Here is a 576,716-nt window from a genome sequence, read left to right on the forward strand (position 1 = left end):
GGATCTGGTCAGGGCCGGATGCTTTGCCTGAGGGAAGACTATTCAACGCTGTTTCGACTTCTTCCAACTGAATTGGTAAATCTAAGGCTATTTTTTCTTCCTGCGGGAGTTTTGATGGGAGTATATTGCTAGTGTACCCTGCAACATCGATTACGTGGTTTCCACCCTCTCGGGAATACAAATCAGAGTAAAATTGTCTAAAGACTTCTCTAATAGCATCGGGGTCTGAAATCAGGTTACCCTGTCCATCTGTAACCTCCTTAATATCCGCCGCAGCTGTGTTCTGTCTTGTACGGACGGCTAATATGTGCCCCACTCTCTCACTTAATTCATATGAATTCTCTTTTCTTATTAGATAACTAACTGCTGCTTTTGTGGCAATATTCTCGATAGTTTCAGTTTTGATCAGCATAATTTTAAGCAGGAGATCCTCTAAAGGTAAATTTAATTGAACTCCTTGTACCAACTCGTTTTCCGCCTTACAAAGTTCCTTAGTCAGATCATCCAATCTAGCCTTATCCCCCTTGCGTTTATAGCCAGTATAGCTGAGAGTCTCCCCCCTGATCCCAGCTTTAAACGCGTCCCATACCATTCATCGGGATGCTGTCCCTCTGTTCATTGCCCAAAACCTCTTAATCCATATGTTCATATGTTCTCTATATCCCTCATCTTTTAATACTGCTCGCTCGAATGTCCACTGTGAGATTTTCCTTTGTGACTGCCCTAGATTCACTGCTAAAATCAGGGGATTATGATCTGAAATGATCCTAGGTTGCTTTTCCATCAATAAGCCTGTAGTGAGAGAACTAGAAATTAAAAAATAGTCAAGTCTAACCAAAACTTTGTGCGGTGCAGAGAAGAAGGTGCTACCTTCCCTATGAGGGTGCAGCTTAACCCATGGATCAATCAGAGAGTTGTGGTGTACCATAGCAGCCAAGGCCCTGTGCATCTTCTTCTTTCTACCGGTATATTTCCCCCCTTCTTGCGCAAAGGAGCTACGTGGATCATGTATATTAAAGTCACCACAGCATATCATGGGTTCTGGCCAGTGAGCCAACTCACTGTCTAGAAATTGAAAGACCTCCGGGTCGTCCTCAGTAGAGCCATATAGTGTAACCACCGTGCACTTCTCTCCCTTATATATTATTTCCACCAGTGCCCATCTCCCCCATTGATCCTCTTTTTTTCTATTTACCACAACCTCCCTACTCTTGGCTAGGATTGCAACTCCCCTTCTCCTTGTCCCCTGCTTCGAATAAGCCATCAGATGAAAACCCAGTTGCTCCAGAAGATATCCCTTACCTCCCTCAATATGTGTTTCTTGGAGACACAGAAAATCTATCCGAAGCGTTTTAAATAGTGCAGCAGCTCTCAGTCTTTTGTTGATATCATTTTGCCCACATATATTAATTGATGCAATTCTACATGACATTAAAACACATCAAATGTACCCCCACTTAGAGAAGCCAATACCTTGAAGTAACTAAAGTGAACATCAAAAAACATTAACGAATGTGCAATACGATACATGCTGTGAAAAATGCATAACTTACAGATCCAACCGCCCCCCTCTCCCCCCTTAATCCCCCCTTCCCTACTAGAGCTACTCGAGCACCCACCCCCCTCCCCCACCCCCACCCCCATCTACAGGCAAATAGGTCATCCGTGACCTATGTGTGGCAGCTTTTGAAAGCAACAGTCGCGTCCCACCCCCCCCTCATTGAATATTAACCTACCTACTCCCTCCCACTCCACCACTAATGAAACGAAAACAGTGCTCAACCTTAATGTGAAACCAACATCGTTGAGTAGAGAGGTCCTGGATTAAGGATTAAGGAAGTTAACAATCCTAGAATTCCTAACTAAGACTACCGTATCTACAAATCGCCTATCCCACCTTCTGTCCCTTGAGCTCGTCGATGTATAGATGGGCTTTTATATCGGAGGTAAACATCTTAACATTTCCTTTGACAATAATCTTGAGTCTCGCTGGGTAGAGTAGGAATGCTTCATAACCTAAATTCTGTACTGGAGCTATCAATTGCCTAAGGTGCCACCTCCTCTCCACCGTAGCATGGCAAAGATCTGGTCTTGCAAAAAATGTGGCCCCCTCAAAGCTGCGCCTAGCCTCTGGTCTTGCCTTATTCATTATATCTTGCCTGGCTAAGAAATTCCCGATATATATTAGGATAGCTCTAGGTTTCGCAGATTGCGACTCCACATATGACTTTCTTTGCACCAATGGAAACCGGTGGACCCTCTGCACCTCGTTCTCCCAGTTTCATTTGGTAATATCTGGGAAAGCCCCCTTTAACAAATTTATTACATAGGCCCTTACATTCTCCCCCTCCATCCCTTCAGCCACCCCCAGTAGTCTAATGTTATTCTGGCGCTGCCGGTTTTCATAATCTTCAAGTTTCCATCTTATGTCCTCTGACATCTTCTCATGCGAGTCTTTGAAGGCCTGCCAGCGAGAAACGTCGTCTTCTAGCCTGGCTGTACGCTCTTCCACATGTGATACTCTATCTGCCATTTCCTCATATAATTTATTCATTTTTAGGTCCCGACCTTGCCATCGGGTAAGCGATCGCAAAGCGAGACTATAGAGAGCGGGTTTGAAAAGTGCTCCCAAAAAGCGGACTGCATGGCTAGCACGCGCACAATCATGCGCATCGTGCCGCCATGCAATCCGCCTTTTGGGAGCACTTCAAAGGGTCCGCTCCCCCGCCCCCAAACACGCGCGCGCGCCACGCTCCGCCGGGCTTGTTCTAAACGTGCTCACGATAATTATTTAACTGAAGACAAAAACGAAACCAGCCTCTTTTAGCCACATCTCACTGTGGGGCGCCAAGAAGCCTTTTGCTAGCACCAGAAGCAGCAGTCCTCAGTGTAACTTTTCATCTGCAGCCAACTAAAAAACAAAACTAACGGAGCACAAGTAATTCCGAATAGTTACATTTGTATTCGATACTCCGATTCCATTTAGATTTAGTTTACTTTGGGCATGAGGGCGCAGTCCAGTTTAGAATGAACCTCTCGGCTAGCCCGTCCCAGTCCGTGCAGCGACCAGGAAACAGTTCCTCATGTTGTAACTAATTTTACATTGTGCAGCCGTCCGCACTGGAGCGGGGGGATGCTCACAGCAGCGTGGTTTGCATAAGAACAGTCTCGTTTGAAATACATCTACAGACTTTTTAACTACTTCTGGGGGCGAGGCCTGCAGGCTGGGGACGAGCGCTAGTACTTTGAAAAACATTCTCCGTGTCCATGTTTTCGGCTCTTTTGAAGCAAAAAAATACTTCCAAATGAGAACTCTGGCTGACGCCTGCCCTATAATCACAGCTCTGGTCTGCTCCCTCGTCATTGATTGCTGTAAAGTAACACACCTGCAGCCCACCTATTAAGGTCTCGCTGGACCTTTTGTTACTAGTTTTTCTTTCTTTGATCAGCAGCACTAATTAGATTCAATTCTCCGGTGAGAAATAATGTGAATGAATACGTCAAACGAGGAGCAGATCCGGAAGATGTAAATAATGCTGGAAATAAAATAATTGTTTTCTATAACAACCACAATAATGTCTTGGCTGTGCGCGTCACTTTATCTTTATGGTGTTCTGATTCCATCTTTTATTTCGCAGTTCTATAACCTGTCGTGACAGTGTTTTGTTATCAAGAAAACAAACCTTGCTCCAGCAATTGTTAGCACAGCGTCTCGGGGAAGGACTGTCGACGTGCCGGCTGTAACGGGTTTTTACACTTTCCAGTTCACTACTCAATTGTACACTAGATTTATTATTGTCAAAAAATAAAGCATAGAAAATTTGACAAGATAGATGTATAAATTATCACTCTGACAGACCTAATGATGCACTCCGAGCACCTTCTGTTTCCCAGCACTTGGCGAGTGACTCCATTAAATATGCAGTGGCTGTTTGGTGGCTGATCAGACATTAGATCAGTTCCTTCTGGAAGTGCAGTGTTACTGGGGGTGGAGGCGCTGCCAGGCAGGCATGCTAGCTGCTGGGCATCCTGCTGTGCCTGTAATGTGCCCCATCTTGTTGGAGCAGTTGTTTGCAGCCTTTTCAGCACAATTACATACATAACCACAGGACGCATTTACTGAAATTATATTACAGATAACAGTTAAAGATGGCATTTGCTCCATTGTTCGCATCTGTCTGCCCGCTCCTGCATGGGTGGTCTGAAATTGTGTAGGGCAAAGCCAACTCCATAGTCCTTGAAGGGTTTATTTTTTATTAATTATACTGAGCCGTAAAAAGAGGGCGTGCTTAGGAAAGGGAAAATGTCATATTAAATGGGGATGGTTTGCATAAGGTCAATAAAGTCAGCATTACATCTGATCATCATTTAATTCTTTAGATATTTAATCATGTAGAGATGGTTTTAGTTGGTGGAAGTTGTATGTTGCACTTAAGGTATTGCCCTATTCTTATTTCTGTAGTATGAGGTTGGTTCAGATTCATGTGACCTCGGGTGGCCTTGTCCCATATACTAGTGTCAAGTTTGTATTTCTCTGCTCATACTAACATACATATTTTGCTCTTCATTGGTTTAGTCTCCATAATTCAAGCAGTAATCTAACAACTACGCAACTTGTTTTGGCTCATTGATTAGTTGCATTTTAACCAGTTCTTTAGCGACCTGAACATGATTTGGTTTAGTGGCTAGGTTGATAGCCCTTGAACATGGAGAGCTGGGTCTGTCCTGATGTACCCTTGGTTGAAATCTCTCTGTGCCTGCTATGCTCTTTATGTAATATCCCTGTGCCTGAATTTGTATTTTGAAAACGAAAACGAATTTTATTTAGGCTCGGTAAATAGTGATACAGAGTTCTCAATGAAAGATTAAGCAATACTTTAATTTCATATTCATTAATGAGATATAATTTTCTTGGTTGTGCGTCAAAATATCAACTACAGAAACACCGAGCCACCGAAATATAGTTGCCAAAATATTGAGAGATTAAGAGCATATAGGTACATATAGTTTCAGTATTGGTAATTTCACATCTACATAAATTGACGATACATAGATCACAAAGGTACGTATTTGGGGAGTTAAATGAAGTAAACCTATACTCCACTACATGTACTGTCTTGGCTGATCATTTGTCCATGGCATTCTGGAGTTGATATTAAGGTGGAAAACCATACTCTTCTTACTAAATATACAGGTACATTTGATATGTAATGCGGATTGTAGTTTTACATTGGATTTAAGAGAATGTGAAAGCCTCCATAATCCTTATTAGCACAGTTATGATATGTATAGAATACAATTACATTGTTTGAAATTGTTGTTTTGACATTTCCTCTTTCTTAAATGTTTTAAGAAATGTTTAGCCTACATTCTTTCTTAATATCTTCCGTCGAACCAATCTCACCCCAAATTGTTTTTCTTAGGCTTTATTTTCCCTTCATTCAATTGAGTCCTTGCTGATTATTAATTGACTGACTCATTCTTTGGCATTTGTATTGTGCAGTGGGCCGTTTTGTCTCCTTTCTAAGTAACCTTGACCTAACCCCGACCTATAGCAAATCATGGCTTGCGGACCAGGTAAAAAAAAAAACCTCTAAATTAATTTTCCATCAAAGACCAGTCATTGGTTAGCGTCAGAGAATTTAGTTACCTGGGAATCATTTTTAACTCTTTAGGAATGTTGCACTCCTAGGTGACTTCCTGCTCCTTGAAACTTAGCAGAGCAATGGGAGCAGTTTTTAATCTTTCTAGCCCCTCACTTAAAGGTAGCCTCACACCTCTGTTAAAAGTATATAATGTTCAATGTATCCCAGGGGCAATCTAATGGGCAGGGTTTTGGGGTTACCAATATGTTTCATCACTCCAGTCTGATAATCGCATTTGTCGGATATTGTTATATCTTCCGCCTACAGCCACGAGTTATTTTGTCCATGCAGAGGTAACCCAGCAATTTATTGAGGACATGGTGTACTTGGCCTCTCTATTGCTTTGGTTTACCATTTGGGCTAATCCATATGCCAATCTTTGCAGATAAATCATCCTGGACTGTATCGAATTGGATCATGGGCACACAATACTGTGGTTGAGTTATATATCGGTGCCACTAAAGGCACTGGGGTTTGTCTACTCTTTTTTCTTTTCCTACAAACATAAAACCAGCATTAAAAATGCAATAAATCTCGCCTTTCATTAAGTTAAAGCCATTTGCTTTGCTGTACAAGACCATTAGCAAAGCAAATGGCTTTAACTTAATCAAAGGCGAGACCTATTGCATTTTCAATGCTTGTTCTCATGGAGCTCTGTATCTTTTTTGTCGCCACCTTAGCTCTTCGACTCTCGGTTCTGGCCTCTACTTGCATCTGAATAAGAGTCTTACAATAGACCCAGAGAGGGTGTTGGAGGGGGAACACCCACATTAACTGCCCCCTTTGACTCCCCCCTCAGCTTCATCCTCCTGATATAATGAAGCCGTTGCGGAGTAATCCCAACAGAGTTTCGAATCGGAGGGTTGAAGTTGAGGGCTGCTTGAGGGATTTATTTTAGCTCGTCTTTTACTTCTCTGAGAATTTGCATGCCCTGGTGGCGCTTTCTGAATAGAAGATTTAGCTGCAGTATCAGAATCAGAGTCAGAGACAGAGCTTAGTTCTTGACTTTCATCCCCCAGCTCACTAGAAAGATAAGACTCTGATCCAGAGTCCTCATTAACGGAAAAAAAGCACTCCCCATCAGGTGTTGCAGGAGCCTCTCCCTCAGGAATACCTGCCATATTAATTATTTTCCTTATAGCCACTATGCCTCCCGTTTTTGAGCCCCCAGTCGATGTTCTACCATCAATTCTTCCTGTATCCACCCTTAGAACCTGTGGCGGCGTTCTTTGTGTCATCTTACTTGGTCCCTGTAATTGTATTCCATCGGAGGACTCGCTCCGTAGCTCTGCCTCCGCCTCCTCACCCGAACGGGCTGCATCTGCCTCTGCATCCCCCTGCTTGTTCTGCCTCTGCCGCTGCCTCTGACTCGGCTCGGAATCTGCCGGCGCTGCTGCACTCTGCGGCGCTATCACCGCCGGGGGCTCCGCAGGTTCCGGGACCTTCACAGCAAACGACTCTTTGACTGAGGGCTGCCTGAGAGTCGGATCCTTTCCTGCCGCATTTCCCTTTGAAGCGAAGTTCTCCTGGCCTCCGCCAATGCCGCCATTGTCATGCAATATTTCCGCTGGTTTCAGGCTCTTACGCTGCATCAACGCTGCCCGGCCAGCTACCATCGAAGACTCCCTGTCTTTTTCCTTTACAGGGTTTTCCTTGGTGTCCATTGCTGGCGGTTGCGATCGTTTGGTCGTTGCCGCATCCCTCAGTAGTTTTGACGCTTTGGGTGGCATAGCGCTCCCGATTCTGCAGAGTCTTCCCAAAGAGTTTTTGCAGCGGGATGAAAACAAACTATCGCCGAGCAGTGCTCTTGTCTTGGTAAACCACCGGAGCGCTAGAATGTCCACAGTCAGGTAGGAAAGGTCTATTTTGTTATTCATACCGACATTGTCCTAGGCTACTCCGTATTTATCCCAAGTTTAGGCAATTTTGAGGAGGGTGGTTTGAAGCGACTGTGTCCTGCAATCAGTCAGCGGCCATCTTGCGCCGAGTCAGCCTACTCATGCTGAAATGTTTTTAAGTGTTTTAAAATCAATAATATTTGGTTATCAAAAAAAATCTATAATTGGCATGGAATGTACCAACTTCCTTGTGTCTTCTTTGAAGTCATATAAAAAGCATTCGGTCTGTTTGACCGTAATAGGCAGATGAAACCTGTTAGCTGCCCTCTGCATCAAGTTATGAAATCCTTAATTGGGTGAAGCGGATGCGGGTGCGCCAGATAATTAAGTCCAGTCACTCTTGTAGTTTCAAAACCTTTATTTGCACTTATTATTTTCTTCTTTTCTCAATAGTACATACAGCTCAGCCAACGTGTTTCGTTCCATAACAGTAGGAACTTCATCAGGGCTGAAAATTGACACATAAAAAACCAAAATCGAAAAATTCAAGGAATGCAGTACCGCGTATAAAAGACAATTGTCTTTTATACATGGTACTGCGTTCCTTGACTTGGATGGGGTTTAGTGCTTTGAACCCAGCGGTCTCTTGGTCACTCTAGTTTGCTGCTTTTATTAAGGCTGTGGACGTCTCGATACAGTGTTTCAGGCCGTTCTGTGGACACTTCATATGTTTAATAGTAACATGGTATTATCCTCATCAGGTTTTTCGATTACGGGCATGATGATGCCCTGGGAATTCCCAAATCATCCGGTGGAATAAGCTGGATTGACTACACTGAGTGTCGCGGGAAAAGGATTTAGATGATACTTTTTCTTAAGGTGAGACCTCGGTACAATACATGCTGTCTGGTTATCGAGAGTTCTGTAGTAGGGGATCTCTGTGTATAGACATAATCTGTGAATAGTCCCGCCCATGTGCGTGGACATAGGAGCAATCGAAATAGTCTCTTAAGGTGTCCTCTACTGCAGTCCTGCATAGACACTTAAGAGAAAATCAAAGACAAATAATGCAGCCTGACATTAACAAGGCTACACTGGCCAGCACTTCATCCTGAAGTGACAAAAAGAATAGCCAAACAACAATTAAATTTACACATTTAGCTAAGTTTCACACCAAGAGAAACTACCCTTCACAAAACTCCTTTGTCATGATAGAGAGGAAGGGTTGGACAGACAAGCCCCATAGACTGCCATTATGTGTCTGGAAAAGGGATACAGTGCCTTTAAGGAACCCTCCAGAGACCCTCGGTATCCCATGATGCACAGCCAAAGGCAAGTTACTTTCAGTTCTTTTTTCCGGCTCCTGCTAGCAGGACCCTGGAGCATTGAGCTCTACCTTTATTGGTATTTCTTCAATTTTTGGAGCTTTGTTTGAAAGTTTTAGTGTCCCAGAAACGGCACCGGTCCCAGTCGACGTCGATGGCTACGACGTCAACAGGTATGACGACGATATGCTCCCCGTCGACCCAGGGCTCTGGGTCTAAACAACGTCGACGCTCGGCGTCGAGGGGACAGACGTCGAGACCTCGGACGAGGTCGACGTTGAGGACACCACAGAAGACGTCGACACATCATCGGCATCGATTTGAGTCCCGAAGGCATCGGCGCTTGCCATCGAGGCGACACCGCCACATGCTGTCAACGTCCACGCGCAGGTTGCCGTCGAGAAGGAGATCTTCGCCGTCGAGGAGCAAGTCGACGTCGATCGATCCCTCGACGTCGAGGAGGAAGTCGACATTCGGTGGTTAGCATCTCCACATCTGACAGCCCTACGTCACGGCGGCACCGACGTTCTCCATCAGGAGATACGGCTTCCAGGGCGCCCTCTTCAAGACCTGCCCGTAAGAGAAGGAGAGTGATTCGTACCTCGGACACTTGACTACTCCAGGACCTATTCACCATCTAAGTCTCCGGAAACAGCCCAGCCTGTGGTTCCTCGTCGGTCGCCTCCAAGACCTCGGACGGCGACGCCTCCACCACCTTCTCCGCCCCCTCCACCTCTGCCTCCGCCTCAGCCACCACTGCCACCACCGCCTCAGCCGCCTGTGCCGGTGATTCCGGCTGTGCCCAGAAGGCCGAGATGTCGATCCAGATCGAGACATCATTCTCGTAGCCGGCACAGATCTTCTACCAGGTCCCGGCATCGTCACCGCAGGGAGCAGTCACGTTCCAGGTACACCAGGGACACGGATTCTTCTAGTGGTGGAAGATACTCGCCGACCTTGACAGACTCTCCTCCTACGAGGGTATCACCGGTCGATAACATCGCCACGTTTCAAGACGTGCTGTTGAGAGGAGCGGCTAAGCTAGGGATCGCACTGACTGTGCCTACCCCGTCCACATCGGTCATATTCGTGACGCTGCAGCGAAAGCAACTCTCTCGTCCTCTGCTTCCTCTAGTGCCCGGTTTGGAGGAACCGGCTATGGAGTTCTTCCTTACGCCTGCCTCTGTGAAGTCGGCTCCATCGCGGCTTCAAAAGAAGTACAGGGCCCCGGACTCGGACCCCGCATTCTTGCGAACGGATCCTCCTCCGGATTCAGTTATTGTGGTGGCGGCTAAGAAGTAACACTCTACGGCTCCATCGTCCACTGTACCACCGGACAAAGAAAGCCGCAGACTGGACTCGGCGGGAAGGAAGGTCTGCAGTACAGCAGCAACCTCCATGAAGGCAGCAAGCTCAACTGCCCTCTTGGGCCGCTATGATCGCTCCTTATGGGAGTCTCTCCAACAATTCATTGAGCTTCTCCCTAGGGACAAGGGTGAGGACTTCCAGGAGGTTCTTAATGAAGGCATGATGGTGTCCAACCAAATCATCAGCGCAGCTGCAGACGCCTCTCTCCTGGCAGCCCATAAATACTGCCACGGTGTGACTTTGAGGCGACACGCCTGGTTGCGGCTTACCTCCCTGAAGCCTGAGGCACAGCAGTGAATTGCTAATCTGCCCTTTTCGGGTGCTACGCTCTTTGGTGCACACGCAGACGAGGAAATGGTTTGCATGAAGTTGAGACTCTTAAGGCTGTTGGCTTGGAGAAGCCCAAGGAACAGCGTAAGACTTTCCGTCCCTACCAACGACGCTATTCTTCCCAGCACCAACATGGGCAGGGTCGTCAGGCTGGACAGCAGTAGCAACAGCAGCAGCAATTTCAGAGGCAGCCTTTCCAGAGACGTCAGAGGGGCAGAGGCAACCAACAGTCCACATCAGGGAACAAGGGCCCGGCTGGGTCTAAGCCCTGTGGGATTACTTCTCCCTCTTCTGTTACCCACTCTGGTGGGGGGAAGCATTCAGAACTATTTGGCAGAGTGGAGAAAAATTACTCAGTACAAGTGGGTGCTGAATATTGTATCCAATGGATACAGTCTACGCTTCATCGGCCCTCCTCCAGCTATTCCACCAGTTCGCTCACAATACCCGCTACGCGAACTCCAAGCGGAGGCAGATACCCTGTTAAGAAAACGTGCGATAGAACCTGTTCCTACGTCTCAAAGAGGAAAGGGTCTATACTCAAGGTTCTTTCTTGTGCGGAAAAAGGACAAAAACGAGTTCAGGCCCATTCTGGATTTGCGGCAAGCAAACAAATGGATTTGCAGAGAAAAGTTCCGTATGCTGTTCCTGCACCAGATTTATCCTGAGCTGCATCGAGGAGACTGGCTCTGTGCCATAGATCTGCAGGGCGCCTACTTCCATGTCCCCATTGCTCACAAACATCGGAAGTTCCTGCGTTTCCTGGTCGGCACCAACCACTATCAGTATACAGAACTTCCGTTCGGCCTGAAGTCTGCTCCCAGGACTTTTTTGAAGTGCATGGCCGTGGTGGCAGCACACCTAAGAAAGAACAAGATGTTTGTTTATCCGTACCTGGACGATTGGCTGATCAAAGAATCCACGTTCCAGGAGGCACAGCTACATTTCAACAGGACGGCTGCTCTGTTGAACCAACTGGGCCTACACATCAACATTTCCAAATCGGTCCCGACTCCTGTTCAGTGTCTGCAGTACTTGGGAGCCTCCATAGATACTCTCAAGGCAAGCGTGTGTCCTTCGGAAGAGCGACCCTTATCGATCCTTCGGTAAGCTCAGACTCTCATGTCCAGTCCATCGCCGACGGTGAGGACGGTGTCCTCTCTGCTGAGGTCGATGGCCTCTTGTATCTTTCTTACTCCACATGCACGCCTCCACATGAGGCCGTTGCAGGAATGTCTGGAAGATCGGTGGAACCAGAGACGAGGGAGCTGGGAGGACAGGATCCATCTGTCTCAACACGCGCTACAATCCCTGAAGTGGTGGTGTTCACCGGAGAATCTCCTCAAGGGGATTCCATTCCACAAGGAGATACCAACTCAGACCATAGTAACAGATGCGTCTCTGTAGGGCTGGGGAGCGCATTCGAACTACCTTCAGATCCAAGGCACGTGGTCTCAGACAGAATCCACGTATCACTTCAATTTTCTGGAACTCAGAGCTGTTCATCTGGCGCTGAAAGCCTTCCACCCGTCCTTTCGGACCAATTCCCTGCTTGTACAGACGGACAACACAACAACAATGTATTACCTCAACAAGCAGGGAGGCTCAAGATCGCGCACACTATCTCTGGAAGCGCAAGCGATCTGGAAATGGCTGTTGGCCAGGGGACTGACGATAACGGCGACCCATCTGCCATGTGTGCAGAATGCTCAGGCAGACGCTCTCAGCAGGCTCGTGCAAGAGAACCACAAGTGGGTCTTAAAAGACGAGGTATTAGGAGACGTCTTCGCAAGGTGGGGCACTCCAGACATCTATCTGTTCACCAACGCGGAAAACAGCAAATGCCGAGACTTCGCCTCTAGGTTTTATCAACCAGGGACGGTGGGGAATGCACTGTGGATCAACTGGTCGAACAGCTTTCTTTACGCTTTTCCACCCATTCCCCTGATCCTGACAGTGTTGATCAAACTGTCCCGGTCGCGGGCCAAGATGATCCTCATTGCTCCGGAATGGCCTCGGCAGTGGTGGTTCACCGACCTACTACATCGGTCTCTCCTGCCGCATCTTCGGCTTCTGTGTCGGCCGGACCTTCTCACAAAGTTCGGAGGGCAGATGGTGCACCCCAACCTCTCGTCGTTGAGTTTGGCAGCATGGCTCCTGAGCTAGTGCAGTATGGACATTTAAATCTTCCAGAAAGATACTGAAAGAGGCAAAGAGACCGTCTACGAGGACTTCCTACGCATACAAATGGAAGAGATTCTGCATTTGGTGCGCCTCTAAAGATGCTGATCCTACTTCCTGCAAGGAGGATGTCATCCTTCCGTACTTACTGCATTTGGCTCAATCTAGCCTTAATTTTCATTCTATTAAGGTTCACCTCGCAGCGTTGACTGCGTATAGGAAATGCCCTTCACAAACTTCCTTTTTCCAAATCCCTGTCATCAAAGATTTTCTGGAAGGTTTGAGGAAGGTGTTTCCTCCCATTAGGTGTCCTTCGCCTACGTGGGAGCTTAATGTGGTGCTGTCTAGATTGATGAAGGAGCCTTTTGAACCTATTCATGAGGCTTCATTACAGCATCTATCCTGGAAGGCGGCTTTCCTTGTAGCTATAACATCGGCTCGCAGGGTGAGCGAGATCCCGGCCCTGTGTTGTCAAGAGCCCTATACTGTATTTCATGCATCTAAGGTTGTCATGAGTTTCTGTTTTTTATTTGGTCTGCGATGGGCAGAACAGGAGGTGCTTTGTTTTATGGTGAAATGCGACTACATCAGACTTTGTTTGGTTTCCCAGGAACTTTGTATTGGTTTCACAGCAGTGACCCACAAGGGGAGGACAGTGTTTACTACCAGTCCCATAATGCATTAGGAGTGCTCACATGGGCATGCTAATTGAAATAAAGAGAGTGAAAATACTGGTGTTTGGCTCTACTTGGTGTGGTTTTTTGAAGGCTGTCCATGAAGAAGGGTGTAGCTCGAAACGCGTCGGATCAGCAGAATCAGTGGAAAAGCTTGTCTGCAGCGGCCGCTTTCCTCTTAAGAGCGTTACCTACCTGGGAGCGCCGCTCCAATGAAGGGCAACTCTTTGGTTTGTGAATATATCTATATATATATATATATATATATATATATTTCACTTAAAAAACCATAGGTTTCACACGTTATAGTTAGGTGGACATTTCACTCGTAAAAAACCAATGAAATTCCACCGTTATAGTTAGTTCAGATAACTATAACTCGCGCGCCCGCAATCCACTGCTCATGATGTCACATATTACATCACTCATGACATGGTCAGTGGCATCACTCATGACATCACTGATGACATCATCCTTTTGATAGAGTGGCGGTCGCGCGAGTTATAGTTATCTGAACTAACTATAACGGGGGAATTTCATTGGTTTTTTACGAGTGAAATGTCCATCTAACTATAACATGTGTGAAACCTATGGTTTTTTAAGTGAATTTGCAAGGTTTTTTAAATGCTAATTCCTAACTATAACGTGTGTGAAACCTATGGGTTTTTCAGTGAATTTGTATGGTTTTTTAAATGCTAAGTTATGTATTTATTATTATATTTTTTATATATTTATTGTACAATAAACTACGTATTCATTTTTTTTTAATGGTTTTTCACCGTGCGCGCACGGTGCGCGCACCCCGCGATTTTTTAAAAAAAAATTAAAATGTTTATTTCTGCCTTCGGGGTCCTTCAGGGACCCCCTGACAAAGGCTAGGGGCTCAGGAACTCTTTACCCTGCCCCCTTTTCACGTTCGCCACCTTCCTTTTTCACTCTGGCACTCAAAACAAACAAAATGGCGGCCGACACTTCCTGATTTCGACCGATTCGAACGTTGACTGACATGTAACCACCAATCAGAATTACGCTCGCGCACATTAGGGTGCGCGCACGGTGCGCAGCTATAGATATTTATGTACTTTAACTGCAATTTTCTCAGGAACTACTGAACAGATTGACTCCATATATGCAAAAGGCACATCCCTGACCCGAGGACTACCTCTTTGCCAAATTTCAAGTAATTCTGTTCAGCCGTTCGGGCTGTACCTTCGACTAAAGGTCCTATGGCAAAAATGCATGGGGAAAACGCGTTTTGGGACCCCCCTTTTTTCTCGGCCACCGCTTGACAAATCCCCCCCGAGACTTTCAGGGTAGGAGCTGAGCGGAGCGCCCCATTAGTTTTGAAAAATTCGCGAGGATTCGTCAACCGGCGCCAAAGTTATTCAAAATAGAATTTTGAGATTTCCTATGGAAACACGGTCCTAACTATAACTATCTACTGGCGACCGCCAGTAGATAATATATATATATTCCTGAACATCTTGTGGAATGACTGGAACAGGTAGAGCTGAGCAGAGCTCAGTGGAGACTCCATTACACGCTGTGCGCTCATATGAGACTGGTGGTTCTCACAGGAGTATTCCAGATGGTGGGGCAACCTCTTTCTTTGAACCTTAAGTTTGGTTTCATTTAAAAAAATATATGTTACTAAAAGGAAGGGCCTGTGGCCTTTCTAGTCTATACCCATCATTGCATTGGTTTTCTAAGGTACCATGGGACTCCCAGCTTGACGACGGGGAATGATTCAAGCATATGAATCTATGAAAGATCCAATACCGGAGTAAGCAGAGTTATTGGAGTTCCACTAGTCCTGTGGCCACTGTGCTAGCTGTAGGAGGGTAGTGGCTGATCAAGAGTAGAAGCCTGTACCACAGAGCCCACTAGCTACAGTCCAGAGTTTCTAACAGCAAGGCATCCACAGGGACAGTGCTAGTTGCTGCTGGGACCAACAACTGAAATGGTAAGTTCTTCAACAGGGCACTCTTCCCAAGCAGCAATACAAGGTAACTTGAAGCACTCTGAGGCTCACACAGCATAGGGGAGGGGTTAGGGGCGAAGCAATCTCACATGCAATGATGGTAAGATTTGCCTATTTACCCTTGTTGTTGATGTGGAGTAAGTTTTCTTACCTTGAACAGCTGTCTGGAGTCTCCTCTCTTGTAATTCAAAGGAGTTGGCCTTCCACAGCCTTCTCCACAATCTTCACAGATAGCATCAGTGTCTTGCGGGACATTGGGTGCCTCTTGAAATGAGTCGGAGTAAGAACCAAAAATAGCATGGGGCATATACTCAAGGACATGCGATTATTATCGCAAATCGCGCTTAGCGCGCGCGATTCACACTATCGCTGGATTACATCGCCGTGTTAGCGACGTATTATCAACGTGTAGCTAACAGGCGATGTAATTCCTGCAAGTAACAGAAATAGCGCGTGAAATCCAGCGAAGATTTCACAGCGCCAAGGAGAGACTTGCTGATAGGGGAGTGTGGACCTAACATGGCAATCCACCTCTCATCAGTATGTCTAAGTAATTTTAAAAGCAGGCATTACATACCTACGATAACCGCGGTTAGCGGGGTTATTTCTATCGCTTCGTGGGTCTGCTGCACGGCTTGCTAATATCGCGAAGCTGTGTTAGCGAGGATTTCAATGTTGTTTAGATAGGGAACTCCTACTGTGCATGTCATTAGCGATATTGATCGCTGACATGCAGTGTAGCAAGGAAACACGCGCTAACGCTTGTTGGCGTGTCCTTGCAAACAGGGTGATAAAAAGATGGGCGCTTTTTCAGCGCTATGTGCAGAAAAAGCAGCGATGTTTCCCTTAATAATATGCCCCCATGATTCTTCTGCTTGTACTGATGCTGGGGCAGAGGTATTAGACTGGACTCTGGCTATATAACCACTGGTTGAGCTTCTGTTATATAATAGCGAGGCATAAGCCTGGTTTGAGCGGATGTCGGTTTGCAGTCAGCGATTGACATTGGGGTCTAATCAGCTGTGCCAGATTCTGTATGGAAGGAACTGACGTGTACATTGGCGGCAAGGTAGAAGTCAGTAATGGATTCATTGAGAGCCTAGAAGCAAGTCTAGTGGGGGCAGACGGCGTCAGGGGTGGACCTGGAGGCAGAAGTCGAACTGTGAAACACATTCAACTAGAGCAATAATCTAACATTGTTCTCAACAGGTTCTTGGTCCTACAACAAGAAACTTCTGGGAAAGATAACTAGATCTTTCAGTCATTATGGTAAGACTGAAGCATCGCACTTAAGGGGAAAATTCTATTGTGGGAGAACTGACCCACCAAATCTGGAATGCAAAATAAGAATAATGACTTCCACAAATTACTTAAACGAAGTTATAATCTCAAAATAAGGTAAACTGAAAGATCCAGATGTCCCTAACACACTAGCAAAATTCATTAAATTAGGCCACATCGCAGCTAAAGAGTAAACATTGCTATCCACAAACACTACAAAACTAAATAGTAATAATGAAACAAAATGAGGCTTTGTCCTGCCAACTTAAATCTGCCCTCAATTCCACCAGATACTTTGGTGCTCATATGAAGTTCTACAAATATATCAAAAATCCCTCCAGTTCTGAGGGGGAGTTAGAGAGTTGCCACCCAAAATGACACATTAATGCAGAGCACTTCTCTGCACCAAAATAACTGCTTTGTCATTGGAATCCGTGCCAGCAGTGGTCTCCTCTGTTTCAGGCGAGAGCCTTACGCCTCACAAATGTGTATGGAGTGCACGTATAGGTACGCAGGAATATATATGCACACAGTCCTGACGAAGGCCCCAGACCCGACTGGGATCATGGCGAGGGCTGAAACATGTTGTCAAAGAAATAACTAGGGGCAATTGAAAAAAATAATGTTTAATTAAAACCCTGTATCTGATTTTTTTCATGTCCACAGTGCCCTATCACTAAACAGGAATCCTTTTAAGGTATATCGCAGGGCATTTTTTACCTATCTGAATACCTGCTTTAGCCAGAGAAACATCTTACATAAGAAATCCCATATTTGGTTGAATCCGCCCTGGTGGCATCGCCCTACCAGGGTGTGGAGAGGCACCGATGAGGATGCACGTCACAACTCAGTGAGTGAGGTGTCTATTCCAAAATCTTTGAATGTTCTGGTGTTGTGTTTCGATTTAGATGCCCGTATATAGGTTTCCCTAAATCATGTCCTTATAAAGGCACAATTCACATTGCCCCTATTTGGGCATAGAATCCCCGTCCTTATTTAGGCATTTGCCATACTATCCAAATACAGGCATGGTCACCTATATCCGTCAATCCCACGTCACAACGAGTTCTTAAACCAGACCCTTAAGCCGTCGGGACTTTCCCTAGCTAGGATTATTGATTTCTCCAAAAACTCATTTATTATGCATGAACTACTATTCCTTACGGGTTCATCCATGACGTCTTCCTCTGCCCGGCTTTACGTGAATGCTAGCATTCCTAAGCACCTTCCAGGTATAAATATACCTTCCCTTACCATGGCAAACCACGGCACGGCTCAGCACAACTTGACTGCACGGTTCGCCACCGCAAGTTCGGAAGGGACCATATCCCAGCCTGACGCACTGATCAGATGCTGTCATCTCTGCTTGCAGAGAATCCAGCTTCCAGTGTTCTGACTCTCTTCGCGGGGTGTTAGTTTGAGACTCGGAAAGAGATTCCCACCTCTCTCATTCTAAGGTATGTAGCTGACTAGAACCTAGAGGGACTCTTGGCATACTAACCTTAGTATATACACCATACTATAGAAAACCGCACCTACTTCTTACCTCGTACTATACTTAGGTTAGGTACACTGGGGTAGAACTATTTAGAAGCATCAGACGAGTATTCACTTCTTAGCCTGTGTTATTTATGTTATGTATATATGAATATATGTAATAGCCAAAAGACAATGCTATTGCAGTATTCTTCCTTCTTACTGCTTACGCTGTGCTTATTATATCTTGCTTACTATCTAAAGATTGTAACAGCTCATGTCTCTTACACGAGAAACAAGACTGTTCAATAAATCCTTTTATTGAAACGCCCGTCTATCTATTTCTGTGTAACTCTGGAGAAACTAAGCATGCACGATTGACTGAGTGAAACGGTTATCTATTGTTTCCACGATTCTGAGACGCCTTCCGATTCTAAAGGGAAACAAAGTTGTCATGTTTTATGCGGTTGTCAGAAACGAATCCCTTCTTGTTTATTTGAGAAGTTTCTAGTGACCTCTGAGTTAGCTGGCACATACAAGTAATTAAGTTTAATGTACTCGATAGGAGCATACTGACCGTAGTCCTATGCAAAAACTATAGTGTATATTATTACAATGTGCAGATCCTATAAGGGAAATAGGAACTACACTACACTCGTAGGACCTTCAAGTGGTTTTCTTTCTTCTCTCGTCTTTTTCCACCTAGTTGCCCTTTTGTGTATGAGCTATTATTTGGGAGAATGCCACTAGGCCAGTTTTCTCTCGCTCTCCCTTTGTGAACACAGCAGAGAATGCTATTCTACCTATTCCCTAATCTGGAGTTCACCGCGGACTCCTCCCTTTTTAGAAGGGTAAACAGACATAATATTGAATTCAAAATATCGACAGGACAGAATATCGAGTTTTTAATATAGAATGGACAGAATATCGAATTGCCAAAATATAGTGGAGACGAATATCGAAAATCAGGTAAGAAATAAAATAGCGATTTAAATAATATAGAAGTAAGTAATATCGAGTCATAATATAGTTGTTAAAATATCGATTTTTTTTATAGTGTTTTAATTGTTAGTATATGTGTTAAAAGTATGTATAAATTTTGGAATGTATGTTTGAATATTTTTAAAGTAATGAATTTTATGTTATTTAATTTTTGTGTAATTTAATTCCGTAGCGGGTTGTGGGTTTATAGGGGATTAGGGTGGGAAGTAATTTAATTATAGTACATTAAATAATAATTTTTAGGAATTATTAATTATTTTTAATTTAATTTTGCGTTTTACTTCTGTAGCGGGTTGTGGGTTTATAGGGGAATAGGGTGGGAAGTAATTTAATTGTTATTAGGTAATTATTAATTGGTATTGAAAATGAATTGGTTGTTGATTAATTATTAATTGGTAAATAATTTGTATTAATTGGTAATTAGTATTAATTGTTTAATTGATAATTATGTTAATTGTATTAATGTATTATTTGTAGCGGGTTGTAGGTTTATAGGGGAATATGGTGGGAATTAATTTAATTGTAAATAATTAATTATTGAAATAATTTTTGTATATTGCTAATTAATTTATTCTTAATTAATTATTAATTGGTATTACTTTTATTTCTTAATATTTGGTATTGAAAATTAATTGGTTGTTAATTATCAATAGGTTATTAATAAAAAAACATTGGAATTTATAATAAATTAATTATTAAATAGTGTGCGATTGGTAATTAATTTTAATATTTTTATTTGGTATTAATAATTTATTTATTTTTAATAAAATATTAAATTATTATTTTCCCTACTATTGCACTCACTGGAGTTGGAATAGTAATTTTTAGCCCTACGCTATCCAACGCTTTCCCTACTATTGCACTCACTAGAGTGGGAATAATAATTTTTACCCCTACGGTATCCAACGCTTTCCCTACTGTTGCACTCTCTGGAGTGGGAATAGTAATTTTTAGATAACACACAAAAAGAGAGGAGGGGGTCCGAGGGAACAAGTTTAAAGACCTGCAAGAAGTTTATTCCCCAGTAAGTAATCATACAACGCACAAATAACCTCTCGGGTCTGAGCAATTTTAAAACATGAGCATGAAAAGAAGAATACCGTGATCAAACTGTATCTAGAATGACAGTGCCCTAATAAGGAAAGGAATCCCTTTCAGGACGAATGTCCTCACTCACCAGAAGGTGACATGCTTCATCATTTGGGCTTTCTCCTCTCAGTGGGAAAACCTAGTCCCACTGAGGGCTACAACCACTGCACTGAGAGGTGGGAGCTCAGGGATGTTTTATATGGAGATTTAGGATACTCAGATCCCAAAGACGAGCACTTGTGTGATGCGAGGGCGCAGCGCAAAAAAATTAAAGATGTGTAAATGTGATCTAAAACTGGCTAGTGCTAGTGAAAAAATGATTTTTTATTGGCTCATTAGCCCTGCCAGGAATAAAAACAGTGCAAAGCAGTTACTATTGAAAACTGCTTGGTGGCAAAAGGTCGACATGTTTCAGCCAATAACCATCTCGAGAGTATGTATGGCTTTCATCAGGACCAAAACAAAGCTGCTGCTAGGGAGTGTTGCACACGTGCAAATAAAGTTTGAAAAAAGAAACCAAACCAGTTAATGTTCTTGCGGATACAATCTCTCTGGAACTTGTCTAGAAGCAAAACAAAAAGAAACAGATAGAAGCAAAGTAAGTATTCATACCTTTTTTTATATAAAAGGCAGCAATGATTTGAGGCAGTGGTATATCTGTCTCAAACATAGTTCATCTTACCAATCTATTTTAAAAGCTCAAATGATAAAGACTCACCTAATTTGTGGGACAAGTAGGCCCACCTCAACCTGGTTACAACTCAGGAAAGGGAGCCCCGCTCTGCAAAGGTAAGCAAGCGTAAGCTAATCAGTACAATTTGCTATTTTGTTGGTGCTAGGAAATGTGAAAAATATCGATATTAACCAACAAAGTAAATCAGAATGGAAGGCATACAGTCTTGTATATGTAACACTAATTGAATCCGAAGGATCCAACTCATGCATGGACAGAGCCAAGGGAAAATAATATATAACTTAACCCCTCATCGATGTTCTCAGAGGGGATCAACATGAGGTAAACTAGGCGACTGAAAATTCAGAGTAACATTTATACCGAATTTCCACCATCAACAAACACATCCTTCTCTAAATCGAGAACAAAAGCAATGTATCCATAGGCTAAACCTAGCACAGCACACGAGCCGAGCAAACTCGAAACCACTGCCATTTCTTTAGATTTGAAAAGGACTTGTTCTTACAAATATCGGGTACATCTATGGGTAGCATTTTTGCGCCCAGCCTAGCGAATTTGTATGTACACACATTTGAGCAGTCCATTATATTTAGAGAAGAGAATCCCTTCAGAAGCCATATATGTATTTGGAAACGATACATCGACGATGTGTTCGTAGTCTGGCGGGGATCATCAGACACTATTACAGCTTTTCATACCTGGTTGAACACACAAAACAATTTCCTGAGATTCACAGTTGAATATTCGAATATCAGTTTACCATTTTTGGATATTCGCATTTTTCCAGAGAACGGAGGGCTGGGTACAGAACTGTATCGCAAACCCACAGCCCGTAATTCGTTATTATCTTTTGAAAGCTTCCATCCAAAATCTCTTAGGGAGAACCTTCCTTTTGGCCAATTTCTAAGGATAAGGAGGAATTGTTCATCCATTGACAAATACAATGAGCATGCTAAACTTCCAAGCACCCAACTCAAGGAGCGTAATTATCCCAACAAAGTCATACGCATGTCCCGTAAAAGAGCTGCAAACAATAATCGAGAAGCTTTGATTGATTTGTCCAGTCCCAAAGAACCTTCAGGCAGACTCACACATGTGAATACTTATAACACTCAATCTAATAAGATCAAGAGTAGTATTCTAAAACATTGGAAGATCCTTAACATTGGTACAGAGGCCTTAGCTCCTCCATTGTTTGCTTTCAAAAGAAGTGCAAATATAAAAGATCACATTGTACATACTAGACCAAGAATCACGCACAGTGCCAGTGAACAACAGTCACTATGGGGGTTGCCACCGGTGAGAGGACATTATCCCTGTGGCTCATGTGCGGCTTGTCCGCAGACTTCACATATGACAGAAGTGGACATCGGCACTGGAAAACCCTGAAGAAACACACAAATTGTAACAGTGACAATGTTATTTATCTCATTACGTGCCCCTGTCATATGCGGTATGTGGGTATGACTACACGCAAGGCGAAAACTAGAATCCTTGAACACAAGAGCACCATTCGGTGTAAGAGGAGGGCAACGAAAATGACAAATCATTTTTTGGATCTTAATCACCAAGCAGATGACCTGCGTTGGACGATTTTGGAGCAGCCCCCCATTCCTCAGCATATTACAGACATCTCGAAGTTTCTTTTCAGAAAAGAACAGCGGTGGGTGTTCCGCTTAAAAAGCGACATTTCAGGGCTCAATGAGGATATCCCCTGGCTGTCTTTGTAATATTATGTGCTCTGTATCACAGTCAGTTGGCCATCCGCAATATCAATAAGTATTTGATTGGTCAAGTATTTTAAACCAGGCATATATAAGAACCATGAGTGTATTGATCTTTTCTAAGATCATGATTTTGAATATGAGACCTTTTTGTTGATTTCCATCAATATGGTTTCGCCATATATTGCGAATGATTTCCAATCTTGATGGGGGATAATGGCGAAAGATTTCTGCCATTACTGGTAATTCTGTAACCATGTAAGCATTGATGCATTTTGGTCCCATGCTTTTTACTCTGGGATCCTGTTGTAGCTTTATATTAATAAAGCTCGTGTTTTCAACCCTTACCCGTTTAAAAAAAAAAAAACACATCTTCTGGCTGGATTTTACTTATTTTTGACCCAATGAATGCTTCCCATTTGCAGGCTATCCAAAAAATTGCCGTATGGGATTGGTGACATATTGACACCACAACGCGCATGCGTTCTTTGAGCACACTATTCCCCCCACAGCTAACGCGTGAATGGGGACAGGCATTACTGTTAGAAACCTTTGGGGTCCTAACATCCTTTTCCAGGAGATCAAGAGAGATCGGGATTCTTTGAATTCTTACCCAATGATTGTTTCCCACTTGCGGGCTCTCCAAAAATTGCCGTATGGGTTTGGCGACATATTGGTATCATAACGCGTATGCGTTTTTCGAGTATACTATTCCCCCTACAGCTAACGCCTGAATGGGGACAGGCATTACTGTCAGACACCAATGGGGTCCTCATACCTTTTCCTGGAGCCTAAGTGAGATGGGTATTTATTTCCAGTTCCACCACCCCGTCGGTACCTCCGGTTACAACTTCAGTACTACGACGGAGTACCGACGGAGAGGTGAGTGCAGTGATATTAGTGTCAGTTGACAGTGGTTTCGAGTTTGCTCGGATCGTGTGCTGTGCTAGGTTTAGCCTATGGATACATTGCTTTTGTTCTCGATTTAGAGAAGGATGTGTTTGTTGATGGTGGAAATTCGGTATAAATGTTACTCTGATTTTTCAGTCTCCTAGTTTACCTCATGTTGATCCCCTCTGAGAACATCGATGAGGGGTTAAGTTATATATTATTTTCCCTTGGCTCTGTCCATGCATGAGTTGGATTCTTCGGATTCAATTAGTGTTACATATACGAGACTGTATGCCTTCCATTCTGATTTACTTTGTTGGTTAATATCGATATTTTTCACATTTCCTAGCACCAACAAAATAGCAAATTGTACTGATTAGCTTACGCTTGCTTACCTTTGCAGAGCGGGGCTCCCTTTCCTGAGTTGTAACCAGGTTGAGGTGGGCCTACTTGTCCCACAAATTAGGTGAGTCTTTATCATTTGAGCTTTTAAAATAGATTGGTAAGATGAACTATGTTTGAGACAGATATACCACTGCCTCAAATCATTGCTGCCTTTTATATAAAAAAAAGGTATGAATACTTATTGTGCTTCTATCTGTGTCTTTTTGTTTTGCTTCTAGACAAGTTCCAGAGAGATTGTATCCGCAAGAACATTAACTGGTTTGGTTTCTTTTTTCAAACTTTATTTGCACGTGTGCAACACTCCCTAGCAGCAGCTTTGTTTTGGTCCTGATGAAAGCCATACATACTCTCGAGATGGTTATTGGCTGAAACATGTCGACCTTTTGCCACCAAGCAGTTTTCAATAGTAACTGCTTTGCACTGTTTTTATTCCTGGCAGGGCTAATGAGCCAATAAAAAATCATTTTTTCACTAGCACTATCACACAAGTGCTCGTCTTTGGGATCTGAGTATCCTAAATCTCCATATAAAACATCCCTGAGCTCCCACCTCTCAGTGCGGTGGTTGTAGCCCTCAGTGGGACTAGGTTTTCCCACTGAGAGGAGAAAGCCCAAATGATGAAGCATGTCACCTTCTGGTGAGTGAGGGCATTCGTCCTGAAAGGGATTCCTTTCCTTATTAGGGCACTGTCATTCTAGATACAGTTTGATCACGGTATTCTTCTTTTCATGCTCAGGTTTTAAAGTTGCTCAGACCCGAGAGGTTATTTGTGCGTTGTAATAGTAATTTTTACCCCTACGCGATCCAACGCTTTCCCTACTGTTGCACTCTTTGGAGTGGGAATAGTCTTTTTTACCCTCCCGCTATCCAACGCTTTCCCTACTGTTGCACTCTCTGGAGTGGGAATAGTAATTTTTACCCCTACGCTATCCAATGCTTACCCTACAGTTGCACTCTTTGGAGTGGGAATAGTAATTTTTACCCCTACGCCATCTGCCGTTTTCCCTACTGTTGCACTCACTGGAGTGGGAATAGTAAATGTTGCCCTCCCACTATCCAACGCTTTCCCTACTGTTGCACTCTCTGAAGTGGGAATAGTAATTTTTACCCCTACGCTATCCAACGCTTTCCCTACTGTTGCACACTCTGGAGTGGGAATAGTAATTTTTAGCCCTACTCTATCCAACGCTTTCCCTACTGTTGCACTCTTTGGAGTGGGAATAGTAATTTTTACCCCTACGCTATCCAATGCTTGTCCTACTGTTGAACTCACTGGAGTGGGAATAGTAAATTTTACCCTCCCGCTATCCAACGCTTTCCCTACTGTTGAACTCTCTGGAGTGTGAATATTAATTTTTACCCCTACGCTATCCAATGCTTTCTCTATTATTACACTGTCTGGAGTGGGAATACTAATTTTTACCCTCCCGCTATCCAACGCTTTCCCTACTGTTGCACTCTCTGGAGTGGGAATAGTAATTTTTACCCTCCTGCTATCCAACGTTTTCCCTACTATTGCACTTACTGGAGTGGTAATAGTAAATTTTACCCGCCCGCTATCCTACGCCAAAAATATTGAATTTTTTAAATAAATATTACGTTAATATATATGTATTATTATTTTTTTACTTACATTAATTATTTATTAATTTTAAAGTAATTTAAGCATTTTTAAGTATGTTTCAGTTAATTATATGTTTTATTTAATTAATTTTACATTAATTTTAAGACATTTAAAAAAATTCGATATTGTGACTAACTATATTTTTTACAACGATATTTAGGATTCTATATTTTTGTAATTACCTGTTTGGAGATAGGGCTTCGATATTTTGGCATTCTATATTTTTCCTTCGATATTTTGGCAATTCGATATTCTTCTTCTCGATATTTTGTCAGTGATCCTTTTAGAAGATATACGGAGTCTCTCAATGATGAAGGCTGGGATAATTGAGGGAGGGCACTGACCTTATTAGATGGAATGTTTTTCTGGAAGCAAAGCAAGGCGAAATTGGCAGGTTTAAGTATTTCTATCTGGTCTCCTGGTGGCTCAGCATCCAATAATGTCTGGGAGTACAAAGAGAGGATACATTAACCTAAATCATTACAGAAGGCTGTGTCAATTTGGTATTGGGTATCAGCAAAAGCTGAGGAGAACCTGAAGATACCGATGCATCCCTGGAAGGGATACCTGGCTTACAAGGAGCAGCCAGATTTATGGCAAATATCGCTGAATTGTATTTAATCTAGAGTAAAACCTGCCACCTTAAAAACGAATCATTTTTATACTTTGCATAGGATCTACATGACACCAAGAAAGCTAAACACTACACAGTAGACAAAGTACCCCGGTGCAGAGAGGAAAGGGCGAATGATGCTGCCCCACCCTAAAAATGTTCTGGCATGAAGTGTCAAAATCTCTGAAATGTTGTCAGTGAAGGTGCAGGTAAGTCCTTATTTGATTATTTTTGGAATTGATATGTGGTGAAAGGGTCGCCTCTGTGTCTGCTTCACAGTAGTGCCTTTTTTACATGATACTTACTCATCGCCAGGTGGGAGATTTATGCAAATTGACCAAAGTCAGAACCGCCAGCTAACCATAATTGGTTAACGGCTGTGGATAGAGCCTCCATGATGGATTTAGGAGGCCAGTGCTATAGACGTACCAGTGATCTGTGGGGCTGCTTTTTGACATGGAGGTCGCATAAACAAAGTTAGGGAAGTCCTATGATTAAGCCATATAGCTGTCTGAGGGGGGAACCTTGGAAAAGGCCCTTATGGCTCCATAAAGCATAATTGTAACTAGGGTGGCTAAGGGCCCTCTCAGTGGTCAATCAAAACCTGAAGGCGTAAGAGGACAAAAAAAAAGCTAAGATGCAGGGAATTCCTGAACTCTTGGTCTGTATTGCTGGGCAATTGAAATTGTCCGTCAAGCCTTTTGTTTACCGCAGACTATACTATTAGCAGAGTGATGAGGCTGGTTAAGGTGCGGGGTCTGGGCAATCCTAAGAAGAGACGATTGCTGCTGTCCTACCTGGATAGACACAATATAGAAGTAGAAATGCTGTAGGAGAGTCATTTAAGGGGTGTGGGCCATAGCTTAGTTGCCCACTCATGAGGAACAAATACATTGTTTGCTTCATATAACACCTAGGCACAGTGAGTTATCACTGATTAAAAAGTATCTTTATTTCAAGCCCATTGGCATATACAGTTATCCAGATGACAGATATACATGACACCTCTGTTATTTTTTATAAATACTATAACCCAATGCTGAAGCCCCTTAATCCTTTGAGGAAATCATAGCCAGATACGGAAAGCTAATAATGTGATACTGAGCATCGAAAGTGATGAGGCCAATGCTAGGTAAGGACAGTTTCTGGGACGTCTGGAGACATGTAAGAGGACAGTAAGGTCCTACTCCTATTATTCATTTGTCCACAACATACATTTCCAATGGATGTTTGGCTCTTCATGGGTCACAGACTCCTAAAGCTCCAAAGAACACTTTCTGATAATTCCCCGGTGGTCCTCTCGTTGGAGCTTCCAAATGTGCAGCGACTGTGGCGATCCAGAGACTGTACTCTTAAGGAAAGGGTCTTCAAGACAGACGTGCAAGCTGCAGTTATTGAATTCTTACAGCATGAATACTGCCTCAGTCACAATATTTGCCATGGTCTGGGAGGCGTTCAAAGTTTAATTCAGGGGTTTTACACTTGTAAAACATATAACTGGGAAAGTTGTTACTTATCTGAAGACACTCTTGCTGTAGCTAGACTGAAGGCAAGAGACCTAGCAGAACACTCTCATGGCTGTCGCAGAAGGCACACAGGCATAATACTATCCACTTTATTCGTTTGGCCTCAGGCGAAGTGCATGGAGGGAACAGCTGTACAAATTCCACTTATATAAAACCAATCACTACTCCAGCAATACTAATGCCTCAAATCAGAAATAGATGCACATATTGGGAGCAAACTCCGTTGCTTGAGTCAAGGGTGGCCCTCGTGCCTACCTGGCCCTCAGACCCACACAAGATCATCCTTGCTACTGAGAAAATGTCCGGGGTAAGGCCCCAAAGTCTGACATGCTCACTACCGAGTTCAACAAGGCATTCAAGATAATATTGGCGCCTTTATCGGCAAATCCTAATCAGGAGGTAGCAGATAGTACCGAACTGCCTCCTATCACTAAGGAGGCAGTTATTACAGCGATTTTCAAAACGGGCAAGAATGCACAGGAGTGTCAACCTTACAGACTCCTAGCCCGCTTAAATTTAGATAATAGCATTCTTGCCTTTATAATCGCAAAGAGGCTCAACACACTGATTAAGACACAGGTGTCGGGACAATCCGGGTTTATAACAGGCATGGCCATATTTAATAATCTACAAACCCCTTTTGCAGCAATGCATCAACTCAGACTTGAAACAGATGCCATCTCAGTCCTTCTGGACACTGAGAAGGTGTACTATTTGTTTGAATGGACTTTATCTGAAAGAAACAGTTGATTATAGAGTCCTTACCTTAGAATTACCTCAAGGCGTCAGACTGGATCCGGAAAGTTTTTCGTCAGCAGTACCCCTTGCGTGTCTGAAGGTGGCATTGATCGACTCTGCATTCGGGGTCGTGGTCACCGGGATGACGTCGCAGTAGCTACATAGACGCCGGCCTCGCGTGCTGAAGTCAGTTCTTTCTTTATCTGCGCCAGCAAGCGCAGATCCGGAGAGAGTGGTACCTCCAGTCACTTTTTGACTGACTTTTTCTCGACCTTTGTCGACTTCGTTTTTTTAGTCCATCGACTCCTGGTGCACGACTGATGTTGGTGACGGATCCGCACTGCGTGTGCCTCTACTGCCTGGAGCGCGACCATGACCCCAAGTCGTGCTTCGACTGCCGAACCATGGCCCGAAGTCTTTGTGGGAGCAGTCCCGAAAGCTACTCGAGGTCCGGCAGTCGGCACCGCGTCGCTCGAGGTCCCGGTCACGTGGGAGGTCGAGGGACCGATCGCGGAGCCATCACTCCTCTTCCAAGTCTTCGCACTCGGGGTCAGGTAAGTCGAAGCATTAGAAGAAGTCAAAGAAGCATCGTCGCTCTTAGACTTCCCCTCGTCTGTCGGCCAACGTGACGAAGGGTGCAGGTGGTGCCCCTCCTGCAGCTCCGCGTGCAGAGCCTACAGTATTGACTCCGGCCTTCCCTCCCTTCACAGGACTGACCCCTGCCCAGCTTCGTCAGTTCTGGGAAGCGATGCATGTCATCTGTGGGCAGCCTGACTCTGCCGGCGCGCCTTCGGGCCAAGCGGACTTGGCCGGGGGCCCTAGGCCTTCAACGCCGGCGGCTTCGGCCTCTGCCCCGCAGGGCCCCCTTGGATCCAGGTCTGGATCTGAATCACGCCGGTCGACCTCGTAACACCTCCACAGGCACTGATTCCACCGGCACCACGTCCACAGCCGGCACCGACCCCCGGCTTCCGCCCGATGTGGACACGGAGTCGGACCGGCATCGACTAACGCCGGATCCGGCGCCGATGGGTACTTATGTGCCTGTGTTTCACCCGGGCACTTTTCAGCCAGAGGAGGGTGAGGAAGACTGGGAGAGGTCTGAGGACCCTTTGACCGGCAAGTTGGATTATGATCCGGACTGGAGAGAGGAACTGGGGGATGCCAGTGGTCTGGATACCTCCTCAGACCTTGGCATGTTGTCTCCTACCGTGGCTACGCAGTGGTGTTGCATAGGGCGGCCGAGGATCTCCACCTCGAGCTACCTACGGTGGCAGTCAAGACTAACCACCTGACATAGGTGCTTCAGCCAGCAGCGATCACATCCGAGCCCCTGCTGCCGTTCAATGAAGCCCTATCTGACATCCTTTTGGGCACCTAGTCCAGGGGCTCCTGTGGATAGGATGATTGCCCGATGCCACCGCCCGGGCCCTGGGCGACCCCACTTTTCTCTCCCAACACCCCACGGCTGAGAGCTTGGTGGTCCAAGCCTCGACATCCAAAAGGCGCATTCCCTAATGCTGCAACAGAGAATCCAAAAAACTGGACCAACTTGGGAAGAAGATATTTTCTTCCTCTAGCTTGGGACTGCGGTCGGTAAACACTGCATGACTGTTGGGCCGTTATTCCCACTCTCTGTGGGATACGGTGACGCAAGTGCTGCTCCAGTGCCTGGAGGAGGCCCGGGTCATACTCTCCGGTGCAGTTGGGAGAGACGCAGCGAAGTTTACCATCTGGGGTGGACTGGACACCGCTGACTTGCTGGGTAGGACTATTTCAACGTCGGTAGCCCTTCGGCGCTATGCTTGGCCGGGGTAGACTGGCTTTTCTGGGGATGTCCAGAACACCCTGATAGACATGCCCATTAATGGCCGTCGCCTGTTCAGCAACAAAGCAGATAGTGCACTAGAGCGCTTCAAGATCTCTCGGACTACGGCCAAGTCCTTGGGCCTCTACCACACGCCCTGCACTTTCTGCTTTTTGCCCCTTTCGTGGCTACGGAAGGGGTGGACCACCACGTTCCTTCCAGGGCCACAGGCTGGCGCAAGCTGTTCAGCCTCAGCGCGGCAGGGGACATGGGAACCACCGCCGTGGTTCTGGGGGCCAGCGGGTGGGCCAGTCCACCACAGCCCCCTCTGCAGCTGCCTCCAAACCCTCCTAGTTGACCTTTCAGGCCTATCACACGCCAGTGGGTGGCAGGATTGGCCATCATCTCTCCCACTGGCGTACCATCACGTCAGACAGGTGGGTTCTGCAGATAGTCAGAAGGGGCTTATCCCTTCCCTTCGAGACTACCCGCCCCCCCCCCAGCCATGCCACCTCAGTACCATCGAATGCATGGGGATCATCTGGCCCTTCTCCAACAGGAAGTTACGGCTCTTGGCCAAAGGAGCCATCGATAGAGTTCCTGCACCAGACGTAGGTTGTGGTTGCTATTCCCACTACTTTCTGGTGCCCAAGAAGGACAAGGGCCTGCGACCTATCTTGGATATCGGGAACGTCAACCGCTTCCTCCGGAAGGAGAAGTTCAACTGTTGACTCTGGCTCAGGTCCTATCTGCCCTCGGCCCTGGAGACTGGATGGTAATGTTGGACTTGCAGGACGCTTATTTTCACATCCCCGTCCTGCCGGCCCACCGGCATTACCTGCGGTTCACGGTAGGCCACGAGCATTTTCAGTTAACCGTGCTCGCATTCGGCCTTACCAGCGCCCCTCGGGTGTTCACGATAGTGATGGCGGTGGTAGCAGCTCATCTGCGCAGATCAGGGGTTCCAGTCTTCCCCTATCTCCATGAATGGTTGTTGAAGGCGGGCTCGCCCCAGGCAGTCCTCTTCCACCTCCAGACTACGGCCGACCTCCTGCATTCGCTGGGGTTCTCCATCAACGTGCCGAAGTCACACCTGTCTCCCTCTCAGAAGCTCCTTTTCATCGGAGCGGTTCTGGATACAACGCAGTTTCAGGTCTATCCTCCTGAACAGCGAGTCTGGGATATTCGGGCTATGATTCTGATCTTTCAGCCTCTATCCTGGGTTTCGGTCAGGATGACCCTCAGGCTACTGGGCCTGATGGCCTCCTGTACCCTGCCAGATGGCATATGCGGGCTCTGCATTGGGACCTGAAGTTACCAGTGGGCAAAGCATCAGGGGAACCTGTCTGATTGCGTCCAGATCTCGAAGGGCACTGCACGCCAACTGCTGTAGTGGCTTTCGAACCAGGATTGGGTCAACGGCAGATCCCTCTCCCTTCCTCAGCCAGAGTTCCCAGTGGTGACCGATGCATCACTTCTGGGATGGGGTGGCCACATGGGGGAGGCGGAGATCAGAGGATTCTGGTCTCCGGCAGAGACCGAGCTCCATATCAACCTTCTGGAGCTTCGGGCGATTCGTCTTCCACTCAAAGCATTCCTTCCCTCTGTCCGGGGAAGAGTAGTGCAGGTGTTCACAGACAACACCACCGCCATGTGGTACTGCAACAAACAGGGCGGGGTGGGGTCGTGGACGCTATGTCAAGAGGCTCTCCGTCTCAGGACATGGCTGGAACATCAGGGCATATCCCTGCTAGTTCAACACCTGGCAGGTTCTCTGAACGCCAGGGCAGACAAACTCAGCCACAGGTGCATGATGGATCAGGAATGGCATCTTCACTCAGAGGTGGCGCAAGGTCTCTTTCAACAGTGGGGAGAGCCTTGGTTAGATCTATTTGCCACCGAAGAGCACGCAATGTCAACTATTTTGTGCTTTGGAATCACCCAGAGTGGGACGGGTATGCTCAGACGTGAGTCCCGTGCTCTCCATGCCACTGGAATCAAGCTATCCTGGCTGAAGAGGGGTGAAACCCCGAAACCGGTCCTAGGATGCTTGGTTCCAGTCCAGGGAGGACCTGGCTTGGCAGTTCGGGCTGGACTGTTCCCATGAGGCACAGGGTCAAGACTGATTTGCATATGGCTGGGTTCAAACTGGAATGGCATGGTGAGCAAAAAAACGATGGATTTAGGCCCAGTTCTCTGTACTGGGGTGAATGTATGACATTGTTCTGCATTCTGTCCATCAACTGTTGTTTTTGCATTTGGAATTTCCAAGGCGGCACTTGCTAGGCGACGCTTTTCGTCACGAGTGGAGTTGCTGTCTTCTATACGCCTATCCGTCTATACCACTTCTGCCCAAAGTGCTGAAGAAGATCAAGCGCAACTGGGCCCAAGTCATTCTTGTGGCTCCGGATTGGGCACGGAGAGTCTGGTATCCCGAGCTGCTCAACATGGCCATCGATTCTCTGATCTGACTGCCTCTTCGGGAGGATCTTCTGTAGCAGCAACAGGAGACGGTCCTCCACCCTAACCTGTCCAGCCTCCACCTCCTTGCGTGGAGATTGAGCGGCGGCAGTTGACGTCATTTGACCTGCCTCCCAAAGTCTGCAATGTTAGCTTGGCAGCCAGGCGTCCCTCCACTAAGACGGTACAAGCGTGCATATGGAACAAATTTGTGGCATGGTGCACAGCCTTTCCGCCCCTCTTTCTGAGGTTCTCTTGTTCCTCCTTTCTTTAACCCAGCAGGGCTCTGCTCTGGGAACTCTTAAGGGCTACCTCTCGGCCATTTCAGGCTTCCTGATCATCTTCTCTTTTCAAGTCCCCTGTTGTAAATAGATTGCTTAAGGGCATTATTAATCTTTTTCCTCCTGTTCCCTTCGTAATGCCTCAGTGGGATTTGTACTTGGTTCTTAACTATCTTATGTGCTCTTCCTTTGAGCAGCTACATAATTGTCCTCTCAGACTTCTCACTCTCACTCTGAAAACTACCTTTCTCTTTCTTCCAAGACTCCCATTCTGGCTGTCCATCCGGACAAGGTCGTCCTTAGAACTGAACCATCCTTTCTTCCCAAGGTGGTTACTTCTTTCCACATTGGCCAAACCATCACTTTGCCCACCTTCTTTCCGCTTCCTTCGAAAGAGGAAGAGAGGCTCCACCATCTGGATCCAAAACGTGTGCTTTCCTTCTACTTGGATCGCACCAAACAAATCCGGGTGGACGACAACCTCGTCATTGGTTACATGAGCGCTAAGAAAGGTCGGGCCGTGCACAAACGGACCATCTCTAGGTGGGTCGTTCTGTGCATCAAAGCTTGCTATTCTTTGGCAAAGAAGGAGCCTCCAGTGGGGTTGCGCGCCCATTCCACCAGGGCGACGGCAGCTACTACTGCTTCGCGACGAGGAGTTCCCCTAAATTACATCTGTCAGGTGGCTACATGGGCATCGCTGCACATGTTCACCAAACACTACTGCCTGGACAGTCAAGTCCGAAGAGACAGCTTCTTTGGCCGTTCTGTGTTCCAGGACTTTCTGGTGTGAACTTGGTTCGCAGACCCACCTTCAGGGTTGGTATTGCTGGGCTATCTATTCTAAGGTAAGGAATCTATAACTAACTGTTTCTTTCAGATGAACAAGTCACTTACCTTCGGCAACGATATATCTGTAAGAAACATAGGTTAGTTATAGATTCCTTACCGCCCCATCCATCCTACCCGTTCAGCGAACTGACTTCTAGGGTTAAGGACTTCCTTTCAGGGCCCTAGTTTTGTGCACCGCTTCTGGTGTGGAAAGTCGTGTACAGAACTTACGTCAGCGCGCAAGGGCGGCGTCTATGTAGCTACCGCGACGTCATCCCGGCGACGAAGACGCCGAACGCGGAGTCGACCGAGGCTACATTCCGACGCGCAGGGGGTACTGCTGACGAAAAACTTTCCAGATCCAGTCTGACGCCTGGGGGTAATTCTAAGGTAAGGAATCTATAACTAACCTATGTTTCTTACAGATATATCGTTACCGAAGGCAAGTAACTTGTTCTTTATTTGCAGTCCTAAGGAAACTAGGTACCTAATTTAGTAGGTCTTGTCAAACTAATATATACAAACCCAAGGGCTGTGCATCAATGGTCATCTCTTTGTGCCAATCCAGATAAAAAGTGGAACTCGAAAGGGTTCCCAGTTTACCCCATCTCTTTGACCTGGCCATGGAGGTGTTGGTATCCTGACTATGGGAAAGACACTTACACAGAGGTATTACATTTCTGAATAAGCATCTCCTACTGTCACTATATGCAGATAACATTATGTTGTTCATGAAGAACCAGAGATAAAACCTTGTGCCAGTTATAGACTAAATAATTCATTTTGAGGAACTGTCGAGCATTTGTATCAACTGGTCAAAATCAGATGTGTTCCATCTGATGGCTTCAATTTCAAGACCTACAGTCAGAGTACCGCTATGCGGGTGTGAGAACATGGTCAGGTATCTAGGTGTTTCACTGACCATAGACAAACAAATGGTAAAACAAGATGATTTTGGTCCTTTTGTAGACAAATTGTGTGATCAATTACAGCGCTAAATAATGCTGTGTCTGTCTACCGCAGACAGAATAGTGATGATTAAGATGCTGTGAAAATTCCTTTATCTGTTCCATTACATTCTCGTCCGACTTGTGAAGGATTTTTACTTAAATCGAGATCTCTACTGCCAAGATTGGTTAAACTGGGAGGCTATAACATTACCTTATGAAAAAGGAGTATTTGTAGTGCCGGATTTAGAAAGATACTACCATGCTGCACAATCTCACTATGACGTATTCTGGTATCAGACAAACTGCCAAGCACTGCACCTCCTGATCGAAGCCAACCAAGCAGACAGAAGAACTGCGCACCCTAAACTGACACTGCTTACACAAATGGTGTGGTGCATCAATTGGCCCTTGTGGATAATGGCGAACAGAGCTGCTAAGAGGCCACCATCCTCTCCGGCATGCCCAATACTGAATAATCCCTGTCTTTCCCGACCCTTGACAAGGGGGTGGTCCGCAGACTGAGCATCAATGGATATACTAAAATGGGACCGTGTTCACTGATGGTAAATTTAATTCATTAAACTGGTTCATGGATACGAGGGCAACACCACCTATAGACACATTGGGTTATCTTCGATTGCGCTTCTCCAGTGAGGTGAAATAACTCTCTTTCACAGGTGAAACATAAGAGTTTATCCTGCTAACACAGCTAATCATGAGCCCTGGTGTGCGTAGAATAATCTCTAAGCTCTACAAAGTATACACAGAGCACTGCACCACACCCTACCATACAGCCTTAAAAGAAAATGGGTTGCTGACTTGGAGATGGATGTAGACCTAGAGAAATGTAAATATTGTTGTGGTCAAGCCAAACTTATTTTAATCATCTTTAGACACAAACTAATTAATTTTAAATTCCTTAGCAGGCTGTATTGCAGTCCCAATTATTTACATAAAATGAATCCAGATTGCTCTGCCCAACGCGCTAGATGTATGTACAAACCAGCAGGCTTCTTCCACTTGGCTTGGAGTGTCCACCTATTAGATAGTATGGGAGGAGGTGGTGCATATTAAAAGTGACATATTTGAATCAAGCATGGACTGCACCCCGATGGTTACACTGCTAGGATATGATAAATCACTCCCCAAGTTTACGAGGAGATTGGTGGCTGTACCACTATTGTTAGCAAAGCGCAGACTGTTGAGATGTTGAATAAGAATTCAATCGCTCAAGATTAAAGACAGATGTTGCTATCAGTAACAAAGGAGCTGAGAACTATGCTGAAAACAAGCATTGCAGGACTGACCCTGAGACATATGGGCTCCCCATAGGACCTGTCTAGCCCTGAAGCAAGATGAGAATGCCACCATCATGGAGAACACACCCTCTTGTAATTAATGTAATACTGATGCCCTATGTATGCTTGTCTAAACTGTCCAGTATATTACAGTTCCACTTTTACTATGCACACTAGAGAGATGTGTGTGAAAGTGACAAAATGTAATGATGGAGGCAACTGTTATGATATTTGAACCCTCTACACAAAGTGATACATCAGTTTTCACTATATGCACCTCTTTCAGTATGATGTTATGTTTTTGTTTGTGATGCTAATATTCACATTTTTTATGTATGATATACTTTAAAAAAAGTTCTAGCTCAATGCAGACTCTGAACAATACACAGAACCTAATGGACACCCTATAGAATAAATAAAACTAGCACTACTAAGGACTAAGCAATGAAGGAATAGAGTAGGCCATACAAGGGACTTCTCATATATGTTCTTGGACTGTAAATATGTGCAACAAGTTTGGAACAGTATACAATCTCACATGTCCAGCTCAAACTTGACTTCTATACGATTTCATTGCAAGTATTTGCATCACCCACCTTGAATCCTCCTTCCAATACCCCCCTTGAATCAAAGATCTATGACTAATGGATTTGGCCCCGCGCATGGGAGATAATACAGTATTATGAGAGTGTAAAGGCCCCAAATTCATATCCTTTCACAAATGTTGGCTATGCTTCACAAGGAAAGTCAACAATATGATATTCAATTCATTTTGCATGCAAATCTTCAAACACCTATGTGATAAAATGGATCAACATATGCAGAAAGATGATCCACTGTGAGAGACATCCCATTTATCACTAAATAATTCCACCATGATAGCCCACTTAGCATACAATGTTATATCTCAACTACATGTCTGAAATAGATATGATCTCATGTCTCTCTCCTTTATGTCTATGAACTCACTGGTGTTATGAAGTGTTATCTGTGCACATATCCAGACCCTCTTCTATTCTTTATGAATCTGTTATTTGACGTACCTCACCTAACTAATGTAATAATCATTGGTGACAGGAGAAACGTGATATTGCCTATGCTACTACACTACCGGATAATCTACAATGGTCAATCGTTCTAAGCAATACATCAAATGTGATATATTTCCATGTCTCTCTCTCTGTTGTTTTAATATTCGGAAAACCAATAAAATGTCCTCAAATAAAAAAAATAATTCTAGATGTTATTTTAACTCTGTTAAAATCATCTGTTATTGACTTTAGTTGCTTCAAGAAGGTGTTTCCCATGAATATGGAGTATGCGGAAAAACTCATAAACTGGTGGTAGTTTATAGCACCTGATAAATTCTGACTTAGCGGAATCAAATTTTATCGGGTGTGATAAACGATGCACCAATCAACATCCCTTTCGTAATGGGGGCATATTTGTCCTGTTTCAGTCAAAGAAACCCAAAAGTTTTACAATCACTGATTAACAGCCCATTCGTAATGAGTGTCTATTTGTTAGGTTGTTTCAGTCCTAGGAACCCACAAGTTTTTCAATCAACTATAGACCACAAGTTGGTTGTTCATAAGGGGCGTCAGTCCAGGTTTGGTGGAAAATGTCACAGTGACACAGGCACCACTCTGCGGAACCAAATGCCAGCCCAGTTTTACAAACGTTTTCAAATATAAAGAAGATGCATCTGTTTAATTATTCTGGTAGAGCACGAGCTGGATAGCAATGGTATTGTTGTCTGGTGATTCTTTACAAATCAATTTCAAGGAAGCCGCATTGGTAAACAAATAGCAACTTTCTGCATTTGCCCCATATATTAACAAAACGTGTTCTACGGATGGAAACACGTCTGCATAATACATCTGCACAGCAGCAGGAAAAAGAGGTCAGAGATCAGTATCTGGGTCCAAAGTGAAATACTTGAGGTTAGAGTCTGAGTCTTAGATCTCGTATGTGAAAAACTAAGATAATGATCGAAGCTACCATTACGAGGCCTAGACATCTACACTGATTGCAGTGTCTGCATTTAGAGAGAATACAATTGGATGACAAATACATGAGAGAGTGGGAACAAAAAAGAAGGAGTAGGCATGACAAAGACACTCAAGGGAGTAAAAAGACAACTGACAGACAGGTGGGGAGGCATAGAGATAAATAATAAAGCTGGAAAGTCAAGGTGGAAAGAAAGTAATAAAGAATGGGTAAAAAGAAGTTAAGCAAGACAAATGAGTGATAAGAAATGGAGATATTGAGAAGACAGAAAAAACAGAGGAAAGGCACTTAAGGAAGAAAGAGTAAAGGACACAAGAAAGATCCTAGTATTAGGGTTGCACCCAGGCAATATAGAAAACCCTAAAGAAGATGACTGGGCTTCCTATGCAGACTTTGGCCTGCGCTAATATTGCCGAAGGACATTTTGCATAGCAGCGCTTAATTAAACAGCGCTGCAGGTGGCAAAATACCTGTGGACAGGGCAGCAAGGACCCCCCATTAAAGAAAAAGGCAATCAATGCTGGCGTCTAGAGCATGTTGGTGTTTGTCCCTCGTTGAAATGTCGGCAAATAGAATGGGCCAGCCTATTAGTCGGAGGGAAAAATACAGAGAGCAACAAAGAGGCACAAATGAAAGAGAAAGATGTGAATGAAAGTGAAACTTGAGGGAACGAAAACCTAAAACAAAAGGCCAAGAAGATGATGGTAAGAGTGAAATGGAGTTACCAGGGATAGAGAAATTGAGTTTTAAGTAAAAGGGAACAACTGTGGAAACCTACTGAAAAAAGAACATTGCATTAATAAAACGGTCAAAGTAAGATATTGGGAAGTGTGATGAAAAAAAAGACTAAGTGAAATTAGAAATAAGTAAGTAAATAAATGGCACAAAGCTACAGAACGAGGAAGAAGAACCAGAAGACCTGATCTCTGTTAACACAAACCACAAATGGTTTAGAGGCAAGAGAAACCCTTTCAACAAAGGACAAGGCACTTCACATACTCTTTTGTGGAGTGAGGTATTTAAAGCTCAGCATGTTCTTTCAATATGCCGCTCCACCATTTTGGGCAGGAAGATCTCTAGAAAGTGAAAGAAGTCCTGGAAAAGGTGGTGCTCATCTTGCAAGGGTATGAAGGTGGCGCTGATCCTTGAGTCCTGCATTAAACCTGCCCGACTGACTACCAAGTTGAAGCTCAGCAGTGGTTGAGACACCACAGAATGCCCTTCTTGACACACAATAGCATCTGTCACCTTGCCTTCTATATCTAGGCTATCAGCCTCTATGGTAGTCTCAGGTAGAGAAGCACCAGTTGCTGCGTTCCGCAGCACCCTCCGCATCTTTCGACGCCCAAGCCAGACCCGATGCCACAGATCACAGTGCCAGCTCAATTCTGCAGCTTGGATTTCCTGGTCATCTAACCTTTGCCTCTTGGGTGCTGGTAGCTCAGACTCCTTCCCATCCAGAGTGTGCTTGGTCCCTATTTGCTGCTGTGGACTAAGAGGCACCAGTATTTTGGGATCAGGCATCCTGGGTTGGGCCTCAGTCACACATGTAGATTTCCTTTGCAGATCCTTTGTCTGGGAAATAGTACCATGGGAGAGGTTCTGGGAAGTGTTTTGATAATTCATTATGTTGTTCTGGCAGTCCATCACATTGGCAGTGATCAGTTGTGTACCTAGAGGCACTGTGCTTTGGGGACCGGTCTTGTCTACAAGGAGCTGGCATGGAACTGATAATATAGGTGTCTGAGGAATGGTCACGGCTGCAGGGATCTGTTGACGATCCAGACACAATGTAGTGTGGGAATCATTTACAAATGGAGGTATCTGGCAAGGGCAAAGAGGCTTTGTGGTTTCCTCATGAGTCACATCCATAGCAATCTCTTGCTGATGAGGGTCCTCAACCACTGAGATAATTTGGTCACCAGTGTTGTTAGAGATGTTTTCAGTGTCCAGAAACCTTGTAGTTTTAGAATCTAATGCTTCTGCTGGACGGTCTGCAGAATCCATGGCTTGGAGATTAGTCAGAACAATTTTGGGATCAGTTAAAACTGACTGTTTGGTTGTATCATCATTTGGATCAGTAGGGAGTTTGTCAGTATTTTCTGTCAAGTGGCATTTCAGCACATGCTCTAACACAAACCGCAGACCGGCACACACCTTGTTCCACCACACACCTTGGATGTCCCTTGTGCCAGACAACTGTTTTAGACTTGCCTCTGATAAGACTGAGACTTTGAAGGGGAAAGGGATCTCTAGCCCACTTGGGACCAATTCTCCCGCTAATGAGGGGGCAGGTGAAGACTCCGTGCTGCCTGAGGGCTGAAAGAGCCGTGTCAGTCCCCATGCCTTGCCTTTGCTAGACTTGCGCTGGTACTGTAAACTGCGGCAGTACTTGGCTCCCTCCTGGCACCTTCTTTGCAGGCGCAGTGCTGTCTTCTCATTCACGTTGCCGGCTACATTGTGGCTAAGCTCAAAGGGGTCCTGGATGTTTAGGACTCCAAGCTTCAGCTTGGTGTTGGCATCTGTAGACACAAAGTCAGCTACAGGGAGCACACGGCCTTCCCATAGTGAAATAACTGTGCCAGCAAAGTCAAAGTCTGCAAAGAAGCAGAAAAACTCTGACAGCAGAGAACCTGCAAAGAAGGAAAGAGAAGTTAGTACATAAATAGTGCATCCAGTTGTACAGATTAACAGAATATCTACCCAACTAATGCTACTCGGTAGCAGCAATTATTCTATTGTTATAAATCTGTGGAGGATTCCTTGTAGAAGAAATACAATTACCAGATATTTACAAAACTAAGGGTTGGTTATCGTGATGACATAGACTCCATACTAGAAACAGCATTTTATATATGTAATATGCATACACCGAAACAATTCTAGCACTTTTAGAAAATGTGGCATTTTTGGCTGGTAAATTAAATTTAACATTACGGTTTTGAAAGATTAAAGTTTGAATTATAATTGAATTGAGTTGTAAAGCTACAATCACAGATTAACCAGTGCCAGTTAATTATATTCCATTTCTTCTCCGTTCCTTTCCAGAGCCATACATATTTGTGGGGACAGCCACACTATATTAATTCCTAGATTTGCTCCAAAAAAAAGATTGTGAAAAATACATTAATGTAAAGTTCTTGGGCTACCAATCTGCCAAATCAACGTGCTGCAATTGGTAAACAGCAGAAGAATTTTGAACGTCTTGTAGTCTCTAGATGTTTAAAAGGTATACCTTCTAAAGTGTCAGAATGACCCAGACTAACCCAACCATGTGGCCATTACATTAGAGATCATATTCCAATGATGAGGAGTCAGACCTCACATTACCGAATAGTTGCTTACAAAAGCAACATAAAAGAGGACATTCAGATACAGATTGAAAGGGTTGTTAAGATTATTGAGGGGATCGTAATTCCAACTGTGGATAAAGGTATGAGATATGTGGGCTATGACTATCCCATACAGAATCCAGGAAGAGTAAAAGGCATCTGACTACAAGTCTGCAATCGAAACTAATAACATACAATTTGTCCATGTCATATTTAAACAGACCAAAGAAAAAATAACTAGAATGCCTAATGTGCAAAATACAATTATTTTAATTTAAAGTATTACATCTGTAAAGAATACAATAACGTGGTAGGACCCAATTTAGCATTAAAAAAAAAATGAGTCAAATTAATTAAATCACTGACTAAAGTGCATATAGGGACACTGACACCACTACTTAAATTAAGGAATGTTGTAAAACTAATCTTGATTTCACTTCATAAAAACATTGTACACCCACAGTTAAATGGCAATGACATTGCCAATCAATCTAAGAACAAATTGACCAGCAGAAAGTCCTCATCATGGCTTGGGAAAATTCTGCTTCCTTAGCCTTGCATGTTTTATGTATGGCCCTTTTTCCCTCCAGGTGGCTCACCATTCACAGACCACCACTAGAAATCCTTCAGATTTGTTTGGATTGACAGAATGGTTATCTGCTGTCGGCGGAGGTACCCAAGATGGACCCAAATTATTGGTTAGGGCAGCTACTTAAAAATCTTGCCCAAGGCTAGAGTGTGTCTGGTAGTCAATATGCACAGGCCCTTTTTAACATTTCCCCTGTAAACGGACTACTTAATGGTCCTTCTTGTTTGCAGGTCCATCCACATACCAGATCATGTGCCCTTTTTTTAAGAAGTACATATGTTGGTATGTGGGATATGATGTTCCCGGGTTAACTGAAGAATAACAGGGTCCATTTAGGCCCTGTGGTTTTGTTGTACAAAAATATGGTCTCCTTTTTGTTGAGGAGGCTGTGTCGAACCCGGATATACCAGCATACGCATACAACTTTCCTGTCCCCGCACTGGAACTTATATATCTTGTGTTTGGGGAAAGTTCCCCTTGCTCTCTGGAGGTTACCATTTCTTAAAGAACCTCAACTATCACTCATTTCCTCTGTTATTGTCATCTTCCATTGCAACAGAAAGACATGCAGGCCAGTTTGCAGTGGCACTAGATCGAGCTGTTGTTTCCCAACTGGCCAAATGGGATAAAATACTCCAGCTGTATGTATGTGGCATTTATGTAGTTCAAATGTAGCTGAAAGATACTGGAATATTGTACAGGGTTGAGGTCAGAGAAACAATTAGAGTGAATCCAGGCACGTGGTGCTTGGTTCTGAGGGGGGAGGTGAACTATTTACTGTATCGTGATATGGGTTCCGGAGTACTGTACTACTCGCCGAAAAAGTGATTCAACACCCCATCAGGGGTAGCAAGTATTATATAAATGCAAACTTTTTCCCTCTTCTATCCCTCCACTATCCTTCTGAATCCCAAAAACTGACTAACATATCCACTACTCAAATTACTTTCATATTTCACTATACCAATTCTCCACTAATCCTTTATGGGATTCGGAGTAGTGTGCTACTCGCCGAAAAAGTGCTTTGTCGCCTCGTCGGGGGTAGTAAGCGCTATATAAATGCAATTACGATACAATATTGTGTTCTTTAAAGAAATGGGACTTCAGCGCTTTCCTAAATTCAAGACATTGTCTCCTTCACCAACCTTCAGTGACGATTTGGTATGTCATGCTTAGAGTGGGTTCTTTTTGCTCATTTGGGAGGATTCAATGGCATCAAAATCTCCTAAGAACATTGCAACCGTTGTCCAGTGAGACAAATCTCAACAGAGAAAAGAGTGACTCTTATGACTGCAGTGTAGCAACACAGCCACCGATAACTGGTGGGAGCACTGGGTGATATTTATCAGTGGATGAGATTGTGAACTGTGCTATTGACTTCAGGGGATTGTGCTCCCCAACGTGCATTAAGAACATCCTCATTGAAGTAAGTGTTCAATAGTCTGTGAGCCTCAGTTCTGTATTAGCTGGGAACTAATTGCAAACATCTCCATAAGCTTGCTTTGGCTACAGCCTCCAACTTTAAGTGAAATTCTTGTATTTAACTCAAAGGTACTATAATATTGTTTGGGGTTATATCTCAGGCTAGGAATGAGCTAGTTAAGTAGGCTCCATTATTATAGGTGTGGTACTTAGTTTTATGTGTATTAAAGTACTTTTCTTTTGTAGTGTAAAACACTGGCTGGGCATCAGTAATTGAGTGATATTCTAATGTTTTACTGTGTTCTGATCTTCTAACCCTTTTCACTTCCTCAAGTAAACCTTGGACTTCTCTGCCTCATTACCAATGAGATTTAAGTGCTGTACACTGAGCCCAGAACACCAGTGGGAAACAACTTTAAATGTCACAATTGCAGCCTAGGTTGGTCTAGTAGCACCAGAACCAGGTTTCACATTGGCTGACAAGTGGCCTGGATCACTAGACTTTAGTTTCAATGAATTCCAATACCACCAAGTTCAGTGCGCAAAAATGAAGCCTATACATAAGATAGCTGAATGAAAGTGGGAACAATTCAAACGCAGGCAATGACACTAAAGAGAATGAGCAAGATGTGCAGTGCAAAGTAACACCTAAATGTTGAAGGCACAGTTTAACGAAGGGTACCTTTGATTTAGGGATGAGGACCAGTGAGAAAACTCGAGAGAAATGCACTTGCCCGGCAGAGTCCCTAGGTACTAGTCTCCCGGATACTCTCTCTCTCCTATCTTTAAGGAAGTTAACCTCTCCATCCCAGAGGTCAACATCCTGGGAGCATTTGGAGCTGAAATGGTGAATCTTTGACAGATAAAGCTTGATGTTCAAAAAGGCTCAGCTTTACAGCAAGAGAAGAATGGCTTGCAAGATGGTGAAACTAACTAGAATGCCAGTATTAAGAAAGATAAGTGAAGGAAGACAGGAGAGGTCCTGGAAGGAAAAAAAGGCAGTGGGAAGAGAGAGAATAAGAAAGACAGAAAGCAGTTAAGTCCCCCCCCCCCCCCTCTTGAAATCAGGAAACTCTTACACTTCTAAGGCTTCTGAGAACGTTCCTAAGGACATAGTACCCACGTACATTTATAAGTCATTATGTTATGGGTTGGCTGCACACACGCAAGATGGCTTGCAAGGCTCGGAATGTAGACTGTAAAGCTAAATGCTACTCTACTGTGATTGGGACGTTTGGGTTGTCTCAAGCCCAAAAGCAAGCCAATGTAAGCATGCCATCTGGTACATGAGGTTCAGAGGGGGTGTAAAATGTGGGTGGGTGTAAACGATTTTCAAACATTGAATGGATTTAATGGTCGCTGAAAACCTTCAGGAGTCATCTTCAGTACCTCTAGGAAAATATTTATCTGACCACAGAGACCGATCCCAAGCAACCAGCTATTATGGCAGATAAATGACTGATTAACAGGGTGAAGAGAAGGGGTTGAATCAGCTGTGCTCTAGCAGAGAAGAACTCTGTGAGAAAGTGCCATCTTTCTTGCCTGGTATGCCCCCACTTTTTGCTTAATTGCTGAATGTACTTTGACTGAGTGTGCCCTGGACTCCTGCCAATCGGGTGCCCAGAGCCTATGTTCCTTCCCTAAAACCCAAATGGGCAAACCCTGGCCACATGTCAGCTCCTGGGAAATGGTACCATAGGTACCCAGGGCCTTGTGACCAGGGAAGGCCTCTAAGAGCTGCAGCACTCATTGTGCCACCCTTAGATGCCCTGTACCCTAACACAACCACACTGCCCTTGCAGGCTGAGTGTCTGGGTACAAGACAAAACAGAGTCGACATGGCGCACATCCCTGTGTGCCATGCCCGCAACCTACACTGTCCTGGCATACATCAGCCACCCCTCTAGCTGGGTGCCCTATGCCAGTGGTGTGGGCACAGGAGCATGAGCCCTGTGCCCCTACAGTACCCAGGTCCATTCCATGGCACTGTAAGTGCAGTGCTGCCATTTAAGAGTACATGGTGCTGAGAGCTCATCAAACACAAACTCCACAGCACCATAATGGCAACACTGAAGACTGAGAAGTTTGGTATCAAACTTCTCAGCACATTAAACCCACACTGATGCCAGTGTGGGATTTAATGTACAAAGCACTACAGAGGGCATCTTAGAGATGCCCCCTGAAACCTAACCTACAATCCACGTCTTGTCTGAGAGGCTGCCTAGGCTGCCACACAGCAGACATGTTGCTGGACCCCTGGGTGGAGAGCCCCCCGCTCTCCTGGGCCTGCAACAATGCACATCCTGGGCGAGGTGCTTGGTCTCCTCCCCCAGGATGGGAAGGGGGAAGCTTCAAAGGCATGCCGCCTTTGTGAGCTTCTCCAGGCCACTTGCTGTACTCAGCAACTGGCCCCCACCAGTTCTGACCCTCACTCTGGAGGGGGGGAATGGCCGGAAACTCCAAGTAAGGACAGGGGATGTGCCAGCCCTGCCAACCCCACCCCTCAGGTGGGGGAGGCGAGGTGAAGCACATCTCTGAGCTCTCGCCATCTTCAAGATGGGGAGCCCTACCCAATCAGGTCTAGGCCACTGCCCCCCTCCCACAGGAGAATGGCGGGATAGGGGGTGTACCCACCCAGGACAGGGACCCAGAGGTCCCTGCCCTTTACCTACCTGTAACGCCGCTAAATTTAGTATTTAGGGGCACCCTGAACCTTCCTTCCCCAGATTCCAGATTCTAAACTAGCAAAGAAGAACAAGAAGAAAGAAGACCTGCCGTGCAGCTGCTAAGAAGAGGAAGACACCAACTGCTTTGGCCCCAGCCCTACCGGCCTGTCGACCCTCGAACCTGCTAAATCCCGGCACCTCCTGTGGCCAGCAACCTCACAAACCCCAGAGGACCTGGCTACCTTGTGACTCTGAGCACCTGGGACTCCAACGAGCAGTGGCTCTGCTCAAAGCAAGTTTCTAACCCCTGGTATCAGCCCGGAACCGCAAACCCTGCACACTCTGCACACGCTAAGCCTGGCCTGTGCCGGAGTGGACAAAGACCCCGAGGACGTCCACCCAGCGACTGTGACCCCGAATCCAGCACCCAAGGCCCCACCTCGACGCTCCGGACGACGCCTGCAGCCTCAGAACCATGGACCCCCCCCCAACCGCGATCAACAGAGGGTAAGATTTCCCGACATCAAAAGGCACCCCTGCACCCTGCGGCCCCCTGTGCCCGACTCCTGGGTACCTACCTATCCTCCAACTACCCAACTTACCTCTTGAAGTGGTGGTGGCACTTGAAGAATCTTCGTTCCCAAGCTTACAGCCTTTGTTCGTCCTGGAGCTTTCCCATTGAAATCCATTGAGCGCCCGAAGGCTCAAAAGCACCCAGCCGCCCGAGTGGCCCTGGCAGTGCAACTTCTACTCCTACCTACTTCCCCATTTGCCCTGAGCAAGTGACCAGGAGCCCAGCTCCCACAGCCGCGTGGCCTGCTAGTCAGCAGCCACCAACCAAGGCCCCCCTGCCTCCCATAGGATAATATTAGGCCTAACTCACTCTGCACCCGGCTGCCCCTGTGCCGCTGAGGGTGTAACAACTGTACTTACCTGACCCTGGGAGACCTCTGAGTATATGCCCAGAACCTTAACTCTGCCAGTCGAGTACTTACCCAAAAGCCGACAACTCACTTTTCTTCCATAGGGTAACATTGACTGGCTTCTTCTGAAATTTGTGTGGAGTTTCTAAACTTTCAAATATTCACCTAAAATCAACTGAGTAATGAAAATGGAAATACTCACCTGCTATTAGGAGAGATCTCAGTGCTGGATCTTGGTGCCCAGCACTGACCCTGAAAAGTACTTACAACCGTACTTACCACTAACTAAATTTTCTCCCATAGGAAACCATTGACTGTTTTTCTGTGAAATTTCTAATGTCAATTTTTGCAAACTACAAATATTCTTTAAAAATCGTACCAACTTTGAAAACGCAATTACTTACCTGTTTTAGATAGATGCCCCAGTACTGAACCTAGGAGCCCAGCACTGAATTACAAAAGTAACGAGAACATACTTTACCCATAACTTGAATTTTCTCCCATAGGAAACCATTGACTGTTTTCTATGAAATTTCTTCTGTCGATTTTGCAAACTTATAAATATTCCTTAAAAATCGCCTGTGTAACTTAAACGCAGTTTCTCAACTGCTTACAGGTGGTACACTAGTGCTGGATCTAGGATCCAACACTGACCTAGAAAAAGTAACCATAACCCCACTTACCTGCTAAGTGAATTTCCTTCCATAGGATAACATTGGTAATTTGATTAGCAAAAGTTTTCAAGTGTCAACTTTTAAAATAGCAAACTATTGCTTAAAAATCACAACAGTAACTAAAACGAATTTACTCACTTGTTTCCAAGAACTGTCCCAGGACTGAATCTAGGATCCAGTCCTGGAGTTAGAAAAGTAATCCTGAAAGTAATCAAGTGCACATAACTTAAAATTCCCATTGAACTCGATGTATTATTGTGTTTGAAATTGTTTTGCCTATTGCAACAAAACTAACTATTATCTGCAAAAGTCAATTGCCTATTGCAAATTATTTAACTAAAGCATCTCATTCTGAGAAAGTATATTTTGATACCTATTGTTGGTTCTAAAATAAAACAACCATATATTTTTTATACAAACCATTGGCCTAGAGTTCAGTTCTTGAGTGTGTGAGACCATTTGCTGACTGAGTGTGTTCAACAAATGCTTTACACTGTCCTCTGATACTGCCTTACTGCTCGACCAAGCTACCACTTTAGAGAGTAAGGGTATATCCAACTTTAACCTCTGCCAAACCTCTGGGGACTGTGGACTCTGTACACACTGTACCTATTTGGGAACAGTATATACAGAGCCACTTTCTCACAAACTCCCACCAGCATTGTGAGTTAGGAAGGCCAGATTAGGGGGAAAAGCCCTGTCCCATCTAGGCCCCCGATATTGGAACGAGCTCCCCCTACATTTGAGACAATGCCCTGATCATTTGCAATTTAGGAAGCTGCTCAAGACTACTCTTTTCTGTCTCTTGATTCAGCTGTAGTAGCACTACATTCAAGCTGCCCGTCCGAAGCGCAGAGATACCCCTCCGTTTGTCGATTCAGGCGCTAAATAAATACATTGTCAAAACTGAAGGAAAATGCCTCAGTGGCTTCCAGCCAGGACATAAGCCAAAGGGGTACTCTGGTCAGTCCCACCAAGGGAGTGGAGGGACTGAGTTATCCTCTCCTCCAAGGATAGTTTATTGCTTCCTGTGCAACCCTGTGGTATAGTACGAGAAGAATTGCCTGGTCACAGGCCAGTACCAACAGTTCCACTGAGAGCCCGTGTGCTTCTGTGGGGACAGGCATATGTCAGGGTCCTTGGGAGACTAAGATGCATACATGCACATTCACCTTAAATTAATGGGTTCTGAGTGACACGAGTATCAAAGGGAGGAAAGCCGTGGCACTGGGAGAAATTGCCATCCACTGGGTACAGTTGAGCGGGTTTTTCTCAAACCAGAGGAAATCATCTTAGTCCAAGAACTATGCTCTAGAACCCATTGATGGGGATATGGGCTACCATATTGCCAAGGTGGAGATGGCAGTAAATGTCAGGACAGCTACAGTCCATGTAGGGATGGGAGATAAGCCGGGGGCTGTGGGCCTGCTTGGGAATGATTTCATCAAACTCAGCCTCCTGCAAGACACAAGCTTGGTACATGCCAGTGTTTGCTTCACTTTTCATCCTTCTGATGGTGGCCAGTGAATTAGAGAATATTAATGCCAGTTATTGGAGTGCTTTGAAACAACTTCTATATGACATTAACGACAAGATGCTTTGATAGCTTTCACAAATGTGAAAAAATGCAGACTTTCATATTTATCTTTTTTGTAATATCTGTTTTTCAGTGAAAGTTTCAACTTAGTTCATCGAAAACAATGACCAAGAAATTCAAATCATAGTCAACATTCTGACTTGCCGCTGTGGGATGTTAATTTTTTTTACTATAAAGTGTCATTCTTTTTTGTAATAAAAGACTGAGACAGCAGCTAGGCAGATGCTAGTGGTAATAAGACTGGGACCTGCAGGAACAGCAGTGTTTTTTGGTTGTCTTTTTTCTTCTTATTTGCGGGATAGCTGATACTTTGTATTTGGCAAAGATTACGATACAAGAATGCCTTTTTCTGTTTTCAGTACAAGAAAACACTATTCATCTGCAGACACTAAAATCTTCCACTACATACAGGAATGAAAACTTGTAAAGCTGCTTTTATCCCGCTTAACCCCTGAAGGAAACAGTGATGTCTTTTGGAAACTTTGCTCTATTATTTCTGTTTTCGGTGATGTCTTTTGAGGATTTTGCTGCACTATTTCTATTTTTAGGTCACAGCCTACCAGACAGCGCATCTGTATGCGTTTGCTGAAGGCATGTTCGGGGCTTTCAGAAAGTTGACCTAGGAATGCATTCCGCCTGTTGCTTGCTATTATTGGCTTTGCAGATTGTAACTCACGTTTTCTTGATTTCCATTTGCTGGCTTTATTTGCTTTAAGCTGTCCAGGTTCCGTTCGTCCCTTCTGTTGCCTAAACCATATTTACGGTTTTATTCCACAAACTCGCTTTCTGTAAACAGGCTTGAAAATCTTGTTCTTAGATCGTCACGTTTGCTATGCATTCAAAGACTTAGGTCAAATGTTAGGTGCTGTCTTTGGAGAGCACTTGTCTACTTTTCTTTCTCTCACTTCACTATGAGAGAATTTATATGACAATCTTGCAGGATACTGGGGGTAGGTAGGAAAGAGTTTTTTCTAGTACACAACAACATTTAAATGAACTGTGAAAGTATTTCAGAATATAGCAGAATAAGGAACACAAATGAAGCACATTTTTTGTTATTTCTGAAGTGCGTTGGAAACAAACTTTAATATGATCAAAATAAATCATTACACGGAGGTGATGCAATTTCCACACATTTTCGTCTGTGTACTATATAGTTTTAATAGTAAAAGTGTATATCTGTGCAAATGTAATGGTCATGTCAATTGAAAATGTGTTGTCTGTAATGGCAGTGTGATACCACACCATACATACTCCACTCTTTACCACTCCACTTTACAACATGCCACTGCACTCTACATCACTGCACTCTGCACCATTGCACTCGGCACCACTGCGCTTTACATCACTCCACTTTACAAAAAAGTGTAATACTACCCGGTCCCTTTTGGTCCACCTAGGGTAACTCTCACACATTGTGGATCACTCCACTTTGCGCCACTCCACACTACACCTCTCTACTCTACCCTCTACCACTGTACTCTATGCACATGCACTCTTCGCCACTGCACTCTACACCACTCCAGTCTTGGCCACGCCAATCTACTTTGCACTACTCCACTCTACGCCGCTGTATTCTATGCCACTCTGCAACACTGCACTCTAGGCCAATACACTCTATGCCAATGCAGTTTACTTTGTAACATTCAACTCTATGCCCCTGCACTCTACGACAATCTACTGTACGCCACTCTAATCTAATCTGCACCACTGCACTCTAGGCCATTACACTCTATGCCACTCTACGCAACTGCACTCTATCCTGCACCACTCCACTCTAGTACACTTCACTTTACTATGAAACAATCTACTCTACACCACTGCACTCTACTCCACTCTTCCCCACTCCAGCCACTGCACTCTACGCCACTCTGCTCTTAACCACTGCACTCTGCACCACTGCACGCTCCACAACTGCACTCTGTCACTGCACTGTATAGTGGCCACTGCACTATACTCTGCATCACTGAACTCTACGCCACTCTACACCACTGCACTCTGACACGCTACTCTGCAACACTGCAATCTCCGCCACTGAACTCTATGCCACTTTACTTTGCACTACTCCACTCTGCACTACTCCACTGCGCTCTACTCCACTGTGCCACTCTACACCACTCTATGCCACGGCACTCTAAGCCACTCAAGTCTTCTCTGCGCCACTGCCCTCTGCATCACTCAAGTCTACACCACTCCACACTACTCTACGCCACTCCACTCTACTATGCACTACTCTAATCAACGCCAATGAATTATAGGACTCTGCATTGTACGCCACTGAATTCAATGCCATTGCATTCTATGCCACTATACTCTGCAACACTCTACACCAATGCACTCTACACCAGTACACTCTATGCCACTGCACTGTACACTACTCCACACTATGCCACTACAATACATGCCACTCTCTGCCACTCCACTCTACAGGACTCTACTCCACTCTTCATCATTCCATTCTACAACACTCCATGCCACTCTTCTCTACGCCACTAACTATTAGCCATGCTAAACAGCAGCCACACTGGTGTACAACATGGCTAAAACACATTAGCAAAGCCAATAGCTCTTGCTTAGGCGAGACCTATTTGCTTTGCCGATGCTGGTTTGTTTTTGACACACATTTATTTGTTGGATTTTGATTTCAAAGCAACAATTCGACTGTATAAACTAAAGGCAAACGTTTAGATTCACTATTTATAATTTTATGGGGGAAATAAATGAGCCACGTCTGTTTACAATGGATTTGCATTGTGCTGACAAAATACAGACTGCTGGCAGCGGATTTATCATCATTAACTATATGACGTCTGAGCAAGTGTCCACGCTCCAAACGTCTCCGTGCACGGCATCAAGTGAGAAGCTGGGCCACTGAGTAGGTGCAGAGCATAGATGGCACTGTGCTGCTAACTACAGTCAACCTTCCCTGTGTAGACGGATTCTTCTGACAGGAGCGTTAGGCCAGTGTTTGACCCTCAGCTCCAAGAGCAAAGGAAATCGCATCTTCTGACTACTTTCTAGAGTGAAGAACGTTTCGTAATTGTATGAACCGTTCATAGACTCAGGCCTTCATTGGTTGGAACAAAGTTTGTGGTCCAGACAGATCTAAAAAGCTGTAAGGGACCGATCGCAATGAGGGATGAGAAGTCAAAGTTGTTCCAGTTGTCCATATCACTTCAAGGGCTGGACTTTCTTTTTGAGATATGTGAATTGATTTTCCATTTGAACAGCATTCAGTTCTAAACATAAAAAGGTCAAGTACAAAAGATAGATTACTAAATGTAGGAGATACCATCATATCAACAATATTTTGTTAGCATTACCAATTCCCTTCTAGGACTCATGAGATAATAACTTCTACTCTATGCTGCGTTTCCCCAACATCAGATACTGTATTTCAACTTTATTTATGTATTGCCTAACCGATAACCGCTCTGAACTCTCTCTGGTTTGTTTAGTAAAAAACAAGTTAATTGTCTTAGGAAACGCTCTTTCTGGTGGACACTCTACCTGCCACAGAATTCTCACCTTTAGAATCTCCCCATGTGCCAGACTGTATCTGGAAGATTTTAACAGCATTACTCCTGCATGCCAATGTGTGGCCTCCTGTGGCTCTGTGCCAACTTTGTTCAGCCCAGAAAGAGACGAACATAGCACCACCCCGCACGCTGTCAGTTTCTTTCATGACTATGTCCTTCTGTCTGCGCCGTCAGACATGGAGCCTAACAATAATCAATTGATAACAGTGTGCAGATTGCTAGATTGGAAAGGAGACCAGCCTACAGAAAGGGGAGGAGGGACAGCAGTGAGGAATCTGCAGTTACAGTATCCACCAGAAACAGTGTTATCATAGGTAAGAAACTTGTTCTGATAGATGCTTTTCAACACAGATTCCTCACTTTTCCCAAAGCAGTACTTCCCACGTTGGTGAATCTGAGAACTGGCTCGGATCAAGAAGTCCTGCAGGACCAAGTGAGCAAAATGCCCTTTCGGACAAACCTGACTCTCAAGGCAGGATTGCTTTGGTAATGTCTGTACAACGCCCATTTTGCAGCCCGACCGATATCAAGCACAGGCTTGGTGGAATCAGTCCTAAAACCCTCAGGCGCCGCCTTCTTGGTTACTGGATAGCAGATCTTAATCAGAGGGCAATCCACCTTGACAGAGTCCTTTTCTTCACTGCATTGCCTTTATTTGCCCCCAGAGAACTCTACAAAAAGCTGATTGTCTTTAGTGTGATAGATGGAGAAACTCACAGCTTTTTCAATATCCAGCCGATGCGAGTCTCTCCTCTTTTGAGGATTAAAGGAGGGCAAAGAATGTTGGAAGAGTGATGGATTGTCCAACATGAAAATCAGTTACAACTTTAGGCAAAAAGGCTGCCTTGGTCTGCACTACCACTTTGCCTGGACAATAGGTGTTACAAGTTGGCTGCACCGAGACATCTTGGAGTTAGCTCATGCGATTTGCCGAAGTCGCAGCAACCAGAATCAGTGGTCTTCATATTCAGGAGACGTAATGGTCAACTGTGCATACCTTCGAATGGCACATGGGGAGAATGAGAACCAAGTTAAGGGCTTTGGAAGAAATAAATGAGTCAAACATTTTAAAAACCTCATCACAAAGGGTGATTTGAACAGGGATGGTTAGTCCGGTAAACGTAAAAAGGGCAAAAGGGTAGACAGATGACCTTTAACTGTGCCCAGTGCAAATCCTTGCTTGCCACCAATAAAACAAAAATCAATAAATCCAACAGATTGGCCTGCAATGGATCAGTATTGCAGGTGCCACACTAGGCTACAAATGTTTCCCAATGCCCAGCGTAGATAGACTTAGTAGAAGGATGCCTTGTAGCAGGATGACTTCCACAACTTCAGTAAGAACATCAAATAAATGCTGTCAACTGTATCTTTATCCATGAAGGTACACACTGTGCAGGTTAAGGTGCAGGACCTTGCCCTTCTGCGACAGGATGTTCTCCCAGAGCACAAATCTGATTAGAGGACAGATGTTCATACCCAGAAGTTCCTCCTAACACACTCTTGTTGCCCAATCTGGAGCCACTTGGATGACTTGGCCCTAGTTGTTCCTGATCTTCTTCAGAACTCTGGGAAGGAGACGTAGCAGTAGATAGGCATACTAGCGTCATGTAGTCCACTCTATCTGGAATGCGTCTTTGAGACACAGCCTTCTTGGAAACTTCAGTTTGCAAATGTTTTGACATTGCACATTCGCTGTTGATGGTGAAAAGATCGAGCTAGGGTCCTCACCATTGCTGGAAGATTCCCTGTGCCACTTTGGATCCATTCATGATTTGCCGGGTGCTGCTGGTTTTGCTTGTCCACCCTGGCATTCAAAGATCCCGCTAGGTGGCTCACAACCAGGGAAATGCCTTGTCGCTTTGGCCAGCTCCTGAGGCAAAGCATCTTAGAGCGCAAGACCCCACCCACTGTCCTTGTTGAAGTACCTCATGGCAGTGGTGTTGATCGTGACAACTTGAAACAACCCCCTTCTAATGGACAGTAGGAAGGCCTTCAGTGCCAGTTAGATGGCCCACAACTCCAACAGACTGAAGTTCAAACAGGTCTCTGAGGTAGAACAGAGTGCTCTGATCTTCACCTCTCCCAGATGACCTTCCCATCACAGCAGTGATGCATCTGTCACCACCGTAAGCTCTGGGTGGGGCAGGGAGAGGGGTCTTCTGCTTGTCCAATTGCTGTTAAGCCACCAGGTCTTATACAGTTTCCTTCAAAACCTGGTTAGAATCCAATAAGTTCTCTTGGTGTTGAGACCGCTGAGACTTTAGGTTCCTCAGCAAAGACCACATATGCCACCTGGCATAGTCGATTAGCAGGATGCCAAGTGGCCCAGAAGCCTTAGAGTGACTCTCTCCAAGACCCAGGATGGAGGCTGTATCATCAGGATCATAGCCTGAATGCCCTGAACTCGCTGTGGTGAGGTCACGTGAGAGACCTGGGAATAGAAAACAGGTGAGTAACATCGAGATTTCAACCCATAAGTATGCAGTTGGGACATCACAGTAACAATTCAACATTCTGACTCCATATAGTGCAGATTGCAAGGCAGGATTGTCATGGCTGATTAACCTTTTAACACAAGGTAAGAGTGTGGGAGCTGGGTTGGATGAATTTATATTGAGATTGGCAGGGATGAGCAACTCTGCACTTATATACTCGTATTTCTTATAGGAGAGTGACTGTACTGCTATTATTAGGATGCACATTGAGGGTAAGTTAAAACCTGATGACTGTATGTGGCACCCTGTCACTAGAAAGGATACTGGTGAGAAGCGTTGTTTGGTTTAAAATGGATAGTTTTACTCTGAGATCCTCATATTGAAGTGAGAGCAGGTAATGTGATATCAGTGGACACATGGGGGGTTCTCTATATGCTGGTAATACATTGCTTACAGGTGTGTTTGATGGCAGCAGAACAATATACAGTGCTTTAAATAATGAATGTTTCACTGTGGAGGAAAACAGGAGTATATCAGATTGGATCTGCAGTGAAGGCTTGGTATTGCATTGTTCTTTAATTGATTTAGCACCTGTTTAGCAGATACACTCATCATTAAGGGATCTTTGTTTGTGTATAGCAATGATGGGGATTATTTACTCTCTGTAGGATAAGGACCTTCCTTTAGTCCACCACCAACGAAGACAACTAGACTGTAGCATGTTGCCATATAGAAGCTGCTTTAGCACTTGTGTATATAGGTATCCCCAAACTACTTCTAATCTAAAGATACAGTAATGGTTTCCTCGAGAGTGGGCTTACTAACTCACAACAAAGCATGTGGGTATATGAGACAGATAATGGCTGTTGCTTTCTACAGACATACTGATATATCAGTAACATTAACACACCCTCTGAGCCAATGGGAATCTTAGACAATGACTCTTGCTTCTTTCAAACATATCAGAATTCATTTCTCTAATCATGGCTTTACGACTGGGCTTGAGGTACCTAAAATAAACAGGCACCCTAGGTTTACATCAAGGTAATATATTATTTGTGTGTACCCTTACACCTCGATGTAGAAGTACATTATAGTTATTTTTGGAAATTATAATTAATTTCTGCTATATAAATTCTACCTGGTCTCCACTTTAGAGGAAACATTATGCTCGCTTTGAAGTTGTAAAGGTTTTGTGTTATATTAATATATACATCATTATCAACAACAGGGGCAGCCCTGTACACCTGAACCAGGGGCAATCAATATTTAGTCCTAACAGCGGTTCAAGGTATTATGAAAATATCAGTTTCACAAACAATCAAATAACAATATATTAGGCTTTTTAAAGGAAGAGAAAACTATGCAATAAACATTAATAGAAAAGAAAATAGAAGAAGAAGAACCAATTGGAGAAATATTTAGAAAAGTGTACAAAATGTATTCAATATATAATTAAAAACAATTACAAGACAATGTGCTCAGAAATATAAACTGGTACATGTAATGTTTGTTGTGCAATAGAAAACAAGACAAGTGGCAAACAGAAGGGATTATATAGCAAGTGAGGTTCAGGACAACACTGAAGCGACAACAAGCAAGACGATGCGTCCTTCGTTAGTTATGGCCACATATGCGTCGACAGCGCTTCGACCTTTGTATAATTACATGGTCATCAGGAGGACACGAATTTTAACTGAGCGTCCAAGAAAATCTATAAAATACAAAAATTATATTCATACGGGTATATATGCACCTTTCAATATTTCTAAAGGGCAGAAAACTAAAGTATATAAGGGAAAATAAATAATAGAAGCAAAAGAAAAAGAAAAATTGTGCCAGCTCACCAAATGTGAGGAAAAATAAATTTTGTTGAAAGAAAATTTGTTTAAAAGAAAACTCCACAGGTGAAATCCTAACACCTAAACTTTAGAAAGAAGAAGTGAATTCACCTATTTCATTGATATACTGTGACCCCGGATGATTTCACAGGTTTGAGTGGAGTACAATTTATTTTTTCAGAACAACGGATACCAGAACTGAAATTCAATTGTTAAGTTATTGTTTGGTTGTTATTTTATCGATATATGTATGTGTCAAAATTACCTTTGTATTTGTGGGTTTGTCTTTTAGCCACTTATTCAGCATTTTAAAGAAACGTTTTTATTTATTGTAAATGTTAGAAGAGCATTAGTGTAACCGGGCCGACTGTTACAAAATTGTGCTGTACAAAAGAAGGTTCTTTGATACATAAAAACACCACCGAAATGTGTGTGGGGGGGTGAGTGTCTTGGTTCTGGTGTCATTTAAGACCGTGTCCCATTGGGTTTGTGTGGATGTTCTATTTTTGGTTGGGTTGTATAAGCTTGTGCATTAGTTTTTCTTTGTGCATTGCAAGTTTTATTTGAACTTCTTCAGCTATCACCCACTCTCACATTTCTTTGATCCAGTTGGGTTACCTATGGTTGCTACCAATGTATTGCTAATCAACTCTTGTCTGGAATTGTTCCTTGCGCTTCAGATGTATGTCTCATTTTACCCTTCTGTCGTCTAGGGATAACTACCAGCAAGCACTGTTCAGATACCAGGACTGGAAGTCTTCTTATAATCAGCTGTAGATTTGTAAGATATCTGATCATAAGGCCTGTGTCAATGAACAGTTCTACATCATATGCAGCCTACATCTGGTCCTCTACATATTGGGCAAATAAAGGGTCTTTCTTGGTAAACTTTATTTAATTTCTTGGGTATAAGTAAAAGCCTCTGTAAGTCACTGAAGTGGACCAATTTAAACCTGGGTGTTAATTGAGATTCTGTTAACTTGTGCACATACTCTACCTCACTCCTTAACCATAATGGGTTCTGCACAGTACGTGTGCCATTTACCCTTTGCTGCCATGGTGCCCTTTACCTTATTGCAGCGCCCTATGTATATTAGCTATCTGTCTCTCATCCTGTATTAAGGTGCGGATGGACACTACTGTCTGAGATACCTTATGAGCAACAAGGAATGTTTTCCATTTCACTGGCAGTGTGATTTATAGGCATATACTTCATGAATTGCCTTGTTCCAATTTCAAAGCACCCCTGAGCTTCCGCCGAAAGAAATTAATCTGCCGCTTCTATTTCCCTATATCCATCTCCTGCACAATTCTTTCACTTCTGCACTGGGGGGACATTTGAGTATTGTCTTAACCACTCTTTCCAGCACTTTTCCTAACGGTTTACTTATGTAAGGGCTGTAACCTGGTATCAGTCTTCCCATCATGAACTAGTTAGGTAGTTTTCTGTCCTTACGGTCTCTTTAGTCATGTTTATTGCCCGTTCACGTCATTATTAATCCAGTTAATTGCATATTGCAGTTGAGAGGTTATATAATACAGTTATTTATCAAAAGAGCCTAGTCCTCTGTTTTCTAAATGCAGTTTCAGTGTCTCGAATTACACCTGGCTAACCAACAGAATCAGCAACCAATCCAACTCTCAAAATAATCTTGTTGGGAAGGGGTGCACTGATCCCTGTAGGATATAGAGGCATCAAAACAATGACACCATTTTTGCCAAAGCAAACTTTCCCTATATAGTTTGTGGAAGTGTATTCCAAAAGGCAATTGAACACTTCAATTCTTCCGGCGCTTTACCCATATTAAGCAAAAACAGTGCATCCGCATCATGCAACATCTGGATTCCCAGCTACCTGAACCCATTTTTCCCAGCGCACGCCTACTTCTGTATACTCAGTAGAATGTACTGTTTTAAACTTTCTCAATGGGAGCAGCATTGATTAGTCTCAGATGGCATGTAATCCAAACACTTATCTGAACCAGGTGGGCTCTTTAGAAGCAATGGGACTGATTCAGAAAGATTTTGTAGGTAACTAAGTGCACCATCCATGTAGATTAATAATACATGGAAGATATCTCCTACTTTAATACATCATTCTTACAGAGCAGCCCGAGCCTTCAGCGGCTATACCACAAGTGCAAACAGGAGGGGTGAAAGGACACATCCCTGAATTGTCCCTCTTTCAACAGTTCAGAATTCATCCGCCCTGTTCTCAAAGTAGCTGTGCATATGCTTTAGTACTCCACATAGATACTCCCCTCCGAGAGTGTCAAATGCCTTCTCAATGTCTACAAATACTAAGGCGTAGTTGTCTTCTGATGTATACAGGATGTGCAATACATGTGTCTGACTTAACAGGTTTTGCACTGTGCTTCTATGAGGAAGAAATCTGGATTGATAACTGTGCATCAGGGATCTCATAATCCCCGCCGATCTGTTAGCAAGTATTTTTGTAAAGTATTTTTACATCTGAGTTGAGCATACACAATGCCTATTAGGTCACTGTCTGGAATTGGGATCAATGTAATGAAAGATTCCCCTATAGTAGCTGGAAGCTGTCCTCAATGATATGCATCCATAAATACCTTTAGCAACCTATCCACTACCACATCTGTGTAACTCTGTAGGTAAGCCCTTACTAATAGGTGCCGTTCCTTTTTGCATACACCTAATTACAGTAATCAATTCCTCTCTATTAGTGGTAGTGTGGGCGAGCATTAAGGCTTTATCAGAGGGTAGTGCAAAGCATTTGTTGTACACACTCAGGCAGCAAATGATGTCACACACTCAAAGACCGAACTCAAACCAATTTGTTTGTATCAAAAATATTATGTATTTTATTTCTAGAACCAAGCCAAGCCTTGTGCGGGTAAGTGAAATAATACTTTGCAAATTTGTATGCAGTTAATTACAGTTGAATGCAGCTTCAAATGCAGTTGGTTGAGTTAAAGGTAAATCAACAATTCAAAATTAATTTTCAATTACTTTACAGATTACTGTGCACGTTACTTTTTAGATGACTTTTTAAGTTACTTTTGCTAATCAGTGTGATATGCCTAGATATCACAATGAGACATCTCCTAGACAAAAGGTAAGTAATTCACTTTTAGAGCATTTGCAGCTTTTCAAGTTTTCACACAAACCAACTCCACACAAACAATTTTCAAGAAAAGCATGCCAATCAGGTTCCCAGGGCCTGTTTTCTTTCCCCAAAACTGTACCTTGTACCCCCAATTGGCGCCTCTCTGGCCACATGTCAGTCCCTTGTAAAGGGTACCAAGGGCACTGTGGCCAGGGAATGCCTTTAAGAGCTGCAGCACTTATTGTGCCACCTTTAGAGGTCCTGTACCTTTACACTCACACACTGCTCTTGCAAGCAGCATGTTTTGTTGCAGAACAAAGTGAAGAGTCGAGATGGCACATATCCGTGTGCTATACCTACAACCCACTGCCCTGGCATGGATCAGTCACCCCCCTAGTTGGGTGCACTATACCAGTGGTGAGGGTACAGGTGCATGATCCCTATACCCCTACAGTGTCTAAGTCAATTCTTAGACATTGTAAGTGCAGTGCTGCCATTAAGAATATATGGTGCTGGGAGTTTGTCATTACGAACTCCACAGTACCATAATGGCTGCACTGAGAACTGAGAAGTTTGGTATCAAACCTCTCAGCATGTTAAACCCACACTGATGCCAGTGTGGGATTTAATGAAAAATGCACTCAGAGGGCATCTTATGCCCCCTGAAAAACGACCAGCCTCTGGTGGGTTCCCTGACTAGTATACACCAGCCTGCCAACACAAGACATGTTTGTGGACCCCTAGGGTGGGAGCCTTCGCTCCATGAGCCCAGAAATAAAGCCTTTTTCTGGGTGAGGTGTTCACACCTCTCCCAGGCCAGGAAGAGACATTTGTGGCAGGGGAGCTTCAAATGCCTTGGAGCCTTTGTGATGCGACCCCCAGCCACTCCTGCTATCAGGAGCAGGCCCCCCTTCTTGTCTCCCCTGCTTTTCGGCAGGAAGACAGGCGGTAAAAATTAGCCAGCCCAGAAGGTGTGCTCACTTGCAGCCAGCAACCTCAAGAAACCCAGAGGACCTGCCTGCCTTCAATCCCAAAGACTGTCTCCCGTGAACACCAGACTCCAGCTCCACAAGGATCAGTGAGTTTGCACCACTCTGCACCCGACGCCCATGGCCCGAGTTCGAGTGGCCAAACACCAAGAGGAGGTCTGCAACCAGGAGCTGGTAAAAAAGATCCAACCCTAAAAGGCACCCCGGCACCAGAAGCCCCACGGCCTTAGGTGGCCCAACCAACCCTCAACATCCCAACTTACCTCTCCAAGTGGTGGTCGCAACCAGAAGACCTTCGTCCCCGAGCCTGCAGTGCTTTTGCAAACCGGAGACTCCCCATTGAAAGCTACAGGGCTTCTGACGCCAAAATAGCACTCTGCACCCGGCCGCCCCAGTGCTGCTGAGGGTGCAACTTTTGTGCTGGCCAAAACCCTCATTTGCCCGGTGCTTAAGTCCAGGAGCTTTGCTTCCACAACCCAGTGACCTGCTCGTCAGCAGCCACCAACCGGAGGCCCCCTACCCCCTATTGGATAACATTGGGCCTCAGCACTCTGCACACTAGTGCCGCTGAGGGTGTAACAAGAGTGTCCTTGACCCTTGGGGACCCCTGAGTCTAACCCCAGAATACCAACTCCCACAACAAAGTACTTACCTTAAAACTGATAACACTATTTTCCTCCATAGGATAACTGACTGTTTTTCTATGAAAAGTTTTTAAGTGTGGAGTTGGAAAACCTAAAGAAATTCTTTAAAATTGTCCTAACTAACAAAAACGCTTTTACTTACTTGTTTACAGGAAATGTCCCAGTGCAGTATCCAGGCATACTGCACTGTGTAAGAAAACTCATCTCAAGAGTAACTTGCCTGTAATTTTACTAAAAATCCTATACAAAGTATATGTACTGTATTCTGAAAAGCATTGTATTATCAGTAACACTACTGTAATCAAATCACCTTAACAATTGCAATCCAAACTGTTACAAACTGTATATTTACTGCAAAGTACTAATGAAGTTCAGTCTTTGAGTGTGTGAATTCATTTGCTGACTGAGTGTGTAGGAGAGTAGGATCTGCACTTATGTTGCCCCCACTTTTTTTCTGATGTATACACTGGTTTCTGGCTATAGTCTGGCTGGGTCCCTGCTAATCAGGGCCCCAGTCTCACTGATCTCTCTAAACAACTTGATGTGCATATTAGATGCACTAGTGATTGGATACTGTGAGCCCCTAGTATATGGTACCTTAGGTACCTAGGGCATTGGTACTTCACAGGCCTACCAGGGGCTGCAGCATGTATTATGCCACCCCTGGGAAGCATTCACAATCTGACACCACAGGCCTGCTACTGCAGCCTGTGTGAGGTAGTGTTAGCACTCCTCACTGAGGTATAGGTTCCTATATCTCACCATACACACACATATAAACCTATCAGCCACCCCTATGGCAGGCCCTAACAATCCTGAGGGCAGGGTGCTTGGTTTACTATGTGAGGAGGTGCTTCTGCATGAGCAGGACCCCTCTGCAGCTGGCAGAGTCTATTCTCTGCTGCTGTTTGTGGAGGCGGTTAAATCATATACTCTTAAGTGCATTATAACCTCGCGGTAAATGCTAACTTTGGAATGACTGCATCAAAACATGTCGTGTTTGATGTCAAACAACTTGGAATCATACCCCCACACCAGTAACTGGTGTGGGAGTATGATCTCACCCTTCTAGAGGGGATGACATGTACCCACTGTACTAAACGGTGGAAATCTTCCAGAGCCCTGGCATCACAAAATTGATGCCACCAGCACAGACACTGGGCTGCCCTCCCGCTGCTGACCGAAACTCGCAGTGGAGGAAGCCCAACAAAAGGTATCCTGTCACAGGGAGGTGTCACCACCTCCCAGACAGGATTTAGTGTATTGGAGCTGGGTGGGTGCACTCTTAGAGTGCTTTGATGTCCTGCACTGGGGGAGCAGTAGGCTCCTCTGTGCATATGCCAGCTCAAACCGGTTCAGGGGCTACCTGCCCCTGCTCTGGCGCGAAACTGGACAAAGGGAAGTGGGTGTAACCACCCACTACCCTGACCCTCCTAGAGGAGTGGTCATAGAGCTAGTCCCTCCCCTATCTTCACTATAAGATAGCAAGCATTGCCAATGCAATCCAGATTACCCTAGACGACGCTACAAAGAAGAATCCTGGCCCTTCGACGTTCCACTATCTCTGGATGACTGAAGAATCTCCCTTGGAGTCAAGGAGTGACTCCCCTGCTTGGCAGGCACCTGTAACTTCAAATCGACGGTTGCAAACTTCACCGCTCCCGCCGGAGTCCGAAGTCCCTGCGTCCCCTGAAGCGGATTTCCTGACCTCTCGACGGCCATTTTGAGTCCCCAGCGAAGCTGTGGCATCTGGACCCCACGAGTGACGAGGAACAGCAATACCAGGGAACCGTGCACTGATTTTGAGTGCAAACCCTAAACAACGTTCTACGAACTTGTGCTTTGGACCATCTGTAGTCCAAGTCCCTAGCAGGTCTTGTTCCGAAAATCAGCGGCCTACCCCGTCCCGAGTGACCGTGGGCTCCTGTGAAACCTTTCCTGCAAAGGCGTCTTCGCGGTTACTTGCCCGTTGGCTAGTGACTCACCCGAAGACTTTCTAACCGACTTCAAGGGCTCTCCTGGTTGCTCCGGGCCTGCCCTCACTAACCTTCGCTGGGTAAGTCCATCAGACCTTGCTGGTCTGCATCACCGACTATCTTCAGTCCACACGAGACTTGCAGTTGCCAAGGCTTGTTGGCTCCAATCCGGTTGCCGACACCGTCATCAGCTGCAGATGTCCTGGGACACTCCGAATCCAGCTGCTGGTCATCGTCGATCCCTCCTGGACCTCGTGAGCGAAGAGACAAATCACCATCGACGACCTGAAACGACGCGACATCTGTGGTCATCCATCCTGCTGACCACCGGTCACTGGCAAGTGACTTTGAACACTGTCCCCTCAATTTTCAGGTCCTCTTCATCTTCAATCCACCTTCGGATTCCAGCGGACACCTCTTCAGTCGTCTCAAGCAGCAAGTCTTCATTGGTCTCCTTTGAAAACAGCATCGCGACCCGACACCAAAAGACACCTATGCACCCGGCTTCCCTGGGTGAGGTAACTCATGCACTCCGGTGCCCAAGTGTGTGTTGGGCCTCGAAATACCTACCCTGTAAGTGGCTTGCTTGTTGACTTCTTCGAAGTGCCCTAAAACTATAAAATACAAACCGCGACTTGCTCCATTGTAACCTATAGGAAACCCGCGGCTGTGTTTAGACACTGCACGCGTCTCCCGTGGGCTTGTTACTTACCTGCTAACACTGCAGTAGTGAAGCCCCAGCGATTCCCAAGGCCCTAGGCTTTGTCATTTTGCAATTCGACTTTGTTAAACCATTTTCTTAGTATATGGTCTGGTACGCCCCTAGGGCTACAGCCATATTTGTGCTTAATTTATTGAGAACTGTTGACATTTGAATGTGTATCTGGGTTCTAATCTCATAGAGATTAGTAGAGTGTATCTAGAAATAAATACATAAATATTTGATATATATACCTGTGTGGTGTCCTTTTCATTTGGTAATTCAAGAGATTATAAGGTAAAACAAGCTGCTTTACATTCCTCAGAGACTTAGCCTGAAGGCTGCTCTCCACAGCTACCACTAGGATAGCTTTCTTTAAAAGGTTGTCTTAAACCTATCCCCCATAAGAGTCGAATTGGTCTGGTGCAAGGTGGCCACTATAACTAGTGACCAGCATATGCCAGGCCAACTTCTCACAGAGTGTGTACAACAAATGCTTAACACTGTGCTCTGATAAAGCCTTACTGCTCGACCACACTACCACAAATAGAGAGTAAGGTGCTATCTAACTTTACCTCTGCCTACCTTTGGGGTTCCACTGGACTCTGTGCATACTATACCTCACTTTGTTAAAGTATATACAGAGCCATCTTCCTACAACTATGCTCAAGGATTCTCCAGAGCCAAAATAGGCTGTTGGTGCAGAGCAAACTGGGGGACAATACTCAGAGCCACTTGTTGAGGTCTCTACAGCACATTCTAAGGGCATGAAGTCTGGTTCTCATGACTGGTGTCTGCCCTGACTTGTCGAGAGGGATAATTCTCAGATGGTGTAATAAGTATGGAGATTTTCTGTACATTTTATAACCTGAGTGCTGGTTTCACTGGGGTCCCTGAAGACATTTCATATTCCTGTTTGGCGTCACCGGAGGACATGACTTCTAATCTCAAATTCCTTGAGGTGCAACGGAATACCAAATGAACCTTTCCCATGAGAACAAGTCTCTTTGTTGTTTTTGGACTCAAACGTGGTAGATGGCTCTGTAGTGCCCTGGTGCTACATTTTATAAGGAATGTGCAAAACATGAGATCTACAACTACACATGCTACGAAATTATATTTCCAGGCACTGTTACTGACAAAGCAAGTGTGGCGATAGTCTGGGTGGTGGCTGCAAATAATAACGGAAGAGAATGTGGATTAGAAATACAATGCAGATGTGCTAAATAGGGCATCAACTGTCTTCAAATAGTCCTCAGCACATCACAAAGGGGGGGAGCCATAGATGGTTGCAAAGACGTGTATTAAGAAACATACAGATCTGATATCTTGAGCATCGGCATGTTGTCACAGGGTAGTTCTGGGAAGAGAGCTATGATAGTAGTCAAAAAAGACTTTCTCAATCCTGTCTTTTTTGTAACAGAGCACTGGCCTGGCTGAAAATTAATGTGGTATTCGGCAACCCTCCAAATGAACTACAGGCCTTTCAGGGGGGAGAGATACATGCAGTTTGTAAGGTTCACAAAGACAACCTGAAGAGAAAGACCTGTTTTGTGCTACAATCCATATGTTCTCCCACAGGAAATCATTGAGCTGGCACTTGAACGTTCAAGTATGTAACACACAAACACAACATGCACAATACATGTCAAACCCCCAAAATACAAAAAAAGGAAGAGAATAATTCCATTGGAAGAGGTGTGGCGCCGCGGCCAGGGCGACTGACTCCGGAACCTGGGGATCACAGTTCGATCCCCGGCGCCAGATTAGCCCAGCACCATGTGACTCTGGGCAATAGCGTGCTTAATCTTCCCGACGGCCCCCAGTGCCTAGAGACCCTTACGGGTGATTGTTCGTGCTTTACAAATGTGGATTATTGTTAGTTATGGTGGACTAAGCTCATTTTGCCAGAAGTGTCAGCAGACCCTCTCCCAAAAGTACAGGTAAATAAATCTTTGTTCCTGCATTACATATTCAGCAAACACAACCTGTCCGTCTCCCCACAGTTTGTAAAGGGCAGAATCTACCCTCCAGTAGGCAGAGGGAAGTCTTTGGGCTAAACCCCAGTGAAGCAGAGGTGTCTATTCTGCCGAGGAAGCAAAATCAAATATTGAGCACTTCTAGTGAGCTTGACAATGAAGATGGGAGGAGCACATTGAAAAACTGCTGAACCAGCCTGTGCCGCAGTCTCCTCCAGACATACAGCCAGCTGACAAGGACTTGCTAATTGATTGCAGCAGACCAACCAAGGAAGAAATACAGCAAGCCATCAAACATCTGAAAAATGGGAAGGCAGCAGGACCTGACAACTGTCCTACAGAGGCACTGAAGGCAGACATTGAAATATCAATAGACATGCTCTACCCCATGTTTGGAAAGAGGAAAAGGGGTCATCGGACTGGAAGAAGGGATATCTCATCAAGATCCCCAAGAAAGGTGACCTGAGTAACTGCACAAATTACAGGGGCAACCCTTCTATCAACACCAGGCTAAGTGTTCAATAGAATCCTGAAGAGAATGAAGGAACAACTTGAAGCTCAGGTGCGAGACCAGCAAGCTGGCTTCCATAAAGATAGAGCCTGCACAGACCAGATTTCAACACTGCACATTATCACTGAGCAGTGGATGGAAAAGAAGGATTAGTTACTTACCTGTAATCCTAGTTCTCATCCAGGGGTATACTCATCAAAGTCATAATCTATGAATAATCCCCGCCCATGTGCGGGATCCCGGAGCATATAGAAAATACATATATATAAATATATATATATATACATATGTGAAAACATATAAATGCAGCCTAATAATGTTCAAAACATGGCAATGCTGTAAATTACATATTTTTGCATAGTAGTGCCCCCGTAACCCGTAAGGAAAAGAGGAAGCATCAGGCAAATTATAACACAGCACTGCTTTATTGCCATAAAGCAACATGTAATTGTAGGCATTCGCCAGTAGGCTGCAGTAGAGTATCAAGAATCCAAGAAAACTGACACCTTGCCTTTAAGGCATTAGAGTAGGGGGACCGTGCCTTTAAGGCCTGCCCGTGACCCCCTGCTCCCATGATGCACTACAGGTGACAGTTGGGCCAGTTCTTTTTGGCGGTGCCTCCGCACCTGAGTAGATCTGCCTTCCATACATCACTTATTTAAAGAGAAAACATTGCTCGTCCGGGGAGGTGGGTGGGTCGCTTATGACTTTGATGAGTATACCCCTGGATGAGAACTAGGATTACAGGTAAGTAACTAATCCTTCTCATCCAGGGGATACTCATCAATAGTCATAATCTATGAATAGAGTAGCAAGCCCATACCCAAAGTCTCGCGGACGAGCAACAAAGCAGTTAAAACATACATTAAAAGACACATCTTGCATTACAGTTATGCGAATAGGTTCCTCAAAGAGGCCTGCCCCACCTGGGCGTCGGCCTGTGCGTCTGAATCTAGGCAATAATGGCGCGTGAAAGTATGGACTGTGCGCCATGTAGCCGCTTTACAGATCTCAGACATGGGAACGTTGCGAAGGAGTGCTACCGTAGAAGCCTTCCCCCGAGTAGAGTGTGCTCTAGGTTTACCCTGCAGAACTTTGTGGGACAGTTGGTAAGCCAAAGCTATACAAGAGACAATCCATCTAGAGATAGATCTCTTGGCCGCAGCCAGCCCGGTATTAGTGGGTCCATAGTTAACAAAGAGCCTGTCTGACTTTCTAAGAGTAAGGGTCTTAGCTAGATAGAATTTCAAAACCCTCCGGAGGTCAAGAGAGTGTAGAGCTCTCTCCGGGGGTGTGGTCGGCTGAGGAAAGAAGGTGGGCAACGTGATCACCTGATTAATATGGAAGTCCGAAACCACCTTGGGCAGGAAGCTCGGATGAGTACGGAGCACCACCCTATTAGCATGAAACACCGTGTAAGGTTCCTTGCAGCAGAGGGCCTGAATTTCACTAACCCTACGGGCCGAAGTGATGGCTACTAAGAAGGCAGCCTTCCAGGTCAGATGTTGCAAGGAGGCCTTATGAATCGGCTCAAAAGGACTTCCCATCAGTTTAGAGAGAACGATGTTCAGTTCCCAGGAAGGGGAAGGAGACCTCACAGGTGGGTAAACTTTCTTAAGCCCTTCTAAGAAATCCTTTACCACTGGCATCTGAAAGAATGAGGTCTGGGTAGGAGACTTCCTATAGGCTGTAATAGCAGCTAAGTGTACTCTGATGGAAGAGTACTTTAACCCAGACTTCGCCAAGTACAGTAAGTAGGGGAGAATAACCTGTTCTTGACCCCGGATCGGATCAAGGGTGTTATCTCTACACCAGAAGCAGAATCTTTTCCATTTAAAGCCATACGACTTCCTCGTGGAGGGCCTCTTCGCCTCCCGAAGAATGCTCATACAGTCCGGTGGAAGATCTAGATGTCCGTACTGGATGAATTCAGGAGCCATGCCGTCAAGCGGAGGGAGGGGAGATTGGGGTGGAACACTCTCCCCTTGTCCTTGGTCAGCAAGTTCGGCAGGCATGGCAACCTCCTCTGTGGTACCTCCGACAGCTGGAGTAGATCCGGGTACCACCACTGCCGGGGCCACTCTGGTGCTATTAGGATCATCCGAGTTCTGGCTCTGTAGAACTTCTGAATCACAGCCGGGATGAGAGGGAGAGGAGGAAAAGCGTAAAGCAATGTCCTCGACCAGCTGATCAAAAGCGCGTTCCCCTGCGACCCCCGTTGAGGGAACCTGGAGGCGAAGACGGGGCATCTTTTGTTGTCCGCGTCTGCGAACAGATCGATGTCTGGTATGCCCCACAAGCGGAAGATGTCTTGAGCGACGCCTTCGTTGAGCACCCAGTCGTGCGCTTCGACGAAGTCTCTGCTGAGGCCGTCCGCCTGCACGTTCAGGGTCCCTGGCAGGTGAACAGCGACGATCGTCAGGTTTCTCGCCAGAAGCCATTTCCAGATTGACTGGGCCTCCAGAGACAGGACCCGTGATCTGGTCCCTCCTTGCTTGTTCAGATAGAACATAGTTGTGGTGTTGTCCGTCTGAACCTGAACATAGTCGGTCTGCAGGGATGGGTACAGGGACTTGAGAGCGAGATGGACTGCTCGTAGCTCCAAGAAGTTGATGTGATAGCTCTGCTCGGTAGCGGACCAGAGACCTTGTACTTGAAGCCGGCCCATATGAGCCCCCCAGCCCTGCATGGAGGCGTCTGTGACCACCGTCTGTGTCGGAGGCGCCTGATGGAATGGGACGCCGTGAAGCAGATGGGAGCGCTTCATCCACCACCGGATGGAATCTTTGGCGGCTTGATGAAGGGTAATGTGATCTTCCCAGCGGCCGGTCCTCTGCGACCACTGATCCTCTAGGTCTTGTTGCAGAGGACGCATGTGCAGACGTGCGTTGGGCACGATGTAGATGCACGAGGCCATGGATCCCAGGAGAGATGACACTTGTCTGGCTGTGGGATATTCCGTGCTGAGAAGCGTGCAGCTTTTTTGCAGCATGGAGGATAACCTCTCCTCCGAAGGACACACGCTTGCGCTTGAGGAGTCTAGAGAGGCGCCCAGGTAGTGGATCCGCTGAGTTGGATTGAGGATCGACTTCCGGTAGTTGACCTGAAGGCCCAACGAGTGTAGAAGGTTTAGGCAGAACGAGAGATGACTCTGGAGTTGAACCGGGGTGGAACTTTTTAAGAGCCAGTCGTCTAGATATGGGTAGACGAATATCTTCCGTTTGCGGAGAAATGCAGCCACCACCGCCATGCACTTTGAGAACGTTCGTGGCGCGGACTTGAGGCCGAATGGCAGGACCTTGTATTGATAATGTTGGTGAAAGATGCGAAATCTGAGAAACTTCCGATGTTTCGCTGAGACAGGAATGTGGAAGTATGCATCCTGTAAATCGATGGCACACATCCAGTCCCCTTGGTGTAGATGTGGGAAGATCTGGTGCAGTGCTAGCATCCTGAATTTTTCCCTTCTGAGAAATCTGTTGAGTAGGCGGAGATCGAGGATGGGTCTGTAGTCTCCGATCGCTCCTCTTTTCTGAACAAGAAAATACCGGGAGTACACTCCCCGATTTCTCTGCCTGTTTGGAACTTCCTCTATGGCGTTTTTGGAGAGGAGAGTGGCAACTTCGTCCTTTAAAAGCTTGTTTTGGCTGAGAGGGAGTGGCTGTTTCCGTGGGGGTACCTGCGGAGGGGGAGATTTGAACCTCAGCAAGTAGCCACGCTCTACAATACTCAGCACCCATTTGTCGTTTGTAATTGTATTCCACTCTGCCAGGTGAGCGGTGACACTTCCTCCCACCGGAGTGGCGAACGAGTGCGGAGGAAGTAAGTTTTCACTGCTTGGGAGGTTGCTTGTTAGAGGACTGCTGCTGTTTAGCATTTCCTCTTCCTCTGCCCCGGCCCCTTTGCTGAAACTGGGACCTCTGTTGGTTTTGAGAGGACCATTGGGGCGTTTGAACGCGCTGGTGAAAGGCACGTTTGTCGCCCTGGCGAAAGCGCTTGCGGAACTCTTTGCGTTTTTCCAGTCCCACAGCCTTTACAGTGTCCAATTCCGTTTTCATCTTGCTCATTTGGTCGTCCGCATGAGCTCCAAATAGCGATGATCCATTAAACGGCAGGTTAAGAATCCTTTTCTGCGCATCTGGTTTGAGGGCTGTTAATCTGAGCCAGGCCGAACGGCGGGAGCAGATGCCATGGGAGTAGCCATGCGCGGCTAGGTCTGATGCATCCGCCGCTGCGCTTATTACTTGGTTTGCCACCAGTCCGCCTTCATGTAGGATCTCCGTGAAGTCCTGCCTGTCCTCCCTAGGCAATCTCTCCACGAATCTGGCCAGGGAATCCCATAGGGAACGATCATACCTCCCTAGCAGGGCTGAAGCGCTAGCGACCTTCATATGCGCGGCAGATGTGTTGCACATTCTCCTGCCGTAGGAGTCCATCAGCTTGCTGTCCTTCTCAGGGGGGACAGAAGCAGATATTGAGGCTGAGTGAGACTTCATGGCCGCCGCCACTATCACCGAATCCGCTGGCGGGTCCGCCCTCAAGAATAAAGGGTCCTCGGCCGGAGCCTTGTACTTCTTTGCTATTCTCGAGGGGACCGAGCCCACTGTAGCCGGTGTAAGGAACGTGGCCATCGCTGGTTCTATCAATCCTGGCACCAACGGGAGCAGAGGTCTGGGAGCTGACCGATGGTGTAAAGTGTCAAAGATCACAGAAGTGGGTGCCTGAGGGGCGTGCAGTGCGATGTTCAACTTTTGCGCCCCTCTACCCAGGACGTCCGAGAAAGTTATAATGTCATCCACCGGGGACACTCGCGATGGAGGCGTGGATGAAAAAGTCGGAGAGTAGTCCCGGACTGAGGATCTTGTGGATGCAGTCCCAGTGGACGACCTGGTGCGTCGCCTCTTGTGGGAGCGTTCGCTTTGGTGAGCCCTTGATCCTGATCTGCGCTTGGACGGAGATCTTGGACGTTTTGGCGCGGTGCGACGGTCCCTGGAACGAGACCGGCGTGGTGAAATTGGCCGTGGATCCCTCGGAGGCGATTTACTCCTGCGCGGTGGGGAATACATGCGGGAGTAGTCCGATCCCGGACTCCGACATGCGGCAGCGCCCACATCTCGTAACCAGCGCGGTGACAGTCCAAACCGCTCTGGAGCCTCGGGTGATCTTTCTGGAGATATTTGCACGATGTGCAGTCCCGGAGATGATGACTGTTCTCCTGGGGACCTCTCCGCGGGCGGTCCAGTCTTCGCCCTCGACGTCGAATCCCTTGACGTCGACGACGTCTGCGCCACCATCGGCAAGTGTGAGGTATGCCGTTCTGGTCTCGACGCCGGTCGTGGAGACCTCGATGTCGATCTCCTCTTCTCTGGCACCTGACGTCGGCTAGATGATCTCGACGTCGGCCGTGTCTTCGACGTCGACCTCTCTCGACGTCGACTGGGCGACTTCGACGTCGACCTCTCTCGACGTCGACTGGGCGACTTCGACGTCGACCTCTCTCGACGTCGACTGGGCGACTTCGACGTCGACCTCTCTCGACGTCGACTGGGCGACTTCGACGGCGACCTCTCTCGACGTCGACTTCTTGACGTCGATCTTCCTCTCGACGTCGACCTTCTATGTCGCCGAGTGGGGGTAACCATCGACGGCGACCGGCCCACTCGCGGCGGAATGTACGTCGCCGCATCTCTCGACGTCGACCCCCTCGAGGGTGGCGGAGAGTGTCTCGACGTCGACGGAAGCCTCGACGTCGACGGAGACAGTTCAGATGTCACCAGACTAGCAGCCTTCGAGCCCGAAGGGCCGCCTCTCGACGCCGACTTACTTTTGCGCGGCGGAGACTCTTGATGGTGGGATGAATCCCTTGACGCCGAAGTTCTCTGCCTCTTCGCCGGCATCCTCGACGTCGACGGCGAACCTCTTGGACTCCTGGTCTTCTTGGAGCCCGGGGAGCTGGTATGTCGCCGTTTCTGTACTTGCGTAGCTGAAGAAGGTGGTCTTGATGAGGAATGCTCGCCTTCACGACGGCTTCGTTCCTTCTCCAGTCTTGCATGCAGTTTAATGCGCTCTCTGTCCCTCAGAGTGCGCTTTGAGAACTTCTGGCAGTGGGGACACTGGTCAGGATCGTGTTTTGATGGTAAACACACAATACACACCGAGTGTGGATCCAACAGTGCCATTTTATTACCACAAGAAGGGCATTTCCTAAATAAAGGAGACATTCTGACTGGAAAAAAATTGGAAAATTCACTGGAACCAGCAGAATTAGCCCTTATAAGCCAGAAAACGTCGAAAAAAGCTAGAAAAAGCTGTAATTCAAAATTTCAGTCAAAAAACTGAAGAGCTCAAGCTCCAGGATCCTCACAGAAGGAGCCGGAAAAAAGAACTGGCCCAACTGTCACCTGTAGTGCATCATGGGAGCAGGGGGTCACGGGCAGGCCTTAAAGGCACGGTCCCCCTACTCTAATGCCTTAAAGGCAAGGTGTCAGTTTTCTTGGATTCTTGATACTCTACTGCAGCCTACTGGCGAATGCCTACAATTACATGTTGCTTTATGGCAATAAAGCAGTGCTGTGTTATAATTTGCCTGATGCTTCCTCTTTTCCTTACGGGTTACGGGGGCACTACTATGCAAAAATATGTAATTTACAGCATTGCCATGTTTTGAACATTATTAGGCTGCATTTATATGTTTTCACATATGTATATATATATATATTTATATATATGTATTTTCTATATGCTCCGGGATCCCGCACATGGGCGGGGATTATTCATAGATTATGACTATTGATGAGTATCCCCTGGATGAGAACCCCCCCCCTATTTTAACGACATCGACTATGAGAAGGAATTTGGCAGCATGGACAGAGAGACCCTATGGAACCTCCTTCGCACAGTGTGGCAGATAAACTCGTAAGAATCATCAGGAACTCTTACGAGGGAATGAACTGCAAGATAGTCCACAGAGGACAACTCATGGAAGTCTTCCAAGTGAGGACTAGAGTCTGCCAGAGTGGTTTGCTCTCGCCTTTTCTCTTTCTGCTGGCCATAAAATGGATCATGAAGACATCCACAGCAAGGGGAAGCAATGGGATCCAATGGACACCTTAGACGCAGCTCAACGACCTGGCCTTACTCTCCTATACCCATCTGCAGATGCAAGAGAAAACAGACAATGTGGCCACCACATCAGCACAACTTGGTCTCAAGATCCAAAGGGAGAAACCAAGATCCTGAAGGCTAACACAGCCAGTGCAACTGCAGGCGATGCGTTGGAAGAGGTTGAGGCCTTCACTTACCTGGGCAGTGTCACAGACAAGCAGGGCGGCACAGACGCCGACGTCAAGGCAAGAATCGACACAGCAAGGGCTGCCGTCATTCAGTTAAAGAAGATATGGAGCTCTAAAGACCTAACGTCTGCAAACCAAGATCAGACTTTTTAACACCAATGTTAAATCGGTCCTTCTGTATGGAGCAGAAACCTGGAGGACAACGAAGTCCAGACCTTTATCACGACGTGTCTGAGGAAAATCCTCCAAATTCACCGTCCAAATACCATCAGCAGCAACAACAATATATGGCAGCGGACTTTCCAACTCCCTGCTCATGAATAAATCATGAAAAGATGCTGGGGATGGATAGGTCGCACCCTCCCCAAGCCCACCTCGAACACCAGCTGGCAAGCCCGGACCTGGCACCGTCAAGGGAAAAAGAAAAGAGGAATTTCAAGAAACACCTGGCACAGAGGCGGACCACAAGGAGATGGGTTATACCTGGAGTCAGATTGAAAGAGAAGTCAGAGTTGGCGGGAAGAGTCCTGTCTGATGGCTTCTACCCCAGGAGGGGTAGTAGGCATAAGTAAGTAAGTGAATCTGCATATGTCAAGCTCACTAGTAAAATCAGAGGGGTATGCTAGAAAAGAACAAAATATGCTAAGGGCTCAACTTTCCTAGCAGTGTGAGGATTTGCATCTCTACTTGAGGAACTCGACATACCAGCATTATGCCACCTGATAAAACTCTATCCCCCCCTCACAGAAGAGTTTACCAGTTCACCAAGATTATCACTTTAAGTTAAATGGCCTTCCAAGTACACAACCACAGCCGGCACAGCACACATTTCCCCTCACAGAGCCTGGCAGTTCTAGAACCACAAAAAAAGACTGGTTATTCCTCCCCTTGGGCCTCATACACCCCTGGATTCTTAGGACGCCTCATTCCTTCTCTTGGTCCAGCACATGATAACCGCTGTCTTATGCTCTTCGATCTTGTGGGAGTGGAGCATCTGCTGCCCAAATTCAGGTGATCCTATTTTCTTCCCTGCTTCACTTTATGAAAAGATACATCCTTCTTTACCCCATTTCCATAAAGCTCTCCAGGGAGTAACCTGTGTTGCAAAGAAGCAAGAACAATTGTCACACTAAAAGGTGACTGTCTACTGTGTGCCTTGATGCTCAACACTGAAACTATGATGCAAGAAGTGAAGGTGGCTCTGTAAATGTTTCCAACTAGACATTGCAATCAAGCAGCTTGCAGTAATACTTTGACAACAGCTACAGAGAAGACTCCAAATGCCATGATCTTTAATAGTGACACGACCAGAGAAGTAAAGCACACATTGCATGGGCTTCTACACTACATATTCCCTGCTTAGGAGAATCAAGGCGTCTCTGGCACAGAAAAATGTACACTGGTAAATGACTAAACATTTTTGCTCTTTGCTGAGGCTTCCTTCCACCTAAGCTGCACTATCGCCCCTCTTTTAAATGTTGTCCACTTGCGGTAATAGAATGGTTTAGGGATGTCTGATGATTAGGAGTGACTTAAGGGGGTCAAGTCTTCTGTATGGACTGGGGTGTAAGGGAGACTCTGTCAAAAAGGACATCACAGCCCATGCATCCTGGGACACCTAGAATTCATTGAGAATCTCCAAAAGAGATGGAGGGAGAAAATAGAGGGGAGATAGACATGCTCCCTTCTACCCCCACAGAAACAGAGAGGGGGGGGGGCACAAGATGGAAGTTGGGCAGGAAAGGGAGAGGGACTGCATTAGGCATATCCCACTCTAGAAGAATGTACCTTTGGATTTGACAATGAACAATACAAGCTACTATCTTTTTCACAAGATGTTTGTACTGGTCTCATTAATGAGCTGTTTTGAGATCATTTTTTGTATCAGTCATGTTGGGTGTTTAAGTCTAAACACCCTTGTTTTGATGCATGTAAATGTAGGTTGCTTGACTTGTTGTGTGAAGATAAGACTGTGGGTTTTTATGTAGATTTAAAATTTATAATGAGATCGATAATTTCTAAACCCTATAAAAAATGCAATCCAAGCGATGTAATTTATGCTATTGTATCAATTGTTATATAAATAAATAAGATTCCATTTTCATATATTCATGTTTGCTTGGCCCTTAATGATAAATTGTGAATATTTATTTGTAAGTTGCCAGGGGATTTTTCAGTACATTTATATCCCATTCTAGACCCAGGAGTGCTAAACCTGGAAAAACAGAGATCTTATGCTGGAACAGTTTTACCAACAAAAACCAAACTCCATCCATAAATTCTGCTGTTGTCTAAAATGTTTCCAATGTGGTGGGGGTACAGGATTTATTTTGCAGGTGGGTTTTCCGGAGGAAAGATGGCTCCCATAGACTATAACCCTAGACAAACTCATTCTCTTTAATGTCTGCTTCACAAGTCAGAGAACAGGACTATGCCATTGTTACTACAGACTGCTTTTCCTGTGATTGTGAGTGCAGTAAAAGTATGTGCATTTTTTTGAGCCAGATAAGGTGTCTTGGCCATAATGTTCCTTTACAGCAGAAAAGAAGTTTGATCTGCCTTCATGGATGGATTCTTGAGAGTGAGAGGCGGTTTACACAAGACTATCCAAGGCTCAGTGGACATTTGTATCGGCTGACCTGACTGTACTCTCCTACGTTTTTCTGCAAAAGCCCTCATATCTTCTTCCAAGACCTCTCTGATGTGTCTGTCAAGCACACAAATGAATCTCCACTCTGTTGCATTCTAGTAACTTACGCAGGGTTTCTGTGTTGGTACTCGGCTCTATCTTGGAAGAGTCCTTCGGGAGGGTGCAATCCCAGCTGTCAACGACCAACTGCTCAGACTCCCCTGCAGGAAAGAAAAACAGCCTCATATAACACCTTGTCAACCCCACAACACGTGAAGCAAGGAAACCCCTGACCCCAGAATACATACACAACCTTAAATTTTACTTCACTCTCCCTGCGTACAAAGGTGAGATCTAAACCTTGCAGCATTTTCCCCACCGCAGTACTCCTCTTACACACTCATATCCTGCAGACAAATGCAACTCTTTGTGCTTCTGAAGGTACGAAACACCTGTAAACAAACTCATTTGAAAGGTGTACACCAGGAAACCAATAAAGCAAATAACACTAAACTAAGTGCAAGTTCAAATAGGAGTAAGAAGGGGGGACGGAAGAGAGGGGAGGTTACGTATCAACAGAAGTAGGAAAGGAGGTGGAAAGGTAAAGGAAGGACGATTATGAGGTGAATGGGTCTAATGAGGGAAGGATGAAAAACAAGGGGTGGGAGAAATGGTAAATGGGGGTATGACGATGAAAGCATAGACTAGAAGCATATAGGTAGACGAAGCTGGTGAAAATGCAGTTTGCCATAAGATGCCTCCTCTCTGAAGAAATTTGATATTATGGTCCTTTTCTTGCTTTGTCTGAGATGGTGCCTGCTTAAGAAACAATCTCTATCCCTACAAGACAGCTCTCTTCTTCAGGTTGCGCCTGTATGAGGCACTATGCAAATCACAGGGACTACTGAAGAAGAGGGCACTATGTTTAGCTATACATAATTTTTTATCTCCAGGTCTCTATGCTGTCAGGTCCTCCTAAAGGGCACAGGGCAAACTCGGTCTCAAGTAAGTAATACATTTTACTCAAGTGTTTGCAGTGTGAAGAAACGCGTTACTTACCTGTAACAGCAGTTATCCAGTATTGGTGTCTTTCATAGATTCACATGCCTGAATCATTCCCCGTCGTCGAGACGGGAGCCTCCGGTACATAAAAAAGTAATGTCCTATAGACATACATAGAGAAAAATAGGCCTAAGGGCCTCCCCTTAGCCGCCTATCATAGTCCTTATGTAAAAAGGACCAAACTCCTAGAGCCAGCCAATCAGCTATCACCTCCCTCTAGAACCTTCCTGGCAGGAGCCTCAGTCCCTCAGATTTTCGTACGCACCAAGCTAGGTAGGCGTAATATAGTTAGAGAGAGGTGTGAGTCCTTCCAGGGGAGGCGGGAGGGTTGCATGTGAATCTATGAAAGACACCAATACTGGATAACTGCTGTTACAGGTAAGTAACGCGTTTCTTATCCAGTATTAGGGGTGTCTTTCATAGATTCACATGCCTGAATCAGAGTAGTTAGCAATACATTATGCACATTTCTGATGTAACATGCCATAAAGGTATTTGAGATAATACAGCATTATCATAACAGTTCGAAACATTGGCATACATCAAAATAGTAAAACAGTAAAGAATGTGCATACCAGGATGGCGGGATGTTGGAAGGCTCACCTCACTGGAATAGATGGCGAAGCACCGCCTGGCCCACTGCCGCATCCCTCGTAAGCTCGGCATCCAGGCAGTAGTGTCTGGAGAAGGTATGCGGTGACTTCCACGTCGCCGCTCTACAGATGTCCAAAATCGGCACTCCAGCGAACAGCGCTGCTGATGTGGACATCGCTCTGGTGGAGTGTGCTTCCACCCTGTCTCGCAACAGCCGTCCGGCCCCTTCATGGCAGAACGCTATTGCAGAAGAAATCCACCTTGAAATGCTCTGTTTCGTGAGAGGCATACCCAGCCTTGGTCTGCTGTAGGCCACGAATAGCTGCGAAGACTTTCTGAAGGTTTTTGTCTTGTCTATATAAAACTTAAGACACCGTTTGAGATCCAGAGAATGGAGCGTCCTTTCTGCTGCAGTGGTAGGGTTGGCAAAGAAGGAGCGCAGGACCACCGGCTCGTTGAGGTGAAAGTCTGAAGGCACTTTCGGTATGAACTTGGGATTTGTCCTCAGCACCACCCTGTCCTGTTTGAACTGCATGAAGGGCTCCTGAATGGAGAGAGCTTGCAACTCGCTGACCCTCCTGGCAGATGTGAGCGCAAGTAATAGAGCCGTTTTCCATGAGATGTACTTGATGGAGGCTCGGTGAATGGGCTCAAAGGGGTGCTTCATGAGTTGGTTAAGGACCAAGTTGAGGTGCCATGTCGGTGGGACCCGTCGGGGCCTTGGAAAGGACCTATAAAGACCCTTAAGGAACTGTTTAACAAGTCTGCTGGACCAGAGGGACGGGCCTTGAAAAGTCCTGGTAAAACGTGAAATCGCCGCTAGATGCACCTTTATGGATGCATGCGCTAATCCGGACTGTGCCAAGTGCAGGAGATATGGCAATATCTGCTCAGGTGTGATATGAAGTGGTCTCAGGCCCTTCTCCGAGCACCAGACGCAGAAGCGCTTCCATTTGAGGGAGTAGGTTTTGTTGGTACTGTCCGCCCTCGCTTTTGCTAGCACATCCCTGCAGTCCTGCGGGATGTTCAAATGGCAGAACTCTCTGTGCTCAGGAGCCAGGCCGATAACCTGAGCGATTGGAGGTTCGGGTATTGCACCTGCCCGTTGGACGTCGTCAGTAGGTTCGGGTGCTGTGTTAGACGAATCGGCGTCCTGATGGAGAGGCGATGAAGGTCCGAGAACCAGTGCTGCCTCGGCCAGTACGGGGCGATCAGAATTAGTGTACGGGGCTCCGCCTTCATTTTCCTGAGGACCCTGGGAATCATCGGGAACGGTGGAAAAGCGTACGCAAATACGCTGAACCAGCCTATGGAAAAGGCATTTCCGAGCGACTCCGGTTGGGGATGCCAGCTTGCGTAGCTTGGGCATTTGGCGTTCTCCCTGGTGGCAAACAGGTCGATTCTTGGGGCTCCCCATTCCGAGAATACGTGTGTTAGTGCACTCTCGTTGAGCTCCCATTCGTGGGAGAGAGATTTCTGCCTGCTTAGGGCGTCCGCAATGGTGTTGTCCTTTCCCGGGACGTAGTCCGCCCTGAGCGTAATCCCCTGGAGAACAAGCCAGTTCCAGATCTTCTGCGATTCGCGCGATAGCGTGAGCGAACGCGTTCCTCCCTGTTTGTTCAGGTAATGCATCGTCGTGGTGTTGTCCGTTCTGACGAGCACCTGAGAGTTCCGGATGCGTGGTAAAAAGGCCTGCAGAGCTAGATACACAGCCCTCAACTCCAGCAGATTTATATGGAGGCGTTGCTCCTGATCCGACCATTTGCCGCTGACTCTGAGGTCCTGAAGGACAGCTCCCCAACCCGCTAGAGATGCATCTGTGGTGATTACCAGTGGTGCTGCTGGCAGCAGGAACGGTAGTCCTCTCGAGAGGTTTCTGGTATCCCTCCACCACTCGAGACTCCTGGATATTTGCGGTGTTATGCTTATAATGTCCTCGAACGAACCTGCACTCTGAGTCCACTGGTTCGAAAGAGCCTCCTGCAGAGGGCGCATCCGCAGCCTGCAGTGAGGGATGAGTAGTATACAGGAAGACATCATCCCCAGGAGTGACTTGAAGGTGCGAACTCTCAGGGATTTCCTTGATTGCACCGTTTTGGCCAGGGATATGATCCTGTGTTTTCTCTCGTCTGAGGGAAATGCTCTTGCGCATTCCGTATTCAAGGTAGCCCCGAGGAAGGTAATGCTTCTCGTTGGGGACATATGTGATTTCTGAAGGTTGAGCGTCAATCCTAGGTGTTGGAAAAGATTGGTACAAGCGTTGAAGGATTTGGTTGCGCCTACGGCCGTAGGCGCCTTGACCAGCCAGTCGTCTAGGTAGGGGAAAACTTGGTGACCCATTTGACGTAGGAAAGCTGCCACAGGAGAAAGGCACTTGGTGAAAATCCGCGGAGCGGATTTGAGGCCAAACGGAAGGACCTTGAACTGGTAGTGTTGTCCTGCCACTTCGAAACGTAGAAACTTTCTGTGCCCCTTGAGTATCGGGATGTGATAGTAAGCATCCTGAAGATCCAAGGATGTCATGAAGTCTCCTTCCTCCAGAATGCCTAGGATTTCTTGGAGCGTCACCATCCTGAACGACTGACTCTTTAGGAAGGAGTTGAGTGCTCTGAGGTCCAGGATGGGCCTCCACTTCTTTTCTTTCTTGCGTATCAGAAAGAAACGGGAGTAGAAACCCTTCTCCCTCTGAGCTGATGGAACTCGCTCTATTGCTCCCTTCCTTAACATCTCCGATATCTCCCGGAGCAGCAGCCGCAGATGTCTGTGTGGAGACTTGCGGGGAGGGGTTGCAGGCGGGATGGCGGTAAATTCTAGGGAATGGCCGAATCTGAGGAGTTGGAGCACCCAACGATCTGAGGTGATGATGCGCCAATTTTTTAGGAAATGGGTCAATTTTCCTCCAATTTGTGAAGAAGAAGATGGTAGCTGGACTGGCTGGAGTAAGCGGTCACTGGCGTCCGCCGGTGCCCCTTTTCTGGTTCTTACCCCTGAAATTGGATCTTCCGTAAGATGATTGTCGGCCCTGTTGTTGCTTTTGCTGGTACTGGGTCTTATTCTGGAACGGATATGAGGACTTATTCTGGAATGATCCTCTGTAGGAAGACTGACCTCTAGACTTGTTGCCCCGAAAGGACTGGTTCCGTGCCTGTAAGGTTCCAAGCGCTCTAGCCGTGTCCGTGTCCTTTTTAATGGCCTGGAGCGCCTCGTCAATTTTATCTCTGAATAGATGCTGCCCATCGAAGGGCATATCTAGCACCTTCGTTTGCACTTCCTGCCTGAACGATGTTGCTTTGAGCCATCCTTGGCGGCGCAGGACTGCAGCCCCAGCCAGTTGACGGAAGCCTGTCATGGCTACATCTATGGCGCAGTCGATGATCTCTGCCGCAGAAGACTGGCCTTCGGAAAGGAGTGCCTTCACCTCATCCTGTACGGCACTCAAGTTCTGCTAAGTATGGGGCAATATCCTCCCAAAGTTGGCGGTTATAACGCCCTAAAAGGGCTATGGAATTGGCCACCTTGATGGTCATTGCCGAAGTGGTTGAAAACCTTTTGCCTATTGTGTCTAACTTTCTGCCCTCCTTGTCTGGTGGTGCTGACAGAGGCGAGGATGGATTTCGAGAATTTTTCTGGGCCGCTTGGGTCACGACAGAATCTGGTTTCGGGTGGCCAGTCAGGCAAGCTGGCGCCGTGGACGGTGCTTTATACTTCTTATCCAGGCGCGGAACGACCGCAGGAACTGAAGCTGGCGTCAGCATCAACTTCTTTCCCTGGTCCCAGAGGAAGTCAATGATAGGGATGGATTTGGCCGTCTTCTTCGTCTGCTCCTTAAAGTCATGGAGGAAGCATTCGGTTTCCGTCGACTCCATGACCATATGGAACCGCGTCGCAGCCCGTTCCACTAACTTATGAAAACCCCCGATATCCACAGGTGGTGAATCCGCCTGGCGCGGTTGTGGGGAAGGTGGTGAAGATGCTACATAGTCCTCCTGCTCATCGTCATCCTGGTCCGTCAGGTCTCCCTGGACCTCACCTTCCTCCATCTCCTCCGCCTCCTCATCCGTTGAGTCTATCACCTGAGGTGGCGGCTCGTGGCAGACCTGCGTTACCGGCCGTGATTGCCTTGGGGCTGTCGCCGGGGTGTTTGTAGCTGGCACTGGGACCCCTGTATCCTGTCTTGGTGGTTCCGGGAAACGTTGTTTGTAATCCCTGATAAGGAACTTGAGGTCCTTAACTATTGCCAGAGGGAGGCAGACCATTGGGGTGACCTCCGTGCGGACTTGTTCCTGGACGGGGCGCTCCTGCGCGCCTGAATCTTCCTGCTCCTCGTCCGTGCTTTGGCATTTGACAAACAGCTCGGAAGGGGAAGTAGCCTGTTGGAAGAACTCTTCTTCGGACTCTTCACTCTGCAGGATCTCCAGAGGTAAATTGGTTTGGACCTTGCTTGGAGATGTTGTTTCCGGGGTAATCTGTGGTCTGGAAGCAGATCCTTGGACAGAAATCGCCGTGGTTTTCCGTCCCACGGACGACGACGACGTTCCCGTCGACGGCTCGGCTGACACCAACGGCGTCCCCATCGACGATATTTTCCTCGTCGACGAAGTCCTCGTCGACGATGTGGTCGTAGACGATTCAGTCGTCGTCGATGCCTTCGTCGTCGACGCCTTCGTCGTCGACGCTTCCGTCGTCGACGCTTCCGTCGTCGACGCTTCCGTCGTCGACGCTTCCGTCGTCGACGCTTTCGTCGTCGACGCTTTCGTCGTCGCTTTCGTCGACGATGCCTTGGTCGTCGACATCTTCGTCAACATCTTCGTCGACGATGCCTTCGTCGTCGACGCGCTCGTCATCAATATCCTCGTCGTCGACTCTTCCGTCGACGGAGGGCTCCTCGTCGACGAGGTCCTCGACGGGACTATCTTCGTCGTCGACGATGATTTAGACGACGGTTTCAGAAGTATAATAGACGAGATAGGGGTACCTGCAGACGATGATGATGGAGTCGTCGTCGTCGACGAGCGGGCCGACGCCGCTGTGGACGTGGACACCGTCGTCGTTGCTGTGGAGACGTGTCCTGATGGCCTTTTTTGCGCAGAGGATGGTGTCGCAATTTTTGAGGCCGACAGAGTAGGCTTCTTGAAAGTGAGAGAGACTTTATCAGACGCTGAGGATCTCGAAGATCTTGCCTCTGAAGACTTTTTGTGCGTCTTCTTAGGAGGAGCGTCTGAGGGGCCAGGAGATGTCACTCTCGGCCTCTTCAGGGAGACTTCAGAAGCTCCGGAAAAGCTCGCCTCTGAGGACACCACACTGTCTTTGTCCTTGAGCCTGTCCAGCCAGATAAGCAGGCGGCCCTCCCTGTCTCTCAAGGTCTTATGTGGAAAAGAACTACATATCTTGCAGTCCTTAGGGACGTGGTCCGGGTAAAGGCAATACAAGCATAGTTCATGCTTGTCGTCCACATGAAGCCTCTTCTTCCCACATGAAGAGCAAGCCCTGAAAAGGGCTTTCTTCTGGGAGTCAGACATGCCAGGAGTTGTAGATGAAATAAACACTCACTGCAGCAAAAAGAGGCCTGAAGTAGTCAGTGCTGAAGTCCTGAAGAAGAAAGTCACCAAAAATCGTGAATAATCTGGTTTGAAAGAAATCCTGAGGAGAACTCAGGCTGGAGACTCCCTAGCACAACGTGCGGTAGAAAATCTGAGGGACTGAGGCTCCTGCCAGGAAGGTTCTAGAGGGAGGTGATAGCTGATTGGCTGGCTCTAGGAGTTTGGTCCTTTTTACATAAGGACTATGATAGGCGGCTAAGGGGAGGCCCTTAGGCCTATTTTTCTCTATGTATGTCTATAGGACATTACTTTTTTATGTACCGGAGGCTCCCGTCTCGACGACGGGGAATGATTCAGGCATGTGAATCTATGAAAGACACCCCTAATACTGGATAATGTGTGGCACAGATGTGCTCCTGGCCAGTGTGGTTATTTCACTCCATGTATGAAGTACACAACTGTGCTGGGAGGGGACTGCACCTTAAAACCACTGTTCGTGTTTGGAGTAATTTTATTTCTCTTTTCCTTCCTCCAATGAACAGTATCTTGGTAGGTTTCGATGTTAAGCAGATGCTGGCAGACTTCATGAAAATGCAGACGAACCTAACACAAGCTGGGCTACTTTCGGCACCTGGCTCTTTTGGTACAAGAATGATGTGATGACCTCAGTACAGAGTGGCTTGAAGATGACTTTACAGTCATTTTTGCATAGGTACTGGAAACTGGTCGTTACAAAGGCCAAATAAAAGATGGCCTTGGCATTCATTAGTAGCACAAACATTTTACAACCTTTGGGGGTTGCTAGATTTAAACTGTTGGACTTGGCCATCTCTGAAGAGTCACCCCAAAAATGTTTTGCCTTTACCTCCAATTTTTGCTGAAATTAGTTTTTGTTGGCCGTAGGACTCTGTGCACTTCATCACCACTAACCAGTGCTAAAGTGTGCATTTCTAAGGGATCGGGGGTCTTGCGCTCGCTTCGCACCACACTGAGCTCCCTGGAACGCGAGTTGCGTGTACTAGAGACTGCCCCAGGCTTCTTGGATGACCCCAAGGCACAATTCGACTACCGCACTAAACTTACTGAGTTCAAAGCTACTGCTGAGAGGGAGGTTCACTTTCGCGGTAAATACTTCACTGCACGGGCGTATGGGGAGGGCGAGCGACCTGGTAGATTTCTTGCTGGAGTGGTTCATCCCCCGCGCTGCGCCAACCACATACTGGGAGTCAGGGGCCCTGATGGCACGTTGCTCAGCGACACGCACTCCATCCTCTCTACCTTCGTATCTCATTATTCCACCCTATATACGTCCAAGCGCGAGTCGCCACTAGAGATGTCTGAATACCTGTCGGACCTCACTCTCGGATGGATCTCTGACACCCAGCGAGAATTCCTTGCGGCTCCCATAGGGGTAGCCGAAATCAAAGATGCCATAATGCAAATGGCGTCAGGCAAGGCGCCGGGCCTGGATGGCTTCCCGGTCGAGTACTATAAAACTTTCATTGACCCATTAGCGGCAGTTTTAAAAGAAGTGTTCGACGAGGCAAATGAGACTGGGTCCTTGCCGCCCAGCATGTCGGAGACCCTAATTGTCTCTCTTCTCAAGCCTGGAAAGCCCCCTGACTGCTGCGATTCCTACAGGCCTCTTTCCCTCATCAATTGCGATGTAAAGGTCCTAGCCAAAGTCTTAGCGAACCGCGTTAATCTCTTGATCGGAGACTTGATTCTGCCAGACCAGGCTGGGTTTATTCCAGGCAGATCTACTTCCCATAATCTGCGGACGCTCTTCTCAATCCTGGACAACGCGGATCCCTCTCTCGCCCTGGTGGTGGTGTTTCTAGATGCCACCAAGGCATTTGATTCGGTCGAGTGGGATTATCTCCACTTGATTCTGAAGAATATGGGTATGCCGTTGGTATTCTCCAGATGGATTCACATCTTGTATTGCCACCCCATGGCATGAGTCCTCATTAATGGCCGTGTCTCTGATCCTTTTTTGGTCACCAGGGGCACCAGACAGGGGTGCCCACTGTCGTCACTTCTTTTCGCCTTGGCGATAGAACCGTTGGCGTCCCGCCTTAGGCAGAATTATCTACCGGCGTCCCCGAGATGTCAACGGCGGCAAATATTGCTGTCACTGTACGCGGACGATCTTACATTATACATAAAACAACCCCGGGACAATCTAAATCCCATACTTAGGGAATTCGTGAGATTTGCGCTGTACTCTGGAATACACATTAATTGGGGCAAGTCTGCTGTCTTCCCTCTTACTGATGGTATTGACAGAGTCCCTTTTGACTTTCCACTGGAGTGGCGCGAGACTGACGTGAAGTACCTGGGCGTGTGGGTGTCCAGGGATCGGCAGGAGGTGATGCGCATGAACTATGGCAAGGCCCTTGAAACTATACGTTCGAATGTGACCAGGTGGTTGACCTTACCGTTGACCATGGCCGGCCGGATCTCACTCATAAAGATGACTATACTACCCAAACTGCTCTATTTCTTCCTAAATATACCTTTTCATCCGGGTGGTTTTTTCTTTAGGACATTACGATCTGAACTCATCCGTTTGGTATGGGGAGGGAAGAGGCCGACGCTAAAATGGAGTGTGCTCACGCGCCCATATATACAAGGGGGGCTTGATATTCCTGACTTCGAACTTTACTATAACTGCGCACAGGTACACTATGCGTACTATTGGTACCGGCTTTCCCCTTTCATGCCGCAGACTGCGGTTAAACACTGGTTGGCAGACCCGATCCCGCTGGAGGGAGCGGCTCTTGCGGCTGTGCCTTCGTCCCGCGCGGAACACAACCCCGTCCATACTACAGCACAGGCCTGGAGTTTCCTTGCAGGTCGCATGGGAGTGACGCTACTCTACTCCCCACTGATGCCTCTGGTTTATCACCCGACTCTCCCACTCCTTGGAGAAGGGCTGTTTCAGCAAATAAAACTAAAAATGGGGATTACTAGTTGGGGTGACCTATTCCATGAGGGCAGATTCCGAGACCTCCCGCTCCTCTACGGGGACACTGTCCCCTCCCCCCTGGAGGTCTTCGCTTTTTTTCCGGCTCCGCAGTGGGCTACAGAAAATACTGCCGGCATATCCACACGAACCTACCATTCTGGAACCTTTCCACTACATGATTGACTCCTCCTCCCCATCGCACATGGTCTCCTCTCTTTACCGGCACCTATACAACCATATCGGGGGGAAAGTATTGAGGTCCCGGGCCCGTTGGGAGGCGGAGATTGGCATTGCCCTCACGGACGACCAGTGGGAGTTTTGTTGTCTACAAACAGAAATGATCTCCTCTAGCAGTAGGTTTCGCGTTATCCATTATAAGTTTCTGCATCGCCTCTACTGTACTCCGGAACAGATGTGCAGGTTCTATCTTCGTGATAACGATCGCTGTGACAGGTGCCGCTCTCCCAGGGCGGACTTCCTACATCTGGCCTGGACGTGCCCGAGCATAGATGAGTACTGGAGCCAGGTATACAGGGCCCTGGGGGAAATGCTAGGATCCCCACTACAATCTTCTACCTAGGCCAGGCCGTCGCTTTGTCACTAGCGTATTATTGGCTGCGAGATCTTCTCACTTGCCAGGAAAATGTCCTTCTATACTCGGAGCTGCTCCCGCCCGCCTCTCGACCCCCTGACGTTTGGGGGCCCCTGACGCGGTACCTTGCTGCACACAGCGATCGGGCGTCCCCCCCCTGCCGTCACTGAGGGATAGTCCCCTACTGTCCGGTCTCACCGGGGGGGGGGGTCCCATGGGCGCCCTTCATGGACAGCATGGCTGGCATACTGGCCGTTCAACCTTGCAGCGGTTCTCCTGCGACGGGTCCTGTCGCTTGGGACGTCTGGTCGTGGCCTGCGGTGTCCCCTCCCTTTCTGCCCCATTTCCCTTGCACCAACATAGCTCTGCAGTTCCGTCACTCTTGGGGAGGGGCGGGTTGTGACTTCCCTCATGGGGGGGGCGGTTTGCTGGGGGGGGGGGAGCACGGAGAGGGGATGAATTCGATCAACAATGTACTTTGGGGAGCAGTGCTGCTGAACATGGCCAGAGATCCTCCACCTACTGACTGGCTCATCGAGTGGGTTAGGTTGGCCGGATGGGACTTTTAGGTGAACTGACTGCCGCTCTGGGGGCCCACTGTGGGGACGTGCTGATATGACTGTGCAGTAGTGTCCGGTGTACGATGTTAAGGATAATGGTGATACGAAATCTATGCCGTATATGGCCAAGTGTGTGATTTTACTGTGTTTTGTTGAATAAAGAATAAATAAAGAGTTTAAAATAAAAGTAATGGCAAACTTTAAGTTTCAACTCAGGACTATGTAATAAATTATTGTTCAGTATTTAAATTTTTTTTAAAAACCTGAAACTAACCAGTGCTAAAGTGCTTGTGCTCACTCCCTAAAAACATGGCAACACTGGCGTTTACCCTATTGGCAAATTTAATTTACTTATAAGACCCTTGTAGAGCGTCAGGGTCTGTAAATTAAACGCTATTAGTGAGTTCAGCACCCTTTAAGTATCCCCCTAAAACATGTCCCAGGCCTGCTATTGCAGCATGAATGCAGTTTCAAACTGTCAATTCACCTTGGCAATACAACCCCTTGGCCAAGCCTTAAGCTCCCATTTAATTGCATTTAAGTCACCCCTAAGGTATGCCCTAAGTAGTCCATAGGGCAGGTCGCATTGCAATTAGAAAGTTGGACATGTACTTTTAAGATTTACATGTCCTGGTAGTGTTTTTCACTACTGTGAGGCCTACCTCTCCCATATAAAAAAAATATGTTGCCTTTTTACATTTAATAAGTGCTACCTTTTGATTGGGACAGGTAAACAAATTTCATTGTTTTGGTGTCTGAGAAATTTAAACTCTTCTTAACAGTAAAGTCTGATTTTAAGTAACACTTTTGAAAATGCCACTTTAAGAAAGATAGCATTTTCCTGCCCTAGATATTCGGTGCATGCAACCTGTCCTAAGTCACATGACTGGGAGTAATTGGCAGTTGGATGTTGTATATTCCTCCCAGACAACCACACAATAGAGATATTAGGTGCACTAGGATGGGCCAGTAACTGCCAGGATGGGGGCACAGCCCCACTTTCAACTGAATAGGCTGTGCTCTGCCTTCACACAAAAGACTTGTCACCCCTGCATTGTTTATGCAGCCAGCTTGGAGCCTGAGCAGGGGAAACAGGAAACTTCAAGCACTTCAAAGGGAATATTCTAGAATTTTTAAAGAAGGCACCAGGTATAAAAATAAGGACCAACTTATCAGTTCACATTCAGGACCTGCAGAAGGACTCTGAGGACTGCCTCTGTGGCCTGCTCCGTACTCCACAAGACTGCCACTAGAAGGGCGGCTTTGCTGTCTGGGGCCTGCCCTGAACACTCAGAGGTCTGCCTTGCTCCTTCAGCCCATTTTTAGGACTGAAACCCCGAACTGCCAAAGTGACTCCAAAGGCTAGTCGGCCATATTTTTTGGCTTAGACTCGGTCTTGCACGGCTAGATGTCTGCGGTTGATGCTTTGATCTTTTATGAGCTAGTTTTTACTTTAAACTTCAAACAATTCATAACTCTGGTTCTACTAATTGGAGTTTTGCCATTTTGGTGTTACATAATTTATTAAAATGTACTCAATGTTTCTAAATTAGTGTGGGATTTTTCTTGTGATGTGTTTTCACTTTATTACTGTCTGTGTGCTGCATAAATACTTTACACACTGCCTCTAAGTTAAGCCTGACTGCTTTTGTGCCAAGTTACCAGAGGGTTAAGCACTGGTAATTTAGTGATTTTTTTGATTCACCCTGACAGATTGTGGTTGTTGCTTGAGCAGGGTTAACACCCCACTCAACCAACAATTCAATTTCTCACATAAACCTTTTGCATGGCACCCCAGAGGAACTTGATTTGAGGGTCATGTGGAAAAAAATAATAGAATGTTACCTGCCCTTACCTGAAGTTCTAAAGCACTGATATATTTCATAGATTCTCACAGACACTAAAATTCCCAATTGTCAGGCTGGGAATCCTGAGAAGGATATGAAAACAAGTTACTTACCTGTAACTACAGTTATCCAGTATTGGTATCTTTCATAGATTCACATGCCTGAATCATTCCCCGTCGCCGAGGCGGGAGTCCCACGGTAAATACAAAAGTAGTGCCAAGAGTAAATAATAGTAGTAGGCTAAAAGAAAAAGCCTAAGGCCTAAGTCTTAGTAGCCTATCTACATCATTATAGAAAAAAGAACCAAAGATTGGTCCCAGCCAATCAGCTGCCAGCACCCTCCAGAACCTTCCCAGCAGAGGCAGTTCTCCTCAGATTTTCCTAGCACAAGTGAGAAGTAAGTATACCAGATATAGAGAACTGACTAGCCGGGGAGGAGGGTGGGTGCATGTGAATCTATGAAAGATACCAATACTGGATAACTGTAGTTACAGGTAAGTAACTTGTTTTCTTATCCAGTATTGGGGTATCTTTCATAGATTCACATGCCTGAATCAGAGTAGTAAGCAGTATAACCATATACTGTTTGCGGATGGTGGGAGACACTGGTTCATAAACTCCCAAATAGCATCCTCAGTGCTTGAAAAAACACATCTTTCTTTCTTTCTTTTTTTTAAAAAAAGAGTAGTCTTAAAGGAAGCAAAGCTATATCCAAGTATTAGCTAATATATATATATATATATATATATACACACACACACAAATATTTAAAATCTTGCAGATATATGAATCTGTACATTTACATGAATATTAAAGAATGGAATAATACATAAAAGGGCAAAGTATCCAAGTCTGGTCTTAATGAAAGAGATGGCATAGAACAGCCTGTCCAACCGCTGCATCATCTTGATGCGAAAATTGAAGACAGTAATGCTTCGTCGACGTGTGGACATTTTTCCATGTCGCAGCATGACATATTTTCCGGAGTTACTCCAGCAAACAAAACTGTCGACGTCGATACTGTTCTTGTTGAATGAGCTTTGACTTTCCTCTGCAAAGGTCTGTTAGCCTTGTCATGGCAGAAATGAATAGCAGATGCCAGCCATCTGGCTATTGTTCCGCTTTGTTACAGCATTTCCAAACGTTGCTTGACCATTCGCCACAAACAGCCGGTTGGATCGTCTGATATCCTTAGTTTTCTGTAGGTAGAGTTTAAAACAGTGTGTAACATCCAGCGAGTGTAATGTTCTTTCAGCTGAAGTGGATGGATTCGGAAAGAATGTTTTTAATCTTACCGGTTTGTTCAAGTGAAATTTTATGGTACCTTAGGAAAGAACCTGGGATTTGTTTGAAGGGTTACATAGTCCCGAGCAAAATGTAAAAGGGGGTTCATTTATAGTGAAAGCTTGGATTTCACTAACCCTTCTTGCCGAGGTAAGAGCCAGTAAATGGGCAACCTTCCAAGTGAGGAATTTGAGATCAGATTTATGGATAGGCTCAAATGGACGCCTCATTAACTGTACTAGCACAGTGTTGAGTTCCCACTCTGGAGGGGTGCTCGCACTAGAGAGAAGGCTCAGAAGATTCCTTTCATAAATTGTTTGATAAGTAAAGGCGAGCAGAGAAAAGGGAATTTTGAGCATTTCCTGAATCTAGAAAGTGCAGCAAGATGTACTTTGACCGGTGAAAAAGTAAGCCCAGACTTGGCTAGAGAAAGCAGATAACGGAGAACTTGTTCTGCAGGAGCTTGAATTGAGTGAATATTATTTGCCTCACACCAACAGCAAAATCGGTTCCATTTGAAGCGATAAGTTTTGATTGTGCTTTGGGCACGAGATTTGGCCAATATTTCACGACAGTCTTGTGAAATGTTCAGGTCCTTGAACTCTAAGAAATCAGGAGCCATGCATGCAAGTGCAGTGACTCACTTGGCCTCCGACCCTTGACAACATCATAGGCGTCAGCAGTAGGCAAATGGGTTTGCCTTGAGACAATAGTAGAAGTTCCTGGAAGCAATATTGTCTTGGCCAACGGGGTGCAATCAGAATTAGACGGCAACCTTCCAGCTTCATCTTGCGGAGCACCTTTGGAATCAATGGTATTGGGGAAAAGCCAATCCCTGTTGAGGGAACCTGCTGGCATAATATTGACATTCTTTGTTCTCTCTTGTTGTGAATAGGTCCAGGGCTGGTTTACCCCAAGCTTGGAACACTGTGTTCGCCTGTTCCTTTTCCAGCTTCCACTCCTACCAGTCCGACTGAGACGTGCTCAGCGTGTCCGTCAGGGTATTGAGGAGACCCCGGACGTGTTTGGCTCTCAGGGCATCTTGTGGAAAGTGACCTATTCCCACAATTCCTAAGCTTCTTGCGAGAGCATAGCTGATTTTTATCCTCCTTGTTTGTTGATAGAATACATGCTGATGGTATTGCCAGTCCGGACTAGCACCGACGAACCCTTAATCCTCGGGAGGAATGCTTGGAGAAAACGGAAAAACGACGCGACGCTCAGCCTGTTGATCTGCTGTTTTTATCTTTGAGATCAAATCCTGCAGATGACCTCCCCATCCTTCCATGGAGGTATCGGTCGTTAAAACGAAATCTGGAATGGTCTGTAGGAACGTGAGACCCTGGGTTAGATTCTCTGTCTGCGACCACCAATGTAGAGAATTTATCATGTGCGGCGTGACCTTGATGGTATCGTCAAACGAATCCATGGCTTGTTGCCATTGAAGTTGCGGTTCCTCCTGAAGAGGTTGCATTTTGAGCCGTACCAAGGGTATGAGATGTATCGTTAAAGAGCACATCCTCCGGAGCGAAGCGAACATTCGGACTGAAACTGGCTTTTTTTTTGCGTTGCATTGGACCGTGTGTAACCTTGCTCCGAGAAAAAACATGGCTTGGAGAGGACGTAACTGATTTGCTGTCGTTGAGAAACAGCCTCAGAGAAGAGAAGAGATAAATACATTCTGCTGTGGCAATCTTGGTTTCATGTTCTGAAGGACCTTTGAGCAGCCAATCGTCTAGATAAGGGAACACTTGTATTCCTCGAGATCGCAATGCTGCTGCCACTTGTGCCAAGCACTTCGTGAAGGTTCTTGGTGCCAATTTCAGCCCAAACAGGAGCACTTTGAACTGATAATGGGCGCAAGGCACTTGAAAGCGAAGATATTTGTGATGTTTGGGGTGGATAGGTATGTGGAAATACGCATTTTCCATATCCAGAGAAGCCATAAAATCTCCTTTGTTTAAACAACTCAAAATCTCATGACGACGAGGGGGACCCCTGGGCAGAGTAATAGGTGGCTGTTTGATGAATTCCAGGGTGTGGCCATTGGTTACTAGGTCTAGAACCCATTGGTCTGATGTAATTTCCAGGCACTTGTTTAACAAAGCTGATATATTCTGGCCCACGGGTAAGAAGGGTAAAATGGTTGGTGCCCTATGGAGATCACTGCTTCCTGTTAGCGTCTCGGCCTTGATACTGCGATCTCTTTCGACCACCCTGATGGGAGAAACTAGCCGTAGACTATTGACGCTATCATGTCTGGCTGTAAGGCTGTACTGGGATTGATACTGCCTATTCTGTTGGTTTTGGTATCCTCCTCTTGACGAAAAAACCACGTCCTCTCGCTCCTCCGAAAGATCTGCACCCGTATTAAAGGGTGCCTAATGATCCTGCAGTATCCGTGTTAATTTTTTTAGCTAAGAGGGTTTCATCAATATGTTCACCAAACCAAAAACCTCTTCATCATAGGCCATGTCTAGAATCTTTGATTGCCCCTCAGGTTTGAAAGTAGTGGCTTTAAGCCATCCCTGGTGTCCAAACACTGCAGCCCCTGGTAGCTGACGGAAGTTGGTGTTCACTATGTCCAAGGCGCATCTATAGTTTCCGATGCGGCACGTTCTCCTTCCAACAGAATCTTTCTTGCTTTCTGCCTTTGGTCCTCAGGAATGAGGTCAATGAGACTCGCCAAGTCTGAGCACATTTGACGGTCATAACAGCCGATTATGGCTAGAGGATTGGCAGCTCTAATAGAGGCCTCTGCCATGGTAGAGAATATATATATATTTTTTTGGCCTATAAGGTCCAGACGACGTCCTTCCTTGTGTGGTGGTAGGCGTTGCGGGATTTTAGATCACTTTTGGGCGGCCTGTAAAATTATTGAAGCTGGCCGAGGGTGACCCATTAGACAGTATGGGCTTTTAGCAGGTGCACTGTATTTCTTTTCTATGCGCGGAAACACTGCTGGAATGGATGTAGTCTAGTATAGGTACCACACTCGAGATCTTCCTGGACTCTTCATTGAAATCATAAAGGAAACATTCTGTCTGTTGGACTAACTGGCAGTAGAAGTCTAGTTCTTGCCCGCTGTATTAAATTATGTACAGGATGCAGTCATAAATGAGGCCATCGTAGACGATCTCATCATAGACTTTGCTGTCGTAGACATGGGTATGAAGGCGAGGTTATTGCAGACGAGGCCGTCGTCATAGATGACCGTCCTGAACAACCATCATAGATGAGGCTGTCGTAGACGACCGTCATAGACAATGCCATCATAGATGAGGCAATCATAGGTGAGGCCATCCGTAGATGAGGCCATCCATACATGATGAGGCTGTCGTAGACGATGGTCATAGACAATACCATCCGTAAATGAGGTAATCATAGGTGAGGCCATCCGTAAATGAGGCAGTCCTAGATGAGGCAATCGTATGATGAGTTTTTCTTCGAGATGAGGCTGTCCTGGGCAATCTCATTGTAGAGGAGGCCATCGTAGATGAGGCCATTCGTGGGTGAGACCATCATAGATGAGGCCGTCGTCGACGGCCGTCGCAGATGAGGCCGTCGTCGACGGCCGTCGCAGATGAGGCCGTCGTCGACGACCGTCGCAGATGAGGCCGTCGTCGACGACCGTCGCAGATGAGGCCGTCGTCGACGACCGTCGCAGATGAGGCCGTCGTCGACGACCGTCGCAGATGAGGCCGCCGTCGACGACCGTCGCAGATGAGGCCGCCGTCGACGACCGTCGCAGATGAGGCCGCCGTCGACGACCGTCGCAGATGAGGCCGTCGTCGACGACCGTCGTAGATGAGGCCGTCATCGGCGACCGTCGTAGATGGGGCCGTCGACGACTGTCGTAGATGAGGCCGTTGACGTCCGTCGTAGATGAGGTCGTCGTAGACGACCGTCGTAGATGAGGCCGTCGTAGACGACCGTCGTAGATGAGGCCGTCGTAGACGACCCTCGTAGATGAGGACGTCGTAGACGACACTCGTAGATGAAGCCGTCGTAGACGACCCTCGTAGATGAGGCCGTCGTAGACGACCGTAGTAGACGAGGCAGTCGTAGATGAAGCCGTCGTAGACGACCCTCGTAGATGAGGCCGTCGTAGACGACCGTAGTAGACGAGGCAGTCGTAGATGACCATCGTAGACGACCATCATAGGAGGCCCATCATAGACGAGGCCATCGTAGATGAGGTCAATATTGGTGAGGCAGTAATAATAGACATGGAGTTTTGTAATAGACTGCTTAATGTCAGGTTAAACAGATTTCCCTGATGTAGGGATGAAAAGGGAGTTGTAAGATCAGCCTCTGAGGAAGTTTTTCCCACTTGCCTCTCTCTGTGAGAAGTGCCTATCAAGACTCAAGGTAGGTCTTTATGGCTTTTTTGCGCGCCCTCTGGAGGCTCCTGGCGCGACTTCTCCCTTTGACCTCTCCTATGAGGTGAAGGAATCCTCGTTGTTCTCATCAGAAGTGACAGATGAAAGTCTCTGTAGTCCCAATAATAGCCTCATCTCTCAGAACGTGAGAGTTATTGAGGAAAGGTTACTTCCTTAATAGGGTCAGAGAAATGAAGTATGATCTTGGATGATCCAAAAAGTAGTAATAGCTGAAGAAACTGAGCAGAGCTCAGGGAGACTCCCTTCACACACGACGTGCGGTGAAAATCTGAGGAGAACTGCCTCTGCTGGGAAGGTTCTGGAGGGTGCTGGCAGCTCATTGGCTGGGACCAATCTTTGGTTCTTTTTTCTATAATGATGTAGATAGGCTATTAAGACTTAGGCCTTAGGCCTTTTCTTTTAGCCTACTACTATTATTTACACTTGGCACTACTTTTGTATTTACCGTGGGACTCACACCTCGGCGACGGGGAATGATTCAGGCATGTGAATCTATGAAAGATACCCCAATACTGGATAAGTAATGTTTTCATCTTTTGCATTGGATCTTTCACAGCTTCACATGATTGAACAAAGACTGTAGTAAGGTTCATTGTAAGTGCTGTGGACTGAATGCCAAGGCAGTAGTCCTTGGAGAAGAAGTACATTGTCTTCCAAGTCACTGCTCTGCAACTGTACTTTAGAGTAACCTCAGCAAAGAGATGCAGTTGCTGCTGGGCCCCTTGTGGAATGAGCTCTGTGTTGCCAGATAATTTTAAAAACATTCTTTCTAATGAGGCCAGAAGCCTTCATAATACCAGACAATCCACTGTGAAACTCCTTTTTAAAAAGTGCTTTACTTTTGTTATGTTAACAAAAAGTCACAAAGAGGTGGTATGATTGCTGGGAGGTGCTTATTTTGCTTAAACAGAACTTTATACTTCGTTTACTATCAAAGGAGAAAAATGTTTTCAGTGCTGCTGAATCTGGTTGATGGAAAATATTAGTAGGGGAATATTTTCAATCAAGGGAAATTACAGAAGCTCTTTAGATATTAACCTTCGGTTGGTTTTGAGGATAACTTTTTCCATGTGGAAATCAAGGCACAGCCCCTTTGCGTCCATCTTGCCGACTCTTCTAGTTGATGTAATTTCCACATTGCTGAATCATAACTGTTAATTCATTCAAATGAGGCTTTCATTAATGCTGCCAGAGCTATGTTAGGCTGTGCTGATATTGCTGATTTTCACACCGGGGGAAGAGTGCAGAAAACTGTTTCCATAAACCATTTGATAATCCTCAATGCAAATAACAATTTGCTGAACTTATCTTTACATTTTTTCTAGATACTGCTCAAAGGTGGACTCTTAGAACAGTTTTTTAAGGTCAAGCCAACCAAGTGGAGCAGGCCGAGCAAGAATGGATGTTGAGACAATAGATTCTTTTTTTAAATGTTTTTAGTTCTTTTTATTGAATAAGGCATGACACGTAGGCTATACAGTTACATGCGAGATGGCGATAAATGTTGCACATGAAATGTAATTTAAAACATACATAGCATAAAGTGACATTGACAGTTTCAAAAGTACAAAACTAGGTCCCACCGGTAACCTCCTCTCTGGGTCTTGGGGGTTTTCACAAATCTCTCCCCTGTGGACATTCCGAGGCCACCTTATTTGTGTCCATTTGTTCGGGCCCTCCCTGGCTTCATAGATGGACTTCTCCGTAACCATACACCAGTCCATATCTTTGCCCCAATCAGCCACACTTGGCGGGTTCTGTGCCCTCTACAATCGGGCAATATTCCTTTTCGTAACCATTATCCCCAAAGTGACCCATGTTCGTTCCCTGGAGTTAAAGTCAGTAGGGTCCCATAAAATCAACAATCCCAATTTAATATTACAGTGGATCTGTTGCCCCAATGCTTCCTCCATCTGACGCACCACCCCCTCCCTGTAGCTCTGTATTACTTCGCATTCCCAGAGTGCATAGATAAAAGTCCCCTCCTGACCACATTGTCGCACACGGCTACCATCAGACGTGTAAGCATGCTAACCATCGGGCCCCGACAAGTAGGATCTGTGGAGAAGCTTTAGCTGCACCAGGCGCAGCTGGGAGATGGCCACCTCCCAAGGGGAGGCCACTGCCACCTGCCACTCCTCATCCTCTAGACCAGCCACATCGTGGTCCCATTTGGCTCTCAAGCGGGTCAAAGGATTCGCCATGTTGTTGATGAGTTTTTTGTAAATGAGTGAGATGGCCTTCTCCGGTAGGTCACCGTCTAAGATCCTATGTTCGAGTGAGAAGGATTCAGGGAGCTCACTACCCCAGGGAAGCACAGCCAGCAAGGCATGCCTAATTTGGAGTGATCTGAAATATTCAGACTGGGCCAGATCGTATTCTTGCTGTAACTGGGGAAATGGGACCACATCACCAGACTTCCATAAATCACCCACCTTGGAGATGCCTATGAGGTCCCACCTATCGAAGCCCTTCGCACGGATCACTTTACCTAATTGCTCACTGTGCCAAAGTGGCCACCATCCACACATGCACCGCGTATCCAGTAGGCCCAGTCAGAGCAGGTTTCAAAGATCGTACATATAAAGCACCCTCGAAGCCACCACCTGGGAGGAGCCACCTGTCGATCTGAAAAGCGGGGTCCCCCTGTGGTCTGTACATGCATTGGTTGATTGCAGCGAGTTGCGATGCCCAATAGTACCTCCTGATGTCCGGAAGCCCGATGCCCCCAGAGACAATAGATTCAAGTGATTAGAACATCACAAATTGGGCCCATTTCAGTTAGTGAATCTAGAGTAGTGTGAGATCTGGCCACTTGCTACATTTGTATGCACTCATTCAGAATTTGTAATGCACCAAATTCTATGTCTTAAGCAGTCAGGTTGGTAAGTTTAAGAACCATGACCGTGGAAGTACTTTACCTTCATCACTTGACAGAAAATGTATGTCTTTTGCGAAATGAGTATGAGTTTTGGCTGACATCTATCACAAATGGGAGAACCAGTGCTGCCTATGCCAACTCTGGTGCCATCATGATGATCAGACAATGTTCTGACCACATCTTGCAAAGCACCCTGGGTATGAGAGGAATCAGATGAAATGCATACAGAAATTTGTCAGTCCAATCCATGTAAAAGGTTTTCTACATCAAGCATTCCATGTTCTGGTCGGGTTGGAAAAGGACTTAAAGTGAATCAGTATCGCTGGAGGATCAACATCCACCTACTGTCCAGTTACCATTCGTGGTTTGCTGCAAGTAAACTGTGACTCAGTGCAACTGCGCATGCATGGTCTGTTCCAGAAACATGCTCTTCCGAAGAGTCCTCCTTGTGACTCATCGACCAATGCTAAAGGCTCTGTTCTCATGTGGACAATCGGAGTGACCTTAACCTGTCCTGCTATCTGATGTACAAGATCTTAGTTGTATTGTCTTGGTGGATCAATTGGGTGTTTATCACTCAAAGGGGGAAATCTTTGAAACATACATAGCCTGACAGACCTTACGTCTAACAGGTATGCAGTGAAGTTTTCCTCAGAGACCATATGTGACTAACAAAAACATTCTGCAACCTTCCCACAAGGAATCTGTTACAAGGAATAGTTGCTACCTGGGCAATAACAGTAATGTCTGCAAATGCATTCTGTCAAATCTAAAGCCTTTGAAGAGCTGCTTTGATTTGAAAGGCAACTGACAGTTTGTCATCCCAATCTCCTTCCACCTCGGGCCACTGTTTCTTCAATTTTCTTGAACTGGACTCAATTGCAGTCTTCATTCTGTTAACAGCTGGATGCAATAAGATATGAAACCTAATTGTCTAACAGATAAAGGATCCCTTGGTATCTGTGAAGTTCCTGTAAGCGATGGGAAATAGATGCATTTGCTGCTGGCATATATAAGGCTCTGTAACAGATGGTTCAGGAATCAAGGATTCTGGTGCAGGCAGCAGTGTCACAGACTGATTTAAATTTAACAACGTGTTAGCAGACAAAGGAGCGCAGACAAATTCTCCCTTGCAACCCATAACACTGGTGCAGGCACTGGGAGAAATGATGGTGTTGGAACCAATGGGATGACAGCTAAAATGCAATGATCAATGAGGTTGTCTCTGATGAACTTGTAGCCTTTTGTTCGCTGGAACGGATGAAGGATCAGTCCGTTTAAGAGAAGCATGAGTCAATTGTAAATTCTTTGTCATCAGCAAGGGGCAAACCTTCACAGAAGCCTCTTTTCAAATGGCAGTACAATGTTCTACATGTAGAATATACAGTTGACAAGAAAGCAACAGAGATTAGAAAGGCAGCTGACAGTGAGTTATATTTTAAACATTTTTGATTGGTATTTGTGATAAATTCAGACAGACTGACATGTTGCTGTTGATTTCTCAGCAGTTGAGAATTACATTTTGTGCTTGACAGCAGGCAATTGTGGCAGGCTGAGTGACTGCACCTTAGCAGCAGTATCAGTGAGTCGTTTGGCCACCTCAGAAGTCGATGGAGAGAACCCGTTTTTGAGTTTACAGGTCAAACATCATTTTCTTCTTTTCAGGAACTGGCTTTTAAAGAAGCATAGTTTTCTTCTTCCAGAAGCACTGAGGATAATTAATTTCTGTCTTCCAGGGCCTTCTTCGAATACAAGACACAGGATCATAGTGCAGATGAACATAGGAAACACATGGTACATGCTTCTCTTCACTACAAAAAAATCATTCTATTGCCACAAGCAGTGCATCTTTTGAAGAAAGACTACTTTGGACAACTTTTAGGTATTCTGCAATTGCATACTGAATTCAAATGCTGCTGAATGGTCTTTCCTCTTAAGATGTAATAAAGAGCCCAGATAATTTGAGAAGGATGTAGGAATTCTTCAGCAGAGCTCATGAGGATTCCTTTACACAAACATCTGGTACAAAATCTGGCTGTTGGAACATTTTGGGTGAGGACTGCTCTTCGTATCTTAACCTGATTGCAAAGAGGTCAAGTCATAAAATAGCAGGGACAGACAACATATTGTCTATGGCTGTTCAATGTTGTTAAGTATGTTATTGTATGGTGCTAAAGTTTGGCGCCAGGGAATATTCAAGCATGTCAATCTCTGAAATATCTAATGAAGAACCACTGAAGTTTGTCTAAAAGGCCCTCCTTCCCACAAAGAAATACTCTAAGCCTAGCGGACTTTTTTGAATCCATATGGTCTTGAAATTCACTAAATTCAATATGGTTCAGCCTTGCTGGAGAGAAAACAAATGTTTGTCACCAAGAGTTCAGGATGCAGCAGCCAAGTGTGGAACATGATTACCAGTAAACATAAGAAGGTGGACTGAAGGAGACTGGAGGGAGTAATCAAGAGGGAGAGTAGAAAAAGGGTGTGAAAATTGAGTACAGCTAAATAATTAGTGTTTCTTTCTTCCATTCACATTATCTTGCAATCTCATGCTTTCTTTAGGGCTGTTACCTGCCAGTTCCTTCATCCTCTTAACAGTAGGAAGTGCAGCAGGGGTTCGTGTCTGCAGAAAGAAAATGACCAGCAGAGTCAGGGCATAATTGTTCAGTAGTGGCCCACCTCCAAAATGGTTTCCTGTGGCGAGAAGAAACAAGGTTATATTACTTGACACACAGCCAGGATACAAATAATTTGAGGAGGGGGGCTTGAAGGATTTGAAAGAGGCCCTGAACCCACAACTGTCTGTTCGGAAGAAATATTCTATCAGAGTACAATTAACAAATAAGCCATCAACAGAAATTTAAAATTTGTATTCTATCTATGAGTATTGGTATGTCAGTACTGAGAGGGCAAAGCAAGGCTTCTGCACCTTTCATGAGTAAGTGGGCCACCAGCAGTTCTCCTACACCTTTCAGTTCAAAGTCTGGAACCGCCAAGAGACCCCTGAGGTCTCCTAAAAGTCTTTTTCCTTCAGTTTAAATAACCTCCTTTTCCTTGTAAGTCTTGAATCTATGCTCAGGACAACGATTTTTCTACAGATTCACTGCTCTTCGCCGATGTGCAGCGCTTTAAATTAAACCTTCTGGGTCTCCTTTGTATCTTCACATCTCCTTTAGTACTCTTTCCTACTCTTCCTGAGGATCCCACTTCTCAGACAAAACTACTAGATCTTACAACGACTTCTTATCTCAATGATCCTCCATCAGTTTCTTGAAGAATCCTCACAGTTTTTATTTTCATCAACATCATCAAGCAAGAGTCCCATCTCAACACCATTCCCATTCTGTGAAACATCAGCGTCTAGCATGGAGCAGTGATGTCTGTAGGCGATACCAGACCCTTCACCCCTGATTATCAAAAGGTACCTGAATGCTTGTCATCATCAGTCCTCTTGAATATATAGCCCTTCTGCTGTTCTGTTTGAAGTGTCATTTCATCATAATTTCTGGGACATGTATGAAAGATGCTAGTAACGTATGAAGTGTGGGGTTTGCACGTGGACTGGTAAATGCTGGATTTCTTGTGTGCAGCACACAATGGGGGAGGATGGAGGATGATCTCCTTAGTGTTAGATGGGCAATGTCTTTCTCAGACATTTCAATCTGCCCATAGACTCTCCAGACTCCCTTCCCGAAACCGGCTGGGAGTGAGAGGTAGCCTTCCAAGATTCTTTTTCTTAGCGCTCATTACCTCAGACAGGGTAAACCCCTTCCTTTCCATTTTCCTACATGTGACCATCTTCCATAGAAAACGGATCTTGAAACAGAGCAAAGCTTCATCCTCACCTGAGGCAGTTCAAAATGGTATTGGTCTGGACAGATGGGTAATAAGCTCCAAAAGGAGTACGTTACTTAACCTGCAAGCATCTATTCGTAGCCTGTAGTGTGTCAGATTCACTAGCTATGCACATTTCTGCCATCTAGTGTTGGGATCGGAATTTACAAGCTGTTTTTCTCAAGTCTTTTTTATTGGTAGTGTGATGTCGAATCTCCACCTCTTTGAGGGAAAGCACATGTCCAACGGCTCTTTTGACTAGACTGTTCATTTTTTATCCAGCCATGTTGGAGAATGAGAATGTTGTGTTATAAGATAGTAGTTGCTGTTGAACATGCGTGCAATAATACATATATGTGTACATCTGACACCATCTTTTACCTGCCGGGAAGGCAGGACGGTGCATGTGAATCTGCAGTACTACACACTACAAATAGATGCTTGCAGGGTAAGTAACATACCCCATACGTAGCACGTATTAGCTTACATACACAAGCTATACATAGACTGTAAAGCATTACTCCTCTCGCGGTGGCTTTAGGCTTTAGATGGTGCAGTTGTTTGAAATAATGTACATAAAACTGTTTGCCCTACCAGAGATTGTTGTCTGGCATCAACATCCACACAGTAGAGTTTTGTAAATGTGTGTGGGTTTGTCCATGTATCTACTTAGCAGATATAGAATAGTGGTATGTTAAAAGTAATTGTTGCATCTTTCATTCTTTTAGAATGTGCTCTTGGAAATGTTGGCAGATTTGTTTTTGCCTTTATTTAGCAAATGTTGCTGCACGTGACAATCCACCTTGCAATACCTTCTTTTGACATGGGGTTACCTTTTCTAGGATTTGAGAAAGCTACAAATAGCTGCTGTGCCTTTCTAAATTGTTTAGTTCTCTCAATGTAGTACATGAGGGCCTGTTTAATATCAAGTGTATGAAGAGACTGTTCTGCCACTATTTCTAGTTCTGGAAAGTCTGGCAGATCCAGTATTTGATTTAGGTGAAAAGGAGAGATGGCCCTTGGTAGGGATTTTGAATTTGTATGTAGGCGAACTTTATCTTGGAAAACTTGAAAATAAGGTTCCTCAATAGTTAATGCATGAATTTCACTGACTCTTTTTAAGGAATGTATAGCTACAAGGAAAGATACATTCCTAGTCAGAAACTGGAAAGGACATAAAGGGATCGGTCCAAAAGGTGTGGACATTAGTCATGTAACCTACACATTTAAGTTCCATGATGGGACTGGTAGTGTTCGTAGTTGAATTACCCTCTTTAAACCTTCAATAAAAGCTTTAATTACTGGTATTTGAAAAAGTGACTGATGTTTGTGATTTTGCAAATAAGCTACAATGGCTGCTAGAAGTAGTCTTATGGAAGTGTTAGCCAAATGTGACTTTTGCAGATGTAGCACGTAGCATACAAGCTGTTGCACTGCAGTGTGCAAAGGTCTACATTTTGAGCAATACAATAATGTGCGAAACATTTCCATTTGGCTGCATAACATGCTCTTGTTGTAGGCCGCCATGCCTCCTTAAGAATGTACATTCATTATAGAGGCAATTGTAAATATTCAAACTCTATGACTTCAGGAGCCAAACTGCTAGGTTGAGTTATTTGGGATCTGGGGGCCTGACCTTCCCCTTGCTGTGATGAGAAGATCTGGTATGTTGTGAAGCTTCTTGTGATGTACTAGGGCAGTTCCAATAATTTCATGCTCAGGTTGGAGCTTCAAGAATCATCTTGAGTGATGTTTGTCTGATTTTCCTGACCAGATCTGGAATGTAATGTAATGTAATGTAAAGGTGCATTTATACCGCGCGGCTACCACTCCAAGGAGTATCTTGGCGCTGAGTCAACCAGATGGAAAAGTTGAGAGGGGAAGACATAATTCACACAGGCACCAAGACTACACCATTGCTAAGCAAGCCGCGTCAGTAAGAGAAAAGATCCATGTTTTCAGAGCCTTTCTAAATTGGGCCTCCTGCGACAAGAATCGGATGAAAGAGGGAAGACCGTTCCAGGCTTTAGCACCCAAGACAAAAAGAGATTTGCCACCCTTGGTGGCTAGCCTGAATTTAGGGATAGTAAGCAGATTCAGTCCTGATGATCTCAAACAGCGTGCCGGATGGTAACGTTTAAAGCCATGACACAGATACTTCGGACCTTGCTGATGGAAGGCCCTAAAAGTGAGTAAAAGGATCTTAAAAAGAATCCTTTTACCAATGGGGAGCCAGTGAAGAGTATTCAGTGCCGCTGATGCAGACGATTTACGAGGCCAGCGTAGTACTAAACGAGCCGCAGCATGCTGGACTATTTGTAGTTTACGTAGTACTGTTTTATTGGCTCCAGCATATAAACTATTACAATAGTCCAGCCTGGAGGTGATCAGAGCAACTGCGACTGTCTTCCTAGCTGGCAAGGGCAGGAGATCAAAAAACTTCCTTAATGATTTTATTATACAGAAGCATGAGCCTGCTACAGTCAGCGCTTGTTGTTTAAAGGATAGCTGGCAATCAAACCTGATGCCCAAATTCCGAGCAGAGGTGATGGTCATAGGAGGAACTTCAGCATCCTCGGGCCAGCAAGTTGTTGGGGAAAACAGGTTTTGTTTACCAAAGGGAATAATTTCTGTTTTGCCAGCGTTGCATTTGAGGTGATTGTCCGCCATCCAATGAAAAGTAGCAGCTAGACACTGTCTGAGATTGTCCTCACTATCTAAATGGTCACCATCTAGTACTAAAATAAGCTGAGTATCATCAGCGTACGAGATACTACTAATCTGGAAACTTGTGATTAGTTTCATCAGGGGGACCATATACAAGTTAAAGAGCAGTGGACTCAAGCTTGATCCCTGAGGAACTCCAGAGCTAAGAGGTCTGGCCTCAGATTGAAAATTACCAAGCACTGTAACTTGTTGTCTATTTGTGAGGAAATTTTTTAGCCAGGCCAGAACCACCCCACCTACTCCTGCGGCAGCCAGACAGTTCAGAAGGATGTTATGGGAAACCGTATCAAAGGCTGCCGACAGGTCAAGTAGGATTAATACAGCTTTCTTACCCTGGTCCAAGGCCATCCGAAGGGTCTCTGCTGTAAACAGCAGGGCAGATTCGGTAGAATGATTAGATCTGAACCCTGGCTGATTGGAATGCAGAATATTATTTTCTTCCAAGAAACTCGTGAGCTGGTAATTCACGAACTTCTCAGTCATTTTGGATAGAGCAGGGAGCAGGGATATTGGCCGTAAATTGGAGAGGGTGGTCGGGTCGGCTAATGCCTTTTTTTGAAGAGGCTTAAGAGCAGCAAGTTTCCGGTCGTTTGGAATATCCGCTGTGGCTAGAGATGAATTAATGATCCCATTAATAATGGGATTCATTACTGTGGCTAGGGTATGTAGGACTAATGCGGGACAGGGATCAAAAGGCGAGCCCGATTTACAGGCAAAAATGGCCTTTAAAGAGTCTTCCAGCGTTACGTGAGAGAATATTTCCAGAGTGGCTGTACTTTCCTTGCTCTCTGTGCTCTCAGTGATTTCTGTGATTTCTATAGTGGACGATGTTTGGGGGAAAGTCTTAACAATGTCCAGGATCGTATTCTCAAAATACACTGCAATTTCATCACAGAGTTTCTGGGATGGCGGTATTTCCTGCCGAAGGACTGACGGGTTAGTAAAATCCTTGACTATTTTAAAAATTTCTTTTTCCTTATTGCCTTGAGCTGCCACAGAAATGGCCTGGAGAAAATGGGCTTTCTTAGCTGACTTTATGTGAGCATGATAGATTCTTCTTGCTTGTTTGTAGGTGTCCCGAGCAGAGGCTTCATATAGCCTGCGCCATCTCCGTTCCAGTTTTTTTAACTCTGTCAGTTCTGATCGTAGGGCAGATGAGAACCAAGGGGCTCTCCTCTTTATTGTTCTAACATTAGAACTTGAGATCTGAGACCTAATAGGGTCTAATTGGTGACCTACCCTGTTTAACCAATCACAGAAACCTTGATTGTCTCCAGTTGTATTCCCTGTTGTCGTAGGTGCACTAGATATAAGAGAATCAATCAGATCAGGTCTCTTGGATAATTTCTTCCAATTGGGTTTACACAAGGACTTGGAAGTAGATTTCCTGTTAAAAATCGGTATCATAGTTTTATGGTTTAATGAAATATGAAAAGGTATGAAAAAGTGGTCAGACCAGATCTGGGGACAGGGTGATTTTACAACAAGTTTAGTGGAGTTAGAGCAAATACAATCCAAAATGTGACCTCCTGAATGAGTACTTTCATGGGTCAATAGGGTGAGTCCCAGGACATTGATAGTCTCCATAAAGCTGTCAACTCCAGGAGCAGAGGGAGAATCAAGATGCAGGTTTAAATCTCCTAATACAGTAAAATTAGAAAATCTAAGCACTAAATCACTTAATATGTTTCCCAAGTTGTCAAGGAATTCCTTCGCTGGGCCTGGGGGGCGATAAATCAATACCCCAGAAAAGGTGAACGAGTCATGGATGGCCAGGGAGAAGGCTAATGCTTCAGCTCCTTTAATGTCTACCAACTCGTAGGAAGAGCATTTTAAGGAATTGCGGTGAATAATAGCAATGCCTCCTCCTCGTTGTAAGGGTCTATCCAACCGCTGTATTGAGTAGTCTTGTGGTAAGGCTATGGCTAGATCTGGATTACACCACGGCTTCAGCCAGGTTTCGGTGACCAATATCCAATCTAGCATATTGTCAGAGATCAAATCATGTATATTTTGGGCGTTCTTACAGATAGAACGGGCATTGATAAGGCCACCTCGAAGTGCCGTCGGATGGGCAGGAATCTTAAAATGCGTCCGATGGGGTGCGAGAAGTGGCAAGGCATCCCTGGGCAACATGTTCGGCATACACACAACAGCAGATGCAGAGATTGAACACCTACGATAGGGGTCCGCCTCCACGCCTCCGTGACGCTGACGGGCGCAGACGGGCAGGACTCTGGCCTGACTCAGGCACGAGTCAGGCGCGACCGCTGCGCGTTACCGCTGCGCGAGCTAAGGGAGGGTTAAATAGAGACTCCCCACACGTTCGGCTGAGCACTAGAGCGCTCAGTGCAATGGCACCACCCGCTAATCCAGTCCCCCAAGATGGCGGCCAAATACAGTGATACGGTGATGCAATCCGCTAAGTAGCGGTGAAGTCACAAATTACAGTGCAGGAGTGTGGGCGGCTAAGAATACAGTTAAAAGCAAGGTATGAACAAAGCAACCAACTGAAATACAAAACGAGGATTAATTGTTAAAAACGCTAGTAAGTTGCGTTAAGATAAGCGAAGCGCTAGCGAGTACAAAGCGCCGTAGTTGAATGTCTGGCTATCCCTTAGTGCATGAAACTAAGCGGTCAGCTTAAATAGAGACTCCCCACACGTTCGGCTGAGCACTAGAGCGCTCAGTGCAATGGCACCACCCGCTAATCCAGTCCCCCAAGATGGCGGCCAAATACAGTGATACGGTGATGCAATCCGCTAAGTAGCGGTGAAGTCACAAATTACAGTGCAGGAGTGTGGGCGGCTAAGAATACAGTTAAAAGCAAGGTATGAACAAAGCAACCAACTGAAATACAAAACGAGGATTAATTGTTAAAAACGCTAGTAAGCTAGTAAGTTGCGTTAAGATAAGCGAAGCGAGTGGGAATGAGTGGGAGAGGTGGAAAAGCCTATGCAAATATCCCTGACCAGTTCATCCATACAGCATTACAATTGGACTGTGGATGTGGGTGCCTGGAGGAAGGCTTAGGCATTTTGAGTTGTATTTGGTGGCGAATAAGACTATTTATGGTGTGCCCCAAAGTTGGAAGTACTCGTGTATGATTTGAGGTTGGAGTTCCCATTCGTGGACTTGTTGCTGCGTCCTGCTTAGTAAGTCCGCTATTGAATTGTCCATCCCTGGAAGATATTCTGCTGGGAGGTAAATGTGGTGAGGAACAGACCAATGCCATATGGCCTATGCTATTTCAGGCAACTAAAGTGAATGTGTCCCTCCTTGTTTCTGAATGCAATACATTGCAGTGATATTGTCTGCCCGAAGAGGAACATTCTTTCCAGCTATATTGGGGAGGAAAGCTTTGGGAGCCATCTGTATGGCTAAGAGCTCCTGGACACTGATGTGGAATGTTTGTTGGTGAACAGTCCCCTGTACTGTGATGCTCTCCAAGTGTGCTCCCCAACCCATGAGTGATGCATCTGTTATAGTCACTTGCAGAATTGGGCCCAGGAAAGTTCTGCCCTTCAGAGTTTTGTGTGTGTTCCACCACTTTAAAAACTGATGGACCCTGGGAAAAACCAATCCTAGATCCTCCAAATTGCCCTCCGCTTGTGACCATTGAGATGGTAGACATTCCTGTAATAGGCGCATGTGTAGTCTGACATGTGGAACTGTTGCTACACAAGAGGCCATCATGACGCAAATTGTCTTGACTGTTGGGTGACAATGTGGCTGAAAAAGAGCCGGTTTGTTCTGGAGATTTATTTATTTATTACGGAGTTTTATATAGCACGAACCTGACCCGAAGGTATCGGGTATCAGAGCACTTTAAATAGCACCAGTTGTGTTACAGCAGGAGATATTCATTTTTGTTAGGCACGGGGAGATTAAGTGATTTTCCCAGAATCACAGGATGTTCAGCATTATAGCCGAGACTCGAAGCCAGCTCCCCAGAATCGAGGTTGAACGCCCTAGCTGTTAGGCCAACTCCTCTCCCTTAAGCCCTTTGGGAATTGGGGTAAGCCTTGGCTGAGATCGAATTCAGTATGGCACCCAAATATGGCTGAATATGAAGAGGTTGTAACCAGGGCATTGTGGCATTTATTGTGAATCCCAGTTTGTGTAGAAGATTGATGATGGCCTTGCGGGAACGTCTGTTTGCTTGAACTCTTGATCAACCAATTGCCTAGGTATGGGAATACATGTATGTCCTATCTTCTTACATGGCCTGCTGCCACAGCTAGACATTTTGTTACCCCGAATGGTAATTTTTTGAACTGGTAAGGACGACGACTTACCACAAACTGGACATACCAGCGATGTGCAGGGTGAATTAGAATATGAAAATAAGTGTCCTTCAGATCTAGTGCTGTCATGAATTCGCCTTTTTGTAGTGGTGGTATCACATCTTGTAGTATCATAATGTGGAAGTGTTCTGATAAGATGTGTAGGTTGAGCAGTCATAAATTCAGTATTGGTTTTAACGTTCCATCTTTTTTGGGTGTTAAAAAACTATAGGATTATACTCCCTTGCCTTGGTGTCTGTGTGGTACAGGCTCTATGGCCCCCTTTTGCAGGAAAGCTTTCACCTCTTCTTTGAGAACGTGTATACGCTGAGGATTTAGGATTTGTCTGGAAGGAGGAATGTTTGGTGGGCGGCTTTTTAGTTCTAGGCAATACCCCTAGAGGATTATGACCATCACCCACCAGTCTGATGTAACATTCGTGGCACAACTTGTGGAACTGTTGTAGACTTCCCCCGACAGGTGTTGTATGATCGGGGGAATGGAAGGTAAGTCACTGCTTAGAGGTAGAGGTTCCCCTTGCAGGTGTTCCTCTACCTTTTCCTTGTGGATTGAATCCTCCCCTATAATAGCTTTTCCCAGCTTATTGATGGTGCTGCTGTTTTTGATATGTTTGGGTGTAAGGAGTGGTGGTTTAAGAAGCGCTTCTTCTCTGATCCCTCCGAAAGGAATGTTCTTAGGTGCTGCAGACTGCAAGGCTCCCATAGCTTTAGCAGTCAGTATGTTTTTAAAATTTGTAATGTTAAGAGCATGAATAGGTGTTTTCAATCAAATGACATATTAAGTAAATGTTGCTGCACCTTCGGCTTAAAACCTGATATGCACAGCCATACACGTCTGCATAGTGGAATAGAGGAATTTACACCTCTTGTAGCTGTGTCTGCACTGTAAGGGCACAACGTATAGTTGCATTAGACACTTCTCTACCCTCTGTCTTCTCCTCTCTTTTTATACTGTTCAGGGAGATGTTGAATAAGATCTACCATCTCATCCCATGTTGTCCTGTTGTATCTGGACAGGAGTCCCACTGAGTAAGCAATGCGCCAGTGGTTGGTGTGTCCAGCTTTTTAAAAGTTTTTTTTTTAACGGAGTTTTATATATTGCAAACTTGACCCGAAGGTATCGGGTATCAGAGCGCTTTACATAGCACCAGTTACATTACATGAGGACACATTCATTTTAGGCACGGGGAGATTACGTTATTTGCCCAGAATCACAGGATTTCAGCGTCATTACCGAGACTTAAACCCTGTTCCCCAGATTCGAGGTCGACCGCCTTAGCCATTAGGCCAACTTCTCTCTCCGCTAGTAGCTACCCCCCCCCTCTTTCCTGCTTCATCAATATACTTACTCTCCATATCAGGAGGTGGAGTGTCTCCAGTGACTTAAGCAGCCTCTCTCTTTCTAGCTGTTAGAACTACTAAGGAATCAGCTGTTGGATGTTCCCTTATGTAAAGACGGTCATTGGATGAGGATTTGTACTTTCTCTCTATTCGTGGAGTAAGGACGCTGGTCTTGACATGGTTTTTAAAAATTTCTGTTCAGACTTTAAGCATCAGCAATGGGTATGAAGTAGATGAACCACTGGTAGGTGGGCAATATAGGGATGGGGCAGTACCCCATAAAACCTACCTCTCCAAAGTGAGTAGCAGTGGCGACCTGCGGACTACCAGTTTGTTGGGATCAGAGGCGAATGAGGATAAAAAAATTTAAAAAAATAGACAGTACCAGTGTAACAAGAAAGTGTCTTGTTGGTGATCGGCTTTGTAAGTGTTTGGTTCAAAGTGGGTCACCCTCTATCGGAGGAGGACACCATCCATAATTCTGAAGCCCTTGTTAGGTACAATCCCCCAGTTCTATGTTGTTGTTGTAGTATGCTAGTGGTAAATGGGCGCCACATTTTATCACATTAGGCCACCCTGTCCCTAATGATGACTGTGAGCTTTTCCATGGCATAGAGGTTCTGCACCTTCCCCCCCCCCACATATTTAGCGAGGGTGCTTGAGGCTGCTTCCACATCTGTGCTATGCACAGTGTTGCTGCTAAGAGTAGATAAAAAAAAGCTGCCCTTGCGGAGTCTATCTGCTACTGGGTCACCCAGGAGTGGGTCACGAGGTAGTGAAATGCTAGCGATGAAGTGTACCGTAAGAAGGACCTCGTCCAAAAATGTTATTACCCTCGGGCATGTCCACCATGCGTGTAAGAAAGTGCCTCGTTTCCTGCACCCTTCTGACATAACTGAGCTTCCAGACATTCTGTGCAAGCACACTGGTGCCAAGTACCAATGCATGAGGATTTTGTAAGAGTTCTCATTATAGCAGAGACAAATGGAGGATTTGGAAGGCCTCTGCCATATAGCTTCCCAAGTTTTATCCGTTATATCTGTGGTCAATTCCCTTTCCCATTGTTTCACGTAGGCATGTTTCTTTGGTGGGGTAAATTTCAGTATGTAATGATGGAGCCACAATATGCCTCTATGCTGAACATTAGTGAGGTGTAAGGATTCTATGGGTGTCTCTTCCCTTTGCATGGCTAAGGGGCCGGGGGGGTCGTCCGGCCCAGTGTACAGTGCTTCCCAATCTTATAAGTGTCTCACCAAGTCAAAGCGTATTTCTTGATTAGGTCCCCATTGGTTCTCAGGTCCCCATCCTCGTCGAAGTCTCTCAGCTTGGCAGATCTACAGCGATTTCAACTATAGGAACCGGGATGGACCGTGCCTGGGGGAAAGTCCGGGTTGTGACCTAGAGGGGTAAGAGGAAAAGGATAGGACGGAAACTTACGTCTACCACAAACTTCTCGCCAATAAGTTAGGAGTGTGAATTTCAGTAGGGGGTTGTGGGTCCAATCTGACATAGGAAGCCACAAAAGGCAATCAAGGGGAACATTCTGTTTTTTATGGTGTTTCCATTTAGAAGTCTGTTTCCTTCTCTGCAGTGTGCATTATGACCTTGTGATATTCAGCTGCTCTTTGATTAACACCATGAAAGGATGATGTATCATCTGGGGGAGATGCTTTAGTTGGTATTGGGGGTTCTATGTCTGTATCTAGTAGCACTATGTCATAGTCATCTCATGGGTCTGGGCTATGTGGTGGATCACCTTGTGAGTCTGAATCATCACGAGTATAGTAAGTTTGACTCCCTACTTCTTCCTCTAAGTGTAGAGGAGAAAGTGATAGAGGCCGCGGAGATGTATTCAAGTCCAGTGGTATAGAGCTTGTGGCCTTCTACTCTGTGGTTGGCTTGGCTCCTTTGGATTTAGCTTTAGTATATCAATGTCTTGCCTTTTCGTCTTTTGCATTTTTTTCTGGCAAAAGTTCCTTTCTAGTTTGTTGTTTCTTTCTCATCTCTTGAAGGCTCTCGAAAACATTCCCTTCAGTGTCTGCAGATTTTTTAGCTGGAATGTCCTTTTCAGCTTGTATTTCCTTTGCCTCAGTAGAGGTTTGCTACTTTGTGTCAAGGCGGTCGATTCCGTAGCCTTCTTTGGAGCTGAATTGTGGCTGTGCTACAATGCCTTCTTCGGCTCTGATGTGTACTTCGGCTCCGATGAGGTGTGTGTTGACCACATGTGTCTGCTCGGCTCAGATGGTTTCGTCGGTGCTGGCGGATGTTGAGGTGTAGGTGCGGTCTTGTGTGCAAGAGCTGATGCTTTTTTTCAGCACCGAGTGCTGATGCGTGTCGCATCCAATGCCTGTCCCAAGAGCCTGTGGCCCTATTGGGATCGAGTAGTGTATCATACTGTTTCGATTACGAGGCACACTCATAATGTTGACCAGAACCTGAAGGTTGTGGCCCACTATGGTGATGTTGGAAGGGTGGGTGCTTACTTTATGCATGTGGGGTGGGTTTTGAGTACTCACGGCCCTTGGCGCTGTCGTCGTCTTGGGTTCCGACCCCGATGGGCTCGGTTCTTGTGTCGTCCCCATGACCAGCAAGGCTGAGTCGTCTTCATCTTGCTGGCTGGAGTCTTTGGATTCAACGTGGTGCAAACTGGCGGCTATGGCGCCTTCTGTCGTATCGCCTTCTCCTTCATCACCAAAGGTTTGAAGTTGTTGTTTCTTTTCTTTTGGCGAAACTTCTGCCTCCGCCGCCATCTTTATATTATGGGCTAACCATCTGTCTCGTCTAGTCCGGAGTGTCTTTTAGTGGTTTTCACTAAGTGCAGGCTACTCAGTCCTGTTCCTTGTGTTCCAGCGACAGGCAGAGATTGCAGATGTCGCACGTGTCTGACTAAGCATATTTAGCCCCACATTGAGGGCATCTACGGAAGAGACTGTCTTTTTTACCATCCACCACCCGGAACCAAACATTCTCAACGGATCTTTGAAAGGAGTTTTTGTGAAGTCGGCTGTAGAAATCTTGTATTGTCTGAAGTACTCTGCTCCACTAGTCACCCACAATTCGTCGAGCTTGCATCTGAGGAGTAGATGCCATTTCCAAACCGTTAGGTGTTCGTAGGCTTCTAAGGCGTCAAAGCTGCACTGTGTTCCGGCACAATCCTTCCGAACCCGATGGTGGAAAAAAATGAATCTAACAAACATGCGCTTTACCTCGAGAAGGTGGAGACTACTTCACACCAGCAATAAAGAGACACTCTCAAGAAAAACAACTAGTAAAGTCCCAGCCCAATGCTAAATGGCAGGAGTGTGCATAGCATGTGTATCTGCAGCCAACAGATGCTACAAATGCAGATTTACAAAAGCAGGAAAAGGCTCTTCTAAAATTTGCTCTCCCAGGATTAAAAAGTGCAGCCCCTTCTAAATGCTTCTGGCAGTCTGCCTGTTGCTCAGGAGTATAAGTACTGGTAAAGCATCTAAATACCCTCATGGGTGATTAGTGCACTATACAAATCAACATAAATGGTCAATTCAGACAGTACTTTCTTCAACTTATCAACTCAGGAGCAACAAAGTCTGCACAACAGCAGTGGAGAGAAGATCTAAATAGCCGGTGCAAGGGACTTCTGCACGATTGCCATTCTCCCTCCGGACTGGGCTCAAGTCTTGGAAGCCTGTGCAATGACTTTGCCAAACTCACCTGACACCAGGGGCTGCATCAGGGACCACAGCCCCCAGCACGAGACCAGGAGAAGGGCTTAAACGCTGGCAAGCGCATTTTAGAGCGCCAGGCTTTTACAGGCACGCTGAACTCTCTTGACACCAGGGGCCGCATCAGGGATCACAGCATCCATCTTGAGCCCAGGAGGAGGGATCCAATGACAGCACGCGCAATTTAGAAAACGGGGCTCACGCAGGCGCGAGACGCCAAACTCACATGACACCAGGGGCAGTGTCAGGGACCACTGTCCCCTTCATGAGCCCAGGAGGAGGGCTCCAATGATGGCAAGCATATTTTAGAGTGCCAGGCTCCTGCAGAACGCACCCAAGCGCATGCCCGGGCGGAGACGGGCCAAGTCCAGACCTGTCGGCGCGCGGCCAGACAAGGCTGTGCCCCACCTCTTGGACCCTTGCTTCTCCATCAGTACTTACAATGGAGACACAACTACAGACATCTAAAGTACAAGGTAAGCGCAGTTCTTCTATCTCTAATCATCTAATAAACACTATGGGCGCCCTTAACAAAGAAATAACGTCTGTTGAACAGAGATTAAGTTTCTGTAACCGTGCTGCTGGGGGATATTGAACATGCCCTCTATACTGCCACCTTGGCCCCCACTAGCCCTGGAGACATCTATGGTTGTGAGGCTAATGCAGCTAATGGCTGTATCCAGTATACCTCAGATGCAGTCAATTCCTTTTCTCCCTCTGAATCTTTCTCAGATCCCCTACTTAAACGTAATAAAATTCCTGATGCCCTGTCAGATATACTAACTAGTTTCGCTGGGGAAGGATCCTCCCTAGCCACTAACGCGGTTGCCAAGTCACACAGGCATGGTACTAAAAAGTGCAATCTGGATAAAATTACAGATTCCAATGTAGAGGACTTCAACCGTCTATTTACTCTAATCCAAACATGAGAAACTTCTGTTAAACCTTCTTTGGACTGTCTTCCAGATTAACTCTAGTTAAGAAATCCACAACTAGTTGCCTTGAAATGTTGCAAGCTAATGCTAAGTACGGTTCTCTATCAATTCAGAACCCACCCACCGTGTCTTTTCCGGCTATCCTACCTCCCAGTTCAAATCCTGGCAGCAATAACCCCCCTGTTCAGCATACCTCAGAAACGTGCACTGGTACTGAACCTATCAGTAATCACGTTCAGCAGACCCCGTGTTTTAACAACTAACCTGCGAAACCAAAGGTTACCACAAACAACATTGAGATTCGAGGACCTTCGCAAGTTCTGTATCTTCCACCAGAACCTACACCCTTTGTGGTAATTCTCAGGAACGTACCAACCCTTACCCACCCTGATTCCGAATCCTGGAAGAGCCTGAAAAACAAGTCAACACACTGGGTGGGTAAGAAAACGGGAAATACTGCAAATCTCTTTGTGAGTACTTTAAAATGGTCAAAAGGGTCAGTTGGATCAGCAGAGGGGTTAATCTTTATCTGGTGACTGTATAGTAATGTATGTACATAGAAAGAGAAAGCAGCCGGGTCACAGGAGACTGCACCACCAGAGTCAGTCACTAGCAGTATGCGATATTGCCCACCTCAAACGTTCTGCTGCCTGTAGAACGTGAATAAATACTTGAAAATGAATTGAATGAGAGGCAATATAATAGCACAGATGAGTCAAATACAACACAGAACAGATCACATAGAGATGTTTTATATCTTCCGTCTTTTATTGTTCTTGTTGTACTTCGTAAAAAACAGCCAGCCAACGCGTTTCGCCCGAACATGGGCTTCTTCAGGGCTGAAATGGCATATAATACAAAACCGTTCTTTAAGAACAAACAAAGTAAACAAAACAGACAATCATTCTAAAATACCAAATGTGCATGAATGATGAACTGAGAGGAAGAAGTGAAAAAACCAACCATCTTGACCATGTGGTTGTAGAAGTAAACCAATTTTCAGGAACATGTGTGTTGTCAGAAAAAGACCCTTATACAAAAGTATCACACCCGTGTGAAAGAAAAATGCTTGAGAAATAAGTGACCCCAGATCAACGCAATTCAAGAAATGACGTGAATACGCCAAGAGAAAATAGAAAGAAACATAAATGCCTGTAGCCTGAAGTGAGCATGGCTACAGCACAAATGCGATAGTTACTATAGCTTACCAAAATTATTATGAGTGTAGGATATTTCTTTTGATGAAATAATCAGCAAGCAAAAGAACATCAGATCCGTCAAGCTGTATTGGACAGAAAAGCCTTTCCTTAATGGGTAACCAGAACTAAAATTCCAAGAAAGGCACGGATTGTGAAGCCAATATAAGCAAAATGAACATACCTAACGTGTAACGACAATAAGACTCAAAGACCCAAGAGAAAACGATCTCTGTCTGTATGAGGTCTGATCTGTAAGAAAAACAGTCTCAGATCAATGGTCGTTCTCTCACAAATCATGGAACATTAAGCAGCTACAAATTGTGCATTTCGCCTTTCATGTTGTCCAATAAAATGTCCTAAGGTGTACCAATCACTCTGGTCGAATATCCTAAACCCATTTTTTCGCAGAAAAATCATTTAAAAACAGAAAAAAAACAAAGCAAAAAAAAAGAGAACAACGAAAAGCTGCCCGCCACGGAGGTCGGGCTTCACAACAAACGACGCTAATCAGAAACAACTTCCAACATGTTTAAAACTTGACGAAGACAACACATTCACATCCAAAAAGAACACTGTCATGCTGAGGTAACTGAATCACCAATGAACGAACACTGAATGGAACAATCACCAAAATGAGAAGAGCATCCAGCAACAACCAACAAATGGCCCCCGTCTACTGTGTTGGCTTCCATACCACACAAAAATTCTTAACCAATAACGGGGAATACGTAAAATACAATCACTGCAAAGTAAAGCCATATTTCTGTAGAATCGACCAGTCAAGGCCACATAGTATTCACAACTCGGCAACCCGTTCGAAGTAAAACAAAGGGTTGTCTGAACCAAAATTCAATACGCACAACCTGCATAATAACTCACTGAATGGTGGTATTAGCCACATCCAAGGTAGAGTGTCCGGAGCCGTCCCCGTACGCCGCGTCCCGTACCAAAACTGGTAAGTAGTAAAGGGAGTACTTTGCCGCAGAGAGGCTTTTTAAAGCATCGACCGTCACTAGACCGCCAACCAGGAAGTAATTGTGACAAAGCACTTCCGGGATCAAATGGCGTAAAAAAAAAAAACTAGAACGAGAAACAAAGTCACTAGCGAAACTATGCTTCCGGTTACATGCCCGTAATGAAAATTAATCACCAGACACTAGTTCTACACTAGTTTTAAAAACGCCAAAGTCGCAAGGCAAACCATGCTGCCGGTTAGATGCTCGTAATACAAGTATTGACCACCATCTGTCAATCAACATCAGATTAGCAAGAGCCAGATAGGGGGTACAAAATATTGAATACCCAAAACTTTATTGACACAAAACAACACAGTTACAAGCCCACATTAAAAGTTGGGCACCATATATCAATCACCAGTAGATTCAAGAACGCCAAGTGAAAGATGCGAAGTGTTGAATACATATCGCTTTATTAAAGCGACACAAAAATGTCATCTAACGTAAAGATGACATGAGATTTTTTTAAAACAATTAAGTTAATGATACTAAGCGCATAAAGACGGTGAGATACCACATAGTCACACATCCCTCGAACCTTAATAGGTATGAGTAGCAAAATAAGCGTCTTACTATAAGTAGTACAGTGTATTGATCTACATGTAACTTTAATAAAAACGACACAAGAGTGTCATCTGAAAACCAATGACAAGGGATTTTTTTAAAAAATTGAGTAGGTAGTTAAACTATACTCATGAAATGGCAAAATACCACATACACACACATTCCTCATTCCTCACTGAGTGTTAGCAGCACAAAAAAGCGTCTTGTTGTGAGTAGTGCTGTCAAACAGAAGCAAAGCACGAACTACCCGCCACCCAAAAGAAGAGAAAGAGTAACCAGTCTTAATAAGGTATACGTGAAAGGAGAGGAGACACAGGGAACAAATCGGCAGATACATTGCATTTTAGGCATTGTCAATAATAGTGTTTTTGAAATAAGATATAATACAATATTTCAAATTTTTTGTAGAATGATTAGGAGCAGGAACCACTGTTGTGCAACGATTCTCAAAAACATGGAGTACAACAAAGCCTAATACATATGTACTAAGAACAATCATTTCAGAAGATTATACAGTCTGCCATGATGTCTGCATCAGAGATAAACAAACAGAAGGATATAACCTAAAGACACAGTACACACAATGCCATTTCAGCCCTGAAGAAGCCCATGTTCGGGCGAAACGCGTTGGCTGGCTGTTTTTTACGAAGTACAACAAGAACAATAAAAGACGGAAGATATAAAACATCTCTATGTGATCTGTTCTGTGTTGTATAGTAATGTACTTCAAATCCCCTCTTTTGGTGCAGTCCATCCTCAACAGAACCAGAGTTAATTCCTCACCCTCCTCATAACACGTGATAACACTCCTGCTCATTTTTTTTTTTTTATCAGCCCCTGAATTTGGTAGCAGGGCCCTATTTACCCCGAGGCCAGATCATGTTAACCTCTTTTTTTTAATTTTTTTTATTTTTTATATGAGATTTTGTGAACTCATACAATCAATACAGCATATGTAATTCACAGGTAGAGTTAGGATGACCATAGTGAAAAAAGAGGAAAGTAAGGTAATTACAATAAGGAAGATTGACAGAGCATCATGTAGGTTATTATACAAGCAGTAATCATCATGCTAGAGTACATACATGAGAGGACGTTGCCACCTCTGGGAGAGATGTATACATTGGCGGAGATTACATACAATCCCAGCAAGATGTAGGCATCAGAGACGAATAAACAGGAGATAGTCAATTGTCCGCAGTGCTGGCAGCCTGTGCAGTGTTGGCGTCCTCCTGTGGGTGAGTAAGCAGATATGCTGTAAGGGGGCCCCTGGATATCACGGGCCGTGAGGCAAGGGGAAGTAGTTCAGCGAATGTATATGTTTGTTCCTGCAGAATACCATGTCGTGAATCCAATCCTTGAATTTGGGTGCCCTGCCATGACCCCATCTACATGCTATTCTTCGTTTAGCTAAGAGGAGGCTGAAGGAGACAAATGTCCGGTGCGCAACTGCCAACTTCTCAGTGTAGCCCAGTAAAGCAAATAGAGGAGAAAACGGGACTTGCAATAGTGTCATTTGTTCAAATACCGTGAGAACTTGGCGCCAATAGCCCAGGACAGCACCACAGACCCAGGCGAGATGTAGGAAATCCGCCCCTGCAATACCGTAGCGATCACAGTTGTCGCTGTCACACAACTTGTATCTGTACATTCTAGCTGGGGTATAACAGGTGCAATGCAAAAATGTATAGTGAAGAATACGGAGGCGGCTACTGGACGAGCTCTGCTCTGTCTGTCTGCAGCGGTAGGTCCACTGCCCATCTGTGATGATATGCCCCATCTCGGCGGCACACTTATCTCTAGCAGTACAGTGTGGTGGATTCGGGGCGGTGTACAGGCTATGGTACAATGAGGAGACTAAGTGTGACGCAGCATTGTTATGCAGTATCATGCGCAGCGGGGGACCTCTGGGGGTTCTAGCGGGTATGTAGCCGTGTGCTCTTTGAAGCCTTGCCTCAGTCGGACATAGAGGAAAATGTCCATGGGAGACGGGTGGTGCTTGGAGAAGAGTTGCTGTGATGTGCGAAACTTGCCGTTGAGATAGAGATCCCCCCAGCATGTAATCCCGTGCTTAATTTTAGTCTTTTTGAAGACACCCTCCTGTAGGACTGGCATCTTTGGATGATAAACCAGAGGGAGTAATGAGGAGTACAACATGGGGACCTGATAGCGTGTGGCGATGTCCTGCCATGCCTTCACGGTGCAAACGATCAGTGATGGGTCCACCCCTCGTGGCGTTGTGGGAGTCAGTATGGCGCCATCAAGCGGTATGGGATCAGATAGCCAATGTTCTGCGGCCACCTGCGGCATATATTTAGGGGGGTGAAACCAGAAGTGAGCATAGTGGGCTTGTGCACATATGTAATATAGTTCAAAGTTGAGAACATCGAACCCACCCTGGGAGTATGGCTTAGTGATTGTGTCCCATTGCAGTCGAGGATGTTTGCCTCCTCAGTTCCGTGCGGAGTGAGGAGATGAAATGTATACCTGGGTTATGCGGAATGCTGAGAAAGAGGTAGAGAAACCTGGGAAGGATGACCATTTTAATGAGGGAGGTCCGCCCTGCGAGGGAGAGAGGAAGAGCGATCCATCTTGTGACATTGTCTTTGAGCTCCACCAGGGTTCTGCCATAATTGAGCCGCATCAGCTCCTCCCGATCAGTGGTGACAAATATTCCGAGGTATTTCACCTCATCGGCACACCACTCAATGGGGAAGTCCGGCGTGAATGCTGTCACGGATGAAGTGAGGGGGAAGATCTGGGACTTTGTCCAATTGATGTGGATACCATAGAGCCCTCCAAAACAAACAAATTCCCTACGCAACGGTTTAAGATTGAGGTGTGGTTCTCGGATGTATAAGGTGATATCAGCATAAAGGGAAATGAGAATAGGTCGGAGAAAACAACGGAGCACTTTATCATGGGGCTATTGTCTCACCCTGGCAGCAAGAGGTTCGACAGCCAGGGCAAACAGCAGGGGAGACAGTGGGCAGCCCTGCCTAGTGCCCCGAGAGATGGGAAAAGGAGGGGAGGAGTGCTCATTGATAAGAACCCTAGCTTCAGGGCCAGTATACAAAAGGCAGACCCAGGACAGGAACCCCTTAGGCATTCCCATGTTCTGATGGATAACGAAGAGGCAGTCCCACTCAACAGAATTGAAGGCTTTTGCGGCGTCTAGAAAGACAGCCACTAAAGGCAATTGGGGGTTAACTGACTGTAGGAACCTCTCTGCCTATCACACCTCAATTATAATGCAGAATCATTTCTCCTTGCTATCTGAGCTTGATGGCAAAGATTGACTTTCATCGGGGCTCGAGAAGACCTCCCAACACGCAGCTCAATCGTCCACAAACTCTGAGCCCCATGCGTTATTTGCAGCAGTAACTTCGACAAGAGTGGTTTGCCATATCACCCCAGCTTCCAAGCCTACTAGTAAGGCCACGGAGCTGCCTCATTTTTACAACTTCCTTTTCTGGAATGTGGTGGGACTTCGTCCAAGGTACTTCCTGGGTGGACTTTGTTTTAAAGTTTTCACTTCTTTGCTTCCAGGAGACCTGGGCTTCGGAACCCATAAATATCAACAGATCTAAAACATTCCATCACCCTGCAGTGCAATCTCACGCCGTTAGATCAAAGGGGGGACTGTCCACCTATGTCTCTAACTTGCTGCCTTTTCCAGTGCATAGAGCTGAATCATCTTCACCATACTATCTGTTTACTGTGTGCATTCTGCCACCCAACATAAACCTTTTTATTGTGAACTTTTATAATAATGCTTTTCATCTTAAAATTAATATGGTTCTCTTCAGCTCAAGCAGGCACCGGACAATATGTGTTGTCATGAAAGGAAGGAATCTTTTATCTTGTGGGATGGTGATTTTAATATTTGCTTATGCCCTTTTCAAGCTAAAATGGATTGTGGTATTGTAGATTCCAATAATGATGATCAATCTCACTTCCTGCACAATGTTTATGGGTCGAAATTGAATGATTTATTGTCGAAACGTAATCTTAGTTTTTCAATGAATTATGTTTCCCCTCTTTTCCCTTTAATCCTACCTTTTTTGGTGGTGTACCTGATTCAGTCATTGATTATTTTATGTTCTGTTAACTGTCCCAGTGTCTTAGATAATTTTGAGATCCATTCCATTTGCAGGTGCAATCATTTCCCTCAGTATTAACGTCAGACTGGAGTACAGCTGTAGAACTATTCATGTTGAACATACCATTGATAATTTGGCGTTAACCACTCGCAACGGTACCTCTTTCCGTTGGTCCTGGGTGAACTGGGGACATTTCTTTGGAAAACTGGTCACTGCTAATCGGGCTGCCTTCAACACTTGTTTGGACATCTCTTCTACGACACCGACACTAAGGCTGCATTTCTTTCGATTTCCAGCGGTATTATAGACGATCTAACTAGAAAACAGCCCCAGTCAAATTACCTAAAGCCCTGGAGGGTCTACGCTGTTCTAAAGCCCATAAACATATTTTGATCACTCTCCATAAGCTAGCCTGTTGCCTCACCCAGGATAGATTAGAGTATAATTTAGCATTAACAAAAAGGAAGAAGGACTTACAAAATCTTGCATGGGAATTGCTGATCAATGCCACCACATCTAAAGATACTTATGCTTTTTGGTGAGTCATCAATGGCCCCCTAATAAAGGATGACACTGCCCCTAGTTTGGTGGCAGCAATCAATGAGACCAAGTGAGTCTCCCATTACTCAAAGACTTGGTATAACTCCCCGCCAGCTGTCCATGGGGCGTGACCACTCTTTTACTGAAGTTTTACCTTTCAACTTCAGTAATTTGTCTTTTTCTTTGGACAAAATCAACATGGCTATAGCAGGTAGTAAGGGTGGCTGGTAAAACCCAGGGCTGGATGACATCCCTATTGACTTGTTGAAGGCTATTGTCGCTTTGTGGGGTCCAATTCTAACCAGTGAATTGCGGGCTTGTTGCCATTCTGGCACCCTTAAAACCTGGTCGGAGGCTATAATCCCACACATTTTCGTGATAGGTGATAGTGCTGATCCCGCCTGTTACCACCCTAAAAACCTTGATTTCCTGGTTAAAGTGACAGGGAGAATTTTGCTGAATAATCTTGAAGAGTGGGCGGAGATCAATAATATTCTCTCTGACATTCAGTTTAACTTCCAAGAAGGTTTGGGGGACTATCAAGCAGGGGTTAAATCTTAATTTACTAATTGGTAAATATACTGTTATGAAGAAGGGACATTTGTTTTTAGCATTAATCGATTAACAAGTGCTTTCGATTGTGTTCTCCGCAGTAAATTATGGGCAATTTTATCTGAGTTGGAGGTGAATCCACCGATTATAGCCCTTCTTTGAGATATTTACTCGGGTGACAAGGCCAGAGTACGCTTTGGCCAAGATGTGAATGCACTAGCACTTTGATCTTAGAAGAGGGGTTAGTTAGGGCTGCGTACTCGCTCCCTTTCTATTCACCCGGTATGCTAACAGGTTTAGGCTCTGCCTTAAACTGTACCTGTAGCAATCCTCCCCTAGATTGGCTACAGACCTATACCCTGTCTGCTCTATGCCGATAACGCTGTGCTTATGTCCCACACTCCGTTGGGTCTGCAAAAGCTATTGAATGGCTTCGTCGGTTTTATGTCTAATCTTGGTCTGATGGTTAATACATGCAAAACCTTTGTAATGAAGTGCAGGAGGCAAATTTGGAAGTGCTGTGATTTCAGGATAAGCAATGTTCAGCTAAGTTTTACCCTGACCTTTTGTTATCTGTACATTTAATCTACGATCGTGGTTCGTGGATATTAGAAGGCAGCATTTTAACAAATGTATCTCTTCACTGCTCAATTTTGCTACCAAGTTAGGCAACAAACTGATTAGAGAACTGTTAACTATTTCCAATTCAAAATGTGTATCTGTGTACCTATATGAGGTGGGAAGCTGGGCTTAAATAACACCATTCAGCTCCAGATGCTGGAGAATGCCTTCTACAGGAACCTTTTGCCCATCCGAGCTTGTTGCTCCATTTCTTTTTGTCATGCAGAAGTAGGTGTCCCGTTTTTTTTCTGCTCTGATAAATATTAAGCAAATTCTAATTTTGCACTAAGTTTGAACCAGTGATTTTACCATATTAAACCATTTGATCCTTAAAGACTGTCTAAAGTTGAATAGTTCTGGAGCATTTTCCTGGTTCAAATCTGTTAAAACAATTTTGTAAGCATTTGGGCCAAGCTGACTATTTCGATTCACACTATGTTTTATACAATGTCAGCATAAGTGACTTGAAAATCAATATCTGTCCTTCCTCAACGACCAAAGATTCTCTAGGGAAATGGCTAAATCCAGTGTTATTAAAAACCTGTTGACCCTGGTCGCAAATGGTGTTCAGCCATATCTTATCGCTATACAGAATTGTCAGCATAGGTTTGTTTTAACAAATTTTGAATTCGATATTTTTTATCACGTAGTCACTTTCACCGTTTGTAACGATTGGTCAGTGGCTCTGAACAATAGTCCTTGTGACGGTATCTCCAGGCAAAGCCCCTTGCACTTTATGTTTTTCTGTTCTTTTTATGCTGTGCCTTGGAAACGTTTCATTTTACCTATTTTACGTTACCATAATTCAAAACAATGTTGTCCAGCACTACTGTTCTTGCAATTGAATTCCTTACTGATTCGTTGCAATATTTCTAGTTTCTTATGGTCTGTGTTATGGCTACAGAAAATTAGGCTGTACAGTAATGATGTTTATCTGTTTATTTTATATGTTTTTAGGTTTCCTGTTTTAAGACTATGAAATATGTTTTTAATTTATATGTTCTTGCTTTTATGGTTTCTTTCAAGATAATCGAATAAAGCTGATTATGATAGGACTATGCTGCTTGACTTTATGAAATGGAGGGCCTACTGAACTGCACAAGGAGAAGGACTGCACATGCCAGGACAGTGACTTGATCAAAGAAATAACATTCAAAGGCCCAACTGAATCGATGAAATGAAACAAAGGAGTCACAAGGTCAACTCAGCCCAGCTTCCCAGAAAATGCAACACAGACATTTGGATCAGGGAGCTGCTCAATCACCCTCATAAGTCATGACGGATGGTGTGGCCAGCTTAATTTTAATCCTTCCTGTGCCCATTTCAATGCATACAGTTATATGTGATTTCATACAAAAACTATTTTATAGAATACCATTACTGAGAAATCATTTCATCTAAGCGCTTTAATGAACATTTTCAGAATGAATGGCATTTACCATTTCATGCAACAATGCATAAGATGTCTTTTCAATCGAAATTGACATTTGCATGCTTATTTTTAAGGTGTGAATGCAATGACTCCAGACCTTACTTTCAGAAAGTTTTGTATGAGGTATTTATTTCATTGCTTTACTTCAGGGGACATTATTTCAGATATGTGTCATTTACATTATTTAACAATCACTTCAAATGTTTTTAATTCGCTGACCCCTCACCACCAATCCCTGCCCCCTAAAAACCTCTTACCACACCTAAACTACAACAATCCATGAACCTTAAAAGCCCTTTTTACTCCTACAGTCCACCCATCGCTGAACCGTAAAAACCCTCACTACCGCTAAACTCTACCCATTCCTGAACCCTAAAAACTCCTTTCTACGCCTACACCCCACCCATCCCTGACCTCTTAAAACCCCTCACTGAAAACAAACCACTCATCCCTGAACCTTGAATAACCCCACTCCCCTTCAAAACCACCCATCCATGACCCCTTAAAACCCCTCAACTCCCCTAAGCTCGACCTGTCTCTGAACCCTAAACCCCCCTTTTTACATCCAAACGCCACTGATCCCTAAATCATTAAAAGCCCTCACAACTCTAAGCTCCACCCAATTCTGAACCCTAAAACTCTTCACCACTTCTATTCTCTACCCACAACTGAACCTTAAGAACCCTCACCAGCCCTTAACTCCGCCCATCCATAAATGCTAAAACCCTGACACCCCTACACTCCACCCATCCCTAAATACTAAAAACGCCTCACACCCCTAAACTCCTTTTCATCCATGAACCCTAAAAACCCCACAACATCCCTAAACTCCACCCATTCCGAATACCTAAAAAAAAAGTCACCACCCCAAATGCCACCTATTGCTGAACCCTAAAACCCTCTTTCTACGCGTGAACTCCACCCATTCCTGACCCTCTAAAACCCCTTCTCCACTCCTAAACCTTAAACATCTCTGAACCCAAAAATCCCTCATTAGTCCTAAACTTAATGTCATTTTGGATTTTTCCTGAAAATTATCTTTCCTTTAAATTTCGATTTTTTTTTAATCTCCTTAAAATGGTCTTACCTTAAAATTGGTTTCCCATGATTTGGTTTCCTCCAATATGGTTTCTCAGTTTTCCATTAATGCACAAACATCAATGCATACACCTATAACCTGTCTCTAATGGGGCCAGGAAACAGTTGGTCTTCATCCCCTGGCATCCATCGGCTACAGCAGGTAGTACTGATCGAACCATCACTCTAGCTCTTACAGGTTCAGAGATATCGGCAGCTGAAACCATGCTCTCCCATTTTAGGTCTCGCCTAGCATTGCTGCGCACATGCGTAGCTCGCTCAGCGAGATTTATTGTTAATGAGGACTTTTAGAAAAGGGCTTGAAGCCCCGTCCCTCATTTCCATTGGCTGGCGTCACCGTTTATGCTAAACGGTGGCCTGCCATTGGAAATTAGCTTTCTGGGTTGCATGCCTTTGGTTTTTTTGTCCAGCCCATCCGGACTGGCTCGTCTGCTTTCCTTCTGTTGTGAAGGTATTTCTTATCTTTGTGGGAACCATATGTTTTCACTCAGCCCCGTAAACACAGGGCTGAGTGAAAACAGATGGCGAGCGCTTGTTTTTTATGCAGATTTGTATAGCGCGAACTCTACCTGAAGGTATTGGAGCGCTTTACATGAGCTTCGGTTACGTTACACAAGGGCACATTCAGGCATGGGGAGATTATGTGATCGGTAGGCAGGGCTGCTCGGGAGGAGCGCTTGTGGCAGGCTGGCAAGGTGTTTTTTTATGCAGATTTCTATAGCGTGAACTCTACCTGAAGGTATTGGAGTGCTTTACATGAGCTCCGGTTACGTTACACAAGGGCACATTCAGGCACGGGGAGATTATGTGATCGGTAGGCAGGGCTGCTCGGGAAGAGCGCTTGAGGGAGGCTGGCACGGTGTTTTTTTTTAATGCAGATTTCTATAACGTGAACTCTAGCTAGTTATCGGAGCGCCTCACAAGAGCTCCGGTTACGTTACACAAGGGTACATTCAGGCACGGGGAGATGATGTGATCGGCAGGCAGAGCTGCTCGGGAGGAGCGCTTGAGGCAGGCTGGCACAGTGTTTTTTTTTAATGCAGATTTCTATAGCGCAAACTCTACCTGAAGATATTGGAGCGCTTTACATGAGCTCTGGTTACATTACATAAGGGCACATTCAGGCACGGGGAGATTATGTGATCGGCAGGTAGGGCTGCTCGGGAGGAGCGCTTCAGACAGGCTGGCACGGTGTTTTTTTTTTTTTATGTATAGCGCTGCCCCTAACTCCTTTGGAGACCTCATCTCCAGACCTTCTTCGAGACAGTGGAATCCCCTCTAATTCTCAGATGGGAACAGCATGGGACTTGCCTCAATTTAGGACCTTCATGCCACAGCTTTAGATCATCAGCGCGCAACTTAGCCTCCTCAAGTTGATGCGCTTAAACTATTTTTATTCATTGCTTCTCTTTTCGACCTCGTTGTTCGCGTCTCACATTCCTGACATATTTGAAAACTAAGTTGTGTGTCCCGTATATCGTGTAGAATCTGCGTTCAGGACCTGGACACTGTAAGCGTGACCAACAGGAACAAGCATTAAAAATGCAATAGGTCTCGCCTTTCATTAAGTTAAAGACATTTGCTTTGCTATACAATACCATTAGCAAAGCAAATGGCTTTAACTTAATCAAAGGCGAGACCTATTGCATTTTAAATGCTTGTTTTTAACTAGAGTAGGGGCTACTGGTGGCAATATGACTTGCTGTGGTTACCCAACCATGGAAACAACCTCTAAAACTTGTAGATTACTAAACATAGGCCACTGCTTCAAAAATATACTTTTTGAGACAAATAGTAGGACTGATCCACTATTCTGTCATTTCTCCTCAGCTATAATTTAAGGGACCAGTTCAGCCTTTAGCCAGTCCCATGTTTCCAGTGACCTGGACTGTGATCCCTTGTGCCCACTGGTAGCCTGCCTTCCGGCTAGGGCAAGGATTTGTGAGGGTGGGAATCATCTCATGTTTGATTGGTGGGTTTGAAGACTATATGTTTTGACTCGTTTTAGAAGATATTCTGGTTATTTAGAAACATCTTTGGGTATGCCAACTCCTCAAAGAACATAGAGCCTGGGGACCAGTATTCCTGTCTGTATCTGGTTAATGCACCTCCAATTTTCAGAAAATTGACAAGAAAGCTTCCGAACTTTGGTGATCTGTCCCAAAGAATCCATCCCTGGTTAACTTTGACTATAGGGTTCATTTTAAAGAAATGTCTAAATGCCTAATGCAAGGCAGTCATAAAAATGTTTGGGAATGGATTGGTGGCCCAGAAGATGCTAGGACCTTTGGGTTTTCTTTGTATATCCCACTTCATGTATGCCATTTTACTACCCCGTTATTAAACTCATTAAAGACATTAACGTGTTTATAAAGTGCTATTTACTATGTTATACTGCATTCTGAGTTTCTACATCCTGTGGTAAGCAGACACTACCCCCTAAAAGGTAATGCCCAGTAATTGCTGACTACACTAAGACCCGAAGAAAGAGTACCTAAGTGGAGTTCAGTCTGGAGTGCAACCATACATTTTGCAGTGCAACACTAATGGTGAATGACAGTGACCACACAGAATGCTACATAGTAAGCACTCATAGCCCCTATGACCTCAGAATCGGATGTCCTACATAATGTCTAAAGGAAAACAGGGGCTCTACTTTGCATATTGAGACAACAATCTTAAGTAAGGAGAACATAGAACCAACTTGTATCTTGCTTTGCCTCTGCCATCTATTGTCTTCAAAAATTAGTTGAGCCGTTACTATTAATTATGAAAATATTGTTATTAGAATGTTTTTCTAAAATCTTTCTCTTTTCATGCACATTTTGCATTTTCTGCCCTCACACAACAATCTTTAGATGCAGAAAAGGGGTGCCACTGGGTTATCAGTCTTTAATTTGTTAAACTATTACTGACTCCTAAATACATTGCCATTAGGAAAACTTGGCCGAAGCAATATGTCGCACCCTATCCCGGAGGCATCAAAAAGAGGCTGTCAGAATTTTAAAGACTGATAACACACAGTGGTTAGTGTATGCTGTGTCCAGATACTTGTACGCATGGTGGTTAAGACACAAAATCAATCCCCTAACCCAAGGGATATAAATTTGATCCCTTGATTGGATAAATTATAATTCAGTTTCCCTTTTCTGTTTGTAGGGGAACCTTTGCTTATTGGCATATGCTTGATACTTTTTCTATATGCACTTTATAGAGCCAAAGTGATATAAATGTGGGTCCTTTTCAATTATTAATTAGTTTTAACTATGATAACGTTAATTTACTAAACAGATAATCCATCTCGCTGTAAACTTTGATAAATTAGTAAGTACCCGCTCGATACGACTCCCTGTGAGCGAAGTACGGTGCAGAGAAAATTTGTTAAATGTTAGTGTGTTAGTCTACAAGATGTTTCCTTGTAAAATGATTTGCACATAAGCACTTATAGGACCATCTGATTGCTGTTTCAAGTAGCCTGTAGTAAATTGTATGTTTTTAAATGTTTTTATGGATTTCAAGTTTTTTAAAAGAAGATTGTACTTTTTGATGGTTTTTAATCAAAACCAAATAAAGAATGTTACCACTGAGTCCTAGATGTATACATTAACACTGAACAAAATTCCCTTTAGGTGGCTTTACAATTGTTAAACTTATTTTATGAATGAGTACTCATAGCCATTATGCAGAATGAAGGCATACATGTAAAACGGAGTGCAAATTAGAGCCAATACCAATTTGCATCAGCTGGTTTCCCAACCTCGGTAAATAGGCCTTGGATCAATACAGATGACTGCCTACGCAGTTTTTCTTAAAACACAAACTGTTGACAACCTAGTTTCAAATCGTACGACAAATAATTTTCATGGTTTGCGCTCTGAAAAAACTAGTAAGTCACTCAGATGTGCACAATGTCTATCTCTCAGTGTTACACTACTAGGTGTAAACGTAATTGTTAGTGTTGCGTAAAACTTCCAGCCTTTAACATGAATAACCCAATGAACCCATGAATAACTCAAGTGGCGTCAGAACAGTGGTTAACCACTCTAGTTAATGACAGTTGGGACATTTCCCTAGGGAAGCCTTTGTTTTACTGCTTCAACCACACCTCCAGAGATATGAGTGCAGTGGTAAAATGGTGGCGGTTGGGGGCCCCACCCTCCTTCTCCTACCACTCCCAAGTCTCCACAGACTCCAGAAAAACGAGAGAATGGTGGCAGTACTAAGCCTGTGCCACCTACCGTCTCCCTTGTCAGTTCGAGTCTGCAGAACCATGCTAAGAGGAGAAATACAGCTGCCCTTCCAAGTGTCTTTCACTGAGCCGCACTCAGCGTGGGCCTGCCCTCTACTCTCAATGTAAGAGCTGGGTGAACAGCTTTAGGTTAAAAGCGGGTGAATTTATGCAGAGGGTGGTGAAGGTGGGTTGTTAATTTTTTTTCCAGTTTGAGGCATGAGGTGGAAGGTGGGGTAAAGATTGCAGTGGGTGGTAGGAGGCCTGGTATACTTTGGATACAATCTGTTTGAAGAGGGAATTAGGGCGGTATATGCAGGGATGTATGTCGATACTTCGTATACCATTACTTCGCATGATTTTAGTGCAATGTTTTTCCTTAGCATAAACCATTACTTCGCATGTTTTTACACAGCATAAACTATTCGCAAGTTTTAACTGCGCATGCATTTATAACGCAAATGGTTATAAATGTACTATGGTTTATGCTAATTAAAAACATCGCACTAAAATCATGCTTACACTACACTACATTACACTACTTAAACATCACACCACTACCAGAAACCCTAATACACTACCCCCTATACAACCTTCTCCCTTCCCCCTACCTGGACCCTACACTCTAACACTACACTTCAGCACCCCCGACACTAACCTATAACACTACCCCACACTACACAAACACCACACCACTACCCTAAAATACTACTCCCTGCACAACCCTCAACCTTCCCCCAGTCCGCTCCCTACATTACAACACTACCCTGCACGACACCCCAACACTACCCTAAACCCTAAAACACTACTCTACACTACACAAACACCACAACACTCCCTAAAACACTACCCCCTGCACAACCCTCCCCTGACCCCCAGTCCTGTCCCTACACCCTAACACTACCCTGCACAACACCCTGACACTACCCTAAACCCTAATACATTACCCTACACAACACTTACACCACTACACTACCCTAAACCCTAAAACACTACCCCCAGCACGACCCTACCCCTACCACCAGTCCGTTCCCTACACTAAAACACTACCCTGCTCGACCCCCGACACTACCCTAAAACACTACCCTACACTACACATACACTACATCACTATCCTAAACCCTAAAACACTAGCCCCAGCACGACCCTACACTACTCAAACACAACGCAACAACCTAAAAGACTACCCCTGCACGATACAAAAATACTACACTTGCCTCTCTCTCCTCCGTGGTTCCTCTTTTCTCCGGCTTCCAGAGGCTTCCAGCGACGTCAGATCTTCACGTCGTTGTTTGGAAACGGAAGCTCCTTCCAAACAACGATGTGGATAGTGCATACCATTACAACGCATGCGTTGTAACAACGCTTGCGATGCAACAACTTGCGTACTAATGGTACGCGTTGTAACATCGCAAGCGTAGTAACGCTTGCAAAGTAATGGTATGCGCACTAGCAACCGCGCACTAAAGGCTGTTTACCATATGCAGAGGGTGGTGCGGGTGGCAGGAGGCCAGCTCTTTCTTTTTATATTTAGAGATGGCTGGAGGGTTTCAGAGGTTGGGGGGGCAGGAGACGAGGCATTTCTTTTTTACTTTGGGGAAGGGAGTGGTGCTACGACGAGGGTGGTTGAGGTGGAGGCAATGTTTTTTAAAAACATTTAAAAAATGTTGTATGCCCCATTACTCTGCCCCTGCATATATGATGGAAGCAGCGGCGGATGATTTTTTGGAAAAGGCGGGTGCATGTCCAGCTTAAAATTAGAGATTGATAAAATGTGAATTACAGGGATGTTTTTCATCTTGGGCTTATTTCTGAGTGATAACAGGCAACTCGAGCTTTGTTATCGTTCTCTATTTGATGTCACTCAGAGCCCCTTGGAGAAAAACATCCCCCTTAATTCAGTGTTACCCATCTACAATTCAGCATATTATTATTATTATTTCACCTTCTGGAAATGTAGATTATTTTAATGGATCAGCCAGTCACTTCTGACCCAATAAGACTCGCTTGTGGAATTGTTACTTTCTTGCTTGGAGGGTCAGGTTGAATTTTTGTGAGACTTTGGTTTGTCCTTTTAGAATGGCCTTGTGCTCCAATGTGTTTATAAGCAATGCACCGCAGGAAAAGGAGCTACTGACGGTCTCTCACAGGATCCTGCCAATCTACTACAGGCTACCATCAACTTTCTTCCAATCGTTGGAAATAAGCACTTAATTTGGTTTTGATCCACATGCAGGTAAAAAAAAAAAAAAAAAAAAAAAAAAACATTAAAACCCTTGCCAATTTACTCTGAAATAATAAACTAAATTACACATTTTGGTATTCATGTCAAAGAGTTGTGTGTCCTCTTTATAAGCATTTTGAAATTCACTTGTATACTTTTTTATTTGGCTGTCCAAATCTGAGGATAATAGTCTAAATAAGGCTTAAATGGGGATTTGACAAGGGTAAAATTACTTCTTATGTCCAACTTTACATGCAACCTTTAAAGCTCGATTAGACCTACTGCCTTGTAAACTGCAGTATGGCACTGTGCATAAGTGTTTAGATTGTTCGCTCTGTACAAACAAGATGCTGGGTTTTGTTCTCGCTTAACGATCATCCCATGTATGAAACTCCCTTACACCAGTCAGAGACTATACTATTACTAACTATTCTCTGAAGATCCCCATCAAACTGGCTGAAAAATCTATTTTTGCATAACTGATTACAAAATCTCCATATCACATAATTTAAAAAGAACCCTTTTTGTGCTATAGCAAATATCTTTACAAACTCCAAGTATAGAAAGTCCACTTTATTTCCTGGCATGTGGTCTGGGTGTCTCCCGCCCTCTCTATTCCCTCTATTTCCTTCCCTCTCTGGTAGAGGAAAGACAAGTCTGAAATGCATCTTACCTGCAAGCAACTTCTGTTTGGCCCAGTAGCGTAGAGTGTAGACCAGTGGCCGCAACCGCTCTTCTGTCTCTGTACACAGCTGCAGGAATCTAGTGTTGCACAGCGCCAGCCTGTAGAAGAAAAGGAATTTCAGGTCAGAGCTTAGGGAGGTGGCTCCATATAACAACACAGTTCTACCTCCTTTAGACCCTAACCAGCAATTAGATTCAGAGTGCATGCTGTCCACAGTGAGGCATAGTCTTTCTTCTAGTTATCAGGCCACCAATGGGTAGTTAGACACTGTAGCCAACAAAAGGGTTAATTTCATATATCTCTACCATCACTCTACATGCTCTTTGTTCATTTCTCCCAGCCATGCTATCCCATACACCTGACCAGGTGAACTGAGCACTGAATCCGCACTCCACAGTCATCAATGAGGGGTACCCTGACCTCACTCACAGAGCCACACCATAATCTCCCTCACATAATCATCTCAGGCCCTTGAAAGGCTGCACCCCAAACTCCCATTCAGTTGTGCTCCATGATGAGTGCTGAGCCACAGCTCATTTGCTGCACATTACTGCACCCACAAGATCTTGACATTGTAGCCCAAGAGCCTGGTGAGCTGCACTGTCCCCACTGATCATGCTGAAAGTAACATCATGCTCTGCTGAACTGTGCCTTAGATCACAGCAACATACTAAGGTCAAGTTGAAAAGCACCACAGCTACAGTGATGTCAATCGTTCGCCTCACCCCCCAAGCTCTTGTATATATGCATGTGGAATTTGTATAAAGTAAACCTAGCTGGTGGGTACTTTGTCTTTGTTATATGTCAGGAAGTTCAGACAAGCCAAAAAAAAAGAGCTAATGGAAGTGTCAAGTTGTACCAAGTCACATACAGGTAGCTAATCGAATCTGGTTGTCTTTGCATTTTGGGACTAGTAATCCTGGATTCATATCAGTAATAACAAAACTACAAGCATCAGAAATCAAAGAATAAAACTGGGACTGGGTAAACTCTAGTAGGAGTTTTTTACAAACTGACTGGAAATATGAACGTGGGTCTGTAAAAAGGGAATTATTTACATTCCTCACATCTGTTACCAAAAAGAAACATGCAGGGTCTGTTGTCCACAAACAGAAATTCACAAACTTCTGTGAGATGAACACCCTGAAAAAGAATATATTTTTAGTTAACCCTCTCAATCCCCCATATTATGTGAAGCATCATGGAAGGCGATGGAGCCTGGGCCTTACTGAGGGTTTCATTTGATGTTAATTTAAAACATTCTATCCTACATGAATGAGGTGAAGTGTTGTATGGAGGACGCAAGCAGTAGGGAATCCAAGTCCCACAAACCTAAGGGCCTGGAGGTGGGGTCTTTTGTCACTGCAGCTACACAGCATCACCACCGCGCTTTAAAGTGCCTAAGGAGGTCCCGCAGTGCGGGCCGCGCCTGTTTCAAGGGCGGGCCCGTCCGGCGCCCGTCGAACAAGTTACTTACCTTAGGTACCGATATATCTGTAAGAAACATTAGTTAGATTCCTTACCTTAGAATATCCCCAGGCGTCAGGCTGGAACCGGAAAGATTTTCGTCAGCAATACCCTTGCGCGTCACTAGGAGTCGTCTGCGGCTCCGTGTCCGTCGTTGTCGTGATCGTGATCGCCAGGATGACGTCGTCGGAGTACTTAGACGCCGCCCTCGCGCGCTGACGTCAGTTCTTGTACATAGCTTTCCGCGCCAGGAACGCAGAGCCATGCAAGAAACCGACACTGTTGCCATGAATCTAGGACCCTGAAAGGGATGACCTTAACCCTAGATATCAGTTCGCAGAACAGGGAGGATGGGTGGGGCGGTAAGGAATCTAACTAACTAATGTTTCTTACAGATATATAGTTACCGAAGGTAAGTAACTTGTTCATCTGAAAGAAACTCGTTAGATTCCTTACCTTGGAATAGATACCCCAGCAATACCAACCCCGGTGGTGGGTCTGCGAACCAAGATCACACCAGGAAGTCCTGGAGAACGGAACGGCCAAAGAAGCCGTCTCTCCGGACTTGGCTGTCCAGGCAGTAATGCTTAGCAAACGTGTGCAGCGAGGCCCACGTAGCTGCCTGACAAATGTCCTGCAGAGGGACTCCCCTTCCCAGGGCAGTAGTAGCTGCTGTGGCCCGAGTGGACTGGGTCCTCAGCCCCACAGGAGGTTCCTTCTTAGCCAAGGAATAACAGGCCTTAACGCACAAAACGACCCACCGAGAGATGGTTCGCTTGTGCACTGCCCGCCCCTTCTTAGCACCCACGTAGCCAACAAAGAGTTGGTCGTCCACCCGGAACTGTTTCGTGCGGTCCAGATAGAACGACAGCGCTCATTTTGGGTCCAGACGGTGAAGCCTCTCTTCCTCTTTCGAGGGAGGCGGAAAGAAGGTGGGCAATGTAACAGACTGGCCGATGTGAAAGGCACTGACCACCTTCGGGAGAAAGGAAGGACAAGTCCTGAGAACAACCTTGTCCTGATGGACAGAGGGGAAAGGAGGCTTAGAAGGAAGAGCCTGGAGCTCACTCACCCATCTGGCAGAGGTGATGGCAACCAGGAAAGCAGTCTTAAGAGTCAGAAGACGGAGAAGACAATTATGAAGTGGCTCAAAAGGAGCGCACATCAGATAGGTTAACACCAAGTTCAAGTCCCACTGAGGCATTATGAAAGGGACAGGAGGAAAAATAGGAGTAATGCCTTGAAAGAATCGAGCAACAACAGGGGACTTGAAAAGAGAAGGCTTTTCAGGAAGCCGTAAGAAAGCAGAAACAGCTAAAAGATGTCCATTGAGGGTGCCCAGAGAAGAGCCTGCTGGGCCAGGAAAAGAAGGAAGAGGAGAACTTCAGAAAGAGGGGCAGAAAGGGGATCCACAGCCTTTGCTGTGCACCATGCCACAAATTTGTTCCACCTGCAGGCGTATACCGTCTTAGTGGAGGGACGCCTGGCTGCCAGAATGACATCACAGACTTCAGGAGGCAAGTCAAATGGCATCAACTGTCGCCGCTCAATCTCCACGCATGGAGGTGGAGGCTGGACAGGTTCAGGTGGAGGATCGTCCCCTGCTGCTGCGACAGAAGGTCCTCCTGAAGAGGCAGTCGAATCGGGGGATCGATTGATAGACTGAATAGCTCGGGATACCAGTATCTTCGTGCCCAATCCTGAGCCACAAGGATGGCTTGGGCCCGGTCGCACCTGATCTTTTTCAGCACTCTGGGTAGAAGTGGTATAGGCGGAAAGGCGTACAACAGACCGCAACTCCACTCGCGACGAAAAGCGTCTCCGAGCGAGTGCCGCCTTGGAAATTCCAACGTGCAGAACTGATGACATTGCGCGTTCTCTTCGGTGGCGAATAGATCTAACCAAGGCTCTCTCCACTGCCGAAAGAGGCCTTGCGCCACGTCCGAGTTCAGATGCCATTCGTGATCCAGCATGCACCGGCGGCTGAGTTTGTCCGTCCTGGCGTTCAGAGAGCCCGCCAGGTGTTGAACCACCAGGGTGATGTCCTGATGTTCCAGCCATGTCCAGAGGCTCAGAGCCCCCACCCCGCCCTGTTTGTTGCAATACCACATGGCGGTGGTGTTGTCCGTGAACACTTGCACTACACTTCCCCGGAGAGAGGGAAGGAATGCCTTCAGTGCAAGCCGGATCGCCCGCAGCTCCAATAGGTTGATATGGCGCCGGGACTCCGCCGGAGATCAGAGGCCTCTGATCTCCGCCTCTCCCATGTAGCCCCCCCATCCCAGGAGGGATGCATCCATCACCACTACGTGCTCCGGTTGGGGTAGGGAAGGGATCTGCCACTGACCCAATCGCGGTCCGTGAGCCACCACTGCAACTGCCTTGCAGTGCCCTCCGAGATCAGGACGTGGTCGGACAGGTTGCCCCGATGTTGAGCCCAATGGAACTTCAGGTCCCACTGCAGAGCCCGCATACGCCACCTGGCGTGATGTACCAGCAGGATGCAGGAGGCCATCAGACCCAGCAGCCGCAGCACCAACCTGACCGAAACTCGGGATAGAGGCTGAAAGATCGGAATCAGAGCATGAATATCCCGAACCCGCTGTTCCGGAGGATAGACCCGAAACTGCGCCGAGTCCAGAACTGCTCCGATGAAAAGGAGCTTCTGGGAGGGACTCAGATGCGACTTCAACACGTTGATGGAGAAGCCCAGCAAATGCAGGAGATCGGCCGTAGTCTGGAGGTGGGAGACGACTGCCTGGGACGAGCCCGCCTTCAACAACCAGTCGTCGAGATAGGGGAAGACTGGAACCCCTAATCTGCGCAGATGAGCTGCAACCACCGCCATCACTTTCGTGAACACCCGAGGGGCACTGGTGAGGTCGAAGGGGAGCACGGTAAACTGAAAGTGCTTGTGGCCTACCGTGAACCGGAGGTAACGCTGGTGGGCCGGCAGTACGGGGATGTGGAAATATGCGTCCTGCAAGTCCAACGCTACCATCCAGTCTCCAGGGTCTAGGGCAGCCAGAACCTGAGCTAAGGCGAGCATCTTGAACTTCTCCTTCCGGAGGAAGACGTTGACGCTCCTGAGGTCCAAGATCGGGCGTAGCCCCCTTTGCCCTTCTTGGGAACCAGAAAGTAGTGGGAATAACAACCCGACCTACTTCGGGGCCAGGAACGCGCTCGATGGCCCCCTTGGCCAAGAGGGCCGTAACTTCCTCCTGCAGAAGTTGCAAGTGATCCCCGACATGCGGTGGTACAGCGGTGGCATGGCTGGAGGGGTCGCCTCGAAGGGGAGGGAGTAGCCCCTTCGGACGATTTGCAGCACCCACCTGTCCGATGTGATGGTACGCCAGTGGAGCAGATGATGGCAAACTCTGCCTCCCACTGGCGTGAAATGGGCCTGAAGAACAAGTTACTTACCTTCGGTAACGATGTATCTGTAAGAAACATTAGTTAGATTCCTCACCTTAGAATATCCCCAGGCGTCAGACTGGATCCGTAAGATTTTTCGTCAGCAATACCCCTTGCGCGTCGCTAGGCGTCGTCTGCGGCTCCGCGTCCGTCGTCGGCGTCGTGCGCCGGAATGACGTCAGAGTACTTAGACGCCGCCCTCGCGCGCTGACGTCAGTTCTTGTACATAGCTTTCTGCGCCAGGAACGCAGAGCCATGCAAAGACCGACACTGGTGCCAAAAATAAAATCTAGGGGCCTGAAAAGGATAACCTTAACCCTAGATGTCAGTTCGCAGAACGGGGAGGATGGGTGGGTCGGTGAGGAATCTAACTAACTAATGTTTCTTACAGATACATCGTTACCGAAGGTAAGTAACTTGTTCATCTGAAAGAAACACGTTAGTTAGATTCCTCACCTTAGAATAGATACCCAAGCAATACCATCCCCGGTGGTGGGTCTGCGAACCAAGATCACACCAGAAAGTCCTGGAGGACAGAACTGCCAAAGAAGCCATCCCTCCGGACTTGGCTGTCAAGGCAATAATGCCTGGCAAACGTGTGTAGCGAAGCCCACGTCGCCGCCTGACAGATGTCCTGCAAAGGGACACCCCATCCCAAAGCAGTAGTAGCCGCTGTGGCCCGAGTAGAATGGGCGCGCAGCCCAGCAGGAGGGTCCTTTTTTGCCAAGGAGTAACAGATTTTGATGCACAAAACGACCCACCGAGAGATGGTCCGTTTGTGCACAGCTTTCCCCTTCTTAGCACCCACGTATCCAACGAAAAGTTGGTCGTCCACCCGGAACTGCTTTGTGCGGTCCAAATAAAAGGAGAGCGCACGTTTTGGGTCCAGACGGTGGAGCCTCTCTTCCTCTTTGGAAGGATGCGGAGGCGGAAAGAAGGTGGGCAAGGTGACAGACTGCCCAAGATGAAATGGAGTCACCACTTTCGGAAGAAAGGAGGGACGAGGCCGAAGGACAACCTTGTCCGGATGAACAGAGAGAAAAGGAGGCTTTGAAGATAAAGCCTGGAGCTCACTCACCCGTCTAGCCGAGGTGATGGCTACCAGAAAAGCAGTCTTAAGCATCAACAGACGAAGAGGACAATTATGAAGAGGCTCAAAGGGAGCACACATTAGAAATGTGAGAACAAGATTCAAGTCCCACTGAGGCATTACAAAAGGGACAGGAGGGAACGTGTGAGTAATGCCTTTTAGAAAGCGTGTAACTACAGGGGACTTGAAAAGAGAAGGCTGATCAGGAAGCCGCAAGAAGGCAGAGATGGCAGCAAGATAACCTTTCAGGGTGCCCAGGGCAGAGCCCTGCCGGGCCAAAGAAAGAAGAAAGAGGAGAACCTCAGAAAGAGGGGCGGAAAGGGGATCCACAGCCTTTGCTGTGCACCATGCCACAAATTTGTTCCACCGGCAGGCGTATACCGACTTTGTGGAGGGACGCCTGGCTGCCAGAATGATATCACAGACTTCAGGAGGCAAGTCAAATGGCATCAACTGCCGCCGCTCAATCTCCACGCATGGAGGTGGAGGCTGGACAGGTTCGGGTGGAGGACCGTCCCCTGCTGCTGCGACAGAAGATCCTCCCGAAGGGGCAGACGCATCGGAGGATCGGTCAACATACTGAGTAGCTCGGGATACCAGTACCTTCGTGCCCAATCCGGAGCCACCAAGATGACTTGGGCCCGGTCGCGCCTGATCTTCTTCAGCACTCTGGGCAGAAGTGGTATAGGCGGAAAGGCGTACAACAGACCGCAACTCCACTCGTGACGAAAAGCGTCGCCGAGCGAGTGCCGCCTTGGAAATTCCAACGCGCAGAACTGCTGACATTGTGCGTTCTCCTCGGTGGCGAATAGATCTAACCAAGGCTCTCCCCACTGCTGAAAGAGACCTTGCGCCACTTCGGAGTTCAGACGCCATTCGTGATCCATCATGCACCGGCGGCTGAGTTCGTCTGCTCTGGCGTTCAGAGAACCCGCCAGATGTTGAACCACTAGGGTGACGCCCTGGTGTTCCAGCCATGTCCAGAGGCGCAGAGCCTCCTGACAAAGGGTCCACGACCCCACCCCGCCCTGTTTGTTGCAATACCACATGGCGGTGGTGTTGTCCGTGAACACCTGCACGACACTTCCCCTGACAGAGGGAAGGAAGGCTTTCAGTGCAAGTCGGATCGCTCTCAACTCCAACAGGTTGATGTGGAGACGAGACTCCGCCGGAGACCAGAGGCCTCTGATCTCCGCCTCTCCCATATGGCCACCCCATCCCAGGAGGGACGCATCCGTCACTACGACATGCTCCGGTTGGGGAAGGGAGAGGCTCTTGCCCTTGACCCAATCGCGGTCCGTGAGCCACCACTGCAACTGCTGTGCAGTGCCCTCCGAGATCAAGACATGGTCGGACAGGTTGCCGTGATGCTGGGCCCACTGAAACTTCAGGTCCCACTGCAGAGCCCGCATGCGCCGCCTGGCGTGATGCACTAGTAGGATGCAGGAGGCCATCAGCCCCAGAAGCCGCAACACTAGCCTGACCGAAACCCAGGATAGAGGCTGAAAGATGGGAATCAGGGCCTGTATATCCCGGACCCGCTGTTCCGGTGGATGGACCTGGAACTGCGCCGAATCGAGAACCGCTCCGATGAAGAGGAGCTTCTGAGAGGGACTCAGGTGTGACTTCGGCACGTTGATGGAAAATCCCAGCAAATGCAGGAGATCCGCCGTAGTCTGGAGGTGGGAGACGACTGTCTGGGGCGAGCCCGCCTTCAACAACCAGTCGTCGAGATAGGGGAAGACTGGAACCCCTGATCTGCGCAGATGAGCTGCGACCACCGCCATCACTTTCGTGAACACCCGAAGGGCACTGGTGAGGCCGAAGGGGAGCACGGTAAACTGAAAGTGCTCTGGGCCCACCGTGAACCGCAGGTAACGCAGGTGGGCCGGCAGGACGGGGATGTGGAAATATGCGTCCTGCAAGTCCAACGCTACCATCCAGTCTCCGGGGTCTAGGGCAGCTAGAACCTGAGCCAAAGTCAACATCTTGAACCTTTCCTTCCGGAGTAAGGCATTGACGTTCCGGAGGTCCAAGATAGGGCGTAGGCCCCCTTTGCCCTTCTTGGGAACCAGAAAGTAGTGGGAATAGCAACCAAGACCTACTTCTGGGCTCGGAACGCGCTCGACAGCCCCCTTGGCCAAGAGGGCCGAAACTTCCTCGTGGAGAAGATTCAAATGATCCCCCGGGATACGGTGGTGCTGCGGTGGCATGGCTGGAGGGGTCATCTCGAAGGGGAGGGAGTGATCCTTCGGACGATTTGCAGCACCCACCTGTCCGATGTGATGGACCGCCAGTGGAGCAGGTGATGGCGAACTCTGCCGCCCACTGGCGTGGAATGGGCCTGAAAGCTCGGACTAGGAAGGCTTTGAGGCGGATGCTGCCGGGGTGGATGTGGGCTGACCTCGTCGTCCTCCAGAACCGCCTCGGCGGAAACCACGTCCGCGACCGCGCGCAGGTTGGTTCTGCGGCTGGTGGCTAGGCGCACGTGAGGAGGCACCCCTTCCTTGGCCACGAAAGGGGCGAAAAGCGGAAGTTTGCGACCGCGGGGCCGAGAGGCCCAAGGACTTGGCCGTAGCCCGGGAGTCCTTAAAGCGATTCAGCGCACTGTCCGCTTTCTCGCCAAAAAGGCGAGTGCCATCAAAGGGCATGTCCATGAGAGTGCTCTGGACATCGCCCGAAAATGACGTGGACCGCAGCCAGGCGTGACGTCTAAGCGCCACTGTGGTAGAAATGGCCCTACCCAGCGAGTCCGTGGTGTCAAGCCCACACCGTATAGCATGTCGCGCGGCATCCCTCCCATCGGCCAGAGCCTGGGTAAGTCGTGTCCGGACCTCCTCCGGACACAGGGGCAGCGAGTCCTCCACCGCATCCCACAGAGTGGGGGAATAACGGTCCAAGAGACAAGCGGTGTTCAAAGACCGCAGGCCCAAACTAAGGGAGGAGAACAGCTTCTTGCCGAACTGTTCCAGTCTCTCGGAATCCCGGTCCGGCGGGGCGGTCGGGAAAGAGGATTGGGAGGTAGAGGCCTGGATAACCAGGCTCTCAGGGGTAGGGTGTTGGGACAGAAAACTGGGGTCGCCCGGAGCAGGGCGGTGGCGCCTGGCGACGTTCCTGTCCACAGGAGGAACTGTGGAGGGCTTGGACCAGGTGCCCTGCAGAACGTCAATGAGGGCCTCATTGAATTGCAGCAGAGGCTCAGTGGAGCTTGCTGCAGACTGAAGCACCTCAGTAAGGACGTTAGTCCTCACAGCCACGGCAGGCAGCTCGAGCCCGAGGGCTGCGGCCGCCTTGCGCAGCACCACAGAGAAAGCAGCGCCCTCCTCCGAAGCCACAGTCGGAGGAGAGACAAATCCAGTGTCTGGAGAGGTATCCAGGCCACTGGCCTCCCCCAGTTCATCTGCCCAGTCCTGGGACAGTTGAGCCTGTACGGCCATAGGATCCTCGGATCCCTCCCAGTTGTCCCCATCATCCGATTCCTGGTATACAGGAGAAAGTAACGGAGCCGGGTGGGAGACATAGTGTGTCTCTAGCGGCGCCGATCGCGGCGTCCATCGACGCCGTACCGGCGCCGGGCCCGGAGAGGGACTGAACTGGGGCTCGACGTCGAGCGGAGTTGACGTCGGCGTCGGGGGTGGTACCGGTGTCGACGCCGGCGGAGGAGGCGTGACGAGGTCGACCGGCGTCGGCGGGGACTCGAGAACGGGTCCCACGGGCGCTTGCGGCGTCGAGGCCGGAGCCGTCAACGGCGCCGGAGCCACCGGCAGGCAAGGCAGCCCAGTCGGGTCCGCGGGGCCCGAAGGCGCACCAGCGGGCGCAGACGGCGGAGCCAGGTTCCTCATGGCCGAGAGGAAGGCACTGACTTCCGCCGGCGTCGCGTTAGTCCCAGGGACCGGAGGGTATGGGGACGGACGCGGCGCCTGTGGCTCCGCTGGAGCCGCGGGGGTGGAACCACCCTGACCCTCGGCCGAGTCGCGCGACCGGCGAGGGGAGTCCAAAGAGCGATGTCGCCTCTTGGACTTCTTGGAATGCTTCGACTTACCCGAAGACTTGGATCCCGACGACCGATGGAGACGTCGGCTGCGGCTCCGCGACCGATCCTTGGACCTCCTCCTGGACCGGGATCGAGAGGCGCCCGGAGCCGAGTGGCGAATCTCCAGAAGCTTACGGGACCGCTCCCGTCTAGCCTTCGAGGTCAGGGCCTTACAGTCCGAGCACGACTCCGCATCGTGGTCGAGGCCCAAACAGTACAGGCACCGGCGGTGATGGTCCGTAACCGACATCAGGCGGCTACAGTCAGCACAGGCTTTAAAACCAGGCATCCTACCGGCACCGGAGTCGAGACAGGATCAAAAAGGATCAAAAAAGTTAGTCAAAAATTGACTAAAGGGGTAGCTCTCCCGGATCTGCGCTTACTGGCGCGGAAAAAAGAACTGACGTCAGCGCGCGAGGGCGGCGTTTAAGTACTTCGACGACGTCATTCCGGCGCACGACGCCGACGACGGACGCGGAGCCGCAGACGCGCAAGGTGTATTGCTGACGAAAAATCTTCCGGATCCAGTCTGACGCCTGGGGATATTCTAAGGTGAGGAATCTAACTAACGTGTTTCTTTCAGATAGCTCGGACTAGGAAGGTTTGAGGCAGATGCTGCTGGGGCAGATGTGGGCTGACCGGCTCTCTGTCCCCCTGCTCCGCCTCGGCGGAATCCGCGACCGCGTTGAGGCTAGTTCTGCGGCCTGTGGCTAGACGGACGTGTGGGGGTGCCCCTTCCTTGGCCGCGAAAGGGGCGAAAAGCGGAAGTTTGCGGGCCGAGAGGCTCAAGGACTTGGCCGTAGCCCTGGAGTCCTTAAAGCGCTCCAGCGCACTATCCGCTTTGTCGCCAAAAAGGCGAAGGCCATCGAAGGGCATGTCCATGAGGGTGCTCTGGACATCCCCGGAGAAATTCGTGGACCTCAGCCAGGCGTGGCAACGAATCGCCACCGTGGTCGCAATTGCCCTACCTAGCGAGTCCGTGGTGTCAAGCCCACATCGTATCGAGTACCGTGCTGCATCCCGCTCCTCAGCAAGAGCCTGGGCAAGCCGTGTCCGGCCCTCCTCCGGACACTGGGGCAGCACGTCCGCCACCGTATCCCACAAGGAGTGGGAGTAATGGTCCAAAAGGCACGCGGTGTTGATAGACTGCAACACCAAACTAAGGGAGGAAAACAGCTTCTTCCCAAACTGTTCCAAGCTTTTGGATTCTCGATCCGGAGAAGCAGACGGGAAGGCGGTCTGAGATGGTAGAGGCCTGGATAACCAGGCTCTCAGGGGTGGGGTGCACCGACAGAAAGCTGGGGTCGCCCGGTGCGGGGCGGTGGCGCAGGGCCACGTTCTGGTCCACAGGAGTGACTGTGGAGGGCTTAAACCAGGTGCCCATCAGAACGTCAGTCAGTGCTTCATTGAACTGCAGTAGAGGCTCCGAGGAGCTTACTGGCGGTTGAAGCACTTCAGTGAGGAGGTTAGTCCTCACGGCCACTCAAGGGAGCTCCAGATGAAGGGCTTCGGCAGCCCTGCGCAGCACCACATAATAGGTAGCACCCTCCTCCGTAGCCACGGAGGGAGGAGAGATGAAGCCAGTGTCAGGGGAGGTGTCGAGAAAACTGGCATCCCCCAGCTCTTCTGTCCAGTCCTGACTTAACTGGCACTGCTGTGCCAGAGGGTCCTCAGACACCTCCCAGTCGTCCCCGTCATCCGACTCCTGGTAGACAGGCTGAAAGGTCGGAGCCGGGCGGTAGATGAATTTCTCATCCATCGGCGCCGGAGACGGCGCCGGGTGGCGCCGCTCCGACACCGGACCCGGACTGAACGTGGGGGCGTCGTCCAAGACGGCGCCGGGGGCGGCACCGAAGGGGTTGGCGCCGGCGGAGGGGTCGAAAGGTCAACCGGCGTCGACTGATCCAGGCCTGGATCCCACGGGGGCCTGCGGCGTTGGGACCGAAGTCGACGACGGCGCCGGAGCTGCCGGCTCGCTAGGCCTCCCAGTCGGACCTGCGGGGCCCGAAGGCGCGCCGGCAGGCCTCTACGGCAGAGCGAGACTTCCTCATGGCCGTGAGAAGTCTCGTTCCACCGTCGAGGAGTCGCATTAGGCCCAGGGACCGGAGGGTATGGGGCCAGATGCGACTCCTGTGGCTCCGACTGAGCCGCGCGGGTGTTGCCACCCAAACCCTCAGCCGAGTCGCGCGACCGGCAAGGGGAGTCAGAAGAGCGATGTCGCCTCTTCGACTTCTTACTGCGCCTCGACTTACCGGAATGCGAGGACTTCGACCTCGACGAGCGATGATGGCTGCGGCTCCGCGACCGGTCCTTCGACCTCCTCCTCGACCGGGACCTTGAGCGGCGCGGAGCCGACTGCCGGATCTCGAGCAGCTTGCGGGACCGCTCCCGCCTAGCCTTCGAGGTCAAGGCCCGGCAGTCGAGGCAGGACTCGGCATCATGGTCGGCCCCAAGGCAGTATAGACACCGGCGGTGGTGATTCGTGACCGACATCAGGCGGTGACAGGCGTCGCACGGCTTGAACCTGGGCATCCCTACCGGCACCAGAAGTCGAGGTCGACTCGAAAGAGGAACCAAAAAGTTCAAAAAGTTTAGTCAAAAACTGACTAAAGGGTATGCTCTTCCCGGATCTGCGCTTACTGGCGCGGAAAAATGAAGAACTGACGTCAGCGCGCGAGGGCGGCGTCTAAGTACTCTGAGTACTTCATCCCGGCGATCACGACGCTGACGACTGACGCGGAGCCGCAGATGACGCCTAGCAACGCACAAGGGTATTGCTGACGAAAATCTTTCCGGATCCAGCCTGACGCCTGGGGATATTCTAAGGTAAGGAATCTAACTAACGTGTTTCTTTCAGATAGGGCAGGGCAACCTCCCTTGGACCCTATGCAAGTATAAACCACCAGCCATGGGTAGGACAATTTGCCTTTCTGTACCCTAGCGTCATGGCATAAAGTGTTACAGTATTGTTGGCTACTGACCTCTTGAGCTGCGGGCTGGCAATGATGATGCAATACTACATAAGCTGATTTCTCTGGCCAGACTCCCTGCGGTCCTCCCTGAAAAGACAAACTTACCTGCTACGCCTGACATACTTTGTACCTTATTATATTAGTTGCTAGAGTTGTAAGTGGGTCTCTCCATGGGGGAAGCGCAAAGCAAAAGAGACCCTTCAGGGGAAAAGGGTCAAAAACCGGAAGTCAAACACGAGCCTGTCCCTTGGTAATCTACTGAATAGCTTAACTCTTAAGGACATTGATAATCTATTAGAAGTAGTAGAACATTTTCTGGGAGGTGTTGACTGTAGTGCCCAATCATCTCAACTGCTGAAGAAATTGCCTTCTATCTTTCTAAACACAAAAATCGAATGCAAAACGGTCACCGTAGGTCCCTTTAACATCAAATTCTGTTCTGGACATGGTTGCAGTAGAGGCTTCTGGGGACGATGCCGATTCAACGCCTATCCTGCACCAAACTGTATCTGGAGATATTGTGACTGTTCCTCTTTTGCCCTAAATAATCTGTGTAAACAGATTTTTACCCCTAATGAGCCCTATGCGGGCTTTAGATACATTAGAAGGCCCACCAAGGACAGCTGAGGCTTCTCCTCTGCCCGCCTTGCATTCATCTCTTTTGCAATCAGCTGCTCTTGTTGCTAAAGCAGGTTGGAATCTGGGCTCTCATGAACTTGCTCATACTCTGCGAGGTCTCCAAACAGAGGTGGGGAATCTAAGAGATGTTATTTGTCTAATAAGAAAGCCTCGAACATCAAATGTATCATGGTAAAGAAGTATTGTAGGAAGCTGGCTCTGCATATACTATACCAAAGTAAGGTATAGTGTGCACAGAGTTCAGTGGATCCCCTGAGGTATAGCAGGGGTTAAAGTAGATATTACCTTACTCTCTTTTATGGCATTGTGGTTGAGCAGTCAGGCTTATCAGAGGGTAGTGTTAAGCATTTGATGTACACACTCAGGCAATAAATGATGTCACACACTCAAAGACGGAATCCAGACTAGTTGTTTGTATAAAAAGTTGATACTTTGTGATTTTTATTAGTAGAACCATGATTTACTCAGTAGAAGGTAAGTGATACTTTAAATACAGTGATACTTTTCAAGATACAGTGTGTACTGGTTTTGTAGGAGCATACAAATTACTTTGCAGTCAAGAAAATTGGTTGTAAGCTCTTCAGAATGCTGATAATTACTTTAAGATTACTTTTCAGTTACTATTCAACTTTTGCACAAACAAACTATTCACAGTTTGAGTAGGGTAGGACACTAGCAAGCAGGTTAACTCTTTGGCAGACAGTAAGTTACTTTGTTGTGGTACAAAAAAACAGATTTAACACTTAAAACATTTTTCGGAGAAAAACCCATCACACAGTCCTGTGGAGAAAAACGAAGAGTTAGGTTTGCAGGTAAGTAAACGGTTTTGGTAACTGAGTTTTGGGGGGTGGAACTAAGTTTCTCCAAGGGTCAGGTTAGCACTCAAGGTGCACCACCAGCCGCTCAAGTGCAGCCGGGTGCAGATTGCAGCACACCAATGTTAGTCAATGGGGCTAGGGGGCACCTTGGGTAGGGGCTGCTCATGGGCAGGCCACTTTGTCTTGGGAGGGAAGCTCCTGGGGTTAAGGTAAGGACAAAGGGGGTCCAAGGGGAGCACCAAGTCCACACCACCAGTGGTGGGTGGGTAAAGGGTGCTTAAGAGGTGTGGGGAGCCCAATGCTTTCCTATGGAGGTTGCCGGTCGAGGAAAAGGACTGCAGGCTGGAGCTAGAAGATTTGATGAAGGGAACCAACGACTGGAGAATAAAGTTGAAGAGTTGCTGGACACCAGGACACTGTCGTCAGGCACCTCACAACTGCTGGGGGGTCTTTTGGGTTCTTCTCACCAGTTCCGGTCGGGAGACTCTTCTGGGTGAGGCTGCAGGTGCCAGGAAAGGTCGGAGGAGGTCATCCAACGCTGGGTTCCAGGTCAGGATCACCAAGAGGACCTCACTGGTGTTTTGGACCACTCTGATTTGGGCCATGAACGTCAGGTGCAGAGTGGTGAGGACCCGAGATTCCAGCTGAATCTGGAGTCCTGGCTTGGGTTGCTGTTGGACAAATCCAGTGTCCACGAGTAATCAGAGTCCTTTGGGAAGTCAGGTCAGGTCCCCGGGGTTCTTGGAGGCTGCTGGCTGCAGGACACGCCGGTTTCAGCTTGCAGGGGTTCTGAAGCAGGAGACAGGCTGGTAGGACTGGGGCCAAAGCAGTTGTCGTTGTCCTCTTCTTCAGCAGCACGGCTCTTCGGGCCTTTTTCTTCTTCTTGAGTCGAATCTGAAGTCTAGGTTCAGGGCTGCCCCCTAAATACTGTATATAGGGGGCGTTTTAGGGGTCTTGAGGTAGGATGACTACACCCTTAGGATACTCACCTCACATGTTGGTGGGCACTATCCCGATCCCTAATTGGAGGGTGCCTGTCATCTGCAAGATGGCGGGCACTGAAGCACAAGTTACTTATCTTCTGTAACGATATATCTGTAAGAGACATTAATTAGTGATAGATTTCTTACTTTAGAATTACCCCCAGGCGTCAGACTGGATCTGGAAAGTTTTCGCCAGCAGTACCTGCGCGTTGGAAGGTGGCGTCGTACGGCTCCGCGTCTGTCGTAGGCGTCGTTGATCGCCGGAATGACATCGCGGCAGCTACTTAGATGCCGCTCTCGCGCGCGGACGTCAGTTCTGTACACGACTTTCCGCGCCAGGAACGCAGAGCCATGCAAGATACTGACCACTGGTGCATTGAAACTAGGGCACTGACAGGAATGACCGTAAACCTAGAAATCAGTTTGCAGAATGGGGAGGATGGGTGGGGCGGTAAGGAATCTATCACTAACTAATGTCTCTTACAGATATATCGTTACCGAAGGTAAGTAACTTGTGCATCTGAAAGAGACACGTTAGTGATAGATTTCTTACCTTAGAATAGATACCCAAGCAATACCAACCCCGGTGGTGGGTCTGCAAACCAAGATCACACCAGAAGGTTATGGTGAACAGTACGGACAAAGAAGCTGTCTCTCCGGACTTGGCTGTCAAGGCAATAATGCTTAGTAAAAGTGTGCAGCCAGGCCCACGTGGCTGACTGACAGATGTCTTGCAGGGGGACACCACGTCCCAATGCAGTAGTAGTTGCCGTCACCATGGTAGAATGGGCGCGCAACCCCACCGGAGGTTCCTTTTTAGCCAGAGAATAACAGGCTTTTATACCCAAGACGACCCAATGGGAGATAGTCCACTTGTGTACAGCCCGGCCTTTCTTGGCGCCTGCGTAGCTAACAAAGAGCTGGTCATCCACCAGGAACGGTTGTGTGCGATTCAGGTAAAATGAGAGCGCACGTTTTGGGTCCAGACGGTGGAGTCTCTCTTCCTCTCTGGAAGAGTGCGGAGGCAGAAAGAAAGTGGGCAAGGTGATACTTTGCCCGATGTGGAAGGGAGTAACAACCTTTGGCAAGAAGGAAGGGCGAGTGTGGAGCAAAACCTTGTCCGGATGAACAGACAGAAAAGGAGGTTTACAGGAAAGAGCCTGGAGCTCACTCACGCGCCTAGCAGAGGTGATGGCAACCAGGAAAGCAGTCTTCAAAGTTAGCAAACGAAGAGGACAGTTGTGAAGTGGCTCAAAAGGAGCACATCAAATAAGAACCAGATTAAAGTCCCACTGCGGCATCACAAACGGAATAGGAGGGAAAAGGGGAGTATTGTCTTTGAGAAATCTACTTACAACAGGGGACTTGAAAAGAGGGCTGATCAGGAAGCCTGAAAAGGCCGAAATTGCAGAAAGGTAGCCCTTAATAGTGCCCAGAGCAGAGCCCTGTCGGGCTAAAGAAGGAACAAAAGAACTTCTAAAAGAGGGGCAGAAAGGGGATCCACAGCCTTTGCTGTGCACCATGCCACAAATTTGTTCCACCTGCAGGCGTACACCGATTTAGTGGAGGGATGCCTGGCTGCCAGAATGATATATTAGTTTTAACAAGGGGGGCACTGTTCCTGTATGCGGGGTGCAAAAAGTCACCCACGCATAGGGGTGCAAATAGTCACCCGTGTATTGAAGATCGAAAAGGTGAACAGATAGAAAGAGACAGGAATTCCTAGGAAAGAAGGACCCAGATGGTGAAGTGGAACAAACACTTATTGTCCTCTGTTGCCCTCACACACCCCAAAAGGTGTCATGCTTCATCATTGGGCAGTTGCTCCTCGTAGGGCCGGCGCTGCAATTCCCTACGGGTCCCCCGAAGGGTCTCTTTATCGGAGATCTTTTTAAGGACTGCCGGATGGTGCATGTGGGTATATGGGGTTAGGGTCCAAAAGAGAGTGAAAAAAGTGCGTGCTAGGTAGTGAAAAAAGTTAATAAAGGGTAAACATGCAGCCAATGTGTGAATTGTAAACCCTTGGCAGATAATCTGCTAGTTAAAATCTAGCCCCGGAGGCACACTATGTCCGGGTATCAAAGAGGTCATAGGTCAACATGTTTCGCGCCTTGTGTCGCCTTAAGGGTCGTTGGCGCTTCTTCAGGACCAGAGCAAAAAAATAAATAAAGTGCACATGATGAAAATTATTGAACCCTCTAACTCAACAGGGCGAGGCAGTAACCTGTATACCTATAGTGTGGCTACAGCTGCATGATGAACGAACGCTCCTGATGAAAACCTAGGAAAGAGAGCACAGAGTAAACAACAGATCAGAGCATCAGTGACAACTTGATGCTTCATAACGTGTCACATCTGTGTTCGCAGCAATATTTAGAGACAAAAAACATCTGGGTCCTTCTTTCCTAGGAATTCCTGTCTCTTTCTATCTGTTCACCTTTTCGATCTTCAATACACGGGTGACTATTTGCACCCCTATGCGTGGGTGACTTTTTGCACCCCGCATACAGGAACAGTGCCCCCCTTGTTAAAACTAATATAGTCTTTTGGAGCATGGACACTGGACCTTTAATAGCTCCATGGCCCCCCCCTCTTTTTTGTTGTGCCAGAATGATATCACAGACTTCAGGAGGCAAGTCAAATGGAATCAACTGTCGCCGCTCAATCTCCACGCATGGAGGTGGAAGCTGAACAGGTTCGGGTGGAGGACTGTCCCCTGCTGCTGCGACAGAAGATCCTCCCGAAGAGGCAGTCCGTTCAGGGGATCCACGCTCATACTGATTAGGGATACCAAAACTCTTCAAGCCCAGTCAGGGGCCACAAGAATTACGTGTGCCCGGTCGCGCCTGATCTTCTTCCGCACTCTGGGTAGAAGTGGTAAAGCCGGAAAGGCGTACAATAGACCACAACTTCATTCGTGACGAAAAGCATCGCAGAGTGAGTGCCGCCTTGGAAATTCCAACACGCAGAACTGCTGACATTGCGCGTTCTCTTCGGTGGCGAAGAGATCTAACCAAGGCTCTCTCACTGTTGAAAGACACCTTGCGCCACCTCCGAGTAAAGACGCCATTCGTGATCCATCATGCACCTGCGGCTGAGTTAGTCTGCCCTGGCGTTCTAAGAACCTGCCAAGTGTTGACATGAATAGAGAAAAGGTACCCCCTGATTTAATTTTAGGTCCTAGAGGAGGGGGAGGATAAAGCAAACAGGAAATATGCAAAACCTCTATCAGACCTATATTTCTTTTGTAACGCAGTTAAAGTCTACTGAGCCCCACTGTAGTACAGATGAATTATTCTGCACATAACTCCATTGAGGACAACAATTCTAATAAAAAACATAGTTTTTTAAATTTTTTACTAATTTTCAAGTTTCATTTTTTAGACAAGTAAATTCATAAATAGACATAATAAAGTGTAAACATCACAAAATTATATAATAGAACTGATTCACCATAGTGTACCTAATGAAAATACAAGCAAGGTCAAAATTATACATTATTAATGAGAAAGATCATACCCCAGCATACTCAACCATTAAAAACAACATACTCACTCCAAATCATATAAATCATTCATTCTACCATACAACAAAAATAAGATAAAAAATTTAATTTGTATAGCACATGAAGGGGAACCGTCAGTGAATAATGTCTAAAACAGTTTGCAATATAGACATGTATCAGAGATTTCAAACTTTAACAGTGTCAAACAATCACTGTATCGTTTCTTTATTATGAGATAGAGAATTTTTTCTACATTTTTCTCTACAAAACTATTTCAATAGACCGATTCCCTGGGAGTAGTGGTCAACGTACATTTCGGTGGAAAGATCATGTTATACAGCACCTTCTTCAGGACCAAGATTTATACAGTGCTAGTCAAGAGTGGAAAGCGGGGGTATCTAATAGTAGTTCTTGTTCATAGCCAACTAATGAGTGGCTCTGTTCAATTTGTAGGCCACTGACATAGATCAGAGAGGCTCCTTCTTATCATACGCGATTGTAGATACAGTTTGGAAGTGAGACCCCTTATTTCGTAGGCAGTGTGCCTTAAGTCATATATTCAGAGGGCATAGAATAGCCGGTAATTATTCAGATATTGCTAAACGAGTCTCCACATATTTCAAGATGCCTCTGTTTTTCGGTGTTACTACCGAGGTGGCGTCCAAGCAGTCCGTGGTGTAGAATCTGCCGATTCCGAAGAATACACCAAGGAAATGCCTTGACGGTCCAGCCATGTCCAGAGATGCAGAGCCTCCTGACATAGGGTCCACAACCCCACCCCGCCCTTGCTTGTTGCAGTATCACATGGCGGTGGTGTTGTCTGTGAACACCTGCACTACTCTCCCCTTGACAGGGGGAAGGAATGCCTTCAGTGCAAGTAGGATCGCCTGGAGCTCTAGAAGGTTGAAATGGAGTCTAGACTCTGCCGGAGACCAGGGGCCTCTGATCTCCACCTCTCCCATGTGGCCGCCCCATCCCAGGAGGGATGCATCTGTCACCAGAGTATGCTCCGGTTGGGGAATGAAGAGTGATCTGCCGCCGACCCAATGCTGGTTCATGAGCCACCACTGCAACTGTTGTACAGTGCCCTCCGAGATCTGGACGTACTCGGACAGGTCCCCTTGATGCTGCCCCCACTGGAACTTCAGGTTCCACTGCAGAGTCCGCATATGCCATCTGGCATGGTTGGTCAGCAGGATGCAGGAGGCCATGAGGCCCAGTAGCCTCAAGGTCATCCTGACCGAAACCCAGGACAAGGGCCGAAAGATCAGAATCTTAGCCCAAATGTCCCAGACTCGCTGTTCGGGAGGATAAACCCGAAACTGTGCCGTGTCCAGAACCGCTCCAATAAAGAGGAGCTTCTAAGAGGGAACCAGGTGCGACTTCGGCACGTTGATGGAGAACCCCAGCAAAAGCAGGAGGTCGGACCTAGTCTGGAGGTGGGAGACGACTGCCTGGGTGAGCCCGCCTTCAGCAACCAGTCGTCGAGATAGGGGGAAAACTGAAACCCCTGATCTGCGCAGGTGAGCTGCGACCACTGCCATCACTTTCATGAACACCCGAGGGGCGCTGGTAAGGCCAAAAGGGAGCACGGTGAACTGAAAGTGCTCGTGGCCTAGCGTGAACCGCAGGTAACACCGGTGGGCCAGCAGGATGGGGATATGAAAACAAGCGTCCTGCAAGTCCAATGCTACCATCCAGTCTTGCAGATCTAGGGCAGATAAGACCTGAGCAAGTGTAAGCATCTTGAACTTCTCCTTCCGGAGGAAGCAATTGACGTTCCGAAGGTCTAAGATGGGACGCAGGCCCTTGTCCTTCTTAGGAACCAAGAAGTAGTGGGAGAAAACAACCACAACCTACTTCTGGCATCAGAACGCGCTCGATGGCCCTCTTGGCCAAGAGGGCCGCAACTTCCTGCTGGAGAAGTGCCAAGTGACCCCCCGACATGCGGTGGTACTGAGGTGGCATGGCTGGAGGGGTAGTCTTGAAGGGGAGGGAGTAGCCCCGTCGGACTATCATCTATCTGTCCGAAGTGATGGTGCGCCAATGGGGGAGGTGATGGCGAATCCTGCCGCCCACTGGCGTTTGGTGGCCCTGAAGCACTGGACTAGGAAGGTTTGGAGGCAGTGGTGGCGGTGGACTGACCCGCCCGCTGGCCCTGTGACCCACCTCGGCGGGTCCCACGTCCGCACTGAGAATGTTGCTGCACGGGCCTGTGGCTTTGAAACAAACGTGTTTGGGCACCCCTTCCTTTGCCACGGAAGGAGCGAAAAGCAGAAGCCGAAGGAGTGCGCGTGGCTGAAAGGCCCAATGACTTAGCCGTAGCCCGCGAGCCCTTAAAGCTCTCCAACGCACTATCTGCCTTGTCCATCAGAGTGTTCTGGACATCCCCTGAAAAGCCAGTCGTCCTCAGCCAGGCGTGACGGCGTAGTGTCACTGTCATGGAAATCGCTCTGCCCAGCAAATCGGCGGTGTCAAGGCCACAACGAATCGTGAACTTGGCTGCATCTCTACCCTCAGCAATCGCTTGGGAAAGCACCGTCCAGGCCTCCTCCGGACACTGAGGCAGCACTTGCGCCACCATATCCCACACAGAGTGGGAATAACGGCCCAAGAGGCATGCGGAGTTCACAGACCGCAACCCTGAACTGGCGGAATAGAAAATCTTCTTCCCAAACTGCTCCAGTTTCTTGGACTCCCTATCTGGAGGTGCGGAAGGTAAGGCGCTTAGGGATGCAGAGGCTTGGACAACTAAGCTCTCAGGGCTAGGGTGTTGGGAGAGGAAAATGGGGTCGTCCGGGACCGGGCGATGGTTTCGGGCCACGTTCCTATCCACAGGAGCCCCTGTGTTGGGCCTGGATCAGGTGCCCAAAAGAACGTCCGAAAGTGCATCATTAATAGGCAGCAGCGGCTCCTCAGAGCAAGCCACCGGCCGAAGCACTTCTGTCAGGATGCTAGTCCTGACGGCCACTGTAGGTAGCTCGAGGTGGAAAGCCTCTGCAGCCCTACGCAACAGCATTGAAAAAGTACCACCCTCCTCCACAGCCACGGTAGAAGGAGACAGTGCGCCAGGTTCTGGAGAGAAATGCAGATCACCTGCGTCCTCCAAATCCTCTGCCCAGTCCGGGTCTAACCCGCATTGGGATGCGAGAGGGTCTTCAAACCCCTCCCAGTCCTCCCCGTCCTCCGTAACCTGGTGAAGATACACAATTGATGGACGGAATGCAGAACAAATCAAAACATTCACCCCCAGTCAAGAGATCTGGGTTAAATCCATCATTCTTTTGCTCACCATGACACACCAGTTTAGACCTAGCCATATGCAAATCAGTCTTGACCCTGTGCCCCATGGGAACAGTCCAGCCCGAACTGCCAGGCCAGGTCCTCCCTGGACATGAAACAAGGATCCTAGGACCGGTTTCGGGGTTTCACCCCTCTTCAGCCAGGATAGCTTGATTCCAGAGGCACAGTGATCCCGGGACCCACGTCTGGGCATACCCGGCGCACTTAGGGCGAGAGAGCAAAAGACAGACAATTGATGGACGGAATACAGAACAAATCAAAACATTCACCCCCAGTCAAGAGATCCGTGTTAAATCCATCATTCTTTTGCTCACCATGCCACCCTAGTTTAGACCCGGCCATATGCAAATCAGTCTTGACCCTGTGCTCTCCATGCCACTGGAGTCAAGCTATCCTGGCTGAATCTTAGGATGCTTGTTTCCAGTAAAGGGAGGACCTGGTCTGGGAGTTCGGGCTGGACTGTTCCCACTGGGCAAAGTGTCAAGACTGATTTTGCATATAGCTGGGTCCAAACTGGAATGGCATGGCGAGCAAAAAAACGATGGATTTAGGCCCAGATCTCTGTACTGGGGTGAATGTATGACATTGTTCTGCATTCTGTCCATCAATTGTTCTTTTTACATTTGTCACTCCGTAACCTGCTGGGCTGGTGGGAAAGAAGTGGGATGGAGAAAGGGATAGAAATTCTCCATCGGCGTCGATCGACACTGGTTCGTCACCGTCTCTAGTCGGGGTGGAAGCCAGGGACGACGTCAGCCGGGGAGCCGGCTGGCGGCGGTTCAAAAGACGTAAATGTCAGTAGAGGTCGAACAAGGTCAACCGAAATTGGCTGGGATCCATGCATGGATCAATAAGGGTCTCGCTGAGCCGTCGACGAAGAAGGGCGAGGACCTCCGGTCGGACCCGCGGGGCCTGGAGGCACGCCGGCGGGGCCCAACGGGCCATGGCTGACAGAAATTCCTGCAGCTGGGCCGGAGTCGCCGACGGACCTGGAAAGAGCGGGCAGGCCGTCGGCAACTGCATAGACCCCATGTGCAAAGACTTCGTCGAACAATGGTGGTGGCTCCACGACCGGTCCCTCGACCTCGAACGGCGCAGAGCTGACTCCTGGGCCTCAAGCAACTTTCGGGACCGCTTCCGAGCCATGGCCCGGCAGTCGGGGCACGACGTGGGGTCGTGGTCGCGCCCCAGGCAGTAGAGACACTCGTGGTGCAGGTCCGTCACCGACATCATGCAGGGACAAGTCTCGCAAGACTTGAAATCGGGCATCCCTATACACCAGGAGTCAAAGACACAAAGAACAGAGACGAAAAGTCCCCAAAAACTCAGTCAAAAATTGACTGGGGATACCGCTCTCTCCGGATCTGCACTTGGTGGTGCGGAAAAAGAAAGAACTGACATCAGCGCATGAGGGCGTGGCGTCTAAGTAGCTGCCGCAACGTCATTCCGGCGATCACGACGCCTACGACAGACGTGAGCCGCAAAACGCCACCTTCCGACGCGCAGGGGTACTGCTGACGAAAACTTTCCGGATCCAAATGACGCCTGGGGGTAATTCTAAGGTAAGGAATCTATCACTAACGTGTCTCTTTCAGATGAGTGGGGTTCACCTCGCCTCCCCCACCTAAGGGTGGCAGAGGTGGGCACGCCTTCTGGGCTAGTCTACTTTTTTTTGCCTGTCTTCCTGCCAAAAAGGGGGAAGGATAAGAAGCGGCCTGCTCCTGCTAGCAAGAGAGGCTGGGGGTCGCTTTGCAAAGGCAGCAAGGGCTTTGAAGCTGCCCTGCCACACATGGCTCTTCCTGACCAGCGGGAGGTGTGAACACCTCAGGAAAGACTTGGTTTCCTGGGCCCAGGCAGCGAAGGTTCCCACCCCAGGTGTCCAGAAACTGGTCTTGCCGTGGCAGGCTGGTGGTCACCAGTCCGAAACCCACCAGAGGTTGGTTTGGTTCAGGGGATCCCTCTAGAAGGGACCCCTGAGTGCAGGGAATAATAAATCTGACACTGGGATCAGGTGATCAAGGCTACTGTGTAGCAGAAATGCGTCCTGTCCAGAGTGGCCTGATTAAGTGTGTGTGTGGGGTGTGTGTGGTGTGTGTGGGGTGTGTGTGTCTGTGTGCATATATATATATATATATATATATATATATATATATATATATATATATATATATATATATATATATATATATATCCATCATGGAGTTCATGCATTATGTATTCTTTGCGCATTAGGCATATTAGATTACATTCTTCTCTATACCCAGCTGGGTTCTGCGCTGAGTTCTATGTTGAACTTTCTGTCTCTAGTATAGACCCTTATGGTAAACCCTTTTATACGTCACATTTTGCACTTTGCCATTTATTACTCTGTTGCACCACCTTTGCACTATTAAAATTACTTCACTACACGGTATTTTTATGTACAGCACATTGGTTTTATGAGAGCGAGTATTTGACACTGAACTAAGTTCCATAACCAGTGCCGTTTCTTTTAGATTGTCATTCATGCCTCCTTTATTTTAATACCCTCGTCTCTCACTCTTCTTTGTTTATGAATTGTGCACACTTCACGTTGTGCTAACATTACGGCAGCTTGCCCTCACAACCGCTTTGGCTTTGCCGGATTTATTGACACTGAGGACGGCGTTATACAGCCTTTTTCGCATGTCTGCCTCACACGCAAGCCCATTATTGGGCTCCCTGCTAGCTTTGTGATGGAATTTACTTTGCCATCACTGAAACAACAGGCGGAGATTATTGCCTTTTTGTTTCTTAGCGTTCCGAGTTTGCACTTGCAACTCACCTTCATTTCCCCGTCTTTCCCACATCCCATGTTTACATTGGCAAGCCAGCCCAGCAGCGCGCTCCTCATATCCCTGGAGTCTCTGTATTTCTTTTTCAGTATCCACGCCGCCTCACTTAGTCTTTTCTCTTTCTTTTTTCACTTTTCAGCACTGTTAGACCTACGTCTAAGGGGGGTAGCTTGGCTCAGGTCACTTGGCTCAACACTCCATTTGGCTTTTCCAGGCCTGCATCCCACTCAGCTCGCAATCCTGCGCCACATCACTCAAAAAGAACACTACACCGATTTTTGCACAAGAGTTATTGTACTTTATAACATTTCTTTTCTGATCAGGATTCAATTTTCATTTTGACATTACAATTGGAACCAGTTCATTTCATTTGCTTAAGGACCTCTCTCTACTGTCTAAGGTCAAACCTGTACGTTACGGTTCTAGGTAAACTTATCTTACTCAATTCCACATGTCCTCAATGTAACTTAAACTTGCAGAGGAAATAACAATTCACTCCAAACAATACTGTAATCTTGGAGTCGCCCTTTTTAGCTTATCCCACCACAGTTAGCAAGAGAAAGAGATACAATCCCCAATTATTGCTGGTTGAGGGACTTCCCCTCCCACACTGAGCAACAGGACTGTATCCCCCAATAGTTAGTTCCAGTCACCTTCTTCGTGCCAGTCCGAGTGCTGGTGTCCCCCAGGAATTGACCTCCCCCCTCCCGGGTTACCCTGCTTACTGTAGTCGCGCTGACCGACCTGCGCGTAGTAGGGCACAATCCTGCACAAGAGGAACCAGTTCCCAGATGGCTGTCCTTACAACTGAAGAGGAATTCCTGTCATCCGGTTCGGGGGCGTCTCCCTAGGCACCTCCCCGCTGAAATACCTCACCCGGCGCTTACAGCGGAGGTCCTCTGATGCCACGGGCCGTCCCTCGACGCTTCCTGCTTTTTGCACTTGACAAGCGCACCCGCCACTGCCGACTGCAGCGCGATCTGCGGGGGCGCGGCCCTGACTCCGTCAGGCTCTCTCACTCGACAAGCGCTCCCGCCGCTGCCGACTGCAGCGCGACCTGCGGGGGCGCGGCCCTGATTTCGTAAGGCTCTCCCACTCGCTGCACAACTCGTGGGGGGGTGCGGCCTCATCACCCTGCTGCTGGAAGGGCGGCGCTTGTCTGTTGGTCCGGCACACGTGACCCGGGGGGGGGTGGCTTCACAGCCCGTCAGTTTCCTGGCCGCCGCTTCAAACGATTGATCGGCGCGATGTCAGCTCTACACTCAGCTGATGCGCGCGATGCCCCATCAGAGAGTCCAAGCACCCCTCCAGCCTTCACTGCTCCCTCAGGACTCCACCGGGGTCTCACAGTTAGGCCCACGCCTCACATACACGAAGGTGAGGAACTTAGTTCAGCCAGGCGGGCAGGCAATGATTTAAGGGGCTTGGTTCACAGCAGTTCAGATGGGCAGGACCATTAGCCCGGGGTGTATTTAGCCCAGCTCCCTGCCTTGAAGTCCACGATGGGGCGCTGTCGCTGTCACCACTGGGGGGAAGTTTTGGATTCCCAAATGTCATCCAGGGAGGTCTAGGCAGTTCCAATTGCAATTCCCACCCGGTATCCCTCTTCAGGCCTCCAGGTTACGTTAGGGATCCTTAACCAGAACACAATGCCTCCCAGGGTCGATGGCTGAGTGCGGGGATCGGTCAAATGATAGAGGGTGATGTCAACTAGGTAGGGGGGTTCGCGCAGACCCTAGGGTCTGTCCTCTCCCAATCCCGCGCAATCACCTCACCACTCAGGTGCCTCACTCCTGCCTACTCCACAGCCCAGCTTAACTCTAAAATGGCCGCCCTCCTGCCACCTCTATTTATCACCTTGGGCTGGACTTGCCAGAGGGGTCCAGAAGGTTCTGGAAGCTCCCATGGCAGTCATGGCCCGGGTGCTGAGGTGACAGTTGGAGCCACCATTTTGTGAATCCTACCCTCCTCCTTTATTTACCTCAGTGGAGCACCTTGCGCCTTTTCCTCATGTAAGGGGAAAAAGGCGCCCAGAACCTCTACATCAGTACCCAAAAAAAAGTTTAGTAGACAGAGAAAAAATGAGAAGGGGGCAAGGGACAAAAATAATAAAATGAGGAGGGAACTGCCAATGGGCTGACAGGTCTAACACGCGTCCCCCCCAGCTGAAAGTGGGGAGAGCTACCCAACCCCTTGGGAGTCCTCTTCACTAAGGCGGGAATACCTGGAGAGACCGTCAGCATTGGCGTGGTCCACTCCTGGGCGATGTTCCACCCTAAAGTCCATCCCCTGTAGGGAAATGGACCACCTCAACAGCTTGGGATTCTCGCCCCTCATTTGCATCAGCCACCTGAGGGGCCGGTGGTCGGTCTGAACCAGGAAGTGCGAGCCAAACAGGTATGGCCGCAGCTTCTTCAGAGCCCACACCACCGCAAAAGCTTCCCTCTCAATTGCACTCCACCTCTGCTCCCGGGGGAGTAGTCTCCTAGATAGGAAAACCACCGGTTGGTCTAGACCCTCATCATTAAGTTGCGACAGCACTGCTCCAATACCGTGCTCCGACGCGTCCGTCTGGACAATGAACTCCTTAGCAAAGTCAGGGGCCCTGAGAACAGGTGCCGCACACATGGCCTTTTTCAAGGTATCAAAAGCTTGTTGACATCCCTCGGTCCAGATCACCCGTCGAGGGTGCTTTTTGGAAGTGAGCTCAGTCAAGGGGGCTACGATGGTACCGTATCCCTTGACAAAGCGTCGGTAGTAACCAGTGAGGCCCAAAAAGGCCCAAACCTCTGTCTGAGTCTTGGGGGGTTCCCAGGCCATGATGGTTTCGATCTTGGCCTGGAGGGGTTGCACCTTGCCCCGACCCACCAAGTGACCGAGGTACACTACCGACCCCTGCCCGATCTGGCACTTACTGGCCTTGATCGTCAGACCTGCCTGCTGCAAAGCCTGAAGAACGGCCTGAAGGTGACTCAGATGGTCCTCCCAGTCGCGGCTGAAGACAGCAATGTCATCCAGGTACGCAACTGAAAAGGCTTCCATACCAGAGAGGACCTGGTTCACCAATCGCTGGAACGTAGCAGGGGCGTTCTTGAGCCCGAAGGGCATCACACAGAACTGGTAGTGACCCTCGGGTGTGGAGAAGGCTGACCTTTCCTTGGCTCCATCCGTTAGGGAAATCTGCCAGTACCCAGATGTGAGGTCAAAGGTACTGAGATATTGGGCAGCTCCCAACCGGTCAATGAGCTCATCCGCTCTCGGGATAGGATGAGCATCTGTCTTTGTCACTGAATTCAGTCCTCTGTAATCCACACAGAACCGGAGTTCTGGGGTAGTGCCCGGTGGGGCAGCTTTGGGTACCAGTACCACCGGACTGGACCAAGGACTTCCTGAAGGCTCAATTACTCCTAGCTCTAGCATCTTGGTAACTTCCTCATGGATGCTAGCCTTCACCTTATCCGACAGTCGGTAGGACTTGGACTTCACAGGTGGGCTGTCCCCTGTGTCCACATCATGGGTACACAGATGAGTCCTTCCCGGAATAAGGGAGAACAAGGAAGCAAACTGCTCCAGTACCTGGCGACAGTCCTTCCGTTGTTCAGGAGTTAGTGACGGTGAAAGGATCACTCCCTCCACCGATCCATCCTTCTCTCGGGACGCAAACAGATCGGGAAGAGGTTCACTGTCCTCTTCCTCTGACCCATCAGTCACCATCATTAACGTGACCTCGGGTCTCTCTTGGTGAGGCTTGAGGCGGTTGACATGGAGCACCCGATGGGGCTGCCTGGGGGTCTTAAGATCTACCACGTAGGTAACCTTGCCCTTTTTCTCAACCACCTCAAAGGGACCTGACCAGCGATCCTGGAGGGCGCTAAGCTCTCCAGGTTCCATCACCCACACCTTCTGGCCAGGCTCCAGCTCCACCGGGTGAGCGTTTCGGTCATACCATTCCTTCATGACCGTTTGGCTGGCTTCTAGGTTTTCAGAAGCTTGCTTCCACAACCTAGCCATTTGGCTACGAAAGGCCAGCATGTAGCTCACCACATCCGGGGGAAGTTTCCTGGGAGTCTTTTCCCATCCTTCCTTCACCAGGCTGAGGGGTCCACGCACAGGGTGCCCGTACAACAACTCGAAGGGGCTGAAGCCCACTCCCTTCTGTGGTACCTCCCTGTACGAAAACAGCAAACAAGGTAGGAGGACGTCCCATTTCCTCCGCAGGCTCTCGGGCAGACTCCGGATCATGCCCTTTAAGGTTTTGTTAAACCTTTCCACCAGACCATTAGTCTGGGGGTGATAAGGAGTGGAGAACCGGTAGGTAACTCCACACTCTTTCCACATAGCCCGCATGTATGCCGACATGAAGTTGGTACCTCTGTCCGACACCACTTCCTTGGGGAATCCCATCCGGGTAAAAATTCCCATCAAGGCCCGTGCCACCGCAGGTGCAGTAATGGTCCTCAGAGGGATAGCCTCTGGCTACCGTGTGGCATGATCCACCAGAACCAGGATAAACCTGTGACCGGCCGATGTTGGTGGATCCAATGGCCCGACAATGTCGATGCCCACCCTTTCAAAGGGGGTACCAACGACAGGCAGTGGTTCCAGGGGAGCTTTCAGCTTCACCCCTGTCTTCCCACTAGCTTGGCAGGTTACACACGTCCTACAAAAAGTATCGGACGTAATCCTCATCTGAGGCCAGTAAAAATGAGGGACAAGTCGAGCAAAGGTCTTGTCTTGTCCCAAGTGTCCTGCCAAGGGTATTTCGTGAGCCAGTCCTAATAGGAAGGCTCGGTAACGCTGGGGAACTACCAAGGCCCGGGATGAACCATGCACCGGAGCCTTGGGTTCGCTATACAGGAGTCCATCTTCCCAGTATATGTGGAAGTTCCCCGAATCGTTACCCGCTGCCTGGGCTTCGGCCTGCCGCCGTAAACCCTCAAGGGTAGGGCACTCCTTCTGGGCCCGACAAAACTCTTCCCTAGTAGGCCCTCCCTCCACCTGCCAGTCTGCAGGGGTAGGCAAGCCCTCCAGGGACGTTACATCCCCCTCCGTAGTCTCCGGGACCACCTTAGTGGCCCCATCCACCTTTGGAGGGTCAGATGCCGGGGCAGGCTTTCCCCGTCCCCGTCTACCCTTTCCGGCAGCTGGTTGGGCCTTTGTCCCAGGCTCCAACCTCTGTGAATCCCCTCTTCGGGTGGTCACGGACCGAGTGTGGGCACACGTCCACTCAGGGGTCCCCAACATTTCCATGTGGGCCCTGAACTCAACCTCCTTCCACGCCGAGTGTTCAAGGTCGTTTCCCAACAGGCAGTCGACCGGCATGGCAGGGCTGATCGCAACTCATAGAGGACCCGCAACCCCTCCCCACTCAAAGGGAACCTGGGCCACCGGATAGTGACCCTCTCGGTTGTCAGCCATCACAACCGGGTGGACTACATTGGGGACCACCTGCTCTGGGGACACCAGCTGACTCCTTACCATAGTCATGCTGGCTCCTGTGTCCCTCAGAGCCTCCACCCTCTGGGCATTGATGGTGACCCATTGCCTGTACTTAGTAGTATTCGAGGGCATCTGGGTCTTAGGAACCATCTCACAATCCCCTAAGGACACTAGGGTTAGCCCTGCCCACTCACCTCCCTTATCTAGGGGCAACTCCTCCCCGAGCACTACACTCGCCACCCCAGGGGTCTTTCCTCCAATGGGAGGGTGTGGTCTCTTGGGACACTTGGCATCCCCCTTATAGTGCCCCACCTCACCACACTCGTAACATCGGACAACCCTAGGCTGCTGACCACGGTCAGGATAAGGGGGTTTGTGGGGAACAACCTTAGGAGGGAATCCTACTCCCTTCCCTGGTGAACTCTTTTGGGGGCCTTTAGAGAACTCCCTCTTTTTGTCTCCCCCCTCTTTCTTCTGGGGGGCGCCCTGTCCAGCCCCTTGGAAATTCCCTCCAGTCCCTTTTGAGGATACCCGGGTACTTGCCCAGATATCCGCCTCCTCTGCAAGCTTCCTGGGATTAGTGAGCTTGCTGTCTACTAGGTGCTGACGCAGCTCTGGAAAACTTTTCTCTAGGAGGTGCTCCTTTAAAATTAAATTGTACAGTCCCTCATAGTCCTTGACATCACTACCCTGCACCCAGCCCTCTAAGGCCTTCCTGGCATAGTCCAAGAAGTCCACCCAATTCTGAGTGGACAACTTCTGACTGCCCCGAAACCTCTGCCTGAATTTTTCAGGGGTCAGTCCAAATTTCCTTACTAGGGCTACCTTCATGACGGGGTACCTGGTCTGATCTGGCTGTTCTAGCGCCAACAAGGCATCCCTCCCCACCGGAGGCATATACCTATACAGGCCACCCCCCCACTGGGCTTCGGGGACCCCATGGGCTCTTAGAGAAACCTCATCGGCAGCCAGCCATTTTACAATGTCATCCCCTATACCATAGCTAGCAACCACATCTTTGGGCAGGTAGGGCCTGGACTCTCTCGGGACTTCTCTCGGTATGCTGCCACCATTGGGACTGCTGGGGGTTCCAAGTTGGAGGGCTTTGAGCTCTAACTCTTTTAAGTGAAGCTCGTGGAGGAACCTCCTCTCCTCCCTCTCCTTTTCTAACCGGGCCAGATCCATTCTCAGCTGTCTCTCTTCCCTTCGATCAACTAGGTCAGCAGAGGACAGGCTCCCCCCTGAGGCGCTACTTCCCACTCTTGATGGGGCCCGGGACCCAACGTCCATATTACCGCTCCCAGGGGGAAGAAGGACTTCCGGTTCTTCTAGGAGATCTAGTCCTGGTTCTTCCTCCCGTTTCCCGCTAGGGTGGGCCATAACCCAGGCTCTTAAGCTTGCCTGGAGCTCTGTCTTCTTTGCCCCTTGCTTAAAGAATACCCCCCGTTCCTGGCAGAACTCCTTCAATTGGCCCACTGTATACTCCTCCAACCTACCCAATTCGAATTCCATCCTGCCAGATGGGACCCCAACACAGTTAACAAGAACTTTTCTCAAGAAAGGGAATATGCACAGGACAATTTCAAAAATCCTCCAATTAGAAAACAATCTGGAGAAAACTCCAGTCAAAACAATCCAGTGTAGGTGGTGATGCGCACAAGACTGCTACCAAGCGGATGCAAGCACTGAATAACGAATCCCACCGCTGAGCACCAATTTGTTAGACCTACGTCTAAGGGGGGTAGCTTGGCTCAGGTCACTTGGCTCAACACTCCATTTGGCTTTTCCAGGCCTGCATCCCACTCAGAACACTACACCGATTTTTGCACAAGAGTTATTGTACTTTATAACATTTCTTTTCTGATCAGGATTCAATTTTCATTTTGACATTACAATTGGAACCAGTTCATTTCATTTGCTTAAGGACCTCTCTCTACTGTCTAAGGTCAAACCTGTACGTTACGGTTCTAGGTAAACTTATCTTACTCAATTCCACATGTCCTCAATGTAACTTAAACTTGCAGAGGAAATAACAATTCACTCCAAACAATACTGTAATCTTGGAGTCGCCCTTTTTAGCTTATCCCACCACAGTTAGCAAGAGAAAGAGATACAATCCCCAATTATTGCTGGTTGAGGGACTTCCCCTCCCCACACTGAGCAACAGGACTGTATCCCCCAATAGTTAGTTCCAGTCACCTTCTTCGTGCCAGTCCGAGTGCTGGTGTCCCCCAGGAATTGACCTCCCCCCTCCCGGGTTACCCTGCTTACTGTAGTCGCGCTGACCGACCTGCGCGTAGTAGGGCACAATCCTGCACAAGAGGAACCAGCTCCCAGATGGCTGTCCTTACAACTGAAGAGGAATTCCTGTCATCCGGTTCGGGGGCGTCTCCCTAGGCACCTCCCCGCTGAAATACCTCACCCGGCGCTTACAGCGGAGGTCCTCTGATGCCACGGGCCGTCCCTCGACGCTTCCTGCTTTTTGCACTTGACAAGCGCACCCGCCACTGCCGACTGCAGCGCGATCTGCGGGGGCGCGGCCCTGACTCCGTCAGGCTCTCACACTCGACAAGCGCTCCCGCCGCTGCCGACTGCAGCGCGACCTGCGGGGGCGCGGCCCTGATTTCGTCAGGCTCTCCCACTCGCTGCACAACTCGTGGGGGGGTGCGGCCTCATCACCCTGCTGCTGGAAGGGCGGCGCTTGTCTGTTGGTCCGGCACACGTGACCCGGGGGGGGGGTGGCTTCACAGCCCGTCAGTTTCCTGGCCGCCACTTCAAACGATTGATCGGCGCGATGTCAGCTCTACACTCAGCTGATGCGCGCGATGCCCCATCAGAGAGTCCAAGCACCCCTCCAGCCTTCACTGCTCCCTCAGGACTCCACCGGGGTCTCACAGTTAGGCCCACGCCTCACATACACGAAGGTGAGGAACTTAGTTCAGCCAGGCGGGCAGGCAATGATTTAAGGGGCTTGGTTCACAGCAGTTCAGATGGGCAGGACCATTAGCCCGGGGTGTATTTAGCCCAGCTCCCTGCCTTGAAGTCCACGATGGGGCGCTGTCGCTGTCACCACTGGGGGGAAGGTTTGGATTCCCAAATGTCATCCAGGGAGGTCTAGGCAGTTCCAATTGCAATTCCCACCCGGTATCCCTCTTCAGGCCTCCAGGTTACGTTAGGGATCCTTAACCAGAACACAATGCCTCCCAGGGTCGATGGCTGAGAGCGGGGATCGGTCAAATGATAGAGGGTGATGTCAACTAGGTAGGGGGGTTCGCGCAGACCCTAGGGTCTGTCCTCTCCCAATCCCGCGCAATCACCTCACCACTCAGGTGCCTCACTCCTGCCTACTCCACAGCCCAGCTTAACTCTAAAATGGCCGCCCTCCTGCCACCTCTATTTATCACCTTGGGCTGGACTTGCCAGAGGGGTCCAGAAGGTTCTGGAAGCTCCCATGGCAGTCATGGCCCGGGTGCTGAGGTGACAGTTGGAGCCACCATTTTGTGAATCCTACCCTCCTCCTTTATTTACCTCAGTGGAGCACCTTGCGCCTTTTCCTCATGTAAGGGGAAAAAGGCGCCCAGAACCTCTACATCAGTACCCAAAAAAAAGTTTAGTAGACAGAGAAAAAATGAGAAGGGGGCAAGGGACAAAAATAATAAAATGAGGAGGGAACTGCCAATGGGCTGACAGGTCTAACAAGCACTATCATCTCAGCTGTCATTGGATAGTCAACCATGACCTGGGGCATTGACGTGATTGCATGTATGTTTTTGTTGTGTAGTAAAATTACAGTAAACCAACCTGCATTGTCACTGTCCAACCACCGCTGATACCGTAATGCACTTGCATTTGTGATTTTACAACATATTGCAACACACGTAATTATCTGCCTTTAAAAGCTGCTACTTGCATGTAGCGTGTTCATGTGTTCAAGGCCGCAGGTCGGCGGCCGAAATTGCAAAGGCTACAGTGTGTCTGAAAGGAAATCTTTACAATTTCAGGAGCCTAACGCGTTTCATGCCACACAAGCATTTCATCAGAGGCAGTTCAATTAGCAAATGCAGAGCGCAGGGCAGTACTTATCACATTACCAATCGTCCCAGTGAGCGTCGGGTCTCGCTGAGCCTGCTGGTCTCAGTAGTGCCAGTAATTCAACTCGAGTGAGCCGCTCTGCGTTTGTCAAAATAAAACATTTAAAACCACAGTGGGTGTTGAAAGAATCTCTTGCACAACAGGCTGCACTGTATAACTTCTGCAAAATGTCCTCCTGTCCAAAAGCCGGTTGCCATGTGACTCCAGCCTGGTCCATCTCGTTTTTGGCAGGGCTTCTCCCACGACCGGGTCGGCCGTACAACTATCAAACCAACAAAGTTCACCCATTTAGGAGAGCTGCTTCAGGTAGGTGCAATTTCGTTTTATTGCAAAGGTTACAGCATGTCTGGAAGGAAATCTTTACAATTTCAGGAGCCTGACGCGTTTCATGCCACAGAAGCATTTCATCAGAGGCTGGAGTCACATGGCAACCGGCTTTTGGACAGGAGGTCGTTTTGCAGAAGTTATACTAATAAATACCTTTGAAAACGTCCTGGGAGTGCTCCGCATTTTGGTAGCTGGAATAATTTACGTGATTTCACCCTCACGTTGGCGGACAGCAGCACCCGTCGAATAAGTGTTCAGCAGCTGGGTGATACTTGGAGCGTGATGTTAATTTCTGCTTGAACCGCCAAGGCAGCAAGAAATGAGAAACACCCTGCCAGCTGGAACATGCTGTCATTTATTTAATGGAAGGATTGAAGTAATTCATACTTTAACCTGCAGGAATGTGCAACATTTCTGAAACTTTGGCACGGCGAGGGATGGCAACAAGGCACCAGCAATAAAAAGGAGGCAGGTGTGTAAGTGACATTTAAATAACATGACTTTCTTTTCATTCGAGAGGAAATGCAGCCTTTTAAACACAATGAGGTATTCACCATAAGGCTGTAAGCAGTAAAGCACACACCAACATGGCAGCCACAAGATTTAACAATATACTGTGAACTGAATTAGTCCTTCGTCACTGGCCATGATAATTGCTACTCCAATGAAACCATTTGCGGTTGTATTTGAATGTGCTTTGGGCTAAGTTGATGAGCACAGAGGAAGGCTAAATGCTGAAATGCATTTGCTCTAATAAATACCTTTGAAAACGTCCTGGGAGTGCTCCGCATTTTGGTAGCTGGAATATATATATATATATCCAGCAGGGTGACCCTTTCCTCCAATTCAGTCACAGATCGAGGCGCACTCTGGCACTAGTGTTTCAAGTTTTTATTCACACACACGAACAGACGCGTTTCGGCATCACGCCTTCCTCAATGTCACAGTCCGGTTTCAAACCAATTTCATATATACACAAAGCATATTTTTTTTAATAACAATCGAGATAGAAAGAGGACTGGTAATTCCTATAAACATAAAAGACAGGTTGTTCATAGTCTTATTCATGGCTGTGGCAGCCATGATGTAATGTCGAAAGCAATGTGGAAAAAATATACTAATATCAAAGCACCAAATCAAATTTTATAGGTCGTGCATTGATTCCAAGAGACAAAATAAACAATTAATTCATTCTAATTCATTTCGTCACAATACAATCAAAATTCTAATTCATGACAAATTACGCCCTGAATGGGCTAGGATCCACCTCTTAAAACAAATCATTATCGTTCTCCTTTCCACTATTCATTAGTCTATGTGGACCCATAATTCTTCCTCATTATTTAGTCCTATCGGAGTTTTGGTTTGCATCTCCACAATGTATCGTGACTCCAATTTCCTCAGGTTTCTAGTTCTATTTCCCCCTCTTTCACTTTTGGGAATACGGTCTAGACAGAAAAATCTAAGTAAATTAGCATTCGATTCATGTCTCTCCTCAAAATGGCGTGCAACAGGATATGCTGCATCCCGATTCTTGATAGCACGCATGTGCTCCAAGATTCTTTTTTTCGTGGGATGAATCGTACTTCCCACGTATCTCTTATTACACGGGCACTGTAAACAGTACACCGTGTAATCGGAGTTGCAATTCATAAGTTTGTTAATTCTACGTCTAGACTTCCTCCCTGGTATGCTGTAGTCTTTCACTTTTGAGCTGTTTTTGCATGCCTTGCAGTTCATGCACTGAAAAAATCCACTGAGCAAATCCTTTCTCTTGGGTGTTTTTGGAAAAATGACTTCTCACTAACTTCTCTTTCAAACCTGGTCCTTTCCTGTATGTTATCAGTGGGGTCTGTGGGATAATGAATCCAATCACATGATCTGATTTAAGTACCTTCCAGTTTTTTCTAAAAATTTGGAAGATTTCCGTGGATCCTGTTGTGTATTCGGTTATCATCCTCACTTTTCCCTGGGGTTCTATAATAGATGTTTTACTCCCCCCCCCATTTGTTCTAATAAGAGGTCCTTTCTCTCTACCTCCCTGATTTTCCTTTCTGCATTCATGAGGGTCTCTTTTCTGTATCCCCTTTTGCGGAACCTGTTACAAGCATTATTACTCTCTTTCTCAAAATCTTCATCTAGTGAACAATTCCGTCTGAGTCTTACCAATTCTCCATAAGGTACTCCACTAATTACGCTCTGATGATGGAAACTATATATATATATATATATATATATATATATATATATATATATATATATATATATATATATATATATATATATATATTAGCGTTCCTGATACGCTTCTTATCAGCAACAAACAGGTACGGACCACAGCGTGCGTTTTCAGTGCAGATTTATTGCATCCTTAATCAGCTACATTATCATACAGCAAGTGCCCAGCATGACGCGTTTCGACAGCAGGACGCGAGTCTTGATCACATGACGCCACAAGGGCCAATCCACATTAAGTACTCTTGTTGGTGAAAAAAACCTGGTAAAACATTTTTTCTACAATCAAAGAAATAGGAAAAATACTGTGGTTGTATAAAATACGATCATAGTCAAAACTTGTAAACTAGAACAACGCAATATATGCGAATGTTGGTGAACATTGTCAACACATTGCATCATGGTTTCATTGTCACATTAAAAACCAGTTTTTCATAATAATAGCTGGAGAATCAGTTTGTTTAGAAAAAGAAGAGAATGCCATGAGGATGCTAACATTGAATCATAAAAATTATTTAAGTGCATAAAATTCAAGCATAAAGTGCAGAGTCTACGCTAAAGTACAGATCATCACCAATCATCACAATTTTAAAACTCATAATAAATATCAGAGTTTAAATAATGTATATGGCTAGCATAAAAAAATATAATAAAGTGCAAGTGCATCAAGATGAGTGGGTATCGATCTTACAGAGCAAAGACTACGCTAAAGTGCATATCACTGCCAATCATCACAAATTTGTCACTCCTTATTGTTGTCAGAGTTGTATGATGATCACAGAAAATGTCAAGATAAAGTTTAAGTGCATCAATATGACATTGAAATAATGAGATAGATAGCAAAATGGTATAGAAAATAAAATCCAAAAGATAAAATACGAGCAGTTGTATTTAAAAATGGGCAAAACTCTAAAATTGCTCACACAGCTACCCCCAACCATGCCCAGTAAAAGCCAAGTAAAACCACAGGTAAAAGCCAGAGAATCCAGATAAAACCAGTAGTAAAACCCAGCTAAAACATGACAAAAACTGGGAATAAAAACATGAAGCAAAATATCAGAGTTGATTTACTAGACAGACCAAATTCAGTTCAAAAAGCAATAGATACTAGGCTGCAGGGAAAATGTCAAAATACACAATTATATAACAAAATGTATACAAAATTGTGTAGATCCTCCCCTGTGTTTAGACCGTTGGGCATTTTAGTATCTAGTGTCAGTATATAATGAGACTCCAACTGCCTAAGCTTTTTCTCCCTGTTGCCACCTCGTCTCATAAATCTTTGGAATACTTCATTTTGACAGAGTGTACGATCATTTTCAGAACTACAGATACGCATTTCTCTTAAAAACTCCCCGTAGGGGATGGTTTTTATTAAATGGTTAGGGTGCAGACTGCTAGCATGAAGTACTGCATTACCTGCAGTACTTTTTCTATGCAATTTAGTGTGGATTGTGTCTTGTTTGATATAAATTTCTACATCCAAAAATTGCACAGATTCATTACTGATAGTAGCAGAAAAATTCAAGTTCAAGTCATTGATGTTGATTTCATTGACGACAAAATGATATGCTGATTCCATTGACCCTTCCCAAATAACACAAACATCATCAATGAAACGCCACCAATGTTTAACATGTGCATCCTACAGTTTCCCGTGGGTGGTTCTGAGGACGTGCTCCTCCCACCAACCAACGTGGAGACAGGCGTAGCTGGGAGAGAAGCACGCCCCCATCGCCACCCCAGGTAACTGCTGATACACTTCTTTGTTAAATAAAAAATAGTTGTTGTGCAAGCATATTTTGATCATTTTCAATAGCATTACATTGTGGTGATAAAATTCCATGTTACGTTTGGATAGAAAATATTCAACTGCTATTATTCCATCCGCATAATGTATGCTCGTATATAAGGAACATATATCCATAACAATCAGAACATACTCATGTTTCCATTTGATTCCTTGAATTTTTGATAAAAAATGACCAGTGTCACGTATATACGATGGTAGAGTTTCTACAAATTTATGAAGGAAAAAATCCACATATTTGGACATGGGTTCTAATAATCCCTTCTGAGCAGAAATAATAGGTCTTCCAGGGATTGGCGTGACATTTTTATGCACCTTTGGGATAAAATATAACACCGGAGTGATAGGGTAGTAATTTTTAAGGAAACCAAATTCATTTTTACTGAGGAGTCCTGTTCTTTTCCATTGGTATAGTTCTTTGTAAGTTGATTCTTTAATGTTCCTTAAATCGTTGAATGTTGCTTTTCTGTAACACGTTTCATCATTAAGATGCTTATTGGCTTCTTGCATATATAGTTCTCGGGGCCAGAGAACTATATTTCCCCCTTTGTCTGATTTATTTATTATGATGTTTTCATTGGACTGTAATTTACGCATGAGAGTAGAATATTTAATTTCTTTGTACTTTCTTTGCTTGTTTTTGCGTAAAACAGTTTTATTCAGTTGTTTCAAATCCTCTACAACACAGTCAGTGAAGATGTCGATAGCATCTTTGGGCATCAGCGGTATAAATACAGATGACGGACGAAAAGGGGTTAAACTAGCTACACTGCTATGTATGCCCAATTCTGATAGATCATCCTGGGTCAAACTAGTGGAAATTTCATTTGACTGAGCAAGTGTATGCATAGATCTGAGTAACTGAATATCTGATACTTGTAAATTGCCCTCAGGCATGTTGGTGGGTTCCATGATGGTAGTCGTATCTGTTTTGTTCAGTTTAAAATGTTTTAACAATTTCAACTTTCGGACAAATTTGAAAACGTCCACTCGTGACTGTGCATATTTGAAATTATTGTTCGGACAATATGAGAGACCAAGCAAGAGTAATTGTAGTTCAGCAATCGATAGTTCAATGTCTGATAAGTTTATCACTGTTTTGTCTGAGGTTGTAGTTTCATTTATTTTGGGGTCCATTTCCTCCCTCTGCCTGCACCTCTGGATTTTCCACCTTTGCTTTCTGGATATGTTTTTACATCGCCGTATTTCTTCTCTGGATCGTAAGAACGTAGTGTTTGTCGGCGGTCCTCTATGAGAAAACCCAACTCCTCTGATGGTGTAAAGTTGGTAGGCAGTTTTGTAAGTTGGTTGTTGCTACTATCATCAGACTCATAGTTGCTGCTTATAGAACTGAGCTCTGAACTAGATGGATCATTAGTGCTCTGGGTTGTGATGTTGATAACCGTTGATTTTGGAACCAATGCTTGTCTTTTAGCATTGTCAAACTTTTTTGAAAATGTGAATACTCTACCAGTCTCGTAATCAGTTTTATCACGAGCAAATTTCCAAAATTTTCAAGCTTTAATGGTTTCTTCATGTTTTTTGAGCCTTGTGTCAATATCTTCTCTGCTCTTTTTGATGAAATCCTTTTGTTCATGTACTTCTAATTGTGCATTGATTTTATCTATTTCCTTTATGATCTCTACTCTGTCAATTTCGGCATATTTGATAAGAATGGATACCATGTTCATAGAAGCCTCTAGGTTATTGTTTGCCCATTCTTTGAACATTAGTGGGTTCGGTTTTTCGAAGGATGGGGCAATCAATATTCTAAGCCCCCGAGGTACCCTTCCCACTTCCCTATATTTTTCCAGACTCTTCTTTTCCCACCATTTCGTTAATTCGGTCCGGAGTAACTTTTCCAAGCTTTTTAGCGTACTCTTCAAATTTTGATTTGTACTTGTATTTGCAGTCGGTTCATCAGACATAACTTTATTGTCCGGTACATTTAGAAACAAAGCATCCGCGCACGGCTTCTCTGGCCCGTAGTGCGTCTGCCGATGTTGACATTTCAGCTGCTGGATGCACGTTCGTGATGAAGCACTAAGTATACCAAATGTGTATCCTAGATTATTGGTGTCGGTATAAATTCGTTATGGCACAATCCCAAATACCCGCTATACATGTAGTGAGGTGGAATCACTCCCGCTTACCCGTACGGATTGGTAACAACTATCGGCGTCCTCCGACTCCTCTCAGCTGTCAACAGATCCGCGGGACCGCCGAGTATTCACTCATTCCTCAGATTACACTGGCGGGGGGGCTGACGCGGCAAATACTCCTTCCGGGTTACCACATAGATCGCGTCCGCGATGTCAGCTGCATCCCGGTCAGCCACAAACAAATGGGAGGGTCCGTATAGGCGAAAACAGCCGTACTTCGTCCAAGTTGATATGAAGATTAGCGTTCCTGACTCGCTTCTTATCAGCAACAAACCGGTACGGACCACAGCGTGCGTTTTCAGTGCAGATTTATTGCACCCTTAATCAGCTACATTACCATACAGCAAGTGCCCAGCATGACGCGTTTCGACAGCAGGATGCTGTCTTGATCACATGACGCCACAAGGGCCAATCCACATTAAGTACTCTTGTTGGTGAAAAAAAACTGGTAAAACATTTTTTCTACAATCAAAGACTACGCTAAAGTGCATATCACTGCCAATCATCACAAATTTGTCACTCCTTATTGTTGTCAGAGTTGTATGATGATCACAGAAAATGTCAAGATAAAGTGCAAGTGCATCAATATGACATTGAAATAATGAGATACATAGCAAAATGGTATAGAAAATAAAATCCAAAAGATAAAATACGAGCAGTTGTATTTAAAAATGGGCAAAACTCTAAAATTGCTCACACAGCTACCCCCATTCATGCCCAGTAAAAGCCAAGTAAAACCACAGGTAAAAGCCAGAGAATCCAGTTAAAACCAGTAGTAAAACCCAGCTAAAACATGACAAAAATTGGGAATAAAAACATGAAGCAAAATATCAGAGTTGATTTACTAGACAGACCAAATTCAGTTAAAAAAGCAATAGACACTAGGCTGCAGGGAAAATGTCAAAATACACAATTATATAACAAAATTTATAAAAAATTGTGTAGATCCTCCCCTGTGTTTAGACCGTTGGGCATTTTAGTATCTAGTGTCAGTATATAATGAGACTCCAACTGCCTAAGCTTTTTCTCCCTGTTGCCACCTCTAAGTGATCTTGGCACAGAATCAATTACATAGTAGCTCAGATCTTTAAGATCATTTTTATGAACATATTTAAAATGTCTGGCCACTGGGTAGCTAGGGTCAGAGTTCACAATGGCTCGTAAATGTTGCAATATGCGATTATATACTTGTATATATTCCATAAGAAACCACACCCCAGCTTCCACGGTGCAAATACGAGCCCACCAAACCGGTCCATAATAAAAACATTTTATTTGCAGGGATATGTAGCATAACGCGTTTCGACCTTCCTTAGTTCTTAATCATATGCACAATGTCAAGCACTCAGGTGTTCGTCCTTTTAAGCTCCCCATGTATCAACACTGTAGCGAGACTTCAGTTCCATTGGCAATTAAAGCAACCTTGTGATGGTTGTGAAGACTTGTGAAACCTTGTCATAGTACTCCACGTAGGTTTCCATTTCATTTAAGAATCATATTAATAACTATTATTCCCATTCATGTTCGCTACTTTTCATTATTGTATTCCGGTATATACATCCATCACCACGGTCTCCAATTTTCCACAATGCATTGCACTGGTGTTTTTAAAATCAATGGTCCTTCACTTCTCAAAATGTATATTGTATCATAAAGTCTTGTTCCCTCACTTCATTATTGGCAAACATGACCGCATAATGTCTCAAAGAATACAATTTCATATCGGACTGAGGCCTGTGTACAGCCAATGAAGTATGTAGAAAAAACTTCTGTTCTTTGCGCTCATTACAATTATTGCTTCAGAAAGTTCTTAAACCTTTCCCTGCAAAGTAGCATGCAATTATTTATCGCGGTATGTGCACGGGATCATTTGACCCCTACAAACCCTGGCTGCCAAAATGCCTCAAAGTCCAACAGTGATGGGGCAGGCCTCCCATTATTAATAAATGCATGCTACTTTGCAGGAAAAGGTCTAAGAACTTTGTGAAGCAATAATTGTAATAAGCGCAAAGAGCAGAAGTTTCGTTCTTCATACTTCATTGGATGCACACAAGCCTCAGTCCGATATGAAATTGTATTCTTTGAGACATTATGAGGTCATGTGTGGCAATAATGAACTGAGGTAACAAGACTTTATGATACAGTATAAATTTTGAGAACTGAAGGACCAATGGTTTTGAAAACACCGGTGCAATGCATTGTGGATACTGGAGTTCATGGTGATGGATGTACATAAAAAAGCACCTTGATTGAATATATATGGGTGATATGTCAAGCAGGGGACGAGAAAACAGGGGGCTGAAAGGGACCTCAGGCTGCAGCAGGCCCAGGTGGCTGTAGAGGAGAGAAAAGCTGAGGCTGAGAGAGCCTTGGAGGAGAAAAGGGTCTTGTTGGCTCACAAAGTGACTGTCAATGAAGTGGACTTGAAGGCCAAATAGGTGTTGGAGTCTACCAAAAGTGGTGGCAGCAAAACTATTGTGTCCAGTGCAGAAGAGACTGACTGTAAGGAGTGGGGGGGGGGTGATATAGATTGGTTGTTTCAGGCATATGAATTAGCTCTAGAGGTACAGAGGATCTCTGAGGCGATTGGGGAACTGGCCTTTGGAGTCAAATTCCTGGTGATGGAATGGACGCACTACTGGCCCTAGAGAAGTGGAAAGAGGTAACCCAGCATGAAGAAGGCACTAATCAGTAAGAATGAATTCACCCCATAGGAGAGAAGGTTGAAATACAGGGACTGCCAGAAAGTGTGCCACCAGTCCTGGGAGGATTTTGTGGGGTACTTTTGAAATCTTTGTAAAAAGTACTGTTGTTCTTTAAGAAGATTTTTCTAACAGTTTTATATATTTTTCCTTTTGTCTCAAAGAGAACTAAGAAGAAGGAACTGGCTTCAGATTGTAAAAAACATGAAGGTTCAACAGGGAGCTAAGAAACAAATGTAATATTTCTGCTGACAATACTTTGCACATCAATGGAAATGCAGTACTTGCTGCATTATGGTTTTTCCCCTCACTGTCTTTTTGAATGCTACATGTAATATGCTGGTCTATGGAAAACAAAAGGTACAGACTCATCTGTGTCTGTTCCAAAAGTAGGTGCAACATTTACCCACAACAGCATAAGAATATGAGGAGCACATCTTGCTTGGTACGTTTTGTTTGTGAAAAGAAATCAGTTCTCCAAGAAGTGGATTTTTGTTGTTGCAGATGAAGGATAGCATAGTTTCCAGTCTGTGCTTAAAGTGCATGCAAACATTTGACCGATGCAAACAGCAAAATTCTCTTGGTGTCTTGAATTTTATGTCTTTGATGTTACACAGGTTGTTTTTGTGAAAAGGTCATGCAAGTCATCCCATGGATATTCTGCATAGCTCAGAGGTAGAATCCATGGTTTTTTTTGTTGTATAATCTTTTATTGTTATTCCCCACTGTTCATTGATAATTCTTTTAACAGTACATCACTTTTGATGTAGGAGTATAGAACCTGAGAATAGTAAACAAGGGAAAACGCATCCACAAAGGATACTTGTAGTGACAAGCATATGGCATTTCACACAGTGAGCTGACATCTCACATAAATGTTTGAAGGCAGGTGCAATTGTAATGAATGCAGCCGATGGTGGTTCTGCCAAGGGTGCTGTACAGGGGACTGTCCTGCTGCACCTACTTTGCCCCGCATGATTTCGTTGTGGTCCCTTTCCGGAATTATTTTTAAGTGCTTTCACACAGAAGTTGTCCCATGTAAATACTTTTTCCTAGTGCCCCTGGATAACAGCTTGCTGCAACTATTGCTGTAGAGATATTAATCTGTAACCTTTTTTCCCTTAATGGTATTGTAATATGCTTCTAAACATCACTTTTTTGTGCTTTCTGAAGTATTTGTGCACAAAAGTGTATATGTAAATAGTTAAATAAGTTATGTTCTGTTTATTTGTTAATTGTTTGGTTTAAATCGTTTTGTTATGTGTTAATAAAATGCATTTGTAAAGTTATAAAAATGTATATTAGTTATTTTAGTTATCATTCACAAACACTCATACAGGTACACTCACGAACTCACACACCTATAGAATCATTTACACAGGTACTGACACACCCACACATACACTCATACAGCCACTCAAAGTCCCATAGTAAGTCATACACCCATTTACACATGCAAACTGCTACTTAGATAGACTCACACACCCATACAGTCACTCACACACCAAGCCACACATCGATACAGCAACTCATACACCCAGTAATACACTGATACACCCACTCACACACCCAAACACATCCATCAATAAAGCTACTCACATACCCAGTCATACACTGACCCAGGCTCACACTGATACAACCTCTGACACACCCAGGGACACACCGATACAGAAACTGACAAATCAGGAACATACCTATACAGTCAGTGACACACCCAGTCACATATTGATAGAGCCACTCATGTTTTGGTCAAACACTGTTACAGCCTTTCAAACACCCCTACACATATTGATGTAGCCAGTGGCACACCCACCTACACACTAATAATGACATTAACACACCCTGCCAAACACTAATGCATGCAATTAGACACACATGTACACACTGACACAAACACTCAGGCATACACCAATGCATAGACTGACACGCAGGCAAACAGCAATGAAGACACTGACGCACCCAATAATACACCGAGGCACACACTGATGCATAGACTGACACATACAGGCATACTGCAGACACTGATACACCCAGCCAAACACTAATGCATCCAATGACACACCTAGGCATACACCAATGCATACACTGACACAGCCAGTCATACGACCATGCAGACATTGACACACCCAGGCATATATTGATGCATAGACTGACACACCAAGGCATGCAGCAATGCAGACACTGGAACACCCAGCGAAACACTAATGCATCCAATAACACACTTAAGCACACACTGGTGCATACACCCATACACCAATGCAGACACTGACACACCCAGGCATACAGCAATGTAGACACTGACATACCCAGCCAAACACTAATGCATGCAAAAACACACCCAAGCAGACACTCATCCATACACTAACACACCCAGACTAATGCATACGCTCATACACCCAGGCAGACACCGATGCATACACTGACACAGCCAGGTACACACTGATGCATACACTGACACAGCCAGGTACACACTAATGCATACACTGTCACACCCAGACACACACTGACGTATAAACTGACACACAAGTGCAGACATGGACACATCCAGACATACAACAATGCATACGAAAACAAGTTACTTACCTGTAACTTTGGTTCCCCAGTATTGGTAACTTTCATAGATTCTCATGCTTTGTATCATTCCCCGTCGTCGGAATGGGAGCCTCGGTAACAAAATATATATATATATACATATGTATAACCATAGAAACAAAAGAGAAAAATAGGCCTAGGCCTCATCTCATTTTGTAGTATATCACCCTCTTTGTGTAAAAGAGCCCAAACTTTTGCCAGGGCCAATCAGCACAGCCTCACCCTCTGGAACCTTCCTGAGAGAGCGCAGAGCCTCAGATTTTCGTAGCCGTTGTGCCAACAGCCACTACCTTAGTAAACCGGCAGAGCTTTCCCAGGGGAGGTGGGTGGGCGCATGAGAATCTATGAAAGTTACCAATACTGGGGAACCAAAGTTACAGGTAAGTAACTTGTTTTCTTACCCCAGTATTGGAACTTTCATAGATTCTCATGCTTTGTATCAGAATAGCAAGCAGTAGATCACGACAAGCACATTTCGGTAATTACATGGCTTTACAAAATCATCTCAGTGCACATGATAAAACAACCATTACTGAAACCAAATGTGCTTACCAGGATGGAGGGATTGTAGGGAAAGCTCACCTCTCATTGAAAAAGATTCCGGAGGACTGCTTGACCAACCGCAGCGTCAGCTCGTCCCACCGATTCCAGGCAGTAGTGCTTCGTGAAGGTGTGTACACTGCTCCACGTTGCTGCCCTGCAGATGTCCTTAATCGCCACTCCAGCAAAGAGAGCCACTGAAGACGCCATCGCTCTCGTAGAATGCGCCCGGGCCCTTTTATCCAAAGGTTTGCCCGCAGCCTGATGACAGTACTGAATTGCACTGGAGATCCAGCGGGAAATGCCACTCTTAGCGAGCGGTAACCCCTTCCGTGGTGCACTGTAGGCGATAAATAGTTGAGTAGACTTTCTGAAAGAGCGTGTGCGCTCCAGATAGAATTTCAGGCATCTTTGGACATCCAAAGAATGCAATGTTCGTTCCGCTTGAGTGGAAGGACGCGGAAAAAAGGAGTTCAAAATTAAGGGTTCATTCAAATGAAACTCCGAAGGCACCTTCGGGATGAATTTTGGGTTGGTTCTCAAAATCATGACATCCCTCTTGAACTGTAGAAAAGGCTCCACTATAGAGAGAGCCTGGAGTTCACTAACTCTCCTAGCCGAAGTCAATGCTAGGAGAAGGGCCAGCTTCCAAGATAGGAACTTCAAATCCGCTTTGTGAATCGGCTCAAAGGGCGCTTTCATCAGTTGAGCCAGTACCAGGTTAAGTTGCCAGATAGGCGGAGGTGGCCGGACCGGAGGATACATCCGAAATAACCCCTTAAGGAACTGCTTAACAATTCTTGCAGACCATAGAGATGGCCCCGATGTCTTCCGTCGAAAGCGGGATAAGGCAGCCAGATGCACCTTGATCGAAGAGTGCGCCAGACCTGATTTTGCCAGGGACAGGATATAGGGCAGAATCTGATGTGGCCGGGATTTGTAAGGATGGAGTTTATTCCTCTGGCACCAAAGGCAAAATCTCTTCCACTTTGCCCTGTAGGTCTTATTAGTGCTTGGTGCCCGTGCTTGAGATAGAACATCCCTGCATTCCTTAGACAGATTCAGATGGCGGAATTCTCTGTGTTCAGGAGCCACGCTGACAAGTGAAGTGATTCCGGATCCGGATGGAGGACTTGCCCCTGATTTCTCGATAACAGAGATGGAATCAGTGGCAAGCGAATCTGGCGATCTTGGGAGAGAAGTAGGAGTTCCGAGTACCAGAACTGCCGCGCCCATGCTGGAGCAATGAGGATCATTTTGCATGGTTCTGCCCTGACCTTCCTGAGAACTCGAGGAATGAGGGGAATTGGAGGAAAGGCGTAGCAAAATGCGCCGAACCAAGCAATCGAAAGGGCATTCCCCAGAGACCCTCGCTGGGGAACCTTGCTTGCGTAAAACCGGCACTTGGCGTTCTCCGGGGTCGCAAAGAGGTCTATGGTCGGAGTACCCCATTTCTTGAACACTGCCTCCAGAGTGGCCTGATCCAGCTCCCACTCGTGTGTCACCTTCGTCTGCCGACTTAGAGCATCCGCTGTGATGTTGAGACACCCCGCCAGGTGCTCGGCTCGCAGAGTGATCCCGTGAGAGATGGCAAATTCCCAGATCACCTGAGCTTCTTTGGACAGCGTCCGTGATCTCGTTCCCCCTTGCTTGTTTATATAGTGCATGGCCGTAGTGTTGTCTGTCCGGACCAGCACTGCACGGTTCTGAAGTCTGGGGAGGAACGCCAGCAAGGCTAAGTGAATGGCCCTCAGCTCCAAAAGATTGATGTGGCGCAGTCTGTCTGCTGGACTCCAGTGACCGCTGACCTGAAGCTCCTGGAGGACAGCTCCCCACCCTTCTAGGGAAGCATCCGTGGTCACCACCATAGGCGAAGGAGGGACTCGGAACGTTAATCCTCCTGCGATGTTTTCCTTCACCAGCCACCATTCGCAAGCCGTGCGCATGGCAGGTGTTATCCATACTTTGTCGTTGAACGATCCTTCTGCCTGACGCCACTGTTTGTCCAGCTCCTCCTGTAGAGGACGCATATGTAGCCTGCAATGCGGTATCAAAGGTATGCAGGATGAGATTGATCCGAGCAAGGACTTGTACTGTCGAACCGATACATGTCTCTTGTGCAGTATTAGACGAGCGGAAGCGGCCAGTTTGCCCTGACGCTCCTCTGACGGACGAGCCGTGCATCGTCTCGTGTCCAGAATTGCCCCAAGGAACTTCCGTGACCTGGAGGGTATCAGTTCCGACTTGGACACATTGAGCTGAAGACCCAAATGGGCGAACAATCTTATGCAAGTTGACACAGCCTGAGACGTTGCCCTGAACGATGGAGCCTTGATGAGCCAGTCGTCCAAGTACGGGAACACTTCCAAGGACTGTTTTCTCAGGAAAGCAGCGACTGGTGCCAGCATCTTCGTGAAAATGCGGGGTGCCGACCGAAGGCCAAACGGGAGCACCTTGAACTGGAAATGGCTCTTGCCTACTGTGAAGCGTAGATATTGCCTGTGAGCTGGGTGGATCGGAACATGAAAGTAAGCATCCTCTAAATCCAGGGATGCCAAAAAATCTCCCGGATTGAGCAGCCTTAGAATATCCTGGAGTGTGACCATCCTGAAAGAGAGCTTGATGAGATAGGTGTTGAGCTCCCTGAGGTCTAGTATAGGACGCCATGCCTCCTCCGTCTTCCGAAGCAGGAAGAACCTGGAATAAAACCCCTTGCCCCTTTGTGAAAGTGGCACAGGCTCTATCGCCCCCTTGATGAAAAGCTGGTGGGCTTCGAGATGTAAGAGTCGGAGATGTTTCGCTGCACGGGCGTCTGGAGCTCTTGTTGGAGGAAGATCTTGGAACTCCAACGTATGGCCACTCTGAACTATGTTCAAGACCCACCGGTCTGATGTTAAACGCACCCAGCTGTCCAGACAAAAAGATATCCTGCCCCCGATCGGTGTTTGTGGCAGGGGAGGAACAGTAGCCAGAGCCAGGAGGCCGCTATTGCCTCTTGGCGTTGTCTCGTCCCTGACGATTCTGACGTCCTCTCTGGGACTGCCGAGAGAAAGACGCCGACTGTCCTTGGCGCTGGCTGGAATATTGTCCTTTATAGGACTGTCCAGATTGAGAGGAATACTGTTGTTGGTTTCCTCTGTAGTTAGAAAACCCCCGACCACGTGCCCCCTTAAATGGCACCTTACGGTAGGTCAAAGAGCCTAAGGACTTAGCTGTATCGGTGTCCTTTTTAATGCCTTGGAGGGCGTCATCCACATGCTTTCCAAAAAGCATCTCTCCGTCAAAGGGGAGGTCCAAGATCTTATTCTGGACCTCCTGGCGAAACCAAGTCGCCTTCAACCAGCCTTGGCGGCGCAAGACGGCTGAGCCCGCCAAAGCCCTGAAAGCAGTTGAGGCAATGTCCATCGCACAGTCGATGACTTCCGAAGAGCATCGTTCTCCCTCCAACAGCACCTGTCTGGCTTCGTCTTGACTAGTTTCTGGTAGCTGGTCCAGGAATGGTTCCATATCACACCACATCTGGCGGTCGTATCTGCCCAGAATAGCCAGAGAATTAGCTGCCCGCACCAACAAGCTGGCCATGGTGGAGAATCTTTTACCCACATTGTCCAGTCTTCTGCCTTCTTTATCTGGAGGCGTGGTTAAAGGAGTGGACGGATTCTTAGATTTACTTTGAGCAGCTTGAGAAATAACAGAATCCGGCTTAGGTTGTCCTAGAAGACACGCAGGACTGCCCTCTGGTGCCTTGTATTTCTTCTCCAGCCGGGGAAGAACCGGAATGACGGTTGCTGGATTCTGCATTGTCTTCAGTCCCTCATCCCAGACATGTTCTATAATGGGAATTGATCTTACAGACTTCTTATATTGGGCTTTAAAGTCATAAAGGAAGCAGTCGGACTGCTCCGCCGTAAAGGGCAAACCAAACCTCTTGGATGCCCGTTCCATCAAATTATGGAAACCCCCAATGTCCACCGGAGGCGATATATTTGTCTCTCGGCCTACAGCATCAGGATCCTGTGTATCATCAGGGTCCCCATCTGGATCGCCTGGATCTGTAAGAGGGATCACCTGTCCCTCGTCGTCTTCGTCCGTATCTCCATCGTCCGCGTCATCATCAGCAGGTTCCGTACCTGAAGGTTGGGGAACCACTAAGGGCAGCACTGGTGAAATGGACCGAGGTACCTCTCTTGGTAGAGGTGGCAAGTCCATTGGTATGTCACGTGGCACTTCCAAAGGAGAAGGACGCACTGGAGTGCGATCCGGCAACGTCGGAAAACGAGATCTATAGTCTTGCAGCATCTGTTGCAAATCCGACACCAAAGCCACTGGCAAGGCAATTAGGTCCTGCCTTATAGGGCGGGGGCGTAATCCCTGTTGGTGCCTCTCCTGCCCCTCTGGGCCATAAAACTCCTCCGTATCTGTGTCCTGCTGTTTGACATTCAGGTCTGAAAGGCTGTATGCGTCCCCAAACTGCCCATCCTCCTCATCCTCCTCCGAGTCCTCGAGAAGCATGGATGGTGGCAAAGGCGTGACCCGCCTAGGGGAAGTCATGTCCGGTGTAATCACTAATCTTTGGGTTGAAAAATCCAAATTTTTCGTCGTCGACGGTCCCGTCGGCGGTCTCGTCGACGGAGTCGATGGCAACGGGATTTCCAATGTCGACGCACTCGACGACGACTGAAAGGCAACTGTCGTCGACGGAGCTGAAATCGTCGTCGACGATGAGGCCGTCGACAGTCCTGTAATCCTCGTCGACGGAGCAGTCGTCGACGGAGCAGTCGTCGACGGAGCAGTCGTCGACGGGGCAGCCGTCACCGGAGCAGTCGTCGACGGAGCAGTCGTCGACGGAGCAGTCGTCGACGGAGCTTTCTTTTTCGTCGACGTAGTCTGTTTCATCGTCGGCGGAGCACCCGTCGACAGTCTCGTCGACGAACTTGTAGTCATCAACATCGACGAACTCGTCGTCGTCGTCGTCATCGTCGACGTGGTCCTCGTCGTCGACACCGCCGTCGACGAAGTAGATATTGTCGACGGTCTCGTGGACGACCCCATGGAAATAGGCTTAATTGAGGAGATCGTCGTCGACGTACCTGCTGCCGCCTGCGTCGACGGACGAGGTTTCTTCAGTGGCACCGACTGAGGAGTTTCTGCAGCCTGTTTCTTTACAGGTTTCTCCTTCTGGGACGGAGGGGTAGATGTAGCAACCCCCTTATTGTCCTTAGGGGCTATGTCCACAGTAGCCCGTCCCTGCCTCTCCTTTACACTGTCGTGAGGAGATTTTTTGGGACCAGCCTCCTCAGACCTGTCAGAGATCCCGTGAGGGGCTTTGAGAGGAACCTTGAGAGGGGGTTCCGCAGAAGTGGAGGGCGATGACCTACCCCTCTTCTTCGATCTCCTGGAGGAGGTACCAGAGATAGATCCTTCCTCATCCGAAGAAATGACCTCCCTGGTCTTTATCTTCTGCAGCCACGTCAGCAAGCGCCCCTCTCTGTCTCTCAAGGTCTTGGTCGAGAAGGTCCGACAGATTTTACAGTCGGTGGCCTTGTGTTCCGGGTACAGGCAGTATATGCAGTTCTCATGCCTGTCTTCCACAAACAGCCTCTTCTTCCCACAAGAGGCACAAGCCCTAAATAAAGCTTTCTTCTCCTTTTCTGACATTCTGTCTCAAAAGATGGTAATAAAGATATCCAAAAGTAACTCTGTGAAAAACTGAGCAGAGCTCAGTGGAGACTCCCTAGCACAACGTGCGGTAGAAAAATCTGAGGCTCTGAGCTCTCTCAGGAAGGTTCCAGAGGGTGAGGCTGTGCTGATTGGCCCTGGCAAAAGTTTGGGCTCTTTTACACAAAGAGGGTGATATACTACAAAATGAGATGAGGCCTAGGCCTATTTTTCTCTTTTGTTTCTATGGTTATACATATGTATATATATATATATTTTGTTACCGAGGCTCCCATTCCGACGACGGGGAATGATACAAAGCATGAGAATCTATGAAAGTTCCAATACTGGGGTAAACTGACATACCCATGCACAGTGATACAGAAACTCACATACCCAGGCAAGCTGCACTGACACACCCAAGCATCTACTCATGGATACAATGACACACCGGTGCATACACTGATGCAGACACTGACACACCCACGCATGCAGCAAAGCAGAAACTGACACACCCAGTCATACACTAATGCATGCAATAACACACCCAGGCACACCCTGATGCATACACTGACACACACAGGAACATACCAATGCATACACTTACACACCCAGGCATACATAATTGCAGACGCAGCAAGGCATACACCAAAGCAGACACTGACACACCCAGCCAGACACTAATGCATTCAATAACACACTCAGGCACACATTGACACATACACTTACTCACCCAGGCATAAACCAATGCAGACACTAACACACCCAGGCGTACACCAAAGCACGAACTGACACACCCAGCCAAACACTAACGCATCCAATAATACCCTCGGGCATATACTGATGGAAACACTGACACACCAGTCTCACACCGATATGTTTACTGACACATTAAAAACAAAGAGTAGCTCTTTGTTTGACCAGATGGTGGTTCTAGCGAGAACCATTTTTTTCCCTAGAAGGGGTTTTTAACAGTAGTTTACATTTTTTCAAACAAAAAGTAAACAGGGTAGTCAAAAGCGTAAGAGAAGAGAAATGCAAAGAAGCCACTGTCTTCAGTCTTCAAAATACATTATGTGGTGACTGGAAGTAAAAACAAAAAACTAATAGCGATGCTTCTTCACTGTATCCAAGAATGTACCCACAGAAGACATTTTTACAGCAACAAGCATGTGGCAATTCACACAGTGAATAGCCATCTCACTCACTTCTTCGCAGACAGCCGATATTGTAATCACTATATTTCCTAATAAACCTTTTTGCTGTGTTTTAACATAGTTGAAAGGATTGCATTTGAATCTGGTCATTAACACGTTCAAAAAGAGCTTGCTAAGTGTTAGCAATTTAAATTGGGCAGTAATTAACACAATATTATATATAGGTTCTTCACTGGAACTTACAATTAGTATTTTCACTACTTCCTTTAAAGTAGATGGGGGTAATGGTACCATTTAGAATGGAATGAAATACATTTAGAATAGGATCGAATATTGTTTTTAGGACTATTTAAACATCTTCCAGAAAGTCATCCAGTCCAGAGGCCTTTTCTTTTTTTTTATATAATCAGAAATCCTTAACCTATTTCTAACTGTGTAGCTGGTTCTTCCAAAACTACCCGCATCACTTTGTGTGCCCTAGGTAAGTTAAGGCCCTTTGCCAAAACCTAGTTGCTTCTTTGTCTGGTGACAGATCCTCTGAATACATCTCACCAAAGAATGAGAAGGTGGATTTAATGTCAGAGGGGAAATCCTGTAATATGTATACATAAAGGCTGTACATTGTTTCATTGTTAATGGTTCTTGATTTTAGTCTTGAATTTACACAACAGAATCATCTCATCTCTAGAGACCTTAGGTCTCGCACGGAAATTTGTTTTGGGGTCTCAAAGCCTGTGATAGGCAAAAACACATGGTTTGCAACTGCAAAACACCAGCCCTTTTACGAGCCAGAAAGGTCTTACCAACTAATTAAAAGGGTTTTGCCATCCTTTACTAATCACAAATAGTAGGGGGTACAAAAGGCTCGTTCCCCCCTCCTAACTGGGTTTTGCAATAGTATGTATCAATAGTTTGTGACCGAAATTGCAGTCATAAACCATTGATTAGTTACAGAACTCTGAGCTGCGGTGGTAACCAATTCGGAAAGAGAAAGCTGTCCCATGTCTGTTGCCAAGGGATGAGCAGGTGGTGGTTCCATCCATACATTCTCATCCAATAGCAGTGGATCACACATTGCAACCTGCCTAATTAATATTCATAAGTTAGGTCATTTTGCGAAATTACAACTAACAATGTGACCTGTTACTACATAGGATGCATCACAAAATGTATTCTGATTTACAAACCAGACAGTATGTAAATTGCACATCCCAGCTTTACAAATGGCAATAGTACATTATACATATTTATTTCATTTTATCTGACAGCCCTTTGGAATTTACTTTCAAAATTATCCCTCATATCAATGAGTTCGCTAAATGTACATATTCAGCTTTCCTTGTTTGTTACATTCTAGAAGTAAGATTTGTAACAATTACTCTCTGGAAACCCTTATTAGTGTCCCAAACTACTTGCAGTGGGGCAGTTAATAACCGAAGCTAAATACCACAGCCAATATAATACTGCATTTGTCTTATAATGGAATCACAAAGCAGATTTTAAGTCGAAAGTCCAAGCCCCCATACCATTGTGTCGTTCAAGGTGAACATCAAAATGTATTCCTGCGTGGTCTAGCAAGTGTCTAGTAACACTCTGCTGCCTCTTCCTTGACTCCTATGCAGATTAAACCAAAGTAAAAAAGGGAATGTTGACCATATTTCTCTGAATAAAAAGAGGAAAAAGAAACATTATTAGTTGTTTCTCTCCAAATTTCTATCAGTAAGTCTTTCAATGTCCTAGGTTTGCCAAGCAGTTCAATCTGTGACAGGATTGAGGGCCACAATAAAGACAACAAATAATATCAAATGCTCTTTATGCAGCGAAAACACCAATTACAATAAGTCTAAAGAGTCAAGGCCATAAAAGATGGCGTCCTAATAAATGTCCAGTATGAAAGAAACCATTTCCCAATTTGCCCTTGCCACGACCATCCTACCTTGGGTATCTGATTTAAATTTAGGAACTCTACCATGTAGCTCTTACCTGACAATAACCACAAGAACTCCAAATGTACCTTCATATGGGTATGATATCTTTCAGCGGCAAGGACATTTATATATGTACTGATCTTCACTAGGTCCAAGAAGTTTTTCCTGAGGTATAATAAAATTTGCCTCAGGTCACCCAAGAAGTTTCTTTATAAGTGTAACATTATGGGGCTACGTAAACAGTTTACAATTAAGAACAAGAACTGTAATTTAACCTCCGTCATCACTGTTTACCTCCAAAGGATGTCTACACATCACGGAGGAGAACTATATATCTTTTTTTCCCCAGAGTTTTATATAGCGCAAACTTGACCTAAAGGTATCAGAGCGCTTTACATGAGCACCAGTTGCGCAACACAAGGACACAATCATTTTTCTTAGGCACGGGGAGATTAAGTGATTTGCCCAGAATCACAGGATGTTGAGCGTCATTGCCGAGACTCGAACCCGGTTCCCCAGGTTTGAGGTCAACCGCCCTAGCCGTTTAACCACATCCTCTCCCCATATTTATTTTGTATTTTCCTATTTGCCTCCCATCCATACAGAGTTTTTAAACAGTTATTTTACTATCCAACCTCAGGAAGTATGCATTTAATTTGAGAATATTTCGAGACATCGAGATCTTTACTTCACAAAAGCAGTTCATCAAGTTGACTGACGGTTTAGGGACCAGATGTTCTAAATAGACAATTGTTTTCTGCAAGTATGAGAGTGAGACAGCCATGACATCTAATTGGCTGAATCAAAGGGCATATATAGCCATTAACTAGCATTAGTAATAGAGAAGAGCCCTCTGGTGTTCCACGCAACAAAATAGTACATTTAGATCAATAAGGTCGTAAGCCAACCTGACTGAGTGTAGGTTCTTCAATAAGGAAGAGAACCAGGTCTCAATATGCCCCGGAATACCTACATCTTTCAGGTGGGACATTAGTATGTAATGATGCACTGTATCAAATGCCTCTAAGATATCTAGAAGGAACAGAGTGACAGAGTCGCCCTGATCCAAAACAAATCTTTATTAATCAACTATTCATCAACTCCTTTGCTATACTGTGGCCTGTTCATTTCTCTAGAGCAGACAATAATGTAATGGGCTGGTAAGTTTCAATCAAAAAGCAATCCAGGTTTTACTTTTTGAGGCGAGAGGTGACTATTCCTGTTTTTTAATTTTTGTGGGATTACACTTGAGATGAGTGAGAAATGTATTATCTTGACAAGACTTGATTCTAATACAGGGGCACAAGACTAAAGGAAAGTGACTGGGCAAAGGTCATCAGTGGATCCTGATTTATTTATTGGCAGGAATGGCATTAGTTATGCAATATCGGTGCAGATAAAAGTGGGCCAGATGCTAGGAGGAGATTGGGGGAAACAAGGAGTTTGTAGATGTTTAGGAGGATTGAGGGCTTTCTACACTTGCATGCATTTTTGGGATTTTCACAAAACTTCACAAAAGTTCTGTGAAGTGGAGCCAACAGAAAGAGTGGACAAAAGAGTTTATAAAGAATCTTAGGGTCTGGAAAAAATCTCTTTCCATTGTGAATGATTGTAAAATTGCAGAGGAACCTTAATTTGCCTTGAAATATTTGTAAGCTTTTAACTGTCATTTAAAATGGATATTATCAACTACTGAATATGAGGATTGCCATTTCTGTTCCAACTGGCTGAGGAATTTACGGTTTTTCAAGTTTCAAGTCTTACTAGTCCGTAAAATGGGCACCATCTCAATCATATCTCATTGTCATTTAGCAGCATATTCATTGATGGAAGTGAATTGGGGAGTACAAGCTGTCAGATTGCTAAAGTAACATCTGTAAAAATGTTGTGAGGTCACCTGACTTCTGACAAGCTCCTCCCCAGGCGAGCTGCAGACATTCTTTCCCTTTAAGAACTCCTGGGTAGAGACCCCCCCCCCCCCCCCCAAAAAAAAACTCCTGGTTTGAGTCGAGAAAAAAAAAAACCTATTTCTGTAAGTTTTCCCATGCCCAGTTGGGATGCCTGTGCTTCATGAGCTCTGTACTTTGGTATAATATAATTGGCTGCTCGCCTTTTATGCAACTAAATCTCCCTATCAGCCCTCCCATGAGCAGGCAGGAGAGTCCTTTGGAAAACGTCTCTGGTTTATGGGAATACATTGTGTATAACACAAAGATACAGTAAAGATTGTGCCAGCCTGTCCGGCCTATCAGTCACCTTCACACAGAGCAGCACCACGCATGCTATGGGACCTTTCTGCCACCTTTGATACTGTCTGTTCTGGTGAGGGAGGCAATATGCAAAAGTACTGCTGATATACAAAGAAATCACATATTAGCATAATACACATCCGCCAGAAAAAGTGCCAGTAAGTCAGATTAATAAAAATGATCAGTTCATAAGACGCATTCAACCCAGGTTCTGCTGATTAGAATCAGAGGAACCACCTGTACTTTCTGCACGTTAACCCACCGATGAGACTGCCAACCTGCTGCCCAACTATGATTTGTTCTATGACTTGCCATCAGATGTAGTCTATTAAGTGGTTCAATTGTTGATAATGAACCACCGCGACACTGGATGTACTGCATCAGATTCTGCTCTTACGCCCTAGTACACAGGTGTTCACCTTATTGGTGGATTGCCCAGTAAATACTATAATAGATGCACCAATCTGTGAAACTATATTGAGTTGCAAATGATGTTGTCCTTTAAAGTGAAATCAAATAGTTAATGTTGGCAGATTTTGCTGCTGAATGTGTTAGCTCAACTACTACAGTTATAACATTTGAGCGCTCCAAAAGTACCATTCTTTAGAAGGTGTTATCTACCTCTGTACAGAGGGGTGAGAAGTTCTGCAGTGTGGCTGAAACAAAATGGTGGTCACAGTTCGATAATGGTTTGCCCATGATATTAATTTAAAAAAAATAAATAAACGTAATCAAATTTTCCTGAGCAAATTGTCCAATTATACTCTCATAAAGAAATGTAGTTTCTTTGCCGGGAAGAATGGCATATCTCTGATGAGTACAGAGATCTGTGCTGGAGTGAGGTAGTGAGTGGATAAGTTCAAGATGGATACCAGTATGACACTCACACAGCGATCCTCTACATAAGAAGTTTACAATTTGTAGATAACATTTCTGTAAGTGTTTTGTCTTTAGCAGTTTTTACATTTAGAAACCCTGTGCCTGTGGACTTAGCTTAGCACCCTTCTGAATTCCTTTTTACAATGGACACAGCAATACACTGAGCACTCTGCTTTACCATCTATCTGGGGGGTTTGCATTCACCTGAGGTGAGACATAAATCATTCTACTGTTTCAGATTAATTCCAGTTCTAGTTTTTGGTTACTAATTTTATCCTATATTTTCTTTGACCCAGAAGTTCCTCCATGTCTGGCATGTTCACATTTTTAACATCTACATGTTATGTGTTATGTTATTTTATGTATATTTATAAAATGCACCATCATCACAAGAGTATTCTGGTAACCTGGAGGTTAAATGAGGGTTTATCTCCTTAGATTTTGTCAAAAATTGCATAGCAGACTTCCTTTCATTGACTGGTTAGGGTAAGCTCAAAAATCACAACGGCCCAATTCACAAAGGTAAACATAGACCTCAAGTCTAACTTTAGACGTGAAGTTTAAGAGCCCAATTAAAAAAGGTAAACTTAGACTTCATGTCTAAGTTTACCTTTGTGAATTGGGCCCTTAGACTTCCGGTCTAAACTTAGACTTCAGGTCTAAGCTTACCTTTATGAATTGGGCCCCAGGTGGACCAGTTACTTACCTTCGGAAACCCTTCTTTTCTGAGAATGCTATAGACTATAAGAATTAGTTATTCCTATGGATATTTCTAACCTCAGATTCTTCCTTTTGAACAGCTACTTAAGCAGTAAATCCTAATAGGAGGAGGGTCTGAGGAGTGGGGTTTACACCAGGAGATCCTGAAAGACTGGGTATACCAAATTACGCTCTCCCTGTGGACCCGAGTCAAGGAAGTTATACCCAGGTGAAAGTGTGGACAGATGTTCAGGTATCGTATGGCAGATGTTCAGCACCAGAACCCCCTCGGCTAAGCCCATAATAGAAGCCTTAGTTCCGATACAATGAGCCCACAGGCCTTCAGGAGGCTTCCTTCTGGCCAAGGCATTGTTATGCAGAGAACACTAGGTGTACATGGTCAGTTTATGTCTTACCTTCTTACCACCGGTAAAGCCCATAAAATGTTGGTCATTCACCTGGTGCCCCTTAGAACAATCAATATAAAAGTTAAGGCCTCTTTAAAAGGTCCAGCCTCTTATCTTCTTTAAAAGGATGCGGCAGAGAGTAGAAATCATGGAGCATGATGGACTGCTCCATATTGAAAAGTGACATCACCTTTGGCAGAAAAATATGCTCAAGTCCAAACCAGCAGATTGTCCAGAAAAAGGTCTGAACTGACCGCCCTTAGTTCACTGACACGGCACGGCAAAGTAATCTCAATAAGTAAGACCTCATAAGGGTCAGCAGCCTCGAAGAGCAGCTGTGAATAGGCTCAAAAGCGGTGCACATTTATAAAAACAAAATATGTCCCACTGTGACATAACAAAAAGTGCTGGAGGAAACATATATGTAAGCCCTTTCAGAAAGCACATTACAACTGTGGACTTAGCCGAAGAGGGTTTAGCATGCAAATGCAGAAAGACAGAGGCCAACAAATAATCTTTATTTGTGCCCACAACAATGCCATGCTTGGCCAAAGACAGGACACATAGAAATACATCAGAAAGTTCCGTTTGCAGCAGCTCGACCCAACAGTCCTTTCACCAGGGACTTTGCCCAGTTTCCAGATCAGATCAACTTTGTGGACAGGCGGTGGGTGAGAAGCCAAGGTGATATCCAGCACTTCCTGGGGCAGATTGTTGCCCACAGCTGGCTTTATTTAATGTCCATGCTTCGATGGGAAGGTTGTGGAGGTTTGGGTTTGGAACCCCGCCCTGTTGTAGGGAGAGCAGGTCCCTTCAAAGAGCCAGACGGATCAGGGGAAGACTCTCAGAATCAGCATGTCAGAGTACAAGACCCTCCGAGTACAGTCCGGAGCTATCAGCCTCAGCTAAGTCAGAACAGTCCTGATCTTTTTCAGAACCCTGAGAAGCAGCAGCAGAAGCACTAACACGTATAGGAGATTGGTGTTCCAGAGAAGGCAGAATGCATCTCTCAGTGAACCATGAGTCAGAAAATCTAGAGGGGAAAAAGACTTGAAGATGAGTATTCTCAGTGGTAGTAGAACGATCTAACCAAGGGATGTCCCACCTAGCAAATATGCTTTGAGGGCCCTACTAGTGCAGACGCCACTAGTGGACAGCTAGACCGCATCCATTAAGCTTGTCCACCATATTGTTTATGGATCCTGCCAGATGGGAAATTCCCTGAAAGGAAAGCCAGCACTACAGCCTCAGTGCCTCCTGGAAAAGCATATGACCCCACACTGCCCTATTTTCCGCAGTACCACATGGTGGTCATATTGTCCATCCAAACTTGTACAAGGATGCTCTTAATGGAAGGCAGAAAGACTTTGAAAGCCAGTCAGAAAGCATGCAGCTCCAAAGACTGATGTGGTACCGCTTTTCTAACATAGACCAAAGGACTCTGATCTCCACCTCGCCAGGCCCAAGGATGAAGCGTAAGTAACAAATGTGATTTCTGGATAGAAACAGGAGCGTTTTCTCCCACAAGTCAAGTAGGATCATTTAATCTACCACTAAAAGTCCCTAGCCACCTTGTTAGACACAAAGATGTTGTTCGAGAGGAACTCCCAGTGTAGAGTCCATTAAAGTTGAATATTTCACTGCAAAGCCCATATGGGCTAACAGGCATGAGGCACCAGGAGGATAGAGGATACACAAGTCTAGAAGACCAAAAAGCCTTAGAACCCTGCGAGGTGAAACACAAGACCTAGCTCGAAACATTAGGTCTCATATTCTGAATGTCCCAGACTCGTTATGGGAACAGAAAAGATCTGAACACCAACATATCCAGAGCAGCTTCTATAAAGGGAATCTTTGGCACTGGCCAAATGTGAGATTTCGGCTCGTTGATGGAGAACCCCAGGGAAGATAGTAGAGAGGTGGTCATTTTTTGATGGTCTATGACAGACTGTGACAAGCCCACCTTCAACAACCAGCTGTCAAGGTATGGCAATACTTTTACCCTTGACCTGCGAAGATGGGTCAAAACCACAGCCATAACCTTTTTTGAAAAAATACTACAGAGTCTGAGGTGAAGTCAAAAGTCAGGACAATGAACTGAAACTGTTCTGATCCCACAATGAAGTGGAGGAAATGCCTGTTAGACTGCAGGAGAGGTACATGAAAGTAAGTGTCCTGCAAGTCCAATCCCCAGGGTCTGGGGCAGTAAGGACCTCGGCCAGTGTGAGCATCTTGAATTTGTCCTTCTGAATGAAGGTGTTCAAAACCTTAAGGTCCAATATTGACCTGAGCACTTAGTCTTTGTTGGGTACCAAGAACTAATGGCAGTAGCACTCTTTGCTCCTCTACTTTTTGGAGACTCTTTCGATTGCTCCTCCGGCTAGCAATTATGGAGTCTCTTTGGCAAGGATGCAGGCATGTTCTGTCAAAGTATGAATAAAAATAGGTTGGAACTGGACAGAAGCTTTACCGAGAAAGAAGAATGTAACTGTGACAAACAAGCTGCAGTACCCACTAGTATGAGGTAACTACACATCAGGTGAGCAAATAAAAAATTATTTTGCCCCGAACTGTCCCAAGGGATAATCAAAGGTGCTGGACTTCAACAAAAAGCATGTTAAGAGGAAGATTAGGGCAGTTTTTGGTGGCACTATTCTCTGCCACCACCACGCCTCTTGATGCCTTAAAAGGGATGAACATACTGCTGAACAAACTAAGACAACTATGTATGGCAGTAGGCCAGGCCCCGGAAATAGCCCCAAAATGTATGGGGTACTGTAGCTGGAACTTTGTGGGCCACGGAGAGTAAGCTGAGAAAACAGATTATATTTTGACTATCTTTGCACTGCTCCAAAGCTGAATCCATCTGCTCTCCAAACACCCTGTGGCATATACATTTGGGATGCGTGCACTTTACTAGAGAAATCCAAAGTGAACATCCAGGTGTGATGGCAAATCACAACAGTACTATCCATGCCAAAGTCCACACAGTTTGTCGTGTTCAAACTGGCCCATAAAATGTAGTTGGCTGCATCCTGTCTGTCATCAAGTGGCTGCTCCTCCGCTATGGTGGAGTAGCGTCGCCCCACTGCTCTGCAAGCAGTAATCAAAGAAAAACTAAAATGATAATAACCAGCGTTATCATTTTAGTTTTGCAGTTCTTGGTGCGAGGCAGGACTGCCAGAGCAGGAGGAGGAGTGGTTGCTCCACTCTTAAGTGCACATAACTGTTTGGCCGGCCCTCTCGGGCCGAACAAATCAGTCATGCGCACTTTGCCTGTTCTGCACACAGGCTGACTTACAGCTTGGGTGGAGAACATGCCCAGACTGCCATTCCCTGTCTGAGCGCCGAACCACGGCACTCAGACCAATCACAAGACTGCAATGCAGCGTTGTGATTGGCTAGGGGAGTAAGAAGCTTCAGTGCTTCCTGGTTCCGAGGAGCGAGAGGCGGCGGCGGCGAGTGGACTGAGAAGAGGCGGCTGTAAGAAAGTGGCTCTGTATATACTGTTCCCTAATAGGTACAGTGTGTACAGAGTCCACAGTCCCCAGAGGTTTGGCAGAGGCTAAAGTTAGATATAACCTTACTCTCTAAAGTGGTAGCTTGGTCGAGCAGTAAGGCAGTATCAGAGGACAGTGTAAAGCATTTGTTGTATACACTCAGTCAGCAAATGGTCTCACACACTCAAGAACTGAACTCTAGGCCAATGGTTTTTGTATAAAAATATGTTGTTTTATTTTAGAACCAACAATAGGTATCAAAATATACTTTCTCAGATTGAGATGCTTTAGATCAGGGGTCTTCAAAGTGTGGAAAGGGGGTCGCGCATTCCCAGTCACACTTGTGCCCAGGCCCATCAGACAACAAAGGATTCAGCCCCCCTCCTCCCCCGTAGTGTGTCTCAGCTCGAGCTGCTGTGGGCTCTGGGCTGTGTCTGCAGTCTTATCTCCAGCACAGCCCAGCATGCCTGAGTTTTTCACAGGTCGTTAAAGATCATTTGCATGTTTACATACCTTTTGTAAACTGGTTACTGAGGCTGTCCCTGCAGTACTGTGAAGCAGGCAGGCAAGCGCAACCGTCTGGTCGCATTTACACATGGGAGGAAGCAGTGCATTCATCAGATTCCGTATGTGCATTTTAAGATTATTATTATTTCGGTCTGCATTAGGTGCAACTCGCTCCGTTTAGCTGGATGACGTCACATTCAAATCTGCCATAAGTCAAATACGACCGAGCAGAACTGGAGTAAGGCGCCACAGGTAACCACTACCAGAGTGCTTTCTGCGGCGGTGGAGCGGTCACTACTCCATGCCATGAATATTACACTCTGTGATCTGACGATGGTGTTGCATCTGTCTGGTCCCTGCCTGCTCCTGTTGGAACTTACGTTTATCCTTGGGTCCCCCTTGTGTGGTGCTATCGTCGCTGCTCCTGACGCCCCCTCCCTCCCGCCGCCGCGTTTGCCATCGTGTGGCCACAGTGAGGAGGGAGGAAGAGACTACATTCCCCAGGCTCCCCGGCTGCCAACATCCCGGAAGCAGCGTCACCATCTCCCACGCCCGGAGGCGCTTTAAATCTGGACATACTCCCCGCGTCGCGGGCTCCGCCGGGCAAAGGGCTGGCCGTCTGTGGCCGTCCGGGGCCAGACGAGGCCGGGACGGGCCACACCTCCTGGTCATCATTAACGAGACGAGAAGTAAGACTCTTGATCCATGATTCGGACATAACAACTGATTTGAGATATTTTGTCGCAACACCATACTACTGATTCCCCGCTAGCTGTGTGGCTACAATGTCAGAAATCCTGTCTACATGCCTAAGTAAAGGCAAGAAACCATTGGTGGGAGGACACCGTAGAGGGATATTAGACCACTTTTTGTCTAAAGCCGTTTCGAAACTAGACCATGAGATAGCTGACACTGAACGTCGTCTGTCTTTAGATTTACACTCTAACAAACGCTTATCTCTGGGCTCTATTCAAACTGCGCTTTCCCCACCCATACAACGTACTGAAAATAATTCTATTAGTGACCCGGGCTTCCCTCTACTTTTACAAGATCAGTCGCCTACAATGGAATCTTCTAGGGGGTCTGTTATTATTATTCCTAACTTGGATCCTTCTCCAAATTCTTTTTTGGAGGAGGCTTTACCAAATCTGCCTCCCAAATCCAAACCCAGGAACAAAAAAATTGTTATTCACACAAAATATCAAGGCCAGGGGTCACATTAAAGAGAAAGCGGGGTGGAGAGGGTAATAAAGGCAGCCGTACTAAAACACCTAGATTACATTCAAGCCCTTTACAAGAAAAAAATATCCAAACACACCCCGTGCCTGACATGACCCAGGGATTAGTAGAGAAAATAGAACATCTCGTAAAATCCCTACTACTGCCTCTATTGGAGAGAATCAAGAAATTGAGTGAACAACTGGACTCCCTAGCAGATGTATCTTCATCAAATGGTAAATTATTGAAGGAACTGGCTACTATTCAATCTCATATTACCTGTGGCCAGAAATCCTCTAATTCTACCACTACCGGGGATATCTTACCGCCATGTACAGAAAGCATATTGCCTCCGGTTAACACCGTAAGCGCGCCCGTTACAACAGGCGTGGCGAGACCATTAACACTCTCGAACACACTAGGAAGCAAAACCGCAACTATTACTAGGGCACCTCTCCCGGATAGGTCTATGAAAGGAACTGGCCAGTATATTGACTTACCACCCGAAGCGGCCCCATACGTCATAGTACTCACAGGAGTTCCAGAGCTGACACCTGGGAAAACGGAGGGGTTTATAGAACTCAAAAATAAAGCAATCTACTGGCTAAGGAAGAATAGACCTTTGCCCCCTAATATAAATGGCGAAATTCTATTTGTGAGAAGACTGGCCTGGGTAGGGCATAGACCCAAAGACATAGAGGGGGATATTTTAATCATTAATTTCAAGGATCGGTACTTGGAGAGAGGAGGGGCAGGAATATCAACCCGTGATTTGAGTTATTTTTACCCTCAATCTCTCCTCATGCCCTGTAATAACAGATCCATCCGTGAGACATGTAAGAATCTTAGACATGCCCCCCCCAGTCCAATACTGTAGGACATCTAGCCGCTGGGTAGATCCCTATCCTTTCCCATCACATGTAGATAGGCCTTCCCCTTACCAACACCATGGTACACATAATGCATTTCAGCATCCACAATGGTCCATCCCTCTAACCAACCATTTTGAGGCATTAACAGATCTAGACGACCTGGATTGGCAGACGAAAAATAATTTGGAGGCTCACTTTCATGCAACTACCATTGTGGTTCCTAATGTTTATTCGAAAACTGTATGTTTAGGTAGGGATGCAGGACTCAAAATTCAAGAGGCAGTAAATGACCAGGGCCAGTTTGATCCTGACAAAATATACACGGACTCTATCTTTCAACCCGACTCTCAAATAAACTTAATTCCTTCTCCCCCTACAGCTGTCATACCTAGAGACAGTATTGACGACTCCACTCTCAGGAGGGTAAAGGCTACCCAAAATATCCTATCATGGAATGTCGCAGGTCTTTTAAATAAAGTGTGCCGTCAACCGTGGCTAGATATAGTCACCAATTATAGTATTATCTGTCTCCAGGAAACGTGGGCTGTAGACGAACTGCATATACCTGGATACCAGACCTTTCACACACCTGCATTAACAAACCCACAGGGGAGAAATAAAGGAGGCCTGTGCATATATGTTTCTATTACAGAGGGCATAAAAATAATCAGACATTCGACTACCGAGTATTATCAGATTTTATCAATTAATTGGGGTCATGTAAAGTTTCTGACCCTAATAAAGTTTTACAATAATGTTCCAATAAATAGTTTAGAAAGCGTTATCGATAAACTTATGAATAGTGTCAATACTATTAAGACTCAGAAAGAAGGTGAGATGGCTCTGATCTGGTTGGGTGATTTTAATTGTACCGTTTGTCCACATGGTTCCAAGGGCATCTGCGGCCTCGGCGAACACAAGGACGAAAATCCCACCCATTTCATCCATTCGAACCTGGGAAATATCCTTAATAACATGATTTTTCACTTCAATTTGTCTTATATTAATGAGTTATGCATTCCAAGTATTCCATTTCAACCAACTTTTCACGGGCGGGGATGCAACTCAACAATTGATTTTACCTTTATATCCACAACTCACGCAGGGTTAGTATCAACATGGGAAACACATGATGCTATTTTTAGCGATCATTACCCAATTTCTTTTACTTTAAAAATCAAAGGGTGCCAACAGACCTCAGTGGATAAGTTTACATACCAATCCACTATTAACCTAGCTACTAAAAACGGCTATTCTATAAAATGGGACAGGGTAGACCCCGTAGGACTCCTATATAATTTAATAGTAAATACCCAAGAAGACATCTTTGTCTGTCTGTCAGAAATTGAGGAGTCACCACTAATTATGAGCTCGTTCTCAAAAATACAATCGGAACTTAAAAAGCTGCTAACAAAGGAGTACCGACCTAATTCTAATAATAATTTTGGCTGGTTTGATAAAAGATGCACAAAAGCGCTTAAAGCTCTAAAAAGGGCATTGCATGCAACAACAAAATGCCCTGCGGAGATTCGCCAAGCCAGAAAGCTATATCAGCTGGCTGTAAAATTAAGGAAACTAGCCCTGAGGAAAGAGGCTTGGTCGGCCCTGCATGAAGCCTCTAAATCTAAGGATAATACAGCTTTTTGGAAAACGGTAAATGCTCCTTATCTACAGAATAGACAAACAGACATTATAGATACAGCCATTAACGGGGAAATCTGGGTTAACCATTTTAAACATCTGTATGACAAAGTTAATTATTCTGACCATGTTAACCCCATGATTGATGGGACAGGTACCCAACATACTATAAATTTACTGAATATATTCCCCCTAGGTATAACTTTTACTTGTAGGGAGGTCACTAAGGCAATTAAAGATAGCCCTTCAGGTAAAGCACCGGGCCCGGACGGAGTCCCGATAGACATTTATAAAGGTGAGATTAACCTTTGGGCCCCCTTGTTAACAAATGTTTTAAACCATTCAAATCAATATGGGTTTTTATCGTCCTGGTCCGAAGCTATAGTTGTTCCAATTTTTAAAAAAGGAGACAGAAATGACCCCACCTGCTACCGGCCAATATCACTATTAGATGCATTAATGAAGGTAGCTGGCCGGGTAATTTTAAATAGGATACAACTTTGGGCAGAAGAGAATAACGTAGTATCAAATTTACAGTACGGATTTAGATCGGGTAAAGGCACCATAGAGCAGGGACTAAATTTGGCCTTAGTTTTATCTAAGTATACTAAGGCAAAAAAGGGAAACCTCTTTGTTACTTTTGTGGACCTGAGTTCTGCTTTCGATTATGTGGACCATGAGAAATTATGGTCCACATTATCTGAAATGGGTATAGATTTTAATATTCTCCAGTTCATAAAAGCACTGTACAGAGATGCGGGTGCCAGGGTACGTTATGGCAATAAGGGTGAGTGCTCTGACAAGTTTCCTATTAAAAGAGGGGTGCGACAGGGGTGCATTTTAGCACCCCTTCTCTTCACCCTATATATAAACTCCATCGGTCAATACTTAAAGGAGTCACAGCACGATTACCCAACTATCCTGGGAACATCGGCACCACTATTCCTCTATGCTGATGATGCCGCCATCATGTCCCAAACTAGGATAGGCCTACAGAGGGCCGTCCTGAAGTTTGCTAACTACATGAGAGACAGAGGGCTAAAAATTAATATTACAAAAACATACACCATGGCTTGTGGTCCCGGGACAAAGAAAGCACCCTGTCCAATTTTCCTTGATGGCAAGAGGATTGAGACCACGGATCAATTTTCTTACCTCGGAATAAACTTCGATAGGAAGGGTAACTGGCATGCAGCAATAAATGTCAGACATCTAGCTTTCACCAGAGCAATAGGCGCCCTGAAAAACTTTGCGGCCAAACTAGGTGGTAGACCCGTGAAAGAACTGATCTCCATTTACAAAGCAAAATGTATCTCTACCGCTATTTATGGGTCTGGCCTTTGGGGCACTGAAAACCCACAATTGATACAAAAAACTGAAAATCAGTTCCTTCGCTATTTATTAGGGGTCCCCAAATCATCAGCTACCTACATTGTACATATTGAGCTGGGTTTATTGTATATTTCTGATGTTATTAAAATCGCGCCTATATTATTGTGGCATAAAATTTGGGTTACCCCTGAGACTTCTTTGAACAGAGATTTAATCATTGACTGCCTCAAACTTGATGGAATAAGTAACATCAAATGGCTCTCTTATGTAAAGAACATGTTAACGGACCTCGGACATACAGAGTTTTTTGAAAGGCCATCAAGTATGGACATGGTGTCCAGAAAGTCGCTAAGAGACCTGGCCCTTAACCATGTATCAAATATCAGGTGGAATCTGGAAAAAACTAAAAATACAGTCATTGAATACCAGCAAATAACTGTTCATGAAGGGCTCCAAGGGTACCTGTCGATTCAGCCAAGTTGCTATGCCAGAATGTTATTGACCCGTCTTAGATTAGGCACTTTCTTTCGTATGATCACCTTTCCTGTTTGCAACAATTGGTCAAATGAAATCTTAGCATGCCCTTGTGACGATATCTCTGCTCAATCAAATATCCACTGTGTTTAATTTTGTAAATTTAATCAGATACCAAGGGGGGCTCTTCTGAAACCAATTTTAAAGGCTTGGGGCATCCGTACGAGTAGACCAGCTATGATCAGGCTATTACAGCTAGAAAACGAATCTGTCATCTCTGCCGTAACTAGCTTCTTAAAACTGGTCATCAGGTTTCGGAACTCAATGCAATCATTTTGAGTACTAACCCTACATTTTAGACTTTGTTCCTCCTCGAGGAATTTTAGCTTTTTCTTAAATGAATTTGTATGACTTATACATGACACTTATACTAATAATACTCTCAACTCAGCCGATTGTATTTAATGTTTACTGTACTTTTTAATGTATGTTTTTATGATTTTGCGTTGAAAATCGAATAAAGCTTTTCTGAACTGATCTGACGTTTTCAGTTGAACTCAGTTAAAGCACGCATCTCCATCATTACAGGGCTCTTGGTAGCTGCAGGGAATGATTGTGATTTTTATTGCATATAACAACAAATGTTTTCCCATACTCACCCGAGGGGCTGACTGAAGCCTTGCTGTCCAAAATCAACACTGCCAGATCAAGGATTCCACCAAAAGGGGGACGCGGTTGGGAGTAGAGGTGGCAGTGAAAGATAGGAAAGCCCCGTTTTCACTGCCCACACAGGGCTGTTGCACTTAGTGTGTGTGTGTGTGTGACAAACTGAATGGGCAGGTCGATGCCCACGGCTTCCTAGGTGTATCACTGCAACACCCACTGCTGTACATCTCCTTCATCACGCGAGGGTCCTTGATTTCGAGGGAAACGGGCTCAAAGGAAAACACTTGTAGGTTCTCATCTGTGGAAACATTTTTTTTTGTTGCTGTTATGTTATGGCTCATCTGAGCGGTTAGTGGTAAGCAAGCTAACTTTGATTTAGCACCGGCGCACCAGTGCTTGGCCCAGTGGCGTAACGAAACTTGAGGGGGCCCCCCTTTCAAAGCACAATGAGAGCCACCAGCCCCAGCGGCGCGGCCCACCACCTACCACTTTGCCCCACCAACAAAAATAAGCAGTCACCTAAAGCCGTATTTTCAGCACTTATCTGTGCATACCTCTAACAGCAAATATAAATAGAATGTATTTAACTGTCTTCTGGGGCTGCCTGAATGATGAGATCCATGACTGATAATTAAAGGGAACAAAGACAGAAAAGTCACATTACAAATGATTACATACTTTTTTATTTATAACCCTATTTAGTGCCAAGGCGAGGTCTTTCCAGGCTCTTTAAACACATGGCTGGCATTTTTCTTTTGGCAACCCTACTTTATATTCCGTTTCATGAAATGCATTCTCACACTACAGCAGTAAATGTACAATTTATGAAGTAGGACTGTTATGAGGCAACTCACTGGTGCAACTAACGCCTGAGAGAGAGTGTAGTGCTGCCCGTGCGCTACAGCGCTGATGGGGCCCCTGGAGGCTGGAAAACGGGGGCTGCTGGGGGCATAGCTGCAAAGGTTTCAGATTGCCATGTGTGACATTTTCATAATTTCAGTGTAATTAGGAGTGACATTTCAATGACTATGAGTGACACTTTCTTGCGAGTAAAATTAAGCAATGAAGATGATCAACACATATAAATATCAGAAATAACAGAAAATGAGGTGAATGAGAAGTGCAGAAGGGCATGGGAGGTGACGGGGCCAGAGAGGCCATGAGATAAATGTGAGAAACTGTTAGAGATGAGGGCAGTGAAAAAACAGAATGGCAAGAGGTGATTAAGGGCGAAGTGAGAAGTTGAATGGGGAGAGTTCAGAAGTTGTAAAAAGGGGTGAAAGAAAATGGCCTGCAAAGTGAGAGAGGGATCGGGATTGGGAGAGGAGAGAGGGATGGATGGAAGGGAGGGGTGAGAGGAAAGCAACATGGGTAAATTGCTTAACTCTGCACAAGACCGCCAGGGTTTTAATGGACCCCTGCTGCTCCCGGCCAGGGCCAGGTGAGCTTCTAATGTGGCAGCACGTATTCCTGCAGAGTGGAAGGCCCATCACAAAGGTTGACTAGACATCTTTCTGATGTTAATTGCTGTATTTTAGTTATAAACTGGTACTGATGGGGTGAAATCTTTCCTCAGTGTTACTGTGTGCAAAAAAAAGTCAAAATAATGAAGCAATTCTATCCCAAAAAAACGCAGCATCACATAACATTATTTAAATTTCGTCGTGTAATTTGGTCCTCACCTGCCTCGTAATTCCAGAAGCCCTGCCTACAGGTTTTGAAATGTTTGTCAGGAGGGGGTCCTTACAACTGAAAATGTTGACAGGGGGGTGTCGGCACCCAAAAGTTTGAAGACCTTTTGAATATAATAGTTACAGTGGTTGCAATAGGCAACACAATTTCAAACACAATAATACATTGAGCTCAAAGGGAATTTCAAGTTAATTGCAATTAGTTACTTTACAGATTACTTTTCTAACCACAGGACTGGATCCTGGATTCAGTCCTGGGACATTTCCTGTAAACAATTGAGTAAAAGCGTTTTGGTTACAGAAGTGATTTTTAAGCAATATTTTGGTATTTTAAAAGTTGCCACAAACTTTTTCTCATAGAATCACCAATGTTATCCTATGCGAGGAAATTCACTTAGCAGATAAGTGGGGTTATTGTTACTTTTTCTAACTCAGTGTTGGATCCTGGATCCAGCACTTGTGCATCACCTGTAAACAGTTGAAAGAATGTGTTTTGGTTATACAGGCGATTTTTAACGAATATTTGTAAGTTGGCAGAAGCCAGGCAATGTTATCCTATGGAAGGAATTTCAAATTATAGGTAAAGTATGTTCTCGTTACTTTTGTAATCCTGTGCTGGGCTCCTAGGTTCAGCACTGGGACATCTATCTAAAACAGGCAAGTTGTAGTTTGCAAAAATCGACACTTAGAAGAAATTTCACAGAAAAACAGTCAATGGTTTCCTATGGAAGAAAATTGGGTTAGCGGTAAGTATGGTTGTAATTACCTTTCAGGGTCAGTGCAGGGCACCAAGATCCAGCACTGGGATCTCTCCTGATAGCAAGTGAGTATTTTCGTTTTCGTTACTCGGTTGATTTTAGGTGAATATTTTAAAGTTTAGAAACTCCACACTTAGAAGAATTTCCAAGTGAAACCAGTCAATGTTACCCTATGGAAGAAAAGAGAGTTATCGGCTTTTGGGTAAGTACTCGACTGGCAGGGTTAAGGTTCTGATCATAGACTCAGGGGTCTCCCAGGGTCAGGTAAGTACAGTCATTACACCCTCAGCGGCACAGGGGCAGCCGGGTGCAGAGTGAGTTAGGCCCAATGTTATCCTATGGGAGGCAGGGGGCCCTCGGTTGGTGGCTGCTGGCTAGCAGGCCACGTGGCTGTGGGAGCTGGGCTCTTGGTCACTTGCTCAGGGCAAATTGGGAAGTAGATTAGAGTAGAGATTGCACTGCCAGGGGCACTCGGGCGGCTGGGTGCAGGGTGCTTTTGAGCAGTCGGGCGCTCAATGGATTGCAATGGAGAAGCTCAAGAACGAACAAAGGCTGCAAGCTTGGGGACGAAGATTCTTCAGGTGCGACCACCACTTCGAGAGGTAAGTTGGGTAGGTGTAGGATAGGTAGGCACCCAGGAATTGGGCACAGGGGGCCGCAGGGTGTCGGGTGCAGGGGTTCCTTTTGGTGTCGGGAAATCTTACCCTCTGCTGGTTGCAGTTGGAGGGGTCCCTGGTCCTGAGGCTGCAGGCGTCATAAGGAGCGTCGAGGTGGGTCCTTGGGTGCTGGATTCAGCGTCACAGTCGCCGGGGGGACGTCCTCGTGGTCTTTGTCCACTCCAGCACAGGCCAGGCTTGGCGGGTGCAGAGTGTGGAGGGTTTGCGGTTCCTGGCTGATGCCAGAAGTCAGTTACTTGCTTTGAGCAGTACCACTGCTCGTGGGAGTCCCTGTTGCTTAAAGTCACAAGGTAGCCAGGTCCTCTGGGGTTTGTGAGGTTGCTGGCCACTGGAGATGCCGGGGTTTAGCAGGTTCGAGCGTCGACAGGCCGGTAGGGCTGGGGCCAAAGCAGTTGGTGTCTTCCTCTTGTTAGCAGCTGCATGGCAGGTCTTCTTGTTTCTTGATCTTCTTTGCTGTTTCGGAATCTGGATCTGAGGAAGGAAGGTTCAGGGTGCCCCTAAATACTGAATTTAGGAGCGTTACAGGTAGGTAAATGGCAGGGAACAATGGGTCCCTGCCCTGGGGTGGGTACACCCCCTATCCTGCCACTCTCCTGTGGGAGGGGGGCAGTAGCCTAGTCCTGATTGGGCAGGGCTTCCCATCTTAAAGATGGCGAGAGCCCGGAGATGTGCTTCACCTCGCCTCCCCCACCTGAGGGGTGGGGTTGGCAGAGGCTGGCACACCCCCTTTCCTTCCTTGGGGTTTCTGGCCAGTCTTGCCGCCAGAATAGGGGTCAGAGCCGGTAGGGGCCAGTTGCTGAGTACAGCAAGTGGCCTGGAGAAGCTCACAAAGGCTGCATTCCTTTGAAGCTTCCCCTGCCCATCCTGGGGGAGGAGACCTAGCACCTCGCCCAGGATGTGCATTGTTGCAGGCCCAGGAGAGTGGATGGCTCTCTACCCAGGGGTCCAGCAACATGTCTGCTGTGTGGCAGCCTAGGCAGCCCCTCAGACAAGACGTGGATTGTAGGTTAGGTTCAGGGGGCATCTCTAAGATGCCCTCTGTCGTGCATTGTACATTAAATCCCACACTGGCATCAGTGTGGGTTTAATGTGCTGAGAAGTTTGATACCAAACTTCTCAGTCTTCAGTGTTGCCATCATGGTGCTGTGGAGTTCGTGTTGACGATCTCCCAGCACCATATACTCTTGGATGACAGCACTGCACTTACAGTGCCCAGGAATGGACCTGGGTACTGTATAAACAACAGTGATGAGGAGTACGATATGCGAACGACCTACCCGGATCTCTGCCACCATGGACGTGCACCACTTCAAAGCTGAATCCATCTGCTCTTCAAACAGCCTGCAGCATATGCATTTGGGATGCCTCCACTTTCCTAGAGAAATTCATAGCACGCATCCAGGTGTAATGGCAAATCACAACAGTAGTATCCATGCCACAGCCCACACAGTGCACTTGGCTGCATCCTGTGTCATCAACCGTCTAAGCAAAGTATTTTTGAACTTCTCAAGGAGAGCAGGTAAAACTTTGCACCATTGCGCTTTGGAATATGGCAAGCATTTCTCCAAGAAGCAGATAGCAATCAGAGGTCTGCAAACTGGCAGCGGAGAACCCCTTTTGCTAAGCGCATCAATACACTTTGATTCTCTGTCAGGTGGGGCCTTAAGGATGGCAGCCAGGTTCATTTTGTTGGCTATAGTCAGAACAACAAAGCTTTCCAACATGGGGTTTTGGCTCAAAAAGACAAGATCACCTTGAACAGGCATATGACACCTACCAATTTGATGACTAACCAGCGGTGCCAAACGTGGTTTCAACCATGTCACCGCTTCTATTAAGGATTTATTTAACTGTAGCAAGAGCGAAGCTGAGGGTTCAGATTGCAAGATATCTAGAAGCAAATTAGCTTTAGTTTCCAAAGCTGGAAACTGCAGTTTCAACACCTATGCCTCCCTACAGACCACCACCCTAACGAAGGCGTTTTCTTCTAGGGGGACTTTATTGTGGAGTCCAATTTCGTCTCTGGTGAGGTATCAAAGCCCCCAGCATTTTGACGGCCTAATATAGGCCAGCATCAGTATAGTGAGAGGTTAACAAATTGTCTGCCTCCTCATCATCGTCCTTGTCATGTGGAACATTCAGAAGGTCCCGTATTGCATTTGAACCAAAAAAGGCCTCAAGGCGCTGAAAGTTTTGGCATCCAGACACAGGAATTGCTGGAGGACTGTCCCACACCATAGGCTTTGCCTTACTGATCATGTAAAACTGCTCTGAGATTGGCATCGGGTTTGGATTTGCAACTAGTGCCACTAGGACCCGGGCCGGAGTCGGACTGCCGGAACTGACATGTCCTTTTGTAAAGAAGTGGAGGGGCAGCTTGAGGCCAGTAGGAGGTCTAATGAGGGTCAATCGGCCTTGGAGGTAGACTCCTTTGGATCAATGGGGTCTGAATAGGATTCATGGGGATCAGGAGCATCTGAAGAGCTGCAGCATTGTCCCCTTGAAGGCATCTACCTGTAGTGAAGTTGAAGATGCATCTGGACTTCTTGTGTTTGCATCAAGGTTTGTCTATTGACTTCGTCTTGGACTTACTCAAAAAACGATGCAACCTGGTCTTCCTTTGACACGTACACCGAAGTGGCTTTAGGCAAGATTATCAATGCCTTGAAACTGGCCAATCACTGCACCGATCCTCTCCCTACGAACGCTGTCAAAGACCTCACACCATGGCTTCTTCCACTCTGGACCAAAATCATTAACAGTTCACTTCAACAAGGCTGCATCCCGGACTCCCTCAAAGTAGGACAGGTTTCACCCATTCTAAAGAAACCTACAGCTGACCCTACAGACCTTAACAACTATCGTCCTATATCCAATATTCCCACCTTAGCCAAACTACTTGAAAAACGTGTACACCGCCAATTGACTAAACACATTGATCACTTTGACCTCCTAAATAAACACCAATCAGGTTTCAGAGCAGGCCACAGCACCGAAACAGCCATGATACACATTAGTGATGATGCGCTACAAATCCTTGGCCAGAACGGATCTTGCCTACTCATCCTACTAGACCTATCCTCAGCCTTTGATACGGTCAAACATGAGAACCTAATAGATCTCCTTGAGCACAGAATGGGTTTATCAGGGACAGTGTTAAACTGGTTTACCTCTTTCCTCCATAACCGCACACAAAAATTCAAGGTCAACAACATGCTCTCCAAATCCTTACCAGTAACGTTGGGAGTTCCGCAAGGGTCCTCACTTTCTCAGACACTGCTTAACCTATTCATGGAACCTCTCACCAAAATTCTTCATGCATCTAACGTACAATTTCATATGTACGCTGACGATACACAACTCTATCTTAAGATCAACACCCTAGAAGACATTAAGTTGCTTAACTCCACACTCAGGAACACCCAGTCCTGGCTAGCAGAAAACCATCTCAAACTGAAAGCTCTAAAAACAGAATTCCTCCTTATAGCAGCCCCACCTGCCAAAGTCCCCTTAATGCAAGACCTGATCAAACAGCTTACCACACTCAACATTCAACCAACCATTGTGGACTCAGCGAAATCTTTGGGAATTACTCTTGACAGCAACCTCTCTATGCAAAAACACATTAGCAACGCTACAAGGGGAGCAAACTTCCAGATAAACACTTTGAGGAAGCTGAAACCCTTCCTACCAGTTGTTGACTTCAAGCTGGCAGTACAAGCTCTAGTTATCCCTCGTGTGGAGTACGGAAGTGTCTCCTTATGTGGCCTCCCAAAAGCGACAACAGCGCCCCTAAGAGCCTCAATAAACGCTGCAGCGAGACTCATCACAGGCTCGAAAAGAAGTTCACACATCTACCCTGACTTAAAAGCCTTGAACTGGCTACCGCTTGAAGCCAGAATCCACCTAAAAGTAGTGTGCATGATGCATAAAGCCCTACATCATAATACTCCCAGCTGCCTCGCACAGAAACTGACTATCTCTGGTGGTTTAAGATCCTCAAGGAGTGCCAAAAACCTAATACTGAAACCCCAAAGGTTCAACAAGAACAAAACATATAAACGATCCTTCTCGGGGATGGCGCCCAGAATATGGAACACTCTTCCCCCTGAAACCAGACTGAATTCCTCTACCGCATCTTTCAAAAAGGAAGTTAAAGCGATTCTCATGGCAAAATTCACATGAACACAATCTATATATTCACCGAGTTTTACAGATCATGTACTAGTATGCCGTACTATGTTAATGTTCCAACTAAACACCCGACTCACGCCACTGACTTGTCACAATGGGGATGCTTTCCTGTTATCTACCCTATTGCTGTTTGCACAAATTGTTGTATATACACGAGTGTTACCTGCATATATTTGTTTGTTTACTGACAGTTGTTTTAATGTAAAGCGCTCTGATATCCTCAAGGATCTTGTTCGCGCTCTATAAATCTCTCAAAATAAATAAAAAATAAATAAATGGGTGAAGACCTGGATCGGCACCAGGACTTGTGGTATGGGCCAGCAATTAGGAGCATTATCTGTCTCATTTGTTCTTTGGCCATATACAATTACACCTTCTTATTCCTCGTGGAGTTTGGATTTATCTGGATGCATGCTTGGATCCGAGACACCAAAGGTACCACAACCAACAACGGTTTCCTGCAGGTGCGCACAGCTTAAAGCCTCTAATATTCAGAGCAAACATGCCCCTAGTGCCCTGGCACTGAAAAATCTTTTTGAAAGTTGTGATTAATCAACAAAAATTTGGGAGCAGAGCTCCAGATTCACATCGAAGGGTGCAGAAAAAAAGAACAGACGTCAGTGCACGGAGTTTGGTGCCTATAAACAGCTCCAAGCCATTACATTTGGAGGAGTGATAAACCTGTAGCACAGCCCGATGGTGCCACCCATCATGCACAAAAATAATTGCTCAAGTATCCATCAGAAAGACCTTTTTTTTAGGTTCAAGACTCTCTATATGGCACTCACCAGCCAGTTGGGTCCTTGTCCTTGATCCAAGCCATTTGTTTTATTCTTTATTATGGCATTACCTACTTCAAAGTTCTTTTGACCATCTGTCCTGATGGTGACCCCAGTGAGTAAACTTTGTTATGCAGGGTGGAAACTTTGGTAATTGTAAGTACTTTTTACAATTGTTTGATGCCACTTTGTTCGACACATGACAAGCTGAGCACTGTGCTATCACTTGATCTCATTGTTAAGTATAAATAGCATAACTGAAATTTTCATGACAACGGAAGTGTGATCTACTACTTAAAGACATCTTGTATGTTATACTCCTGGCAGTGTCACATCCTTTGCCTCCACAATCTCTAACAGAGCAATGTGGGAACTATGGTTTAAATCCTTTTCAAGTCTTTAACTTATGCAAATAGCCTCCCCTAACAGGTCCTTCTTGTTGTTATTAATATAATATTCATGTATCTTGGTTTACAGGGTAGCTCAATATTTGGTTCTCGCACATGATAACCTGACACCGGATTAGTGGTAACATCTACTTCGATTTCGTTCTTTCCCAATGTGCAATTTGAGTTGTTTGCACAATGTATCAACAGGGTGGAACAGCCTTTACTCTTCAAGCATCAGCCTGCTATGCGTATCATTGTGCATCTGATGATGCGAAGCTGTTACCAAGGTTAAATAGTAAACTAGAGTGATAGTTATTTTTAGTTCATATAATTAATTCAGCATCAATCTCCTGATGTTTACTTTAGGACAATATTATACTAATAGTCAAGTTCTACTGTTGTATGCTTTCACTCACTGTGCTATATTGTTTCTTGTTCACACACACACACACCATGTGATCGATATAATAAAAGGAAAGCTGTGCTTATGCGAACATTTAATTAATCCACTGGCCTAGTATCGGTTTCACTCTACAGCCCTGAACTTTTAAACACCCTATTTTTGAGTATGTTGGCACCACAAGCCAGTTTAGAGCTGTAGTCTGGATTCATAATGATCTATGTATAGTTTTCTATTCTGCTTCTCTCAAAGCATTTATTGAGCTTCAGGCCAGTCCCCAATGTTATCACAAAAGCCCAACTTTATCTGAGCTGTACTTTGGGACCCCAGGTCTCCTAAGCAACCGTCAAAACCCCATGTTCAGCTGCACACAGGAACCTCCAACAAGCTGCATCTAAAGCTCTAGTCCCTCAGATGTGCCTCTGATGAGCGCTAACGATTCTGCAGATTGGCAGTCTGAACTCCTACTGATCTCCCAAGCTCTCGACATGCTAAACCCTGATCTCCCGTTGAGATGCACCCAATACCAATTATATACATCCAAAGCTCCATCTCACTCGGATAAAGATACACCTCCAAGCTTCAGTGCATGCCGAGTCATACCTGTGATCCATTTGAGACCACAGTTTAAGTTCCCACTGGCTGCAATTAGAGCTTCTTCGCAGATGTGCACAGGAGTCCTGAGACTCACAATAACTCACTTTCAAGAGCGCATACCGAGTATTTGCCTATGTAGACTGTCAGCTGAATTGCACTACTTTAAAAAAAAAAAAAACGAATCTTGAGCTTCGACTAAGCTGAGATAGAACACCGACAATAATGCACATACAGCTCTTAACAGATGCACATTCTAAGCTCCTGTTAGGCTGCTCACTGATATCCTGCAGAGCCTCACATAATGTCCACAGAGGAACACCCTGTGCTCTCACAGTGCCTGGAGCCCCTCCCATGCTCCGCCCACCCATAGCCCCAACCATGATCTCAGAATGGGTTCCCTCTAAGTCACATTCTTCTCTGACTTTGAGCCTTGATTCCACAAGCTCCAACTGAGCTCTCTCCCATTCCCCCTCCGAGATGCATGCTGAGCACCTAGCATGATAAAACAAAAGCCTGATCAACACACCAAATGTCAGGGATGCTGAAACTTTAGTTAATGCTAAGATGCAGTTAATCACCAACCAAGCAACAACATGAGCACCTGCCAACAAACAACATGAGTTCCCGCCAACAAAACTGTAAACCATGCTCATGAAACTAACAAAGTTGAAGCTCCTCCTAGCCACACGCAAAGCTACCAATATGTTCTATCTGGAATTTCTAAAAGTGCCACAGTTCATGCTTGAACGGAGCTGCAACAAGTATGTCACTTGGGTTGTACACCAACCACTTTCTCCTGGGCAGCCCACCAATATGTATTTTGAACTCCCACCACATTGCACACGGTTGCAATAAGCCACAGTAAGATGCTTCTGAGATGTACCATGAGCAGCAGCTATCCAATCATCCATTCCCATGCACTTCCAGAACCATATCTTGGGTTCTTGCTGAGAAACGAATAGTTTACCTGTCGGTGTAGTTTTGCAGCTTGAAGATCTTTCTGGATTCACTATGCTGTGCATTATTCCGCGATCTGGTGGTTGGGTCTGGATTCGGAGTCTTTCTTTTTTTCTTTTTTTTCGTAGCCCAGGTGGGCGTCGCCGTCCCACCATTTGGTGTACCTCTCGTGACGTCGGCGTGCTTCCTGCTGAAGTCCCACCTTTGGGGCGCCATCTTCGGGTTCTTTTTCCCCTTCCTTTCTCTTTTTTTTTTTTTAACCCTAGGCGTTAAGTATCTTCCTTATATATCTCCTCTCAGTTTTATCCTGTTATTTCAGTCTTTGTTCTTCCACCCTTTTTTCTCCTGCCTCATCTTCCTGGCGGAGGTGGGTGGGTTCGCTAGTGAATCCAGAAAGATCTTCAAGCTGCAAAACTACACCGACAGGTAAGAAACTATTCGTTTTGCAGCGTGAATCTTTCTGGATTCACTATGCTGTGCATAGATTTTGTAGCGGTTTGTTATCTCTGTGGCGGCTGGGTGGAAGATGAGCGTTGTTCGTTGAATATATGTTAAAGCACCTTCTGTCCTACTTGTGCTTCCTTGTTCATCTGTATATCCACGCAGTAGTGCTTGGTGAACGTGTGCACCGAGGCCCATGTTGCCGCCAGGCATATGTCTTGAATGGGTGTATTTGCCAGAAAGGCAATTGTTGCTCCCTTCTTCCTTGTGGAGTGGGCCCGTGGCCCCTCGGATAGTTCTTGCCCCACCTGTTTGTGGCAGAATTGTATTGTTAGCGCAATCCATCGTGCGATGGTGCTTTTTGTCACTGGTCTACCCAGGAAGCTCGTTGCGAAGGACACAAAAAACTGTTTGGTTTTCCTGTGTTCTTTTGTCCTCTCGATGTAGTGCATCACCGCCCTTCTAGCGTCTAGAGTGTGCAGTGCCCTTTCTGCGCTTGTTGCTGGGTCCTGAAAGAAACCTAGTATTTGAATTGTTTGATTTAAATGGAATGCTGACACCACCTTTGGCATGAAGTGTGGGTCCGTTCTCATTACGACCCTGTCCTTGTGTATCTGGATGTAGGGCTCTTGCAGCGTTAGCGCTTGCAACTCGCTTACTCTGCGCAGTGAGGTTATTGCCACCAGAAAGGCTGTCTTCATTGTCAGCATTTGGAGGGAGGCCTCGTGCATGGGCTCAATGGGCGCTTTCATAAGTTCCGTCAGGACTATGTTGAGGTTCCATGCCGGAGGCGGCATCCTCTTTGGTGGCGCTATTCTTTTCGCCCCTTCCAGGAATCTCTTTACTACCCGTGACGTAAAGAAGCTTCCTCCTGTCTCACCTCGTGTATAAGCTACGATCGCCGCTAGGTGTACCCTTAGTGACGATGAGCAAAGTTTCGCCTTTAGAAGGTGTGTGAGGTATCTAAGCACCGTTGATTCCTTTGTCATTTTTCCTTGCAGTTTATTTTTGCTGCACCACATTGTGAACCATTTCCACTTTTCTCCATAACATTTCCGTGTTGTTGGTCTCCTTGCCTCCCGCAGCACCCGCATAGTGCTTGGAGGTAGTTTAAGGTGTGCGAACTCTATGTCTTCAGGAGCCAAGCTGCCAGTCTGAGGCTCTCTGGCTCTGGGTGTAGAACCTCTCCGTTCTGCATGGAGAGCAAGTCCTTTCTTTTTGCGAATTTGTGTGGAGGTCCCTGTCCCATTTCCACTATTTGTGAGTACCATGTCTGTCTCGCCCACTGTGGTGCCACCAGGATCATTGTCATGTTGCTGGTCTTGCACTTGTTGAGTACCCTGTGCATCAGTGGTATTGGTGGAAAAGCGTATGCAAATGTCCTTGACCAACTTATCCATAGGGCATTCCCCTGGGATTGTTTTTCTGGTTGTCTGGATGCGAAGTTTCGGCATTTTGCATTCAGGCGTGTTGCGAACAGGTCTATTGTCGGTGTACCCCACCTTTTGACTAGCCTTTGCGTTTCCTGTCCATTGAGCTCCCACTCGTGGGATGCCGAGGTCTGCCTGCTGAGCCAATCGGCTTCCACATTGTCTTTCCCTGGTAGGTGTATCGCCAGCAGGTCTATTTTGAGTGGGATGGCCCATCTCCAAATCTCTTGTGCCAGAGTTGAAAGGGGGAATGATTGTGTTCCTCCCTGCTTGTTGATATAGAACATTGTGGTAGTATTGTCCGTCTGTATCAACACCTTTTGGTTGTATAGCTGCCTCTGGAAGGCCTTCGGGGCTAGCAGTACGGTCTTCAATTCCAGGTAGTTGATGTGTCTGACCGCATCTGCTGGAGTCCACAGACCCCTCACTCTGAGCTTGTTCATGTGCGCCCCCCATCCTATCTGGGATGCGTCCGTGGTAATGGTCACAGTTGGGCTTGGTGGTGTCAAGGGCTTTCCTACAGTTATGTTCTACCTGTTCCACCATGCTATCTCCTCTTGCAATGCGTGCGTAACAACCACTAGATCCTCCCAACTTCCATTCGCTTGTGACCATTGTTGTTGCAGCCATTCCTGGAACGGTCTCATGTGAAGCCGTACATTGGGGACTAGGTGAATGCATGACGCCATCATGCCCATGATCTTGCTCGCTGTTCTCACTGTAAGAGCTCGCCCCTTCTGGTAGAGACATGTCTCCTTCAGCAGGGCTATCGTTCTCCTGTCGCTGGGCATGACTGTTTTGTCTAAGGTGTTGATCTGCGCTCCCAGGAAGATCTTCACCTGTTCTAGTTCCATTGATGACTTTACCCGTGTATCGAGAACCCCAGGCTTGTTAGTGTTCTTGTCACCCGCTCTGCGTGTTCCTCGCACTTGTCGCGAGTACTTGCTTTGATCAGCCAGTCGTCTAGGTAAGGATACACATGAATCCCTTCTCTCCTTAGGTACGCTGCTACTGCTGCAAGGCATTTCGTGAAAACCCTTGGTGCGGACTTTAGACCGAATGCCAGGGTTGTGAATTGGTAATGGTCCTGGTTGATGTTGAACCTTAACAGGTTCTTGTGGCGCCTGTTCATCGGGATGTGCAGGTAGGCATCTTTGAGATCCACGGTGAACATGTAGTCTCCGCTTTGTATTTGAGGTAGCACTTCTTGTAGCGATGTCATTTTGAATTTTTGTGTCTTTATGAATTTGTTTAGGAATCGTAGATCCAGGATGGGTCTTAGTGTTTCGTCCACCTTTGGGACCAGGAAGTAGTTCGAGTAAACTCCCTGTTCCTTTCTCTGCATGGCACTGGTTCTATGGCCTCCTTTTGGAGTAGTTGTTGTGTCTCTTCCCTGAGTTGAGCAAGCTCTTGACCAGAGCGTTGTCTTCTCTTTGGTTTCCTGTTTGGAGGCCTTTTCTCCAACTCTATGCAGTATCCGTGCTGTATGACGTTGAGTATCCATTTGTCTGTGGTTATTTTTTGCCATTGTTGAAGGTAAAGTCCCAGTCTTCCGCCTACCGGTGTCGTATGCTCGTAGGCGCTTGTTTCGTGTACCCCCCTCACTGTTCATTTTGCGCTTCACCCCTCGGGGTATACTGGGAGTGAGCGTCTCCTTGCGTGCAAAGTCACTTAGAAGAGGGTTGATCTCCCCCTCTTCTTCTTTGGCCACGTCCATTTCCCCTACCCGCGAAAGGACTGGCCTCGAGGTTGGTACTGCCAGTTTTGCTTCTGCTGTCCTTGTTGGCTGTGACAGTCACCCTGCTGTCCTTGCTGGAATGCTTGGTGTGACATTCCCTGTTGGTTACCTCCCCTTCCGTAGGGTCTCCGAGCTGGTATGCCTCTTCTCATCCCTCTGAACTGCAGGGCCCCCATGGACCTTGCCATCTCATTTTCCTTCTTCAGTTGGGAGAGCTTCTCGTCCACCGGGTCCCCGAACAGCGTTTCACCGTTTAACGGGGTGTTCAGTATGTTTTCTGGACCTCTTGTTTGAATCCAGAAATTCTCAGCCAGGCCTGCCTCCTTTCAGTGATCCCAATGGCCATTAGTCTGCTCGAAGTCTCAGCCCCGTCCAATGCAGTCTTAATGCATGAGTTAAAGATATTCTTCCCCTCCTCCACTAGATGGGAAGCCCTTTGCCAGTACTCTTCTGGGAGATGCTTGACTAGTTCCCCCATCTCATCCCAATGCTGGTACTGGTGCCTGTTCAGGAACGCATTAGAGTTTGCCATGTGCCAGTGCATTGCGGCGTTTCTTTCAACCTTCCTTCCAGTGAGGTCCATCCTTCTGCTCTCCTTATCAGGAGGTGGTCCCGAGGTCGCCGGCACATTAGCTCTTCTCCTGGCCGTGGAAGCAATGATGAAGTCGGCAGTGACTGATCCCTTGATGTAAGGAGGATCCTGCGAGGAGTGCTTGTACTTCTTTTCCGTTGTCGGCGTGATGGACCGGCATGTTGCTGGGTCCTTAAACGCCTTCCTCCCTTGGTTCATCACGCTTTGGAGCATGGGGAGGAACTGGCTCCTCGTCTGGATGGGGAGCAGAGTCTCGAGTAGGAAATCAGCTTTCGGCTTTTCCTCGTCTAATTTAACTCCAAAAGCCGCTGCAGCGCTCTTGACGACCATGTTGTATGCTCTGATGTCGTCTGGCGGCGAAGGCCTCGAAGGATAAGTCTCCACGGGCTCTTCGGGATTTTCGGTGTCGATGTCCTGCCATTCCAGCTCCTGAGTCGTCGACGGCGCCGAGCCGTAGAACGACTGCTGATCCTCTTCTTCATCTTCTCCCTCATAGTAGGAGCCTTCTTCCTCCTCTTCCGGATCCTTCGACAGCTCTTCGGCGTCCAATTCTTCCTGTTCCTCGATCTCGACGACCTCCGTCGGTGGGATCGTTGGGATCTTGAATTTCTTCATTTTTTCGTTAAACTTCTTCTTTCTCTGAAGGATGCTCTCCATCTCCGCCTCGAGCCTTCTCTTTTTCTTCTCCATTTCGGAGACTTGCTCGGCGTCAACCGCAGGTCTCTTCGACGGAACTTGCGTCGACGCGGCCTTGTCTTTCGTCGCCGAGCGCCCCACCTCCTGGGCCTGCTTCGACGAACTCTGTCTTTCGGCGGCCTTCGGCACCTGGGAGTCCTTCTCGAAGGATCCGCTGGGCCTTCTGTCCTTGGATCCACTCGCGGTCGTCGAGCTTTTCGGCGCCGGTGTTCCTTTTGAGGACTTTGACTCTGTTTTTCGAGAGTCACTTTCAGATTTTCGAGGCCCTTTCGGGGGTTTCACACTCGACATGTCTCTTACCTCGTCAGGCGTTTTCTTATCGGTCTCTGGGCACGTGAAGACATCAGGTCCCTCGGCGATGTTGTCCTCATCGTCGGTGGAGAGGCCCAGATCGTACAGCGACGGGGCCTTACCCTTGCCTTCCATGTTGAAATTGGCTCTCCTCTGTCTATCTCTCACCCGGAGAGTCTTCGGCGTGAATGCGGAACAGGCGTTGCAGTCTTTGCTCTCGTGGTCGATCGGCAGGCAAAGGTTGCACACCGGATGTTGGACCTTCTGCGCGTACTTGTGGTGGCAGTTAGGGCAAAATTTTAATTGTCTCTTGTCCATTGCGCTCAGAGTCCCTGAATGCGCATTTTCCTGTGGGCGTCGAAGAATTTCGAGGATCTCCTCCTTCTTCGCCGTCCCGGCTGTAATTCCTTCCTCTCTGTAGTCTTCTGTAAATTCTCCTTCGATGAAACTCGCGTACTTTCCTTTGTTTAAAACTCTGGAGCTTCTTGATGACGATCCAGACCCAACGGCGGAAAAAAGAATCTGAAGATGGCGCCCCAAAGGTGGGACTTCCGCAGGAAGCACTCCGACGTCACGAGAGGTACACCAAATGGTGGGACGTCGACGCCCACCTGGGCTACGAAAAAAAAAAAAAAAAAAAGAAGAAAGACTACAAATCCGGACCCAACCACCAGATCGCGGAATAATGCACAGCATAGTGAATCCAGAAAGATTCACGCTGCAAAACATCCTAATCACCCACAGAGGTACACCTGGCATACCAATGAACTCAAAGCCCCAACCTGCACACTCACCCATCACTAGGAGATCATGCCGAACAGCACTGGAGTCATGCTTAGATTTTCCCTGCACTGCATTCAGCACTTCAATCACGTTGCTTTCAGATCTCACCTGTTATTGATGGAGATGTCCCCGTGAAGCCCTGACTCCTTGTGTGAGAACTTTACGACAGGACGGCGGGCGGTTGTTATAGCCTGCACCCCATATACACCTGGCACACACTTGCGCAATACAGTGGCCACAAGCTCCAGGACCTCAGGCACTGAGGCGGTCTCAAGGTCAATGTCGCTCAGAATAGAGTCTTCCGACTGAGTGTCCTTCTCTTGGCCATCAGCATCCTCCTGCAACAGAAACCAAATGGATAAGAGTAGGGGAAAAAGAGTTAAAAGGGGTACAAACAGAAAAAAAGTGGAAGGGATGCAAAAGGCAAAGTTAGATAAAAAAAAATTGTGAATATAGATTAAATATGAGTGCATGCAAGAGCTCCCTGAATGGGTTACACTTAATCTTGAACCATAGCTTAGCAATACACGTCAGCCCTGTTTTGACGCATTCATTTCAGAATTAACTTTCACCCAATCTAACACTCTCTGCTTTCTAAATTTTGATCAAACTCGATCTGGTGAAATTTCCATCGAATCTAGTGCAGCAACAATTTTGGTTCGCTTTCTTTGAGCTCTCAGGCTATTTCTTTTGATAGCCCAAATAGATTTGGTGTGATGACCAGAACACTGAAAAAGTTTCGCTGATTGAAGTGAGCTACAATTTCACATACTTGGATAATACAACTTTCTAGCGGCTGAGATTAACAGCTTGCTGAAGACATTTCCACTATGAGCACTGAACTTGAGGGCCAACAACAAACTGGAGGAAGGGGCTCCTTACGTCACTCACCAACAAAACCTATTAGCATAGCTTAAAGTGAATTCATGATCATTTTAGATAAGTGCTTACACCACAGTCTATACGGACTACTAAATGCTATAATTTGCACAAATTTGAGCAGAGCATAGACAGATCTTTAAAACACTTAGGCCCTCATTAAAAGTTACCTTGAATTTGGTGATGGTATAGCGGGGGTCCAGACTATGACTGACAATGGCCTGGTATGTCTTGCGTTTGACAGGCAGTTGAGAGGGTTTGGGACCCGACTAGAAGGAGCAGCATATGCTTCTGTGGTGTGTGCTTTGGGAAGGGTTTCAAACAGCCTCAGGCTCAACCACTGGAAAGTGGGCGTGTTTGTCCTAAGGCAGGGTCATATGCAGCCTCAGGCCCTTCTTTCCGTAAGAGGCTGTAACTGTCATGCAGGAGGGGAGTGGGGAGCCCTTTCTGCTCTTGGCCTCTGCGCATGATCAGGTGTGTTACTGCACCTGCTCTCACCTGGCCTTGCTTCTCGGGTGGGACGGGGAGGTGGGCTGGGGTCGTGACTTGGGGAAGCATTGGATTTTCCCCATGTGGTAGTGCAGAGAACCTGTGCGACCTGGCTGCATTCTTGCCCACAAGCCTGGTACTGCCCAATTCAATGACACCAGGAGTAAAATTCCTGGGTTGGGAGTTTGTAGACCTGGGATTACCAGACCCAATCATCACCTGACTAGACAGAATTGCGAGTGGTGGAATTTCACCCAGAGTTTAATGTTCTGAGTGGAATGTTGGGTGGTAACCAAAATACACCCTATTTGTGGCTGAATTAGTAAATGCTCTGTTTGAGGATTTTCCACCATGGCAGAATCCTTCTTTGGAATTACCTTTGCCACAGGCTCCTATTTGGAGGTCACTACACCAGAGTATTCTCTACGGTTCAGGAATCCTCTAACAGAGATTTACCATTTTCACCACAAACTGAAAGAAAGAATCACCGTTACCATGCAACTCTACATCAGGCCCAATTTAATTGATTTGACTAGACTTCCCAGTACCTTAAATTATGCAGGGCATATTCCTGAGGTACTAAGAAAGCTGTCTACTTAACGTCTGGCAATGACCATGTGCTTTCTAACAAACACAGATCAGACGTTTATGGATGCATTAGAAAATTAACAGATATGGAAATGACCACCTAGTACTCGTACACTACAAAGCTCACATCTCTCTCAAAATCAAAAGATCAGAGAGACAGCAGTGTTGCACTGAACGGTCCATGCATTCTCTGGGAGGTGGTCACATGAATAAGTATGCCACAGCTGCAGAGTAAATATTCACACTGGAACAATGTAATGACTTAAGACTAGTGCCTTAAGCCTTACCTATAGGGACATATTCCACAAGTCAGCAAATCAATAAACCATTGTCTTTTGGTATGTGGAACTGAAGTGTATCCACTGCTGTGCAACCAAACAATAAGTAAGGGGTACAAGAGCAAGTGAGCCTTCTATTACAAATAAACAAGACAAGGTGCAAAAGTATTTAGAATTTTGCATAGCATTAAATTCACAATGTTAATGGATCAATACCATCAATCTCATTTGGAGGAACTGTACCCCTCTTTGGCAGTTATGTGTAGATCTGCAAGACTGTATATCCACACACAAAGGCGAGGGACTAGAGAGTATGCCTTCCCTCGTTCTCCCACCTAAACCATCAACCTCACCACACGAGAAGGACAACAACATACTCTTGAATATAAGAGTTACGCCAAAATTAAACAAGCATTGAAAATGCAATAGGTCTCGCCTTTGATTAAGTTAAAGCCATTTGCTTTGCTAATGGTATTGTATAGCAAAGCAAATGTCTTTAACTTAATGAAAGACGAGACCTATAGCATTTTAAATGCTTGTTTGTATAGCGATGTACACCGCCATAAGAATGCTGACAGCGCTAAGGGGAACAAGCCATACGAGAATGAAAGCGGAGTCTTTTTGTTAGAGTTGCTGACTTTAGAAGTCAGGACACCTAGGTTCTAGTCTCAGCGTCGGATCAACGTTCCATGCTACAGTAAAATCACTTAATATCAACGTGCCTAAAAGAATTTTTTTAAAAACAACAAACGTGTGTGTCCTTCTGTAAAGTGACTGGTGCTCATGTAACGCGGCCCAATACTTTAGGGTCGAATTCGTGCTACATTAGACACCAAGGCGGCGGGGCAGGGGGGGGTGGGGGGGGGGAAGGAGTGTCCTGGGCTTTGGGGAAGCTGTTGATAAAGCATTTTTAATTTACCTTTTCTGTGTCAGTGCAGTTTGGGACTGACTTCCTTGCACCTCAGGGCCACTCTGGACTCGGGCGACGGTGAAGTGCAGTCCATGACTGTCTGATGTCACAGGGATTGCACTTCCAGATAACATTATCGCCGCTTTAGCGGCAGGAAACTGCCGCTTCTTCTGTGTCAGTGCAGCTCGGGATGGACTTCCTTGCACCTCAGGGCCACTCTAGACTCGGGCGACGGTGAAGTGCAGTTCATGACTGTCTGATGTCACAGGGATTGGCACTTCAAGATAACATTATCGCCGCTTTAGCAGCAGGAAACTGCCGCTAAAGCAGCGATAATGGGCTTGATAATATACCCTTGTGAATTCCCATAGAAGCCCAGGTTCACACCAGAACATGGGTTTCTATGGGAATTCACAAGGGCGTATTATCAAGCCCATTATCGCCACTTTGGCGGCAGTTTCCTGCTTCTAAAGCGGCGATAATGTTATCGCCGTTCCTTGATAATATGGCCCATCGTTTTTTGTATAGCGCTCTACACTGCCATAAGAACACTGACAGCGCTAAGGGGAACAAGCCATACAGGAATGAAAGCGGAGTCTTCTTGTCAGAGTTGCTGACTTTAGAAGCCGGGACACCTAGGTTCTAGTCTCAGCGTTGGTTCAACGTTCCGTGCTTCAGTAAAATCACTTAATAACAACGTGCCCAAAATAAACAAGCATTTACAATGCAATGGTCTCGGCAATATTATAGGTAGAGCTATTGGTATTGCTCATTATTTTTTTATCAATATTGTATCCCTAAATAAATGGCATTGTCATTTCTATTGGCATTAGCTTTTTTTTGCATATGTGATACCTATTGCATTAGCAGAGAGAGAGTGAGGTAGTGAGATAGAGAGAGAGAGAGAGTGAGGTATTGAAATAGAGAGTGAGGTAGTGAGAGAGAGTGAGGTAGATAGAGAGTGAGGTAGTGAGATAGAGAGTGAGGTAGATAGAGAGTGAGGTAGTGAGAGAGAGTGAGGTAGTGAAAGAGTGAGGGAGAGTGGGGTAGATAGAGAGTGAGGTACTGAGATAGAGAGTGAGGTAGTGAGATAGAGAGAGTGAGGTAGTGAAAGAGTGAGGTAGTGAGGGAGAGGGATGTTGTGAGGTAGTGATATATAAGCATAGAGTGATGTTGTGACTGGCCTTTCTTGTGATTGGACTCAATCCTATTTCACGTTGGATATTACATTTTACAACTAACCTATTATTCACTATGAATATATGCCAGCTACTAATTGCTCATCTTATCTTTCAGAATGACTTGAGTGTAGTATGAAGCCCACAGATTTTAATATCAGTTCATGAGTACATCTGGAGCGATGAGGCTCAGCAGACAGGGTGTACTGGCTGCCCGTGCATAATATGCGTACACCTGGATGCTGTGCTTTGTAGCCATTGCTGCAACCCCAGTACGCATACTTTTGAAATGTATTACGTGTACCTTTTCATACTGTACAGTGCGGTCATATCGCTATTTAATAAAAGTGTTCTAGTGAAATAAGGCAACTGTGGTCATATGTAAAACAGAACGATAGATAACACGGGGTTTTGGAAATACACAAACCTCTCCCATCAGTTGTGCTGCCTCTTTTTCAGTGCATTGAAAAACAAGCATTTGCAATGCAATAGGTCTCGCAGCTGTTAAGAGTTTGAGCTATTGGCACTGTAAATGGCAATGCCTTTTATTTATGTGTGGGTTTTTAAAACATAAATAAAAGGCATTGTCATTTACAATGCCAATAGCTCAAACTCGTATAAATGCGAGACCTATTGCATTGCAAATGCTTGTTTTTTCTGTTATTTCTGTTGCAGTGATTTTTTTGTTGTTGTTAGTTTTGTGCATGAGGATGTTGTTTTTGAAGCAATGGTGTTGGTACAATTTCTTGGGAGGAGGAGAAGGGACGAGGTTTGTTTCCCTGACAGGGGGTCCTTTACCCGACCAAGGAAGTCATCTTAGAATATGTAATGAGATTTAAACAGTAATCCGTTGGTGGGGTCCTGCGGGGATGGGATGGGGGTGTGCGGTAGGGGCTCTGTGGAGGGGAGGCGCACAGAATCTTTCAAAGGGCTTATTTGAAACTCAAAAAACAATTATTGTAGAATTGTGGACAGGAGTAACTTTATTTTCGGTAAAGCGGATGTTGGAGGCTGATGTTGAAAAATACCAATTATAGCGACACGTAAATTTGCATGTAATCTGCCGGGAGCCATACAGCCACCAGGGAGAATAGCAAGAAACGCTATTTATTTAGACAGTCGAAAGACAAGCTAATCTGCATGTGAAAGAGACCGCGCCGCTATTCACAGCCTGTTATTCACGCCTGTGTGCAAAAACTCCAGGAGGATGTGAAAACCACGTGACTGCCATCAAGCCTGGGCGAAACGCAAATATGGCATTTGTGTTAATTCTGTTAGCGAAATCTTCACTGATGTCTTTTAAACTATTTCGTTTTGTTTTCTTGTTATAATTCGCACTTTTTTTAAGGCACCGTGGTTCGCCACTAGCTGGTTGCCTGGTTGCAGATCTGTTAAGTGCATTTTATTAACTTGTTTTAAGAAGAACTTTAAGAATATTCTGTTTGTCCTGTGGCGCCTCCGCCCATGTTAAAAACAGATCAATGAAACTTTACAAAAACTTTTAAAACCAAGCAATCAGGGCAGTTGTCTCACGAGGTAATGTATATCCTTAAAACAAAGGGGCTGTTGTCGATTTTTCAAAATGTGCTCACTATCGCCAGGTAGTTCTCCACTTAGTAAAATGTTTTCGCAAAAGTTGACGAGGAGGGAGTGGGAGGGGGAGTGGGGGCGGAAAGACAAGCGCGCACTGAAGTTGACGAGGAGGGAGTGGGAGGGGGAGTGGGGGCGGGCACAGTGGTGCGGGACATCAAAGGGGCCCCGAAAGTGAAAGAAAACGAGTGCTTTCAGGCTGCCAAATGGTGCGCGCGCCCGGGGCACATGCACTGTAGTTGGAGGCCTGAAAGCACTCGTTTGCACTTCCAAAAGGCGCTTACTATAAGTCTCGCCAGAGCAGCGCTAAAGCGCTGTCTCAGGCGAGACCTAATAAAACCAATACAAAGAGAATAGCTGTGGGAAACAAAAAGCAGCATGCTAACAGTATAATTTGCCACCCTTCCAAATAATCAGCTCTCACCCTCTCCCACTAACCTTTCCTTGTCAGATTGCGTTCTGACGTCCTTTGTTATTGTAGCTCCACCTCACTCCCATTCGCCCAGCATATCCCTCGCCGCACCCAAGCACCGACATGCTTATCTGAGTGTTCTGGTGAGACGGGAGCGCAGCAGCAGGCTGCACTTACTCCTGTCTGGGGGAATGAGACTAACATGCACTTCGAGGGGGTGAGGCAGACGTGCAGTTACTCTTTGCTGAGGGGATCAAATGTACCAGGAGTGTACTTACTCCTATCTGAGGGGGTAAAACGGGCGTACACTTACCCTTACTTCTCTCTGAGGGGGGATGAGACGGGCATGCACTCCTCTTCAAGGGGGTGGGGGTTAGGCAGACGTGCACTTACTCCTCTCTGAGGGGGTGAGACGAGCGCGCACTTACTCCTCCTCTGAGGGGATGAGACGGGCGTGCACTTGATTTACTTCTGCCTTCCAGATTTAGCAGGGCATGCGCAGGTTAGGGGCGTATTGTATCCAGGGCATCTTCCCCTCATTTGAATGAATAAATGATTAAACACCAGAGGGAAGCTGTGCTGACTGCCGATGTTGTGTCTGCAGGGTGATAGTTTAAAAGCTTTTTTTCCCCAAAAGGATAAACTGGTACGTGAAATCCTATCCTGGCGAATCCGGTGCCAATGCTGGGTGCCTGCAAGATCGGCCCGCTATACAAACACACTTCACAAACTGAATGCCACGGACGTGGAGTCATCCACACTGCTGGGGTGGGCACAGTTGGCACGGCGTGGCATCCATCTATTTGTTTATGTGAACATTCCACTGTTATAATGGATTTCCGCAACAGCCAATTGAGTCCAAAGGGTGGGCTCGTCAGCGTCCCTTGATGGTCACCTGTAAAAGGGCAGCCACCCCTGGAGTACAGCCCCAGCCCACTGGCACCCAGAACGGTGTTTCACGTGAAGAGGAAACGCACATTCCCGAATTTTTTTCGAGAATGACTATATAACACCGTCAACACAGGCTCTGGAAACCTAGCACTAACGTATAATATACAATCTATATTGAACTCCTGCATATTACATTATCCAGCAACTATACAGTGGATCGGGCCTGCGCTTGACACCCTGGGTTGTGCATCCTATATTCCAATAGGATCAAAAGAGCTTCCACCGCATGTGTGATCCGCTGCATGTGTGTGTGGCAAATATTGCAGATCACACACTGCGATACAATGCTCACGGTCTGCAGTACGGCTGTGTAGGAGTTTAGAAGCCACGCGCCTCCTATATATGGAACGCTCACAAACTGAAGGACTCATATGCTCTCAATGGTTTCACCGCGCGCCAGTGCCACACCAACTGTCAAAGTTTTTTTTTTAACTCAAATACACAAATAGCACGATATCTCGTGACAAATCTGGACCATCATAACATTACCACAATACACAACATCTTTGCAAAAAGCCTGCAGGAAGGCTCGGTGAGCTGAGCGCTCCCTGCTGACAAATGCGGTGTTCTGAAGATCAAGAGTTCGAATCCGGGAAGGCAGACTCAGCCTTTCAACTTTAAATGTATTGCAATACAGAATAGTGACATCTTTCATTTACAGTGCTTCGAAATGGCACTAGTGCTGCTTGTAGCGCCCTATAAAGCGTTGGCTAGGGCGTCCGACCTCGAATCTGGGGAACTGGGTTCGAGTCTTGGCAATGACGCAGAACATCCTGTGATTCTGGGCAAATCACTTAATCTCCCAGAGACAAAAATGAATGTGTCCTCATGTAATGCAACTGGTGCTATGTAAAGCGCTCTGAAACCCGATTCGGGTCAAGTTCGCGCTATATAAAACTATGTACAAAAAATATATCTGAACGTAACACAATAACAGGTAACACATCCAACCAAAAGGCAGCAGCACAAACAGGCAAGAGATGCAGTATGTGTGTGGACATGTATACGGGAGTTCAGGTTGTGTGATCTTGGGCCTTTAACGATTGTGAGCGCTTAGAATTAGACTAAATGCTTGGTTGCCGTTTGTCCAAAACAGGATATTTACAATTACAATATATAATGGGTACCTTCATGCCCACTGACAGTTTTGTGACTGAGAACCCTGGCGTCAGGCCCTGTGTTTTTGAAACAGTAATGGTCTGTGTTTAAAATGGACAGCATTTCAATGGGTGCGCCAATTTAAAGCACTACTGTGGGTACATCCAATAATGCCCAGGTCTAACAAATGAACACAAAAAGAAAAGAAATGTGAGTGAAGGAGATACAGAGAGTTCTTCTCAATTCACCATCAGCACTGCCGTAGTGACCAAAGCAGAGAAGATGGAGGCGTAAGCCGCGGGCAGCTGCAAAAACATAAAAACACGCTACTATGGCGTGTCGGATCACAAGGTTATTTTTTTTATACGGAAAAAATGCATTCTTTCATTTACTTGAAGTGCCAGCTAAGAAGTATGGATTACATGAAATGGAGAGTCATGGTTGATCAATTAAACACACATTTGTCAACGTTACTCATTTAAAAAAGCTCCCCTTTAGAATGAGGTTTGAGTTATTTAATCCTTAAGAAAACATTTTACTGTCAGTTTCCAAAAGTAAGGAATAAAATCCTCTCCTTTCAAAACCTTATCTGCAGCCTCGCACAGAGGCCTTTAATTCTAGTTTTTAGCTTGGCACAGCATGCGGCGGGAAGGGTGCTTGAAAGCAAGGACTGGAGGCGCTGGACACAGGCCTGCGCACCCCCTCCCCGTGAGTGCATTCTTCCGGGGTTGACGTGGGGCCTTACATAGAGTGTTTTTCTAACGTTCGCCCGAGGGTTTCTTGGCAGAGTATAACAGATGTTTATTACACCTCAAACGTATTCATTTGATCAGCCTCAGGAGGATGAAAGCCCGAGCGGCCCTGCTGTGACAATGGGGTCACACACAGTCCCAGTGTCCGCTGAGCCCATCAGCCCGTTCGGCTGGGGAGGCTTCTGCGGATACATGCAAACAATCAATATATATATATATATATTTTCTACCTAATCTCGCTTTGCTCAAGTTGTGGTGAAATAAATGGGGTGCCGAGTAGAAAGCTGCGGCGCTTGGCTATACGACCCATCCTTGGGAAGGCCTTGGGGGTGAAGAGAGCCTTTTGCATTACCTTTCCCTGGAAGTTGGGGGGGAGGGGGGGGGCATGCCTCGGCCTGTGGGCACACACCTCCCCCATCTGTCATCCTGCCTCCCAGGGCCTCATCAGCCAGGCCTCTTCACGGGACTTCAAGCTAATCCCGCGGCTCCTGCCTGTGACAGCTCATTGTTAAACACCCCTTCCCATTTCCACCCCCTCCCCATTGTCATGAAGGTGTGACTGCAAGGAAGCCCTCCCCCTCTCAACGCTGCCAGCAGCAGCTCTTGGGAGCCATGTATGCTGTTTTCTGAGGTTTGGAAGAGTTGCCAACTTGACACCATGCCTTGAGACATCGGCTTTCATGTCATAAATCAGTGCATTCTGGGACTTGTAGTATTCCGTTACTTCACTAAAAGCAGCTGGTCAAAGTGATCTGTTAACAGTGATTTGTGAAACGAGAGCACACGACTGACTTTGGTTGCACATCCTGCGTGGGCCTTTGCTAAGTTTCTGGGGCTTTCAAGTGTGTTATGCGGGTACTCAAACACACATGGCAAGTACGGATCGCTTGTGACCTTCCGTGTCTAGTGTGTGTAATGGCGGGGGTGTCCCTGGCGCTCATAAGAGCTCACTTTATCAGATCGCAGACTCGACAGGTGAACACCGCTGAGAAGGGCACAGGCTAGGGCGAACCACACAAACACGAGACCTGGACCCAAATCTCTACTTCCCCATCATACTGACCAAACTGTGTGCTCTTGGGCACCTCATCCCCGTTTCTCGTGTCAATAATCTGCCAAAGTCAGCAGCTCTTAGAAACCGAACAGAACAGAACACACACACACACACCGAGCAAAGAAGTGTCACATTTCCATTTATTAAGTGAAGGGGCGATAACTCCCGCCCTCACATCCTTGCATCTAGCGAGTGAGGAAACTCAGCGACGCGTTTATTCACTCTAGAGACTGGGTGTCGCGGATTTCAATTCTGGCAAAGCAAACTCCGGGTTTCAGTCTCCTGGGACCGCTTTCATTTAGTTGCGATTTTCCTGTGAACGCGCCTGCGGATTAAACGAACTGCAGATTACTCCCCCAAAAAGCTTTTAATAGCTCTAAAATTATTGTTTTACGTCATTTGGTAATGCCGGTGTTATAAACTTAAAGAAGACACGGAAAACAGCACTAAATACATAGTATGACAGACAACTACCTCTGCCCTCCCCCCGCGCATCCCAAGCGGTAAACATAGCATTTCAAGCGACTTTTACACTCCATTCCGCTCCCTATATCGATTGCTTCCAGTCTACGGTTTTACGTAGCATTCGCTGCTGTGGTTTCTGTTCATGGAGACCAATGTTCATATCGCACTGACGGAGGCTGCTACTCCAACTCGCTCTTTAGTGTCCCTGGTTCCTTTCAGTAATGTCCACTCCTTCCTTGTCTTCCCCCTAAGCCATTAGCAGCCAATTGATGTTTACTAAGGTGCTTAATGTGCCGCGGCGCGGACGGCACTGGAAGATAGCGGCCGGGCTGAGGGTGGAGCGCAGCCACCGGGATCCTCGGGAGGAGGCTGTCGGTCTGTGATGCGCTCAGGGCAGCCGGGCATGGAGCAGGCTGCACCTGGGAGCTGTGCACAGGATTCCCGAGCCCGGCGCCGCCGCAACGCACTCGGAGCTTCGCGTGATTGCTAAAAAATGGCGGATGGAAGCTTCAAAACTTTTTCGGATTCGGGGGCGTGTTCCTGCTGTTCTAAAAGGACGTGGCTAAAAAGTGGAAAGAACAGCACGGAAAACCCCCCGAATCTCAAAAAGACGGAGCCTATTTGGAGGGACGGCTCTCTCCTCCAATGGCTGGTCTCCGTTTAGGAAGCCAGCCAATGGAGGAGAGGCAAAAAGAGAGGCGGGCTAAGGAGCCACTCTCAGAAACATTAAATCTCCGACTTCCGGTTCTGCCTTCGGCAGACCGGACAGTCCTCGACCTAAAAAGGAGGGTGGGAGAATGAGCGGTAGAGTGGGAGAATAACCAGTACAGAGGGAGAATAAGCAGTAGGGCGAAGGAATGAGAAGTAGGGTGGGAGAATGAGAGGAGGGTGGGAGAGGGAGAATGAGCAGAAAAGAGAATGAGCGGTAGGGAGATTGAGCGGTAGGGTGGGAGAATGAGCGGAAGAGTGGGAGAATGAGCGGAAGAGTGGGAGAATGAGCGGAAGGGAGAATGAGCTGTAGGGTGGGAGAATGAGCGGAAGGGAGAATGAGCTTTAGGGTGGGAGAATTAGCAGTAAGGTGAGGGAATGACCGGTAGGGAGAATGAGCAGAAGAGAGAATGAGTTGTAGGGAGAATGAGCGGTAGAGTGGGAGAATATGCGGAAGGGAGAATGAGCTGTAGGGTGGGAGAAGAGCGGAATGAGGAATGAGCAGAAGGGAGAATGAGCGGAAGGGAGAATGAGCGGTAGGGTGGGAGAATGAGCTGTAGGGTGGCAGTGAAACTGTGCGAGAATGAGGTGAATGAGATAGTAGAGATACAGTTTACCAAAGGAGAGTGGGAGATAAGCAGAATATTGGAAGAGATAGAGTGAACTAATGAGAGACTGAGGTGCAAAGAATACTAGGGGAAATGGAGGAGAGAGTGAAATTGTCAGAACAAGTAGCAGAGATGTGCAGGGAACATGGCAGAGGCAAGAGAACAAGAGACATAAGTTTGAGTGTGAAGAGGAAACTCAAAGAAATGGATGAAACCAGAGGACAGAAGGGGAGTTAAAAGGAGAACTGGGAGAGAGAGGAGAGCAGCATGAGGAGTGAGGAAAAGTGAGAGAGAGATGAGAGCAGCATTGGGGAGTGAGGAAAACTGTGAGAGCAAGGAGAACAGGATGGGGAGTGAGGAAATATGTGAGAGAGAGGAGAAAAGGGTGGAAAGTGAGGAAAATTGGGAGAGAGAGTAGAACAGGGGTAGGGACTGAGGGAAACTGGAAGAGAGAGGAGAGCAGCATGGGGAAGTGAGGAAAACCGTGAGAGAGTGGAGATCAGGATGGGGAAGAGTGGAAAACTGGGAAAGAGAGGAGACCAAGGTGGGGGAGCAAGGAAAACTGAGAGAGAGAACAGGGTGAGGAGCGAGGTAAAATGGGAGAGAGAGCAGAACAGGGTGGGGGAGTGAGGAAAACTGGGAGAGAGAGAGAGCAAGGCGGGGGAGCGAGTGAAACTGTGGGAGAGAGGAGAACCGGTTGGGGGAGTGAGGAAAACTGGGAGAGAAAGTAGAACATGGTGGGGGACTGAGGAAAACTGGGAGAGGAGAGCAGCATGGGGAGTGAGGAAAACTGTGAGACAGAGGAGAACAGGGTGGAGAAGTGAGAAAAACTGTGAGAGAGAGGAGAACAGGGTGGGGAAGCAAGGAAAACTGAGAGAGAGCAGGGTGGGGAAGGGAGGAAACCATGAAAAACAGAAATAAGAGTGACAGAGGTAAAGGCCAGCAGCGCCAGTGAGAGGGGGCTTCAGTATATTGACGAGGAGCAGCAGTGCTGGAAGAAAGTTTGGCTGGGTGATGTGTGGAAAGCAGGAAAGGAGATGAAAGAAACAGGCTAAAGATGGGCAGCAGACTCGGAAAGATGAGATGGAGAAAAGTTAAGGATAAAAACTACCAGTAAGAAGAGCTGTTGGTGCGGTGCAAAAAAAGCCTCTTTACCAGCACAGAGGCCCCACCTCTGCATGCCATGTCTGCTGTGCTCGCAGCCTTGTGACTGTGCCCTGGGGGCCCCCACGCACCGAGCACTCCTTGGCTCCAGTTTGTAAATCACTGACGCCAAATATTTCTTGATAAGCCCGGGTGGGGGGTGATAGGATACGGGGTCCCTTGACAGTACACTCCTAGGGGCCCCTACGGCTTTGCTCCGCCACTAATATTAACATATTCACAACAAATTCATCCTTGTAACTTTTTTGTTTGATAATGCTAACAAGCACTGTCAAAGCCAATAGTTCTGGCTTGTTTTAGGTGCCTCTTCGTAGTTGTGTTATTTATTTATTTGAGGAGTATTCTATAGCGCAAACATGACCCCTACGGGGTTCAGAGCGCTGTATAAAAAGCAGACACGTTAAATATCATCACACGAAAACAATTCATGGAGAGGCTGAAAGAGCTGCTGTGGGCGCTTGCAGTGTGAAGCGCAGGACGATTGTCCATAGCTCTGTAAAGCATCTGGTTTGTGTGCTTCAAGCCATGAGGCTGGTGGGCGCTTTATAAAACTATGTCAATAAAATGTCCAGCCTATCTGCCGCTCCAGGCATCACCATCGAGCAGCGAGAGGCAGTGAGGGGGGCTGGGGCAGACAGTGTAGGCTGTATGTGCCTTCAGGCCCTCCTGCAGGGGGCGGGGGAGTGCAGAGCGATGAATCCCCCCAGGCTGGTGTTCAAGGGAGGTGAGGAGGGGGGGCCTCCGGAGATGGAAGAGACAGGCTGACTGAAAACAGATGGGGGAGAGGAGGCACGAAGAGGGCGCCGGAGGAGGGAGAGATGGATGGAGGAGAGAGGCCCGGGGTATGAGGGAGGAGGGATGTAGAGAGGGGGGTGGAGGGCACCTTCGCATCCTGCCTTCTCAGTTCTAATTAGGAGAGCTCGGCGGCGTGAGGCGTGGGGATTAATGCAGCGCGTGCGCAGCTTCCAAACACACTGGGCAAACACACTGGGTCCTGGCCCCGCATCACAGCAGCCCCACCCCCACATTACTCAGTTCATTTTTAATGCAAAATATGGGTGTGCCAGCATTGATTCGTTAAACATTACTGAACATTTACTACAAAAGTCAGAGGGGCTACTGCCTTTCTCGATGCATATGCTAAGAAATAATTCAGACTAGCTATTCAGGGCACAAATTACGACAAAGATGAGCTCTGCACAATTGATGCTGCAACCTGCTCTGCAAGTACGGCCAGTAACAGACTGTCAACTTTAAACCCTTGATTTTGAAAAGTGAACACCCTCCTCTCCCAACACACACGCACGTTCCACCACATCTTGATCTCTCACATAAAATCTATGGCAAGAATCACTACCACTTCTTATTCACGACTTGATTCAGATCAGGACCTGGAAACAGTGCCCATTACCGGTCTGTAAACCTGAACAGAAATACGTAACGTCTGTAAACATTGCAAGGTCCCAAAATGCCATGTCTCGTTAAACCGAGTGGGTAGAGAAAAGACCTATCAGTCGGAAGAATGACCATTTCTGCTTTGAAAGCATAACATGCGTTGGTGGATGAGATACCAGGAGGCTCCTTCGCTCGGTAAAGGGCCATGGATTAGGGAGTCTAATGGAACGGTGCATTGAATTCAAGGGAGCAAGCTGGCTGTTGGAGCTTGGAAGTCGCTGGCCGCACTGAGCGGGTCTCTCAACACGTTGTTGGAACACACTTTTACTGACTAGTTCGTAGGTAAAACAAAGAGGACCTCGCTGCAGCCGGATCTCTTGTCTTTATGGGGCCATGTGTTTTGAAACACATGGCCCCATAAAGATAAGAAAGCTTTCACGGCAGAAGGAAGGCAGACGAGCCCGTCCAAATGGGACGGCTCAGAAAGCCGAGCAAAAACGTCACAAACACCTCTTTTCCAATGGCTGGTCACCGTTTAGCATAAACGGTGACGCCGGCCAATGAAAAAGAGGGGCGGGGCTTAATGCCCCTTACAGAAAATAACCAAAGTCATTAAATCTCGCCAGCAAGACTGCGCATGTGCGCAGCCTACGCCAGGCGAGACCTAAACAGTGGGGAATGCAAGATATGAAAGAAACTATTAGGAAAAACACTTCTTGGAAAATACAAGAATTTTTTTATAATTGCCCTCACCCACTATGCAGTGGCATGCTTCATCATAGGGCCGCTGTCACGGCCTGGTGCACACCAACACTCAGGGCGGGGGGCATCTTTTTTGAAATTTTGTTCAAAAAGAAAAAAACAAATATTCTCTCTCTGGTAAGGGATCCCCATTGCAGAAAAAATTGAATTTAAGACTGTCTAAGCAGGTGCCTAGATCAATTTTTATTATTGGCCCCTCTTGACAGGATTAACAAGCATTTGCAATGCAATAGGTCTCGCATTTACGCGAGTTTGAGCTACTGGCATTGTAAATGACAATTACTTGTTTTTTTTTAAACGTAAATAAAAGGCATTATCATTTACAATGCCAATAGCTCTAAATTTCGAAATTGCGAGACCTATTGCTTTGCAAATGCTTTTTGTTTCTGGCTTCTTTATGGTGTTATCAGCCTTTGGTAGGAGTGAGCTTTACCTCCGAGATGAGCGAGTACTTAAGATGACCATGATGTATGCCTATGACTATGCTGACTCTAACTGCAATGTCAATTGAGATGTTGTCAGTGCAACCATGGGGAGGCTGTGATGTGACAGAACGCTCTGACCCAGCTAGGTATATATTATAACCCACAACAGTGACAAGAGGTGCATCAGATCTGCAAGACGAGAGCAGTCTACTACAATTCGTGGGTTTTAAAATACACCAAGCCACGTGAATCAAGAAAGAATGACATAAGCCTTGCCCAAATGCAACAAGCAGTCCATCAAATGTGACCAGCACCAGAATCCACCCAGCGAGCATACATGCAGCAGGGCCAAGTAAAGATCGGGGCATACGTTATAGAGACTGGCCTTGTAAAAGGGCCATATTGTGACATGTGATCAGAGACAACAGCAACACTGTCTCAATGTAGGTGCTAGGTAGAGTCATTCATAGCATTGTTAGTGTTTGAAAGGTCCTGGGGATCATTAGAGGTCTCTGACCAAAGGTGCTCGCCAGGTACCACACACTACACTGAGGGACAGACACTGCCTCTCCTTCCCGGTCCCCAAAAGCATACCATGCCTGTCCACTCCTACATTAGCAGAACCCCTCCCGCCCCTGGGTCCTCTAACCTTGACCGTTCCCAAGAACCTTTCCTGCACAGAAGTACCCCTTTATCTAGTGTTTACCCACATTCAAAGCACCCCCGCCACCTGTGGCGCGACTCACCTCGCGGGTACAGGCACCGTGGCGACTCGAGATCTAGGTCAGAGTTGTGTAGAGAGATGAAGTCCGAGGGCATCGCAGCACGGCCCTGCAGGAGGGGTACCGCCTCGGGCCCTGGTGCAGTGGCGCGAGGCGCCGGGTTGTCCTCCACCGCGGCCCAGCACGTGACCCTTAGAGCTCGACCCTCCACGGAATCAAAGAACAGGGAGACAGACAGAGAAGAAGGTCCTTGGCTACTGGTGGATGTTCGGGGAGCAACAAAGCACAGGGGACAGGGTCCAGGGGGACGTGTGCGGGCTCGGAATGAAGAGCCACATTCTTGTCTCTCTTCGGAGCGGAGACGCGCAGCCTAGAGTGTCGCTGGTCCTATGCCATTCGCTGTGGCCCGCAGTTCTCAGGCAGGAATGAGCAACTTACGGAATATTTAATGTCTCCGACTTGAAAATGAACTCATCTGAATGGGCGGGTTTCAGTCTGTCCTGGGAACTGAGATCTTCGATGTGCACAAGCTTTATTGATTGGGCTGTGGTAATGAGACGACATTTCTAAACCGTTCAGTGTGAATCTGGAAGAATCAAGTTATTTTTAACCAGTCTCACTACCACGTGTCACGGAGACGACCCTTGAAACAGGCCACGATTTCCTTAAACTTGGATTCAACCTTTAGGTAATGAACAGCTCAATGAGGTGTGGGAGCCTGTATGTTATGAGGCCAACTTGATCGAGTGTCGGAAAATGCGTTTTCCCAGATATCTCCGTTGAGTTATAAAAAAAAACACAACAACAAAAAAAAAAGCATTGGCATAGCCAATAGGTCTCGCCTTTGGGACCTTATAAGTGTTTAGCTTTGCAATAGTTGCATAACTAAATACTTATAAGGTCCCAAAAGCGAGACCTATTGGCTATGTGAAAGTAATCATTTCGCGGGCGCTTTGATGTTCTCAGTGGCCGCGCGGCTCACTGAGAAAATCAAAGCGGCCGCGAAATCATCACGCAGGCTGCCAAATGGTGCGCGCGCCCGGCGCACATGCACTGTAGTTGGCGGCCTGAAAGCACTAGTTTGCACTTTCAAATCCCCCATTTACAAAAGCTCTCGCGAGAGCAGCGCTAAAGCGCTGGCTCAGGCGAGACCTAAAAATGTTTAAGAATGGCTAAATAGAAGGAGTTACATCTCCGTTACCCCTTCTGCCTGTACCGACATGTTTCAGCAATTTCTTAATGCCCAAATAGGTCACTGGCCTTCCTTAGGAAACTGATCCCTAGTTCCTCTATTTTTTTTTATTTTTTAAAAGGAAACTCAGGATGGAAAAGAGGCTTTACTTGCCTCTATGAAGACACATTTTTGCGGCATACCTACGGGGAAACAAATAACAGTCATCTCTTCCCTCACTTTATTAAATTGCTTCTCCTTACTTCCAAACCTTTACTTCCTTGATAACATTTATCTATATACATCTAAATGTAAAAAAGGGATTTCCTTTGATAGAGACACTAACCAAACAAACACCCAGTGGACTGCTCAGAGGTGAGCGACTTTGAGAAAGAAGCAAGTAAACTCAGTAAAAAACTTCAAGGAAACAGTATCAGCAGCATGTGGTGAAACTGGCTTGAAAACGAGCGAAAAATAATAACAGGGATTCACTTTTGAAGAAACACGAAAAAAAGAAAGAGGATCGAAACATCTGTGTCACAACGTTCAACACAGCCTCGAACAGTATTAAAAAATCATCATGCGGAACTGGCGTAGATTAGGCTTAAAAACGCTACTTTTTTCCTTTAAGAAAAGTGCGAGTATTAGGAATATCCAGGTACACACAAGACCTCGAGAAATAAAGCCATCAGAGAGGAGAGATGTGACACTGTGGGGTCTACTGCCCATAACTGAACATTATGCCTGTGAAAGTTGTAAGGCATGTCTCTTAACTATAAGCAGTAAGTCAGTGGACCTTGGGCTAGAGTACCCTTGAGAACTAAGGAACCATACTACCTGCAAGTCGGAAAACATAATATATCTTATCAAATGCCCCTGTGGTTACCAATATGTAGGAATGGCACCAAGACGGATAAAAGTCAGGATCCTAGAACATATGAGCAACGTTGGGTACAAAAAGGCAACCACAAAATGTACGACACACTTCTTTGACATGCAGCACTAAGAAAAGGACCTGAGATGGGTGGTTGTAGACAAGGCATACATCCCCACTACAACTCGAGATCACACCAGCCTTCTATTTCAAAGAGAACAGAGATGGGTACATAGACAACGTAGCAGCGAGATCAGACTGAATGATTTGATCCATTGGAATGATCTGGATATTACAAAATAAAAAAGAAACACCCCGCAAGTCACATGTATGAAACAATCTCTACACAGTAGCATTTCTTTTACATACTAGTTTTTCTCTATGGAAATATGGGGATAGAACCAGATGTATTTGAATGGTTACAACTCTAACACACATATGTCTAATGGTGTGTTGCAGAAGAATTAGTTGATGTACCTTTCACAGTTATCGTTGGAGCATGCCACTGCATTGTATTGGTATGGGGTCTGCTGACAAAGCCCAGAGGTCTTCTTTTTTATAATAAACTATCCCTTAACACGGGGAGGGTGGTTAAGTCGTTTAGTTCTTTTCCACTGATTTTTATAAAATGATATCCCCATTTGTATTCTGTGGTATTGTAACAATGCTTACTATATTGTGTTTATGCACTTTGCTGCTAGTATTAGCACGTGTACTGCACCATAGAGCGCGTAAGTTGAAATAAACATTTTAAACTATACCGCTTCTCAGATTACTCTCACTGTGGACAAGTACGAGTGAGTGAGTGAGCGAAAGAGTGTCTGGCTCCCACAATTCCCAAGATAGAGTGACGTGTTCTGGGTTGTCTAATCATTGGTAGCTTCGCAGTAGACTGAGAACGAATGAGACACTATAGCTAGTTGGTTTGGGATTTTGGGTACTAATGTGGTAGGTTGGTACACCCCTATTCACTGAGGTCCTGTTTTCCTGTGCATAGTTCTGTATATGTGCAGAATCCCTGCAACAGAGGAACATGTGTAGGAAAGTGCCCCTTTTTCCATGGTTACCCCTAACTTTTTGCCAGAAAACTGATGATAACTTGACTGAGTGTGCCCTGGGTCCCTGCCAATCAGGTTCCCAGGGCCTGTGTTCTTTCCCAAAACTGAACCTTTGCTTGAACTAATGGCAAACCTCTGGGCCACAAGCAAGTTCCTTGTAAAAGGTACCCCTGGTACCAAGGGCCTTGTGACCAGAGAGAGACCCCTCACCTTAACACCCACACACTGCCTTTGCAGGCTGCATGTTTTGGTGCTTGTGGCTGCTGTCAAAACGGCAAAAGCGGGATTGGGAGGCTATAACAAAATGTTTTTATGCCCCAATGGATCGGACTGTGGCACGCTGTTGAAGTGTGCAGCTCCAATTCTCGAATCTCTGTGAGAGCAGGGTATAGACGTACAGGCTTACTCCTTACGGAGGGTAGCGCCATTCAGATTGCCAAGGGGCGAAGAACGGGAGTTCAGCTTTGCAGTATACAACTGGCTTCGCGAACCGCGAGACGCACAAGTTACTACTTGTGTAACGATATATCTGTAAGAGACATTAGTTAGAGATAGATACCTTACCTTAGAATATCCCCAGGCGTCAGACTGGATCCGGAAAGTCTTTTCGTAGCAGTACCCCTGCGCGTCAGTAGGTGGCGTTGTGCAAATCCGCGCCCGTCACTGGCGTTGTACGCGCCGAGATGACATCAAGGAGACTACTTAGGCGCCACCCATGCGCGCTGACGTCAGTCCTGTACACGACTTTCCGCGCCAGGAATGCAGAGCCATGCAAAAAACTGACCACTGGTGCCATGAAACTAGGGCCCTGAAAGGGATGACCTTAACCCTAGAAATCAGTTTGCAGAACGGGGAGGAAGGGTGGGGCGGTAAGGAATCTACCAGCTAACTAATGTCTCTTACAGATATATCGTTACACAAGTAGTAACTTGTGCATCTGAAAGAGACACGTTAGTGATGGATTCCTTACCTTAGAATAGATACCCCAGCAATACCAACCCCAGTGGAGGGTCTGCGAATCGATTACACCAGAACGTCACAGAGAACAGGACGGTCAAAGAAGTCGTCTCTCCGGACTTGACTGTCAAGGCAGTAATGCTTGGTAAACGTGTGCAGCGAGGCCCACGTAGCTGCCTGACAAATGTCCTGCATGGGAACGCCGCGTCCCAAGACAGTAGTGGCTGCAGTTGCCCTGGTGGAATGTGCACGTAGCCCCATAGGAGGCTCCTTCTTAGCCATTGAGTAACAGGCCTTGATGCAGAGAACGACCCACAGAGAGATGGTCTGTTTGGGCACAGCCTGACCTCTTTTGGCGCCCACGTAGCCAACAAAGAGCAGGTCATCCACCCGGAACTATTGTGTGCGCTTCAGGTAGAACAAGAGCACACGTTTTGGGTCCAGACGGTGGAGCCTCTCTTCCTCTTTGGAAGGATGCGGAGGCAGAAAGAAGGTAGGCGAAGTGATGGTCTGCCTGATGTGGAAGGGCGTGACAACCTTTGGCAAGAAAGAAGGATGGGTCCGTAAAAACACCTTGTCCGGATGAACAGAAAGGAAGGGAGGTTTAGAAGGAAGAGCCTGGACCTCACTCACTCTTCTGGCAGAGGTGATCGCTACCAGGAAAGCCGTCTTGAGAGTGAGAAGACGCAAAGGACAGGTATGAAGGGGCTCAAAGGGAGCTCATATCAGATATGTCAAGACAAGTTTAAGTCCCATTGAGGCATTATAAACGGCACGGGAGGAAAGGTGTGCGTCATGCCTTCAGAAAACGGTTAACAACCGGAGACTTAAAGAGAGAAGGCTGATCAGGAAGCCGCAAAAAGGCGGAGATGGCCAAAAGATAACCTTTGATAGTGCCCAGAGCAGAGCCCTGCTGGGCCAAAGAGAGAAGGAACAGAAGGACTTCAGAAAGAGGGGCAGAAAGGGGATCCACAGTCTTAGCTGTGCACCATGCCACAAACTTGTTCCATCTGCAGGCGTATACCGTTTTAGTGGAGGGACACCTGGCTGCCAGAATGACATCACAGACTTCAGGAGGAAGATCAAAAGCTGTCAACTGTCGCTGCTTTTTCTCCATGCATGGAGGTGGAGGCTGTACAGGTTCGGGTGGAAGACCGTCCCCTGCTGCTGCGACAGCAGATCCTCCCGAAGAGGCAGTTGGATCGGGGGAACAATCGCCATGCTGAGTAGCTCGGGATACCAGTATCTTCATGCCCAATCCGGAGCCACAAGGATGACTTGGGCCCGGTCGCGCCGAATCTTCTTCAGGACTCTTGGCAGAAGTGGTATAGGCGGAAAGGCGTACAACAGACCACAACTCCACTTGTGACGAAAAGCATCGCCGAGCGAGTGCCGCCTTGGAAATTCCAACGCGCAGAACTGATGACATTGCACATTCTCTTCGGTGGCAAATAGATCTAACCAAGGCTCTCCCCACTGCTGAAAGAGACCTTGCGCCACGTCTGAGTTCAGACGCCATTCGTGATCCATCAAGCACCGGCGGCTGAGTTAGTCTGCCCTGGCATTCAGAGAACCTGCCAGGTGTTGAACCACCAAGGTAATGCCTTGATGTTCCAGACATGTCCAGGGGTGCAGAGCCTCCGGACATAGGGTCCAGGACCCCACCCCGCCCTGTTTGTTGCAATACCACATGGCGGTGGTGTTGTCCGTGAACACCTGCACCACACTTCCCCGGACAGAGGGAAGGAATGCTTTCAGTGCAAGTCGATCGCCCGAACGTCCAAAAAGTTGATATGGAGCTGGGACTCCACCGGAGACCAGAGTCCTCTGATCTCCGTCTCTCCCAAGTGGCCTCCCCATCCCAGAAGGGACGCATCCATCCCCACTATGTGCTTCGGTTGGGGAAGGGAGAGGGATCTGCCACGGACCCAATTGTGATTCGTGAGTCACCACTGCAATTGTCGTGATCGGACAGGTTGCCCTGATGCTGCGCCCGCTGGAACTTCAGGTCCCACTGCAGTGCCTGCATATGCCATCTGGCATGTTGGATTAGCAGGATGCAGGAGGCCATCAGGCCCAGGAGACGGAGGGAAATCCTGACTGAAACCCGGGACAGAGGCTGAAAGATCGGAATCATAGCCTGAATATCCCGGACTCGCTGCTCGGAAGGATTACCCCGAAACAGCGTCGAATCCAGAACCGCTCCGATGAAGGGGAGCTTCTGAGAGGGACTCCGGTGCGACTTCGGCACGGTGATGGAGAACCCCAGCAAATGCAGGAGATCGGCCGTAGTCTAAAGGTGGATGACGACTGCCTGGGGACAGCCCGCCTTCAACAACAAGTCGTTGAGGTAAGGGAAGACTGACACCCCCAACCTGCGAAGATGAGCTGCGACCACCACCCATCACCTTCGTGAACACCCGAGGGGTGCTGGTAAGGCCGAAGGGGAGCACGGCAAACTGAAAATGCTCCTGGCCTACCGTGAACCGCAGGTAACGCCAGTGGGCCGGCAGGACGGGGATTTGAAAATACGCGTCCTGCAAGTCCAACGCTACCATCCAGTCTCCAGGGACGAGGGCAGCAAGGACCCGAGCAAGAGTCCGCATTTTGAACTTCTCCTTCCGGAGGAAGCGATTGACGTTCCGGAGGTCCAAGATGGGGCGCAGGCCCCCTTTGTCCTTCTTGGGGAGCAGAAAGTAGTGGGAATAACAAACACTCCCTACTTCCGGCCCAGGAATACACTCAATGGCCCCCTTGGCCAAGAGGGCCATGACGTCCTAGACCCGCCCCTGCGGAAGCCGCATCTGCTGCCGCGCTAAGGCGGGTTCTGCACAGGCTTGCTGAAGGTAACGTGCCTGGGCGCCTCTGCCATGGCCACGAAAGGAACGAAACCCAGGAGTGGACGGGCTTTTCGTGCAAGGACCCAAGGATTTGTCCGTGGCCCGCGAGTAATTAAAACGCTCCAGTGCACTGTCGGCCTTATCGCCAAACAGGCGAGTGCCATCAACGGGCATGTCCATGAGCGAGCTCTGAACATCAGGCAAGAACCCGGTGGATCTTAGCCAGGCGTGGCGACGAAGCGCCACCGTCGTAGAAATCGCCCTGCCGAGTGAGTCAGTGGTGTCCAAACCACACCGAATGGTGAACTTAGCAGCATCCTTACCCTCAGCAACTGCTTGAGACAGCAAAGCGTGGACTTCCTCAGGACACTGAGGCAACACCTGAGCAAACGTATCCCACACCGCGTGGGAATAGCGGCTCAATAAGCAGGTGGTGTTCACCGACCGCAGCCCCACGGTGACCGAAGAGAACAACCGCTTCCCAAACTGTTACAGCTTCTTAGAGTCCTTATCCGGCGGAGCCATGGGATAGGCACTCTGCGACGTCGAGGCTTGGATGACCAGACTCTCAGGCGTGGGATGAGTGGTCAGAAACACTGGTTCACCAGGCGCCGGGCGGTGATGCCTGGCAACATTCTTATCCACAGGAGGCCCTGTGGCCGGCCTCGACCAAGTGCCAAACAAGACGTCGGTGAGGGTGTCGTTGAAGGGAAGCAGGGGCTCAAACGAAGTAGACACCGTCTGGAGCACCTCAGTGAGGAGATTAGTTTTGAGGGCCACCGTAGGAAGATAGAGTTTGAGGACCTCAGCAGCCCGACGGAGCACCATGGTAGGCAGGGGAGAGGCAAACCCCGGGTCAGAAAAGACATCGAGGTCGCCGGCGTCCTCCAAGTCGTCCACCCAGTCCTGCTCGGAGTCACACTGACTGGCAAGAGAGTCCTCGGACCCCTCCCAGTCCTCCTCCACCTCTGTTGCAGGGGGAACAGACCACAGCGGCAGAGCCGGAGAAGGAACATACTGCGCCGTGAACGGCGCCGGCCGAGTCGGCGCCGCCTCCCAATGCGGATCACAGGTAGGAACGAAATGGTCCTGGAACCGGGGCAAGGGCAGAACAAACGGCACACACTGCGGCGCCGGAGGCGGCGCTGGGGCCGGAAGTGCTGGACCTCGTGGTGCCGGGGCCGGAGCCAACGCGCAGGATCCTGTGCTGCCGAAGCTGGATCTCGACACGGGACCGTGGGGCCCAAAGGCGCGCCGGCAGGAGCCCGAGGCCTAAAAAGGCAGTCCATGGTGGCAAGAAACTCTTGCACCTGTTCGGGAGTAGCCGACGGACCCGGGTAAGGTGGGTAGGCCGCGAGACTCCCAGGCTCCAAAGGAGCCGCAGGGGCAGAACCCCTGTCCCCCTCGTCTGCATCCGAGGACCGACAGGGGGACGTCGGACAGCGAACACGCTTCTTCGACTTTTTTATGTCGCCGCTTACAGGAATCCGAGGGAGAAGACGTGGAGCCCAAGAAGTGACGACTGCTGCCCCGCGAGCATTCCCGGGAACGGTCCCTGGATCTGGAATGGCGCTGGGACGAGTGGCAGACCTCCAGCAGCTTCCGGCGCCGCTCCCTCAAGGCCTTCGGGGCCATGGCCCGACAGGACCGGGAGTCGTGGTCAGTCTCCAGGCAGCAGAGGCAAACATCGTAGGGGTCCGCCACCGACATATTGCAACGGCAGGCCCCACAAGACTTAAATTCAGGCATCCCTACGTTCACCAGGAGAAAAGGGGAGACAAAAAGTCTCAAAAGTGTAGCCAAAAAGCGACTAAGGTACGTGCTCTAACCGGATCTGTGCTTGTCTGGCGCGGAACAAGAAAGAACTGACTTCAGCGCCGGAAAAAGAAAGAACTGACATCAGCGTGCATGGGTGGCGCCTAAGTAGTTTCCGTGACGTCATCTCGGCGCATACAACACCAGTGACGGACGCGGAGCCGCACAACGCCACCTACTGACGCGCAGGGGTACTGCTACGAAAAGACTTTCCGGAACCAGTCTGACGACTGGGGATATTCTAAGGTAAGGAATCTATCACTAACGTGTCTCTTTCAGATACTGGTGTTACACGGCCACCATTTTGGAATGCCCCCAATCACCAGGAAGCAGCCTCAAGCATGGGGAGTGATGAGTGCTTTAAGTGGTTCCGTTGACAACCAGAGATTGTTCAAGGAAGCTCGTTTGTGGTCATATGTTCTATATCAGTTTCAACACTTGTGATCTCCTAGCATAACCATGACCTCTTGACTTTGCTACCCCCAAAAAAGTCACTTGCCAACAAAGGTTAATTTGACTATCCAACTGAAATACAGCAGTACTGGTGGCCCATGGACACTCGTGATAAGCTACAGTAACCACCAATGAAACTACAAAGTAATTCGATTGCCTGAAGATAAAAAAAGAAACAAGCTTCACATCTTTTACCATCAAGAAAGAAATACCAAATTATGGGGCTTTGTGTTTGCTAATAGCACCTGCAGCTGCTCTCAGAGTACTTGTGAACTTGGCGGGTCCTGTTAACCTCACAGATTTAGACCTTAACAACAGAAGCAAAGTATGGATCCCATGAGGCTGGTCACTCACCTCTGGTTGCTCGGGGGGTTTAAGGGCTGACGGCTGAAAGGTTTTAGTTTTTTCCAGGTCCAGGAAGAGGTCTAAATCACAGCCATGCACATCAAACCCATTAACAGAAGAGCCAAAGGGAAGCACAGAACAACCTAGAACAAGGATAAAAATGGACAAATCAAAAGCGGGACATTGACAACAGAAATATTGTGACACTTGGAAAGAGAGGTATCGCAGCAGTCAATAATGACACACACAATACTGATGTATACAAGTACACAGGGAGAGAGGAACAAACAGTTTGCAAGCACCCTCAGATACAGTTAAAGGTTGTCAATCACACATCTTGCATAACAAACGTCTAGAGGTTGGTGAGCTCACAGGCTCCCTAAAACATCTGACACTGATGTTTAAGCTCAATTCGTGGCATTAATGATAGCAGGCATCAGACTTCCTTATGGGTCTGCAAGGTTGCTATATTTATATTTGTGTAATAAAAAGACATCACATCAATTGATGAATCTAGAAAAAGAGTGGATATAGAAATCCAGGAATGTGCCTATGTCTTGCTTGTGCACAGACCACATCTGCTTCATCGTAGGAGGCTAGGCTAATATTACAGAATTACTACAGAATCCAGGGCTCGGTCTTTACTCTTCATATAACTGATGTCTGTTCTTTTTGTGGTTAGTGGAGTAGAACAAAACAAGTGTTCTCAAATCAGAATCTTGAATTAAGGGAAAGCTTTGTTGTCCACATGGTTCTAAGAAGCAGCATCTGGAGAAGTGATCACCAATGTCCCTTGGGCACAGTCATAAACCATCATCACACACTAATCTCGGACAGTACTAGAGAGGTTCCCTGGGAGTTTCTACCCCCTCAAGACCTGCTAAGCTGTGTGTTCCATTCTCAAGTTATGAAAGGAATTCACCATTAGTAATCAAACATTTCCACAATGGTTCAGTGTAAGAACCACTCATTCCTGTAATCAACTCACACATGTCTTGCAAGCAATTACACAAAGAGAGAGGAGCTGGAGGAGTCTTCCCCCTTAGCTTAGAGGATAGATTGCTATGGTAGACTATGCACAAAAACACCACGTCGCTGAAAGATCCAAAATTACTTGCCTAATACCGTACACAAATTAAGAAAGCAATGAGAGACGGAAATGGGGGAGCTTGATGATGGAGTGGGAGGAGGCACATAGGGCCCCAGGCCAGGTAGCAATAAAATTCAGGGCTGCAAATGGTTCAACTTAAGATATTGCATCTCTCCTACTACTCAAGAACGACTTCAGCAAAAAAGGGAAGAAGCATGTCCAACCCATGCCTGAGTGGTGTGGTCAAGAAGGCACATTCCCCCATACACAATAGGCCTGCCCGGTGATACAAATGCCCCGGGCGAAACTTACAAAGTGCATAAATTAGCAAGGGGGGGGGGGGGGAGAAGGCTTGAATAAAACATCGAAACACTATGTGCTAAATATATGGGAAGGAAAGTAGAGGCTCCGAAGTATCAGAAAACATGAACAATACTATAAGTGTGGCAAAAAGAAACATTTTCAAAGCATGGGGTGTGTGGACTGCACCGGATATTGAAAGATGGAACAGGGATATGGATCGGTGTATGTTAGCAAAAAAAGTGGTTAACAAAAGTACGGGTTGCCCCAAGAAAGGGGAGAAAATCTGGCACAGATAGGGTGCACTCCGAAAACCTTCAGTAAATCACCAGATGACACAGGAGCCTGTGTTCAACCATAGGAAATTGACTAATGATGCAGAAGGTCCAATGTGGGAGGATGAAGCCCAGAGTGATGGATGTCTCCCAATATTGAGAACGCATCTGGTGTGCGGAACAGTTAAAAGTTGTATACTTTGTTGCTTCGTATTTAATAAAAAAAGTTTATCAAAAATAAAAATCCTGTAATCTACTGGAAGGGAAGCTTTCAACTGGTGCCTGGCAATTCAATGTATTTTACTGTGCTTACACATTTAATCTAGCTTATAAATATAGAGCATATTTTCATGCTGCTCTGGTCCACGTTGGGGAATGTTTGTTATAACAGAAGGCCTGCATTTAGATTTCCAGGGATAGGGTGTTAATGAGCACACACTTTAGGGTGTTAGAAACACAGGTCTCAGACAGATTCCTTGGAGATAAATCAAGAAACCAACATTAGAAGACAGATACAACCAACAGACAGGTGGACACCTAGCAGATAAATAGCTCTCACAAAAATGACAACACACCTTTTACATAGGGCCACTAGAATTATGAAGCAGATGTGGATCAACTCATGCGGTCGGGTTGACTGAATTATGTGGCAAGACAAATCAAATTATGCAGCATAATGCAATACATTTTATGATAGTACTACTTCATTATTTAGCCACTTTTACACGTTAACACTGTCTGAGCAAATGTTTCTCCTCATTAGCATCAGCTTAACACCAAAATACAAAAATAAGTAAATAAAAAGGTGACCAGCTAACATTTGGAAAGGGTTTTTCACTGCGCTGGAACATGTGTCACTGAGCTTTTTGTAACTTTTATTCTGTTTGAACTAGAAATATTTTTTTGCTTAAAATCTAGAGATTATGAAGCAGGCACTGGCTTTTGTAATTGCAATTGCAATTATATAGCGCTTACTACCCCGGATGTCATTGAAGCGCTTTTTCGCCGAGTAGCATGCTACTCTGGAACATAAAGGATTAGTGGTGAATTTGTATAGTGAAAATATTAAAGAAATTTGAGTGGTGGATATATTAGTCAGTTATTTGGATTGAGAAGGATTGTGGAGGGATAGAAGAGGGAAAAAGGTTTGCGTTTATATAGTGCTTGTTACCCTTGATGGGACGTTGAAGTGCCTTTTCGGCACACTACTCTGGAACCCATAGTGTTAGCGGTGAATTAGTATAGTTATGTGTTCGTTTTACAACTGCATGTGTCGAAGTGAAATGGATTGAATGTATAGATTTTCTTGGGGTTTCTTCGTATAAAATATTAAGATGTGATAAGTCTTGTCTTTAATGTGGTTGAATGCTAAATCATGTTGTAAGGGTCCAAAGTCGTGTGTGATGTCACAAGAATGCAAGTGAAAGAGAACTCCACCAGAGACCATAGGGAACTTCAGTGGAGGGTTGACTGAAAGAGAAACAATATATCGCCTGGTGGGATGCTGTACCTTATTCTTTAACCTGTATCGGACAATACAGCAAGAGTAAGGAATATGCTACTTACCAGTATGCATCTGTTCTTGGCATGTAGAGCTGCAGAGTTGTACACTTAGCATAGATCGCCATCTGGTGTTGGGCCCGGATGTTTGCAGTTTGTTTTTCTTCTTGGACAGTCTTTGGAAGTCACGAGTTTGGTGACTCCTCCTTCGGTCCGTACTGCGCATGGGCTTCGGCTCCATCCTCAGATTGTTTTTCGCCAACAGGGAAATGATGGAGCGTAGTAATAACAGTGAGAAACCCATGTGTTGTATCTAAATAAGATGTACTGGAACGGATACAGGTAGCCGGGGAGGCGGGTGGGCGTGTACAACTCTGCAGCTCTACATGCCAAGAACAGATGCATACTGGTAAGTAGCATATTCCGTTCGAGGCATATGAGCTGCAGATTGTACACTTAGCATAGATTATATAGCAGTACCCAACCTTAGCGGCGACCACCGGTATCCGTTGCAGCGGTTTGAAAAAGTGTCTTTAGTACAGCCTGGCCCACCCTAGCTTGCTGCTTGGAATGCACATCTACACAGTAGTGTTTTGTGAAGGTGTGCGGTGTAGACCATGTGGCTGCTTTGCAGATGTCATCTAAGGGTATATTCCCTAGAAAAGCCATAGAAGCCCCTAACTTTCTTGTAGAGTGGGCTTTAGGAGGAACAGATAATGTTCTCTTTGCCTTTTGATAGCAAATTTGTATGCATTTTACAATCCACCTAGCTATCCCTGATTTCGAAATGGGGTTGCCTTTATGTGGTGGAGAGAAGGAAACGAACAATTGTTTAGTCTTCCTGAAGGGTTGCGTTCTTTGTATGTAGTATAGCAACGCCCTTTTCACATCAAGTGTGTGTAAGGCCCTTTCCGCAACAGATTGGGGTTGCGAAAAGAAGACAGGTAATTCCACTGATTGATTGAGATGGAAGGGGGAAATGACTTTGGGCAGAAACTTCGGATTTGTGCGAAGTATGACCTTGCTGTGATGCATTTGTATGTAGGGTTCCTGTATGGTGAACGCTTGTATTTCACCAACCCTTCTAAGGGAAGTGATAGCTACAAGGAAAGCTGTTTTCCAGGTGAGAAACTGTAGCTCACATTTGTGCATTGGTTCGAAGGGCAGACCCATTAGTCGTGTAAGAACTAAATTTAGATTCCACACAGGGGAAGGTGGTGCCCTGGGAGGAATTACTCGTTTAAGGCCTTCCATGAAGGCTTTAATAGCGGGCACTCTGAAGAGTGATAAATGCTGTCTGTTTTGTAGATAAGCAGCGATCGCTGCTAGGTGTAGGCGTATGGATGAATATGCCAGGTTACACCTGTGAAGATGGAGCAGATAGCATATGATGTGCTGTATGGATGCATCTAGAGGGTTGATTGTATTATTACGGCAGTAAATTACAAATCTTTTCCACTTTGCGGCATAGCATGCTCTAGTGGTAGGACGTCTGGCTTCCATGATGATGTTCATGCAATCAGGGGGAAGGTTAAGGTATCCGAATTCTAAGATTTCAGGAGCCAGATCGCTAGGTTGAGCTGAGCTGGGTCCGGGTGCCTGATTTCTCCATGGTTCTGGGTTAGGAGGCATGGGGATAGGTGCAGTTTTTGATGTGGTACCACTGATAGTTGTAGTAGCGTGGTGTACCACGGCTGCCTGGCCCACGTGGGAGCTACCAGAATGAGTGTGAGGGAGTGCTGTTGTAGCCTCCTGACCACTAATGGAATTAGTGGGAGAGGTGGAAAGGCGTATGCAAATCTGCCTGACCAGTTCATCCATATCGCATTGCCCTTGGACAATGGGTGTGGGTATCTGGCGGCGAAGCTTGGGCATTTTTTGTTTTCGTGGGTGGCGAAGAGGTCTATCTGAGGATGCCCCCACTGTTGGAAGAATGGGTGAAGAACTTGTGGATGCAGTTCCCATTCGTGTAGTTGTTGCGTTTGTCTGCTGAGCAGATCTGCCATGGTGTTTTGTACGCCTGGAACGTGCTGTGCCAGGAGAAAGATGTTTTGGGGAATTGCCCATCTCCATATGCTCTGGGCTAAGCGGGAGAGCTGGGGAGAGTGTGTCCCCCCCTGTTTTTGTATATAATACATCGCAGTCATGTTGTCTGTGCGAATGAGGACTGCTTTGCCCGAAATCTGTTTTTGGAAAGATTTTAGGGCTAGAAAGATCGCCAAGAGCTCCAGATGGTTGATGTGGAGCGATTTTTGCTGTGGCGTCCATAGACCTTGCATGGTGAGGTGTAGGAGGTGCGCTCCCCAGCCGGAGAGCGATGCGTCCGCTGTTAGAATCACCTGAGGAACCGGGTCCAGGAACGGCCGTCCTTTGGAAAGGTTTGTGGTGTTCCACCACTGCAGAGAGTGATGTGTGCGGCCGTCCACCAACACCAGATCCGTCAGCTGACCCTGGGCCTGGTTCCACTGTTGTGCTAGGCACTCTTGAAGTGGACGCATGTGGAGTCTTGCATGGGGCACTATGAAGATGCAAGACGCCATCATTCCTATGAGCTTCATAAACACTCTTGCTGGAAGAGAGTGTTGAGGAAGGAATGTTTTGCGTAAGGCTTGAATGCTTGTGATTCTGGCTGAGTTTGGATAGGCAATACCCTTGGAGGTGTCTATAGTGGCCCCGAGATATTGCTTTGTGTGAGATGGTATGAGGTGGGACTTTTGGTAGTTCACCGTGAAGCCTAGCTGGTGGAGCAGTTGGATGGTGCTGTTTGTATGTTGCACACATTGGTCGTAGGACGCGGCTTTTATCAGCCAGTCGTCTAAGTAAGGGAAGACGTGAACATGTTGACGTCTGAGGTGTGCTGCTACTACTGCTAGGCATTTGGTAAACACCCGTGGTGCGGTGGTGACCCCGAAGGGGAGAACCGTGAATTGGTAATGTTGCCCGTCCACCACGAACCTGAGGTATTTCCTGTGAGAGGGGTGTATTGGAATGTGAAAGTATGCGTCTTTCAGATCCAAGGGTGTGAGAAAGTCTCCCTGGCAGAGGAGTGGGAGGACTTGTTGTAGGGTGACCATGTGAAAATGGTCTGAATGTATGTAGGCATTTAGAGGCCGGAGGTCGAGAATGGGTCTGAGGGTCCCGTCTTTCTTTGGAATTAAGAAATATAGGGAGTAGACCCCTAGATTTTGTTGATTGACGGGGACCTGCTCTATAGCGTGTTTTTGGAGGAGTGAGAGTACCTCTTGTGTGAGCAGTGTGGAATGTTCTTGAGACATTGGACGGTGCCTTGGTGGGATATTGGGTGGGGTAGATGTTAGCTCGAGACAGTACCCTGACCGAATGATTTGGGTCACCCATTTGTCCGATGTTATGGACTCCCATGTGTGGATAAAGTCTTGTAGTCTGCCCCCGACCGGAGTGGGATGGTCTGGGGGGAGTCATTGTGCGGGTGGGGTGGCAGAACGGGTGTTGTTGGTTTTGCCCCTGCCCTTATTGTTGTTGCCTCTGTAACCACCCCTTTGATTGCCCTTTGAAAAGGTATTTTGAGGAGGGGACTTGTAGGAGGTAGAGGCGTTATCGGTGGGGGAGCCTCTGCCTGTGCCACGAAAGGATGAGCGTCGAAAGGAACGTTTAGAGGCTTGTGTTTGGAGTGCCCCCATAGACTTTGCTGTGTCTGTGTCCTTTTTCATCTTTTCCAACGCTTCGTCTACCTTTGGCCCAAAGAGAGTTTGCTGGTCAAAGGGGTGATTGAGTATGGACGCCTGGACTTCAGGCTTGAACCCTGAGATCCTGAGCCAGGCATGGCGACGAAGCAGGACACTGGTATTTATGGCTCTAGAAGCAGTGTCGGCTGCATCGAGGGCACACTTAATGGAGGTGTTTGTAATTAGTTTACCCTCCTGTATCAGGTCATGAGCCTTGCGCTTGTGTTTCTGGAAGGTGCTGCATAAGAGCCTCTAGTTCGTCATAGTGTGCTCTGTCATATCGCGCAAGCAGTGCTTGTGTGTTTGCAATGCGCCACATGTTTGCAGCTTGGGAGGCGGTGTGTTTACCAGACGCGTCCAGAAGTTTAGATTCCTTGTCTGGCGGTGGGGCTTCTCCTGAGGATTGGGAGTTAGCCCGCTTTCTAGCTGTGGAGACAACTAGGGAATCTAGGGGAGCAGGGCCCTTAATGTATGCAGGGTCTGTGGGTGCCGCCTTGTACTTCTTCTCTATTCTAGGGTTCAGTACTCTGGCCCTGACAGGGTCTTTGAACACCTCTGTAGCGTGCTTGGTGACACCCTTAAGCATGGGTAAAATAGAAGTGGACTTGTCTTGTATGTCAAATGTATCCAGTAGGAAGTCTTCTTCCACTGGTTCACTGTGCATGTCCACCCCATGGTAGTGTGCTGCTCTCTGCACTAAATGAAGAAACCCTAAGGAGTCCTCTGGAGGAGACGGCCTGGATGGGTATAGGTCGTCCTGAGGTATATCGGGTATATCAGGGTTATTGTAATCCTCCCATGGGTCTGGGGTCCCTGGTGGAGTGGGATCCATTGGGGCGTCCGCCGGGTAATTGTCCGGGTCCCCGTCATCCGGATCTGGGGATGGGGCCGGATCGTAGTGAGGTAAAGGTGGCGGAGACCTGGGAGGGGGAGGGGGTGGAGGAGGTGGAGGAGGTAGGGGAGGCGGTAGTGGGGAGGGCACTCTGAGGGGAGAAGTAGCAGAGTCCTTCCTTTTGGGTGGAGGAGGAGGAGCCGGAGTATCAAGGCGTCTTTTCTTGGTAATTAAAGTCAAAAGCCCAGTCTTTGGATCTTTGGACAGAGTCTTTTGTAAAGGGTCTGGTGTAAACAGAGCCAATGGTGCCGGATCGTCTGTCGGCACCGGTGATTTCGGAACCGAGGGTTTCGATGGTTTGTGTGCGCCATGCTTTCTTGAGGTCTCCGGGTGTTTCGGCGTCGAATGAGGTTTCGGCGCCGGGGCGTCGGTGCCGACAGATTTGTGTTTGTGTTTGGTCGGCACCGAGTGTCCAGGCTTCGGCACCGGTGGCTTCGGAGTCGAGCTGGATATTGCTTTCTTCGGTGCCGGATGCTGTTTTTCGGCACCGGGCGTCGGCTGGCTCGATCCCGAGCTGCCGTGAGACTTTGGATGCTTCGACACCGGGCCCGAAGGTGGGGTGATAGAAGCTTTGGTTTTGGTTTTGCCCAGGCCGGCAGGCGAGGGAGTAACCTGAGTCTCTTTGGTTTTCGGCGCGGGGGTGGGAGGGGGCATAGTACTCACGGCCCGCTGCGCCGGTGTAACGTCCTCCACGTCGGAGTCGTCGGCCTCGGAAGCGCTGACGACGTCTTCCTCCTGCTCGCTGTGTGTTTGCCCCGAAGCTTCGGCGCCGTCTCCGAAGATGTCCGGTGGAGCTGCAGAGGATGAGTGTGCCATGGTGCGTCGAGCTCTTCGATCTCGGATGGTCTTCTTCGATCGAAAAGACTTGCAGGCGGGGCAGTCTCTAGCCTCGTGTTCTGGAGAGAGGCAAAGGTTACACACCTGATGGAGGTCGGTGTGGGGAAATTTAGACCCACATTTTGGGCACTTTTTGAACGGAGTCCTTTCCATCGGCCGGGACCGGAGTCGAGAAGGGCCCGAAGGCCGGTGCCGATGTACGGGATGGAGAAAGTGCCGCTTCGAGAGATGAAGATGATGATGAAGAAACTCGAAGAAACGAGGATTTTCCGTCGAGGCTGGAACCGTAGAAGTTCGAAGCCGGAGCACGAAGTATCACATCCGAGCCCGATGGCGGAAAAAAACAATCTGAGGATGGAGCCGAAGCCCATGCGCAGTACGGACCGAAGGAGGAGTCACCAAACTCGTGACTTCCAAAGACTGTCCAAGAAGAAAAACAAACTGCAAACATCCGGGCCCAACACCAGATGGCGATCTATGCTAAGTGTACAATCTGCAGCTCATATGCCTCGAACATATTGTTTGGCCTACTTCCTTGTGTGACTCAAGTCATTTTAGTAACTTCCCTGGCATACAACCCCGTACACCACAGACTATGGCAGTGTAAGCTTCCTTTGAAGACAGAAAGGTACAGATTGACCAACTCTCAACCCAGCCCATGCACTTTTAATTTAAAAAAGTGCCAACCTACTGCAGCAGAATCCTTTGCTTTCTTCTCAGGAGGCTGAATCTATAGGCAAAAAGACAAGTGTGGCAAATCCATAATTATGCAGTAAAAGCTGTGGCTGCGGAATCACATAATTCCAGTAACCTTGCCTATGAGGTACTGTATGTCATATAAATAGCCTGTCAGTCAGTAATACACACACACTACAAACTAAAAGGTCACAAACTCAGATGGGAGAACTAACTGCTAACAGACACAGAACTTCAAAAGTGACATAGTAAAAGGTATACCAGGAAAGAACTCCGAGAAGACCTCCTTCAACAATGTGACCAATAATTCACGAACTTTCTGCTCACTCTGTGAGAGCTCGAACATCCGTACCAATTGCGCAGCCTGCTGGTCCACCTGTGGGACAGAGAGGAAAAAGGAAACATCATTTCACAAACAAAGCAACAAAAAAGCTTTGGCATGAGCTATGAAACCTGCTCATCCAACTGTAGAAGAGGGCAAGGAAATAAGAAAACTAACCTCACGCCAAACAGATAAGAACTACAGGGAGAAAGAAATGCAGTCTGCATCAGCTGTGTAGCTTCCAGTGTACCAATAGAAGAGACAAGAAAGAATGAAAAATAATGCCATAGCAAAGAACACAAACAGAAAGCTCCTGCATTCTCAGTACAAACTGCTGGTTCACATGTGGAAGGATGTAGAAAATCCCAAAACTACTGCCACGAAAACTGTGCGGTCAGTATGAAGAAAAGGCTCTATGGTAGTAAGAGCTTTTAAGGAAATTGTTCCAGACCTTAATTAAACAAGTTACTTGCTGTGTACAAACAAACAATTTATACAATACTCTGCTAACATGTACCAAAAGCTAAACCAAAGAAGATAAGGACATTTATGTAGTGCACAAATACCCTGCTTCAATTCTACTGGAAGAACATTTAGAAGAGGAACATCATTAGCTTCATTTTACGTAGGACAGTATTCCTTTATCTTAATATCAAGAAAGATGGAGTTCTACAGCCTAGTTTCCTAGCTCCAAATCTCAGACCACCAACAGAGGCCAAACTGAATTTACTATCGATTAGAAAAGCTTACAAGTCAAGTCTGTTTTCATTTGAATGGGTCCATTTGACCTAAACATAAGCGAGAGCAAGTCCATACCTGCATTTAAATATAGTCAGAGCAAGTGGAATTATGAGATTTTGCAGCCGCAGCGTTTTCCGCATAACTATGGATATGCCACATAATCTATCATCTGCTGCATAAAATGCAGATTTTTGAAAGAAAAATAGTTGATTTGTTATCTTTCAGCTGTTTATTCAACATGTCAACATGTGCAAAATTAACAAAATAATTAACTAATATCACAAAATGCACTGCATTATGATGCATAGTTTGCCTTTTCCTGCCAAATAATTTGGTCCTCCCTGTGGTTATACTTAACAAGAGTGTTACATAAAACAAACAAGACAATGATTTTCCTCAGTAAGTTGTAATTAGCTCCTTTTTAGAAGAGTTCCTAGATTGCTCATGTATATCGTCCGCTTCTGCAAATCCTTCTGGGAGAACAATTCCCGAAAGTATTTTATAATTAAAGTCAGGGAATCAGAAGATGCCCCGGGGGGTGCAACCCAAAAAGACTATAGCTCCCAACTGGAGTCCTTAATACTACAAAGATAAACTCATAAGCGGTACCAACTATTCAATTACATGTATTGATGATACTCACATCTCAGTTCATTTTAATTCTTAATTTATTTGTAGGAATACTGCAAGTGTTTTGCAATGAGGTAATTCCTTCAAGCATTCAGCACTGATACAATAAGATAGGATTCAAAGATGGGTAAAAGGCACCTTACAAAAGGGCTTTCACACTACTTGGAGTAAGAAATGCTTGAGAAGAAGGACCACAACGAAATCAGTATCTTATTTGAGGAAATGGCCACAATGGACCTGTAAGTTCCGAGGAAGAAACAATGTTGGAAAATACAGGTTGACTGGCTAAAAGGAAGGTTGAAAATAAACTGAGATACCTTTATGTAGGAAGCTAGCTCTTTATATAGTAGACCAAAACGACGTACATTGTGTAGAGTCCAGGCAAATCCCAATTGGCTTACAGAGGCACAATTGATAGCCCAAATGCTCTCTTTTGTGGTAGTGTGGGTGAGCAGTTAGGCTTATCAGAGGATAGTGCTAAGCATTTATTGCACACACAAAGGCAGTAAGTAAGATACACACTCAATAAAGAAATCCAACACCAATTTATAAAAATACCACATATTTTTATATGAATTTAGATACCAAGATCATCAGAATTGGGTAAATACTTTTCGAGTTAGGAATTTGTTCATGCAAGCTAGGGGTCAGTCCAGTCGAATCCACCAGGGGACAAGAGATATCGTGGCCCTGGAAGGAACACTTTAATATAATATCCACTCGCAGTATGATAGAAAAACCTAGCTGGTGATGTGTTGTGTAAATCCTACTATGCATAAACAGTAAGATGACTAATTGTGTAACCAACTGCGATAAATGGAAATTGGCTAGCGTGGTTTTGTTGCAAACTGGAAACAACAAAATATATATATATTTTTTTTTAAACCTGCACCCCAGAATAGAGAACAGCTAGGTAAGCATGAGAGCCTCACCTGGGCATCAGTACCACATGTCTCAGCTCTAATACAATGACAGCTGTCAGGATGCAGAAAACACGATTATCTTTACACTTTGGTCCAATGCTACATGCTACTAAAGGGCTGCTGAACGTGCCCGTTTGCTGAAGCAGAAGAGGATGGAAGGGTACACATAGTGTGGATGCTGCTTGGACAGAATCCTCGCATATCAGAAGGACATGTTTCATGAAGCGCATGAGTTGTGGTGTACAAACTCACTCATCCAGAATTGGGAACGTAAGAACACTTTTTTCAGCCCAGATATCTTCCTCATTCCCTCATCAAACCCAACTAGCCTTCTTCTAGTACCCTTTGAAATATAAAATTCCATAACCCATTCCATTACCTCATAAGCAGAACCTTATTACACAAGATAATAAAAGTACAGCACAACACATTAACAAAACAAAATAAGAAAATACAACAGAACCACTGAAACACTGTAAAATAATATCCTATAAATCATCATCATTATCAAAATTCTTTATTCGGTAACTGATAAAGTTAACCATAAAAGTTCACATACACAGTTCAGGAAGATTTAAAACTCCATTATCTTGTATCTACACAGTATTGTAAAAATCATATCAAAATTGATTTGTGATATTTAAAAACATTTTAAAAACGCAGTAACAGAGGCGATGGTAAATTCATTATCTAGCAATTGCAAAAATAGAAATGCTGGATGGCATGGTCTCAAACTGGATCTTTTTAGTACTGGGATGATCCATTTTCTTCTCGGGACTGAATAAAGTTGGCAAAAGAACAATATGTGTATCGTCGATTGTGTCGAAACATCACACGGGCATTTGCTTAAAACTCTTGACCAATCATTCTGTACAGGAAAACTCAGAGATCTGTGTAGAATATTCAATCTAAAACTGGTTAACAGAAACCTCTCATATTCATTAGTTATTACAATATACGGTTGTATAGATGTAGTTGCTAAGGCCATATAATATGTTTGAACTGTCAATTTCTTTAATTCTGAAGTGTTTCTGATTTCACCTAAATAGTGTATACAGCTCACTATGAGTTCTTTCCTGGACACGTTACACATTGTTAGTGGGTCTTTATATTATTCGGGCGGCCTATTTTAAACAAGAACACTTTTACATATTCTAACCATCTTATCTGATTTACTCCGTCGATCGCCAATGCGTCTTTCAAAATGTGGCGGTTAAAATCTGTCTCCTCTGAGGTCCAGACTCGGTGCCATAGGAGGACTGGCTGAATCTTAATTATGTCCTCTAGATATGGTATGCCCAGTTCTTGGTGGCATGTATAGGTTGATGTGCTGTCAGGAACAGCCAGGAGAGACCTTAAAAACTTGTTTTCAGCAGATTGTAATTTATTTACCCCAGCGTAACCCCAAATTCCTGCTCCATAAGTGGCAAGAGCCACACTTTTTGCTCTATAAATCTGTAGCATTTCTGCAGGGGAACATCTTCCTAATTTATTGCTAAAGTTTAACAGAGCCGTTAGTGATTTAATAAATAATCCTCTAGCCTTAATCGCCGGACACCAGGAACCTGAATGGTCAAATAAAATCCCTAAATAGGAGAAGGTTTTAATACTATCTATTGCCTTAGAGTGTATAAAAAGGGTTTTAATCGAATCGTCTTTTTACGTCCGACCCCGCAATTCATTGTGAAGGTTTTGGAACAATTAACAGTAAGACCCAGACTTGACATAAAATTAACGAACTTATTAACAACCTTTTGAAGGCCGATCGAAGTGCGAGCCATAAGGACCGCATCGTCCGCATACATGAGTGCTGGAATGGGACGAGTCGCTGCAGTTGGTAAATCCTTGCAGTCCTGAACCAATACGGTTTGTAAGTTGTTTATGTATAATGTGAAGAGGAACGGGGCTAAAATGCACCCTTGTCTTACGCCCCTCATCACTTTGAAGTGCTTAGAGCACTCGCCCCCCCTTCCATACCGAACCCTGGCCCTAGCTCCCAAATACAGCCGTCTTAAAAATGTAACTATCACATCGTCTACTCCCATACTCACTAAAACTGACCACAACTTATCTTGAATGACACAATCAAATGCCGCTGTTAAGTCGACAAATGTCATGTATAAACTTTCCCTTCTGGCCTTTGTGTACTTATCTATCAAAATATTTAAGTTTAAACCCTGTTCTATTGTGCCCAAGACTTGCGAAAACCGTACTGTAGATCGCTTAATATTGTCTTCTCTTCTGCCCATGACTGCAGGATTCGTCCCACCATCTTTTTTTTTTTTAAACTTCTTTTTATTAGTTTCATTCGTAGTTATGCATACATTAGTAAGCAGTTTTTTTCACCGTCACTTATTACATCATCACAATATCAAGGGGAAGAAAGTCACTTTTGCACAATATCTTCTTCTCGTTCTCCACTTCGTCTCATTTCAAGTTCCACTGTCAGGGAGATACAGATATTCCCACGATATACGTTCCATTTGCCCCATTTTCTATCCCACTTCTTTGGGCACCCCCCGAGTGATAAATACTTCCTTTTCTGCAATCATACATTTATCAAGTTCTTTTGCCCATATCAGGATAGATGGTGAACTTGCCGCCCCCACCCCTTAGCTATTTCTCTTTTGACAAGGGTATATCAGAGTGTGGCTAGTTGCTGTTCCACCTCTGTGAGATCTGTTGCCGCCCATATATTAAGCAGGCCCAACCCTGGTGTGAGAGTCGGTGCTTTCCCCAAGGCAGTTTGGATATGGATCGTGGCCCCCTCCCATAGTCGTAGGAGCTCCGGGCACTCCCAGATCATATGATAGAAGGTAGCCGTTTGACTGCAGCCCCTGAGACAAAGTGCATCAGCTCTGGCCCCTATTTTTGCCAATGTCACACCTGTTAAATAGGATCTATGAAGAATTCTAAATTGTATCAATCGAAAGCGCAGGGTGATGGCCGCTTCTTTAGGGGACATCAGGGCTGCCTGCCAGTCCTCGTCTTCGAGTGGTCCCAAGTCTCCCTCCCACTGCTCTCTAAGTTTGTGTAGTGTGTCAGGCAGGTTGTTACATCGGTTTTTATAGGTCAATGAGATGGCTTTAGAGTGTAGTGGCCCATCTAGCAGCCGATCTTCCAGCAGTGACGACTCCAGTATATCTTTGGGGTCTGGCAGGGCTGTGGTGAGGGCGTGACAAACTTGCATTTATCTAAACAGTTCCCCCTGCGCCATCTTATATTGTTCCTGGAGCTCCTTAAAACGGACGATCGACCCTCTTTTAATCAGGTCTCCGACCACGGAAATCCCAATAGTGTCCCACTTATCGAAGCCGGGTTGATGGCAGAGAGAACCCAACCTCCCAACCTCTGGGCATACCATAGTGGTGTTGCTTTTGTGAGGACATTCGACCACCCCAGTCATGAATTTACCTGATGCCAGATCGCTACAGTATATGAGAGAGGCCCAAAGTATCGCCCTCGCTTCACTTTGGAGTATAGCGCTCCTAGGTAACCAGATCGTCCAGTCTGATATCTGTCTAACATATAGGCAGGATCGCTGGGAGAGCAATAGATCCATCGGTTTACCACCACCAGTTGTGAGGCCCACTAGTAGAGTCTAAGGTCTGGGAGGGCTATTCCCCCATCACACCATCCTTTCGTCAATTTTTTGGTAGCGATTCGGGGAGCCCTGCCGTCCCAGAGCAGTCTACGGACTTCGCTCTCCACTGCTGAGAAATACGTGTCCTGAACTCTGTGTGGGCAATTCTGGACAATATATAAAAAGTGGGGAAGAGCCAGCATCTTAAATAGGGCAGCGCGACCTACCAGAGACAGGGGCAGGGACCTCCAATGTTTAACATCTGTTTTTAGCTGGGCTAGTGGGGGGGGTGAGGGGGGATGGGGGGCGAAGTTGTAATCATCAAAAAGGGTTGGGTCAGACGTGGCAAATATTCCCAGGTATCAAAAGCCCTCCACTGCTACCTCAATCATGCAATTCTGTGGGAGACTGGGAACCGGCCCCCGGAGCATAAACAGTACCGATTTACTCCAGTTTATTTGATAACCAGAGTATTTCCCAAAGTTCGTAAAGATGTTAAGGACACCATGTATGGATTTATATGGGGAGGCTAGGTATAGTAAAATATCATCTGCATAAAGGAATATTCGATCTTCCTGACCCTCCGCCCATTTCAAGCCCCTCACCATAACATCCCGACGGATCCAGGCGGCCAACGGTTCCAACATCAAAGAGAATATCAGTGGGGACAGAGGACAGCCCTGCCGGGTTCCTCTCCGCAGTGTGAATGTCCGTGAGGTATAGTTAATAACTCTCACTTGGCCCTGTACATCCGTGTATAGTAATTTAACCCAGCCTAAATATTTCGGACCAAATCCATCTTTGCCAAGACTTCGAATAGGTACGGCCATTCTATAGAATCAAACGCCATGGAGGGATCTAGAGACAGCACTAGTGAGTCTTCTTCCAAGAATTCCCTACGTGCCAGCACATTGTTGAGACGGCGAATGTTTAGTGCTGTATTTTTCCCTGGCATAAACCCAGATTGGTCAGGGTGTACCAAGGATGAGATAACCGGAACTAGCCTGGTGGCGAGAACTTTATCTAGGATCTTGGCTTCTGCGTTTATTAATGAGATCGGCCTGTATGAGCTGCATTTATCACCAGCCTTCCCGGCTTACGGATTACAACTATGGACGCCACACGGTCGCTAGGCAGTGTCCCTTGCTCATAGCTTTCATTGTACATGGCGCGCAGGTGTGGGGCAACGTGGGAGGCAGTTACTTTTAAGAATTCAATGGAAGTCCCATTGGGCCCCATGGCCTTCCCTGAGCGGATTTGGCTTATGGCCTTTTTGATCTCTTCATCTATCAAGTCACCCTCAAGAGCTTCTTTATCAGTCTCAGAGAGAGTTGGTATGTTGCTGTCAGAGAGGAATTGGCGAGAATCCTCTGCAGTGTATGTGGTGGAGAGAGAGTAAATCTGCTCTAAATGATTTGCAAAAGCCTCCGCTATATCCTTGGGTTGTGTTATGGTCCTACCATTGGATGTAGTCAAACTTGACACCCATCTCTCCCATTCTCCTCTCTTTTCTAGCCAGGCCAGTGTTTTCCCAGCCCTGTCTCCCAGTTCATACAATGGGTGCTGCATATTAAGGTGTTTGGCCAGCATGTGTTCCCTTGTTTTGATCCTATACTCTTCTTTAGTGTGAGGCGATGTAACGTGTCTTCTGACGGCTTATTGGTATTATTTTTCGAAGCTCATCTTCCAGTTGGGCTAACTGGCGATGCTTTTTCTGGATGTATCTCACCTTTAAGGACAGGGATTGGCCCTTTAGGACCATTTTAAAGGTCTCCCATAGAATTTGTGCAGATTTTACCGAGCCAACATTTTCGTTGAAGTAATTACCAGTTTGTTGACAGAGTTCTGTATTTATATCCGGAATTTTCAATAACCACGGGTTTTGAACTATAGTGGATCGTGGCTGCCGCGCCCAGTGTGCAAGTTTGACTATTACCGGGGAGTGATCTGAGATGCCTCTCGGCAGAACATGAGGGTTCTGAAAATTACCAATGGAGGCTGCGTGTGTTAAAAAATAGTCAATACGGGATGAGCTCTTCTGCGCATTCAAATAGTACGTGTATTGGATGTGGTTGGGTTTTAATGTACGCCATATATCTGCAAGACCCATAGCTGTAGTAAATTCTTTCATGTGTACATTAGGACGTGCCCCCACCCGCCGGGGGCATCTATCTAATTCGTCATCCATGGTCATGTTATAATCCCCTCCCTGGACCAGTGTGCCCATTGGAAGGTCAGTCAATATTTTGCCAAGAGCGGTCAGTGCTTCCTTACCCAGTACAGGCGGTAGGTACAATGAAATTATATTAATCGCCCTTCCCTCCCACTGGGCCTCCAGGACAGCAAATCTGCCCCCAGGGTCTGCCCAGGTACGCTTCACAATAAGAGCTAGGTTCTTTTTAACTAGAATCCCCGTTCCCCGGGATCCAGTGGTATAATCAGCATGAACCAGGAGTCTATAACCCCACCTTGTGAGGGCTTTACTTTTGTTACCAATCATGTGCGTCTCTTGCAACAGTACTATGTCCGGGGCCTGTCTTTTCAGATACTGTTGGACAATTCCCCTTTTAATTTTATCACCCATACCATTCACATTCCAGGTAAGTATGGAGATCGATGAGTCAAACCTATCCCCCCCATCATCCAATCGAAAGACAGTGAGAGTGCGACAGTTTAACAAAAACGCATGCATAGCGGTCCCCCCTACCAGCACTATCAGGGCGTGACCCGGCTTGTCTACCCAGCAAAGGAAACCAGGTGTGAAATCTGTACGTGATAGTATGCAGACACTACTTTGTGAATCAAACATTACTAGAAACAATAAACACCCATCCCACCACCCCCTCTCCTCCCCCTCCCTGCCCGTGGATTTAAAACTACCCACTTCCCAACAAGGCAGAGTGCCTCTCCCCCTCCCAAAAATACCGAAAGAACAAGTTACTTACCTTCGGTAGCGCTTTTTCTGGTGGATACAGTATCTGCCTGTGGATTCCTCACCTTGTGAATATCCCCTGCACCAGCAACATTCGGAAACTTTTGTGGCTCTCTACGCTGACTGGGACGAGGATGACGTCACAGAGGCACGGCTCCGCTCGCGGCTCCGCTGACGTCACTGGATCCATAAGAAGACCTCGTCGGCGTGATGACGTCAGTTCCGCCCTTTTTTCCGTACCTTCCAGGCACACGGACGGACTGACAGCAATATATATACAGTATACACAGTACATAATACACAAAATAACACACACAGTGTGAAGATAATACAGGAAGGCAAAAGAAATAGCACTCTTCCTTTGACAGTAATAAATGAATTTTGAAACATTATCACTATTGTAGGTATACAAGGGTGGACAACGGGGAGGCGGGTGGGTCAGTGAGGAATCCACAGGCAGATACTGTATCCCCCAGAAAAAGCGTTACCGAAGGTAAGTAACTTGTTCTTCTGATGGATACATCTGCCAGTGGATTCCTCACCTTGTGAAAAGATTCCCACAGCAGTCCCACTCCCGGAGGAGGGTGTCCACCCTTCTATACCAGAAAGTACTGAAGGACGGAACGAGCAAAGTGTCCGTCCCTCCTCACCTCGGAATCCAAGCAGTAATGCTTCGCGAAAGTGTGGAGGGAGGCCCAAGTTGCCGCCCTACAAATGTCCTCCACAGGAACACCTCTAGATAAGGCAGATGTAGAAGACTTTGCTCTGGTAGAATGAGCCCTTATACCCTCTGGAGGTTCCTTACCGGCCAAAGAGTAACAAATCTTGATGCACAAGATAATCCATCTGGAAAGGGTGCGCTTGTTCACCGCTCTGCCTTTCCTGCAGCCAACAAAGCCCACGAAGAGCTGGTCTTCCACTCGAAACTCCTTAGTCCCATCAAGGTAGAAGCTCACTGCCCTCTTAGGGTCCAAGTGGTGAAGCCGCTCCTCCTCCTTGGAAGGGTGAGGGGGAGGATAGAAGGTAGGAAGGGTAATGGATTGCCCCAGATGGAAAGGAGTTACCACCTTAGGCAGAAAAGCAGCCCTGGTCTGGAGTACCATTCTTTCAGCATGAATGGTAAAGAACAGGGGTTTTGAACTTAAAGCTTGAAGCTCACTTACCCTCCTTGCCGAGGTAATAGCAATGAGAAAGACTGTTTTGAAAAACAGCCTCATGGGACACTTGTGCAAGGGCTCGAAGGGAGAACCCATCAAGTAAGTTAAGACAAGATTTAAGTCCCATTGAGGCACAATAAAAGGAGTAGGCGGAAACTTGTTGGTAAGGCCCTTAAGGAATCGTAATACAATAGGTGACTTAAACAGGGAAGGTTGATCCGGCAAGCAAAGAAATGCTGACAAAGCCAACAAATATTCCTTAACGGTAGCTACAGCAAAGCCCTGCTGAGCAAGAGAAAGAGCAAATTGAAGGATGTTGGATAAACGAGCCCTCAAAGGGTCAATAGACTTCTCACTGCACCAAAGAACAAATTTGGACCACCTATAGGAATAGATAGATTTGGTGGAATGACGTCTAGCAGACAAAATTACATTTACCACATCTGGCGGGAGAGAAAAAGAATTCAGGTTGCCCCGTTCAATCTCCAGGCATGAAGGTGTAAGCTCTGGAGGTGGGGGTGTAGAACCTGCCCCTCCGACTGCGAGAGGAGGTCTGCCCTGAGAGGGAGACGTAGCGAAGGGCACGAGGAGAGGTGGAGAAGATCTGTATACCACACCCTTCTTGGCCAATCCAGGGCAATCAATATGACTTGGGCCCGGTCTTGGCGAATCTTCCTCAGAACCCGAGGAATCAAGGGTATGGGAGGAAACGCGTAAAGGAGATGTGAGACCCATCTCAACTGAAACGCGTCCCCCCAAAGATCCCTGCATCGGATACTGGAGACTGCAGAATGACGGGCAGTGAGCGTTCTCGTGAGTGGCAAACAGGTCCACCCGAGGAGATACCCACGTCCGAAAGACGTGATGAACCACCTCCGGATGGAGCCTGCACGCACGTTCAGAACTCCGGCCAGATGATTTGCCATCAGACAAATCTAAAGATCCTGAACCCAGGACCAGAGACGCAGAGCCTCTCTGCAGAGACAATGCGACCCCACTCCTCCCTGCTTGTTGACATACCACATTGCGGTAGTGGTGTCCGTCAGGACTTGAACAGACTGACCACGAAGGGAAGTAAGGAAGGCCTTGAGTGCCAAACCAATCGCCCGCAATTCCAAAAGGTTGATGTGAAGCAACCTTTCCTCTGGAGACCAAAGACCCACCTTGATCTCCAGATCCCCCAGATGCACACCCCACCCTAAAGTGGATGCATCCGTTATCACTGTGGCCACCGATGGAGGTAGATGGAAGGGCTTTCCTTGAGACAGATTGCCCTCCACGTTCCACCAAGACAGATCCGCCGCAGCTTCTCTGGAGATCCTCACAGACTCCCTGAGATCACCTTTGTGCTGATACCACTGCCTGCGGAGGCACCACTGGAGGGCCCTCATGTGCCAGCGTGCATGGATGACCAACAGAATGCAGGAAGCAAACAGACCGAGCAGACTAACGACCTTCAGGACTGGAACGACCGCTCCATTGTAAAACAAGGGAATCATTTCCTGTATGTCGAGAATCCTTTGTGGAGGTGGGAATGCTCGACACACAGTAGTGTCCAGTACCGCTCCTATGAACAGGTTGCGCTGAGAGGGTACCAGGTGAGATTTGGGCACATTTATCGAGAAACCCAATTTGTACAACAGCTGAGTTGTATCCTGCAAATGATGAAGCACCTTCTCTGGCGACTCCGCTTTGATCAGCCAGTCGTCCAGAAAGGGGAAAACTGGAGTCCCCGACCTTCTGAGATGGGCTGCCACCACTGCCATCACCTTGGTGAAGACTCGAGGTGCAGTAGTAAGACCAAACGGAAGGACCGCAAACTGATAATGTTGCGACCCTACCGTAAAACGGAGATACTTCCTGTGTGACTTCAGGATAGGGATGTGAAAATACGCATCCTGCAAGTCGATCAACACCAACCAGTCCTCCTGTTGCAGCGCTTGAAGAACCTGCGCAAGGGTGAGCATCTTGAACTTCTCTTGCTTCAGAAAAAGATTCAAGATCCGGAGGTCCAGGATTGGACGCAGCCTGCCATCCTTCTTCGGAATCAGGAAATACCGGAAGTAGCATCCCTGACCCCTTTCCTGCTCTGAAACCACCTCTATCGCATCTTTTTTTAGTAACGTTAGGACCTCCTCCTGCAGGAGAAGAAGATGGTCCTCCGAGCAACCACCTTGGCAAGGAGGGCAATACGGAGGAAATTCCCGAAAGGGAAGGGCGTACCCATTTTCTACAAGATCTAGAACCCAAAGGTCTGTAGTAACCGATTCCCAATCTTGAAGAAAATGGGTAAGCCGGCCCCCCCACAGGACCAACATTATCCAGAATGGTGGATCTAGGGCTGCTTTGCAGTGGTGGGAGGGACGGAGGAAGAAGAGGAGGAGGAGAGCTGCCGACCTCTAGCACGACCTCGGATTCTACCCCTGTAGCTTTTATACAGGGTGTTCTGTTGCTGTTGTTGCTGCTGCTGGGGCTGGGGCTGCCTGTAGGTCCGAAACTACGACCTTCCAAAGCCTCTGTGCTTCCTAAAGGAGCCCTAGGTTGTGACTGCAGACCCAGAGATTTGGCAGTGGCTTTACTTTCTTTAAATCTCTCTAGTGCAGCATCAGCCTTTTTACCAAAAAGCCCAGAACAGTCAAAAGGCAAGTCCAGAAGCATTGCCTGCACATCAGGGGAGAACTGAGATGACATCAGCCATGCACTCCTCCTTGTAGCAACAGAAGAACCCATAATTCTGGCGACAAGAGTCCGCGGTATTCAGGCCACTCTGGATAACCTGACGCGCAGCCGCCTGAGTGTCCGAAAGCAGCTCATTAAAGTTGTGTCAGTCCTCTTCAGACAACTTAGGTGCCAGTTGTTTAGCGGAATCCATGAGAGCATGGATATAACGGCCCAAAAGACAGGTGGCATTTGTCGATTTTAAGGCCATACTGGCAGAGGAGAAGATTTTCTTGGCTGATTGGTCAAGTTTTTTAGCATCCCTGTCACTAGGGACCTGAGGAACGGCACCCGAAGACCTTTTAGAACAAGCAGCCTGAACCACCAGACTCTCTGGAGAAGGATGGGAAGTAAGAAAGTCTGGGTCCCCTGGAGCAGCCCTATATCTTCTAGCCACAGTTTTAGAGACCGCAGGAGCTGAAAAGGGCTTATGCCATACCTCCATGACCGGTTCAATGATGGCGTCATTAAATGGAAGTAAGGGTTCTGACACAGTGGAGGGAGAATGTAAAACCTCCGTGAGGATGTTTGGCTTGAACTCAGCAGTTGGCAGCTGTAGATCCAGAAGCTCCGCTGCTTTTCTAATAACCGTGTGGTAGGGTGCCACATCTTTAGAGGGAGTATCAGCTGGAGGAGTAATCTCCCACTCTGGTGACAAATCCAAGCCACTAGCTTCCTTCAACTCCTCAAACAAATCATCAGACTCCATGAGCTCACCCTCTTCCATCTCCTCAACCTGGTACCTTTGTTCTTCCAAGACTCTTTGAGCTTCTCTCCTGGATCTAATTCTCACACCTGGCGTCGGCGGCGCCGTAACCGTCCCCGACGGCGCAGGAGCCGGCGTCGAACGCGGATCTGGAGGAACAGCCGGAGTCGAACAAGGTCAAGCTGGAGCCGGTGAAGATGGAAGCGGCGTTGATGTCCTCGGCGCCTGGAAATGCCAAGACGGCGTAGACGGGAAAAAAGGCATAAATGGAGCCTGAGCGTAGGCTTGAGGGACCCCCAGATTGAAAGCCATCGGACCCATAGGTGCTCCAGAGGGGTACATCGCTCTATTGAAGATCCCATACATCGCATTCAAATAGTGCGAAGGATCCTGACCCGGAGGCATAACTGGACTCTGGCCGATCGGCGCCGACGGTGGAACCAGTGGAGTCGAAGACTCATCAGGAGCCGGATCTTCTTCAAACGGAGCTGGAGAATGAACCGGCATCGGAGATGGAGCCGGAGAATGCTCCGGTGAAGCCACAGGAGAGACCAGGCCAACAGGAGAAGCAGGAATAGAGACAGGAGAAGGAGGCACAAAGCCCTTACGACGTCGAGTAGGCGAAGCCGATCTCGGAGCAGCTTCTCTGTCCGAACGATGTCGAGAACCATGCCTCCTCTTCTTTTTCTGCTTCTTGGACTTCGAAGCATGTCCCGACATCAACTTCGATGCCGACCTCGACCCGGATCGTCTTTGACCCCTCTTCTTCTTTTTCATTCTGGCAATAAATAACTTGGCTTCTCTTTCTTTTAAAGCTTTTGTACTCATCTTGCGGCAGCAAGAGCATCCCTCGACGTCGTGATCCAACGACAGGCACCACACACAGTCCTCGTGCGGATCCGTAATGAACATATGGTTGCCGCACTCCCTGCACGGCTTGAATCCGGACTTTTTCATCGACATCTTCAACAGGAAGCAAGAAGAAAGAGAGAGAGAGACACAGCAGAAAAACAAAGTAACTAGCCAAAGCTACAGAGAGTCCCAGAAAACCGCTAGAGTCAACGGCGCGGAAAAAAGGAAACTGACGTCATCACGCCGACGAGGTCTTCTTATGAATCCAGTGACGTCAGCGGAGCCGCGAGTGGAGCCGTCCCTCTGTGACGTCGTCCTCGTCGGCGTGGAGAGCTACAAGTTTCAGAATGTTGCTGGCGCAGGGGATATTCACAAGGTGAGGAATCCACTGGCAGATGTATCCATCAGAAGGTGTGGGTTTGTGGTCCCCTCATCCCCGACCACAGCTATTAGTAGTATACCTACAGTCTCTTAACTCCCAGCCCTGCCTGTGCAGGAACGAAATAACACATATCATAGGTGGGTCTCTCTGACATTAACAGTGCAATAGCAAGTGTACGTAGGACCTGTAAGTCAACACCAACACAGGAACATTCTCACCAATGTCGTGGAACATGTAGGGAAGCAGATTGTCCTGTAGTCCACATTGCGAGTTTGGTTGTGTCACCTACGCTTCAACTAGTTGTCCTTTGCGCTAGAGGAGCCGTCTTCTGATAGAGTACCACCATTTTCTCTGTGCGTCCTTGGTCTGGTGTTTCGATCTCGACGGTGGCCTCCAACTCTGCGCCATCCCTCCAGCCATGCCCACGTGTCCTCCGGCGAAGTGAAAAACCACGTCTTTCCGTCTGATTCCACTCTAAGTTTCGCTGGAAACAACATGGCGTATTTAACTTCTCGGTCCCGAAGCTCTTTCTTCACTGCCTGAAAACTTCGCCTTTGGGCCTGGACCTTGGCCGTGAAATCCGGGAAGAACGTTATTTCGCTATTATCCACCTTGAGTGGGGGGCCAGATCGTGCCGTTTGGAGAAAGATGTGTCTGTCCCTGTAGTTAAAGACGTGGGCTACGAGTGGTCTCGGTGTGGCGCCTGGTTTTGGCTTTCCTCCTGGCACTCTATGCGCTCTTTCAAGGGAGAAATAGTTGGAGAGACTTTTGGGCTGTAGATGTTTCACTATGAGGTCCTCCACATACAGGTCCGCCGCTGGTCCCTCAGCCCGTTCCGGCACCCCTAAAATACGTATATTATTTCTTCGGGCCCTCCCTTCATATTCATCTAGTTGTTGCGCCATCCTCGCGTGCTGGCTTTGAAGTTCGGCAACTTGGGTCTGGAGTTGTGCCGTGTCATCCTGCAGTGACGACGTGACAATTTTGAGGTCTTTCACTTTCTCAACCATCTTCCGAAAGTCCGCTCGCAGCAGGGACACCTCAATGTTTACGGAGTCAAGAGAGGATCGCACTCCACTGATGGCTTCCATCACGTCAGGCAGGGTAGGCTCCGACTGCGGTCCCGACTCTTTTTGCGATCCTTGCTCCTCCATTTGCTGCTTCCCCCGATCCCCCCCAGCTTATTCCAGGCGAACTTCGCAAGTTTGCTTTGTACATTCGCTTTCGGTGCCCTGCCCGTCGCCATGTCGGGCTCAGCCAAACATGTAGAAATAGTAGGTAAGGGGCGCCGACTGGATACTTCTGGTCACCAGGTCAGCGAGGATAATACTTTCGCCGCCGTCCTGTCAGTTGTCCCAGGGACTATCCTACAAGGGACTCTTTTGTCGCTGCAGTATTACACTTCAATGAGGAAGTGTCAGGTGCGTATGGACACTGGTTTTGCTCCAGGGCCCGGTCGTTAATTGTCACTCTCACCGAGGCCGCACGAGTATAGTTCTCCCTTCTTTCTGGCACCACTCAATAGCAAGGCCTGCAGGTCTTCATTGATCCCACCGACCGCCTCAGTCACCCCCAGGGCATCGGCGAGAGGCCGGTTAGCAATTCTTGCACCTACAGCGTGATCTCCAATATCAAAAAGGGACACAGGCCCCTTGCCAGTTCGCCCTCTCAGCTCTCCGTTGTCGCTGCTGTATTTTCACCCAAGTCCACCAGTAATCCCAGGGGTCGAGGCCAGTGACTATAGTGCTTCGAGTCAGCCCGGGCTGTCTGGAAGGCGTGCTACGCTTGAGTTTATTACTATCAGGAGTCGGGGGGAGGGGGGTTGGGCCCAGTCCTCAGGCCGCCGCTTTGGCAGTAACTCACCTCCCCCGTTGCGATTTACCCGTAGCCTCCTCTGTAGCCTGCGATCTCCCAGGCTTTGTGCAGGATATCAAGCAGTTTTACCCCATCTACCCCGATCACAGGCCGCCGCTTCAGCAGCGTCGCGCCTCCTCTGCAGACGGTCTATCACAGGCCTCCTTAGCTGCGAGCGGCTGCCCGAGTTCTCTTTAAGGGTGTGCAGTGGTGTCTCTTATCGCTCGTCGGCTGCAGCGTTGGCAGTGTCTCGCCTCCCCCACCAGCGGAACACACTTCTCTTCCCCAGCGGCGTCTGGGCTCAGAGCGACGCACTACGTTGCATGCCCACCGGGCCTCCAAGCCGGGACCTTGAGTAGCGGCCTCACCCGGTGGTCCCTCTGCCACGCAGACCCCACGCCTCCGCCTCCGTGAGGTACGTCAGCCGCCTCGTTGGATCAGGAGAACCCTCGCCTGTCTCAGCAATAGCGAGCTGTGTAAGCGCCTCCAGGGTTTCGTCCGGAGATTACGGCGCCGCCATTTTCATCTCCCGCCGTCTGCGGTCAGACTGCCCCGGTTTGCTTTCCCTCACCGGGCCGCTTTTGTCAGATGTCTGCCACCGTGGATCGAGGGGCTGGGGAGCGTCCTTTAACTTAGTTTGTAGTCGTCGTAGCCACAGGATTTTGTCGGATAGGTTGCAGGGATGCGGAGCCCCTCTAGCTAGCTGCCATTTGCTTCGGCTGCTAGCCACACCCCTCTCTCGTACCACAATCTTAACAGTGGAGTCCAACAATCAAATTGGGCGGTAACAAGCTGGATTTTCCCGGTCTCCTTTTTTAAAAAAAGGCACAATTATAGAGTCATACCAGGTCGGTAAAAAGCCTTGTGAGCAACATGCATTAAAAACCTGCCTTAGTAATGGGCCCCAGAATTCTACATTAAATTGAAAAAGATCTACTGGGATCCCATCCGGCCCTGCAGCCTTCCCCACCTGCCTTGAGTTGATGGCATTATTGACCTCACTAAGAGTAAAGTGTAAAGGTAAATCTTTGAATATTGGGGGGCGTGGCTAGCGACCGCCGGGAATGGTCGCTCTCTGAGGCGGCTCCGTGGCCCTCGCCCTCATATCTGAAAACGTCTCCGTCTGCTATGAGGTAGATCCCCCTCCTATGTCGGGAATCTCCTCCTAACCCGATCCTGCAAACGTGTGCTGTTCATAGATTGAGCAGCGCCTTCACTGAGACTACAGAGAGCGGCTGATTTGGAACGCCCGGAACACACAAAATCGTGGCCTGAGGAAACAACATTGCAGACGATGGCAGCAATCCACGGCAGAACGGCCCTGGAGGTAATTGTAGCCGTTGATTCAGGCTACGGTGCCAGCAGGTGACCCCTGAGCGATATTGGAGGGGCAGTGAGGTCCGAGCACGGCTGCGTGAATAAGCAGACAACCCAAGACAGCGGCCTACGGGAAGCAGAGACTGAACCGGCTTGCAGACAAGGAGGGGTCCCCGGCTTTGCGGCCTCTCCGCAACATCTCTGAGTCATCCCTGGAACCAGTGTACCCCTCGAGAGCCAGCCACTACCGAAGGTGAGGGGAGCCGGCGGAGCACCAGGGGGAGTGTAGACGTGCCATAGACACCTTCGTCACACTCTGCAGATTGAGAGGAGTAGAGCGGCCAGAGGAAAATTGAGGCCCCGGATTTGAGGCCTGCTTGGGAGGCCGCAGTGGACTGGTCGTTCCTCCCTTGTGTTTGGATCGGTGGGGTGGTTGAAGAGAGTCAGGCCGCTGTACTGGATGCTACGGACACTGAGCCCTCCGCATAACACGCTCTCTCTCTGCAAGCTCCTCAGCACGACGCCTACGGGGGGTGCGTGTTGAAATCGGGCGGCCCTAGAAATTGAGGCCCCTGCTCTGAGGCCTACCGATGTATCCTCTACAACTTAAGTGGACGTCCCTGAACCAACGCCACTTTGGGTGACACACTTGGCAACGGACTGCCTCCCCCCACCCCCCCCAAGTGGACAGTGGCTCCAGCTACACTGCACTAGACAGTTCCAAAGCGACTTTTGACCCCCCCGGGACCCCTGGATCTGCCACCACCGAAGGGGGACAATACTACGCCGTAAATTAACGGACTTCAGCACACACCAAGAGGGGGAATAAGGATGCTGCGTAGAAGACCGCCCATTGCGACTTACAGGCCACATACATAGAGCTCTGAGAGTGGGACTGAATCATCCTGCTGCCTGGGATCGAGCACACTCCTTCCAAATCCAGTAGACTCACCTGGAACGCCGACAGGCCGGCAGAGAACGGACCTCTTCCTCCGCGAAGGCGGCGGCAACTACAGGTGTGTCCCTCAATATCCTCATGCTCCCCGGTCTCCTACACACTCAAGATGGCCACCAATAAAGGTCTTAAAGCCCAGACACAGAAACAGCTGGCGAAGTTCACCTGGTCCAAGCACGGAGAAGATGCTGACGCAATGACAGGAGAAGACCCCAAAATGTCGCAGCCTCGCCCTTCAGCCAAGACTCACTCTTGAAGACGTCATAGAGGCTATAGCAGATGTTCGAACTTCGCTGGAGACTCGAATAGACTTTGTAAACATAGAGGTGACTCTCTTAAGGGCAGATCTAAAGAAAATGGACTTTAGAGTCAAAGACGTAGAAACCACAACGAAAGCCCTTGTGTCCGACACCTCTACTACACAGCAACAAGTAACCCAGCTCCAAGATCACCAGAAAAGAATGGAGGAGCTCCTGGATGATTATGAAGGGAGGGCAAGGCGGAACAACATCCGTATCCTGGGAGTTCCTGAACGATCGGAAGGGCAAGCCGTGGATCTCTTTGTGGAGGACTTGGTGATCAACAAACTCCAACCTAAGCGCCTCTCTAGCTATTCCTCCATTGAGGGGGCCCACAGAGTCCCTGGAGGGCGTCCGAGGCCTGGGCCCTCCCAGACCCATAATTGCTAGAGTCTTTAACTTTCGAGACAGGGACGTCATCCTAAAGACAGCGCGGGCTGGACCATTGGTGAAGATAGATAATGTGAATATCACCTTCTTCCCGGACTTCACTCTCAAGGTTCAGGCACAGAGGCGCAGCTTCACAGCGGTTAAAAAAGCTCGACGCAACAAAGACATCAAATACTCCATGATGTTCCCAGCCAAACTTAGAGTGGAATCAGAGGGGAAATCATGTTTTCTTTCAGTCGGAGGGCTGGCGCCGAGTGGTAAAACTGTCAGACATCCACAACAGCAAGGGACTCAACACTAACCAACGAGCTCCTTCGGTATCAAAAGAACACCGCTCAGAATACCTAGATGGGAAGCTATGAACTAGATAGCTGGACCTTATTTGTTTTCCAAAAATACCACCAGGCCACATCTGAATCTGCGGCCTATACAGAATAACTCCCTGGGTGAATGCCAAACACATCTTTGCGGCAACACTTCTCCTATGGAGCTTATGCCTCAGAAAAATCAACATCTCTACGGAAAGAAAATGTCTACAGGATCGGAATAGAATTGGAAGCTTAAGTATACCATGACCATATCATGTTGCATGGGCGGGGGGTATAGGTGGTTAGCCAGGCACCCTACTCATGACGGGGTGGGCAACAGCCACTCTGCCTTGTTGGGGAGTGGAAAGATGGAATTCCACTGGCAGGGGGGCAGGGAGGGGGGTAAGGGGTGGGGGTAGTTGGGGTTTTCTATGTTACAGTTGTATTTACACAGATCATCAAAGTGAACTTAATTCTGCCGTGTTCATGTACTAGAATGCACACATCGTCCATACACTTGAGGGGGAGGGATGGGAGAGGCTTTATCAATACAGTTAAGCTAAACTGGTCTTCAAGATTGGGAATGGAGGACGCAATATTAACAATCGTGCCACATTCCCTCTCTGCTCTACACCACTACCCGACATGATAGATACGAGAAGCACTAAGTTATCCATAATGACGTGGAACGTTAATGGCCTGGGAAGTAAGAGAAAAAGAGGAGTTGTCCTACAATACCTTAAAAGGCACTCACCTGACCTGATATTATTACAAGAAACACACCTGGTGGGAAATAGTTGCAAGGCTCTTAATAGATGGGGGTACAAACTCAGTTCATGCAGGGTTCACATCAGGCTCCAGGGGAACGGGGATCCTTCTATGCAAAAATCTCGCCCTTACACCTACCAGTGTCTGGACTGACCCACAGGGTAGATTTTCTGTTTTGGAGGTGTCGTGGGAGGGCAAATCCCTAAATGTAATATTGGTGTATCTTCCGCCCTCGCTGGGTAGGTTAGCATTGCAAGACCTGCGCAAAATTCTCATAGATCTTCCCCCGGGTACTCTAGTACTGGGTGGAGACTTTAATATGGATTATGGACGAGAGGCACGACAAACACCTAAGCAATGGGTCTCACGGACATCTGGCGCACACTAAATCCCACCACAATATATTTCACGCACTACTCCAATGCGCACAAAAGTATGTCCCTCATTGACTATTTACTCACGTCCCTTGCAGATATAAGCCAATTTCAACACCCCCAGGGACTCCCAAGAAGTATATCGGACCACTCCACTCTAAGGGTGGAACTTACCTTTCATCGACACAGTACCCGAGGCCCTATAGTCATTAACCCATGGCTCCGTACGATCCCAGACATCAAAGATGACCTTGCGGAACACACAAACCACTACTTCAGTGAAAATGTCGGCTCTGTTGACTCAGCAAACACTATTTGGGAGGCCTATAAGTGATTAAGGGGAACGCATTGGCATTGAAGTACGGGTATCTTAGGAACCAAGATATGCAGCTGACTCAATTAGAAAGGGACCTGCTTCAACTGGAAACAGAACATAACACTTCCCCCTCAGAAATCACAGCCCGTAACCTCCAGAATAAACAACTGGAGTAGAACGCCCTTGCACATGAAAAAAACTCAGGCAAGACTCCTCCGCACCCGCCATAGAGTGTACGAGCTTGGCGACAGAGCTGGGAAAATGCTGGCTTGGCTATAACGGCGAGATCAGGTGGCTAGATGGGTCCCTGAACTCCTACTAGAGGACGGGAAACAGATAACGGACCCACAACAGGTGGCAGAAGCATTTACAGACCACCTGGAGGCCTTAAATATCCGTAGAGTCCATAACAGCCTTGGCTGACAACCATATCTACAAGAAGACGCGGTTATATTGTCATTAGATGCCGCCATGGCGTTTGACTCGATAGAATGGCCCTAGCTCTTTGAGGTCTTGGCGCGGTTTGGTTTCGGTCCTCAATTCCAAAAATGTGTGGCACTGCTATACACTGCACTGTTAGGGCAAGTCAGAGTAAATAATCATACATCACGTACATTTGCCTTGCAGAGGGGGACCAGACAGGGGTGTCCCCTGTCCCCCCCTACTATTTGTGCTGACTCTCGAGTCACTAGAACACTGGATAAGACGTGATGTCTTGATACGTGGACTGCGATGGAGCGAGGATAAGGAAGATAAAAACTCGTAATATACTGACGCTATCCTGATCTATTTGGCGTCCCCGTGGGCATCACTTAACAGCCTGACATTCGGGGTACACTATCAACTGGTCTAAGTCGGTACTCTACGTCTTACATGGCCCCCCGCCTAAACTACCTCGTGGATACACCATTGAAGTAGCCACTGGAGGTTTCAAATATTTAGGGATCTATATTACACCCGACCCAAAAATATTTTATTATCGAAATCTTCTTGGCCCCCTCCGACGGCTACAAGACGATGTCAAACACTGGAGGTCACTGCCCTTGTCCCTCCTGGGAAGGGCTGCCCTATTTAAAATGCTTGCACTCCCTAGATTTTTATATGTGCTCCAAAACTGTCCATTCCCAATTGCCAACACCTATTTTACCGCCATCGAGGGAGAAATCCGCACTTAATTTTGGGATGGAGGGACGTCTCACATTGCCCTCCGGAAACTGACAAAAGGGTGGTACGATGGAGGAATTGCCCTTCCAGATTTACGCCTATAATATTGGTCCACACAACTAGTAGCCCCTAACCAATGGATTCATGGCTCCCCATCTAATCCGGCCTTTCATCTAGAATGCTATCAAACTGGACGAGAGGGCTATCTAGGCGCTCTCTATAGTAAGACCCGAAGAGGCCGTTGCTTGGGGCCTATGTCGCAAACAGTAACTATCTGGCACCAGACCACCAAACGCTTGGGATGGACGGACAAACTTACAAATGCCATACCGCTTTGGTCATCTCAGCGACTGGGTCTGCTGTGTCACCATACAGGATTCGATAAATGGGACACTATTGGTATTACTAATATAGGGGACTTAATACACAGGGGCAAACTTCTCACCTTCAAGAAGCTCCAAACCAAACACGCTCTTGCACCGGGTGAAATTTTTAGATATTTATAAATTAGACATGCCCTTCTCACCAACATTCCAGATATATCCTCTCTGCCAGACTCTTCCCCTTTAGAGGACCGATTACTTTCGGAACCGCTCCCGACAAAGGCTGTCTCTCTTGCACATATCGCAAGCTCTGTAACAACCTACCCGACTCCTTCCAGACTCTTCGGGAAAAGTGGCAGAAAGATGTGGGGCCACTGGATGAAGACGACTGGCAGACTGCGTTAATGTCCCCCAGGGAAACAGCGATAAATCATTGCTTTCGCCTTATTCAACTAAAAATCCTACACAGAACCCATCTCTCGGGTGTGCTTCTGGCCAAGATAGGCAGCCGGGCAGACGCACTCTGCCTCAGACGGTGTGGTCAAGATAGTACCTTCTATCATGTCTTGTGGGACTGTCCCGAGATACGCCCTCTATGATATAATGCAACTAAAAAAATGAAGGACACACTGGGCAAACAGCTCCAATTGTCACCACGGCTAGGAATATTGAATATATGGGAACCCACCGATTTGACGCAGATCGAGCAACAATGGGTGGCATTGGGGTACCTGTTAGTGAAGCGGGCTATAGCAATGCTCTGGGGATCTGATAAACGGCCTTCAACAATTGGATGGGTGGCGGAGATGGACCGATGCATGATAGCGGAGAAGGAGAAGGAGAAGGAGAAGGAGAAGAAGGGGGGGGGGGGGGGGGAACGACACCTTTAGGGGGGAGATTTGTACGTCAACAATGGAAGACATGGCGATGCGCAGACAAACTGAACAATAATCTCCCAACTGTCTGGTTTATGTAACACATGCTGATTGATGTATGGGTTTTTACCATATTTGATATGTAATATGATATTGCCATGATGACTGTGCTTTCAATTTAATGAAATTGTTGTATAAAAAAAACAAATCTTTGAATATTAAAGAATGCTCGGTTTCTGCCTCAATAACTGGAGAACCCTGTGCTTCTTGCAGCGGGTTTTTATACAGCCTTGAGTAATGTGAAATCCATTCATGTTCAGCTATTGCTATCTCTATGGTAGCGTGGTCATTCTCAGCCAAAAATGGGGCATTGACAGCCTTCCAAAAAGCAGATGGATACGGTTAACTGAAGCATCATGTAAGGATTGCCAGGCTTCCTCTTTAAAGGCGGTCTTTCTTGCGTTTATAGCCCTCTTATATTCATTCCTAGCCTTTCTAATATTTTCCTGATCTTTAACTGTGGCACGGAGTATGTTTTTAAGATTGGTATAAGCCTTTGTGCAGTTATTATCAAACCACCCTTGTTTATGATTTCTATTCTTTCTTACTTTCACATAGAGCCTCTTTGTAAAAAATGTCATGGATAACTCTAATTTTGTTAATTTCCTGATGCGTTGACCTCTCATTTAAACAGGTTAAGAACTTTTCTTTACAATTTATCAAAACTTTACAAATAAAAGCCTCCGAATCCACATTTACCCATTTGAGTGCATAACCATGTTGTCTGTGCAGGGTGATGTTATCCACAGAGTGAGTGGAATTTCCTCTGGTCTTTTGAAAATTATTATGCACCTCCATTTCAATACTAATAGGAAAATGATCGCTTAGTGCAATCTCATGTGTACTAAAATGCTTAATGTGGGTAGAATATATACATGAAACTAAAACAAAATCTATAATTGAAAAGGTTCCTCGGTCGTTAAAGGTCGGTCGAAACGGGACCATAGGGAAACATAAATTGTTTGCAAAACCTATATCGTGTGCGATCATAATATCATTTAGGAGATCTCCTCGCCTTGTGTGGGGAAAGTTCAAAATACTGGGGCCTTTATCATACGTTATGCCGCAGACCCCTTTATCAGTGTGCTGACATATATGGGAATTAAAATCCCCTCCCAGATAACACAAACTTATTTAGATGAACAAACTTGTAAATTGTGCAAGTCCCCACTCCGGCGTCTCGGAATTCCCTCAATCAATTCAGGCGCAGCATTGTTATAAAAGTTCAGTAACAAAATACAAAATGCTTTATCAATATGCAAGCTTATGATCTGATAATACGGGTCTGACACATTTAAAACAATCTTTCCTATATTCAAAAAATTCGAGACAAATGTGCCTAAACCGCCTTTTGCTCTACCATGTGGTGATGGAACTGCTGGGGTATGAAAGGTTCTAAAACCAGTGATGTGGATGGGCTCTTCCACCCAGGTGTCTTGCAAGCTGAACATTTCAAACTTACTTACAAAATCATACCACAGTGTTAGTTGCTTTAGAATTTAGTCCCGCCACATTCCAGAACAAAAACTGACAGTTGTTTTCCCTTCCCATGTGTTGGTTATCACCCCCTCCTACGTCTCAGTTCGTTGCTGTATGGTCAGGTTGTATAATAGGGGGTGAAATAGACGGGGCCATCGCTATCAAAGCTGTGTCTATATTAGCTTCTGTGTTCGTTGTCCTATTATTGTTGGCTAGAAGCGGCCTAAGTCCCGCTTTAGGAGCACACTTCTCTGTACCTAATGAGTCACGCTGCGTTGGGACTGCCATTTGCGTCAATCCACTGACTCAAGATCGGCTAGTACATCAAAACATTTATATATTGGAAAGTTAAACCAATGCCTATGTCGCTTGGTTAGCATTTCCATGTTTGTTGGTGCGGTATAGGATGTTGGCTTGTAAAAGTAACCTAAAGGGACTATATTAACACCATGCCCTAAATTGGGCTGACTTCCCACTCTACTCAAAATCAATTCCACCAGGAAGGGGGTTTTAAAAGTCAGTACGACACAGTCTCCCGGCAAACTCTTCCATCCGATGCACACCCAACTCATCCTCCTGACCATCTTAAATTCTTCAAACAACCTCTCAGTAAGGCCAGTCCTAACTCCGAGTCATTGTAGCGACTTGTTCCTAGCTGTCCCTGATTTTGAGATGGGGTTGCCCTTGTGTGGTGGAGAGAAAGAGACAAACAGTTGTTTGGTCTTGCGGAAAGGTTGTGTTCTCTCGATGTAGTAGAGTAAGGCTCGTTTGACATCTAGCTTGTGCAGAGGCCTTTCTGCAACGGTCTGTGGTTGCGAGAAAAATACTGGTAGTTCTACAGATTGGTTTAGGTGAAAAGGGGAAATGACTTTAGGTAGGAATTTTGGGTTGGTACAGAGAACAACCTTGTTATGGTGCATTTGAAGAAAAGGTTTTTGTATGGTAAGTGCTTGTATCTCAATGACCCTTCTAAGGGAAGTGATGGCTACAAGGAAAGCTGTTTTCCATGTTGGGAATTGTAGTTCGCATTTGTGTAAAGGTTCGAAGGGAGGCCCCATTAGCCTTGTGAGAACAATATTTAAGTTCCACACAGGTGAGGATGGTACTCTGGGGGGAATTATTCTTTTTAGGCCTTCCATGAAGGCTTTAATGGCAGGTACTCTAAAGAGTGAGAGAGGTTGCCTGTTTTGTAAGTAAGCTGCAATTGCTGCGAGGTGTAGTCGAATGGACGTATAGGCTAGATTACACCTTTGTAGGTGGAGTAAGTAGCCTATGATGTGTTGAATGGACACGTCCAGGGGATTGATGGTTTGTTATGGCAATAAACAACAAATCATTTCCACTTGGCAGCGTAGCACGCTCTAGTGGTAGGTCGTCTAGCTTCTCTGATGACGTTCATACAGTCAGGGGGAAGATTTAGGTACCCAAATTCTAGGATTTCAGGAGCCAGATCGCAAGGTTGAGCTGAGCTGGGTCCGGGTTTCTGATCTCTCCATGGTTCTGGGTTAGGAGGCATGGTGAGAGGTGTAGTTTTTGGTGTGGTACTACAGATAGTTCCAGCAGCGTGGTGTACCACGGTTGTCTGGCCCACGTTGGAGCTACTAGGATTAGTGTGAGGGAGTGTTGTTGTAGTTTGCGCACCACTAATGGAATGAGTGGGAGAGGCGGAAAAGCGTACGCAAATTTGCCTGACCAGTTCATCCATATCGCATTTCCTTTGGACAATGGGTGTGGGTATCTGGCGGCGAAGCTTGGGCATTTTGTGTTTTCGTGGGTGGGAAAGAGGTCTATCTGTGGATGCCCCCACATTTGAAAGAACGGATGAAGAATCTGTGGGTGAAGTTCCCACTCGTGGATTTGTTGTGTCTGTCTGCTGAGCAGATCTGCTACGGTGTTTTGGACTCCTGGGACATCTTGAGCTAGGAGAAAGATTTTGTGGGGAATTGCCCATCTCCATATGCTCTGTGCTAATTGAGAGAGCTGTGGAGAGTGTGTGCAGCCTTGTTTTTGTACATAATACATGGCCGTCATGTTGTCTGTGCGAATGAGGACCGCCTTGCCTGAAATCTGTGTTTGAAAAGATTTTAGGGCTAAAAAGATTGCTAGTAATTCCAGATGGTTTATATGGAGTAACTTTTGTTGAGGCGTCCATGTGCCCTGCACGGTGAGATGTAATAGGTGAGCTCCCCAGCCGGAGAGCGATGCGTCCGTTGTTAGTATTATCTGGGGAACCAGGTCCAGGAACGGTCGACCTTTGGAAAGGTTTGTGGTGTTCCACCACTGCAGAGAGCGATGGGTGCGACCGTCTACCAACACCAGATCTGTCAGTTGACCTTGGGCCTGGTTCCACTGGTGTGCTAAGCACTCTTTGAGGGGACGCATCTGGAGTCTTGCGTGGGGCACTATGAAAATGCAAGAGGCCATCATCCCTATTAATTGCATTAACACTCGAGCTGGAAGGGAGTGTTGAGGTATGAATTTTTGTCGTAAAGCCTGAATGCTTGCAATCCTGGCCGGATTGGGGTAGGCTATCGCTTTTGAGGTGTGTATGGTGGCACCAAGGTATTGTTTTATGTGGGATGGTTGTAGCTGGGACTTTTGGTGGTTCACCGTAAAGCCTAGTTGGTGAAGTAGTTCGATTGTGGTGGAGGTGTGTTGTACACACGGATTGTATGAAGTGGCTTTTATCAGCCAATCGTCTAGGTATGGGAAGACGTGAATGTGCTGTCTTCTCAAGTGTGCCGCCACCACTGCCAGGCCCTTGGTGAATACCCGTGGTGCTGTTGTGACTCCGAACGGGAGCACTTTGAATTTGTAGTGTTGTCCGTCCACTACAAATCTGAGGTACTTTCTGTGAGCATGGTGCACTGGAATGTGGAAGTATGCGTCTTTCAAGTCCAGAGTGGTGAGGAAGTCGTTTTGGGAGAGGAGCGGAAGTACCTGCTGAAGTGTTACCATATTAAAATGGTCTGAGTGTATGTATGTGTTTAGGGGCCGGAGATCTAGAATAGGTCGTAGAGTCTCGCCCCTTTTTGGTATGAGAAAATATAGGGAGTAGACCCCCATATTTTGTTGATTGACAGGAACGTGTTCTATTGCCTGTTTTTGTAGGAGGGAGATTGCCTCCTGCTTTAGTAATTTTGAATGTTCTTGTGACATTGGGCGTTGCCTGGGTGTAATGTTTGGGGGGTAGATGTTAGTTCTAGGCAGTAGCCTGACCGAATTATTTGGGTCACCCATTTGTCTGAGGTGATGGTCGCTCAGACATGAAGGAAATTTTGGAGTCTGCACCCGACCGGAGTGGAATGGTCTGGGGGGAGCGGGGGGGGGAAGTCATTGGGTAGGAGGTGTGGCAGAACGGACATTGTTTGTTTTGCCTCTGCCCTTGTTATTGTTACCCCTGTAGCCGCCTCTTTGGTAACCTTTTGTAAAGGTGGTCTGAGTAGGGGATTTGTATGATGTGGACGCTGTGTCTGAGGAGTAGCCTCTGGATGTACTTCGACAGGAGGATCGGCGAAAGGAGCGTCTGGGCGGGTGAGACTGTAAGGCTCCCATGGATTTTGCGGTATCCATGTCTTTTTTCATTTTTTCTAAGGCCTCATCCACCTTTGGCCCAAATAGATGTTCCTGGTCAAAGGGATGGTTAAGGATGGAGGCTTGTACTTCTGGTTTAAAACCAGATACCCTTAGCCAAGCATGGTGACGGAGAAGGACGCTGGTGTTGATGGTCCTGGAGGCTGTGTCTGCTGCATCTAGGGCACAACGTATGGAGGTATTCGTGATTGTTTTACCCTCTTGAATTAACTTGTTGGCCCTAGCATTATATTTTTCAGGGAGATGGTGCATTATGCTTTCTAACTCGTCATAATGAGCCCTGTCATATCTGGCCAGTAGTGCCTGAGTGTTTGCTGTGCTGCCTGATGCATCTAGTAGTTTTGATTCTTTGTCAGGTGGTGGTGCATCACCCGACGCTTGTGAATTTGCCCTTTTACGTGCCGTAGATACTACTAAAGAATCTAGTGGCGCTGGTCCTCTGATGTAGGAGGGATCTGAGGGAGCAGGTTTGTATTTTTTTTCAATACGTGGGTTAATGACCCTGGCTCTAACTGGGTCCTTAAAAACTTCTGCCACATGCTTTACCACTCCTATGAGCATGGGCAGTATGGAGGTGGACCTATGTGAGGTATCAAATGCGTCTAGGAGGAAATGTTCCTCCACGGGGTCGGTATGCAAGTCCACCCCGTGATAATGTGCCTCCCTTTGCAGAAGATGGTTGAACCCTAATGAATCTTCTGGTGGAGATGGCCTAGAAGGCTAAAGATAGTCTTGTGGGACGTTGGGGATATCTGGAATATTGTAATCGTCCCATGGGTCTGGGGATCCTGTAGGGGTGGGGTCCTGTGGCACATCCCCTATATCATGATATGGGTCCCCCTGATCATCATCGTCTGGAGACGGGGTCGGAGAACGATGAGGTGGGGGTGGAGAGGGCGGAGGGGGTGGCGGTGGGGAAGGAGGAGGAGGTTGAGGGGAAGGTATTCTGAACGGAGAGGTAGCAGTATCTTTCCTCTTTGGAGGTGGAGGCGGAGCAGGCTTCTCCAAATGTCTCTTTTTGGTAGAGAGTGTCAAATGTCCAGTTTTTGGATCCTTGGTGAGAGTTTTTTGCAAGGGATCTGGTGTAAATATTTCTGGTGAGGTTATTTGGTACGTCGGCGCCGAAGGCATCGGAGCCGATTTCTTTTTAGGTTTTTCTGTGCCGGTTTGTTGCTTAGAACCCGGCTTGGGACCCTCCGGTCTCTTGGTCGGTGCCGAGATGGGCTTCGGCTTGGAAGTGTCGGTGCCGGTGGCCTTGTGTGGTTCGGTCCGTACCGAAGATGGCGTTGGCACCGAAGAGCTGGGTTTCGACCCCCAGGGCTTCGGTGCAGGGCTCGGTGTCGAGGTGGAGGCCGGTTTCTTTTTCGGTGCCGAAGTGTGTTTCTCGGCACCGCTGGTAGGCTAGCTCGAGCCGCCGGAAGGCTTACTTGGCTTCTCCACGGGGCCCGAAGGTGGGGGTGTGTGAAGCAGTGTCTCTGGTCTTGCTTAGGCCCGGAGGCGAAGGCGTGACCGAAGCCTTTTTGGGTGTCGGTGAGGGGGGGGGGGGGTAGATTGGTACTCACGACCCTCTGCGCCGGAGTGATGTCTTCCACATCTGACTCGTCGGCCTCGGAAGCGCTGACGAGGTCCTCTTCGATGCGATGATATTCCGGATCGTCGATGTCGTCTCCGAAGATGTCGACTGGAATGGACGTCGAGGAGTGTGCCATGTTCCTTCTGGCTCTTCGGTCCCAAATAGTCTTTTTGGATCAGAAAGACTTACAGGCCGGACAGTCTCGAGCCTCGTATTCAGGGGAGAGGCAGAGGTTGCATACCTCATGAAGATCGGTGTGGGGAAATTTGGACCCACATCGAGGGCACTTTTTTAAATGGAGTTCTTTCCATGAGCCAGGACCGGAGCTTGGGTAGGCCCGAAGGCCGCCGTCGACGACTGGAACCGAAGGTTTGTGCCGATGAGAAGGCGCGTTGATTGAGATCGCGATCGAAACAATACCGCGAATTGGGGTGAGGATTGCGCGTCGATCGTCGAACTGGAAGCTGTTCGGAACCGGAGCGCGAAGATTACATCCGAGCCCGATGGCGGAAAAAAACAATCTGAGGATGGAGCCGAAGCCCATGCGCAATACCATCCAAAGGAGGAGTCACCGACCTCGTGACTTCCAAAGACTTTCCAAGAGGAAAAACAGACTGCAAACATCCTGGCCCAACACCAGATGGCGATCTATGCAAAAGTATGTAATCTGCAGCTCATATGCCTCGAACAGTACATTACCCGTAACTACTAGGTAAGTTACCACACCTCTGCCTGGCAACCGCTCAGGAAAGGGGCACAGCTCTATCCGTCGGTACGCCAGCGTTGAATTGAGCCTGTTTATTGTATTTATAATGCAGCCATTTCCGCCTTGTGTACACCTAGGAACTATGATAGATCACTACACCACTGAATTCAAGCTAGCCTGGCTGATGAAGGGTGATGCCCTGAAACTGGTCCCAAGATGCTTGTTTCCAGTCCAGGGAGTACCTGGCTTGGCAGTTCGGGGTGGACTGTTCCCACAAGGAACAGGGTCAAGACTGATTTGCATATGGCTGAGTCCAAACTGGGGTGGTGTGGTGAGCAAAAGATGATGGATTAAACCCAGATCCTTGTGACTGTGGGTGAATGTTTGCATTGTCCAGCATTCCGTCCGTCAGTTGTTTCTTTTGCATCTTGAAAGCATAGCAAATACGTTCTTTGTGGTGAAGTGTCCTTGTTAGGCAACTAGGATTGTAGGAAAGTGCCCCTTTTTGCACGGTTATCCCCCAACGTTTTGCCAGATAACCGCTGCCAACTTTGAGTGTGTGCTGGGACCCTGCTAACCAGGCCCCAACACCGGTGTTCTTTCCTAAAACTGTACCTTTGTACCCACAATTGGCACACCTCCGGGCCTTGTGACCAGAGAGGGCCTCTGAGAGCTGCAGCATGTATTATGCCACCCTCAGAGTGCCCTCACCTTAACACCCCCACCCTGTCAATGCGGACTGGGTGTTTTGGTGCAGACCAAACTAAAGAGTTGCATACCCATCAACACTGGCTGTGGCATGGATAAGACATCCCTCTAGCAGGCCTTACAGCCCTAAAGGCAGGGAGCACCATACCCAGGTGAGGGCATAGCTGCAAGAGCAATATGCCCCTTCAGTGTTTGTGCCATTCACAGACATTGTAAGTGCAGTGAAGCCATTTTGAATGCATGGGCTGGGAGTTTGTCAACACGAACTCCAAAGCTCGATGATGGCTTTATGGAAGTCTGGGAGTTTGGTATGAAACTTCCCAGCACATTAAACCCAGACTGATGCCAGTGTTGCATTTAATGAAAAATGCACACAGAGGGCATCTTAGAGATGCCCCCTGAAAAAACGACCAACCCTGGTATGGTGCCTGACTGGCTCACAGCCATCTGCCACCACCAGACAGGTTTGGGGACCCCTGGGTAGAGAGCCTCCGCTCTCTGGGTCTGGAAACAAAGCACATCCTGGACAGAGGAGTCATGCCTCCTCCCCCAGGACTGGCAGGGTCCTAGAATATGGAGCTTCAAAGGTCTGCCTCATTGCTCAGCTACTCCCAGCCTTTTGCTGCTATCAGCAACACACTCCCGCCGGTTCTGGCCACAAATTTGGGCGCAAGAACCGGCTGGAAAACCTAGCCAGGAAAGGAGGTGTGCCACCTTTGCCAAACCCAGCCCTCAGGTGGGTGAGGCGGAGTGAAGGCCACCTCTCAGTCCTCGCCATCTTGGAGCTGGGGGGACCCCTCCAATAAGGAAGAGGTGTATTCCCCCTCCCCCTGGAGGGTGGCATACTAGGGAGTGTAAACACCCCAGGAAAGGGACCCATTGGTCCCAACCTACATGGCCCTAAATCTAATATTTAGGGGCACCCCTGAACCTTGCCTCTTCAGATTCAACGTGACAAGAAGAAGGACTGAAGAGCTGTGCTGCAGAAGAGAAGGACAACAAGAACTGCTTTGGCCCCAGCCCTACTAGCCTCTCTTCTGTTCTGACCCCCTGCAAGCTGAACCTGCCGTGTCCTGCAGCCAGCAGCCTCCAAGATCCCCGGGGACCTGCCCTGCCTTCCTAAAGAACTCTGATCTCCTGTGGTCACCGGATTTCTCCAACACCAATCCAAGCCAGGACTCAAGATCCAGCTGGATCCGCGAGTCCTCACCACTCTGCACTCGACTCCCACTTCCCTAGTCTGAGTGGCCCAACACCCCAGCAAGGTCCTCTGGTGATCATGACCTGTGATCTATCATTGGATGACCTCCACCCACCTTCTCCTCGATGCCTGCAGCCTCATCCTGAAGGGTCCCCCAACTGAGACGGGAACCGGTGACAACTAGACATGGAAAGACACCCCTGCACCCCCCCGATTCCTGAGGTACCCGACCGACAGTGTCCTGATGTTCAGCAAGTCTTCAACTTTATGCTTCAGTCATTGGTTCCCTTCATCCAGTCTTCAAGGCTCCAGCCTGCAGTCCTTTTCCGCGACCGATATCCTCAATTGAAAGCACCCTGCACCCGGCCGCCCCTGCTGTGGGTGGTGTGGACTTGATGCCAACCTGGGACCCCCTTTGCTCTGACTTTAACCCTAGGAGCTTGGCTTCCAAGACTGAGTGGCCTGCCTGTGAGCAACCCTCAACAAAGGTACCCCCTAGCCCCGGTGGCTAACACTGGAACCCTGAACCCTGCACCCAGCCGCCCTAGTGCCGCTGGTGGTGTCCCTTGAGTGCCAACCTGAACCTTGGGGAATCTTGGTTCTACCCTCCAAAACTCCACCCCAAAACCGTTTACTTTCCTGCAAACTTAACACTTCGTTTTTCTCCATTGGACTGAATGGTGGGTTTTCTAAGTAACTTAGGGCCTTCTCCAGAGTTAACCTGTTTGCCGATGTCCTGTGTTGCTCAAACTGTGTTAGGAGAGTGTTTCATGCTAAACTAGGAAAGTAATCTAAAAGTAATCTACCAGTAATCTGAAGACCTTTTGAACCGTTTTTTCGACTGCAAAAGTAACTTGAATGTTCCTACAAATCCAGTGTTCACTGTATTTCCCAAAGTAACATTGTATGAAGAGTTTAACTTGCCTGCTACTAGGTAAATCTTGGTTCTAGAAAATAAAACAACAAAATTGGTCTGGATTCAGTCTTTGAGTGTGTGACATTTCTTGCCTGAGTGTGTACAAAAAATGCTTAACACTACCCTCCTGATAAGCCTGACTGCTCAACCTCACTACCAAAACCGAGAGTATGGTATTATCTACTTAAGCCTCTGGGGATCCACTGGACTCTGTGGACACTATGCCTTACTTTGGAATAGTATAAACAGAGCCAGCTCCCTAGTGTGATAAATAGATTTTTGTTGGAATTCTGTCATCTGTTCTTCTGGGAAGTCGACGAAAGACATCTTTCAGTCACAGAAGTATCTTGTTGTTTTCACAAGTGATCCCTTACGATTCCAAACTCTATTGCACTTGTTATCACACAAGGAGTTACCTGTGAAGGTTATAAAATATTTTTTGTAAACGCCACTGGAATTATATGAGCACAGAATAATTGTTGTATGGTATGCTAACATCACTAAGTAAATACATGATGACCGTCAGTGGAAACTAAACATGCAATACTAACATGTGTACCAGGTTATAGTTAACCACGTATCACACCCAACACAAAGTACAAGAATTTATTTCCTAGTATTGATGGTAGCTTTCTTGAGCAAACAACCTTCTATAATCCGGAGTGTGAATCACACTTCTGTATCAAATGTGTTTGTAATTCAGTTCAGAAGATCACGTTTCAATTTATAATATAGTGTAAATGCATAGACAGCGAGTAGGATGGAGCATATTTTTTTGCTATCTGTATTTATTTTTAAATACAGGAAAATATAGAAAATTGGCCTTTTTTTCCTGACTCAGCATGTTGTCATTCAAGACCTGCAGGGCAATACCTGTGCAGATTGACAGTGTGGAGAATTTAAAAAGTGAGCCAATCTTCTTAAAAAATGTATGTGCACTTGATTGTATTATAATGTTGATATTATCACATGAGTGTATTATATTATATTTGTCTGTTTATAGTGCTAAAACTTGATAGACAGCAAGCACAAGTACACATTAATCAGTTAAATAAATGTGAAAAAATACAAGGTAAAACTTCCTTAGTTCATGACACACAAAGTAAATATGGATAAATAATACAGGCCAAAGTAAATAAAGGATAAATGCAGGATTAAATGTTCAAAACATAAATATCATAAATCTGGAAGCCCTAACCATAGACAATATCTAAAGTTAGAAGCATAATGTCCAAACTACAGTCATGCTAAAGATCTTTACATTTTAGATATAAACACTCCTACGGTGTACACCAAGCCCATCTGTGCACGTCACGATATAGAGTGTCTCGCTTGTCCTATTCACCAGGTACTGCGAAACTCCACGATAGGATTTATTTATTTATTTATTTTTGCAATTTATTAAGCGCAACGTATGCCCTTAGGCGTCTTGGCGCTGGATTGTGGAGTTGGCTCGGAGTATGGCAAAGTGAGGAAACTACCATCATTCCCGTTGGATCCAGATTGTCAAGTTAGTGCATCTTGACAGCAGTAAGCTCAAGGAACACCAGCTTCAAGATCACTTGCAGTATTTTTAACATCTGCCCCATTTCCTTTCTCTCACTGAAACATTTACAATTCATACAGGCTGCTAAAAAGGGAGAAGAAGGTATTTGGTGCTTCAGTCGAACTATGTGTTACATGCAAGAATAAATAACCAGGAACTTTAAAAACTAAGTAATTGAATATGTTCTGTCTTAAAAACCTATGCCCATGAAACTGACTTGTGCTTACCAAAGCCAGATACCCATGAAACTGACTTGGGCTTACCAAAGCCAGACTGACCAGTCAATACCAGTCAAAACCCTCATATTGACAATGCTTTGTCTCCCAAAATATAATAAAAGGAGATTGAATAGAAAGGCAGAAAGTGGCATTGGGGTGAAATGGTTTAATAGCTAAGGAACCCATGATCACATTCTGGTTTCCCCACACAATAAAAACTGTGGAATCCTGGGCATATCACTAAATCTTTACCGTGCACTTAGTCACAGTGTCACGCAGAAATTAGGGGCATTTAGAGGAGCTCAGTGCACAGCTGGCTACTAAACAAAAAGATCATGCAGGTGAGTAGTGCGAGTGAAGCTCAGATGCTAGGGAAAGGCAGGAGCTAGAATGCATGCATGCTTTATAACTAATTGGAGATGGCACTTCATGTACTTGCCTTCATAAACCCTGCGGGGCAATGATGAAAGGTATTGTGGTGCCACCAGTGCTGTACGTCAGGCCGCAGTAATCTGTGATGGCACGGCTCTCATTCCTCAGGTACCACACCCTTGCACAGACTCTTTATTTCCCCCCCCCCCCTCCCCGCTCAAGATTCTCACATGTGGGACTCCCTCCCCTTGCAAACTGCCATGTTTCTTGGCATTTTGTTGTATCAGATGTGGTCATGGAATACATAGAGATGTTGACGGCAGTGGAGTCAGTTGTGTCATTCTTGCTCACTGAATCAACTGTGGTCTGTTCAGCTAAACACCTTAAATTAACTTGAGGTGGCTCATGTGCTATCCCCTACCAACACTTTGGGAGGAAGGAGGATTTATGTAGACTATTCATAACTTCCCATGGTCAGATATCAGCAAGGTGTCTCTTCATCTCCCTGCTAAGTACCGAGATTCTCTTGTGCAGCAAGAAGTTATCCCTCGCCTGCTGTGAAGCCTGCTAAGTTTAAAACCCGACTTTTGAGGAGAAGGCAAAGCAATGCTCCATTAATTGGTCACTTTTGCTCCAAAATTAAAAATAATGTAACAGTGATTTTTAGTTTGGTTTCTCTTCTCACTCTCCTCTTGTTCACTTCTCCCTTTCCTTCTTCTCTTGCTCCCATTCCTTCTCCCTCTGAGTACAGACACGAGTGCTGCAGTTGCATTCTCAGAGCAGCCGGCAATGTAAATGTTCATAACCCATCTCCCCTTATATAAGTCCCATTAAAACCAGGCAGGACCTGGTGACCTTTTTATATTTTTTTAAGCCCAAGGCGTGCAGACATTTTCAAGGAGTGCCACGAATCACAGCAGGCAAAGACATTGCAAAAAAATCAGTAATTATACAATCTTAATTCAGAAGGTGGTAGGGAAGGCTGAAAACAGTAGGCTAACAACTAAACTGGTAGGTTTGCAGTGCATGTTGCTGATCGAGCTAACATGTTCAAGGCTATCTGGTTAGCGTTTTCTTATCTCCCAGCATATTCTACTGAGATTAGTAGCAAGCACTTCTTGGATTTACCATTTTTTTCCATGCCTGCAAAAAAGTGCATGACAGCCAGGATTTATCCCCACCAGCCTGTAGGAAAAAAGGGAGGCATTTTGGTAGAACCTCTTACTCTGTGAGTGAGATAACTTATAGTCTTATTTGAATAAGACAAGTACGAAGAAGCCATGTCTTCACTCTCTGTCAAAGTCCATTTAGATCACACAAGATAATGCAAAAAAGTGAAGAAACACCATCTGCCTCATCCGCAGGGACTTCTTTTCTCTGACTGACTATATGGCAACCATTGTGTTAGAAATAGGCTTCCTTTTCATGAGAATAGAGAATGTCTGGCTTAAGAGGCTCTCATCTATTATTCATAAAAGCCTCTACTGACTTCAGAACAAAATAAATCATGGCATCATCTTTCAAGGAATGGAAAGGCTGTATTTTAGAGCAGTCTTCTTTGACGATCTATGTCCACGTGGCTGTTGTTGCCAGTCTCTGAGAGTGCTTCCATAGTGGGAAAAGGAGGAATGGACATCCAGCCCCACAAAGCCTAGAGGCATTATATTTAAACCGCTATAGGGGTTTATTCAAAAGAATCTCAAACAGCTGAGAGATACAGTCTCTATTCAGCAGGTTAGGTTGCATAGGAGACTTGTGAGCAATCACCTCCACAAGAACACCTTCATAACAGTTAACTTCATAAATGTATCAAAGCTCCCAGATCGTCACCACCTGCAACTCTTGGAGGAACATGAGACATAAGCTAAGGGGCAGCCTTAGGGAGCCAGGGGTGAGAAGGAAGGCACCAAGGCGCCTGTGCAGAACTGAGTTTACCGTGGAATGATTTGGGTAAATGAGTAATGCAAATCGTACATAGGCATTGGCGCGACGGGTGTCAATATTATAGGCCATTAAGGCAAAGCAATTTATAAATGTGCACTGAAAGAGAAAGTTAAGAGAGCATAGTCAGAATTACTCAACAGTGGTTCCCACTGTCTAGACACAGCAGATGGAATTCAAAAATCCAACTCTTGTGAGTACCAATACTTGTCACAGCTCTCAGGGAGAGGTCCAGAGTAGCCGCTGAAAGACAGTGTCAGGTGGCACCACCACAATCTGAGGATAGGAAGGTGCTGAAGCACCATCACTCCACTCCAAATTGAGCTGTCGCAACCAAGTTGACAGAAGATGTCAACTATCCAAGGATCTGGGGGGAATGACCAATGGAGACCCACAATTTCCTTTTCCCCCACCAAGAACCATTTCTAATGAGTTCTCTGTGGCAACCATGATACAGCAGTGATATACAGGCCTTTTGTCGGAACTAGTATTAATCCAAAAGCAAAACATGGTTGTTAGAAATGGGGTCTCTAGTTTGCAGAGGTTTGCACCCTTTCCAAGTAGGGATCACCAGTAAGTCGGATACACACCCTAAATTAACCTGTCCTCACCCTCCGATAGCTTGGCACCGAGCAGTCAGGCTTAACTTAGGAGGCAATGGGCGAAGTATTTGTGCACCTCTTAAATTACAGTAACTCAATGAAAACATGACAAAAAGACTCCACACAGGTTTAGAAAAATAGAGAATATTCATCTGAGTAAACCAAGACCATAATGACAAAAATCCAAGAAGAGAGATATACATTTTTAATGATTAAATGTACAAACAGTACTTAGAAGTCACTAGCGGTTAAAAGGTTACGAGGGACCAGTGGAAATTAAAAGTTCAAAACGTCCGTAACGGCTACAGGACCCAGACAGGTCCCGCTGAAGAACTACTTGGATGGAGCTTTTGTCGGGGTTGAGAGTCTACTGGGTCGTCATCGAGCCGTGCAAAGTGGGAATCCTGCTCCGTCGCCAAGCTCTGTTAAAGTGAAAGTAATGCCCCTGTTTTCAAGCCGTGCAGAGCATGGATTCTTCATCGTTGAGCAGCCTCTCCGTCGGCGTGGAAGGACAAGGCAGTGGAAATTCTCACGCAGTCGAGGCAATACGTTTTTGCTCAAACCAGCTGCAGAGCCCACTTCTGAGGCCCAGGACTGGAGGGGGCACCACAGGAAAGGGTAGGACTCCAAGATGGCAGAGTCAAGCAGCACCGGCAGTATTGCAGGACGTCTTTTGTGTCCTTGAGACTTCAGAAAACAGGAGGCAAGCCAGGGAGCCCTTGGAGGCACTCTGGGTTCAAGTAAGAGGGGTCCAGTCCTGGTCTTCAGCTGAGCAGAGATCAGCAAGCAGCACCACAGCTCAGCAAAGCAGAGAAGTAGTTCCTCAGAACAGTCAGTCACAGAAAAGTGGCAATCCCCACAGCACAGCAATGTTTACTCAAGCAAAAGTCTTCCCAGGTAAAGTAGTGTACTGATTTGGCAGGGTCAGAGCCCTAGTATTTATAACCAAAAGTGCCTTTGATGTAGGGGGTGACTTCAAAGGAACTCCCTGCAGTGCACAAGTATCCCTTTCGACCCAGCCCTGTCTGCCAGACTATATATGGGGGTTAATCAGCCCTTTGTGTGAGGACAGGACACAGGCTATTCAGATACAAGTGTGAGCCACCTCTCCCCCTTCCTGCCCAGGAAGGCTATCAGAATGCAGATGAGTCCTCTGTCACACCCAGTCCTTCCTGTGTTTGTTGCGGTCTAGAGAGAATGCACAAAGTGTAGCGGTCACCCAGCCCTGATGCGTATTGGAGGCAGGCTGGAGGCATACAGAGCAAAGGTTGGGGAGAGGATGTGGCCTAACGGCTAGAGCAGTTGACTTTGAAGCTGGGGACCCGGGTTGGAGTCTCGGCAACGACGCTCAACATCCTGTGATTCTGGGCAAATTACTTAATCTACCCGTGCCTAACAAAAAATGAATGTGTCCAATTGTAACGAAACTGGTGCTCATGTAAAGGGCTCTGATACCGGATATCTTCAGGTGGAGTTTGCGCTATATAAAACTCTAAAAAGAAAAAGTTTCAAGCAGAGAAATATCCACTTTTTAACCGTGGCATTTCTAAAATGGTAATGTCAAATCCAACTTCACCACTAAAGGGGATTTATTACCACCATTCCAAAGATACGAAACATGATGTAGCTACTTCTTTATGATAAGGAATTACAACTTTAAAAGTATTTTAAGGACTCCCCAAAGCTAGCCTATGAGAGGAGTAGGCCTCACAGCAGTGAAAAAGCGAATTTAGCGGTTTGTCACTACCAGGACATGTAAAACTTAAAATTACATGTCATGCCTTTTAGTAACAAAGCACCCTGCCCTTAGGGCCTTTTTTAGGGGAGACGTCTGTGTAATAAAATGAGAGTTTAAGGCTTGGCAAGGAGTTTTAAATGCCAAGTCGAAGTGTAAGTAAACTGAACATGCAGGTCCTTCAGTGGCAGGTTTGAGACACAATCAATGCTGCAGCCCACTAGTAGCATTTGAAGTACATGCCCTCGGCATATGGCATATGACTATACAAGAGACTTACCAGTACAACAAATATACCAATCAGGTATATACACCAATATCATCATGTTTATGGGAGAAGCACAAGCACTTTGGAACTGGTTAGCAGTGGTAAAGTGCTCAGAGTCCTAAAGCCAAAAAAAGACTTCAGCAAAAAGAGGAGGAGGAAGGCAATAAGTTTAGGGTAACCCAGCAAAAAGTGCCATTTCCAACAATGGTCAAAGCCGCAGTCTCCTGTATGGTAAAAGGATGGTGGCATGGACACTCAATAATAGGAATCTGGGGCCAGTCCTTCAGCACTTGTTATGTGAATTTTAATACAATTCAGTTCCGTAAGAGGATTCACGAACAGTGCTGTACTGAAGCATTGCATTGGTAATGTGAGCAGAGCTTAAGTTAGGCAGATACAGCACATCTGGTACAGACTGTGAAGACAGTGGCCTATGGTAAAAGATATTTTTTTGCTTACTACGAAAATGTCCCCCAACTTCTAATTAAGGCATGCTTTGACTGCCAATACAACAAGTTTTATGAAGTCTTAACTGCTGAAAAATAATAATAAAAAGTGTGCAACCTACTGCTACATCACTAGACACAGCAAGTATATGAAGGGATAGTTTCAGAACAATCAAATCAACGCTATTGGCATTCCTTAAATCCACTGACCTTCGGCATGAAAAGTGTGCTGGGCAGATATATGTCCAATCCCTACTTCGAATACGGATAAAGTATCTGAATAAATGCACTGGTTTTCCTTAGAAATTGCACTTGAGAACCCATTACTGATCCCTGGACATAATTTGCATCCCCTTTATTCACTGTGAGATGTACATAGATGAAAATCGAGCAGCCGGGACCACGGGAGACCGCCATAGGTTCATTGCGGGTCGGCATCTTGACGAAAGTGTGACTACAGATGAGACCCCTCCCGAGCCCCGTACTTCTGCCCAGCATTACACCATAGTGTTTTTTATTCAGTGTTCTTAAGTATACTGACACCTACGCACAGCACCACACACCTTAAGCGCGTGTGTTGGATATCATATTCACGTGGCGTGATTTGTTTGCCACTCACAACCACTCATCTGGTCCTGAAGAAAGCCCCTCCACTCTTTTTTTGTTGGGCTGAAACATGTAGACCTTTACTTGACAACTAGGAGAAAATCCCTCCACTAGTTACCACACTTGTTTTTAAACAATATTCTAGGCCGTCATTAATAAACTTAACAGACAAGGATTCCCAGAGATATTTTTTTAACTCACACTTATCACATAACACACGGCACCCGCTCCGCTGTAATAAAGCGTAGTAGCACAACCGGGGGGCATTCGGCCATCCGGTTGGGACCCCAATGATGAAGCATGACACCAACTAGGTTGGTGTGTGAGGGGTCTTTTAAGAAAACCTAATGGGTCACAGAGACAGCTAACCACAACAGTGAGGTTGTATAAGCTCTTTTTCAGTGGGTTCGTCCACATTGTTTAGCAAAGCTGAAAGTAATCACAAGCTCGGGAATCAAGGTATTTTCAGAAACTTGGAGTATGCAAATTATCAGAAGAACAGCTGCAATTTTACTTTACGTGCTCAATATAGAAGATCATAATAAAGTCATGACCCAAATAACGGGTGTTTTTATAAACTGATGTATAGAATAATACTTACATCCTCACATTGGCAAAGAGCCTCAGAAAGTTTGTCCAGGCTAAGCTCCTGTCTCTTGCGTGCCCCCTGCTTCTTTGGAGGAATATATACAAACTCTTTCCTTTTACGAGGCTTCACTCGCAACTTCTGCCCATCCATGTAGTGATGCTCCTGCGATAACACAGACTGAAGGGTGGCAGAGTCTTGCAGCTCGACTATCGCATAAAGACCCTGAAACAAGAGAAGATGAGAGAAGTGAGATTATGCACAGTAGACAAATAGATACAGCGGACATACGGATGGATACAGGGCAGAGAGAATAGGCATAGATCGGGAATAGTTGTCAAGGGCAAGAGAGGATGGGGAGAACAGACAAACTAGAAACACATCCACAAGAGATAGAGAAAGAAACCATGCACAAAAAACAATGGAGGAAGTCACAAGGAACACTTGAAATAATGACAGAGATATGGGAATGGGTGTGCAACATGTACACAAGAAACAGAAAGCATTGGGGCCAAATGCAAGTCTTTTTTTTGCAGTTGTAAACAAGAAATCTACCAGTTTGTGTCGCAAAATAGGACTACTCTATGTACAAACCTATCACTGACTTGCAAAATAGGGTTTGCGACTTGCTATTAGAAAGAGGCGTGCCAAGGGCATCCCTTCCTAATAGCGAGTCATACTTCAATGTACGATTGTTTTGCAACTGCAATTACGGTTGCAAAACACTCGCAGTTTAGAGCCCATTTTAAAAAGATGGTAAGCCACTCGCAAAGGGGAAGGGGTCCCCAAGGTACCCCTTCCCCTTTGTGACTGGCAGCGAAAATATTTGTTAAGAGCAGGCAGTGGTCCCAGGGACCACTGCCTACTCTTAAAAAAAAAAAAAAAGTGAAACCTACGTTTAATTTTTCCTTTTTTAAATACATCCCGTTGTACTTTAAGGAAAACTGGCAGCCTTAAAAAAAAAACTGCTTTATTTACAAAGCAGTCACAGACGTGGTGGTCTGCTGACCCCAGCAGGCCACCTTTCCTGGGAGTGCTAGCTTTTCCCGATGGGTCACAAAATGTGACCTGCCTCATGAGTATTAATGAGGCAGGCAATTTGCAAACCCATTAGGAATCGCAAACAGTGTAAGTCACTGTTGTAAATACCATTTTGCGAGTCGCAAATTGCGAGTCGCAAAATGATACAATTTGTAACTCGCAAATTGGAAGGGTTGTACATCTGGGCCTGAGAATTGAGAAAATAGGCAAAAAAATTGGAAAGGATTGAAGAGAGCAGGAGTTCTGAAAACCTCAGCAGAGAAGGAAAAGGCAGGCGAAGTAGGACAGACAGTGAAAAAGGAAGACCAGTTTGCGTGGGAGGTGTTTATAAAGTCCACATTTTGCTTTGGAAGGTACCTGAAAGCTTTGTACATGTTGGTTTGAATGTTCTCTGCATGGCTAGTGGAAGCTGTGTTGTCTTGCGCTTGTATATTTTCTAGACATCCCGGTTTGTTTTCTTCCAGTGAATAGGGCAATCAAGCAAACATTAATGTACTTTCCTTTTACTGATGTGAGGCATTAGAGGTGGACCATGATGTTGCCAGGTCACCAACGTTCACCCCTTTTTGAGAGAGCCTCTAATGCCCTCTCGCGCAAAGCTATGGCAGTATGACATTGTTGGAAGCATAATCTATAGTCTGCATACCCCTGTGAGGGAGAGAACAACAAAGTTGACATGCCAGCTAACATTGCCTGGCAGCATAAGTAAGTCACCACTCTAGCAGGCCTCACAGCCGTAAGGCAGGGTGCATTATACTACATGTGAGGGCACATCTGCACGAGCAGATATGTCCATACAATATTGGGCAGAATTTCCCAATATTGTAAGTGCTGGTGAATCCATAAAGAGTACATGGGCTGGGTATTAGACAACTCGAGTTCTGCAGCATCCTGATGGCTTTACTGAATGTAGGAGTATTTGGTACCAAACTACTCCTTTCAATAAATCCACACTGATGCCAGCGTAGGATTTATTGGACCATGTACCAAGAGGGCACCTCAGAGATGCCCCTTAATCCCTACCAACCCTGGTGGTGTCTCTGATCGTCTGTAGGCAGCCTGCCACCACCAGATATGTTTCCGGACCCCTGGGAAGAGAGCCCCTGCTCTCTGGGACCAGGAACAATGCATATCATGGGCAGAGGTGTCATGCCTCCTCCCCCAGGATGGGCCAGTGTTCGAAGAGGGGAAGCTTCAAAGGCTTGCCACCTTTGTAATGCGACCCCCAGCCTCTGCTGTTAGCAGCAGGTGGCAGCCCCTGGTTTCCTGGTATACACCTCCACCTTGAGTGGGAAAACTGACAGGAAAATTAAAAAACATAGGAGGTGTGCCCACATCTGCCCACTCCACCCCTAAGGGGGGGGGGGGGGGGGGGAACGAGATGAAGCACACTTTCAGTCCCCGGTATCTTGAGGATGGGGCGCCCCATCCTATCAGGGCTTGTGCCCCCTCAGGAGGGTGGCATAATAGAGGGTATAGTCACCTCAGGTAAGGTACCCATTGGCCCTACCTGCTACTACCCTAATACACCTCCCAAATGTAGTATTTAGGTGGCTTCCCCAGACCTGGCCCTCAGAAGAAAGAAGACACCTTTGTAGCTGAAGCCAGAAGACAACAACTGACTTGGCCCCAGCCCTACCGGCCTGTCTCCTGCTCCGTCGAACCTGCGACCTGTCTTGCCATCGCAAGCTCCAAAACAACTGGGAGGACTGTGGCCTTCAATAAAGAATCCAATCTTCCGAGTACAGCGGACCTGTCCTGAAGAACCCAAATGCAAAGACTCAAAATCAAGGTGGATCCACGACCCCAGCCCACTCTGCACCCGACGCCCACGGCCTGAGTCTGAGTGGCTCACTTCTGCAGTAAAGTATCCCTGACGATCCTGACCTTGTGTCCAGCGTTGGCTGACTTCTCCTGCTCTCCACGACGGCGCCTACAGTGTGCATCCAGAGGCTCTCCCCAACTGCGACCGCCTCCGGTAAGAAGATTCCGACATCCAAAGGCACCCCTGCACCGGAAGCCTCTGGCCCTTGGTGAGCTAAACCGACGGTACCCCTAGGACCCCCTACATCCCAACTTACCTACACTGTCGTTGGTCATCCTCCTGCAACTTGTGCCACCACGTCTGCAGTCTCTTTACCGTCAGGAAAATACTAATTGAAAAGCAATGGGCACCCGACGTCGAATTTGCATCCTGCACCCGGCTGCCCCTGTGCGCTGGTGGTGTATGCTTGGTGCTGCATTGTGGCCTCCTGTGCTTAACCGAACCCCCAAAGTTTGGCCCCTCCAACCGATTTACTACCTACAAGCAGTGTGGCTCCAGGCACCCCCTGTCTCTATTGGAAAGCATTGGGTCGAACTCAGATTTTGACCTCTGCACCTGGCCGCCTCTGTGCCACAGGTGGTGCAGTTTTGCTACTTACCTGACCCCTGGCCCTTGCTGACGTATGGCTTCAAGACTGAAATTGTAAGTTCGATACTCACCTGCTTAACCGCAATATTGTTTTTCCTATAGGATAACATCGGACAAAGTGAAAAAGTTTCCAAGTGTAAATTTTTGAAAGTGAAAATTATTTCTAATTTTAAAAAATACTGCCTTTATTATGAAGACCTGGGTCTTAAAGTACAAACACAGTCAAATTTTATAAAATTGATCTGGATCTCATTCTTTAGTCGTGTGTTCATTATTGATTATGTGTGAGCAATAAATGTCTTAGAATCCTTGGTGTTAGGCCTAAGGCTGCTCGCCCACCCTACCACTAATAGGAAACTTTAGGTTTTGCATTGAGCTGTGTACACTTTTGAGGAACCTCTGGACTCTGTGCACGGTATTACCACCTAGTGGCAATATTATATACAGAGCCAGCTTCCTACAATAACCTTCTAATATGGTAACATCAGATATGGAAATCAAATTACAGAGTTGAGACATATCAGGATTTTCTTGTTTATTCTTGCCCACCAGGGAGTATTAAAGGAGGTCCTTCTAAATGTATTTATGTGACAAACAGAGAACACAGCTCCAATATACAAGTGTTATTCAAACTCCTAAAAACAGAGCTTAGGGCAGATAAGGTGCACTAACAGCTAAAGAAAAGAGTAGACAATACCATACTATTATGAAGAGGCATCACCAGCCCTTTTTCAATTTAGGACAATAGGGAAAATTGAAAAGAAACATCCATGCTTCTGCAGGTCAAGTAGGGTCAATCATAAAAGGGTACTTAATGCATTCTATAATACCATGATGTAGATGCTAACAGACAGCTCACTTGGAAAGATGGTAAAATGCAACCACAACAGAAACACTGCACTGTTTCCCTGTGTACCTTTTCTTTATCCATCACAATGCTGGCAACAGGACCAAAGCCCAGAAAATGGTCCATGATTTCTTGCTCAGATGTGTCTTTTCGGAAACCACTGACAAAAACGCTCTTTTCCTCTTGGCTTCTTCGCCGCTCCCGAACCTCCACCAGCTTCCTGTGCTTCTTCCCCTTTACATGATCCTCAAGGCTGGGACCTGAAAGACAAAATGTGAAACTTACTAGCAATGAAGTCCACCAAGCTCTTTCCTTATGTAGCAGCAATAAAATGCTTGTAAGACAGAGAACAGAACAGGCAAACGCAGGGAAGGGAAAGGAAGCAATATGGGAGTGGACAATACAGATAATGGTAGAAAACACACTGAAGGAGGATGAGAAACGTTGACATGCAGAAGCAAAGGGGTGTAGTGGAAGGAATGGAAGATAGGCCAGGAAATTGTAAATTGCACAGTAGATACAGATGTTAAGAACGAGAAAAGATGCAGGCAACAGAGAGGACAAACAGAATCACAAAGAATGCAGGGAACAGGAGTCATCGTTATGGGTGAACCTCAGAGTGATGTAATAGTCCTTTGATATGATTCTAGAGCAGAATGCAGAAATTACAGAGTAATGACCGGCTGCTAAAGAGAAGTGACATGGCAGTCTGTAATTAAGACACTAAAGTGAAGTTGATATCTGTATTCAGGTTGTTTTTGTTAAGTCCCAGTCAGCTAACAGATTACTGCTGGAAAAGAGACATAATATGGTCTGTTGTCCCTTCAGGAGCCCAATACCCGCCACTAATATCAATTCAAAAACCAGCCGACTGACAGTGATATCTCCCCAGCATATTTTATTTATTTGATATGCGCAATAATGCCGGAATGCCCAGCTTCAAGGCGCAAGTCAGAAATAAAACAAAACTATGTGAAACTCAAAATGCACACTAGTAAATCAAGATACTTGAAATCAAAACAATGCAGGGAGCAGGAGAGCCTCTTCCATGTGGGATAAACCTAAACCATCATACAGGAGCCACAATTTCAGATCTCCTTCATGAACAGGCCTATTATTACTCATTATTATTATCTTGATTTTCTATAGCTTGTCTGTACCTGAAGATGTGCTAGTGCACTTTGCATGTAACAAGAAAAGTAAAAGTGCAGAGGCAAAAGAGGATATAACATTGGGAGGAAAGAAAAGGTATCATGAGGTAGGAGGATCATGCAGATACAGTCATTTCACGTAGATCTGGAACAGGTAGGTTTTCACTGTTTCCAGAAAGTGAGCAAATGTGGTTGAGTTCTGAGAAGGAAGGGAAGAGTGTTCCAGTCACTCCAGTAAAGAAATGCTTTGGGACAAGGAAGAGTTCATACTTGGTGTTCTTAGCAGGAGTGATTAATAGTCTACTTTGAACACCAGATGAGGTAAGAAGTGATACCAAGTAGGGAGGCAAGCAACTGCACTTGAATAATACTCTGGTCTGGATAGGTAAAAGTTCTGTAGTATTAGTGATATGTGATTACATTTTTACAGTAGATTAGACAGGGTGGCATGGGAAGACCCCTTTGTTAGAAAAATAATAGGACTGAGCAACATCTGCAAAAACAGCACTGCAGTCAGGAGATGATCAGTCCCTGGGCCACCGTTTTCAACTGGTCGGGAGCCAGGAGATATATATATATATTTTTCCAGAGTATGGAGGACCCCTTTAGCAGAATGAGTTAATGTTTTGATATGGGGTAGTATGGTTAGTGTTTTATCAACACTGAAACCAAACGTGTTCATAGATGAGCAAGGGTTGGGTGGAAGTTGGAGAACAAAAGTTTGTTTAGGAGAGTTTTGGTGAGTTTATGTTTATTTTATTGAGCTTAATTGTATTTCATGCAGCAATTAGTATATGTTTTGTCTTTTGTCAGTTTTGAAGAAGGAAGTTGCTAGATATCCATTGCTGTATCTTCTTAAGGCATGTCTTCATTGTGATGATGCCAGCTATACAAAACATTTTTTAACGGGGAGCTGTGTGTCATCAGTGTATTGTAATTGTAATTATATAGCGCTAACCTCCCCAGATGAGGCATTGAAGTGCTTTGCGGCAAGAAGTCCGCTTCTCAACCCGAGATTAGAGATAATAGTTAGTAGATTAGTAATAAGTGTGTTTTTGTGCTAGGTTTGTGATCTTTTTTTGTTTGAAGTTCTTTTTATTGGCATTTATAGTAAAAAAAAAAAAAACATTCCTGAGGCATCGACCTCATAGCAAAAACGAGAAACAGACAAATAAGGGAAGAGGTGGAGAAATGGGGGGGGATAAAGAAGATGAAGGATGCGAGCGCATCCATCACATTAGCCGGCATTACAGGTTACATAGTAATCTTGTGGTATCGACAACTAGTTTTCGATGGAAAGTCTTGGTAAGGGCAGGAATAAGTTTTCAACAATTCATAGTAAGGTGACACACTCCATATAAAAAAAATACCAACATATACAGGAAGGCTGTTAACTTCTCTACCAATCATTGCGTTTGTTCGGAACTTCCCCCAGGGACACGAGAAATGTGAATAGGACTGTGCTAACATCAATTGGCGCACCTTCATGGTGGAGGTGTATTTCGTGAGCCCATGTAGGTCAGAAGTGGCTCTCAAATTTCTTTGGGACGGGAGGCTGGGGGCATGAGTTCCCAATAAGTGGCTAATTGGTCCTGACAGTACACCATATCCCGCAACTAGGATGTGATACAAGGCACATACTTCCTCTCCCAGTGTCTGGCAACTTGGCATTCGGTAAGGAGCAGAAACATGGCAGTGAAGTGTCTATGTGCAAGCGGCATATCTTTGACGTAGACTAGAAGGCTCACCGTCTGCGTTTGTGGTGTAGAATAGCCCGTAATCTGTTGTATAGTGTAATGGACTGAGGACCAATAGTCCTCTATTTTAGGGCAGTCCCAGGCCAGGTGTATACATGTCGCCTGAGGGGGTGAGCACCTCTCACAGCGTGTCTCCTCCCTCAGGCCCATATGTCACAATTGTACCAGTGTGCGATATAATCGATGGAGGAAGTTGAAATGAATGAGTCTCAGTCAATAATTGGGGGAGAGGGTACGGTCTGCTCACAGCAATATTTCCATTGGACAGTAGTGAGGAGAGGATCAGTATCCTGTGCCCACTTGCCGTGGGCTGTAGGGGTACGGATTAGGGCCTCAGCTTGCATGACTGCGTAAAGACGTGTGACCGCTTAGCCCTCCACAGGGCTTGGTCGCCCCACTCACTGCTGCCGCTCCTGCCTGCCTTTGCCGCCTCCTGCCTGCAGATTCCTTCGCTCGCTGCCCGCTGCTCCTGGGAATTTCCCGCTGCTCCTGGGAATTTCCCGCTGCTTCTTGGAATTTCCTGCCGCTGCCTCCCTGCGGCCCCGCCCCCCTGTGATTCCATTCGCCGCCCCGCTCCCGCCACCCAGCTGCTCCTCCCTCCCGGCTCCTTACTTATGACGCCCCCAGAGCGACCGCGCAGCGGACGCGCGCAGGACCGCGCCCAGCGCCAGACCCTCTGGTCCTCGCCCTCGCAAGCACACCCTGCACATCTACGACGCCAAAACCCTCCACGCACTCAACGCCGGCCGAAACACCGCCTGCTACCGAGCCACCCCGAGACGCACCCACTGACCCTTCACCTGCCTGACCTGCCGCTTCACCGGCCTCCGACCCAACACCGCACCTGCTAAACCGAGCCCCAGCAACAAACACCTGATGTGCATCCTGCTCAACACCCGCTCCGTTCACAGGCATGCCGTCGAACTCTGGAACCTCCTCGACAGCATCAGACATCGCCTTCCTGACGAAAACCTGGATGAACGCCTCCTCAGCGCCCGACGTCGCCATCGCCGTCCCAGAAGGCTACAAAATCACCAGGAAGGACCGCGTCAACCAGACAGGAGGAGGCATCGCCATCATCCACAAGAACACCATCCGCATCACGACCAACTCCGATGACACCTTCACCTCCGCCGAACACCTCCACTTCCAGATACACACCGACCCCAAGACCACGCTCAGAGGCACCCTTGTCTACAGACCACCAGGACCACGCACACAGTTCAGCGAAGACATCACAGACTTCGTCAGCCCGCACGCCATCAATTCCACCGACTACATCCTCCTGGGGGACTTCAACTTCCACCTGGAGGACAACAAGGACCGCAACACCACTGCTCTGCTGGACAACCTGGCCAACCTCGGACTCAAGCAACTGGTAACCACCCCCACCCACTACGCCGGCCACACGCTTGACCCAGTCTTCTCATCCAGCAAATACGTCACCTTCAGCCACTCCACCAATCTCCAGTGGACTGACCACAGCTGCGTCCACTTCAGCTTCAGTAAAACGACGACCCACCACCACCCTCAACAAGCCCCCCGCAGGAGCTGGAACAAGATCACCGGCGACCAGCTCACCACCTTCCTCAGCCAGAACCCCCCCCCACCAGCTCAACGGACCCCAACGAAGCCGCCAACAAACTCACACAGTGGATCACCAACTGCGCAGACGCCCTCGCACCACTGAAGAAGAACCCAACCAGCAGACGCGGCAGCAAGAAAGCCTCCTGGTTCACCGACGAGCTCATCACCTCCAAGAAGAACTGCCGCTCCCTGGAGAACACCTGGCGCACCAACCAGACCACAGACAACATGACGGCCTTCAAACACGCCACCCGCAAACACCACCAACTGATCCGCGCCACAAGGAAGACAGCCTTCAAGGAACGACTGGACAACAACACCCACAACAGCAAGGAACTCTTCAGCATCGTCAAAGAGCTCTCCAACCCCGACGCCGGAAACAATGACATCACTCCCTCGCAAGACCTCTGAGACTCCCTCGCAGCCTTCTTCCACGACAAGATCGCCAACATTCACAACAGCTTCGGCCCACCAACCACGAACCCCACCACCGAACCGATGCCCCCCACCGCCACCCTCCGCACCTGGACCCCAGTCAGCACCGAAGACACAACACGCACAATGAACACCATCCACTCCGGATCCCCTACGGACCCCTGCCCACACCACATCTTCAACACGGCCGACCACATCATCGCACCCCACCTCCGCGACATCATCAACGCCTCCTTCAACACCGCCACCTTCCCGTAGTGCTGGAAACACGCCGAGATCAGTGCCCTGCTGAAGAAACCAACTGCAGACCCCTCCGACCTCAAGAACTACCGCCCCATCTCGCTCCTCCCGTTTCCTGCCAAAGTCATCGAGAAGACCGTCAACAGACAGCTAGCCGCCTTCCTCGAGACCAACGGATCCCTCGACCACTCGCAATCCGGCTTCCGAGCCAACCACAGCACGGAGACCGCCCTCATCGCAGCCACAGACGACATCAGATCCCTAATGGACAACGGGGAAACTGTGGCCCTCATCCTCCTGGACCTCTCCGCAGCGTTCGACACTGTCTGCCACCGCACCCTGGTACAGCGCCTGAACAACACCGGCATCCAGGAGAAGGCCCTGGAGTGGATCACCTCCACCTCATTCCTCGCCGGAAGAACCCAGAGAGTCCGCCTCCCCCCGTTCCGGTCAGCGGCCACCAAAGTCATCTGCGGCGTTCCACAAGGGTCATCGCTCCGCCCCACCCTCTTCAACGTCTACATGAGCCCCCTCGCAACCATCGCACGTCAACACAACCTCAAGATCATCACCTACGCCGACGACACCCAGCTGATCCTCTCCCTCACCAGCGACCCGGACGCCGCCAGAGCCAGCCTACACGAAGGGATGAAAGACGTCGCCGAATGGATGAAGAACAGCCGCCTGAAACTGAACTCAGACAAGACGGAGGTCCTCATCCTGGGATCATCACCCTCCGCCTGGGACGACTCCTGGTGGCCCCCCGCCCTGGGAGCCACCCCCAAGCCAACGGACCACGCACGCAACCTAGGCTTCATCCTGGACTCCTCACTCTCGATGACCAGACAAGTCAACGCCGTCTCGTCTTCATGCTTCAACACCCTGCGCATGCTTCGAAAGATCTTCCGGTGGATCCCCACCGAGACCAGGAAGACGGTCACCCAGGCCCTCGTCACCAGTCGGCTGGACTACGGGAACGCCCTCTACGCCGGCACCGCCGCCAAACTCCAGAAGAAACTCCAACGGATCCAAAACGCCTCAGCACGACTCATCCTGGACATCCCCCGACACAGCCACATCTCCGGACACCTGAGAGACCTGCACTGGCTCCCCGTCAACAAAAGAATCACGTTCCGACTCCTCACCCATGCACACAAGGCCCTCCACGACCTGGGCCCCAAGTTCCTCAACAGCCGCCTGACCTTCCACAAGCCCACCCGCCAGCTCCGCTCCGCCAGCCTCGCTCTCGCCACCGTCCCCCGCATCCGCAGAGCCACCGCCGGAGGAAGATCCTTCTCCTACCTGGCAGCCAAGACATGGAACTCCCTCCCCATCCACCTCCGGACAACGCAAGACCATCTTGCCTTCAGGAAGCAACTCAAGACCTGGCTGTTCGAGCAGTAGCGTTATCCCCCCCCAGCGCCTTGAGACCCTCCGGGTGAGCAGTGCGCTATACAAATGCCTATGATTGATTGATTGATTGACTAGCCTTCAGCTCATGGCGTTCGTCCGGATATGTTCAAGAGCGCTGAATGTGGGCGGGGATTCAGGGAAGGTGTTGTGTTGCGCATTACAAGTGGCACATATCTGATGATATAGCAGGATGTCCAGTGCAGTGGGGCAAGGAGAGATGTTTGGTTCGAACGGGGGCCGGAACTGACCTTCAGGGTATAAGTCAGCATAAGTAAATAGGTTCCTCCTGTGTGCTCGCGACCTCCTGCCTTTGTCTTGTAGCACCACCGTCATTGGGTTGCGTGTAATGGGGATAGATGGGGCATACATGCACTGCAGTTTGGCCTGACGTCGCAGGATGTCCCACACCCATCTGACGCATTCCACAGTATCAGTACCGGAGCGTGTGGGTTTGTATGTTCGGTAATGCGCAGAGGATAGCGGGACAGGGGAGGCCAGATCAGTCTTCACTACTACATGAGGCTGGACGTTAGTGGGGTATAGCCAGTAATGCAAGTATTGAGCCTGGGCGCACAGTGCATATAGCGCCATGTTCGGTGCGTTAAGGCTGCCTTGGCCAAATGGAAGCATGAGAATCTCCCATGAGATTCTGGATTGCTTGGCGGCCCATGCCAGTTGGACCATTTCCGTAGAAATTGAGTAGTGAGTGGCAGCGGGAGTTTAAGGAATATGTATAGAAATTTGGGCAGAACCACCATTTTGACAATGGCCATTCAGCATGTCATTGTCAGGGGGGAGTCTATTCGATATTGGGATCCTGTCTTCTAGCCAAGACTTTGTTCTACTGTAGTTGGCCCACCACAGTTCATCCAGGTCTCAGCTAAGCCATATGCCGAGGTAGCGCACCGCCGCCTTGGCACATTCCATCAGGAATGGAGGGTAACATTTTGGGGTATTGTTGGTTAAAGAGAATATAACTGATTTAGCCCAGTTAATGGTGACACCCGACAAACTACCGTAGCAAATTACTTCTTCGATTATGTAATCCAAGTTTTCTTGGGGATTTCAAACATAGAGGGCAATGTTGCCTGCAAACATGGAGATTAAAATCTTTGATGTAAAGTTCAACCCCTATGGGCATGATGTTGCCGTATCCTCCCTGCGAGGGGCTCCAAGGTGTGTGCTCTTGTTTTTATGCGTGTTCAGTAGAGTTTAGATCATGGATAGAATGGTGGGAATGGATGTGAAAGGGGAAGTACGAAGTTGTTTTTGTAAATACTGCTCGTGTGTGCCTGTTAGCTGGGTAACATGGCTAAAAAGGAGGGTGACATTTGAGAAGGATATCTGGGAGTTCATAGTAATCAGAAGGATGAGTCGGAGAGAGGAGGGGTGGGAGAAAGGTTGAAGGGAGTATTTTGTTTTTTTAAACAAAACTAAAATTAACTTATACATAGATATTTACACATGACACTTGGCAAAGTTTTAGTGGTTGGCGTAGAAGCCTCTGTATAAATATCCATATGTACATAGAAGCAGCAATAGTTACATGTTCTGGCTTGCAAATTTATGGTGTGGTGAAATATGCACGTTTTGTTATTCAAATTGCTGTAGTTAACTTATACATACATATATACATAGGACATTTCTTAAAGTATAGTAGCATGTATAAACACCTCTATATATACACATAGAAGTTGCAATTATGACATGGTCTAACATACACATATATCTTGTGGTGTAATATACATTTCACATATATAAATGTAGCTGCTTATAACAGGAAGCATAGTTCAAAAGTATAATGACAAGTGTAACAGCAACCTAATCTTCAGACCGTGAGAAGCATAGTTTGTCATTTCTGAGTATACTGTTGTGGTGCACTCTTGTGTTGTGAGTATAGCGGCCATGTGGGGAAGGGCCAGATCTTCTGAAGCTGAGATGGTGGTCAGTGGATAATAATGTTTGTGGGCAGCAAATTCCATAGTTTTGCTGCTTGAACAGAGAAATATGTTCCTCCCGTGTTTTTTTCATATATGTAGGAATATGGAGGCAGAGATTGGTTTTTTAGCGTAGGTTCCTTTGTAGTAGAAGTATTGTGGTCCTTTGCTATGTATTGCTTTGTGTGTGATGCAAAGTACCTTGAAGGTGGATCTTGTGGTAACTGGTAACCAGTCTAGGGCTCTAAAGGCAGGAGAGATGTGTGCTTGTGGTTTTATGTGAGTTATCTAGTGGCAGCAGAATTCTCTATAATCTTCTCATAGTTCACAAAGGTGAGTATTCCATGACACTGGAGACTTGTTGGACGGAAAAGTAGTGGTGGCTTTGCTGATGCCTCTAGGCTAGTGTTGATTTTTGGAAAAAGCTACCAGTGTCAGTTGCTGGGCCAGTAGCCATCATTAAGATGGTGGCGCTCCCCAGACTGTTATACTTCTTTGCGGTCTTGCCCTCATGGATTCCCCGCCCTACATTTCGGGAACTAGACTCGCTCCTCATCGTCTTTATTTGGGTTATGAGCCACCAGAGAATGGCCCTGGCTACGTTGCAATGCCCAGTCCTGGAGGGGGGGCTGTCAGTCCCAGACCTTGAATCATATTACCTGGCGTGACAGATGCAGTGGTTCACCCAATGGATACACAATAGAATGGCTGTGGGGGGAGAAGTGGGACAGTTCATGCCAGAGCTCCAACTGCTATTCCAGCTGCTTCTTACTATCCGGCGACCACTTCGGGAGGGCCCTGCCGAGCTTCAAGTAATGAAGCTCTGTTGGCGAAGGAGATTACGAAAAACACGCAGGATTACCGTACTCGACTGACATGCCCCTACACATCCTGTGTGGTGAGTGGGGGGAGGGTTTTAGTCGGAGTGGACGGTCGCTGGTATAGCTCGAATAGGAGATTTATTCAGGGTAGATGAGTTGCTCTCATTGGAGGACTTCAGGCTAGAATTCAACCTGCGGCAGAGGCACTTCTTGCTCCATAGAGTGGTGTCAGTGGCGATTAGTAATCACTGGGGGACGGGTATGGCCGAACCTGCCACTAATCGAGGAATGCAAATTAATAAGTATGACCACTGGCACCTTAAGGAGGGATGTCACCTGTTTTCACAGAGCGATAAGGGCAGATGTATTAAAACCCATGGATGGCCTCCGGGAACAATGGGAGGGGGACCTGGGAGTATCAATTCTCGAGGGAGTCTGGGCAAAATACTGGAGCTGGTCCCGAAGGTGTCCAGAAATGCCTGATTAAAATTAATAATAAACTTCTATGTTCTACACAGGGCATTCCTTATCCCCGGCAAGCTGACCAGGTTCTTTCAGGCAGCAGGAGTTACGTGCCCTAGGTGTGGTACAGTGTAGGTGGAGATATTCCATATGTTGTGGTCCTGTCTGGCCCTAGCGGAAAACTGGAAGGAAGTCACAACTATAGCGGCTGATATTAAGCAGAGGGAGGTCCCTTGCTCACAGGGTCTCTGGTTGTTGAGCTGGTTCCCACACAAATCTAAAACCAAGGTCATGAGTAGGTTTCTAGATCTGGCTCTAATATTGGCAAAGAGGGAATTACCCAGGACTGGAAAGCTACTATGGGTCCAAGGACCTGGTGCAGTGATCTTGAGGGATAGGCAGGATATGAAAGTGGATTGTTCTTCTGGAAGGCCTGGTCAGGCAGTGGCACCCTAGAGGTGGCAAGAACATGGGAGGCTTTGGTGGACTCTTTGAAAGAACCGGACCCTCAGTCAACAGTGGAACCCAGGAACGAGATGAGAACTAAGTGAAAGACAATCCTTGCTACTGCTTAACACGAACTGTTAATATGCGCTGCCAAACGCTGTGGGACTATGAATGTAGGTACAACAAGTCTCACCGACCAGAAACAGCTATGGTTGGCAAGAATATGATGGTCTTTGCTGCAGCTCGGGAGGTGGGGGGGAATTGTTAAGGCAGCAGCGCACCTGGAGCCTTGTTTGCAGAGTGGTGGAGAAAGGGGGCGTGGCCTCCAAAGACCTCTCAGCAATCCCGCTGTGTGGGACATACTGGAGTTAAAAGGAGGTCTTGGTGGCCCACAAGGATCTTCAGCAGCCAAGGGTACTTCATCCCCCAACCAACAGCCCTGTTATATTCCTGAGTTAGGCCCATGTAGCGAGGCAGCTTATTCCTTCCATTGTCCTAGAAAATAACATTTAAGCTATGAACTTTTGCACACATTTGCATGCACGACAATGTTGGATTAGTGTCTCTTAAACTACTCTGTTTACACATCCAGCTTCACACAACATTATCACAATGCCTTGAACATCATGTACTAGGCCTCTCTACGCAGTAGGTACAAAAGTCGTCATATCTTCATCCATAGGGCGACAGCGCTATCAACATATCCATAACATCATTAATCTAGCGCGCACAACGCGAAGGCTGCTTTCTATTGTAAATAAAAGGCATCCGGTAGAGGAGGCACTTCTGCTGACACCGAAGGTCCCTGCATGCTGAGAAATCACCACGTACCTCCCGCCAAGCAGTGGGGTGGGGGAATGTGATCCCCAGGGCCATGTATGGCTCCTCCAGGGGGGTAGTGAGCCCTCGCAGCATTTTTTTTAGCCCCAGGGAGGTGGTGGTCCTCGGGGCTGCGGGCAGGCCCAGTGGGCCCACCCGCAGACATAATAAGAAGTGCCCCAGTGAGATGGTGGTCCCCAGGGCTTTTATTATATATTATATGCCCCCAGGACCTGGCCCACCCGGGGGTTATTTAAAAGCAAGTGCTGTAGCCTGCGCTTGCTTTTTTTTAAAAAACGTTTTCTGCGAATATCCCGATTTCGCTTCAATTTAAAAACAAAAGATGCTTTCTTTTTCGGTCCGTTGAGGTCCCTTTGGGATTCCTGGACAAACTTTATGGGGTCAGGGTATTCCTACCCTGCCCCTTTTTCTTTCTTTCAAATTTTTTTTTGGATTTGGGGGGGGGGGGGGGGGGGGGGGGCCATGGGACTTGAGTCCCAAGATGGCTGTCAGCACTTGCTGGCTGAAGTGTTGGCGGCCAATCAGAGCTGTGCATTTCTCTGCAAAAGCTCAGCTTTATTTGACACAGATATCACTATAATTTTCAACTTGAATTTCTGAAAAAATACTGAAATGATTTGCACCAAAAAGCACAATCCACGCAACAACATCTACCTTTCTGCCAAATTTTGAGTAATTTCATCCAGCAGTTTGGGCTGTATGTTCGACAACATGTTCCTATGGGAATTAAAATGGGAAAACAGACTTTTTTCTAACCCTCTTTCTCTCTGCCCCCACTTAACGGATCACCCCGAAACTTCCCATGCACAACAGAACTTACTTTCACACTTTTTGTGGTGCCAAAGATATAGGCTAGTCAAAAAACGCTTTTCCTGTGGAAACTAGGTCCTACTGCTAGTAGGTTGTAGATATACACACTGAAAGAAATCAAAGGTTACAGGAAAGTTATAGTTAGGTTGATATTTCACTTGTACAAAACCAGAGAAATTCAGCAGTTATAGTTATCTGAGCTAACTATAATATGCGCTCCAGCAATGCACTGCTTATGACCTCACATATTACATCACTCATTACATCGTCATCACTAATGACATCTCAAATGACATCACTTTTGATATCATCCAGTGACTGTTTTAAAACGCTTGAGTGTTAAATATGCATACCAAGGTGTATTGATGGATCAGTGGGTGTATAAGTGCCTGTATAGATGATTCAGTGAGTGCATGACTGACTGCATAAGTGAGTGATTAGGAGTGAATGTATGGGTGAGTGACTAGGTTGTGTGAATGTCTGTATCAGTCTGTCAGTTGGTGTCTAAGTAGCTGTATGGGTGGGTACGGCTGTATGGGTTAGTGAGTACGTCTGAGAGGGGCTATATGAGAGAGAGAGAGAAAGAGAAAGAGAGAGAGAGAAAGAGAAAGAGAAAGAGAGAGAGAGAGAGAGAGAGAGAGAGAGAGAGAGACAGAGAGAGAGAGAGAGAGAGAGACAGAGAGAGAGACAGAGAGAGAGACAGAGAGAGACAGAGACAGAGAGAGAGACAGAGAGAGAGACAGAGAGAGAGACAGAGAGACAGAGAGAGAGACAGAGAGAGAGAGAGAGAGACAGAGAGACAGAGACAGAGAGACAGAGAGACAGAGACAGAGAGACAGAGAGAGAGAGACAGAGAGACAGAGAGAGAGAGAGAGAGAGGATATGTCAGTGGTATATGGGTGAGTAACTGCATGTGTGTGATTGTGAGAGTGGCTGTACGGGTGAGTGTGTGCTTGTGTCACTGACTCTATAGGTGAGCGAGTATGTGTTAGCATCTGTATAAATAAATGAGTTGGTGTGTATATTACTTTATAGGTGAGTAAGTGGCTGTGTGACTGACTTTAGGTGAGTGAGTAGCTGTGTGAGTAGCTCTATGGGTGACTGAGTGTGAGTGGCTGTATGGGTGGATATGTCAGTGGCTGTATTAGTGAGTGAGCTGGTTATGAGTGGCTGTATAGGTGAGTGAGTGGATGTGTGTGTGTGTGTGTGGGTGTGTGTGTGTGTGTGTGTGTGTGTGTGTTTGTAGAGCTATGAATCTGTAAGTGGTGTGCAAGTACTGGTATGGGTGAGGTAATGGTTTTGAGAATGGTAGTGTGGAAGGTGAAGCATGTGTATAAAAGGTTATATTGGGGTGTGAGTGGGTGTGTCAGAGATTCCGTGGATGATGTCTTCAGTAATCTCATTTGAGATGTCATCAGTGATGTCACTGATCACATCATAAGTGATGTAATATGTGAGGTCATAAGCAGTGTATTGCGGGGGCGGTAGTTATAGTAAGCTCGGATAACTAGAACGGCTGAACTTCTATGGTTTTGTACGAGTGAAATGTCAACCTAACTAGAACGTCCCTATAACCATTGTTTTTCCCCAAAGTTTTTTTAAATTCCATTTCCTAACTATAACGTACCTGTAACCTTTGGTTCTCTCAGTGAATTTCTAAGGTTTTTTAACTAACAGCTGAGTTTGCACAGTAGTGAAGAAAGGGGCTGGGCCTCCGACCAGTTCTCAGGAATCCCACTTTTTAGGACTTATAGGAGGTATCAGGAGGACTTCTTGGTCCCCAAGGACCCTCAGGAGTAAACTGGACTTCATGCCCGAACCAGTAGTATACCAGGAGCCGCATTTGCAAAGTGGTGGAGAAAGTGGGGCGTGGTCTCCGAAGACCTCTTAGAAATTCTGCTGTGTGGGACTTACTAGAGATAACAGGAGGTGTAGTTGGCCCCCAAGGAGAAATGTTTTTATTTCTCTTTATTTTCTTTCTAGGGCAAGCCTGGCAGTGCATGCGCTGTCTTTCGAAATGCTTTAATATGCTCTAGGGGTTTCGACTGCGCCCATCACTTTAAATTGGTTCCTTTTTGTGCTGTGCACAAATCAGTGCTTGTAATAGGTGCATATGTTTTATTTATTCCGCCTTGAGGTGGTTTTTTAGGTCTCAGCCTGACGTAAGCAGCGCATGCGCTGCCTCGTCATACGAGGCTTCTTGGAATCAATACGATTCCAGAAGCCTCGTCCCAGCACCGCCTTAACTTTTGATTTGTGCGCGTTGTTTTGCGTCACGAATTATGCCAAAGGCAGTGCAATGATTGCACTGAAGGCATGTCACTCCCTTAATGTTGCCACCCTGTCTCCTTTTATCTATGCCCTGCGGGATTGGATCTTTTACCCACGGTGTTACACTAGTGCCTTTAGTTACTGGGGAAGCACTATTTGTTTCCCCTTCCATCTGTCTCTCTGAGACAAAGCTGCTTGTTTACAGCGGCTGCCTGGCCAATCTGTTTTTACGTGCCCCATTGTATGTATAATGTGTTTACTGACGAGGCCAGTAGCACAGCCACACCGTGTTTTCCCAGCTAGGCGAGGGCGTATTTAACGTTTTACAAACTTTAGCAATCACTATTCGAACGCATTGACTCAGATCCATTTGTATTATGAGCCACGGTCCCTTATTTCAATGACAGACATTGGAAATGGCGCCTTTGCAGCGAACTCAAAGGGAATTTGTTATAAATCAATTCAAAGGCTTTACCACCCCAGCCTTGCATCGATGTAGCACCATCTCCCAGTGCACTGCCTGTTACCCGCAAGGCAGTGGAGTGTTTCTCTGTAGACCATTTTTAGATCTAAGTAGCTAAATATTTAATTAAAATCAAATGCGCCTCATCCACCGCAGCATCTGCGCGACTTACTTATAATATATTTTTAGTTATCTTTCTTTTCTCGCTTCCCTCGTCCGCACCGGTCTGCACTATGCTAGCATCTGCCACGGCGCAGCAAATAAACCATCTGCCAGTGCACTAAGATCACACAGAGTGTCACAGGTGCTAGAGCTGAGATCTTAACTCTTTTGCTTTCTGCTTTAGTATCAGAGGCAGCAAGTCATGAATATTTGTTGGTGAGGGGGGATTTTAATGTATTCCTGTGAGTTTTAGCGTGTGTGCATTGACGCGTGGGGAGGATGGGGAGGAGTTTGTTTAGCACCCGCTGCACAATATATTTTCTCTAGGCGCACTGTGATGGAAACGAGATGGAGACGGATAAACGCTAATCACTGGTTGCATTCTAAAATATTCCAAGCACTAATAAATTGTGTTTATTATTTTATTAACTGAAATGCAAACATGCCACAGTCTAGCCGCTGCAGGGCTGTGTTGTTTCCACACAAAAAGGATGCCCCCCCTCCTCCCACTTACGCGCCTCCAACTCTCATCTCCTATCTCCTAATGTCATGTACCTTTTGGTTTAACAAAAAAAAACATGATTCCACCCCCCCAAAAGTGTTCAGTGGGTTCTATTTAAATCTCCGTCTAGAACATTGTTTCTGCAGTCTCGAGCGATTGAGGTTTCATTTCTCAACAAGGTACAATTAACAGCAAAAATAAATGAAGCATTTAGCCCTCGGTAAAACAATGTTGCCAGGCTGCCCAACGGCCATTAGCCAACAGCACTGTGCATGCTGGGACTGGTAGGCCCATCACTGGATTGGAAAATATGAACCTGCAAGACCCAGAATCCAAAGTCGTATTTTGGTTCAAAAGTCTGTTCTGGCCAGAGGTGTGGTGCATAAAGTGGGGTCACTTGGCAGCTATGCAGACTTGTTCTACATATGTGCCAAGATTTAGGCACATACAGGGACATTTTGCATCAGAAAGAGGGGGAATGTTATTTTCCCATGGACTTCTACTGAGTTTGTAAGGTAAACAAGCATTGGCATAGTCAATATGTATCGCCTTTGGGACCTTATAAGTGTTTAGTTATCCAGCACAATATCCTTGGTGCAACAAAATCAAGTGTTGCATGGCTAAACACTTATAAGGTCCCAAAGCCGAGACCTATTGGCTATGCCAATGCTTGTTCTCTCTTGTAGCGTCTGCCCAGATTACATGTGGCCCTACCCTTAGCTGCATTTATGTGGTTTGGGGCACTATTTTTACTATTCACCTCGCTTCCTTGCTGTCTCTCGGGCTCTGCAGGCACAGTAATTTTTTTCGCAATTGAAAAAAATAGTTTTCGGAGTCACAGTAGGAATAGGTGTGGCAGATCACTAGCGCCCAGAAGATACACTTTTAGGTCTCGCGCCTAGCGTTGCAGTGCGTAACGCTGCTCGTGCAGCGCGAGACCTCTTGTACGGGGTTTAGCACGCTACCCACTTTCTTTCCCCGTCTTGGCATTGGCTTGCGCGTGTTAGAAGACTTAGCTCTGGTAGAATGAGCGTGAATACATTCAGGAGGCTTTTTCTTGGCCAAGGTGTATCAGATCTTGCTACACAGGATGATCCACCTGGACAGCGTTCTTTTGTGGACAGCCTTGCCCTTTATCTTGCCCACATAACCAATGAAGAGTTGATCGTCTAACCTGAAGTCCTTGGTTCTGTCCAAGTAGAAGCTGACCGCCCTCTTGGGGTCCACACAATGAAGTCTCTTCTCCTCCTTAGAAGGGTGAAGTGGAGGCTAGAAAGTGGATAAGGTAATGGACTGCCCCAAGTGGAGAGGAGTGACCACCTTAGGCAAGAAAGCAGCTGTGGTCCTAAGAATCATCTGATCCGCTTGGAATGATGTAAAAGGAGGCTTGGAGCTAAAAACCTGCAATTCACTCACCCTCCTAGTGGAAGTTTTTGCAACCAAAAATATAGTTTTAAACGCTAGAAACCTTAAGGGACAAATATGTAATGGTTCAAAGGGTGAACCCATCAACAATGTGAGAACCAAATTCAAATCCCACGGAGGCATGATAAAAGGAGTGGGAAGAAACATATTAGTGTAGGAAGCTGAGTTTCTGTTGCAGTAACCCCCCCACTTTTTGCCAGACTACTGATGCACTTTGACTTGATGTGCCCTGGGTCCCTGCCAATCAGGTTCCCAGGGCCTGTGTTCTTTCCCAAAACTGTACCTTGTATGCCCAAATTGGCACCTCTCTGGCCACATGTCAGTCCCTTGTAAAAGGTACCATGGGTACTGTGGCCAGGGGAGGCCTCTAAGGGCTGCAGCACACTCTCTCTCTCTCTCTTTGCTGTGTGTTTTGGTGCAGAACAAAGTGAAGAGTCGACATGGCACACATCCCTGTGTGCCATGCCTACAACCCACTGACCTGGCATAGGTCAGCCACCCCTCTAGCTGGGTGCACTATACCAGTGGTGAGGGTACAGGTGCATGAGCCCTGTACCACTACAGTGTCTATACCAATTCTTACACATTGTAAGTGCAGTAATGCCATTACGAGTATATGGTGTGGGAGTTTGTTATTACGAACTCCACAGAACCATAATGGGTTTACTGAAAATTGGGACATTTGGTATCAAACTTCTCAGCACATTAAACCCACACGGATGCCAGTATGCTATTTAATGAAAAATGCACTCTGAGGGCATCTTAGAGATGCCCCCTGAAAAAGGACCAGCCTCTGGTGGGTTCCCTGACTGGTACACACAAGCCTGCCACCACGAGACATGTTTCTTGACCCCTGCGGTAGGAGACTTCGCTCCCTGAGCCCAGAAACAAAGCATTTCCTTGGCAGAGGTGTTAACACCTCCCCAAGACCAGGAAGAGCCATCTGTGGCAGGCGGGCTTCAAAGGCCTTGCTGCATTTGACCCCAGCCTCTCCTGCTATCAGGAGCAGGCCCCTCTTTCTGTCTCCCATCCTTTTCGGCGGGAAGACAGGGTGGAAAAATTAGCCAACCCAGAAAGTGTCCCCACCTCTGCCAGCCCCACCCCTCAGGAGGAGGAGGTGAGGTGAAGCCCACTCTTCAGTGCCCGCCATCTTGCAGATGGCAGGCAGTCCACAATCAGGATTAGGGATTGTGCCCACTCCCCCACGTGGGGTGAGCACCTAAAGGGTGTAGTCTCCCTACGGTCAGTAGCCTATTGGCTACTGACCTCGAGACCCCTGAAATGCCCCCTAAATATATTATTTAGGGGGCAGCCCTGAACCAAGAAGACCGATTCCCGCAACCTACGAAGAAGGACGAAAGAAGATGCCCAGCAGAGGCGACTGCAGAGAAGAACTGACTTGGCCTATCCAGAGATCCTGTGCCAAAACTCACCTTGCCCTGCAGCCAGCGACCTCCAGAAGCCCAGGGAGTACTGACTGCCTTCAACAAAGACCGGATCTCCTGTGAACAGCAGCTCTGTTCAAAAGAAACTCAGAAAACAGACTCTGAGCCTGCTGAGGACAAAGAAACCCGACGCCTGGAACCACCACTGCACCCGATGCCCACAGCCCGAATCCAGGTGGCCCACCAGTTCCAGCGAGGCCCCTCAGCACACCTGAATCCGAGTCCACCGTGGATTGACCCCTCCAGAACTCCCCGACGTCGCCTGCAGCCACTTCACGGAGACCCCCCAACCGCGAGTGGCCCTGTAAGGTGAAATCCGACCTCAAAAGACACCCCTGCATTTAGCCGCCCTGCACCCTGGAGAAGAGAAAGCTAGGTGCACCTAGGTCCCCGAACTCTCCAACTTACCTGCCCAGCTGTTGGCTCCTCCCAGAAGTCTTCCTGGACCGAGCCTGCAGCTAAAAACCAAAACCGGTAAACCCCATTCAAAACAACAGGGCACCTGACGCCAAAAGAGCACCCTGCACCCAGCTGCCACTGCGGGTGTACTTTGGGTGCTAACTCTGATCCCCCTTTGCCCTGAGCCTAACACCGGGAGCTTTGCTCCCACAACCCTGTGGCCTGCTCGTGAACCGGAGGCCCCCTATCCCCCATTGGATAACTCAGCACTCTGCTGAGGGTGTTTTGAGAGTGCATCCTTGACCCTAGGGGAACCCTGGTTCTAACCCCAGAATACCAACTCCCACAACAAAGTACTTACCAGTTAACCAATAACTTCATTTCTCTCCATAGTAATACATTGACTATTTTTCCTTGAAAAATGTTCCAAGTGTGGAGTTGATTTGTATGAAAACCTGAAAAACTACAACTGTGCAAAACTGATTTTACTTACCTTTTCTCTAGGAAATATCCCAGTGTGATATCTAGGCATATTACACTGGATCGAAAAAGTAACCTAAAAAGTTATCTCAAAAGTAACTGAAAAGTAATTTCGACTTTTTAACTTACCTGTATTTCAATCAATTGCATTTGAACCTGCATTCAATTTCATAAGATTAGGCAAAGCATTTATTTCACTTACCTGTACCAGATTTCGCTTGGAACTTGAAATAAAATAACTTAATATTGTTATACAAACAGAATTGGTCGGAGTTCAGTCTTTGAGTGTATGACATTTGCTGATTGAGTGTGTACAACAAAGGCTTAACACTGTCTTCTGATAAAGCCTTACTGCTCGCCCACACTTCCACAAATAGAGAGTAAGGTGCTATCGACTTTTACCTCTGCCTACCTTTGGGGTTCCACTGGTCTCTGTGCACACTATACCTCATTTTGGTATAGTATATACAGTGCCAGCTTCATACAATTAGTGAGACCCTTAATGAATCTTATAACTATGGGGGATTTAAACAACGAGGGTTGAGCTGGCAAACAGAAAAGCCGACAAGGCAGACAAGTAGTCCTTAACAGTAGCTACTGCACAACCCTGTTGCGCTAGGGAAAGAGAAAAACTCAGAACATCAGATAAATGGGCCTGCAAAGGATTAATCATTCTCTCTCCACACCATTTAACAAACTTGGCCCAGCTACCAGAAGAGACAGATTTGGTGGAGTGTCTTCTGGCTGATTATAGAACGTCCACCACATCCAGTGGGAGAGAGAAAGAACTCCGGTTGCCCCGTTCAATCTCCAGGAATGAAGGTGCAGGCTCTGGAGGTGGGGGTGTTGAACCTGCCCCTGCAATAGGAGGTCTGCCCCGAGAGGGAGAGATGGAGCAGAGGGTGCAATGATAGGTAAAATAGGTCTGTGTACCACACCCTTCGCAGCCATTCTGGGGTGATCAATATGACTTGGGCCTGGTCTTGGCGAATCTTCCTCAGAACTCAAGGAATTAAGGGTATGGGAGGAAATGTGCAAAGAAACTGTGAGCCCCAATCTAACTGAAGCGCGTCCCCCAACGCTTCCTGCGTAGAATACTGCAGAATGCTGGGCAGTGAGCGTTCTCGTGAGTGCCAAACAGGTTCAACTGAGGAAACCCCCACATCCTGAAAATATGAAGGACCACCTCTGGATTGAGACACCACTGGTATTTGGCAGAATACTGCAGACTGAGACTGTCCGCACACATTTTCAGTTTACCGGCCAGATGATTTGCGATTACGCAAATCTGATGGTCCTGAGCCCAGTACCAGAGTCGCAGAGCCTCTCTGCAGAGAAGATATGACCCTACTCCTCCCTGCTGGTTGGTGTACCACACCGCTGCAGTGTTGTTCGTCAGGACCTGAACCGACTGCCTGCGAAGGGAAGGGAGGAAGGCTTAGAGAGCCACACGTATCATCCACAATTCCAAAAGATTGATATGAAACAATCTTTCCTCTGGAGATCAAACACCTTTGCCCTCCAGATCCCCCAGATGAGCTCCACCCTAGAGTGGAGGCATCCGTTATTACTGTGGCCACCGGAGAAGGAGGTTGAAACTGCTTCCCTTGAGACAGGTTGCCTGGAACACTCCACAATAGCAGCTCCGCTGCAGTCTCTCTGGAGATTCTGACCACCTGTTCGAGATCTCCGTTGTGTAGAAACCACCGTCTCCGGAGGCACCAATGGAGGACCATCATATGCCAGTGTCAGCCCCGGCCCGTATAGGGCGTGCACCGGGCGGTGACGTAGCGCGGGAGAGGGGCAGGGTGGGGGGTTGTAAAAAGCAGCAAACGGACGATTTCAGGTAAGAGACTGGAAGAAAAATGAATTTTGTTGCGCGCGCTGCTTTGCCCGGTGGCACGCCCTATACGGGCCGTGGCTGGCCAGTGTCCATTGTTGACCAACAGTATGTAGGAAGTAAACAGACCGAGCAGGCGCAAAACCTTCAGGACTGGAACTGCCGCTACATTCTGAAGACGTGGAATCATAGCCTGGATATCTTGAATCCTCTGTAGAGGCGGCAAGGTACGACTTACAGTTGTGTCCAGTACTGCCCCTATGAACAGGTTGCACTGAGAGGGCACCAGGTGAGAGTTGGGTATATTTATCGAAAACCCCTACTCGAACAACAGTTGTGTCGTTACTTGCAAATGGTGCAGCACCATCACTGACAACTTTGATTTGAGCAGCCTGTCGTCCAGATAGGGGAAAAAAGGAATCCCCAACCATCTGAGATGTGCTACCACCATCGCCATCACCTTTGTGAAGACCCGAGGTGTGGAAGTAAGGCCAAAAGGAAGGACCGCAAACTGGTAGTGTTGAGACACCACCGTAAAATGGAGATATTTCCGATGCGTGTTCAGGATGGGAAGAACAAGTTACTTACCTTCGTTAACGCTTTTTCTGGTGGATACAGTATCTGCCTGTGGATTCCTCACCTTATAAATATCCCGTGCACCAGCATTCTTCAGAAATTTTTCGTAGCTCTCCACGCCGACGAGGTTGTCACAATGCCATGGCTCCGCACGCGGCTCCGCGTGACGTCACTGGAGCCATAAGAAGACCACATCAGCGTGATGACGTCAGTTCCACCCATTTTTTCCGTGCCACCGACGGGAAACGGGCGGACCGACCATATAGAAAATGCATACATAGTACACAGTATTCACACAAATACACAGTGTAAAATGAAAAAGGAAAGCAAAATAAAGCAAACATTTCTTTTAAGCCTACAGAAAGGTAAAAGAGAGGCAATGCAGAATGACAATATGAAAATATTAATGAATACCTCTTTTAAGGTATAAAAGGGTGGACAATGTGGTGGCGGGTGGGTCAGTGAGGAATCCACAGGCAGATACTGTATCCACCAGAAAAAGCGTTACCGAAGGTAAGTAACTTGTTCTTCTGATGGATACATCTGCCTGTGGATTCCTCACCTTATGAATAGAATCCCACAGCAGTCCCACTCCCGGAGGAGGGTGTCCACCCTTCTATACCAAAAAGTCCTGTAAAACAGAGCGTGCAAAATGGCCGTCCCTCCTCACTTCGGAATCTAAGCAGTAATTGTGAGAAGTTGGCCTGGTATATGATGTTCACTAGTTAAAGTGACCACCTTGTACCATGCCAAGCAACCCTTATGGTGTGGTTGTAAGTCAACCTTTTCGGACTAGCTGCCCTAGTGGTAGCGTAGGCTAAGCAGTCTTTGAGGCTAAACTCGTGAAACGTGTTAAGCAGGCTGTTTTACCAAATGTAACCCCCTTTTATACCAATGAAAGGACACCACACAGATATATATTCAAAATATATATGTATTTATTTCTCAAAGTAACCCCTAGTCTCTTTATGAGCACAGGAGCACAAATCGTCAAACAAGATTACAGTAGAATACACAGAAGTTGCACTTTATATGGATAGGCCCTGGTGGCCGCTCAAACCATATACTAAAATAGTGGTATAAGTACCACGAACAGAAAAGGGAAAAGGCCTAGGGCCTCTAGAATCGCTGGGCCTACAAGGAGCTAACTTCAGTTAGTGACCAGGAGGTCCACGGGTTGCGTGTGCAGAGCAAATAGTCACACGCGAGCTCCCATAGGTTTTCAATGGGTGCGTAGAAAGTACAAAGTTACTGCAAAAGGAATCTTCCGGATGGACTAGGAACTTAAGATTGGAAACACAGACACTAGAGATGATTCTCAACACTTGGGCACCGGAGTGCCAGCTTTACCTCACCCACAGGAAGCGGGTGCATAGGCGTCGAAGTGCGTCGGGTTTCTTCTATCTGTTCAATGGGGCCTGTAGACAAAGATGCTGCAGGCGGTCGCCCCGGAAGAGATGCGGTGGATCCAAGAGTGGATCGGAGATGTTGAAGACCTGTAAGCAGAGGGGACAGTGTTCACAGTCACTAGCCAGTGACCAGCGTGGCACCAGGTGGGTACCAGGCGATGTCGGGTGCAAACAGGAAGGAAGGTGTAGCTTGTCTCTGCAGCCACGTGGTCCCTGAAGGTCGACGACGTCCAGGAGTCGGGTCACGAGCTGTCCCACGCAGGCTCTCGCTGTCGGCGGTGTTGGCGACTTGATCGAAGCAAACAAGCCTTGGCAAAAGCAATTGTTGTAGGATGTGAAATAAGCTGATGGTTCTGACCAGCAAGGTCAGAGGGACTGCTCCTTTGGAGGGGAGCAAGGGCCAGTCTGGAGCAACCAGACCAGCGGTGTATTTCGTGAAGTTCGTCGCCAAGATGGCCACTAGCCAGCGGGCCAGCAACCGGTTAGGCGCGTCAAGTGGCAAAATGCAGAAGGGCCCCACGCAGATCGTGGAGATGCTGGAGGGCTCACCTTTGGTGCAGATGCTGCTCGAGGGTTGGGCTTCTCAGATCCCAAAGCACAACTTGGAGGGAGCCTCGGTTGTTGCACTTGTCAGCTTGTCGTGATCGTTTCAAGATGGCTGGCTCCACGTGTCTCGGTGCCTCCACGGGTCTCCTCTTTTCAGGGACTGTGGATCGGGCGGTGAGAGGTCTGGAGGTCCAGGTCTTGTCAGTCTCTGGGCTCGGGCTCCGGCGGGAGGCGGCAGCAAAGCAGACGTTGATTCGCTGGATGGTGCTTGCATTAGCAAGGTGGTCACTCCCTGACCACAGGGGAGATTGGCTTCAGTCCTCTGTGTGGCAGAGCGTCGAAGTTCCCGTCTTCTTCTTAGTTTCAAGTTGATTCCAGGATGTCTGAAGTCTTAGGACACAGCTCCTACCTTTAAGCGGATTCTAGGGGCCGGACTACCTGCTAGGTACCTCCCTAAGGGTGGGACCAGGAAGGGGGGTGGTTACACCCCCAATCCTTTGTCCAGCTCGCCCCAGGCCCGGGACTGGTGTGCCCCAGGACCGGATTGAACTGGCATATGCACCGAGGCTCCTTGTGAGCCTCAGGCATGTCTGGTTTCTTTCAAGCCCTACCTGACCAATACACAAAATCCTGTCTGGGGTGGTGCACGCACCTCCCCTGGCAGGAAACCCTTTGTCCACACCTCCCAAGCTGGAAGGACTCCCAGCAGCAGGAGGGCAGACTTGTGTCTGTGGTGGCAGCATCCATTTTGTGGAGCTGAGGCTATGTCTGATTTTACCCGGGTTTCAGGTACTGTACATGTCGTGTCCCTCTAGAAGGGTGGAATGCTAACCCCGTTGCCAGAATTGGCGAGGGGTTAGTATTCCAATTCGTATGACACCTTACTCAACATGTTTTGATAAAGCCAAACCAAAGATAGCATTTAACCGCGAGGTTCATAATGCACTTAAGAATATATGGTATGACGATATCTGGAAACAGTAGAAGGAAGTTGTTCCGACCACTGCAGACAGGCTCAGCTCATGCCAGAGCACCATCTCACATGGAACCAAGCACTCTGCCTTCAGGATTGTTAAGGCCTGCCATAGGAGTGACTTATAGGTTAACCTGTGTTCCATTTAAGGTTAGGTATAGGTATACTACACCTAAGTAAGAGGTGGTTACACCAACTTACCCCAGCTGAGTGATCAGCCAGTTGTGTCAAATTTGTTAGGCCAAGCCTGGGGTGGCATAATACATGCTTCAGCCCCTGGCAGGCCTTAGATACACCAATGCCCTGGGTACCTAGTGTACACTGGTAAAGGGGCTGACAGGGTGATCCACTTCCAATTGGTTATGCACCTAGGGTGCATAGTTTTAATTTAGTAGAGAGAACAGCAGGCTGGGGGTCTGATTGGCAGGCCCACAGCCTCAATATGTCAAAAACCAGTGAAGCAAAAAGCAAAAATTTGGGGTGACCATAGGATAGCAGACCCTACTCTCCTACAGTAATGCTTTGCGAAAGTGTGGAGGGAGGCCCAAGTTGCAGCCTTACAGATGTCCAGCACAGGAACACCTCTGGACAAGGCAGAAGAAGATGACTTAGCCCTGGTGGAATGACCCTAATGCCTTCAGGAGGCTCCTTACCAGCCAGAGCGTAGTAGATCTTGATGCACAAGACGATCCACCTGAATAAAGTGCGCTTGTGCACCGCCTTGCCCTTCATCCGTCCAGCATAGCCCACAAAGAGCTGATCATCCTGATGAAAGTCCTTTGTTCTATCAAGATAGAAACTAATCGCCCTCTTAGGGTCCAAACGATGAAGCCTTTCTTCCTCCTTGGAAGGGTGAGGGGGAGGATAGAAAGTAGGAAGGGTAACAGACTGTCCTAGATGGAAGGGAGTTACCACCTTAGGCAGAAAAGCAGCCCTGGTCCTGAGTACCATCTTTTCAGCATGTATGGTCAAAAACTGAGGCTTTGAACTCAAAGCCTGAAGCTCACTCACCCTCCTAGCCGAAGTGATAGCCACCAGAAAGACTGTTTTGAGTCAACAGTCGCAAAGGACAGCTATGCATAGGTTCAAACGTAGAACCCATTAAAAAGGTGAACACTAAATTCAAATCCCACTGGGGCATTATAAAAGGACTGGGCGGGAACATGTTAGTAAGCCCCTTAATGAACCTTAAAACTATTGGAGACTTAAAAAGAGACGGATGATCAGGCAAACAAAGAAATGCCGATAAAGCTGACAAATATCCTTTAACAGTGGCCACAGCAAAACCTTGCTGGGCTAAATGAAGCGAAAAGCAAAGAACATCAGAAAGATGAGCTTTAAAAGGGATCAAGAGACTTCTCTCCGCACCATTTAACAAATGTTGCCCACTTGGAGGAGTAGATAGACTTGGTGGAGTGTCGCCTGGCCAATAATATAACATCCACCACCTCAGGCGGGAGAGAAAAATAATTGAGGTTGCCCCGTTCAATCTCCAGGCATGAAGGTGCAAGCTCTGGAGGGGGGGGGGGGGGGTGTAGAACCTGCTCCTCCGACTGCCAGAGGAGATCTACCCTGAAAGGGAGACGGAGCGGAGGGTGCGATGAGAGGTGAAGAAGATCTGTGTACCACACCCTTCTTGGCCAATCCGGGGCGATCAATATTACTTGGGCCCGGTCTTAGCGAATCTTCCTCAGAACCCGAGGAATCAAGGGTATGGGAGGAAACGCGTAAAGGAGTTGTGAACTCTAACTCAACTGAAACACATCCCCTAACTAGATCCCCTGCATCGGAAACTGGAGACTGCAGAACGATGGGCAGTGCGCTTTCTCGAGAGTGGCAAACAGGTCCACCCGAGGAGTTCCCCACGTCCGAAAGATGTGTCGAACTACCTCCGGATGAAGCCTCCACTCGTGGTCGGCAGAGAACTGCCGACTGAGACTGTCCGCTCGCACATTCAGCACCCTGGCCAGATGATTTGCCATCAAGCAAATCCGATGGTCCTGAGCCCAGGACCAGAGCCGCAACGCCTCACCGCAGAGGCGGTACGACCCTACTCCTCCCTGCTTGTTGACATACCACATCGCGGTAGTGTTGTCCGTCAGGACTTGAACCGACTGACCGCGAAGGGAAGGGAGAAAGGCCTTGAGCGCCAAACGTATCGCCCGCAATTCCAGAAGATTGATATGAGACAATCTTTCCTCTGGAGACCAAAGACCCCTCATCTCCAGATGCCCCAGATGACCACTCCACCCTAGGGTAGAGGCATCTGTTATCTCTGTGGCCACCGATCGAGGAAGATGAAAGGGCTTTCCTTGAGAAAGATTGCCCTCCACGTTCCACCAAGACAGAACCGCTGCAGCTTCTCTGGGGATCCTGACAGACTCCCTGAGATCTCCGTTGTGCTGATACCACTGCCTGCGGAGGCACCACTGGAGCGCCCTCATGTGCCAGCGTGCATGGTTGACCAACAGGATGCAGGAGGCAAACAGACCCAGCAGGCGTAGGACCTTCAGAACTGGAACAACCGCTCCACTGTGAAACAAAGGGATAATATGCTGAATGTCAAGAATCCTTTGCGGAGGAGGAAAAGCTCAACACATAGTGGTATCCAGTACTGCCCCTAGGAACAGGTTGCGCAGAAAGGACACTAGGTGAGACTTGGGTACATTTATCGAAAAACCCAAATTGAACAACAGCTGAGCTGTTACCTGCAGATGATGAAGCACCATCTCTGACGATTCTGCCTTCAGAAGTCAGTCGTCCAGGTAGGGGAAAACCGGAATCCCCGACCTCCTGAGATGGGCAGCCACCACTGCCATCACCTTGGTGAAGACTCGAGGTGCAGTGGTAAGACCAAACGGAAGAACCGCCATCTGGTAGTGTTGTGACCCAACTGTAAAATGGAGATACTTCCTATGCGACTTCAGGATTGGGATATGAAAATACGCATCCTGTAAGTCGATGGACTCCATCCAGTTCTCTTGCTGCAGCGCCTGAAGAATCTACGCTAGGGTGAGCACCTTGAATCTCTCCTGCTTGAGATATAGATTCAAAATTCTTAGATCCAGGATCGGATGTAACCTGCCATCCTTTTTAGGAATCAGAAAATACCGGGAGTAGCATCCCTGACCCCTTTCCTGCTCCGGAACCCCCTCTTTTGTACCTTTTTGTAACAGGGCAAGAACCTCCTTTTGGAGCAGAAGTAAATGATCCTCCATGCAAAACCCTTGGCAAGGAGGAGGGAATTACCTGAAGGGAAGGGCGTACCCATTTTCCACGAGATCTAGAACCCAAAAGGTCCAAAGTGATTGATTTCCAATCACGTAGAAAAGGGGCAAGCCGACCTCCCACAGGACCTACATGATCCAAGATAGTGGATCTAGGGCTGCTTTCCCGCATTACCAGGAGGGGCTGGGGAGGTGGAGGAGGAGGTGGAGGAGGAAGGATGACGCCCAGCTCCACGTTGGTGACCTCTGCCTTTACCCCTATACGACTTATACAAGGGGTTTTGTTGTTGCTGCTGTCTGAAATTCCAAAAGGAAGACTTTTCGAAGCCTCTGTACCTTTTATAACCATAACCTCTCGCCTGTGACTGAAGACCCAAAGATTTTGCTGTCCATAAATCTTTGCAAAGCCGAATCTGCCTTCTTCCAAAAAAGTCTAGATCCATCAAAATGTAGATCAAGAAGAGCAGCTTGGACATCGGGAGAGAACCCAGAAGACCTCAACCATGCATGTCTTCTTGTTGCAATAGACAAACCCATCACTCTGGCAACAGAATCCGACGTGTCCAGGCCCGACTGGATGACCTGGCGAGCTGCAGCCTGAGAGTCCGCCAACACCTCACTGAGATTACCTTTGTCCTCTTCAGATAGCTCAGGAAGAAGCTGTTTGGCAGAGTCCATTAAGGCATGAATATATCTACCCAGGAGACAGGTGGCGTTGGTAGATTTCAGTGCCATGCTGGCTGAAGAAAAGACCTTTTTCGCAGACTGCTCCAGCTTTTTAGAATCTCTGTCGGCAGGAGCTTGCGGAAAAGCCCCTGTGGACTGCTTCGAACAAGAAGCCTGAACCACCAAGCTCTCAGGAGAGGGGTGGGATGACAGGAACACTGGATCCCCAAGAGCAGGCCTATATCTTCTGGACACAGACCTCAAAACCGCAGGATGCAGAAAGAGGCTTGAGCCAAACATCCAGTATGGGCTCGGTCAGAGCATTATTAAAGGGCAAGAGTGGTTTGATCACCAAGGACAGTGAATGGAGCACCTCCGTAAGAAGATCAGGCTTATACTCAGCCATAGGAAGCTGCAAAACTAAAAGTTCAGCAGCCTTCTGAATAACAGAATGGTAGGGAGCAACCTCCTTCGAGGGGGAAGCCTTTTGAGAAACAAAGACCCACTCTGGAGAAGCATCAAGTCCACTTGCCTCACACAAGTCCTCAAACACATCCTCTGTGTCATACACTACTCCTTCCTCCCTCTCTTCCTGGTACTGCTCCTCCTCCAACAACCTCTGCGCCTCTCTCCTCGAGCGTATCTTCGGCAGCGACGTAGACTGTGCCACACGCAGCGTCGATGGCTCCGGGAGCGGCGGCGAAGAAGGGCCCACTGTCGCAACCAGTGCAGACGCTGGCGCCGATCGAATCAGAGATGCCTCACGGGATGGAGCCGGGGACTGCTCAAACGGCGTCGACATCCTCGGAGCCGGAAAATGCCAGGCTGAGGCACACCCAAATTATATGCCAAAGGACCCATGGGACCCGAAGGTGCACCAGAGGGGTACGAAGCTCTGGCGAAAACTCCATACATAGCATTAAGAAAATGCGATGGATCCAAACCCGGCGCCGGAAACTGTGGAAGTTGAGCCGGTTCGATATCCATACGAGGCACCTCTGAAGTCAGCGCCACTGGAGCCACAGGCGGAGCCGCAAGAGCAGAAGGAACCTCAGTCTCAACCGGATTCAACACACCTTCTGAAGCAGGTGAGAATCTCGGCATCGACGACCTCTAAGGAGTCCCCTTGTATGATGGAGAATGGACCAGAGTCGCCTTAGGAGACACTGAAGGCGAAGGAGAGACAAAGTCCTTTACTCGACGTCGAGTAGTTGGAGAAGGCGACCTCGACTCTACAGCCTTTGACGACCGGCGCCATGAAGCATGTCTCTTCTTCTTATGTTTCCTCTTGGAGTCATGCGAAGTCGATGACCTGGACATCGACCTTTTCTGACCCCTTTTTTCATTCCTTGCCTTGGCCATATACAATTTGGCCTCCCGCTCCTTAAGAGCCTTCGGGATCATCTTCCTGCAGGAAGAGCAACCCTCGACGCCGTGGTCAGACGACAAGCACCAAAGACAGTCTTCATGCGGGTCCGTGATAGACATGTGATCTCCGCATTCTTTACAGGGCTCAAAGCCAGACTTTTTCGGCGCAGACATGCCATAAGAGAAAAAGATACAATCGACAAACAAAGTATCCAGTCGAAAGTATGGAGAGTTCCAGAAAAAAACGTTAGCGCCAACAGCGTGGAAAAAAGGGAACTGACGTCATCACACCGACGTGGTCTTCTTATGGCTCCAGTGACGTCATGCGGAGCCGCGTGCGGAGTTATGGCATTGTGACGACCTCGTCGGCATGGAGTGCTACGAAAAATTTCCGAAGAATGCTGTCGCAGGGGATATTCATAAGGTGAGGAATCCACAGGCAGATGCATCCATCAGAATGTGAAAATACGAATTCTGTAAATCGATCAACACTATCCAGTCTTCCTTCTGCAGCACAAGAAGAACCTGAGCCAGGGTCAACATTTTGAATTTCTACTGTTGGAGGTAAAAATTCAAAACCGTGAGGTCAAGGATCGGCCTCAAACGACTGTGCGTTTTGGGAATCAGGAATCACCGGGAGTAGCATCATTGACACCTGTCCTGCCCCAGAACCACCTCGATCGCACCCTTTTGCAGCAATGACAGAACCTCCAGCTGGAGAAGCAGAAGGTCTTCTCCGAGCAAAAGCCCTGACAGGGAGGTGGAGGATGGGGAACTCCCGGAAGGGTAGGACATACCCATTCTCTCCGATGTTCAACACCCAGAGATCTTTACTAACAGTCCTCCAATGCTGTAAAAAATGGAACACCCGCCCTCCCACAGGACAAGTATGCTCGAGGATGGTGGAGCTGGAGCTGCTTCCCTGCCACACCAGGGGCAGAAGAGGAGACTTGCTGTTGTGCCGCACTCCGCAGACAACCTCTGCCCTTTCACCTGTAGTACCTGTTTACGGAATTGCCTGCTGCTGCTCTTGCCTGGAACGAAAGGACAGGTTTCTTCCAAAGCCACGAAATTTGAGGAACTGTCCAAAGCTCCTGGGTTGAGTCTGAAGCCCTAAAGACCTCGCTGTAACTTTACTGTCCTTAAAGCGCGCTGCAGCGCCGAATCCGCCTTAGCTCCAAACAGGTGAGATCCATCGAAAGGCAAATCCAGTAATGTTAGCCTGGACATCAGGCAGGAATCCCGAACCATGCGTGTCTCCTAGTAGCCACAGGCGATACCATAGCCTTGACTACTGAATCGCTGTGTCCAAATCAGATTGTATCACTTGGCGTGCAGCAGCTTGTGCATCGGAAAACACCTCTGAGAAATACCCTTGTACCTTCTCGGGCAACTTAGGGACAACCTCCCTGGCGGAGTCCATGAGTGTATTTATTTATTTACTTACTTATTTATTTATATAGCGCCTGAATCGACCCCCGAAGGGGTATCTCTGCGCTTCGGACGGGCAGCATAGGCATAGAAATGCTACTAAAACTAAATCAGAGACAAAAAAGAGCGGTCTTGAGCAACTTCCTAAATTGTAGGTGGTCTAAACATTGTCTCAAGTGCAGAGGAAACTCATTCCAGTAGCGAGGGCCAAGATGGGAGAGGCCTTCCCCCTTAATCTGGCCTTCCTGACTCAGGGTACCACAAGAAGATGTTTGGAGCTCGAAAGGAGAGACCTGGAAGGTAGGTAAGGTGTGAATTTCTCCGAGAGCTAGGTGGGACCAATATTTGATAGCGCCTTATGGATAGTGCAGCAAACTTTAAATTTTACCGGCTGGTGTATTGGCAGCCAATGGAACTGGGACAGAAGAGGGCGGGAAGGAGTCCTAGAAGGGGCATTAAGGACCGATCGTGCCGCCGTATTTTGGACTACCTGCAGTCTGCTGAGCGAAGCCTCATTAGCGGAGATCAGCAGACCATTGCAGTAGTCCAGAAAGCTCAGTATAAGAACCTGAGTCAGAGTCTTATGAGTTGAGTCGGGGAGCAACGGAAAGACTCGGAGTAGGTCCATCGTATGGAAACAGGAGCCAGCTGTCTGAGGAGCGTGCCCCTTCAAAGTCAGGGCTTGATCCAAACGGATGCCTAAATTCTTAACAAGGGATTTAGGGGCAGGAGGGGCACCCAGCTCAGCAGGCCACCATTCAGGGGTCCATAATAAGGGTGCATCTCCCAAAAGCAGAATCTCCGTTTTCCCAACATTACACTGGAGGAGATTGCTCTTCATCCAGTGTGAAATAGCTCTCATACCAGAAGAGAAGGCCGCCTGTACAGATGGGGTACATTTGTCGAAGGGAAAAAGCAGCGGTGTATCGTCGGCATAGGATATGGGGGTGAACCCATGCATCCTCAGGAGATTGGCAAAGGGAGCAACATAGATATTAAACAATATGGGGCTCAAACAGGAGCCCTGAGATACTCCCTTGGACAATTCCATGGATGCCGAGCGATACGTGCCTAGGTTGACGGTCTGGGAGCGAGCAGATAGAAAGCTCACCATCCACTGAAAAGCAGAATTTCTTAGTCCAATTTCATTCAATCTTCTGAGCAATATCTGATGTGAAACTCTGTCGAACGTGGCAGATAGGTCCAACAGCATCGTAGAATAGCCCTTGTCTAGGGTCATCCTGATGTTATCCGTGACCACTAGCAGGGCTGATTCAGTGTTGTATTTGGGCCTAAAGCCTGACTGGGAGGGTTCTAAGCTACCAGTTAGTTCGACATGGTTGGAGAGATGTTTATTAATATGCTTCTCCAATAATTTGCTCAGGAAGGGAAGAAGCGATATGGGGTGGAGATTGGATGCGCATGGATGTAGCAACCCAAAAGGCATGTGGCATTTGTGGACCTAAGGGCCATACTCCCCGACGAGATCACCTTCTTTGCCGATTGTTCCATGCGTTTTGACTCCCTATCTGCAGGCGTAGATTGGAAAGTGCCTGCAGACAATCTCGAAGAACACAAAGCCTGGACCACCACGCTTTCCGGTGAAGGATGGGTGGACAGGAAATCAGGAGCCACCTTATACCTCCTTGTCACAGTCCTGGGAACCACTGGAGCAGACATTAGCTTCTGCCAGACATCAAGAATGGGCTCTCTCAGCGCCTCATTGAAGGGAAGTAAAGGCTCTGAAATAGAGGAAGGGGAATGGAGCACCTCCGTCAGAATATTAGACCTCAACTCAGCTGTAGGAAGAAGCACTCCAAGGAGGTCTGCAGCCTTTCTTATTACCTCATGATAAGTGGTCACTGCCTGCGTCAGCAAGTCTTTTGGTGATGAAAGCTCCCACTGAGGAGAAGGGCCAGGCCACTAGCCTCCTACAATCCGTCAAAATTCAGGTCAGGATCTATAATCTCTCCTTCTCCAGCCCCTCCACTTTCCTCCTGGTACTCTTCTTCCTCCAACAGCCTTTGCGACCTCTCCGATACCTCATCCTCGGAATTGGCATTGGCATTAGCGGTGCCAGACGTGGCACTGGTGACTTCTGTATCGGCATCAAAGGGATGTCAAGAGGAAGAGGTGTCGAAGCCGGTCGAGTCGGTGCCGGTTTGGAATCAGATGGCATCTGGCTCGCACCGTCCAAGAACTGTAGCAGCATTGAAAATCTTGGCGTCGAAAGAGGCCAACTCCAAAGAGCTATAGGCATGAAAGCCATGAGTGGTGCCTGGGGAAAGTGAGGTGGCAAGTCTCCAAGGGAATATGCCAACGGACCCATGGGGCCAACAGGCACACCAGTAGAGTTTGCTGCTCTGGCGAACAAGCCAAACAGCTTCGATCCCGGAGCCAGGAAAGCAGAATACGCCAGATCCAGTATCAAAGGCTCTGGAGCTGTACGGGGAGGCACCTAATTTGACTCCAGTTGCGGCACTGGAGATCCCGGAGCCAGAGGTGGAGTGATTGACTTTGGCAACGGTGGAGGTGCTGCATCTCTTGGAGCCGGAGGAGTCACTGCTCTCCGAGCAGGAGACAGGGCCGAACTCACCCCTAGAGAAGGAGTCGGAGAGATCTCATCCCCACAATGGCGTCTGGGACTTAGAGACACCGACTTCGGAGTTGCATCCTTCATAGCACCGAGAACCATGGCACTGTTTCTTCTTGTGTTTCTTTGAAGACCTCGAAGTGTGTGGAGTCGGTGACTTCAAGCGTGTCCTTGACCTCCTGCGACCTCTCTTCTGCTTCTTCACCTTGGCCATGAATAGTTTGGCCTCCCGCTCCTTAAGCGCCTATGGATTGATGTGCTTGGACGAAGTGCATGTCCCGACATTGTGGGGGGCAGTGGTGGACATCTGGCCCCCACATTCTCTGCAAGGCTTGAAACCCAACTTCCTAGGAGTAGCCATCTTTGTACAGCAACAAAGTTGGAACAAAGAAACTCCCAAAAATGGAGAGCCTGGGGAGAAACTGTTATGCATCAATGGCGTGACAAAAAGGGAACCGACGTCAGCACACCGACTAGGTCTTCTCATGACTCAGATGACCTCACGCAGAGTCGGTCCATTGTGACATTCTCGTCGACGTGAGAGAGCGGAGGAGAAAAGTTTCTGTGGAATGCTGCGCATTGGGGCAATTCAAAAGGTGAGGAATCCACAGGCAGATGTGTCCATCAGAAATTTATTTTCTGTATGTTTAGTTTAGATGAATTACCAATCTTGTATTCAAGTACAGAGAACTAGTTACACAGAGCTAGCGCTCGGGTACATCCATTCACAATTATCATTATGGTTAGTACTGTAAATGACAAGTCACTTAAGATATTTCTTTGCTTTCTAGAGAGCCACTACAACGGCAAGCCTCCTTGACCAGCCGAAGCGATGGGGCAGAGTGGTGGAGTTCTGTGTTCTATATTCTCTCTTATGCAATTTCCCTTTCCCTGCTTCTTCCTTCCTCCCTTACTTATGCCTAGTACCCCTCCTGGGGTATAAGCCATCAACTTGGCCTCTCCAGCTATCTCTGTTCTGGGCTTTTCTTTCAATCTGACTCCAGGTGTAAATCATCTCCTTGCAGTCAGCCTCAAGACCTCAGCGCCAGGTGTTTCTTGGCCTTCCTCTTTTCCTTTTCTCTTGAGGGTTCAAGGTCAGGGCTTGCTTGGTGGTGTTTAACACAGGTTTGCGGAGGGTGTGACCTATCCAGCGCCAGCATCTTTGCGAGAGACCTAAATAGGCTGAATTTCCAGAGTTCAAAAGAGCTTGATGAGCTTGGTAATTTGTTTATCTAGATTCAATTTGGTGTCCATATAAACTCACACATTGCCATGTGCCATGGTGGGAAATAGGCAATTGCCTAGGTTAGCTGACCAGAGGGAGGTCTCCCAAAGATTGATATTATTGAAAATGGACAGTATTTCTGTTTTTGTAGGGTTCAATTTAATGAAACTACAGTTCCTCTCAGACACAATAGTTGTTACTATTGCTCGAATGCCAGATATAGAATTTGCAGGGTCATCTTTCCAGTTGATGACATGAAAATACATTCCCATTCAGTTGCGAAAGAAAGATGGCTAGTGGCTGGATATAAAGATTAAACAACAGAGGAGAGAGAGAGATGATCAGTGGGGAACACCCCACCAGAGGGGGACAGATGTGGAATGTGAATGTGCAAGTTGGATTTGATGGGATCTGTCGGAAATGAAGGATTCCAGCCAGGCAAACGCTTTGCCTTTGGTTTTCAATGTTTTAAGCCAGCTATTGACAGTATGGTGGTTGATGGAGTCAAGTGCAGAAATTAAGTCCAGAATTTGTGATGTTACCTAACTATCTCAGGTCATCTAATGTGGATGCCATAACATGGGAGGTAACTAAAAATAAGGCAGACCCCTTACAGACCACCCCAAATCTTCTCTTGACCAGCCCCATATTTTATCGGCCTACAGCGCAGCCACCACAGATTGCCCTCCCCACCACACCTACCAGTCCACACTATGCCATTGTAGCCACTACACCAGACAATTTAGAGACAACCACCCCTGCTACCCCCTCAACACATGCACTCTTCACACTTCCAATAGGATATTAGAGAGGCACATGGACAATAATAATGTATCCACAAGATCCGCCACCTAGGAAAGGCTTGAATTTAAACCCAAATCCTCATCCATACCTCCCTCTCCCCCTCTTAGCTGTCACATCAACAAAACTCGAGGAAAACACACTCCTCAGTACACCATGCCCCAAACCCCATCATCCGGTTACTACGCCGTGATTGAGTCTAGACTGGGGGAAATTACGCAGGTACTACAACAACTAAAATCTGACCTGCAGAAGCTAACAAGCATCACTACTAAACTAACAGACAACAGGGGGTCATCAGATACATTTGCAAATACCAAAGTACCAAATGTATTAATTCACTTAATGACTCCTTAAGCCACCTCATGCTCAAATATGACAATTTTACGCTTTTAGGTGATTTTAATCTTCACTTAGAGGATAACTCCGAATTTGGAACAGATAATTTCTTGCAAATCCTAGACCTATTTTCACTTCAGCAAATAGTGAATGGCCCTACCCACCTGGCAGGTCATACCCTTGATGGGGTCTGCTCGAATGTACCTTGGCTTGCTGCAGACACCCCCGTTCCTTTAATCTGGTCTGACCATTCTTTTATTCCCCTTAGAATCACAATGCCCCCGATGAAACAGATTGTGAACATTTTTAATAAAACTCAGCAGGGGCCCTCATGGACACAGATTGGTAAAAATCCTAATTTATTGATGGTGGCCAAAAATCTTGCCCCGTTTTTAACAGGCAAAACAGACACTGACTCTCACCTTTTTCAGTCCTGGCTCACCAATATCGGCAAGGCTATTATGCCCTTGGACATAAAGAGCAAGCCGTTAAAGCCTAAAAATTTAAATACTCCCTGGTTTACGCCTAAATTGGCTCAAGCACGTTTGCATTGCAGACGACTGGAGCGGCAGTGGACAAAGGGATATACGGAGAAACAAAAAAAAATAATTTAGGGAAGGTAGGAAGGCATATTTTTCCCATATTCAACTGGCAAAAAAGGAATTTTTTACAAACAAAATCAACACAGCTAAAGACAATCAGAAGTTGATCTTTCAAATTGTGAAATCTTTTACTACACCAATGGCGGACCAAAGAGAGCTGCCTGCCTCTCAGTCATGTGATCAGATCTACCTGTTCTTCGAGGAAAAAATCCTCAAAATTCAGAAAGATTTTCCAGCCGGCAACTCCAACCCCGATCCCCTCCCGACGAGTAGCTTAGCCTCTATCTCTACATTTACATCTCTATCGCTAGATATGACTCATGGCTATGGAAAAATGTAAATCTGGGTCTCCGTTGGATGCCTGTACTCCATCAGTCGTTCACAAACTGTCAGAGGTAGCAAACCCCATGATTAATCAAATTGTCAATTCGTCTCTCAGTACGGGCGTTGTCCCAGCTGACTGGAAGTTGGCACTGGTTAAACCACTTGAAAAAAAAAAAAAAAGAAAAAAACATTGATCCAGCTGTGCTCTCAAATCTTCGCCCTATCTCACTTCTACCAATTTTGGTTAAAATCACGGAAACTTTTGTTTTAAAGGAGCTTACAACATTTCTGGAAGAGCAACATATTCTTCATCCATGCCAAGCGGGATTCCGGCCCAAACATTCTACAGAGTCAGCCCTTGTAGGAAGGTGGATATCGGACTATGGTTACCCCCAATTTTTTGCCTAGTGTCTAGCTGGTTTTTCGACTTAGTTGGCCTGAGATCCTGCCATTCAGGATCTCAGTCTAGCTGTTCTCTCTACTAAATTGACACTATGTACCCTAGGTGCATAACCAATTGGAATTGGATCACCCTGTGAGCCCCTGTACCAGTGTACACTAGGTACCCAGGGCATTGGTGTATCTAAGGCCTACCAGGGGCTGAAGCATGTATTGTGCCACCCCTGGCCTGGCCTAACAATTTGACACAACTGGCTGATCACTCAGCTGGGGTAAGTTGGTATAAACACCTCTTACTTAGGTGTAGTATACCTATACCTAACCTTAAATGGGACACATGTTAACCTATAAGTCACTCCTATGGCAGGCCTTAACAATCCTGAATGCAGAGTGCTTGGTTCCATGTGAGATGGTGCTCTGGCATGAGCTGAGCCTGTCTGCAGTGGTCGGAACAACTTCCTTCTACTGTTTCCAGATATCGTCATACCATATACTCTTAAGTGCATTATGAACCTCGCGGTTAAATGCTATCTTTGGTTTGGCTTTATCAAAACATGTCGAATAAGGTGTCATACGAATTGGAATACTAACCCCTCGCCAATTCTGGCGACGGGGTTAGCATTCCACCCTTCTAGAGGGACACAACATGTACAGTACCTGAAACCCGGGTAAAATCAGACATCCTGGAATCAACTTGAACTAAAGAAGAAGACGGGAACTTCGACGCTCTGCTGCACAGAGGACAGAAGGAAATCTCCCCTATGGTCAGGGAGTGACCATCTTGCTAACGCAAGCACCAACCAGCTACTCGACGTCTGCTTTGCCGCCGCCTCCTGCCGGAGCCCGAGCCCAGGGCCCGACAAGACCTGGACCTCCAGACCTCTCACCGCCCGATCCACAGTCCCTGAAAAGAAGGAACCCGTGGAGGCACTGAGACACGTGGAGCCAGCCATCTTGAAAGACCCACGACAAGCTGCAAGCGCGACAACAGAGGCTCCCTCCAAGTTGTGCTTTGGGTCCTGAGAAGCCCAACATCCGAGCAGCATCTGCACCAAAGGTGAGCCGTCCAGCATCTCCACGATCTGCGTGGGGCCCCTCTGCACTTTGCATCTCGACGCGCCTGCCCGGTCCCTGGCCCGTTGGCTAGTGGCCATTTTGGCGACGAACCTTGAAATCTACGACGCTGGTCTGGTTGCTCCAGACTGGCCCTTGTTCCCCTCCAAAGGAGCAGCCCCTCTGACCTTGCTGGTCAGAGTTACAAGCTTTCTTCATTCTTCACGACTTCTGCTTTTGCCAAGGCTTGTTTGCTTCCTTCGAGTCGCCGACACCGCCGACAGCGAGAGCCTGCGTGGGACAGCTCGTGAACCGACTCCTGGACGTCGACGACCTCCAGGGACCACGTGGCTGCGGAGACAAGCTACACCTCATCACCTGTTTGCACCCGACATCGCCTGGTACCTACCTGGTGCCACGCTGGTCACTGGCTAGTGACTGTGAACACTGTCCCCTCTGCTTTCAGGTCTTCTACAACTCCGATCCACCCTTGGATCCACCGCATCTCTTCTGGACCGGCCGCCTGCAGCATCTTTGTCACCAGGCTCCATTGAACAGATAGACGAAACCCGACGCACTTCGAGACCTATGCACCCGCTTCCTGTGGGTGAGGTAAAGCTGGCACTCCGGTGCCCAAGTGTAGAGAAACATCTCTAGTGTCTGTGTTTTAAGTCTTAAGTTCGTAGCTCACCCAGAAGACCCTTTTTGCAGTAACTTTTGAACTTTTACGCACCAATTGAAAACCTATGGGAGCCCGCGTGTAACTTTCCTCACTGCACACGCGACCCGTGGACCTCCTGGTCACTAACTGAAGTTAGCTCCTTGTAGGCCCAGCGATTCTAGAGGCCCTAGGCCTTTTCCCTTTCCTGCTCGTGGTACTTATACCACTATTTTAGTATATGGTTTGAGTGGCCACCAGGGCCCATCCATATAAAGTGCAACTTCTGTATATTGTAATACTTTCTTGTTTAACGATTTGTGCTCCTGTGCTCATAAAGAGTCTAGGGGATACTTTGAGTAATAAATACATAATTTTGAATATATATCTGTGTGGTGTCCTTTCATTGGTATAAAGGGGGGTTACATGTGGTAAAACAGCCTGCTTAACACGCTTTAACGAGCTTAGCCTCAAAGACTGCTTAGCCGACGCTACCACTAGGGCGGCTAGTCCGAAAAGGTTGACTTACAACCACACCATAAGGGTCGCTTGGCATGGTACAAGGTGGTCACTTTAACTAGTGAACATCATATACCAGGCCAACTTCTCACAGCCCTTATTGAAGTTTCCGATTCCCTGAAAATGATTGCAGATAGAGGCAGGAGGGGGGTCCTGATTCTGTTGGATTTGTCAGCTGCATTCGACACGATCTCTCATGACATTCTTTTGAGGCGTCTCGAATGCAGCGGCATCTCAGGTATGGTGCTGAGATGGATTCAATCCTTCCTGGCCTCTCGGAGACAGGCTGTTACCCTTGGTCCTTTCCTCTCTTCCGAACGACCCATTTCAGCAGGAGTTCCCCAGGGATCTTCCCTAAGCCCATTACTTTTTAATGTCTATATGGCTCCTCTCATCACTCTGATTAGATCATTCGGGATTGAGGTCCTGTCATACGCAGATGATACTCAAATGATTATCTCTTTGGAGAACGACTCCACGCAAGCTGAAATGAATTTCAAAGTCTGTTTGACCGCGGTCCTTCAATGGATGTCTACTAATCATTTGAAGTGTAATACGGACAAAACAGAGATTCTTCCCATAGGGATGGACACCTCTTTCCACCCGTCTAAGTGGTGGCCCGATGGAGCAACCCCACCTCCTGAGGTTGTGAAGGTAGCCAGGAACCTAGGAGTCCAATTTGATAACTCCCTCTTTTCTTCCCCATACCAAAGCAGTCGCAGGAATGTGCTTTAGCCTAATTAAAACCCTAAAAAAATTCTTCAAGTTTCTCCCTCTGTCTGCCAGAAAGTCCGTAGCAGTGGCCCTGATACTCTCTCGCATGGATTACTGTAACAGACTTCTGGCTGGAGTTAATAGATCAGTTTTAAAGAAGTTCCAGGTGGTACAACATGCTGCAGCCCGCCCGGTACTTAAACTCCCCAGAAAATCCTCAGCGTCTGCCGCCTTGAATAAACTCCTTTGGCTTCCGGTCCCCAAAAGAATTCTTTTTAAAATTCTTCTTGTTACGTTTAGGGCAAAGATGAAGCTTGGTCCCAAATTTTTGTCGGCACGTTTCACTCCATATACCACTACTAGGCCACTCAGATATTCCTCGGCAAATCTTCTTAAATTACCCAACTTTAGATATAAACTAAAAGGCGCAAGAACCCTAGCCTTTTTGGGTGCCAGAGCATGGAATAAACTGCCAGCCCAGATCAAACTTTGTAATACTGAACCCTCATTCAGGAAAGATCTCAAAACCTGGATCTATGGTATTTCGGACGACTGTTGTTTTGCCCTGATCTAATCACTCTCAGTAAGTCAATTTCTTGTTCTTTCACCATAGTATGACGTCAGCGCCAAGATACTCCTCGCGGAGTGATAGCTGTGCTTTATAAATACAATCTCAAATCAAATCAAAATCAAAATCAAATAACAGTCCGATCCTTCATGACAAATGCTTACACTATGTGGACCATCCATTAAAATCGTTAAACTCCTGAGCATCCCAGCACACAAGTTGGCGATCCGCTCTTTTACACAACGCACCCTCGAGACCGGCCAGAACCAAGACCACCCTATCTGACAATGACATCCAAGCCATTCTCCATACATACAAAAGTGCACACCTTGACCTGTCACATAGCCTCAACCCCATCTCAACAATTATCTCAAATCCGCATAGAGAACCGAAACCAAACACCAAAGAGATAAACAAGGCCAACCTCAAACCAGTACCCATCACACAGAAAACCACATCGAACACCAAACCCCACCTGAAATGCATACTCCTAAATTGCAGATCGGCCTGGAAACATGGATCTGACATTGCAGACCTTATCCTTGCCCATGACCTTGACCTACTCCTTTTAACCGAAACTTGGTTAAAGAACGATTTTGCACCAATCCTGGACATTCTAATCACTCCAGGCTATGACATCGTAAGAGCCGATAGACCGGAAAGATCTGGGGGCGGCATAGCCTGCATACACTGCATCAACCTAGCAGTGACTCAATCACAATCTATCGACCTTGCCATGTGCGAAAACCTAGTGATACCAAAGGGGATGATGGACGGAGCGCTTGAGCAAATCAAACACTCACCCCCAGTCAACTAATCTGGGTTTAATCCATCATCATTCTTTAGCTCTGTCCACCACCCCAATTCAGACATGGCCGTATGCAAATCTGGCAGTTCGGTCTGGACTGTTCCCATGGGGCACAGGGTCAAGACTGACTTGCATATGGCTGGGTCCAAACTGGGGTGGCGTAGTGGGCAAAAGAACGATGGATTTAACCCAGATCTGTTGACTGGGGGAGAATGTTTGCATTGTCAGCATTCCGTCCATCATTTGTTTGCTGTAACACATGTGCGAAAACCTAAGAATAAACATTGCGAGCAACAACAGTCCCCTATGTAATTTACACTTGGTCTACCACCCTCTGGGCAACAATCTTGCATTCACCGAACAAATCATGGAAATCATCTCTTCCAAACTGGAGCAACACTGCCCCCAAATCTTCCTCGGTGACTTCAATCTTCACTGGAACGACCATAACGACTCCACAGTTAACAGCCTAAAAACCTTCCTAACTGACCTCAAACGTGTCCAATTCTGCAATAGCCCAACGCACATGCTGGGCGCAACACTGGATCTGGTCATTGCCAGGCCAAACTCCATCATACTTAAATCGATCATCCCTTGTGACTGGACGGACCACCACAGCATCTCCTTCCTCATCACTGAACCAACGAAGACACACAAACTCCAACTTAAGAAACCCAAACAATGGAAAAGAAACACTTGCGACATTAACCACAATGACCTAACATCCCTCACCAATAATTTTCTATTGCCACCAGTGGACCTGACAGATGTCCATGACCTCACAACCCACTACAACAACTCCATGACTAACATTCTCGACACAGTGGCGCCCCTTCAACTAAAAAGGCACACCTCTAAAGACTCCAAACCTTGGTATAATGGGAGTCTAAATGATCAACGCCGCAACCTAAGACTAGCGGAAAGGGCCTGGAGATCCGCACCGTCCCTAGAGCACCTTAAACAACTAAGATCACGCAGGAGTAATTACAACAAACACCTCAGAATCTCAAAAGCTAATTTCTTCAAAGATGAACTAAACAATGCTAGAAATTGACCAAGAAAACCATTAAACTTCAGTCTGCTCAACATCACACCGACTCCTCTGTAGGCCCCAAACCACAACCTAACTGCAACACATTTGCTGCCCACTTCTTGGAAAAATCTAAAATGATAGAAAAAGAGCTCCTTACAGCAAATTAACAACTCTCATCATCTCCCCCACCTAGCCCCAACGTGCCACAATCGGCACAAACCCCTATCCAACATGATCTTGCCCTCAAAAACAATGCGTCCTGGAACACTTTCAAAATCTTTGACAAAAATGACATCCTCAAGTTAACAACAACACTCAAACCGTCAAACCACTTCTGAGATCCACATTCAGCCAACACCTTCAGCGAGATCAAAACTGCTCTTATACCCATCTGGACAAAGATAGTGAATGCATCTTTTTTACAAGGAACCTTTCCAAGCTGCTTAAAAGAAGGACAGGTAACCCCCAATCTAAATAAATCCCACTGCTGACCACACAATTCCAGATAACTACCGTCCAATTTCCACTATTCCTACAGTAGCAAAACTACTGGAGAAGTGCGTCCACTCCCAACTATGCAACCATATAGCCCAATTCCACCTCATTGACCAGTTCCAATCAGGCTTCAGGCAGATTCAGAGCACGGAACTGCCATGGCCCACATCGTGGATGACGCAGTCAGAATACTAGATCAAAACGAATCCTGCCTCCTAATCCTCCTAGACCTATCATCAGCCTTCGATACGGTCAAACATATCAATCTCCTGGACCTACTTGAACACAGAATGGGTGTATCAGGAGCTGTCCTAAAGTGGTTAGCCTCCTTCTTAGACAACCAAACTTAAAGAACCAAGATTAACCAATCGTTATCCTCGAACACACCGGTCACCCTGGGAGTCCCTAAAGGTCCCGCCTTATTTCCTACCCTCTTCAATCCATTCATGGAACCCTTAACCGAAATTCTGGAACCCTCCAATATCCATTACTACATGTATGCGGATGATACCCAACTATACCTAAAAATATAATCGGCGCATGACATCTGCCTACTCACCACAACTTTACAGAAAACCCACATCTGGCACACAAAAAGACACCTAAAACTCAATGCACTAAAAACTGACTTTCTCCTAATCTCCCCACCACAAGGACAAGGTGACCTAGTAAACTGGATGAAACACCCAACAGCCCTCGAATGCAAACCTCACATTATCGACTCCACAAGATCACTGGGAATAATACTTGACAAGAATCTCAACATGAGGGAACACATCAACACAGCCACCAGAGGAGTCAACTTTCATATGAGCATTCTCAGAAAACTAAAACCCTTCCTCAATGACATCAACCTAAAAAGAGCCGTTCAATCTCTAGTGCTACCCAGAATAGACTATGGGAATACAACCCTATGTGGCTTGCCGAGATCCAGTCTGGCTCCTTTAAGAGCCTCACTCAACGCAGCTGCAAGACTCGTCACTGGCTCCAGAAAGAACAACCACATCACCCCTGATCTAAAGGAACTGAATTGGCTCCCTTATAAGGCAAGAGCACAGCTAAAAATTGCATGCATGACGCACAAAGCCCTGTACTTCAATACACCAAAGTATCTAGCCAATAAACTCTAATTATCAGGCAGTAGCAGAACTCTGAGAAGCACCAACACCCTGCTATTGAAGCCACAAAAATTTGGGAAAAAGAAAACCTACACACGTACCTTCTCTGGCCTAGCACCTAGGATATGGAACGCCCTGCCCCAAGCAATCACAATGAACCCCTCCACCACCTCCTTCAAAAAAGAAGTCAAACTACTTCTAATGAATAAAACTCTCTCCTGATTCCAGCCCTGATGCAAGTTGATACCAACCAGAAGCTACTCATCTACCAGGATGCGTGATAATCTCTGAAGGAGAATGATTAACACAATCTTGACCTTCGAAGAGAACTTACAACATATACGATCTCATCTTAGATGTGACTAGAGCTCAATTTTCTTTTGATGTAACTTTTGTAAAGAGCTCCGATACCCTCATCAGGTCTAGTCCGTGCTATATAAAACTTTATAAATGAAATAAATACAATGTTCTATGCGAAAGCCTGCACTAAAGCAGGTTGGGTAGAGCTCAAGACATATCGTTACACAAAATATTGAAGCGGTTTACTAACCACTTTTTCCATTAATTTGACAACGCATGGAAGAAGAGAAATCAGCCTATGATTGGCTAGACCTGATGGATTCAAATAACGCTTTTTTTTTGGTTTTTTAAGTAGATCTTATGATTGCTTTTATTTTAGTGAGGAGGGGAACAATGCCATAGGCAATTAAGGAATTAATAATTTGCCTGATCAATTTGCCAAAGTTTTTAAGTCTTAACGCAGGAAAGCTATCAAGGGGGAGCACAAAGGTTTACTAGTAATTTTAAGGGTGTGGTAATCTTCTTCTGAAATGGGATGAAACTGTCTGCGTGCCTCTCCCTTTGCCTTAACCATTGTGGACAGTTCCAAGAGGGTGGTAGTAGCTACTTTATCTAAGCCATGTGAAATTATCCTTATCTTTTAAAAGAAATCTAGTGATGAGGACTGTAGGATCGGCTTTCATGTTTACCCCCACTTTTTGCTTGGTGTCAGTATATTTTTAGGTCTCGCTAGCGTAGGCTGTGCACATGCGCAGTCTGGCTGGCGAGATTTAATGTTTTGGGGATTTTTCAGTATAGGGCTTTAAGCCCCGCCCCTCTTTCCCATTGGCCGGCGTCACCGTTTATGCTAAACGGCGGCCAGCCATTGGGAAAGAGCTGTTGGTGACGTTTTCGCTCGGCTTTTTCTGCCGTCCCACTTGGACGGCCTCGCCTGCTTTCCTTCTGAAGTAAAAGGTTTCTTATCTTTATGGGGCCAAACACATGGCCCCATAAAGATAAGAAACCTTTTAGCAGGCGAGGCGGTCCAAGTGGGACGGCAGAAAAAGGCAAACGAAAACGTAATGCGAGGGCTTGTTCCTTTTATGTGTTAGAGGAAGGTGGAATGTTAGTGGAGGTCAAGATCACGGAAATATTTGCATTTAGTGTTTCCCCAGGCGATTTTGAAATCACGCACAAAAATGTGGTACGAGATTCAAGGTTAGGGAAAAAGTCCAGTGAGATGTGACTTCAGTTTGCAGGGTTGATAAACCACGAAGGAGCATGGTGTTGTCTGGGGGGACGGAAATTGCTAACCTAAGCTTTCAAATACTTAAATGCACATCGCCCTTTCTTTATATTGTAAGTACCACACTGCTCGGTACGAGTCTATGGTGCTGCACACCGTGCACAGCACACTCCTCTGCCTCTTCGTGTACTGCACAACACGTGCTGCATTTTGCATAACTGCACAAGACACCTGTCTACATCCCCGCACACTGCCACAGACACGTGTATCTGGGCACTCTGCAAAGACTAGTTACCTATCCCACTGCTACCTGCATAACTCTGTCCTGCGCTCTCTACCTACGAAATAGCACACGCCCCTGTACCTTCTTCACACGCTGCACACATCTCTTTGCTGTGTCGTCACACACCTAACAGCACACTTCTGTGGATGGCCTCATGAAGCGCACAGGACACCTCCCTTCATCTGTACCATTGAGCAGGAATCGTTGCTCTAATTCCACAAATGACACCCGGTGGAGTCTCCTGCGCTGCGCCAGTGCAGAGGCGGTATGTGCGCTTCTTTTGGGCGTCTTGAGCACATATGGTAAATCGAAATATTTGTTCAACTTCATACATATTTACCGGACTAAAGAGCTGGGAAACACGCCAAACCAGGGGGCAGCAACTGTTTCCGACTCAAGATGTCAGAAAAAAAATGCATTCACTCGAAATAATTTCCAGTTACTGAGTGTGCACGACGGCAAAAAGAAGCGCACGGACTACTTCTGTGCCAGCGCAGCACAGAATACTTCACCATCATTCGTCCACGCGAGCCCTTGCCGCACCCTGCCGAGGGCACTTGACTACTCACACTTACAACAAAAAATAATAATCCCTTCACCTCCTCACCCACTGTTTGCCCGGGGCTCATTCGCTGCACCCCACACACGGGAGCATCTTCGTGCATCCATCGACTCCGCTAGTGCCCGCCTCCCCTCCACATGCTGCACACGACGCGGTCAGATCTCGGATGCACACTTGTGCACCTCGGAAGGCACTTTACCGCATGGCTGCAGAGTACAAACACCGGCTCTACACGGACGCTCCTGGTCTGTGCAACGCCCGCCACTGCCTGTAACCCGTGCTATTTACCTCCGTGGTGTGCCGCATAGACCACCACCTCACAGGTGGCACCGATCACCGCACACATCTTGAAGGCGGCCTGTTCCTTTATCGTGCCTGTTAGAAATGGGATTTCTGGTTGGCTAAGGCTTGCGCCAAAGCCAGGCAGAAACCACCACTCTAGTCAGGGCAAGGAAGTTACACGCCAAAGATAACCCCTGCTCACCCCCTTGGTAGCTTGGCACGAGCAGACAGGCTTATCCCTGAGGCGATGTGTAAAGTGTTTGCGCGCGCACCCAGCAACAACACGCAAGGCCCACCACAAAGGAAACTCCACACAAGGTATTCTATAAAAATAGCCTTTGTATTATACACAACACATTAGATAAAAACACACACTCTACAATGTGCCAACAGGCACGGGCAGAATTTACAAGGAATTATATATACAGGGGACAGGACCACCTGGACCACTGTCAGGAATTAGCACTTTTTAGAACATAGGAATAATACTGTAGTACAAAATAACATATGTAGCACACAACCAGTAACTACTGGTATCAGGTAAGTACCACCTACGCAACCCTAACCACCTTAGGACAATATTGCGCAGGGAATCAGGACCTCACTAGCACCACCTGTACTAGGAGAAAACAACCACCTAAGTATCACAATACCTGTAGGGGTAAACGCACATTACACATGATGCATCACATTCAGAGGTGTAGGGAAGGAAAACACATGATGCCTAAAATACATTCAGCGGTGTAAGAACAAGGCACATGACGCATAAAAACACATTCAGAGGTCCAGGAAAGGAACAATAGCGCAAAACTCACATTCGCCACCACCTGTGGCAGTCCCTAGGCCAACTGGCCTTGTCGGGGCTAGGACGCCCTATGTCCCAGCAAAGTCAGGGCGCGACTGCGCAGACCAGGGCGCACAAAGCACAACCTACACGTAGCAGTTGCCCACTAAGTGCTGGGCAACTGGTGAAATGCTGGGGCACCACTGTGCCTTCCTAAACAAATATGGCAGGGGTTGGAGCCTCGTGGCTCTAAATGCACAAAATGCCCCCTAGAGCCTTCGGGGCTCTGCGCAACTCTGTGGGGCAAGGTGGGAGTGGCCCGCTGCCATCTGGGGCCACTCAGTCACAAAAGAAATGCCCCCGTATGGATGGAGCCTCCCGGGGCTCGCAAAAACACTTGTGACCCCCTGAGCCTCGCAGGCTCTGATCAATAAATACCCCCGTCGTTGGTGCGAGTCCCACTCGGGAGACGCTCTACAATACTGATGGCCCCTTCCTCGGCGGGAGCACACCGGCAGTTTCCTCGGGATCCCCGTGGGAGGGGGGGGGCAGGCACTGGAAACGTGCCCCGGCTCTCTCTCACCCCCCGGGCCCCTCCTCACCTGGTCGGCGGTTGCAGGTGCGCGGGGTGGGCTCCCGTTTGCCTCCTGCTCGTGTCGTTGGGCAGCGCGGGACTCTCCTTTCCCCAGGGGAGCTCCGCTGTCCTCCGCTGGCTTCTTCCGCTCCCGGGCAGATAACCGGAACTCCCGTCACGCTGGGCCAAGCCCCGCCCACGTCAGCACCAGGACTGCCTGACTTCCTCTCTAAGCCCGGACCGGGCTGCAGCGGTGATTTGTCCGATCGCGGTGATGCGGGGTGGGCACCTGCGAGGGGGGTGAAACTAGAACGGCAAGGTCCCTGGCGGGGTGGGCACCCGCTAGGGATATTGACTCTTCAATAAAGCGGGGTAGGCTCCCGCTCGGGCGCCACAATGCGGGGTGGGCACCCGCCGATGTCCACGGCAATGTCCCTGGCAGGGTGGGCACCTGCCAGGAGACCCTAGAATCGGCAGAAACGGGGCAAACGCCGGGTGGGCACCGGCTAGCAGAAATAAAGCGCTCCTAGCGCTAGGGATCAAAAGTGAAAGCGCTCTCAGCGCTAAAGCATAAAAAGCACCACAAAGTCCAGCAAGTTCTTCCCTGCATGCAGCAGGGCAGGGGTGGGGGGCAAGGCTGGACCCAGAGCCAGCTCACTGGGCCTCCAGGCAGGGAGGTAGTCCAGGTGGCGGTCCTCTGGTCCAGCAGCAGCAGCAGCCCCCCTCAGGTAAGATCCTGGCAGAGAACAGTTTCTGTGGGGACACAGCCCCATTTTTATACAGTCAAACCCTTTGTTCTGGGTTCAGGGTGAGGGGGAAAACCAGTCGCAGCTGGTTGGGGAGCACCCTTGATGTGCTCAGCCCCTCACTCTATTCACTGGCAGGGCTAGGGTCGTCAGTCGCACCACAGGGGGCGGGCCAGCATTGTGTGTGGAAAACCCTGTCCTATTCAGGACCCAGGTGTACTCCTCCCACCCATCTAGCTGCTGATCTCCCCATTCACCACTGGGTGACTCATCCTGACTCTGGGGAATCCCTAGCCCGTCACATGACATGACCAGCCAATCACGCGACAGACACACTGCACACAGAAGTGCCCACTTCTAGAAGTGGCACTTCCACACTAGGTACATGCACGCCGCACACATCATCGCGCAGCATTCACTCCCACGAGTCCGCACACACCAAACTCGGGCCTGCACACCCCACGCATCAGGAACTACTAGGGACACATACATTCCCCATGCATTCCTATGGGAGGGCAGGCCTATCTCACCACATGCACTCAGAGCGCGCACGCACTTTACCCTGGGACACAGGGAAAGTGCGCAGAAGCCAAAAAATCACCACACCAAGTCACCAATAAAAAGCAAAAAAAAAGTTCAGGGGTGAACCTGCCAGAAGGGCCAAGTCCAACAGTGCCTCTCCCCCTTCTAGCCGGACGGATGTGTGTACTAACACACCGACGTGCATACGTCCCTGCAGCATGTGTTCTGCACCAGGGTGGCCTCACGTGCAAGCTTTAACTAGCTGGTTCCCTGAGCGGCGTCTAGTCGCTGTTCCCACCGGACACATGCCTCTAGTCCCCCGCTCGCTACACGCTGCGTGCATGCCGCTCAAAGAGCGGCGAGGGGGCTGTACCAGGGTGCCCGGGGGCAGGCCACAGTCTGTGCCAGGTTAACCTGAGCCGACACAGGAGGCGCCGCAAGTCATAAATTGCGCGCACGGTGCCCCCGGAGGAGCTCGGCCCGCCAGGACCCGGATGAGGCACAGGGTCCTCCTACCTGCAGTGTCACCTCCCCCGTAGAACACCTACAACGCAGCACACCCCGCACACGGACACTACGCCATGCACTCAGAGCCAGTATCGCGTCACTCGTGAAGAGCAGATTGGAGAATGTTATTATCCTGAACAGCCAGGCGCTGTGCAAGGGTGGTGGGGGGGGGGCGTCCTGTTCAGAGCTGTGCCAAAACACAACACACTTCACTCCACTCCACACGCCTGCTTCCCAAGGCAGGAGGGGGGGTCAAAAGTAAAGGCAGGCCGTTGACCGACCCCTGCTCGAGTGCCAGGCTAACTCACCGAGGGCAATACCACAATGCGGTAATTACCCGACATCCTTCAGGATCAGCAGCATTTCCACACGTGTGGTAATACGGAGGGGTTTCCACAGTTCGCAGGCAGCAGATTTTAAACCTCTGGGACATTTCTGCGCACGACAAGGTTTTACCGCGTTTTTTACAATAATGCAACACCACTTAATTTTAAGTCAGCAGAACGTGATACATAGAAATGTAAGCTCACGCGAAAAACGCATATTCACTACATTTTTCAGTTACTTTTCATTAGTTCTGAGGACGGAGGGTTACATTGCTCTATCATTTATGTCATAAAATGCAAAACTGCTTTAATGAACATGCATTGACAAAGCCAAGACGCTTCACCTTGCCAGACATTTGCTTTAACACATACTTTTGGCGGTACAGTGCAACGTCGGAACACACTTTGCAGCATCTTTAAAAAAAAAATTTTTTTATTTATATGGTGGTCACGTATGGGCACAAGTCTTAAAAAACAGATGGGGGGTGGTGGGCAGGACTAACCAAGTTAGCCAGTATGCAAGTGTCATCATGGCGCGGGATGTAAGGGCACATGGCATCACAGAATGTAACATCACAGGAAGGGGCATCAGATCTTAAGACCTCAGACACGTTTAGCTGGTTTATCAAAAGTACATTTGAGCGCACTGCGAGATTTACCAAATGAGATTTTGCATCTGGGTTTGAATGAATTTAAATATACTTTATTGATTTAATTTAAATCATAAAAGAGCAGCATAACCGCTAAAACACTTAAAATTCACAAGCAAGATACAGAGTAATTAATAAATTCCATAAAAATGTGTGATAAAACTTTTTTTTTTTTTAAACGGAATGTATTGATACCTTCTATCTTGTCATTTAGAATCAGGCTAATAAGTACATTATTTTATAAGTAGATAACTTGATTTGCCGATTCAGATTCTCTATCACTCTTTTCAAGTTCATTTGCAGCTAGACTTAAAAACTTTATTGGTTTGCATGCCAATTGTGTTGTCAAGCCTCCTAGGCATTTTATAATGGCTGATCTGCAAGTCCTTATTTGATCTCTTTTCATTGTTGGCCGCAACAGTTCTTTTCGTTTGAGTAATAATGCTGGACAAATACAAAGTAAGTGGAGCAGCGTTTCATCTCCTTGACCCCATAGGCGGCAATCCATTGAGGGCCAAGTCCGTTTCCATTTTGGGATTAGGTCTTTAGTTGGATAAACTCCCATTCTCAGTAAAATCAACTGTTGCTTCATACGGTTTGCGAAATGGTCCAGAAGGTATGGTTGGGGCTTTAACGATTTGTATGTTGGCAACACGATCCATGCATTGGTTTTAGTAGTCAATGACGCTTTATCCATTTCCTGAGATGTCAGTTTGATCATTTTGTTAACTGTACGTTTGAACTCCGGGTAGGATGGGATTGTGTGCCAAGCTTCCTCTATCTTTAAAGCTTCGATCGATTTCCTTAAGGATGGATAAACAGAGTTGCTCAGTCTAGATTGCCTTTCAACCTCCAGCCAACAATGTGCCAGAGACTCTTCCTCTGCTGCCCGCATTCTCCAATAATATTTTACCATATTTTACCAGCCCTCCTTGTCTTGACGGGATCTGATTTTTTAACCCAAATTCTAATCTGATCCGGGCTTGAGAGATGTGGCACGGAATTTTAAATAATTTTTTGAAGAGACTAGTTTGGGCAATGTTCAGTTTTGTTGCGTTCTTTGTGTTTAGGAGTTCTGAGCCACACGCGATCGAAGGTAAGAATTTTGCCGCCACAACCTTTAATAGATGGGACGTCGAGCAGTCGCTGAGTTTGTTTTGCAGGGTTTTAAATGCAAATAATAACTGTTTGGCTTTTGTTTTCCGATGTTCTAAGTGATGCCTGTAATTAAGGTGACGATCGAAAATTATTCCCAAATATTTATATGTTCCCTCCTGGTCCAAGCCATTACTATTAATTGTCCTTTAAAGTTTGGTATCTTTTTTTGTGGGCTCGCAAAACACATAACCTTTGTTTTTTTAAAGTTTATGTCTAATTGGTTTGAAACTGTGTATACTACTAATTGATTTATCAAACGTTGAAGGCCGTGGGGCGTTTGGGATAGCAGCACAATGTCATCGGCATATTGCAGACATGCTATTCTCACGTCCCCCAATTTTGGGGGGCCCCCTAATATCAAGCTTAAGTTGTTATCTAACTCGGCTGTGTATATGTTAAATAAACTGGGGGCTAGGACGCAGCCCTGTTTTAGGCATCTGGGTTTTGCCCAAAAAGTTACGCATTCCCAACACAAAATCAGGGCCTCAATTTATACACATTTTTTAAAAACTTTGCCACTAAGAAAAGGCAGCGAGGAGAAACATGGTGGTGAATCGGTTATAATTAAATGGTTGCAACGTCTGCATTTTAAAATATCTTATGGGGTTAGGGCACCTCCTGCAGAGATCTTTGTGTGCCAATAATAATAATAATAATAATGGAGAGAACTCTCAAGGTTAACACATTTGCTGGAAAAATCTGAATTTTGTCTAGACCCAGTTTTGAATGTAGCATAGAAGGTTAATGCGTCTCCCGCAAAGCACATCATGTAACATGACGCCAGCAGATTTTTATTTTATGTAGATATGTAAGTGGGTTACTGCTTTTAATGCAGAGATCATTTTGTTACCTGCAGTCCATAAATTGTAACCCTGCTAATATAGCACAGTGAACAACAAAGATCCTGTGACTCCTGCACAGCTTGTTACTCTGTCTTACATAAAACATCAACCTGTACATTGCTGTACCCACTTCTATGACTTCTTGTCCATGTAGAATGTATACGTGTGATAAAAAGAGTTTCGAAACCCTGCATTGGGTTGAGTAGCGCTATCAAAGAAATAAATCAAAATAGTGGTATTTAAACGATTATTTGTGGAAATACTGTGACAGACCAACATCTCACATTTTCACAGTGAATGCATATCTTATACACAGGGACTAAACAAAGTCAAAACCACGCCTCTCTTAAGTACCTGTTAAGTAACAAACGGTGTGCCTTTGTTTCTCCTCCATTGTATTTGCATCTAGGTGTGAGGCTCCCAGCCAAGCATACCCGAACAAAAGGAATCCTGATGGACCCGTAAATTCGGCCTTTGTTTAGGGCCCAGATGGAATTTAAAATAAAGCCCTCTTCCCAGTCTGCATGTTGCTGCTTAGAACAAAAGCAGACAACGTGCAGGTGCTGCTAAATGTGTCACGGTGCCTGAAAATTACACCCGGGGGAGTTCATTTCAGTGGGGCCCAACTTCTTGGCAAGGTAGATGGCATCCACCTTGTGAAAATAGTGGGTGGACACTATCTACTCACGTGTACCCCCGACTTGTGGGCCCTGGATCAAGTCATTCCAGTGATATGCGTCAGACGACATGCGCGCACATGCGGAATGCGGCGGGCACCATTTAAGCAATTCTCTTTTTTTTTTTTTACTGATTTAGGATGGCAGGCTCCACTTAGATCGGTAAATGAAACAAAGATTATTAAGCAGAAAAACGTCAAAAATAAAAAAAGCATTTGCAATGCAATAGGTCTCGCATTAGTGAAAGTTAGCGCTATAGGCGTTGCAGATGCTAATGTTTGTTAGATTGATTTTTGTCAAAAAATATCCCAGCATTAGCTTAAGGAATGAAAGAAAATCCACAAAGCAAGGAAAGGGTGCAGTACCACAGGCGGTTACCAGGTGTATTTGTGCAGTTGCAAAGGGACCTCTAATTGCCACATAAGGTACAGCACCCTTAATGCAATTATTAAAAAAAAAAAAAAAGAATTTCAGCTGAGCATACGTTTCTATTTGTTTTTATTGAAAGTGAGCTGCTAAATAAACAACAATGGTTCATTTTGAAAACGCAAGCTAACAAAAATCTCACTTCCAATAAAAACAAACGGAAAAGTTTGCTCAGTTGCAAGTTTTCTCTTTATAGTTGCATTAAGGGTGCAGTACCTTATGTGGCTAATAGAGACCCCGTTACAACTCCACACGGACACCTAGTAACAGCCTGTGGTACAGCAGCCTTTCTTTGCTTTGTGGATTTTCTTTCATTACTTATGCTACTGCTGGAATTTTTTTTTTTTTTACAAAAAAAAAGTATAAGAAACATTATCATTTGCAATGCCAATAGCTTAAACTTTCACTTTACTCTGCCACCACGAATTGCATTAAACAAGTTTCCTCATTTTTATCCTTTCTCAATATCCAAATCTTATAATGGGAAAAAAACATAACAAAAAAAAAGTATATAGTTTTAATATCTTCAGAGAGACTTGTGCTGTCTACGGCTAAACCCTAAAAAAAATTCAAATTGAGAATGAGTCCAATGGCAAACAATAAGAATGCTTACGAAAAAAACAGATGGAGATGAGGGGAAAAGGAACTTGCTTATTAACTTACAAAACAATTGTTGACACTTTGATAGGACTTCGTTTAAGGTCAACAGGTATGAACAAGAAACGTTATACATGCAAAAGAAAAAATACTTGTCAAGGTGTCAAACGAGCAAAGTAATCAAAGCACGTCTGCTTGAATTCAGCCCTTTAAATATTAGGCTGAAGAGAATATGGGAAGATTAAATAATTCGAATACATTCTGTATGTTACTGTAGCTAAAGAACAGCTCTGAAACAATACAACCACATGTCACTATGAAGAAAAACAAGCATTGGCATAGCCAATAGGGCTCGCTTTTGGGACCTTATAAGTGTTTAGTTATGCAGCACAATATCCTTGGTGTAACAACATCAACTGTTGCATGGCTAAACACTTATTAGGTCCCAAAGGCGAGACCTATTGGCTATGCCAATGCTTTTCTTTTTAGCCAACAGCACACTGTGTTGTGAGCTTTACAATTTCACTGGACCGTAAGCATGGAGCTAAACAGTTCAAGCATATAAAACTATAGGGGGTGAAAAGCCAGTACTGTCTGAAGGTGGCCAAGCACTTGACAAATTTTGCATCCTTGCTACGACAGACCACTCCATACACCAAACGCATGCGCTACATTAGATATCCTAAAATAAACATAGGGGTTTACCCATCGTAAAATGCGATTCTCAAAGCCTGGAGGTGCAGGATGGCTTTTCTATCTTAACATTCCCACCACCCAGAAGAGCTGTACTGCTAGTCTGACACAGTCTAGTCTGACATACCAACACATAACTAGATGAGTTGTTTAGCAGCTTATTTTGCGCCTTAGGACCCTGATGAGACATTGATGTACTTTTGGTGGATAGATAGCAAGTTGCTCAGTTGGTTTTGGCCCTTGCGGTAGAGCTTACTTGATGAATATGGCCTCTGTATGTGCCCATCTTTTGAACTCTTAATCACTCCCTCTGAGTTCGCCAAATAGCAATACAGCAGTTTAAGCCACAGTGACAGTCGGGGGCAGTAGGATAAAGTGGATTAGCATGAAAGATTTTGAAAGGCCACCGTGACTTAACCTGGCATCAGAATCAACAATACGCTTTGATATGTACCAGGTATACATGCAGATATGTTTTAGATGCTGACAATGCAAGAGGTTCGTCCTCAAGTGCCACAAAATGTCCCCTATCATTTAATGACGTTTTAAGGCACCTCCTAACAGTCATCCATGTGGAATTGAAAATACAAAAGATTAAGCATAATCTGGAATAACAATTACACCCCCCTAACCCCCCCCCCCCCCCCCCCCCAAAATAGCTAAAATATACTCAGATTTCACACATCTGGTTTATGGAACATCCACAAAGACTTTTTAGAAAACATCTGAAGTTAATGTCCGTCCAAAATGTTCATGGCAAATAAACGAGTTACCATCAACTTAAAACAGCATGATTTTTCTGTGGCTTTCTAGTCATAGCAGAGACGAGAGGAACATATTGGAAATATTATCCTAAATTGTATTTAAAATTAAAAAAAACACAAACACCAAAAAGCTCCACAAAACAGTATCAGTAAAAAGAAACATACTACGCTTGGTAGCGGAACATGACAATCACCAGGTTCGTCAATAGAAGACTGGATGAAGTTATGTCACTGCCCTTTAGTTTGACGTACACTTTAATCCCAACAAAATATTTCTATTTTTAACATGACCTTTCAATTAGGAAAAATTAAAGCAAAGGAGGTCTGCAGCAAAATCATCAGCAGACAACTGAGTTCTGTAGCACGTGCACTTCCTACAGAAGGCCCCCTACTACTGGAAGAAAACCCTAGGCAAGTGGTGTTGACTCTAGAGTACCAGCACTCGATGCTGTGTTCAGCAGTCTCCATAGTATTAATTACCCGGAGTTATGAGTCTGACCAAAGCCGAGAAAAAATAAAAACAGAGGAAAATATCAGGCAGTTATGGGTGAGCAGTTTCAGATGCTTGTAGCAACGAGGTTTTATCGGGCTCTGGTACATCTTTGCAGAAACCTAGAAACTCTTGCAAAGCAGATGCATGCATTTTCTAAATCATCTTCGAGGTTGAAAAGATTGTACATGTTGGGAAATTTAAGAAATCTTTTTGGTTATCATGTTTTCCACAAATTTCCCAACCTTTCCAAATGGGAAATAAATCTATTGTAAGGCAATCCATTTGGGTTTCAGAAAGACGGCTTGCTTTTGGCCCAGATAAGCTGGAAGACTTCACAAAAATGAATTACCAGCTATTCCTGCACCCTCTAAACTTAACAGTGAGAGTGCGTTTCACTTCCTTGTTGAGTCATTCTACCTCCTGGCAAATATGAGCTTGGGCAGCGGAGACCTGCTCTGCTCTAGTGGGAACATCCCTAATATCACACCGCAAAAGTCAGGGATCAGAAATGCCAAGACACTGACGTCAGTCCGACATGCTGGTTGATCTGCTATAATTTGTTTAAGACTTAAGAAACCCACTCGGTGCTGCCAGAATGACGGCCAATATTAGAATGTGAAGGCCTCCGGTTTCAAAGTGTTCTCTTTTCTGCCACTACAAAGCCTTCCAATTACCATCACCTCTGCTTCCCTCTAATCCTAACGAGAGGCTCTGCCATGTCCTCTCATTGACCCAAAGAAAGCACTTGCAGTGCACACACTTCACACGGCTCGAAGGAGGCACCCATGCCCCCTTGACAAACAGAAGCACACTCCTGCTTCGCCTTCAACAAGCTGGAAGAGAAGATACAGCCAATTCGACTTATTTCACTCTGTGTCAACAGAATACAAAGCGGGCCGCCGCTGGATTTACATCTGTGGAACCTTCACCCAGAGTAACATGGACGAGGCCAACCTGGCATGGGCATAACAAGCAGCCCTACTAGGAGCAGATTCCTCACGCCGAACAAAGTACCAAAAAGTAGCCACTGCTAAACCACATCCTTAGCAAAAAGGGCGGGAGTTCTAATCCAGTGCACTGTTGTCCTACAACACATAATCAAAAGGTGCGTAGTACAAAAACCGAGACATCTGAAGCGTGGTTAAGGAAAGCGTGCTTGTCTCATACTGCTCAATACAGCACATGGCTCATCAAATTGATGCCCCTGTGCAAATAAATCAGTTGTCCTGCAATCAGACAAGAATGTGGTTCATGTAATACATGTTCGGTAAGGTACAGAGAACCGATTCAAATTCGTATCCGTGGTTTAATGCTAGTTCACAGAACTGAAAGCGTAGTTACCGCTTACTTTATTTCCTTTTTCCCCCTCTTTTTAGGTCGAGCCTAGGCCGCGCGGATGCGCGGTCTACCTGCCCTCCTCGCACTGCTGCTTACCCCTACACCCTCCACTGCTGTCCATTGCTGCTCCCTCCCTCCTCCGCTGTCTGCTATTCTGTTCCCTCCATACTCCCCAACACCTCCCTCATGTTGCTTGTGCCTCAAATGCTTTCTTAGATGTGTTGCACAGCAGAGAGGGCTTCTGTGCAATATTGCCTAAAGGGGGAAAACAAGTGCTGGAGAGGATGTGATGCAGTGGTCAGAGCTGTTGCCTGGGGAACTGGGGATCCGGGTTCAAGTCTCGGCATTGGTGCGACATCCCGAGATTCTGGGCAAATGACTTAATCTCCGCATGTGCATGGACAGCGCCTGCATACCCTCACGGGTGATGAGCCGCGCTATATAAATCTTCAAGCTTTAACTTGATCTCCTCTATCTGCTTTCGGCATGCCCATGAAGTGCCGTTTGTTTGTTGGTGTGCCATTTACAAATACGGAGTTTTTATTGGTGCATTGGGTCGGATTCTCCCGCCTTTGCGTGCTTGGGTCACGCTCAGGCGATTTCACTCATCGTTTGCTTGCGTTGGCCATCCCAATACGTCCACGGCTCCTCCTGGTCATCCTGATCTGCCTTTTTATTTTTTAGGCTATCAACATCGTTTTAGGCTTTCAGGCTATTTCACGGAGCAATGCTCTGTTCGGCACCTGCAAGGTGGCAATTTCTGTCTGGTAGCTGTTAAGCTAGGCCAATAGCTACAACTCAAAAAAATGCGAGACCTATTGCATTTCTAATGCTTGTTGACTAGTCTGACTGGGATGCTGTTAATCAGGACCCCAGTCTCTATGTTTCCCCCTAAATATTACCATGATAAGTACTTTGGTACCTCCACAATTGGCTACTGGTGAACCCTTGTAAGACCCTAGCATATGGTGTTAATGTACCCAGGGGTCACCCATGGGCTGCAGCACGTACTGTGCCACCCATCGGAGCCCACTTAAACTGTGACTACAAGCCTGCCATTGCAGCCTGTGTGAGTTGGTGCTTGCACCTCTCACGACAGATATACGTTTCCTTATATCTGGGGACACTGTACTTAAAAACTATAAGTCGACCCTATGACAGGCTCTTGAATCCTGATGGCAGGGTGCTTAGTTATAAGTTTGAGGGTGCCCCTGCATAAGCAGGACACCTCTACAAACCCCAGAGTAGATTCTCCAGGCTTTGTAAGTGCAGTCAGCCATTTTAATACATTTAGTGAACATCATTCATTACAAGATGTCTAACTATATGATGGCTGCACTGAACACGGTCATGTTTGGTATCAAACATGTTGGCATCATACCCCAACACTAATTCCAGTGAAGTATGATCATATGTACTGGGGACTCCCTTGGGGTGCCCCCCTGTACTACCGGTAACAGCAAGCTAGTGCTGCTGCCGACCACAGACACGACTCTGCCCTCCTGCTGCTGAGCCAAGCTCAAGCAGGGGAACGTAGAACAAAAGGTTTCCTGTTGCAGGAAGGTGTGAACACCTCCCAGACAGGATTTAGTGTATCGGGCTGCTTGCCAGCGCCATCAGACAGCTTTGAAGGGCACATTTCGTTCCCTCCTTCCATACTACAGTTTGAGCCAGTTCTGGGAGCCCTTGGCTCCCGCTCTGGTGCAAAACTGGACAAAGGACATGGGAGTATCTTCACTTCTGTCCAGAACCTTCTCTGGGAGAAACCACTGAGTTGTTCCAACCCTTTTCCTGGGGTACTTAAGGGCTTACCTGTAGGTGTCTCATCAGATTAGTTGTGGTACAAGACATAAGCCTGAAACCACGTCACTCTTTGACCATCTGGAAACTTGGACTTCGCCTGTAACCGAGACTGCATCAAGGAAGAGTCCTGCTGCTCCTGGTCTCGATGTTCTGCAAGTCTTCTTTGTTGTCTGTGCTTCTTCAACAGACCTGTGGACATCAAGGACACCAGAAGTAATCGCCATTAGAATGAAGGGGTCACTCTCCTGCATCCGCAGGCACCACAACAAAGCAGACTTCCAAAGGCTCGCAACATTGGTGGTGGTTCTGCTAAGTAAAGCGTCCTCACTGCATCCTCTGCACCGCGGGCCTTCCTTCTCTGTGAGCTGCTCAACGTCCTCTTGCGACTCCTGTGCCTTCAACCTCTGGGTCCTCCGGAGGAACTTCTCCTGCTTCAGTGGGCTCCACTGCTTGCTTGGGCCTACTCCGACTCTCCTGCTTGTGGTGAGTCCCTTGGACTTTGGTGGTCCCAACGTTGCTCCTTCTTCACTCTTCAAACCAGTTGCAGCTTCCAAGGCTTGTTGGTGCTCCCATCGGACACCAACCCCCTGGTCCTTGACATCCGACGTGGGACAGCTCGTGCATGGCTCCTGGTCTTCCTTAGCATTGCCTGGTCCTCACAGTTGTAGCAACAAGGTCACTATCAACACTTCTGAACCGTCCGACATCGGTGGGCATTGCTCTTCCATGCCTCCAGGTCACCTCCGAGTGGCATCGACTCGGGCCCCTCTGCCTACAGGTTTTCCTCTTCAAGAATCCACCCTTGAATTCCACCGTACTCTTGCACAGTCTTCTCCAGGGGCATCTTCTTTGAAGGTCTCCATTGTGGTCTAGGGCAGATTCTGATGTCACTTCACACCTATGCACCCGGTATCCCTGGTGTAGGTATCCTGGTTCCTGGGGGATCCACGGGTGAGGTGACTCTCCAACCTGCGGTCTTCCACAGGGTTTCATAAGGGTCCACTGGGATCGGTCCTTTTTCTTAAAAATTGCAACTGCTACTTTCCCGTTGCCTTCTATTGGACACGCAGCTGTTTTTCCACTCTGCACAAAGCCTCCGTGGGGTTTCTGGGTACTTACCGTGGGTGGTTCCTTGTGTCCCTAGCTGCTCTGAGTCTCCTGGTCCAAGTCCCGACTTCGGCCACAGTTCGCATTCCACTTCTTTAGTGTATGGTTTGGTCCCCCCTGGAGACCAATGTATTTTGCGCTTACTTACCTGATTGCAATTGAAGTATTGTTGTGTAATTGTGTGTATATCTACGGGTAGGAGATATACCAATGTGTTTAATAAATAAACATTTTTATATAGACACTGCGTGGTTCTTTTTAGTTTAACCCACACTACAGGATTAGACTGGTAAAACATGTTGCTTAACACTACTTCAATATAAGCCTGAAGGCTGCTCTCCACAGCTACCAGTTGGAGAGCTTTCTATAGTTATCAAAGACCACTAAAATCACCATAAGGATTGCCTGGATTAGTGCAAGGTGCATCACATAACTAAGTGTGCCCCAAATACTAAGCCAGCCTTCTACAATGACTCAAATCAGTTCTTGGGACAGCCTAATACCATTAATTCTAAAGTAAGGGTTGGAGAGAGTAACCACTATTTTAAAAAGTTCTCAGACACTTTTTTGTCTTGTTAGAATAAAAGGATTTCTTTATTCTAAGTGGCTGAATTTGTGCACTTGGTTATGATAAATGATTTTATTCTGGGTGTTATAAGCTTTACGCCACGTTCTGTCCAAATCTTTTACTAGATGCCAATTGAAAGTTAAGGTGCAGAAAGAAGAAACCCAGAAGACGTGCAGATTAGGTATGTTAGCAATAACAAGGACCATAAGAACAACAAGCATGGGCAAAGTCAATAGGTCTCCTGTATTGGCAATGTGTTTTAGACATGTTTTACAATAGTGTGCCTGCTGTTTAGCATGGCTAAACGTTAGTGGCTTGGAGAGGAATTGAGTAGAGTGGAGTGGGCAGGGCTGGAAAGGGGTAGAAGGGTAGACTGGCGTAGAGAGGAGGGGGGGAAGATTGGGGTAGAGTGGAGAGGGGTAGATTGGGGTAAGGTAAGTTGGGTAGATTGGGGTACAGTGGAGTGGGGTAAAACGGGGTAGATTTGACTGGGGTAGAGAGGAGTGGGCTAGATTGGGGTAGAGTGGAGTGAAGTAGATTAGGGTAGAGGAGTGGGTATGGTAAATAGGGTGGAGTGGGGTAGATTGGAGTGGCGTAGACTGGGGAAGAGTGAAGTGGGATAGATTGAAGTGGGGAAGATTGTGGTAGATTAGAGTGGAGTGGGGTAGGTTGAAGTTGAGTGGGATAGAGTGGAGTGAGATGGGTTAGGGTAGAGTGGAGTCGGGTAGATTGGGGTGGAGTAGCGAAGATTAAGGTGGAGCGGGGTAGTTTGGAGCGGAATGGGGTAGAGTGAAGTAGACTGGGGTGGAGTGGGGTAGACAGGTGCAGTGGAGTAGGCTGGAGTGGAATGTAGTAGGCTGGGGTGGAATTTAGTGGGTTAGAACGGGGTAGACTTGAGTGGGATAGATTGGGGTGGAGTGACTGATTGGTGTGAGGTGGGGAAGATTTGAAGGATTGGGAAGAAGTGGGGTAGATTGGAATGGAGGAGATTGAAGTGAGGTTGGGGTGGGGTGGATTGGAATAAGGAAGAGTGAGGTGGGGGAGATTGGGGGGGTGGATTGGAGTGGGGTAGAGTGGGGTAGATTGGAGTGGAGTGACAGATTGGAGTGAAGTGGGGTAAACTTAAAAGATTGTGAAGGAGTGGTGTAGATTGGAGTGGGTTAGATTGGAGTGAGGTGGGGTAGAATGGGGTGTATTGGAATAAGGAAGAGTGAGGTGGGGTAGGCTGGGGTAGGATGGAGTGGGGTAGGGTGGAGAGGGGCAGATTGGGGTAGATTGAAGTGGGTAGACTGGAGTGGAGTGGGATAGATTGGAGTGGGATAGATTAGGGTAAACAGGATTGGGGCAGATTGAAGTGCAGTAGATTTGGTGGGGCAGATAGGGTTGGATTTGAGTGGAGTAGGGCAGTTTGAAGTAGGGTAGATTGGGGTGGAGTGGAGTAGGGTAGATCAGAGTGGGATAGAGTGCGGAACAGTAGGGTGGATGAAGAGTAAAGTAGATAGTAGTGGGGAAGACTGGAGTGGGTTACATTGGAAAGGGGTAGAATGTGATAGACTGCAGTGGAGTGGGGTAGATTGGTTTAGAGTGGGGTAGACTGCAGTGGGATAGGTGGAGTGGGGTAGACAGGGGTGGATAGGAGTGGGGTAGGTTGGGTGGAGTGGGGTAGACTGAAATGGGGAAGATTGTGGTAGATTGGAGTGGAGTTGGGTAGATCAGAGTTGAGTGGGATAGATTGGAGTGGAGTAGATATGTGGAGAGTGGGGTAGATTGGGGTGGAGTAGCGAAGAGTGGGGTGGAGTTGTGTAGATTGGGGTAGAGTGAAGTAGACTAGTGTGGTGTGTGGTAGATTGGGGAGGCATGGGGTAAACTGGGGTGCAGTGGAGTAGACTGGGGTGGAATGGAGTGGGGTAGATTGGAATGGAGTAGGTTAGATTGGGTTAAATTGGAATTGAATAGGGTAGAGTGGGGTAGAGAGGGGTGGAGTAGGTTGGGGTGGAGTGACAGATTGGAGTGAAGTGGGGTAGACTCAAAAGATTGAGGTGGAGTGGGGTAGATTGGATTGAAATATGGTAGAGTGAGGTGGGGTATATTGGAATGGGGTAGATTGGGGTGAGGGAGGATGGGGTAGAGTAGAGTGGGGTAGAGTAGAGTGGAGTAGGTTGGAGTGTCAGGTAGATTTGTGTTGAGTGAAGTGGGGAAGATCAGAGTGTGGTAGACTGGGGTGTATGGGAGTGTGGTAGATTAGGGTAGACTCTGGTGGAAAGGAGTGAGGTAGATTGGAGTTGAGTAGTGGGGTATACTGGAGTGGAGTACACTGCGGTAGATTTGAGCGGAGTTCAGTGGGGTAGGCTGGGGTAAAGTAGGGTGGATAAAGGGTAGGGTAGATTGGAGACAGGTGGGGAAGATTGGAGAGGGGTACATTGGAGAGGGGTAGAATGGGGTAGACTGCCGTGGAATGGGGTAGATTGGGTTAGAGTGAGGCGGACTGGAGTGGGGTAGATTGGGGTGGATTGGAGTGGTGTAGGTTGAGGTGGATTGGAGTGGGGTAGACTGGAGTGGGGAAGACTGTGTTGGAGTGGAGTGAGGTGGATTTGGGTAGAGTGGGGTGGATTTGGGTAGAGTGGTGTATATTAGGGTAGAGTGGGGTAGATTAGAGTAGAGTGGGGTAGATTGGGGAAGAGTAAAGTAGAAGGGGTGATAGGGGCGGAGTGGGGCAGACTGGGATGCAGTGGGTAAGAATGCGGTGCAGTGGGGTAGATTGGAGCCGAGTGGGGTAGATTGGAGAAGAGTGAAGGAGACTGGGATGCAGTGGGGTAGACTGGGTGGAATGTAGTGGGTCAGACTGGGGTGGAGTGGGGTAGAGAGAGGTGGGTTAGATTGGAGTGGGGTAGCGTAGGTTGGGGACGTTTGGAGTGGGACGGATGGGGTAGATTTGGGTGGAGTGACGCAGATTGGAATGAAGTGGGGTAGGCTCTGTAGTGTCTTGCGAGTGAACAATGACGGAACCCTTTTGGGTCCTGATGAACTCCACAGAGCTATGACCTAATGACTAGAGTGTATTGCAGTGAAGGCTGCTTTAGAATGTTGAGTTTGCAGTTACACGCAGACCACCCACTAACCATCACTTCCGAACGCAAGAGCATCATCTGCGGCGTACCCCAATGATCGTCTCTTAGCCCCACCTTGTTCAACACCTACATGACACCACTGGCCGACATCGTCCATTCCTATAGACTCAACATTATCTCCTACGCAGACGACACCCAACTTATCCTCTTACTTTAAGACACCACCACCAGAACAAACTTCCGAAACGCCGTGATGAGTGTCGCCAGCTGGATGAGGACCAACTGTCTAAAGCTCAACATGGCAAGACGGAAATTCTGATTTTGTTGGCTGCCCGAACTCAGACCCACACCCGCCTCCCCAACCACGCCCGCAACCTCAACATCATCCTGGACAGCAAACGTACCATGAAATGCCATGTCAACACAATCTCTCCCGCCTTTTTCCACCCCCCCCCCAGCATGCTATGAAAGATCTTTAGATGGATCGCCATCAACACCAGGAAAACTGTCACACAAGCCCTCACCACCAGCCGGCTGGACTACGGAAACGCACTCTACGCCACTAGCATCAACTCCTCAAGAGACTTCAGACCATACAGAATGCAGCTCTTAAGACTCCCAAAACAGACTCACAACACCCCCTCCCCCCCGCCCGTTAGGAAGCTCCACTGGCTCCCCGTCCAGAAAAGATGCCAGTTCAAGGTGCTGATCTACGCCTACAAAGCCCTCCTTGCCCATGGCCCAGACTACATCAAACATCGCCTGAACTTCAACTAGACCGCCAGAGAACTCAGCTCCGCCTCCCACGCTCTCGCTCATCTTCCCCGCATCCGCCGAAGTCACAGCAGAGGTTGTTCCTTCTCCTACCACGCAGCCAAGTTCTGGAACGACCTCCCCCTCCACCGGCAAACATCACCCTTACTGGCAGACTTCAGAAAGGGACTCAAGACCTGGCTCTTCGACTAAAGACCTCTGAGACCTCAGCATCTGGATACCCTGGGGGAGATTAACTGCGCTCTATAAATACTGTTTGATTGATTGATTAGACTGGAATGGAGTGGGTTTGGGTAGATTAGAATGGGGTAAATTGGAGTGGGGGTGGGGTCGAATGGTGTGGAGTGGGGTAGGGTGGATTGGAGTGAGGTGGGGTGGGACAGATTGGATGGGGTGGATTTGAACAGATTGGGGTAGACTGGAGTGTGGTGGGGCTGAGTGGAGTGAGGCAGATTAGAGTGGAGTTGGTTAGATTGTTGTGGGATAGATTACATAAGAGTAGAATAGACTGGGGTAGACCGAAGTGGAGTAGATTGGGGTAGAGTGCAGTGGAGGGTGTGGAATGAAGTTGAGTGCGGTGGAGTTAGGCACACTGGAGTGGACTGGGGTAGAGTGGGGTAGACTGGTGTGGAGTGTAGTAAAATGAAGAGGGGGTACTGGAGTGAAGTGAGGTAGATTGGATGGGGAAGTCTGGGGTAGATTGGAGTGGATTGGGGTATACTGGAATAGAGTGGGGTAGACTAGGATGGGGCAGCATAAATTAGAGTGGAATGGGGCAGACTGGAGAAGAATGAAGTGGGGTAGATTGGGGTATAGTGGAGTGGAAAAGATTGGAGTGAGGTGGATTGTAGCGAGGTAGGGTGGGGTAGATTGGAATAGGCAGATTGGGATGGGGTGGAGTAGGGTGAGGGAGTGGGTTAGATTGGGCTGGATTTGGATAGACTCGGAAGACTGAAATGGGTTAGTTTGGAGTGGGGTAGATTGGAGTGGAGCTGAGTGGGATAGATTGCAGTGGGTTAGAGTGGGGTAGATTGGAGTAGGGTCGAGTAGATTGGTATGGGGCAGAGTGGGGTGGGGTAGGTTGAAGTGGAATGGAGTAGACTGGAGTGGGTGGATTGTGGTAGAGTAGAGTAGAATGGGTAGAATAGTAAGGATTGGGTTAGATTGGAGTGATGTGGGGTAGATTGGAGTGGGGTTGCCTGGGGTGGATTAGAGTAAAGTTGAATGGAGCATATGTGGGCAGACAGGAGCATAGTGAGGTATATAGGAGTGGAGTAGAGTGGGGTGGGGTAGATTGGATAGGGGTAGACTGGGGTGGAGTGGGGCAGATTGGCGCAGAGCAATGTACACTGAAGTTGAGTTGGGTAGAATGGAGTGGGTCAAATTTAGTGGAGGGGGTAGATTGGGCTGGATTGGAGTAGTGTAGACTGGAGTGGAGTAGATGGGGATGGAGTGCAGTGGGGTAGATTGTGGTAGACTAGAATGGGGTAGATTGTAGGAGTGGAGAGGTGGAGATTGAAGTGGAGTAGACGGGACTAGAGTGAGGTAGACTGCAGTGCAGATTACTGAGGTAGAATGGAGTAGATTGAAGTGGAGTGGGGTATATTGGAGTGAGGTAGATTGGAGTGGAGTGGCATAGAGTGGGATAGATTGAAGTGGAGAGGTGTGGACTGGAGTGGGGTCGAAAAGATTAGAATGGGGTAGAGTGGAGAGGGGAAGAATGGTGTGGAGTGAGGTAAAATGGGGTAAAGTGAAGTGTGGTGATTGGAATGAGGTAGTGTGGGGTGGGGTAGATTGGAATGGGGTAGATAGTGGTGGAATAGATTGGGTGGGATATATCTAGCAGCAGATTCCTTACCTTAGAATATCGTCCAGCTGTCAGACTGGATCCATAAGATTTTTTAGCAGTACCCCTGCACGCCGGTAGGTGGTATCTCTCGTCTACGCATCGGCATCATCTACGCCGGAAATGACGTGTGCGGTACCTATATAGGTGCGGATGCCAATTCTTTACTTGTCCGCGCCAGATAGAGCTAATCTGGTCTGAGCTACCCCTCAGCCTTTTTGACTATTTGTCGGTTCTTTTCAAAAAATTTCATCTCCTGGTGTTTCAAACCTGGATTTCAAACCATGTTGGGCCTATCATAGGCAATTGTCAGTGACAGACCCTCACTTGTTGGTATGGTTGTGGTACCTGGAGCCGGGACATGATTCCACGGCATGTAAGGACTGCCGCGCCATGCACCCAAGGCGCTGAGAGAGCAATTGTTAAAGTTCCTCATCGCCCGTCTGTCGACTCAATGATGCTTGACGTACCGTTTGCGTGGGAGGTCCTGGAATCATTCGCAGAACCGCTCCCGTTGTTCATCATCACATTCGAAGTAATAGGGGGAAGTCCTACAAATACAAGAAGTCGAAGAAGTGCAAAACGCTCTTCGACTTCACTGCGTCTGTTGAAGTCATCAGACGAGGGAGTGTCGGTACCCCAGGCCCTGCAAGTCTGCAGGCTTAATCCTGGGTCCGCTCGGTGCTTCCCCTATTTTCTCAGAGCCAGAGCGACCCCCGTCCAACTAAAATAATTTTATACGGCTATGAGCCTCATCTTTGGGTGGCCAGGGCCTTCGACCCGCACGGGACGGGCACCTACTAGGACCAAGCCGTCAGGATCGCCCTTGCTGCCAGTCAGGCCCCAAGCATCCCTAGTTGGATCCGGAGCAGAGCTGTAGGTGAGACCCAGGCCTCCCTTGGCGTCCATTCTAGTGCCAATGCCCCCAGCGCAGTCCCCATTGTCTTTCCCAACTCCAACAGGAGCCGGATGGGCATCATCTTACGCCACATCCAGCGCCGACCCGAGGACTTTCTTCCCGGAGCGGAGCCAGTGCCTTGTATGATAGACAAGCCTATGAGGAAGATGTTTGGGAAGGGTCCATGAACCCTTGTGGAGATGAACCACTTGAGGGACAGGACAGCTCGTATGAGGAAGTGGGCGAGGCCAGTGGATTGGGCACCTCACCAGACACTGGCCTGGTTTACCCTCTTACTGTGGCTACAGAGAAGAGAGCCTTGCTTGCAATGGTGGAGTGCAGGGCTGCTGAGGTCCTGGACCTTAACCTACCCTCAGTGGCAGTCAAGAACTAATGTCTTGACAGAGATGCTTCAGCCAGGAGGCACCCCTTCAGAACTCTTAGTTCCATTCAATAAGGCCCTTACGGACATTCTACTCGGGGCATGTTCCAAGCTCTTCACAACGGATCCTGTGAATAGGGCTGCCTGCCGACATCGCCCCGCTCCTGGGGATCCCAGTTTCCTATCCCAGCACACCGCTCTGGAGAGCTTGGTGGTCCAAGCCTCGTCACCCCGTATCCACCCTGGCGCGTTCCCTACCACTCCACCAATGGGAGAGATGTTATCATGGGTGCCTTGCAGCTCCACGCAGGGTTGAGAACATCTGACTTTTCAAGAGTTGTCAAGGCTTCCCTCATGGATATGCCCTTTGATGGCTTTCACCTTTTTGGAGACAAGGCAGATTCTGCACTGGAGCGCTTCAAGGGCAGCAGCGCTGGGGTTAGGTCCTCGAGCTGCTCTATGGCCGCTCGTCAACACCCAATCCGCACCTTTTGTGGCCACGGAACGGGTTTCCAACTGCACCCATACCCTCCCAACCACCATTGGCCAGCAGGCTTCCCAGCCTTTTCGTGGCCGAAGGCGCAGGTCCCATAGAACACGTGGGACAGGAGGTCAGTGGTCAAGTCAGTGCACCACCCCACCCCTAGCAGGTTCTGCCCCCAAGTCTCTTTAGTCTGCCCTCATATCATCATGGGCATCCCGTGGGAGGTAGGATATGCCATCACCTCCCCCACTGGCGGTCAGTAACATGAAACCATTTGGTACTCCAGATAGTCCAAACGTGGCTACTTCCGACTCATTTGTGACAACCCCACCACGCATGAGTTTAGAAGACAGGGGCCCCTGCATTCAAGATAACTTGCAAAGCACAGGGAAAAATACAATATTTAGAAAATAAGCTTAAACAAGAAACAAAGTTAAGTACATATGTTGGCATACAAAAATACCATTCGAAGTGAATGACAATACGTCATCTTATGACTTAAGAAAAACTTATCCGAATTTTATCACAAAATAATTTTTACTTTTTTAAAATTATTGTATATACAGATAAGAAAATCTCGATAGATACCATCATTGTATACATAGTGTCCTTAGCAGTAGTGAGTTCATAGGAAAAATAGAAATTCTGAATGTAGGACTAATTATTTATGAAAACGATCCATGGAGTCCTGTGCATTCTATAAAACATGTAACTATAAATTCATTACTTTAGTTGTTGGATCCAAAATTAAATGTCATCCTAGTTCATGTGGTGAAAGGCTGAGATTATGTATAGCTGATGGTGAAATGACACTACATGCGTTCCGGCGGGAATGCCTTAATCAGGAAGCCGTCACATCATTCACTAAAGTCCCATAGAAGTAACTATGGGGGCTTGGTTAACCACAAGGCATAAAGGAATAAATCTGGATATTAGTCCACAATGGAAATCTGCTAGTCTTGGAGCAGTAGTGTTTACTGAGATGTCCAATATGTAAGTGTGAACAAGGCAAATAGTCTCAATTTTTATGTTATGCGTTGATAATGTAAATGTTTCCGTCGTTTGGAGACGATGATTGAAGGTGCGGAACAAACAGTAACGCTGAACTTTTCATTTGGCTCTACTTCGATCGTGTGGGACTGCTCGTCTCCGGTTGCAAAAAAAAGCCATCACCCATACCGCCCACTTAGGATCAGCTGACGGAGGACCATCTCTCATTGCTACGTCAAGAAGTGCTGGTTCTTTTGGCAAAGGGAACCACAGAGAGGGTAGGGTGCCTGCATTAGAAGTAAGGCAAAAACAACAGTTGATGGACAGAATGCAGAACAATGTCATACATTCACCCTAGTACAGCGATCTGGGTCTAAATCCATCTTTTTTTTGCTTACCATGCCATTCCAGTTTGAACCCAGCCCACCCCTCTTCAGCTAGGATACATACCCTGAAACCGGTCCCAGGATGCTTGTTTCCGGTTCAGGGAGGACCTGGCCTGGTAGTTCGGTCTGGATTGTTCCCATGGGGCACAGGGTCAAGACTGATTTGCATATGGCTGGGTCCAAACTGGGGTGGCGTAGTGGGCAAAAGAACAATGGATTTAACCCAGATCTTTTGACTGGGGGAGAATGTTTGCATTGTCAGCATTCCGTCCATCATTTGTTTGCTGTAACACATGCATTAGAAGTAGGTCATGGTTGTTATTCCTGTTACTTCCTGGTGCCAAAGAAGGACAGAGAATTTCGTCCTATCATGGATCTGTGCCTTCTCAGCCTCTTCTTGAAAAAGGAAAAGTTCACAATGCTCACGCAAGTTTTGTCTGCCCAAGACCCGCGAGACTGGATGGTAACAGCATGCCAAAATCGCATCCGACTCCCTCTTAGACACTCTCTTTCATGGAGCTGTTCTGGACAATGTAGTATCAGACCTATCCTTCAGAGTAGCGAGTCCAAGATATTCTTGCTATGATTACGATATTTCAGCCTCTATTTTGGATTTTGGTGAAACTGACTGAGGCTTTCGGCCTCATGGCCACCTGCATCCAGCATCCTGCTGGTGACATTTGCCTGATGGCATATGCAGGCATAGCAGTGGGACCTGAAGGCCCAGTGGGCAAATCTTCGAGGGAATCGCTCAGACATGGACCAGATCTCGGAGGGAACGGCAAAAGAACTGCAGTGGTGGCTAACGAACCTGCAACTAGGTCAGTGGCAGACTCCCCTCCCTTCCCCAACCAGATCTAACAACAGTGACAGATACGTCACTCCTGGACTGGGGCAGCCATCTGGGAGAGATGAAGATCAGAGGACTTTAGGCCCCAACGAAGTCAGAGCTCCACATAAACTTGTTAAAACTTCAGGCGATTCACTTGGCATTAAAAGCCTTTTTTCCTTTGATCAAGGAAAGGCTGGTGCAGGTGTTCACGTGTGGTAAATTTTAATTACCTAGACTTAATTTATGCGGTAAAATTCAATAAGAATAACTCAGTAAAAATAAGAGGCAGAATCCGTGGTATTTGAGGTTTTAAAAGGGGATTTATTCCTTACAAAGGAATTGGTTCGAACCAGGCAATCGGATTCCGTCACCACGAAGGTTCGGGAAGGGATAGAGCGCAATACTTTATTGACAGGTTATCATATATATAGTCAATGCATTACAGTGAAGACAGATGCAGAAGGCGTGACAGCTGAGAAGAGAGATAAGAATACACATACGTAATGAAAAAAGGCGTTACAATAGGCGTGCATAAGGGCGTGTACAGGAAACGTCATTCTGAGGATGTCACAGGTGGGTGGATCCATAAGTGAATCCTGCAAAGTCAGCAGAAATATATGGCAGAGATGCGCGCACAGTAGCAGGACGTGTGATTGACGTGTAACTGGAGGGTGAAGGGGACTTGACATTTAGCCCTACATGAGGAGACAGAAGTCTGGGATGTCAGAACAACCTAGTCCCAAATCGTATCTAATATCTTGTGTTTAAGGAACTGTATTATCTGGAAGGAAAGGTCTCTCAGGCAGAGGCTATCCTATACTGACTACTAGTGCGTGTATAAGCGTCTACGTGTCTACATGAGATGCGAGGGGGCATGGGCCTACCATGGTAACAGGAGCTATGAGTTACTTGCATGGAGACAGTAAGGCCGGGCCCTTTGCTCTGTAGCTGGAAGGATGTTTACCTAAACTACTAGACAGGAATGTATTTCTCGAGGAGCGGAGCAGATAACTTGAAGGCTGAATACAGTCTTGGCAGGCAACAGGCCGGGCCAGGCACCGTTAGCCGCGCAGGAAGTAAGACAAAGGTCATGGATACAGATGCAGGTCCAGGCTGGAGCATTCAGAGGCAGAAAGCAGGAAAAGGCTCGATGGCAGAATTCAGGGCCTAACTTGCCAGAGCTGAAAAACGTGAAAAGTACACCATATAAGGACGGTGGCAAGGCATACTTAGGAACGGAATATCCGACCCATTCATGGTGGATCTGAAAGAGGACATGTTGACGTTGGACACAATTGTATTTGCGTCTTCATAGCTTGAAGTGGAGGGAACATACATGTACTTGTAGCATGTACATGGAGCCGTTGGGGTCTAAGATAGGGGACACAATTGATCATAAAAATTCATATTTCCTCACACGGACACCACCATCACCATGTGGTACTACTACAAACAGAATGGGGTGGGGTTATAGACTCTGTGTCAAGAGGCCCTGTGCCTGTGTCAAGAGGCATTTCCCTGGTGGTTAAGCATCTGGTGGGAACTCTGAACGCCATAGCAGATGAGCTCAGCTGAAGATGCCTAGCGGATCACAAATGGAGGTTGTGCAAGGTCTCTTTCAGCAGTGGGGCATGCCTTGGTTAGATCCGTTTGCCACCGCTGGGAACGTGCATTGTCAGCAGTTTTGCGCGCTGGAGTTTGCAAGGCGATTCTCGCTCGTAGACACTTTTCGTCTTGAGTGGAGCACCGGCAACCCATACTTTTTTCCACCAATACCACTCCGGTCCAGAGTTCCCAAGAAGGTCAGGAACGACCGGGCCCAAGTCATTCTTGTGGGTCTGGTTTGGGCACGGAGAGTCTGGTACCAGAGCTGTTAAGCATGACCATTGGTTCTCCAGTCAAGCTGACTCTTCAGGAGGATCTTCCGTTTAAGCAACAGGGCAGGGTTCGGCACCTAAACCTGTGCACACTCCCCTTCATGCTTGGAGATTGAGCAGCGACAGTTGACAACTTTGGACCTTCCGCCTGAAGTCTGTGATGTTATTCTGGAAGCCAGACGTCCCTCCACCAAGTCGGTATACGCCAGCCGTTGGGATAAGTTTGTGTCATTATGTCCTTACCACAACGTTGAACCCCTTTCTGCACCTTTATCCAAGGTTTTTTTGTTTGCCCCAACTTTGGCCCCACAGGGTTCTGCTATTGGTACTGTCAAAGGGTATCTTTCTGCAATCTCTGCAGTTGCCAGACCAACCATTGCTTTTCAAATTGCCGGTTGTAGCCAGGTTCCTTAAAGGGCTGCAGCATTTTCCCCAGACGCCATTAATCATGCCTCAGTGGAAACTCAACCTTGTTCACACTTTCCTGAAGTGTGCGTCATTCTAACATTTGCATTATTGCCCGCTTTGGCTGCTGACCATTAAAACTGCCTTTTTAGTGCCCATTACATCAGCCAGGAGGGTCAGTGAATTGCAGGCCCTCTCTTTGCACCATCCCTACACCTCCTTTTACCAGGACAAACTGGTCTTCCAGACACGTGCCTTCCGCAGGTTGTCCGCCCCTTCCATGTAGGCCTGACCATTACCTCCGCCTCATCCCACCAAAGAGGACAGACTCCACCGTGTGATACAGAAAGAGCTTTGCTATTCTACTTTGATCGCATAAAAGAGTTCCGGGTAGATGACCAACTCTTCGTGGGCTATGTCAGAATCAAAAATAGGTAAGGCTGTGCAGAAGCAAACCCTCTCATGATGGATCGTCCTGTGCATTACGAACTTCTATGCAATGGCCAAGAAACAGCTCCCAGGGGCCTGCAGTCTCACTCTACCAGAGGAAAGGCTGCGACCACTGCCCTAGCGCACAATGTTCATATCCTGGACATCTGTAAGGCAGTGATGTGGGTGTCATTGCACACGTTGACAAAACATTACTGCCTGGACAATCAGGTCTGTCGTGACGGGAACTTCGCTTGCTCGGTCCTGCAGGACTTTTTGGTCTAATCAGGTTTGCAGACCCACCTCCGGTATAACTTGAGTATCTATTCTAAAGTAAGGAATCTGGGGCTAGAAGTCTCTATCAGATGAACAAGTTATTTACCTTTAGTAACGCCTTATCTGGTAGAGGCGCCATCTAGCCGCAAATTCCTTACCGATCCCCGTCCTGCGAACTGGTTAAGGAGTAAGGGACATTCATTTTTGGGTCCTAATGTTTTCCACTGTAGTGGCCAGTTCTCAGAATGGCTATGTGCGTGGAAAGTAGTGAAAGTAACTGACATCAGCACACTAAGGTGGCGCCTATATATGTACGGTGCACATTTTCAGCGCGGAGGACGCTGAGCCGACCAATGCACCTACTAGCGCTCAGGGGTACTGCTCGAAAATCTTTTTGATCTTTTCTAATGCCTTGGGATATTCTAAGATGAGGAATCTGAAGCTAGCTACAGCCTCTACAAGATAAGGCGTTACCACGGGTAAGTAACTTTTCCTCAGGACTACTTAGGGAAAGTTTTACTTCCAGAGAAAAGAGCAGTCATTCTTCATATCTACTTTCTGTCCTGCTGCCCCTTCAGGAAGCTTCAGCAAGGAAAAAGGACGAGGTTCAAGGTCACCCATCAGATGTGCAATCACAATACATTAGGCAACACTTCGTCTTCACCCCCTTCTGTGCATCTGTAGAAGATTTGATCTCCAGCTTCCCAGACGATGGAAACCATGATTCCAGTGATAGCAGAGATTAGGTTATAGCTTCTGTTGTGGTTGCAACCATTGACCCTGTCCAAGGGGATCTTGATGCATCCAGGTTTTCCAGATGGTGCTAAAAAAGGATGCCAGTTCTCTAGAATGGCTGGAGGAGACTTGATTTCCACACATTTCAAGTCTGTCTTTGATAAACAGTTACAACTCCTCGAACTTGACAGAGCCCAAAACAATGTTGCGAGCTTTACAGCACTTTCAGTAGTAATTACTTCATCACAATGTCCTAGTGAGTTTGAGCAACAATATGACAGTAGCATATATCAAACATCAATGGAGAACCCACTCAAAGCCACTGAACTCTCTAGCAGCTCAACTGGAATCCTGAGCAGAAAGTCATTTTCTTACACATTCAGCACTGCACATGAAAGGACAGGGAAATGTGCATGCAGATCAACTGAGTAAATTATTGCCATCTTTTCAGAACATATCCTTATTCCCAGCAATGTTTCAGTGGGTATGAATAAGGTTTCTGGATCCTTTTGGTTCCAAGAGCAATGATTATCTGCTCCCAATGGGAAACATCCTCAAGAATGACTCCGGAACAACCAAGTTCCGGAGTCACGCAAGCCAAACAATGACTTGCACGAACAACGATTTAACCTGAACCACGCATGTGCGTGGTTCAGGCTAAGACGGTCTAGTGTTCGTGCAGGGCTGAGTTCAGAGGAGCGTCGGACAGAAACAGGTAAGAGGGGTTTGGGTTCGTTTTAAGGGGGTTCGGTTAGTTTGTCGGGGTGGGGAGGTTTGTGTTAGTTTTTACGGGGTGGGAGGGGATCAAGTTCGTTTTTTAGGGTGTGGGGGGTTTGGGTTCGTTTTTAGGGGCTTGGAGGGTTTGTGTTAGTTTTTAGGGGGTGGGAGGGGATAGTTAGTTTTTAGGGGGTGGGGGGGTTCGTCTTAGTGTTTAGGGGGGAATTTGTGGTTCAGTAAGTCGTTGTTCTTTACTTAGTGGTTTAGATTGGGTCGTTGTTTAGCCTTCGTGGTTTAGGCACTCGTGATTAACACGGTAGTGGTTTAATCATACAACCGCTCCCAATACCCATACATAGGAACTTGGAGAGGATAGATACAGTATTTGTGAAATGGTCCAGCTGGTTAATGATTGCTTTCTCTCTTTTTCCCTTAACTCAAGACTTGTTTGCAAGATTCAGGAAATAAAGCAGAGGTGACAGTAATAGTTCATTTTTGGCCATGAGATGTTAGCTTTAGCATATAGCTACCTTACACCATTGATGCTTCCTCTACTCCTTCTCCTCTCAGACCCTCGAATATCCTCTCAGACTGTATATTTAGGCCTGGAAGTTGAAAAGTAAAGATTATAGAAGAAAGGTTTCCTATTTTATCTGACGGAAGCTTTCCAAGGGTCTGGTAGGGTAAACAACGTTTACCACAAAACTTTTTCCCCGCAGGGAATTACAACGCGGTCGTTACAACGACCGCGTTGTAATTCCGCATACCATTACTCCGCAAGTCGGAACAACGACTTGCGGAGAGGGGGGGAAGGTGTTGGATTTAAAATCCAACAACTTCCCTACTGTCCGCACAGACTGGAGTTGGAATAGTAAATTATATTATTCCAACATCCAGCACCCCCCCTCCGCAAGTCGTTGTTACGACTTGCGGGGTAATGGTATGTGGAATTACAACGCGGTCGTTGTAACGACCGCGTTGTAATTCCGTGCGGGGAAAAAGACTGCGTGATAACGAGGTGTATTCGTCTTGTAGATCTTCTATCTGGAACTCGTATTCCAGGCACTAGGCTTCCTTCCACAAAAGTGTTTTTTTGCATTCAGTGTCAGAAGTCTCACGTCCTTTTCCTTCTATTCTACAGTTTCTGTGGGATGGGTTTCACTTCAGGCTTTACCGATCTACCCTGAAGTCTCAGTGGTTTGTGATAAACGTTTCTGTGAGTTTGAGGAGTCTTTTCAGGATGCTGATGTTTTAGTATTTAACTTGTTCAAATGTTGTGCTCTCTCTAGACCTTCTTCTAATCCCATAACTCCACAATGGGACCTTCCATAAATTCTTCAATCTTTTCATGCTTTAAACCTCACATCTGCTTATTCGAAATTCTTTCCTTACAAGGTAGCATTTTGGTAATAAGGATGGTAACCCGCAGGGTGGTTGAGCTATCGGCTCTGTTATGCTATTATCCTTTTCTATGTTTTTTGGGACGATTAAGTGATTCTGAGATTGGGTTCTTCTTTTATTCCTAATGTTAATTTTTCCTTTCATGTTTTCCAGGAAATTATTTTATCAACTTTCTTTCCTTCACCTTCTTCTGATAAATAATGATTACTTCTTTACAAGAGCTTTGTCTATTTATCTTGACAGGTAAAGTGTATTCAGGAAATCGGATCATATATTTGTGACTTCTGGTTTAATCGGGTAAAGAGGCATCCAAAATGACAATAAGCTGGTGGATTATACATTTGGCATATACAGGACAGGAGAACTCTGATCCAGGAAAAGTTGAAGCAAGATTGACAAGAGGTGCTTCAGCCTCTTCAGCTGAGTGTCACAGAGACTTGTTGAAAGAGCTATGTAATGCTGGGACATATGGTTTAGAACATAGTTCTGTGAAACATTTTCACTTGCAGCAAATTCTGAATATGGAATATTTTGGTTGAGGTTTATGGAACTTTATGAGATTATATATAGGATAAAGAACCTTCCGCCATACATTCTATGGCGACTGCAAATCACTGAGGAGTTCTGAGACAATATAGAGGAATGAGGCCAAAAGCCGAGCTCTTTTATAAGGTCACAGAACTCCTAGCATGCATTACAAGTAAAAAAAGACAAAGCTATTTGCTAGAAGTCTAGCAAATCGCTTTGTCTATTAGAAGCAATTTTTGAAAGACACCAACCTCCCCATTTAAAATGTTCTTTGTAATTCACCCTAGGACCGGACTTCCTGAAGCTCACAACAAGTGTCAGTCACAGGTGAGTAGAGATACTTATGCGCAGGACGAACTGTGGATGATATCGTTTTCACAAGCAAACCTGCAGGGCATGCAGACTGTGACATCCCTGTTGGTACCATTCCGGACACCATGCAGCTGCTGCATGGAAACATAGTTCACAAGGCTCCAATGTATTCTTCAAAATGGGCATGTTCAGCTAAATAATTAAAAGACCATGCATGACCTTGAAAAACAAAAGGCCATCCCCTTCATGAAAAGGTCAAACAGAAATGATCTAACCATTTCTTTTTCAGGTGTAATAGTCTTTTGTGGTCCATCTAGATAAACTATAACACGAAGTCTGAAATCATGCTACGGCGCCTAATAGTTTTTTCCTGCCTGGTAATGCAAAAAGTATAATGTTTTCATCAAAGGAAGTGATTTTCTGCCCCGTGACAAAACGGAGGACTATAACTTCTAAGATTTGTACCCTGCAGACTCAGGGTTATCCCAGCATTTTCAAATGAGGTTGATTTAAATTGTTTTTCTTTCAGCACAGGGCTATCCCAACATTTTGAACTCCTGAGTTCCACACCAATCCACTCCCCGTTTCCACTTCCGCACAGTAGGTGGCTTGACCCGAGACCAAAATGCTGCTATATCGCGGTTCGCCACCGCCAATGCCGTTCCGAGGAAGCGCTTATCGGCCTGAGAACCATCGAGGCCGTCGAACACACCCAGGATCAGGCATAGCAGGTCGTGGGGAACCTCCCACCCCAAAATCTGTCTAAGCTCTAGCTCTACCCAGGCCGTCAATACTCCGGTCCGGGCGCCCAGGTCCACCCCCCAGGCCCACCGTGAGTAGCGAGATGGATTCGGAGCCCCAGGGTCGGTGTCGGGTCCGCGTGGAGCACTCCAGTGGAAGGCGGCTAGGCCGGGTCAGTTAATATGTACAGCGACAGGTCCACCGCCCAGACCCCCCCCCCCCCCCCCCCCCCATCCGGCAGAGACAGCCTCTCCCCCGAGAGGGTAGTTTGAAACAGGTAGGGGTTAGGGGGGAGCCAAGTTCTGTGTTGGGTTCCACCACCGACCCCGGCCAGCCGGAACAGAAGGGCCACAACTGATCCCAGAGAGGCACTCCCCCGAAGAGGCGCGTGAGGTATGAAGGGGGAGAGTAGGTGACAAGGGAGGAGGGAGAGGGGGGCGGAGGCACCGACGGTAGCACCCTGCGCCACAACCCGACTTGGTGGCCGGTCCCCACTCCCAAACCCCACCCACAGGTGTACTGGCGGCAAGGGCGGCAGGAGGTTCTCACGTGTGCCTTGGCCCAGTCGCCCCGGCAGAAGTAGTGAAGCCGCTCTACCCTCGAAGGGTTACAGTGGTGGGATGGTTCAGGTCCAAAATAGCCCAAGCGTCCGATGCAGGGGGGGAGCCTGCCAGAGGCCGCACTGAGGAGGGCCCCACAGCCCCATGCAGGACACCAGATAGTCCAGTAACCACAGGCCCGTGGCCGACAGTGATTAGGACCCGGAGGAGTAGGCCCAGAACTGTGGGGAAAAATAAGGAGAGCAATGGAGGTTGGGGGGGGGCAGGGCACCCTGTCACCCCTCCGCCCTGCCACTCGACAAGATGGCCGGTCCCAGGCCCCACTCACCGGTGTAACGCCGCTGATCTGCTGGAAAGTCTCAGGTGCCCCCAGGGCAAGCCGCCGCCGATCCCACGTCGGCGCGAGCCAGCAGGTAGCCCGGGCCTAGGACGCCCAGACCCAGGGCGGCCCACGCGCCCGGTCCGGGAGAGGCCCCGCAAGAGGTCGCAGCGTCGCGGGGCCCACAGCTCCAAGAAGGGCCAGAGGCGGCGCCCCTCGCAGGGTCCAGAGGGCGTCTGCAGCCGGCCTGTAGAGATCAGTTTCAAGGGGGGGGGGGGACATACGTGGGGAGGCCTAAAGAGGGCCCCGGCCTCTGCCCGACAATGGCGGCCGAGGTCTGGGGCGCTCTGAAGTAATCGCCAGGGGGCCGCAGAGTGATCCCACAGGCCAGTCGAGTTCCGATCCTCGGAGCACCACACGTGGCGTCTGTTGCCGGCCCGGCCGTGGGGCCTCCTGCGCCGAGGGCTCACCTTCAGGTTGGTCCAGACGTTGGGGGCAAGTAGAAGGGCCCCAGACACCGCTGTCTCTCCACCGCAGGCGGGGGACCGGGCCGTCTATGGATGTCGTCGGGATCGGGGCAACAGCTCCATTTTGTGGAGCTGAGGCCGCCAGCTGAAGAAGAGCCCGGGAAAGGGACCGGAGCTGAGCCAGTGAAGTAGGAAGGCTCCGTGGGCAGATAAGAGTGGTGAGTTGCGGCTGTTGGCGGCGGATGACGGAGGGGGTCCCAGAGGACTCTTAGAGTGCGTCCGCCATCCTGACGCCTCAGGCCACGCCCTCCCCATTACTTCCCTTTTATCAACTGGGCAGAGGTGTCACTTCCATTCTCTCGCTGGGCCGGCCCATTAATGTATACGGATTGAGCAAAATTGGTCTCACTTGTTTTCAGGTGTGTTTCACCAGTGTGAACTAATCTGTGCATTTTTTTGTTTTATCTAAGTACAGTTAAAAAAACATGCCTCTGTCAGTGACCCGCCCCCCCCCTTCATTTTATGAAACTTTGCCGAAGCAGTGTTTTGCAGAAAGGCAATATGCAAATGAGGGCCACTTTTTTAGCATGCCCGGGCTGATTTTTAATCCCAATCCAACCCTGCCTACACGCAGGTCCATCAAGCAACCAGATGACAGTCCAGTGACGCCCCCACACCATATGTAAAATGTCTGTCTGCATACTCGCTACACCGGAGACACAAGGGCAAAAAGCCTGTGTAAATAATGCCCGGATGGGTGCCAAATAAACTTGATGTACAAAGTTATATTGAATCAGCTTGAAACAGGCATTTGTTGAACACTTGGGCAACCCCTCGTGGACCACTTGCCATTCCACCGCTGTGAGTTGCTCACCCATTGATTACGTTAAGCGAACAGTGGCAGAACCAGTTCGCTTAACGTATCTATCCCCAGGTTCTTTGCGTAACGGGGTTACCCCGTCGTTATTAACGACACCCATGTTTATGTTAAATGTTTATGTTAAAATATTTGTACCGCGCACTTTCACCATCGGTTTCTTGGCGCTGATCACCATGCACCCTGAAGTGCCAGCACTGGTGAAGGGGCATCCTCACGCTATGCTCTGTAAAGCTGCGAGACCAAAAGCCTTCCTCCAACCAACCCAATAGTTCCACAAGTACCCCAGATGTCAGGGAACGAGGGACAAATACCCCGCACAGTGGCAGACAGCTTTGCATACTGCATGAAATGACCAGACCCAAAGTCAAATGTTTCTATGCCTCTGCTAATGTAAGAAATCTATTGTTGGGATACAGATCCTCCAGGAACTTACAGCCCCCGCTCTCCACTTTTCCACCTTCATCTGGCAGGCAACCTGTACAAAGGGCTGCAGAATCCAAATGTTTAATTCAGGCGCATGCAGGGACATATCCAGCAACCTGCTGACCACACGTTTCCATGCCATGCATACCTATTTGAGCACAAATGGAGCAAGCTAGGGGCCTTATTTCCAGACATATAAGTTTGGGTAGTTGGCGCACCCATGTATCCCTTCCAACAAACGTTTCTCCCAGTTGCCTCACTCATCCAGCCAGTGGACCTCATGCTGTAGTTGGGTAAAGATTTGTACACGGAACCTCCATCCACCTTTGATCCATGTTCTCTTTGAGTAACCACCTCACCTGCTTCCTCCCTGCTGCCCATCAAAGGTCTATATGTTTTCCCAGCTCCTTGAATGTCTGGTGGGGTATACTAAACAATGCGGCCTGGAAAATATACAAGCAGCGTGGCAATATGATCATTTTAACCAGGGCTATTTTGCCCATCAGTGAGAGACGAGGGTGTATTCCAAAAGGTCACCGATGCTCTGAGAACCGCCTATACAGAGCTGTTAACAGAAAAGGTTAGGACTTTCTGGTGTCACACTGGATATGGGATTACATTGGGAGCTGTGATTTGACACATGGTCAAAATCAATTGATTTGCACATTTTATACAGATGACGTTTTACTGCTTGTTCCATAGAAAGTAGCATCATTACATAATTGGCACCACATGTTCATCCCAATACGCATGCTTTATCTCAGTCTGAGTATCTATATCAAGGAGATTTCCTCTATTTTCAGTTACTTATGCAGGATTTGGTGTGAAGGTCTAGAGTTAACATTACAATGTGTATTTATGACAGACAGCAAAACTTTATTTTGGTCTTTTACGAGCATAAAAGTATACAAAAACAAATAATCCATTAAAAGAATAAAAAGATTAAGTTACAACCAACCCTGGAATTCAATACTGACACAAATTCAAATCCAATAAGCTCAATAAAGTGCATGTGCAAAGAGTATACGGTGCGGAAGACAATAACTAATGGCATTTATGATAAAGTAGCTCAATAGTGAAAACTAATAGTCAAGAGCAGCCAGCCCATAGTCAAAAATCATAATAAAATCTCTGTTAGACCTTCTCTGACTTTCATACGTTTAAGCTGAAGAGAGTGAGTGTTTTTACTATTTAATTCCCTGGTGGTATTACTGTAAAATACGCGGCACAGACTGTAGTCCTTGTATCCCAACAGAATGTATGATGGAATTTGCAGTTTTGGTTCCCTTCATTTGTATCTATACATGTGACTGTAATGTTTGCAACTCCTACGTCTAAGAAATAGAAAAGAGAACCTAAACAGAATTGCTTTCAGTATTTAAAATTTGGTGTGTATGTCGGTGCGTGCACAAATGTGTAGCGATACAAGGCCATGACATTGCCGTCAAGGGGTCCCATGTCCTAGGTGCCTGGCTCTTGGGTCTGTTTTGTCTTTTAGTCAATTTAACTTTGGGATGTTTGAAAACCATGCGTCGCGCATTATAATGCACAAAAGGGTCATGTCTGCTATTTACAGTACTTGATGGATATAGCTGCTTTGTTCTAATCGTTTATGAAGCGTCACTTAAAATCTCAAACAAAAATATTAAAGTATCACACATAAGCACACCGAAGCATGTAAATGTTACACTGAAATCTTGAAAACTAGGAGAGAAAACTCATGATGTTTTAAGAGATGATGCTAATTTACTGTGCCCTACTTTTTAACTTCGTTCATTTCAAAGCATATAAATGGAGACATGAACCCCACCCACCCAATTCTTGACTTAATCTCCCACTCTGGTGTTCCCAAATATTGGCATGACTGCGACTGTTCTAGGCAACCTCCACCTATGACCCTTCCGGGGGCTGACACCTGCTGATCGCTAAGCTCCTCCCCTGCTCTCACGGTAGGCTCCTCCCCTCGTGCCATCCACGCTGCAAAACAGCCATTTGCTCCCTCCCTCGTACCCTCGGCACTCACGGTTGGGAACGTTGACCCCACAAAGGCGGCACCGGAAGCCGCCCCGCGGCTGTGGTTCCACGTCTCCCTCCATAGTACTTTCTGCACTCGACTCACGTCCCGGAAACGCTTCTTCACGAGGCAACAGCGCGTGGCGCGGAGCTCAAAATCTTCTACGTCTCTTCCTGTTTACACATCCACGTGACAGGAATGTGCCAGTTTTTGGCGACCATTTTAGAATGGGAATCGTATAGCCAACGTTCGTCTGTCTTTTCCTGTTCTGGGCGGGGTATTCGAAGTTAGAAAGCACACTGTTTAGGTCTCGCCTGACCCAGCGCATGCGCTGGTCTGGCAAGACTACACATCAAGTGACATTAAATTAAAACAAGCATTTGCAATGCAATAGGTCTCGCATTTGAGAGAGTTTAGGCTATTGGCATTGCACATGACAATGTGTTTTATTTATCTGTTTTGATAATTAACACTTAAATAAAAGATATTGTCATTTACAATGCCATAGCTCAAACTCCTGTAAATACGGATGTTTATTGTACTTAATTTCTTCTTTATAGCACCTCAAACGCTTCTGGCCACTTTGATGCTAGTGACAGGCATTCACACCAGCATTTGTGTTTTTTTTTGTTTTTTTTTTACTTTTTAAACTTTATTTTTTCAGTTTTTTTGTAACAATACAACATAATTCTGTCTCACAGTAGGTTGTATAATCCACTTCTTATATGGGTAGTCGGTTCCGTATGTATCACAACGTGTCTGATTGTGCATAACAAACCTAGCATTTGTGTTTATGGTTTTATTACGCTGCACATACCTTTGGAACTGGTGGCCGAAGTGGCCAAGGGGCAGGAAACGTAAGCTGAGCCCCCAGACACTTTAAACGCATAATAAACTCGTCCCTACTGAAATACGCCTGGCCCTATGCGAATAACTGCATGTTTTGTTTACAATGTGTACTAAAGATCAATTAACTTATCACAAACACAAGGAACACGTTATATATTCAAGGGGTGACTGAGGCCAGAGCTGCCGACTATGGAGCTGGGAACTAGGTTCAATTCTCGACGTTCGCTCAACATCCTGTGATTCTGGTCAAATCACTTCATCTCCCCGTGTCTACCAAGAATTAATGTGTCTCGTATAACGTAACTGGTGCTCATGTAAAGCGCTCTGATACCTTCCGATCGAGTTTGCGCTATAGAAAACTGTAAAAAGAAGAAACAAAAAGCAGGTCATTAGCACACCTTATTTAATTTTTTTTTACAAAGGGTGAGGTGTGTCATGACCATTCACAAGGTCACCAAACAGACACAGATTAGACAAACTCACCAAACCGACACAGATTAGAGACGAACGACAATATGGCGATACCATCCCCTAGTGAGAACAGACATTAGCACTCTCAAAACGTTCCATGTGAAAAAGTTTCATACGGAACTGTAGCCAGACACCGTTTGAAATGAAACAGCTGCATGGTTTTTTTTTGCTTTAATTAAGGGAAAAACTGAGCATGGATAAGAAGCAACAGGGAACTCTCGAGCAGATGCGGCCTCTGGCCGTTTTCACCTGCCTGGTTGTGCCAGGAACTACTCACTCCATGCCAGGAAGTGCCCGGAATTGCATACTTCTTGCCAGAGATGCCCTGGTGCAGTATACGCGATGCCTGGGGAAAAAAACCCTCCCTAAACTCTGCCAGCCAGGGAATGAATACCACAGTCTTCACTCTGCACTCGGGGAGCTGAGCAACTGTCACTCCAGCTCCTTGTCAGACATTGCACACTGCAGGGAATAACAGGCGCTGCATACTGCTTGCAGAGAGCAACAGACACTGAACTTATCTCTGAGAGCGAGCGAGCGCCATGCGGTGCACACTCCCTTTCAGAGACCTCCGGGCCCTGTACACACACTCCCTGCCAGGGCACGTCACACTGTCCTCAGAGAGCAGAGGTCACTGTAGCCTCCCCTCCAGGGAGCACCAGACCTGCACACTGCTTCCAGACAGCACCAGTCACTATACACTCCCCTTCCAGGGAATACAAGACACTGCACGTGCATGCAGAGAGCATACGACACTGCAAACCCAATTGCAGGGATTATCTGGCATTATCTAAAATTAAAAAAATAAATTAACAAAAAATAACAGGTCAGATTCCAAAGAGACTAAGCAGATGGAAAGAGACGATCTGCGAATGAGGGCCACTTTTTTGGGAGTGCCGGGCCTAATTGTACCAGTCCAACCCTGCCAACAAGGTTTGCATGACAGAAGAATCAATGGCGGGAGAGCCCTCCCCAAGGACAGTAAGTATGTGCTCGGCTGCGCTGCTCGTTTTCCATTCCCGTTAGCAGAAGACAACTGTAGTCTCTTGGTCTTCTTTCTTTATTAGGTTGCGATAATAATTAAGCCTATCTGGTCCCTGGAAGAACGGGCGTCTAAACTGAAGCAACTGCTCACGAAGACTCGACCACATCGAAAAGGAAACTTCAATAACAGGCAGTTTAGTGGCGGTAGTGGGTTTTATAGCCAGCTACGCCCAAGTGTTTCCCGATCTTGTGAGAGGTGAAAGTCTTAAGAGAGTGTGAATCCAGGCAACATAGGCACAATCAGGATGTGTGGAGTGTTAAGGGCAGAGCAGGGCGCAGATGTTCTGTAGAACAATATCCTCTCCTGACCTCTCCTTGTCATCCCACACTTCCTGGTGTCATCCTGCACTCCCTGTGATTCCCCTACCTCTGTTGTGTCTGCGGGCTGTAGAACAGGAGGACCTGGGCAGCCATTACACATGCCCCAGTCCTGCAACACAGGACAAGCTTTTCCGATGCATGTATCACCTCCTGCGGATTTGCAGATATGGATTCCAAACCACTATTTTTCAATATTGTAACTTTTAAGCTGCTTACGAAAAGTGTATACAGTTATAAAAATAGAATTTGGCCAGGTGGGTCACAGAAAAGAAAAGCGCGACGGCAATGAGGAGCAAGCCGTCCCGGTGCCCCAAAAAATAAATAAACAGCGTCGGAAAAGAAAAGCGCGACGGCAATGAGGAGCAAGCCGTCCCGGTACCCCAAAAAATAAATAAATAAACAGCGTCGGAAAAGAAAAGCGCGACAGCAATGAGGAGCAAGCCGTCCCGGTGCCCCCAAAAATAAATAAATAAACAGCGTCGGAAAAGAAAAGCGCGACGGCAATGAGGAGCAAGCCGTCCCGGTGCCCCAAAAAATAAATAAACAGCGTCGGAAAAGAAAAGCGCGACGGCAATGAGGAGCAAGCCGTCCCGGTGCCCCAAAAAATAAATAAATAAACAGCGTCGGAAAAGAAAAGCGCGACGGCAATGAGGAGCAAGCCGTCCCGGTGCCCCCAAAAATAAATAAATAAACAGCGTCGGAAAAGAAAAGCGCGACGGCAATGAGGAGCAAGCCGTCCCGGTGCCCCCAAAAATAAATAAACAGCGTCGGAAAAGAAAAGCGCGACGGCAATGAGGAGCAAGCCGTCCCGGTGCCCCCAAAAATAAATAAATAAACAGCGTCGGAAAAGAAAAGCGCGACGGCAATGAGGAGCAAGCCGTCCCGGTGCCCCAAAAAATAAATAAACAGCGTCGGAAAAGAAAAGCGCGACGGCAATGAGGAGCAAGCCATCCCGGTGCCCCCAAAAATAAATAAATAAACAGCGTCGGAAAAGAAAAGCGCGACAGCAATGAGGAGCAAGCCGTCCCGGTGCCCCCAAAAATAAATAAATAAACAGCGTCGGAAAAGAAAAGCGCGACAGCAATGAGGGGCAAGCTGCCCCGGTAATCGCGATCGCGATCACATCAAAGCGGCCGTGCGGCCCGCGAAAGTGAAAGCAAACGAGTGCTTTCAGGCCTCCAAATGGTGCGCGCGCCCGGCCGACGCACATGCACTGTACTTGGAGGCCTGAAAAGCCACTGTTTGCACTTCCAAAACTCGCTTACTATAAGTCTCGCCAGAGCAGCGCTAAAGCGCTGTCTGAGACAAGACCTAAAAAGGCTTCTGCAATTGAACCCTTTAATGTCACTTGTCTTAAAAAAAAACCAATAAGACTCGCAAATATCATTCCTCTCCAGAAGATGTGCAAATCTGTTTCTCATTGTTTGCTTTTTCTAGGAATCGTATTAAACAATGAACTCTTCAAGTGATATTATGTTTTTATAACTAACCACCTTGTTCCAAATCTACGAAAACAAGAAGAAAAATACTACATCTAACAAAGGAATAAGCAGGGTAGAGCAACTGAAAAAGGCAAATGCATTTAAACACCACAGGCTTGCGATGGTAAAAACTCATACCAGGGTTTTCAATTTTTTTTAACAGCTGACCTGCAGTTTGAGATCTCTTGAAAAGAAATGGACTGCATTCTCTGTACAGCTAGGAATAGGTACATTTTGGAGTACAATAACACAGGAGTCAGTGAGCACCAAGGATATGGGAAATAATATCGGCGCTTGTGGTGTTTAATCAGGGTTATTCAAAACAATAGGTGTTCATTTACAGCACTGTCTCACCCTTTTTTGGACTGTAATTCGGTCTTACACTTTGTTTGACATTTTTGCAGAGAATTGAACGTGGGCAGATCTTTTGTGCCAATGTGGAAACTCCACATTTGTTAAGGACTGTCACAGGTTTTCTCCATCGACATATCCCAATCCCTGTCAGATCAATACACTCAGAGTGATCAGCAGCATCAGCCTGCAAAGTGAGAGATCTAAATTAGGACTGTTTTTTTTAGGTCTGGCCTAGAGTTTCCATTAGGTGGCTCACCAGCCTCGTGTATTCCAAAAAATGTGAGAGAACGTGTGTGTGAGAGACAGTGAGAGTGTGAGGGAGACAGCATCCTCGGTCAGCCTACTTCATTCATGGGTCTGTTCAAGTGCTATTCACATTTTGTTTCCACCCATCAGAGAGCATACACCATTGCACAGTGGGTCAGCCTACTTCAGTCGCTGGCTCTCTTCAATGCGAGTGACAGTATTGTTTTTTAGCACTTCTGCCTAAAACTGTAGTGGCAGAGTTGGTGGGCCAATTCTCTGCTTTCATTTCATGTTATTTAAATGTATTTTTTGTGATAGGTAATTTATGTTTTTTACAAACATTTGCACACTATGTTTCGACAGCTGCAGTTTTACATTTTATTGCTTTCAATGCCTACTGCATATGTTTGCAAAAGAAAGAAATAACACAAACTGAATACAAATTGAAACAAAAGTAGTCATTTTCTCCGCTATAATACCCTCAGTTAGAATTGCATTAAAATGTGTTCAAACTAAGCTCTGCAATGTGGCTTATGATTCCGCAGGATCCACAGAAATAAAATCCACACAAGGAGAGGTTACTGAGTTTATCAAGGGGATATCAAGGCCACTGTGATTCCAAAATCAAACAAGCATTGGCATAGCCAATAGGTCTCGCCTTTGGGACCTTATAAGTGTTTAGCCATGCAACGGTTAATGTTGCTGCACCAAGGATTTTGTGCTGGATAACTAAACACTTATAAGGTCCCAAAGGCGAAACCTATTGGCTATGCCAATGCTTGTTAAAGACTAGTAGGCCTGGAGACAGACTCGCTCTTCAGAGATAAATCTAGATTAGGCATTAACTCTATCCCACACATTTGTAGGTGTTGGGTCTGCAAACACACAAATGTGTGCAGTGTGCTTCAGTTAACGCCAACATCATTTCTAGCAGCCGCTGCTCTGGCCACTTGTTTTTCGTGCATTTGGGAACGATTATACACAATATATTTATATATACAATAAACACAGTCGTGCAAACACAGAACGTACAAGAACACACACAAGCACGTATACAGACTCATAAGCATGCACAGGAGAACACAGGCACACACAAACACACACAGACCGGCACTAGAACACAGGTAAGCACACACATATGCTATCAGATTTACAGTATGCATGGGCATATAAATATTTCCTGCGTCTCTCTTTAGCACCAGGACGCACACCACCAAGGCCAGTGCACTGTGACTCCCTGCCCAGTGCTCTGGTTGCACCAAGACTCGCACCACCCAGCCCGTGCAGTGTCTCTCTGTCAGACGCTCTGGGTGCACACCATCTCTAGTGCAGTGTGTCTCCTTGCCCAGCGCTCTGGGTGCACCTGGAAGCACACCCCCCAAGCAGTATCTGTAGTTAAGAAATGTACTTCCTACCATTTTTATGTGAGTTTAGAATGTCTCTGTTTGTATCTTTTATGTTATTCATATGCTCTAAAGTCCTTATGTAATGTAATGTAACTGGTTTTATTGTAAAGCGCTCTGACACCTTCGGGAAAAGTTCACGCTATATAAAAATGCATAATAAATAAATCCCTGGGAGGCCCCACCCCGTCCTCCTCCTTCCTGCTGTACATTGTATCTTCAATTACTGTTGCCTGCGTATATTTGCGTCACTCTGTGTGCCTTCTTCACATACCAAGCATTTACAATGCAATAGGTCTCGCATTTGGAAAAGATTGAGCTATTGGCATTGTAAATGACAATGCTTTTTATTTATATGTTGGTTTTGAAAACGGATAAATAAAAGGCATTGTCATTTACTATGACAATAGCTTACACTCCCGCAAATGCGAGACCTATTGCATTGCAAATGCTTGTTTTTAGGTCTCGCCTGACCCAACGCATTCGCTGGTCTGGCGAGACTTATTTAGGTCTCGCCTGACCCAGCGCTGGTCTGGTGAGACTTATTGAGAGGGCTCCAAAAAGTGCTACCAGGCCAGCCTAGAGCTACAGTGCATGTGCGCGGGCGCGCGCGCCCCGCTTTACCACGATTACTTTCACTTTCGCGGCCGCAGGGCCGCTTTGATGTTTGATTGATCGCGATCACTTTCGTGGCCACAAGCCGCTTTGATGTTCTCCGTGAGGCTTCAATAGATTGCAGCAGTTAAAACAAGCATTGGCATAGCCAATAGGTCTCGCTTTTGGGACCTTATAAGTGTTTAGTTATGCAACATGGCTAAACACTTATAAGGTCCCAAAGGCGAGACCTATTGGCTATGCCAATGCTTGTTTCCCGCTGCGATAAGTATTTCTATAGAAAGGCTATTGACTAGTGCTCTTTTTATATGTCTTTCGCTGGTTGCGAAAGACATATTGTGGGATTTCGAAGAACATACTTGGGCTTGGAGCTCGCATAGCTAAAAGTTTTCAGTTTGCTTATGTGTGACATTCCTGTTTGTGTGAGACATTTCAAGCCTTATGAGTTGTGAGAAGTTGGCCTGATATGTAGTGCTCACTATTCTAGTGATCACTGTGTATCATTCCAAACAACCCTTATTGATGATTGGTTGTAAGTCAACCTTATAGACCAGCTATCCTAGTAGCGTGGATACGAGCAGTCTTAGGCTAAACTCTAGAGGGCGTGTTAAGCCAGCTGTTTACCATCACATATACCCCTTGAACACCAAGTGAAAGGACACCACACAAGTTGTTATGAAAATAAAGGATATTTATTTATAACAAGACTACCCTGGCTCTTTATGAGTCAGGGAGCTAAGCACAATACAAAACTCTTAGGAAAATACTTCTGGTTGCACAATTTACACAAATGCCCGAGGGCACGAAACCATTACACTGCAAGTGGAAGGGGTGAAGTTAGAAAGTCTAAAGTTACTGATTCCGGAGTGATCCGATCAGTGGGACTAAACGGGAAAGGAACTGGACACTTGTAAAGCGAACCTGCGATGGAGCACCGAAATGCTCGAGTTACCTAGCCCAGAGGCTGCGGCGGTTGACGGTTCGGCAAGATGTCGGAAGTCCTCGTTGTAGTCTCAGGAGCCTGAAAGAAGAGTTGCTGGCAGGCGACCAGTGTCGATGTTCAGCGAGATCCAAGCCTGGATCGGTGATGAAGGAAACCTGAAAGCAGAGGGGACTCAGTTCTCAACCGCTAGCCAGCGATCGTGTGGGCACCAGGAGGGTACTGGCTGAAGTCACCTCGACCAGTTGAGTGGATGACGTCGGACTCGGCTGTTCCTCGGACCAGGAGGCGCGGCGGCGACCAGGATGGAGGGCGAGCTGTCCCACGAAGGTGTCTGCTGTCGATGATGCTGGGCCCAGGAATGGGGCTGCGGATCTTGGCAGTGGCAAGCCCACGCGGTGGAGTCAAGATGGCGTCTGGATTGGACCAGGAGGGTCCGTGGTACTCCTCTGTTGAAGGGGAGCAAGAGCCAGTCTGGAGCAACCAGACTAGTGATGAAACAATCGTGGTGCGTCGTGAAGAGGGCCACAAGCCGGTCGGCAAGTGGTCGAACAACGCGGTGAACAGCAAGGAGCGGAAGGGCCCCCACGCAGATCTCGTGGATGCTGGGGAGGCAGACTTCGGTGCTGGAGCTGCTCAGGGTTAGGGCTTCTCAAACCCTAGGTGCACTCACTCGAGGGTCCCTCGGTGGGCGTGCTAGATAAGCGTCGTGCAGGTTCTGAAGATGGCCGGTCCCGCAAGTCTCGTCACACCTACGGCTCTCAGCTGGGCTGATGAGGTAGGTAAAAGGTCAGAGATGGCAGGGAACTCGGGTCTCGTCGAGCTGGGCAGTCTTGATCCGTGGGAGAGACTTACAGCAAACCGCAAGCGCTTAGGTGGTGCCTGCTGGTGCAGGGTGGCTACTCCTTAGCCACAAGGGAGAGTCTTCAGAAATAGTCAAGAGTTCCTTTCGTGGAAAGTAGTTCAAGATTCAGAATTATCCAATTTGGGAAGGGGACTCGCTCCTACCTTTATTCTAAGAAAAGGGGCTGGCCCGTGACTAGGTTCTACCTATGGGTGGAGCCAGGAGGGGGGTGGTTACACCCCTCTCCTTTGTCCGGCTTCGCCCCAGCTCAGGGGCTGGTGTGCCCCCGAAACTGGTTTGAGCCGGGCTATGCACAGTGAGCACCGGGGTGCCACTGGCAATCACCTTCCTTTCAGCCCTGCCTACCTGGGATACACAAACCCTGTCTGGGATGGTGCTAACACCGCCCTCGACAGGAAACCCTTTGTCCAAGCTCCCCTCGCTGGAAGGTCTCCCAGCAGCAGGAGGTCAGACTTGTGTCTGGTGGCAGCATCCATTTTGTGATGCTGAGGCTTGAGTCAACTTTAACCGGGGTTCAAGGTTACTTCCATGTCGTGCCCCTCTAAAAGGGGGGAACGCTAACCCCGTCACCAGAACTGGCGAGGGGTTCGTATTCCAATTCGTATGACATCTTACTCGACATGTGTAGGTGATGCGATGCCAAAGTTAGCAAATAACCGCAAGGATTATAATGCATTTAAAGGTAGTTGGCCCGCGTCACCATGGAACGGCTATTAGGACTTGGTTCCGCAAGCCGTCGACGGGCTCAGCTCGCGCCAGAGCACCGTCCCACATGATTCCCTGCACTCTGCCTTCAGGATTGATAAGGCCTGCCATAGGAGTGACTGATAGGAATCCATGTGTCCATTTTAGGGTTAGGTGTAGGAATACTACACCTACAGCAACGGGTGATTACACCACGTTGCCCCAGCTGTCGTGCAGCCAGTTGTGTCAGGTTTGGGCGGCCATTCCAGGGGTGGCATAATACATACTGCAGCCCCTGGTAGGCCCTGGGTACACCGATGCCCTGGATACCTGTGGTATGCTGAGACAGGGACTGACAAGGCGGCCCAGTTCCAATTGGTGGATGCACCTAATGTACATGTGTGTTAATTTCGAGAGAGAACAGCTAGGCTGTGGGTCTGATTGGCAGGCCCACAGCCGGGGAAAGTCGTAAACCACTGAAGCAAAAGCAAAAAATCTGGGTGATCATAGGATTGCAGACCCTACTCTCCTACATGACCCCCCCCCCCAAACTTTGGGACAATAAGCTAACCTTGACCAGGTGAGTCTTCTTGCTCTAAGTGGAAATACCTGGAGAGCCCATCTGCATTGCCATGATCAGTGCCAGGTCTATGCTCCACTGTGAAGTCCATCCCCTGTAGGGAAATGGACCACCTAAGTAGTTTGGGGTTTTCACCCTTCATTTGATTTAGCCACAAGAGGGGCTTATGGTCGGTCTGAATCTTGAAGTGAGTGCCAAACAAGTATGGCCTCAACTTCTTCAGGGCCCAAACCACAGCAAAGGCCTCCCTCTCAATAGCTGACCAATTCTTCTCTCTGGGGGTCAGCCTCCTGCTAATAAAAGCTATGGGCTGGTCATGACCATCAAAATTCACTTGAGATAGAACAGCTCCCACACCCAGCTCCGAAGCGTCTGTTTGCACAATGAATGGTCTGGAGTAGTCTGGACTCTTTAGGATAGGTGCTGTGCACATGGCCTGCTTTAGGTCATCGAATGCCTTCTGACAGCTTGCTGTCCACTGAACGTTTTTTGGCATCTTTTTACTTGTCAGGTCGTTTAGCGGGGTCACAATGGATCCATAATTTCTGACAAATTTCCGGTAATAACCAGTCAGGCCAAAGAAAGCTCGAACCTGAGTCTGGGTGGTTGGAGGAGCCCAGTCCTGGATGGCCTGTATTTTGCTCTCCAATGGTTGAACCTGGCCTCCACCTACAAGGTGGCCCAGGTATACAACCTGTGTCTGCCCTATCTGGCACTTAGTGGCCTTGATAGTGAGGCCTGCCTTTTGCAGGGCCTCCAACACTTTCCTCAGGTGGACCAGGTGATCCTCCCAGGTGGAGCTAAAGACAGCGATATAGTCCAGATACGCCGCACAGAAGTCGTCCAACCCAGTGAGAACTCGATTCACCAGCCTTTGGAAGGTGGCAGGTGCATTTTTCAAACCAAAGGGCATTACCACGAACTGATAATGCCCACCCGGGGTAGAAAATGCTGTTTTGGGCTTGGCCTCCTCAGCTAACCTGATTTGCCAATACCCAGCTGTCAGGTCAAACGTACTTAAGTAGCTGGCCGAAGCCAACCGGTCGATAAGTTCGTCTGCTCTTGGTATTGGGTGGGCGTCAGTCTTAGTGACTGCATTGAGACCTCTGTAGTCCACGCAAAACCTCATCTCTTTCTTACCGCCCTGGGTGTGAGGTTTCGGCACGAGAACTACGGGACTAGCCCAGGGGCTGTCCGAGGGTTCAATGAATCCCAGCTCCAACATTTTCTGCACCTCCGTCTTGATGCAGTCTCTGACATGATCAGGTTGCCGATAGATTTTACTCTTTACGGGCAGACTGTCCCCAGTGTCGACCTCATGGGTACACCAATTGGTCTGACTGGGCGTCAGAGAGAACATATGTCGAAAGGATTGAAGAACCTGTTTACAATCCTTTTGTTGATGTCCAGAGAGGCTGCCACAAAAGACAACACCATCTACTGACCCATCGTCAGGGTTCTGAGAGAGCAGGTCCGGGAGAGGATCACTCTCCTCCTCCTGTCCCTCATCAGTGGCCATGAGCAAGCCCATGCCCTCCCTGTCGACATATGCCTTGAGCCTGTTTACATGGAGCACCCTGTGGGGGCTCCGGGGAGTTCCCAGGTCTACCAAGTAGGTGACCTCTTCCTTTTGCTCAATGGTCGTGTGGGGCCCAGACCATTTGTCTTTGAGTGCTGCTGGGGCCACTGGCTCCAGCACCCACACCTTCTGTCCAGGCTGGTACACAGTCAGGACAGCCTTTTGGTCGTGCCAAGCTTTCTGTAATTCTTGGCTCGCCTCAAGGTTTTTAGACGCCTTCTCCATGTACTCCGCCATCCGCGAGCGGAGACCGAGTACATAGTCCACAATGTTCGATGCCGGCTTTCTGAGAGGTCTCTCCCATCCTTCCTTTACCAAACAAAGGGGTCCCCTTACAGGATGTCCGAACAGAAGCTCAAAAGGGCTGTAGCCAACCCCCTTCTGCGGGACCTCTCTGTAGGCGAACAAGAGGCAGGGTATCAGGACGTCCCATCTCCGCCGAAGCTTTTCAGGTAGTCCGTGAATCATCCCTTTTAGGGTCCTGTTGAATCTCTCAACAAGCCCATTGCATTGTGGGTGATAGGGTGTGGTGAACTTGTAGTTGACACCACACTCCTTCCACATTGCAGTCAGATATCCCGACATGAAGTTTGCACCTCTGTCTGAGACGACCTCCTTAGGGAAGCCCACTCTGGAGAACACTCCAAGTAGGGCCCGTGCCACCACAGGTGCTGTAGTGGTCCTAAGTGGAATAGCTTCAGGATACCTAGTGGCGTGGTCCACCACCACCAGTATAAACTTGTGCCCTGATGCTGTCTGGGGTTCCATTGGTCCGACAATGTCGATCCCCACTCGCTCAAAGGGTACCCCCACCACCGGTAGTGGTATGAGGGGGGCCCTTGTCGTGCCACCTGACTTACCACTGGCTTGGCAAGTGACACAGGAGCGGCAAAACTCCTTCGTATCTTCGGACATGTGGGGCCAGTGAAAGTGTGGAACAATTCTGTCCCAAGTCTTATTCTGGCCTAAGTGACCTGCAAGGGGAATCTCGTGGGCCAAGGTAAGAAGGAAACCTCTCAGAGACAAGGGGATGACCAGCCTCCTGGTCGCGCCAGGTTTGGGGTCTCTTGCCTCGGAGTACAGGAGTCCATCGTCCCAGTACACTTTGTGGGTACCTGTGGCGTTCCCTGCAGCCTCAGCAGCAGCCTGCTGTCTGAGGGGTTCAAGTGAGGGGCAGTCTAACTGCGCCTTCCCCAGGTCTTCCCTGGAGGGTCCCCCTGAGCCCAGAAACTCAACCTGACCAGGTTCAAGCTCTTGCGGCTCAGTTTCCCTCAGTTCTTTAAGGTCAGCCTCCTCAGAGACTTGATCCACGACCTGGGGCAAGGGGGAAGGCGAAGCCTTACCCTTACTGCTCCTTTTCTTGGAAGGTGTCTGGTCCGTTCTTCCAGGATCCAGCACCTGTTCAGTGGGGCATCTTTTGGCCTGTGACCTGGTCACAGCAAGGACATGTGCTGGCAAGCCTAACATTTCCATGTGAGTCCTCTGCTCCACTTCTGACCATTGTGACTTTTCCAAATCATTGCCCAACAGACATTCTACGGGGAGGTCTGAACTAACCACAACCTTTTTCGGGCCACTTACCCCTCCCCAGGAGAAATCAACAACTGCCATACTGTGATTGGTAGTGACGTTGCTGGCATTGGTCACTAGGTAATCGGTACCTAGCATGATCTGTCCAGGGTCCACAAAGTTAGGCGTCACCATGGTGACACTGGCACAAGTGTCCCTGTAGGCCTGAGCCACTTTTCCATTGATCAAAGGTGTCTGTCTGTATTTGCCCAAAGTATTGGGACTGGCATCAGGGGACCTATCCCTATCCCCTGTACAGACAAGGACGGCCTGAGTGAGTGTGCCGACTAAGTCGTCACTCCCCTCGGTTCCCAAGGTTAACCCAACTAATGCCTTGGGAGGCGCACTACCACTGCTGACTGTACTAGGGGGTGCAGGTGCCTTAGGGGCTGCAGTGGCAGGAGTTTGCCCTCCTTTCTTGGTGCACTCACTAAACCAGTGAGTCTTACTTTTACAGTATTGGCACCACCTTTTTGACTGGCCTTCTTGAGTCTTCTTCTTCTGTGAAGCCTGACCCCCACCCTCTTTGGTTTGTTGGGGACCTGTCGAAGACTTCTGGTCATTTTGTTCGTTCTTGTTACTACCCTTCTGGTCTGCTTTCTTCTGACCACCCTGGTTCTGGTTCTGGTTCTGCTGGACCCCTGTTCTGACCCATCTGTCTGCCTTCTTTCCCAATTCTTGGGGAGAGGTCAGATCCGAGTCGACAAGGTGCTGATGCAACAATTGGTTCTGACAGTCGTTCAAAATCTGTTCTCGCATGATAAGATTGTACAATCCTGTGTAATCGGTAACCTTGCTACCCAGCAACCAACCTTCCAAAGCCTTAGTGGCACAATCGACGAAGTCAGTCCAATCCTGAGACTGAATTTTCTGGGTGTCCCGGAACAGCACCCGGTACTGTTCCGTGGTTAAGCCGAACCCATCAATCAGTGTATTCTTCAGGACTTGGTAGTTGTTAGCATCCTCAGCTCTAGTAGTGAGGAGCTTGTCCCTTCCTTTACCTTCGAAGGAAAGCCACAGTATAGCTGCCCACTGACTTGGGGGGACGCACTGGACAGTGCAGGCCCTCTCCAAGGCAGTTATCCACTTGTGGATGTCGTCCCCTTGTTTAAAGGGGGGCACTATTTTACTCAGGTGTCTAGTGTCTATACCCCTGTCTTTCTCTCTATTGAGAATGCTGCCACCAGTGGGATCTAACCCACTTAATTTCTGCTCTCGGGCCAGGGCAAGTCTTTCTTTGGCGAGGGCAAGTTCTTCCCGCTCGATCCTCAGATTGACTTCCCTCATCTTCGCTTCATGCTCCCTTCTCTGAGGGGACGTCATTCCTCTCTGAGAAGATGCCTGAGAGACATGTGTATGAACCGATCTGCCAGAGCCTCTGGAGAGAGACCTAGCTCGTCCGTTCCCAAGGTTAGGCCTGCTTGAGCGTGGGCCCGGGGCTCCCCCAGTTCCATTCTCATGCCTGCTTAAGTTGGTCCTTGTAAGCCTGCCGACTACCACTGGACCTTTGTCTGCCTCGTCTCCTGATAACTCCTCCTCGTCCTCCTCCTCTGTGTGGAGGTCGAGGTCTGGGTCACCGAGGGTTCCCTCTAAGGGAGGCATGTTCCCATCAGCATCGGGGGGACCTGTGTTAGAGGACCTCCTGGCATCGTACGTCTCTAAGAGACCTATCAGAAATGCGATGGTAGGGTTAGAACCCTGGTTTAGCTTCCTGGAGGCACACAGTTGCCTCATCTCCTTGAAGCTAAGAGCTGCATATCGTGACACGACCTGTGGAGGGTCACTGACCACTAAGGGAGTCTGCGAAGACTCTCCGTGGACCGACATGCTTTTCTAGTGAGGTGTAAGTGATGCACCTACCTACACTATGTGTTTACCTACTGATCCCTTGCTAAGAGTTGTAGTCAGGGTGTGCTAAGCCCTGTTACACTACAACAGCCGGTTCAGTAGAACTCGGAGTATTCTAAGTTAAGTTATATGTACCTGGGTACTTATGTGATCTTTCACTGCGATATTCTTAGGATATGTGTGTGGTAAAACAACAGCAAGCTCAAATCCCAACCGCTGCTCACCAATGTGAGAAGTTGGCCTGATATGTAGTGCTCACTATTCTAGTGATCACTGTGTATCATTCCAAACAACCCTTATTGATGATTGGTTGTAAGTCAACCTTATAGACCAGCTATCCTAGTAGCGTGGATACGAGCAGTCTTAGGCTAAACTCTAGAGGGCGTGTTAAGCCAGCTGTTTACCATCACATATACCCCTTGAACACCAAGTGAAAGGACACCACACAAGTTGTTATGAAAATAAAGGATATTTATTTATAACAAGACTACCCTGGCTCTTTATGAGTCAGGGAGCTAAGCACAATACAAAACTCTTAGGAAAATACTTCTGGTTGCACAATTTACACATCGGTGATGAAGGAAACCTGAAAGCAGAGGGGACTCAGTTCTCAACCGCTAGCCAGCGATCGTGTGGGCACCAGGAGGGTACCGGCTGAAGTCACCTCGACCAGGTGAGTGGATGACGTCGGACTCGGCTGTTCCTCGGACCAGGAGGCGCGGCGGCGACCAGGATGGAGGGCGAGCTGTCCCACGAAGGTGTCTGCTGTCGATGATGCTGGGCCCAGGAATGGGGCAGCGGATCTTGGCAGTGGCAAGCCCACGCGGTGGAGTCAAGATGGCGTCTGGAGTGGACCAGGAGGGTCCGTGGTACTCCTCTGTTGAAGGGGAGCAAGAGCCAGTCTGGAGCAACCAGACTAGTGATGAAACAATCGTGGTGCATCGTGAAGAGGGCCACAAGCCGGTCGGCAAGTGGTCGAACAACGCGGTGAACAGCAAGGAGCGGAAGGGCCCCCACGCAGATCTCGTGGATGCTGGGGAGGCAGACTTCGGTGCTGGAGCTGCTCAGGGTTAGGGCTTCTCAAACCCTAGGTGCACTCACTCGAGGGTCCCTCGGTGGGCGTGCTAGATAAGCGTCGTGCAGGTTCTGAAGATGGCCGGTCCCGCAAGTCTCGTCACACCTACGGCTCTCAGCTGGGCTGATGAGGTAGGTAAAAGGTCAGAGATGGCAGGGAACTCGGGTCTCGTCAAGCTGGGCAGTCTTGATCCGTGGGAGAGACTTACAGCAAACCGCAAGCGCTTAGGTGGTGCCTGCTGGTGCAGGGTGGCTACTCCTTAGCCACAAGGGAGAGTCTTCAGAAATAGTCAAGAGTTCCTTTCGTGGAAAGTAGTTCAAGATTCAGAATTATCCAATTTGGGAAGGGGACTCGCTCCTACCTTTATTCTAAGAAAAGGGGCTGGCCCGTGGCTAGGTTCTACCTATGGGTGGAGCCAGGAGGGGGGTGGTTACACCCCTCTCCTTTGTCCGGCTTCGCCCCAGCTCAGGGGCTGGTGTGCCCCCGAAACTGGTTTGAGCCGGGCTATGCACAGTGAGCACCGGGGTGCCACTGGCAATCACCTTCCTTTCAGCCCTGCCTACCTGGGATACACAAACCCTGTCTGGGATGGTGCTAACACCGCCCTCGACAGGAAACCCTTTGTCCAAGCTCCCCTCGCTGGAAGGTCTCCCAGCAGCAGGAGGTCAGACTTGTGTCTGGTGGCAGCATCCATTTTGTGATGCTGAGGCTTGAGTCAACTTTAACCGGGGTTCAAGGTTACTTCCATGTCGTGCCCCTCTAAAAGGGGGGAACGCTAACCCCGTCGCCAGAACTGGCGAGGGGTTCGTATTCCAATTCGTATGACACCTTACTCGACATGTGTAGGTGATGCGATGCCAAAGTTAGCAAATAACCGCAAGGATTATAATGCATTTAAAGGTAGTTGGCCCGCGTCACCATGGAACGGCTATTAGGACTTGGTTCCGCAAGCCGTCGACGGGCTCAGCTCGCGCCAGAGCACCGTCCCACATGATTCCCTGCACTCTGCCTTCAGGATTGATAAGGCCTGCCATAGGAGTGACTGATAGGAATCCATGTGTCCATTTTAGGGTTAGGTGTAGGAATACTACACCTACAGCAACGGGTGATTACACCACGTTGCCCCAGCTGTCGTGCAGCCAGTTGTGTCAGGTTTGGGCGGCCATTACAGGGGTGGCATAATACATGCTGCAGCCCCTGGTAGGCCCTGGGTACACCGATGCCCTGGATACCTGTGGTATGCTGAGACAGGGACTGACAAGGCGGCCCAGTTCCAATTGGTGGATGCACCTAATGTACATGTGTGTTAATTTCGAGAGAGAACAGCTAGGCTGTGGGTCTGATTGGCAGGCCCACAGCCGGGGAAAGTCGTAAACCACTGAAGCAAAAGCAAAAAATCTGGGTGATCATAGGATTGCAGACCCTACTCTCCTACATGAGTGACACTTTATTGTGAGTGAAATAAGACAGTTGCATTCATGTAAAGATATCAATGTTTGAAATGACGCACTTTTCTCGCATGTGACGTCCTAAATAAGTAAATTGACCCAGGGGTGATTTACATGAGAATCAGAAATGTCTTTATTTAGCATGAGTAAGTAAGATGGTTTGCTCAGAATCACAGAATGTTGAGCCGAGATTAGAGTACCCTTCACTCATAGCTACCAAGGTTTCAGATTGTCTATGTGTGACATTTTCATAACTTCAATGTAATTATGGGTGATATTCAATGACTATGAGTGACACTTTCGCGTGAGCTAAATCAAGCAATAAAATTTTAGAAATTACACCCATTTGATCAACAACAAACTCTAAGAAGATCTTAAAACTGCTGCAAAGGACCAGAAATAGAAGGGCACTGTGTGTGCGAGAGGCCCCAGTGCGGAGCCTGAGCCAGCTTCACTAACGCTGAACTCAACTTTGTGCAGACTGCATACAGTGAGAGCAATGAAGAGTTCAGCTCAGGCACTGTAACACCTGACCCGTGGTACTTGGCAAGGCTGGTTTTACTCAGACCTTGCGATTTTGAAATTAAATTGCAAGACAAGGTAGTCGGTGAAATCAAAAATTGCCCCATGCTCCTGCTCTGTGACATGCTCTGTTCTCAACTGTATGCCACACACACATCTGCCCCAATTTTTCTATTCTTTATGCATCCACTTCGCAATCAGATTAAAACAACTACTGTTGCTCACCAATATATACTTCACCAGTATAAAAATTCACCATCCATTACCAGGAGACTCCCTAGAGATATTTCTGCTCTTTGAGGATTAGGAATCGCAGTCCTCCATGACTCTGCAGTGAGTGCGACTGAGACGCTGCATGAAGCCACCAATTAATTGTATTCAGATCATCTAGTAGTTACCAGATGTTACAGGTGCAAGTGTTAGAATAGCTGTGAGTACAAGTAGGAGTGCAGAGGTGAATGCTAGTGCCGGAGCAAATGTCAGTGCTTCTGTGAGAGAAATTAATGATGCTAGCCCAAGTGTGAGTGCATGTGAGGATTAAAGTGCCAGTACAGGTGCTGGTACAAGTGATAGTGAAGATGTGAGCGAGTTTACAGGTGCAAGCTCCAGTTGCATGAGTGAGGTGCAAATGAGATTACTTTGCAACTCCCATTGCAGGTGCAAGGAAGGTTACTGGTGCATGTGGCAGTGAGGTGTGAGTGAGGTTGCTGGTGTAAGTATACCAATGGTTTTATGAACGTAAGTGAGTTAAATACAATTACTTATCTCTCCATGCACTCACTAACTTATATACAAGCATCCATTCTCTCATCTACTTGCTCACTCATTTGTCCATCCATGCGCTCTCATTATCTTATTTACCCATTGATCTGCTTGTGCACATAGTTATCACTCAGTGCATTCACCCGTTCCATGATCTATGTATCTTCTATTCATCCACTAATCTATCCAAGTAACACTCATTTATATTCACTCATTTATCCATGCACTCAGCCACCCTTTCATTCATTTGTGCACTCACATACACACTCGTACCTCATCTACTCTTGCAAACATTTAACTATCCATTCAGACCCATGAGTGGCTTGCTCACATATACATCTATGCCCCATGCATTAATAGAGTCTAACAAACCTTCACACATTCCCGAAAGACATTAACATGCACAAACTGGCCAGTCAATGAGCACCTTTGATTAAAAAGGCAGACTTAAGGTCTTTGCTAATGCTTGCATTATTTTAATTGTCATTTTGTAAATCAGTGCTATCACCCTTCTTTAGGCTTGTTTTGGAGTGGTTATTGTTCAATGGAAGATCTGTTGCTCCACCTAGCACGTTTTGGAAGGGGGCAAGCAAAATATGCACCACTCGTCACTGTAATTATTTACCAAATTGTTTACTGGCTTTGAGGGCACGGAACGGAGAGCAGGGTGACGGAGACCAAGCAGTGCACATTCCTTATGACCACCCTTCCCTCAGAGAGCCACGGTCTGACCATGGATGCCCCAGCTTGAAGAAAGCTACAAGGACTCCTGCTTCCGATATGAAGTAGGGGCAGAAGAGCGGTTTCTTTGTTATCAATCCAGCAAAGCAGCTCAAACATTGAAATGAGATGCAATGGAACAGTCAGTGAGTGCACATTACAGGAGACTTACCTCATCATAAAGCAGCGCTCCAATACCTTTGGATTAAGTTTTTACTATCTATAAAACTGCATGAGAGGTAGCGGGCTAACACTGTCCAGCAGGATATTAACCAGAGGCCAAACAAATAAATGTGCTGCCCCCAACCCAAACTGTCTGCCAGGTCCGAAACTGTTGATCACAGCAACAAAGTATCTGGTAGAGACACAGTCTAGCCACAGATTACTTAACTTAGAATATCCTCCAGGTGCCAGTCTAGATCCAGAGATTCTTCAGCAGTACCTCTGCGCACCAGGGGACGGGTGTCGCATGGTTCTGCCCTGACGTTGTCCACCGATATGACATCAGTGGAGCCATATAAGTCTCTCCCAGCGCGCCGACATCAGTTTTCTACAGTGAAACCTTTCTGCTCCACAATGCGGAGCCACTACTAAAACTGTGAGAGTGTGGGAACAGTGTGCCAAAAAAGATTACAAATCTTTGAAACAAAATGACAATAAAGAATAAAAATTATGAGAAACATCACAATGCATGATGGAGAAAAACACTTCAGACTGTAAGGGACTGAAAGGAGAGAGCAGAGTGCCCGCCCCTAGAAACAGTCTCGAAAAAGCGAAGAACTATAGCCTCCTATGAGGCAAAACAGCAATGGAAATGAATGTTATGGTAAACGACAAGCTGTCTGCAACCACATCAATGTTATGGCAATGGATAACAAGACTGTAACAACATAACTGTTATGGCAATTGACAATATGTCAGCAACAACAGAGAATGTGCAACCTTACGCACTATATATGATCAATTGACTGTAGCACAGTCAAAGAGACCCCCAATCTAATGGAGAAAGAGTATCAGGGGGGGAGAGGGAAGAAGGACATAACCAATCTCCACACTGGAAAAAAACCAGGGTGGAAGAGCATGGATGGATAGATGAACCCACCAGCCAATTGCGAGAATGGGTGGAGAAACAACATGTATAACAGAGTAAGATATCATGACCTGGAAAGTATGTGAAGTAGACTAACACGTATGAAGACAGAGACCACTGGTAGAAAAATCAGTGGGTAAGAACCCAACCTGCAAAGGTCCTCGCAGAGCGAGGAGGGCGTTAAGGAATGTGCGGCTAGACTGTGTCTCTACCAGATTCTTCGTTACCGAAGGTAAGTAATTGATCATCTGATTGAGACATCTAGCCACCGATTCCTTAACTTAGAATAGATACCAAAGCTATACCCCATAGGAGGAGCGTCTGCGACAGATACCCCCTAAGTTCCAAAAGAGAACTAATCCGTCAATAGGATTGACAAAAACTGGTGGGGACAGCAAGTGCAAGCGTGGCTGACACCAGACCCCTGAAGCCCTGTAAAGGAGCAGTAACAAGGAAAGGAAGTGGTAACGCAGCCCGTCAGAGGACAGTACAAGACATCCCTCATCCAGAAAAGGACAAAGGAAAAGCACAGAAACCAAAATGGTCAGTGCACAATAAGCCTCTGTAATGAGAATTAAAAGCCAAACTGTGAGCAGATCTCATAGATCTGCAAAAACAAAGAATGTCCCAGAGAAGGACAAAACAGCATAACAGAGTCAGAACGTACAAATGAGTATGCACCACAGTGAATGCCATGAATAAAAGGTGTAGAGACAGATGTCACCCCTGTACAGATATACAAAACCATGACTACAAGGAGAGACATGTATGTGGATGATAGGAACACACATAAGCTGACAGTGTGAAGCGTGGGAGCCACCCACACATATGCGAAGCTCATGAAATGTAGCCTCGACAGAACACCCACGTTCTGTGTCGCACTGCCGACTCATCATCTGGTAGGCATACTGACCAAGTATGCTCAGAGGTACAGTGAGTAAAGGATACCGGCAGACACATAAGGCTCACTCTCATGAGAAAAAGAGAAAGAGAGAGTATCTGGGGCTAAGAAAACCCAAGATACTGCAACATGGAAGGAACAGAGTTTGTGTGCCTTCTCCCAGTGTGTATAGATAGTATGAGATATATATACATATACAGACATATACACATACAAAAAATATAGATACCTATATATACATATACTTAAAAACCTCGTTTTTTTCCCTGACTCAGTTGGCAACAGTGCTTTCTGGGTACTGTAGTCTATGTTGGACTGCAGTGAGAGAGCACCCATGTGACTTGGGGTCGGAATACTCCCTCCAATGGGGGTTACGCAGGACACTTAAAAACGAGGGAGGAGTTATACACCTGGTAGCAGCAGCAGCGTCTGAGGAAGGTTACTATACCGAAATGCATCATGCTTGTGCTGTTTCAATAAAGGGTTTCCATACTTTCCCTCAGGTGGCCTCTCAACATTTCTTCATGGAGGAGGTGTTTTCGTTTGGATATATACATATATGTATACATGATTTCTTTTTTTTTTAAGACAAGGGATGCTCGAAGAGCATGCCCAAGACAAATACAGAAACCAGACAATAGGTACCAATGGCACCTATGTGAACCAAAGCAGGACAGAACATACGTCAAAACATAGTGAATCACATACATATATAGTCAGAAAATGTAGATTTGTCCATATACAGAAACTGTAGAAATGACTACGAGCATCCTTGAACAAGGAAACTGCTAAAGATAACAGCGGCTGAGGCCATGAGCAGTGGGACCTGAGCCCCTCCTGGCAAGGAACAGAGGAACCAGAGTCCCTGCCCAGGAAGTGCATAGGAGCAACGCTTCTGGCGAAGAACCAATTGCCGGCAAGGAAAAACCCTGAGAGGGTCTGAACCACGAGGGAAGACCACAGACAGAAGCACTTCCTACCACCAGAGATTGAAGGAGAGAATGAGCCAACACTGTGGCGCAGTTCAGAGCAGCAAGCACCAGTACCTGTGAACGTATGTGAACCCACATACTGTGTCAGAGCTGATATCGGATAAGAAACTGTTCCGGAAGTGGAACAGAACAACATGCTCACAAGAAACACTGGCTTACGGCTAAGACAGCCAACATAGGTAGAAGGGCCAAAGGCAAGATAATAAAGAAGTAAACATATCGGGGCGCGCCAGGTGTGGCGTAAACAAACCCTTCCCTGGAGAAATCTGCATCCACAGAGGCAGGAGAGAACTACGGACCAACCGTAAAGGCAAACATGTAAGCTCCAAAGAGAGCTACGTCACCCTTGTGGGTCTTACCAGAGGAGAAATCCCACAACAGTAGGCCACCATAACACAAGAGGTCTATAGCAGAAACTATAGCAAGATTCCCCAGAGGGAAAGAAGAGAACACTCCTAAGAGGACCTCGCAGGATCCTCTGGAAGGACCATGCAGGTACACCCACCACTCAGGAAGGACACTTGCTGTGGCAGGCAGAATGACTATACAATGACCAACGAATACCCCACATAGGATATGTCACATCCCTATAAAAGCAAGGGAATACCTCTTGAGACTGACTCGTAGACAGAGGAGTCAAAAATAAGGGCAGAAACAGCTGACTAGCTGCACAGACCATCAGGGAAATAACAGCTTGAACCCGGAGACAGATACTAAAGAAAAGCAGCGACAAAGCGCAACCAATGCAAACGAGATCAGAAGTCCGCAACAAAGGACGAGAAGCAACGTGACTCACGGAGAACCAGACATGAGACGCTGGACCACTGAGTCTGCATGACTGTCAAAAAGGTGAGCTCCACCAAAGGGCAAATCTCGAAGACGCTCTTGAACGTTTTCAGGCAACTGCCATCACGCAGCCAAGCATAGCGAGGCAGAGCAACTGACCTGGCCATAGCCTGACCCACAGAGTCAATGGTGTCCATGGCTGACCAAATTAAAAACAGTGCCAGTACACGATCCCCTTGGAGTATCCGAACCAGGTCGGCCCGAGGGCCTTCCGGAAGAGAGGGAAGGAGGCGCTCAACCGAGTCCCAGAGGGCAAAAGTAGCTCGCGAAAACACGCAGGATGTGTTCAAGGACCGAAGGCCCGAGCTCGTGGATGCAAATATATGTCGACCACACATCTCCAACCATCAAGACTGCCTAGTAGGTGGAAGTAACAGAGGAGAGGAGGAGGAAGGGAGCGAGGTCGAGGCTGCCTGGACGACCAGCCCTTGAGCCCTAGGGCGGAAGGACAAACAGACAGGTTCATCTGGAACCAGGTGATGACGATGTGCGATAGCACGATCCACAGGGTCCTCTGATGAGGGCCGCGCCCAAGTCCCTAGAAGGATGTCCTACAACGACTTGCCAAAAGGCAACAAGGGCTCGATGTCCGCGACGCCCTGGTGGAGCAGATTCAATAAGGGATCAGAAGGCAGGGAGACTGATGGAGGCTGGATCTGTAGAATGTCAGCAGCTTTGCCAACAACTCCCGCAAATGCTGCACTAGCCTCCATTGCCATCCTAGGTGGTGACAGAAGATCATCAATAGGGGATGGCTGCAGACTAACATGTCCACCATAAGCCAAAGACTCTGTACCCCGAGGAGGACCAAGGGCCTGGAAGTGCACCATCAGAACACGTCCCAGGGAACATGTAAGCAACACTGGAGGGGGGGGGTGAACCAAGGGCGACATCCTATATGAGCAAAGGAGCAACAAGGGACATCACCGGCGTCGAATGACGTCGCATCGATGCCAACGAGCTCTGAAGTAGACTCCATCGACCGGCATCGGGACGACGTCGACTCGACATCCACCGCTATGGGAGACTGCAGTGCGGGACAGCGTTGACTCGGAGGCAAGTCTCCTGCTACGGTCGCATCAGAAGTCATCGCAGGGAGTCCCACAGGACTGTGCCCTGACGCCATAGGTGGACTGCGGCCCGACATTTGAATGGGAAGCCCCACCGGGCCAACTCCCGACGTCGCAGCGACGCTGGGACTGGAGTCAGGGTACTCGGCTGGCGCCGAGGGAGAACCCGCCGGTGAGCTCCTAGTCTGAGTCCCTATCACCTCTGTGGGGCCCGAAGGTGCGCCAGGGAGAGGGGTAGACTCAAAGATGGCCTGCAGAGCCTGGTAATAAGCTTCCATCTGGGTCCTAGTCACCCCCACCCCAGGAAATGGGGGGGTAGGCAGGGGTCGACTGCTGAGAGGCCATGTTCGCTAAAGACCGGGAGCAGCAGGCACCGACGTCACGGCTACGTGAGGCTCCACGGCCTCCGTAACTTCTTCTTGTGCTTACCTGCGGAAGGTGAGCAACGTCCGTGGCAACAACTCCGTGACCTGCCCCGAACAGGAGCCTCAGCTCGAGCTGGAGACCGGCGATGCTTGGACTCTGAACGGGAAATCCACGCAGTCAACAACTTCATCCGACGTTCCCGCAGGGACTTCGGCTTCAGCTGCCGACAGGCGTCGCTCTCCCCGGAGTCGTGGTGCTCGCCCAAGCACCACATTCAGATTGCGTGTGGATCAGTCACTGACATGTGCCGTGAACAGGTTTCACACGATTTGAAGCCCGAAAGCATCGCACACTGTTCCCGGACGCGAAAAAGGCGTCAGGAAGGCCTAAGAAAACAAAACAGGCCAAAGGAACCGCTTCTCCTAAATCCGCGTTGCAGACGCAGAAAAGCAGAAAACTGACAGCGTGCCGGTATGGACTTTTATGGCTCCACTGACGTCATATCCGTGGACGTCAGGGCGGAGCCATGCAACGCAGTCCCCCGGCGAGAAGAATCTCCGGATCCAAACTGGCACCTGGAGGATATTCTACGTTAAGGTGCTGCAGATCGGCACATATAAATTCTCCCTACTTCCACGGACAGAGTAAATCCACAGTCACACGCACATACACTCATCATACGCTAGGGCCCATCACACTGAAATTCACACTATTACTCTATCCACACTGAATATAGGAGAGAAACCTAAACCAATCTGCATCTAAACGAGGTCAATGCGACCATAAAGATATTGTCCTGAGTCATGATTTTAAACATAGGAAATACATTTGAAACTCAATAAATGACAAAGAAATAACCACCCGACACTGGAATTCAAACAAATGGTTGTTTATCTAAATTAGTTCAAATAAAAGTCAATCAATAGCAAATTCATTATTCTCATAGTTACCTATTCTAGCTAAATGGGTCAGGACAGGTCTCTCAGTAAAGTCTCTCGAGCTGCTGTCCTCAGCATAGGTTCAGGAAGAAGTGGCCTCAAAAATCCAAAACGCAATGACACAGACCCTCTCTAGTCTAGTATATTTATAACAAAACTAGCGAAAATAAAGTTACAAACAAATTCTGAATGTCCGTTGAGCCGCTGAGCAGAGCGAGCAGGAAAGGATGTCACTTGGTAACATTTAGAAAACCTCCGCTCAGGAAAAACCACAAAAATAAAAAACACGGAAGAAGGAAACTCGAGTTTGCAAGCGATACATTTATGAATGCTCTTCCTTGGTACCATAGCAGAGCCACCGCAGATTTATCGTTGTTCATTGTGGCTTTATTCTTTTCCAAGGGCAATTGGAAGCATGCCCGGAGCTGCTGTCCTCACGGAAACTTTTAAATCAGACAGAGGCTGTGGTCAGGTGACTTTCAACCATGTTCAGCAAGGCCTCTCGTCACATCTCAATCACTCGAGCGCAGGCTGTAAATAGCAGCCATCTTTGTTTAGGCCAAAACGGACCATCTTAATTAAAAGAAACACAAAACAACGTTACCACATCATAATGATTATACAGTGTTAATCCCCACTAATACCCTTATGTGTATGTAATTACCTAGCCGTCTGCAACACAAAGAAGCATTAGCACACGTTATTTTAAAAGCGTTTGCGCTTTAAACAAATAACAAAATAGCACATTAACCAATTAATTTGCCCACCAATTTAGTTCACGTATTAATAAAGCAACATAAATGCATTCCCACGTGTAATTTTTTCTCATTAGTAATGTTGGTTAATTGAGACTTTTAACAAAACTAATAATTAGTGATTATAAATTAGTAATTTAAATCATAACATATAAACAAAACTGGAGCTTAAAACTCAATACATTTTCAACAGAAAACTCTGCTCCAGCAATCGCCCCTTTGGTGATATATTATTACCACAAAAACCAACCCAAAAAAAAAAATGTAGTCCCAATTTTTAGGAGAAATTGAAAATGTCTTTTATGACACAACATTAAACACCAGACTCTCTCACATCATCCCTCTTTGACTCCAAGTACACACTCTCCCTCAATTCTTCTAATTCTATTTCTTGTGGGTCTCTCCTTGACCTCTTTCGTTTCCTTTCAGTATTTCCTCTAATTATTCTCTTTTTCCCTCCCCTGTTTTTACAACACAAACACCCCAATCTTAGTATTAATAAAGCAACAATTACACATGTCAATGGAAATAACATTTTACCAATAATGGTACTACCTATCTTAGCAATAAAACTCTTAACAGCTAGTAGCTTATTAGCCATTTTAGTCCAGATACTTTCAGCTTCCAGTGGTACTAATTCTTCATGCAAATCAGTAATATTTTTGATATAGACCTTTAGGTCTCTGCTTTCGTCAGGAATATAAGTGCAACAATGTTGAACTTTAAGCATTCCACAAACTCCACCCTCCTTGGCCAATAGAATATCAAGGGCAAGTCGATTTTGCATAGACATGGCTCGTACGGCAATCAGCTCCGTATTTACCAAAAGAAACCCTCCAGCGGTACTTGTCGATAAGCGATCCACCACTGTTGACAGTTTCCGAATTCCATATGCATTTAAAGAAATTCCCACTGCTGGAATTAAAGCTCCAAAAATATCACCCACGATTTCTGACCAAGTTTCTCTCTTAAAACGTGTTAGTAGATTAATATGTTCTACATCCTCTATCCTATCTATATGAAAAATCTTTGGAAAGACCAGGCCCACATAACACGTGCCATACCAATGGTCAGGCAACTTGTAATAAGCCTTGTTCCCACAAATATAATCCACTCCTGGGAAAACTGGATCTTCTCCACCTTTAAAACCCCATCCTGTCGCAATGAAGTATGTATCATGACACTCACTAGTCCCAACAAAATAATTATCATATTGGGATTTCTTTCTAGTAATGCATAGTTTACCCTTCTGTGGTGCATCTAAAGCTAAAGTTGGACTAGCCCCATTCCTCAACTCCTTTCCCATCTCAATGTCCCATATTGTCTCACTCATTTTATATTTCCCTGCCTTCTCATGCATGTTCACTCTCCTTTCCTCTACCATGTCTAGGAAAGCCTTCTCTTCTTCTTTCAAACTGCAAGTTAAATTGTTTTTAAAAATATAATCTAATGTTAATTCTTCTTTCTCAATAAAAATCTCACCAAAAATGTTAGCTTCTTTAGCTGGATTCAGCTTTTTGTTCATAGACAATTGCCCAAAAATGTTATCTTTGTTAGACATCTCATAATCTATTTTCCCTAACAAATAAAAAACACTACTTAGCACACTGCATGAAATTCCATACGTAGCTGGTAAATGGTGATAAGTAACACCCTCTGAAACGGATGCAGGTAATTGCATACAAACGTAGCAATCCCTAACTTCCATTGTCTTTACGTATTCGTATAACAACTTTGAAAAAACATTGCTAGAAAAATCATTAATTGACCTATCTTTATGTATGTAAATATTACTAATTCTAGTTGGAACTACTTTCTGTGAACTCTTCTCTACATTGGTCACATTCTCAGTATGTATCCCAAAAGTGTCTATTGTAACTCTAAAAGTAACTAATAAAGCTAGTACACCCCATAATAGCATTAATAATCCAGTACAGCAGCAGCACATTCTACACCATCTTTTCAAGAAGGCACATCTACTTTGATTATTCTCTGTGTTAGCCATTTTACTACTTTGGCAGTGTCTTTTGACTCAGCCTCTTCTACTCCACTACTGAGTTTTAGAACTCTAGATTATTTCACACAACTATTTCAGATTTTCTCTTTTCACTTTTTCCAAGTGACTCCTTTGTTCACTCAATTTGGATTTTCATCACTTTTCACTTCTTCTTCAGCAACATCGAATTGTATCAGATCTTCAACAACATCCTGTGCATCCGACTCTTCTCCAATGTCAGTCAGAATAACTTTCAGGATTCCAACAGTTTTCTCTTCAACCACTTCACGTATGGACCCCTCTGGATTTCCTTGACTTTCTGCCTCTTCACCTTCAGACAGTGCCACGTACGTCCATTCCGGTGACCTATACTTCTGGTTAGGTTTTCTTATTCTCTTGATCTCCTCCGGTTCTTTTGAGACCTTTTGTTTTTCACCTTTTGCTTGATTCTGACTAAACACCTCGTTCACCTGTTCAGCTTTCGATGAATTTGCTCGTGTCAGTCTGTACCTCAGCCTCTTTATCCTGTTGGGCCAAATATCTCCTCTTACAACCCTTTTTGGTCTCACTTCTTTATTATTCCTTTCTCCAATCCAAGTTCTCTTTCTCAGAACTCGACCCTCTGATTTCTCATTCTCACTCTCATTCGATTCTGTCTCATTCGCCTCTTGTTCTTCAACAGTTTTCCTTCGCTCCACAGTCTTTTCCACCACCGATTGAGACTTCCCTAATTCTGTCCCTCCTCGGGTCTCCGACACGCAATCTTCTTGCTGTCTACTTGTCCCTTCACCTAGCTTATCAGAAATGTTCCCTACACCTCCTCGGGGGTCTTCCGCAATCTGTCCCTCTCTATCTTCTTCTGACCCTACTTCTTCAGGTGTAATCTCAAGTGGATTTTCAACCTCCTCATCTGATTAAGGAGTAGTCTCTGTGGAATTGCTCTTTTCTCTTCTTTCTTCTCTACTGCTTGTTGGAACTTCAGGCACTCTTACAGAATCCGATCTCTCCTCTGAGACTCTCAATGTTTCTCTTGAAGCCTCTCTTGGAAAGAAAAAAGAATCACCTGACTCTCTTTCTCCTTCATCCCTTTCAGGATTCTTTTTTCTTCTCACTGGTTCAGTCTCCGCATCATCACTCGAATCTGACTCTTCAAAATACTCCTTACCAGTCCCATCCTTTGGATTTGGAACTCTCAGAGTATGACTTGCATGCACCCAGTTTTTCACACCAGCACACTTCACTGCAGTTGTCGTAGTCATAATAACTTGTCTTGGCCTTCCCCACCTTGGAACCAAGCAATTTCTTCTTCTGTGCACCTTAATCCTCACCCAGTCCCCTGGACTCAGATCATGGGCTTGCTTCTTCTCAAGTGTGGTAGCGTCTTCTCCAACCTGGTGAAACACAGAATGAACTGCGTCAGCCAGGCCTTTACAGTAATCCAAAATCATGTCATCAGTTATTGTCATCAACTTGTTGACAGGCACAAATGCATGTCTCATCGCACGTCCCATTAATATCTCGTGCGGACTCAACCCTGTGGTTCTATCTGGAGTAGACCTAATAGTCATCAGCACTAGAGGCAAGACATCAGGCCATTTCATTCCAGTGGCTAAACACATCTTACCAATTCGGTTCTTGATTGTGCCATTCATCTGCTCAACAACACCAGAAGCCTCTGGTCTGTATGCACAATGTAGCTTCTGCTGTATGCTTCCCAAATTAAACTCATGAGCTCATTGTAGAAGTGTCCACCTCTGTCAGACTCAATTGTCACTGGGAACCCGTACCTAGGAATCAACTCTCTTAACAGTAACTTTGCAACTGTTATCCCATCATTTCTCCTAGTCGGATAGGCCTCTACCCATCTTGAGAACAAACAAACTACCACTAGAACATACCTCAATCTGTTCACTTGGGGCATTTCAATGAAATCTATTTGCATTCTGGTAAAAGGACCTCCTTCTCTGCCTATTGTTCCTAGACTCACCACTGTCTTTTTCCCAGTATTAAACTGCTGACAAATTAAACATCTCTGACAGATGCTCTCTGCAATCAACCTGAACTTTGCATTGTACCAGGTTTGTTTAAAAGACCTAATCATTGCATCCCTTCCCAGATGTCCCTGGCCATGATACATTCTTGCCATTGTCGACAACATGGAATTAGGCATGACTGGTCTACCATCTCTATAGATCCAAACATGATCTGTCTCTCTTGGGGCACAACCTGCCTTAATCCAATCTCTCATTTCCTCATCTCCTGCTTCATCCTGCAACTGTTTCACTCCATCCCACGTCTCTAGGACATTAGTAAACATCACAGAACAAAAAGACATCTCCCTTTCTCGTGCCCTATTAATCGAATGATTGTTCTTTGCACAATACTGTGCTATGTCATTGGCAAAACGATTACCAAGAGTAACAAAATCATCTCCTTGTCCATGTGCAGCACACTTCACAACTGCTAGCTCTTTAGGCAGCTGTATCGCCTCAAGCAACTTCCCAATCACTTCAGCATTCTTTATTGGAGTCCAACTCGACATCAAGAAACCTCTCTGTAGCCAAAGCTGGCCAAAATCATGAACGACTCCAAATCCATACTGACTATCAGTCATCACAGTCACTCTCAGATTCTTCCCAATCTTGCAAGCTTTTGTCAATGCCACCAATTCAGCCACTTGAGCAGATCTTACTCCTTTCAAAGGCGAAGCTTCCATAACTTCTGAAACCTTGCACACCGCATATGCTGCACTCAGCACACCATCATCAGTTCTCAAACATGATCCATCCACAAACAGCACATGATCACTCTCAGGCAATGGCAAATCTCTTATGTCTGGTCTGGGTTTCGTGCAGTAGTCAAGCACATCCAAACAATCATGATCAATATCATCTCCCACATTCACATTGTCAGCATCTGGTAACAACGTCGCTGGATTCACATTCACACATCTCTCAAGAGTCACATTGGATGCTCCCAGAATGATTTTCTCATATTTAGTCAACCGACCATGTGACATGTACTGAGTCCTGCTTCTTGTCTAAAGAATTGCCACATCATGAGGTACGAATACCCGTACAGGATATCCCATTATTATACCTTCACTCTGTTCCAAGCTTCTGCATGTAGCAGCTACTACTTTCAGGCAACCTGGCAAACCCACAGCTACGGGGTCAAGTGTCGATGAGAAGTACACAATCGGCCTTCTCAGTTGTCCATGCTTCTGAATTAACACTGGAAGTGCACAACCATTTCTTTCACTGCAATACAACTCAAACTCTTTTTCATAGTCTGGCATTCCCAAAGCAGGGGCTTCACACATTCTGCTCTTTAACTCTTCAAATGCTGCCATTTGTTCTCCATCCAGCTCCAATGGGTCTCTCACCTCACTTTTAGTCAACTTAATCAGTGACTTTGCTATTAGGGAGAAATTACTTATCTACTGACGACAATAACCCACCATCCCCAGAAACATCCTCACCTCTCTCTGGGTCATTGGGGCTCTCATTCCTCTGATAATTTTAATCCTGTCATCAGTCACCTTTCTCAGACCCTTTTCAATATTGTGTCCAAGATAATGCACCTCTTTCTTGCAAAATTGCAATTTGGCTGGAGATACCTTTAACCATCTGCCAGATGATTCAGTAAAGCTATGGTATCTACTTCACAAGCTTCACGTGTCTTCGATGCCACAAGTAGGTCATCGATGTAATGCACCAGTACTGAGCTTTCAGGCATGATCAAACTCTCCAATGATTTTTTCAACAACTGATTGAATATCGAAGGACTCTCTGTGTACCCCTGTGGGATACGACACCATGCTAAAATACGCTGTCCAAACCGAAATGCAAAAATCGTCTGGCTGTCATGATGCAATGGAATTGAAAAGAAAGCATGACACAAATCAATCACCGTGTACCACTCGGCATCATGAGGAATTTGATACAAAATCACTGACGGATTTGGCACAATGGGACAACATGCCACCACAATTTTGTTAACTTTTCTCAAATCTTGTACAATCCTGAACTTTCCATTAGGTTTCTTTAGCCCCATTATCGGTGAATTACACGGGCTACTCAGTAACTCTCTCAAAACACCCTGTTGAATCAATTATTTCTGGTGTCAATCTGTATTGTGGGATATTAGGATATACAATCCCCTCTTTCACTGAAATCTTCACTGGATCTACATTATTCATCAATCCCACATCTTCTCCAGTAAAATCCCAAACTGCTGTTTTCACTGTGTGTCTCAACTCCTGAGGCAAATCATCTGGATTAAACACAGCATATGTACCAACAATTTCACTCTCTCTATTATCTAGAGTCATCCGGTACAAAACATCCTCATCTGGTGTCTCAAAAGCTATTCCATCCGGAGTACAAAAAAATTGTACAATTCATCTTGCACAATAAGTCCCTACCTAACAAGTTCACCGGACTAGTGTCACAGACTACAAACCTGTGCATGTCTGAAAATTTCCCTATTCTTACCCTTACTGGTTCGGTAAAACGAGTCTTAATCTGTGTATTGGCTACACCAACCACTTGGATTGCTTCGTCCGAGAGAGGAAGATTTCTAATATCTGCTGACCTGACAGTTGATCTCGTCGCTCCTGTGTCTACCAAAAAAGTAACACTCTCCCCATTTATTTTCCCATCTACAAATGGTCCTGCCTGGTCTATTTCTAGAGTTGCACCAAGTATGCACTCTTCCTCCTCTCTTCGGCACCGTCAATAGTCCCCTTCAGACTCACTCCCCTCATTCTTTAACCAGTACTGCTGTATTAGGTTTGAACGTCTCGGTTTGTTTACCTGATCATCATTGTAGAATCCTGAGTCCTGGTTATACTTTTGGGACCCTCTATTCTGCGGCAAGGGCGGTTTTGGCTCTTGGCTCTGTTGTCTGACAACCTTCTGCTGTTGCTGCTGATGATTACACCCCTCGTTCTGCACCTGTTGATTTAAGGGTTTATTTTCATTACTCACTAATGGTGGATTGGTACACTCGGATCTCCAATGCCCCAATTGTCCACAGTTGTGACAAGGGAACTGTGCTTCTTGTCTCTCAGCCACCTTCACCTGTGCCCACATTGTTTTCTCTTTCAGCTTTCTCTGTTTTGCTTCAATCTCATCACTGAAGTACCTTGCATGTCTCAAGATTTCATCAATCTTTTTACTCTGCCAATCAACTGTATGCTCTCGTATCCTTTCACTGATTTCAGGTCTCAGGCCATATACAAACCTGTATACAAAATGACTCAAATCCTTGTCACCCAGGTGTTCATCTCCACTGAACTGTTTAAAAGCCAGTATCAGCCTTTCGTAAAAAGCATGAACTGATTCTTTTGCCTCCTGATGTGTTCGATCTATCTTAACCCAGTCTGTCTCTTTCGGGGGTACTTTATTTTTCAGGAACACAATTACCTGCTCGTATTTCTTCATGACCTCTGGGTCTGGAGCTCCTGTTTTCGGATCTCTTGGATACTCCTTTGCAGGCCAATCTACAACTATTTTACACTCTGCCCACAAGTCTGCAGGAACAATTATATCAAACAGACTATTCAGGTCAATCCACAGCACTTTTGACAATTTCACAAACCTGTCTACCTGCCTATACCACTCGACGGGCTTTTCTCTCAATCGAGGGAAATCATTCGTAAATGACAAAATATCCTGTCTAGTCCATGGGACATGTACATATCCTCCTCCAGGAATCTCTCTCATAGGATAAGCATCCACTGTTTTCTCTTTTTCTCTCATAGGAAAAGCTGAATAAGTCCTGTTCACTGAATCTTCCCTTTTCTTGTACCACCTATCCTTCCACTTTTCCACATCACCCCATTTTCGCAATAAGGCAATCATTTCCTTAATCTGTCCTATTCTGCCAGCACCATTTAGATTCTCTATATCCTTGTCAGAGAAATCCACCCTGTAAGGCTTCTGCAAAGCTTTCACCTTATCCATATCAACTCCTTGTTCACTCGCTATTGCCTTTAACCTGTCATGTGTACTCTTAGCCCTCCAGGTGATACTCTTGCACATGAATAACAACTCTCCATCATGATGGGTTTTCAGTATATCTGTAGGAATTGTTCCTGCAATAAGCTCCTCCAATTCTATGCGCAACCTGGCTACATCAATCGCCTGTGAATCTTTATCCTTCTTTTGAAGAACTTTCAACCAATCATTCAAATCTTCAGCTGTTATTTCAGTAGACTTTTTCACTGCACCCACTTGTTCTGCCATCCTCTGTGGTTCCAAAATCGTTCCTCCCAAACAACCAGTATTCAATCCTGAATTAGGCTGTACATCTAATCCACCACTACATGTGTCATGTCTCGACTGCCTCAAATTATTTTCACCCGTCCTCATTCTTGATTCCTCCAAAGTGCAAGAACCAACCAAACCATTTCCTACATAGGGAACTGTCAAACCATTCTCACCCATTCTTTGCTTATCAAAAATAGGCACAACCGGACCAATTGTTACAGGCACTGTAACTGCTTCAAGATTTTTCGTCAACTCTCTAATTTTCTCAGTCAGCTCAGATGTGGTTCTGGCTAATTCCCTTGTTTTCTCATCACCGATTCGATTCTCTCTCTCTCGCTCTCTCTCTCTCTCCCTTTCCGTGAAAGAGCTACCACTTTTCAGATCAGGTGTCACAACCTCAGTTTTAACAATTCGTAAAGTATCTCTTATCGGAGTAGCAACTGGCGTGCTCTCTTCTGGTTCTGGTCTATATGGAGGTGGTCTCTTGTAAATCATGTCATCCAAGACCTCATCCTCGTAATCATTAGGCCCATACCTTCTCACTTCTGTATCAGGCACCTTTCCTACACCTTTCCTCCCTTCCGCTTCTTCAACAGTTCTCATAGGATATAATCCCTCTGACATACTAGCATCTCGCCATCTCCTCATTCGATCATGATGAGTCTCACGATCATATTTCCTCCCGAACATATACCTATAGTTGCCTCCACTCCTCTGCTTTTCTCGCTCATGCACCTCATCTTCCCATTCCACCAACGCCTCGAACTGTGTCGGCCTTGGTCTAGGCTCTAGACACATCATCTTTTCCCGTAAATTTCTCAACACGGCCAGATTAAATGAACCATGTTCCGGGAACGCTAAGACACCATCTTCCTTAGTATACTTAGCCCAGTTATCTAACCATATACAGGTATGATACCCATATTTCGCGACCACCGTCGGAGGTAGCAATTCACCCTCTCTAGTTATTATGTTTTTATCCTTGTCGAACCACCTTTTAATTTTACCGAACAAGGATTTCTTCTTCTTTTCCTCAGGTTGGTAATACATTTTAACGTTTACCAATATTCTTTTAGTCCCTTCCGCAACTGTACGTTCTTTTTGTCCAATAACAGCGTGACTCACACTAACGCACCAATCCTGGAGCGTCTACGTCACCCTGTACTCCTTCCAATCCCTGCGCGGCTCACACTAACGCACCAATCCCAGCGCGAGAACTGTTCTGATCCACTACCCAATCACAGCGCGGTCTGTATGACGTCAGCAGTCGCTGCAGTCGCTTCTGCTCCTGTCTCCTATCACTCGTCTACCCCTCCTTTACAAAGTCTTCTCAGTAGACTTCGTTTCAGATTCTACAAAATCTATTAGTTACAACATATAAACATCTCCATTGTCTGCCTCGCTAACCACAGAATAGTAAAGAAAATTCTCTCTCACAAGAATCCCGCTTTTCTCTAGAACAGCGCTTACCTCTGCTCCACTACGGAATAATTACTTTTGTTGACACAGTAGCACATCCCTCTACTCTGCCCTTCTAACATGCATCCATTAACTGTTTCCTCTAGGACTGCTCCAAAGAGTCTTACAATCAACTAAATGCTCATACATTCACGCACTTTCACACCAGAAAATGTAGCACATGCACACAGAATCCTGCCTTTCCCGAGAACAGCAAACAGTCTGTCCCACTACAGAATTATAGCACGCGTTAACCAAACAGCGCTTACCTCTGCCCAGTCCTTCAGACAAGCTCAGAGAATACCTATTACTTCTCCAGCGATAAGCTTTAACGGCGAACCTTACGGATCCCTGGGACTTAAGACCAGAGTTTCATAAATAACCTTCGCTACCATACACACTCCTTTTATACCGAAAATATATCTCTAATAGTAACACACGACGATGTCACTGATTCCGAACCCAGACAATGTGACGCGCAACTTCAATTGTCACACGTTTTCCCCGCATACGTACAGGGCCAACAATCCCGTCTTTCCCGAGAGCAGCACTCACTTCCCTCTGCCCTACTACGGAACCGTCACCAGCTCCCTACGTTCCAGAAGCTGTACACACTACATAGAACTCAATACGACGACTTCAACATATAGTATTAGTACATATACCAATATCAATCAATAAATCAACAAATCACAAGCCTTTGTACAAGCAATCTATCAGATCAAGACAATAATCTAACCATCATACTGCTACCAGGAAACTGCTGCACATCGGCACATATAAATTCTCCCTACTTCCATGGACAGAGTAAATCCACAGTCACACGCACATACACTCATCATACGCTAGGGCCCATCACACTGAAATTCACACTATTACTCTATCCACACTGAATATAGGAGAGAAACCTAAACCAATCTGCATCTAAACGAGGTCAATGCGACCATAAAGATATTGTCCTGAGTCATGATTTTAAACATAGGAAATACATTTGAAACTCAATAAATGACAAAGAAATAACCACCCGACACTGGAATTCAAACAAATGGTTGTTTATCTAAATTAGTTCAAATAAAAGTCAATCAATAGCAAATTCATTATTCTCATAGTTACCTATTCTAGCTAAATGGGTCAGGACAGGTCTCTCAGTAAAGTCTCTCGAGCTGCCGTCCTCAGCATAGGTTCAGGAAGAAGTGGCCTCAAAAATCCAAAACGCAATGACACAGACCCTCTCTAGTCTAGTATATTTATAACAAAACTAGCGAAAATAAAGTTACAAACAAATTCTGAATGTCCGTTGAGCCGCTGAGCAGAGCGAGCAGGAAAGGATGTCACTTGGTAACATTTAGAAAACCTCCGCTCAGGAAAAATCACAAAAATAAAAAACACGGAAGAAGGAAACTCGAGTTTGCAAGCGATACATTTATGAATGCTCTTCCTTGGTACCATGGCAGAGCCACCGCAGATTTATCGATGTTCATTGTGGCTTTATTCTTTTCCAAGGGCAATTGGAAGCATGCCCGGAGCTGCTGTCCTCACGGAAACTTTTAAATCAGACAGAGGCTGTGGTCAGGTGACTTTCAACCATGTTCAGCAAGGCCTCTCGTCACATCTCAATCACTCGAGCGCAGGCTGTAAATAGCAGCCATCTTTGTTTAGGCCAAAACGGACCATCTTAATTAAAAGAAACACAAAACAACGTTACCACATCATAATGATTATACAGTGTTAATCCCCACTAATACCCTTATGTGTATGTAATTACCTAGCCGTCTGCAACACAAAGAAGCATTAGCACATGTTATTTTAAAAGCGTTTGCGCTTTAAACAAATAACAAAATAGCACATTAACCAATTAATTTGCCCACCAATTTAGTTCACGTATTAATAAAGCAACATAAACGCATTCCCACGTGTAATTTTCTCTCATTAGTAATGTTGGTTAGTTGAGACTTTTAACAAAACTAATAATTAGTGATTATAAATTAGTAATTTAAATTATAACATATAAACAAAACTGGAGCTTAAAACTCAATAAATTTTCAACAGAAAACTCTGCTCCAGCAAAGGAATCTGCGGCTAGATGTCTCTATCAGATGGAAGACATGAAGGTACACTCACTCACAGAGGCTGGCTTGGCGTGTGTGATAATTAAGCATTGAGGGCGTGCCCCAGCACCTACAGAGTTCGTTCAACGTTGATGATGTGTAGAGACTTAATAAAGTAAACAGGAGCGAGTCGCAAATGTATTTTGAGTCAGAGCATATCCTCATCTGGTCAGCACACTGATTGCCAGCACGCTTGCTGCTTAAATGCAGCTCCTTGAAGGGACGGCCTTTTGGGGGTGATTGAGGAGCGCTACAATGCATGACATGCATTTTAGTGTGGTGATGCGGATGCCAGCACTAAAATGCATTAGTCTAACTCCCGATGCGTGGTACTTCGCAGGGCTATCTTCTACGGTTCTAAAATATACAGTTCTGGTTGCTAGACCACATCTCGTGCCACCTCTTCCTTCTCCCTATACAGTTCTCCAATTAGGCCTCTCTTTTACTGTAGTTTAGACTGACCCATTTTTGGGCATTTATTTAGAAGCTGCGTTTTGCAGCTGGACATCCACATCTGTTTGATACTATGGTTTGAGAAGGGGGCACTTTTTACATTAATTAGGCAGGTATGTGGTTTTGTGTGTTCGGTCTTCAAATCTCTGAAGTTCACTTGGATATGAGTTTCTGTGATAGTAGGATATTTTCACATCGCAATATATTGAGAATTCTATAACTCCCATTGTGCAGTATTTGGATCTCAGCTTTTATGCGTCCCAGCAAAGTGAGAAAATGGAACTGGACGGATTTATCACAGTTCAGGGCACAGTTCTTTTGTGTGACAATTTCAGACATTGTGGTAATTCAGGGAAATTACAGAAAATGCGTTATTCTAACGCAAGATGCACTGGGAAGGGCTGAGCTCGCCCATTGCTTACGTTTGAGTGGTTTTCCTGCAGCCTTCAATTGTTTTTAGGTCGAGCCTGCGCTCTCGCTTGCAAAACTCTTGTATTCAACAAGATGCTTAGAACCAGCCCATAGCTTTCCATGTATTGGCATAATTGTCGCTGTTCTTTGATGCCTTCTCGTTGGGCAGCACTTGCCATACATCATGTCCGTTTCTGGCCCTAGCACACGAACTAAGTACATATTAATTACCTTTTTGATTGGTGACCCTCTGCTGGCCATCTGGTGCTCGCGCTAAAATTCAGGTACTATTTTTTGGAGCTATGGTGCGGTAAATGCTGGCCGCCTCATAGCTTTTTTTAAAACTTATCCCTTAGCTAATCTTAGTGTGCTGCACTTATTTCCAAGCTATTGGCTATACAGTCCACATGTGCTTATGCAGGACATGTGGACGTTATTTTAGCTGTCCTGTTCTTGCCGACACAGTTTCTATACGCTTGTACTTTGCTGCTAGACACCTTTTTTTAAATTAGTTTGCTTGTCCTCACCCCCACCCTCCCTCTTTCTTTTGATCCCATCCCGCATTCTTCTCCCTACCTATAGCGATATGAAGTGGCCAGTGCTGGACGGTTCATGGCGCTTTTTAAATAGATCCTGTTTCCACCCACCACCCCACCTTAGCCACCCCCCACCCGATTGCCAAAGCCAATAGCTCGCCTGTAGACGAGACCTATTGGCTTTGCCAATGCTTGTTATATTCATGTCCCCATTTGTAAATCTTGTGTTTGGTCCTCCTGTGGAGCATAGCTTCTTTAACATCTCTTTTGATTGACTACTGTCTGTGCTTCCACTACTTTGCTTTTCTAGCACTTCTTTTTTCTTTTTGGTTAAGCACTCCACAGGAGTGCATGTGTTTTCCAGCTCTTTTGTTCATGTGCTTTGCCCCAGTCCCCCAGAACTCTGTCATACATGCGAACATTTTCAAAGTGGGAGGATTTGAAAACAAAATAAATTGGAGGACTGCATTTTTCCATTGGCATATATTGAAGCTGAGGCAATTGTAGGCGGGAAACATCTAAAATAAAGCAATTTTTGGCTTTACAAAAATTGGGACTCTCCCACCTGAATCAGGTCTATAGGCATGTGTGCTCTGTTGCCCATGTGCCACCTTTTTTAATTGGCCTCCATAGAAAAACATGGGCAAGGCCGGTAAAAACTGGCTGAGGTGGCAGCCGTATCCATGTTAAGTTCACTCTCATGTCCTCCCCTGTTGCTTTCTCGTCCATTCCTGCTCAGTGCCTTAAATTTGAACAAAATATCTCAGAATAGGCAACCCAGTGCAGTAACTAGCTAAGTAAACTATGAAAATAAGAAATACCATAAAGGGACCTGCAGAGCTGCTTAAAGCTGCCAGCCTACTTAAAACCATAAACTGCGACTCCATCTCTCACACTTCCTTATCTATTACATTGCTAAGAGCTGCATCCTATAACATGATTACCGCACCTCAGTGGTCTTTATGCACAAAAAGGAAACACTTACCATACAGGACCAAAGCATAGACAACACCCTTCCAAACACACCCTACATGGTGTACCATGCTACCCATGTTGGCAAGCACCAGCGCCCAACATAGGGGTACTAAGTGCTATACAAATGTCCCAACACAATACTATGTTCTTCGCCCCACCTGTTTCATGTTGCTCTCTTGCCCGTTCTCCCCACCCCACTCTCGGTGTTGGTTCAGTCTCTCCTGCCTTTCTCAGTCACCTGTTTCTTCTCCTCCCCGCCCTCTGTCTTGCTTCTGCCTCCCCCACCAATCGCATACATGATAACATACCTGAGTCAGGGAGGAGAGTCACGATTTTTAAAGCCAAAAATGGCTTTCATTTTGCTCTCCCCTGACTGAAATTGTCCCCACTTCACTGCAAGTCAATGGCGAAAATATATCTGCTCAATTTTATTTTTTAAATCTCCTGATTTTGCAAGTGTTTTTAAAATCCCCTGATTTTGCAAGTGTCTCCTGATTTTGCAAGTGTAAGCATTCATGTTGCCTTCATCCATAGACGCCTTTACTTTTCTGTCGCCTGTTGCTTCTCTTCCCCAACCCCTGAACTGCTTGCCCCGTATCCTCAGTGTTGCCCCACCCACACCCTTCATGTTGCTTCCCCACACCCTCCTTGTTGCCTCCCACACCCGTGCTTCAAAAAGACAAAACTTTCAAACATTGAAAGTCTGAACACTCACACTCTTGTTGCTAGCCCTTAATAAACAACTGGATATAGGCAATGATGGCCAGGCTAGTGCTGCACAACTCGCAGTATAACTGACTCGCCTAATTGGTATAAACCATAAATGCAAAAAAAAGCCTTGATTTTAACGAACACTGAAATCAGTTCAATTAAGAAGTTCATATGATCACACAATGATCCCATTCCAAAACCGTTTGCTAATATGACCCACTTGTATTCATACATCACCTAAAGGTGTCAGATACAAGAACAGAGGCTTAGCAGAGCTCAATTTGTCTACTATTTTGAAACACTAACCTATATAACTTCTAAAATAACTGAAACATCTTGAAATCTGTCTGAATTTTAAACACCATTGTGACAAAGCAATAACATGAAACATGTACGCTTAAGTTAAACCTCCACACACTTGTTTAGCAAATCAAGTAGGGTGCAATTCTGCTAAGCATAGCAAAAACATGTCCCCTTTATAGCAGTGAACAGCTAATGCTTACTGAACAATGTGACTACATGCATTTCTTCGAATGACACTGCAGGTGACAGAAACTGAAAGTCAGATTAGCACTGGCATCACTCCCTGCGACGGCCGGCCATGGGTAGGTCCTGTGTTAGGAGCTATTCGGACTGAGTTTGGTCTCTCTCGCAACGCCAGTGAGCAGCCCGGCATTTTGCAGATGGGGCAGACCCCTTCCCCCATTTAGGTGCACTCTTTTCCAGAAGGTATCATTTACCTTTAGTTTTCACCACCCAATGGGACTATAGCTGAGTCCTGACCTAAGGGGACGTGACTTATCTCTTTTTTAAAACCCAGTACACGCCGCCCCCTATTCGTAGATGAGGATACTTAGGTTCTGAAGAAATGCCTAGATCCATACGGACTGTATAGGGCATGAAGCATGTTGACCCCCTGCACACTCACTTATTCATTTAAAACTGAAGTGGGTTTAATTTTCCCTCTCCAGTCCTCAACTTTCTAGTCGGTGTTTTTACTCATGGCACAGGTACCCCGCGAATAAACTACCATTGGAAATTTTTTTAACCACACGCACACCACCCCACTTCTACTCACCACACATATGCTTCCTCCACAACATCTTTAAGCTTCACGAGGGCAAACCGAGAAGACCTCCGGCATAGAGCCCCCCTGCGGGGCCCGTTGGGCATTGGAGCACTGGCCCAAAAATGAGCTGCCCTATGATGACCCTCGGGCTGTGTGAGGGCCCTTGCTCCTTATTGGAGCTATCCCTGTGCAATCACGCACTGTCTTATCTAGCACCTGTTCGTAACTAACACAACATTCCTTGCCTGTCACCCCAGTTCTTCTTCTCGTCCTCCCTCCTCTGCTTCTTTCTCCTTTCCCTTATAGGAACAGCATACTTTCTTGTTTTACCATATTCCCAAAGGGCCTGTATGCTGGACCTCCTAAGCCCCTGTCCCTCCTTGTGAGATTAATCTCCAGAGGGGAGCCAGATGAGACATGTACACTACCTTCATTTGCCCTGCCCACCTTCCTCTTGTGCCCCACCTTCAAAGCTCTTGACTGCTGGTTCGTGCCAGGAGCGTCACGGGGGGAAAAAAACACTGCACCTTGCGAAACATTAATATGTCCAGCTGCCTTTCGCTGCAAAGGAACAAATCTTTGAGGCACAGCATGAAATTGCATAGATGTGATATATGTTTGTATATATCTAAATCTGCATAGAAATATTCACACATATGCACAGTCATATTCAAACATTTTAAGCAAGTAGATATATACATATGTGTGTATGTGTAGAGACACACACTTTTTCCACAACTGCCCTTTGTAGGTGTCCCCACCAGTTTCACCTGTGACCCACTGTATTCTCCCCTAAGTATCACTCATAGACCCGCCACTGTAACGTAGCAGGGTCACAGCTTTCTCACTAGAAGAACAAAAAAAAACATCGAAAAATATACAAGAAATGTAAACTACCAGATGCTGAGCTAATCATTTATGAATCCTTGCTTAGAAGTGCCAAATAAAAGAATGAGGTTGAATATGTCAGAAACTAGAAAACAAGACCCACGCATAGTTATGCTTAACAATGAAGAAGACTTGGGTTTGTCAAGGTATCAGAGATTTTTTTGGGACCTTGCCCTGATCACTACCAATCGAGATATAGTGCAAAACTCGAGCCCCTTAGGCACCCCAGACATTGAGAATGAAAATGAGTCCTAGATGACTCAAGGCTACCGGACAAGCGAATATACAAGACCAGAGACTGTCCTTGCAATTATCAGCGGTTGTGGGATGGCTGGGACCAATATCACAGGCTCACTGAATGACCATAGTCCACCCTGCCATTTCTCTCCTTGGATTGTAGACCCTAAGGCAATATGGCTACCACGTGACTGTTGATTGTGCAGTACGGGGATGTTGGCAGAGACTTTGTCTTTGCAGTTTTAACGTACCTCATTGAGTAGGATTTTGATTATTTCATCTTACTGTGACTTATTGCTTAATAATTTGCAATGTATAAATCTTATGTCTTCGTACACAAAAAACTATTTTATTAAAAAAAGAAACTAGAGAGCAGTGCTGCATATAATATGGCCACAATATGGAAAAAAGATGACAACTAATGGCATTAGCTATTTCGGTTGTTTTAAAGCAATTTTCACGTGGCTTCTCAATCCCTTTATTTTTGCACTAAAATGTGTAGCATTTACAACAAATCTATTGACGTTAATCAATTAACTTCAGCATCTAAGTAAATATCAAGACATTTTTCAACATCAGTCTCACTGTTATTACCATTATTGTCTTCAAAAACTGTCAGGTAAGGTAGTGATGCCTTTATTAGTGGTGAGAAAATGAATAGTTCATGTGTAAATGTAACGGAGAACTAAAATAACGATACCAGACAGCAAATTCTCGAGAATCTTCATCCCATGTCTTCCAAAAATACCGTTCAGCCAGGACTAGATACTCCCATCATCTAAACCAAATCCACTATTTATTTTCTTCAGCACCTGCACACGTTCTCTAATATGATCCATTTGCGTTCATGGATGCTGCTGGAATTATTAATGATAAAAGAACAACACTATAAACCAGCTATAGCGCAGACTTCACCCTTGACAGAAAGGACAAAATCCACAGCCATTCTGTTTTGCAGTATGACATTTATATGAGCCTCTAACTTTTCTGAAATGAGTCCCAATGCAAGAGCTGCTTTATCTGCAACTGCTTACAGGATGGTAGCAAGGTTTTGAATTTCATAGATGGTCAGTCCACTACGATACATGGGAAACAGAATTGCAAAAAAAGGACAGACTCAGAGATAGCTCGAAGCAGTCTCTTACGATGTTAGGATGAAAGTGTGGGTCGAGAGTGTGATGCTTGACTGGAACAACATAGGTGGGTAATGGGTTCCAGACCAGTATCAAGGCAAACTAGTATAAGCTTTGTTCTCACAAACATAGAAGGTTCGAACTGTTCATTGGGTTGTACATAATAGTACAGGATTCCTATGGAACCTGAGTGAGAACCCAGACCTGGACCATAAGTTTGGACAGAGACAATGAGGTTACATTCAAAAGTCCTACAAAGATACTGCCATTTGCGGTCTCATGCTGAGACGCAAGCAGTGATAGCGAGGGGAAAGGCGGCAGGCATGATGCTCTGATTTGGAGGACAGTAGTCCTCATTGTATAAAGGTATCATGGTCATAACAGTGTCACGCTCATGAGGGTGGAAGATATGAATAAACAGCTTGAGACAAGATGCTTGTCAAAGAGGATAGGGACACTGAGTGCATCTAAGTACAACCTCTTGGTAATAGGTGTCCCTCAGAAGTAAGGAAACCCCTTTGCATCCAGAGTAGCCTGAAATCATGGGCCACACCAAAGCCTTACTTGGAGTCAGTGAATACAGTAACAATCTAATGCGGCGTTAAAATGTATACCCAGGTAAGGGCAGCAAGTTCAGCTACTTGAACAGAGCAGATATGAAGTAACTGTCAGCTCAGCACTACTTCATACAATGTACATACAGCATATCCAGCAACAAGGTTACCAGCATCACTTCGGAGACAAGATCCATCCACATAGTAAACAAGTTCACTCTTGGGTATCGAGGCATCAAACACGTCAATTCTTAACCTAATCAAATGTATAATGGGACAACTGTTATGTTCCACTTCCTGTACTGTGGGCATGAGGGAAAGCGGATTCAGTGTAGGGCAATGGATTAATATGACGTGGGAGGCAGAGTAAAAAAAAGTTCATATCAGGACAATCGGGTGGCAGACAAACATTGGCGTTTTGTTTGAATAAAGCAGTCAATAATGAGGAGTAGCAACTATCAAAGTGGAACCTAGTGAAATGTTTTCAGAAGCATCAACAAGTGCAGCAATAGCAGCTGTAGACTGTTAGCAAGGTGGGAGATTTGCAGCCACCGGGGCAAGAACGGGGAGAGGATGTGGTCCGTCTGCTAGACTGCCGACTTTGGTGCTGGAAACCAGAGTTCGAGCCTTGGGGTCGCGTCCACATCCTGTGATTCTGGGAAATCACTTAATCACCCTGTGCCTGAATATGTAATGTAAATACAGTGCTCATGTACAGCGCTCCAATACCTTCAGGTCGATTTCACGCTATATAAATATGCCAAAACTGACAGTGTACAGTAAAAAGTTTTGCATAATCACATAATCCCAAGGCAGAGACAATGTCTGTGTCACCTGCACCAACTTTTTCTCTGCCTCTTGGATCCACTGCCAACGTTCAGGTTTTTTTTTTTGTAAGTTCTGTTTATTGTTTTTCAACCACACAAAAAACATCCTGAGCAGCATTACAAGCAATAATTAGTACATCAGCAGCACATATGTTTGTCCAACATGGACGGCATTATACCAGTTCGCAGAATATATCAGAACATCACATTGTATCAGCATTACATTAGGGTCTAGATGGCTGCCCCCTCGACACCGTGTGCTCGCCTAACGTTCAGGTTTGTCTATCTGAACATATTCCTGAAAGGTATTAGACAGACTTGCAAACCCACATCCATGCCTACAGTAACCTGCCATCCTAAAGAAGCCGAATACTTCAAAGACCGGGCGCAGTAACTTATAGAAGGCTTCGTTCTGATCGGCAGATAGGTGGTGCTCCCCCCTGGGAATATTGTGCCCTAAATATCGAAATAGGGGAGACAACATTTACATTTTTCTTTCAAAGGCTTACGGACATTTGTAGCCAATTCAGTGAACAAATTGCTGGAGTCAGCATTGCATCGGTCCTCTTGGCATAAATAGGTAACTAGTCATCAACATATTGAACAAGTGTGGACCTGTTATGGAGACTAGGGTGTCAAGATTATTTTTGAGGGATTGGGAAAAGAAAGAAGGGAGTTCTGGAAAACTCAGTGAGAGCCTCTGCCATTCAGCAGTCCCCACAAAATTGGAACAAGAGAAGATGTTGGCTTTTGTGAGAAAGTGTCTCTTTTGATATGTTCAGCCCTCCACTTTTTGCCTGGACCGCAATGTGGTTTCGATTGTAGTGCACAGGGTCCCTGCCGATCAGGTCCCCTGTGCCAGTGCTCTTTCCCTACAAACAAGTCCCCAATTGGCACATTGGGCATGGGGACTGAAGAGGGTCCCCTAGGGACCTCTCACCTAGGCTATGCAGACTGCCACTGTAGCATGCATGGCCTGGTGCAGACAAAATAACAAAGTCGACATGGCACACTACCTGTGAGCCATGCCAGCCAGCACTGCCTAAGATATAGGTAAGTCACCCCTCTAGCAGGCCTTACCAGCCCTAAGGCAGGGTGCACTATATCCCAGGTGTGGGCATATCTACATGAGCAGGTATGCCCCTAAAATATTGGGGTCTATTCCTTAATATTGCAAGTGCCAGTGAAACCATAGGGAATACATGGGCTGGAAACTCAACAACTTGAGTTCCACAGCACCATGATGGCTTCACTGAACACAGGAGTGTTTGGTACCAAGCTAGTCCTCACAATAAATCCACACTGATGTCAGTGTGGTATTTATTGCACCATGTACTCAGAGCACACCTCAGAGGTGTCCCCTGAAAACCTTCTGACTCTGGTGTGGACACTGACTGGCTTTAGGCAGCCTGCCACACACAGACATATTTCTGGATCCCTGGGCGGAGAGCCTCTGCTCTGTGGGACCGGAAACAATGCACATCCTGGGCAGAGGTTTCAAAACCTCCTCCCCACAGGATGGGCCAGTGCTCGAAGGGGAAGCGTCAGAGGCCTGCCGCCTTTGTAATGCTACCATCAGCCTCTGCTGTTCGCAGCAGATGGCATCCCCCGGTTTACACATCACTTTGGGCAGGAAAACCGGCAGAAAAACTTAGCAGGCTGAGTTGTGCCCACCTTTGCCAACTCCACCGCTCAGGTGGAGGAGGTAAAATTAAGCACACTTTTCAGTTCCCTCCATCTTTAAGATGAGTGGACACCTCCAATCAGGACTAGGGTGGCATAATAGTGGGTGTAGTCACCCCTGGTAAGGTTCCTACTCGCTCAACCTTCTCTTCCCCTAAAACGCCCCCTAAATTTACTATTTAGGTGGCTACCTCAGACCTAGAAGTTAGTCACCTATCCACTGAAGTCTCCCCAGCGATGCTGACTGCAAGGCCAGCGTTGGCTGACCTCTCCTGATGAACAAGTTACTTACCTTCGGTAACGATACATCTGTAAGAGACATATATTAGTTATAGATTACTTTTCTGAGAATTACCCTCAGGCGTCAGACTGGATCCAGAGATTTTTTTTTTTCATAGCAGAACCCCTCTGTGTCGATAAGTGGCAACGGTCGACTCCGCATTCGGCGTCAGCATCGTGATTGCTGGGATGACGTCACAGTACCTACTTGGACACCGCCCTCCCGTGCTGACATAAGTTCTTTTCACAACATTCCACGCCAGAAGCACAGAGGCATGAAAGACACTGACCACTGGTGCACAAAACTAGGGCCCTGAAAAAGTGTCCCTCAGCCTAGAAGTCAGTTTGCAGAAGGTGGAGGACGGGTGGGGCAGTAAGGAATCTATAACTAATATATGTCTCTTACAGATATATAGTTGGGCGGTCGACCTCGAATCTGGGGAGCTGGGTTCAAGTCTCGGCAATGACGCCGAACTTCCTGTGATTCTGGGCAAATCACTTAATCTCCCTGTGCCTTACAAAAATAAATGTGTCCTCATGTAATGCAACTGGTACTATTTAGAGCGCTCCGATACGTGATTCGAGGTCAAGTTTGCGCTATATAAAACTCTGTAAAAAAAAAATAGTTACCGAAGGTAAGTAACTTGTTCATCTGAAAGAGACGCACAAGTAACTACTTGTGTAACGATATATCTGTAAGAGACATTAGTTAGTGATAGATTCCTTACCTTAGAATATTCCCCAGGCGTCAGTCTGGATCCGGAAAGTTTTCTGCTTAGCAGTACCCTTGCGCGCCAGTAGGTGGCGCCGTGTGGCTCCGCGCCCGTCACTGGCGTCATGCGTGCCGGGACGACATCACGGAGGCTACTTAGGCACCACCCATGCGTGCTGACGTCAGTTCTGTACACAACTTTCCGCGCCGAAACGCAGAGTCATGCGAGAAACTGACCTTTGGTCCATAAAACTAGGGCCCTAAAAGGGGATGACCATAACCCTAGTAATCAGTTCACAGAACGGGGAGGATGGGTGGGGCGGTATGGAATCTATCACTAACTAATGTCTCTTACAGATATATTGTTACACAAGTAGTAACTTGTGCATCTGAAAGAGACACTTTAGTGATAGATTCCTTACCTTAGAATAGATACCCCAGCAATACCAACCCCGGTGGTGGGTCTGCGAAAAAGATTACACCAGAAAGTCACGGAGCACAGAACGGCCAAAGAAGCCGTCTCTCCGGAACTGACTGCCAAGGCAGTAGTGCATGGTAAACGTGTGCAGCGAGGCCCACGTAGCTGCCTGACAAACATCCTGCAAGGGGACACCGCGTCCCAAGGCAGTAGTGGATGCAGTCGCCCTCGTCGAATGGGCACGTAGTCCCACAGGAGGCTCCTTCTTGGCCAAGGAGTAACAGGCTTTGATGCACAGAATGACCCACCGGGAGATGGTTCGTTTGTGCACCGCCCGACCTCTTTTGGCGCCCACGTAGCCAACAAAGAGTTGATCATCCACCCGGAACTGCTGTGTACACTGCAGATAGAATGCGAGCGCACGTTTTAGGTCCAGACGGTGGAGCCGCTCCTCTTCCCTTGAAGGATGCGGAGGCGGAAAAAAGGTGAGCAAAGTGATGGTCTGCCCGATGTTGAAGAGCATGACAACCTTTGGCAAGAAAGAAGGACGTGTTCTCAGAACCACCTTGTCCGGATGAACAGAAAGGAAAGGAGGTTTGGAAGAAAGAGCCTGGAGCTCACTCACTCTCCTGGCAGAGGTGATAGCTACCAGGAAAGCCATCTTGAGAGTAAGAAGACATAAGCGACAGTTATAAAGGGGCTCAAAGGGAGCGCACATCAGAAAAGTCAAGACAAGATTCAAGTTCCACTGAGGCATTATGAAGGGCACAGGTGGGAACGTATGCGTAATGCCATTAAGAAAACGGCTAACAACCGGGGACTTAAAAAGAGAAGGCTGGCCTGGAAGCCGTAGAAAGGCATAGATGGCTGAAAGATAACCTTTAAGAGTGCCCAGAGCAGAGCCCTGCTGGGCCAAAGAGAGAAGGAACAGAAGAACCTCAGAAAGAGGGGCAGAAAGGGGATCCACAGTCTTAGCTGTACACCATGCCACAAATCTGTTCCACCTACAGGCGTACACCGTTTTAGTGGAGGGACGCCTGGCTGCCAGGATGACATCACAGACTTCGGGAGGAAGATCGAAAGGTGTCAACTGTCGCCGCTCAATCTCCAAACATGGAGGTGGAGGCTGGACAAGTTCGGGTGGAGGACCGTCCCCTGCTGCTGCGACAGATGATCCTCCCGAAGAGGCAGACAGATCGGGGGATCGATGCTCGTACTGAGTAGCTCGGGATACCATACTCTTCGAGCCCAGTCCGGAGCCACAAGAATAACTTGGGCCCGGTCGTGCCTGATCTTCTTCAGCACTCTAGGCAGAAGTGGTATAGGTGGAAAGGCGTACAACAGACCGCAGCTCCACTCGAGACGAAAAGCGTCTCCGAGCGAGCGCCGCCTTGGAAATACCAACGCGCAGAACTGATGACATTGCGCGTTCTATTCGGTGGCGAATAGATCTAACCAAGGCTCTCCCCACTGCCGAAAGAGGCCTTGCGCCACGTCTGAGTTCAGACGCCACTTGTGATCCATCATGCACCGACGGCTGAGTTCGTCCGCCCTGGCGTTCAGAGAGCCCGCCAGGTGTTGAACCACCAAGGTAATGCCTTGATGTCCCAGCCACGTCGAGAGGCGCAGAGCCTCCTGACATAGGGTCCATGACCCCACCCCGCCCTGTTTGTTGCAATACCACATGGCGGTGGTGTTGTCCGTGAACACCTGCACTACACTTCCCGGGACAGAGGGAAGGAATGCCTTCATTGCAAGCCGGATCGCCCGCAGCTCCAGAAGTTTGATATGGAGCCGGGACTCCGCCGGAGACCAGAGGCATCTGTTCTCCGCCTCTCCCATGTGGTCTCCCCAACCCAGGAGGGACGCATCCGTCACTACTGTGTGCTCTGGTTGGGACAGGGAGAGGGCTCTGCCATTGACCCAATCGCGATACGTGAGCCACCACTGCAATTGCCGTGTAGTGCCCCCCGAGATCTGAACATGATCGGACAGGTTGCCCTGATGCTGTGCCCACTGGAACTTCAGGTCCCACTGCAGAGCCCGCATATGCCATCTGGCATACGGTACCAGCAGGATGCAGGAGGCCATCGGGCCCAGAAGCCGGAGGGTCATCCTGACTGAAACCCAGGATAGAGGCTGAAAGAGCAGAACCATAGCCTGAATATCCCGGACTCGCTGTACGGGAGGATAAACACGAAACAGCGTCGAATCCAGAACCGCTCTGATGAAAGGGAGCTTCTGAGAGGGACTCAGGTGCGACTTCGGCACATTGATGGAGAACCCCAGCAGATGCCGGAGGTCAGCCGTAGTCTGGAGGTGGGAAACGACCGCCTGGGGCGAACCCGCCTTCAACAGCCAGTCGTCGAGTTAGGGGAAGACTGACACCCCTCACCTGAGCAGATGAGCTGCGACCACCGCCATCGCCTTCGTGAACACCCGAGGGATGCTGGTAAGGCCGAAGGGGAGCACGGCAAACTGAAAATGCTCCCGGCCTACCGTGAACCGCAGGTAATGCCAGTGGGCCGGCAGGACGGGAATGTGAAAATAAGCATCCTGCAAGTCCAACGCTACCATCCAGTCTCCAGGGTCCAGGGCAGACAGGACCTGAGCCAGAGTCAGCATCTTGAACTTCTCCTTCCGGAGGAAGCGATTGATGTCCCGGAGGTCCAAGATGGGGCGCAGGACCCCCTTGTCCTTCTTGGGGACCAGGAAGTACTGGGAATAGCAACTACTCCCTACTTCCTGATCAGGAATGTACTCGATGGCCCCCTTGACCAGGAGGGCCGTGACATCCTGACGCAGAAGAGACAAATTATCCCCCGACATGCGGTGGTACCGAGGTGGCATGGCTGGAGGGGAGGACAGAAAGGTGAGCGAGTAACCTTGGCAGATTATCTGCAGCACCCATTTGTCCGATGTAATCTCACGCCAGTGGTGGAGGTGGAAGTGAACCCTGCCACCCACTAGCGTGGGGTGCCCCCTGAAGCTCGGAATAGGAAGGTTTTGCGGCGGAAGCAGCGGGGGTGGAAGTGGACTGCCCCGCATGCTGGTTACCAAACCCGCCCCTGCGGAATCCACGTCCGCGGCCTCGCTGAGGATGGTTCTGCACAGGCTTGCTGGAAGAGCACGCCTGGGTACCCCTGCCCTGGCCACGAAAGGAACAAAACCCTGACGTGGCAGGAGTTTTCGACTTCGCCGTGGCACGAGAGTCTTTAAAGCGCTCCAGGACATTGTCAGCCTTATCACCAAAGAGGCGGGAGCCATCGAAGGGCATGTCCATGAGCGAGCTCTGGGCATCGGGTGAGAAGCCAGTGGAACGCAACCAGGCGTGGCGCCGCAACGCCACCGTCGTGGAAATCGCCCTGCCCAACGAATCAGCGGTGTCCAAACCACACCTGATGGCAAACTTCGCCGCATCCATGCCCTCCGCAATTGCTTGGGAAAGGACAGCCTGGACCTCCTCAGAGCACTGAGGCAGAACCTTCGCCACCAAATCCCAGACTGCGTGGGAGTAACGGCCCAATAAGCAGGAGGTATTAATCGATCTCAACCCCAAACTGGCTGAGGAGAACAACCTCTTGCCATATTGGTCCAGCCTCTTAGAGTCCTTATCTGGCGGAGCCGAGGGAAAGGCACTCTGCGATGTCGAGGCCTGAATGACCAGGCTTTCAGGCGTGGGGTGAGTGGTCAAGAAGGCGGGATCAGCAGGCGCCGGGCGATGACGCCTAGCGACGTTATTATCCACCGGCGCCCCCGATGCCGGCCGCAGCCAAGTACCCAAGAGGACTTCGGTAAGGGCCTCATTGAAAGGGAGCAGCGCTCCGACGACGTAGACGCCATCTGGAGCACCTCTGTAAGGAGGTTGGTCTTAAGGGCCCCTGTAGGGAGGTCGAGGTGGAGAGTCTCCGCGGCTCGACGCAGCACCATAGTGTCGGAAGCGCCCTCCTCCATAGTAGGCGGAGGCGAGGCAAACCCCGGGTCAGAAGACACATCAAGTTCACCCTGAAGTACTGGGAATTTTAAGCCCAGCGGTGCAGGGGAACACACCCTATGACTTCGGGTTCTTCCTGTTTCAGACCTACAGAAACACAGAGTCTTCTGGGTGAAGTCAAAGATCAGTTTATTGGCTACAGACCAATTACAGGTATCCTAGAAGTACAACAGCGTGTATGTTCTCAGGAGACTGCTTAAAATTACAGAAACGGGCTTCTCCTTAAATACAAAATATCCTGCTTCAGGCACACATTCCTTGTTTTATGGCATGGTCATTCATATGTATACATTTCAAACGAAAAGGCAGAGTCATGATGACCATCCCACATTCCAGTCAAGCCAGCCCACAATTATTTACCCAGCAAGACTCAGATCCCACATCAGATATCGATAGGCCCCAATAAACATGAGCATCTCCTGTTTGGAAAACAAGCCATAAAGCAGGAACAGTCAGGTGTGAAAGAGATTAGCTGGAGGCTCGTGTGGGATGAAAAGGCTTTATGGTGTGTCAAGCCCTGATGCTAATCACAGGTGGCCAGAGGACGGGGAGCTCGTGAGACCGGACTGACCTGGGGCAGCGGGGCCAAGCTGCCCAGGTCACAGAGAAGTCAAAGGAAGGCACATGTGCTCTAAAAAGCCCGTATTTGCTTCATGATATGTAGCCTATGTGAGGGCAACCATAAGATGGCCACCGCTCTAAGATGGAACCCACGAAGTCAATGTATAATAACGTATACATAGTGCATTCATAGCTAAAACGTTACACAAAGCACTTGTACATACCGCATTGACCATTAGCGGTTCGCTAATACCGGGATAGACAGGGGTAGGGCCCTGCCTCCTACGCGGTCCCAAATTGTAAAGTACGACAGACCCTCCTTTTGCCCTTACATAGGCAATAACTATACTCATTTCAATCCGAGTCTAGGTCAATATTCACGAAGTCATGGAGATGTTGCTGTAGCATCATCCTATTACTAAGCTCGTCCCTCGATACAGGTTTCCTTACACATAATGTAGCACAGAGGCCACATATCGCAGGAGCACACTGTATGCACAGACAGAACAGGAAAAGGATGGCTAAGATCATTCCAATGACCATCAGAACTTTCCAACCCCAGGCAGATATCAGTTCCCAGAACCACCCCACCAGTGACCAATCTCCTTTATCCACGTGTATGGATTCAGATATTTTATGTAGTTTGGAGATGGCTTGATAAACTGTTGGAGCGTTGTCTGTTATGAAAATGCAACAACTAGATTGGATAACCTTACATACCCCCCCGCGGTCTGCAAGTATAACGTCTAGAACCATGCGGTTCTGCAAAGTCATGAGGCGATCCGCTTGGAGCTCAGCTGTCAAATTACCAAGGGCACCAGCCGTAACATTAACAGTGGATTCAACCACACGAGTCAGTTGTCTCAGGTTCCTACTATTGACCATAGGTCCCCAAAACGGCAGGAAACCCAAAAAGAAATCTCCCGCTTCCTAACCGGCAGTATCCTCCTTTCTAATCACGCCTCTCACAACTCTGGTCTTGTGATAGTCAGAGGCAGCAGTAAATGTTGGTGGTAACAGATTTGCAATATAACATGTGCCCGAGAAGTCAGGGGGCAACCATGTATATGCTCGGTCATTGCAGATAAAATATGTACCCTTGGCAGCCAAAAACGCTGGGGAAAACTGTGACGGAAAAGTGTACGTTTCAGTACAGTCACTTCTCCCCAGTTGAGCTCTTGGATTCTGACCATTACCTTGTAAACAGAACCGACCTATGTGGGGTACGACCCAGATTGGGGATGAGATTTTTCGCTGTCTTTCACCCAGACTAATACTATACCCCGTCGCGTTCCACCCTACATAAGCTCTCAATTCTTCCTTGGGAATAGATGAGTATGCGTCGATATCTCTGCTCATATCGGCAACTCCTTTCATTAAAGCTTTATTATTTGTACTAGGTCTGATGGAACGCGGTTGTCGCGGGGAGTACGCATCTAGTGCAAAGAGAAACATGGTCTGGAATGCCCATGACGATCCATTGTAACTAAACGGCAGCACTAGATAAGGAATACCCTTATTAATGGTATGTGGCATTAAACCACACACCCAGCAATGGGTTGTATTCATAACTAGTTGGTGCTGGTGCAGGAGCTGAATAAACGAGTTGTTTACAAACTCAGACCGTCTAGCTTGTTCATGTTCAGGCAGAGGGTGAAAAGAGTGTGAGGAGACAGTAGGAGGAGGTATAGGCTGTACAGTGGGTGCAATGGGCTCTTGAGAAGAAAAGAATACAAATCCTACAGTAAACACTACCATACTACATAATATAAACAAACATAAAAATACAAAACATTTGCTCTTCATTATTTTACATATTTTCGCTTTAAAGTTCATTTCCTCAGCGAGTCTCTCCATCTTAAAAAACTCCATCCTCTAATCGTGCCGCTCGCGGCGGGTGAGTATCTTCTGCTAAGGAGTACGCCTGTCAGTCCAGGGAACGCCCTAGACCAACCAGAACCGTTGACCTAACGTCGTCGGCCTGTACCCCAAAGTCTTGGCACCGTGACCCTGCGGCTGAACCCAGATGGTGGTTCGAAAAACAAAAATCAAGAAAGTCCTTCAGATGGGAGAGCTATGGTTATCAAAAATAAAAAGGTAAGGAAAAGAATATTTATTTGTCGATAGGCCTTGGTCTTAGATTATAATGAAAACGGCCAGGTACTGTCTGATCTTGAAACAAGAGTTCAGGCTCTGTAGTGTCCAATCGAATTGACGGTGGCACAGCTTCTTGCAAAATATCGTCACTCTGTTGTGCTGAAGTTGTGCCTTTCACGCGTGCATCACTGAATAGCACAAAACGAGGCACAGTGTCTGTTTCAGAGTCTGCGATACCCTCCTGGACCCACTGGTCATACGGCAGAGGCAAAGGTATCCTTTTAACGTGGGCGCCGTGGATCCAGTTCTTCTTCCCCTTTACTCGAACAGCTGATCTTGTAGACAGAAGTACGAGATGAGGGCCGATCCAACGAGGCTCATCGTTGAATTTGCGCTGGAAATTTTTCACCAGAACCCACGTGCCAGGGTTGATAGGGTGTCCTGGAGCTTCAGAGGCCTGGGGAAGAGTATCGTGCACCTGTTGGTGTAAAACACGCAATTTAGCCGTCAATTCGTACAAGTAATCAAGCAGTACTGGATGTTCGATTTCACTGAATTTCGCCGGTCTTGGCACACCCCATACATTGGCCGGGCGGCCAAAAATAACCTCGTATGGGCTAAGTCCCACTCGTGAGTGTACGGTCATTCTGGTGGACAGGAGTGCTAGAGGCAGAGCGTCAGGCCATTTAAGACCTGAGCTCGCTTGGATTTTGGCCAGCTTGAGTTTTAGAGCGCCATTGTAGCGCTCTACTAATCCAGCTGATTGGGGGTGATTTGCAGCGTGGAACTTCTGCTTGATCCCTAATCCCTCACACACATTCTTCATCACTTGGCCCACAAATTCACTCCCATTATCACTCCACACCATTCTTGGCATTCCAAACCTAGGGAAAAATTCCTTCACAAGGGCTTTGGCTGTGGATAGAGCAGTGTTGTCCTTTAGGGGATAGGCTTCTATCCATTTTGAGAAAGCGCAAACAACCACCAATACATATTTCAGGTTGTTGCACCTTTCCATGTGGATAACATCTAGCTGCAAAACTTCAAATGGATATGATGGAGGCGCAAAATGACCAGCAGGAGTTGGGGTTCCCCTACCAGGGTTGTATTTCAAGCATACCATACAATTCTTGACCACATTCTCTGCACACTTGGGAATTCCAGCATTCTGCCATACTGGAGCCAACAACTTACAGATTCCTTTCGTACTGATATGTGCCATTCCATGTGCCATAGTAACCACTGGAAGCACATACGCATCAGGTAACAACCATCGCCTATGTTCTGACAAATCAATCCAACAACCATTCTCATCCAACTTACCCGTACTTTCTCTCCACTTGCTCAACTCTTTCTCTGTGGCTTCAGCTTGAAGGGACTTTACACTTTCTATTGTGTTTTCACACATTCCAACATCACCAACCCATCTTGCAGGGCCTGCAACATACATTCGAGTCTTCACATCTTTTGCTGTTTCTTTCGCGACTTCATCAGCAAACGCATTACCACGACCAACATCATCAGTGATATTCTTGTGCGCACTGCATTTCATAATCGCAACTTGTAACGGTAGGGTCAGCGACTCAAGGAGATCATTCACCAACTTGCCATTCTGAATCTTAGCTCCATGTGAAGTCAGGAACCCACGTTCTTTCCACAATCGCCCAAAACTATGAGCCACGCCAAAGGCGTACTGGCTATCCGTATATATGTTCACTTTCATTCCTTCAGACAACACGCATGCTCTCGTAAGGGCAATCAATTCTGCTGCTTGAGCCAAATTTTGTGGCACACGTGCAGTTTCCACAATCGTGTGCAAAGTCGTGATAGCATATGCAGCAGTCGTATCACCATTCGGAAGCTTGAAACACGAACCATCCACCCATAAAGTACCATCACACTCAGTCAGGGGAGTATCTTTAAGATCTACTCTTCCTTTCGTCTCTTCTTCTGTTCTGAACAGACAATCATGTTGCTCAATCTCATCTAGGTCTGCTGGAATTGGTAATAGTGTAGCTGGATTCAACGTGTTGCATCTCTTTATGTGTATATGATTTGCTAACAGTGTCAGCTCATATCCGGATAATCGCGCACTAGTTAAGTGTTGTGTCTTGGTCCTGTTTAACAATGTGTCCACAGCATGTGGAACCATAACGATCAATGTATTATCCATTACTAGGCCAGCAGACTATCGAATAGACATAGCTGCGGCGGCTGTAGCTCTTAGACAACTTGGCAATGCCCTCGCTACCGGGTCCAAGGTTGACGAAAAATATGCGCATGGACGCGGTCTATCGCCAAAAGGCTGTGTTAACACTGATAATGCGCAACCATCTTTCTCATGAACATACAATGTAAAAGGCTTGCTGTAGTCAGGGGTACCCAACACAGGAGCTGAACACAATGCATTACGTAATTCCCAAAAACTTTTTCTGACACTCTTCAGACCATGGAATAGGATTCGGTGTGTCTTTACATGTTAATGCTAACAAAGGTTTTGCCAACAAGGAAAAATTAGGAATCCAATGCCTACAGTATGAAGTAATGCCCAAGAAAGCACGCACTTCTCTCTGTGTTCTAGGCACACTCAACTGTGTAATGGCTTGAATTCTTTCTGGGGTCAGTTTCCTTCCCTCCTTCGATAAGAGATGACCTAAGTAGGTCACTTCTTGTCGACAATATTGCAGCTTTGAGAGAGACACTTTGTGATGAAAGGCAGACAAATGACGCAACAATGACAAGGTAGCGTTTTTGCAAATCTTTTCAGTATCCGCGGCGATTAGTAAATCGTCAACGTACTGAATAAGAATAGCGCCACTGGGTAAAACCAGTGCATCAAGCTGCGCTTTTAAAGCCTGACTGTATATCGATGGACTTTCACAGTAGCCCTGGGGAGCGCGTTTAAAGCGGAAGCTGCGACCTCCTAAACTAAAGCCAAAAATGTCTCTGCTCTCCTCTGCAATTGGGATGCTAAAGAAAGCATTCTTTAGATCGATCACTGAGAACCATGCAGCGGAGGCTGGAATCATGGTTAACAAGGCAGTTATATCAGGGACAACTGGAAACTGTGGCACAACAATCTTATTAACCTCTCTAAGATCAATCACAAATCTGTAAACAGGTGGCTGTGAAGGGTCCGTTCGTTTTGAGACAGGTAAAACAGGACTATTGCAAACGTTGCATCTTGTCTCTTCAATTACATCCTTTTCAATCAAATCGCTGACAATTGCTAACAATACTTTCTGACCTTCATTGGAGATCTTGTACTGGGGAATACGTGGCAAATAGACAAATACATTGGGGAAATCACTTTCTTGCCTAATGTAAGTTGTACTCCTGAGGGAGAACAATATAGCGTTGCATGCAATCTTTTTAGCAAATCTAATCCTAGCAAATTTTCACCACAACCTGTCGTTAGGATGAGGGGTGCTTTTAGCTCACAAGGTCCAACAGAAAGTGACATAGGACTGGAAATCGGGTTCCTAACTGGGGCGCCAGAAAAACCTACTGAAACATTCATTTCGCCAGACAAAGGCGCGCCAGGGAGTTTTGAATGCATGATTGAACTCTTTGCAGCACCAGTATCCAGCAGAAAGGGCTCCGTTACATTTGCTGTAGTTACTTTAACATAAGGTCCGCTCTGATCCACTGGCACTGAAACAACTCCCTCTCTCTGTCTACGGCTGTCCTAGTAATCATTATCTTCTACATTGTCATCTTCTGCATAATAATCATTATTGTAGTACTGAGCTGTATTACCAGTCGCGTTGGCTTGCTGATCAAAGCTATTTATGGTATTTTGAGGCGGAAGAGGACGCGCGTTCTGGGGAACATTTCCACGCCCTCTGCCTCTAGGAGCTTGCTGACCACCTCTACCTCTTGCGCCATACGCATTACTGTTACGCTGCATTAATTTAGGGCAACTATATTTAAAATGACCTTCCTCTTTGCAATATGAACATTGGTTGGGACCTACAGGGATTCGTGGTTGATAATACCCATTCATTTGCTGGTTATTCTGAAATTGTTGGGGCTGCTGATAGATACCTTGTGTTTGCCTATAATTATTCTGTCCCCCACGTGGTGGATAGGCCTGCTGCAAGAGGACCTTTGTTTTCAGTTCTTTCGTTTTCTTATCTGTTCTATCCTTCTCATCTTTATCTCTATTTTCATAATACTGTGCAGTAGCCAGTATTTGCGCCGAAGAGGAAACAGCCCAGGAACTTTCCGAGTCTTTTAATTTCTTACAGAACTCGGGAAGTAGATTCTGTACAAATTTATCAACAAATAACCGTTGGCCACCTTCAGTGCTCATGTCTTGACCACTGTGGTCGATAAACGTTTCTTCAAACCTGGTGAAGAAATCGGAAACTGTCTCATCTTTCTTCTGCTTACATGCGGATAGTTTATCCCAATTTAAGCGCATCGCGGGCATTAAAGTTTTCATATATGTAATAATTCTGCCAGGCAGTTCTGCTACCAGAGGCTCAGGTTTTGCACCACCAACTTGTCTAGTGTCTGCGGCAATAATATTAGCCCATGTAGCACCTAGTTCTGCATCGTGATCTACATTACGAATTGACCCCCACAAAGGCTGTGGAACAACATTTCCAAACAACATATCAATGTCAGCTAGATTCATGATACATGATCCTGCAGTTTGTGATAACTCCTTATAATATCCTGCAGGGTTTTTACGGGGGTCAGGCAATGTCTGCTTGAGCGCTATTACTTGAGATCGTTTCCAAGGGACATGCACCCAAACACGCTGAAAATGAGCTGGCATAGCAGCAATACCATTAGCGGCATTAGCCGCAACAGCTTCCTTCCATACCGGAGGGACTTCTCTCATAGGGTTTTGTCGCGCTTTTCCCTTTCTCCCCACAGGGAAATCTTGTTCAAACAACGACTGCTGACAATCATCATTCCTCAAGGATAATAAGATCGCAACTGCTCTATTTACATCGGGGCCCACAATCGTACCTTTTCCAAAATCAAATCTCACTCGACACAACTCCTGCGGGTTTGGATCTCTACCATGATCATCCAATTCCTCACAGAGGATTTCACACATTTTCTCGAACACATACCTCTGTTTCGGGGCATCCCATTGGTGAAAAACGTCAACAACTGACTCCACATCATAGAGTGAAGAAAAAATAATCCACCTACGTGCCATATGATCTAATGTCTTTTTCTCTTCAGGATCAGGCAGCTGACTGCGCAATTGCTTACGCTGTAAGCCAGGAGTCGCACTAGATGATCCAAAGAGAGGCGACATTAAACTAGTAACTACATTAGCTAGTCGTTGTCGTGCTGAAGGAGAAGTTGAGGCGAAAACAGGGGGATAGACAGAGGGAAGAAAAGCGGAGTCAGATACAGGTACCTGGGTAGTGTAAGAAGGAGCGCCAGGGGAAGCCGCTGATGTGCTAGGCAAAGTTGCAGGAAGCGCAGGGGCAACAGGTAGCAAAACTGGCGGCCCTTGAGAGGGCTGCACTGCAGGGATAGGAGCCAGCTGAGGAGGAGCTGGCGGCTGCGGGAAGGCTTGCAGCATATTTACTGGAGGCTGCACATTTACAAGCTGTGGAGGTGCTGTGGCATTTTGCGCATATGGGGGTGGCGAACTTAGCAAATGGGACATTAGGGAATCTTTCTCATTCTCTTTTGTCTCATCTTGCACAAGGGGTGACAAAACAGGGTAACATTTATCAATCCCTAGTTTGCGCTGTCTGTGCAATTGCTCATTCATTTGTTCCTCCTCATTATCTTTAAATTGCACAGCTGCTTGCATAACTGACATACCTCTTTCTCTCTTATTCCTTTTCGCTAGCTTAATTTCCTTCTGTTTGGCTTCCTTTCGCCATAGGCGGAAAGAATCAAACATCGCCAGCCGGGCTTTCTTTTTAAACAATTTCACTTCCAAATTATCTAAGATATCTGTATCGAAACTACCATTTTGGGGCCATTTTAAAACACCGTCCTTTCTGGTGTATTGGATCCATACTTCATTATATGCAATGGGGCCCACGCCATGTTTTACATAAAGCTCATAAGTTGGAGTTCCAATTGGAGGAACCGGACATGAATCCTCTAACTGGAAATCCCTTCTACAACTCAAACAAAACCAATTACCAAATACACTAGAACCAGGCATCCTCGCTCACTAGTCTAGTTTCAAAACTTTAAAGGATTATCGATTACGATAGTCTCGTGAATACACGAGTCCTCTGGCTTTGGCGTTTGCAAACTCCAAATCAAAATAATCCCGAAGGATACCAAATTCAAACTGGGAGACGCTCCACTTATACTTAACTGAATATCGATGATCAATGGCGTCACCAGAAGACTCTCTCGATTGTTTCGCTCTACCAAAATCGTCAAGGGTCCAAAACAGGGCGATTAATCAGGGCAGCAGTCCTTCGTAGCCGTCGGGACGCGGAGAACCTCGCAGAAAAGACTTTCGGACCACATCGACATGCAGGGGTCGATGAAGTGGCGGCCTTCCTCCAGAATTTCCACACTAAGCTCCTCACGAACCTCTGGCTTGGACCGGTACCGCTGAAATCGCCCAACGTTGGGCGCCAACTGAAGTACTGGGAATTTTAAGCCCAGCGGTGCAGGGGAACACACCCCATGACTTCGGGTTCTTCCTGTTTCAGACCTACAGAAACACAGAGTCTTCTGGGTGAAGTCAAAGATCAGTTTATTGGCTGCAGACCAATTACAGGTATCCTAGAAGTACAACAGCGTGTATGTTCTCAGGAGACTGCTTAAAATTACAGAAACGGGCTTCTCCTTAAATACAAAATATCCTGCTTCAGGCACACATTCCTTGTTTTATGGCATGGTCATTCATATGTATTCATTTCAAACAAAAAGGCAGAGTCATGATGACCATCCCACATTCCAGTCAAGCCAGCCCACAATTATTTACCCAGCAAGGCTCAGATCCCACATCAGATATCGATAGGCCCCAATAAACATGAGCATCTCCTGTTTGGAAAACAAGCCATAAAGCAGGAACAGTCAGGTGTGAAAGAGATTAGCTGGAGGCTCGTGTGGGATGAAAAGGCTTTATGGTGTGTCAAGCCCTGATGCTAATCACAGGTGGCCAGAGGACGGGGAGCTCGTGAGACCGGACTGACCTGGGGCAGCGGGGCCAAGCTGCCCAGGTCACAGAGAAGTCAAAGGAAGGCACATGTGCTCTAAAAGGCCCGTATTTGCTTCATGATATGTAGCCTATGTGAGGGCAACCATAAGATGGCCACCGCTCTAAGATGGAACCCACGAAGTCAATGTATAATGACGTATACATAGTGCATTCATAGCTAAAACGTTACACAATGCACTTGTACATACCGCATTGACCATTCGCGGTTCGCTAATACCGGGATAGACAGGGGTAGGGCCCTGCCTCCTACGCGGTCCCAAATTGTAAAGTACGACAACCCGCATCTTGAAGGTCATCCACCCAATCCTGCTCGGAGTCACACTGCCACGCAAGGGGGTCCTCGGAGCCATCCCAGTCCTCATCCGGCTCCGGGGTAGAAGGAGCCGGTTGCGGCGGCAGGACCGGAGCCAAAGAGGGGCCCAGCTGCGCCGGGTGCGGCGCCAGGAGCGGCGCTGGCCGGGCCCGAACCGGAGCCGCATCACAATGCGGAACGAAATGGTCCGAGAACCTAGGCAGGGGCCGGATAAACGGCACCCAGTGCGGCACCTGTGGCGGAGACAGGGGCGGCGCTGGGGCCGGAGCCAGCGGCGTTGCACCTTGTGGCGACGGGGCTGGAGCCGCGGGCGCTGGATCCAGTGGCTCCGGGGCTGGCGCCTGAGGCGGTGCCGCCGGGTCAACAGGATCTGGGCACGGGGCTGCGGGGCCCGCAGGCGCACCGGCGGGAGCCCGAGGCCTAAACAGGCGGTCCAAAGCAGCAAGAAACTCTTGCCACTGTTCGGGAGTCGCCGACGGACCCGGGTATAGCGGGTAGGCCGCGGAACTCCCAGGCTCCAAAGGAGCCGCAGGGGCAGAGCCCCTGTCCCCCACGTCCGCCTCCGGGGAGCGACTGGGGGATGTTAGAGAGCGAACACGCTTCTTCGACTTCTTCTTATGGCGTCGCTTACCGGAATCTGAAGGTGAAGACTTAGAGTCCGGGGAGCGACGGCTGCGGTCCCGCGATCGGTCCCGCGAACGGCCACTAGACCTGGAGCAGCAGTGAGAGGAGTGCCGGACCTCCAGCAACTTCTGGCACCGCTCCCGTAATGCCTTCGGGGCCATGGCACGGCAGTCCCGACAATCCCAGGAGTCGTGGTCGGTCTCCAGGCAGTAGAGGCAAACATCGTGGGGGTCCGTCACTGACATATTACGGTGGCAGGACACGCAAGACTTAAATACCGGGCATCCCTACGTGCACCAGGAGACAAGAGAAGAAGACAAAAAGTCTCAAAAAGTGGTCAAAAAATGACCGAGGTACGTGCTCAATCCGGATCTGCGCTTTTGACGCGGTAAAAGAAAGAACGGACGTCAGCGCGCATGGGTGGTGCCTAAGTAGCCTCCGTGACGTCGTCCTGACGAGCACGACGCCAGTGACGGGCGCAGAGCCGCCCGGCGCCACCTAATGGCGCACAGGGGTACGGCTAAGCAGAAAACTTTCCAGATCCAGACTGACGCCTGGGGAATATTCTAAGGTAAGGAATCTATCACTAACGTGTCTCTTTCAGATTATTAGCTATGGATTTCTTACCTTAGGATAGATACCCCAGCAATACCAACCCCGGAGGTGGGTCTGCGAACTAACTTCACACCAGAAAGTACTGGGGAACTGAATGGCCAAAGAAGCCATCCCTCCAGACTTGACTGTCCAGGCAGTAGTGTTTTGTGAACTTGTGCAGGGGTACCCATGTGGTAGCCTGGCAGATGCCACCGATGGGGACTCCACGTCCCAAAGCAGTAGTGGCTGCAGTCGTCCTGGTGTAATGGGCGCGCAGCCCTAACGGAGGTTCCTTCTTTGCCAAGGAATAACATATTTTGATGCAAAGAACGACCCACCGAGAGATGGTCCATTTTTGCATGGCCCAACCTTTCTTGGCGCCCACATAGCCAACAAAGAGCTGGCCATCCACCTGGAATAGTTTTGTGCGATCCAGATAGAAAGATAGCGCACGTTTTGGATCCACACTGTGAAGTCTCTCCTCCTTTGAAGGATGTGGGGGCGGGAAGAAGGTGGGCAAAGTGATGGTCTGTCCAATGTGGAAAGAGGTAACCACTTTGGGGAGAAAAGAAGGCCTAGTTCAAAGGACAACCTTGTCCAGATGAACAGCAAGGAAAGGAGGCTTAGAAGACAGAGCCTGAAGCTCACTCACCCTGCGAGGTGATAGCAACCAGAAAAGCAGTTTTTAAAGTCAAGAGTCTGAGAGGACAATTATGTAGCGGCTCGAAAGGAGCGCACATAAGGTACGTCAACACAAAATTCAAGTCCCACTGGGGCATTACGAAAGGAATAGGAGGAAAGAGGCGAGTAATGCCCTTAAGAAATCCATTTACAAAAGGGGACTTGAAAAGAGAAGGCAGATCAGGAGGGTGAAGAAAGGCTGAAATATAACCTTTAAGGGTGCCCAGACCAGAGCCCTGCTGATCCAAAGAAGGAAGGAAGAGGAGAACCTCTGAAAGAGGGGCAGAAAGGGGATCCACAGCCTTTGCTGTGCACCATGCCACAAATTTGTTCCATCTACAGGCATATACCATTTTAGTGGAGGGATGCCTGGCTGCCAAGATAACATTACAGACTTTGGGAGGAAGGTCGAAAGCTGTCAACTGTCGCCGCTCAATCTCCATGCAAGGAGATGGAGGCTGGACAGATTCGGGTGAAGGACCGTCCCCTGCTGCTGCGACAGAAGATCCTCCCAAAGAGGCAGTCCGATTGGAGGATCAAGGGCCATGTGTAAGAGCTGGGGATACCAGATTCTTTGTGCCCAATCCAGAGCCACAGGAATGACTTGGGCCCGGTCACGCTTGATCTTCTTCAGCACTCTGGGCAGAAGTGGTATAGGCGGAAAGGCATATAAAAGACCGCAACTCCACTCGCGACGAAAGGCGTCGCCGAGCGAGTGCCACCTTGGAAATTTCAATGCACAGAACTGCTGACATTGCGCGTTCTCTTCGGTGGTGAATAGATCTAACCAAGGCTCTCCCCACTGCTGAAAGAGACCTTGCACCACCTCCCAGTGAAGACGCTATTCATGATTCATCATGCACCTGAGACTGAGTTCGTCCGCCCTGGCGTTCAGTGAACCTGCCAGGTGTTGAACCACCAGAGATATGCCCTGATGTTCCAGCCATGTCAAAAGGAGGAGAGCCTCTTGACATAGGGTCCACGACCACACCCCGCCCTGTTTGTGGCAGAACCACATGGCGGTGGTGTTGTCCATGAACACCTGCACTACTCTTTCCCGGACAGAGGGAAGGAATGCCTTAAGTGCAAGACGAATCGCTCAGAGCTCCAGAAGGTTAATGTGGAGCCCGGACTCCGCCGAAGACCAGAGGCCTCTGATCTCCGCCTCACCCATGTGGCCGCCCCACCCCAGAAGTGATGTATCTGTCACCACTGTGAACTCTGGTGGGAGAAGGGAGAGGGATCTGCCGGTGACGCAATCCTGGCTTGTTAGCCACCACTGCAATAGGTGTGCAGTGCCCTCCGAAATCTGGACGCAATCGGAAAGATTCCCCAGATGCTGCGCCCACTGGAACTTCAGGTCTCACTGCAGAGCCTGCATATGCCACCTGGCATGATCCACCAGCAGGATGAAGGAGGCCAAGAGGCCCAGCAGCCTCAGGGTCATTCTGATAGAGGCTGAAACATCAGTATCATATCCCGAATATCCCGGACTCGCTGCTCGGGAGGATAGACCCAGAACTGCGTTGTGTCCAGAACCGCTCCGATGTAAAGGAGCTTCCGAGAGGGAATCAGGTGTGACTTCAGCACACTGATAGTGAACCCCAGCGAATGCAGGAGGTCCGCCATAGTCTGGAAGTGGGCAACAACAGCTTGGGGCGAACTCACCTTTAACAGCCAGTCGTCGAGATAGGGGGAAGACTGGAACCCCTGATCTGCCCTGATCTTTCGTGAACACCTGAGGGGCGCTGGTAAGGCCAAAGGGGAGCACAGTAAACTGAAAGTGCCCGTAGCCTACCGTGAAGCATAGATAACGGTTGTGGGCCGGCAGGGCAGGGATGTGGAAATAAGCGTTCTGCAAGTCCAGCGCTAGCATCCAGTCTCCAGGGTTGAGGGCAGGCAGGACCTGAGCCAATGTCAACATTTTGAACTTCTCCTTCCGGAGGAAGCGGTTGACGTTCCTGAGATCCAAGGTAGGACGCAGGCCTTTGTCCTTCTTGGGCACCAAAAAGTAGTGGGACCTACTTCTGGGCCAGGAACTCACTTGATAGCCCCCTTTGCCAAGAGAGCCGTAACTTCCTGATTGAGAAGGGCCAAGCGATCCTCCGACATGCGATGGTATTGTGGTGGCATGGATGGAGGGGTAGTCTCGAAGTGGAGCAAGTAGCCCCTTCGGACTATCTGCAAAACACCTGTCCGGCGTGATGGTTTGCCAGTGGAGAAGGTGATGGCAGATCATGTCACCCACTGGCAACTGGTGGCCCTGAAAGGTCACACTAGAAGGGTTTGCAGGCTGCTGTAGAGGGGACACTGGTGGACTGACCCACCTGATGGCCCCCCAACCCATGACACTGGGTCCCACGTCCCCGACTGCGCAGAGCCTGAACAATTTGCGCAGGCCGGTGGGTCTGGGCGGAACGTGGTGGGGCACCTCTTCCGTTCCACGAAAGGGGGCGAAAAGCAGACTGCGTGGGGCGAGAAGTGGTAGCGAGGCCCAAGGACCTGTCTGTAGCCCTAGAACCTTTAAAGTCCTCGAGCGCGTTGTCTGCTTCATCGCCAAACAAGCGACGACCATCAAAAGGCTTGCCCAAAGAATTGATTGGACAGCTCCCGAAAAGCCAGTGGACCTCAGCCAGATGTAGCGTCGCAGGGCTACAGACGTTGAAATTGTTCTGCCTACCAAGTCGGTGGTGTCCAGCCCACACCTAATGGTGAACTTAGCTGCATCTCTGCCCTCAGCAACTGCACGGGAGAGAGTGGCCCGGGCTTCCTCCGGACACTGTGGCAGCACCTGCGCAACCATATCCCACACAGAGTGGGAATAACGACCCAAAAGACATGCGGTGTTCACTGACCGCAGTCCCAAGCAGGTGGAAGAAAACATCTTCTTCCCAAGATGATCCAGCTTCTTGGATTCACTATCTAGGGGAGCAGTAGGGAATATGTGCCCTTAGAAGTAGAGGCTTAGACCACTAAGCTCTCAGGAGTAGGGTGTTGGGAGAGGAAAAGTGGGTCACCCGGGCCGGGCGGTGGCGTCAGGCAATCATCCAATCCACAGGAGCCCCTGTGCTGGGCTTGGACCAGGTGCCCAGAAGGATTTCAGTAAGGGCCTCCTTGAACAGCAGTAGGGGCTCCGAAGAGGCAGCTGCCAGTTGAAGCATCTCGATCAGGAGGGTGGTCCTGACTGCCACCGTAGGAAGCTCAAGGTTCAAGGCCTCCACCGCCCTATGCAACACCACTGAGTATGAGGCTCCCTCCTCCGTTGCCACGGTAGGGGGAAAAAGCATACTCAGGTCTGGTGAGGTGTCCAGACCACTGGCATCACCCAACTCCTCTCTCCAGTCCGGTTCACTCAACTGGTCAGCTAAAGGGTCACCAGACCCCTCCCAGTCCTCCTCGTCCTCGTATGGCTGCCACTCAGGGTGAAAAGGAACACCAGGATAGAACAATAGTACCAAAGTACCGCTCGGCGCCAGATCCAGTGTCGGCCGACGTTGGTGCGGCTCCTTGTCCTGGTCAGGGTGGAGGCCGGGGTTGATGCCGGCTAGGGACACAACCGGCGTCGGAGGGGGCGGAGGTGCCGCCAATGGATTCGATGCCGGAGGTGGTGTCGTAAGGTCAACCGGCGCCCATGCGGATCCAGGCCTGGATCCGAAGGGCCCTGCGGCGCCGGGGCCGAAGCTGCCAGGTTCGAAGGCCTAGAACCCCCATGCGAGTCCGCGGGGCCCAAAGGTGCGCCAGCAGAGTCGAGCTGCCCAAAGATTGAGTGAAGGGCTTCGTAAAAACTACGAAGCTGGGCAGGGGTTGCCCTGGCTCCCGGTAAAGGAGAGAAGCTCTGAGTCGACCCAGCAGGCTCCGCAAACGGAGCCACAGGACGACCACCATCCGCATCACGTCAGCCGACAGACGGGGAGAACGCGAAGAGCGACAATGCTTCTTCGCCTTCTTTTTGTACTTCGACTTACCCGAAGATGAAGATTTCGACAATGAGTTGTGGTGATGGCTCCGCGACCGGTCCCGCAACCTCCCTCTCGACCGGGACCTCGAGCGGCGTGGAGCGGTCGCACTCCAAACAGCAAAGGCACACGATGTGCAGATACGTAACCGACATCAATTTATGACAGGAGTCACAAGCCTTGAAGCTGGTTCGAGGACGGGACATCCCTACGTGCACCAGGAGTCGAAAAACTCGAAAAAAAGTCGACAAAAGTAAACAAATAGTCAAAAAGTGACTAGAGGTACCGCTCTCTCCGGATCTGCGCTGGCTGGTGCGGAAAAAGAAAGAACTGACATCAGCGTGCGAGGGCAGCGTTTAAGTAGATACCGTGACGTCATCCCGGCAATCACGACGCTGACGCCGAACACTGAGTCGCCCGACACCACCTATCGACGCGCAGGGGTAGTGCTATGTAAAAATGTGCCGGATCCAATCTGACGCCTGGGGGTAATTCTAAGGTAAGGAACCTATAACTAATAGTCTCTTTCAGATAGAGTGTATACATCCTAATGTCACCCACCCCCAGCATGTTGTTATTCATATGTGGGTAGAAATAGAGTTCCCTTGGTGGAATATTAAATTTAAAGATTGAATTATTGTATTCCAAACACAAACTAAAGCCCATGTGTTAGAACATGTACAATATTAGATTAAACCATAATAGTTGTAAAATGAATAGAAAAATATTTTATTAAAACAACAATTAAAAATTCGCCTGCCGTTTTTTTGCTTGGATGATTTGGAGGACGTGAGGAATTTTCTCTCTTCCACGCGGGAACTTGCATACGGCAGTTTGTGACCAAAGAAGAGGTACATATCTGGTCTGGAGGGAAATCCATCACTCGCAAAATACATAAGGGGCAAAAAAACAGCAGGCGAATTGTCTTTTGAATGACATGATTGGAATCGCATGATCGGGTTTGAAGACGAAAATAGGGTTTTTAACATATGGCGACCACTAATGTTTTTAATTGAGATTTAATTGACCAAGGGATAAGGACAAATCTATAAAACCAACAAAATTGTCGACCTAATGACATGATATAAGGAGTGAATCACAACGGCAACCAACCAATGCCTACAATAAGAGAGACGTATTCTGTGTTTTGATAAAGATGGATTATTAGATAAAACCATTGAAACGCGTCAACGCTGTACTTAACACAATCTGTGGGAACAGCTTTTTCTATAGATATATAACGAATAGATTGTACCTAGGAAGAGCTCTTGAAATTTTAAAAACGGATGTGTTACCCAATGACAAAATATACTGTCTATTTTTGTCTCTCTGTTAATTGTATGTTTAAGTATAGAAGCTAGGCATAGGTGTTATTTTTGTGGTCTTTTCTATAAAATATAATCCTGTATTACTACTTTGCACTAATTTTATTCTTTAATGAAATGGGTCTCCACTAAGTATATGTAGCATATTCATGTTTTCGAAATATGTATTTGTGGTAGGATTATAGACGGTCTATGTCTATTTTTTAATTGTCGTTTTAATAAAATATTTTTCTATTCATTTTAAAACTGTTATGGTTTAATCTACTAATGTACATGTTCTAACACATGGGCTTTAGTTTGTGTTTGGAATACAATAATTCAATCATTAAATGTAATATTCCACCAAGGGAACTCTATTTCTACCTGTTAGTAGTACCCTATTTCCCCGGTTGGTACAAGGGGTCCCTCTCATTTTTATTTTGTTATTCATATGTGTGCAGCACTCCAACTTCATATTCCCCCAGAGTTTGGGTATCTGCTCCTACGTTCTCCATTAAGGTCTCTGCCCCCTTAGGAAATATCTCCCGCAGCATCACAGCCTATACCATTTGATTATCATCTACTCTATCAGCTATCCTGTCTTCTCCCCTGTGCCTCTCTTCTAACAGGGCTGACTCTGACATATCCTCAACCCAAGCTCAAACTGTGGGTCCTCTAGTAGATAACCACTGTATAGTTCATCATCTTTTTGTCATTAGCAATTCCAAAGCAGCAAATCTATCTTCCCTTCTATTTTTGGAAGAGAGAATGACACCCGAGAGGCAACACCTGATGCTGATAGCTTTCACGTCTTTCAGTTTTTCAACTATTATTCCTTCCAGTAGTGGTCTATTAATCTTCAGATAGCTCCAGGTCATATGTAGGAACCCCGTCTCCCCACTCCCATATTGTGTGTGTATATGTGTATATATATATTCACTTAAAAAACCATAGGTTTCACACACGTTATAGTTAGGAATTAGCATTTAAAAAACCTTGCAAATCCACTTAAAAAACCATAGGTTTCACACATGTTATAGTTAGCTGGACATTTCACTCGTAAAAGACCAATGAAATTCCCCCGTTATAGTTAGTTCAGATAACTATAACTCGCGCGACCGCCACTCTAACTATAACGGGGGAATTTCATTGGTTTTTTACGAGTGAAATGTCCAGCTAACTATAACATGTGTGAAACCTATGGTTTTTTAAGTGAATTTGCAAGGTTTTTTAAATGCTAATTCCTAACTATAACGTGTGTGAAACCTATGGTTTTTTAAGTGAATTTGTAAGGTTTTTTTAAATGCTAAGTTATGTATGTTTTATTATATTTTTTATATATTTATTTTACACTCGTTTAAAATGTCCTTTTTTTTTTTTAAGGTTTTTCACCGTGCGCGCACCCCGCGATTTTTTCAAAAATAAATAAAATGTTTTTTTCACCCTTCGGAGTCCTTCAGGGACCCCCTGACAAAGGCTAGGGGGTCAGGAACGCTCTACCCTGCCCCCTTTTCACGTTCTCCACCTTTCTTTTTCCCTGTCACACACACAACACAAAAAATGGCGGCCGACACTTCCTGATTTCAACCGATTCGAACATTGACTGACATGTAACCACCAATCAGAATTACGCTCCTGCACGTTAAGGTGCGCGCACGGTGCGCGCTTATAGATATTTATGTGCGTTTAACTGCAATTTTCTCAGGAACTTGTGGTAAATTTAATTACCTAGACTTAATTTATGCGGTAAAATTAAATAAGAATAACTCAGTAAAAATAAGAGGCAGAATCCGTGGCATTTGAGGTTTTAAAATGGGTTTATTCCTTACAAAGGAATTGGTTCGAACCAGGCAATCGTATTCCGTCACCACTAAGGTTCGGGAAGGGATAGAAGCAATACTTTATTGACAGGTTGTCATATTTATAGTAAATGCATTACAGTGAAGACATATGCAGAAGGCGTTACAGCTGAGAAGAGAGATAAGAATACACATACGTAATGAAAAAGGCGTTACAATAGGCGTGCATGAGGGCATGTACTAGAAACGTCATTATGATGATGACACAAGTGGGTGGATCCATAAGAGAATCCTGCAAAGTCAGCAGAAATACTTGCCAAATATGCGCGCACAGTAGCATGACGTGTGATTGACGTGTAACTGGAGTGTGAAGGGGACTTGACATTTAGCCCTACATGAGGAGACAGAAGTCTGGGATGTCGGAACAACCTAATCCCAAATCGTATCTAATATCTTGTGTTTAAGGAACTATATTATCTGGAAGGAAAGGTCTCTCAGGCAGAGGCTATCCTATACTAACTACTAGTGCGTGTATAAGCGTCTACGTATCTACATGGGATGCGAGGGGCATGGGCCTACCATGGCAACAGAAGCCATGAATTACTTGCTCGGAGACAGTAAGGCCGGGCCCTTTGCTCTGTAGCTGGAAGGATGTTTACCTAAACTACTAGACAGGAATGCATTTCTCGAGGAGCGGAGCAGATAACTTGAAGGCTGAATACAATTTTGGCAGGCAACAGGCCGGGCCAGGCACCGTTAGCCGCGCAGGAAGTAAGACAAAGGTCATGGATACAGATACAGGTCCAGGCTGGAGCATTCAGAGGCAGAAGCAGGAAAAGCTCGATGGCAGAATTCAGGGCCTACCTTGCCAGAGCTGGAAAACGTGAAAAGTATACCATATAAAGACGGTGGCAAGGCATACTTAGGAACGGAATATCTGACCCATTCATGGCAGATCTGAAAGAGGACATGTTAACGTTGGACGCATATGTATTTGCGTCTTCATAGCTTGAAGTGGAGGGAACATACATGTACTTGTAGCATATACATGGAGCCGTTGGGGTCTAAGATAGGGGACACAATTGACCATAAAATTCATATTTCCTCATTCCCTCCTTGTCCCCTACGGACCCTTCATGAGATATCGATCCTCAGGAATCCATCAATCTGTTCATGTAACATCATTTGCTCTTCTTTCTTCTTCCGGGATTTTGAATGAGAACTTGAACGTCGAATACATGATGTGGCACACAGGCCGCAAATCGCTGGTCCACATTGTAGACACAGGCAACAACTGAATACTATGAGAAGGCCAATACCTAGGAAGGATAGGACTTTCCATCCCCAGGCTGACAACACGCTCCAGAACCAACCGGACCATGTCCAGGTGCCTGGATTCTGATGTATCTGGCTTGCAATCTTGTGAAGACGAGTTATGGCTTTATATACGGATGGCGCGTTTTCTGGAATGAAAACACAACAACTTGATCCGATGACTCTACAGGCTCCGCCCCTATCGGCCAGGATGACGTCAAGGACAAGACGATTTTGGAGAACAACAATCCGCATCGCAGACTGCTCCTCTGTTAAGTTGCCTAGGGCAGAGGTAGTTTCATTCACTACTGCTTCAAGGGTTCTGGTTAATCTACGTATCAGTTTACTATTTGAGACAACACCTATGTAAGGAAAGAGACCTTTATTGAAGTCTGTATATTGTTCCCATGCTGTTTCAGTGTAGTCAACAATCGGGATATCTCTCTGGGGTCTATTGTGTACTAGATGGGTATTTCTATGATAATCAGGAGGGGCTAGGAAAACAGGTGGCAGAAGGAATGCAATGTAACAGGTACCATCCCAATCTAGAGGTAAGCGTATATATGCGGTATGACCACAAATGAAGTAGGAATGACGGGAAGCTCTAAATGTAGACTTGCCTTTATCACTGAATTCGATCACAGTAGTACATTTACTATGACCCAGGTGTACTGAACCATTCTTTCTTACACATAATTCACCTTTGACTGGTAATACGGACATAGCAGGCAAGACTAGTGCAGTTTCAGATTCAACATTCAGAATCATGAGGTTGAGTGTAAAATTACCTAATCCATATACTTCATTTTCTAGGTCAGTTCCTGTCCTTTTGGGAAGTCCCTCCTTGTTAGAGTAACAGGCTTTAAGCAGAACTAAGTTCAGGTTTCCCCATACCCAGTTGCTCTGGTAAACTACAGTGTTTGAATCTAAAGAATTAATCAAACTAAACCATGCGCCACAGGAACCATTATGTGTGAATGGATACGGAAAGAGAGGCAGAACTCCTTTGTATTTCTGATAGGGAGGGAGTCGGCCACATATCCAACAATTTGTAGCATTGCTGGCCTGATGGGACTGATGTAACATACTAATGAATGTGTTGTTGCGCAGCGCAAGTCTATAGGGCAACTCATGTGAAGGTAATTTGCTAAAAGAATGTTCGGCAGTATCATTGTAAGCAGAATGAGCACGCTTGAAAATAGGATAGTACATGTGCAACAGTATACTTGCAGCAATAATCAACAAATTTAGAAAAAACATAATCAACAATGTCACTATACAGTGACTATGAAGTGATTTACAATATGCACGTTTCTTGAGCTGTTTCTGTCTATCTCTCTCTCGATTTCGGTCTAGAGGATACATGTCAGAGACTAATTCAACCGATTCACCTAGGAGAGGACTTAAACAATCAAATTGTCTGACTTGTTAGACCTTAGTTTCAGTTTATAGTTTTGGGAAACAGTGTTCTCGACCAGGGGGAGTTTTGAAACAGTCTGTGGAGGGGGGCAGGGCTGAGAGTTCAAATCAGACGGTAGTCCATGAAATTTCTTGATATGGCTCGAGTGTAGCCAACCCTTGCGACCCTCGACCTTCACTGCTGTCCTCGTGGTCAGGAGTACTAATCTCGGCGTTTGCCAGCGAGGCTCCAACGGGCTCCTCCTGTCGAAATTTCTTATGAAGACAAAATCTCCGGGAACCACTTCATGGGGCTTCACCTCGGTGTTGTCGGGAAAGGCTGCAGCTACCTGTGAACGGCAAGATTGTAGTGCAGACATCAAGGAAGCAAGGTAATCTGTCAGCATATTACAATCAACATCAGTGATTTTACGAGGTATAGGCGTCCCCCACATATTTGGTGGCCTACCGAAGACCACCTCGTACGGGGATAGCCCTGTGCGAGAATGTGCTACCATTCTCATGTAAAAGAGTGCAACTGGTAAGGCTACTATCCAGTCGACGCCTTTCTCTCTACAGATTTTTGAAAGTCGAATTTTCAGAGTTTGGTTGTGACGTTCCACGAGACCTGCTGCCTCGGGATGCCGGACACAGTGGAATTTCCATTGATAGCCTAACAGGAGTGAAATGTGTTTCATCAGCTCGGACGAGAACGGTTGGCCATTATCTGAGTACACGATACGGGGCAAACCATACCGTGGGAAGAATTCACGAACCAGCTGCTTGGCAGTGGTCGGGGCAGTGTAATCTGAGACTGGATATGCTTCTGTCCAACGGGAAAGAGCGCATACAACTACGGGGACATATTTGAATCCTCAACATCGTTCCATCTGGATATAATCCATCTGGAGGACTTCAAAAGGGTGATCAGGAGGTTGAAATCCACCTCGTTCTACAGGTACGCCTTTACCTGGGTTGAACTGACAACAAATCATACAAGTTCGGACTTTCTGTTTGGCTGCAGCTCGTAAGTGTTTATTAAACCAAATGTTTTGAATACTGTCTAACATAGCTTTTTCTCCTAGATGTGCTGGACTATGTATTGTGTTAATGATAACTTGAACCATTGAGTCGGGGAGAAACCATGTAGATTTTCCCTTCGTCATCCATCCCTGATCTGTTTGGATCCCTCCTAGTTCAGTCCATTTCTTGGTTTCCTCTGGTGTAGCATGTGTCTGTATGTCAATTACATCAAGGGCGGGATCCCTAACTGTCATGCAGTGTGTCGGTGTCGGAACTATTGTCTTTGTCAAGTCAGTTGCATGAGTTCTATTCTGTACTGTTTGCTTAGCCGTTCGGTCTGCTAGGTCGTTACCCTGGGAAATGATATCGGTGACTTTTGTATGGGCCTTGCACTTCATGATAGATATCGAAGTAGGCAGATGTATTGCATCTAACAGAGCTTGAATGAGGGGACCGTGTTGAATGTTGGCACCGTGAGAAGTCAAATAACCTCTCTCTCGCCAAAGGACTCCGAAGTCGTGTACAACTCCGAATGCATAACGTGAATCTGTGTATATGTTGACTCTTTTATTTCTGGCTTGAATACAGGCTTGTGTCAGAGCAATGAGCTCTGCTGCTTGAGCTGACAATGTGTCAATACAATTTGTTTCAATAACTTCGGTGTCTGTCGTGACTGCGTAAGCGGCCACTAATTCTCCTGTACTTGTTCTCATGCATGACCCATCCACATAAAGTGTCAGGTCTGGATCTGATAATTGGACATCTGTCAAGTCTTGTCTGGGTTTTGTCGTAATAGTAATGACTTCAATGCAATCATGTGCCAGTGGGTCTGTTCCACTTAATGGCAAAAGTGTGGCAGGATTTAATGTACTGCAGCGTCTGATTTCTATGTGTGGCTGAAACAATGTTAGTTCATAACCTGTCAGTCGTGCTATAGTCAAGTGCTGAGTCTGAGTTCGGTTTAAAAGAACTTCCACGGAGTGTGGAACTTGCACTGTCAATTGATGTCCTAATACTATGGAATCGCTTTGTCTGATCGCTAAAGCTGTCGCTGCGACTGATTTCAGGCATGTAGGCAGAGCCTGAGCTACTGGATCTAATGTGCTGGAAAAGTAAGCACACGGCTTGTGTGAACCTGCTTGTTCCTGAGTGAGTACTGACAAGGCAGTACCTTCGCGTTCTGTAACGAAGAGTGTAAAAGGCTTACTGTAACATGGTGTCGCTAAAACAGGTGCTTGACATAAGGCTTTCTTTAAGTCTTCAAAAGCTTGTGTATGTGCCTGAGTCCACGGGAGGACAGTCGAAGTCGCTGCCTCCTGGGTTGTCAACTGAATGAGTGGCTTTACTAAAAATGCATACTGGGGAATCCATTGTCTACAGTACGAAGTGAGACCTATGAAGGCCCGCACCTCCTTTTGTGTCTTGGGTGGTGGCATGTTCACAATTAACTGGATGCGATCAGGTGTGAGCTGTCTTCCCCCCTTGGACAGCAAGTGCCCAAGGTACACAACTTGCTGAACACAGAATTGCAGCTTCGAAGGGGACACCTTGTGCCCCTTGTCGGCCAGAAAATGTAAAACCGTCAGTGATGCTTTTTCACATTCGGGTTCGCTTCGGGCGGTGATCAGCAGATCATCGACATACTGAAGCAGTGCAGTGTTAACAGGCATGTGGATACTGTCAAGTTGTCTTTTCAGTGCTTGGCTGTAGATGCTGGGGCTTTCTGTGAATCCTTGAGGTGCGCGTGAAAATTTAAAGCTTCGTCCATTTAAACTAAATCCGAACAAATATTGGCTTTCCGGATCGATTGGGACGCTAAAGAAGGCGTTCTTGAGGTCAATTACAGTAAAGAACGTTGCTTCTGAATCAATAGCTGTCAATAATGAAGAGATATCTGGAACCACGGGATATTGTGGTACAATGCATTTATTCAATTCGCGCAGATCAATAATCAATCGATAAACTGGTGGTGCTTTTGGATCAGTTCGTTTAAGAACCGGAATTATAGGAGAATTACACACATTGGAGTCGGTTTCCACAACCACTCCTTGTGCAATGAGCTCGTCAATGATTTGCAGCAAAGCCACTACAGCATCTGGAGGTAACTTATATTGTCGAATTCGTGGTAATACCACTCCTGTTTTGAGTGTGACTCGATATGGTGTAATGTGCATACAACCTACATCAGTAGGGCCTTGTGCCCATAAATGTGCAGGGACATTCTGTAACCTGTGATCCATGTCTCTAAATACATAGTGACCTTTAAAGTCGCGCAAAAATAGTCGTACCCCCTCCGGGGAACAACATATTACAGCTCCTAGAGCTTTCAGTGTCTTTATACCTAACAAGTTTTCTGGGCATGATTTTGTAAGCAATAGATCTGTAGTCCGTGTCAATGGACCAACTGTAAGAGGCAGAGGTTGCGATACTTCGTTAACAATAGGTTGTCCTGAAAATCCAAGGGAAACATTTTGTGAGCCTGAGAGGGGTGCCCCTGGAACCTCGTCGTGACTTATAGTTGTTCTGCTTGCCCCTGTATCAATTAAAAACTTTCTGTCCTTCCCTAATACTTGACTCTGTACATAAGGACCCTCTTGATCTACGGGAACCTCAATAAGGGGTAAGCCAACTTCCCTCTCTAGGCTATTTCATGTGTATCGCTGATAATCTGGATAGTCATTTTGTGCATACTGGTACATCTGTTGTGTCGTGTTTTGTGTTGCGGCAATAGGCTGTGACTGTGGTACCGCTACGGTCTGTTGTGCAGCTTGCATAGGCTGTACATTCTGAGGTGCTTGTTGTTGGATCTGATCCTGTCTAGGCGGACGTGGTCTCTCCTTGGTTTTACCCGTAGAGATATTATGTTTCAGAACTGCACAATCGTTTATATAATGACCTGGTTGTTTACAATAGTTGCATGTCCCTTTAACGGGAACCGCTGAGTTACTGGACTGTGTCGCACCCTTTTTATGACTGTCAGCCGGAACTGACTGGGCGACGAGCATTTTCATTTTCGTGTCTTTCATACGTCTTTGTTCATGTTCTTGTTCTTCTCTAATTCTATTCTGGTGATACTGTAACATTTGTAACATTTGTGACGGGGTATTAGCTTGCCAAGAGCTCTCTACTTTCAATACTCTGTTCTTAACCTGAGGCAAGGAATTTTCGACTAGTTTTGTTACAAAAAGATGTGGATATGAATCGCTACTTGCTTTCAGGCCGCTATTAATACCAAAACATTTTTCAAATCGGGAATAAAAATCACTAGTGTCTTCATCGGGTTTCTGTTTGCAAGCTGAGATTGCTCCCCAGTCTTCCTTTTTCGTAGTTAATAGACGTGGCAATACTTGTACTAATAATCCTGGTAATGCTTTAGTTTTGTCTCCAAGCCCTATGCCTGCAGTTCGGGCATTTTCTTCGTTTTCTAATGCTGTCCAATCAATCTTTTGTTCTCCCACCTCCCACTCTTTTTCTTTGAGTTTCTCGTAAATACCGGCAGGCAATAATACTTTCAATATTTTCATAATGTCAGGATAGGTATAATCACCCATGAGTAACATGTCTTTTATTTCACGGTGAAAACCTGCTGGATCTCTGTCATGGCTGGACACTAATTTTTTCATTTCCAATAGTTCTATTTTAGTTATAGGCGTGTACACAAACACGCGTCTAAAAGTATTATCATCATTTCTAACTGGGTGTACTTCGCGTAAGGGATTCTGTCTGTCTATGTAATACGTTTTTCTTTCCATGGAGGGAGCTGGATCATGTTCTGGACACAAAAAGGCACTATATCTGTGTCGATATTCTAGAATTACTTTAATTAGATCGGTACCTAGACCTCTCCATTTATTCATGAGTAGTTCTATCAGTATATCAGGTAGGGGACCAGGATCGGAGTGTTGGCCTTTATACAATATAAGGAGATGTTGTATCATGTATATACCAGCTAAGCGCTGTTCGTCTGGTGAGAGATTCAGAAACGTATGTACTAGCGCGTCATCACTATATTTATCAGAGCTGTCAGCCCATTGTACTGCTGACCTGGCTAATTCTTGTTCATCCATAGAATCGAGTACATGGTACCCCATTCGTTCTTGAAGTATTTTATCAGTAGCCTGAAACAAATGTTCAGGGGTCCTTGGGTTTGACATAGCTGCTTGAAAGATTCTCTTACTTTCTGGACGTATCGGACGTATTGGATTATTGAAGGATCTTCCTTTTCCTACATAAGCTATCGTTTCTCTAGCTGGTAATTGTAATTGTCCTGTTGTCATTTCTAGTTGTTCCTCATCTCCTGAGGACTCGGTTTTATCTGCATCTGTTTCTCTTTCAGGCTGTTCTTTTTCGCATATTTGTTCTACTTTTTTCCTGATCCTTCTGTACATACTTTCTATACTATTTTGTTTATCATGTTTTCCGTCTGCTATATTCTGGCCCCATTTGTTAAGGGCTCTCATTTCTTCCGCGTCTACACCTGGCCTATCTCTGTGTCTTATCAGGCAGTTTATAAAGAAGCGTAACAACAGTTTCTGCGTGTCCACTTTCTGGTAGGCCATGGCCTCGCCAATACTTTCAGGACCTTGCCCTGTTTGGACAAAGCGATATATTTTGTCTAGATGTTCAATCATTCCTGGTAATATCATTAAATAGTTCTCAACTCGTCGTAGACGTACTGATGATAGCATCATTCTGTCGTCTTTACCTGGTACTGGATCATATCTACAATCTGTAAGAGGCTCTTTAAGTATGTCATAATTCGCTGTTTGAGGTGTACGTTGGTGTGCTAGATCCCTATAAGTCAATCGACGCACTGATGGTGGCGTATGAAAACTTCCTGTCGCACCTCCTGAGGTGCTAGGTCCAAAAGGATTCGTTGGGTGTAAGGTAGGAAGAATAGATGCAGGACGAAGTGGAGGAACGGGCGGAAGGTTTTGGACGGACGGAGGAGTATGTTGCTGCAGAAGCGGGGACAGATTTTCTCGGGGTCGAGCACCATTTGCAGGTGGTGTACGTGGCGGCGGAGCATTAACATATTCGGGGGCTACATCGTCTAAATAGGAAGAAAGGAAAATGTCCTTTGCAGTCTTGGGGTGTACTTTAGTCGGAAGCAATGGAGGTGGCAGATCTTTTGGTATTTTCAGGGTGGCCTTAGGTAAGCCCTCGGCCAGAAGAGGATACATACCATTCATAAGAGTGTTTCGTTGTCTGTCTACTTGTTCGGCTTTTGCTCGGATACCTTCCTCAATTAATACATTTTCTCGGGCTTTTTCTGAATCCTCCCTACTTTTCTCTTCTTTTCTGAGCGCTTTCTCTGTGCGTCTATGCGATTCTTTACGCCATAATTCAATGGCATCTTTCTGTGATTGTCTGGCTTTCTTTTTCCATAATGCTTCTTCTACTCTCATGATGCAATCTGCATCCCATGTCCCAGTAGTGGGCCATCTCTGATTCTCTGCTAAATCCTTGGTGTAGTCTACCCACAATTCGAGATATAATACGGCATCTAGGCCATGCTTATGATACATAAAGTACCCTGGAGTGTCCCTAGGTGGAATGGGAACAGCTTCCTCGGGTATCCCTTTTCTAGTTTTTATCTGTCTTAATTTCGAGAATAACGGCATCTTGAACCTTGCTACTTGGGTCTTACTCGGACTTGAACACAATTAATAAAATAAACACAGTAATGAAGATCGAACAATCACTCATACCACGACATTTAAAACATATCAAAACATTTTAGAACGAACAATAATAATTAGAATAAAACTAGTTAACTGCATAATACTAGATGTACTGCTAAACAGCACAGATACACTGCTGAAACAGTGCAGACCAGGTCTGTGTACCCAAACCCGTCTTGACCGGCACAAACCAATGTGCACGTCTAGATGCGTCCCCAGCAACGGTACTCACCGGGAAGCACGGAACGGAACAGAAGGCCTCGGAAGTCTGGACTGGACTAGACCAAACTGGACTGGACTCGACTCGTGACTTAGATACTTCGGAACTTCGGAATCTGGTGGGCCTCTGTATACCTCGGATCTTGCTCTCTCAGCTAGGCTCTGGTCGGGATTCTCCGCACTCCTCACCGCCTCGTCTGGGTGTTGATCGCAGCCTCAGTCACCCCCGTTGGCCTGAGGGAGATACAGGAAATCCTGCGGGTACGCGTAGTTGTCCGTCCGGCTGTGGCAGGAGACCGGGTCTGCAACGCACCTCCGGCGCGTGGGGTGTGAGAGGTGTCCCTATTCGGGCGCCAATTATGTGGTAAATTTAATTACCTAGACTTAATTTATGCGGTAAAATTAAATAAGAATAACTCAGTAAAAATAAGAGGCAGAATCCGTGGCATTTGAGGTTTTAAAATGGGTTTATTCCTTACAAAGGAATTGGTTCGAACCAGGCAATCGTATTCCGTCACCACTAAGGTTCGGGAAGGGATAGAAGCAATACTTTATTGACAGGTTGTCATATTTATAGTAAATGCATTACAGTGAAGACATATGCAGAAGGCGTTACAGCTGAGAAGAGAGATAAGAATACACATACGTAATGAAAAAGGCGTTACAATAGGCGTGCATGAGGGCATGTACTAGAAACGTCATTATGATGATGACACAAGTGGGTGGATCCATAAGAGAATCCTGCAAAGTCAGCAGAGATACTTGCCAAATATGCGCGCACAGTAGCATGACGTGTGATTGACGTGTAACTGGAGTGTGAAGGGGACTTGACATTTAGCCCTACATGAGGAGACAGAAGTCTGGGATGTCAGAACAACCTAATCCCAAATCGTATCTAATATCTTGTGTTTAAGGAACTATATTATCTGGAAGGAAAGGTCTCTCAGGCAGAGGCTATCCTATACTAACTACTAGTGCATGTATAAGCGTCTACGTATCTACATGGGATGCGAGGGGCATGGGCCTACCATGGCAACAGAAGCCATGAATTACTTGCTCGGAGACAGTAAGGCCGGGCCCTTTGCTCTGTAGCTGGAAGGATGTTTACCTAAACTACTAGACAGGAATGCATTTCTCGAGGAGCGGAGCAGATAACTTGAAGGCTGAATACAATTTTGGCAGGCAACAGGCCGGGCCAGGCACCGTTAGCCGCGCAGGAAGTTAGACAAAGGTCATGGATACAGATACAGGTCCAGGCTGGAGCATTCAGAGGCAGAAGCAGGAAAAGCTCGATGGCAGAATTCAGGGCCTACCTTGCCAGAGCTGGAAAACGTGAAAAGTATACCATATAAAGACGGTGGCAAGGCATACTTAGGAACGGAATATCTGACCCATTCATGGCAGATCTGAAAGAGGACATGTTAACGTTGGACGCATATGTATTTGCGTCTTCATAGCTTGAAGTGGAGGGAACATACATGTACTTGTAGCATATACATGGAGCCGTTGGGGTCTAAGATAGGGGACACAATTGACCATAAAATTCATATTTCCTCAAACTACTGAACAGATTGACACCATACATGCAAAAGGCACATGCCTGACCTGAGGACTACCTCTTTGCCAAATTCCAAGTAATTCTGTTCAGCCATTCGGGCTGTACCTTCGACTAAAGGTCCTATGGGAAAATGCATGGGGAAAACGCGTTTTGGGACCCCCCTTTTTTCTCAGCCCCCGCTTGACGAATCACCCTGAGACTTTCAGGGTAGGAGCTGAGCGGAGCGCCCCATTAGTTTTGAAAATTTCGCGAGGATTCGTCAACCGGTGCCAAAGTTATTCAAAATAGAATTTTCAGATTTCCTATGGAAACAAGGTCCTAACTATAACTATCTACTGGCGACCGCCAGTAGATAAGATATATATATTCACTGAAAAAAACCATAGGTTTCAGGCACGTTATAGTTAGGAATTAGCATTTAAAAAACCTTAGAAATTCACTGAAAAAACCATAGGTTTCAGGGGCGTTATAGTTAGCTGGACTTTTCACTCGTACAAAACCATTGAAATTCCCCTGATATAGTTAGTTCAGCTAACTATAACTCGCGCGCCCGCAATGCACTGCTGATGACGTCACATATTACATCACTCATATAATGGTCAGTGACATCACTGATGACATCACTGATGACATCTCAAATGACATCACTGATGACATCATCCAGTGAATGTGTGTTTTTCTGAAAATGACATATGTTTTATATATGTATATCTCAAGGTCGATGGAAGACTAAATGGGTATTTAAGTGTCTAAATGGATGATTTGTTTTTGAAAAATTGATTGTATAACTGACTGATTAAGTGTATCTGTTTAAATATGTAAATATCTGTATCAGTCTCTCACTTTGTGTATAAGTGGCTGCATGGGTTGGTGAGTAGCTACATGAGTGTCTATACAGGTTATTAGTTGGTTTTTTGAGTATCAGTATGAGTGTCTAAGTGTCTGTATGGTTTGGTGGGGGGTATTACGTAGTGCATAGGTGCATGAATGAGTGACTCACTGTTTGTATATGTTGAAGACAGCATGTGTGCAGGACTGTATGGGTGGATGGGTGTGTGCATGGGTGTGTTAGTGAGTGAATGACTGTCTCAATAGTGTCTTTTTGAGTAACTACATATGTTTTAAACTAGTATATGTGACTATTGGTGTATATAAGTGAGTATATGTGAGAGTGAGAGATTGAAAGAGTCCCTGTATGAATAAGTATGTGTTTCTATAAGTGATTGTTTAAAAGATTAAGTATGTGTAAGTTTCTGTAGAAGTAAGTGTGGTGGTGTGTGTATAACTGTATATGCAAGTAAATGGATGTTTGATTCTTTATTAGCATGAGTGACTGTGTGTGAGTAACTCTATGGATGAGTGGCGTTGTGTAACAGGATGTATAGGTGTATGAGTACATATGATGAGTGAGTACATGTATGAGTGACTGTATAGGACTGTTGGTGAATGAGTGGATGTGTATGTGGATCTTAGAATTACTGAATAGGTTGTTGTAACTGATATTGGTATGTCCATTGTTTTGAAAATTTTAGTTTCTATTTTTGAATGTGTGTATCAAAGGTTATATTAGGGGGAGAGGAGGTCTGCCACTCTATCACAAGGATGATGTCATCAGTGATGTCATTTGAGATGTCATCAGTGATGTCATGAGTGATGTCACTGACCATGAGTGATGTAATATGTGACATCATCAGCAGTGCATTGCAGGCGCCCGAGTTATAGTTAGCTGAACTAACTATAACGGGGGAATTTCAATGGTTTTGTACGAGTGAAAAGTCCAGCTAACTATAACGCCCCTGAAACCTATTATTTTTTCAGTGAATTTCTAAGGTTTTTTCAATGGTAATTTCTAACTATGCCTACAGAGATAGGACATGTGAAGAAAGAAGAAAAAACGCACAGAAAGAAAAAAAAGAAATGCAGAAAGAAGCAACAGAAGTCCTCAAAGACGCAGAAAAGTGCAGGAAGAAGGATAACGTGCAGAAAAAACAAACAGAAGAGCAGAAAGAAGCCTTGTTGCAAAATCATCCTGTACCCTCAACTTTTTCAGACGGCTACTGGTGGGAACTGAGTCTGACTAACCAGTTCTAGAGCCAGTGCTATGTCAAAAGACACTCAGAATACAGTGAAAACACCTACATACACTAGGGAACACTATGCGTTGGGGTCCCCCTGTGATCAGCATTACCTCCTCTGTAAGCCCCTAGTATATAATAGGGCAGGGGATTAAAAATACCTCTTAAAACGCGCCACAGGGCGTGTTTGCACACGTCACCTCCGGCCCCGTCCCCTCACTTCCCACTGTGTAAACACGCCCTGTGGCCGTTTTAAGTTGGGAGATTAAGTCCCCTTGAATCCTGAGGGTCCCTAGGGTCCAACTAGACCACTAGGTACCTCCAGTAAGCGCCACAGAGCTGCGTTGCAGAGAGATGTAAAAAGGGGCACGGCCTAGACCACCTCTCTGCAACGCAGCGCAGTGGCGCTTACTGGAAGAACCTGATGGGCTAGTTGGCCCCCAGGGTCCCTCAGGATTGAAGGGGAATTATTTCCCCAACTTAAAACACTCCACAGGGCTTGTTTGCACATGTTAACTCAGGCCCGTCCCCTCCCTTCCCCACTGTGTAAACACGCCCTGTGGCCGTTTTTTAAGTTGGGAGATTAAGTCCCCTTGAATCCTGAGGATCCCTAGGGGCAAAATAGCCCACTAGGTACGTCCAATAGGTGCCATTGCAGAGAGGTGTAAAAAGGGGCACGGCCTGCACCACCTCTCTGCAACGCAGAGCAGTGGCGCTTACTGGAAGCACCTGGTGGGCTAGTTGGCCCCCAGGGTCCCTCAGGATTGAAAGGGAATTATTTCCCCAACTTAAAACGCGCCACAGGGCGTGTTTGCACACGTCACCTCAGGCCCCGTCCCCTCCCTTCACCACTGTGTAAACGCGCCCTGTGGCCGTTCTAAGTTGAGAGATTAAGTCCCATTGAATCCTAAGGGTCCCAAGGGTCAAACTAGCCCACTAGGTACCTCCAGTAAACGCCACAGAGCTGCGTTGCATAGAGGTGTAAAAAGGGGCGTGGCCTCAGAACACCTGTCTGCAACGCAGCTCCCTGGCGCATACTGGAGATACCTGTTGGGCTAGTTGGCCCTCAGGGACCCTCAGTATTGAAGGGGAATTAATTCCCCAACTTACAACTGGCCAGGGGTCGCGTTTGCAGAGTGCTGCATGGAGGAGGTGTGGCCTCCAGCGCGATGCCGGTCTTTTATTTATTTTATTTTTTAAAGAAGGAGGGCTGTGTGCCCCCCCCCCCCTTCTTTTTCTAATTTACTGGCACTGGGGACCCCATCCCCCAGGGCCTGCACCCTAATTTGTTTTGTTGAAAAAAATAAATTTGGCCCTCCAAAGGCCTTAATCGCCCCCGGGGACCCCAACCCCCGGGTCATGGCTTTTTTTTTTTATTCTTTAGGAGGGGGCTGCGTTGCCCCCCTCCTCAGGCCATTTATGGCCCCGGGGACCCCATCCCCCGGGGCCGGCCTTTGTTTTTTATTATTTTAAAAAAATATATATTTATAGAAACACCTAGGACATGCTGGACAAACCGTATGTACCTATCACCATGACGATTTGCGTGATATTCATTAAAAGGCGACTATGCATAGAATGAATCCACATGGAATGTATTTACACCGCTAGTGAAGCTCTGACGTGTCTGACGCCCTACCGTGCCTAATCCCGGCGCCCCCGCCGGTGGGTACTCTCCAAGTAGACACCCTTGTCGTTTATTTATACAAACATGGGAAGCTATTGACGGGCACATTTAATATACACGCACACCAAGCCATTCAAAGGAGATTCGACAAACATTCGACCAAACTATGCAAGAAACCCCCCTCACGGTTAATAAAACACACATCCACCGCCGGATGTGTAATACTTTTTATTTTACTCTCTGGAAAGGAGACAAACCTCACTTGAGAGTCACAGCGTGCTCCTGGCTGAGCCCAATGCTGTGTTACACCCACCAGTGCCCGCCGAGTGCCTCACACCTGTGTTGTATTCCACCAGCTAGTGCGTATGCTATGACACTCTCTAGCCCATGTGCACTGTAACACCACCCCGTGAATATGTCATGCCACACTTGCCTTCGCATGGGTTATATTGCCCCATCTAACGTGCCTTTCTCAATGCCTATGTTATAACGCACAGCGCTATGCCATACATATTACAATCTGGGATCCATATCTTTGTCACAGTGCATATGCAACGTTACACTCCCCTGCACATATTTTATATTACAATTTTAGAGACTAGTTATGTTACACAACACTGCCCTGTGCATATTACACTCCAAGGCGCATATCGCATAGCACGCGCTAGTGCCTGTGCTATCTCACGCTCTCCAATGAACCTGTCATTGCGCACAATGTATTGCATATTATATTTCATGCCCCGGTTCATCTTATATCACACTTTTTGGTGCATAGTTTATACCATATACTATATCTAGTTTTCATTTTCAAGTGTGCTCTCAGGACTATGTTCTATATAACACTGCGTCCACCTACCCTTTTCACGGGCATTACATTTTGCGATGGGGGGTGGAGGGTCAGGGGGTGTTTCTGCCAAGTGAGCCCGGAGTCACAGTTACAAACGTCCTCCTCTTCCTGAATAAAAGTGAGATTATGCTGCATACTTGTTCATATTTTAAGTAGTTCGCACAGACACACATTTTAAAAACAATAAAGTTCCTAATACCCACCTTCTCTGAACAGTTAGCTTGCTGCCCCATCCACCTCCTCCCTATCCTCTGTAGTCTGAATCCATGGACTAGCCTCCTCCCTCCTGCCATGCATGGTCTGATGTGCTGCCACTGCCCTCCATTTAGCATGGTGTACCAGTCCACTCCTCCTGCCCTTCATTGCCCAATTCTATGGCCCATCATTGACCTCCTGCTTAGCCTCTGTGCTTAGCTTGCTGCCCCTATTCTCCTTCCCCCTGCCCTCCGATGTCTTTGTGCATGCCCCTGCTCCATCCTTTTTGCCCACCATGTTCCATGGACCTGCCACTCCTATCTACTCTGAGTGTTCTGTTGAGCTGCCACTCCCCTCCCACCTGCCTAGCATTGTCAGATGACTGTAACCTGTCCCTGCCACCTCCACCCGTGCGTGTCCACATGCCATGCCCCTATCCCCTTCCTCCTGTCCTCCATGGTCCATTTTACTGTCACACCCTTCTGCCCTCCCTGGTCTGTTGTGCTGCAACTGCTCCTCCTGCCTGCCCGCGCGGTCTGTTGTGAGGCCCCTTCCCCTGAACTCTCTTGTCTGTGCCCAGGTCCTGACCCTCCCTTCTATCCTCCATGGTCCTTTGTGCATGCCCCTGCACCCTCCTTCTTGCCCATCATAGCCATTGTGCGTGCACTAACCCTCCCGCTTGCCATGCATGTTCTTCTGTGCTGCTATGGTCCCTCCCACCTTCCCTGTGTGGTCAGCTGGCTGCCCCTGACCCCCTCCCACCTTCCCTCCATGGTCTGTGTGTATGCCATCATAGTCTCATTGTTGCTCTCCATGGTGTGTCTTGTTTCTAGTGCCCATCCTGCCTGACCTCCATGGTCATCTTGCTGCTCCTGCCCTGCCCCCTTGCCCCCAGCCCTCTGTTTTCCATGTGCAGACCCCTATTCCCTCCCTCCTGGCTTGTCTGTTCCATTGTAATGCCCCTGATCCGTCCCTCCTGCCCTTTATGGTCTGTTATGCTGCAGCTTTCTCTCCTGTCTGTCCATTATGGTCAGCTAGCTACCATTGCCTCTTTCCCCTCTGTTCTCTGTTATCCATGTGCATGGTCCTGTCCCCTCTCTATTGCTTTCTATGGATTGTTGTGCTTCACTCCCGTCCCGCATGCGCTGTGTGGCGTATTGTGCTGCTGCAAACCCTGATGCCTGCCCTGTAGGGTCAGTTTGGTGCACCTCTCCATGTCCCTCCTGTCCTCTGTTATCCGAGTCCATGTCCCTACCCCAATTCCTCCTGCCTACCATGATCCAATGTACCATACTTGCGAACATTTTGAACTTGGTAAGAGGTAGATTGATTTTCCCCTTTGAGTTACATTGAAAAAGAGGAGATTGTAGACAGGAGACAGATCAAATAAAGCCCATTTGAGCTTAAAAACATTGGAGGTTTCCTGGCAGAAACGGGTCTGTTGGCATGTATGGTTGTACTACCACTGCCTCTTCCTTCTGTCCACAATGGTCTATTATATTGCCACAGCCTCTCTTGATAGTCCTGTATTGTTGGTTTGTTGCCCCTGCCCCCCTTTCCACTGCCCTCCATAGTCTGTTGTGCTGCTACTGCCCTTCCTGCCTGCCCAGTGTGGTCAAATTGTTGCCTCTGCACTCTTCTACCTGCCTTCAAGTTTCAGAGTCCGTGCCCCTGGCCTCTGCCTCTCAACAGTATCCCAATGAACAACTAGATTGCTAACATTCTATATTTATTACAAAAGTGTGGAACGCCTGACGTCATCTTGATGTAATCAAAACTGTAATACCTAGAGTATTTCCTTTAGAAATTACATATATGAGAGGGTCTTCTTTGCATCAAAATTACGGTTAGTGCTCTAAAAAACTAAAATGAGGACATATTTTCTGAGTTTTCAAATAGCGACAAAGAACTTTTAAATTATTCTTTGTGTTTTTTTATCCAGTTGACCACTTGATTAAATGTTGCACCTAGGGGAGAGGATGTGGTGTTACTTCCAGAGCTGCAGACTTTGCAACTGGGGAACCAGGTTGGAGTTTCTGCTTCAGCTCAACATTCTGTGATTCTGGTCAAATCACTTAATCTCCCCATGTCCACAACCAAAATGAATTTGATCTTGTGTGATGTAACCAATGCTCATGTAAAGCACTCCAATACCTGACTAGTCTGCACTATATAAAACCGCAAATACACAAAAAATAAGTGTTTTGCACACTTCTTTCTTTGGGCTACATGTGGGCTACATCTGGGTGATATTTGTGCTGCATTTGGGCTCTTTTGTCTCTGGTGGCCATCTTGGGAGATTTATTTGTTATAAAGTTTCCTAATTTCCTCATTTACTGCAGTCTCCTCAGTAGGAAATGCTTTCAGTTTTTTACTTTGATTCCATCAAGAAGGTATTCAGATATGTCACACATTTGCCATAAATTCTGAATGTTTGCTCATTAGATCACTGTAGTAAAGCTACTGCTCACCACAGAAGTCTGCTGCTGGTATTAAAAGTGCATGTTTCAGTCTGCATATCAGAATTTGTTTATGAAATAGAAGAGGATTTGAGAAGTCAAAATGTGCCCTAATTTTTCTTTCTGCAGAACTAATCATAATTTCTATGGCAAAATGAACCCCCTCATTTTGTTCCTTTCTAAATTAAATGTTTTAAGCTTTACCACTTTATTCCAATCAAGATGGCTTCAGGTGTGCCATACTTTTGTCATAAGTAAGACTGTTAGCGCTCTAGTTGTTCGTTAGAACACTCTGGGACATTCTGTCATTGGGCTATACTTGGGCTACATCTGGGTGATATTTGGGCTACATTTGGGCTCTTTTGTCTCTGGTGGCCATCTTGGGAGATTTATTTGTTATGAAGTTTCCTAATTTCCTCATTTACTGCAGTCTCCTCAGTAGGAAATACTTTCAGTTTTTTACTTTGGTTCCATCAAGAAGGCATTCAGATGTGTCATACATTTGCCATAAATTCTGAATGTTAGCACTCTAGTTGCTCATTAGATCACTGTAGTAAAGCTACTGCTCACCAGGGAAGTCTGCTGCTGGTATTCAAAGTGCATGTTTCAGTCTGCATGTCAGAATTTTTTTATGAAATAGAAGAGGATTTGAGAAGTCAAAATGTGCCCTAATTTTTCTTTCTGCAGCACTAATCATAATTTCTATGGCAAAATGAACCCCCTCATTTTGTTCCTTTCTAAATTAAATGTTTTAAGTGTTACCACTTTATTCCAATCAAGATGGCTTCAGGTGTGCCATACTTTTGTCATAAGTAAGACTGTTAGCGCTCTAGTTGTTCGTTAGAACACTCTGAGACATTCTGTCATTGGGCTATACTTGGGCTACATCTGGGTGATATTTGGGCTACATTTGGGCTCTTTTGTCTCTGGTGGCCATTTTGGGAGACTTATTTGTTATGATGTGTCCCAATTTCCTCATTTACTACAGTCTCCTCAGTAGGAAATACTTTCAGTTTTTTACTTTGATTCCATCAAGAAGGCATTCAGATGTGTCACACATTTGCCATAAAATCAGAATGTTAGCACTCTAGTTGCTTATTAGATCACTGTAGTAAAGCTACTGCTCACCAGGGAAGTCTGCTGCTGGTATTGAAAGTGCATGTTTCAGTCTGCATGTCAGAATTTATTAATGAAATAGAAGAGGATTTGAGAAGTCATTCAAAATGTGCCCTAATTTTTCTTTCTGCAGCACTAATCATACTTTCTATGGCAATATGAACCCCCTCATTTTGTTCCTTTTTAAATTAAATGTTTTAAGAGTTACCACTTTATTCCAAGCAAGATGGCTTCAGGTGTACCATACGTTTGTCATAAGTTGGACTGTTAGCGCTCTAGTTGTTCTTTACAACACTCTGGTAAGCTGCAGTAGAACACAAAGGAATCAACTGACAGTCTCTGCCCTTGTTGGATGTACATGTTTTACTGAGAATGTCAGACTTCATTCTCACATGAATGAGAAAGATAATGTGAATTTGCAGAAAATATGCTCTCAGTTTGGCTTATAGATCACCTTCCAAACCTCTGTGGGAAAAGTATGAGAAAATAGTTTTCTCTCAAACATGATTCATGATATCACAGCAGAAGGCTTTTTCACATGGTAAAATCACCTTAGAACACACCACAATTCCTAAAATGAGTATGGTACCATCAACAAATGATTTATAATGTAACTAAAGTCTTAAAACCTTCTATTAACTGTAATGCTTTTTAATGAGGTGCTATCATGTATATTGGTCCCAAGATGGCTGCCAACACTTCTTGGATGAAGTGCTGACAGCCAATCAGATCTCACGATGAGAAGTGTGGTTAGGCTCCGCCCAGATATATATGTGATTTTACTTTTGATTTTCTCAGGAACTACTGAACGGATTTACACCATTTAAGCAAAAGGCACGAGTCTGAACTGAGGACTACCTCTTTGCCAAATTTGGTGTAATTCCGTCCAGCACTTCGGGCTGTAGCTGCGTCAACAGGTCCTATGGGAAAATGCATGGGGAAAACGTGTTTTGGGCCCCCCTTTTTTTCTCGGCCCCCGCTTGACAAATCACCGTGAAATTTTCAGGATAGGAGCGGACCGGAGCTGGCCAAAAGTTTGGAAACTTTCGCGAAGATTCATCAATCGACGCCAACGTTATTCCAAATAGAATGTTGCGGATTTCCTATGGAAAATAGGTCCTAACTATAACTACCTACTGGCGACTGCCAGTAGGTAATATATATATATATATATATATATATATATACACATATATATATATATATATATATATATATAAATTCACTGAAAAAACCATAGGTTTCACACATGTTATAGTTAGCTGTACATTTCACTCGTAAAAAAACAATGAAATTCCCCCGTTATAGTTAGTGCAGGCAACTATAACTCACGCGACCGCAATCCTCTGCTGATGCTAATACTGTATTTAGACACTTATTTGCCCATGTCTTCTTCCATTAAATTTTAGCTATACATATATTACAAATATTTTTTTTTCATAAAGACACATATGTCATCAGCAGAAGATTGCGGTCGCGTGAGTTATAGTTGCCTGCACTAACTATAACGGGGGAATTTCATTGGTTTTTTACGAGTGAAATGTACAGCTAACTATAACATGTGTGAAACCTATGGTTTTTTCAGTGAATTTGCAAGGTTTTTTAAATGCTAATTCCTAACTGTAACGTGTGTGAAACCTATGGTTTTTTCAGTGAATTTGTACTGTTTTTTAAATGCTAACTTACTTTACGCCATTCGTGGCGTGCGCGCCCAGTTAACGCAGTTCGTTCCGTGCGCGCACGGTGCGCTTCGCGCACCGTGCGCGCACAGTGAGCACGCGGTGCGCTTCGCGCACCGCGCGCCCACTTTACGCAACTAGTGCCAACATTTCGTTGTGAAATGTATTCTTTATTATTTTCAGATGTTCCATATGCCATGCACAAATGGTGCTCTTCGGGTACCATTTGCACACGGGGTGGGGAGAGTGTGGATAATATTTTTTTTTTTTTTAATTTTTACCGTACGCGTACGGTAAGCGCAATCGGCGATTTTTCGAAAAAAAATAAAAATATTTTGGGCCTTGGGGGTTGTTTTGGGGACCCGTATATCACTGCTGGGTGGTTACGATCTCAATATACTGCCCCTTTAGACATTTTTTGGCTTCATTTATGCTGCCCCAGTCAGAGTGCGAGAGAGAAAATGGCGGCCGCCGCTTCCTGGATTCGGCCGATTCGAATGTTTACTAAGATCTAAGAGCCAATCAGAATCGCGCTCGCGCACGTCACCGTACGCGTACGGTAAGCGCACCGTAAGCGCACCGTAAGCTGGCTCAGATATATATATTAATTTAAAGGCTATTTTCTCAGAGGACTACCTCTCTGCCAAATTTCAAGTAATTCTGTTCAGCCGTTCGGGCTGTAGCTCTGTCTAAAGGTCCTATGGAAAAATGCATGGGAAAAACGCGTTTTGGGATCCCCCTTTTATCTCAGCCCCCGCTTGACGAATCCCCCCGAGACTTTCAGGGTAGGAGCGGAGCGTAGCGCCCCACCTATTTTGAGAAATTCGCGAGGATTCGTCGACCAGCGCCAAAGTTATTCAAAATAGAATGTTGCGGATTTCCTATGGTAAGAGGGTCCTAACTATAACTACCTACTGGCGACCGCCAGTAGGTAATATATATATATATATATATATAGATATATTTGCCTAGGCCGGTAATCTTGTGAAATATTGTGGGAGTGAAATAAGTGGGGTGTAGTATATAAAAGTGTGCAAGCTTAAACTGGATTCTACTAGATATATCCTGTATCTTTGCACATGCCCTGTCCCTGTAGCTGCCAGTCAGTGACTCCGGGAGGTCATCTTCCCAGTTAGTTCTTCCCTTTAGCGCTACTCTCGTCTTATCCCTTTTCAGGGCCTCTTATTGCCGGGGGAACAGTTGTCTGGTTGAGCCCTTGTACAACAGGACATCCTGTGTCCACATCTCCGCCTGGGTCACCTGGAAACACATGCATATATCTTTCACCTTATTTAATTTGGCAAATTGCAGGATCTAGCCTGGATCCACACCAAATGTTCTTGCTCTACCGTAACCTATTAATGCACACACACTTAGAAACATGTAAAGCTGCCTGCCAGCCTTGTGCTGCAGGTCATCCTATGGAGGGATATGGGGCTGGAGGGCTGGAGGGGGAAAGTAAGGGTATACCAGTTCTCTGTTCAATTGCTCTGGTGGAAGGATGAAAGGAAGTATCATGTCGACCCCCTTGTTTTTGAAAATGTTCTGGCCGTGAACCATTAATTTTGGCACAGCTGAATCAGTGAGTCTCTGTCTTCCGCAAATTCATCTTTACAAGGTATACCCTTATCAGCGATCTTTCTACAGCCCACTTGCTCTGTACCTTGAGTTATGTTCACACTTCAGAACCCAGGGACTACCCACCCAACCAACCAACTTGTCCCATCGTCTCCTACCCAGAAGACAATTCACATTTACCCAGCTTGCTCCCTCAAAGCATCAGAATAAACATGCACAGACATCACATATGAGCCTAACCACAGTAACGCTGTCTGACCTGATCTGCTGGTTAAGTGCTTGGCCACACTCTACCCACATTCCCTTCCCCTGGAGAAATCTTTCTCTTACCTTTGGCACTGGGCTCATCATGTTGAGTCCAGTCCAGCTCTTTCCCCACCTCAGCCGAGTGTCGGTGGTTCTCGGCCAAGGCACTAAAGTCAGAAAGCTAACACGAAACCCATGTATGCCTACATTAAGTCTGCACACATGTATTTAGCAAATTAAGCAAGGTACAGTATTGCATTGCCAAGTAATAGCATGTCCTATTTATAGCAGTGAGCATCTATTGCTGAACCCACGCCCATCTGTATGACTTTCTACATACATTGCTTTGAAGGAGAGTACACATGACAGAAACATAACTCAACTGCACAGTTTTCCATGAGAAGAACGAAAAAGAACCTTGAAAAAGATGCAAGAAGTGTAAACTACCAGATGCAGAGGTAGTCATTTAAGAATGCTCACTTAAGAGGTGCCTAACAAAAGAATGAGGCTGAATATGTCAGCAGTGAGAAAGCTGAGCTGAGCTGTCTGTATAAAATGGACACAAAATGAAAACAAGATGGCAGCTGAAGATTTAAAATGGCGTTAGCTCGTACAGTGGTTTTAAAGCTGTTATTGTGTAGCTGCTCTAAAGTATGCATACCATCCGTGATTGGCTGCTACTTGAAACACACCATTTAAAAACTCTAAAGGAATTAGGATTGATTTGCCCTGAAGAAGTTTACATTGTCTGGAACAAAACACATTGGTTGCTTTTGGTTTCCTCAATGTGTCTTGTATAAAAATAAAGTCTGTTTTTGAACAATTCGTGGACCTCAAAGTTTTGGAGTCATACAAGATCATGTACTACAGTATATGACATTGATATATGCAACTGATATATGACAGTGCAACACCATAACAAATATACAATATTGTTTGATTGCAAAAGTAGGAGAACCTTTTTTCAGCTGGATCCTGTGGGGTACGCATCTAGTTATAGAAGTAATATAGAAGGGGAACAAGGGTAGGCTTTGATGATTATTGATATACCTTTTCGTATCAACCCTGGAGTACTTCCTACTTGGCACAGCAAGAATTCTAGCCCCAATGTTTTTACCCTCAGGGGATGGTGACAATCCAAGAATGCATATTATAGGGGTCCAGACCACATTTTACAGGCTTTCTAACTACACTCAAGGTATTTCACAGCAACCGACCCCACCCTCATTAATGGTCTCACTTTGTTGCGCTTCTTCACTTTATGTCTAGATGCTGGTCTCAAGTGCCACTATTCTTTGCCTAAGTACCTCAACTTGTACCTAGGTCCCTGCAGTGTTTGATGTTAGCTCTTTGAGGCAGTTTTCATCATGGTATTCTGTAGGCTATATTACCAGTTGCTACTCCCAAGATGGATACTGGTAGAGCTAAGGACCCATTTAGGGTGGTAAGGTTTCAGCCTTATGTTGAGATAAACATGGCCGGTCTCATAAAGTGCCTTGACAGCAAAGCACAGAATTTTGAAAGAAGATTAAATTCTTATAGGAAGTCAATACATTTCCCGAACTGATAACCTTATTGTAGACTAGTAATCATTGTTGAACACCTCTATAATGTACAGACCTTTCTCTCTGTGATGTCCTGTAGGAAGTTGGCTCTGTATATGGCATGCCACTAGGTGATTAAACCGTGCACAGAGTCCAGGGCTTCCACAAAAGTGTACAGGTCTCAATGTAAAACCCAAAGTGCTCTATTAGTGGTAGAATGGGCAAACAGCCTTTGGCTTAACACAGAGGAGTGTAAGACATTTATCGCACAACATTGACCAATAACGGACACACGACTCAAAAAGGCGATCCACAACAATTTTATAAAAATAAGCTTTGTTTATACTTTATTTTAAGACCAATATCTTCGCAATAAGGTAAATACGTCTTTAATTTAAAATAGTTTTGACTTTCAAAAGTCTACACTTAGTGCAATTTCTGAACAGTTCAATGTTATCCTATGGAGGAAAACAATAATGCGGTTAAACAGGTAAGTTAGCAACTTACAGTTCCAATCTTCCCAACCAAAGGTCAGCAAGGATCAAGGGTCAGGTGAGTACCAAAACTGCACTAGCAGCACAGGGGCTGCCGGGTGCAGAGGTCAAAATCGAAGTTTTGTCAAATGCGTTTAATGGAGACTGGTGGTGTTTGAAGCCACACTGCTTGCAGGTAAGTAAATCAGTTGCAGGGTATAAGCTTTGGTGGTTAAAACAAGCACAGGTGGGGGCCACAAAGCAGCACCAAACATACACCACCAGAGACACAGGGGCAACTGGGTGCAGGGTGCAATTTCTGAGTCAGGTGCCCAATGCTTTTCAATGGAGATTCTGCTTTCAACAAACATGCTTCAGGCGTCCCACCGTAGGGTGCAGGAGGGAGACCAATGACAGCAGAGCTAAGTAGAGATGTAGAGGGCTGTAGAGGCACCATCGATTCAGCTCACCAAGGCGCAAGGGTTTCGGATGCAGCAGTGCCTTTAGAGGTCAGAGTCTTCTTACTGGAGCTGGTCGCGCTCAGGGGGAGCCAATGGATTCAGGCTACAGGTGTCATCGTGGATTCCAGGAGCGATCAGCGAACGCTGGACCTGAGGTCAGGATTGCTGGGGTACCTGTTATGGGTTGGTGGACCACCTGGTCACTGGCCGTAGGCATCGGGTGCAGAGTAGGCAGGATTCGCGGATACGCAGGGCACCCGAGTCCTTTGTGTTGGATTCTTGGGGACAGAACAGCTGTCCTTGGAAGTTCTGGTCTTTTTTAAAGTTTAGGCAGTCTTCCTCAGGTTTCTGGAAGTCACTGGCTGCAGGACAGGACTGATTTTTTTGCAGGGTCTTGGAAGCTGGAGACAGTCTGGTAGGGCTGGAGCCAAGTCAGTCGTCGTCTACAAGTTCTGCTGCACGGTGTCTTTGCTTTGCTCCTTAGGTTGCAGGTAACTAGTTTCCAGGTCTGGGGGAGCCACTTAAATACTGAACTTAGGGGCGTTTTAGGGGAGTAGCAATTAGGGCCAATGGGCACCTTACCTGGGGTGACAACACCCTCAATTATGCCACCCTCCTGTGTCAGGGGGCATAAACCTATCCCTGTTATCCCCGCCATCTTCGAGAAGGCGGGGAGTGAAAGATGTGCCTCACCTTGCCTCCCCCTCCTTAGGGGTGGAGTTGGCAGAGGTGGGCACACCTCCTAGTCTTCTAAGTTATCCTGCCCAAAGGTGGGGTGTAAACCGGGGGCTGCCATCGGCTTCTAGCAGCAGAGGCTTGTTGTCGCATTACAAAGGCGGTGGGCCTTTGAAGCTTCCCCTTCGATCACTGTACCCATCCTGGGGGAGGAGGTGTGAAACCTCTGCCCAGGATGCGCATTGTTTCTGGTCCCAGAGAGCAGAGGCTCTCTACCCAGAGGTCCAGAAACATAGCTGTGTGTGGCAGGCTGCCTAAAGCCAATCTGTGACCAAACCTGGGTCGGTAGGTTTTCAGGGGGCACCTCTGAGTACATCTTTTAATAAATCTTACACTGGGATCAGTGTGGATTTATTAAAAGGAGTTGTTTGGTACCAAACACTCCTGGGTTCAGATAAGCCATCATGGTGCTGTGGAACTAGAGTTGTCAAGTTCCCAGCCCATGTGCTCTCTATGGCTTCCCTGGCACTTACAATATTAAGGAATAGACCTCAATACTGTAGGGGCATATCTTCTCATGCAGATATACCCACACCTCTGATAAAGTGCACCCTGCCTTAGGGTTGATAAGGCCTGCTAGAGGGGTGACTTACCTATATCTTGGGCAGTCCTAGTTGGCATGGCACACAGGCAGTATGCCCTGTCGACTTTGTTGGTTTGTCTGCACCAGGCCATGCATGCTGTAGTGGCAGTCTGTATGACCTATGTTAGGGGTCCCCAGAGGACCCTCTTCAGTCCTAATGCCCTAGGTAACCATGTACCTTTTACAAGGGACTTACAAGGGGCCTGAAGGGCCAATTGTGGATCAGTTTTATGGAAAGAACACTGGTATTGGGAACTTGGACAGCAGGGACCCAGTTTTCTACAGTCAAAGTTGCATCAAAAGCCAGGCAAAAAGTGGGGTATTACTGCAATACAGCCCCATTTTCTCACATGTTCTTTAAATAATCATATAGATTCCCATGAAGATTTATCCTAAGGGTCCACTGACGCTGTTCCGTTATCCTTTGTCAGTGCCATTTCAGCCGCTGACATCCAATAGTTTACTTCTGTATGTGATTTAAAGCATGAAATGATGGGGTCTCCAGACAATCACTGTATCTGCTTTGAGGTATTGTAGGAAGCTGGCTCTGTATATACTATACTAAAGTAAGGTATAGTGTGCAGAGTCCAATGGAACCCCAAAGGTAGGCAGATTTAAAAGTAGATAATACCTTACTCTGTATTTGTGGTAATGTGGGCTAGCAGTAAGACTTTATCAGACGGTAGTGTTAAGCATTTGGTGTACACACTCAGGCAGCAAATGTCACACTCAAAGGCCAATTTGTTTGTATCAAAAATATTATTTAGTTATTTTATTTGTAGAACGAAACCAAGCCTGGTGCAGGTAAGTGAAATAGTACTTTGCAAAATCTTAAGCAATGATTTACAGTTGAATGCATGTCGGGTGCAGGGGTGTCTTTAAGCGTTGGGTTTTCTTACCAGCTCCGGTCGCGTCGTTTGGAGAGTCAGGACAGGTCAGATCACCAGATCTCAGGTCAGGATTGCCGGTTAGATGTCCTTGTGGTGTTAGACCACTCGAACTCGGGCCGTAGACGTTGGGTGCAGACCCGCGGATCTGGCCAGCGCCAGAGTATGTTGTTGAGCAAATCCGGTGCTCATGGGAGACAAAGTCCTGGGTTTGGAGGGCAGGGCAGGAGCAGGTTCGAGGTGGGGACAGGCCGGTAGGGTTGGGCCCAAGTCAGTGGGTGTCCTCCCCTTCTTAGTTCAGCATGGCTTCTTTGGTCCTCCTTTTCTTCTTGGTCTGTTCTTGTCTGAGGAGGCAAGGTTCAGGGTGGCCCCTAAATACTAGATTTAGGGGCGTTACAGGTAAGTAAAGGTTGGGACCAATGGGTCCGTCCCTTGGGGTGGGTACACCCCCTATTATGCCACACTCTAGTGGGAGGGAGGCATATGCCCCTCTCTGGTTGGTTGGGTCCCCACATCTGCAATATGGAGGGTACTCAGAGTTGTGCTTCACCTCGCTCCCCCACCTGAGGGGTGAGGTTGGCAAAGGTGGGCACACCTCCCTTCCTCACTTAATTTTCCCACCGATTCTCCCAACCAAAGTGGGGGTCAGTTGCTGGAAGCAGCAAATGGCTGGGGTAGCTCACAAAAGGGTCAAACCTTTGAAGCTTCCCCTTCGTGAACCCTGCCCATCCTGGGGATAAAGGCTTGGCACTTTGTCCCAGGATGGGCATGGTGTCAGACCCCCGAGAGCAGCAGGCTCTCGATCCAGAGGTCCAGAAACATGTCTGGTGGTGGCAGCTGGCGAGCAGCTACTCAGCCAGGACACTAGTGTTAGGTTGTTTTTACAGGGGGCATCTCTAAGGTACCCTCTGTGCGCATTTTTCATTAAATCCCACACTGGCATCAGTGTAGGTTTAATGTGCTGAGAAGTTTGATACCAAACTTCCCAGTTTTCAGTACAGCCATGACGGTGCTGTGGAGTTCGCAATGACAAACTCCCAGTACCATATACTCTTAATGGCATTACTGCACTTACAATGTCTAAGAATTGGCTTAGACACTGTAGAGTTACAGGGCTCATGCACCTGTACCCTCACCACTGGTATAGTGCACCCAGCTAGAGGCGTGCCAGGACATGTGTTATAGGCATGGCACACAAGGAAGTGTGGCATGTCGACTCCTCACTTTGTTCTGCACCAAAACACGTAGCCTGCAATGGCAGAGTGTGTAAAGGTGCAAGGCCTCTAAGGGTGGCACATTAACTGATGCAGCCCTTAGAGGCCTTCCCTGGCCACAGTGCCCTTGGTAACTATGGTACCATTTACAAGGGGTTGACCTGTGGTCAAGGAGTGGCAACTGGGTTTTGTCTTAATGCAGTTTTAGGGAAAGAACATAGGCCCTGGGTACCTGTTTGGCAGGAACCCAGGACACACACTGTCAAAGTACATCAGCAGTTTGACAAAAAGTGGGGGAAACCATTCAAAAAGAGGGCATTTTCTTACAGGAGTGCTGATGTTTTTTATTGTTTATGGTAAACCTGAAGTTTTGAAGTGTGTTGAGGACTGTTTGCATGTCTTAGTGGCATTTTTGTTTTGTGTTTGCCTTTATCTGCCAGTCTTCCAGGTAAGGGTGATGGAGCAAGGGTGTTTATGTGAGACTTGCTCGAATTCATTCCACTCATTTAACTTATTAATTTATTAACATGAAATTATTAATTGTGTCTTGTGATTAATCCTTGCACAACACAGTTACATAATTAAGATAGTGAAGCTTGCTTATGTGTTTACTAACCATTAATACGGATAGCGGACTAAAAGCGCGGCTCTAACAGGAAAAACCTTACTGCGCATGTTTTAACTGCACCTACGTAATGTGACGTCTAACAAGCTTTGGAGGGAATTTCTTGCGCATGAGCAGAATGCACTAACATGGCATCTGTAAGACCCACACGCCTTGCACCTGCTTTGCTATCTAGAAAACGCTTTATTTACTAAAAGCTAATGCAGGGAAGTATTAAATAAATAAAGGGGAATAGAGTAGATGTAGGTGGCATACAGTGAAATCATTTATTTCTTGAATTAATATTATCTCTTTTGACCTTTTATTAGTTCGTATCTTGAGCCTTCTTGTCGCAACCCGAGTATATGAGCAAAAGCCGTCTGCACATGTTTGACCTCTATTTACCCTGGAAGAATGATCCTATGATTGGACCACATCCAAGGCCATTGACCGCTAAACCCTGGGAAACACGGATGTTGAGAACGCAGTGGCTGAAGTCATATGAACATTATTGATAGAAATGTTTCGATTGTGAATAAACTCGGGTGGGAATAAAATAAAATAAATATTAATAATGGGTGGATTTGGGAACAAAGAAAGTGCTATGCCATCATGGTGTGATAACTGAACGTCCCTTGCCTGTTCAATCAGAAATCGTAATTTTGCGATATTGCAACTTTAGGGGGTGGTACATGAATCCCAAAAGGTATAACTAAGGTAGTTTAGTTACTTGGGGTGTGTGTGATCCTGAGAGAATGCTGAGAGGTGAGATGCTGTCGGAGTTATTGATGACGCAGAAGCTATGAGATGCTGAAGAAGATTCACATAGAAAATTCCTTATCTTAACAAATAATTAGAAGATCGCGGAAGAATCTCAAGGAGGAAGAGAGTGTCAGAGAGGGGTGCGGTGAGTCATCGGTTCTAGAGAGGACTACTGTCCTGTCCCAATTCCTGTCCTGAAGCCTTTGTCGCCTGATCTTTCCCAGGGGACCCTTACCTGCCCTTTGGCCAGGGGGTTGGTCTTCACACCATCTGTGATAACTATAAATGTGTGTATTTTCCTGATGTACTGCTGTCTCTATCCTCTCCTTTCTAAGCAACGTCAATCTATTGAAGTTTTGAGAATATTTGATTGGACTGACTTTTTCTTCCAAATGATTGATGGTGTCCGTGGTGTATTTGAATGGTTCATTCACATTTAAACTTTAGAAAAAGGTTTTAACTTCCTGAGTCTGTGTTCATTATTGTAGATGAATTATTTGCAAGAAAGGTTGTGTGCATCATTACAATCAACTAGTTCCAACTAATTTGGTTCATCGACCAAATGGAAAGAACTTATTGATCAGTGATCAGCAACAAACCCCAGCGGTTAACCAAGAGAGTTTGAGTGCATGAGTTATTGACGGGCCCAGGTGAATATATGGTATTGGAGTATCTGTTATTGGTGCGTGGCTGGATCAGTTTTCTGGTAGCAGAGTTATGGTTATTATTGACTAGTTTGGTGATGAGTATTGATTTTTTTTTTTAATAACACATTTTATTAGGTTATTTTGCCATATGTAGGGGTCGCAGCCCCACCATGGCCAGAGAGATGCACTGTGAGTTTGTTTCAATAACCAAATTTCAAATATATAATAACACCCACCAAACACATAGGTGACATAAACAAAAAACTTACAGGTTCCGGTCTCCATGTTCGTACAGGCGGTGCAGTCGTCATAGTGTGCCACATTGAATACATACACATAAATATTTTCCCCAAAACTCTCGGTGGGGATACACCAACATATAAAACAAAGTTGCACATCTTTATGGGTCCGCCTCGGTCAAGGGGGGAAGGTCGATACCATGATAGTCCAAGAAAAGGCGAGGGTCGAGCGGGAGATCCCATGACAGCACCTCATGGAGGCACAAACGAATTCGGCGCCAAAACAGCTGTAACGCCGAGCAGCTCCAAACCATGTGTAAAAATGACCTCTCCTCCCTATCACACCTCAGGCACATGGGGGACTGGATAACGCCCATCCGCCATAAACATACCCTAGTGTAATATGCGCGGTGTAGGTACTTAAATTGAATAAGCCGAAAGCGCATGGACACAGCCACACCTCTAGGGCTGGCGATGGCTTGGGCCCAATCACCGTTGGTGATTTCAGGTATATCTGCCAGCCACACAAGCCTTGTCTTATCCAGTGTGGTGGGTGCATGGGTCGTTAGTGTCTGATAGACCTGTCTGATCTTGTGAGGTCCCAGGTCTCCTGTAAGCAGTCGTCCCTCTAAGGGTTGATACTCAGGGAGGGATTCTAATGTGTGGATCTGGGGTTGAAGTGCGTATCGAAGCTGGAGGAACTTATAGAATTGTGATTTATGTAAATCCGTGCCTAACAAAAAAAAAAAAATGTGTGTCCTCATGTAACGTAACTGGTGCTATGTAAAGCGCTCTGATACCTGATTGGATTCGGGTCAAGTTCGAGCTATATAAAACTCTTGGGGAAAAAAAATATATATATAAGTCGATCTGTAGTTGTTGAAAAGATTTCATTGTGGCTCCACGCATTACATCACCCAGGGTCGAAATACCAACAGGATCCCACCCCCTGAACCCCGTTAATGTCGATACAGATCGGAGATATGTGCCCTGCCATAGGGGAGTCATTTGAGTAAGTGTCCCACGCCATCCCATCTGTAGGGTCTTAGCCCGCCAGAGTTGTATCATCACCCTGCCAGTCGCTGGTAGGTGATCAAGACGAACCGTGCTGTATAATAAATGGAGGAGCGGGACCTGATCCATAGCAGCATGTTCCGCTGAATATGCTGGATCTGTGGGGGAGCAATACCACCATTCGTTTATTACCATCACGTGGGACGCTACATAATAAGCATAGACGTCTGCTGCGGCAATCCCCCAACACAATACGGGGATTGTACACATGTGCGGAGCGCCACTCTGACCGCCCAGCTGTTCCACATGAATTTATTTTGTATGGCTGCCACTTGTGCAAACCATGTTCATGGAATGGGATATGGGTAATTCTGGAGGCGATACAGAACACAAGGCAGTGATACCATTTTAAAGATGGCTGAGCGCCCGTACAGGGAAAGAGGCAGAGAGGACCAGACGGTCGTTTAGTTGTGAAGGCTATCCAATAAGGGAGAGATATTGCATTCCCAGGAGATTTTCAGGCATGGGGAAATATATATACCAAGATATTTGAAGACCTCCGTCGCCCGAGAACGCTGTGATGCTCAGGTATCGCGTCCCTGATGCCCGCACACCAGGAATAGAATAGATTTGGCGGGGTTAGCATGGAGGATTTCCAATAAACAGGGACCCGAGATCCAGGGATCAGTCATGAAAAAAAGTAGATCGTCCGCATATAATGATATACAGTCTGAGCGTGACTGGGACCAGTCGAACCCTCGAAGGACCGGATCACTCCGAACCCACTCAGCCAGAGGCTCTATCGCCAGAGCAAATAATAACAGGGACAAGGGGCAGCCCTGTCTGGTACCTCGCTGGATAGAAAAGGGCAGTGAATGATGTCCCGCAACTCAGACCGACGCCGTCAGTGGTGTGTATAACAGTCGCACGTAAGCCAAAAAGCGAGGTCACAAATTTATCGCCTCGAGGGGCTGGAATAAATACACCCAGCTCAGGGAGTCGAACATCTTATCTATGTTGGCAAGAAGAAAAGCGGCTCGCCGACCCAGCGTTGGGGCTGCCGCCATGGCATTGTGTACTCGTCGGATGTTATGTCTAGTAGCCCTGTGTGGCATAAAGCCCAATTGGTCCGGGTGAACTAGTTCTTCAATGCAGGCGATTGGCTAATACCTTCCCCAACAACTTTGGTTCGAAGTTTATAAGAGAAATGGGGCGATATGAGGACGGATCTTCCCGGGGTCGACCCGGCTTGTGAAAATGGACAATTTCTGCATGTCGCCAGTCCCGCGGCAGAATGGCAGACACCACGGCCTCCTGAATGGTCGCCAATAGACGGGGTTCCAACGTGTGTATGTTCGGCCTCAGGAATTCCATTGGAAATCCATAAGGTCCGGAAGCCCGGCCCGGGTGAAGTGCATTAAGGGCCCCAAGTGAGTTCCTCCGTGGTAATAGGGGCATCCAGTTGTTCACGGAGATGATCGGAAAGACGACGGGGAATATCCACCAAGAATTCAGTGATTTGTTCTGGTGAAATTTGTTCGCTTCTAGTATAGAGGGTAGTAATGTGCTCAGCGAATGCTGTAGCAACACCCTGTGGTGTCGTTTGGAGGGACCTGTCGGTACCACGAATGGCAGGGACAACTGCCGGAGATGCATCCGCCATGCAGAGTATATGGAGCATCTTACTGGACTTATCACCCCATTGATAAGTTTGGTGCTGGGACTCCTCCCATATCTCCTTTGCCTCGCCCATGAGGTGCTGCCGAAGATCATGTTGCGCCTGCAACAGATTTCGGCGAATAACTGGGTTAGGATCAGTATTGAGTTGCAAAGCCAGGGACGCTTGACGTGTCTCTAGAGCCACCAATTGCTCCCGCCGCGCCCGCCTTTCCTTCATGCGGTAACTAATCTCAACACCACGAACCGTCGGTTGTAGGGCTTCCCATAGAATAGTCTGAGAGGGAGCCGTGGGGTCATTATCCTCTAGATATGTATTGACTGCAGTGTGAAGCATATCCTAGTATGCTGGATCCCAGAGATGCCACGGTGACATCCGCCACCGGAAGGGGGGTTTACGGGAAAGGGTGTGAAACTGTAATCGAAGTGGAGAGTGGTCGGAGAGCCCGTGGGGCATGTGAGTCACCCGAGAGAATCTGTGCAAGTGTATCTGCTGGGCAAAGAAGTAGTCCAGCTGCGATTGTGAACCATGTACCGTGGAAAGATAGGTAAAGTCGAGTTCGGTGGGGTGATATTTGCGCCATATGTCTGCCCACCCCAGGATATTGACCAAGGTATGCAGCTTAGTTGGGCCCTGTAAGGGTGCACTGTCTGGGCTGTGCTGACGGTCAAGGGGCCCCATGGTGTCATTCCAGTCGCCTCCCAACAAGGTCAAATTCTCGTGTACCTCGCCCCACGTTGCTACTAGTTTGTCAATGAATGTAGTCCCTAGAGGAGGGGGCGCATATATACTGCCTATAGTGATCCGCTCCCCGGATAGTGTGCATGTGACAAAGAGGAACAGGCTTCCCAAATCCGCCTGATGTGTAACATATGGAAATTGGACCCTACAATGGATGAGAATAGCCACCCCTCTGGATCCCCGGGTGAAACCAGTGTGATACACATGATGGAAGCCAAATCGAGTCAGGCAGTGCCTAATACATGGGTTTCTTGTAACGATAAGACATCGGCTCCATACCTTTTTGCTTGACGCAAGATTGCACCCCGTTTCACCTTGTTGAGATAACCCCTGACGTTCCAGGATACTATGGTTAGATCCCCAACCTGGGTAACCTCACCTGACACTAACACCCCCTAGAGTTACAATCACAACAAAAAGAGGACGGGGAGCATGACCTGTCTGCAAAAAGGAACATATTACTGCACACATAACACAACTAAATTCCCTTAAAACACCCCCACCCACCACCCAACACTGCCAAAAAGTAGGAGTGTCTGTCGCGGTGTGCAACCCAGGAGACCCTCATCCGGGGTGCCCCCCGGATCCACCCCAATGGATCCCTTCCCACCCCACAAATATTCACAACAAAGGGGCACTATGAGTCTGTGGCCTCGCAATCCCATGGCCATGCCCCACGCCCACCCAGAAGAGATCACTAAACAAATGTTACTAAATAGACCAGACCAAAGTCAACTTGCAGTTAAGACGTAGGCACGACTTCCGGATCGTCAAGGTGGCCACTCCGGACTTGCCGATCTTCTGCTGGAGCTAGAGCCGCACCGCTTTTGGGATTTATTGTGTCGCGGGCATGGAGTGCGTGAGCTGCGAGAGGAGTCCGAATCCACTACAGGCAAAGAGTTAGATCTCAGTTGTGGGACGGCCTCAGGGGTATCAAAGATAAAGGATTTTGAGTTGTAAATCACCCGCACCCTGGCTGGATACAGCAACATGTACTGCAAGTTCAGCTCGCGTGGCCTACACTTCGCAGCCGTGAAGGATTGGCGCTGTTGCTGCACCAGGCGCGTGTAATCCAGGAACACCATGATGGGGTGAGAGTCATGCTGGAGGCTGTCTTTGTGAGTTCTGGCAAACCTCAAGATCGCATCGCGGTCAGCATAGTTCATAATCTTGGCGATGACCGGCCTTGGGGCCGCCCCTGGTGGAGGTTTTTGTGTCAAAGCTCGGTGGGCCCGTTCCACTACAAAGGACAATGAAAGGACATCCTTTGGTAAGATATCTGTGAGACATTTGGCAATGAAGGTAGTCATTGAGACACCCTTGCATCCCTCCCGCAGACCCACAAAGCGTAGATTGTTGCATCGTGCGCGTCCTTCTGCATCTTCCACTCTGGAGGCCAGCTCCTGCGACACCACGGTGAGCTTGTTTACCTTTTTCTGGAGGGAGGATACCGTGTCCTCCACCGTCAAGACCCGGGTTTCGGCCTAAGTAATCCGGTCCACTGCTTTGCGGAGATCCTGGCGCAGGAAGGAGACCTTGGACCCCACTGCGCCTATCTTGGCATCGAGAGTGTCCCTTGCGTGGTTGGTTGCTACCAGGAGGGCTGCATTGTCGGACACAGCAGCATCCCCATCGCCCCCCGCTGCACCCCCAGCGGGCGTCATGAATTGGTTCCTGTTTGGGGCCCGCACCCCCCGGGCCCGCCCTTGCCCATCTCCGAGGGGCCTGAGCGCAGGGGGAATGGCAACCCGATGGAGGATCCGGCCAAGATCTTTAACCCGGCAGCGACAAAGACAATGATGCCCTACAGGTCTCTCAAGGCACCCACACAGGTCAACTTAAGAGAGGAAGGCACAAGTCCGGAAGCTGGGAGTGTGGGGAAGATGCAGCCGTCTCCCTCCTGGATCTGCTCCAGACCGGGCCACAGAGCTACGTGCAAAATCCGGTCCAATCAGTGGTCCAGCGCCGCCTCAGCCCATCCAGGGTCCCCGTCAGGGCCTGGGCTGCGCTCCGGGCCTGTGATCTCCTGAAGGCCCCACAGCAGCATGACAGCACCGGGGCAGCAGGCCGCGCCCCCACCAGCACGGGTGCCCGAACAAGAGGAGGGCGAGGGGGGGCAGCCGCAGCAGCGCGGTACAGCGCAGAGTCAACTATGGCGGTGGCCCCACCCACTGAGCGCATTATGGTGACACACGCCTTCCAATCCTCTCCCACAGGTCAACACCGCCAGAATCAGCTTCTTGCAGGCCGCACCAGTCAGGTGGACACAGGCCTCCTTCCGCACCGACCGCGCCCCAGGATGAAGCCCCGCAAAAGTGGGAAGGAGGAATGTCCATTGTGCTCTCACTGCGGCGGGCGGGCCCTGATCGTCCCATGGTGCCACCCCAGGAGATAAGAGCAATCCACCTCAGCCGGACTCAGCACACAGGAGCCTCACTCACCGGCAGCGGGGTGGGGGGAGCCAAGACACCAGCCACTGCACTGCAATCTGTCCCTGGTCCCACAGCAGTCCTCCAGAGCCTCATACACGGCTCCTGTGATGGTTCACGGAATCCAGACCAGCCGGAGCCCAATGGGTGGCACTTCTGAAAAGGGCGGGTCCCGCCGGGCCCGGGATCCCAGAGGGCGCCGGCCAGAGCTCCACAATGAAAGCCGGTAAATTCGGAGACCGCAGCGTGTGTCTCGGGATGGCTCAGCGCGCACCTCCGAGCAGGCAGGAGGATCCTCAGGAGGAGCAGCGGTGGAAAGAAAGGGAGCAGCGGTGGAAAGAAAGGCCCCGCATCAATCCAGGACCACCACACCATGCAGGAATGTAGTGGAGACCGGCGCTCACCCTCAGCCCCTCTCTGACATGCAGCGCATGCTGCGACACAGCCCGGCCGCTGGGGGAAGGGCCCAGCTCGCACCTCCCCGGATCGCTGCCGGCCAGGAACCGCCACAACAGCGCCGCGATCCTGGACACGAATCCACCGCCATGGCCACAGCTGATCGGGGCGTCGGTCAAGGTAAGTCACAGATCCTCAGGGCAGGATCTGTGGAGGATTATAGGCGGATTAATGCGTGGGTGGACGGAGCCCGATCAGGCTGCGTCCGCCATGCTTGCTACACGAGCCACGCCCCCATGAGTATTGATTATTGATTTATGTTTTACCAAATCCGTTCGCTTCGTGTTTTATGTTTTCTGGAAACACGGGAACAGTGGAACCTGGAACGCCCGGGAAGGAATAGCGGGTGGTGGAAGTAGCCACACTGCTCTAAGGTTACTCGTCTGTTGGAATAGCACTGGGAAGCTATGCAGGGCTGGCAGTTTTAAAATAGGGACTATTTTGTGTAAAAGTAAGAGTGATTGAAAGCAAAGAGTTCGCTGGTCAAACTTTGGTGTTATCACCTAGAAAGGGTAACACTGAAGGAGTAGCAGGTTCTTCTGAGCTAGAGTGACAGCAAAAGAGTTCACTGGTGAAACTTTGCTCTTACATAACCTGGAAAGGGTAATACCGAAGGAGTAGCAGGTTCTTCTGAGCTTGAGTGACGAGTAAAATGGAAGACTTTACTCAATGAAGTGGGCGGAAAGTTTTTACTCGCAGTGTATGAACTGTAAACGGAAGTTCTTACTTTGTGAAGAGTAAGCGGAATGTGTTACTCGCAGTGTAAAGAAATCTATCCTTTATTTAGTGGAACAGGCAGAGAATTGAGAAAAGTCATCGTATTACCTTGTGAAGGGAGGGTCAGTGGCTGGAGTTAGACTTACGTCACAGTGTGCCTCGCTGGGATTGGTTGAAACAGCGGGCATGTGTGACAAACGCAGATTGTAAAGGAGGGGTCAGTAGTAAGGAATAATACTGACGTCACAAAAGGCCGCACTGGGATTGGTCAAACCACAAGTGTGAGCCTGAATTTGATTGGATGAGAAAATAAAAGCTATTTTAGGATTGGACAAAGAATTATATGGGAAAAGGCTATTGTAGGTAATCGCCCAGACAGGAGATTTTTAGGATTTGCAGAGTACAGCTTTATACATCGATACTTACCCAAAATGTATGGGGAGGAGAGAAAAATGTAATTGATAAAAAGAATTAAGAATTTCTTTAAGAAAGACAAGCCCGTATTGACTAGAGAAGGGATCCTTATTCCTCCACCAAAAACACCTGCTTCATTCATGATGATGGAAAGAGGTTATCATACCTGTGTATGGTTAGAGAATTGGATAGATTACACCAAAGGTGATGGAGTCTTAGCTTTCCCAGAATATGGTACATTTAATGGGAGAGTTCTTCAGAATTTGAGAATGAGAATGAATGGTTTAGAACCAAGACCTAGATTAACTCAGTATGAAGCTTTAGAGGAATGGGAGACTGAGTCATATGAGAGAGAGAAGAATGGAAGAGGAAGAATGAAGGGATTTTTCCCCAGATATATGAATGGATCTCGAGAAGATCAGATGAAACAATGGAGAAGAGCAATGGTATCAGAAGGGTTATATCCAGTGTTGACAGCTGAAGAGCAAACAGGAAGTAAGTGTAGAGAGAAAACAAAGCACATGACTGTGACAGGGTATGGTGAGTCAGAAGATGAACTCTTAGAAGATATCTTAACTAAAAATTCTCTGCCATATAAATAAGGACTAAATAGAGTAGTCACCCCAAGTGCCCCAGTATTAGGAACTCCTTTATTTACGCAAATTCTGCATGATAACTCAACAAATAGAGTACTCCAAGAAAAAGAAATTGAGGCTCTGAACAAAAATAGAGAAGAATTGATACAGAAAATAAACCAATTGAATTTGCCCGCAGAAGCTCTGTCCGTACCTGTAACTATAGGTCCTGTTATACCATTATTTGGGAATAAAGTGAATGTTCAACATTCTCAAACTGTACCTGCCCCAATGAGCAACTCCAGAAAAGAAATAATAAGTGCGGAAGATCAAGCCAGTGAGTGCAGATCAGTCATTTCATAAATGGATCTCCCTATAGGAGAGCCAGTAATTGGAACTCCAAAAAGAAGTTCACCTGATCATGGGAGAGAAAGATGGCCAGTGGCACCTCCAATCACTAAAAGAACAACAGCGGTCACTCCAGAAGACTTGGAAAGGTGGTCACAGGGAATAGAAAGACATAGTTCAGCCCCAAAGATTTCAGACATTTATAAATTGAAAGTGAAATTAGAGGAAATGATTGCTGGAAATTTGGGATTAGGAAAATTGAATGATTACAATGAAAAAGAATTGATGTTTGTATGAAGGAGTATTACGCGAAATGCAAAGGTGCATCATGAAAAATCGGTGGAATTGGCTGCAGAGATTGAAATGGACATAGGGAAATCTAAAGCGTTTCAAAAGCCCTATTGAGTGGAATTCACAGACAAGGATTTGGAAAACATGAACGTATCTGGTAGAAAACTACAAGTAAGAGAACTAATGAATATTTTGTAGAAATGGGGAGACATAGATAAATGGAAAACTATGTGGACAAAAAAGAAGGAGGAAGCAAAGGCTAGGGAAGCGTCGACATCTGCTTCCTTACTGAAAGACACAGAAAGGGTAGAGAGGTTGTGTCCCATGAGCAAAGTACCTGGAGGTGGATATATTCATGTCCCATGGAGCAGACAGGATATTTGATCATTTACATATAATTTTCCGAAATTGAGAGAAAAACCCGTGGAGTAGTACAAACAGGTTGAGAGGTTTGTGAAGGTGTCGAAGGTTTTGTTGAAGGATCTGGATGGTTTATTTGACATTGTGGTACCTGCAGATTTGTGGACAGAATGTAAAATTACAATTGATTGGCCAAGTGAGGAGTATCCACGAGATGCTAAAACAGGAGCACCCTCAGATGATGTGATGAAAAAGTATCACCAAGTGATTACTTTCTTAAAAGGAAAAATTCCCCCAAAAGAGACCGATTGGGTAAAGATAGACATGACAGCTCAAGAATCAAATGAGTCCGTACATGCCTACTACGAGAGGGTGTTACAGGTGTTCAAGCAGTACAGTGGTTTTGGGAATATTGGTGATAAGGATATGGGACATTTTGAGTATCGGTTTGTGTATGGCTTGAAACCAGAAATTAGTCAGATTTTGAAGTACGCCAAATATGTGGCGATGATATTGAAGGCAGACATAAAAAGTTGAAAGAGAAGATGATGTGGGCACAAGTGAAATTAGCAGAACAGCAGGATTTGAAATTAAATGCAGACACTGACAAAGGGTTGAACCAGAGTAATCAAGGAATGAATGGTGGTAAGATGAGAGGGCGAATGTAATGTAATGTAATTAGGTTTTGTATAGCGCTGGTTGCACTCCATGGAGCATCTTTGCGCTTCTGAGTAAGAAAAAAAGGATCAGATGAAAAGATTCTTATGATGTTTCGGAGATGAAGTGTTATATCAGATTTTTACATTGTGTGTCGGATAAAGTATAAATCCAAGTTTTGAGGGTGTTTCTGAAAGAAATTTCTGTGGAAATTTGCCGAAGGGAAGACGGCAGAGAGTTCCAGGCTTTGGACCCCAAAACTGCCAGGGCCTTGCCTCCTTTGGTTTTAAGTCTGAACTTAGGGATAGTGAGAAGATTCTCACTTTGAGATCTCACTTTGAATGAATAGAGAGGATGAGAAAAAGAAGTTTCCATGTCACGGATGCGGAAAGCTTGGACATTGGAGAAATGAGTGTCCGAATATTCAGAATAATAATGGGCAGAATCAAAATTTAAACCCACAGACGCAGACTGAAGGGGTTGTGAATCAGCCACCGCAGGTAGTTAATCCACAGTATCAGGTGCCTCCAGCTCCTATGCCAAACTTTGTGAACCCTCAAAAGCACCACACGGACACCGGATTTCCAGGAGGAAGTGGTAAGAAAAATTCTGTGATTTCACAATATCTTTTAAAAAATACTGAAAGTGACTTTGGTGATTGACGTTGCCTGAGAGGGGAGGAAGAGGAGTGCGTACTAGGCGCATCCTTGCCGGTAGAACAGTCAGGTCCATTTATTGATGGGAAAGTGGAAGGTAATGATATCACATTTCTATTAGACACTGGTGCTACCCGCTCTACTGTGAGAACAGCAGACATCCCAAACCTACCCCTATCGGGAGATAGTATCCAAGTCGTTGGTGTTTCAAAGAAACAAATTAAAACCCCACTTACCAGACCGATGGAGGCGCATATTGGTAACTTTAAAGATATGCATCGATTTATTGTGTGTGACTAGTCCTGTAAATTTATTAGGAAGAGACCTGCTGTGCAAGATGAACTGCACAATCTATTGCACACCGGATGGTGTTGCTTTCCAAACCCCTGATGAGGACATTGTTTATAAGATAATGTTAGCAAAGCAAGGTACTGAAGTGAATGAAATGTTTTCTCTAATGACCTCAAATGATTTACTAGAAGAATTAAGAACTACAGTGAACCCAGAGGTGTGGGACTTTACAGGAAAAGAAATTGGATTAATGGCAAATGTAGATCCCGTGAAAGTGACAGTGAAAGAAGGTGCAGTCTATCCAAACACCCGGCAATACAAAATGAGTCCAGAAGTGAAGCACAAGTTACTACTTGTGTAACAATATATCTGTAAGAGACATTAGTTAGTGATAGATTCCTTACCTTAGAATATCCCCAGGCGTCAGTCTGGATCCAGAAAGTTTTTCATCAGCAGTACCCCTGCGCGTCGGAAAGGTGGTGTCGTGCGGCTCCACGTCCATCGCTGGCGTCGTAGGTGCCGAGATGACATAACGGAGACTACTTAGGCGCCACCCATGCGCGCTGCCGTTAGTTCTGTACATGACTTCCACGCCAGGAACGCAGAGCCATGCAAGAAACTGACCACTGGTGCGATGAAACTAGAGCCCTGAAAGGGATGACCTTAACCCTAGAAATCAGTTCGCAGAACGGGGAGGATGGGTGGGGCGGTAAGGAATCTATCACTAACTAATGTCTCTTACAGATATATCGTTACACAAGTAGTAACTTGAGCATCTGAAAGAGACACCTTAGTGATAGATTCCTTACCTTAGAATAGATACCCCAGCAATACCAATCCCGGTGGTGGGTCTGCGAACTAGATCACACCAGAAAGTCACGGAGAACAGAACTGCCAAAGAAGCCGTCTCTCCGGACTTGACTGTCCAGGCAATAATGCTTGGTAAACGTGTGCAGCGAGGCCCACGTAGCTGCCTGACAGATGTCCTGCAAGGGGACGCTGCATCCCAAGGCAGTAGTAGCTACCGTTGCCCGGGTAGAATGGACACGCAGCCCCACAGGAGGCTCCTGCTTAGCCAATGGGTAACATGCTTTGATGCACAGAATGACCCACCAAGAGAAGGTCCGTTTTTGCACGGTCTGACCTTTTTTGGCGCCCACGTAGCCAACAAAAAGTTGGTCATCCACCCGGAACTGTTGTGTGCGCTTCAATTACAACGAGAGCGCACGTTTTGGGTCCAGACGGTGGAGCCTCCCTTCCTCTTTGGAAGGATGCGGAGGCGGAAAGAAGGTAGGCAAAATGATCGTCTTCCTGATGTGGAAGGGCGTGACAATCTTTGGCAAGAAAGAAGGACCAGTCGTTAAAACCACCTTGTCTGGATGAACAGAGAGAAAAGGAGGTTTAGAAGACAGAGCCTGGAGCTCGCTCACTCTTCTGGCAGCGGTGATAGCTACCAGGAAAGCCACCTTTAGAGTGAGAAGATGTAAAGGACAGTTATGGAGTGGCTCAAAGGGAGCGCACATCAGATAAGTCAAGACAAGATTTAAGTCCCATTGAGGCATTATGAAAAGCACGGGAGGAAACGTGTGTGTAATGCCCTTCAGGAAGCGGTTAACAACCGGGGACTTAAAAAGAGAAGGCTGATCTGGAAGCCTTAGAAAGGCAGAAATGGCAGAGAGATAACCCTTGATAGTGCCCAGAGCAGGGCCCCTGCCGGTCGCGCCGAATCTTATTCAGCACTCTGGGCAGAAGTGGTATAGGTCGAAAGGCATACAACAGACCGCACCTCACCTCCACTCGTGATGAAAAGCGTCGCTGAGCGGCTGCCACCTTGGAAATTTCAACGCGCAGAACTGAAGACATTGCGCGCTCTCTTAGGTGGTGAATAGATCTAACCAAGGCTCTCCCCACTGCAGAAAGAGACCTTGCGCCACGTCCGAGTCAGACGTCATTCGTGATCCAGAATGCACCGGCGGCTGAGTTTGTCCGCCCTGGCGTTCAGAGAACCTGCCAGGTGTTGAACCCCCAAGGTAATGCCTTGATGTTCCAGCCAGGTCCAGAGGCGGACAGCCTCCTGACATAGGGTCCACGACCCCACCCCGCCCTGTTTGTTGCAATACCACATGGCGGTGGTGTTGTCCTTGAACACCTGCACTACACTTCCCCGCACAGAGGGAAGGAATGCCTTCAGTGCAAGTCGGATCGCCCGAAGCTCCAGAAGATTGATGTGGAGCCGGGACTCCGCCAGAGACCAGAGGCATCTGATCTCCGCCTCTCCCATGTGGCCGCCTCATCCCAGAAGGGACGCATCCATCACTACTGTGTGCTCCGGTTGGGGAAAGGAGAGGGATCTGCCACTGACCCAATCGCGATTCGTGAGCCACCACTGCAATTATCGTGCAGTGCCCTCCGAGATCTGGACGTGATCGAACAGGTTGCCCTGATGCTGTACCCACTGGAACTTCAGGTCCCACTGCAGCACCTGCATATGCCATCTGGCATGTTGCACTAGCAGGATGCAGGAGGCCATGAGGCCCAAGAGCCGGAGGGTCATCCTGACTGAAACCCGGGATAGAGGCTGAAAGATCGGAATCATAGCCTGAATATCCCGGACTCGCTGCTCGGGAGGATAAACCTGAAACTGCGTCGAATCCAGAATGATGGGGAGCTTCTGAGGGACTCAGGTGCGACTTCGGCACGTTGATAGAGAACCCCAGCAAATGCAGAAGGTCGGCCGTAGTCTGGAGGTGGGAGACGACTGCCTGGGGCTAGTCAGCCTTCAACAACCAGTCGACGAGATAGGGGAAGACAGGAACCCCTGATCTGCGCAGATGAGCTGCGACCACCACCACCACTTTTGTGAACACCCGAGGGGCACTGGTAAGCCGAAAGGGAGCACGGTAAACTGAAAGTGCTCGTGGCCTACCGTGAACCACAGGTAAAACCGGTGGGCCGGCAGGACGGGGATATAAAAATATGCGTCCTGCAAGTCCAACGCTACCATCCAGTCTCCAGGGTCGAGGGCAGCCAAAACCTGAGCTAGAGTCAACATCTTGAACTTCTCCTTCCAGAGGAAGCGGTTGACGTTCTTGAGGTCCAAGATGGGACGCAGACCCGCTTTGTCCTTCTTGGGGATCAGAAAGTAGTGGGAATAACAACCACGTCCTACTTCTGGCCCAGGAACGCCCTTGATGGCCCCCTTGGCCAAAAGGGCCATGAATTCCTGCTGGAGAAGCGCCAAATGGTCTCCCGACATGCGGTGGAGCTGAGGTGGCATGGCTGGAGGGGCAGAATCAAAGGGGAGGGAGTAGCCCCTTCAGACGATTTGCAGCACCCACCTGTCTGAGGTAATGGAACGCCAGTGGGGAAGGTGATGGCGAATCCTGCTGCCCACCGGCGTGGGGTGTGCCCCAAAGCACGGACCAGGAAGGCTTTGAGGCGGATGCTGCGAAGGTGGTCTGACCCGCACGCTGGCACCTGTCCCGCCGCGGCGGGAACCCTGTCCGCGGCGAGGTTGGTTCTGCGCAGGCTTCTGGCTGAATGAACGTGTAGGGGCGCACCTTCCGTGGCCACGAAAGGAACGAAAAGCAGATGTGGCCGGGCACGTGTTGGAGAGACCTAAGGACTTGGCCATAGCCCGGGAGTCCTTAAAACTCTCCAGCGCACTATCTGCCTTATCACCAAACAGGTGAGTACCATCAAAGGGCATGTCCATAAGAGAACTTTGTACATCCCCTGAAAAACCAGTAGACTGCAACCAGGCGTGGCGACGTAGGGCAACTGTTGTGGAAATCGCCCTACCCAGTGAGTCCACAGTGTCCAGTCCACACCTGATGGCGAACTTTGCTGCCTTTCCCCTCTGCAATAGCTTGAGAAAGCACTGTCCGAACATCCTCCGGACACTGAGGCAGCACCTGCGTAACCGTATCCCACACAGCGTGGGAATAGCAGCCCAAGAGGCAAGCAGTGTTCACAGACCGCAGCCCTAAACTGGCAGATGAAAACAGTTTCTTGCCGAACTGTTCCAGCTTCTTGAATTCCTTATCCGGAGGGGCGGTAGAGAATGCGCCTTGGGAAGTGGAGGCATGGATGACCAAGCTCTCCGGGGTAGGGTGGGTTGTCAAAAAAGCAGGGTCACCCGGGGCTGGGCGATGGCGCCTTGCCACATTTTTATCCACGGGAACCCCCGTGGCTGGTCTAGACCAGGTGCCCATCAATACGTAAGTTAACGCATCATTGAACGGTAGCAGGGGCTCCAAAGAGCTTGCCGCCGGCTGAAGCACTTCAGTGAGGAGATTAGTTTTTAGGGTCACCGTAGGCAGGTCGAGGTCAAGGGCCTCAGCTACTCTAAGGAGCACCACAGTGTATGTGGTGCCCTCCTCTGTAGCCACAGCAGGAGGAGAAAGAAAACCAGGGTCAGATGAGCGGTCAAGGCCATCTGCATCCTCCAACTCTTCTGTCCATTCCTGTTCCGACCCGCACTGCTGTGCAAGAGGGTCCTCAGACCCCTCCCAGTCATTCCTTCCTCCACTGCCCGTGGAACAGGCTGCGGTGGTGGGGTAGGGACAGGGGAAAATAAATGGTCGAACAGCGCCGTGAACAGCGCCGGGAACGGCGCCAGTCCGGTTCTGTGTCCCAATTAGGGTCCCAACCAGGAACAAAATTGTCAAGGAACCCGGGAACGGGCGGTGGTGGAACAAATGGAACCCACTGCGGTGCCGGGAGTGGAGCCGCGGGCGGATCCGGGGCCGGGGCCGGGGCCGGGGCCGCCGGCGGAGGACCTTGCGGCACCGGCAAGGGAGAGCCCTCAGCTGGGACCGCGGGGACCGAAGGCACATCGGCAGGAGCCCGAGGCCTGAAAAGGTGGTCCATGGCAGCAAGAAAATCTTGCACCTGGGCCGGAGTCGCCGACGGACCCGGATAAGGTGGGTAGGCTGCGGGACTCACAGGCTCCAAAGGAGCTGCAGGGTGGGACCCCCGGTCCCCTCACCCGCGTCCAGAGACCAACGGGGGGATGTCGGAGAGAGGAAACACTTCTTTGATGTCTTCTTACGACGTCTCTTACCTGATTCCGAGTGTGAAGACTTCGACCCCGAGGAGCGATGGTGATGGCTCCTTGAAGGTCCCTGGAACGACGCCTGGTCCCTGAACGGCGCGGGGACGACTGCCGGGCCTCCAGCAGCTTGCGGGACCGCTCCCGCAAGGCCTTCGGAACATGACCGGCAGTCATGGTCATGCCCCAGACAGTAGTGACAGACGCCATGGGGGTCGGCCACCGACATCGTACCGCGACAAGTCCCGCAGGATTTAAACCCAGGCATCTGTACGTGGCACCAGGAGTCCAAGACTTAAAAATGGAAGACAAAAAGTCTCAAAAGTTTAGTCAAAAAATGACTAGGGTACGTGCTCTAACCGGATCTGCGCTTGCTGGCGCGGAAAAAGAAAGAACTGACATCAGCACGCATGGGTGGTGCCTAAGTAGTCTCCGTGACGCCATCTTGGCGCCTATGATGCCAGCGACGGACGCGGAGCCGCACGACACCACCTTCCGACGTGCAGGGGTACTACTGACGAAAAACGATCCGGATCCAGTCTGATACCTGGGGATATTCTAAGGTAAGGAATCTATCACTAACGTGTCTCTTTCAGACAGCAGGGGTAGCTTCAGAAATAGAACGAATGATTGAACAAGGTATATTAAAATAAATAATTCACCCATAATAAGAATTAAAAAGCCTAATGGAAAGTACAGATTAGTGCAGGATTTACGAAAAATAAATACAATTGTAGCGCCTTGTTGTCCAGTAGCACCAAACCCTGCAGTGATTTTATATAATATACCCTGGAATGCAGGCTGGTTTACAGTAATTGATTTATGCCATGTCTTTTTCTCTATTCCTTTGCATCCAGGTAGTCAGTATCTATTTGCCTTTAAGTTTGATGACCGTGTCTTGGCATGGTGCCGAGTTCCTCAAAGGTATACTGAGAGTCCCTCAATCTTTAACCAGATCTTGAAAAAGTGTCTGGAAACACAAAGTCATACCCCGAAAGTCAGTCCTGCTGCAGTATATTGATGAAAACAACTAACAGAGAAAGGAGAGTCTAAGGGAACATTTTCAAGACCAAGCGTGGATTTATTCCCCCAAAAATACAGTCACAAAACAACACCAGAATCCATGGGTCTGATGAGTTAATGAAGACCCTTCAGTTGCTACACCTAAATAACTGTTATCTGATTATCAGAGGAACAAAGAAAAAGGAAAACCCTTAACAAGGAAAATCCTTAAAAAATGATGGGCGCAGTGCATAAAGGTGAAAGTGCAATTAAAAATGGGTAGCAAGAGAAAAAGATTTATTGGGTATCCCTTGTTATCCAGATTAAAAACAGTGCAACAGCAGTTTTAACAAAATAACTGCAGAGGTGTAATAACTGGGTCTACATGTTTCAGCCAACCGGATTATAAATGATCCTAGGCCTTCCTCAGGACCGCTAGAGAATATATTGCTACTGCGTAGTGCAAAAACATAAAAGGTACAAACAAATCAACATCCGTTAGCTCCCCTCTCACAGTGAGAAGGTCGCAGCCCTTGGTTACACTAGTGTGTAACTAGGAGGAGATCCCAGATGATGAAGCATGTCACCTCGGTGAGTGATGGGAATCCGTCCTTTTTTAAGGATTTTCCTTTTTCTTTGTTCCTCTTATAAATAGATTACAGTTATTTAGGTCTAGCAACTGAAGGGTCTTCATTGACTCACCAGACCCGTGGATTCTGTTGTTGTTTTGTGGCAGTATATTGATGACCTGCTGGTCGCATCAAGGACGCGGAGACTGTGTTACTGACTCAATTGCATTACTGAATCATTTGGCAGAAGAAAGACACAAAGTATCTCCGGAAAAATTGCAATTTTGTAAACAAGGAGTAAAATACTTAGGCCACACCTTAGAAAGAGGAGTCTGAAAAGTAACCTTGGAAAGAATAAAAATAATAAAACAAATGTCCCTACCTCACACTCAAAGAGAAATGAGAATGTTTTTGGGAGTAGTTGGATACTGTAGACAATGGATTATGGGGTTTTCCTTGTTGGCAAAACCATTAAAACTCTATGTCTAACTCATAAACATATGTACGGAGTCGGCCCAAAATATTGGCTGTCAAAGTTACAATGGTATCAACCATCCAGGACGCTGCGCTCTAGTGATTCGGCTCTGCTCACCCCCCTCAGAATTCATACTGCTAGGCAAGGGGGCCGTGCGTTTTCCTCCTTGGCCCCAGCATCTTGGAACAAAATGTCTCACTATCTCCGCAGTATGTCAGACCACAGCAGTTTCCGCAAAAAGCTGAAGACCTGGCTTATTGGAAAATAAGTTTCAAGTCCGTTTCCCTTCAGAGCTGTCTGCAAGCGCCATGAGACTTGTAAGAGTGATTTGTGCGCGATACAAATGCCCTTGATTTGATTTGATTTGATTAATCCAAATGACCCATAAATGTGCAAATGACCCAATTGTTTGGAATGATGAATGCGTTAAAGCTTTTGTGAGACTACGAGACTGTCTGTGTGAGGCCCCTGCTTTAGGCATTTCATGACTATAAAAAAGAATTTGCATTGTTCTGTTGTGAAAGAAAAAATTGTGCACTCTCTGTTTTGTCCCAAAAGACATGGATTGAGCAGACATCCTGTAGCCTATTTTTCTGCTACTTTAGACCCTGAAGCTTCAGCTCTACCTGGCTGCTTAAAGGCAGTTGCTTCTACCTGTATGAGCTTAGAACAAAGTGATGGGACATACAGTTAAAGTTTTCGTCCCACGTTCAGTTGATATTCTTTTAACCAGAACTCGAACTCAGCATCTTACTCCCAGTCGGATGACTAAGTATGAAAGAGTGATTCTGGGAGCAGAAAACATAACAGTAGTGAGATGTACAGTAATACACAAGTTACTACTTGAAATTAGTTAGCGATAGATTCCTTACCTTAGAATATCCCCAGGCGTCAGACTGGATCTGGAAAGCTTTCGTCAGCAGTACCCCTGCGCGTCGATAGGCGTCGTCGTACGGCTCCGCGTGCGTAGCCCGCGTCGTATTCGCCGAGATGACATCACTGGAGCTACTTAGACACGCCCACGCGTGCTGATATCAGTTCTGTACACAACTTTCCGTGACAGGAACCCAGAGCCATGTAAGATACTGACCACTGGTGCATAGAAACTAGGGTCCGAAAGGATGACCTTAACCCTAGAAATCAGTTCACAGAACGGGGGTTGGATGGGTGAGGCGGTAAGGAATCTATCACTAACTAATGTCTCTTACAGATATATTGTTACACAAGTAGTAACTTGTGCATCTGAAAGAGACACGTTAGTGATAGATTCCTTACCTTAGAATAGATTCCCCAGCAATGCCAACCCCTGTGATGGGTCTGCGAACAAGATTACACCAGAAAGTCACAGAGAATAGAACGGCCAAAGAAGCCATCTCTCCGGACCTGACTGTCAAGGCAATAATGCTTTGTAAAAGTGTGCAGCGAAGCCCACGTGGTAGCCTGACAGATGTCCTGTAGGGGGACACCGCATCCCAATGCAGTAGTAGCTGCTGTCACCCTGGTAGAATGGGCACGCAGCCCCAACGGAGGTTCCTTTTTAGCCATAGAATAACAGGCCTTGGTACACAAGACGACCCAGCGGGAGATAGTCCTCTTGTGAACAGCCCTGCCTTTCTCAGCACCTGCCTAGCCAACAAAGAGCTGGTCATCCACCCGGAATGTTTGTGTGCGATTCAGGTAAAAGGAGAGCGCATGTTTTGGGTCCAGACGGTGGAGCTTCTCTTCCTCTCTGGAAGGGTGCGGAGGCGGAAAGAAAGTGGGCAAGGTTAAGGTATGCCCAATATGGAAGGCAGTGACAACCTTTGGTAAGAAGGAAGGACGAGTACGAAGCACAACCTTGTCCGGATGAACCGACAGAAAAGGAGGCTTACATGAAAGAGCCTGAAGCTCACTCACTCTCCTGGCAGAGGTGCTAGCCACCAGGAAGGCAGTTTTCAAAGTCAAATACGTAAAGGACAATTGTGAAGTGGCTCAAAGGGTGCGCACATGAGAAGTCAAAACAAGATTCAAGTCCCACTGAGGCATTATGAAAGGAACAGGAATATGTGTAATGCCTTTTAAGAATCTCTGTACAACAGGGGACTTGAAAAGAGAAGGCTGATCTGGAAGCGTCAGAAAGGCTGAAATGGCCGAAAGGTAGCCCTTGATAGTGCCCAGAGCAGAGCCCTGCCGGGCCAGAGAGAGAAGGAACAAAAGGACCTCAGAAAGAGGGACAGAAAGGGGGTCCACAGTCTTGGCTGTGCACCATGCCACAAATTTGTTCCACCTGCAGGCATATACCAATTTAGTTGAGGGATGCCTGGCTGCCAGAATTACATCACAGACTTCGGGAGGCAAGTCAAATGGAATCAGCTGTCACCGTTCAATCTCCACGCATGTAGGTGCAGTCGGATCGGGGATCCAGGCTCATACTGAGTAGCTCGGGATACCAAACTCTTCGAGCCCAGTCCGGAGCCACAAGGATGACTTGGACCCGGTCGTGCCTGATTTTCTTCAGCACTCTGGGTAGAAGAGGTATAGGCGGAAAGGCGTACAACAGACCGCAGCTCCACTCGCAACGAAAAGCGTCGCCGAGTGAGTGCCGCCTTGGAAATTCCAACGCGCAGAACTGCGGACATTGCGCATTCTCGTCTGTGGCGAATAGATCTAACCAAGGCTCTCCACACTGTTGAAAGAGACCTTGCGCCACCTCCGAGTGAAGATGCCATTCGTGATCCATCAGACACCGGCGGCTGAGTTCATCCGCCCTGGCGTTCAGAGAACCCGCCAGGTGTTGAACCGTCAAGGAGATGCTGTGACGTTCCAGCCATGTCTAGAGGCGTAGAGCCTCCTGATATAGGGTCCACGACCCCTCCCCGCCCTGTTTGTTGCAATACCACATGGCGGTGGCATTGTCCGTGAACACCTGCACTACCTTCCCCCTGACAGAGGGAAGGAATGCATTCAGTGCAAGAAGGATCGCCCAAAGCTCCAGAAAGTTTATATGGAGCCAGGACTCCGCCGGAGACCAGAGGCCTCTGATCTACACCTCTCCCATGTGGCTGCCCCATCCCAGGATGGACGCATCCGTCACCACTGTGTGCTCCGGTTGGGGAAGGGAGAGGGATCTGCAGCTGACCCAATGCTGATTCGTAAGCCACCACTGCAATTGTTGTGCAGTGCCCTCCGAGATCTGGACGTAGTCGGACAGGTTCCCCTGATGCTGCGCCCACTGGAACTTCCGGTCCCACTGCAGAGCCCGCATGTGCCACCTGGCATGGTTGGTCAGCAGGATGCAGGAGGCCATGAGTCCCAGCAGCCTCAAGGTAGTCTTGACCGAAACCCAGGACAAGGGCTGAAAGATCGGAATCATAGCCCGAATGTCCTGGACTCGCTGTTCGGGAGGATAAACCCGAAACTGCGAGGTGTCCAGAACCGCCCCGATGAAGAGGAGCTTCTGAGAGGGAATCAGGCGCAACTTCGGCACGTTGATGGAAAATCCCAGCAAATGCAGGAGTTCGGCTGTAGTCTGGAGGTGGGAGATGACTGTGTGGGCCGAGCCCGCCTTGAACAACCAGTCGTCGAGATAGGGGAAGACTGAAACCCCTGATCTGCGCAGATGAGCTGCAACCATGGCCATCACTTTTGTGAACACCCGGCCAAAGGGGAGCACGGAGAACTGAAAATGCTCCTGGCCCACCGTGAATCGCAGGTAACGCCGATGGGCCGGCAGGACGGGAATATGAAAATAAGCGTCCTGCAGGTCCAGTGCCACCATCCAGTCTTGTGGGTCGAGAGCAGACAAGACCTGAGCCAGAGTGAGCATTTTGAACTTCTCCTTCCGGAGGAAGCGATTTACGCTCCGAAGGTCTAAGATGGGACGTAGACCCTTGTCCTTCTTTGGAACCAAGAAGTAGTGGGAGTAACAACCACGACCTACTTCTGGCGTCGGAACGCGCTCGTTGGCCCCCTTAGCCAAGAAGGCCGTAACTTCCTGCTGGTGAAGTGCCAAATGATATCCCGACATGCGGTGGAACTCCGTTGGCATGGCTGGAGGTGTAGACTTGAAGGGGAGAGGGTAGCCCCGACGAACAATCTCCAAAACCCACCTGTCTGATGTAATGGTGCACCAGTGGAAGAGGTGATGACGAATCCTGCCCCCCACTGGTGTCTGGTGGGCCTGAAACACCGGACTAAGAAGGTGTGGAGGCACTGGCAGCGGGGGTGTTGGTGGACTGACCCGCACGCTGGCCCAGTAACCCGCCTCTGCGAGCCCCACGCCCGCGGCTGTGCTGGGACTGTTGCTGCGCAGGCTTGTTCTGAAATGAACATGTTTGTACGCCCCTTCCGGAGCTTCAAAAGGAACGAAAGTTAGAAGCGGGAGCAGTACGTGTAGCCGAAAGGCCTAAGGACTTGGCCGTGGCCCGAGAGTCCTTGAAATGCTCCAATGTGGAATCCGCCTTATCACCAAAGAGGCGAGTGCCATCGAAGGGCATGTCCTTCAAAGTATTCTGGACATCTGCCGAAAAACCAGTCGTCCTCAACCACGCATGACGACCGAGCACCACCGTTGTGGAAATCACCCTACCCAGCGAATCTGCGGTATCAAGACCACAACGTATAGTGAATTTGGCCGCGTCTCTCCCCTCCACAAGAGGTTGGGAGAGAACTGCCCGGGCCCCCTCCGGACACTGAGGTAGCACTTGTTCAACCGCATCCTATACAGAATGGGAATAGCGGCCCAAGAGACAGGCAGTGTTCACAGACCGCAGTCCAGAACTTGCAGAAGAATAAATCTTCTTGCCAAACTGCTCCAATATCTTGGATTCCTTGTCTGGTGGAGCAGAAGGAAACGCACTCGGGTACGTCGAGGCTTGAACCACCAAACTCTCAGGTGTAGGGTGAGGAAGGCAGGGTTGCCCGGGGCCGGGCGATGGCGTCGGCCTACACCCTTGTCCACAGGGGCCCCTGTGTTGGGCCAGGACCAGGTGCCCAGAAGCACATCAGTAAGTGCATCATTAAACGGCAACAGCGGTTCTGTAGAAGAAGAGGCTGGCCGAAGCACTTCAGTCAGTAGGTTGCTCCTGAGAGCCACAGTAGGGAGCTCAAGGCCAAGAGCCTCGGCTGCCCTACGTAGCACCGTGGAAAAGGTACCACTCTCCTCCATAGTAGCTGAAGGGGATGGTGAACCAGGCGCCGGAGTGTAATCCAGGCCACCGGCCTCCGCATCCTCATCCCAGTCGGGGACAGACTCGCACTGTGCTGCGAGAGGGTCTTCAAACCCCTCCCAGTCCTCCCCTTCCTCCACAAGTGGACGAGGACGTGGGCGAATAAAAGGGTAAAAGTTCCCCATCGGCGTCGAGTTCGGCGTCGGTAGACATCCCTCCAGCACCTTGTCGACGTCGGAAAAGAAGTCGATGCCGGCGTCGGTCGCCGGCATTGGCGCTGCAGGCATCGGCGACGCCGATGTTGGCGGGGGCCGTACGGGGTCCACCAGCAAGAACGGGGTGCCCCGGCCGGAGCCATGGAGGCCTCTGGGCGTCGATGACATTGGGGCCGGAGCCGGCGACATCGAGGAATGTGGAACAGTGGGGCCCGCAGGGCCCGAAGGCTTGCCGACGGGGCCGCACGGGCCGAAGATACGTGCCATTGCAGACACGAACTCTTGCAATTCATAAGAAACAAATACTTAGTCAACAAGTGACAGGGTACCACTCTCTCCGGATCTGCGCTTGCTGGCGTGGAAAAAGAAAGAACTGACGTCAGCGCGCGTGGGTGCGTCTTAGTAGCTCCAGTGACGTCATCTCGGCAAAAACGAAGCCAGAGACGCACGCGGAGCCATACGACGACGCCTATCGATACGCAGGGGTACTGCTGACGAAAGCTTTCCGGATCCAGTCTGACGCCTGGGGATATTCTGAGGTAAGGAATCTATCACTAACGTGTGTCTTTCAGATAAACCCCGCAACCCTACTGCCAGATCCCACTTTTGAAGAGGTGATGGATGAGATAGATCATGATTGCTTAGATGTGACAGAACTGTGTACAAAGCCCCAACCTGACATAAGAGAAGAGCCCCTGAAAGACTCAGGTCATGAGCTATTTGTAGATGGCTCGTGCTTGAGAATTGAGGGAGGAGGACTTAATGCTGCCTATGCGGTTTGTAAAATTTCTGGTGTAGTTGAAGCATCCCATTTACCTGAAGTAAAGTCTGCACAAGTAGCTGAATTGATAGCTTTGATTAAAGCATGCAAATTCGGGAAAAATTGAAGGATAACCATATTCACGGACCGTCAATATGGTTTGGGAATTGTGCACAACTATGGCCAGATTTGGCTGCAGAGGGGATTTCTGACTTCTTCAGGATCTCCAATAAGAAATGGTAAAATTGTGAAAGAGCTATTGGAAGCAATTGAGTTGCCAAAAGAAGTAGCAGTGGTCAAGTGTGCTGCTCACCAGTCAGGAAATGACTGTGTGACAGCCGGTAACAGATATGCTGACGAAATTGCTAAATATTGTGCAAAAACTAATATGGCACTGAATCGGAAAATTGAAACAAGTGAAAACAGATGCCAACTTATGTTTTTCTCAGCTCCAGAAACATGGGACGAGGTAAGGCAGTTACAGGATGAGGTTGAGGACAGCGAAAAGGAAATCTGGTTGAGGGCATGGTGCACCAGAAGAGCAGAAGATGAGGTGTACATATACCCTGACGGTAGACCAGCTATGCCTGACTGCTTACTCTCACCAATGGCCCGATTGTATCATGGTGACACACATGTAGGCAGGGATGCCATGATTAGACTTTTCAGACAAAATTGGTATAATCCAAAGTTCAGGGTTGTGGCTGAGAGCCTTTGCCAGAGATGCTTAATTTGACAACAGCAAAACCCAGGCAGAAAAACAGTAGTCAGTTGGGGAAAAATTGGTAAGGCTGGAGGTCCATTTGTGAGACTACAAATAGACTTCATTGTGTTACCTCCATGTAGAGGACTGAAGTATGTCCTTGTTATAGTGTGTTTGTTTTCTCGATGGGTGGAAGCATATCCCACTAGGAGAAATGATGGTCTCACAGTTGCTAATCTACTGTTGAGGGAACTTATCCCACGTTTCGGTTTCCCAGTCACTTTGGAATCAGATAGAGGACCTCATTTTAACAATGAGTTAATTCGATTAATTTATGAAGCATTCAAAATTTATCAGAAATTGCACTGTGCATACCGCCCAGAGGCTTCTGGAGTAGTTAAACAAATGAATGGCACAATCAAATCGAGGCTAAAGTGTATACATCCACATCATTGTCATGGCCAGATGCATTGCCTCTTGTGTTGATGGGACTCCAAAGTATTCCTGACAGGAAAACTGGACTAAGTCCCCATGAAATCATCATGGGAAGGGCAATGAGACAAGCATTTGTTCCTGGAAATAAATTAATGAGTATAAATGATGATTTGGTATTGGACTATTGTAAAGGATTGGCTGACCTAGTGTGTTCTGTCTCTCACCAGGTTGGAGAAGACACATTTGCCAGGCAGCCAACGCAAGCGCATGATTTGAATCCTGGAGACTGGGTGGTAGTGAACAAGAAAAACCCCAGGAAAACGTGCCTAGCACCGAGGTGGGATGATTCTCGTCAAGTCATACTGGTTACCACCGCTGCAGTAAAGTGTGCAGGATTACCCAATTGGATTCATGCGAGTCATACCAAATAGGTACCAGCTCCTCCTGAGACTAAACAACTGACAGAGAGAGTTGAAGTAGCTGAAGTTTGTGAAGTCGAAGAACCAAGGGAATCGGATTCTGAAATAGTAGACCTGAAACAACCGAGCACAAGTCAGGAGAGATGGATACCAGAAATTGACATACCTGAAGTAACTGTCCAAACAAGAAGCAGAACAAGATTAGACAGACAGGACGATAGTGAGGACCAGATAGGTGAAGAAGAACACGCTCAGGGAAAAGAGAACAAAGCAAATTCAGAAACTGAGCAGGAACAGTCAGGGCAAGAAGAATATACTCAGGTAAATTGAACTGAAATTATTTCCAATCCTGAGGAGAGACAGATAGGAGAAGAAGAACACGATTGGGCAGCAGCCAAGCAAATTGCAATAAGACCTGATCATGACCAGTTAGGTAAAGAAGAACAAGTTTGAGAAGAAGAAGAACAAGCTGAAAATAGTCCCAAACAGGACCAGCTAGAAGAAGAAGAAGATGTTCAGGCGGATGAGATAATAAACAAAAGACCTGAACAGGAACAGTCAGACAGTGAATCGACTGAAACAGAACAAGTTGTGCCAAACATTTGTAATCATAAAAGAACACTGAATATGGACCAGGAGGGAGAAAGTGCAGTACAAATAAAAAGAGCCAGAAAAGGTGACAACTGGCCAGGAGGAGTGAAAAGACTGAAATATGTTCTGAGAAGGATAATTGAAAAGCCAGAACAAGTGAATGAAATCTCAAGTCAGACCCGGACAAGACAAAAGAAAGAGAGAAACTTACGAAGAAGGCCAAGATTGAAAACTCTGAACAATAAATATCAAGGCCCTGAATGGACCTATATTATATTGGAAGAGTTTGAGAATCTGGACATAAGAGAGGAATCTGAAAATCAGAATCCTACACCGGAGAAAGAAAAAAAGTGAGATTTTATTAAATTAAATTCTGAAAATTCTGAGTGCTAAAGTAAGAGGAGAAATTATCTTCTTGGATTGAAATGGCAAGAAAGAGAATTATTGAGCAACCAAAACGAAATTGCGTACAAAGATGTTGTAAAGCATTCATATGTAGTATTATAATAGTGATACTAATATAGTTAGTTTTAACAGTAGCAGTTCCATTATTGATGACAACAAACAATAACAAGCATTTGCAATGCAATAGGTCTCGCATTTGCAAGATTTTGAGCTACTGGGATTTTAAATTACAATACCTTTTATTTATGTGTTGGTTTTTTAAACAAAAAAATAAATAAAAGGAATTGTCATTTACAATACCAATAGCTTAAACTCTCAGAAATGCGAGACCTATTGCATTGCAAATAGGTATCAAATATTCGTCATAATACATCTCATATTACAAATGGTTTGCTTAAAGCAATTATAGATTCTTTATGTCACTGTGCACACATAAAAGCCAGGATCATTAATTTGAACTAAAAAGCTAAAAAGGCCACTGTAAAATATTGATAACACGATGATGTAAGTCACCAGTGATGCCCCCATCAATCATTTTCTGTGACCTGTCTCAGTCAGAATCATGACAAAAACTGCAATGAGAGCGCTTTCACAAACCCTCCACAAAGACGAACCACAGCGGTGCTATAAATGATACCAAGTAAACTCACGAAAGTAAACAAACGGGTTTTCCACAAACGGAAGTGTATGAAAATATTTTGACATTTATTATCGTTGCCTCAGTTCCTTTCTGAAATCTTGAGTTTGTTTCCATAAAAATAAGACTGCGGAAAACTTCTTCAGCTAAACAAACAGGAACACCAGAGCTACCACTCAGCTCGCTCGTTTGTTCTCACAAACAGGATGTTGTGCTCAAAAGTACATTTGAACACACTGCAGCCAAAGCAAGTGGTTACATTTGGTGTGCAAAAACAAAAGGAACTGACTTGTAGGAAATGTGCCAACTTGTCTAATGCGGCGGATCGTAGTGGCCAACCCCCTGGGTCCAGTGCTCCTGAAATAGTCTAAAATGACTTAACACACTCTGAGCTGGCTTAAAAGATATCAAAACCAGCTGTTTATCCCTGAACAGTGCAATGGGTGCTAGGGATGGTATCTGTTGCCCGTGTTCTGTGCATGCTACAGACACACAAGCCCCGGCTACTATAACAAAACAAAATCAAGAGGCATTTCATTGTCCCACACACCACGTCCAGGAAGCAGAGACTACTGCAATTACATTACAAAGGGTAACCGCAGGCACACAACAGTGCAGAAGGCTGTGTACGCCCCCAGTCTGTTATTTGCGGACCAATACTGACTGCACTGTTTTGACAGCTTGCTCTGAGACCATTCCTGTATGCCCGTTGTCTTTGTAAATAGTGGAAAGAAGGTATCGGAACACGCGCTCAGGATCACATGTCGTGGTTAGTGGGGGAGCTGGGATTCTCTGTGTTTGTAAGTAATTAAAAGTGAAACATACCAATGTCACTGGAAGACGTACGGAAGAAGAGCAGCTGCAAGCCTTACATGCCGTGCATTGGTTAATATGCACTGGAAGGCTAAAACAAAACACACCCAGGAGCATAAACATAACACACTATTTGCAACACAGAGCTCCATTCATCGAAGAGGAGGGGCAGGCTGTGCACAGGGTCCTGCCTCCTCTCTACTGTACATACCATATCTGCGGGGAATTAGCCTTTCTGCCCGTTCTCCCGTCAGCTGGGGAGCAGCTTTCTACTGTCCCCTGGCGAGAGGGGCATGGCTCAGCTGCAGGCGGGCAGCCTGTAATGGCAGCGAAAGCAGCAGCCCTTTCTCCTGAGGGGTGGGGGAAGGAGGCAGCTTAAGCCACGGAGAAAGTGGGCGGCCGCCATGAACAAACTGTGGTTGTTTGTAGCTACACTAATCGTGGGGCAGGCGCTGTGCGTCTGAAGTGAGGCGGAAACAAATTGTCAAAAACATCTATGGCATTATGGGGAGGATGGGTGTCGGAGCACCGGATATGCACAATACAAGTTACGTGCTACAAACATGAAAATAAAGCCTAAGTCACACCCGATGTGCACAATACGAGTTACGTGCCTGCGAGTGAAACGGATGCCATACTAAGGCCCCCCACAGACGCCGGGGATGCCTGGTTTCACCTTGGAGATACCCAGAAAGGGACCATCTCACAGGGATAGCCAGGACGGGTTCCCCAGTGGTCTACAGCGCCGGGACGCCCCGTTGCTGGGGCAGCTGTGCGCTTTACAAGTCTACAACATTTACATTTACATTTACTACATAATAACAAGTAGTCCCTAAACATGACATACTTACAGTTGCAGTGCAATGAAACTGTAGTTGGTCGGTGCTGCTTCCGATAAAAACGGAAAAGACGAATCGGAGCAGCAACCAATGGGGAAGCCGGAAGTGCCGACTGACACATTAATAACCCAATTGCACGGAGCAGGCAAGCAGCAGGCGGGATTACTCTCCCTAAACTGATTACTGGATGTCCCGGAGAGACCTAAAAATGACACAAGTACTAATGAGAATACAGCTACATACAAAAGGGAGAGGGTAGAAATACAAGTAGCAGAGACAGATTTCCATCATACAGGGATAGATAATGACATCATTAAATGTCTTCACAAAATTATTAATAGAATATGTTGACACAATGGAAGTTAGTGATTGTTATGTTTGTATGAAATTACCAGCACCAGTATCAGAAGGGGTCACATACCATCATATACTTTTGACATATGGTAGATCATGTAGTGTATTAGCAAGTCTGTTTTATGCAACTGGGAAATTACAGTATTATTATTCAAACTTAGATGCAGTACTTTCAGAACTTCCTATTCGAGAGAACATGAATCCAGAACTTAGTGCTCAGAATGCACAGTTAATGGGTGAATTCTTCCTGACGATGAAGTCTATAGATTTAAGTTAAAGCACACAAGAACAATTTAACATGTACATTATGCGAAGAGGAAAAGGTCTGCTTGAATTTAGTTGAGGAAAGAAGGCAGGACTTGAAAAAGAAAGCTGTTGAACAGAAAACCCATGTTCCAACATGGGCTGAAAGGGAGGAAATTTATACTGCTATCAAGGCTCATGCTGCGATGTCCCTGGACTTTGTAAAGAAAGGGAAGATCTGCATTCATAGAATAAAGACAGACTACAATAACATATTTATTGGTTCCAGTGAATGTGAACATAACCTCCTAATCTTGGGAGGTTGGGGACTAAAAGGGGGAACTGATTCAGTGTTTCCGGGAATTTACAATGTGTGTGGTAATAAAGCTTATTTTAAGCTACCCGCACAGTGGTATGGAAGCTGTTACTTGGGGATTGTATTTCCGAAAATATACCATATAAAAAGAATCACTGGATGCAATGAAAATTCTAATGTACTAACACGAACAAAAAGGGCTAGTTTTTCAGAAATTATAAGTGATATATTTAGTGCAATAATACCTTCAGTGGGAGTCATACTAAATTCACTTAGAATATGTCAGTTATCAACAGTAGTTGATCCTCTATCGACTGATACTGCTAGAGGTTTCTTGATGAACCAAATGGTTGCGATCAGATCAATGGAGTTACAAAATCGTCTTGCACTTGACATTTTATGAGCGAAGGAGGGTGGAGTCCGTGGAATGTTGAAAGTCCAACATTGCTGCACTTACATTCCTGACAAATGTAAAGAAATTAAAGGGTACATAAAAAATATTACGAAATTTCATGAAATTTTGAAACCACTGGAGGTTGACAGCATGTGGGAAAGACTAACAAAAGGTATCTCTTCAATAGGCACTTGGTTTACTAATATAGGGAAAGGTCTATTAGGTCAAATAGTTTTGCCCCTAGTAAGCGTGACAATAATAGTATTAACAATAATGATTTGGTGCAAGTGTTGTCGAAGAAGAAGAAAATATGAAGTAAATGAAAAAGGAAGAAAAAGAAAGAGGGAAAATGACGAAATAGAGATGGAAGAAATGAAAGACAAACTTTATAAAGACATGACATATTTTGAGAACAATGAGAAAGAAGAGAAAGTAGAAGTGGAAATGGAGCTTAGAGAGTACTGAAAGTTGGCATCTGTTTTAGGGTGGGTAGTTTATGATGGCATAAGATACCATCAGAGAGGGGATTGATGGAGCAAGGACTCGTTTATGTGTGACTTGCTCGAATTCAGTCCACTCGTTTAACTTATTAATTTATTAACATGAAATTATTAATTGTGTCTTGTGATTAATCCTTGCACAATACAGTTACATAATTAAGATAGTGAAGCTTGCCCATGTGTTTACTAACCATTAATACGGATAGCAGACTAAAAGCGCGGCTCTAACAGGAAAAACCTTACAGCGCATGCGTTAACTGCACCTACGTAATGTGACGTCTAACAAGCTTTGGAGGGAATTTCTTGAACAGGAGCAGAATGCACTACCATGGCGTCTGTAAGACCCACATACCTTGCACCTGCTTTGCTATCTAGAAAATGCTTTATTTACTAAAAGCGAATTTAGGGAAGTATTAAATAAGTAAAAGGGAATAGAATAGATGTAGGTGGTATACAGTGAAATCATTTATTTCTTTAATTAATATTATCTCTTTTGACTTTTTATTAGTTCGTATCTTGGGCCTTCTTGCTGCAACCCGAGTATATGAGCAAAAGCCGTCTGCGCATGTGTGACCTCTATTTCCCCTGGAAGAATGATCCCATGATTGGCCTACATCCAAGGCCATTGACCGCTAAACCCTGGGAAACACGGATATTGAGAACAAAGTGGCTGAAGTCATATGAACATTATTGATAGAAATGTTTCAATTGTGAATAAACTCGGGTGGGAATAAAATAAAATGAATATTAATAAAGGGGTGGGTTTGGGAACAAAGAAAGTTCTATGCCATCATAGTGTGATGGCTGAACGCCCCTTGCCTGTCTAATTAGAAATCGTAGTTTTGCGATATTGCAACTTTAATGGGTGGTACATGAATCCCAAAAGGTATAACTAAGGTACTTTAGTTAGTTGGGGTGTGTGTGTGATCCTGAGAGAATGTTGAGAGGGGAGATGCTGTCGGAGTTATTGATGACGCAGAAGCTGTGAGATGCTGAAGAAGATTCAAATAGAAAATTACTTATCTTAACAAATAATTAGAAGAAGATCGCAAAAGAATCTCGAGGAGGAAGAGAGTGTCAGAGAGGGGTGCGGCGAATCGTCGGTTCTAGAGAGGTCTATTGTCCTGTCCTAATTCCTGTCCTGAAGCCTTTGTCGTCTGATCTTTCCCAGGGGACCCTTACCTGCCCTTTGGCCAGGGGGTTGGTCTTCACACCATCTGTGGTAACTATAAATTTGTGTATTTTCCTGATGCACTGCTGTCTCTATCCTCTCCTTTCTAAGCAACGTCAATCTATTGAAGTTGTGGGAATATTTGAATCGACTGGCTTTTCCTTCCTAATGATTGATGGTGTCCGTGGTGTATTTGAATGGTTCACTCACATTTAAACTTTAGATAAAGGTTTAGAAAACTTCCTGAGTCTGTGTTCATTATTACAGATGAATTATTTGCAAGAAAGGTTGTGTGCATCATTACCATCAACTAGTTTCAACTAATTTGGTTTATCGACCAAATGGAAAGAACTTATTGATCAGTGATCAGCAACAAACCCCAGCAGTTAACCAAGAGAGTTTGAGTGTATGAGTTATTGATGGGCCCAGGTGAATATATGGTATTGGAGTATCTGTTATTGGTGCGCCGCTGGATCAAGGGTAGACGTGCATTCCCGATCTTCTCGGGTGCGCTGCCACCAGACATTTTGTGAACACCCTTTGTGTGGATTTTATCCCAAAGGGAAACCCTATGAACTGGTAGTGTACTTTGTCCATGACAAATCTGAGGGTCTGTTTCGTTGGTATGTATAGATAGACATTTTTTAGGTCTAGGGGGCCATGTAATCACCCTCCGTTAGGAGCAGGATCACTTCTTGCAGCATTGTCATTTTGAAGTGTTGTATACATATGAAAGGAAATGGCGTCGCACCAACCTTGAAGCCAACAAAGAGAAGTACAGAACCGCCCTGTCTCTCTATCATAAAGATATTAAACGTACTTGAAAATCTTATATAGCTCTATATCAGTACAGCTAAAAACACCCCTAAAGCTATGTACCAAATTCTGAAAACTTCCACCCATCCCATAGCATGTGAGACTACAGAAGTCCCCTCTCAAACACTTTGCAATATAATTAGTAACCACTTCATACAGAAAATGGACACCATCTATAACAAAATCATCTCCTCAAAGAACCCCCCCCTCTTCAGATACTACCCCTGATACCCCCCTCCACTCCCCACCCAACCTCACGACCCTCCTAAATTTCCCACCACTCACACAAGAGGACACCGAGTCCATAATGGCCAAAATAACCTCCGGCTCTCCCTTAGACATTATTCCGGCCAAGATCATGGCATCCTTAGCAAAACAACTCTCTCGCCCCGTCTGCTTCATACTAAACCAATCACTGGAGGAAGGACACCTACCCCTTTCCTGGAAAGCGGCCCAAATCATCCCCATCAGGAAAAACACTAACCTCCCCTCAGAAAACCTGTCTAACCTCCGCCCCATCTCCCTCCTACCTTATCTGAGCAAAACCATAGAAAAACATGTGAATAAACCCTATCAGGGCCAGTATCAACCAGTCCCTCCGTTCTGGCAATATCCCAATTACCAGCAGGGCCCTCCACCTCCTCCCTTTTACCAACCGGGCCCCCCTTTTTTAGGCAGAGGCTGGGGCAGAGGAAGAGGGCGGAGAAGAGGAGACGACAAGAGAATACATTGGCAGGACAAACCGTCAACCTCAATGGAGACCAGGAGCCAGACCAAGAACAAGAGACACTAATAGTGAATCTCTCTCACAGGCCCCTAATGGAAACAGAAAGCCGAGTACTCCAAAAAGGTTTGGGCTTTGTGCCAACGCCGAAAATTGATTCCTTCAGGGAAATGTGCGAAATACAGGCTTTCTTTCGGAAAGTACGCCTAAAGGCCTACTTCAATGATGAACCAGGGGAACTGGGACTCTGGCCTTCACAAACCATCTACGTTCACTACCCATAGTGGTATGGTTCCCAATGAAGTTTTGACCTTTGAGTAGGCTGTGCTGAAGGATTGGGAACATATACACCCTGTCACAGCTTTTCAAAACATCTCCAAAGAGGAAGGAATAGCAATACAGTCACTGAATAATGACCCTTCGATAACCATCAAGCAAGCAGAAAAGGGGGGCGCCACGGTGATCATGTCCACCACTGATTACCGCATTGAATGCGAGCGGCAACTTAGTGATAGGAGATATTATACTCCGATAAAGGAAGACTCCACCACTCGACTAAGTACACTGATCACAGCCATGGTGTTCCATGCAGAGAGCCAGGGATGGATCACGACACAAGAGGCAGCGTTTCTAGTTACCAACGAACCTCGAACTCCCTATTTTTATTGCCTCCCCAAAATACATAAGGGTGTATCCCCGGTTCCAGGGAGACCCATTGTCTCTGGGATCGGGTCCCTTTTGGAACCCCTCTCAAGGTTTGTGGACCATTTCCTTAAACCACTGGTACAGGCCACACCTTCTTTCCTAAAGGACACTGCTGATGTCCTAAGGCTCATAGAGGGTACTCAGCACCATGGGGAAGTTGATTTCCTCGTCACCCTGGATGTTGAGGCCCTATATACTAACATCCCCCAAAGGGCAACCCTGTATGTTATTGAGAACGTACTGAGTGGGTTGGATTGGGAATCATCACCCCACGTCCCTTCATCCTTGAGTGCGCATCTCTAGCTCTGACAGAGAACTTTTTTGAATACGAGGGGCAGCTATACCATCAGATACAGGGCACCTCGATGGGCAGTACCTTCGCCCCGAGTGTGGCCTGTATCTACATGGCGGCCTTTGAAGAAAGAGCCATCCAGAGTGACACTAATCCATACAGAGCAAACATCTTACTCTGTAGGCGTTTCATCGATGATATTCTTGTACTCTGGAAAGGTAATCGAGCTCACTGTGAAGAGTTTTGCTCCTGGATCAATACCCTGAACCCCTACTTGAGGTTCACAAGCACAATCTCTGATCAACAAATCCCTTTCCTGGACCTACTGATCCAATTAGACAATCACATTATGAGTACCACGTTGTACCGAAAACCCACTGACAGGAACAGCCTCTTGCATTTCCAGAGTTACCACCCTAGAGCCCTCAAACAGAATCTACCGTTTGGACAGTGCCTCCGGATTAGAAGGAACTGCAGCTCTGTGACTGATTTTAAAAAGGAATCTAAGATCCTTACGACAAATCTTCTCCAGAGGGGCTACCATAGTCTGGATAATAGGTCATACAAACGTGCCCGCAATAACAACCGGGAAGGGCTACTTGAACCTAGTGAGCGTCATGCGGGTGATTCACTCACGCGCGTGACAACCTTTACTCCCAACTCTCACCAACTGAAGAGAATCATCAAAAAAACTTGGGGGATCCTTCAGACTGGGGAGCTTACACTAACTACCCCACGTTTTGCCTTCAAACGCACCACGAATTTAAAAGATAGGCTCATACATACAAGACCTAAACAATCCATGGGCACAAAACAATCAACATTGTGGCACCTTCCCCCTGTAATGGGCCACTACCCTTGTGGCTCATGTGTGGTGTGCCCTTTGACAAAGATCACTAAGAATATTACTTTCCCCAATGGTTCTACCTGGGAGTGCAGGACACATACAAACTGCAATACCTCTAATTGTATTTATTTGATCTCCTGCCCATGTGACCTCACCTACATAGGGATGACGACAAGACCAGTCAAGACAAGGATTATCGAGCACAGGAGTAATTTCCGGTGCAACAAAATGAACTCTAAGATGACGACACACTTTAATGAGAAACAACACTCCCCCGACTCTTTACAATGGGTGGTCCTTCAGTCAGTTAAGGACATTAGTAAGGACAAATTGTTCCAGCTGGAACAGAGATGGGTGTTGAGGCTATCAACACACATGGAAGGGTTGAATGAGGAGATCCCATGGAGTAGCCTTTTGAATCTTTAAACCACTATTATACTTGCCCGATACTCGCTACTGTGATCAATCCCCATGTTTACACTACAATGTAGCCCACAGGTCAACCACACACCTGAGGAGTGATAGTCCACTTACATCATCTAGAGCTACACGCGGACCTAGTGGGTGTTACCTAAAGGAGTTGGGACTTAGTGCGTCTTCTAGGGGTTGTCTGTCAGCAGGATATATTATTTTAACATACCTACCCTCAGCCGCTTTTAGTTCTATATCGCTAGAGCTGCTTTACTGCCTTGCAGTCCACAATTGGTCCCGCCCCCTATGATGTGATTTGACACATCACGTTCCTAAGACGGATACACCCCGGAAGCGAGGTTTGCGTTCTAGCTTCCCTTTTGAGTATAGGAACAGCCACCCGCACCGATTGGTCCGTCGACTATATTTATAGCCCCCTTCTGTTCGGTGCTGTGTCTCTCGGATCGGCTTGGACGAGGGGTAGGATTCTACGTGTCCTGTATCGAGGAAACACGTGAGTATTCTGTGAAACTCTGGACGCCCACCTGCTGTCAGGTTAGCAGTACAATAATACATGGCACAGATGCGGGAGCTCTGCCCCTGACGTAGGTGTAGCGCTTTCAGCCAAGGGCCCTCAACAGTGCGATGGACACCACTGAATGGGCTCATGCTGTATTTGTGAAAATGATTGGCATTTTTTGAGATGTGGGACAATGGCGCCCGCACTACTGACACAATGGCCTTTTTGTTTCCCTTCCATCCCCCCGCTTTAACACCCTTGAACTATACACGCAACTCGCGTTATAGTCCACACGATGTTTAGCGCTTTCTACTACTAACGGTCATAGAGCCTTTCTGGTAAACACCAAGAGCGATTTACTTTATCAGTGATCCCTACTCACGGGGACACCCGCTTTTAGCCCTTCTAATCGTGTTGAGTATATTTGCGTAAACCTACACCATGGGTCAGTATTAAACCTTCTAGTAAACATAACTTAACTCCTGACCTGTGCTACCTCTCGGTTTGATCATGCTATCGATAAGCCTTCTACCGCTTTTACTCCTGACCTTTCTTTATGACACCGACGCTGTTGTCATACTTTCTATACCATAACAGAACACTGCACTACTCGGTGTTGTAGTCCGGCCCTGAATCGCTGAAGCTTTCAATGCATCACAACTGGGTGAGTCGAATAATAAACCGTGTCAATTTATTGTACTTGACCACTGTGTATCTCCAAACATCTGACACAACACTATGGATTTTCGATAATATCATTCTCTGCTATGTATATTGTTTTTAGTAAAAAATACTTTTTTATGTGTTTTTCTGCAACGTTCTTTCTCACTCGCCGTTAAATGCATGTATAAATCTTCACAGCACACTTTTTTATCACCACTGGACTTTATTGTACCACGAGTGCTGCATGACACTACTCCACGTGCTCGCAGTACATGAGGCCTACTACCAATAACCTTTTAGGAAGTCTGTTTTTACTTGTGCCTGTTCTTTATCTTCCTTCTACAGGTGCCTTGGGTTCTTATCAACTAAGTAACCACTTATTAGGGTGCTGTACAAGTGGTAAGTGCTACAGTAGCTGCTACCACTACCAGTAAGTGTGTAAACTTTAAGTTTGGTCCTGATGAATTGCGGTTGACCTAACCGGTGCAAGAAACATGTTGACCATTGTAGCGCAGACCTGACAACTTTACTTCAGGGACGCGCACCTTTTTGTTTTAATCAAGAGTGGGGCCTTCTTTATTAAACTTTTGTTATTTTGGACCCCTACTACTTGTTTTAAATCTCACTAGTACACACTTCACTTAGGGCCCTCACCCGCACTACACCAACCGGCATACAAGGAATAAAGATCTCCGCCAAAAGGCACCATCAAGGGCGCCTATCGGGGATTGCAGCGCCGCCCCGATTAGGAGCAGACCCGATGATGAAGCATGACATCTAGCTGGCTGGATGTGTGAGGGTCTTTTTCCTGAAGGAGGAACTTCCTCCTGATTCCACTGATTAACATAATACTGTAGGCCTCTTTTCTCCTCTCAACCTCTAGGAACAGCACACGTCTCTATACTTATACTTGTTGTTGGGCTTTGTGTGCTGGAGCTGTTCAAAATAGCCTGTTGTTCCTCCTATTTATGTAGAAATAGACACCTATCCGACCATATCGAAGCAATCGGCTACCTTGACCCGGCCCAATCGAGCTTCCGCCCAAACTATAGCACAGAATCTGCCCTCGTAGCCGTCACCGATAACATCAGATGCACCCTAGATCAAAACCAACCTACCCTCCTTGTGCTATTAGACCTTTCGGCAGCATTCGATACGGTCGATCACCAGATTCTGCTCACAAGATTCAGGGAGGCAGGAATCGGGGGGACGGCCCTGAGATGGATGAACAGCTTCTTTTCTAATCGCTCCCAGACCATCAACCTCGGACCTTTCCGGTCTAATTCTCAAGACCTCACCGAGGGTGTTCCACAGGGTTCTTGCCTAAGCCCGACTATGTTCAACATATACATTGCCCCCCTGGCCACCTTACTAAGACACTATGGATTCGTCCCAATATCCTACGCGGATGATACACAGCTCACATTCTCCTTCAACAAAACCTCCCAGACAGCTCAATGCACATTCTCCTCCGGCATGATGCCATATCCCGCTGGATGGAAAACAACTTCCTCCAGCAGAATGCTGGAAAGACAGAAGTTATGCTCTTCGGTGATGCCCCTCTTCTGTGGACCCCGCAGTGGTGGCCTCCAGAACTGGGCACCACCCCTCCCCCCATCACCCTGGCAACCTCAGTAAAAAACCTCGGGCTGCTCCTCGAACAGTCCCTCTCTATGAAAAAACACGTATCCCACACAGTGGGCTCATGCTTCCACATACTGAGCCTTTTAAGGAAAGCCTTCCCCTATCTCCCCGACTCCATCAGAAAGACCCTAACCCAGACCCTAGTGCTGAGTAAGTTAGATTACTGCAATGCTCTCCTGATCGCAGCCAACGAGTCTTCACTTGACCGCTTGCAGGCGATACAGAACACCGCTGCTCGTCTGATCTTAAATGCACCCTACAGATCAGCCTCTCTCACCCCTCCTCCATCAACTCCATTGGCTGCCCATACGACAACGCGTAAAATTCAAGATTTGCTGCCTCCCCCACAAAGCGATTTGGGGAAACGGCCCCCCTACCTGGCGGAGAGACTCCACCTCTACACTCCCCTCCGATCCCTGCGCTTCAGCTCCAAATCGCTCTTACAAGTCCCCAAGATTAGGAAAGCAAGAACAGGAGGAAAATGCTTCTCCTACCAGGCCCCTTGCATTTGGAACCAGCTACCGCTGGCCTTAAGACAATGCCCTGACCACTGGAAATTCAGGAAAGCTCTCAAAACCGCCCTGTTCCTAGCCTGATAACCTCGACCTTTGCTTCACTACCGCCTCCGAGCGCTGAGATACCCCCCCGGGGGTGATTCAATGCGCTATATAAACTAATAAATCAAAATAATAATAAATCTAATCATATGAATCTGTTTAGGTACCTGAGGTTTAAAACTGGTCTCAATGTCAAGTACTGCTCGGACACTAGGAAGTATGCTGAATAGACGCCGCCTGCTGCCCTTGAAGGAACTTTCTCTATGGCTCGTTTTTTGATGAGTTCCTTGCACTCTTCTTGCAATTGTGAACGTTCCTGTTCCCTTACAGTTCGACTTTGGGAGAATATGAGTCAGCTGCCTGGTGAGTTCAATAAAGTAACCATGTCTTATTAAGATCCAATTGTTCTAGGTGATTGACCTTCACCCCTAGAGGAATTCTCCTATTCTTTCCCCCCACTAGTGTAATGTGGTGTGGTTGTTGGTCAGCAGAGTCACTTGTTTGTCCCCCCACCTTGTGTGGGGTCCTCTCCCTCTGGGCTTTCAGCAAAAAGGCTCCCTCGTCAGGTGTTGCTACTACTGTTGAGCAGGCTGGTGTGCGGCTTGCTGGTTGGAGCCCTGATGCACGTAGTGGTGTTAGGCCAGTGAGAACCCAGTCCTGTCTGCTGATCTTCTGTTGGAGATTTCCTTCATCTCTTGGAGGACCCTCTGGAACCATAAGGCCCCAATGGCCTAGACTGTTTTGTTGCCCTTTATTTGCTTTAGCGTTTCATCCATAGCAGTCCTGAAGAGAGCTTCTCCAGTGAACGGCACGTTTATGACTGATGCCTGCACCTTGAGTCCAGAGAACATGAACCATGTGTGCCTCCTGAGGGTGGTGCCCGTGAACAACTACCTGCTGGCCGTATCCAGAGCTGATTTCAGGCAGGAGTTGGTGATGTTCTTCCACTCTTAGATGACTGCCTTCGCTCTTTCAGAACTCCTCTGGAAGGTCCTGAATGAGTCCTTCCATTATTGGTGAGCATGCCTATTGAGGAGGGCATTGGAGTTCGCAATCCTTCATTGTGCTGCTGCTTCCCTTTCCATCTTTTTACCCTCCATCTGTTGTTCTCTTTCTCTGGGGGTGGCCCATTGATGTGAGAACATTATTCCTCTTCCTAGTTGTTGCCACTATAATGAAGTCTGCTGGTACGTTGCCCTTGACTTATTGGGGGTCCGGATTGGAGTGTTTATATTTCTTTTCCACCCGAGGGGTAACCACCCTGACTGTGGCAGAGTCCTGGACTGCTTCCTTAACCTGATCTAGTATGCTGGAAGCATGGGTAGGTACAGATTTGCTTTCTATAATGGCATCAGTGTTTCCAGGAGGAAGCATGAGTCCTCCGTCTCTTCTGTGAGTTGGACTCCATATATGACTGCTGCCCTCTGGATTAGTCCATTGGACATGGACAGGTCATCCAGGGTCAAGGGCGTTGAAGGGTAGCTGTCGACACTCCTTGGGTGATTCAGCATAGAAATCCTGCAGTTTTTCGAACTGGCCCCATCTCTCCAAGACATATCCTTGTAGTTGAAGAGGTCATCCTGCTCCTCTTTGCGTGGCTCCGGCATAGAGGGCACAGTTAATGTCCGGTACATCGTCATCCACTTCCCTTGGCTCCAAAGGCTTTGGGGTATGTGAATGCCTTCAGTTATTCTAACTACTTCTTGCGCTGCAGGAGTACTGCCATTTCGCCCTACAGTCAGCGTTTTTTCTCGACCTAGAGTGAATGCAAGGCGTCTGTCACCGAGGTCTTCCTCTTCGGGTCCTAGGGCTCTTTGTCCTTTGTCTCCTTGCTCTCTCCCTTTGCCCCCTCCTTTTTGTTTGCCAGCCTAGATGGTATGCTCAAAGGTTTGTCCCATTGCTTTCCTTTGGTCGGGACACATTCTCTTTGTGCTTACCTTCGGTCATCGAGTGTTTTGACATCAAGGTGGCTTTCTGGTCTTTAGTTACCGTCTGACACTTGTACCTTTCGGAGTCTCTCGCCGCCTATTTTACGGCACCTGCCATTTCGATGTCGCAGATGCTCCCTTTGGTATACAACTTTCCCCTTTGTGCTGCCTCTGCTTTCTCTACGTTTTCCTCGTTGTCACTGGAGTGGTCCAGGTCCTTCAGGGATTCCTGTGGTATATGAGTGCCAGCCATGGTGTGGTGTGCTAGTCGTTTCGATCTTGTCTTGAGTCTCTTAGGTACACATTTGGTGCACGCTTCATAGGTTTTGATGAAAAGTTACTTACGTTCATTAACACATTATCTGGTAGACACAACATCTACCTTTGAATTTCCCAGGCGTCAGGCTAGATCCTGAAATTTTTGCATGAGGAGTACCCCTTGCGCGTCATCGGATGGCTCCATTCGGCTCTGCGTGACATAGTCAGGACGTTGTGGTCACCTATATAGGTGCCACCAAGGCAAGCAAATGGCAGTACTTTTCCACACCAGAAACGCAGAATGACTCGATTGTGTGCCAAAGCTAGGGCCCTGAAAAAGGTAGTAACCCTAGCCCTAACAACTAAGTCACCAGTGCGGGAGGCATGGGTGGGTCTGTAAGGAATCTGCAGCTAGATATCGTCTCTACCAGATAATGCGTTACCAAAGGCAAGTAACTTGTTTATCTGATAGAGACTTCTAGCTGCAGATTCCTTACTTTTGAATAGATATCTAAAAACACCTCATCCTGCTGGTGGGCTGCAAATAAATTTGTCACACTAAAAAGTACTGCAGCACCAAACAGGCAAAATGCTCGTCCCTGGGGGGGCAGAGCTTGCCTGACTCCAAGATGGCAGCGACTTAGGGGAGCTCCGCCGATAGTTACTGTTATCTGTCATAATTCGAGTGTAATTTGCACCATCTGCTCCCCTCTAAGGGTTTACCATCGCGCCAACAGTCAAGGTGACTCAAGGAACCCGGCGATTCCAGGATCTGTGCACGCTGGCAGCCACGATCAACAGCAACGACTGCGTGGCGAGTGTGAACCCAGGGTCTAAGCACTGACGTGACCGAGAAGTGCGCCCCTCCAGGAACCTGCATACCCGGGGACGTACGCCCACGAACTGTAGCTGAGAAGACTCCGAATACTTCACAGGGTAACCAAAGCTAAGAAGGAGATCATTCGGAGGCCGGCAGCGACCCAGCCCACGAAGTAAACGGGAAGGTACAGGGGTTGGTATTGAATAGCAAGGTCCTCTCCAGCAGCCGTCAGGCCTGAACATGTGCGGCAGAGGGAGGCCTCCCTTGGGCGCCATCTTTGAGCAACGCAAGTCGCGGGGGCCTACAGTTGAGACAACACAGTCGGTGCGCATCAGCAAGCCAGGGCACGAGGAGAAAACTGCAGTGCCCATATTAGCACACACAAGTGCGAGGGGCACCCACCCTGGGGTGAGAGGAGCTTGCAGCAAGCACCGCAGCATTGCCCTGACTGTACAGTGGTCGAAGTGGGCGGGAACAGCAGGGCACGGCGTGCCCCTACTTCTTTAATTCTATAGATTCCGTTCCCCTAGATTTTGTATTTTGAACATGCGTCCCTGGTCGTAAGAAACATCCAAGGCCTGCAGAGAAGGCTCGGCATGAGTGGCTGTTCGGGGACGGGCGGAGAGCAGGGATGGAAAAGGTCTCCGTCTCTTGCTTCCTGCCCAGACAAGACAAGGAAGGTGTCCGCTTCTGTTCTGCCGCTGGCAGCTGCCCCCCTCTCTGTCTGTCTAACTCCTCCTTACTAACTGAAAACCGTGACTCAAGAAATGGTTCTCACCCTCTTTCTTCCTGTCGTTCATTTGTTCCCCTGTGAAATGGATGCAAAAAAGAAAACTTTTGCTGGAAATGCCATTTTTGACATTTTTCTATTCCAAAGTGCAACCTCGGAAATAAAAAGGTTCAAAATATGAAAAATCGATAACTAAATAAAGCAAGACAGAGTGCTCTTAAAGTGGCCAGATTTGTTTTATTCAAACCCCAAAAATATTAGCGTCACTTTACCAAGTTTGCCAGTGAAGCGCTGTTTGACCCCCCCCCCCAACCCTCCCCCGTCAAGCCTACGAAGTAGCAGACCCTAGAGCAACAGTGACTCTGTCACTGAGGTCACAGGACCCCTAAGAAGAGTTGGCTCCAGGGCGGTGCGACCGATGTGACTGCAACGGGTGCTGACTTTGAGGGGGTTGTAAATTATGGTTTTAAAAGCACTTGCTGCTTCCTTCCTGGCCTACAGCAATTTTCACCAATAATAAAAATGTCATGATAACTCTGGTGAATAAACTTCTTCCTAGAGCGAGATCGGAGTTTTGTCTAGTGGAAGTTTTGACTCATGGAAAGATAGCGCTGAGGGTTAATGTGCCTGCTGCAAAGAAAATGTACCTTGCCCATCACAAAGTGCACATATTTAAAATAGGTCAGTGGGTTACTGCTTTTGGCAGTGAGATCCTTTTGCTACTTACCTTAGAGTTGCAAGTGAACTGCAAGGTATAAACTAGAGCTTTATGTTTTTTTTGCCTAAGCCTTTGATTATCCTAATGTTGCAAAAAGTGTTCATTTGGATAGAAATCAATAATGATTACTAAAAAGAACCCCCAATCATGGTATTAAGTTGTAAATTCTGAGTTTGTGTTTCTGCAGATCAATATTAAGCTATACTGCCTACTAATATGGTTGTCATGTGACTCCTATACCTTTGTAGTCCTTTGTCTTATGTAACATTTCCTATACAGTGATTTACACACATAAAATTGATTGTCTCTGTGTATATTGCTGACGACAGAAACTCCATAGCTCAGAAACAAATGGCTTGTGCATCCACTTTTAAGCATATTTGGGACATTCTGTGATTAGAAACATATCCCACTTTGTGAATTTATATCTGAAAGAAACACGTTAGTTAGATTCCTTACCTTATAATATCCCCAGGCGTCGGGCTGGATCCGGAAAGATTTTTCATCAGCAATACCCTTGCGCATCGGTAGGTGTCGTCTGTGGCTCCGCGTCCGTCGTCGCGTCGTGATCGGCGGGATGACATCGTCGGAGTACTTAGACATTAGTTCTTCTTTTTTCCGCGCCAGCAAGCGCAGATCCGGGAAGAGCACACCCTTAGTCATTTTTTGACTAACTTTTTGGACATTTTGTCTATCTTTTTCAAGTCGACTTCGACTCGTGGTGCCGGTAGGGATGCCCGGATTCAAGCCGTATGACGTCTGTCACCGACTGATGTCGGTTACCAACCCCCACCGTCGGTGTCTCTACTGTCTTGGGGCCACAATGACAAGTCGTGCCCCGACTTTCGGGCCTTGACGTCGAAAGCTAGGCGGGAGCAGTCCCGCAAGCTCCTCAAAATCCGGCAGTCGGCTCCGTGCCGCTTGAGGTCCCGGTCGAGGAGGAGATCGAGGGACCGGTAGTGGAGCCGCAGTCATCACCGCTCGTCGGGATCCAAGTCCTCGCACTCAGGTAAGTCGAGGCATGGCAAAAATAAGTCGAAGAAGTGGCATCGCTCTTCTCACTCCCCTCGCCGGTCAGGCGACTCGGCCGAGGGTTCGGGTGGCACCACCCACGCGGCTCCGCCGGAGCCACAGGAGTCGCATCCGGCCCCACACCCACCGGTCCCTGGGCTTCATGCGACTCCGGGCGAGATTCGAGACTTCCTCGTGGCCATGAGGACTTTATCCGCCGTCAAGGCCTGCCGGCGCGCCTCCGGGCCCCGCAGGTCCAACTGGGGGTCCTAGCGAGCCGGCGGCTTCGGCCCCCGCGCCGTCGTTGACTTCGGTCCCGACGCTGCAGACGCGCGTGGGCTCCAGGCTTGGATCCCGGTCGACGCTGGTTGACCTCACGACTCCTCCGCCGGCGCCGACCCCCATGGTGTCACTCCCGGCGCCGTCGTCGGACGACACCATCCCAAGTTTCAGTCCGGGTCCGGGTCCGGCGTCGGAGCGGCGCCGTCTCCGACTTCGATGGGTGAGCATTTCGTCTATGACCCGGCTCCGTCCTTTTTGCCTTGTTACCAGGACACGGATGAAGGGGAGGACTGGGAGGGGTCTGAGGACCCTCTGGCACAGCAGTGCCAGTTAAGTCAGGACTAAGCAGATGAGCTGGGGGAGGCCAGTGGTCTAGACACTTCGCCTGACACTGGTTTCATCTCTCCTCCTTCCGTGGTTATGGAGGAGGGTGCTACGTATGCTGTGGTGCTGCGCAGGGCGGCCCAGGCATTGCGCCTGGAGCTCCCTGCAGCGGCCGTGAGGACTAACCTCCTCACTGAGGTGCTTCAACCGCCAGTAAGCTCTTCGGAGCCTCTGCTGCAGTTTAATGGGCTCTCACCGACGTTCCGATGGGCACTTGGTCCAAGCCCTCCACAGTCTCTCCTGTGGATCGGAAAGTGGCCCGGCGCCACCGCCCAGCTCCAGGCGACCCCTGCTTTCTGTCCGTACACCCCACCCCTGAGAGTCTGGTTATCCAGGCCTCCACGTCCCAAACCACCTTCCCGTCCGCACCTCCGGACCGGGAATCCAAAAGATTGGAACAGTTTGGCAAGAAACTGTTTTCCTCCCTCAGTCTTGGATTGCGGTCCATTAATACCACATGCCTTTTGGACCGTTACACCCACTCTCTGTGGGATACGGTGGCGGACATGCTGCCCCAGTGTCCAGAGGAGGCCAGGACACGGCTCGCCCAGGCTCTTGCTGAGGGGTGTGATGCCGCACGGTACTCCATTAGATGTGGACTTGACACCACAGACTCGCTGGGTAGAGCAATTGCAACGACGGTGGCGATTCATCATCACGTCTGGCTGAGGTCCACGAACTTTTCAGGGGATGTCCAGAGCACTCTCATGGACATGCCCTTTGATGGCCATCGCCTTTTTGGCGACAAAGCGGATAGCGCGCTGGAACGCTTTAAGGACTCCAGGGCTACGGCCAAGTCCTTGTGCCTGTCGGCCCAGCGCCAGCAACCTTCTACTTTTCGCCCCTTTTGTGGCCAAGGAAGGGGGGCCCCCGCACGTTTGTCCAGCCACAGGCCGCAGAACCAGCCTCAACGCGGTCGCGGACGTGGATTCCGCCGTGGCGGAGCAGGGGGACAGAGAGCTGATCAGTCCACATCTGCTCCCGCAGCATCTGCCTCAAAGCCTTCCTAGTCTGAGCTTTCAGGCCCATTCCACGCCAGTGGGAGGCAGAGTTCGCCATCACCTGCTCCACTGGCGTACCATCACTTTGGATAGGTGGGTGCTGCAAATCATCCGAAGGGGCTACTCCCTCCCCTTCGAGGCGACCCCACCAGCCATGCCACCGCAGTGCCACCGCATGTCAGGGGATCACTTGCAACTTCTGCGGGAGGAATTTACGGCCCTCTTGGCCAAGGGGGCCATCGAGCGCATTCCTGGCCCAGAAGTAGGACGGGGTTGTTACTCCCTGTAGGAGAGTAGGGTCTGCTATCCTATGGTCACCCCAAATTTTTGCTTTTTGCTTCACTGGTTTTTGACATATTGAGGCTGTGGGCCTGCCAATCAGACCCCCAGCCTGCTGTTCTCTCTACTAAATTAAAACTATGCACCCTAGGTGCATAACCAATTGGAAGTGGATCACCCTGTCAGCCCCTGTACCAGTGTACACTAGGTACCCAGGGCATTGGTGTATCTAAGGCCTGCCAGGGGCTGAAGCATGTATTATGCCACCCCAGGCTTGGCCTAACAAATTTGACACAACTGGCTGATCACTCAGCTGGGGTAAGTTGGTGTAACCACCTCTTACTTAGGTGTAGTATACCTATACCTAACCTTAAATGGGACACATGTTAACCTATAAGTCACTCCTATGGCAGGCCTTACCAATCCTGAAGGCAGAGTGCTTGGTTCCATGTGAGATGGTGCTCTGGCATGAGCTGAGCCTGTCTGCAGTGGTCGGAACAACTTCCTTCTACTGTTTCCAGATATCGTCATACCATATACTCTTAAGTGCATTATGAACCTCGCGGTTAAATGCTATCTTTGGTTTGGCTTTATCAAAACATGTCGAGTAAGGTGTCATACGAATTGGAATACTAACCCCTTGCCAATTCTGGCGACGGGGTTAGCATTCCACCCTTCTAGAGGGACACGACATGTACAGTACCTGAAACCCGGGTAAAATCAGACATAGCCTTAGCTCCACAAAATGGATGCTGCCACCACAGACACAAGTCTGCCCTCCTGCTGCTGGGAGTCCTTCCAGCTTGGGAGGTGTGGACAAAGGGTTTCCTGCCAGGGGAGGTGCGTGCACCACCCCAGACAGGATTTTGTGTATTGGTCAGGTAGGGCTTGAAAGAAACCAGACATGCCTGAGGCTCACAAGGAGCCTCGGTGCATATGCCAGTTCAATACGGTCCTGGGGCACACCAGTCCCGGGCCTGGGGCGAGCTGGACAAAGGATTGGGGGTGTAACCACCCCCCTTCCTGGTCCCACCCTTAGGGAGGGACCTAGCAGGTAGTCCGGCCCCTAGAATCCGCTTAAAGGTAGGAGCTGTGTCCTAAGACTTCAGACTTCCTGGAATCAACTTGAAACTAAGAAGAAGACGGGAACTTCGACGCTCTGCCGCACAGAGGACTGAAGCCAATCTCCCCTGTGGTCAGGGAGTGACCACCTTGATAACGCAAGCACCATCCAGCGAATCAACGTCTGCTTTGCCGCCGCCTCCCGCCGGAGCCCAGAGACTGACAAGACCTGGACCTCCAGACCTCTCACCGCCCGATCCACAGTCCCTGAGAAGAGGAGACCCGTGGAGGCACCGAGACACGTGGAGTCAGCCATCTTGAAAAGACCACGACAAGCTGCAAGCGCAACAACCGAGGCTCCCTCCAAGTTGTGCTTTGGGATCTGAGAAGCCCAACACCCGAGCAGCATCTGCACCAAAGGTGAGCCCTCCAGCATCTCCACGATCTGCGTGGGGCCCTTCTGCATTTTGCCACTCGACGCGCCTAACCGGTTGCTGGCCCGCTGGCTAGTAGCCATCTTGGCGACGAACTTCAAGAAATACCCCGCTGGTCTGGTTGCTCCAGACTGGCCCTTGCTCCCCCCCAAAGGAGCAATCCCTCTGACCTTGCTGGTCAGTACCATCAGCTTATTTCGTTTTCCACAACAATTGTTTTTGCCAAGGCTTGTTTGCTTCGATCAAGTCGCCGACACCGCCGACAGCGAGAGCCTGCGTGGGACAGCTCGTGAACTGACTCCTGGACGTCGTCGACCTTCAGGGACCACGTGGCTGCAGAGACAAGCTACACCTTCCTTCCTGTTTGCACCCGACATCGCCTGGTACCCACCTGGTGCCACGCTGGTCACTGGCTAGTGACTGTGAACACTGTCCCCTCTGCTTACAGGTCTTCCACAACACCGATCCACCCTTGGATCCACCGCATCCCTTCCGGACCGACCGCCTGCAGCATCTTTGCCCACAGGCTCCATTGAACAGATAGAAGAAACCCGACGCACTTCGACACCTACGCACCCGCTTCCTGTGGGTGAGGTAAAGCTGGCACTCCGGTGCCCAAGTGTAGAGTATCATCTCTAGTGTCTGTGTTTCCAATCTTGAGTTCATAGTCCATCCGGAAGATTCCTTTTGCAGTAACTTTGTACTTTTTACGCACCCATTGAAAACCTATGGGAGCTCGCGTGTGACTATTTGCTCTGCACACGCAACCCGTGGACCTCCTGGTCACTAACTGAAGTTAGCTCCTCGTAGGCCCAGCGATTCTAGAGGCCCTTGGCCTTTTCCCTTTTCTGTTCGTGGTACTTATACCACTATTTTAGTATATGGTTTGAGCGGCCACCAGGGCCTATCCATATAAAGTGCAACTTCTGTGTATTTTACTGTAATCTTGTTTGACGATTTGTGCTCCTGTGCTCATAAAGAGACTAGGGGTTACTTTGAGAAATAAATACATATATATTTTGAATATATATCTGTGTGGTGTCCTTTCATTGGTATAAAAGGGGGTTGCATTTGGTAAAACAGCTTGCTTAACACGTTTCACGAGTTTAGCCTCAAAGACTGCTTAGCCTACGCTACCACTAGGGCAGCTAGTCCGAAAAGGTTGACTTACAACCACACCATGAGGGTTGCTTGGCATGGTACAAGGTGGTCACTTTAACTAGTGAACATCATATACCAGGCCAACTTCTCACACTCCCACTACTTTCTGCTTCCCAAGAAGTACAAAGGGGGCCTACGCCCTATCTTGGACCTCAGCAGCGTCAACGCCTTCCTCCGGAAGGAGAAGTTCAAGATGTTGACTTTAGCTCAGGTTTTGGCTGCCCTAGACCCTGGAGACTGGATGGTAGCGTTGGACTTGCAGGACGCTTATTTCCACATCCCCGTCCTGCCGGCCCACCGGCGTTACCTGCGGTTCACGGTAGGCCATGAGCACTTTGAGTTTACCGTGCTCCCCTTCGACCTCACCAGTGCCCCTCGGGTGTTCACGAACGTGATGGCGGTGGTCACAGCTCATCTGCGCAGATTAGGGGTTCCAGTCTTCCCCTATCTCGACGACTGGTTTTTGAAGGCGGGCTCGCCCCCAACAGTCGTCTTCCACCTCCAGACTACGGCCGACCTCCTGCATTCGTTGGGGTTCTCCATCAACGTGCTGAAGTCACATCTGAGTCCCTCCCAGAAGCTCCTCTTCATTGGAGCGGTTCTGGACTCGGCGCAGTTTCGGGTCTATCCTCCCGAACAGCGGGTTCGGGATATTCAGGCTCTGATTCCGATCTTTCAGCCTTTGTCCCGAGTTTCGGTCAGGATTGTCAGGGAATGTTGTTTGAGCTTGTTTGAGCTTCCGAACCACTAATGGAATTAGCGAGAGAGGTGGAAGCGCGTAAGCAAGTATTCCTGACCAATTCATCCATAGCGCATTGCGTTTGGACAATTGGTAAGGATACCTGGACGTGAAGCTCGGGCATTTTGCGTTTAGGTGTGTGGCGAAGAAATCTATTTCTGGGTAGCCCCACATTTGGAAGAAAGGGAAGAGAACTTGAGGCTGTAGTTCCCATTTGTGAATCTGATGTCTTTGACGACTGAGCAGATCTGCAATCTGGTTGTTTACTCCTGGGGGTATTCTGCAAGGAGATATAAGTTTTGAGGTATGGTTCATCTCCATATGCTTTGAGCTAGTTGTGAAAGCTGTAGAGAGTGCCCCCCCCCTGTTTTTGTATGTAGTACATTGATGTCATGTTGTCTGTACGAACTAGGACAGGTTTGCCTACTAGATGCAGTGGAAAAGCTTTCAATGCTAGAAAAATTGCTAGTAGTTCCAGATGGTTTATGTGGAGTTGTTTTTGTTGTGGGGGTCCACATGCCCTGAATGGTATCTTTTTGAAGAGCAGCTCCCCAACCAGTGAGCGATGTGTCTGCTGTCAGCACTATCTGTGGAACTGGGTCAACAAATGGCCGCCCCTTGGAAAGGTTTTGTGTATTCCACCACTGCAGAGAGCAATGGGTGCGGCCGTCCACCAACACTAGATCTCTTAACTGACCTTGAGCCTGGTTCCACTGACGTGCTAAGCATTCCTGTACGGGACGCATTTGAAGCCATGCGTAAGGAACAATTAGAATGCAAGAAGCCATCATGCCGATCAATTGCATGAACACTTGGGCTGGTAGTGAGCGTGAGGCTGAAGTTGTGATATCAGATTTTGCATGTTGCGTGTCCTGACTGGGTCGGGGTATGCTAGAGCTTTGCAAGTGTCTATTGTGGCTCCTAGGTACGTTTGCGTGTTGGACGGCTGGAGGTGAAACTTGGTGAGGTTTACAGTGTATCCTAAGTTGTAAAGTAGCTGAACTGTTTTGCGAGTGTGGTGTATGTAGCTGTGTTGTGATCTGGCTTTTATTAGCCAGTCGTCCAGGTAAGGGAAGACGTGAATGTGTTTTCTTAAATGAGCTGCGACTACTGCCAGACACTTGGTGAAGATTCTGGGTGCTGTAGTTACCCCGAACTTTGGATTGGTAATGTTGTCCGTCCACCACGAACCAGAGATATTTTCTGTGAGCTGGGTGATATGGAAATAGGCGTCCTTTACATCTAGGGTGGATAGAAAGTCGCCCTGTTGAATCAATGGGAGCACCTGTTGGAGGGTGACCATGTGGAAGTGGTCTGACTGAATGTAGAGATTTAGCTGTCTGAGGTCTAGTATAGGCCTGAGAGAGCCGTCCTTTTTTGAAATTAAGAAATACAGGGAGTACACTCAGGTTCCTTGATGATGTAATGGGACGGCTTCTATTGCGTGTTTCTGTAACAGAGAGAACCTCTTGTTTTAAGAGGGTGAGATGTTCTGGTGACATTGCACGTTCTCTTGGAAGAATAGTTGGGGGAATGCAGGTAAGTTCCAAGCAGTAACCATACTGGATAATTTGTAATACCCACTTGTCTGAGGTGATTGAGTTCCAGACAGGTAGGAACTGTGAGAGACGTCCCCCAACAGGAGTGGAATGATCCTGGGGTAACGGAGGGAAGTCACGGTTTGTTGGCAGGGGAAGTGCGGTGGAGTTACCTCTGCCTCTTCCCTTATTATTTCCTCTGTAGCCTCCTCGAAAATAACCTCTGGAGGAGAAAAGGAGTAGGGATTCTCTGTAGCCACGCCTGTAAAAGGAGTGGCGAAAGGAACCCCTGCTAGTAGGCAATTGTAAGGCCCCCATGGACTTTGCAGTTTCCGTGTCTTTCTTAATTCTTTCTAGGGAAGTATCGACAGCTGGCCTGAAAAGCTGCTACTTATCAAAAGGCTGATTAAGTATGGAGGACTGTACCTCCTGCTTGAATTCAGAGATTCTAAGCCAAGCGTGTCTGCACAATAGTATGCTAGTGTTGATGGCACGAGATGCTGTCTCTGCCGCATCCAGTGCACATTTGATGGAAGTGTTGGTAATGAGCTTCCCTTCTTGAATGAGGTTGTTAGCATTGGTTTTATACTCATCTGGCAAATGTTGCATGAGTTTTTCCAACTCATCATAGTGAGCCCTATCGTAGCGTGCTAAGAGCGCCTGAGCATTGGCAATATGCCAATGGTTAGCCGCCTAAGAAGCCACTCTTTTGCCTGAGGCATCAATGAGTTTAGACTCCTTATCAGGAGGAGGGGTGTTGCCTGTGGTTTGAGAGTTAGCTCTCTTCCGGGCGTTAAATACCACAAGAGAGACTAAGGGCAGCTGACCTTTTATATATACAGGGTCTCCAGTATATACCTACAAGGCTCCAGTGTCTTCCAGCCTTCGATCGCAACAGACGACAGTCGCATTCACTTTCCTGAACACGCACTCTTCGTGAACGTTATAATTCTCCCGCTCCTGGGCTCCAATCCGCCCACCGCTAAATTGGCAACTTTGAACCCCACATCGGCACCAGACAGTGGATCTCCACCCTTTGAACACTTAGGCATTTCTTATATTCAGCCGCCCCGGCGCACCCGCCCCGGCCTGTCGCTCTGGTCGCACCACACGGCTCATATCTAGCCTGCGGCCACAACCCTCATCCAGAAACTCATTCTCAACGCGACACGCTTCACAGTGCCGATATCCACAGCATTTTCAGTTCGCAACACGCCCCCAACCGGGTTGGAATTATCACCGGTCATATGGGGCCTACTCTACTGCTTTTCCACTCACCATACAGCCCTGATGAGCCACGGGACTTTTCCTAGTGACGAAACACGTGTCGGCTGGTTTTGATTGTGATCAACAAAGTCGTTGCTGCAATATAAAAAACTTTTCGAACTCATACTGGTGTCGACCACTGCATTTATATAACACTTTAAGACTGAAGTCAACATTGTAAATATCCTCACGTGTGCCCAGGACTGTGCCTACTTGACAGTGTGGATCCTGTGAATCACACACTCCCGGGGGTTATCGGGTTATTCCCCCGACCTGGCAGCACCGTACCGTCACAGGTTCATAGGTAATACATGCAATAGCCTGAGCGCCATTTCTTCCTGACTTAACTAAAAACCCCACCTCTAACTTTTTATATACAGGGTCTGTAGGAGCGGCCTTACATTTTTTATCTACTCTAGGTGCGAGTATCCTGTATCAAATGGGGTCTTTGAATACCTCAACCGTGGGTTTTAACATGCCCTTGAGCATTGGTAAAGTATTAGTAGACCTTTGTGAGTGTGTTAGTGTCTCAACAAGGAAATCCTCTTCTAGAGGGCCTGTATGAAGCTCCACCCCGTGATATTGGGCAGCCCTGTTAATAAGCTGAACATAGCCAATGTTGTCGTCCGGTGGAGAGGGTCTGGAGGGATGCAGGTCGGGATCATTGTCTTGATCTGGTTCCCTATTATAATTCTCCCAGGGATCAGTGTCCTGTGGTATGTCCTGATCTTGTGGCATATCCTACTCCCCATCCCCATCATCTTCATCCTGTGGGTCAGGTGATAGTGGAGGTGGTGGTGAATTAGATGGTGTAATGATTAAATTTGGGTTAGGAGGAGCAGAGGGAGGAATGTAAGGGGGAGAAGGGTTAGTACCCATGTCCTTTTTCTTCAGAGGTATTTGGGAATCCTCAGAGATCCAGCTTCTGTTTTTTAGGAAGAGTGGCCAGGAGGTGTCCAGTTTTAGGATCAATACTTAGTCTCTTTTGTTTTGGATCCAAAGGTGGGTCCTCGGACCGAGGCTCTTTGGATGGAATATCTTTTTCTTTAGGAGTTGATTTTGTCGTCGAAGATTTGGGCTGAGCGTTTTTGGCCGTGGAATGTTTTGAGTCCGAGTGCTTGGTTTTAGCTGGTTTGGGCTCAGATGTTTTTTGAGTTGTAGGTTTTGGCTGCGAACCTTTTGGCGCGGAGGATCTTGGCTCTGAGCCTTCAGGTGTCGGTGTATTAAGCTTTATTGTTCAATTACTTAAAATCGTTACAATCTGCTATCATTATTAAAAGGAAGAGAGTTAAAATCCCATGCATGTTACTACAACCTAGTAGGGCATAAAACCTTAAAACTAATACCAAAATCTGGTTATAAAGTACAAGTGCAAATGCATTAGACTTAAAAAGGGCGGTTTGTCAGTGTCAGGAATCCACACACAGCAGCAGTAGCGGGTTTCCCAAATTGTATTTTGTGTTGGTTTGCACAGAATAAATACATAAATCATGTTCGCATTCCCCCAAGATAATAACACGTGTTTAACCTGCATACTTTTTTGTTTATTTTTGGCATCCATGGTTTACTTTTGGCCCTTTACAAATGCGCTTTGACAATGTTGCTAAATGTTTATTTGGTGCCCTGATTAATGCGCTTGGGCAGTGTTGCTAAAATTGCTCTTTGAGGTGCATGGTCGCTTTCTGTAAAATGACATTTTTCCTCTTGTGCTGACTAAAACACGCTACCGAATGCTTCCCAACGTTGCCAGGCAACCAACACGTGTCCTTACAAGCGCTAGATAAACACGTTCCGACAACGCCCTCTCTCGGCTATAAATAGCCGCAAGACTAACAATCCTGGCTTGACTTCGTTTTTCCTGCGGGCTGGGGACCGGATTGAGTCATCGCTTGGCAACGGACTTCAGAGCTTGACCTTCGGCTTCATTGCGGGATAAAGAACATCAAGGAAGCTAAGTCCTGTGAATGCTCTTGGCATTCATTTGCTTTACCAGACATTTTGGCATTTATTTTGAAAGACTCTCGGTTAAGCAGACATTCTTGATTGTATTTGAAAGACTCTTGTTACGCATTTACTTGTCTTGTTTTAGCGCTTCACATTACAAGTGATTATTAGGATATTTCAGTTGACAGAAGATCGACGTCTGGTTAATCTTCAGATTCCTTCTTAGGTACTTGTCAAAGCAATCTGTATTTACCTTGAATATGCTTATTGGTGCATGCTGTGGGGTAAACGTTATAAAAGAATCATGCTGTATTGACCTAAAGTACTTCGGAATTCTACTACAGACATTTGTGATTAAAACTGCATTGTAAAGAAGTCACTTAAAGAAAAGCCAGAATAGGAGTCACAAAGGTAGTACAAAGGTGAAGTAAATTAATACTTACATATATATTTTTCAGTAGAATTCTCCAAAACCCAAAAAAGAAGATTTCATTTACATGCCACATTTGTTGTTTTTCTATTCTCTTAGTTCTACAAAGGTGCACATAATATGTTAATCGTTATTGAGACAAGAAACTCCACAATACTTAACATCACGCACGTGACTCTCGTGCCTAAAAACAAAAGGTGATAAACATTTTAGTACACTTAATTAGTCTGATTCAATCACAGATATAATTTGATTTTTTATCAATGGTTTGTCCTTTATTATAATAAAAAAAAAAACAGAAGTAGACGGCTCTGTAGTTAAGAACTCGGCAGGTCCAGTTAGCAGAGTTGCAGTGTCTCTTCTTTTTACGTGTTGGTTGTTTGTCATCCAAAACCCCTTCCCTTTCAGAGTTTTCGCCAGAATCACTGTTACAAATCAGTGAGACTGGGGAATAGTCTGGACGGGTAGAGGCATAATCATCACCCCTGCCGATTGCCTGGATTTCAGGTGAGTGGTTGGACCATTCTAACAGAAAGTCAAGACACAACATTTAACGTCGGCCTGGGCAATGAATATCTCTACTGTTGATTCCGTAGCTTCAGGGGATAGATCCCTTTCTATGCAGGATTAATCAAGATTACTCCAAGAGCTACAACAGGAGGTAGTAACTTTGAAACATGAGAACGCAATCTTAAAGACAGATATGCAACGATATAAACCGTGTGATAACCCATGGGATGCCACAGTGAAACCCAAAGTTGTAGTGCAGCCCCCTCGTTTAAATTTGAACCCAACACATGCTGAGTCTCCGGTTGCTCAACCCATTAATGTCTCCGTCGTCACTCCGGCACCGGTCCCTTTGACCCCTCCGGAACGTTTTCTTGGGAATCATAATAAATACCAAATATTCTTAAACCAGTGTCAACTACACTTCATGTGTCGTCCTACAGCCTTCCCTAATGAGGAGGTAAAGGTAGCTTCTGTTTTGTCTTATTTGGGCGGCGTAGCTGCCAATTGGTCCATTCCTTTTGTGGAGAGAGATGAACCCATTTTACATAATTTTCCAAGATTTAAAGAAGAGATGCGCAAATTGTTTGCTAGGCATCAATTCGTTCAGGCAAGCGATAATGAACTCTTGAACTTACGTCAGGGTACCATTACTAACGTATATAACATCTCTCAATCGCCTCATTGTTGAAACTGAGTGGCGTGACGAAAAAAGAACATTGTTATTTTATCAGGGGCTTAAAGACTAGCTTAAGGACGTTCTTGCCCAGATCGTTGATCTTCCTACTGATTGTGCGGAATTCATTGATCTAGTGGTACGTCTTGATCATCGTTTGGGTGAACACAAGGGAGAAAGAACTCGGACAGCCATCCCTAGATTTCTAGTGTTCAAACAAGAGAAAAAAAGACACAAATAATTCCTCGTCAGATGGTGTTGAACCAATGCAAATAGGCGGGGTTAAGGTACCACTATCCAAAGACGAAAAAGATCGAAGACGTCGACTAAAGGAATATGCTACTTACCAGTATGCATCTGTTCTTGGCATGTGGAGCTGCAGATCTACACACTATGCATAGATCCCCATATGATGTTGGGCCTGGATGTTTGCACTTGTTTTTGTCTTGGAAAGTCTTTGGAGGTCACGACGTAGGTGACTCCTCCTTTGGATCATAGTGCACATGGGCATCGGCTCCATCCTCAGATTGTTTTTCGCCAGCAGGTAAATGATGGAGTTTTGTAAGAAACAGGAAAGATGCCCATATATGGTGTATCTAAATAAGATAATACTGGAACATATAAAGGTAGCCGGGTGGGCGTGTGTAGATCTGCAGCTCTACATGCCAAGAACAGATGCATACTGGTAAGTAGCATATTCCGTTCAAGGCATAGGAGCTGCAGATTACACACTATGCATAGATTGTATAGCAGTATCCTCTCCTAGCGGCGACCACCAGTATCTGTTGCAGTAGTTTGAAATAGTGTTTTGAGTACAGCCTGGCCCACACTAGCTTGTTGTTTAGTTTGCACATCGACACAATAGTGTTTTGTGAATGTGTGCGGTGTAGACCATGTAGCTGCTCTGCAGATATCGTCTAAGGGAATGTTCCCTAAAAATGCCATTGAAGCCCCTATCTTTCGTGTAGAGTGGGCTTTAGGAGGAACAGATAATGTACGTTTTGCTTTGTGGTAACAAATTTGTATGCATTTGACAATCCACCTAGCTATCCCAGATTTTGATATGGGGTTGCCCTTGTGTGGTGGTGAGAAAGACACGAATAGTTGTTTGGTCTTACGAAAAGGTTGTGTTTTCTCTATGTAGTACAGCAGTGCTCTTTTGACAGCTAAGGTGTGAAGAGCTCTTTCTGTGACTGTTTGTGGCTGCGAGAAGAATACAGGCAGCTCCACAGATTGATTGAGGTGGAAGGGAGAAATGACTTTAGGGAGGAATTTAGGATTAGTTCGGAGAACAACCTTATTATGATGCATCTGCAGAAAGGGTTCCTGAATGGTTAGTGCTTGCAGTTCGCTAACTCTTCGTAGAGAAGCAATGGCTACTAGGAAAGTAGTTTTCCATGTTAAGAATTGTAGCTCACATTTATGTAGAGGTTCAAATGGAGGCCCCATTAGTCTTGTGAGGACGATGTTTAAATTCCACACAGGTTAAGGTGGTACTCTGGGGGGAATTATTCTTTTGAGTCCCTCCATAAAGGCCTTTATGGCAGGTACTCTGAAAAGTGATAGATGTTGTCTATTTTGTAGATATGCTGCTATAGCAGCAAGATGCAGTCTGATAGACGTGTAGGCTAAGTTGCATCTTTCGAGGTGTAGTAAGTAGCCTATGATGTGTTGGATAGACACATCTAGGGGATCAGTGTTGTTATGACAGTATATTACAAATCATTTCCACTTGGCTGCATAGCATGCTCTAGTGGTAGGCCGTCTAGCTTCTTTAATAACGTTACAGTCAGGAGGAAGGTTAAGGTAACCGAATTCTAGGACTTCAGGAGCCAGATCGCTAGGTTGAGCTGAGCTGGGTGTTGGATCTCTCCATGGCTCTTGGGTTAAGAGGCGTGGAGAGAGGTGGCAGGGATGTGGAATTCCTATAGCCCGACGCCCAGGACATATTGTTTGGGGTCAAGGGCAACAAGTTTTAATGTGCATTTTGTCCTTGGGACAAGCAGGCCCAACCCCCTGCAGTACAAACCCTCTGGCTGACAGTTTGCAGTACCCCATTAAGGATCAGGGAAGGGCACTGCCTGCAGTTAAGTTATTATTTGTGTGCATATGTTAATGCTGTTCAAACTTGTATTCATGGTTCATTAATTGAAAGCCTTTATTATTAGGGTGAGCGCTCAGTAAATGTAAGTTCTGACTGCACTAGACAGTGGTTCCAGTATAAAAGTGTACTAACGCTTCAAAGTTTAGCAAATTGAGGCTATGCATAATGCTCCCAGAATGCTCTAATTGGATATACATTTTTGCAGAAGCTTGAAAGCAAGATTAGTGATTTTTTTGCTTTCAATATAAAATGTTATTAAAAAATGAAACAGGAAACATTTTTTTTTGCTAAACTACTGTAAAATTTCAGGTACCATTTCTTTGCAGCAGCATTTAGTAAAATGTGTTGATGCATGCTAGTATTTCCCCAAAATATTCATATTATAAAATCAGTGTAACCAGTTTCAATAACATTTTGGGAAACACAAATAAACAAGCATTGGCAAAGCCAATCGGTCTGAAATGGTGGTCAGCTTTTTAGTTTTGGCAATGCGAGACTTGTTTTTGCATGGTTTTTGTAAAACCTTATTGATGCGAGAGCTGCCGGACCCTCACCATTATAACAAACATTGGCTAAACAAAAATATTTTTGGTCTCAAAAAAGCACACTGCCACATTAGTTACTGGCACTGAACAAAACTAATTTGTGTGCCGATATGCTCCTTGTGAAAGAGCAGAATGCTGTCACTCACCGTGAAGCCAGCCGATACAGAGAGAGAGAGAGATTTTTAATAAACACAAAAGGTCATGGTTAACGCAAGACCAAATTAGGGGCCCAATTATTAAAGAAAGTCTCAAAAGTGCACCCTTGGTATATGTCCTTGCATTAAGGGCAGCAATATGGCTTTCATGAATTCACAAGAATTTACAGCAGTAGGGCAAGAGATAGTACACCTAGAAAATATTTGTGAGCTGCATTTTAGCATGAGCATATATGCATGTGTAAATTTGCTCATGCGAAAACCTGAGTGTTTGCAAGTTTATTTTCCCTTCAACCACTTTGTTCCCAACTCTGGAAGAAGGTTTACTTCTGCCATTGTGAGGAGTAAATTTGCAACATTTCTCAGTATTGGAAAAGATTAGAGAAGAGTTGTTGAAGACCCTTAAAACATGCAAGTTAGTAGGTTTGCAGACTCAAAAGGACATTCCAAACCTGGAACTATTGTTTACCACTACCTTCGGTCCCAGATTGTAGATCTGCGGAAACGTAGCAACATAAAGGGATTGCTAGTATTCAAACACTACTATGGTATGAGCCCTGGTATAATCGGAGAGGCTATACAAGAGCTCTTATATAATGAGATTGCTGCCATTATCTGTCGCCGCACAACATGGCACCAAAGGGACAAGTGGATTTTGTTACAGGACAAGTAGATTTATGAAGCAACCTGCCCGATGGACAAGTAGATATTTTAATAAATTCCACACCCCTGAAGGTGTAATTTTTGTTGCGGAACTACAGAATTCCAGCAATGTGGTGTACCATGGTTGTCTGGCCCAAGTTGGAGCAACTAGGGTAAACTTTAAGGAGTGTTGCTGTAGTTTGCGCACCACTAGTGGAATGAGTGGGAGAGGCGGAAAAGCGTACACAAATCTGCCTGACCAGTTCATCCATATCGCATTTGCTTTGGACAATGGGTGAGGATACCTGGAGGCGAAGCTTTGGCATTTGGCGTTTTCTTTGGTGGCGAAGAGGTCTATCTGTGGTTGCCCCCACATCTGAAAAAATGGTTGAAGAACTTGTGGATGAAGTTCCCACTCGTGGATTTGTTCTGTTTGACGGCTCAACAGATCGGCAATTGTGTTTTGGACTCCTGGGACATGTTGGGCTAGGAGAAAGATGTTCTGAGGTATAACCCACCTCCATATGCTGGGTGCGAGATGAGAGAGCTGCTGAGAGTGTGTCCCACCTTGTTTTTGTATATAATACATGGCTGTAATGTTGTCCGTGCGGACTAAGACAGCTTTGCCTGATATGTGTTTTTGAAATGCTTTTAAGGCTAGGAATATGGCTAGTAACTCCAGGTGGTTGATGTGGAGTAACTTTGGTTGAAGTGTCCACCTGCCCTGCATGGTGTGATGTAGTAGGTGAGCTCCCCAGCCGGAGAGCGATGCGTCCGCAGTCAGAACTATTTGAGGAATCGGCTCTAGGAACGGTCACCCTTTGGAAAGGTTCTTGGTGTTCCACCACTGCAGAGAGCGATGGGTACGACAGTCTGCCAACACCAGATCTGCTAGCTGACCTTGAGCCTGGTTCCATTGGCGTGCTAAGCACTCTTGGAGAGGACGCATCAGGAGTCTTGCATGAGGCACTATGAATATGCAAGAGACCATCATCCCTATGAGTTGCATGAACACTCGAGCTGGAAGAGAGTGTGGAGGTTGGAATGTGGTGAGAAGAGCTTGTATGCTTGCTATCGAGGCAGGACTGGGATAGGCTAGCGCCCTTGAGGTGTCTATTGTGGCACCGAGGTATTGTTGCGTGTGGGCCAGCTGAGACTTGGCGTGGTTTATTGTGAACCCTAGGTCGTGAAGTTGTTGAATAGTGGCGGGAGTGTGTTGTACACACTGATTGTATGAGCTGGCTTTTATGAGCCAGTCGTCTAGATATGGGGAGACGTGGATGTGCGGTCTTCTTAGGTGTGCTGCCACCACCGCTAGGCACTTGGTAAACACTCTTGGTGCTGTGGTGACTCCGAATGGGAGTACTTTGAATTGATAGTGCTGACCGTCCACTACGAATCTGAGATATATTCTGTGAGCGCTGTGAATGGGAATGTGGAAATAGGCATCCTTAAGGTCTAGGGTAGTAAGGAAGTCGCTCTGTGAAAGCTGAGGAAGGACCTGCTGAAGTGTGACCATGTGGAAATGGTCTGAGTGTATGTATAGGTTTAGGGGACGGAGGTCTAAAACAGGCCTTAGAGAGCAGTCCTTTTTTTGAATGAGAAAATAGAGGGAGTAAACTCCCTTGTTTTGTTGGTGCAGGGGAACTGGTTCTATTGCACTTTTTTGTAGGAGGGTGATTACCTCCTGCTTTAGCAGTAACAGATGTTCTTGTGACATTGGACGCTGTTTGGGTGGTATGTTTGGGGGGGGGGTAGATGTTAGTTCGAGACACTAGCCTGATTGAATTATCTGTTGCACCCATCTGTCTGAATTGATGTTTGCCCAGGCAGGGAGGAATTGGTGGAGTCTTCCCCCGACTGGAGTGGAATGGTCTGGGAGAAGTGGAGGGAAGTCATGGGGTGGGGGTGGAGGCAGAGCGGAAGTTGTTGTTTTTGCTGTTGTTCCCCCTGTAACCACCCCTTTGGTAACCTCTAGTAAAGGTGGATTGGGTGGGAGCCTTGTAAGAAGTGGAGGGGCTATCAGAGGAGTAGCCTCTGTGGGTGCTTCTGAAGGATGAGCAACGAAAGGACCGTCTGGGAGCTTGCGAATGCAAGGCTCCCATAGATTTGGCTGTGTCTGTATCTTTTTTCATTTTCTCAAGTGATACGTCCACATTAGGGCCAAATAGGGGTCGCTCATCGAATGGCTGATTGAGTATGGAACTCTGGACTTCAGGTTTAAAACCCGAGATGCGTAACCAGGCATGCCTACGCAAAAGGACACTGGTGTTTATTGCCCTTGAGGCGGTATCTGCTACCTCTAAGGCACAACGGATGGAGGGGTTAGTGATGGTTTTACCTTCCTGGATTAGTTCATTGGCCCTGTTTTTATACCTGTCAGGGAGGTGCTGCATTATGGACTCAAGCTCATCATAATGTGCCCTGTCATACCTGGCTAACAGCGCTTGGGTATTGGCAATGCGCCATATGTTTGCTGCCTGTGACGCTGTTCGTTTGCCAGAGGTGTCCAGGAGTTAAGACTCCTTATCTGGTGGTAGTGCGTCACCTGATGTTTGGGAATTGGCTCTCTTCCTTGCATTTGAGACTACCAAGAATTCTAGAGGTGCGGGGCCTTTAATGTATGCTGGATCAGTGGGAGCAGCCTTATACTTTTTTTCTATTCTCGGGTTGATGACTCGAGCCCTGACTGGGTCTTTAAAGATCACTGGTGCATGCTTAATGACCCCTTTAAGCACAGGTAAAATTGAGGTGGACCTTTGTGTGGTGTCAAAGTGTCCATGAGAACATCTTCCTCCACTGGGTCTGATTGAAGGGCAAGCCCGTGGTACTGGGCAGCTCTGTGAAGGAGCTAGTTGAAGCCAATATTGTCCTCTGGAGGGGAAGGCCTGGAGGGATAGATGTCATCCTGTGGGGTGTAAGTGATGTCTGGGACACTATAATCATCCCAGGGGTCTGGGGAGCCAGAAGGGGTAGGGTCCCCTAGGGGTTGATCGTCCGCACCTCCCCCTGCATCATCTGAGGTGTTGGCATCACCATCATCTACTGGAGTAGGTGATGGTGTAAGAGAGTGGTGTGGGGAGGAGGAGGAGGAAGAGGAGAAGGGATTCTAAATGGAGAGGTAGCAAAGTCTCTCTTTTTCGGTGGTGGAGCCGGTGCAGGCGTTTCTAAGGGTCTTTTCTTGATGCGAAGCATCAAGTGACCAGTCTTAGGATCCTTTACTAGAGTCTTTTGGGTAGGATCTGGACGAAACAGTTCTTCTGTGGGAGGCAGATCCTTCGGAGTCGAAGGCTTCAGTGCCGTATGCTTTCTCGGCGCCGACTTGGTAGCGGTTCTAGGTTTGGAACCGTGCCGTTTTGCAGTGTCTTTGTCCGATGGAACTTGTTTTTGTTTTTTCGGTTCCGAGGTCTTTGGCTTCGAAGAATGGGAGTCGGGCCCTTTGGTGGTCGTTTTTTGGTCGGCTCCGATGGAGTTTTCGAAGCCGAGGAACCGGTGCTAGCCTTCGATGTCGAGTGCTTAGATGTCGAAGCAGCGGTCAGCGTTGATGAGGAAGAGGACGTCTTCTTTTTCGGTGCCTGTGTATGTTTTTCGGCATCCAGGGTATGCTGACTCAAGCCAGAGTCACCTAAAGGCATAGCAGGCTTCTTTACCGGGCCCGAAGGCACGGCATGGGAAGCAGTCTCTCGGTGTGCACCTGGGCCCGAAGGTGAAGGTGGTACCGAAGCCTTTTTTGATAGTGTCGAGGGGGGGTTTGGGTCGGGGTCGACGTCTGTACTCATGGCCCTCTGAGCTGGAGTGATGTCCTCGACGTCGGAGTCATCTGCTTCGGAGGCGCTGATGAGGCCTTCTTCGACCCGACCTTGCTCTGGAATATCGACGCCTTCTTGGAAGAAGTCGTCGGGGATCGAAGATGACGAGCGAGGCATTCTTTTTCTAGCTCATCGGTCCCGGATCGTCTTTTTGGAGCGGAAGGAGGCGCAACTTGGACAGTCTCTGGCCTCGTGCTCCGGTGAGAGGCAGAGGTTGTACACCTCATGGAGGTCGGTGTGGGGAAACTTTGACCCACATCGAGGACACTTTTTGAATGGCGTCCTTTCCAAGAGCCGGAGATGAGGCCCAGGTAGGCCCGAAGGCCTTCGTTGACGACCGGAATGGAAGACTTCGAAGTTGAAGAGTGGCGTGGCTAGGGAAAACGCGATCGAAACAATACTGTCGAGAAGGGAAGGATTGCGTGTCGAAAGAGAAAACCGTTAACAGTTTCGAACTGGAGCGCGAGAACACATCCGAGCCCGATGGCGGAAAAAAACAATCTGAGGATGGAGCCGATGCCCATGCACACTCTGATCCAAAGGAGGAGTCACCTACCTTGTGACTTCCAAAAACTTTCCAAGACAAAAACAAGTGCAAACATCCAGGCCCAACATCAGATGGCGATCAGTGCATAGTGTGTAATCTGCAGCTCATATGTCTCTAACACTATGTTTATATTGTGGTAAACCCGACATTTTGCCCGGGATTGTACTGTAAAACCCACCACGCCTAGGAAGGTAGTAGGGTGTAATGATTCATCTATCATTGAGGCAAATCAGTCGGGAAACTTATCAGCCCGATAAGGAAAGAGGTCTCCTTATCGAGCACTAAGGATTCAAAGGTCTTTTTTCATCATTTGGCTAATACTGTCTCAGTTGTTCCTCGACACTGAACTCTCATTGTCACCCTGCTTTTGACGGCTCAAACTAGAAAAGTGATTCCTATTCTTCTTGATTCAGGAGCCACTGGTAACATTTTAGATATAGGAATAGCTAATACCTTAAACATTTCCACATTGAAGACCATACCTGAACCAGTCCGAGCCGTAGATGGTTCCGAATTGACCTCCGGCTTAATTCAATTTCAGACACAACCTTTGACCGTGATTTGCGCAGGTGGGCAGTCAGAATTGATTCAATTCAATTTAATTGACACCTGTGTTTGGATCTATATTGGGTATTCCATGGCTTCAGGTACACAATCCCAAAATTGATTGGGTCAAAAGGAACGTTACGCTAGATTCCTCTTTTTGTTCACACTCTTGTTATCAACATCGGAAACAGCCTATAATGCCCTTAAATTGTGCATCTGTCTGTTCTAACACTGATACACCAGAAGTGAAAGTGCCACAATTCTATGAAGACTTCCATGATGTGTTTTCTGAAGTTCAAGCTACTCAACTTCCCCCACATCGGTCATATAACTGTCAAATCGATCTTGTTACTGGAGCTACTCTGCCTTGCAGCAGAGTGTATGCTTTGTCTGATCCAGAGGCTCGATACCTAAGAGAGTACCTAGATGATTTATTAATGAAAGGGTTTATTCGCCATTCCACCTTCCCTGTGAGTTCTCCTCTGTTCTTCATTCCGAAGAAAAACAAAGAGCTTCATGAGTGCATTGACTATTGCGCAATAAATAAGGTCACTGTAAAGAATAAGTACCCTCTTCCACTCACACCCGTTTTATTGGATCAAGTACGTAATTCCACCATCTTCACCAAACTGGACCTGAGAGGTGCTTACCACTCAGTTAAAGACGGGATGAATGGAAGACGGCTTTCCGTACAAAGTTTGGTTTAAGTATACAGTGATGCCGTTTGGGTTTTGTAACGCTCCTGCAGCGTTCCAGTTTTTTATTAACGAAGTCCTACAAGAATTCCTTGACATCTGTGTCATTTGCTACATCAATGGCATCCTGATTTATTCCACCTCCACTGATGAACACATTGGCCATGTAAGAGCAGTGCTACGTCTGCGGGAACATCAACTGTTTGTTCAATTAGACAAATGTGTGTTTCCTGCCTCTACAGTAGAGTTTTTGGGTTATGTTCCCTCACCACATGGCATCGCTATGGACCAATCAAAGGTGCAGGCTATTTTGCGTTGGGACACTCCAGGATCAATCAAAGACATCCAGAGATTCTTGGGGTTTGCCAATTTTTACCGTCGCTTCATTCCAAATTTCTCAACCATAGTGGCTCACATCACTCATATATTAAAAAAGGGGATCCGCTTTCATTGGTATGAAGAGGCAGAAAAAGCCTTTCAACATCTTAAAAAGGCTTTCACTGAAGCACCTATCTTACACCACCCTGACCCGAGACAGCCATTTTATGTTGAGGCAGACGCTTCCTTAGTAGCTGTAGGAGCTATCTTGTCCCAAAGAGATCCTGATTCAGGTCACCTTCATCCTGTGGCATACTTTTCAAAAAGTTTATTGCCAGCAGAACAGAATTACATGGTGGCAGAACGCGAATTGCTAGCCATTAAACTGGCTTTTCAAGAATGGTGTCACCACCTGTTGGGGGCTCGTCACACTGTTACCATTTATTCGGACCATCGTAACTTGCATTTCTACCAAAGTGTAAAAGCTCTAACACCACGCCAACTTCGTTGGCTTTTGGTTTTTAATGAATATGACTTTGTTATTACCTATAGACCTGGAAAGGAACAACAGAAAGCTGGCACGCTGTCCCGTTTGAGTTATCAGAGTTCTGAGGTGGATAATGAACAAATAAGTCCAATTATCCCAGACAACAAGGTTGTTGTCCCCTGTGTTCCACACAAGTTTTTACCACACATACAAAAGGCACAAGAGGAGACCACACCATTACCTGAATTAGTTAAAAAGGGGGATTTCTTAAATCACAATGATAGTCTATATATTCCAACTCAGGAATTACAACAGACAGTTTTATCTTGGACACATGACTGTTTTTGCTGGTCATCCTGGTATTAAAAAAACATTGAATTATGTCAAAGGCAGTTTTGGTGGCCTACGCTCATTGATGATGTAAAAAAGTACGCCCAAACTCGTCCCGTTTGTGTTCAAGCTAAAGTCCCTCATGTTGCTCCAGCTAGTTATCTTCAACCAATGCCTATATCACCTGCACCTTGTCATACCCTAAGCATGGATTTTGTTACTGATCTCCCTGTGACCAACGGTTACCATATCATCTGGGTGGTCATTGATTATTTAACTAAGATGGCTCACTTTGTCCCACTTAAACATATGCCTTCCGCTAAAGAACTTACGGATCTTTTTGTACATCAGGTTGCATGGATAGCCATCTACTATTGTCTCTGACCGTGACCCTCAATTTGTCTCCAGGTTCTGGCGTGGTTTTTGTTCATCAATGGACATAGACATCAGTTTGTCCTCCGCTCACCACCCACAAACAGATGGTCAGACTGAGCGCCTCAAACAAACCATGGAACAACTCTTGCGTTGTTTCTCCTCTACGTGGACCACAGAATGGGACAGATCCCTGCCTTTAGTTGAATTTGTTTATAATAACTCTGTCCACTCAGCAACAGGAGTTTCTCCCTTCTATTGTTTACTAGGTTATCATCCACGTATGTTACCCATTCCACAAACTACACCAGAAGAAAAAGTCCCAGCCGTCTCTACTCATCATTCACAGCTTCATAAAGTACAAGACCAGGTTCGCTCTCACCTACAACATTACCAACAACAGGTAAAAAAAAAAAACAGGCAGACAAACATAGAAGACCCAATCCCAAGTATGCTATTGGGGATATGGTCTGGTTATCATCTAAAAAATTATGCTTTGATGGACCTCGGAAACTAAAGCCCCGGTTTTTAGGACCATTCCCTATTAAGAAAGTCATCAACCCAGTCACTATGGAATTACCAAATTCACCCGGTGTTCCATGTTTCTCTTTTGCAACCTTACATAGCAAAAATCGAGCAGGCCCACCTCCTCTTCCTGTAAAGATTAATGGTCAGTGGGAGTATGAGGTCGCCAAGGTCTTGGATTAAAAAAGAGACCGTGGTATCTTATACTGTTAGGTTGGAAGGGCTATGGCACAGAAGAAAATTCTTGGGAACCAGCATCCTCTGTCCATGCTCCTCATTTGGTTAGACAGTTTCACCAACAACATCCCTCAAAACAACAACACACAGCAGCAGTAGCAGGTTTCCCAAATTGTATTTTGTGTTGGTTTGCACAGAATAAATACATAAATTATGTTCGCATTCCCCAAGATAATAACACGTGTTTAACCTGCATACTTGTTTGTTTATTTTTGGTATTCTTGGTTTTCTTATGGCCCTTTACAAATGCGCTTTGACAATGTTGCTAAATGTTTATTTGGTGCCCTGATTAATGCGCTTGGGCAGTGTTGCTAAAATTGCTCTTTGAGGTGCATGGTCGTTTTCGGTAAAATGAAATTGTTCTTCTCCTGCTGACTAAAACACGCTACCGAATGCTTCCCAAGGTTGCCAGGCAACCCATAGTAAACACGTGTCCTTATACGTGCGCTAGATAAACACGTTCCGACAACGCCCTCTCTCGGCTATAAATAGCCGCAAGACTAACAATCCTGGCTTGACTTTGTTTTTCCTGCGGGCTGGTGACCGGATTGAGTCATCGCTTGGCAACAGACTTCAGCGCTTGACCTTCGGCATCAACGCTGGATAAAGAACATCAAGGAAGCTAAGTCCTGTGGATGCTCTTGGCATTCATTTGCTTTAAAAGACATTTTGGCATTTATTTTGCAAGACTCTCGGTTAAGCAGACGTTCTTGATTGTATTTGAAAGACTCTTGTTGCGCATTTACTAGTCTTGTTTTAGCGCTTCACATTACAAGTGATTATTAGGATAGTTCAGTTGACAGAAGATCGACGTCTGGTTAATCTTCAGATTCCTTCTTAGGCACTTGTCAAAGCGATCTGTATTTACCTTGAATATGCTTATTGGTGCATACTGTTAATGTTTAATTATCTTGTTGGGTAAACGTTATAAAAGAATCATGCTGTATTGACCTAAAGCACTTCGGAATTCTACTATGGAAATTTGTGATTAAAACTGCATTGTAAAGAAGTCACTTAAACAAAAGCCAGAATAGGAGTCACACAGGTAGTACAAAGGTGAAGTAAATAATACTTGCATATATATTTTTTTAGTAGAATTCTCCAAAACCCAAAAAAGCTGATTTTATTTACATGTACATTTGTTGTTTTTTGATTCTCTTAGTTCTACAAAAGGTGCAGATAATATGTTAATCTTTATTGAGACAAGAAACATCAGAATACTTATGACGCACATGTGGCTCTCGCGCCTAAAAACTAAAGGTGATAAACATTTTAGTACACTTAGTCTGATTCAATCACAGATATAATTTGATTTTTTATCAATGGTTTGTCCTTTTTTTTTTATAGAAAAAAACAGAAGTAGACGACTCTGTAGTTAAGAACCCAGCGGTCCAGTTAGAGTTGCAGTATCTCTTCTTTTTACGTGTTGTTGGTTTGTCATCCAAAACCCCTTCCCTTTCAGAGTATTCGCCAGAATCACTGTTACAAATCAGTGAGGTTGGGGAATAGTCTGGAAGGGTAGACGCATAATCATCACCCCTGCCGATTGCCTGGATTTCAGGTGAGTGGCTGGACCATTCTAACAGTCAGAGTCTCTCTTGCTTGCTAGCCGACTGGTTTCTTTTTGTAACTATTTTTAGCGACAGTGCGGCTAGAATTGATTCTATAAATTTCCCCAGCCGCGCAACTGTTTGAGCTGTTTTTAGCAGAGAAACACAAGTCTGAGACTTCTCTGCATCGTGCAAGACCCTGGGCTCTGCAGATAGGAAGAACTAGTCGGTGGCTCTTGCTGGCTAACTTGGGACAACAGCACAGCAGATGGAGCCAGGATTCCTGATGGTAATTACAGAGTCGACATGCAGCTAAATTGCCCTGCCGGGCCCAACCTTGGTTAAAGTCCACAATGGGCAATGCAAGAAGTCTCATGTAAGTGTTTTTTTTCCGGGCCAGGACAATCCGTGCTTGCTCGAAATAAGGCTGTAGTTTTCCCACTATGTAGGAGGCGTCCAATGATGAGAGATTGGATTGATGGTGTAAGCTTTCCAGATATCTTGCATGTCATATTTCTTGGCCTGTCTATTCACTGATCTTTTCCATGCAGCAAATGGGATGTTTGAGTTGTGTAAATTTGGCACATCTATTTCTAACAATTTTGTGGCTGCAGTAGTTAATGGAGGGCACTACTTTTGCTTTTAAGACTTTCAAGATAGGTTCAGCAGTCGGGCTGTGTAGTCTTCGTTTGAGACTTCTCAGGCTACAGACAATACCGGCCCCCTTACTTCTTAAATTTTCAAATGTGCTGATGGTTTGGCCCTTTCCGAAAGCCTGAGACCCAAATAATTATAGCTTTTGCAGGTTCCGATTTGCAGGTCACATAAGACGCCATTGAGTGGTCTTCTTTCAATGGTACTTCCCAAAGATTATTATCCTGGTCTTCTACTGATTCACCAGCAGGTTGTTCTTTTGATTAAATCTGTGCAGCGCTTCTAAGGCTTTCTGTAGGCCTGTCCTAGTGTGATCCCTAATAACAAGGTCATCAGTATATTGGAGAATTTGGAGCCACACGTTCCCCAGCCTTGGTGTAAGTAGATTTGCCCCCTCCAGGGCTTTTCCCAAATCGGCGGTGTAGATATTAAAAAGAAAAGGGGCAAGAACGCACCGTTGTTTGAGGTCATTGTTGGTTGGAACCCTGGTTGTTACTGACGTTTGGCTGGTTTTGATACGCACCCAGGTCCCTTCCTAGAGAGCAATTATTGCCTTTAACAGCTTGTGAGGAATGCCCTAGTTGATAAGTTTTCCCCATAGCTTCCCGCGGTCGACTCGGTCAAAAACTGCACTGTTATCCACGAAACAGCAAAACAAAGGTAGTTGTGATGGCTTTGTCGCACGTAATGACAAGTGTCCCAGTGCTAGGATGTTTTCTATGGTGGAGCCTTCAGGTGTCAAGGATTTTAGCTCCAAAGCTTACTGTTTAGAGGATTTCGGTTCCGAAGCTTTAGGTTTGGAGGATTTTGGCTCCGCGGCCTACGGTATCGAAGGTGTCGTTCGTGCCAGTGGTGTGGAGACTGGCAAGTGCTTCGACTAGTTTCTTGGTGCCGAGGGTGTTGGTTCGGCACTGGAATGGGGATGGCTCGAGGGCGAAGGTGATACCGGAGCCTTAGATTCTGGTTGCGTGGGCTCATGGGGATCTGTACTCACGGTACGTTGACCCGGAGTGATGTTCAGTTCTTCTTCCACGTCAGAGTCGGCTTTGGACATGGAGACCAGTTCTTCGTCCTCGGTTTCGGCAGCTGGAAAAATCCCAATCTTTGCCGAAGATGTCCGGTATGGAGCCGCTACCGCATTGCATCTCGTGGCGTCGAGCCAGACGATCAAGAATGGTCTTCTTCGATCAACATGCTCCACAGTCCTTTTCGTTGTGTTCCGGGGATAAGCAGAGGTTGCAGACCTCGTGCAAGCCGGTGCGTGGAAATTTAGCACGACATCCGGGACATAGCTTAAATGGAGTCCGTTCCATCGACTAATGGTGTGGTTGGCACGAGTAGGTCCGACAGCCTGCCCCGAAGTTCCCGATCGAAGATTTTCTCAGAATGAACGATACGCATCAAAGGGGGAAACCGCGATCGAAAGACAATACCGTTGAGGGTAGAGGATTGCACGTTGAAGGAGTTCGAGAAAGATAACGGAGCGCAGCAATACACATCCAAACCCGATGGCGGAAAAAAATCTGGGGAAGGAGTCGATGCCCATGTGCACTATCACCGAAAGGAGAAGTCACCTACCTTGTGACTGGAAAGGCTTCTTCGAAGAAAACCAAAGTGAAAACATCCGGACCCAACATTAGATGCAATCTATGCTAAAGCATATGATCTACAGAACATATGCCTCGAACACTATCGTCGAGGGTAGTGGATTGCGCATCGAAGGGGGCCCGAAGAAAGGTGCCAAACTGGAGCGCAACAATTCACATCCAAATCCGATGGCGGAAAAAGCAATCTAACAATGGAGTCGATGCCCATGCGCACTATCACCGAAAGGAGGAGTCACCTACCTTGTGACTGGATAAGACTTCTTCGAAGAAAAACAAAGTGCAAGCATCCGTACCCAACACTAGATGGCGATCTATGCAAAGGATATGATCTGCAGCTCATTTGCCACGAACTGGTGGTTCTGCCAAGGTTTATATTCTTATTCCAAAACATATCGATCTCATTACCGCTCACCCTATTCAAGCAATTGAGCACACAGCTTATCAGGTTAGCATGGGCAGGGAAGCAGTCTCGAATTCGGTGGGATTCCCTTACCTTACGAATTGGGCGAGTTGGGTGCTTCAGACTTAGAAGAACTTAAAAGCAGCATACACCATATTTGCACACTACTGGGTGCACGGCCCACACGACAATCTCTATCTATACTTGGAGAGTAGTGCCGCGGATACGCTCACACTGCTCCAGAGACTATTCCAACCACCATCCAGGCAACAACAAATATTTGACTAGTTAGCTACTACATCGCAGGCGTGGCAAGTGTTACATATGCAGGCAGGGGCTTTGATGTACTCGCCAGAGATCCTGTTACGCTGGTGTTTGTGGTTCCATCTGGGGTAAAACGGAGGAGCGAGGTAGGCACTACGCACCGTGGGTATCCGAAAGATGGGGGACTTCTTTAGAAACGGGTCGGTATGCAGCTGGGAAGCACTTCAGAGACCAAAATCACAGTTGTCAGGTACAGCAATATTCCACTTCTTCAGGGCACAGTACACCTGGCAGGCCCTTTTGGGGGGAACGACATGATAGAACCGCAGGCTATGGGCACCCCCACCACTCATTAAAGCGAGTGCGCCTTCCAAGGTGATCATTGGGTTTTATTCCAGTATGCAAGAAACCTGCCGGGCGGAAGTACTGAAAGTCAGCCTGGAGTGGCAATGAGGATTGGGTAATCCACTGAGTGACAAAGAAGGGCAAGACTGTTGTTCCCGTTCTAAACGAGAGGCATAGGCTTATTCATTATAAATTCCTGCACAGTACCTACTGCACTCCGGTGAGACAGCACAGATATGGGTTAGCTGAGAATTCTAAGTGCCAGAGATGCGGGAGGGACGATCCAGGCTTTTGGCATCTTGCTTGGCAGTGCTCTGGGGTTCAGTCATTTTGGTGTACAGTATTTCACGAACTTGGGAGTCATAAGAAGACGGCGGTTCTAGAGTCTGACCCTAAGATGGCATTGTTGGGATGGGACCTGGATGCGGAAAAAGCTGCGCGCCACTTAGTAGCCATTGGCCTCCTCTTAGTTAAGCGGCATGTAGCTATGAGAGGGGCTAGGGGCCAGCTGCTGACAATAAAAGAGTGGCACACAGACATGCTTTATTGCAACACACAAAGAGACGCATAGAATGAACTGCTCCCGTCCACCGGTAGACCCAAGAGTTGCTGGGGTCCCTATCAAACATACCTCTTCAGTAAAGAAACAAGTACAGGACCCGATGACGCTGAATCTAACTACATTGATGTAGTACAGGGGACGAGTGGCATGGTTTGATTCAGGGCATGAGGGACGAGGGAACGCCTTGGACACAGACGCATAATGCTAACAGGGGAATGCAAAAAGCCAAAATAGGACTGTCGTCATATGAACTAAACTGTAACAATGTCAGTTATTAGACACCATGATCATACTCCATATGTTCCAGGAGAGTATGGAAAATTTTCTTTTTGGTTCCTCTTTTAGTCGCCTTGCCATATAATAGATTGTATGATGTATCATGTATTTTCATGCCTGGTCACGATGCATCTGTATTTTTTTTATTTCATCAATAAACTTTACAAAAGAAAAACTGCTAGTCTTTGCGGACCGGACTGTCCAGGTATTAGGGCTTGGCAAATGTGAGGATGCCCATGTTGCTGCCTGGCAGATGTCCAGGACTTACAGAATCCAAAGTGCCAGGTTTGGCAAACCAATCCCTAGCGGATGGGAGCACTTAGAATTGAAACTTTGTTTCTCTTCCAGTTGCATGTGAATTTTCCAATTTCACAAAAGACTTAAATCTTGTTCCGTCTGTTTAAATCTTGATTTTAATACATCTTTTAGTATTGAATCCTTGCATTACACAGATTGTGTTGTTAAATGAACTCTTTCATCGTACCCAATGCATTTCGGGTCGAGATTGACCCTTCTTCAGGAGTCTCTACAAACGAAATAAAGATGCCAGTTCAGTCCTAACTGTTTCATACAATACGCTGTTAAGTCATCATCCCCCTGTGAACTTAAAAAAGTGGATCCCTTATAGCACTGATAAATCAACTAACAATCTATATCGTCAAAGTTCAACAATGGAATTTATTAGTGAATCCCAACGTGCCACAAAAGACGTTATTTCTTCAAGTGTGAAATGTTAGTGCGTGAAAAATCAAAACATCGTGCTATAGTAAGTGAAACATTCAGTGCTCAAAGTTTATGCGAAGTGAGAACAGTGAACATGCTCCATTATTCAAAAACAGTACTGACTTGAGTGTTACACTGCGCCTGATGTAAAAGATGCAAGTGTAAGTTACATAACCAGTGGTTTGAAAAACCTACAAAAACGTCCTTCAATGCATGTAATGTGCAGTTACACTCCATGCGAATATGTAAAGAACCGTCACCGCTAAAATAAACAAAACTTTAGGAAGCCATCTGCGCTCACGTGGTATACCGGTACTCCGCGTTCTGCGAGCCGAAGTCTGTGAATTACGTATTCGCATGGAGCGTAACTGCACATTACACACATTGACGGGTGTTTAGGTAGGAGGTTTTTCAACCACTGGTTATGTAACTAACAAATGTATCTTTTACATCAGATGCAGTGTAACACTCCGAGTCAGTACTGTTTTTGAATAATAGAGCATGTTCACTTCTTGCTTCGCATACATTTTGAGCACTGAATGTTTCACTTACTACGGCAAGATTTTTCGCACACTAACGTTTCACACGTGAAGAAATTACGACTTTAGGCATCGTGGCACGTCGGGATTCACTAATCAATCCAGTTATTGAACTTTGACGATATAGATTGTTAGTTGATTTAGCAATGCTACAACGGACCCACTTTTTTAAGTTCACAGGGGGATTATGACTTAACAGCGTATTGTACGAAACAGTTAGGACATAACTGGCGCCTTATTTTGTTTTGTAGAGACCCCCTGAAGAAGGGTCAATCTCGACCCAAAATGCATTGGGTACAATTAAAGATTTAATTTAACAACACAATCTGTAATGCAAGGATTCAATACTAAAAGATGTATTAAAAACAAGATTTAAGAACACGGAACAAGATTTAAATCTTTCTTGAAATTGGAAAATTCACATGCAACTGGAAGAGAAACAAAGTTTCAATGCTAAGGGCTCCCATCAGCTAGGGATTGGTTTCCCAAACATGGCACTTTGGATTCTGTAAATTTTTAGTGCAGACAGACCCAGCACCACCGATGGAGTAGCACATCATCAAATCATAGTTAAAAGCAAAAGGCAAAATACGGGAGAAAAGATTGCACTGCGATAACACACTAATCAGATGTCCAGGACTGACACCCCAAGCTCACACGGCCTTCCCCCTGGTGGAAGGGGCTCGTAATCCCTCAGGGTTTCCTAACCAAGGCATAGCAGATCTTCATACAGAGAACAACCCAGCGAGAAATGGTCTGACCTTTCTCAGCTCCCACAAAGAGTTGGTCGTCCATCCAAAGCTCTTTAGGCTGTCTTGATGGTAAGCAGCGGGAGGGGATAATTATAAGAAGGCTTAAAAAAAGCACTTATAAGAAATGAGAACCACATGAAGGTCCTACTGCGGCATAACAAAGGGCTTAGGTGGAACCATAAGTACAAGACCTTTTAGAAATCTATTTACAACAGGAGATTTAAACAGGGTTGTTCTAGCAGCCGCAAGAAAGCGGACAGAGCAGAAAAATAACCCTTGAGCGTACCCAACACAGAGCCCTGCTGGGCAAGGGTAAGAATAAAAAGGCTAGTAGATAAAGAAGCAGAAAGGGGGTCAATAGACCTTTCTGTACAATATTTTACAAACTTTTGCCAACGGCAGGCGCATACTGTCTTAGTGGAGGGCCGCCAAGATACCCTCACATACTTTAGGAGGAAGGTCGAGAGCTATCAATTGTCGCCGCTAAATCTCCATGAATGGAGGTGGAGAGTTAAAAGGTTCAGGTGGAGGACCCTCCCCTGCTGCTGCGACAGAAGATCCTCCAGAAGGGGCAGCCTGATCGGAGGATCGATGCTCATCTTAAGCAGCTCTGGATACCAGACTCTGCTTGCCCAGTCCGGGGCCACAAGAATGACTTGTGCCCCAATCATTCTTGATCTTGAGAACCCTGGGCAGAAGTGGTATGGGTGGAAAGGCGTACAGCAGGCCTGAACTCCACTCGTGACGAAGTGTCACCAAGCGATAGCTACCTTGGAGACTGATAACCTTGCGCGTTCTCTTGGGTGGCGAACAGATCTAACCAATGCTCTCCCCACTGCTGAAAGAGACCTCTCACCACAACCTCCGGATGGAGACGCCACTCGTGATCCGCTAGGCATCGACGGCCGAGTTTGCCCGCCCTGGTGTTAAGAGAACCCGCCAGGTGTTGAACCACCAGGGTTATGCCCTGTTGTTCCAGCCATGTCCAGAGACACAGAGTCTCTCGACAAAGGGTCCATGACCCCACCCTGCCCTGTTTGTAGCAGTACCACATGGCGGTGGTGTTGTCCATGAACACCTGCACTAACTTCCCCTTGACAGAGGGAAGAAATGCTTTCAGTGACAACCAGATTGCACATAGCTCCAACAAATTGAGGTAGAGCCCCAACTCTGCCGGAGACCAGGGTCCCCTGAGCTCCACCTCTCCCAAATGGCTGCCCCACCCCAGGAGTGACATCTGTCACTACCTTGTGATCCGGTTGGGGAAAGAAGAGGGGTCTGTGCAGGTAACAGCTGTGGGGCTGGGTGGGGGGTTATTTTGCAGGACGCTGCCAAGGAAAAATTAAATAATTTTCCCTCTGCATCGTCCCTCAAAATACACCCCCCCCCCCCCCGCGCGGTTACCTGCACGGACCGCGGCTGGGTCTGTCCCTATCACAATCTCGGTGCATAAGCCACCAATGCAGTTCTTTTGCAGTTCCCTCAGAGATCTGGACCATGTCAGAGAGATTATCCTGATGCTGCAACCACTGGAACTTCAGGTCCCCACTGCAGAGCCCGCATACACCATCTGGTGTGTTTTACCAGCAGGATGCAGGAAGCCATGAGTCCCAGCAGCCTCAATCAATCATTCTCACTGAAATCCAGGATAGAGGCTGAAACATCGGAATCATAACCTGAATATCCTGTACTTGCTGCTCAGGAGGATAAGCCAGAAAGTGCACTGTCCAGAACAGCTCCGATGAAAGGGAGCATCTGAGAATGAGTCAGGTGTGACTTCGGCACATTTATAGCGAACCCCAGCGAATGTAAGTGGTCTGCCGTAGTCTGAACGTGGGAGACGGCAGCCTGGGGCAAAGACACTTTCAACAGCCAGGTGTCGAGGTGGGGGGAGGGGGGGAGAAGGGGGGGGGGGGAAAGACTAAAAGCCCTAGCCTGCACAGATGAGCTACAAACACCGCCAACACCTTGGTGAACACCCGAGGGGCGCTGATAAGGCCAAAAGGTAGCATGGTGAACTGAAAGTGCTCGTGGCCTACCTTGAACCACAGTTAACGCCTGTGGCCCGGTTGGATGGTGATGTGAAAATATGCATCCTGCAAGTCCAACACTACCAGTCAGTCTCTGTGGGCTAGGCACGACAAGACCTGAGCCAACGTGAGCATCTTGAACTTCTTCTCCTTGAGGAAGAGATTGACGGTCCTAATATCTAAAAAGGGCCGTTACGTAACCCTTAGTTGTTCTTTAGAATCAGAAAGCAGTGGGAATAACAACCTCTGCCTACTTCTGAAACCGTGACCATCTCTCTAGTTCCTATAGCCAGGAGAGCTGTAACTTCCACTTAGAGAAATTTTAAATGATCCTCCGCCAGCAGTTCTTGAAGTGGCGGAATAGGAGTAGGGAAAGAAAGGGAAAGGCAGAAAATTGCCCTCCTGAATGATCTGCCAGACCCACTTGTCTGATGTTATGGACCTCCAGCGGAGGAGAGGATGATGGATTCACCCTCCAACTGGAGTAGCATGGTCTTGCAGAGTCAGACTAGGAGTGCTTGCAGGCTGCAACTGCCGAGTGACCAATGCCTTCTGGCTTCCATTCCGAGGTCAGAATGAACCGCGCCCACATCCTCACACAACTTGGGAGGTCTGCGCAGAACAGTGGGTGGGATACGGTTGGCGTGGTTAGAAATCCCTTTCGTTGTCACAAAAGGGGCGAAAGCTAGACTGGCCACTTGGTTTCACTGTGAGGCCCAAGGATCTGGCCATAGCACGAGAGTCCTTGAAGCGCTCCAAGGCAGAATCCGCCTTCTCTCCAAAAAGAAGAGATCCGTCTATAGGCATGTCCATCAAATTAGCCTGAACATAGCCCGAGACGCCAGACGTTTTCAACCAGGCATGGCATCGTAAGGCCACTGTCGATGAAACCACCCTGCCCGAATCAGTCATGTCCAAACCTAATGGTAAATTTAGTGGCATCTCTCTCGTCCTTCACTGCCTGGGAGAGTACGGCCTGGTTCTCCTCCAGGACCTGTAGCAGCACTTATGCAACCATCTCCCAAAGAAAGTGGAAGAAACGCCCAGATAAGCATGTCGTATTTACCGACCACAATGCCAGATATACTGAAGTAAAAATCTTCTTTCCAAGTATTTCCCAATCTCTTGTATTCCCTATCTGGAGGAGCAGAAGGGAATGCGCCACATGAAGTAGCAGCCTGCACCACCAAGCTCTCAGGGGTGGGGTGTTGGCTGAGGAACTTTGGGTTGCCCAGAGACGGGCGATGGCGGCGTGCAATTGTCCTATTCACAGGAGCCCGCAATACGCTTGGACCACGGGCCGAGTAGGACATCAGTAAGTGCCTCATTAAAGGGCAATAGGGGTTCAAAGGTGGAACCCCCAAGGCTGGAACACTTCGGTCAGACTAGTCCTGATCTGCACAGAGGGCAGCTTCAGTCAAAGGACCTCAGCTGCCCTCCTTACCAACGTGGCATAAGAAGCCCCCTCCTCCGCAGCCACAGTTGGAGGAGCATGCCAGAATCTGGAGATGTGTCCAGGCCACTGCTGCGACCCCCCCTCCACCCCCCACCCCCCAAGTTCTTCATACCAGTCCATCTGTTCCACAAACATATCCTGGTGTTCTAAAGGGTCCCAGTCCTCTCCTGTGCCTGAAAAGTCTTGATAATGACCAGGCGATAACATAAAACCTCTGGGTTCTACCGGCGTTTAACGTCGCCGATCTGACTCATCGGGGACAAGGATCGGGCCAGCACCACCGGTGGGTGCCGGTAGCACCAGCTTCGGGTCAGACGTCCTGGAGGGTCGCATTGGCACAACAGTCAGCCCGGATCTGGAATCGGATCCCCGAGGCCCCACTGGCACAGTGGCCAGACCAGACGGCATATAATTCGATGGTGCCCCCTCCAACCCCGTGGACCAGAGGGTTCACCAGAGGGGTTGGTCCGCTCAAATATTTATGTGGCGCATGGCCTTGTAAAACTCTGATTTGAGCGGGGGTCGCTCCGGCTCCTTGAACCGGGGGGGCGAAGTCGACCCTGGCTCTGCCGAACTGTGCCTAGAGCATTGGTGCTCCTTACCCTGTTTGTAGATGGACAGTCGAGGCAAAGACAAAGTTCGCTTGGACTACTACTTCTTGTTCCTCTTCCCGAAGTGTCCCAGGAACCTCAATTGGGAGGAAGAGGACTTGAGGCTCTGGGAGCGGCCCCGTAGCGACTTCTTCGATCGGGACCAGGATCTCAGCGACGTCTTGCTGACTGGTGTTTGATGCCGGGCCGCAAGGAGCTTCATAGCCCGCTCACGCAAGGCTTTCGGAGCCATGGCCCGACAGTCTTAGCACGACTGAGTCGTGATTGCACTCGAGGCACCAGAGGCAGATGGGGGCGGGGTGGGTAACCGACAGCACTGTGACAGGCGCCACACAGTTTGGACCTGGTCCTCCTAGGAGACATACGCTAAACAAATCTAGAAAAACTGAAAAAAATAAACTGTCAAAAAGCGACAGGGGTAGCTCTTCCCGGATCAAAACTGGGACGGAAAGAAAAGAACTGACGTCCGTGCGCCTGGGTGGCACTTATATAGGTGACTGTGACATCATAACCGACGCTAACAATGTCATGTGGAGACTAATAGAGACACCAGACTGTGCGCGCAAGAGGTACTGCTCACGCAAAAGTTTCCAGGTCCAGCCTGACGCTTGGGAAATTCAAAGGTAAGGAATCTGTAGCTATAAATCTCTATCAGATGTTGTGACCAGTCGGGAGGCACAGGTTGCAGACCTATTGTGGCTCTCTGCACAAACCTGTGCTGGCAGTTAGGGCAGAACTTGAAAGTGGCATTCCCAATATCCCTTAGCTACCTCTCTCCCCTGCATTCTCCAGCCATATGGTGTTTGTTGACTGGATCCCCTGTAGGGGTCGAGGTGGTTTGCTTCCGATCTTTGATGTTGTCTACTGGCATTCCGTGATTCCTAGTGTCTTCGGTTGACTTTCTTCCTTTGCAGATTTTCATAGATTCCTCGGAGCCCTTCCAGATCCAACTGCGGACAAAAGAATCAGACGATGGAGATAATTAATGCACAGGAACTCCTGGGGCGCTGTCTGACATCACACAGGAGATTGACTTACCACCAAATTGTTGTCGATGACAGTCACAAACACAACGAGGACAATTACAGACCCAGTGACTAGATGGCTGAATAGATGTACATCAGTGAATCCAGAAAAGGATTCATGCTGCAAAACTAAGATTCTCAACTATAGTCCTTATAGGCAGTATTGCAACATGTGCTTAGGGTTGACTAGGGCAGGGACCCCAGCCCTTCAAAGATGCCCACTGCAGCATCATAGACAAATCCTAAGTCTTCACATCAGAATAAAGGGCTACTAATGTACAGGAAAAGCGTTTCTATCAAGTTATGATATTTAACATGAAATGTGCTAGGTAGGGCTAGTGCTGCAAAGAAGTCTGGTAATTTCTGGAAGAGTGAGAGAAGGAACATTATGAAGTGATGCACAAGTTACTACTAGTGTAACGATATATCTGTAAGAGACATTAGTTAGTGATAGATTCCTTACCTTAGAATATCCCCAGGCGTCAGACTGGATCCTGAAAGTTTTCGTCAGCAGTACCCCTGCACGTCGGAAGGTGGCGACATGCGGCTCCGCGTCTGTCGCTGGCGTCGTATGCGCCGAGATGACCTCACGGAGACTACTTAGGCACCACCCATGCCCGCTGACGACGGTTCTGTACACTACTTTCCGTGCCAGGAACGCAGAGCCATGCAAGAAACTGACCACTGGTGCCATGAAACTAGGGCCCTGAAAGGGATGACCTTAACCCTAGAAATCAGTTCGCAGAACGGGGAAGATGGGTGGGTATCACTAACTAATGTCTCTTACAGATGGAATATGCTACTTACCAGTATGCATCTGTTCTTGGCATGTAGAGCTGCAGATCTATACACTGTGCATAGATCGCCATCTGGTGTTGGGCCCGGATGTTTGCAGTTTGTTTTTCTTCTTGGACAGTGTTTGGAAGTCACGAGTTGGGTGACTCCTCCTTCGGTCCGTACTGCGCATGGGCTTCGGCTCCATCCTCAGATTGTTTTTCGCCAGCAGGGAAAAGATGGAGCGTAGTGATAATAGTAAAGAAACCCATGTGTGTTGTATCCAAATAAGATAGACTGGAACGGATACAGGTAGCCGGGGAGGCGTGTATAGATCTGCAGCTCTACATGCCAAGAACAGATGCATATTGGTAAGTAGCATATTCCGTTCGAGGCATATGAGCTGCAGATTATACACTGTGCATAGATTATATAGCAGTACCCAACCCTAGCGGCGACCACCGGTATCCGTTGCAGTGGTTTGAAACAGTGTCTTTAATACAGCCTGGCCTACACTAGCTTGTTGTTTGGCGTGCACATCTACACAGTAATGTTTTGTGAAGGTGTGCGGTGTTGACCATGTGGCTGCTTTGCAGAGGTCATCTAAGGGTATGTTCCCTAGAAACGCCATAGAAGCCCCTATCTTTCTTGTAGAGTGGGCTTTAGGTGGAACAGATAATGTTCTTTTTGCTTTGTGATAGCAAATTTGTATGCACTTTACAATCCACCTAGCTATCCCTGATTTTGAGATGGGGTTGCCTTTATGTGGTGGAGAGAACGAGACAAACAGCTGTTTAGTCTTTCTAAAAGATTGCGTTCTTTGTATATAGTAAAGTAAAGCCCTTTTAACATCAAGTGTATGTAGAGCCCTTTCTGCAACAGATTGAGGTTGCGAGAAAAAAACCGGTAATTCCACCGATTGACTGAGATGGAAGGGGGAAATGACCTTGGGCAGAAATTTTGGATTTGTGCGAAGTATCACCTTATTGTGATGTATCTGTAGAAAAGGTTCTTGTGTAGTGAACGCTTGTATTTCACTAACCCTTCTAAGGGAAGTGAAGCTACGAGAAAAGCTGTTTTCCAAGTAAGGAACTGTAGCTCACATTTATGCATTGGTTCGAAAGGCGGTCCCATCAGCCTTGTAAGAACTACGTTTAGATTCCACACGAGTGAGGGTGGTGCTCTGGGTGGAATTACTCTTTTAAGGCCTTCCATGAAAGCTTTATTGCAGGCACTCTGAAAAGTGATAAATGCTGTCTGTTTTACAGGTAAGCAGCAATTGCTGCTAGGTGTAAACGGATGGATGTGTATGCCAGGTTCACCTTTGTAGATGGAGCAGGTAACATATGATGTGCTGTATGGATACATCTAAAGGGTTGATTGTATTGTTACGGCAGTAAACAACAAATCGTTTCCACTTTGCGGCATAGCATGCTCGAGTGGTAGGACGTCTGGCTTCCCTGATAATGTTCATGCAATCAGGGGGAAGGTTAAGGTATCCAAATTCTAAGATTTCAGGAGCCAGATCGCAAGGTTGAGCTGAGCTGGGTCCGGGTGTCTGATTTCTCCATGGTTCTGGGTTAGGAGGCATGGAGACAGGTGTAGTTTTTGGTGTGGAACCACTGAGAGCTGTAGTAGTGTGGTGTACCACGGCTGCCTGGCCCATGTTGGAGCTACCAGAATGAGTGTGAGGGAGTGCTGTTGTAGCTTCCTTACCACTAATGGAATTAGCGGGAGAGGTGGAAAGGCGAATGCAAATTTGCCTGACCAGTTCATCCATATCGCATTGCCTTTAGACAATGGGTGTGGGTATCTGGCGGCGAAGCTTGGGCATTTTTTGTTTTCGTTGGTGGCGAAGAGGTCTATCTGAGGATGCCCCCACTTGTGAAAGAATGGGTGAAGAACTTGTGGGTGCAGTTCCCATTCGTGCATTTGCTGCGTTTGTCTGCTGAGCAGATCTGCCATGGTGTTTTGTATCCCTGGGACGTGTTGTGCCAGGAGAAAGACTTTTTGCGGGATTGCCCATCTCCATATTCTCTGTGCTAACCGAGAGAGCTGTGGAGAGTGTGTCCCCCCCTGTTTTTGAATGTAGTACATTGCAGTCATATTGTTTGTGCGAATGAGGACTGCTTTGGCTGAGATTTGTTTCTGAAATGATTTCAGGGCTAGAAAGATCGTCAATAACTCCAGATGGTTTATGTGGAGTAACTTTTGTTGTGGCGTCCATATACCTTGCACTGTGAGGTGTAATAGATGCGCTCCCCAACCGGAGAGCGATGCGTCCGTTGTTAGAATTACCTGAGGAACCGGGTCCAGGAACGGTCGCCCTTTGGAAAGATTTGTGGTGTTCCACCACTGCAGAGAGCGATGGGTGCGACCGTCCACCAACACCAGATCCGTCAGTTGCCCCTGGGCCTGGTTCCACTGGCGTGCTAGGCACTCTTGGAGTGGACGCATGTGGAGTCTTGCATGAGGCACTATGAAGATACAAGATGCCATCATCCCTATTAGCTTCATAAACACTCTTCCCGGGAGAGAGTGCCGTGGAATGGATCTTTGACGCAAGGCTTGTATGCTTGCGATTCTGGATGAATTGGGATAGGCTATAGCTTTTGAGGTGTGTATAGTGGCACCGAGGTATTGCTATGTGTGAGACGGTATCAGCTGGGACTTTTGGTGGTTCACCGTGAAACCTAGCTGGTGAAGTAGTTGGATGGTAGTGTTTGTATGTTGCACACATTGGTTGTAGGACGTGGCTTTTATTAGCCAGTCGTCCAAGTAAGGGAAGACGTGAATGTGTTGTCTTCTGAGGTGTGCCGCCACTACTGCTAGGCATTTGGTGAACACTCTTGGTGCGGTTGTGACCCCGAAGGGGAGAACCTTGAACTGATAATGTTGGCCGTCCACTACAAATCTGAGGTACTTTCTGTGAGAAGGGTGTATTGGAATATGAAAGTATGCGTCTTTCAAGTCCAGTGTGGTGAGATAATCGTTCTGGCAGAGGAGTGGGAGAACTTGTTGGAGAGTTACCATGAGAAAATGGTCTGAATGTATGTATGCATTTAGAGGCCGGAGGTCTAGAATGGGTCGTAGAGTCTCGTCTCTTTTTGGTATCAGAAAGTACAGAGAGTAGACCCCTAAATGTTGTTGATTGATGGGGACCTGCTCTATAGCCTGTTTTTGCAGAAGGGAGATTACCTCTTGTTTCAGCAATGTGGTATGTTCTTGCGACATTGTACGGTGCCTGGGTGGAATATTTGGGGGGGTGGATGTTAATTCGAGACAGTACCCTGACCGAATAATTTGGGTCACCCATTTGTCTGCTGGTTTGAAAGAAGTTTTGTAGTCTGCCCCCGACTGGAGTGGAATGGTCTGGGGGGAGCGGGGGAAAGTCATTGTGTGGGCGGTGTGGCAGAACGGGCGGTGTTGGTTTTGCCCCTGCCTTTATTATTGTTTCCTCTATATCCACCTCTTTGATAGCCCTTTGTGAAGGTAGTCTGAGGAGGGGACTTGTAGGATGTGGAGGCGTTATCGGCAGAGTAGCCCCTGCCAGTGCCTCGAAAGGAGGAGCGGCGAAAAGAGCGTCTAGGAGGGTGGGACTGTAATGCTCCCATAGACTTCGCCGTATCTGTATCTTTTTTCATTTTTTCCAGGGCTTCGTCTACTTTCGGGCCAAATAAGTGTTGTTGGTCAAAAGGGTGGTTTAGTATGGATGCTTGTACCTCTGGCTTAAAGCCTGAGATTCTGAGCCAGGCGTGGCGGCGAAGCAGAACACTGGTGTTTCTAGCCCTGGAAGCTGTGTCTGCTGGGTCAAGTGCACATTTAATAGAGGTGTTGGTAATGGTCTTTCCCTCTTGTATTAGTTCATGAGCCCTATTTTTATATTTTTCTGGGAGATGTTGCATGATAGTCTCCAGCTCATCATAGTGCGCTCTGTCGTACCTTGCCAACAGCGCTTGCGTGTTGGCAGCTTGCGAGGCAGTGCGTTTGCCTGACGCGTCTAGGAGCTTGGACTCCTTATCGGGCGGTGGAGCCTCACCCGATGACTGAGAATTGGACCGCTTCCTAGCTGTGGATACCACTGAGTCTAAGGGTGCAGGTCCTTTAATATAGGCAGGATCTGTGGGGGCGGCCTTATATTTTTTCTCTATTCTGGGGTTTAAGACCCTAGCCCTGACTGGGTCTTTGAAAACCTCTGCTGCATGTTTGGTCATCCCTTTAAGCATGGGTAGTATGGCAGTAGATTTATCTGCGATGTCAAAGGTATCAAGTAGGAAGTCTTCCTCAACTGGATCACTGTGTAACTCCACCCCATGATAATGTGTCACCCGTTGTAACAAGTGGTGGAACCCCAAGGAGTCCTCTGGTGGAGATGGCCTGGATGGATAAAGATCATCCTGAGGCACATCTGGGACGTCTGGATTATGATAATCCTCCCATGGGTCTAGTGTTCCCGGAGGGGTGGGGTCTTGTGGGGCATCTGTTGGATCATAGTATGGATCCCCTTGGTCATCAGGGTCTGGAGACGGGGTTGGAGAGCGATGAGGCAAGGGTGGAGAAGGTGGAGGGGGCAGATATGGGGGAGGTGGTGGGGAGGGTACTCTGAAAGGGGATGTGGCAGAGTCCTTCCGTTTTGGCGGTGGAGGAGGAGCTGGCTTGTCTAAATGTCTTTTCTTTGAAGACAAAGTCAAATGTCCAGTCTTTGGATCCTTTGTTAAAGTCTTTTGTCGAGGATCTGGCGTGAATAGTTCCTCCGGCACCGATTGATCTGTTGGCGCCAATGTTTTCTGGGCCGACGGCTTCTTTGGTTTATCTGTGCCATGCTTTTTCGGGGCCTCCGATTTTTTGTTCGGTGCCGAGGCAGGTTTCGGCACGGGAGTTTCGGCGCCGAGGGATTTATGTTTGGTCGGCACCGAGAGGCCAGGTTTCGACACCGATGGCTTCGGAACGGAGCTTGGTGTTTTTCGGCACCGCTAGTAGGCTGGCTCGAGCCCGAGCCGCCGGGAGACTTATGATGCCTCTTCACCGTGCCCGAAGGTGGGGTGATGGAAGCGGTATGTTTGGTTTTGCCTAGGCCCGGAGGCGAAGGTGTAACGAAGGTGTAACCGGAGTCTCTTTCGGAGGGGGTAGAGTACTCACGACCCTCTGCGCCGGTGTGATCTCCTCCACGTCGGAGTCGTCGGCCTCGGAAGCGCTGACGAGGTCGTCTTCCTGTTCGGTGTGCTGCTGTCCCGAAGCTCCGATGTCTTCTCCGAAGATGTCAGGTGGAGCCGAGGTCGATGAGTGCGCCATGGTGCATCTAGCTCTTCGATCCCGAATAGTCTTTTTCGATCGAAAAGACTTGCAGGCGGGGCAGTCTCGGGCTTCGTGTTCGGGAGAGAGGCAGAGGTTGCACACCTGATGTAAATCGGTGTGGGGAAATTTAGACCCACATTTAGGGCACTTCTTAAAGGGAGTCCTTTCCATCGGCCGAGACCAGAGCCGAGATAGGCCCAAAGGCCGCCGCCGATACCTGGAATCGAAGAAGTGCCGAAGAGAGAGATAAAGAAGATGATTTTGTCTGAAGCATCTCGATGGACGAGGATTTTTCGTCGAAGGTCGAACTGGAAAGGTTCGAAGCCGGAGCACGAAGTAGTACATCCGAGCCCGATGGCGGAAAAAAAACAATCTGAGGATGGAGCCGAAGCCCATGCGCAGTACGGACCGAAGGAGGAGTCACCCAACTCGTGACTTCCAAACACTGTCCAAGAAGAAAAACAAACTGCAAAAATCCGGGCCCAACACCAGATGGCGATCTATGCACAGTGTATAATCTGCAGCTCATATGCCTCGAACATATAGTTACACAAGTAGTAACTTGTGCATCTGAAAGAGACACTTTAGTGATAGATTCCTTACCTTAGAATTGATACCCCAGCAATACCAACCCTGGTGGTGGGTCTGCGAACAAGATCACACCAGAAAGTCACGGAGCACAGAACGGCCAAAGAAGCCGTCTCTCTGGACTGGAAAGGCAATAATGCTTGCTAAATGTGTGCAGCAAGGCCCACGTAGCTGCCTGACAAATGTCCTGCAAGGGAAAGCCGCATCCCAAGGCAGTAGTGGCTGCTGTTGCCCTGGTAGAATGGGCAAGCAGCCCTACAGGAGGCTCCTTCTTAGCCAACGAGTAACATGCTTTGATGCGCAGAACAACCCACCAAGAGATGGTTCGTTTGTGCACGGCCTGACCTTTTTTGGCGCCCATGTAGCTAACAAAAAGCTGGTCATCCACCCGGAACTGTTGTGTGCGCTTTAGATAGAACGAGAGCGCACATTTTGGGTCCAGACGGTGGAACCTCTCTTTCTCTTTTGAAGGATGCGGAGGCGGAAGGAAGGTGGGCAAAATGATGGTCTGCCCGATGTGGAAGGGCGTGACAACCTTTGGCAAGAAAGAAGAACAAGTCCTTAAATTCACCTTGTCCGGATGAACAGAAAGAAAAGGAGGTTTAGAAGAAAGAGCCTGGAGCTCACTCACAATTCTGGCAGAGGTGATAGCTACCAAGAAAGCTGTCTTGAGTGTGAGAAGACGTAAGGGACATTTATGAAGGGGCTCAAAGGGAGCGCACATCAGATATGTCAAGACAAGATTTAAGTCCCATTGAGGCATTATGAAAGGCACAGGAGGAAACGTGTGTGTAATGCCTTTGAGGAAGCGATTAACAACTGGGGACTTAAAAAGAGAAGGCTGATCTGGAAGCCGTAGAAAGGCGGAGATGGCCGAAAGATAACCTTTGATAGTGCCCAAAGCAGAGCCCTGCTGGGCCAAAGAGAGAAGGAACAGAAGGACCTCGGAAAGAGGGGCAGAATGGGGGTCCACAGCCTTTGGTGTGCACCATGCCACAAATTTGTTCCACCTGCAGGCGTATACAGTTTTTAGTGGAGGGACGCCTGGCTGCCAGAATGACATCACAGACTTCAGGAGGAAGGTCGAA

General features: G+C 47.1%; 1 protein-coding gene across 1 annotated transcript; it reads right to left on the bottom strand.

The window, feature by feature from the left end:
* Positions 1-37,713: 37,713 nt before the first annotated feature.
* Positions 37,714-385,799, bottom strand: TUT1 (terminal uridylyl transferase 1, U6 snRNA-specific). The gene is made up of 10 exons (XM_085626071.1): positions 385,542-385,799; positions 302,299-302,489; positions 297,944-298,153; positions 255,744-255,858; positions 246,198-246,331; positions 220,356-220,585; positions 133,700-133,809; positions 101,174-101,296; positions 76,997-77,089; positions 37,714-40,675 (listed from the first exon to the last, which is right to left on the bottom strand). Exons 1-10 carry the CDS (start codon positions 385,612-385,614, stop codon positions 39,069-39,071), a joined length of 2,886 nt encoding a protein of 961 aa, XP_085482197.1. The 5' UTR covers positions 385,615-385,799; the 3' UTR covers positions 37,714-39,068.
* Between the last annotated feature and the right edge of the window lie 190,917 nt (positions 385,800-576,716).

Source organism: Triturus cristatus, chromosome 9 (genome assembly GCF_964204655.1).
Source record: "Triturus cristatus chromosome 9, aTriCri1.1, whole genome shotgun sequence".
NCBI lineage: Eukaryota > Metazoa > Chordata > Amphibia > Caudata > Salamandridae > Triturus > Triturus cristatus.

What these genes read in the sequence shown, in the direction of transcription:
- TUT1 (XM_085626071.1), bottom strand. Translation starts at nt 385,614, where the DNA reads ATGGAGGGAGACGTGGAACCACAGCCGCGGGGCGGCTTCCGGTGCCGC. An exon ending in TGGGGTCAACGTTCCCAACC is followed by an intron (nt 302,490 to 385,541) that starts GTGAGTGCCGAG and finishes TTTGTCTTTCAG; the next exon opens with GTCCCAGCCTTGAGGATCAT. An exon ending in CAAACAGAAGTTGCTTGCAG is followed by an intron (nt 101,297 to 133,699) that starts GTAAGATGCATT and finishes TTCTCGCCACAG; the next exon opens with GAAACCATTTTGGAGGTGGG.